The sequence below is a fragment of the Nyctereutes procyonoides genome, unplaced genomic scaffold (genome assembly GCF_905146905.1).
Source record: "Nyctereutes procyonoides isolate TBG_1078 unplaced genomic scaffold, NYPRO_anot_genome, whole genome shotgun sequence".
NCBI lineage: Eukaryota > Metazoa > Chordata > Mammalia > Carnivora > Canidae > Nyctereutes > Nyctereutes procyonoides.
Window position 1 is genome coordinate 11,995,614 of NW_026575025.1, and position 549,327 is coordinate 12,544,940.

The window sequence follows — 549,327 nt, forward strand, 5'->3', positions numbered from 1 at the left end:
AATGCGGGTCTGCAACCCCAGACTGGAGCTCGGTCCTGAGCAGATGTGTCCCCAGGGGGGTGGGGTGGGGGTCTCCTTCTCACCCAGAGCTCATGCCCATGGAGGGGATCTGCCTCTGACGGGATCTCAGCAATACCTAAATTCTCCTTTCTCTCTTTTGCCAAGTACATTTAATACAATTTGCATAAATAAAGGCGTATTTGATTCAGCTCCCTTCCGAGGGATGAAGTGTAGAACAGTAATAACATTTAACACCTGACAGGCGCTTGCTTGGTGCCAAGCACCCTTCTTTGCTTTACATGTATTAGCCTGTTTGGTTCTTACACTCCGCCTCCGAGACTGGGTAAGATATACATTTATAGATGGGGAAACTGAGTCACAGAGAACTTAAATCATGCCCAAGGTCACATGGCTAGCTGTGGAAGGGGCTGTGGCTTTAACCTGGGCTGTCCGGCCCCGATGTCTGCCTCCTACCACCTCCCTCTACTGCCTCTCATGAGGCAAATTGATGCAATCGTTATAAACCCAAAAGCCAAGGCCACGTAGAAGCCACCCTCACAATATCCTGTAACTAACTACCAGCTGTGTGTACTCATTCAAGGAGAAAGGGAGTGGGCTCAGAAACAGCTCTCATGGCCATAACAGGGCTGGGTCAGAGACAGGAAGATAAAGAAATGCAGCCCAGCTAACCAGAGGAAGAGGGGTGTCCACGGGAGAAACGTGGAGGCCCATATGGAGGGGAGGGGATGGAGAGGATGGCGCTCTCCACCATCCTGAGAGCTCTGATTGGTGAGATGAGAACAAACTGGGCTTGTATTGTCACCGGATATGGGAGGGGACTTACAGATTAGAAGCCCAACCAGTGCAAACTCCAGAGATAAATGGAGTGGCCTGCCCCGGAGAGTCAGGGCAGGGCACCACGCAGAGCTTCCCTCTTCCTGGGGCTGCACTTAGGGAACCACCTGTAAGGAGCTGGAGGATGCATGGATGGTTGATGGATCTCCGGGGAAGCCAGGAAAATGGGCACAGAAGAATGGGGCTGAACTCTAAGATTGCTCCGGAGTTTCACGGTAACCGTCTAATGGAAGGTGAGGAGACAGGCATGGCCTGAGCCCCAGGGCAATGTCCCTGGAAGTGGGGTCCAGAGGCAAGCCAGACCACAGTGGATGGATTCACCACTGCCTTCAACAGTGGAGGAAGAGGAGGTGCTGGGCTGAGGTGGGCGGGGCCTTGTTGGAACAACAGACCCTGGTGATGTCGGTTCCCTGTGGGGAATCCACAAAGCACAACGTACAGTGTCTCAGGTCTGTGACAGTCAGGGTCCCACCAGGAGACAGAAAACACATGTTGCTTTAACAAAGGAGATTCCATCTAAAGAATTAAGAACTAGGCATCAAAGACCCGAAAAAGCAGGAAAGAGAACTCTAAGGTGTCAGGGAGTCCAAGGTTCAGGGAGCAGACCCAGCCCTGGGCTGAGCAGCAGTGAAGGACTAGAACAAGCCCAGAAGCTGGGCAGAGGGTCCCCAGGAAGGGGGGACACCTGGAAAGCAGACCTCAGAGGAGCAGCCAGCAGCCACTGCAGCTGGTGCTGATGACTCCAAGAAGGCAGGGCGTCACAGTGTAGAAGAGTGTGCAAGCATGGCTTGGAAGCTAAAAGACCATAATTGGATAACGGGCCACCCTTTCCCTACTCAACGTCCAACTACACCCTCCATACACATTTGAACTTCTGCACAACAACAAATAGAACTCTGCTAACATACAAGATGAAACCATCATGCTCGCTTCGACAGCACATATACTAAAATTGAAACCATTCAAAAAAAAAAAAGAAAGAAAGAAAAAAGAAACCATTCCTTCACACAAAGACTTTCACCTCCCCAAAATGAGAAGATGAGAAGTCCCAACAGTCATGGCACCCATCCTGGGAAGCAAACAGCCCACCCACCTCCAGAACATGAGAATGACTTCTTAAATTCAGTTACCATCCCATCTGAAAGTTCTGCTACCTAAGTTGTAAGGTTAACCTCCAGCTTGCACGAAATAATAAAACAGTAAGATCAGGGAAAGAGGGAAGAAAATGTGAATTACAGGGCAGGGACTCCATTTCCCCTTGTAACTGGGATCAGTAACTCCAGCAGTGAGTAACCCCCTTCTCTGCCTGTGGACTCTGTGGCAAGGAACCCAGGATGGCCAGGTGGCAAGCTCAAGTCAGTAAAATAATCGTGTCTCCTGGGATAATGTTCCCACCTCGGGAACTAAAACCTCCAAACCAGTGGCATTCAAAGCTGCTGGGAGGAGAAGCAGAAAACCTGCAAGTAGGATATTAGGTGAATGGAGAGAAGCTGCTATTGCTTCACTCCTTGGCTCCCAGGCCTGTATGCTCTGGCCATGGAGAAGCAACACCATCAATGCTCATCATTGCTCAAAGCATATACTCTTACCCTGTACAATAGAACTCCATCCCAACTGGCATCCTAAGTTAGCCTTCAGCATTCTTTTAGGCCAGCTGCTCATGGATAGTGAGATATTTAGTAAGACCATGAGCAAAAGCCATTGCCATACTTCTTTTGCCATGAAATGAATTCCTTGATCTGAAGCTATGTGGATCATAGGTGGAATTTAAGAAACAAAACATAGGCTCATAGGAGAAGGGAGAGAAAAATAAAACAAGGTGAAATCAAAGAGGAAGACAAAACCATGAGAGACTCTTAACCCTAGGAAACAAACTGAGAGTTGCTGGAGGGGAGGAGGATGGGGAGACAGGGTAGCTGGTGACAGGCATTAAGGAGGACACATGATGTCATGAGCACTGGGTGTTACATACACCTGAGGAATCGCTGAATTCTTCCTCTGAAACTAATAATACATCATATGTTAATAAATTGAGTTTAAATAAAATAAATTTAAGAAAAGAAGCAGAGATGCCTGGATGGCTCAGTGGTTGAGCGCCTGCCTTCAGCTCAGGCCGTGATCCTGGAGTCCAGGGATCAAGTCCCACATCAGGCTCCCTGTGTGGAGCCTGCTTCTCCCTCTGCCTGTGTCCCTGCCTCTCTCATTCTGTGTCTCTCATAAATAAATAAATAAAATCTTTAAATAAATAAATTAAATAAATAAATAAGCGATGTGGAACCTGCCAGTGAACAAGGCACCCAAAGCCCACAGATGATAATGCTGCCCAAGGATGGCAAACCCATCTCCAGAATATATGTGTCTTCCAGTGAAAATAAATCTGACCCCGCAAAGCAGAAGTGGACCAGGTTGCCTTGTCCCTGGCAGTACTCTGCTCTTGGCAGGCCAGGCACCGGGCGTAGCATCACCCATCCAGGTCAGCCTTGGTAAAGGGAAGAACACCTTGCTTGCTGAGCCTCTATATAACCTCCATCTCTGCCACTGTGGACTTTAAACACAGATTCATTGACCAAGCGCTGGTCTGGCTGGAGAAAGAAGCCAACTGACATCCACAAAGAGATTCGTTTCCTTCACACCCTTGTCATTTTGTCCACCTGATTATGGAAAGCCTCCTCGGCAGTGGGGATGCCCTTGGGGAGCAGTTACATCAGAAACAAGTATCTTCACAGCGCACATCCATTCTGAGAATGCTCACCACTTATTTCTTTTTTTTTTTTTTAAGATTTTATTTATTTATTCATGAGAGACACAGAGAGGGAGAGAGAAAGGAGGGAGGAGCAGGCTCCATGCAGGGAGCCTGACATGGGACTCAATCCTGGGTCTCCAGGATCACGCCCTGGGCTGAAGGCAGTGCTAAACCGCTGAGCCACCCGGGCTGCCCTCACCACTTATTTCTTTAGCCACATCTCTTTGTCACCTCTTTGTCTCCCACTTATCACTCCTGTTCTTTCCAAATCTTTGACCATTGGGCTAAATCAGGGGCCAAAAGACTTTTTCTACCAAGTTTATAAATATGTTCACCTTTGTGTGCTGCGTGTCCTCCATCACACCTATCTGTCACATGTGTCATTGTAACCTGAAAGCAGCATAAACAATAAGCACACAGATGGGTGTGGCTGTGTTCCAAGATGACTGTGGACAGATTTGATCTGGGGGCTTTCATTTGCCAACCCCTGAGCAAAACCATTAGCGACTGCCCATGAATCACTGTCAATCCAGAGTTCTGCTCTTCCATTAGTCCAAACAAAGCAGAAAATCCAATGGTTTGTTCGCACATTTGCCCACTGAAGGGTTTCCCTGCACCAGTGATCTTTTGGGCAACCCTGGGTAGGACTGTAATGCTGCAGGCATCGATTCCAGTCCAGGCCAGGATACTGTGCAGAATCACCTGTGAACCAGACCCACGATGTTTTCTCCTCCATCAAGTGTTCATAGGGCCAAGTGTGCATCAGGGGAGAATGTCCTGGGGTCAGTGTCAAAGCGACCTGAGCCATCTACTCATGCAACTCTTCATGCCCAAACACTTTCCCATTCGATGACAGATGCTCCCTCACCTAGGGGGTCCAATGACACCCAATTTCCAATTGGACGCTCTCGAGGACCCTGAAGTGTTCAGTGAGGCACCCACCTCCAAGGCTGATACCCTCCATCCTGGGATGGTGCCTGTGATGGCTCAGGGCAGGGTCACCCAGGTACTGGCCCTCAGCAGGTTGCTGCTCCACCCCCAGGATGTAACCTGCACAAGGACAGGCTACTGCAGGTCTACCCCAACCCAGCTCCCCTGCCTCAATTCCAGAGCTTTCCAGAACTGCCTTGGGAATGGCAGAGCACTTCAACGTCTCCCTCTGCCCAGGCCACCCTCTTCCCAAGAACACCCCGCCAAGAAACCTCCTGCGCACAAATCCCCACCCCCAAGTCTGAGATAGAAGGTCAGTCTGCATAGTCACTTGGTTCCCAGGCTTTGGTCTCTACCAGGCCCACAACCAGCCAGGGGTTCCTTCTCTTTCTATTTTTTTTTAAGATTTTATTTATTTATTCATTAGAGACACAGAGAGAGAGACAGAGAGAGAGGCAGAGACAGGCAGAGGGAGAAGCAGACCCCATGCAGGGAGCTTGATGTGGGACTTGATCCCGGACTCCAGGATCATGCCCTGGGCCAAAGGCAGGCACTAAACTGCTGAGCCACCCAGGGATCCCCCAGGGGTTCCTTCTCAAAGATTCACTCCACGCAGCATTTGATCTGCACATGCTTGAGATTATCATGGGTTGGCTGAGTCTTGCAGTGCAGCCCAGGCTTGCTGGACCTGACCTGGCCCCCACTCAAACTGGCACCTTCCTGGGGCATCTGGGTGGCTCAGTTGGTTGAGCATCCAACTCTTGGTTTTGGTTTAGGTTGTGATCTCTTGGGACATGGGATCAGGCCCCACATTGTGCTCCACGCTTAGTGGGGAGTCTGCTCAAGGATTTTCTCCCTCTTCCTCTCCCCCCACTCTCCCTCTCTCTCCCTCTCTCCCTCTCTCTCTCTCATAAACAAATAAATCTTAAAAAAAAAAAAAACAACTGGCCCTTTCCTACTACCCAATAAGTGGACTGGCGTAACCCACTAAAATGTACAGCGTGTGGTTCCAGATTTAAGAAAAAAACCCACCATCCTTGTTGCAGTAGCTGGTACAAGGTACAGCATCCTGCCTTTTGCCTGGGGGGATATCCTAACATGCTCCAGATCATTGGACCCCCAGAAATTTCACTGAGGCCACAGGACTCTGAATTTGTATGGAGTCAAATCTCTCCATCTCATCTGCATATGCCTTACTAATGCACCTAAGAAGTACTTACTTCTCAGGCCCCATGGGCACCAGACTGTGCAGGTTGTAGGCCCACATGCTGTTCTGAGGTCATCAGAGACCGAGATTTCTGCTCGCCACACTGTGGCAGGAAGCAGGAGGGTTGATATGGTCCTGAGGCAAGACTGGGAAGGTCACAAGTAAGAGCAAACTGCTCCTAGAGTCCTGGGAACTCGGGAATGGGAAAGAAGTATCGTGCAGTCTCTCTCTGGAGAAGAAATCCTAAGAAGCAGAGTAGGGGCAGCAGCTTTAAAAGGAAAGGTGGGTCTCCCCCAGGGGATTAGCCAGGGCCTGAGGGCCACAGGCCAGAGGTACACACGAGCCCTGGGATCCAACAGACCTGGCTTTGAGCCCCAGCCCCACCCCAGACAGCAAGAGAAGAAATCTCCCTGTTCCCAGTTTTCCAATCTGTGAATTTGGTCTCGGGAGGCCCACCACAGGCCGTAAGATGACACCTGTGAGGTGCTCAACACGTAGTAGGTGCTCCTATGGATTTCTTTCTGCCTGCAGGTTCCCGGGAGATGCCACCTGAAGAAAGAGTTCCAGGAAAATCTTGCCATGAAGAGTCTGTTTTAGCTACTGCCTGCCTGGGGAAAAAAAAAAAACTTTCTAGAGAATATCCACCCCTTTTTCCCCCTTGGGCTTCCCCAGTCAACTTCCAAGCCATTGCTGGCCCCACATTTAATTCCCTGCTGGGAAGGACCACCTCGAGCAAATTGCCGCCATAGATCGATTAGGCAGGCAGATATGGCTTTCCTACAAATTAATGAATTGGCTCTCCAGCTCATAAATCACCTCCTGTAACAAGCCTGGCTTGTCTCCAAGAGAATGTCCAGCCTCAGAGTGGGCAGCATCCATACAGTTTCCCAAACCACATTCCAGGGAGTCCTGGTGGTCCACAGGTGTTCAAGGGCGTGCAATGGGAAACCCTGAGTCAAACAGGCATTGTGCTGCAGGACTTGTCAGAGCCTTTAATATACAAATGGGCTTTATGACCTTCCCAGAGGCAGCAAAGAAGACAGCCGATTACAAAATCTTTTTACAAAGCATCTATTATGTCTTAGAAATACCTTAAGCTCCAAGGAACACAGTTCACAAAATGCTCATTGAGGGCAGTTCCCCACGACTTTCCAGTTGAGGACTCTGAGTTCCCACCTTCTACTGGGAGCCGCAGGGAGCTAACCTGTTCCCTGCAACCTGGGCTCTCAGCAGGGACATTTCTGAGGCCTCCGATCAAAACTCAGAGCTGCAGGGGATCCCTGGGTGCCTCAGTGGTTTAGCGCCTGCCTTCGGCCCAGGGCGTGATCCTGGAGTTCCGGGATCAAGTCCCACATCAGGCTCCCTGCATGGAGCCTGCTTCTCCCTCTGCCTGTGTCTCTGCCTCTCTCTGTGTCTCTCATGAATAAATAATAAAATAAAATCTTTAGAAAAAAAAAAAAAACTCAGAGCTGCATTGTGAAGTGACTGGGCCTCTGCCTCCTCCCCACGGGTCCATCTCCCTTACTCCCTTACTCCCTTGCTGCAAGGCTCGGAACCTAAAGTCCACGGTCACCCACCAAGCTCCCTTCTCCTCCTGAGGAAGGCCACCCTTCCACCCTTGCCCTGCCCCCTGCAGGCCACAGGAAGGCCATCTGGCAGCACCTGCTGAAGGCTGGAAAATGAAGAACCTCAGCCCCCTCCAACATCCCAGCACCTTTCCCCAGACCTGCTCCTCCCGCCTGAGGCACAATGGCTCAGGCCACCAGCTGCCTGCGGGAGCTCTCTATCTCTGTCTCGGCCTCTGACCAGCTGGTCCCCGAATCCCGACCCACAGCTGGGCCTGGCCTCCTCGGAAACTCTGCCCTCATTGAGCTGGCTCCCCCTGCCAGCTGCACACCCCCGCCCACACAGGGCTTTTTTGTTAATTGATGTAACACCACTCACTATAGACAACAGGGGGGCCAAGTAGAAACAAAGGAGTGTGTATCCCACACATTGCAGTGACTTTGGCCAAGGTGTGCTAGAATGTGCTTGGGCTGGAGAGGAACACAGTGGATACCTACAGGAAAATCTGGTGTTTGGGGGCTCAGACTGTCGCTTAACTGTCAGCCTTTGGCTTGGGTCATGATCTCGAGGTCCTGGGATCGAGCCCGGGTCAGGCTCCCTGCTCAGCACAGAGTCTGCTTCTCCCTCTCCCTCTGCCCCTGCCCCCACTTGAGCTCTCTTTCTCTCTCTCTCTCAAATAAATAAATGTGAAAGAAAGAAAGAAAGAAAAAGAAAGAAAGAAGAAAGAAAGAAAGAAAGAAAGAAAGAAAGAAAGAAAGAAAGAAAGAAAGAAAGAAAGAAAGAAAATTCAGCATTTGTAAGAAGGTGTAAGTGGAAGGAAAGGATGCTAAATTATGTTTATTAAGTGAAATCATACAGGAAAGGCACTTGGTTCCGGGCCAGGCTCAGTGTTGATAGTCGCATATCAGCTAGCACTTTTATTCTATTTAAACAAATATTTTGGCGGGACGCCTGGGTGGCTCAACGGTTAAGTGTCTGACTTCGGCCCAGGGCATGATCCTGGAGTCCCGAGATCAAGTCCCACGTCGGGCTCCCTGCATGGAGCCAGCTTCTCCCTCTGCCTGTGTCTCTGCCTCTCTGTGTGTATGTGTGTCTCTCATGAGCAAATAAATAAAATCTTTCAAAAATAATAAAATAAACAAATATTTTGGTTAATAAGTGAGTCCATCTTTCTTCTATACTAATAGTTGGGAAGGTGGTTTTTATAACATAAAAAGACCCTAAATCCTCCAATTACTCTCCACATCATCACAAATAAGACCTTACATCTGATTCCCCATTTGGAAAATGAAAGTTAAAAATCTCTCTCCACCCAATTCTGTGAAGCTCTGCTTTACAAACTGCAGAGGTGTTGGCCGTTATGCTTCTGATCCTTGCTACGGTTCAGATCTTTATTATGGGTATCAACTGGCAAAGTGATGTTTCTTTTTCTTCTCTCTCTCTCTCTCTCTCTCTCTTTGGCAAAGGGATGTTTCTGAGAACAAAATCTTTGGGCAGATGGTTGCACACCATCTGCAGAGCTGTTTCGACAGAAGTAGAAGTCTTTGTTTAAAAAAAAATCGTGGGGGATCCCTGGGTGGTGCAGCGGTTTAGCGCCTGCCTTTGGCCCAGGGCATGATCCTGGAGACCCGGGATCGAATCCCACATCGGGCTCCCGGTGCATGGAGCCTGCTTCTCCCTCTGCCTGTGTCTCTGCCTCTCTCTCTCTGTCTCTCATGAATAAATAAAATCTTAAAAAAAAAAAAAATTTTTTAAAAAGTCGTGGGATCCCTGGGTGGCGCAGCGGTTTGGCGCCTGCCTTTGGCCCAGGGCGCGATCCTGGAGACCCGGGATCGAATCCCACGTCGGGCCCCCGGTGCATGGAGCCTGCTTCTCCCCCTGCCTGTGTCTCTGCCTCTCTCTCTCTCTCTCTCTCTCTCTCTCTGTATGACTATCGTAAATAAATTTAAAAAATTAAAAATAAAATAAAAAAAAGTCGTATATGCCTTTAAATCCATCTGGCTGAATTGCTAATTCAATAAGCAAATACTGAACAGAGAAAATTTGGGGTGAACCCCAGGATAACAAAGAAGACGGTGAACTTCAAGACTGTTTATGGAGCAGTTGCTGAAAGCAGGTTTGTGAAGGGGTGAGTCTCCACCAAATCAGGAGAAGGCTACAGTGCTGGGAGCTGGCAAGATTGATGATGTGAATTAAACTCATCAGATTCCAATTCCCTGGATAACCTTCTCAGTTTCCTGGGGCCACATTTGAGGTCTCCCCACATCCACGGCTAAATTACCAAACTTCTCAGTGCCCAGCGGCCCACCCCCAGGGCCTCAGCCCACCTCAGCACACTCTGGGGTATTTCACGCATGGTCTGGTACAAGCCCAAACCTGTCTTCCAACCCCAGCCTTGTCTTATTTCCAACCCCTGCTTCTGCTGGCCCGCCCTCCAGGTAAGCAGCCCCACCCCCACCCCCCAGCTCCCCACCCCCACACACCCATCCAACCCCAGCCATGAGGGCCCAGGGCCGTCCCTGGTGTTCCCAGGATGCCAATCCTACAGTCAGGATCAGGCTGGGTTTGGAGCAGAAGTGCAAGGCTCTGTGCCTGCACGATAGTTGTGCTGTCCTGCATCACCCAGGCCCCAAAGGGACACAGCCTGAGGCTCACCACTCCTCACAGAAACAACTCACAAGTCTTAGCCCGAAGGCTCTCTCCTCTCCACATTCCCGCCTTCCCTTCCTCTCCCTGGGCACCTCTGCACCAACACTTCCATTCTCGTCCTCCAGTCCTAAGAGATGAAACCATGATGCATGTCAGTTCCTGCAAAGAGGACCAGGCCAACACCAGGCCTGCAAACAGCAGGCTCTGCCTCCCAGTATGGATACCCAGACACATCCTGGGGATCCATACCCGGATCCAGCTCCTCTTTACTCATGAACAGAGGTGGGAAGGAGGCATGAGTTGTGTTCAAAGCCTTTGCCGTCAGTTAAGAATTGCACCTGACTACAAGTAACACAGAACCCAAATCACAATGTTTAGAATAAGATGGAGGTTAAGTTTCCTCTCGTGTAAAGAGAAGTCAAGCCTGGGATTTTTTTTTTCAAAGATTTTATTGATTTATTCATGAGAGACACACAGAGAGAAAGGCAGAGACACAGGCAGAGGGAGAAGCAGGCCCTCCCGAGGGAGCCCAATGCAAGACTGGATCCCAGGACCCAGGGATCACTCCCTGAGCTGAAGACAGATGCTCAACCATTGAGCCACCCAGGTGTCTCCAAGTCCAGGATTAATAGAGCAGCTCTAGGGCAGCCCCGGTGGCGCAGTGGTTTAGCACTGCCTGCAGCCCGGGGTGTGATCCTGGAGACCCGGGATCGAGTCCCATGTCGGGTTCCCTGCATGAAGCCTGCTTCTCCCTCTGCCTCTTCTCTCTCTCTCTCTCTCTCTGTATCTAGGAATAAATAAGTAAAAAATCTTTAAAAAAGAAAAAAAAATAGAGCTGCTCCACAGCCATCAATGACCCAGGCTCCTCTATCTTGCTCTCTGCCATCATTAACATGAGATTTCCATCGTTGAAGTCACCTCATGATCCCAAGATAGTTACTTCAGCTCCAGACATCACAACCACATTCCAGGCAGCAGAGTAGAAAGGCGCAAGGGTAAAAGGACATGCCTCCTTGCTGAGTCAGTCTCCTTTGAAGAGCTTTCCCAAAACCCCACCCAATAACTTCCACTTACATATTATCAACGTCTCTCTGAAAGCTAATGAATGTGGTATCATAAAATGCCCGTTGACACTGCCAGCACCACGGGCCTTCTGTTGCTGTTGTCCAAGGAAGGCAGGAGTGTGGCTACGGGGTAAGCAAATACAGGCTTGGGCACCCTTTCTTGAGAGCTGAAGAAAGCAAGGGAACACAGCCTTAAACAGACTCTTCACCTGGTTTCTTCAGGGTGGGCTTGGGGGATTCAGATGAGAATGATACAAGTGCCTTAACGATGATTATGGCAGGAAAAAAAAAAAAAGAGGCAGACTGTCAGGTATTCTCAGCCCGTTCTATACCTGCGATAAAATACTGTTTTCGGGTATTTCCCTTAACAAGTCCCCTATCCTATTCCACTGCTATGTGGTATTTAAAATAGCAGCTGGGGATCCCTGGGTGGCTCAGCGGTTTAGTGCCTGCCTTCGGCCCAGGCCGTGATCCTGGAGTCCCGGGATCGGGAGCGGGTCCCCTGTCAGGCTCCCTGCATGGAGCCTGCTTCTCCCTCTGCCTGTGTCTCTGCCTCTGCCTCCCTCTTTCTATCTGTGTCTCTTGTGAATAAATGAATAAAATCTTAAAAAAAAAAAAAAAAAAAAAAAAAACAGAATGGAGAGTGGAGCTAAGAGGAGGGATACCACAACACCACGTGATGATGGACAGGACTTTTTTTCTTCTGGAGAGGATTTATGTCAAAAAAGGCTGCTGGCCTGTCTGCCTCCCATTAAGAAAGCCCAGAGCCAGCATTTATGGTGCTTCAGGCTCTGCAAGTTGCGGCAAGCCCCAGACCCTCCGTGTAAAGAAAGCTTACAGCAGAGGAAAGCAAAGAACACACATCAACTAGGGAGAAATGTCCTAAAGGTAGGAGATAACATTGTGATGAAGAGCCCAGGGTCTAGGGACGCCTGGGTGGCTCAGTGGTTGAGCGTCTGCCTTTGTCTCCAGTCATGATCCTGGGGTCCTGGGATTGAGTCCCACCTCGGGCTCCCCACAGGGAGCCTGCTTCTTCCTCTGCTGGTGTCTCTGCCTCTCTCTGTGTCTCTTATGAAGAAATAAATTAAAATCTTAAAAAAAAAAAAAAAGAGCCCAGAGTCTAGAGTGAAGAGATGTGGGTTCCAGGGCTGGCATTCCCCAATGCCATTGTGTAACCTTGGGCAATTGACATTTCTGAGCCTCATTTTCCTCATCCATAAAATGGAACCATAATGGATAATAATGTAGAACCTTGTCGTGAAATGAAATCACCCATAGACGGTGCGTAGCCCAGTGCCTGGCTCCTGGCATGGGACAAAGTCCCAGTAACACTAGCAATTACTAGTTTGGTCTGGTGACAACAGTGCTTCACATAGGGCCCCACGCCTGAAACTGGAGAAATGGGTTCAACATCATTATTGTTCTTGTTGCTGTTGAAGGAAATCTCCAGAAAGTCTTTCCTCTTTTCATAGGCAACTAAAGACACCTGCTCTGGATCTGCCTCCCTCACAGGAGAGCTCTCCGCTGTGAGCCTGCAAGCCTCAGCCAGGGGAGAAGCAGACAAGGGAGGCCCCACAAAGAGCTCTGAGCTGCAGACGGCCTGGCGCCTGTGACCACCTCAGGGGAGGGATGTGCCCGCCCAGCCTGACCATCAGTGCCCACCTGGGTGCCCCAGGCTCAGAGGCAGCTTCTCTCACTCCTGTGTCCAGCATCTTCCCAGCAGTTGACCTTGTGACAGATCTGAAGAGACATCTGTTGGCAAGCGGGCCCTGACAGGCACCTGTGGGCCCCCACCGGGCAGGAAAGGAATGGACACAGCATCTGGGTGTGGAGGAGGGAGCACAGCAAACACCCCCTACTCCAAAGACTACCCTTCTTTCAGTAAAGTGGCAATGGCCTGAATTTCTGGCAGAAAATGCTGGTTTCTGAAATCTCCTGCTGTAAAATTGGACCTGTGTCCCTATGGAAAATCCCATGTTACAGAAAGCGTGGCCCAGTGAGGAGGAAGACTCCGCTGGGAACACCAGGAGACCTGGCCCTGCCTTTCTGTCTGCAGCCCTGTGACTGTGGGTAAGTCCCTTCCCTGCTGTGTGCATCAGCCTCCCCATCAGGAAAGTTCAGGAAGTTGATGAGATCTGTGGCCCTAAACGCTGAACATGCATCAGGGAAGTTTTCTACAAAGGCAGATTCTGAATTCTACCCAGAAATTCGGATTCAGCTGGATACAGAGGGCTCAGGAAGCCACCCATGCCTCATCCCTGAGGACACAGCACCCCTAGCCACCACATGGCCAGGAGTTTCAGGTGTCCCACAGTCTTACTCAAGCATCATTGACTTCCTGGACCCCAGGAAGGGTCAAAGGGAAGGGTCCAAGAAGGGAGTAGGCAAGAGGCAGAGGGCCCCAGAGGCCCCAGCCTGGTGGCTGCTGTGTGCACACCTCCCGCAGCAAACCCACACCAACCAGCAGGCCACCCACCCATCTTCCCCCTCACTGGCAGGGCAGCTGCCAAATGCAGGGCTGCTGGGAGGTGTGCCTAATGGAAGTCAGTCTCCTTGCTTTTCTTGCTGGGAAGTTCTTTTGCCTTTGAGGTTTTCAGAAATCTGAAAGGAGTTGCTGTCTGGACTCCACATACCCTGCAAGCAGGGAAGCGTGAAGATGTGGTGCAAGACCAGTGCTCCGGGGCAAGCACACGTTGTCATGTGTGAGCCAGCGGGGTCACCCGTTTAGATGGTTTGGACCTCCTCCTCCCTCAGTCCCAGGGACCCTTCCACCCTCTGTCAGCTCTTCTTCAACTGCCACTCTGCTGTGTCACCAGCGTTTAGTGACACCTGGCACATGTTCCAAGGGCTCTGCATGTTTTACTCTGTCTGTCCCTCCCAACAACCCCATGAGGTAGGGAGTATAATTCTCCCCATTTTGCGGATGAGGTTACTGAGGCACAGAGAAGCTCAGTAATTTGCTGTCAGTGACCCAGCTAAGACTTGGTGGAGAGGGCTTTGTTCTCCAGCAGGGAGGCTCCCAGGGGCTGTGCTCAGAGCCCCACTCCACCTTCTAGCTCACCTGCAGCCTGCCTGGTCCCACCCAGGCCCAGAGTCCATCCTGCCTGGTCCCATCTGAATCCCACAAATCCCCACGGGAGTAAGGCGCAGCCAGGAGGAATAAACAAAGAATAAAGTACTGGGGATCCCTGGGTGGCTCAGCGGTTTGGCGCCTGCCTTTGGCCCAGGGCGCGATCCTGGAGTCCTGGGATCGAGTCCCGTGTCGGGCTCCCAGCATGGAGCCTGCTTCTCCCTCCTTCTCTGCCTCTGTCTCTCTCTCTCTCTCTATCATAAATTAATAAATATTTTTTAAAAAAAAGAATAAAGTACTTGCTGCAGAGCTTTTACCCGGGGCTCTGTGCCTCCCTCAGAGTGTCCAGTGAGAGCGCCCACATGAGCACACGCACACACACATCCATAGATGCATGCTCTCACTCACATGTACTCACACTCACAACATGCATACTTTGCTCACACACACAAACTCACACACCTGCACACTCACACATTCATGACACACAATACATACACACTCAAATGTCTCTGCTGACACACACACATCCACAGGCTTGGGACATACACATCCTCACACTCACACTTACACACTCATATACTCTCTCACATCCTCACACTTTACCCTCACACTCCCATGTGCTCTCACACACTCACACTCTCCTGTACACACACACATGCCCACATGCTCACACATTCGTGTGCTCACACGCATGAGGGTGTATTCCCACCTCCACCCACTCCCAGCTGGTCGGTTTGTTCTCAAGCTGCTGACACCACATCGAATGAGGAAATTGGATAGATGACTCCCACCTCAGTGGGGGAAGCAGCAGGGGAGGGGTGGCCATCTGGGCCTCACACCACCTGGAGGTGACAATATCGTCAGCTTAGGCACAGCCAGAGGGGGTCCCTGCAGGCTGCCAGGCAGGGAGTTATGAATCGCTCGAGGATGAGCAGAACATTCCTGATGTCTTGCCTGGACATGAGTCCCTATCGCATGCCTGAACCAATTCTGATTTTCCCTGGGTTCTCTCTCTCTCTCTCTCTTTTTTTTTTTTCAATTTAAGTTTCATCTGTGAAAAGCTCAGGGTGTGCCAAGCACCTTGTCACTGCCCTACTGGACACCCTCCAGTTGTCCCAGGTGGGTACTGCTCTATCCCCACTTCACTCGAAAAGCAAAGCAGACCTGGGCCCCAGTGGATTGTCACAACCACAAGGCCACTTGGTTCTCAGGTGTTCCCACCAGCACTTCACCTGCCCTCACTGCATGCCACCTCCCTGGGACTCCATGGGGCCCACCCTCCACATTCTCCACACAGACTGGCATGGAAGAGAGAGAGGAAGGGGCTTCCCATCACCCTGCTCATGGGCCACATGCCCCTCACCATCACAGCCCAGCCAGACTCCAGGCAGGGGAAGGAGGAGCCCCCTTGGCAACCAGGACCTCTGCCAGCATAAATGTGGACAGCCGGGCGAGGCACACAGGGCTACTGAGATGCATCGTTTCATTTTCAAGGAGACAGCGTATCTTTGGATCTTGCCCATGCTGCAAGTCATATAAAATAATAGGATCTTTCTGAAGGGCAGTATGATCATATATACTGAAAGCCTTCAAAATGTGCATGCATGAGCACATCCTTTAACACATTAATTCACCTCTAGGAAACATATCCTAAGGAAATATTTGGACAGGTGAGCTAGAATGTAGGCACAAGGATGTTCACTGCAGCACTGTTTAAAATAGTAAGAAACTGAAAACCACCCAAGTAGCCAACAATAGAGAACAATCTAAATAAATCATAATATACCCCCAAATTGATTTTAAGATTTTATTTTTAAGTAATCTCCAGACCCAAGGTGGAGCTTGAACTCACAACCCATAGATCAAGAGTCACATGCTTCACCAACTGAACTAGCCAGGAACTTCCCCCTCCAATTTTTTAACGTAATTATTGGCATGGATAGTAAAATCTATTTAAAACAGGTTATAATAACTTGTTTACATTTTGATGCTATATCCATTGAAAATCTCTATCAATAAAGAAAAATGTAGGGGCGGCGGGCCAACTCAGTCTGTGGAGCCTGCAACCCTTGATCTCGATGTCATGGGTTCGAGCCCCATGTTGGGTGGGGAGATTATTTAAAAATAAAATCTTTTAAAAATAAAAATAGGGGATCCCTGGGTGGCTCAGCGATTTAGCGCCTGCCTTTGGCCCAGGGCAAGATCTCGGAGTCCCGGGATCGAGTCCCACGTCGGGCTCCCGGCATGGAGCCTGCTTCTCCCTCTGCCTGTGTCTCTGCCTCTCTCTCTCTCTCTCTCTCTCTCTCTCTCTATGTCTATCATAAATAAATAAATCTTTAAAAAAATAAAAATAAATAAATATAAAAAATATAAAGAAAAATCTGGGTGTGAATGAATCAAAATGTTAACTAACAAGATTATCTATGAGTACTGCCACCAATAGTCTTTCATTTTTGCCTTTTTCTATTTCCTGATTTTTTTCTAAAATTTACATTCAATGAAGGTGAACTTTCCTTGATCATGTGTGTGTGTATATATATATATATATATATATATATATATATATATTAGTTTGACTAAATATGAAATATGCCCACAGAAGACTACATAAGAACTGGAAGGGGGGCAGCCCGGGTGGCTCAGCAGTTTGGCGCTGCCTTCGGCCTGGGGCCTGATCCTGGAAACCTGGGATCGGTCCCGCATCGGGTTCCCTGCGTGGAGCCTGCTTCTCCCTCTGTCTTGTCTCTCTCTCTGTCTCTCTCATGAATAAATAAATAAAATCTTAAAAAAAAAAAAACTGGAAGGAAATTGTTTTCACTGTGTGCTTTTTTTTTTTAAAGATTTTATTTATTTATTCATGAGAGACACAGAGAGAGAGGCAGAGACACAGGCAGAGGAAGAAGCAGGCTCCCTGCAGGGAGCCCAATGTGGGACTCGATCCCAGGACTCCAGGATCACAACCTGAGCCAAAGGCAGACCCTTAACCACTGAGCCACCCAGGTGCCCCTTCACTGTGTTCTCTACTGTATCCTTTGAATTTTGAATCATGAGCTTATGTCTTTTGAAAAATATAAACTAGGGCAGCCTGGATGGCTCAGCAGCTTAGCGCTGCCTTCAGCCCAGAGCGTGATCCTGGAGATCCAGGATTGAGTCCCACGTCAGGCTCCCTGCATGGAGCCTGCTTCTCTCTCTGCCTGTGTCTCTGCCTCTCTCTCTCTCTCTCTCTCATGAATAAATAAACAAAATCTTAAATATATATATATATAAACTAAATTTAAAAATACAAAGACTTAAGGAGCCTCTTTGCCTTTCACAAACCCCATTTTTGCACAGCAGTGAATGTAGAAGGAAACTAGTTATACCAGAGTTGTAAACCCAAAAAGGCCAAGGAGATAAATGAGGGACACAACTGGTATGAGCAATAGGGAGTGGTGGGGACTGTGGCAAACCAGAAAGCAGAGGCCCTCTCTATTGCAGCAACATGATTCTGCATCAGCTGATCAGACCATACAGGAAGCCGACCCTAGGACTGCCAGTTTTTCACTAAAAGTCAACGATCCAGACTTTCATACACATTTTCTCATTTTAGAATGCATGCTGCCCCCTCCCCCCCCCAAAAAAAAAGTCTCTATAAGCCAGGGACAGGTAGCCAGTTTGCAATCCCTGCTCCATTACTGTGGAACATTCTTATTGAGAGCCCCAGGGAACGTTAGGGAGGGGCAACTTGCCTAGAGTCAACCATTCCTTGCACAGGACACAGACGAAAAACTGGCACCCCGACTTCACTTTCAACAGTAGTTAGTTAACAGTGACTTGTAGGGAGGTGAATGTTTATGGGACTGTCAGGCTGTCTGAGGGACATCGGCGTATTAACAGAGCCAGGAGCCCCAGCCTGCTCTTTGAGGCCACTTTTTTTTTTTTAAGATTTATTTATTTGAGGGGGGGAGCACAAGTGGAAATAGGAGGGGCAGAGGGAAAGGGGAGAAAATCTCAGGCAGACTTGGAGTTGAGTGTGGAGCCCAATGCAAGGCTTGATCTCACAACCCTGAGATCATGACCTGAGCTAAAACCACGAGTCAGGTGCCCTTCCAACTGCACCACCCGGGCACCCCTCTCTAAGGCCATCTTACGAGTGGGATCCTGGGTGGGGGGACGGCAGGCGGTGTCTGCCTTCAGCTCAGGTCATGATCCTGGGATTCTGGGATCAAGCTCCAAGTCACGGTCCTTGCTCAGCAAGGAATCTGCTTCTCCCTCTCCTTCTGTCTGCCACTCCCCCAGCTTGTGCTCTCTCTCCATCAAATAAATAAATAAATAAAATCTGGGATGCCTGGGTGGTTCAGCTGTTTAGCGCCTGTCTTCAGCCCAGAGCGTGATCCCGGAGTCCTGGGATCGAGTCCCACATCGGGCTCCCTGCGTGGAGCCTGCTTCTCCCTCTGCCTGTATCTCTGCCTCTCTCTCTGTATCTCTCATGAATAAATGAATAAGATCTTTAAATAAATAAATACAATCTTTAAATTAAAAAAAAAAAAGAGTGGTATAGATCCAATGTAGAAGGATGAGCCCCCTCTGTTCTCCTGATTCCAAATCCTCATAAGGCTGGCCTGGTCAGAGGCCAAAGCAGACTCCCAGACAGCGGATTCTGATCACTTGCCTCTGGCCTGTGGCCACCCTCTCCCTTCCCATTCTGCTGGTTCACACCTGCCCAACCTACCACCCAAGTCACAGCTGTCTCCCTCGATGAGTGGTCAGGCATCCTAACCACACAGGGTAGAGACAGGATTCAGATAAAGACTGGCTCATTCGTCTGAGCCCCAACCCTCTCCACCCCCAACCGGCCTCCGCTCTAAGCCCATCCTCTGAGCTTCAATTCCTTCACCCACAAAATGAGGCCAAGAAGGTCTCTTTCTTAGGGTGAGTTACCATAGGATAAAAGGTTAAGGAGACTGGAGAGACTTTTATCCAGCAAATTAGCAAAGGTTTTTAAATGATAATGTTCAGGGAGTGTAATGAAAGGGGACATTTTCATGTCCTAATTCCAAGACTATATGCCAGTACAACACTTATGAAGGATTATTTGAAAGTATATTTCAAACTGTATATCAAAGTCTGCCGGCAAACCTATTGAGACAGGACTCAGATGAGTGGTCGCCTCAGGCTGGAGACTTGAGGGGCAATGGGGCATGGTAGAGTTTCCTAGGGAGGTGAGAAGTGTTCTAAAATTAGCGGTCATGGTTGCGCGACTCTGAGTATACAAAAAAAATCACTGAATTATGTACTCTGAAATGGGGGAATAATACATTATATGACTTATATCTCAAGAAAACTATTTTTAAATGCCCAGATTTGTGTACAAATGTGTTTGTTTGTTTCAGCATCATTTATAAGAAAAACAAAGTTTTCGACAAATTGCAACATCCAGCACTAAGGTAAAATTAAAGCCCTTCTTTACAGTGAAACTCCTGGGGTTGAAGGAATTCTGGAATCGGACCATCGGGATCAAATGCACTTCTAGCTGAGTGACCTTGAGCAGGTGCTGACCATCACTGAGGTTCATCTTTCTCATCTCTGAAACTAAATTGATGCTTTTCTCATAAACTAGTTGTGAGGAGTCAGGGAGATAACCCACGTACAGTGCTCAGGACCTGTCCCAGTACATCGGAAGGCCTCAGTCAATCTCAGTAAATACTTCACGACTGAATGACCACAATGTCACATCTGTTCATTTGCAAGTTCATCTTTTATTTTTTTTAAGGTTTTATTTATTTATTCATGAGAAACACAGAGAGAGAGAGAGGCAGAGACACAGGCAGACGGAGAAGCAGTCTCCCTGCCAGGAGCCCGATGCAGGACTCGATCCCAGGATCCTGGGATCACAACCCAAGCCAAAGGCAGACACCCAACCATTAAGCCAACCAGGTGCCCTTGCAAGTTCATCTTAACAGTTGTGTGACCCACTTTTTAAAAAAATGGGGGATCCCTGAGTGGCTCAGCGGTTTAGCACCTGCCTTCCACCCAGGGTGTGATCCTGGAGACCCAGGATCGAAGCCCACGTCGGGCTCCCTGCATGGAGCCTGCCTCTCTCTCTCTCTCTCTCTCTCTCTCTCCCCGTGTCTCTCATGAATAAATAAATTAAATCTTAAAAAAAAAAAATAGGGAAGCCTGGGGCTGTTGTGTGAGCTGTTCACGCCACAGTCAGTAACAGAGGACTCATAATTCCAGATGCTTTCCCCATCTCCTCTTCTCCTGGGGACCTTCTCCTAGGCATTTCTCTCCTCTCTCAGACCCTCAGGATGGGACACAGTTGGATGTCCCACCCAATGGCCAACACCACCCAACGGCCCTTAATCCACACCCATGGCACCCCACCTGCCCCTGGGGGCCTGCCCGCCTTTGCCCTGACCTCAGTATCTCTAGGGTCATGTTTGCCAAGGGGCAAACCTTCCCCTCAGAATGGGATGGGAAGGCCCACCAGGAGATGACCCTACAGGATAATATGGGAAGAGAAGGCCCAGAGACACCTAGAGTGGTAATATCTAGGCAATCCTGGGGTAGACTTCTCTGCACTATACAAATAGCTCAATGCCAGGGTGGCTGAGCAGTTGAGTGTCTGCCTTTGGCTCGGGGCATGATCCTGGAGTCCCAGGATGGAGTCCTGCATCGGGCTCCCTGCATGGAGCCTGCTTTTCCCTCTGCCTATGTCTCTGTCTCTCTCTCTCTCTCTTTCTCTCTGTGTCTCTCATGAATAAATAAAATCTTAAAAAAAAAATAGCTCTGACCTGGGGTGCCCACAAAGATGCTGGGCCACAGCCACCTAGCAGGGATGACACAGCAGGGTGTCTCCCACTCCCCTGGAAAGGGTGAGATGGCTGTGAGGGCCATGAATATGGGCTGCTCCCCTCACTCATTTGTTCACGGACAGGCACCAAGCTCTATCCAACTGACCTCTCTCTAAGGGCCTACCCCTCCCCCTGCTCCTCCTCACCCAGCGAGTTGCCGGAGGGGAATCCATGAATTGGATCTAAAGGGAGCAGCACCCTGCATCCCTGGCCACAGTGACTGGTGCATTGAGGACACATGACCTAAGTGGATCCAACATCTTGGGATTCCCCTAGGGAATGCTAAAACAAAGACTCTTTTTTTTTTTTTTTTAATTTATGATAGTCCACAGAGAGAGAGAGGCAGACATAGGCAGAGGGAGAAGCAGGCTCCATGCACCGGGAGCCCGATGTGGGATTCGATCCCGGGTCTCCAGGATCGCGCCCTGGGCCAAAGGCAGGCGCCAAACCCCTGCGCCACCCAGGGATCCCTAAAACAAAGACTCTTTATCACCCTATTTCAGTCTGTAGCCACTGGAGCACCCAGCAGCCATCCTGGAGCCAAAGGAAAATCCTCCAGATTGCAACACCAAGAAAACAGAATAAAAAGCTCAAATCGAGGGGCACCTGGGTGGCTCAGTGGTTAGCATCTACCTTCAGCTCAGGTTGTGACCCCAGGATCCTGGGATCGAGTCCTGCACCGGGCTCCCCACAGGGAGCCTGCCTTTCCCTCTGCCTGGGTCTCTGCCTCTCTTTCTCTGTGTCTCTCATGAATAAATAAAACCTTAAGGGTGGCCCTGGTGGCTTAGTGGTTTAGCGCCGCCTTCAGCCCAGGGTGTGATCCTGGAGACCCGGGATCGAGTCCTGCGTCGGGCTCCCTGCATGGAGCCTGCTTCTTCCTCTGCCTGTGTCTCTGCCTCTGTCTCTCTCTGTGTGTCTCTCGTGAACGAATAAATAAAATCTTAAAAAAAAAAAAAACTTAAAAAAAAAAAGGTCAGCCTGAGAAGCTGTGTCCTGATCATAGGTTTGTGTCCAGATCAGGCCTTGCCTGAGTCTACCTCGCACCATGTAAGAGCCTAAAAATCCCACTCTGCTGAAGTAAGTTCAGGTTAGGTTTTCTATTGCTTATAACCAAGAGAATCCCAAAGGATACCTGGCAGAGTTGTCCAAGTACACAACCAAGATGGTTGGTGGGCCCTCCTGCTGCTGGGTGCTGGGGCCAAAAGTCAAGGACAAAGGGTATGGTCCTACCCAGAAGGGTCTGTCCTGTCCCTCTTCTCAGAGGCCCTAAGTCCTCTTGGCTGGAAATTTGTTTTGCCCCAAGACCTCTGCACCCCCCCACACACAGATACCACACACAGCACTGGATGGACTTTTATTGTAAAGTCAAAGGCACAGCCTTTGGGCTGAGGCAGTGACCATGGATGCCCAGCCCAGACCCTTGAGGCCCTGCCCCCAGCCAGGGGTAGCTATGCCAAGGGAGGCTGGGGGGAGGAAGGGAAGGGGCCTCCCCTTTAAAGGGTCGCCTACCTCCTTCCTTAGCCCCAATAGGGAAGAAGCAGGTGACATAAAGTGAGGCAGAGATGCTTCAGGGGTCCCCCAGGGCCTCTCCTTGAACCCCCCAACACAGGTCTTTGGTGGACATAATTGCACAGATAGTCCATAAAGTGACAGCGAGAGGGGCGCCCCCTGCCAAGGGCAGGGCCTCAGGGGAGAGGAGGGGAGAGGTCCCAGTTTCTCCCAGTGGCAACTCAGTGCGAAGAAATCCCTTCCCGGCCGGCCGGAGCAGCCCCTGGGGTAGTGCCTTGGGCCAGATGAAGCACTGTCTTGGCAGAGGCCCCTCCCTCCCTGCATCTCTAACTCTATCTGGTAAGACATAAAAAATTCTCTGCTTATAAAAATACTTCTGCTCTGTCTGGGAGTGGGGTGGGGGAGGGGGAGGGAAGGGCAATCCCTGGGGATGGGGCGGAGCCGATACCGGAGGCTCCCAGGTCACAGCCCCTGTGGGGGAAGGAGGGGTCACTGTGGCGGGGGGCTAGGAGGGCGGCAGGGGGCCGTTCGCTCGTCTAGGGGCTCCCTTGGCGGCGGGGGCCCTGCCCTGGGCTGAGGGCGCGGGGGAGACGCGGCGGGAGGTGGCGGCGCTCCGCAGCTTCTGTTTCCGGCGCTTGGCCAGTGGCGCGTTCTCCACGCTCTTCAGGAAGAAGCCCTCGCGCTTGCCCCGGTTGAAGGCCTGGCAGAAAGGAGGAGGTGAGGGTCCCCCCACCACCGGCCGGGCCTCGACTTCCAGAACCTGGCCTTGGCCCCATCCCACTAGGTCAAGGCCGACGGGACGCGGGCTCCCAACCTCCCCAAGGCTCAGGGTGCCTATCCACCAGGGGCCAGGACTCGGTTCACCTCACCTTTCTGGGCTGGGGGCGTGGCCCCGAGGCGCCACCCCTCCAGCCCCCCGCCCCACCCCTGCCTCCCGCAGGCCCCGCCCCTCACCATGAAGGTGGCGTTGAGCCCGGAGCGCACAGCCGGCCCAGAGGACTCTAGCACGTCGGGGGTCCGCAGCGGGGGCGAGGAACGCGCGCTGCCGTCCTGCAGCCATGAGCTGCCTCGCAGCCCCTCAAGTTTCAGCCTCTTGGCCGGGTCCACCGTCAGGAGCCCTGGAGGCAGGACAGGGAAGGGTTGAGAAGGGGCCGCGTGCGGAGGCTGCGCCCCGGAGAGATCGCGACGGCCCCACTCTCCTCCCCTATCAGTCCCGAGACCAAACATCTAACCCACTGGCGATCCGTGCCTCATCATGACCCCATGGCCGCCCCCCCAACCATGATCTGTGACATCCCTCACCCCCCCACCACCCCTGCTTCGCACCTCGGACCAGCTCCTTAGCCTCCTCAGACACGCCTTGCCAGGCTTCCCCATCAAGGGAGAAGCGGCCCTCACGGATCTTGCACATTATCTCTGCCGCCTGGCTCTGCCCGCCCTGGCCTGAGGCCCCCTGGAAGGGGACCTGCCCCGACAGCATCATGTACTGCAGAGGTAAGGAAAAGAGAGACGGGTCCAGGCTGTAGGGCCAAGCAAGAGAGTCCAAGAGCCTGACTGAGCCCACCCACAGAACCATTCACCCTCTCCACCAGGCCCATGCGTGATGTTGAACCCTGACTTCCAAGCCCTAATACTCGGGTGCCCTGACCCGGGCATCTGAGCAACTGTGCCTCTATATTAGGACGACTTCTAAACCCAGTCTCTGAATCCTGCCACCCCCAGGAAGACGATCTCTGTCCTCTACCTCGGGGGCGTCCCTGCTGGCCAGCACCAGGAAGCCCTCTAACCCCACGCTGGAGGCACCCCGAATCCTCCAGAGGACCCCGTCTCATACCAGAATGACGCCGAGGCTCCAGAGGTCGCAGGATTCGTCGTAGCCCTGCTGCGCCAAGAGCTCGGGAGCTGCGTACTGCAGCGTGAAGCAGGGCGTCTGCATGGGCCCCGCGGGGCTCTGCGGGCGCAGCCGCGCGAACCCAAAGTCGATGATCTTCACGGGGGCTCCGGGCGTGTCGTCGGCGTACAGAATGTTCTGTGAGGGCAGCCGGCGGCAGTCAGAGACCCGCCCTCTGCGCCTCAGCCCTCCCCCGCTGCGCAAGCCCCGCGCCCACCTCGGGCTTGAGGTCGCGATGCACCACGCCCGCCTCCTCGTGCATGAAGCTCACGGCCGACACGAGGCTGCGCAGGATCTGGCTCGCTTCGGACTCGCTGAAGTGCCGCTTCTTGCGGATGTGCTCCAGCAGCTCCCCGCCCCGCAGCAGCTCCAGAACCAGATACGTGTGCAGCTGCGGGTGGAGCGGTGGGCCTAGGTCACCACCTGGATCACGGTCCGTCCTGACCTATCAACCCGGCCGGGCTCCACCCACTGGCCAGGTCACGCCCCGAGTTCCAGTCCCTACCGCTATTCGAGCCCGGAACTCAAGACCACCCCCAAAAACCACCCATAGGCCCCACGGCAGGTTCTACCTGCACAGCCTTCTGGGCCTCCGCCCCTCTGCTACCTTAAATCCTGGCCCCCTCCACGCCTTCCTCAAATTCTGTTACCTTGGCCATCCTCAGCTCCGCCTTCCGACTCTCCCGCTAAAATCCCACCTCCCCGCCTGCCACACCCCTAGCGCCCCTACCTACCCAGTCCTCAGGCCCCGCCCACGCTACCCTAGCCCTCTCCTCCTGCCCGCCTCCCCGCCTACCACACCCCCTAGGGCTCCGCCCCCCCTCAGGCCCCGCCCACGGAGCCCTAGACCCACCTCCGGCCCGCCTCCCCACCCGCCACACCCCCCACCCCTGGCCCTCCCGGGGCAGCCTTCTGAGTCCCCGCGTTGTGCCCCAGCCCTAGAAAGCGTCACCTGGTCGTGATGCACGTCATGCAACTTCACCACGTTGGGGTGCGACTGGCAAAGCCGGAGGGCGGCCACTTCTCGCTGGGTGTTCGCCTCCAGCCTGGGGGCGAGACAGGGGGGGTCAGCCTGGCCGCCCTCGGGCCCCTCCCCCCTTCCTCCCGGCTTTGAAAGGCCCCGCCCACCTGCGGCTGAGGATCTTGACCGCGAACTCCTGGCCGCCCTGACGCTGGCGGCAGCGGCGACACACGGAGAAGCTGCCCTGGCCCAGCGCGGGCTCCCGCAGGTCCAGTTCGTACTGCTGGAAGAAGGGCGAGTCCTGGAGGCGAAGGGGACACATCAGGGATCCTACCTGGGAACCTTGCAGCCACGCCGCACGCCGCCTCAGAGAGGCTCCAAACCTCACGGAGGTCACACTATGGGCGCCTGGTGAAGCCAGGTCTGTAATACCTGAGCCCAGGACCCCCACAATCAACTTCCCACCCTGGCCCAACCCACCTGCATCATGGCACTCCTGGCCACCGCTGCCCGGCCTGGCCGGTCTCCAGTGCCAGACGCTTCCAGCACATCCGTCATCATCACCGCGTTGTTATGATCAAACAGGATAGAGGGCGCCACGAAGGAGTACCCCTATGGAGTGGAGGAGCAGTGTCAGGAGCTTACGGGCATAGGGACTGGAGTTGCATATGGAGCCCCTGAAGGCCCCGACCAGTCAGGAGCAGGGACCAGAGGGAAGACCCTGGACTTAGTGAGTGGCGGAGGATGTAGCTTTGGTATCCTGGTGCACACAAGTATGTGGACATTTCATTCTACTTTGTTCTATGATCACTTGGGTTCATGTTTCCCCACCAGTTTGTGCCTCCACAGTTCTCATCACAGTAAACTGCCCCCCACCCCGAGTGCCAAGGGCATCATCTAGCACAACGTAGTGACCCAGAAAATGATGGATTCAATGCATGAAAGGGCCACAGCCTGGCATCACACACACTTAGCTTATGAGAATTCAAATCCACCCACTGAATACAAAAGGTCTTTATGCCTTCATCTCAAACCAAACATTGGTCTCCTCTGCAAGGGGGGGGGGGCACTGAGGAAATACAATGGGGCAATTCAAGGGATTCTAAGGGCAAGTTTAACAAGTTGTTTTCTCCTAAAAACACAGCACCCACTGCATAAGAATGAAGAATCCACGCTTGGATTCGGGTTCATTGATCCGGCCCCAGGATCCAGGGCCAGATCAATGGCACACCGCAGGCACTCAGTACATATTATTGAATCATTAAATGAATGAATGAGGGGTGCCTGGGTGACTCAGTCAGTTGGGAGTCCAACTCTTGGTTTCAGTTCAGGTCATGATCTTGGGGTGGTGGGATTAAGACCCGCAGCAGGCTCCACACTCTGTGGGGAGTCTGCTGGAGATTCTCTTTCCCTCTCCCTCTCCCCATGCACCCCTAGGCTCCTGCACTCTCTCTCTAAAAATAAATCTTTTTAAAAAAATAATTAAATAATTAAATAAAAAGTAAATGAATGAATGACAGTAACCACTGATTCACAAGAAAGAACTTTTTCAGAGCTGCAAGACAATGGGGGTACCTGGGTGGCATAGTCAGTAAAGCATTAGACTTTTTGGTTTTGGCTCAGGCCACAATCTCAGGGTCATAGGATCAAGCACCCCATCAGTCTCTGCACTCAGCGTGTAGTCTGCTTGAGACTCTCTCTCCTTCTGCCTCTGCTCCTACCCACCCCCCACCCCCTGCAAATAAACAAATCTTTAAAAAAAAAAAAAAAGAACTGCAAGATAATGGGTAGAGGGTTGTTCCAGCACAGCCATCATTGGGAGAGCCTCAGAGAGAATGGACCCATCTACATTTGATATTGGCCTGTTCTTATTTCATATTTATGGGCCACATCCTACAGGCCAGGTCCCCATACTGGGCAAAGGGACAGAGAAATTAAACACAGTCCCTACTTTCTGGGAATTTCCAGACCAGTCTCAGTAACGCAGTTAGGGTACAACCGGACACAGTGCTTAGAAGGAAGTGCTATCTACAGGGGACTGGTGCACAAGGAAAGGGCAACCCAGAACCAGAGCAGTGGGAAAGAATTCACAGAGGAGCAGCGTTGCACAAAGAGGCTTGAAAGGTGAGGGGGAGCGTGCCAGATGGGCAACTGTGGGGAAGGTACTCCAGGTGGAGGGAATTGCACGTGCAAAGGCACGGACGTGCGTTTGGGAACCTCTGAGCAGTTTGTAGGTGCTAGAGCACCAAGTGGGATGATGGTGAGCGCTGAAGCTGGGGCACTGAGCAAGGACCACATTGTGCAGAGCTTTGAATGCCAAGGAAAGGAGTCTGGCCTTGTGCAACAGGCCTAAGCTTCTAAAACTAAGTGCAGGGGGCCTGTGCTTCCACAAATGTGAGATGGTTTGTCAAGGGACATACAAAGCCACAGTATAAACATGGCATCTCTTTCTAGTTGTCCACTGAAGCAACTGAATAGTTACAAGAATATCTTTATATAACAATAAAGATATATGGAGTAGAAGAGAAATTAACATGAAATTTAAAGATAAACTATGAAATTCAAAGACATGGCCTGCCATGGCAGTCTGTACACCAGACAACTCCAGGTACCCACCAGTGGACAGGGCCTGGGGGAGATGCTGAGTCCTGCTGAGTCAGCCTGGGCCAAGGCTGGCAGCAGTATCCTGTCTCCATGGCACCTGTGGTCCTGTGAGCTCTCACTCACCTGGAAGATGCGGGGGTCCCCAGGCGGGGGGCTGCCAGGGGGTGAGTATACAGGCTCCAGCCGAGTAAATTCCTCTGCAAAGTTGCCTACATCCAGCTCCGAGCGGATCTGTGGTCGGAATGGGGCTGGAACTTTCCTGGCAGCCAGAGCGGCCCAATCCAGACCCTGGAGAGATGGAATAAGAGACTGGGAGTGAAATGTAGGAAATGAAAACCCCCATCTGCTCAGGCCACATTCACTGGGCAGCTCCTCAGTGAGGCAAGGGTCTATATGGCATTTGAGTGGAAAGCTGTTTTCCTGCCTTCCCAGCTTGTGTTTTTCTCCCTCTGATAAGAGAATCCTTATTTCTACCACACTTTTGATAGCACTGGCATGCGAAACAAATCTCTTCCTCCAACTGGACTTAAATCTGAGAGGGCATGGGCCTGGAACCACTAGGGACCTCCTGCAGAAAAGCCAAGAGACAAAGAAAGAAATTCTTAATAACATAAATCCAGCACCTGGATGCAGTCTTGCCTGAGGTCAGACCACTTTTCCTTGGACTTTTCACTTATGGGAGCTAAAACATGCTTTTTTATGTTTCATCTATGGTGGCAGAACCTGTTTGTGGCCTCCCCAACTTCCATACTCCCCATCTTCCTTAGTACCATAGCCCCGATGTTATTACAGAAAGCAATGTATGCAACTAAAAACCATTATTTTACGAACTTCCTTGCACTTCAGTGTGACCCATGATGACCTGCAAGCAAAAATTTTGAGAATCCAGAGAAAGAACCTCAAGAGGAGGGTGAACAGGGCAGCCCGGGTAGCTCAGCGGTTTAGCGCCACCTTCAGCTCAGGGCGTGATCCTGGAGACCCAGGATCGAGTCCCACGTCAGGCTCCCTGCATGGAGCCTGCTTCTCTCTCTGCCTGGGTCTCTGCCTCTGTGTCTCTCATGAATAAATAAATAAAATCTTAAAAAAAAAAAAAAAAGAAAGAAAGAAAGAGGGGATCCCTGGGTGGCTCAGTGGTTTAGCACCTGCCTTCGGCCCAGGGCTTGATCCTGGAGACCCGGGATCAAATCCCACGTTGGGCTCCCTGAATGGAGCCTGCTTCTCCCACTGCCTGTGTCTCTACCTCTCTCTCTGTCTCTGTCTCTCATGAATAAATAAATAAATAAATAAATAAATAAATAAATAAATAAATCTTTAAAAAAAAAAAAAGAACTGCCAGAGACAGCAATTTTCTTCTCCCTCTGCCTGTGTCTCTGCCTCTCTCTCTCTCTCTCTCTCTCTCATGAATAAATAAAAATATTAAAAAAAAAAGAGGAGGGTGAACAGCTGGCATTTGCCCAGTTTGCCCTTCCCCTCCTTTTTGCTCCTGATTTCTGCCCAGATGACAGCCTAAATGGCAAGCACTTCAGCAGCCATTTTGGATCACAAGGCAACCCTGGGACCAGAGACTCCTGGGTGGCTCAGTGGTTGAGCATCTGCCTTCAGCTCAGGGTATGATCCCAGATCGTGGGATCAAGTCCTGCATTGGGATCCCTGCATGGAGCCTGCTTCTCCCTCTGCCTATGTCTCTGTCTCTCTCTGTGTGTCCCTCATGAATAAATAAAAAAATCTTTAAAAAAAAAGAAGAAGAAAGGGGCTTGTATTCATGAAAACACCACAGCAGCCCTGGCCTGCCAAGCCTACTATGTCAGAAAATACATACATACATACATACATAAACCTCTATCTTTAAGCCACTGTTCACTCCGACCTCTATTCTTAGCAGCCAAACTTATTCCAGGGATATCACCATTTTGAGTTGGACTTCTTGTCACTTGCAGCCAAGAGGCCTCATCTGGGCTTGAAGGCCCAGGATCTGGCACCAGGACCTTTGCACTACTATCACCAAAGAGGCTGTCTTGAGAGAAGGGGGACTGCAAGGAACACTTCTTGTGAGTATCAGGCCCTGAAGACCTTAGGGCCTCTTCCGGTATTACTGTTGGTCAAGCCATTCCCAGTACCCCGGGCCTGGCATGTGCTCAGGGTGGCTCAGGGAATTCACTTCAAGAAACTGACACTGCTCGGCCACTTCCCCCACAGAAGGACAACTTCACTATGAAGACTGAGATTCCTGTCCCAGAAAGCATCTCCGAGGGACCTTCCAGGCAGGCACTCAGTGAGAAGATAGAAGGAGATGGCACTCACAGCAAGGGTAACCAGGTGCCCAGCCCACAGTAAGTGCCCATAAATGAGCACTTTTGTTACAATGCCAGACAACTGGCAAATCGAATGCCCACAGGTAAATGCAACACACGAGTTAAGGACATGGGCTTCAAATCAGCCAGACCTGGGTGTGGATCTGAGCTCCATCACTTCCTGGCTGGGTGACCTTGGGCAAATTCCTTAACCTCCCTGAACTTCAGTTTCCCCATGTGGAAAGACAGCAATCATCAAAATGGTTCTAAAGGTTACATGAAATGATGCAAGCAAAGAGCCAACACACAGCAGGTGTTCACCATTACAGGATCCTGCTGGCAACAATGCTGGCCATGCACAGCACCCAAGCCAGTGAGGTCTCACTAAGAAGCAGAATTCACGCTGCACTGCACTCTAACCTGTGCGTGCTCTTCACAGGTGAAGAAAACCCCAGTGACTGACCAACTGTCCATCTGAATCACAGGCACAAAGACTGTACTGAGGACAAAGAACAAAATGCCTGGGTGGGTGCTGAGAGTGGCAAGTGTGACTTTTAGTACTGGTGTGAGCCAACAGGGGACTGACCTGCAATGTGTCTCCAGCTCTACACTATTTCCTGTACAGTCTGGAGAGGTCACACCCCTTCTCTGAACCTGCCCAGTGAGGGGACTGAGGAAGCCATCCTCAAGCCCCTGCCAGCCAATGAACCTGGGAAAATTCTTTCCCCTAGGATCACATCTACCAAGTTTCACGAGAGACGGAGAAAAACTGGCTATCTGGTGGTTTTTCTAAAGCAGTTGAAATCAGTGGGTCTCAGACCATCCCTCCAGTGTCCCTCAACCCAGGGCAGCAGCCCACTCTGGGGGTGTGCAGAGACACGTGGGGAAAGAGTCAGGAGTCTTACCTGGAAGAAGGGGTGGTTCTTGACTTCCTGTGCCCCCTGGGGCCCTGCACCCAGTCGCTTCTTGGGGTCCTTGCAAAGTAGCCGCTGCAGCAGGTCCTGTGCCACGGGCCCGATCCGGGGGGGGAAGGGAGGGGAGCACTTCAGGATCCGTCTGGGAGGATTGGGGGGGCGTCAGGGGCAGCGAGCCCCCTCCCCAACCCTGCCCAGGCCCCTCACTCTCCCTGCCCCCATCCTTGTCCAGCCCCGCTCACCGGGAGACCTCTGCCTGCGTGTTCCTTTCGCCCTCCAGGGTGAAGGGCGAGGCCCCCGTCAGCAGCTCGAAGAGGAGGATGCCCAGACTCCACCAGTCCACAGCCTGATGGGGTAGAGCCAGGGAGTGAGGGCCCGTGGCCACACCTGCCTCACCCCACCCTCAATCCCCACCCACTCCCCTGCTAACCCACCTTGCCATGCCCCGACTTGCTGCGGATAATTTCGGGGGCCATGTACTCGATAGTGCCACAGAAGGAGAAGGTTCGTTCTTTCTGGGAGGGCAAGAGGACCCATTTGGACACCCAGCAGTCCCCAAGGCTCGGAGTAGGACTCACTGGACTCGTGAGGGTCGGAACACAAGGAATCTCCTGAAGGCAGGACCTAGACCTGTTTACCTCTGCCCCGCAAGAAATGCAGAGCCTGGCATGGAGCAGGAGGACAGGAAGGTGAAGGCTTGAACGGGGGTGCAGTAGGCAGAGAGACTGCCCTTCACTCACCTCTTCCGTCAGGAACTCCTTGCTAAGCCCAAAGTCTGTGAGTACGATGTGGCCCTCGGAGTCAAGCAGCACATTCTCCAGCTTCAGATCTCGATAGATGATACCCAGCTGGCAAGAGCAAAAGGAGCACTGAGCCTTCCTCCCCAACGCCCCTTCCTGCTATGGTGGCCAGGCACCAAGACCCCACTCAGGATAAGGGGAGCCCCCTACAGGTGGGGTCTCCAGTACAGGAGTGGGCACAGGGACTAGGATGGGAAAAGCCATTGAAGATGTAAAAGCAAGGAAGGAGGACACCACGGGAACAGGCCCCAAGGCCCCAGAGGGAGGAAAACCTATGTGAAGAGCCCCATTTTAAGAAGGCCTTGGAGCCAAGGCATGAGGTCTCCATTTGAGGAAGTTCTGTGAGCATGGCCCCAGGAGGTAGCCCCGAGTTCCCTGTCAGAGGAAAGTCCCTTTGAGGAGGTACCAGGGGAAGAGATCCCTCCCCAGGCAGCACTAAAGCCTTCCTTCCCGGAGGCCCCCCGGGGAAGTGGCTCCAGTCCCCACCAGGACCACCAGTCCCCCAGGAAGCCTGAGAGAGTGCAGCTCAAGGCTGCTGTCTTTGGAAGCCCCTTACGAGGCCCGGACCTAGTTCCTCTGGCAATAGCCGGGTGGCCAGGTCCTCACCCACCTTGTGCAGGTGTTCCAGGGCCAGCACAATCTCACCCCCATACACGCGCACTTCAGCCTCTTTGAAGTGCTGGCGCTGGTAGAGGTGGGTGAACATCTCGCCTCCATTCACATAGTCTGGGGGGTGGAACAGAGGTTGGGCAGCAACTCTGATGGAGCAGCCCCACCCGCCTCCGTGTCCCCCAAGGTCGGCAGGGGCCCGCCCTTACCCAGGATGAGGTGCAGCTTGGCATCGGTCTGGAAGGCGTAATGCAGCGTAACCAGGAAGGGGGCCTGGCGCACCAGTTCTAGCACGGAGCGCTCGGTGCGCGTGTGCTCCTGCGTCTTGGCACGCTGTACCAGCGCTGCCTTGCGCAGCACCTTCATGGCATATAGCTTCCCTGCATCATGCCCGACTGCTTTTCGCACCAGGAACACCTTCCCGTAGGCTGTGGGAGCAGTGAGTGAGCGGAGGGGAGACTGTGAGCAGAAGGATGGTGCAGACTGGTGGGGGTGATGCCAACCCAGAGAGTGTGCAAATTGGGGTAAAGAGCTGGAGTGAGAGGCAAGTGTGCAAAAGGCTGACAGAACATTCTAAGGAAAAGCTGCACACAGCCCAGGAGGGCCAACAAAACCAAGGAGGAGATATGCAAACCAGGCTGGAAGGTATGCAACTCCGGGAGGCCTGCAGTGCAAGGTAGGGGCAGATCACGGGCAAACCTGGGGCAATAAGACACATGCGGGGGGATGCAAGGTGGACAGGGGAAGGATGTGCAAACCCAGGCCGGGGAGTGTGCAAAGCTGCAAGTGAGCAAAGCAGGAGACCAGACTCCCATATGCACGGGGGAGGAGGTGTGCAAATCACTTGGGAGGGCTGCAAGCCCTGGAGGGTGTTGGCAAATCCCGGAGGACCTTGCAGGGAGGAGCAAAGTCAATGTGGAGCAGCGCGAGTAGGCATGTCCCTGGGAGTGGGCATGCAAACCCTGGCAGGGCAGGGCGGGGCAGCCAAGGCGGGCTGAGCCGGGAAAGGGTGGGGGGCATTGCTGGAGGCCTGGCCCAGGCCCAGGCGGGTGCGCCACCGCCAGGCCCAGGGCACCAGGCCCCGAACACCTGCCCTGTGGGGGTGCGGAGTCCTCACCTCCCGTGCCCAGCACCTTGAGCAGCTCGAAGTTCTCGACGCTCACCTTCTCCTCGTTCCCGGTCAGGTTGGCTGTGGGCACCGGAGGCGAATGAGCCCCGGCCGGCGCATGCCCCTCCCCGCCCGGCGGCCCCACCCGGCCCCGCGCCCCGGGCCACCCCACCCCACCTTCGGTGATCCGCAGCTCCACGGCGCAGCCCTCGTCCTCGTCCTCGTCCCCCATGGCGTGCGGGTCGCCCGGGCCCCGCGCCGCTCTGCTCCGGGCGGCGCCGGTTACATGGCGGCTCCGGCCGGGGCGGGCGCTTCCTGGTGCCGCCTCCGGGGCCGAGGCGGGCGCCGGCGCCGCCTCCCGCTCCCCGCCCCGCGCGGCCTGAGTCAGGCGGCTGGAACGTGACGGCGCCCGGCTGCGGGTGGGCGGCTAGGGCAGCGGCTCCCCTGGGCGCGCAGGGCTGTGCGCTCCGGGACCCCGGGCCATCCTGCTGGGGGCCCGCGGACACCCTGTGGGAGCCGGGCCTGGGGCCCCGGGGAGGACCTGGAGCCTCTGCTGGAGGGACCATCCCGAGCCAGGTGTCTGCCCGAGGGCCTGCCGCAGCCAGGGGTGATGAGCCACCAGAGCCCGTGCCCCCCGGTGGGGGTGGTGAGGGGCACACAGGCGCTCCCCAGCCACCCCCTCCAGGGGCCAGGCCTAAGGGCAGCCAAGGAGCTCCACCTAATTCTTAGCCACCAGCGAAAGTGAGGTATTTGGTAAAGATCTCAACTCACTCGTGTTTGATAACTCCAGGGGAGAGGACGTGTGGGTTCCCTTGACACCCCTGTCCAGGTGCTGCCCTAACAGCCTCGGCCCAGCACCTCTCACTCGGTGGGACTTGCCTTCGCAGGTGAGGGCCTGGGGGCTCAGGCACCCTGAGGACCTTGTCTCTGGGCGGCGCCTACCCAGGGGGCGCCTGCAGGGGGCGCTGAGAGGGTACTGGATCCAGCCGCACCACACACCCACACCCACATCCACATCCACACCCACACCCACACCCACACCCACACACCCACACACACACACACCCGTGGCAGGGATGGTGGCGCATTCCTGACCAAACCTCTTTAGGGTGGATCTGTGAGAGCACCTCAGGCCCCAGCCACCTTTCACAGCCCAACCAGTGCCAAGCACCCCTCACATGGTTTTGTCCCCTGTCGTCCCCAAGCCCAGCCCAATGCCAGCACAGAGCCCAAAGTAATCTCAAAAAAGGTGTCAGAGCCACACAGGGCATGTCCACTCAGGGTCAGGTCCAGGGGCCCCGGCTGGCCTGGCCTTTCTGACAATCGACCAGAGCCACCAAGAGAGTAGGGTGGCTATCTGGGCCCCCACACTGAAGCCTAAGAGAAGGGGCTCTCAGCTCCTCAGCCTAGCTGGAGGCCAGGGGTCTGTCTCACCTCACCAGACTATGAAGCTTGGGCTGAGAGGAGGGCAGAGCCATTAGTTATCCCAAGAGGGGCTGTGGAAACCCTATGAGTCAGGCTTCTGCAGAGCACCCTGGAGAGGCTGGACTGGCCACCCCCAAATTCAGGCTGCCTCACCTCAGCCCTGGCAGCCCCACCCTACCCCGGGTGGCCCCAGGTGCCCTGACTCACGTTCTGCCACCTAGCCTAATTGCCGCTTTCCTGGGCATCATTCTGGAAGTGCTGGTCAGAGACCAGGTGTCCTTCCCACCTTTTGTGTCCCTGCATGAAGGCTTGAGACACTAAGTGATGTCCCACCAGGCTGAGAACTCACTGGGGAGGGGTTCAACCCTAGGTGGGGTGGGAAGAGAGTGGGGATACACGTGCAAAGTAGAGAAGAGGGGAGGAGGGGGTGGGGAGGAGTATCTGGGGTTTTACTGGAACCCAGACTTGGGAGGCTCAGAACCCACCTCCCCACCCCATTGGGCCATCCAAGTGAGCCCCAGTGGCCAGTCCCTTGAGGAAAGCCCTTCGCTGCCCTGGGCAGGACAAAGGATTCAAGGGGACAGACCTCGGCCCACGCAGTTGGGCTGTGCACATGGCTGGTGCCTTGGGGACTCTGGGATACAGTCGGTAAACACAGAGCACAGCTTCAGGTGGTGGCATCCCAGCTTTATTCTCATGGCCCTTGCATCACAGCTAAGGCTCAGAGATGGGCCCAGGGCACCTTCCCCGGTGAATGGTCCTTGGCTCCCCGCCCAGACCAGACAGGGGACTCTCTTGGCCACTTCTGCCCGTCGCCTTCCACTGGGGGGTCACCCAGAGATGGCCTCCTCAGTGAGGGCCGCATGGGAGAGCCAGAGCCCTGGCGAGGAGCTGCTTGTGGGCGCCAGCCGTCCCCTCTGTCCACAGGCTTATCCCAGCTCCATCTCAGGGCCCCAGGGCAGGCCTTGGAGGAGCTGGAGGCCCAGGCCTCCTTGCCTACAGAGGGGCTCCAGGTGACCCGGATCCCAGCATTCCTAGGCTGCCGGGGGCCCCGATTGGGACTCCAGTGGTGAGAAGATCCCAAGCCCAAGCCCCCAGTCCACATGGTATCACTGACTGAGGGAAGGGGCGAGAGGGTGTTTCTCCGGCTCCTGTACCTCGAGGCCTGAAGGGAAAGGCATAGCTCAGGCCTGCTCCCTTGGAGCTCCCAGCATTCCAGGCAGCCTCCAGGGCCCCCCACCTTCTACACCACCACCGCCCCCTACTGCCACTTGCAGCTCCTCTCAGGTGTCTCCCTCCTCACTCCAGCTGCCAGTCCTTGAACTGGCCAGGCCTTTGCTTCGGCTGTTCCCTCTGCCTGGAATGTCCTTCCCCAGGTTATGTCCAAAGTCCAAACCTTTGCTGCAACTTTACCTCCTCTCTGAAGACTACCCTGAGCACAGTAGTTAAAATTGCAACCTGCCCCACCCAGCACTCCTGACTTCCTTCCCCACTGCACGCTGTCTCTCCTAGAGCACTGCCATCTCCTAACATTCTGGGGCTGGCAAGGGCCATCTTGCTGCACAGGGCAGGACTGAGCACTTGGGGTGCAGCTGATCTGAACATCTCTGTGCTTGAGTGTAAAATAGCCATTGGACTCAAGGATATAGCAGGAAAAAAATAATATAAACTACTTCATTAATAGAGATGACTGACTTAATTAATTAATTAAAATATCTCATTGGTGACTTTCCACACTGACTACACGTGGAAATAGTAATAGTTCAGGTATAATGGGATAAATAAAATGTTATTAAAATTAATTTTACCTCTTTACCTTTCTGATGAGGCCACTAGAAATTCTAAACTACACATGTAGCTCACATATTTCTACTGGACAGGGCCATTGTAGATAATTATTATTTTTGTGCATATTGTTTACTGTCTGCCTTCCAAACCAGAATGTCCCCTGCTGCTTCTTCAGCTGCATCCCCTGCTGTATCCCTAACACATCCCTGGAAACTGAGTAAAGCCTCGTTGTCAAGTATATGAGTGGATGAACCAGGGGCACTGGGCACGGCAAATACCCTCACTCACCCTCTCCATTGGCATCTGCTTGGTTTTCAGATAGGGTCTCAGTGGAGCCATCCCATCCCACGCCTGGTCCTAAGGGATGCACAAGGCAGCCAATGGGCCATGGGAACCAGGGGCAGGGCTTGTGGGAGACCCAAGGGACAGGAGGGAAGCTCCATTGGCCAGGGAGCTGGTGGGTCCCAGGGAGCTGGGGAGCAAACAGGAGCAGGGATCCTTGTCTCTCACCTTTGTCATGGGATGTGGGTGCACCCAGGGGGCCTGGCCTACGCTGTCGGAATCGCTGCCGGGGGGTATCCCCGGGGCTGAATGACTCAGAGCTTCGCCCCACAGGGAATCGTGAGCTGAGTTTCCTCCGCTGCCCCCCTGCAAGGGTCTCATCCCGCAGGCAGAGGGAGCTCTGGGCCCGGCGCATGGGTGCTGGTGAGGGGGACCCTGAAAGAGGCATAGGCAGGGTGTGGGGCAGTACAAAAAGGGCCTGGGCAGAGTGGAGGGGCCAGCAGGGTGAAGCTGCCAAGGAGCACGGAGAGGAGGCTGCAGAGCCAGAGGTAAAGTCTGGGTGAAGGAGGGCAGGGACAGGAGGAGGGCCTATGCTGGCTCTGACACTAACTCACTGTGTGACCTTGAGCAAGGAATGTCCCCTCCCTGGGACTCAGCTTCCTCATCTGCTGACTGGGATAAATGACCTCTCACTAAAATCTTCTGCTGCTCTGAGGTCCTAGACGCCGCTGTGTGGATGGGTAGGACTGGGTGGGTGGCAGTGCAGGCAGGAAAGAGGTCCCAGCTGAGAGGGTTGTGGCAGGGATGCAGGGCAAGGAACCACAAGAAGCATCTGGGCGGGGTGGGGTTGCAGCGGGAAGGCCAATGGGGGTACATGTGCAAGCCACACAAGATGAAGATAGAGGCCAGAGGCGTTGACAAGTACCAGCATAGGGATAGGAGATGTGGGGTAGGGACCATCCTGGTCACCCGGCCCCCAGACCCACCTGTCCTATCTGCCTCCCTGCCCTCGGAGAGCTCCGCCTCAGGGGGGCCCCCCAGGCTCTCAGGGCTGCCAGCCCCATCGGCCCCCAGGCGTGGGCCCCCAAGGGGGCCCCCCTCCCGCCTGGGCCGCATCAGCCTCTTCACCTTGTCTGCCAACCAGCTGCCCTTCCTGGGGGCAAGAGGGCATAAGAGGGAGTAAGGCCAGGGAGGAAGGAGGGACAAGAGGGCCATGCTGGGGATGGCAAAGGCCATGCAAACCCTCACTGGGGCCTGGAGAGGGCAGGGCAGGGGCAGGGGCAGGGGCAGAGGTTGAAAGGATTCCCTGGCTCTGGGGGTGGAGGAGGGCCCCTCACTTGGTCCGGGGCAGGGGCCCAGGCTCCAGTACTCGGTACTGGTCCATGATCTTCTCCACCAACTTCTGCTTCTCACGGCGCAATGCATTGAGCTGGTCCCTGAGAGCAGGAGGAGGGGGCAGGCAGGCATGAGGCAAGGCTCAGGTGCTAGGAGGCACCCACCACTCCAACCCTGCTGGTTGTTAACACCCCCGTGTGCTCCAGTGAGGGTTGCCAAAGTGCTGCTATCCTGAGCCCTAGGTGGTCAGCTCCAGCCCTTTCCCTCAGGATCTCCTGGGCCCTCTCCCCAGGAGCAGCCAGAGGGGTCTCCAGGCCCCACTCCAGCTCCCAGCAGCCAAGCAGGACCCACCCACCACCCTGCTCACAGGTACTCGCGCTGCTCCCGGTGTAGGTGGTCTCGGCTCTCCAGGCTGCGCTCCAGGAGCTCCCGGTTCTCCCGGCTCAGCGCCTGCACCTCAGCCAACAGCTGCCGATTCTCCTCTTCCTGAGCACTCCGGAGCTCTGTCAACAGCTGGAGGGGGAGAGCAGGCAGGAGGGCAGGTAGGGGATTTAATGGGGCACAGAGTGGCATCCTCCCACTCTCCCACCCTCTCCCCACCCCCAGCCAGCCACCACCCATCCCTCAAGCACACCTCGCACTGCGTGGTCAGCCGGCAGGCGCTCAGGTCCAGCTGCTGGTTGGATTCACGCAGTCTCTGGCTCTGCACCTCCAGCTGTGCCCGCTCCAGCTCCAGCCGCGCCAGCCGGCCCCGCAGCTCCCCACGTTCTCCCTGCAGCTCCCCCCGCTCCCGCGACACCTCTGCCAGCAGCATCTGAGCCCTGCAGGGTCCAGAAGAGATGCTCTCCAAAGACACTCCACCCCCCGCCCCCCCAACCATAAGGGCCAGAAGAGCCACGCTGGGGGAGAAGTGGCAAAACAGGACCCCACGGGGATGGGGAATAACTCACCACCAACCCACTTCACAGATGGGAACCCTGAGACCTGGCCTTAGAGGGGTGGGGCCGTGCCAGAGCTTGTACCTCTCATGCTCGCTCTGCAGCCTCCGCAGCTCCTCCTCCAGTCCACGCTGCCGATGCCCATCCTGCATCAGGCGTTCCCGCTCTGCCAGCAGGGCCACCTCCTGTGCCTCCACCTTGGCCCTCTGGGCCTGCAGCTGCTCATGCCTGGGATACACAGGGACTGAGAGGGCTGCAGACACCTGCAGCCGGGGCAAGCGGGCGGCTGGACTATGTGGACCTAGGGATCTGCCCTCTCCTAAGCACCAGCCTCCAAACAAAGCCATTGGGCAGAATGCCAGGCAAAGTGCCAACTCTCCCAGTGATGAACCAGCCTCGGGGTGAGCTCACCCCGGAGGCCAGCCCCACGTGGGGCCCCGGCACCAGAGGTGGCTGTGTCCAGGGGTGGTGCTTCCCTGCCAGGGGGCAGAGGGTGTCAGACCCACCAAGGGAGTCTGCTGCGCGCAGGCAGGGGCTGCTTGGGAAAGAAGCCAGGGAGTCGGGGGAGGCTCACCGGCCCTGCAGCTCCCGATGGGCCAGCTCCAGCGCCCGCATGTTAGCCTTGAGATCGCGGTGCCGGACCAGGAGTCCCTCCAGCTCGGCCTCCTGCCGCCGCTGCAGCTGTGCCAGTGCCTCGTGATCCCGCAGCAGAGCCTGCTGCTGCCCCCGAGTCTCCTCCTGGGACTGCCGTGCCACCCGCACCTCCTCCTCTAGCACCCCCAGCTTCCTGTGCAGCTCCTGGCCCTGCATCTCCAGCACAGACTTCTCAGCCTAGGACACAGGAGGGGGTGCACTCTCAGGCCAGAAAGGGGGTAAGGGACACAGGGCAAAAGGCCAGGGGCAAGGCAGAGGAGTCAGACAGAAGTTTCAGTGGAGGAGGCTGAAGGCTGGAGTGGCAGCAACAGAGGGCAAAAAGCAGGGGCAGAGAGTGGGGACTAGAGCACAAATAGGGTGGCCAGCTGGGAGCTTGGGCAGAGCAAAGAGCAAGCAAAGGTGGAAAGGGGGCATGAGATAGGGCAGGGGACAGGGCACCTAGGCTGCCACCCACCTGCAGGCGGCTGCTGTACTCCTGCGCACGCTGGCTCTGCAGCAGGAGCTCCTGGGCACGCCCCTGCAGGCTTCCCAGCTGCCCTTCCAGGTGCTGCAGCTGCTCCTGCAGAGCCACCTTCTCGGCCACCAGTGTTGCATTCTGGCCCAAAGAGAGAGGGGTTAGCAGGGGCCAGGCCACTGGGGCCACCTCCTCCCCGGGCCCACCAAGGTCGACACTCACACTGCGCTCCACCTCGATGAGCCGCCCACTCTGGGCCCGTAGGGTCCTGGGCTCAGCGTGCCCCTCTGGCCCCAGCCCCTCCGGGCCCTGGCGCAGCTGCAAGGAGAGGCCTCGAGAGGTCAAGCGGGGGTGCAGGGGCCACCTCAGGATGGTGCAGGGACCTAACCCAGGGGACCCTCACCCCTTTGGCAGCACTTAACAATGCCCCCATCCCTCTGTCACTGGGTCCCACACTCCGTGCTCCTGGCTCCCAAAGATCCACCTTCACTCTCCATCCACCCTGCTCCGCATCATTCAGTTCTGCCCCAGCCACTTTCTCCTGCACAGAACACTCTTTGCCCCCTGCTCTTCTTCCTCTGGGCCCCAATTTCAATGCCACTTCCCCAAAACAAACCTAGGGCACTGCTGGGTGCCCACCGTCCCCTGATCCCCTGTGTTACAGTGGCCCATTTTCTTTCCTGGTCTTGGGCCCCACCAACCACAGAGCTGAGCACTGAGCTGTGAGCTCATGCACAGCAGCGGCCTCAGAAACGATTGTCGGCTTAGGACGATGGCAGTAACTGAGCTCACTAGGAAGTGGTGAGGCCCAAGAGAGACACAGCCATCACCTCAGAGCAGAGCCACTGAGTTCCATCCGTTTGAGGAATGAGGAAAACCAGCCCCCTCGGAGACTGCGGCCTGGGCAGAGTCAACCTGACTCCCAGCACAGGGGTGCTCTCCAAGAGGCCCCAAGATGGGGCACAAGGCAAGCGACTGGCCAAAACCAGATGGGGGCTGGCGGAATGGGGATGCGATCGCACACAGCTCTGGACATCTATAGGCAGGATGCAGGAAGAGGTGGCATGAGGCACCCAGGGGCCTGCAAGCCTCACCTGGACCAGCTCCTCCTCCAGCTGCAGGGCCCTGGTCTTGAGCTCCCTCAGGGCTTCCTCCTTGCTGATGGCCGCTGCCTGCAGCTCTGTTTCCAGCCGCTGCTCCAGGCCCTGGTACCTGCCAGGAGAAGTGTTAGCACCAGCCCCTCCCCAAGCCCTGCTGGGCCTGGCTCTGCCCCTTGGGGAACACCCCACCTCTGGTGCTGGAACTCTTGTTCCCGCAGAAATTCCTGGCGTTCCAGAGCTGCCTGCTCCAGTTCACTCTGCAGGTGTTCCAGCCGGGCCCCCAGCTCCTGGCCCCGCACCATCGCCTTCTCTAGCTCCTAAGGGCAGACACAGGGGGCTCAGAGCCACAAGGGAAGACCACCATCCTCACCAGGGAGGGGGTTGGGGAGTGGGGGGCAGGGGAGGGCCAGATACACCAAGGCCTGAGAGTCTGTCCTTCCTCTGTCACTCTAGGCATATATCTTTTTCTTTTTTTTTTTTTTTCAAAGTAGGCTCTCAGGACCCTGAGATCAAGTCACATGCTCTACTGATTGAGGGAGCCAGGGGCCACCACCACCACTACCCCACCCCCAGGCAAATATCTTTAACCCTTTGGGCCTCTACTCCCCTATCTGTACAATGGGAGCAAAGCCTGGCCGCCACCTTGCAGAGTGACCACGAAAGAGCTAGGATCAGAAGCCTGGCGTTGGGTGAGGGAGGCCCCTGGTCCAGGAGGGCAAAAGACGCCAGGCAAGCGTCTTTACCTCTCTGAGCCCATGGTTCCTAGTGCGCCCAGTGGCAGCTAGACGCGCCCTACGTCCTGAGGCCACACTGGCCATGTGAGGGAAAGAGGGGCTTGGAAGCGGCAGATCTGAAAAGTGCCCTGGCCACAGGAGGATGGCTGCAGGAGGCAGGAACCTGATGAAAGTCAGGCCCAACCACAGTGCGGACTGGGGGGGGGCAGGGAGAGATGCTATGGGCTAGGCCAGGCATCCTGTGGCGGTTGGGCCGCACCATTGCGGAAGGGGGGAGGAGGCCCAGTCCACATGTGGGGCTCAGAAGAAGATAGGTCAAACCATTCTGAGGTGCAGGGGTCCTGGCAGAATGAAACCACAAGGAAGGGCCATCTCTGACTAGCCGTCAACTAAATCCTTTCTCTGGACACCAGGTGGACAACCTTTGCTCTGATCTCCCCAGTTTTGCAACCGCATCAAGTCTACCCAGGGCCACTATGCTTCTGGAGACCCTTGTCCACTCTCGCTTAAAACTACAAGTCCCATGAGGCCCTGCGGCCTCTCACCCGCCTCCATCAGAGCCCAAGGACTAAGGGTAGGAAGATCAGTGGTAGAGATGCAGAGATTTGAACCTCTGGCCAGAACCCCTGAGCTGGCCCCCTCCAGGCCCTGGCCCTAGCCCTCAGTGCCCCGTCCTCACTGCACCTCCTGCCCTCCCCCCAGCCCACGTGGACAAGTCCTGGCTCCTGGTTCCCTGAGCTCCCCAGGCTAGCCACCTCCTCCAGCACCACACCCAGGTATCACCAGGAACTGCTCTGTCCAGGAAATCTCACAAAATTCCCCTTTGTCCTCAGGCGCTTCCACCCACTCGGTTCCTCAGAACACACCCTATCCTCATCTGCACCTCACCCTACCCTCACCTGCGCGGTCCACCTGCCCGCATTTCCACTCCACAGCTCTACATTCATTATCCCACGGGATCCTATAAGGCAGGTCATCTGTATACCAGTTTTCCAGGAGATGCAGACAGGTTAAGTAACTCAGCCCTAACCACACAGTGGGTCAGTCAGCCAGGGATCTGGGCTAGAAGACACCATCTCTTGTCACATCCTACACAGTGGACCCCAAAGGTGGCCTCTCCATGTTACCTTCCCGCCCACATGCCCACACCCCTATTCTCCCATGCCCCAGGCCTGCCTGGCCCAAGGAAGGCCTAACCCCCCCGGTCACCCCATCAGTGTGTTCCCCGCTCCTCTCCGCCTGAGGGGGCTCTCAGGAAATTACTCCTTCTGAATTTCAGTGTCCTCATCTGGACAGTAGGGATGAGACTGGAAACTGTACTCAGTTGGAAGATTCAATTCCTCATCTGCAGCACACCCTCCCCCAAAGCACAGGCCTGCTGCCCGGAACATCCTTCCCATTGCCTCCTAGCCTCCTTTGCTTCTCCTGGAGGGCCTCTCAACATGAGTACTTACTACTCCGCTTCCCTTCAACGTTCCGCTGGGTTTAAAGTCATTGCCCTCATGTAAAGGTCACTGAGGTCATTTTCTGCCCAAGAACAGCTGCAACTCCTTCTTTAGCTTGAAAGGAAGATGGGGTCCTGCCCAGTAGGAACCCTAGTGAATCCTCTGCCTAGCTTCCCTCTGCTTCCCACATCATACCACACACACACACACACACACACACACACACACACACACACAGTCACGCCTATGCCTCCTCCTGGCTCACTGCCATTCTCTCTCTCCTCCAGAAAGCCTTCCCTGACATGACCCAGCCTGAGTCTACTGTGCTTCCTGGACTTCCCACAGCTCCCTGCATAGTCCTGTCTCCACCCCAGACTGTGAGAGCCTCCCCTAGGACAGGCATACTGAGTGCCTGGTACAGTCCCTGGCACCAAGGAGATCCCTGTCAACATGCCTCAGTGCATGGATGATGGCGTGTCCAGGTCTCTTTCCTCCATCCCCCATCCCAGCCCCAGGCAGCTGCACCTGCCACCTGGACCACTGACATTGCCTCCTGATGGCCCCAGGCTCCCCTGCACACCAAGGGGACCCTCCTCAAACCCAGCCTCATGCAGGTTTGCCCACATACTTGGGTGGCTTTGGAGATAGAGTACTGACACTTGCAAAGCTGCCCAAGAACATCTGTCTGGCCCTGTTCCCCCACCACCCAGGCCCCTAAGCATTGTTAATGCCTTCAAGTCTCTGCACATGCTGTTCCCTCTGAATGAAATGGTTTTCCCACCTAATGGAATCTTGCCCATTCCTCAGAACCTTCTCCAAAGCCTCCTTGCCCCCACCCTGGCACCAGCTCCCTCTGCCATGGACTCCTGCACACTTTGTTCTTTTTTATTTTTTTAGTAATATATTTTTTAAGATTTTATTTATTCATTCATGAGAGACAGAGAGAGAGAGAAGCAGAGACACAGGCAGAGAGAGAAGCAGGCTCCATGCAGGGAGCCCGATGTGGGACTCAATCCCGGGTCTCCAGGATCACACCCTGGGCCGAAGGCAGGCACTAAACCGCTGAGCCACCCAAGGATCCCCTGTTCTTAATAATCGACATGTCTCAGGGCACCTGGGTGGCTCAGTTAACCATCTGACTCTTGATTTCAGCTCAGATTGTGAAATCGAGCTCCATGTCTGGCTCCGAGCTAGGTGTGGAATCTGTCTGGGATTCACTCTCTCCCTCTCTCTCTGCCCCTCCCCGGCAAATAAAAATAAATAAATAAGTCTTTTTAAAAAATAAATAATTGACATGCCTTGAGCCTTTGCCCAGCATGAACAAGGCTCATCGCACAGTTACCTCCCTTGATCTTCCAAAAGACCCACTGAGACAGCGATGAATAGTGTCCCCGTTTTATGGAAGGAGGAACAGGGCAGAGGTGAGTCGGCGACCAGTCAGAGAGCCAGGAGCAGCACCCAAGCAGTCTGGCTCCACATCCATACTCTTATCCCCATCCTGCCAGAGGGAGGGGACACCTGCACTGTGTCCCAGGCCAAGCACCTTTGCTTGTAGGGGTTCATTTCCCCTTTCTATCCCCAGCCACAGCTAGGTGTTGAGCATCCCAAGGCTACTGTTGGGATTAATACCCCAAACCCCAGCAGCTGACCAGAGCCCCATTGCCTATCCTGGGCTGTGAGCCACAACATACCTCTCTGAGGGCCTGCCTCTCCCTCTCAGCCTCCTGCTGGTGCCGGCGATCCTGGCTCTCCAGCTCTTGCAGCTGCTCCTCAGCTGTCTCAGCCCGGGCCCGGAGTCTGGGTGCCTCACGCTCCCACTGTCTCCGCTCTCGGCCTGCAGCTGCCAGGGCCTCTGCCAGTGCCTCTCGTTCCTGAGACGCAGCCTCCAGCTCCCGGCCTGCTGCCTCTACTGCCTCCCGCAGCCGAGCCTGTTCCCGGGCCTGGGCCTCCACCTCCCTGTGGGCCTCGGCTTCTGTCTTCCGTGCCTGAGCCAGCTCCTCAGAGAGGCGGGCAGCCTCCATGCCTCGGGCCTCCAGCCTCCGGGCCTGGGCCTCTAGCTCCGCCCGAAGTGCCTCAGCCTCTCTCCTGAGCTGTGCCACCTCCTCCCTCAGGGCCTCTTGCTCTGGGACTCCACCAGACGAGATCTCCCCTGAGATTGGCCCCTGCCAGGTCTGTGCCTCCAGAGCCCCCTCAGACTCCTGCTGTGGATTTTGCTGGGCTGGGTCACCAATCATCCCCTCCAGCTTCTGTTCATCCCCTCTGGCATCTCTCTGCCCTTTGGGTAGTTCCAGCCCTTGGCCTGGGGTCTCCTGCTCCTCCAGTTGCACACGCAGGCTGAGCTCTGGGGGTCCAGGCTTGCTTGCAGGGCCCTCCCGGGCTTTGGGCCCTGACTCTCCAGCCTTTCCTCCCAACAGCTCGGCCTGAATTTCCAGCCCTGGACCTTGAAGCGAGACCACAGAGGTGGGAATCTGGAGAAGGGCTCCATGGCCAGCATTCTCTGGGCACTTCTGTGTTGCTACAGTGGGGCCTGATTCCTGGAGCGTCAAGTCTGAGGTCTGGGGGGCCAAGGCAGCCAGCTGGAGGGGCCTCTCTATCACCTGCAGGTCTAAATCAGAAGCCTGGGGATGCACAGCTAATCTCTCAAGGGCGGAGTCTGATACCCGGGGAGCCGGGTCTGAGGCCTGGGTGCCTTCATCCCCCACCTGGCCAGCCAAACCCTCGGGGCCCAGGTCTGAGGCCAGGCAAGTCTGAGGAGCCCCATCCAGCTCTGCAACCAAGGAGTCCTCGCTCTGCTCCTCCGGCAGGGGGCGCTGAGGGTACATGAGAGGAATGGTCAAGACCAGAGCAGGAGGCAAGGAAGGACCAGCTGGGATGGTTAGGGGAGGGGACTCACCTGGCCCCCAGGCTGCCTTTGTAGCAACTGTAGCAGACCCCGAAGCTCCCGATTCTCCCTCTCCAGGATCTGCAGCCGCCCAGCCTCTGCCTCTCTCACTTCATCATGAAGTGAGGGAGCTGCTCCTGGCACGGATGCTGGGACATGTGAGATGAGGTTAGGACCCCTCCTTACCCTTTGCAATGATCCCTGGCTCCTCCCATACACCCCTAGACACCCCCTCCTCAACACCTTGGGAAGAAGATGAAGTCAGAAGCCATTCCCAGCAGAGTTGTAGGAAAGCACAGGCAGCCAGCCCTACATCCCCAGCCCCTCTACTGGGGCCCTACTCACCCTCCTGAGGAAAGCCCAGAGGTGGCTCCAGGCTCCGCTGAAGCTCCAGCTCCAGCTCCACATTCTCCTCTGCCAGCTGGTCCACCTGATGCCGCAGAGTGTCCAGCTCCTGGGGGAAGGGCAGGGTCAGACAAGCCTTCCCCACCATGGCCAGGCTAATGTGTGGCCTAGATCACCAGGAGAAGCAAGGAGCCAGGGATCACAGGGAGCGTTAGAGAACCCTAGGGGACTATTGAGGTCACCAGGGTCACAGATGACAGTGACAGGTCGGTGGTCCACTCAATCTCACCGCACGGGCCTCGCCCAAACGGGTCCGCAGCAGCAGATTCTCACGCTGGGTCTCATGCAGCCTAGCACAGCGCTCTTGAGCAGCCTCCAGCTGCTCCTCCAGAAGCGCCTTGGAGGCTTCCAGAGCCCCGGAGAGCACCCGTTCCTCCTGGTGGGGGAGCAGAGACAACGGGTGATGCGATTGAAGCTGCCCTCAAGCACTCCAGGGCCACAGACTTTGCCTTTTCTCCCACATCTGACCCTGCACCCCAGTGCTCTCTGGGCCCCACCTCTCCCTCCCTCCTGCCCTTACCACTAGGCCCTAGCACCTGGCCCTGCCCCCTCCTGTGTCGGCCCTGCCCCTTCTCCCCAAGAACTCCCACCCCAGGCGCCATCCGTCTAGGCCCCGTGGCAAAGAGCTCTCCAGACAGTTCCTCCCCTGCACTCGGCCCCACCCTCCTCTCCAGGACCTGCCCTGATCTACCGCCCCCACATCCCCCTCCATCTGCCCCATTCTGCAGAGGGCCTCTCCCCAGACACCACGTCACCCATTTCTCCTAGCCGTCACACATTTCTTCTTGCCGATGCTGTTCTGTCCACCAGACCTTGCCCTCTCGCCTCTAGGTCCAAATTTCGCTCCCTGCCTGGCCCCCCATCCCCAGCAGGCCCCGCCCCCGGGCCCTGCCTCGGGCCCCGCCCTCTCCGGGCCCCGTCCCCGCCTCACCTCCAGCTGGCTTTTGCAGGCCTCCGCCACCTGTAGCCGCTCGTGACAGCGTCGCAGCTCCTCCTGCAGGCGGAGCAAGCGACCGGCCCGCTCCCGCAAGGCCTCCACCTCCTCGCGGTACAGTTCGGCCCGCTTGGCCTGTCCCGACAGCACCTGGGCCTGAGCCAGACGGTGCGGAGCTGGGAACGGCCAGCCGCCGGCCACCGGGATTAGGGAGGGGAAGGTGCCCACGGAGGAGGGGATGGCAGGCGACGGGACAGAGGAGGCGTGGGGAGAGAGCTAGGGAATGCGACAGCGACAGCGGCGAGGGACATCTGAGCGCACCTCCTGGCGGAGCCTTCGGATCTCGGCCTCCAAGTCCTGCACCTCCACCTGGGAGTCGAGCAGCAGCTCGGCCTTCTCCTCCCTGGAGAGAAGGGACGCTAGAGGGGTGTGGGGACCCAGAACCCCAGGCCCGATCCCACCCACCTCCATCCGCTCCCTCCAGGCCCACTTCCCAGCCTGGGGTACTCACAGCTCTTGCCTCAGGCGCCGCAGCTGGGCCTTGGTGTTGGCCAGCTGCAGGGCCAGGTGGTGTGCTGGGCCCTCGGGGGGACTCCTGGCAGGAGCCTCTGGCAACAAGGGGGCTGGCTCTCTCTCCAGCAGCAGTTCAGCCAGACGCTGTGAGAATCCAAGGGTCAGAAGCCAGAAAATAACCCATCCCATGTCCCCCAGTCACCACAAGCCAAATCTGGTTCTTGCAGTTCTGCTGGTCCAAGACCCTCAATTCCCAACCCCAACTCTCCCCCCCCACATATCTGGGTCACAATACCTCCTACCTGGGCCCCCACATCACGCTCCCGTGCCAGCCTTAACAAAGCCCCCATCAGGTTCCGGAACAGCATCTCCAGCTCTGGCGGCTCCAGATCCCCAGGCTCAGGCCCAGCCAGGGCCAGCACCCCACCTGCCCCAGGCTGGGTCACCTGGGCGGGTAGGGAGAACCGTTTCAGCCCAAGAAGGTGAGGGGCAAGGTGCCCCCAGGTGGCAGGCCCAGGCTATCAACCAAATACCTCCTGGATGGCAGCAGCCAGCTCACTCTGGACCTCAAGACCGAGGCCCTGGATGTGTCGGATGAAGAGTTCCCGGTGCTCACACTGCAGGGAGACAGGGCGGACATGCTGGCACAGGAGTCTCCCACCTCTTGGGCCAAAGCTGGACCCTACCCTCCCTCCCCTGCTCACCTGCACTGACGCCCCCAGCAACAGCCGGAGGATGCCTTCCAACTCCTCCACTGCCTCCTCTGCAGAGCACAGGCCACAAAAAGTTAGGGGTGGGGTGAGGGGATAGAAGCAGGAAGGGGTGGTAGGAGAGAGCACCTGAGAAGGGGTCAGACTCCAATGTCTGGAGGTCTGGGGGCGGCGACAGGATCAGCAGCTGCAGCTCCTCCTGGGGACAGAGGAGAGAGGAGGTAGAGGGGGGACCTCCTGGCAGGGACCTCCAAACCCAGCCTCCCCTTCCGAAACCCCTCACCTGGTAGAAGTCCCTCAGCCTGACCCACAGGTGGTTCAAGTTTCGCACCCGCCTGGCTGCAGGACCATCACAGCCCCTGGCCATCCGAGGTCCACCTCCAGAACTAGGAGCTCTATGGGCACAGAGGGCTAGGTGTGGGGGAGGGGGGCAGCAATATCGGCCTCCCCCTACCAGGCTCCACCCAGCAGCCTTCAATCTCCTCCCAGCAACCTGTGTGGGGGAGGGTCCACCTCAGACCCCTAGGCTGGCCCCTGGCTTCTTACATGATGCCCAGCACCCGGAGGAGCAAGGCCCCATCGCTGAGATGCAAGAGCTTCTTCTCCGGGCAAAAGGGCCCCTCTCCTTCCTCATCCTCTTCCCCCTCGGGCTCCGTGGCCTCTCCCACCAGGCTGGCCAGTCCTAGTGCCTGTGGGGAGCCAAGACAGGTCTGCCAGTCAGATTCAGAACTCCCCTACCAGCAGAGTGACTCTGGAACCCCTCCGACCTGCCCCCTGAGCGCACTTGCAGCTTCCTCCTTACCCTTTCCCTTCCTTCCCTTTAGCCCCTGGGTCTAGACTCCTCCTGCCCCACAGCTACCTAGACCTCTCCGGCCCCACATCTGAGCCCACCACCCCTGCCCTCAGCACCTCCACCCCCAACTGCGGACCTGCTCCAAACCCAGCACCAGCCCCTCCCTGCTGCTCACTTCCCTCCCCAGGCCCCTCCCACCTGCCCCCTCACCCAGGTGGCCAGGCTCCCACTCAGGAAGTCTTTGAGTCTGGGCCCCTTGCCCCCATCCATGACAGGGTCAGGGTGTTGGTCGTGCTGTGGCAGCTACACCTGCCCTGAGAGGAAGAGGAAGTCCCCTGGCTGGGGATCCCAGGCCCAGCCACAGACACATTATGCAGCTTCCTCCTTCCGGGAGCAGGCGGGCCCCTACACCCCCAGAGTTCTGCCTCAGCTCTCACCTCACCACCCCACATCCTCCCAGCATCTCCGAAGGGCTGGCACAGAGGTGAGCAGGGGAAGGTGAGGTCTGGACCACCCAGGAGTGCCACCCACAGCTCTCCTGGCACAGGGATCAGGGATCAATGGTAGGTAAGACCTCCACCTCTCTGGAAACTTGAAACTTGAGATGGCCTCGGGTGGTGAGTCTGGGTGTCCACACCTGCATCTTCTGATTTGCCCGGCTTTGCTTGCCCCCAACCACCCCTGCCCCATATTTCTCAAACTAACCCAAGCCACACTTCCAACCTGGGAAACCTGTGGCAGATGCTGCCACAAGCTGCCAACGAGTCTCTGACCCCCAGCCAGGCGCGAGCCCCTCTCCTGTACCCCACCCTCCCTCATTCTCTCTGCACACTGGACTGAGACAGGACGTCTGGGCCCCAGTCATGTGACCTCACGGGCCTCAGTTTCCCGTCTGTATAAAAAAGTGGCTTGGACTCTGGCCTCAGAGGGAAGCAGCATAGGGCAGAGGCCAGCAGTACATCTCATAGACAAACAGGCCAGGAGTACATCCCAATTCCCCAACTGCTCGCTACAGGACCTCCATTCATTCTTTTATCCACTGGCATCCTGCCAGACACGACTTGGTACTGAAATGTAGTAAAAGCCACATAATCCCCGCACCCATAGGCCTCAGGACACTGGGGAGATGGCTACCCTCCTAAAATCACACATGTGCTCAGAATGTGTCATTGCAGCTATACTACGTGCATGGACTGTGAAGGGAATGACTACCTGGGATGGTGAGGGAAGGCATCCCAGAGAGGGCTACATGTGGAAGCTGAGATGGGGAATGATTGGGTGAAGAAGGCAAAGAGGGGAGGATGGAAGACCGTGGGAACAGAATGTGCAAGGGTTCTATGGCCGCTGGAAGACCAGCCAGTGCAAAGTTCAGAAATCATTCATGTTTCATTGCTTCCAAGACTTTATTTCTTACATTTAAATCTCCAAGTCAGGGGATCCCTGGGTGGCTCAGCGGTTTAGCACCTGCCTTTGGCCCAGGGCGCGATCCTGGAGTCCCGAGATCGAGTCCCACATCAGGCTCCCAGCATGGAGCCTGCTTCTCCCTCCTCCTGTGTTGTGTCTCTGCCTCTCTCTCTCTCTCATAAACAAATAAATCTTTTTTAAATAAATAAGTAAATAAATAAATGAATGGATAAATCAATCAATCAATCTCCAAGTCAGGGATCCCTGGGTGGCTCAGTGGTTTAGCACCTGCCTTCGGCCCAGGATGTGATCCTAGAGAACTAGGATTGAGTCCCGGGTCGGGCTCCCTGCATGGAGCCTGCTTCTCCCTCTGCCCGTGTCTCTGCCTCTCTCTCTCTCTCTCTGTGTCTCTCATGAATAAATAAAATCTTTTAATTAATTAATTAAATCTCCAAGTCAGGTTACTTGGGAGAGTTGCTTTCCGGGCTGGCTGTGGTCCTGACATAGTTGTCATTGCTTTGCCTGAGCCCACACTTCAGAAGCACCAAACCTTGCAGAAAGGGCAGTGTCAGCGTGTGGAAGGAGGCCCCAGAGGCAAGGAGCTTAAGCCCAGGATGCAAAGGGTGCAAGCCCCCAGGGAGGAGAACTAGACTTGTCCGTAGCACTCTCGAGGCAAAAGTCCATCACGAAGCTGGCTTACGAGTTGCCTCCAGCGGCTGGTGGCTTTAGGGTTACCTTATGGATAGTTGAGAGGGTGCTGCTCTGCTGCTCTCAATGGCTCACAGGAGGAGGTGGCTCTGAAACACACACATCGCACTTCTCTTGGACTCTAAATGGGAGTTTTTCAAACACCGTAAACAATTCATTTTGCTTCTATTTTCCTTTTTATGTGTACCTTAGAATTATATATGATAAGAATCTACATCTAGGTCAAAAAGAGCACCTTTGGGAAGTATAAAATGAAGGTTCTAGTGATGAAAGATGAAAGAGACTTGGGACATAGTAAACTGGCAGCATTCTTTTTTCCCTGAGTGGCATCTTTTACGATGGGTGACATCTTAGACTTGATAAAATATAAGGTAACAACAACCATGGCAAACAGGCTTACCAGGAGCCAGCCATGGTTACAAGAACGTTACACTTGGGGCGTCTGGGTGGCTCAGTCGGGTTGAGCGTCAGACTCTTGGTTTTGGCTCAGGTCATGATCTCAGGATCGTGGGATCGGGCCCTATATCAGGCTCCACATTCAGTGGGGAGCCTGCTTGAGAGTCTCTCTCTCCCATCCCCCTGCCCGTGTACTTTACACTTCTGGACTTATTTGTGTTGGATTAATATGTGACTAAAGGTCTCCAATTCACAGAGGGGGAAACAGACTCAGAGAGGCTACTAACTCACCCAAAGTCACACAGCTATGAAGTGGTAGAACCAACTAAAGGAAGGCAGTGGGGCCAGTGTGTAAAAAGCAAGGAGCTCATGGCCAGGGCGAGCCAGGTCTCCCTAGGCAATGGGAAGCCCTGCAGGGTTGTTAGCAGAAGAGCACATCCCCTTGTGCAACCCTCTCAAGAAGCATCTGGAAATGCAGATAATCCTATCAGAGAGTCCTTAGGTGGATTCCAGGAGCCATTACTCTGCTGAAGTGTTCATTAAATGGTCCCCGGTGTGGTTGTTATCTTTAGTGTTAATAATATCAAGGGTCTGTCCAGATTTGCCCCCCAGTGGATCTGAACTTCTATTTGTACCCCCCAAGGATGCCAGCCCAGGAAGTCCTCCCGGAACACTTGCTCTGGGTTAGCCAAGCACAGTAACTGGGCCTCATCCTTGGCAGCCAGGAGGGTGCCCTGCCTTGCTCAACATCACTCAGGCACACACCCTTCCTCAAGCCTCAGAGGCAGGGACTGTGTCACCAATTGCTTTCACATCCGTCACTCCACACACGCTAAGCTGCACCTCCAGCTGGTTCTGTGACTTGGTTTAGTTGAATCAGGCAGAGGGAGGCTTCGGGGAGAGTGGATGCGAGGGATGAGCCTGGGATTTCAAGGCTGAGTTAGCTGTTGAGAGATGTTTGTCAGTTTAGCAGTAGTTCCTTGCCTTTGGCTAGATTTTCCCTTGAAACTTTTTTTCAGAAACATGGCCAAAAATGTCAAGAGTGCATAAGGAGGGGCAGCACCTGATGGCTCAGTGGGTTGAGCAACTGATTCTTTTGCTCGGGTCTTGATCTCAGGATTGTGGGATTGAGCCCCACATCAGGCTCCCTGCTCAGTGGGGAGTCACTTGAAGATTCTTTCTCTCCCTCCCTTCCTGCCCCAACCCACTACGCTCTCTAAATAGATAAATAAACAAAATCTTTTTTAAAAAAGAGTACATCACGGTATAGAGAAGACACAAGTTTCCCCCCTCATCCCAACCCCTACTTTCAGATCCCCTGCTAGCATGTTCTGTATCCCTTCTGAGATGTTGTGCCCATGTCCATCTATAACAGGTGGATGCAACCACACATCCAGGGCTGTGTACCTTCATCCTTCTTAAAATATTTTACAGTCTGCTTCTTTTCTGTTCATTGGTTTTAGCCTTTGTAATGGCTGTGTGGTATTCTACTATGTTGCTAGTCCATCATCATTTATGTTTTTTAAAATCTATGTCATAGAGACATTTTTTGGCTTATTTTTAAAAAGATTTTACTTATTTATTTGAGAGAGAGGCAGAGCACAGAGGGAGAGGGAGAGAGAAGCAGACTCCCCCCTGAGCAGGGAGCCCGATGCGGGGCTTGATCCCAGGACCCCAGGATTATGACCTGAGCCACCCAGGTGCCCCTAGTCCATCATCATTTAACTCTGTCTTGTTGAAAAATATCTTAAATATTTGCAGTGCTATAGAGACTGCCCTTCTCAGTTATCTTTTTCTGGCCTTTTTTTTTTTAAAGATTTTATCTATTTATCTGTTTTGAGAGAAAGAGAGAAAAAAAAAAGAAAGAGAGAGAGAGTGCATGCATACGGTGGGGGCAGAGGGGTAAGAGAGAGAGGGACAAACAGATTGGGTGCTGAGTGCGGAGCCCAACACAGACCTCAATCCCACAACCCCGAGATCATGACCTGAACCAAAATCAAGAGTCTGACGCTTAGCCAACTGAGCCACCCAGGCACCCCTCTGGCAGTTTTTAAGGAAATTCAGTTCCCACTATTGCCAGCATGGGGATCCAGGAAGCAGGCAAGAAACAGAGGAAGACAAACAGACAAATGGACAACATAGTCAACTACAATCTCCTCCCTCAGGGTTCAGTTTCCCATCTGCACAGGGCTCATCTGGTTTTTTTTTTGTTTTTTTTTTTTTTTAAAGTTCTGATTCTTTCTCAGAACTTTTTTTTTTTTTTTTTAATTTTTATGATAGACATACAGAGAGAGAGACAGGCAGAGACACAGGCAGAGGGAGAAGCAGGCTCCATGCACCGGGAGCCCGATGTGGGATTCGATCCCGGGACTCCAGGATCGCGCCCTGGGCCAAAGGCAGGCGCCAAACCGCTGCGCCACCCAGGGATCCCACTCATCTGGTTTTGAATTGTCTGGTTAAGCCCTGGTCCAACCCCAAAGGCCAGAGGCAGGAGGGCTCTCAGGTTTGAGGAAGCAGAGCTGGGGAGGCCAGGGCAAGTTGGGACCGACCAGGGCTGGGTCAGAGAACCACTTTTGCCCTTTGCCTACAGCAGGCCCAGAGCCCCATCTGGCACCCCTGTGGCCTGGCCAGGGCCCAGTTCCCTAACCAGAAGTTTCAGGGCCCCAATCTCAAGAATTAAAAACAAAACATAGCTTCCAGGACCTTCAGGGCACCTGAGCCTCTGGTGTTGGGTCTCCACCCAAGTGCTAAAAAGGGTTGGTTTTCCTATCCACCATCTAGGGGTAGAAATAGTGGAGCCAGAGCCAGACAGGAGCAGAAATGCTCAGCAGAATGGCCTGAATGAGCTGCCCAGGTGGAAGGAGGCCATGGGAAGCCAGAGTCAGGGAGGTCTGGTGCCAGGCTGGGTCCCCAGAGACTCAGGGTACACCTGCAAGACATGGGCCCTAGCAGCTGAAGAGAGCATGACACAGCACCTGACACTCAGCTTGCTCTCCCCAGCGTGCCCCTACACTCCTAGGGGGCACCCGCCCTGCCTCACCCTGAGACTTTTACAGAGGCAGATGTCAGCCACCAATCCTCCTCCAGGCGGCCTCCACCCAGCATCCAAGGAGTCTTTTGGAAATACTGGCTCATGACCCTTTCCTGCTTAAAACCCTCCCATGGCTTCTCCCTCTGCTTTGAATCAAGTCCCAACCTCTCACCATGTCCTTTGAGGTAGAGGCCCTGCCGAGTGGCCCCAGCTGTCCACACAGCCTCATCCCGTGCTCCCCCCAACCTCATCTGTCACAGGGCCCTCTCTGCTGCTAGACTCTCACCCTGGACCCCTGGGGACTTGCTGTTCCTCCAGCCTGAAACACACACACACACACACACACACACAAATTCCCCCCCAACACCCCACATCTGGCTCCTTCCCACCATGCTGGTCTTGCTTAATAGCCTATTTCTCAGAAAAGATTTCCCCTTTCTGAAGCAGACCCCAGTCCTTTTCCCTACCAGCCTCATTCTGCTCTGCATCTTCCCTCGTTCACAAGGTGCCGAGCCACAGAAACCATGAGCGTGCCAACACGTGCGGATCACTTACCTGGGCCAGTTCTGTTCTCCACATGTATTAAGCACTTAATCCTCTCCACAGATGTAAAATGCAGCTGCTATGATTATCATCCCCCTTTTATGATGAAGAAAATGACATATAGAGAGGTTAAGTCACTTGCTTAAGGCCACACAGCCAGAAAGAGGTAGAGCCAAAAAAACAGAAGGCAGCCCAAGTCATGTTTTTGAGCAAATGAATTCCTATGTCAGAGGCAAGGGAAGTGAGGTGCAGAGGGGCGCAGGGTCAGTAAAATCAAGGGTAAACCCAAGGTTGCTTGGGGGACTCCAAAAGCCGCAGCAGCTCCCTGGCTTCTTGTTGCATTGTTGCTGTCTGGCAGGAGAGCAGCACCCAGTCAGCAAGCATGGGGAGAACAATGCCAAGCCTCAAGGTTGTCAGCCTCCCTCATAATTAACAACATATGCATTAAAGGCAGCTCCAAGGTACCATTAAATACCCATTAAGCTAGCAAAAATAAATCCAGAAGGTAAAACTCGGATTGGCACATGGTGAGGAGAGAAGCACATGTACACATCACTGGTGGCTATCAAAACAGCCTCGGAGTTCCAGAGACCAATAAAACCACCAGACCCAACACTCCAGCATCTGGGAACATGCCCTGAGGAAGGAGCCCGAGAGGAAACAAAAATAGAAAAGTCTCTGAAGCTGCCTCTAGCCAAATGCTGGAGGCACCCAGATGTCCACCAAGAGAAGACAACCAGGCTGTGGCTTGTGGACAAAACCCCCAAATCCCTGCCTTTACATGGTCCACTCAGGCCAGACCTGACTCCCCTCCCTCACCTCTGGGCTGTAGCAAGGCTGTTCCCACCACCTAGAACACCCTTTCTGCCTCTGTTCACTGGACTGTCTCTTCATTTCTAGCCACAGCTAGAAGTCATTACCCCCTGGAGGAGTGGGCTGGTGGGCAGCATCCTGTCATACCCTGAACACCTAAGTCTGGGCTTCCCCTTCACAGCCCCCCTCCCACACACTGTAAGCGCTCACCCATGGTTTGGTACCCCCCGTGGGACTATAGGCATGTCGAGACAAGCACCAGCTCCATTAGGACAGGAGCTCTGTGCCTGGAGTCGCACGGCATCTCCGTGTCCCTAGAGCCCAGCAGGGGACCCGGCACCCAGATGACGCTCGGCAAATAGTCACAAAGTGCAAGACACCTAATGTGACCCGAAGGGCTCATGTGGGCGAGCAGAGCCCTGGAAGTTGAAACACACCTTTCATAACTAGTGTGTGCACACGCCTGTGGCTCAGAATAGACGAGCAACTTCATCTTGGGAGAAGTCACTGAGATTCAAAGTCTATCTTCGTAGTGGGGACAGTAGTGCAATTTGGTGAGACTAAATACCACTCAATTGTGTACTTTAAAAAAAAAAAGATTTTATTTATTCATTCATGAGAAACACAGAGAGGCAGAGACACAGACAGAGGGAGAGGCAGGCTCCCTGCAGGGAGCCCGAGGCAGGACTCCATCCCAGGACCCTAGCATCATAACCTGAGCTAAAGGCAGACGCTCAACCATTGAGCCACCCAGGCGTGCTCAGAACTGTGCACTTTTAAAGAGTGAATTTTATGATATATGAATTATATGTCAAAAGTTCCTCCATCCTTGAAGCTGAGGGGGTGGCCCACGAAGACTAGTTTAGGCAGGGCCGGAATAGACATGGTCCTCAGCTAACAGGATCCACCGGGACCTCAAAAGGTAGAGCACTTAGGCCAGCTGTAGGAAAGGGAGGGGCATCCCAGGTGGTGAACATTGTCAGGAGATGCTAAAGAGGCTGGAGGCCCCCAAGGCTGGGGAATTGGGGTGACTGTGGCGACTAAAATTACAGGGAACAGGAGAGAGGCTGGAGAGGGATCACTGGGGATATGATGTGACCACACAGGGACATGGGACAGCTTAGTATGTGTCCCTGCCATGCTGATGGGAGTGGCAGCAGGTGCTCCCATCCTTTGGGGGCAATGGAGCCCCCAAAGGTCCCTGTGCTCAGACACGATCCCTGTGTAGCCCACAATGCTCATTTCTTCCCAGTCTCCTTTTTCCCTTTCTCCTTTAGCAATGGAACCCCTGGCTTTTTAGTTAGAAACATGGCAGCCTCTCTCTCTGTGTGTGTCTCTCACTCGCTCTGTGTCTCTCATGAATGAATAAATAAAATCCTTAAAGAAAGAAAGAAAAAGAAAGAAAGAAAGAAAGAAAGAAAGAAAGAAAGAAAGAAAGAAAGAAAGAAAGAAAGAAAGAAAGAAACATAGCAGCCAGTAATAGAGTTGACATTTCCCAGCCCTTCTTGTAGCTAGTGTGACCAAGCAACTAAGTTTTGGCCAGTGAGATTTAAGTGGAAATGATACATGAGAGCTTCCAGAACACCTTCTTAAAAGACAGCTGGTGTGGACCTTCGATCTCCTGTTCCCCATTTCCTCCTTTTTTTTTTTTGCTGGCTGGACTCTAGATGTGGTGGCTGGAACTCAAACAGCCACATTGGATTGTGAGATAGAAGGCAGATGTTTAAAATGGCAGAGTCGGGGGGATCCCTGGGTGGCTCAGTGGTTTAACGCCTGCCTCCGGCCCAGGGCTTGATCCTGGAGACCCAGGATCGAGTCCCACTGCCTCTCCCTCTGCCTGTGTCTCTGCCTCTCTCTCTCTGTGTCTCTCATGAATCAATAAATATCTTTTTTTTTTAAGATTTTATTCATAGAGACAGAGAGAGAGAGAGAGAAAGAGAGGCAAAGACACAGGCTCCATGCAGGGAGCCCAATGTGGGACTTGATCCTGGGTCTCCAGGATCACACCTCAGGCTGCAGGCAGCACTAAACCGCTGCGCCATGGGGGCTGCCCAATAAATAAAAATCTTAAAGAATTCATGAGATTCAAGGTCCATCTTCGTGGTGGGGAGCCATACGGGCTGCCCCTCAACAAATAAAAATCTTTTTTTTTTAAGATTTATTTATTTATTTTTATTTATGATAGACACACACAGAGAGAGAAAGAGGCAGAGACACAGGAGGAGGAGAAGCAGGCTCCATGCCAGGAGCCCGACGTGGGACTCGATCCCGGGACTCCAGAATCACGCCCTGGGCCAAAGGCAGGCGCCAAACCGCTGAGCCACCCAGGGATCCCCTAAAAATCTTTAAAAAGGGCAGCCTGGGGGATCCCTGGGTGGCGCAGCGGTTTGGCGCCTGCCTTTGGCCCAGGGGCGCGATCCTGGAGACCCGGGATCGAATCCCACGTCAGGCTCCCAGTGCATGGGGCCTGCTTCTCCCTCTGCCTGTGTCTCTGCCTCTCTCTCTCTCTCTCTCTCTCTCTGTGACTATCATAAATAAATAAATTAAAAAAAAAATTTAAAAAAAAAAAAAAAAAAAAAAAAAAAAAAAGGGCAGCCTGGGTGGCTCAGCGGTTTAGCACTGCCTTCAGCCCAGGGTGTGATCCTAGAGACCCGGGATCGAGTCCCGTGTCAGGTTCCCTGCATGGAGCCTGCTCCTCCCTCTGCCTGTGTCTCTGCTTCCCCCCTACCCCCGTCTCTGTGTCTCTCATGAATAAATAAATAAAATCTTTAAAAAAAAAATCTTTAAAGTATGTATGTATGTATTTATTTATTTAAGAGAGAGAGCATGCACAGAGGGGCAGAGATGGAGAAAAGGAGAGAATCCCAAGCAGATTCTGAGCTCAGTGGAGCCAGATGAGGTCTCAGGACTCTGAGATCACCTGAGCTGAAACTAAGAGTCAGATACTCAACCAACTGAGCCACCCAGGTGTCTTTCTAGTTCTTTCTCTACTGACATGCAGGCTGCATGGTGGAGAGCAAGGATTCTTTTGTTGTTTTTCTCTTTTTAACCGTGTTTTGTTTTTTTACTGCATGCTAGGCACTGTGCCCAATGCTTTACTTAAACTCTCTCATTTGTTCCCAACAGCCATATGATGTAGGTTGGATTATTCCTACTTTAAAGATGAGGGAAGCAGAGAAACTAAATAGCCTACCCAAGGTCGGCAGCTTTTTTTTTTTTTAGGATTTTTGTTTATTATCTATTTGGGGGAGAGAGAGAAAGAGAGCACACACGCACAAGCAGGGGAGCCTCAGAAGAAGATGGAGAAGCAGACTTCTGGCTGAGCAGTGAGCCCAACACAGGACACGGCCCAACCCCAGGATCATGGTATGAGCAGAAGGCAGATGCTTAACCGACTGAGCCCCCCAGGCACCTGAAGATGTGCACATTCTAAGGAAAAGGGCATAACTCTCAGCAGCTCCTCAAAGGGACTCCTGACCCAGAAAAGGCCAGAACTACTAATACCAAGTAAAATCCTTGGCCTTCCAGTTCAGAGTTCCTGTGCCCTTGGGAAGGTCAGGACAGGTGGGTGAGTTTTATCTGGAGATGTGTTGGGTGAATATCTCATGGTTTAAGATTAGCCTTTTGGGACACCTGGGTGGCTCAGCCATTGAGCGTCTGCCTTTGGCTCAGGGTGTGATCCTGGAGTCCTGGGATTGAGTCCCACATTAGGCTCCCCAGAGGGAGCCTGCTTCTCTCACTGTCTGTGTCTCCACCTCTGTGTGTCTCTCGTGAATAGGTAAATAAAATCTTAAAACAAACAAAAACATTAGCCCTTTGGCCACCAACAGCCCAGGAAGCTCACGCCTACACTGCCCTGCCAGTTACAGCTCCAGGCCTCCAGAACCCACTGGTCTAGGCCACTATGCCCTGGCCTGCCCTTTATCTACAAGCCTGAAATACAACAGGTCCACCCAGGAGCTGAAGCTCTGCCCCATTCTCTTATAATGTGATCATTGATCCCAGGGCTTCCAATATCCACAGCAGCTAACAGGACACCACCCACCCCAGCAAGCTAAGATAGGTGGCCACCCGCACTCACACCTGACTCCCATCATGCTCACCAAAGGGGCTACACAGGCCCTAGAAGCCTCCTCAGGCTGGCCAAGAGGTCCAGGAAATAGCAACAGGACCCTGGAGGTGACACTCACTCTCAGAGGCCTTCCTGGGCCTCAGACGAAGAGTCCAGGAGCGAAAGAAACAAGCTGCTGAGTGGCAGCAACAGAGACTGGCTTGTGCTTACAGTGGAGAGGTGCCAGGGCAGCATAAGCTCTGCAGGGAAGAGCAGTAGGGCACACAGCCAACGTGACAGGAGGCTCAGAGAGCCTAGCCGCTGATTCCAGCACTCTCTCCACCTGAGACCCTCAGGCTCACACCCCCCAGGATCATGAGGATTTTTACTACACCTCAAGAGGCAGCTCTAAGTGTCCACCCTTCTTAAGACTATGAGCTCCTAAACACAGCAGAGGCCTAGTGATTGCTGCCTGATGCCAAGTGCAAGACTTCCCACAGGCAAAAAGCAGAGGCCCAAGAGCAGGGCCTACACACAGCAATGGCCTGCAGCCCCAATCCCTGCTGGCCTTCCTGACCCACAGCCCCTCACAGTACAGCCAGCACCAATCAGGCCTCACTGGCATCTCCTCCTCTACCCAACAACTCACCTAGACTCCTCTCCCAGGAAGCTCTCCTGGATTAAGCCAGTACTGCCTCCACAGATGGAGCCCTTTCTATCAGTGGGGCCCAAAGTGCCAGAAGCCCTTCCTGGGGTGCAGGTGCTCCTGGGAGGGGTTTGACACGGTCTAAAAGAATGGTGGGGCAAAAGCCTGGCCCAGGTTGGGCGGTAGCTAGAGCCAAAGCTCCTACCCTGAGGTTTAAAGTCTACATGAAGTCAGCCAACACCCAGAGATCAAATGCAAAAGGTCATTGGGGCACCTGGATGGCTCAGTTGGTTAGGTGGTTAGGTCTGCCTTCGAGGCAGTTGGTTAGGTCTGCCTTCAAGGAAGGTCGTGATCCCAGGGTCCTGGGATCAAGTCCCAAGCCAGGATTTCTGCTCAATGGGGAGTCTGTTTCTCCCTCTCCCTCTGTCTGCCACTCCACCTATCTATGCAAGCAAGCTCTCTAATGAAGAAAAATCTAAAAAAAAGAAAAAGAAAAATGTCATGGCTGCAAGCCAAGTTTGTGTATGCCTAGGGCCTATTCCCTCTACACAGACTGCTCTGTCCCTTGCTCTTTGGACCACTGGCCCTTTCCCAACCTGTATATTGATGCTTCATAACACTTCATTCAAATGTTCTCCCTATGTCCTTAATAAAATCAGGCCCCCCACCTCATTAGTACCCCTTAGGCTCCTGCCCACTACCTTCACAGTTGTGATTGTCTTAAGGCCTGGCCCTCAGCAAATCAGCAATTCAAAATCGAGGAGTAAGGGCACCTCAGTGGTGCAGTTGATTAAGCATCTGACTCTTTTGATTTCAACTCAGGTCATGATCTCAGGTTCATGAGATTGAGCCCTATGTCCAGGCTCCAAGCTCAGCAGGGAGTCTGCTTCTCTCCCTCTGCCTCTCCCCACCCCCCACTACCCCCCAATACACCTGTACTCTCTCGCAGATAAATAAATCTTTAAAAAAAAAAAAAAAAAAAAAAAACAAGGACTCATTGAGAACCTGAAATGTTTATTGCAGAAATTTGGTCACAATTCCCACTGGGTGGACCTCGTTGAAGTTGGAGCAGAGTGGGCCCTTTGTCCAGGGCTGGGCAGGTGCAACATGAAAGAGTGGAAGGAGTATATCTGGGCCCAGGCACTCAGAGCTGCGAGAGGATGTTGGGGGCCAGGCTGCAGGTGAGGCCTGTACCATCTGGCTCCACATTCAAGGACTTCACTATGCCATTCTCTATCACCATAGAGAACCTGCCAGAAAGAGAGACTGGGCCAGGGGCACTTGGGTAGTGCAGTGAAGCATCTGACTTTTGGTTTTCGCTCAGGTCATGATCTCAGGTTCATGAGATCAAGCCCTTCATCAGGCTCTGCACTCAGCATGGAGTCTGTTTAAGACTCTCTCTCCCTCTCCCTTTGCTCACCTCTGCACACTTGTGTGCATGCTCTCGCTCTCTCTAAAATAAATAAATCTTTAAGAGAGAGACACCAAGCCAATTACAACAGCCTAGGCCTGAAGGCTGGGAATGGAGGTCGAAGGGGTGCAGGGGAACCCCACAGAAGACCCTCCTACTTTTACCTCTTGAGCCGATGATTTCCAAAGAGAGATACCAATGAATCATCTAGTAACAAATCTGTCTCCTAAAAGAAAAAGCAGAGACAAGGCTTAGAAACTTCCAGAATAGACCAAGCCCTGTCCCCACCAGCTGTTCCTCACATTAGCCATGTCCCTCCCAGTTCCTGTGTCCAAGGCCCGGCACAGGGACCACCCTCTAGAGTGGGGGTTGCTGGTGTGCACTCACCTTCCCAAAGGCCCCAGTGGGGTCAGCCAACAGCCTAACCTAAGGAGAAAGTAAAGGTCAAAAAAACAATCCCCTGCCTGGCCCCTGACCCCCTGCAGGGTCCACATCTCACCTTGCCTCCTGAGTTATGAGCTCGTCCCCATGCCTCAGTCACGAAGACATCATTAACGCTCAGACAGGCTATCACCTGGACCCCCTTGGCCTTCAGAGCCTCAGCCTGCTCCATGAATCCTGGCAGGTGGGTCTAGGAGGGGAAATGAAGGGTCAGCAGAGGGATAACTGCCTCTGCTCATTGGCCTACCCTTTATCTCCAGGCAATCCTCATTTCCTTTTGAATATCTTTGATCAGACCGTTAGAAACGCGTAAGCCACAAGGAAGCTCAGGTCCAAACTCGAGTGTTTGGTAGTCACCATGAACTTCATCCCAGGAACATGACTATACTTTATTTACCCAAGCACCTTCCATGGTGCCCATCACCAGCAACATCAAGAAGACAGGTGGGACTTAATCACAAGACCCTTTTCTCCTGCATTCCTGATGTCACTACCTTTTCACCACCTCCACTTATTTTCTGAGTGCTCTGATAGGCCTTCTGTCACCTTATCTATGTGTTCTTGTCGCAAGCTGCCCTAGGACTTAGGAACAATACAGATGTGTACACAAGATTCCAACCAGGGAGTCCCAGAAGGGTGGTCTCACCTTGGAACAGCCAGGGGTAAAGGCCCCAGGGACTCCAAACAGCACCCCCTTCTTGCCCTTGAACAGCTCTGCCAGGTTCACCTTGTTCCCAGGCTCCCCTTCAAAAACCATCACCGAAGGGATGGCATCTCCCACCTAGAGGGAATGGCTTCATGAGGAGTTACTTTGGTTACTTCAAAAGTGAGCAAAGATGACTAGAGATAGGCCAGACAAGGAAATAAGGAGTTGGGGAGTGAGGGGGTGGGTAAAGAGGCCAAAGGAAAGGTGTTAAACCAGACCAGGCAGTTCCTTCTAGTGGAGCAGAGTTGACAGAGTTGTAATGTCCTAACCAGCCAGTTTCCAGCAGTCCCTCCCTGCCACCCTACCCTCTTCCCCCCACCGCCTGATTACTCCACATCCTCCAGGTTTCAAGATGGCCCTATTCCTTTCACCAGTTTGTTGGTGACAACAGAAAATGGAGGAGGAGGCCTCTCTGGGTGTTGCAAGGGATTGAGTAATCAAGGAGTCTCTTTCTTACCAGAAAGAAGTGGGATCTGCAGGCAGGGGAGGAGATGCATGGGGCCTATCTAAGGGGTGAGGAGGAGACGCTGACAACAGGGAGGGAGAGGACCCTGGCCAGGTCTGAGTGTCCAGCTCTCAGGAAGAGAAAAAGGGAGACCAGCAGAAGGTGAAAAGTTGGGGAGGGGGAATAAAATAAAAGGAATTTCTCAAAGGGGATGGATTAGTCTACTTAGGAACGTGTGTGAGGGTTTCATGGAGCCAGAGGAAATACCGGAAGGGAGGACAAATCAGGGAGTGGGAGGAAGATAAAGGAGGAGGAGGTTTCAGAAGAATGTGGAGGGTTCCCAGGATCATTCCAGGTGAGGGTTTGAAAGACTCAGCAGAAGGGTGGGAATTAGCTGCGGGAGAAGCGGAAAGGAGGAGACAAAACAGGGGCTTTAACAGAAAACACCTGTTTCAGACGATGGGGTGAAGAATGATGCCCAAAAACATAACAAGAACGTACAGGAAGGTTTGGAGGGGAGGGGCACGTATGAGGGTTGAAAAGGCGCCCTGCGGCAAAGGAGACGGTTCCGGAAGGCGGAGGAGACCCCTAAAGATGGTGGAGACCCATCTTGGTGCCGCATGGTGGAAATGGAAAGGGGGCGAGGGGAAGGCTCGCGAGCTTTGGGAGCTGTCCAGTGGATGGGGTACAAGTCCCTAAAACTGGCGAGACTGCAAAAGGGTGTGGCTGAGGGAGAACCGCAGGAGGAGCGTCCGGCGCGGCGGGCAGGGGTCCTGAGGGCAGGAAGGAGGGTGATTCTCTCCCCGCAGGCGGGACGGAGGGCACCGGGAAGACGCGCGGGAGGGGAACTCAAGCTGGCCCGGCCAGCGGTCACCTTGATCGGGGCCATAGCGGAGGCGGCGCTTCTGAAACCGTGGGCCCCGCCAAGCGTCCAGTCCCTGCCTCGTTGCTGGCACCCTCCGGCTGTCGACACTGCCTATGCTGCAGACCCGAAGGCAGCCGCGGGGACGAAACCCGAGCCCACCCGGCCGGTCAGGACGTCCAACGAAAGCAGCTGCACGCCGATCCCAGCGCGCACGACCGCCCGGCCCCCGCGGCCCAGGCGCGGCGAGGGGCGGGGCCTAGCAGGATAAGCCCCGCGGGATCCCGCGAGAGGCGGAGCATCAGTCATGCCCGCCCACCGCAGGCTCCGCCACTGCGCAGGCGTCGGGGCGCGAGCAAGGGGCGGAGCTTCTGGGGCGCTCGGCTTATTTACCTCAGGGGCTGGACAACCAGGGCAGTTACAAGTGGGCGGGGCTTTCGACAGCAGCGCAGCTTATTTGCGTGCAAGGATGGGTTGTCGCTCTTGTGGTGGGCGTAATTTACGGATTAACTGCAGCGTTTCCTTACCCGGAAGCGAGGGGCAGGAGACGATGGTGTCAGGCCGCCCGTGTAGGAGAAAAACATGTTTATTTTGCATTCAACAAAGGCCCCTGCACTGCGGCGGCTTTACATATGATTTACACTGTGCGTGATCTGTAGTGAATGGAAGCCATTGGCGCTACGCCGCAGTCCTCTGCCACGACGCTTCCGGTAGCAGCGCGTGACCCGACCAAGCTCTTCAAATACCTCTGCCCCGGCTAGCCCGAGAACTTCCGGTATGCCTGCCACTTCCGCTGGTCCGAGCCGTCCAATAGGACAGAGACTAGAGCGGTTCCGGAAGTGACGCGAGGAGTGTCTGCTTTCCTCCGGTTTCGGCCTGGGGAAAGCGCGTTACCGCGACATGAAGCTGCTCACCCACAACCTGCTGAGCTCGCATGTGCGGGGGGTGGGGCCCCGTGGCTTCCCTCTGCGCCTCCAGGTAACGGCGGGGGGGGGGGGCAGGCTCGCGGCCATGTCCTGGGCGGAATGGAGAAACCGGGCTCTGGTCCCTAACAGAAGCCCTCCACCCTGCAGGCCACCGAGGTCCGCATCAACCCCGTGGAGTTCAATCCCGACTTCGTGGCGCGTATGATACCCAAGGTGGAGTGGGCGGCGCTTCTGGAGGCGGCGGATACCGTGAGGACCCTCCCCCACGCCCGTGTTCACCTTACGGGGGGGTGGGGGGAGTGGTCTCACCGCCAGCCCAGAGCGAGGGGCGGGACGCCCGGAGATGACTTAGGCCTTTGCCCACAGTTGCATCTGGTCGAGGTACCCAAAGGGCCGATTGAAGGGTATGAGCATGATGAGAAATTCCTGAGGCAGATGCACCACGTGCTGCTGGAGGTGAGAACTAGCCCATCACTTGCTTCCCCGGCCACCCAGCCACAGCCCGAGGCTGCGGGTACTCAGCTCTGTTCCCTGCTTCCCCGCAGGTGGATGTGTTGGAGGGCACCCTGCAGTGCCCAGAGTCTGGACGTCTGTTCCCCATCAGTCGCGGGATCCCCAACATGCTGCTGAGTGATGAGGAAACCGAGACTTAATCGTGCCAGATACTAATTTTGAAGTCTGTAACCGTGTATGTTTTTGTTTATATCTAGCCTATTTGCTAGTCTGTCGTGTATCCCCACCCGTGACCCAGTGACACACGAGAAACACGATGTTCTTGAGCTCGATATATTTCTTTTTCTCATTAAAGGTTCAAAACCAAAAGCGGTTTCTCTTTGCAGCAAATATACATTAAAATAGAGTCTCTGTACAGCCAAGGGCTCTGGGCCCTGGCTTGCCCTATGTCCCTGCACCTCCCTGGCCAAACCCAAAAATAAATATAGTGTTATTGCTCTGCAGGGCATAGAGGCAGTGCTCTCACTACCCCCTGAGGAGGCTGGGTGGGAGCTGATGGGGGGCCATGGCCACCCCAGGGGTCCAGGGGCTGGAGCCTGCTTGGAGTTATTGCTTCAAGGGGGGGGGCAGTAATGCCCAATGCAAATGATGAGGAGAGGAGCGAAGGGGGCAGGGGCCTTTGCTCTCCAAATCCCCCTCTGCTCTGGAGAGGGGGTAGGATTAAGCAGCAGCAAAAGCATCACCCACTGGGAGACGGTTGCCTCCACTCCCTTCCCTCCCTGAGATCAGGCTTCTGCCCCCGCCCCCAACACACACACACAAGTCCCCTGCAGCCCCCTATGGCTTCCGCAAGGCCCCCTACACTCTGGGGGCACGTTATGGCTTGCAAGGGGCAGCACTGTGCCCAGAGCCTGGGCGCACACATTCCCAGCTTCTAAGACCCCCTGGGAGAGGGGAGGGGAGGGCGTAGGGCCTGTTCCCAGGGGCTGATGATATTGCCCTGGCCCTGCCAGCAGGCTGTGGCACTGCCCAGACCCCAGCTCTGCCCCCTTGGGGCTGAACCCATTCCGGGCGGGTCCTGCCAGCACCCCCACCCATGCCCACCCCTTGCCTCAGTCCATCATGGCCTCGAGCATCTCCAGGAATAGCTTGTGCATGGGCACCTTGCCCTCCAGCTTCACCCCATAGAAATGGGCCAGCACTTTGCCCGCTGTCTGGCGTAGGAGCGGTAGTGTGAGCAGCAGCCTGCCTGCCCGCCGCCGCTCAGCACCCCCTCCGGGGCCTGCCCGGCCGGCTTCATATTCCAGCAGGGCCTCATGTAGAGCTTCTCGCAGCTGCTCCACAGCCTCGGCATCCTCAATGTGCACGGAGTCTGCAAGGAGGGGGAAGATGCTGTTGACATGGACCATCTCCAGAAATGGCTAAGCCCACATCTGCTTGAGCACTGTGGGATGGGGCCTGAGGAGGAGCCAGATGAAGATCTGATAGGCTTATTGGGGCAACACTCACTGCTCCTGCCCATGAGCCATGGCCCACCCTTTCTTCCTCACCTATGGCCACCTTTTGACTTCCCCCCCACTTCCCTCCCACTGAATTGTTCACCTGTCCACATAAGGATGGCCCTAGAGCTCCAAATCCTACATGTAGTTCCTGGGCCTGCCCTCACCTTTGGGACTTGAAACAAAACACTATTCATCCCTAATCCCCAATTTTTATCATCTGTGAGATGAGATGGTGCCACAATCAGGGTTATAGACTAGAGGGCCTCCTGGAGACGCCTGTCAGTGCTCACCATGGACTCACCTGAATTGGCAAGGGCCAGAGCCTTCAGCAGGACATATTCCTCACGCTCCAGCCTCAGGGCCTGCAGTCGCCTCACCAGCTGCAGCAGGGCAGCCCCAAGTTCCCCCAAGCCAGCTGCTCGTGCCCCCTCTTCATCTAGGACCAGGTCCTCAGCAAAGGCCAGCTCATCCTGCAGTGGCAGTGAGCGCTGGGCCACACCCAACACCAAGACCTCCATCCATACACTCTGCAGTACTGACATCTGGTCAGACAGTGACAGTGACGAGAAGCCTGGAGGGTAGTGGGAAGCAGACCTGGCTGAACAAGCTCACCAGAGCCAGGCATGGCCTGGCTACAGAGGGAAGCCCCACATCACCCCGGCCCTTTACCTGGGATACTCTTGGCCCAGCTGATGGTGACCACAATCTCTCGGTCAAAGAGGTCACAGAGGGTAGCCACAGCTGGGAGGTGTCCGTCAGGGCCTGCTGGGTCAGGCATGGCATAGAGCTTCTCGGGCTCTACCACCAGCAGGTGAGACACCAGTGCATTTACAGGAGCTGCAGTGACAGATGGAAGAGGCACTCGAATTCATCCCCTTGCAGGCCCCTTCGGAGTCAAGTGTCTTGCCCAAATTAGTTCCCCTGCAGCCTTCCTCATAGCCACTGGACAGCCAGGCCTGGACACTGCTCTCAGGAAGGGCTCTCACCATCTCCCAGGGAAATCAAGTTCATGGACAGGTTCTGAGTATGAGAAAAATCTTTCCCAGTTCCCAGGTGTACTACTCAAGGACTGATTTTTAAAAAAGGTATTTTCAGGGGATCCCTGGGTGGCGCAGCGGTTTGGCGCCTGCCTTTGGCCCAGGGCACGATCCTGGAGACCCGGGATCGAATCCCACGTCGGGCTCCCAGTGCATGGAGCCTGCTTCTCCCTCTGCCTGTGTCTCTGCCCCTCTCTCTCTCTCTGTGTGTGTGTGTGTGACTATCATAAATAAATTTTAAAAAAACAATATTAAAAAAAAATAATAAAAAAAGGTATTTTCAAAAATACTTCAGGGAGTTGTATTGCCAACAAATGAAAGGAAAACCAAGAGCCCAATGCCCACGATACCCATTCTGGGTGACAGACACCTAACAGGCCTCTCATGTCCCGGCCCCATCTGAACCTGAACTTCAAGGACCCATAGCACTCTCACCAGTTTTCCGAGGGCCTCCAGCTACAGCCAAGGGTCCAGCAGGGAAGGAGCCTGGGAAGGGTAACGGGTCCACCTCGGGCCGCCGCTTGTACTTCTGGCGCCCACCTCGGACACGGTCCAGACGTACTCCTTGAATTTAGGATAGGGCTGTGTCCATGGGGCTGGGGGTGGCTTACTGTACAGAGCCCTCCTGCCCAGTAGATTCCACCAGAACTTTCCAGGCCTTGCCCACCCCAGCCCCATGCACCCGGGCCCGTGCCCCGTGCTCACCCTCCTTGAGCATGCCCACCCGCAGGCACTTGGTGAAGCGACAGGCCTGGCAGGCCTTGCGTCTCCGCTTGGTGATCTCGCACTCGTTGGAAGCCGGACAGCTGTACTCGATGCTCCCTGCCAGAAAGAGGCAGGGCTCCAGTGGCGGCCTCCCAGGGCCCGGAGGGGGAGCTCAGAAGATGGGAGAGCCCGGACTCGCCCAGGGCAAGCACAGGTCTGGGAAGAGCAGAAGTGCCCAGAGTGTGGCAGGGAAGCCCAGAGCCCTAGGGGGACTGGTCTCTGGGCTGGGGGCTCCTGACTAGGCAAGGGAAGCTTGAGACCAGAGGTGTCAGACTGACCTCTGCCCCCAGCCTCTAGTCAAGCCACATCCCTGGACTCTACTAAACTCATCTGTTCCCATCCAGGGCCACAGCAGCCTCCACACTGCTACACCCCGTGGTCCATTCTTGTCCTCATCTTACTTGGCCTAAAGGAGCATCTAATGCCATGGATCATGTCCTGCTCCCACAAACATGGGGACACTTTTCACCTTTTGCCTCTAGGACACCACACCCATCTTCCTTCCACCTCACTGACCACTTTGTAGTTTCTGTGTACCCCACACACTCCTTCCATTGAAGGATCCAGGGCTGCCCTGGGACCTCGTCTCCATCAACTCACTCCCATGGTGAGCTCACCAGTCTTGGGCCTTAACGTTTCTATCAATAGAGCTGCATGAACTCTAGACTCACATCCCACGCCCTCAACCTCTTGTACATCTAGAAGGCGTGACAAACTTCACTTGTCCTAAATGGAGCCCACGACCTACCTCTCCAAAATCTACAACTCCCATGTGTCCACTTGTTCAAGCAGAAACCCAGGAAACATCTTTGATTCTTCTCTTACACCAAAATCCAACCCATTGACAGGACCTGGTGAGCTTTACCTCCTAATATGTCCAGAAGCTGACTCATCCTAACCCCGTGCCTGCTCCCACCCCTGACCATCACCTCACCTTCCTTCTGGCCTCCTCTTCTGCCTTGTTAATGTCAATACAGGGGCCAGGACAACTCCTTCAACCTAAGTCAGATCCTGTCCCTCCCCTTCTCCAAACCCTGTGATTTCCCTCCTCAGAGTAAAAGCCCAAGTGTCCCTGAGGCCTGTGAGGTCTCCAGGGCCCACCTTTCTAATGTCATCTGCCTTGCACTCTGCTCTGGCCCAGCCAACTCAGAATTCCTCACACAGACCCCAGCCTCAGGGCACACTGCTCCCTCACCTCCTTCAGATCTCTACTCCCTGTCACCTTAGGGAGGCCCTCCCTGGCCCTGCTCTGAGAATGCTGGGTGCCCCTCTACAGACTTCTGCCACCTGCCCAGACTGATAGTTTCTCGTCACCTCTTGGCACCCTCTGAGCCACTACACACATACTTATTTTATTATCTGTCTTCCTCCTTTAGCATCTGCTCCATGAAGGCCAGGACTGCCTAGTGCTGGGAACAGGGCCTGGCACGTAGTGGCAGCTCCTCCTAACATCTGACTGACTAAAGGCATGTTGGCCCTCCTGGCTCCATAGGCACATTCCTCCTATATCCTTTATTCAGGCCTGTGCAGGCAGCTCAAGACACCTCCTCCGAGAAGACCTCCAGAGCCCCCAGCCCAACCAGATTCCTTGGCATACATCCTGCTCCTCCCCCTCCAGACAACAGCTATATTACAACAGTTTTGTGCAATTCATTGTTTTCTCTCTCACTTCTGCTGGAATATACATGGCTTAGTCCCAGCTAGGTCCCCATGCCTGGAACAATGGTCAGGACAGCAAAGCACAGGTCTGTGAAGAACAAGGGCTCTGGAGGCGGCCAGGGGCCCATCCTGACACTACCACTTACCAACTACATGACCTCGAGTGAGTCCAGTACCTAAGCCCCCAGGCCCTCAGTTCTCCCATCTGTAAAATGAAATCAAAACAGTACTTCCTACAAAGACGGCTAGTAAGAATGGAAGGAAATGTCAAGGTAATGTGTTCAGCATGGTTCACAGTGCCCAAATGCTCAATAAATGATTGTGATCTATGGCTAAGGCTCAATAAAGTTTGGCAACGGAGTCAACAGAGAATGAAGGGGTGCTAGGTGGGTAGGAGACACCTGGATCTGGACCATTTACTTCGCCGGCCTTCAAACCAGAAGAGAGCACAGATGGTTTTAGAGCAGTGGGTGTTGGCCAAATCAAAACCCACTGGAATGTCACAATCAGTTGCGAGCCATCTGTCCGAAGTTCAGTTATAAGTAATAAGCAGAGGCAGCCGTCAGCTCTGGACCTGAATCAACCCAAGTTCAAATCCTGGTTCTGCTATTTTCTACCCATGGGACCTGAACAAAGTTTTAAAAATCTTCCTGGGCCTCAACTAGGGTCACAATGCTGGCACCTTATGGGTTGCTGAGAGGTCAGCAGCTGCCAGAAGCGAGAACACAGTTTAGAAGCAGACAGGGGCTGCTTCTAAATTTTTCAGAGCCACCAAGGAAGGTGCTAGGGTCCCAGCACCCAGAAACCTAGAGTCCTCTCTCACATCCCACATCCAGTCAATCCATCAACACATCCTGGTGGCTTTATTTAACTTTGCAGGGAAACAGCACTCCCAGGAGGTAGGAGGAACTTGGGAACCCCAAATGGTACTGCAGCAGTCTGAGGACCTACTGCCACCCAGCAGTGCACCCTGGGGAGTGCTAGGCCCAGAAGGGCAAAACGCACAGGAGTGCAGTGGGGGCTCACCCTGGATGGTCCTCTTGAAGAAGGCTTTGCAGGCCTCACAGGACGCCACACCATAGTGGTAGCCAGAAGCCACATCCCCACAGACGAGACAGAGGCGTTTGGGCAGGGAGCTGAGCACCAGCTTTCCACCACCCTGCTCACCAGGCCCAGCCCCCTCCCCATCCTCCTCTTCCTTGTGGCCTGGGAGGCAGCGGGTGGGAGCTGGGCCAGGAGCCAGGGCCACAGGGGGCTCAGTCTCGGTCTCCGAGGAACCCTTTGGGCTGTCGGGGCTTGCTGGCTCTGCCTTGATGTAGAGAGGCTCAATGCCCACCACCTGGCTGGACATGGCGCTGGTCACCTGCAGGGAGAGACCTGTTGGGTCACAGGGAGACACTGGGATGGGGGATGGAGACACAATGCCACCCTGGTTGCCCAACCCCAGGCCTAGGGCCAGGCTTTCAGGATCATTGAGGGGGAGGGAAGGAGGGGCAGAGTCCAAGGAAGGGCTGCCCATGAAGAGCACCCCCCCAGCTGTTACCATGGGAACAGAGCCTCCAAAGCCTCCAGGGCCAGTAACTGACAGCAAGGTCTCCCACTTGGAAAACTGGGGGAGGTCTGGAAACTCCCTACTCCCACCAGGGCCAAGGAGCAGGGTAACCTTAGTCCCCACGTGACCTTCAACCCCATCTGGAATCCTCAGCCAGTAGCCAGATACCTCTCAATTTTCTCCAGATGTTGGACACCTTGGTTGATTTCCCTTCACTTGGGTATGCTCCATTCAAAAGTGCAAACCAGGCACACAAGGGCAGTTGGTGGGGTTCACACATTCCCACTCACCTGGATTCCCAGGTATCCTCACATGCTCACACATGCTCACTCTCTACTGGGCACTTCCACGCTCTCACACATGGCCTTCCCCAAACCCTGGCTCTCACTCTGGCTTCCATTTGTCTTCACACACTCCTAAAGTGCACAACCCATAAACAGAGTCACACTCAAGGCTCCCCATCACACACACTCAATCCCAAACACACTCACCTTGCCCCCACCTGACACACACTCAAACCCTTTCACACCTGACACACCGCCCCACCTAGCCCGGCATCCCAGGCATCCCAATCCCAGGCCCACCGGCCGACGCGGGTCCACCTCCTTCCACCCCACCTCACCCCCTAACCCCCGCCAGCACAATCACTCTTACACTCCTGCGGCCGCAGAATCCTCTACCTCAGGGGCGCCCCGCCCCCCCAACCTGCGCCCACCTACGGAAAGTTGCCTGAAGTTGCCGCGCCTCCCCTCCCCCTCCGCCCGCAGGAGACCTCTATCAGGTTATCAGGAAGTAAATGGGGAGCGCCAAGGAGGAGGAAGTTCTCCCCTGCCGGTGCGATGACCTTTGACCCAGAGAGGCGGGTGGCCCATGGCCCCTTCGAGCGCCCCCACGTGGTCTTCAAAGCCCCTTCCCCGACAGGGAACCCTCCCTATCTCCCACCGAGGCCCGCCCCTAGGACTTCGACTTGCTCCGGGTGCGGGATTGAACCCTGCCCTGGGGCTGGATCCGAGGCCCAAGCCTGACCCCGGCCAGGACCTGCAGCCGGAGCCAGAACCGGCCCCTGTCCCAGGCCGACGCACTAGGATCTTAACACCGGATCCCGCCCGGACCCTAAGCCCGTCTGGCCCTGGACCCGGTCCCAACCGTGACCCCGGTTGGTCCCGGAGCCGGAGCCCCCCCAACCCCCGCCTCCCAGCCGCGCTCGCACATGGCCCCCGCGTCCCGCCCGTCCACCCCCCTCAGCGGCGCTCCCCTCCGCCCCCGGACCTGGGGCTCCGGCAAGGCGGGCTGGCAGGCATGGGGGCCGAGCGGCCCGGAGCGCCGGGGTGAGCCTGGGGCCGCGAACGGCCCCTCCTCCGCCGCCTCCTCGGGCCGCACCGCCCCGCCGCGCCGCGTCCCCTCACTCGGCGGCGCCGCCGGCGGCTTGTAGGACACAAAAGGACATCGCGGCCGCTTCCTACTCCGCTTCCTCCAGCTGACAGCGGGGGTGGGGCCGGCCTGCGCATGCAAAGCAGGGGGCGGGTCTTGGCGCTCTATGCTAATCAGACAAGTGGAGCGGGCAGCGCCTGCGTGCCCGGACCAGTCGGGGCGGAGCCGGCGGAGCCAGGGGCGGACCTTCGTGAGGGTCCCGCCCACCGCCGCCGAGCCGGGGCGGCGCACTTGGGAAGGCGGCGGCTGAGGGGCGAGGCCAGCGGAGACTTGGGGAGGCTCCGCTAGGGTGTTGGAACCGGAGGCGGTCTTACGTAACGAAGGGGGGCGGGGCGCGCTGTGCGCGAGAGGAGTGAACGAGGTGGTTCTGCGGCCGCAGTTGCGGGGCAGGGAGACTTGCATATGTAAATGAGGGGGCGGGACCGCGGAGAGGTTAGTGTAGCTGCATATGCATAAGGGGCGGGGCCTAGCGTGCCCAAACTAGAGGAAAGGCGCTACCCCTTTACCTTCTCCCCCTTCCCTCAAGATTACACTATGGGGCACTTGGACCGCAGAGCCAATATCCCCACACAGCTGCTCGACCGGAGCCGGGAGAAGCAGACATAAAACCTGCAAGAAGTCCTGGATTTCGAGTCCCGGGAAGGAGGAGCCAATAGGGCCTGGACGGAGAACGCTCAAGGTCACTGCGGTGACCGAGTGAAGGTCACGGGGAAGGGCGGAGCCACATGCGTCCGCCTCACGCGGGCAGCCACGCACTGACTCACCGACCGTGCACAGTCTTTTATTTCTTTAGGACTCAAATTCCACGTGGACGGGGTCAGGCTTGGGTCTGGGGACGGGACAGGGGCGGGGGGCTGGAGTCGGGCTGTCGGTCACTTGAGCCGGAAGCGGCGTTCTCAATACGTTACGAGGTGCAGCCTCTTGCTCCGACGCCTCTTGAGCCCCTCGATGTATCGCTGCAGCTGCTTGGTCAGGAAGTGATCCCGGCCAATCCCTGACCGGTAGCCTGGAGGACACAGCTCCACTCAGAGCAGTGAGCAGGGGCATGGCCTCCCCAGCAGCGGTGCTGCATGTGAGATTTGAGGACCCGCGGGTGACTTGGGGTGGCAGGAACGCTTGGCACTCGGTTCTGTGTTAGTCTGGGAAACTGGATCTCCAAGGTGCTGGGCCCTGACAGGTTTTTTAAGGGTCAAGTTATACACCTGTACGCTAAACAGATGGGGGATGTGGAGGGGGATGCGAGTGTTGAGGTGGAGCAATGGTGAGGACAAGGTTAGAGTGTTGCAGGCCTAAACTGTGGTAGCTGGCAGCTCTGTGGACACCTCCTGGGCCACCTACTCTAAGCAATTAGCCAGCAACCCTGTCTTATATTATAAGCAGGGCAAAGGAGGGGACTTTTACCCAAATAATCCATTGTCCAGTGGTTCCTCATAGCACCGAGGGAGGGAGCCAAGGTCACACAAAGACTAGGGAGTGTAGAAACAGCTTTAGAAAAGCCGTGTTAGCTAGAAAGGGGCTGCATTAAGGCTGGAGCCCAGGCCCCTAAAAGTCACCCATGCTTTCCTGACTGGGTGTCCCTGTGCCCAGTCCCCCCATTTTTTACTTTTGGTAGGGCTCCTGGAATACTTCTGGGTGTTAGGGGAATCTGACAAGGCGTGCACATCCTGAAACCCCACTCCCAGAGGCCCAAGCCCTGCAAAATCCCCTCTCTTGTGGGAGCTGGGGGAAAGTGCTCACTCCAGAGGGCTTTGGTGAGGATTTCCAGAGCTTCATTCTCCATGACTTCCATTAGAGGCAGTGGCAGCTGGAGAGGCAGCAAGAGGCTCAGATGTCCCAGGAACCCCAGCCCTGCCCGGAGCTGAAATGCCCCACCTGCTCCCTCTAGCCTCAAGACCCCCAACCAACCTGCCTGCCCCTCCACTCTACAAACCACCCTCCCCCCTTCACCTCTGCAACCCCAAATTGCCCATCCCCACCCCACTAAAATCCCCAATCTTCCTGGGTGTTTCTAACCCTGTTCTGCTGCTCTATCCAGTAGGCTCGATGGGGTGTGTGCTTCGAGATACTGAGCGATGACTCTGAGGAAGATACTTCTGGGAGAAGAGAAAAAGAGAGATCAGTGATCTGCAAACTGCTAGGTTTTCCCTGGAGCAGAGGAAATTTATGGGCAGGCTTGTGGTGGGGGGAGTGACCTTCCGAGTGACCAGCTCCAGGTGCTACCTTACCGGGAAACAGTACAGGACAGTAGTTTATTTCCCTGGGCTTTATTTTCCCACCCACAGAGATTCCAGTTCTGACTACCCCATTAGGTGAGCTTAGGAGCAGTGACTATGTAACCCTCAAGTTCTGTTTGTAAAATGGAGTAACAAGAATATCCCCTTATGGAGGTGCTGAAGTTTAAGACCATCATGCAAAGGAAGTCCAGTGCCAGTGCCAGGCACACGCAGCAAGCACTCAATAAATGGCAATTACAATATTATCCATTGCAATCCCCTGATGTAGGAGCTGGGGAGCAGGGGCAAGTCTCAGACAGTGCCCAGCAAGAAGTAGACACTTAAAATTGTAGCCAATGGGGGCACCTGGGTGGCTCAGTTGGTTGAAGGTCTGCCTTAGGCTGGGGTCATAATCCCAGGGTCCTGGGACCAAGCCCCACATCTGGCTCCCTGCTCATTGGAGAGCCTGCTTTTTTCTCTCCCTTTGCTGCTCCCCCTACTTGTTTTCTCTCTCTCTCTCTCTCTCTCTCTCTCTCTCTCTCTAGTACATAAATAAAATCTTAAAAAAAAGAAGAAAAAAACTGTAGCCAATGACCGTGTGAATGAAAGACAGGCACCTCCTCAACGACAGCAAATCCATACACAAAGAAATAACTCCCTCCTCTTAACTACCCCAGTAATTCCATTAAAAGCACGGTCCTACTTCTCCCGCGCTGCCTTCGCGCATTTTCGCGGCGGGTGTCTCTCGGACCTGGCGTGCCTTGGCCCCAGGAGTTTGTATGACGCCTGCCCGGTAGGGGGCGCTCCAAGAATGTCTGGTCGACTTAAAAGCGTAAAAGGTAACTGGCGCCCGTCGGGGGAAGGGAATCCTGGAAGCGGATCCTACAGTCTCGTCCCACCCCCCCACCCCCACCCTCAACTTCACAGCAACAGATATCGAGGTCCTGGCCAGCCCCCTGCCCTGTGGATCTCCACAGCCCTGTGAGGCCACACTGACCGCTCTCGGTCTTGGAATCGACGTCTTCCTCTAAATGGCTTCCCAGGATGCTGCCCCGACGCAGCTCCACCTCCAAAGACAAGTGCCCGTGGAGATCCTCCCGCCTGAAACCGTCCTTGTCCTCTCCGTCATCCCATTCTTCCCAACCACCATCCGCCTCGCGGCCGGCCTTCCGATTGTACCACTGGCGAGTCCTGCTGCCCAGGCTGCTGCCCTCCGCGTCCGAGTCATCGCAGATCTTGGACCGCGGCACATTCAGCTTCGGCTGCGACAGCGTGGCCCTGGTCCACAGATTCCGGATGTCGTCTGGGCTCGAGTCGTCTGAGCCATGGCTACCCAAAGACGCCTGTGGGCCACATACAACGAGGGCAGCCAAGGGCCGCGGGGACTCGGGATGGAGAAGACGAGCAGGCTGGGGGCGGGGACCCTGAGCCCTGCCAGGGCTTTGAGTCCGTCGTCGGGTCATCGTCGGGTCAGCTCGGGCTCGATGGGAGCTGCCCGGGCCGAGGCTGAGGGAGGGGACGGCCAGGGACCCAGGCTGGACCCAGGCTGGACCCAGGCTGGGGGCTCACCGGGGGAGGGGGCCCGGAAAGAGTCCTTACTTTGAAAGGCTCTTGCTCCATGGTTCTGCCCCAACGGACCCCGTCGCCACAAGGGGTCACGCTCCAGGAGCGGGGAGGGGCCAGGTCCCGCTCCCGAGTGGCGCTGCGGGTCTCGCGAGGGGGGTTCAATCTACAGCGCCCCCCACCCTCGGGGCCTTGATCTCCGCCCCGCCCCCGCCTCCCCTAGTCCGTGCTGAGGTCGGAGACGCGCTGCCCACCGCGCGGCCCACCTTGGCGCGTTCCTGTTCCCGACCCTGCCTGGTCCCCTCCCGGCAGAGACAGGGGCCCAGGCCGTGGGGAGTGGGGGAGTAGCGGGGGGCTCGGCTCGGGGGTCACACGAGGCCGGGATTGTCCGGGAGGTGGCCCGACCCGACGCCAGCGCTCCCCCAGCCCCTCGCGCCCCCGGAGCGCGCACGCCCGCAGCGGTGCAAACTGTTTTTCGTTTATTGGTGCAGGCTTTTGAGGCACAGTCGTGAGGTGTGGTGCGGGACGGAAAGCCACGGGGGTCTGCAAACGGAGGAAGCGAGGAGAGGGCGGGGCGGGGGAGTGGCAACCGCAGCCTCCTCCCCAGGCCTCAGTGCGGTCCCGAGGCCTCTTTGGTCAGACAAACGGAGCATGCCGGGGAGAGCGCGAGAACCGGGCCCTTTGAGAGGCCCAGGCCGGGGGTCCTGCCCCTACACGGGTCCGCCTTTCTCCCGCGGGCGCCCCGGGCCCCGCGGCCGCACGGGCTTCCGGGGAGGGTTAGGGGGGCGGCGGCGACCCCGTGGCGCGCGGGGCGGCGCGCAGCCGCGCTCGCTCTGCGTGTCGGAGGACTCGTCGATGAAGGCCAGGTTCTCGCTGGGGTAATCCAGCGCGGAGGCCGTGGGCGGGGTGGACGCGGAGGACGGCGAGGGCGGCTCGGCCTTCACGGGGAGCGGGGACGGGGGCCTGCCGGCGGGCTGCGCCGAACGCGGCGGTGGAGGCAGGAATGGCCGCTCCTTCTCCAGCGGCGGTGGCGCCGTGGGCCCGACTCGCTGGGTCACCCGCGCCGTCACCGTGCCGGTCCAGCTGGCGGCCTGCGCTGTGAGGCCGCCCATCTGCGCGGGGAGTGAAGGCAGTCCTCGACCGCGGGTCCTCGACCGCCTCTGCGACCCCGGGAACCTGCCCGCTCGCCAGTCGGGCACGGACCCCTCTCGTCCCCCTGGGCCTCCAGTCTCAGACCGCCAGGGCGGGGGAAAGGCTCATCACCCAGCTACACAGTCTCCTCTCCTCCATCCGCTCCTCTCCAGGAGCTTTTCTAGAAAGCCCCAGTTTTATGTCAGCTACCCTTCCGGTGCCCCCTAGAGACCTCTGCGCCTCTCTCTATCAAGCTCCTCGGGCTGGCGCGCCCAGTAGGGTGACACGACACAGGTCGCCCAGTTAAATGTGACTTTCAGATAAAGGACAAATAAAATTTTAATTTTAATATATGCATGTCTCTCTCGGGGCAACATTTGGGACTTACTTACGCTAACATATTATCTATAATTTATCTGAAAGTCACATTTAACTGGGCTTCCTGTTCTTTGTTTTTTTCCAAATCTCACAACCCTATTCATGGGAGCAGAGATGGAGTCATCTGCAAACCGGTCCAAGTTTAACCCTTTGTTCCTGGACCGGTTGCATGTTGCAGGGGTACTCAGTCCCTGCCTTGAGAGGCCCACACTCTGGAAGGGAAGTGGACTGATCAACCCGCTGTTAGGGTACAATGCATCAGTGCACAGCGCAAGAGCAGCGCCGACCCAGGGGCGCCTACCTCTGCCCGAGTGCGGCGGGACACTACTCGCAGCCAGTTCCCGATGGTGGTGAGTACAGAGGCGAAGTAGGCCAGGCCGAGCAGGATCCAGAACCACACCAGCGGCTGGTAGGCTGCATTGCCCTGGTTGGGGCTGGCGCCTGAGATACCACCAGGGAGGCCAGAAGAATGTTGATTGTGGGGCAAACTTTAAGCCTGTGAGCTGCTGGTTCACGGCCCCTCTTCCCAGCACAGTGAGAGGATCTGCCTCCCCAGGGCAATCAGTGAGTATGTGCTAGAGTGTGTGAATGCATGCAAGACAAGTGTGCATTACCTAAAGATGTGCCACGTAATAATATGCAAGTGAGTGTGCTCACACCTCAAAATGTGAGCATATGGAAGGGGTGCACATATATAAGAATGTGATATGTGAGGGGTGCACTTAATATATGTGTGCACATGCATGGGGTGCAGACATGCAAGAATGTAAGAGCAAATGAGGTGTTGCATCCATGCAAAAACGCAAAGGTGCATTCCAAAGGTGCATTCCCTGAGTGCAGGTAGGGATTGGACCCAGCGCCTGTGAGCGCACACACACCACAAGGAATTTGGAGGAAGAAGCAAGAGTGCAGGGCCCCAGGGCATGAATAAAGTGGAGAGGGAAGTGCAGCACAAGAAAGGTGGCCTCACCGGCCACATAGTCCCCGAAGCCCACCGTGGTGAGCGTCACAACGACGAAGTAGATGGCCTCCAGCTTGCTCCAGCCCTCCACGTAGCAGAACACGAACGTGGGCGTGAGAACAAAGAGCAGGCAGCCGATGAGCAGGAAGAGCACCGCGGATAGTATTCGCACCAGCTCCGGTGGCACATGCCACTTCTGCAGGGAGGAGCAATGGGCAGGACCCGAGGAGTCGCCAAAACCTCCAGGCACACGCCCCACACCCCCTCCTGCGGAAGCCTGTGCGCCAGGCTCCCCCGCCGAGACGCCCAGAGGCCGGCGCTCACTTGCGGAGCGGGGACGTAGGGGAGGGTAACCCAAGCTCAGCGCAAGGGCGCGCAGGGCGAGGAGCAGCTCACCAGGAAGATGGCTTCGATGTGACCGATGCCACGGCGCAGAGAGGAGCCCAGCCGGTCCCCGACCCCTGCCAGCAGGATCCCGAACAACGGGATCCCCACCAGCGCATAAAAGATGCAGAAGAGGCGCCCAGCATCCGTGCGCAGGGCCGCGTTGCCGTAGCCTGGGCAGAGGGGCCGTGCAGGAGGTCTAGGGGTTGCCTGGCACCCACTTCCTCCCTTTGCACCTTCCCCCAGGATAAAACCCAGCGGCCCCTTGCCCCCCTCCCATGCCCAGTCCCCTCCCCCACCGATGGTGGTGATGATGGTGCCTGAGAAAAAGAAGGCGCTGCCCAGGTCCCAGGCTGAGTGGTTGTTGTTACTGGTTGAGTTGGTATCAGGGTTCGCACCCCCTCCCAGGGCATCAGCCACCTCCTGCAGGACAAGGCGCAGAAGGAGGAACCTCAGTCCCTCCTTACTGTCCTGGCCAAGCCCCCGCCCACCAGTCTCCAGAGAGGTGTCCTCCATCCCCTCCCCACTGTCACCTTCCCTCCCGTCTTCCCCCTCAGAGTAGACATTGCAAAATCCGGTGGCTCAGTTGTGTTTGACCTCCACATTATTTCAGAAATATTTTAATTGGGGTGCCTGGGTGGCTTAGTCGGTAAATCGAGGGACTCTTAATTTGGTTCAGCTCATGATCTCAGGGTCCTGAAACTGAGCCCCCTTGGGGGGGGGGGTTCACACTCTGCAGGGGGTCTGCTTAGGATTCTCTCTCCCCTCCCTCTGCCTCTCCCCCACCCCCACCCCTCTCCTCCTGCATGCTGGATTGCACCTGTGGTTTGTGCTAGAGTGCTCCTTTGTGTGTGCTAAAGCACTCTCTCTAAATAAGTGAATACATTCATGCATAAATAAATCTTAAGAAAAAACAGAAAGATTTTAGTTATCTGCCCCTTCACTTCACACAAAAGATTTCAAATTTACCGAGCTCAGGAGCACAGACCTGGACCATTGGGTTCAAATGTCCATGCAGTGTGACCCCAGGCAAGTTGACTCTGTGCCTGATGATACTAGTGTCTATCTCAGACAGTTATGAAGAGTTAAAGCACTCACGCCAAAATAAGCCCTGTGCATTTGTTAAATTAGTCTCAGGTAGTGATCATGCCATGATTTTCAGCTTTCCACAGACCCCACCACTCCCACCGCCCCTAGGGAAGCTGAGTTTGAGCAACTTGCCTTAGAAAATCTGATGGAAGTTAGGGACCCTTTCTCCAGGAAGCTTCTTATAGCATCAAATTTTGTCCCCAATATTTGAAGGTTCATGGACACACAAACCCCCGCCCACCCTACTGAAATCCAAGCCAAACCCTGTGCTATGTAGTAGGTGCTCAGTAAATAAGATTAAATTAATGAGATGGCCGTGTATCTGCCCCTCTTGCCACCTTGCAGGTCTCTTCGAGTCAGAGTCTGTGTTTTGAGAGTGTCTGCCTTAAATGACAGAGGTCAGAGCATAATGGGGGACCAGGGGAGGCAGAGGGGCCCTTCCCCCAAGGAGCACAGAGCCAAGGCACAAAGGCAGTGGGAGAGCTCAAAAACCACATTCTTCCTCTCTGACTGCAATCCTCATTAGCAAGACCCATTCCAAATTAATCTTCCTAAAGTGACTGCTCTAAATCCTCCACAGCTCCCTTCTGTAGCAGCATAGAGTCCACACTCCCAGCGCAGCATTTCAGCTCCTTCTCAATCTAGTCCTCACCTTCCTTTCCCCAGCCTTCTTTCCTGGGGCCCCCATGTGAAACCCAAGTTGCAGTAACTTTACCCCCAGATTTTCTGAGATGATACCATTTCCTGTAATCACAATTTTTAAATGAAGCCAAGAAGTGAAATGTATGATTTAAAGAGATTTAATTTTATTTTGCAAGACTTTCCCAACAAATTCACTACTTAGGGGGAAAAAAATCCTTTGTCATCCTGTGTGTTCTAATTTTTGCCTCGAATGACTAGGCATCTGCTAAATCCGAGTTCTGCAAAACACTCTGAGCTTTCCAACTTCCACGCCTTTGCCCATGCTGTTCCTCTGCCGGCAGGTCTGTTGCAAACCAATCACACATCTCTAAATTCTACAGGGCTCACCTGCCTCATTTCAATGACCTCTCAAAGGTCCCTGGCATCTCCCTTCTTGCCCCCAGCACCTTGCTCGGGGCCAGCATATAACAGGTGTTTAACAAAGAAGGAAGCAAGGAAAGCTCCCTTTCCACTGAATCTTACAGTGGTCTCTCCATGGATCTGTCTCCCCTCATCCCAGAGTGACATTCTCTAGGGTAGAGCCTGCATCTGGTCCACCCCCTACCAATTTCCCTGCTCACCTACGGTGTATAGCACAGCACCTAGCACACAGTAGGTGCACACTTGCTGCATGACTCCCTAATTGTGGAAGAGAAAGCAGCTGTCGCCCACACTTGTAATTTCTGCCCTTCCTTTTCTTCTTTTTTTATCCAGGACAAAAGCATTTACATCGTGAAGATAAAATAGGTCAGATTCCCTTCCTCCCTCTGCCCTGTGGTCTGGCCAGACACATTCTCCTCCCCAGGCCTCTCTGAGCCTCAGTGGGCATTCTGGAAGTGTCAGAGACAACATCAAGTCACCTGTGTCCTGGCCCCACCCCACCCTCATCTCTGCTCCTGGCCTTGCCACCTTGGGAACCAGGGGGAACACTGAGGCCTCCCTGCCGTGATGGCGCCTCCCTCCAAAAGGACAGGCAAAGAAAGGGGTACTCTTCAATAAAGTAATAAACATTAATTTATTAAAGTTACTCCTTAGGGATTTTATATGAGAGTTACTCAGAAATCACAGAAAGCAACTAAGGTGCTTTTCTGATAGTACCCCCAGAAGGCTAAAGCCCAGCACTTTCTTTAGTCACTGAACCAAAGCTGAACCAGTTCCTCACTTGCCCTTCCTCTAGCCTCCTTATCATAAGCATGTGTCCTGGGGAGAAGGGGTGCTTAACTTGGTATCCATGTTGGCAAGCTTAGGGGATCCTGGAACTCTCTGAATGTGTCCTCTGACAGCCTCTGAAACCACTGGGAGGGATATAGCTATAAGAGAATTTTCCAGTGGGGTAGAGGACTGTTCACAATGTTCTTGGGCATCTCCAAGTCCTCTGTGACTCCAAAGAAGTAGAGAAGCCAGTGTAGGGTTGCCAAAATATTTGCATGGGACATATTTATTTTTTAAGTTTTTAGTGGCTAAAATTCACAATTATCCAGGTGCTCTGGATTTCATCCAGCAACCCAGAACCAATGAGTTAGGCCTGTGAAAATGTAACATATCTCATGTGCTCTGGACATTTATTCATTTCCTCCTTCACTTGTTCCTTCACTCAACCACCATCACAACTGAAGGAGACAATCCAAAAACAGGAGAGGCAAGGTGGACAAGTGTTCCCATGGCCACCATACTGAAAACACAGAGACCTGGATTCCAGCCTCTGCCCTGTACCCCTCAGCCATACTCTGCCCTGGAGGCCGGGGGTGGGGGTGGGGGTGGTGGCAGTCTGGGCACCCCTGGCATGCAGCTACTTTCAGGGGGTCACAGGCAAGTGCTGAAGGGGCTCCCACCCACCCACAGACCTTGATGAAGCTCCCCAGGTCCTGGTCGCTCACACATGGATGGGCCCTCAGGAACTTTTCTCGGACCTCCCCCAGCTCCCTCTGGGCCTGCTGCTCGTGGGGCTGCTCCAGGGCCTGGAACACCAGGGCACCAGACACCAAGTAGAGTAGGACCAGCGCCAGCAGTGCCAGGAGTGTGGTGCTGCGCATGGCGCGCCCAGGGGCCCGGCCAATCCCTCCGCCTGCCTGGGGAGGCCGGGCAGGGGGCTCCTGGGGAGCAGCGGTCACTGTGGACAGAACCAGGAAGGCGGGGGTCAGTAACTTGGCCTCCTCCCCCCTACACCCTCCTCCTCTAAACCCCACGCATCCAGAGGTCCTGGAGCCCCCAGCACTAACTGCCGGGGAATGTCCTCTCCTCACATCCCTCTGCCAGGACACATCCAGTCTCCCCACTTCTGTCCTCCCCCTTACCTCCACTGCCCGGCCCTCAGCCCCTGTCCGAGGACTCCAGGACTCGAGATGAGAGGAGGGCACCGGGAAGGGAAAGGAAGGAGAGTGGAGGGGGGAGAGAGAGCCCGAGCCAGCCAAGGGACAGGTGGGCGAGCGAGACCACGCCGGGGCCTGGAAGGGGCGTGAGGGACCCGCTTCAGAGCAGGAGGCGGAGGGGGCGCGGAGGGGGCGCGGAGGCGGCGCGGAGGCGCGCGAAGGGGAAGCGGGAGGAGAGGCTGGACCGCGCAGGGCGGGGACGGGGATGGCGGGTCCCGGCTCCTCCACCGCGGCTGCCGCAGCATCTTCGCGCTTCCCTCGCCATCGCGCCTCTTCTCCGCTCCGCCGCGACCCGCGGGGGGCCGGGCGGGTAGCCTCCAGGGTCTCCCGGCGCCCCGCCGGGCTTTCGAGGAACCCAGGGGCTGGTCCCGTGGCTGCGCTGGGGCGAGGCCGGGCGGGGGGCAGGGAGTGTGCCGGGTTCCGGGAAGGAACCGGGCGGGAGCGATCAGGGCCAGACCCGGGCAGCATCCTCCCGGACAGATGTCGGCCCCCGGGACAGCGCGCGGCGGCGCCCACGCGCACACCCGCGGGCACAAAGACCCGGGCGCCCACGCTCCGCCCTGCGGCTCCCTCCTGCCCCGCTGCCCAGGCTGCACGCACACACTCCACCTGCACACTCCCCGGGCTCACGGGCACGCCCGGACCCTCGGGGGCGTGCGCGCCGGCCCGAGGCACCCCGAAGGTCCGCGCGCACGTGTGCACACACCCCCGCACACACACCGCGCAGCGCCCGCCACCGGACACGCCGCACACCCGCCGTTCGCTCCCACAGCCTCCCGAGGCTTCCACGCTGACGCCGGGAGCGTGCGGGCGCAGGATGCGCGGCCGCTCGACTCCCGGAGGCGCCCACGCGCGGGAGGTGTGCGCCCCGCCCGGCCGGTCGCCCCCTGCGCACCCCTCCCTGCCGGGGAGTCCCGCCAGCGCCCCGCACTCCTTCCCACGTAGGCCCCGCACTCACTGTCGGCTCTGCTGCGGCGGCGGCGGCGGCGGCGGCGGCTGCGGCCCAGGCACCCGCGCGGCCTCGCCGGTGCTGGCTGGGCCGCGGAGGCGGCGGCGGCGGCGGCGGCGGCAGGGGCGGAGCGGGCGGCAGCCGGAGCTGGGACCCCCCCCCCGCCTCCAGAAGCCCCCTCCTTCGAAGCTTAACCCCTCCTGCGCCGCGCCTCCCTCCGTGCCGCGCCCTCGCCGCCGGCGCCGTACCCCGCGGCCCCTTACCTGCGGCCGCCCAGCCCCCCAATTCCGTCCGGTCTCGGCAGGTGAGGGGCAGAGGAGCCCAAGGCGGGTCGCCGCTGGGTCCGGCCTGGAGTCTCAGCCCGGAGTCCTGGTCCTGCCCCGCCGGCCAGCCAGCGTGGCCAGCGGCGCGGCCCCGGCCCGGACATCTGCCGGCTCACCTCCCCGGTCAGGCGCCACGCTAATCTCCCAGCATCTCCCAGGTCCACTACGGATCGGAAGAACCCTCAACTCCCCGTCCCTGGGGACAGCCTGGCCCTTGGGCTCAGCCCTCCTGAGGGAGTCGGCCCCGCGGGACGAAGGGGTGGGCGAGCCACTGAAACAACCCGGAATTGGCTGTGGTAGGGTGGGGTCCCAGTTCTGGAAAGTCATGGCCCCCTGCCCCCACCCCTGCCCATCCCTTGGTCCTCACCTCCGTAGCCATCCCGACGTGGAACTAGTGCCAGCACTCCCCCACAGCCTGAACAACTAGGGCTCAGGCAGGTCTTGGCACTGCTCTCCTGTGTTCCCACTTGCTTCTTTAAACCCTGCCCTCTCCCCCAAATCCTCTTGCCCGGGGTCTTCAGCTCTGACAGTGGGTGGTTTTAAGCCTGGGCTCGAAGTCTGACCACCCCCTACCAGTAGAGGGCGTAGACGTGTTACCAAGCTCTCCGGAGCCTCCCAGTTCCTACTTACAGAAAAGGGATGATTATCACCTGAGTGCTGCTCTGAGCATTAAGGAGGTGTTTGTAAATGCTCAAAACAGAAGCTGGCACACACAATAAAGCGCCTTACAAATGTTCCTTTTACAAAAAGTGACTGTTAAGCTTCAAGCTCATTCTCAGTCTCAGGTGACCTCTCCAGAAGCCCTGAAGGCTGTGTTCCCAGATCATTCCAAGTGAAAAGTTTCAAGACAGGATTAGTGCTAGGCTGCAGGAGCTTCTAGGAGCTGTGACGACCAGGTATGTGGGCAGGAGAGAGATCCTCTGATAGATGACTCCCAGCCACAAGACAGATGTCAGATCTGACAAGGCTGTGGTACTGCCCCAAAGAAGGCAGTGACGTGGCATCAGAGGCAGTAGAGAAGGGCCCCCAGGGGCACCTGGGTGGCTCAGTTGGTTAAGTGTCTGCCTTCAGCTCAGGTCACAATCCCAAGATCCTGGGATCAAGCCCTACATGGGGCTACTTGCTCAGTGGGGAGCCTGCCTTTCCCTCTCCCTCTGCAACTCCCCCTGCTTGTGCTCACTTGTTCTCTCCTCTGTCAAATAAATAAAAATCTTAGAGAGAGAGAGACAGAGAGAGACAGAGACAGAGAGAGAGAGAGAGAGAGAGAGAGAGAGAGAGAAAAGGGGCCCCCAGGCAGACTATACAGGGCAGCCTAACTATCTGGCCAAATCCACACCTGGTAGGGAGGTGGGGATACTCAGTCACAGGCCACTTCCTCCACAGCCCTAGACTAACCCCTGGCCTGGAATGCCAGGTTGGGAAAGATGACAGGGAAACAGGGTTTCCAGAAATCCCAATCCAGCAAGGGTAACAGGCATATAAGATGCATAATCACAGTGTCACTGGAACCCCGAGGGGATACAAGGCTTCCTGACCTGGAGATCATGACATCTGCAGGTTTTGAGGAGAGAGTAGAAATTTTTCAAGCAAGAAGTGAACTGGAGTGGGAACACTCTCCTGGCTTCCTTTGCCATCAGACTGCAGGCTCCTCCCTCTCCCTGCCCACCAGTCTTGGTCTGGTAAGTGACCCCAACCCAGCCCAGCTGCTCCTTTGGAGGGCCTGGGTCGGATCGGTTTCAGCCATGTAAGCAATGACATAAGGAACAAAAAGCCCTGGGTGGCGCAGTGGTTTAGCGCCTGCCTTTGGCCCAGGGCGCGATCCTGGAGACCCGGGCTCGAATCCCACGTCGGGCTCCCGGTGCATGGAGCCTGCTTCTCCCTCTGCCTATGTCTCTGTGTGTGTGTGTGTGTGTGTGTGTGTGTGTGACTATCATAAATAAATAAAAATTTAAAAAAAAGTGCCATTCTTTAAAAAAAAAAAAGGAACAAAAAGCAGACAAATGACAGTGAACACATGAGGGGTACAGACACTGTTTATTGAGTGGCAGGTGCAGGAGAGGTAGCTGGCTCCAGTGTAGAAGCAGAGGCGGCAGGTCATGCCAAGGTGCTGTGGGCATCTGGCAGCCAGAGCCATGTTCCCTTGTGGGGATAGCACAAGCTCACTACGACAGGAGGAGCAAGGAGCCGGCCAGGGGAAGAGGTGGCCACAGTCTCCCGTGATCCTGGGCAAGAAGCGGTAGGTGAACTTGGCACGGGGCCTGGGTTGGGAGGACTGGGGTCTGGGTGTTCTAGGGAAGAAGAAAAGGGGATCACGTCTGTGGGGTGGAGTAGAGACTGTGGTGGTGGCCACCTGGTCCCAGCACCTGGGAGAAGAGCAGCGGAGTGGTCCGTGTCTGGTTGCCCCCGCACCAGCCTGGCTCCCGCCCGATGGCGCCGTACCAGCTGCCAGAGCCTAGGCTGCCTGACATGCTGCAGGCAGAGAAACAAGGGTCAGTCTCTAGGCAGTGACCAGGGCCACATTCACAGGAGTTGGGAGGGGGAGGGAGGTTCAGAACAGGGTCTAGGACCCCAGCTTTCCAGCACCCAGGAGTTGAATCCTCTACACTGTGGCAAACTGATCTTGCGGTTGAAACCAGAGGGTACCTCACCTAGTACAGACGGGAAACTCGGGCATGGCAGGGACAGGGTCAAGGGGGAAAGTTGGCAGACCAGGCTCTAGATCCCCATGGCTCAACAGAGCAAGCTGGGAGCCCGGAGGATCTGACTCAGGGCCAGGGTTCCTACCTGGTGCTTTCGCTGTGACCATGCTCCCATGAGCAGCCCTCATCCTCACAATGCCCAGCCCGGTCAAAGAAGTAGGAACGGGAACCAAAGACCTGCCCATTGAGGATGCGACTGGTGCTCTGGGAGAAAAAGCCACCATCATGCTCTCTGCTGCCCCACAGCCCTGCCAGACCCCAGTCCAAGGGATTCCCAGCATCCACCCCTCTCCGCTGGCCCTCACCAGGTCCTGTGGGGGCCGGTGGACCCGGAAAAAGCCCACCAGCAGGGTGGTGGGCAGCAGCTCCCACACAAAGAGGATGAGACCAAACACCAGGTAGCCTTTGTTCCCCAAATCATTCACCAGGTCCGCCTGTGGGAAGGCAGGGGTTTGTGTCAATCCACAACTGCACCAGAGGGACACCCAGACAGAGCCAAGGCCAAGTGGAGGCCAAGAGGAGGTGGCCAATGTGCTGAATGCCCACCTGATCAGAGACGTTGTACCAGTCATAATCGAAGGCATCCAGCCGGCTCCGGGGGGCCAAGGCCAGGGCTGCCAGGTTGTAGCAGGCCCGGCTGGCATACAGCAGGACCATGGCACCACCCATCGCAGCTGCCTGGCACACACTGGTTCCCTGGCACAGATGACAATGGGGACCCTCAGGGTGGGAAGGCTCCAGCTTCCTCTCTGCCCTGAAGACCACTGCCCAAAGACCCCAAAGGACAACCGGGTATCAGGGCTTTTGGCCCTACCTTGGCCTCCAGGTAGATGCTGGTGGAGGGTGCACGCCGGGCAACAAGGCAGAGGCAGGCAGCAAGAGAGAGGGCGCAGATAACAAAGAGGGAGTCGCTCACCAGGACTCGCACCAGCAGGAGGGCCCAGGGCTGTGCCCGGCGCCGGCGAGACAGCACAGCACACAGCACATTCACCAGCAGAAAGAGCAGCGAGGCCCCCACGAAGGCCCCTCGGACAGCCAGCCTACAGCCCACAGCACAGTCAGCCCCAGACAACCATCCCTGGCACTCCCTGACTACCCAAACTCCCCCAGGAGACTCCAGTGTCAATCAGAACCAATTCAGACCAAATCAGTCTGAACCCCAGCCCTCCAGGTTTACAGACAGGGCAACTGAGGCCCATACGGGATAGCTGTGGTGCAGTGGAAAGAGCACAGGACTGAGAGAAACCTGGGTTTAAGTAGGCCCTGGCGCTGCCTCCTGCCATATCTATGACCTTGCACGTGAGGCTTTTACCTTGCTGGGTCTCAGTTTCTTCATCTCTCAGATGGGGATAACAACACTGAAAGACGTTATACAAATGACAAGTTTATTGCCACCCAAGGTCAGCCAGGAGTGCAGTCTGGGGCTTCCCAAGGCTGGGGCCTCCAGCTCTTCATCCATCATGGGTGACCCTGGGGGCCTTTTCCTTCACACTTAGCATAGCTATTTCTCTCAATGCTGCCCTTCATGGATGCAGTGCCTTTGCTGAGCCGTGTGTACCACGTGCCTAACTTTCATGGTTCTTTCAAAAACATTTGCTAAGTTGTCCTCGCCCTGGCACTACCCAGGGTGGGGGCAAGAAACGGACACAAGGCTGTTCCCTGCCCCTGGCCTGAGGGATATGCCCACGTGTCCCTTGTACTTACAAGCCTCGGCTCATCTCCGGCCGGCGCTTCGCCTTGGCCTTGAACACAACCTGGGAGCAGAGATGCCCATCATTCCTTTGGGCCTTTGGGGCTTCCCACCCCACAGCCCACCCCCACCCATTACCATGGTTACCTGGGCAAAGTAGAGGTTCATAAGTGTCAGTGTGAAGAACTGCAGGCAGACAGGGCAGCAGTAGAGAAGCCAAAAGGGCAGGGGTCCCAGACGGTTGGCTCGGGGGGTATCTCGGAAGTAGAAGGAGAAGAGGGTGGTGCGCAAGGCAGCCCAGAGCAGACAGAGTGCCAGGAACACGGTCTGATAGCTGAGACGCTTGTGTCCATATAGGAGCACCAGCCAGAGCTGGGCATAGACCGAGAAGAAGAGCAGGGCATACAGAGTGGTGTAGGCCGCAGTCAGCCCCAGGGTCACAGCAGGAGGCAGCGCAGGCACCAGCCCAGCAGCAGGCACCAGGCCAGACAGGTTACTCTCCATGTCAGGAAGGGAGGCCTGAATCCCAGAGAAAGAGATGGAGAGGCTGGCTGGGGGCCAGGAAAATAAATACGGAGGGGTGGGAGTTGCAGGGTGCAGCGACAGAGATGAGGAGCTCAGGAGGAAAGAAGTTGCAGCTGGCAGGCCCTTCCCCCTCAACGGGGAGACCCTCCCCTTGCAGAGAGGCACAGGCAGCCTGCCTGGGGCCTGGGCCCCTCACTCTGAGGCGTGGAAGGAGTGCGCCTCTAGGGCAGAGGCGGGAAGTGGGCAGGGTCTCCTCCCTGGGCCAGCCCGAGCCGGGGTGGGGGCGTGCAGAGCCTGAAAGACAGGGGTCCCTGGCCTTAGCCGTTGGAGTCGATCGGGCCCGAGGGGGAGAGCCGGCAGATACCCTTCGACTGAAGGCAGTGGTCGCTGCGGGGGGCGCTCAACGCCCAGCTCTCCTCCTCCCCAAACTGGGGTGGGGGGGTCTCTGTTCCCCCCAATAATCCTGATTGGGGATGGCCTCTGCCCTCCGTCCTCGGAATTCCGGACGCTGCCCCTCCCCACCCCCCGCTGCATCCACTCTCCAGCCTCGGGGGGCGGGAGGAGGCCGGCGCCGGGTCCTCCGTACGCCGCTGCGGGAGCCGGCTCTGGCCGCTGGGACCCGGGGCTAGGGCTCCTCAGCTCCCCGGCTCCGGCGGCTCCGCCCCCTCTTGCGCCTGCGCCTGCGCGGGCGCCGTTCGCTACGCTTATTGCGCAGAGTCTGGCCCCACCAGCTTCGCGCCGGAGCCGTGCGAGAATTGGCGCAAGGTGCGCTGCCGGCGGGCGCCAGGGGTTACTAGAGGCAGGCGGAGGCCGAGACGCCCGGGCTGAACCGCATCCGGGTGCGCTGTGCCCGGGGCCACCTGCCCTCGTTCGTTTGGGGGGCTGCCAGTTCCCATGCTTCTCTTCCCTATCCCCAAATTGAGATCGCGCCGCCCGGCGGAGGGGCGGCAACAACTTCCCCTCACCGGCTCTCCGAAGGAAACTTCCGCCCGCAGCCAAGATGGCCCCCGGGCCCCGCCCCCTGGGCTTCGCCCGCAGGGCCCCGCAGTCCCGGGGAGGCACTGCCGCCCCACGCCCCGGCCCGCTGCGGTTCCCGCTCACCTGGCCGGCCTTGTGCCTGCGCGGAGCCCCCTTAAGTCCTACGGCCACCCTCAGCGGGGCCCCCTCTCCCGCGCCGGGACAGCCATCCTGCCGGGGAGGAGGCTTCCTCGCTTGTCTCGAGCGCTCCTGAGCTGGCGCGCGGAGTAGTGCGCCCGAGGCGTGCGGCGCGAGGTTTCCACTGTGGGGAGGAGGGAGCGGGACTTCCCGACCCGACTCCCCCGTCCACACGGAGCAGTGACAGCAGCAACACCTGCATCCGACGGCTGAGCTTCAGCTGAAGCTTTGCAAAGTGCTTTCACCCACAGTAATCGCCACTCGGTTTACAGAGTTCACTGGCCTCTGAGGGAGAGGTCATCATCCCCATTTTACAGGAGTGGAGACCAAGGCCCAAAGGGGCTGAAGGGCTTGTCAGCAGAAGCTGGTCTCCAGGTTCCAAGAGGAGACCCCAGAGAATCCCTCATCTGCTCCCACACATGACCCAGGCACAAGGAAGTCAGGAACCGAGCGGCGGGGAGAAGAGGAAGGGACCCGGGACGACGGCGGCGGGCTGGGCGCAGGTCCGCCGGCGGGGGCGGGGTCTGGGCCAGGAGCAGCCACGCCCCCTGGCCCGCCTTAGTGACATTTCACCAGCTGATTGGGCCCTCTCGGTGACAGTTCCCGTTACCCAGGCAACTAGGGCCGGACTCCCTCAGTACTAGAGGGAGGCGGCAGGCCCGGGTCAGGGGCCTCGAGACCGGGCTTGGGGTAAGACTTGTGTGCCGTCACCGAGGACAGGTTGGGCCAGGGCCTAGGTAGGGACCTGGAACCGCTTCACGGCTCCGGGGCTCCACAAGAGGAGATTTAGGTAGACAGGCTGAGCGACCTGCCCAGCTAGGCTCAGTGGACAAACGGGGGCCCGGGAGGCAGAGTGAACCTGGGGTTTTAAGGTGGGCATCTGCTGCCCTCTCCCTTCACTAGCCACCATTTACCCCAGCTGTGCCCTAACTACCTACTGTCTTGCCCCCACAGCCCAGAGCATGTTCCAGATCCCAGAGTTTGAGCCCAGTGAGCAGGAAGACTCCAGCCCTGCAAATAGGGGCTTGGGCCCCAGCCCCACAGGGGACCGGCCCCCAGGCCCTGGCAAGCACCAGCAGACGGCCCCAGGCCTCCTAGGGGAAGCTGGTCACCAGCAGGGGCAGCCAGCCAGCCGCAAACACCATGGAGGTAGGTACCTGCCTGGCCACCTTGCCCTGGGCCCAACAGCTCCCTGCATCCTAGCTGTATCCCCACTCGCTGGCCTTGAGTAAAGTCCCTAACCTCTCTGCACCTCAGTTTCCTCTTCTGTAAACCAGAGCAATTAATCACCACCATTGTAGGGCTGTTGGGATGATTAGTAGAAATCTATAGGAAGCAATTATAGGGCCAGTGTGTAGTAAATGCTCAAAGAATGTAGTTGTTAGCATAGGACCAGAACACAAATCACCTAGAGACAACCAGTCAGCCAGAAAGGGGAAATGACTTGCCTAAGGTCACACTTGGTTGGCATTACCTTTGGTAGGAACCAGGGCTGGAAGACTCCAAGGTGCCCTGCCCCCAGCTTTGCACCTTCCCTGAAATTGGACCTTAGCCCCAGGTATGTATTTTCTGTGGCACACACCCATACTGGGACTATCCTTGCCAGTTGCCAGGGGTAAATGACTCCAAGGATAGCCCTTCCAGGAAGCGGGCCTGTCCACATCCACTGAGGGAACCCAGTGCTAAGATGGAAGGATGGGCACAGATTGTGGTGGCCATTTCTCACCAGTGCCCACCTCCCCAGTGCCCAACACAGGTTTGGGCGCCTGGAACCACCATAAAGGTCTGGTGTGAACAAAACTTGTATCCCTGACCTCCTGAAGTCTGAATGACCCCATCCATCCCCACCTTCAGGAATAGGAAGGCTTACCGGGTCTTCCTCCCCGGCCCCCCCCCAGCCCCCTCCCACACTTTGTCAGACTGAACTCCAGATTTTCTTTACCTCCTTTAACATCCAGATCTTTGCATTTGCTGTTTTTCTGCTCGCTACAGGTTTCTACCCCCACCTCCCTGTTCCTCTTCATCCTCCATATCAAGTGCTTAGTTTGTGCCACATGCTGTCCCAGCTGCCAGGGGTACACCAGTGAACAAAAAAGATAAAAGCCCTTGCCCTTGTGGTGCCTACATTCTAGTTAAGTGAGAGAGTGAAAAGAGACAAGCCGCAAACAAACAAATGCCATAATGTGTTAGAAGATGACAGGCGCTGGATGGCAGTGCCAGAAACATTTACTTTCTCTTTGAAATCCAGAGTATTGGGAGCTGGAGGAGACTCTAACGGGGTGGTCAGGGTCAGCCTTGGCAGGAAGCAATATTACAGCAAAGGTTGGAAGGGGTGAGGGGTGAGCCCCATCCATATCATTGGAAAAAGACAGATCCTGGCCTAGGGAAGGGCAAATGCAAAGGCCCTGAGGGGAGGACACCGTCTAGGCTCCTGGGGGGAGGAGAGTTTGGGAGTGGAGGGAGGGATAGATGGGACGGGGGGAGGAGCCCCTGGGCAGGGCCTGGAAGGCCAGTGTCAGGGTGTTGGTTTCACTCTGAGTGGAAACACATGGGACAGCTTTGAGCAGAGGCAAGGGTGGTCTGTTTTGGGATCAGGAGAATCACCAGGGCCTCAGAGTTAAGACTAGTCTACAATGGGCAAAAGCAGCCATGGGGCTGCAGGAGAGGCAGCCACAAGAGTCCCAGTGAGGAAGGATGGTGGCTTGCACCTGGTGGTGGCAGTGGGGGTGGTAAATAGCTGGACTCTGGGTTTATTTTGAAGGTAGAACTGGCAGGATCTGCCAATGAACTGGATGTTGGGGGCAGGGGTGGAAAAGAGAGGAGCCAGGGATGGCTGCAAGGAATCTGGCCTGGGCACCTGAAGGACGGAGCTATGGCAGAACTGTTTGGGCCAGCGCAGGTGAGAGGTGCCTTTTGGGCAGCCAGATGGAGGTTTCTAGTAGGCATAGGTCCAGGTGGGATTTATATACGTGGGAGTCTTCAATCACTGAGGTAATGTTCTCTGAGGCCCAGGGAGCCAGCATAGACAGGCCAGCAGCAGAGGAAGAGGCAGCATTGAGGACTGAGAAAGAATTAGCAGGATTGGAGGGAAACCAGGAGCAGGCAGGGCCTGGGCAGCTAGGGGGAATAGTCTGGCTGGAGGGGGACTGGGAGCGGAGCCCTGGAGCCACCAAGAGGGGGCTGTTGCAGTTTGGGTGGGGAGGTGGGGGGAAGGCTGAGCTCAGTTCAGTGGGGAGGGATGACAGGAAGAGAAGTGGAGGCAGAAAGGAAAGCCCAATCTTGGCAGCTGTGTTCCAGAAAAGGGAGCAGAGCAATGGGCAGCACCTGAAGGCCCAAGGAGGATCCAGGAAGGGTTGTTTAATTTTTTTAAAAAAAAGATTGTATTCATTTATTCATGAGAGACACAGAGAGAGAGGCAGAGACATAGGCAGAGGGAAAAGCAGGGAGCCCGATGTGGAACTGGATCCCGGGACTCAAGGATCACGCCCTGAGCTAAAGGCAGATACTCAACCGCTGAGACACCGAGATGTCCTGAGTTGTTTAATTTTTAATTTAATTTTTTTTAATTTTAGAAGGGAGAAAGAAAACAGCCTGTCTATAAGCTGATGGGAGTAATCCAGGAGCCAGGAAACTACCCAAATGAGGCAGGAGAGAAGGGAGACTAGCTAGAGAGATGTCTTTGAGTAGGGGAGGGGTCTGGTGCCTGCGGAGGGCTAGCTCAGCTAAACGCCGGACAGTGGACATAGCTGCGTGGTCTTGAGTAGATACTTTATGGGAAGTAGTAGAAGGGGATCCCTGGGTGGCGCAGCGGTTTGGCACCTGCCTTTGGCCCAGGGCGCGATCCTGGAGACCCGGGATCGAATCCCACATTGGGCTCCCGGTGCATGGAGCCTGCTTCTCCCTCTGCCTGTGTCTCTGCCTGCCTCTCTCTCTCTCTCTCTCTCTCTCTCTCTCTCTGTAACTATCATAAATAAATAATTTTTTTTTTTAAAAAAAGGAAGTAGTAGAAGTTTCTCTTGTGGGTGCTTCCAGGTTCTCCAGGAGAGGGTTGAAGGAGAAAGGATCAGGTTTGAAGTAGTCGTGCATCCCCAAACATAGAGCATGTGAAGTGTACTGGGCAATGTCAAGGGTGCAACTGGGTTTTATGGTTTCTCTTTCTTTCTTCCTTTCTTCCTTTCTTTTTTTTTTTTTTTTAAAGCACTTTTTTTTTTAAATTTTTTATTTATTTATGATAGTCACAGAGAGAGAGAGAGAGAGAGAGGCAGAGACACAGGCAGAGGGAGAAGCAGGCTCCATGCACTAGGAGCCTGATGTGGGATTCGATCCCGGGTCTCCAGGATCGGGCCCTGGGCCAAAGGCAGGCGCCAAACCGCTGCGCCACCCAGGGATCCCCTTTTCTTTTCTTTCTATTTCACTTTATCTATTCATGAGAGACAGAGAGAGAGAGGCAGAGGGAAAAGCAGGCTCTTTGGAGGGTGGGACTGGATTCCCCAGACAAACGGGATCATGCCCTGAGCCAAAGGCAGATGCTCCACTGCTGAGCCACCCAGGCATCCCTATGGCCATGAATTTCAGTGGTGGCTGCATAGTTGTGTTTTTCTCCAGCCACACTGGCTACCAGGGGCCTGTGGGGGCCAGCAGGGAGTTAGAGTTTAACCAGAGTTGTGCCTGTCTCAGCCTAGCTGGGGAGAGGTGCCTGCAAGGGAGGGAATGGTTGGTGTGTGGTGTCAGTTTGCTCTGGAACTTCTGGCATCACTAGAGTGGGCTACCAAGGCAGGGAGCCAGCCAGGTAGGGGTGTAAGGCTTGGGATAGAATTACCGAAGGTTCTGTCCCTGCAACTGAGAGTGAGGGCAGGACTAGAGAAGGCAGGGCAAGGAAGGAGAGGCTGGGAAGGGGAAGGACCACTTGGGTCCTGTGAATGAATGAGGATACGTGGTGATGGAGAGAGCAGCAGGGATTGGATGGACCAAGTTCCTGCACCAGGGGGTGTGTGGCCTGGATAACTAGACCGAGGAGGAGGGAGTAAGAATGGTCTGTAGCAGTGATAAGGACACCTCCCCTACCTCCAGACCCTTCAGTGAGGAGGGCTGCAAGGGAAAGAAAGTGTGAGGACAGCACAGGTGTTCTTAAACTTTGTTTTCAACACCTAAAAAGCAAGTGATTTTCCCATAAAAATCAACAAGTGCGAATGGCCTGCCAGAGCCACAAAGCCACTGCGCCCTCTAGATGGGCAGAGTCCTGTCACACTTCATATCCCCTGGCCCCTGGGTCTTGTGGGCCTGGACTGTCAGCATCCCCAGGGAAGAGACTGAGCTACCTTCTGTGCTGTGACAGGCCCTGCGCATAGCCCAGTGCCAGAGACAGGCAGGTGTGTGGTGAGCTGTGTGTGTGGATGGATGGTAGAGAGGGAAGGAGGAATGCCCAGTAGGTGAGGCCACAGGGTTCAAACACCACACTACCCTCTATTAGCAGTTTGAGCTTGAGCAGGCTAGTTAACTCTGTCTGCGTCAGTTTTCTTATCTGTAAAATGAGAATAGAACTTGTTCTCCCTTCTAGGTTGTAGGGAGGATCTGATCAATTAATATAGGAAAAATGTTTAGAAACAGTGCCTGGTCCAGAGGAATCTTTGTTCTTACTATTACTGTGATTGTTGCTGTTATTGTTACTATGAGTTGGCCTAGGCTCTGAGCAGAGTTGAGGACTGCCATTCTTTCAGTGGAGGTAGACGTGAATAACCTATGCCCTCCTGATGATGGACAAGTAAAGTATAAGTTAGAACTAGAAGATAAAGGCCTTGAAAGACACACTAAGGAGTTTGGACTTCACCTCCTCGGCAATTGGGAGCCACTGAAGGTTTTAGGAAGGGGACAGACACAGTTGGGTTTAGAGCAGGGGTTGACAAACCATAGCCACGGCTAAATCCCTATTTTTTTTTGTCAGCCCATGAGCTAAGAATGGTTTTGACAGAGCAGCCCCGGTGGCTTAGTGGTTAGTGCCACCATCAGCCCGGGGTGTGATCCTGGAGACCCGAGATCAAGTCCTGCATCGGGCTCCCCACATGGAGCCTGCTTCTCCTTCTGCCTGTGTCTCTGCCTCTCTCTGTGGGTCTCTCATGAATAAGTAAAATCTTTAAAAAAAAAAAAAAGAATGGTTTTGACATTTTTAAAATTTTAGTGGAATATAGCAACACAGTTAATTACATATTGTTTATGGCTTCTTTCAAGCTATGACCAGCAAAGAGTAGGGCACTTTTAAAAGCTCAGTTTACACAAATGATTGTCATTTTGATGATGGCTCGGTTGGCATTGCTAAATCCATGGCTTTGGTGAAAATACCCTACCCTACCCCATTTAATAGGCTCCTGATAGAGCGGGCACTCACTAAAGGCCCAGAGGTGCCTTCCCCCAGACTGCACCCCCAAGGTGGTCCAAGGTGCTGCTGTTGGGAACCTGGGGCATGAGCATTAAGCACACAGACCCTAGAGCCAAACTGGCTGGGTTTGGATCCCAGCTCTGCCACTTACTGGCTGTGTGACATTGGGGAAGGTACTTACCCTCTCTGTGCCTTAGTTTTCTCCTGTAAAATGGGGACAGTGAGGAACCTTCCTCATGGGGTGTGATGGAGATGTAATGAATTGATTCAGGTGAAGCACTTTGAACTTGACATGGCAAATATTCTTCTGCTGGTTCTGATTCCTAGGCAAGGAGGTGGTACCCAGACCAAGTGGCCACCTGCAAGTCACTCATTTTCTGACTCTTGGACCTCGTGTCTGTCGAGTGTGGTGGTTGTGTGCCTTATTAAAAACTAGTAAATGAGGGATCCCTGGGTGGCGCAGCGGTTTGGCGCCTGCCTTTGGCCCAGGGCGCGATCCTGGAGACCCGGGATCGAATTCCACGTCAGGCTCCCGGTGCATGGAGCCTGCTTCTCCCTCTGCCTGTGTCTCTGCCTCTCTCTCTGTCTCTGTATGACTATCATAAATAAATAAATAAATAAAAATTTTAAAAAAATAAATAAAAAAAATAAAAACTAGTAAAGGAGAATAGCTGACATTCCTCGAGCACTTAAGTGGCCAGGAGGGTGTGCCAGCTGCAGGACCTCTGGCAAGTTCCTAACCTCTAGGTGCCTCCATTTCTTCATCTGTAATATAGGGAGAACTTAGCAGCTACCTCACTGGGAAGCTGGGAGGCTTCGAGATGTAAAAGGGGCAGAACCTGGTGCTCTCCTTGTCTCATCTGTTCTTGGATGTCCTGGGAGATAGGAACTGCCCCCATTTCATAGAGGAGGACACCGAGGCCCCAAAAGGTTGGGAGAGGGCCCAAGGTGGGGCACCTGGGGGTCTCAGTCAGTTGAGGGTCTACCTTCAGTTCAGGTCATGATCCCAGGATCCTGCTTTTATTTATTTATTTATTTATTTATTTATTTATTTATTTATTTATTTATTTATTTATTTATTTAAGGATCCTGCTTTTAGTATATGTGCTGCCGAAGTGAGCACAATCCCAGGGTCCTGGGATAGAGCCCTACATCGGGCTCCTTGCTCAGCAGGGAGTCTGCTTCCCTCTCTCCCTCTGCTCTTCTCAGTCACCTCCATGCTCCCCTCTCTCTTAAATAATTTTTTTTTAATCCTAAAAAAAAAAAAAAAAAAAAAGGAAGAAAATGGCCCAGGGTCACAGAAATCTGGTTGAGGTGGGGCCCTTGCGTCTGCCCACACCCTCACCCCCCATAGAATTGGAAAGTGCTCTGTAGATGGGCCTGTTCTTATCAGGGGTCTTTCTCTTCCTGACTCTCAGGCAGTATCCCCAATCCTGATTTCTGAGTTAGCTGCCTGTTCTCCACTTCCACCTCACTTCTCAAAGGCTGTATGGTGTTCCTTCCTGACATCAGGCCTGGACTTGGGTGAAGCTCAGAACAGCCAGGAGCTCTGACCACTCTCTTAATCTAGATATTTCTGAATCGAGTACTCTCTTCACATCTTAGCTTTCTTAGCCACAGATATTTCTTAGCCCCTGAAAGTGACCTGTAGGGCTTTGTGTAAGGTCCTTTGGGAGAGAATGAGACACTTGTCCCCTGGCCTCAGAGCCTGGCCTAAATCCAACTTCCTCCAAAATGCCTTCCCTGACAGATGGGCTTTGCCAGGGACCCCCAGCATGTTGCCGTGTGTTTGTTCCATGCTGTCAGTCTGTCTTTTTGAAGATTTTATTTATTTATTCGTGAGAGTTACACAGAGAGAGAGGCAGAGACACAGGCAGAGGGAGAAGCAGGCTCCCTGCAAGGAACCTGATGTAGGACTTGATCCCGGGACTCCAGGGTCATGCCCTGAACCAAAGGCAGGTGCTCAGCTGCTGAGCCCATGCTGTCTTTCACGCTGTTATGTAGCTCTGGGTTCTTGCTCCTGGGAGTGGTTCTAGGTCTTTGTTGGTCTGGATTTGGGGGTGGGATTGGCAAGAGTGGAGGGATGGCACACAGTACAGAGGTCAGAACACAGGAGAGGTGACTGTGAATGACAACCTATCATGTACTTTCAACTCTCAGAGCACTTTCACATGCTTCATGTGACCTCTACACAGCCACTGGTAGTAGGGGATAGGTCTCTCCCCACACAGAGGTGAGCACACTGGTTCAGAGTTGAAGGGTGGTCCGACAAGGGAAGAGGTGTAGCTCAATGGCTAATTACTGGACTCGGGAGTCCAAGAAACTTCTAGGGAGTTCCAGCCTGAGAGTTTCACATTGTGTGACCTTGGACAAGTCTCATTTCTCTAAGCCTCTGTCTTATGGTCTATAAAATGGAGGCAATGTTAGTACTCCTTAAGACGGTTAGGAGCATAATGAGGTAATTCCGAGGGCTGGCACATAATAAGTGCTCCATAATCATTACCTTAAAAAGTCAACAGACAGGGGCACCTGGGTGACTTAAAGTGTCGCCTTTGGCTCTGATCATGTTCCCAGGGTCCTGGGATAGGGCCACATTGGGCTCTCTGCTTGTTGCTCCCCTGCTTGTATTCTGTCAAATAAGTAAATAAAATATCAAGGGAAAAAAAAATTAACAGACCCTTCCAGACTCAGTCTCCAAAGTGGGTGTTCTGGGAGGTACAGACATACTGCAGACAGGTGCTTGTTCTCCAGGGACCCAAGGTCTCCCTAGGCCACAACAGTGAAATAGATGGGCCCCAGCAGATCACTTGCTGAGCTAGAGTTCAGCCCTGCCTGGGGCCAGAGACCTCATCCAGGGAGTGCCCTGAGGCCCTATGGTGTTGCACTGATAATTATACTACTTATGGCCTTATTTTGTGACAGGCACAGAGGCAGGTCATTTGATACTCTAAGGGCCTGGCCCACTGTTGGGGCTCAATTAAGATTTGTGGGATTACTGAGAAGTTAATTCGAATCTTCACAAAAGCCCCAGGAGCTTCCCTCGCTTTACATATGAAGGAACTGAACTGGGGCTCCAGGTACCCCTGAAAGTACTGTGCACACAGAGACATCAGCGAGAGGGAGCTGCCTGGAGGGCTTTGGCAAGGCTGGGGGCGCAAAGGAGTAGAGACTCATGTCGCCCCCGTCCCCCGTGCAGGCGCTGGGGCTGAGACCCGGAGTCGCCACAGCTCGTTCCCCGCGGGGACCGACGAGGATGAAGGAATGGAGGAAGAAGAGCTCAGCCCTTTCCGGGGGCGCTCGAGCTCAGCGCCCCCCAACCTCTGCGCAGCACTGCGCTATGGCCGCGAGCTCCGCAGGATGAGCGACGAGTTCCAGGGCTCCTTCAAGGTGAGCGCCGGCCCCCAAAGCATGTCGGGAACTGTAGTTCCGGGGCCGCTCCTCCCCGTCGGCCCTGACCCTTCCTGAGTCCCAGGGCCTGCCGGTATCTGTAGTCCACACCGTGCGTCAGAACGTTAAAGGTCCTGAGTTCCCCAAATCCTCGCGGCGCGGAGCATGCTGGCATTTGTGCTCCCGGGCAGTCCCTTTCAGATATCCGGGTTCTTTGGCTTCAACAACTTCAGAATTACTTAGTTCTTGAGTTGCCGTCCCGGCTTCCAGAGGCTAGGTCTCGGGCTCTTCCGGGGTCCTAGGCGTTCTCTCCCCGCGCCCCTGGCACAGTGTGTCTGAGACCTAATCAGTCCCGTTCCTAAGGGCCCAAATGATCCTTCGAGGTTCCTAAAGTGGACAGGAGGCCCCTCGGTGCAGGGCATGCTGGGAGCTATGGTCTTTAGGTCGGCCGGAAATCTCACTTAGCGGCGGGATTCCGGAGGAGGAGGGCTCCAACTCGGGCTGCCAGAACAAGCTAACTCATTTAACCCTTTCCTCCTCCCACCCCGAAGGGACTTCCTCGCCCGAAGAGCGCGGGGACAGCGACGCAGATGCGACAAAGCCCCAGCTGGACGCGCGTCATCCAGTCCTGGTGGGATCGGAACTTGGGGAGAGGAGGCTCCGCCCCGTCCCAGTGACCCGTCCCGCATCCCGAAACTCTCCCCTTCTCTCGGCGCCGCCGGCGGCCATCTTGGGTGTGGGCGGAAGTCTTTCCCGCAGGCTCGATGTAAGAAAGAGGTTCAGTTCTTTCCTTCTCGAAGGAGGCGATCTGACCCAAAGCCGATTCCCTTCCGGTGTGCACCAGGAGCACGGAGGGGTTTGGCCCCGTCGGAAGTTTTGAAGTTTACGCGCCCTTGGCGGCCGGAAGTGGCCCCGTGCCCCCGCCCCGGCCCCGGCTCTGGGCTGCCCCAAGCGTCTGCGCCGAGTTGCCAGGCAGGAAAACCCTAACTTCTCCAGAACCCTTTCCTCCGCGGTGTCGCTGCGGGCTGTCACTCGCAACGAAATGTGCTAATAAAGCCCGCGTTTGTGCCGCCGAGGCTCCTCTCTCTGTCGCTTGGGGCCTCGCAACCCTGAGAGCGTCCTCGCTTTACACGTGAGGGAAACCGAGGCTCTCTCTTTCCGAGTGGCTTCTCCTGGAACCGAGCCCGGGGAGGGGTCGGAGCGGCGGGCAGAGTGGCTGCTTGGCCTCCGGAAAGGGAAAGCGGAGCGGCGCGGGGCCGCGGGGGCCCCAGGGCCTTATCTCTAATGTGGTAATTGGGAACTGCAGGCCGGCCGGCCGGAATTCCGCGCTCGGCAAACCGTGCCGCGGCCCCCCAGGGAGGGTCAGTTGTTCCTATCTGGGTCACTCCTTTCAAACAGCTACTGTGTGGCCGGCCTGGGGCCAGCTCTATTCAGGGAGCTGGCAAGACTTGCGGGGGGGGGGGGGGAAGGGGGACGGAAGGCTGGGCCCTGGGCTGGGACTGGACTGGTCTTCACCAGGACCTGGGAGCAGAGCTCGGAGCCGAGCTGAATCCCAGAAACATTTATTGGAGCCCCCTATAGACCAGCCAGCGCTCTGTACTGGGTATACAGAGATGAAGGACACCACAGCTCCGCTGGCGCTGTCTGGAGCTTCCTGGCAGGGGGAGAGCCCGGCTCTCAGAGTGGAGTTTCCGCCAGCTGAGGGCTGTAACAAGGACTGAGAACCGGGAGAGGGCGGCTCCCTCGGGCAAGGGAAAGGGAAAGTCAGGGAGAGCTTCAGGGAGGAGGTGAGTTAGTTAACACTGGGACTTGGAGAGATGGGGGAAGGAGCGGAGGCCAGGATTATGAGGGGGCTAGAATGTCATACCTGGGAATTTGGAATTTAGCCTGGCCTTTAAGGACCCAGGGACTGATTTGGACTGTTTCTGTAGGTAGAGGTAAGCCACATCAGGAATATAGGTCTTAGCCAAGGGGCCTGGCCACGGAATCGGAATCAAGTAGGCCCCTCTGGGGACAGGACCAGGCCTGACCACAGAAACAGGGAGGGCCTAGGCATTGGTATTAACCCCCAGGGAGCAGGGCAAAGAGGAGAGGCCCCCAGCCCTGGGAAGGACCTGCTCTGGAAGCCCTTTCTCAGTCATATCCCCACCCTGTTTGCCTGAGGCTATAACAAAAACAAAGAGAACACTCGATTGGCAGAAGATAAGCCCAGATAAGAGGCTGCCTTCCTCTGGAGGAGGGAGGCAGTCAGCCTGGGAAGCGCCAGGAAGCTGGGAGAGGCCTTGAAGAAATGCCAGCCTGACCCTGCCTCAGAACCTAGCCGCACCGCATCCTCGCATCCTCGCTGTGGGGTCTCTGCCACTCGCTGTCCTGCAGCAGGAGGAAGAAGCATGGAGCAGGTGCTCCCTTGCTGGCCGAAGACAGTCTGTCATAGACGGTCCAGACCCGCCCTGCCTCCAGGTCAGGACATCTTGACTTAGCGGTGGCCCCGCACACATGACTTCCGCTCTGGGCCTCAGTTTCCTCATCTGTAAAACAGGCATAACATCTCCCTCATAGGGATGAGGGGGATTCTGGTTCTCCCAGACCCTGTGAGCGTCTGTGACTGTCAGCTTCCCTTCTCACCCATTCCCCACCTATTGTATCACCAAGAGCCCGGGTCCCCTGATGTTGGGCAGGTTCTGAGTTGACCAGGTCCATCCCTGATTAGAGTCAACTGCCTGTGAGGTGCCCAGGGCAGCCTCAGCGGAAGATGTTGGGTTCTTGGGTCATATCAGGCGACAGGAAGGGGGGGCAGGGAAGGCTTCCTGAAGCAGAGGCCTGAGCCTCTGAAGGGAGAACAAGAAGAGCCCAGGAGGGAGAAAAGTAATGGAAGCGGGGTATGTGGCAAGAAGGATGAGCCATGGTTGGAGAGCATAAAGGCAGGAAAGCCTAGGGGAGGCCACAGGGACTCTGATGGCATGTCATTGGGAAGATCTGCAAGATGCAGGCAAGGAGGTCTCAAGGATGAAACCCAGCATTCCTTTGCTGGGGGCCTGACCTCAACCCCACAGTGCCCACCAGCCCATTTTATAGATGAGAAAACCAAAGCCCCAGGAGGGTGGCGAGCCGGGTCCAGGGTCCCCCACAGAACTGCTGCCCCCCCCCAACCACACTGTACACAGGGTCCCTGAAATCCACTTTTATTCATATAAAAAAAATTTCCAAAGGATAGAGAAAGCATGTGACCCCCCCCCCTACTTCCCAGAGCTCAAAATCTCTGCCAGTGTTCCCTGGGGAAGTGAGGGAGAGAGCTCCCACTCTGGGGCAGGGGTCTCATGGGGGCAAAAGCCTTGTGGCCCACAGTGGCCCAGTGCCTTCCTCAGGACCAAAGACAGGAAGGAGGGCCTGGGGACTCCTGGCCCCAAGAGGGTGAAGGGAGGGAGTTAGTGTGGGGTGCTTGCCCCAGTTTAAAAAAATAAAATTTCTAAAGATAAAAAGTTAAAAAAAAAAAAAAAAAAAGCATTAGTGTCTTAGCTTCCTGCCCTCCCAGCACCCATCCTGTGGCCACCTCTTGCTCAGCCAGTTCAGAGCTTCGTATTCTCCTCTTGGCTCTCTGAGTCAGCGCCAGACAGGTGCCCGCTGCTCCCAGGTGCGTGACCGTTGCTGGCACAGGCCACCAGGTGCCTGTCCCCCAGCCCCTCCGGTGTCTCGCCTAGCAGGCTCTGGCGGATCTCCTGGGGCAGCCTTGCCCGATGCTCCTGACACTCCTGGGCCAGCTGGGCCAGCAGCTTAGGGAGGAGGAGGAGGAGGAGGAGTAGGACAAGCGAGACTGGGCCACCTGGCACCCTGCCAGCCTGTTGCCTGCCTCACCCATGGCCTCACCTTGGGCTCCTCTTCAGCCAGCTGCTGTAGGACCTGCTGCTGCCCAGCCACCAGGCGTTCCTGCCGCTGCTTCTGGGCCTCCTCCAGCTGCAGGGGAGGCAGGGGCGGGGTCGAGGACTGGGCTCAGCCAAGGGGGTGCAAGCGAGTCGGGCAGGTGTAGGCTCCCAGGGCTGTGGGGCCAGGGTTCTGAAATGACCCTTACAGCAAAAGGTCTAGAAGCCCCTCTAGGGGAACATAGCAAGAGGCCAGGCACCGAGGAGACAAGTTTCTAATGACTGAAGAAGAGAGGGGTGGGCGAGGGCTAGGGTGGCATCTGAGCCTCACTCACCCGACGGATGGAGTTGACCGACTCAGTGATGTGCCGACGGTTAATCTCTGTCAGTTCTCTGCAGTGAGCAGAGGGGGCTCAGTACCTGCTCCCCCCTCCACCCCGCCCTGCGGCTCCTGGCCCCCCAGCAGCTCCTGGCCCCAGGGCCCTTACGCCTCCTTCTTATGTTTCTCCCTAGTCTTGGCCTCTGAGATACTGTTGTGGCGCTTCCTGTCTAGAATCTTCTGCAATTCCTTCTTCTCCCTGGAAGAGCCAGTAGGGGCGGAGAGAGGGTCAGTGGCAGATCTGGGGGCTCTCCTCTCCTCCCAGCACCAGGTAGTCACCTCTCATTCATCTCCTTCAGCTTCTTGAACTGAGTTGTGTGAGCATCCAGGACAACTTCCCTGAGCCGCTGCTGAGCCTGTGGACACAGGTGGCCAGCAGGTGACACAGGCTGATGCCCGGTCTGTCCCAGAGGCAGGCTCTCCCTTGCTGCCACATGTCCACCTCACCTGTTTCAGGTGCTCCAGCCTCCGCTCGGCCTCTGTGTCCACCTGAGCCTCCCGTAGCTCCAAGAGACTCTGCACCTGTCTCTTCTGGAACTCCTGATACCGCTTTACCTCTTCTCCCTCTTCCTTCTCGTTCTCCCCACCTCTGTAGGAAGAACCCCTCTGGGTGATCCTCAGGTCATCACATGGACCTGGGCCAGGAGGGCAATGATGGACAGGGCATATCCCAATAGGCAGTGGTAGATACCAGCTTGGCGGGGCGGGGGTAGGGGGAGATGCCAGGGGGTGGGCAGGGTCTATTATGCCGACGAGGCCCATTAAGTCCATGCAAATGCTGGGAGCCTGCATGGGCAAGGTTCTCTGGAAATACACGCTCTCCGGGGGACTTTGAAAGAGGCCTGGCTCCCAGGAAGAGAGGATGGGATCCAGTGTGGGAAGACTCCTTGATCCTCCTCACACCAAACCTTGACTCTCTGGGGGTCAAGGAGCAGCTCCCTTGGCCATCCTGCCATGCTCCCAGTCCCCTGGTGAATCGCCCCCTCACTGTGCACGAACCCTCATATTCACACCAGCGCACACTGCCCCACCTGCAGGCAGGTGTGACACTCACAGGACACCTGGCCGATGCCGGCACCTGCTCTCCGCCCGGGCCTGAGCCAGGCCCTCAAGCAGCCGGCGGGTGAGGGCGATGGCCTTCCGCTGGTGCTTCTTATGTAGCTCCCGCAGCTCTCGTTCTTGCCGGTTCTGGAGCTTCACCAGCGCCTTATGGCCTCGGAGCTCCTCCAGCGGGATTGGGGCCACCTCTGTGAGCAATGGGGCAAAGGTGAGCGGGGCTGGGGCAGGCACAGGCCTGGGGGGGGGGTTGCCCCACTCCCTGCAAAACAGCCCTGCCCCGCACCTGAGAGGAGGCTGGCGATGAGGTCATCTCGCTGCCCTGGGGAGGAAAGCGGAGGCAGGACTGTGAGGGACCCAGGGAGAGTAGAATATGGTGGCAATCCCCCCACCCTGCACCCCCATTACCCCCCAGACCTGGGCCGCCCCTTACCTGGGCTGCTGAGGGAGGGGCTGGTAGGGGCTGTGGCAGGGCCTGGGGGCCGGCGCAGGGGTGTGTCCAGCGGGCTAGGTGTAGGGTTTGGGGTCAGCTGGGACCCCGGCTGCTGAGACGGAGTCTCCTGGCATGTCTCTGGGCTGGCCTGAGCCTGAGAAAGCAGAAGGCTCTTTCAAAAATGCTGTTCTAACCTCCCGGGGCTCCCCAGTGCCCCTGGTTGGCTTCCCTTGGCCCGTTTGGCCTGGGCTCCTCGTCTATGATACTGGGCTGTTGGAACAACTTCAAGAGAAATAAGAGGACTAAAATAAGCATTTCTAAACTCCTTTTCCATGTGGGGTGTGGGAAAGGTAATAGGAGACTGTGTCTCTAGGATGCCACGCCCCGTTGCATGTGCTCAGGAACTTCTAGATTGTTCAGGAAAGCCTTGGCCCCACCCCAAATTTCCTCCCCTCTCGGAGTCTCCTCCGCCCTTGCCCACAGCTGCTCATCTTCCTTGTTGCTTGGCTCCTGATTAAATCATCGAAGGAAGTGACCGCAGAGTGGGCACCAGCCTCTCCTGCTAACAGCTCCATGCAGCCTCTCTCTCTCTCTGCCTGTCACAAGCCCCATGGGACCAGGTCTGGATGTGCAGGCAAGCCTCTGCTCCTGACCCCTCCCCACAGAAGCCACTACCCATCTCATGGCTCCCAGGACCCCATGTTTTAAAAGCTTCTTTGGCTTCTAACTGCTCTGGTGAGGCAGCTGAACCCTGCGTTTCAGCTTTGACCCTGACCCTGTTGCAGCTGGGGAAGTGCCAGCCTGGGTCTGTCCCAAAAGGCTCCCACATGCAGAACGGGTAGTTTCCACCTCCTTAAAATGTGGACAGTATCCCAAGGCTGCTGAGCCCACTGAGTCAGAATCAGAGAGGCCAGAAGCCCCACACCAGCGGAAGGGCCGGTGCTGGAGGCAGAGCTCGGTTGGAGGCCCTCGGGTAGAGAGCCTCGGTGTTCCCACCTCTACACTGGGGTGGCAGGACCAGACTCAGGTGGTGCAGGGGATTATGTGAGTTAAGTGGGTGAAAAGAGCCAGGCGGAGACCTGGCATTCAGAATTCACTTGGCTTTATTATCTGGTCTGGATGACAGAAGCCAGAAAGAGGAACCAACCCCCAGGTAGAGGGTGTGAGTAAATGCATCAAGTTGGCATCTATAGTAAGGCAGTGAACAGCCCTCCTCAGGGAGAGGAGCCAGACCACCAGCCAGGCCTGGAATGGGACAGTGCAGAGAGAGGGGCAAGGAGAAAGCTGCAGGGTGCTCCACCAGGCCCCGGCCCAGAGATCAGCCCTCACTGCCCTCCACCAACTTGCCCACCACACCACACCCCTTCCCGGAAGTCCCTAGGGTCCAGGTCAGCCTGAGCCTGTTGCCTCCCCATTCCTGACCTGCCCTGGCTCACCTCACTCTCCCCAATGAGGGCGGCCAACTGCTTGGCCCTCTGGTCCATCAGGCTGACATGCTTGATGGGGTTGATCAGGGCCTCTGCGTAGTCTAGATGGGGGCAGAAGGCAAGGGTTTCAGAGACACAACCCCCAAGGCCACACCTTCCCCATTGTTCTGGTTTCATGGAGAGACCACAGAACCTGCCCTCTGGTCTGTTTACCACCCTCCATCGGGGCCATCTGGCTGAACCACTGCCAGACCCTGTTTGCACCCCTGTCCCCTACCCCACCTGGCCTGCGTCCCCCTGCTCCCCCAGCTCACCCTGGTGGTCATCAGGAATATAGTCGGAGGCTTCCGTGTAGATGAGCAGGGCTGGCAGGCAAAGTGGCTGGTTGGCCTCGTTCCGCAGACAGATGTAGTGGTACCCTGTGGGGACCAGAGAGCAAGGTGGCTGAGCCCGGCTAGGTCCTCCCACACACTGCCCCTGTGCTTGCCAGAGCCCAGACGGCCTCACCTGAGCGGATAGCAGAGACGGGCAGAATCCGATGCCCCACAAACTTGCCGCCTTCCTCAAAGGCCGCGATGCGCAGCGAAGCCAGCGTGGGTAGCACCACCTGAGGGCCCAGACTGGTGCTGAGCTATGCAGCTGACCCACAGCCACTGTGTCCACCGAGCCACAACTGACCACAGCTGCTAAGGCCAACACTCCAGTGGACCCTCAGACAAGCTGACCTCATGACTGCCCATCAGTCAATATTGCTGCTGAGCCGGTGGCAGACCCACACCTCCACGGCCTGGCCAAATGGTTGGTGAGCAGCGGAGAAAACAGGCAGACCCCTGCAGGTACCACTATGATGGGACAGGCCTGGTCACTGCCAAGTTAGAAACTGTAGTGTGAGCTAGGGTCTGCACCTGAGGCCACAGCCACCCCAGCGGGGTCCAGTCCTTTTGGGAGGCAGGGAAGAGCTGGTGGGTGCTTTCGGCTGTGATCCCAGACAAGTCCTTCCTGCCTGGAAGGCAGGGTGGGCTGCACCCCCCTCCTCAGTCTCTCATTCTCTTCTGCAAGCCTGCAGAGGGCAAGGAGCCTGAGCCTGACTCTGGCACATGCAGGGCTTACATGGGCTTGACAGACCCAGGCTTGAGGTCCCCCGGCCCCCCCTGCCTTACATCCCACGAGCACTACCATTGCGCCTGCTTCCTCCTCCCCCGACCGAGAGAGCCTGGCAGGGCAGGTGTAGGCGCCAAGCTCACCTTGGGGAAGTCAAAAGGTTCCTCATCCCACACAGGGTTGAATGAGTTCCCTTGAGAGGTCCGAGTACGGTACTTGCGCCGTGTGTCAACGGGGAGGCCAAACATGTCCACCTCCACATAGATGCCCACCTTCCTGTCGGACAGGAACTGCCCCGAGATCACCTGGTGGGGGCGGGCAGGGCAAGAGCAGGAGGGTAAGGTGACTGCCACGTGTCCCACTCCTAGGACAGCCTGCCAGAGCCCCCCGTGGCCCCACCTTGACCCGCAAGGCATTGGCCACAATGCCATCCACAATGACTTCGGTGAAAGGATCGAAGGACTTGTCTGGCCGCCGCATAAACTCAGGTTTGAGCAGATAGCCACTGCGCCCATTGTACTCGAACACGCCTGCATTGAGCTGCATTGCCACATCTGGGGGGGAATACCGGGAAGGCAAAGGGCCAGAAAAGCCAATAAGGTGAGGAGTCAGAAGGATGGTTCAATGCAGAGGGAAGACCAGGGAGCATTGGGTCAGATCAGATGGGCTCAGCAGTCCAGACTCGGGAAAGATCAGACAGGGAAAAGGTCTGGGGTCAGCCAAGGCCAGGAGTGGAGGTTTGCCAAAGTCCTGGTTGGGTGGAGATCTGGGATTAGATACAGAGGTCCCTTTGGACAACGTTAGCAGGATCACAGAGCAGAGGAGTCAGGGAGGCTGGAGGAGTCCAGGGAGTTGAGGCAGGCCAGTGCTCTCACCCAGGGTCTGGAAGTTGAGCGCAACAAGCTGGCAGCCCACGTTCCAAAAGAGCTGGGGCATGTAGTTGGACGAGTCCACGCGGGTACCCTTAGGGTAGATGCGGCTGAGCTGCTGTTTATTGTATCTGAGGTTGGCAGTCAGGGGCCATGCCGTTTACCGGTCCCCGCCCCCCCCGGGCAGCACTCCAGGCCCATCCTCGGTTCCTGTCAACCCACTTCCCGGCCTTTGCTCAAGATGCCCTTCTGGCCCCCGCCTCTTGGCCGGGGCCCTGTGCGGTTTCCTAGGCTAACCCCAAACCCAGACCAGAGTGCTAGAGTGTCAGGACCCTGTACAGGTGGCATAAGTGGGCTCAGAACATCTGAGCAGGTCTCTGAGCACCCCCACCCTGGTCTGCCAGCCCTGGCAATGTGGAAAGATACTCCACAAACTCCATGGGGCTCTTGGTCAGTTGCTCCATAGCCTTGGTTTCGACGAAGGATGACATCTCAAAGCATTTGTTCCTTTCTGCAGGGTGAAGAACAGGAAGGAGTCAGGTCTGGAAAAGCTGGGCTGGCTCCTATTCCCACCAGCTCCTTCCCCACTCACTTCGAGCAGCCTCAAAGGACTTGAACTTGACAGGCTCAATGTAGTTGACGAGTGTTGACATTTCCTCAGTGGCATTGACCTCACTGCTGGCAGTGCCCTGTGGCCCCCAAACAAAGGGTCAGCAGGGCCATGAAAGTAACATCCGCCAAACATCAGCTGGAAGTTCCCTCACTTGCCCCCCCTCACTCAGGAAGGAGGTGCTGACCCTCTGCCTACCTCTGCAATCACACTACCTAGTGGCCCACAGTCCTGGCCCCATCTGCCCCAAGGACTTCCCTCTGGGGCCTTGCCCTGGACCCCACTTTCCTCTTTTGTCTCCTGCCTCCCTGATCCCTGGAAGCTAGAACTCCTCATCCAACCCCAGGGACTCAACTATTCCCAGGCAGATGAGCCATTATCTCCAAATACTACATTGCCATCTCCTCTCCGGTGGCCCACCAGGAGCCTTGAACTCCATGCCTGCCATGCTGAGCTTGGCCACCCCTGCCCACGCCCTTCCTCATGCTGGGCCCTCCTAAATTTGACCTCACATTTCTGTCACCTCCACTCCTCAGAACTCAACACTCCTTTGCCTGATACTGCCCCTTCAGGTACCTTCCAGTCCTGCCACAGGGCCTTTGCACATGGGGTCCCTCTTGCTCAGGTCCAATCGCCCAACCTCCCTGCCCAGGTCAGTCTCCCCCTCTTCCCTCCAATTCCACATCCTAATTCACCCCTCGCCAGCCCAGTCACAAGCATAAGTTCACTTGCTCCCATGCCTGTTTACCTAAGAACGCTTCTCCCCCCGCCCCCCCCCCCCCGTCCATATACACACACCCTACAGACTCCAGAAGAGCAGGGATAACACTGAATGTGACTAGACCCAGCACACAGCACTGTGCCTGGCACACAGTATGTGCTCAGCAAATGCTGGGGTAATGAGTACGTGCTCCCTCTGCCTCTTCCCGCCTTTGGGGCTAACCTCATCTGAGGTTGGCTTTTTAGGATCTGCCTGTTCCTCCTCTTCCTCCTCTTCTTCCTCATCCTCACGGTCAGCAGATCCAAGAGTGTTGGGGCCCCGTGGGAGCCCATCCTCACCCAGAGACTTCTGAGGCTCCAGGCTAGGCTTCTCCAGGCCCACCTCTTCCCCATTGCTCAAGCCTGGGCAGCTCTCAGAGCTGGGGGACCCTGCAGAGGAGAGAGCCACAGGGGGTCAGGACAAACACAAACAGGGAGTCAGGAGGGATCGTGGCCAGTGTGCACAGAGGCGACTCGGTGTGGGAGGTCAAGGGGTAATCTCAGGACAGTGTGGCTGGGGGAGAGAACAGAGGTCAGGAGTTGGATGGGATTAAAGCCAGGAGTATGGGGGTCATGGCTCAAGGGTCAGGGCCCAGAGTTCTAGCCATTAGAGAGGTAGGCAGGGTGGCTCAGAAGGGCGAGAAGCCAGGGCCTGGGGTACAATGGCCTTGGCAGTGGGAGGTAAAAGATGACACGGGGTTCCAAGTTAGGCATCCATCAGAGCCACACCCAATGAGGAGGCTTCATGAAGTGAGAGGTCAGGGGTCAGATGTATGGAGGACTTCAATGAAGTGAGAGGTCAGAGAGTTAACTAAAATTATAACCCAATGGGTAGATAGACTCAGTAGAGGTCACAGGACAAGGGTCAGAGGTCTGAGGGTCACAACCAAAGCATGAGGATGTATGTGGTTCACTGAGGTCAGAAGTTAGAATTCAGTTATAGTCTGGTGGAGAGGGCTTTGTGAGGGGTGGGAGGCTGAGGTCGAGGGATCAGGAATTGGAGAGAACCAAATCCAGTTGGGGGGTAGTTCAGTGAGGTCAGTGCCAGGGTTGGAGGTCAGAGGTCCCATCCTCAGCTGAGGGGCTTGGTGAGGAGGGAGCGTCAGGTTGGGAGCAGAAGGAGGGTCACCAGGGAGGTAGGGCCCTGGGAGGGGAGAGTTCAGGGTCAGGATCAGGGCTGAAGGCTGGGCAGGGGCCATACCAAGCTGAGGTGAGGAGGGGTCAGTGGCGGCAGAGCTCTCGCTCAGGGCTGAGTTGCTCTGCTCCAGTGGCCGCTTGCGCACAGAGCTGTTGGGGACACCAGTGCTGGGCTGGTGACGCTTCTTGTTCTTCACCAGGATGCGGCCCATCAGGTCCTGGGGGCTGGGCAGGGGGACACCTGGGGCCAGCTGTGGGCACGGACAGGTGAGCACCTGCTGGGGTGCCCTCACCACCGCCCCCATGCCCTGCCACAGCTCCAAGCTCTCATACCGGGTACTTGTCCAGTGGGTCGATGAGCAGCGCGTCCCCAAAGATGGAACGGCAGTACTCGGCCATCTTGGCCTGCTGCTTCGCTCTGTGGGGCCAAGATCAAAGGTCAGAGGTCCCTGGGGGTGAAGTCAATGTCCCCAGGGTAGATCAAAGGCCTTCAGGGTCAGAGGTCACAGGAACGGTCCAACACTTCCCTTTGGCCCGATTGCACAGGTTCGGGGGCCCACTCACGAGTCCACGTGATTCTCGAAGGAGAGGATGACTGGATAGGGAGAGGTCTTGAAGGCGGTTTCTGCAATGGCCTCGAGCACATCTCTCAGTGGCACCTCAGTGGTCATGGTGAAGCCGTGGGTGATGAAGGGCTCCTCCTCAGGCGGCCGCCCTTTCCACACATCCAGCTCCACACAGCGGCAGCCCCACAGCAGCGCCTGCCGGTACATCTCCACCGACGAGGTCCCAGCCAGCTGCCCCGCTAGCGGCGAGGCTCTGTCACCACAGCTGCCTGGCCAGCCCGGGTCCTCACCCTCCTCCCCAGGCCTGTGCCCAACCAGCCATGCTGGAGATGCACAGGCCCCCGTGGCAGCCCAGCCCGGCCCTGGCATGCTGCCAGGCCAGCGCTTGATTGCTCCTTAATTCACTGTGGAACCAGCGCTGTCTCTCCTGAGATCCCCCAGGGCAGGGCCCATGTCCTGCCCCCCAGCCCCTGGCCCCCGTCCAAACTGGGCAGAGTCAGCATCCAGCAGTGCTGGCTGACTGGTTCCTCCTCCAGGACTCACCCTCTGACAGATAAACACTTGCCCCTCCTGCCCCCCCAGCTATAGCCTCCATCACCTCTGGCCCAGGGACGGCAGGCCCCTGCCTGCCTCCCATCCAATCTCGGCAGAGCTCCTGGCTGTCATTCTTCCCAAAACTGACCATGTCTCACCACCTCCCCTGATTAACACCCTCCAAAAAGTCTTTCCCATCCACTTAGGATAAATCCAAATCCCTTCAGCACCCTGGTCTAGCCCTGCCTCCTTCTCTCACTCCCTCTCTCACCTCTACCTGCCCCAGCACCCACCCTGCCTCCGGCCTCCTTCCAGCTGAAGAACACCAAGGAGTCTTGTGTTCCTTCATCATAGGCCAGCCAGCAAAGGCCTCAGCCCTTCCCCAGGGAAGCCTTCCAGACCACCCAGGATATGCACCCATGCAGAGAAGCCCTGCTCCCCCTGCCAACCCTGTCGGTGCAGGATGCCTGTTCCCCACCTGCATCCCTCTCACTGGCCACCCCAAAAGGAGGGAGGCCATGGAAAGGGTGGAGGACAGAGGTCACAGAGGCCACTGCCCAAGGATGGCTCACTCACCTGTGAGATAGGTGTTGTGTGAGGAGTTGATAAAATAGGCACTGAGTGGCTGGGTCATGTCAGCGCTCAGATCCAGGGCCTCCAGGGGTAGGATCCCATTCTCTTCACCTCCCAGGTAGCGGCTGAAGCCCTCCATGGACATCTGATCTGGGGGACGGGTGAGGTCAGCAGGCTCAGCTAGGGCTCCTGCTGCCACCCCCGCAGCTCCAACTGGCTCCATCCACACTGGCTCACCTCGCTCCAGGAACTGCTGGTTGGGCTCATACTTCTCAATGAGCAGCCGAGCCTGGGAGGGCCGCAGGGGTGGGTACAGCACTTCGTTGAGCCTCGGGTCCCGTTGCTTCTGGTTGATGAAGTCCATGAGCTGCTCCAGCGTCAGGTATGGCTTGCCCTTAGCACCTCTAGAAGGGGTATGAAGCTGAGCGAGGCTGCAGCCTCAACAGCCCCTGCTTATCCTGGCAGCGGGAGTCAGAAGATCTGGGCCAGGCTCTAGCACCTGCTGATTGGGACTTGAGCGAATGGCTGCCCACTCTGGGCCTGTTTTCCCATCCTCTCTCCTAACCACTCTCCTAAGGTGCTGGCATTGCCATTAACAAGGGCTCTGGAAGCCACCAAGTGTTTGGCCTGCAATGCCTGCTTCCAGACCCTAGACCCAACCTCAGCTCCAGTGGTCACTTGCTATATGAGCTTAGGCAAGTCTCACAGTCCATTGAAGCTGCTCGGTCCCCCACCCGTGCATAGGCTGATGAAAGTAACCCCGGCAAAGGCCCAGCACAGAGCAGTTCCCAGCACAGACCCAACCCCAACCCCAGCCCCAGCACACTGGGACCCTCAATAGTTCTGCTTCCCCTCACTGTACTAGAAGGAATGCCAGTAGAGGCCAGAGAGCACCAGGCGCTAGGAGGTGGGCCCAGCCCCGCTCACATCTCTAGCAGGATCTTGTCAATGTCCGGCCGCAGACACAACTTATTCAGGAACCGCTCAAAGATTTCCAAGGAAAACTCATCGGGCCGGATGGATTCACTCTGGGGGTCAGACATGTCGGGTGAGAACCCAGGGGCAGCCAGCCCCAAAAGACCAGATACCCTATGTTGCCCCTGCCTTCTCACCCGGTTGAAATTGAGGCCACAGGATTCTAGTGCGGTCTCCACTCGCTTTTTATCTGCTGAAAACATCTTCAGGATACTGAGCAAGTGAGAGGGGCCAGAGTCATGGGGGTGAAGATCACCAAGGTGGGAGCAGGAGAAGGTGCTGAAGGAAAGAATACTCACTTCTTAACCGGGATCCGTCCATCCTGGTTCACCTGCAGCTTCAGCTTGGTGTATCTGGGGAGGCAGGCAGAAGGGTCACATGCTGGGCATGGCCACCTGAACCCCCAATACCCCATAGGCAGGCCGAGGACTCACGCTTTCCGCAGGAAGGTATTCCTGGAGGCGTTCTGAGCCAGGATGTTCATAGCCAGCTTGAACAGCTCCTCGGCCCAGACCTGAGGGGTCACGAGACTGGGTGAGGGTGGGGGTGGGGGGTGAATGGGGAACAGAGAGGTTGGCCCAGCCCCAGCCCACACTCAGAATCGGGTATGATCCACAGTGAGTGCTTAAATTCTGCTTTGTCAGAGGATGGTTAGAAATAGGGGCAGAGAACAGCCTGGTGCACAACAGACGCTAAGTGATGGCTGACTCGGCAAGTGAGGTGGTGGCTCCCTAGGCCCAACCCTTGGGCCCTAGCTCACCTTGGCTGTGTCATCCTGCACAGCCATGAAGTTCAAGAATGTTGTATTCACCGGGTCTGGCCCGGCCACCACCGTCATCAACTTCTCCTCTAGCCGGGTGTCAGGGCCCCCAAAGCCCAGCACCTCCCGGATCTTGGGGTCCTGAGTAGTTGAAAGCCAAGGGTAAAGAGAGGTGTCTCCATCCCTCAAGGCCTCACGGCCATCCTCAGCTCAGGCCCCATTGCTCACCTTTGGCAGGCGGGAGTAACGACCTGTTCGCGTGTCCCTGATGGAACTAATGTCCAGTGTGTCCACCTCCTGGGGAAACCAGACACCAGGGTAGGTCTGAGAGGCTATGAGGCAAGAGCCAGGCAAGGCCCCCAAGATCTCCACCCAGGGTCCCCCCACCTCCTATAGCCCCAGCCTCAGCCCCCACCCTTAGCACTTCCTGTCCAGGGAGTCATGGGAGAGGTCAGCCAGCAGCTGGGCCCCACCCTCCTGGGCGGGTAGGAGGGGTTTGGGGGTCTGGGTCAGGGCCCCTAGACTTGAGCAAGCTGCACCAGTGCCCATCCTCACCATGTTGGGTCCAGTCCAGTATAGAAAGAAGCCATTGGAATCTACACGCAGGGTTACCAGGTTCCGACTGGAGGTCTCCTGGGGACGGGACGGGAAGGCAGGGATGAGTGAGGCCTGTAGCCTAGGCTTGGGCCCTGGACTCCCCTCAGGCCCTCCACACCAGTGTTTCTGCTAGTGAATGAAGATGAAGCCTCATCCAGCCCACAGGTCCCTTATGGAAGTTTCCCTACAGTCCTTGGGATAAAGCTCACGCAACTGTCCCTGGAGTGACATCTGGGATCCCAGGGCCCCTCCCAGTCTCACCTGTTTGACCCTAGGGCTCCATCACTCGGACCACTATCTTTCCCCTCCTCTAGCTTTTACACTGTTGTTCCTTTGCTGGGATAGCCTTTCTCTCCTTCCTTCTCAAACCCATGAAATCTGACCCACCTCCTTGGGGAGGCCTCCCCAGCCCCCAGTCCTGGGTTCAATTTCCTCAGAGGGTTTGACAGCTCCCTGGTGGTCAGAGCACTCTGAAGCCCCCTCGAGAATATTTACAGGATGAAAGCAGAAGGTTCAGAAGTCTGACTTCTACAGCTTTTGGGTTCCTCAGAGCAGCCCTTACGCCTGCCTCAAAGCCCATGACCCCCAACCCTGCACCCCACTGGAGCTTCAGTCCTGCAGCTCATGTCTTACAGAATACAGACTGAATCTCCCCAGAAGGGGACTCTCTCTGCCCTTGGGCCTGGATGGTGAATTCTGTCTTCCCTCAAACAGCCCTATGGCTGGCAGGAGGGCAGGGAAGGGTAGGCCACCCCCATTTTGAAGCGGATTCTGGTCGCTGGCCGGCTCCCAGGGCCACCCGTGTGACTCAGGACCAGCGGATGGGGGGGCACAGGGGGGCGGTCCTCAGGGCCAAATGGCCCTCTAGGAGCTAACAATCTCATGATGAAGTAGGTGCTACTATTGTTCTCATTTAACAGATGAGGAGCCTGAGCTCAGGCAGGTTAGGTGGCTGGCCTAAGGTCAAGATTAGGATTTGCTCGCAGGTGGTATGGCTCCAGAGTCCAGAGTCTGGAAGCCTGGGAAGGAAGGCAGCGGGACCCCGGCGGGGTTCCCAGGTCCTGGCCTTAGCTGCAACCCCACTGTGGGGACTGGGATTAGTCTCCACTCTCCAGACTCAGTTTCCTTTTCTGGAGAATTGGGGTTTGCACCAGCCCCACCCATCTCTTTTTTTACAAAGGCCAGGAGGCCTTGGAACTTTGCGGGTGCCTGCGCCTTCTGGCCTCATGGTGCCGACACCCATCCTCAACCCCTCTGGAATTCCCAGTCCTGCCCCGCAGCTTGGCTTGAGAGGGGGGAGTTCTTTGGGTACTGACCCCAGGACCCTCCCCTGCCCCTCCCTGGGTATCTGGCCTTCAAAACCAGCCCAGGCCCCCTGCTCTTCAGCCCTAAGTCTCAGTCAGCAACCCCCACCCCACCCCCAGGGCCCTCTCCCAGTTTCCACTTCCTTATTTGGGTTTATCACTCTGGAAAGAAAAGGAGAAACTTTTCCCTGCACGCAGGCCTGGGGAGAAGGGTCTCCCCGGCCTCTGGAGCTCCCAGGCACCCCTCTAAGGCACACCTGCTGCCTCAGGCCACGCCCCCAGCCCCTCCCCCCGGCTCCCACGCCTACCCGCCCCACCCAGCCGGAAAGGAACCCAGAGTCTTCCAGGCCTCCGGCCTGACTGGGAAGGAGCAGCGGGGAACCTCAGGCAGGCCGGGTGGAGGCCCTCCTGGGGAAGGAGGGGCCCAGGGGGCAGAGGAGGGGACAGTGTAAAGACGAGGGTGGGGTGCGGGACGGGACGGGGAGCCGCAGGTGGAGGCCGGGGCATCTGGGAAGCCCCAGGGGCAGGGCAGGTAGAAAGGGGGGGCAAGGATTTATTGGGGTTCAAAGTCCCTGATGCAAAGAAATGGAGAACAAAGTTCTCCAGGGGTGGAGGAACTTGTGGGGGCCAAGACTCCTCCACTAGGGGGTCACTTGGTGCTCCCTCCTGAACAGAGAGCTGGGATGGGCTCCTGAAGCAGGGCAAAGGGGTGCAGCAAGAAGAGGGTGAAAAAGTGATGAATGGAGAACAACGTTCGGGCTAGGGCACGAGGAAGAACGGGGGAGCGCTGAGCCCGACTGGGGTCCAGGATCCCTCAGGCACAGTCCAGTGCCAGGCAGCGGTCTGGGGACCAGGCCAGGGTTGGGGGGAACCAGAACTAGACCGTCAGGCAGGGAGGGGTGGGAAGGACGTGTGAGAAGGGGGTGGGGGGGCCGGGATCCACTGGGGTTCGAAGTCTCCGGGCCACAGAGTAGAAAGCCCAATTTTCCAGAGCTGAAGGGACGGGCGTGGGGGGCAAAGTCTTCATCACGGGCACGATTGGGGACTCCAGTTTCCGGAGCACAGCCAGAGTGGCTTCGGGGTGGGGGGGCGCCGTGGCCAGGCCTGGCTCGGGTGAGGGTCCCCGGCGTCTGAGCTCGAGCGAGGGAGTCCCAGGAACTGGGTGGAACCGGGGGCTCCCCGCGCTTACCTCGTCCCATTTGATGAACTTACTCCCGCGCCGCAGGGTCTCCACCACGGTGGGCGGCTCCAGCTGCAGCGCGTGGACGCCGGGCCTGGCGCCCGCCATGGCCGGCCGGGGGCGAGTCGGGGACCCTCGGAGCCCCGACGAGGACCGACGGCGCCGCCGCTCCCTCCGCGCGCTCCCGCGCGGCCCGCTCCGGCCCCGCGGCGTCAGCGCCCGCCCGCCAGTCTGTCCCGGACAGACCAGAGAAGCGGCGGGGCCCGGGCGGGGCGGGGCGGGGGCGGGGCCGCTGCGGCCCCGCCCCTCCCACCCGCGTCGGCCCGCCCGCCCCGCGTCGGCGGCTCCCCCTGGCGGCCGGGGCGGCGACTGCAGCCAGAAAGGGGAGGGGCGGGGGCAGAGCCCGACCCGGCGCCTCTCTGGGGGTGCCTCTCCGGACTTGCCTGGGGATGGAGGCGAGAGCTTAGGGCCAGGGTGCTTGTTAGGGGTGCATCCAGAGGGACTGGGTGTAGCGGGCGCTGCTGAAGACTGGGAGGGGGTCAGGCCGCTTAGCTTTCGGAGGCGCGTGGGCGAGGGGACTACGGGAGGGCGGGGCAGGGGCCGGGGGCGCTGAGCCTGACCCCTACCACACTCCAGCGGCACCCAGATGGGTGCTGGAAAAGCCACTCCCACCCCACCCCCCTCTGCCCTCACTTCGCCTCATGCCCTCCTGCAGCAGCTCGGTCCCCCACTCCCTGGGAGCACTTAACTGGCTAATGGGCCTCCTGCCGGCAGGCGCCCCTCCCCCGTCCCTAGCCGGGAGGAGCCAGGCACTAGCAGACTCCTTTAAGGACCTAAGCATCCTGGCCTTCCCGAAAGAGCCCTAGAACAACCCCCTTGTTCTGCAGACCCCCATGACGGAGCCGGTCTCTATGGGACTTCCTACTGAACATAGGGAAGGAGACAACTGCTCGTTTGCCCAAAGGGTTCAGGAGCCTGGTGGGTGTCCTCGAACAAGAGGGGGGTTGAGGAGAGGCTCTGCGGTCGCTGGCCTACAGCAGGTGCCCTGAAATCTGCGCTCCAGGGAGGGAGGAGGGAAGGCGCATGGGCACTGGAATGGGTGGGGGCTGCAGCCCCTCCCGTAGGGCTTGGCTGGGGGGGTCCTGCCTCGGGGCCCCTGTGGGAGCCCCCCCAATACAGAGGCAGTAGCAGCAGTAGGTTTAAAGTAGAACTCATCCAGAGGGGCCAGCCAAGTCACCTAGAAACCCAGAAAGAGACTGGAGCTGGTTCTGGGGGAGGAGGGGTCAGCCAAGAAGGAGCCAGCCCTGCAGGCCCCTTCGCCCCGAGCTCTCAGGCCCCTAAGGGGCGTCCTGCCTGGCACTGGCCATCCTCAAAATCCCCACCTTGTTGGATGCCAACTCTAACCTAAGGAGTCTCTTGCCTTTGGCAGAGGCCCAGTGGGGTGGGATTTTTATATCTACTTGAGGCCCAGAGAGGGGAAAGGACTTGCCCGGGGTCACACAACTTTGTAAGAGGATTTTAGCCCTCTGACTTGAAGGCTGGCTCATCCTGCCTCCACACCTTGCCCTTGAAGAGACAAAGAAAGGGGGACAAGACTTGTGATCCTCTTGTCCTCTCTTACAAGAACAGCAGAGCCATACCCTTCAGAGATCCAGAGACCACCAAGTCTCAGTGGGCAGAGCCATGAAGGGTGGACAGTGGCCTCTACCCCCACAGGCTTGGGTTCAAGTCTACCAGCAGCACCTAGCCCCTCTGTGCCTCAGTCACCTTGTCCAGACGCTGGAGGTTGTCAGAGCATAAAATAAGCAAATGGGTACATAACCCTTATCTGCAGGCAGCTGGCCATCTGAAGAGTGGCTAGCCGACTGGGAGGAAGAGAGAAGGGAAGCCACAGCCAGTGCCAGGGCTAGCAGGGCCAGAGCCAGGGTTCTGGTCTTGGACAGGGAGACTTCATAGAAATGCTAGGCAGCAGCTCCTTGGAAAACAGGATGGGAGCCTGTTTCCTGAGCCTGAGCCTCTCCCTCTCTGCACCCCCTCCCCCATGTCTCCCGAGACCAGGGTAGCCCCCATTAAAGGGCTCCTTCCTCCTTGGACACTTTCTTCCAGTCTTGGTAATGGTAATAGGGTTTCTCAGCAAGCAGTAATGGTGGAAGGAAGGCAGCCTTTCTGCCTGTACCCTTGATTAAAGGAGCGGTCTTGGCCCCGGGGACCCTCCATCTCCAGGGCTTCTGCTTCAAAGAGGTGCTGAAAGCAACCTTAGCTGCACTCTGGTAGAGAGGGGGCTGGGACTTCAGGTGGGGTGGGGCTAGGGAGGCCACAGTCTGAGCCTGCCAGGATGAGGAGAGGCAGCGGCATACTCCAGTCCCAGGAGGGTTTAGGCAGAAGAGCAAGGGCTGGCATGTGGGCCCTCGGCACTGAGCTCTCAGCCCTTAGCCACCAGAGATTGGAAGAATCAACCTCCTTGAAGAGGCCTGGAGCAGGTAAGTGACTTGCTCATGGCCTCTCAACATGCTGGGCAGAGCTAGGATTTGAACCCAATTGTTCCACTCTGAGATTCTGTGCAGGGCTGGATTCTGTGCAGATTCTCCAACAAGGCTGGAGGCCAGCATGACCATCTGTGCTGTTCTCAGGGTGGGTGGCCATGGGAAGGGACTGTACAGGCAGTGGGGCAGTGGGGATAGCATAGAATATTGAAAGAGAGAAAAAAAAAAAAAAGAAGAAAGAGAGAGAGTCAGGAAGAACATCCCCAGCTCCTCCCCACCCTGCCCAGAGAACTCCCAGGGGTGCCCTAATATATGGAGATCAGGAGGCTTTCCTTCACACTAGCTCTCATGGCAGGAGGAATAGGAAAGTCATCACTTGAGGTCACAGCATCTAGGAGGCAGGGCTGGGGCTAGTACCCAGATCTTTATGGCCTGTAAGCACCAATCCCATACCAGGTTATGGTATACATATCTCCCCTCAACTACTGAGCAACCCTAAGGCCCAAATCAATGCTGGAGTTCAGATACAGCAGACCTGCCCTGGTGGGGTGAGGTGCGGGTGTGGTAGGGAATTTGGACTTGGGCAAATTGCTCCTCCTACAGGCCAGGGATGGGGCTCCTGGTGGAAAGAATGGTCCTGCCTAATCGGCCAGAGCAAGGGTCAGCCCTCCACAGACTCTCCAGGCTGGCTGAGGGGAGGATAAGTCCAGGAGCAGGGCTGGGGAGGGAGGAGGCCTGAGCCCCCCTCTACCTGCCCCGGAATGAGCCCTGAGAGCCTACCCCAACCCAGAAGCCCACCTTGCCACTCCTGTACACATACCATTCCCAGCTTCTGCACTCATTGTCTCTCTTTCCCAGCTACAGAGTAAGCTCAAAGTTCTGGGTTTGAGTTTGGCTACCACACGAGCTGTGTGACTCTGGGCCAGTCAGCCTCTCTCTGAACCCTACCTGCAGTGGGCTTATCTGGCATCCAGAGAGAAGGTATCTGTGAGAGTCTGGGACAGAAACACTTATCGCCTCTCAGATCCTGAGACCCAGTCTGGGACTGCGGAGGGAGAACCTGCCACCTATGGGAAGCATCTCAGAGGAGCTGCACCCCCTTGTTGGTGGGATGAGGGATGGGGGTGAGTAGAGACTTAAGTGTCAGGAGGCCTGGGTTTGCAAGCTGAGCTCCAGCTCTAGCTGTGTGACTCGACCTCTGATACTGTCATCGGCCCTTCCACGTATTTCTCTTTGGCTCTTTGCCTCAAGTTTCTCAGGAAATGCTAGGCACAGAGGAAGCCATTCATTCTTTCATTCAGTCACGTGTTCAGCCAACAGTTACAAGTCTGACACCCGTGCTGGGAGTTCAGCAAGAATAGGGTCATTTGCTCCTTACATGGGGATCTGAAGCCCAGCTGGTCCCTCCACGTTGGGCATCAGCATTAAGCAAGGGCCACCCAGGGCCCGGCCGCATGGGACACACAATCTAGGAGTGGGAGACAGAAATCACATGAAGAGACCATTCAGAGATACGGAAGCTCCCATGGGGTGCAGTAATGGGATGCACCTCTATTGGAGAGAGGTGGGCCCGGTAAGGTGCCTGTGAGATCTGAAGGACAGAAGACGCTGCAGGGCCACGATCTGTGGAAGAGCCAATGAAGCGGGCCTCACACTGGATCCGACTGCATTGGAACCGACTCGAGGAACGCTTTTTATGGGTCAGCTGTTATCATCATCTTTACTATCAAGGGTACCCGCTCCCGCATGTCCCAGCTCTTTACTCCTGGGTTCCCTCTGTACACAGAGACGTTGCGGGGAGGGGCGGGTGGGGGGCGAAGGGCCGCGCCGGGCCGCGCCCTGTGGAAGCCAGCCGAACGAGGGCGCCCCAAACAAGTTCTGCGCTTCCCCGCCCTGGCTCCGTTGAGGGGGAGGGGCGGCCAGGCTCGGCCGGACCTCAAGAACTACATTTCCCATAATCCCATTCCTCACCGCCATCTTGGCCGGTGGGCGGTGGCGGTGGCAGTCTAGGGTCTAGCCCTTCAGGCGGTTGAGCCGGTTCCGCTCACCCCTAACCTGGGCCTCCACCATAGGGGGAGCGTGCCCTTGCCCAGTAGGGCGTCCGCGGACCTGGGCAGCTCCTGTCCGCTTCTCCACCCCTCCACCCTGGGGAGCCTGGTCCACGTGTCGGTGTACGCGGAGAAGGCTGCTTGCCCTCCTCTGGCCTGGAACCGGAGGACCCAGACGTCGAGGGCTCCAGTGTTTCCTCTCCAGACCCCCGCCCTGCACGTACTACTCACTCCCTTCTATTCCCAGATGACCCCTGTTTTTCGTCAGTGAGGACATTACACTAGGGCCCCGGGGGGAGACCAAACCCCAGTATTCGGGCGCCTAGAATGCCAGGGCTTGAGCAGATAGGTTAAAAGGGATTATCAGACAACCAGGCCCAGGCCCCTGACAACTAGACCCTCCCCTAGCCCCTGCCCGGGGCGGGGTGGGAGTGAGGGGCCCGGAGCGGGACTGGCCCTTTAAGGGGGTGTGGTCGGGGGGCGGAGGAAGAGAGCGAGACAGAGAAAGCGGCTTCGGCGGCGGCGGCGGCGGCGGCGGCGGCTCGGGCGGCGGCCGCGGGGGACAAAGGGCGGGCGGATCGGCGGGGAGGGGGCGGGGCGCGGCCAGGCCAGGCCCGGGGGCTCCGCATGCTGCAGCTGCCCCCGGGCGCCCCCGCCGCCGCCCTCGCCGCGGAGCCGCGCGGAGCCGAGCCCGCGAGCTAACCCGAGCCAGCGGCCCGGAGCCAGCCGGCGGGCGTCCGGGAGGCGGCGGCGCAGGGAGGGGCCCGAAGCGCGCACGTGGCCCCGGCGGCCGCCATGGCGGACAGCGGCCCCGCGGGGGGCGCGGCGTTAGCGGCCCCTGCCCCAGGGCCGGGCAGCAGTGGCCCAGGGCCCCGCGTCTACTTTCAGAGCCCCCCTGGGGCTGCAGGCGAGGGCCCAGGCGGTGCGGACGACGAGGGCCCAGTGAGGCGCCAAGGGAAGGTCACGGTCAAGTACGACCGCAAAGAGCTACGGAAGCGCCTCAACCTGGAGGAGTGGATCCTGGAGCAGCTCACTCGCCTCTATGACTGCCAGGTGTGTCCCCTACTCTGCGCCGACACCCTGAAGTCGTTCCCTAGTCGGGCTGCTTGGGAACCCCACCTTGCGCCTGCCTGTCACCGGAGTCAATGGGCGCTCCGCTTCCGCGTGCTCCCCTCCCTTTCTGTACTCCCCGCCCCAGTGTGTGCTCTTTCTTGTCTGACCTTAAGTCACTCCTATCTTCTCCCTCCTGACTCCCTCATGTCACTATTCTGGTCAAGCTTGGGGTCCTCTAGAAGCCTCGAGGGATAGCCTGGGCCATGGGCAGGAGGCAGGAGGCTAGCCTGAGCTGGCAGCGGAAGGTCGTCTTCCTAGTGCCTGCTAGCCGAAGCTGGTTAAGAGGCGCAAGACTGGTTGGATTGTAAAGGGTCAGGGCTGTTCTCATGGGCACGCCTGCAGCTCTCCATTTTGGTGTAGGGGCACGCTTGCTGTCCTCTGAGTTCTGGTTCTCCACCCCATGACTCCGTCCTTGCTCAAATGGTGACTCAGGCCCCGGGGGGCAGGGCGGAGGAGTGGGCTTGCCCCGTGCTGCCTACCCTAGACTAGCCCTGGAATGCAGCTGGCTCCAGACTGGATGGCCGCTTCCTGAGGGAGGAGGGGTGGCAGGCACCCCCTCCCTCAGGAAAGCATGGGCTCTTTGTTTCCCCCTTACCAGGCCTGGGTCCTTCCCACTGACCTTTCACCCTTTACTTCCTCCCCACTCCTGGGAAGCTGTGACAGGTGTTTGGGTGAGGGGGAGGGACTGTGAGGAGTTGAGACAGCTGGCCCCACCTGTGCGCTGGCTGAAAGGGGGCCTGGGAAGTTGGGCAATGCATCTGCCGGGTTCTCAGCCCAGGGTCCCCCAGCCCTAGCTGTCTGGCCCTGTCTGGCGCCCATGGTGCCCAACTGGCAGGGACAGGAAGCTCCCCCCTCATTGGGCATTTTGCCTTGGCACAAGCCTGATCTGTTTTCTTCCTCGGACAGCTGCCGTTGTCTGCTGGGCAAAGAAGGCTGGCTTATCCTGTGGTGGGGCAGAGGCCTCAGCCGGAGCCCCTCTCACGCTGTCTCTCCCAACTCAGGTCCTTGTCTCTGCCTCCTCCCCCACCCTTACCCCACCCCAGGAAGAAGAGATCCCAGAGTTAGAGATTGATGTAGATGAACTCCTGGACATGGAAAGTGATGATACCCGGGCCGCCAGGGTCAAGGTGAGACAGCCTGGGAGACAGCTGGGCTGGGGGATCAGGGAAGAGAGGGCTTCCTGGAGGCACCACCCGTGGGTAAGCAAGGCTCTAGATTTCAGCCTTCTTTGCTTTAGTCATTCAGCGTAGTGATGTTGCACCTCAGCTTCTGCCTCTGTCAAATGGGGCTAATGGTGCCTGCCTAGCGGTTGAGTGGCTGTGGCATCGCCTGTGCCTGGGGGTGGCCCCATCCCTCCGAGGTGGGTACAGGTAAACTTGAGGCCCCTGTTCCTCAGAACTCACAGCTATACTTTATCTCCCCACTCCCACCCCCACCCCATGCCCTCCTAGGAGCTGCTGGTTGACTGTTACAAACCCACTGAGGTGAGTTGAGTGGTTTCCCCAGAGGCTGGGGTGAAAGGAGCCTGGGTTTCTGTCATCTTGGGGTCTGGTCTGCCTAATGTCCTCCCTTCTGTTCAGGCCTTCATCTCTGGCCTGCTGGACAAGATACGGGGCATGCAGAAGCTGAGCACACCCCAGAAGAAGTAGGGTCCTCGATCCAGGTGAATGGTGGCTCCCACAGGACAATCGCTGCTCCCCGACCTCGTAGCAACAGCAATACCAGGGGGCCCTGCGGCCAGGCCTGGTGCCATGAGCAGGGCTCCCCGTGCCCCTGCTCAGGGGCCTCATCCCTGCCCCCTCAGTTTTCCATTTTTGGGGTTTTTTATTGTTATTAAACTGATGAGACTTTTTGTGTTTTTATATTGACTCTGCGGCGCGGCCCTTTAATAAAACTAGGATATGCCTTTGGTGCAGTTTCCGACTCAGCTGGTCTCTTTTAGGGGGGACACACCGCTATACCACTGCTGCCAGCTCAACTTCTTCCCAGGTGACCACAGGCCTTCCTGAGGGCCTTGTAACCATGGTGATAGCTCAGTGCTGGCTCCCAGACCCAGAGCTGGAAGTGGCTGGGGAACTGGGGGAAGTAGTGGTGGTACTGGTAGGCAGGACTATGCCTTTTCCTCTGGGCCAGGGCCACCATGCCACTTAGGGCCTGTCCATCATGATCCCCATACCGAGCCTACACCCAAGGTTCTCTGTGGCCAAGAAAGGAGAGAGATGGCTGGTGCCAAGGGAGAGGGCAGGCTGAAGCTGTGGGTTCTAAGTCCTGGGGCCCACAAACAAACACAGGCTCACTTCATGGGCTTTCAGGGCTTTTTGTTTTTTTGTTTTGTTTTTTTTGTTTTTGGTTTTTTTTTTTTTTTTTTAAACAGTCTGGTCCCTGATGTGGGGGCCTCTCCGCTGCCCCTCCCCAGTTTGGCTACAGTTCTGAACGTCGCTCGATTTTGAGCAGCTCCACCTCAAACACGAGAGTTGCACCACCTGCAGGGGAGAGGAGGGAACAGAATGAGAACCAGGACCACAGGGAGACAAGATGGGCAGGACACGGGGCAGGAAGGTATATTACCTGGAATCTTTGGGGGAGCTCCCCGCTCTCCATACCCTGTCAGAGATGGACAAAGAAACTGAGCTGTCGTTGGGCAAAGGAGAGAAGTGTTCTGCAGACATCCAGGCTGAAGCCAGGCCTCTGCCCATCTCAACAAGATAGCCAGAAATGGAGAAGGTGTAATGGAGACGGGAAGGGGCTACAAAAGGTCTGGCAGAGGACAGAGGTGGGCATCAGAACCAAGTGCCCCGAGGGTCTTGCTCTGTTCTCACTGCTGTACGTAGCTAGACTTGGAAGAAGCCTGAGCCATAATGAATAGATGGGGTGGAAACCAATGCAGAGGCTAAACCAGCCTTTACTCTTCCCCAGAAGCACACCCCAAACTCCCGTATCCAGGCTCAGGAAGGGCCTCTTACCCAACTCTGATGGAATCACCAGCTTCCGTTTTTCTCCCTCACACATCCTGCAGGACAACACATGTTCAGCACATGGCAAGCACCCAGGCTCCCTGCTCCTCCCCGATCCCTGGGGCTTGCCTCCCACAATCAACCTCCTTGATCGCAGCCGCGGCCCCCTTGACTCACCCGAGCAGCCCCTGGTCCCAGCCCTTGATGACCTGGCCTGTGCCCAGGGAGAAGACAAAGGGCTGGTTCTGGGGCAGGCTGCTGTCAAATTCTGTCCCATCTTCCAGCTTCCCCTGTGGGACCATGGGAAGACCAGTGAAGAGGAGGGTTCACTCTGACACACCTTCCCACCCAGCTGCTCTCCCCAAGCTGGCTCCCCCATGGTAGCCACAGCCCTAGGAGGAGACACAGAGCCCTGGGCAGCTCACAGTATACTGTCACTGCTTGCTGGTGCCAACCTGGGGGTCAGACATTGAACAGCAGGGTAGAATTATGGAAACTAGCGTAAAAGGGACAGGGGACTTGCCCAAGATCACCCACCTTGTTGGCTGAGGAATCCGGCTTCCAAGTCTTCTCAGGTCCCTAGAAGCCCCACCCACCCCAAACGCTCCACTTCCTCACCCACCGTGTAGTGCATGTGCAGGACGTCACCCTTGCGCGATTTGATGGGACAGTGGTCTACCCGCTTCTTGACCCCGATCTGCAGCTTCCGTTTGCCCTCGGCCCCCGCAGCAGTGGCCAGGGCGCTCAGGCAGATGGACAGTACTGTCAGGACCCAGCTCAGCCTCATGTCTCTGCGGGAACAGACCCCGATCGACCGACCAACCGACCGGGGAAGGGGCGGGGGGGGGGGGGGGGGGAGGGCATGGAATAGGGGCAGGTACAAGGAGGTTCCACCCCCACCGTACCTTGCCTGCCCCTGGGGGATTCCCTTGTCCCAGGTCACCGCCCCCTCCCCCGGGCTCCGCGGCCACACTTACCAGTCCAGTGAGAAGGGGGCTTGCCCGAGGACCCCAGCAGCGGGGGGAGGGGGTCAGGGGAGGCCACAGCAGCCAGGGCCCCGCCCCTTTGCTCACCCCCAGCCCTCCCTTCCCTCCCGGTCCCCATCTCCGCTCTTCAGTTCCCACCCGCCCCTTTACGCAAAGTCCAAACCCTATCTGGCTGTCCAGCAGTTGTCTCGACCGGGCGACCCCATTCACGCCACACCCAGTTGCCCCCTGCCCAGCACACCCACACCTCTGCGGTCGCTGCAGGGGGCCTGCCCCGAGGGACCCACACATCGCCGCTGGGTGGCTCCGGGGAGCCCCGATCTTCCGGAGGCACCCCCCAGGCGGGGCCTGCGCCTCCGCCCGGGGCGCCGCCCCAGCTCTGAGCCCTCGGGGGCCTGCGGGGTACCCAGACTGGCCCCGTGTCGGGTGGCCGCCGAGCACGCTCCACCCACACCACCTCTCCCGGGGGAGTTCTCGGCCTACCGCGTCCCCAGGCCCGGCCCCCGCGGAGACCGCCCCCGCGTGGACGCCCCGGGCCATTACCTGGGCCTACACCTTCACTTGACTCCTTGACCCCACCCTTTAAGGGACGTAATTCCGCCCCCTGCTCTGGAGCCCCGCCCTCGGGAGAACCAGACCCCTTTTCCTGAACGGTAGCCACGCCACTCACCGGCTGAAGGCCCGCCCCCAGCGCCTGGGCTCCGTCCCCTTCGGTCTCCAAACCCGAGGCTCCGCCTTCCGCCTGTTCCAGCTCCTCCTCCAGGGGCCAGACTCCGCCCCCCACCTGTCCTAGGTCCGCCCCCAGCCCCGGAGCTCCGCCTTCCACTGGCACCAGCTCAGAGGTTCCACCCGCCTCTGTTCCACGTCCCGCCCCGACTCCCGGGGCTCCGCCCCGTGCAGCGTGAAAACCCTCCCCCTGCGGCATCCCCAGACAGCTCCGACCCCAACGCCCAGTTTCCTCCTAACCTATCCCTCGTTGACACTCGGAGCCCCGCCCGCTCCTGCCCGGCCTGACCCAGCCTGGCCCTTGCGCCCCGGCTCCCCCCAGCCCGGGCTGTGGCCCCCGCTCACCTCCTCGCCGCGCCCCCGGAGTCAACCCCAGTCGTGCGGCCGCCTCTGCGCAGGCGCATCAGCGTCGCTACCAGGCCGGGCCACGCCGCCCGCCCTCATTGGACTGCGCAAAACCCGCTGCCACCCGCCAGCTGGGGCGGCCTTTCCCCCAGCTCCGCCCCCGCGCCGCCAAGTGACGGCGCGCTACTTCCGGTGGCTCGGTAGTCGGTAAAGTTAGGTGAAAGTGACTTCCTAAAGTGCCTTTGGCACTTCCGGTCGAGGTGAGGTTAAGGTCAGGCGGACGCAGGCTCCCGGAAGGGGTCTGGGGACGCCATTTTATTTCGTCCCCTGGCTACCACAGCGCTCCCGTTTGCCGCCGGGCCTCCCCGGCTCCAGTTGCAGTGCAGATTGCTTGGGCTTCAGACTTGGGTTTGAATGTGGGGTCTGCCGTTCGTTGACTGGCAGCGTGACCGTGAGCAAGCTGCCGGGCCTGGTAGGATCTGGAGTCCCTGTACTGGCAGGGCCGTGGAGGCACTGCTGCCACCATGTGCTCCAGCGGGCTCTGGCCCACAGCTAATGCTCTGCCCGCCTCGACCCGACGCACGCGGACCACGGAGTCATGGTGGTAGTGGTGTGGCTGGGCCCTTCCCCCCCCAGACAGCCATGCTCGGGTGCCCCAACATCTCTCCACTGGAGGAGTGAACTTGTAGTCGCGAGGCGACCAAACCTAAACAGTGTTAGAGACCCCAGACTTGAGGGCACATCCCCGGTCACTCAGCCTTTCTGAGCCTGGAAAAGGAAGATAATCAGCAGCGCTGACCGGAGAATTGAGGACTAAGCAAGGGGTGCATATGGAGCGTTGTGCATGTCCAGCACTAAGTGGGCGGGGGAAGTGGCAGCTCTAGAGTCCCCAGCCCTCATCTGTCTCATTTTGGTTGAGCTACAGCATTTCCAGTGACGGCATTGCTGAGAATAGTGGTTTGAGAAGTAGTGATCACTATCAGGAGTTGTCTTCTGGTTTAACCCCACTCCTGCCTTGGGTCCAGCAAGATCACAGCCATGCCCTCCAATCTCACGCCTCAGAGAAGGCTTCCTTTAGGGTAGCCACTCTGGGTTAACCTGTAACCCTGAATGTCCTGTCTCAGCAAGGCCAGCCACTGGTAGCCGAGGTTGGTCTTTGGTCGGCCCCTCACAGCTCCACCCCAGGGACGATGGAAGCTGCAGGCGCTGGGCTTCGGCTGGATCAGACAAAAGTCAGGACAGTCCCAAGCAGGAGCTGCTGAGGGGAGCCCAAGGCAAAGGGGCGTGAAGGTGGAGAAAAACGTGTGGTTGGAGGTGAGGGGACCTATCTCCCAAGGCAAGCCCACCAGCCACAGCCCTTTTGTACTTCCCTTCCAGGGATGTGGGGACAGGGCAGGTGTGTGGCTTTAGAGTTAAGCTACATGAAGTAGCTTACATGCAGAGTGCTGCCCGGCAGAGAAGAGGGGTTTTTCTATCAAGTGAAGACATACTCAGACTTTCCTGAAGTCCCAAGGCCGGGGCCATAGCAATCATCCATTCCCTCCATGTGCCCGTGTGGAAGGTGAAGCTCAGAGAGGGGCCAGTGACAACCAAGATGATTCAGCAGATCCGGGTCCCACCTTGAGCTCACTGGCCAGAGCAGGCCATCTCCTTACAGAAAGGAGCCTTTGTGATGGCAAGGGGCAGAGCCCCCCCAGGGCCTAGATGTGACAAGCAGGACCATGAAGAATACACAACTCTGGCTCAGTCTTGTGACCTGGTAGGGGACCTTGGGCCTCATTTCCTCCATCTGCACAATGAGGGAGTAAAACAGGCTCTAAGTCTGGGAGGCAGTGTGATGCAGAATGCCTGGATCACCCAGCCTGGACTGTGACAAACAGTGACACAGGCAGGGACAGCTCCTTCCATCTCTTTTTATCAGGGTTGGGGGTCACAGTTCTCACACCGAAGCCCAATTCCCAGTATTTGCAGAGGATCAGTGTCTTAGTGAGGGGACAGAGGAGCCAGCTGTAAGATGCTCACTTGCACATGGTGGTTGAAAACAGACAGTACCCCTTCTTTTCAGAGTTAGTCTGCGACCCCTGGTGCCACCTACACATGTTCCCAGCCAGCTGCCCACCCTGTCAGTTGGCAGCCTTGGAGAGACCCGGGACAGCTAGAAAGTCCTCCGAGAGGCCCAGGTCCTGGAGCAGCTTCTGCCCATGCCGAGGTCTTGGGACTAGGCTATTCTCAACATGTTGCCCCCAGTCCCACCTCTGTGGGGGTGGCTTGTGAGTCTAGTGGCCCTGCTGAGTCTGAAAAGCAACGTGTCACCTTCGCAGCTTCCGGCACCTGAGGAAGGGAAGGAAGAGATCTGTTCATGCAGGCATAGCTCAGCCCCTACTCCTGGAAATTCACCCCTTTGTTACCTTCTATGAACCCCCATTCTCTCCTAACGCACCTGGCGAGCACCAGCTTGCCGGGCCCACATAATGCCACTTCGGGGCCTCACTGTGGAAGGGAGGAGTGGTGAGAAGCACCTCAGAGAAGGTGGACAAGGATTCCACTGTGTCCCCTGGCCTCTCACAGAGCCCACAAGGTGGGACAAATATCTCCTAAAGGGGCTTTTAGGAAGGCCCAGAGCTTCCAAAATTGGAGAGCCATGGCTCTCATCTTTACCACAGGCAGATGTTCCCATCAGAGCATCTGTGACCTCTCGGAGACAATTTCGGGTGCCCCTGACCTCAGCCCTTGACCTCCTCTGCTGGCATCGCATATCTCATGTCTGACTCACATGAGAATGTTAACTTTGTTTACACTGATCCCAGTGCCAGTGGAAGCTTGGTAAATATTTGCTCAACACATTCAGCATCTTCCCCTTCCCTGGCAGGCTCATCTCTGGACCCGCTCCAGAGGCCCTGATGCCTTACCCAGCAAATGGTGCCCTCCGCTCCTCACCTGCAGGTGTCTGGGTTGAGCTCTAGGCCCCGCCCTTGGCAACGGAGGAAGCTGCGGCGTTGGCAGCGGCAGCGGCAGGTCCTGGGGTCAGGGCGCTGGCGGCGCTGGGTGCAGCGTGGGCAGAGGGGCCTGGGGCTGGAGTGGGATGGGTGATGTCAGCTGGGGAGGGTGCTCCGGGGGCAGAGTCCCAGCCCGGAATGGAGCGGGGCTGGGGGCGGTGGTGGGGAGTGGAAGCCCTAGGAGGAGAAGCAACATGTCTGGGGTGGGAAAGAAAAGCCTTCCCAGGAGCTGGGGTTGGGTCAGAGAACACAGACTCGGGGAGCAGAGCAAAAGAGAGGTAGACTCGGTGGGAGGAGAAAGAGGGGTTGGGACTGCACCCCCTGCCCCGTCCACACGTTACATCCTGGCTGCTGGGCCTGGGCTCCAACCCCATCTCAGTAAGAGCCCAAGAGACTCACCTGTCTGGCTTCAGAGCACTCTCTCTCTTTTTTGGTCTGAAAAGTAAGAGGGAGGGACAGAAACGAGGAGGAAGAGGATCAGAAAAGCCAAGCATCCTACTCTCTTAGCCCAGATCCCAGGCCTACCCCAAGTTCGAGTCTTGGAGATCTGGTCCCCACTGTGGTGTACCACTATGCCCGGCACCCCCCGAGCCTGGTCTCTGTGAGCTCAGAAGTGGGGCCTGGCTGGCACCTGCATTCACACTGGCTGTGTTCTTCCAGGGACATCTCGCCCAGCTGACTGCTTGGGTAACGAATCATGAGGATCTGTATTCCAGAGATGGAGAAGAGACAGTGTAAGAGACAGAGAGAGAGAAAAGGAATGCTCCACAGGCTGGAGGGAGAACAGCTTGCCCACCAGCCAAGGTTCTGGCCATTGCCCCCACTCCCCCACCCCCACCACCCCAGAGCACTGGCATCCACCCCAGCTGGGCACACTCCCTCTGTCCTAGTACCTGCATTCGGACTTGGTGCTGCCCAGTGGGCACGCACTCCAGGCCATCGTCAGGGCAGCAGCCACCGCAGCGTTGCACTGTCACGCAGCTGGGCACCAGTTGCTTGGCCACCGTGCCCATGAGCTCCACAGTCAGAGGCACTACCACCTCCCGTGGCTGGCAGGTGGCACGGGCATATACATCTATCCATGACACCACTGGGGGCAGATGCATAAGGGTTAAGTCCTCGCTGGGTTTACTGCAGCTGCTCCCCAGTTGCCCTGTCCCCTGTACCCCACAGCTGTTCTCCCTAATTCCTGTGTCACAGCCACCCTTCACTGGCCCTTTCTGCCCTCACAAGCTGCCTTCCCCTGGCCAGGAACCCAGGAACCCCACTGCCTCAACTTTCTCTTCTGTGAAATGGGCAGAATAAGTTTGCATCTTGGAGAGTGAATAGTCACTCATGATTAGACGGGCTAACCTCCTCAGTGCTGGTTAGGGTGGTTATTGTTACTATTACCTTTCTTCTGGTGGCTGAGGGCATCAGGCTGGGACACAGGGCCCTGTAGGAGAGAAGGGACCTGGACCCAAGGTGCACTCAAGGAAGGGCTAGCCCTGTCACTGTCCCCAGGGCTCTGCCCTGGCCGTCAAAGGGCTTCAACTCCTCTATGGCATATTTCCAGATTGCTCTGCTCCTGGGGTCACTCTAGCTTTACCTGGCTTCTCCTGGCCACCTGAGACCTGCCCTGGCCACGGTGGTGGTGGTGGCGGCGCAGCAACGTCCAATCTCCAAGCCTGGGGGCCCCCGGCTGATTCGGAGGCCACAGGTCAGGAGGGGGCACAGTGGGCGCCGAGCCAAGTCCAGCGGGCACCGAGCGGCTCCACCCCCCCACCCCACCCCCGTCCGAGCCCAGGGGACGGGGTGGGGCAGGGGAGTGGCGCAGGGCTGGGCTGGCGGGCCGGCGGGGAGGGACTCCTCCCGGGGGATGCCCCTGCCGGATCCTCGCCACGCCCCGGCCCGCAGCCCGACCCCGCGGGTCCCCGCGGCAGAGGCCGCGCAGCATCTCCCCACTTCCGCCAACCTTGAGAGAGGGCAAGGCGGGCGGCCCGGCGGGATGTCGGGGACGCACGTACCTGGGCGGGGGCCAGCTGCAGGAGCGCGGCGAGCAGCAGGCTGAGGAGCAGGGGGCCCATGGTGCCCGCGGGGGCCGCGCGCCGGGGGCGCCCGCATCGCCCTAGCCCGGGGGCGCGGGGGGCGGCGGCAGCCAGAGCCCCATGGCGCGGGCCCGGGCGCGGCGGGCGGGGGCCGGGGGCGGGGGGCGGCTCCTCCGCGGCCCCCTCCCGAGCCCTGAGCGCAGGCAGCGCAGCGCAGCGCAGCGGCGGCGGCTGGAGGAGCCGGGCGGGAAGGCGGCCGGTGGCGGCAGGCGACGGCGGCGGGGACGGCGGGGACGGCGGGGGCGGCGGGGGGCCGGGCCCGGGCTGGCGGGCGGGCGGCTCATGTGACCCAGACACGCGCTCCCCACCGGGCCGCGGGGCAGGGGCGGGGCGGGGGAGGGGGGGCGAGGCCGCCGCCGGGGCCCGCCCCCTCCACACACCCCCCCTCCCGCCGCAGCAGGGGAAAGGGGACGCACCGCCCAGGGGGCCGGGCTCGCGGGTCGCTGCCGCCGGGACTCCGAGGGCGGGGTGTCGTTCCCCGGTGAGGCCTGGGACGGGGGCCGCAGGGCATGAAGCAAGGAGCCGGACACGAGCTCTGAGAATCACTTTATTGCACGCGTTTTGGGGAGTGGGAAGTCCCATGGGGTAGCAAGGCCCCATCCCAGCGAGCTGCTCACGGGCGGGTGCCTGTGCCCGGAGGCATGATCCCTGGGCCTCCAGGTGGTGGCTGCAGCCGCTGCCTCTGCAGTTGCTCCTGGAGCTTGGCTCTGTTGGCCCTGCAGGAGAGAGTACCTGGGTGGTCAAGGCAGAGGATCCCAGAGGGTGGTGCCAGGACAGTGAAGGGAGAGCAGGGACAGACCTGGCCCGGGCCCGTGTGTCATTGTAGATGGCTGTGATTATTCGATCCTTTTCATCCATGAAGCTCCGGTGCATCTGCTCCAGCTTCCTGCAAGGGGGTTACAATTAACCCCAATCCCTGCTGTCCCCCAAATCCAACCCCCACCATCCAGGCAACTCTAGGGTCTCACAGCTTTACATCTGTGAGGACCTCTGCCTAACTGCCTGTGCTAGGTGGGCAGAGGGGCATGGAAGGGCAGGGGCTTATCCAGGGTCCATGGGTGACCCAGGTCTCTGTCTTGTTGAAGGTGGTAATAGCAGCTCTGAACATCAGAATGTTCCTCGCAGGAGACTAGAAAGGGTATACATCTAATGCATCACGGAGCTAGGCAGGCTGCTAGCAGTGGGCATCAGCCTTTAGATATCTTTGTGGTAGAACCCTGGTATTCATGGCATGCATAAAAGGATGGCGGGGAGACAGCCGATTGCCAAACAACTGAGGGTAGTTGCCGGTGAGGCCCAGTTACAACATATTTCCTTGTGCAGGATCTTGGTTGGCTCCAGCACATCCTATCAGCAGCACCAAATATTTACATTCAAATGACAAAAAAAAAAAAAAAAAAAAAAAAAAACCTGAAAATGACATTAGCCCTTAGTTAGTGTAGAGGTGTCTTTGCCAAGTAAGGAGAGGTTCAGGAGCTACTTCATGCAATTCTTAGCTTGAGACACAAAAGCGCAAGCTGCAGGGGTGGTGTGGATGTATGGCTGACCACACTGGGCTCCACCCACCCTCCACCCTCTGCCCATCACCCCAGGCGGAAGGCAGGGATGCACCTGAAGGCAACATAATGCAGGCCCATGCCTGCCAACATGATCAGGAGGCAGTATCCCAGCACCCGCTGGTTGTGTCTGTGCTGCTGCTGCCTCGACTCTGGTCCCTGAGGCCTCACACCATGAAACTGGGCCCAGTATTGTGCATTGGGGGGTGCCCAGGAGCTGCTGAGAGGGAGAAGAAAGGAAGTATGGGAATGAGGTGCCCCAGGAGACTTGGGGAATGGAGCAAGTCAGGGGCAGGACTACTGCACCTGTGTGCTTGATGAGCAGCCCTGGGATGGACTGTGGTTCCTGGAGACTTTGGAGGAGTTGTGGAGCTGAGCTGGTGATCATAGCTGCGGCGGCTGTGCTCATGGCTGAGCACTTGGTACGCTTCACTCAGCTCCACAAAGCGGATGTGCAGGGCTGGGTTCCCAGGGTCCCGATCAGGGTGCAGCTGGGGTGGGGCAAGACTCTCTTCAGCTCTTTTTCCATGCCCCATCACAGAACCCATCCCAATAATGTCCACCCACAAAGGTTCAAATCATCCCTGGAGGCCCTGCCTGGAGAGGAACCCTCACTCTTAGGGCTGCCCACCCCTCTAGAAGGCCAGAGTCAGGAAGCACAGACTCCTCCCCTTCCCCTTGTTCAAGGCCTTCCACCTGCTGCCTGGCTCTCACTATATGCCCTGGCTTTCTCAAGAGCAGGCAGATCAGAACCAAGCCCAGCCCATCACATAGAACCCCTGGCTCCCGTCCCCAGCCTTTCCTCCCAGCTGGCCAGACCACTGCTCTTGGGGCACCTCCCATTCTCTATACATGCTAAGGGAATGTGGCACCATCCAGAGTGAGCCCCTCGGCTCCACTCCTGGCAATCTGAAGTGTACCCTATCTGCTCAGCCTTATCCTCCCTCCTCCCCACCTAGGACCACTGGTACCTCTTTGGACTTGGAGAAGAAAGCTCGTTTAACTTCTTCAGTGCTGGCACCAGGATGCACCCCTAACAGTTCATAGTAGTTCCTGGGGCCAGACCTGTGGAGATAGGCCAGAAACTGCAAGGGCTGTGGAAACACAGAGGCTATTCCTCCCCTCCCCCTCCCAGCACCTCTGGGCCACACTCCTCAACTCAGAAACTGGGAGGAAGATAAAAAGAGAGAGAGAGAGAGAGAAACCAGGAGGTGAGGAGGCTGAGGCTGGTGCCAAGGGAGATCCATCTCCAAATCATCCCTCCCCTTTTGAGTATTTCAGGTATGGTGCCGATCAGAACATTTCCATGTGTAGCCCTCAGACCCCTTGAAACAGAAACACCCAGGAAGCTTGTTTAAAAACATTCCTGGGACGCCTGGGTGGCTTAGCAGTTGAGTGTCTGCCTTTGGCTCAGGTGTGATCCTGGGATCTGGGAACGAGTCCCACATCAGGCTCCTGCATGGAGCCTGCATCTCCTTCTGCCTAGGTCTCTGCCTCTCTGTGTGTCTCTCATGAATAGATAAATAAAATCTTAACACACACACACAGATTCCCAAAACCCACTTCATTCCTGCAGATCAGAATCTCCAGAACAAGGCCTAGGAATTTGCATTTTTGTAAGCCACCTCCAGTGAGTTCTGCAGTGATGCTGATGTTCAACCACCACGACAGTCGTGAAAAGAGCACCGAGTTTGGCTTGGGCTCAAATTCCACTTTTGCCTCTTAACTGGCTGTATGACCTTGAGGGTCGTCTCTTCATCTTTGATCTTGTGTCCTCTATAGTCAAAGTGAGGGTTACCTGAAATAAGCCTGTAAGGCACCTGACACAGAGTAGAGAGATCACAACTATCTTAGTACCTGGGTCCAGGCCTGGAGCTGGGCAGGCCTTCCTCAACGAAAACCCACTGACTGACGTGGGGGGCTACCCCGGCCTCCGACTCACCGCTGCCTGGTGGCCGCCGAGAAGAGCCGGGTGGAAGGGCTGCGGGGCCAGAACCGGCACAGGCACAGGGACAGCATGGCGACTGGCAGGCGGCTGATGAAAGGAGGCCACAAAGAGAAGTGCATTGGGACCAGGATGGGACCACACTTCGAGCACTCCGGGGTGAAAGGGAAGGGCCTGGCTCCGTTTACTAGCGTCGGCAAACGGAAGCAGCCTTAGGGGACCCAGGGGCGGGGAGGCCTCCTTCACTCAGGCCCAGACCCCAGTGACCTGGACTTGCCCCTGCCACTAGCCCGGGGGTCCGGATCCCTTCCGCCACTGGTCTCGGTGTCCCAGACAACCAGTCCCAGACGTCGGGACCCCCTCTCCACCCTGGGAGTTTGGGGGCGGGTGAAGGAGGGGCCTGCCAGGCCCCGCCCCCGCTGCGCTCACGGAGTCCCGGGCCGCCGCCTCCTGCGCCTATGCGAGCCCCGCCCCCGCGCTCTCATTGGCTTGGACGCCCAAGCTGCACCCACCGAATCGGAAGGTCCGGAAGTGCGTCGAAGGCCACACCCCCGCACGCCCATTGGCCTTTGGCACCTCGGGCCCACCCTACGACGTGGAGGCCCGCGGAGCCTCGCGGAGCCTCCGGCGCCCGCTGGGTCTCCCGCACAGGGATGTTACTCTGCTTTCCAGCGAGCCATCTTTCATAAGGCAGCGTCCACCTCACAGGAAGCTCGGGCCCTCACCACAGCGGGGCAAGGGGGCACGGTCCTCACCCCAGTTTGCAGAGGGGAAAACTGAGGCTGGGTGGTGGGGGTTGTTTCCCAAGACACTTATCCAGTCTCACCCACCGGTCCATCTCTGTCTCACGGAACCAGCAGGTGCCAAAGGAATCCAAGAATAAAGTCCTTTATTGTCTTCCAAGTTGTGCTAGGGTTGGGGGCCCTAGGATGACTCAGGCGGGACTTCCCTGGACTTGGTTGTAGAGGAAGATAGCGCCTTTGGCCGAGGGGCAGAGCTCAGCCCACAGTTTGGTCTCCTGCAACCTCTGCACTCTCTGCGGGAGAAAGTAAGATCCCTGACATCCAGCCCTCAGGTCTCTTGCGGGAGCTGTGCCCAGTGTTCCTGAGCCTCAGATCCCTCTGCACTTCACCGTCCCTAGGTGAAGAGGCTCCTGGCCTCTTGGGCTGAGGGCATCAAGGAGGCCTTGTGGCTCTGGAGGAAAGCTCTAAGAGATTTAGCAGCCCTATCTGACCCAGCCCCAGGGAGGTAGACCTGCATCACCAGGCCTGTGCAAGGTGCACCAGGCCTGTGCATCATCAGCTCCTTGTTCAAGCAAGATACACTCTGGCACTAAACACCTGTGTCTCCACAAAGATGATTCCCGTCGACTCGTGGGCCTCAGCTCCTCCACTGGTGTAGAACTTCTTTACCTGCTCAGAAGTCAGGCTGCACCTGGAACAGGACAGGAGAGTGGCTTGGGAGAGTGCCTGGCCCTTGGAATGTCCTCACGGAATCCCAGCTGTCTCAGCCATTCCCCTGAAGCACCCGCCTACCCCAGGACCCAGGACCCTGTAGCCCAGAGCTCACTCACTGGACATAGAACTCGGCACTGGCACGGCCGCCACTGGTCTCATTGCAGGCAATGCCCAACAGCAGCGGCTGGCTCAGGGTGGGCAGTGGCACGTTCACCTGGTTGGTGCAGGGGGTCCACGTGTCAGTGCCCGTGGTCCACATCCCTGCCCCTCTCAGTGGAGAACATTACCTTTGTACAGCATTTTATAGTTTGTAGTTCAAGCGTCCAGAGTCACAAAATGTCAGATCTTGGGCATGTTCATATTACAGATGGGAAAGCAGAGACCAAACAATTTGCTCAGGGTCACCCAAGGGAAGGCCAAAGTAACTAAGACTCTCATTTACAGCTCTTTTCAACAAACAAGGTAAGGATAGAGGGGTAGTAGACAAGACATTTATTATTCCCATTTTAAAGAGGAAGAGCTTGGGGGCACACAGATATATGAGGGCTACGATTCCCCTTGTGCCTAGCTGTAAAGCCAAGCCCTTCCCCCAATGCCAGATGCCTGCAGACCCTCCTGCCAGGCCACACCTGTGGAATTCTGGCATGTTGTACCCCCTCCCTTCTTGCCCACCTGTCTGGGCCACCCCTCACTCACCTCATCACAGATCTCTTGGAGGACACTGGAGAAGAGCTCATGCACTACCAGCTCCCCAGGGAGGTCCTTGTGCAGGGGGCTGTCACCAGGGCACACGGCCTAGGAGAGGTCAGGCTCAGCCCCTGCTCTCTGTCTCTTCCCACCCTGCTTCCTCCCATATTGGCTGGCCCTGAGGGCCTGGTTAGGCACAGAGTTAAGAGTCTTGGTGATCCCCTGACCCAGGCCCACCATTTTAATATGGACAACCAGAGATCCAGCTAGTCCTCTGCTCCCCACCCCACCCCCATCATTCCCTAGCTTCCCACAGGTCTGAATCAGAGGTCAATGGGGAGGGTGAGGTGCTGCCCCAGGAGTCTTTCAGAGAAGCACCAGGCCAACCCCAAACGCCCTCCTCCCTTTAAGGGATTAGGAAAACAAAGCTGAGCTGAGCCTTTGTGCCTTTGCACCCAGCCTGGCATCTCACCTGAGGCTCAGGGTGCCCACCAGGCACATCCACCAGCCCAGGTGCCTCGGCCACTTGCCGAGACCGACGCAGGAAGACCAGGAAGTTATCTGCAGTGGCCAGTGTGGCACCAACCCCCAGCGGATCCGCCAGGTAGGCTTGTTTGTCACCCCAGTCAGTGGCCCCCTGCTGTCGCAGCCAGGCAGCTGAGCTGGCCCAGTTAGTGCCCAGGAAGTCCCGGTAGGAAGTGAGGCCCAGGCGCAGGAGCAGCCGTGGCCCCTGTGAGCCAGTGGGAGCCAAGGTGGCTGAATGCAGGCGGAACTTGGGGGCGTCAAAGAGCCAGGGCTGAGCCTGCAGCCGGCTCTCCCAGATGGCGGCGATGGCCTCGTCCCCTCCTGGCAGTGGGCGCCGGTCATGGTCTGGGCTCAGCTCAGCCCGCACCTGCTCCTCTGGCAGCCCCCCCGGGGGGCACTGCAGCAGCACGGACACTTCGGGGTCCATGGTCTGGACAGGGCAGCTCTGGGGGAGGACACGGCCGGGCCTGTCACCCCGAGCGCCCCACGGCGACCCTTGGGCCCAGCAGCTGGGCGCCTCCGCCACAGACCTCCTTAGGGTACCCCCGTGACCACCCTCTGGGCAGGAGCCCCAGGATTCCCGCTGCCAGCCATCCCTGGGAATCCCGCGCATCTCCACCACCCAGAGGTGCTGAGTCCAGTCACCCCTTCACGTCCACTTCTCCCAAACCCAGGGTCCTGCCACCAACCCTGAGGCGCCGGGAGCCCTCGCAGGATCCGGAAGCTCAAGGCTGCAGCCGGCTCTCGGCCCCCGCCCGCAGGCCCCGCCCCTTCCCCAGCGGAAGTGCCCGGCCCCCCGCCCTCGGCTTCCCATTGGCCGCTCCCTGCGCCTCGGCCGGGCCTCCCGCGAGCCCGCGGTGCCTGCTGCCCGCGGTGCCTGCCGCCCCCCGCCCGCGCCGTCTGACCTTCCGGCCCCAGGCTTCCGCCGCGTCGGCCTGAACGCTCCGCCGCCTTTGCGGGGCTGTGGGCTTCCCTGGGATTCGTGAGGGACTCGGTGTGACCTTGGGCGAATCTTGCTTCCTGGGCCTCAGTTTCCCTATCTGCACGAGGGAGTTGGGGATGGGTGGGAAGTGAATTTAATGAGCTGAATATCCCCTTCGCAGCTCACTCGTCCTGAGGCTTCGTGACTTGCTGGGCAGGATGGGGACATGAGAGGGTCCTTAACAGTCCCCACCTATCACTGTTCCCCTCAGGTCTCAGCCATGAGCTCCCTTGGAGGAAGGAGGCAGGAAACCACAGGACCCAGGAGTAGAAGGGCTCACAGGCCCCGGGAAGAGGTGTGCCCACCCCATCCTAATCCCCACTTTCTTGGTGGTAATTGGAGGGGGACTTTACGCCCTAGCTCTCTGGAATATGCTGGTGCGTGGGAGTGGGGGCGGATGCGTCACACACTCTCTTCCCAGAAAGTGGGGATTCCTTTCCCTGTGGCCTCCCTCTGCAGCAAGTCACCCGGAGTGCAGGGTGGGCAGCAGGGCAGCATCACTACAGGGACCAGGGGTCACCTCTGGGCTCTTACAGGACCGAGATGTACAGCTGTCCAAGGCTTTGTCCTATGCCCTGCGTCACGGGGCTCTGAAGCTGGGGCTTCCCATGAGGGCTGGTAAGTGAAAGTCTTGAAGACTGAGGTGAGTGGTTGGAGACGAGGGAGCGGTGTGAGCCTATCTGTGACTGCCTGACTCATGGCCCTATGGGGACAGCACAGAGGGCACATCCCCTCCACATGCAAGGAACACCGAGGCCCAGAGCCCAATATCTAGATCAAACTGGGAGAGGACCTTCTGTCTACTCCAGGCCCGGCAATACTAATGGTGCATGTGGCCCAGTAAACACCCAAGAGTGGGTACGGGGGTGGGGGGGTGTCAAGGTAACTGGTGTTTATTGAGTCCTTTCTGGGCAGGGTACTATGCTATAAAAGAGTCACTTATCCTGTGACCCTCCCCAAGCCAGATCCTATTCCCATGTAAGTTAAGGAAAGAGAGGCCCGGAAAGGGGAGACTCTCACAGATAAACCCTAAGCCCAGACTCTGTTCTGGCTACCTGTGGCTCGCCCTATTAACTCTGGCCCAGGCCAGAACAAGTTCATCTCCTGAGCACCCTGCCTGCCTGCAGATGGCTTCGTGCCCCTGGACACCCTCCTGCAGCTGCCCCAGTTCCACAGCTTCTCTGCTGAAGATGTGCAGCGCGTGGTGGATACCAACCGGAAGCAGCGGTTTGCCCTGCAGCCAGGGGACCCCAGCACTGGCCCTCTCATCCGGGCGAATCAGGGTCACTCTCTGCAGGTGGGAGCTAAGGGGACAAGTGAGAGAACCATGTGGGACCCCTCCAGGGAGAGGGTCTCACTGCTGTCCATTCCCCAACCCATCCCAGGTACCGGAGTTGGAGCTGATGCCCTTGGAGACCCCACAGGCCTTGCCTCCCATGCTTGTCCATGGCACATTCTGGCAGCACTGGCCATCCATCCTGCTCAAGGGTCTGTCCTGCCGGGGAAGGACACATATTCACCTGGCCCCAGGACTTCCTGGGGATCCTGGTGTCATCAGTGGTCAGTGGCCCTCCCCAGCTGTCGTCCTACCAGGTCCCTCTCCAAGTATCATAGCTTCTCTCATCTAAGGCCATTCCATGCTCTGCATGCTGTAGTCACCCAATCCGCACCCTGAGCCCAGGACCTTCCACTGAGCCTGCCCAGGTTTGATGACTGCAACTCCACATGCCCCAGGTCCCAGCTCCAATTGTCTCTGCAGGCATGCGACCAAATTGTGAAGTGGCTGTGTTGATTGATGGGCCCCTGGCCCTGGCAGGTGAGTCTGGACACAGCAGGACTGCCCTAGGGCTTCAGAGAGGATAGGAGTCACATCTCTGGCTTTGTCTGCAGATGGAATCCCCTTCTTCCGCTCTGCCAATGGAGTGATCCTGACTCCAGGGAATGCTGATGGCTTCCTGCTTCCCAAGTATTTCAAGGAGGCCCTGCAGCTCCGCCCTTCTCGTGAGAACCACCACCTTACTCCTATTCGGGGTGCCTGAGCCTGTGCCCTCTGCCATCTCCTTCCCAGCTCCCAGCCCCAGGCTGATGGGTCTCCCGTTCCTAACCTCTTGTCTCCATTTCAGGAAAGTTCCTCTCCTTGGCTGGTAATGAAGAGACAGAGTGTCAGAGTGGCCCCCAAGCATAGCTCCAGAGGAAGAAGGATAATCCAACAATAAAATATTTATTAAAAAAAAAGTTAAAAGTTAAAAGGTAACAAAAAAAGAAGCTCCAGTTTGAAACCATGAATTATCCTCATCCTGTAGTTACAGCTGGTCTTCCTCGTGTGCTCAGGGGTATTAGTCTTGGCCACTTAGACAAGGGAAGGGCGGACCTTGTTCGAGCTCATAATCCACTCTCCCTAGCCTAGGGGATGGCAGAGTCTGGCCCAATTAGGTCCCTGGTCTGCATAAAGCCAGTGACAGCAGGTGAATGTGCCAGCTCAGTACATGTCTGGAGAGAGTGTGGGCTTAGGAGTGGCCATAGCAGGCAGTGAGCAAAGTGGGGGCAATCAGACAGGCCTCAGAAGGCCTCATGGCCTCCTGTGAGCTGCAGGAAGAGGTCCTCGTCCAGCTCTTCCCCACGGGCCCGCTCTCGGGTTGACAGGAAAATGTAACCCCCAATATATTCATGCACAATGCGGCAGCTGGCGGACACACAGCTGAAAGCCACGTTGATATGTTCATCAAACTCGATGGCCACCTGCAGAGCGGGCAGTCAGAGGGGCTGGAGGAGGTGAGATAAGGGAGCAGCCCCCGCCACCCCTTCCAGCCCTGGCTGCGCCTGTCCCGCCCCCGGGAACCTGATCCCACCCTGAGTCCCAGCCCACCTGTCGGATGTCCCAGTTGACATTCCACTGGCGCATATTGCTGAAGCGCCAGGTCTTGACCACATCGCCTACAGCCAGGTCAATGCGGATCAGCCTGTTGTTGGCGATGCCCAGGATCTCATCCTTCTTGCTGCCCTTGAACCTAGCCCCGGTGGGGCGGGGAGAGAGTGTGAGCAAGAGCCCTGCCCTGCATGGCCCCGGAGCCCACCCAGATAGCCTGGCACGGTGCCCGGGGGCAAGCTGGGCACATGTCAGCTAGGTTCCTTGGGCCTCAGGTTCCTCGTCTAGAAAATGAGTGTTAGCTGATAAAATCATTATAATAGCCTTTGACAACATCAGGCAAACTGTCCGTGCCTTTCAAGAACAACTTTCTTTGGTATCTTCATCATCTGTTGCCTGGCTCTATGTTTGCAGGCTTGGGAAATGGGCAGAGGGCGCTCCCTGTCACAGCAGGGAACTGCAGCCTCCAGAGGGACTGGTCTCCAAGGAGGGCCAGGGCTCCTGCCGTCTCGGCCTGATCTCTCACTCTGGTGTGTGCTGCCAGGGGCAGAGGATGGCTGAGTACCCACAGAGCGCCCACAAAGAACAGGAAGGGAGGCTTCAGGGTGCCTCAGCAGGCCACAAGGAGGGTGGAGCAGGCTAGGCCCGTACCTGACCACAACGTAGGAGATGCCAAAGTCAGGCAAGGACTGCCAGGCCTGGATGAAGCGCAGCTGGGCCTCAGACAGCGAAAGCTGAGCCACGTTCTGGTGGGCTTCCAGGATCCGTGGGGTGAGCTGCGGGACCACACTGGTGAGGAGCCATCAAAATCCCTGAGACCTCCTGCCTGTCCCCACTGGGGAGACAGGATGCTGAGCCTGGAGCAGGGGTGGGGCCCCATGTGGGGCCACCACAGTGCACCCTCTCACCACTCAGCAGATAGGAGCTGAGCCAGGCCTGAGGTGGACCATGACCCCTCCCAGAGGGTAGGGACCAGCGTGCTCGGTCTTAAGGACGTGGGGAGGAGAAGGAATGAGCGAGCACATGGCTTTCTAAAGGAAGGCTCTGTGGAGATCCAGGGCCAAAGGTGGCCAAATAAACACTGTGGTCATTCCCACCACCCACTTCCTTTGGCACCTGCTTGGCCTTGAACTTTCGCTGGAAGCGGGGTGCAACAAGGCCATAGGGGTTGAGACCCTCAGCAGAGGCATCAGGGCCTTGGGGGTGGTTGCCTGAGCCCCCACCACCTGTCCGCTGCAGGCTGAGGAAGGCCAGAATGGCCTGCACCTCGCTGGCATAGCTGCTGTCCGCCATGGTGCGACCCTTAGACGCCAGTCGGCAGCCGGCCATCCAGCGGGCATACTGCTTCTCCTGGGGGATGAGGAACAGGCTCAGGTTCAGCCGCCTGCCCCTGTTCCCATCCCCATCCAGCCTCAGCCTGGCCCTGACTTACATCCTGGCACCGCAGGTAGATTTCGCTCATGCCCTCAGGGGAGGGCACCAGGAGTTTAATGCAGAACTTCTGGCCTGAGACGTTGACATCAGGGACCACCTCACAGCCTAGAGGGAGACGAAGGGGTGGGTAGGCCAGGGTGGGGGGGCCCTGCCTGAGAGATCCCTGGGCGAAGGCCAGCCCAGTGCAATAGCTCAGGACAGAGGACATCTTCTTCTGCCCCCCAGAGGGAAACTGAGGTGAGAGCTTTCACATGGGCCCCCAGCCAGCTCCTGTCCTTGTCCGTGTCCTTGCCAGGCCACCTTCACTCACCCTTGAGGTTGAGCTGCTGAATGGGATCCCCTGGGGCCTCATCCTGGCTCTTGTAGTAGGACAGGGTGGTCTCCTTGAACACCACCCAGTGTTGGCGATACCCCTTTAGGGTCAGCTTCCGGGGCCTGAAGGCGAGGCAGGAGGTCTGTGTTAAGTTGCCTCCCTCTCTCCTGGGTTCTCTGTCCACACTGCGCCCCTCAGGCAGGGCTGCCAACTCTGGCCCTAACTCACCGGAAGATCCGGAGATGGTCCTTAAGTTCTGGGATGGTGGTGAGGTTGTTCTGCCAAGAAGGGGAGTTAGAGGGGGACCAGGTGTTCGCACTTGACCCCGACCCCAAGCCTGACTAGCGTCCCTCCTCACCAGCACATCTGTGGAGGCCGAGCCTTCCAGCTTCACCTCCAGGTTGTTCAGGGCGGCATCCAGGTCGTCCAGCCCCAGGTCCATGCCAGCAGTTTCACCCACCTCTCCACTCTGGGACAGCTTGTTTATGTGGTACTGGGAGGGGCACATGGCCAGGGGGGCTGAGTGAGCTGCCCCATAGCCCACAATGCCCTAAGTGGGGCTTCCCGGAGATGCCCCCTGGCTGGGAGACCACCCTGGGCTTGACCTGCACCCCCCCCTGCCCCCCCCCCCAGGCACCTGCAGGGCTGCGAACACCATCATCTCTTCCTCGGTGCAGTCGGTCTCCTCCAACAGTAAGTCCCACCGAGCCTGCTCATATAGCTGGGTCAGCCGCACTGGGTCTGTCTGCAGCAGGGGCAGGGGAGGCCAGGCTTGGTCAGGGGCCAAAGGGACCCGGGAGCTTCAGCCTCCAGCCCTGCCTTCTGTGCAGTGGCAAGTTCGTCTACTGGCTCCGCATGGACAGGAGACCTCAACTCCAGCCTTCCAGTCTGCCCAGACAAGTAGTACTTTTTCCCCTGTAAAACTTTCTGTACAGGGATGCCTGGGTGGCTCAACAGTTGAGTGTCTGCGTTTGGCTCAGGGCTTGATCCTGTGATCCTGGAATTGAGTCCCGCATCGGGCTCCCTGCATGGAGCCTGCTTCTCCCTCTGCCTGTGTCTCTGCCTCTGCGTGTGTCTCATGAATAAATAAAATAAAATCTTAAAAAAAAAAGTAATAAAGGAAATAGCTTCCATGGGGCCATTCATCCATGCCCTCAGGCAAGGACACCCCACGGATGATGGTGATGAGAAGAAATGGAACTGGGGTTCAGGGGGCTACTCTACATGAGGAAGCATTCAGGAAAGTCTTCCTTGAGGAGGTGACAGACTGCCCCCAGACATGAAGGATGGCAATGGGCCACTAAAGGGAAGAGTGATGAAGAACATTCCAGAGAGAAGGAACAGGGAGTGCAAAGCTCAAAGGGGGACCCCAGTTACCCACAGAAGACCAAGCCCATGCTCCCTCTGAAATCCACCAAAATTGATAGCAAAGACCTAAAAGGGTAAACCAAAAGGACAAAGAAGAGTGGGAACCACCGCAGGTAAGGGATGCTGACAACATTTCAGAAGATGGAACACAGAAACATGAACGGGAAATGAGTTATGGTGAGAGAGATAGGATCTCTTGTTCTTTCCCCTCTCTTGTTCTGTGGTAAAGGCACTAATGAGTTCTGGAAATAGGCACAAAGAACAGATATCTAGACAAAGGCATCCAGGCATGTGGCTCTCTCTGACAGGTTTTGGACTGGGATCCTCTGGCTGAGAAGTGAGGGTGGGCTGAAATGAGGACTGTAGAAGGTGTATGAAAAGAGCAGGTGTCCCCCACTCCCTGCAGCCAAGTGACAGCCAGGCTGGCAGAAGCCAAAGATTTACTCTCTGGAGATGGTGAGCCAGAGGACCCCTGCATTTGGTACTCTAGGCACAGCTGGGTGAGGGCAGGTACTGTGCTAAAAACAGGTGAACCAGGCAAAGGCTGACATTCTGAAAGGTGGGTCACCCCTGGATCTTCCCCACTTGTCACCCAAGACATCGATGATAGTGAGCCTTCTATTCCTAGTCTGGAGATCAGAGGGTTTGCTGCTGAGAAACTGATGAGCCAAAGAGAAAACCACCCCACCCCCCCAGCAAAGAACAACACACTTACCCCACCCCAGGAAGCCCCCAAAGTGCTAAACCCCATTCATCCACTGAGGATTTTCAGTGGCTTCCTAGAGCCTAGCCTCTCAATATGAAGGGGCAGGCAGGGATTACCCTTGTGCAAGGAAAGCTGTTGGCAGCAACTACAGAGATCAAGACAAACAGAAAAGAGAGCTGGGAGGAAATAAAGACAGTAGGGAGCGGAAGAAAAGTTCAACCAGTCAAAATCCTTTGAGAGACAAAATGCAATACTTGTAAAACGAGAACAGGATGCTGTGTTTTGAAGAAAAAAAAAATCAGATATAGTCATTAAGACTGCATGGCATCGATGAAGAGAGACAAACTGACCAATGGAACCTGAAAGAGAAAGACCCATACATTTATGTTCACCTGACTTAGAACAAAGATGACCTCATAGTCACTGGGGAAAGGATGCTATTTTCAGTAAATGATATCCACTGGGTCCACTGAATACCTGTATTTAAAAAAAAAAAAAACATACAGGGCAGCCTGTGTGGCTCAGCAGTTTAAGCGCCCAGGGCGTGATCCTGGAGACCCGGGATCGAGTCCCACGTCGAGCTCCCTGCACGGAGCCTGCTTCTCCCTCTGCCTGTGTCTCTGCCTCTCTCTCTCTCTCTCTCTCTGTGTCTATCATGAATAAATAAATAAAATCTTTGAAAAAAAAAATACAGGTTTTGTTCCCCTACTTCACACCACACACAAATATCAACTCTAACTGGATTGCAGATCTAAATATGAAAGTCGAAACAAGAAAGCTTTTAGAGAAAAATAGGACTACATCTTTGTGATCTTGGAATAAAAACGATTTTTTAAACAGGACACAAAAGATTAATCATAAAAGAAAAATATTTAAAGATAGAAGTCAAATTATATTAAAATTAGAAACTTTTTTAATCAAAATAAACCAATAAGAGAACAAAAAGGCAAAATATAGGGTAGGAAACTATAATTACAATATATTTATCTGACAAAGTACTTCTCATATACAGAATATATAAAGAACTCCTATAACACAAAATGAAAGACAAGCAACTCAATTGTTAAAATTGGCATAAAAAGTTGAGCAGAAACTTCACAAAAGAGGACATCCAAATGGCTAGTAGTCATATGAAAAAGGGCTCAACCTGATTAGTCATCAAGGAAATGTGAAGTAAAGCCACATAAAAAGCACACCAGTGGCTGTCTGGGTTTTGGCGTGGGAGGAGGAATGACTGCAGATGGGTACTAGAGAACCTTCCAAGATGATGAAATGTTTTAAAACTTTACTGCAGTGATGGCTGCACAACTGTATAAATTTCCTGAACATAATCAAAATGAATACTTAATGATGAGTGATTTTTACGGCATTTAAGTTATATCTGAGTAAAGCTGTTTAAAAAAAAAAACCAAAAAAAAAAATAAAACCAAATAAACAAAAAACCATATTAGATACCATTACACGCCTACCAGAGTGGCTACCATGGAAGTGATAGAAAATACCAAGTGCTGGTGAAGTTGTGGAACAAGCAAAATTTTTGTACACTACTGGTGGAGGTGTAACTTGGTACAACCAATTTGGAAAGCTGCTTAACAGCTATCTGCTACAATTAAATCAGTGTTGTAATCCAGCAAGTCCATCTCTGGGCACATACCATACAAAAATGTGTGTTTGGTGAACATATGTTCACCAAAAGACATTACTGGAATGTTCATAGCATCTCTATTCATAATAGTCCCAAACTGGAAACTGTGTAATGCCCATCAACAGTAGAATGGAAAATTAATTGTGGTATACTGAGATAATGGAATTATCACGCACCAATGAAAAAGAATAAGCTAGAGCTATATGCAGTGTGGACGAATCATACAAGCATAATGCTGAGTGAAAAAAGGCCAGGCAAAAGAGCACAGACTATGTGATTTCATTTATGTAGATTTCAAACACAAGCATGGTGTCAGAATTAACATTAGTGTCCCCCCCCACCAAGGGAGATACTGCCTAGAAGGGGTATGAAGGGGTCTTCTGGGGGTTGGTAAAGTTCTGCTGCTTGATGTGTTGGATACATTTATACATTTTTCAAAATGTATGTTTAGGGGATCCCTGGGTGGCGCAGCGGTTTGGCGCCTGCCTTTGGCCCAGGGCGCGATCCTGGACACCCGGGATCGAATCCCACGTCAGGCTCCCGGTACATGGAGCCTGCTTCTCCCTCTGCCTGTGTCTCTGCCTCTCTCTCTCTCTGTATGACTATTGTAAATTAAAAAAAAAAATTAAAAAAAAGAAATGAGGGCAGCCCGGGTGGCTCAGCAGTTTAGTGCCACCTTCAGCCCAGGGTGTGATCCTGGGATCCTGGGATCCAGTCCCACATCAGGCTCCTTGCATGGAGCCTGCTTCTCCCTCTGCCTGTGTCTCTGCGCCTCTCTCTCTCTCTTTCTCTCTCTCTGTCTCTCATGAATAAATAAATAAAATCTTTAAAAAATAAATAAAAATAAAAAAAAGAAATGAGAAAGACAAGATAAATGTCTGTTTTTTCTTTGAAGAAGCAATCCAGGGGGTGTAATATCTACTGAGTTCCATAAGGAACAGAAACGTGGTAGGAAGGAAATGATTAAAGAGATTGTTTAGGGCATTTCTCCAGAATTGAAAGACTCAAGTTTCTGATCTAAAAGGGCTCAGCAAGTGTTCAGGCCATCAGTGAGGAAAGATCCATACTAGGACATATTATTAAGAGAATTTAAAGCATTATGAGATACGGAGAAGATTCTAAAAGCTTTTAGTATCTACCTCCTCTCCAAGAAAAAAAAATAAAATGGTCTCACATGGGAGGATTAACAACAAAAAGACATTAGACTCCTCAATAGAACCACTGGGATCTAGAAGACAATGAAAAGGTCGCTTTGGATTTGGCAGGAAAATATTTTCAACCTAGAATTCTATACCTAGTCAAACTATCATGAGAGGGAGGGTAGACATACAGGATGTCATACATACAGGTAGACATACATACATACATACATACATACATACAGGGTAGACATACAGGATGTCAGACATACAGGATGTCAGGTCATTTACCATCAGAAGAGAGACCCCCAAAAAGACTATTATGCACAGTTAATAGAAAAGTAGGTAAATTGGGTTGTCTGGGTGGCTCAGTGGTTTAGCACCTGCTTTTGGCTCAGGGTATGCTCCTGGAGTCGTGGGATCAAGTCCCACATCGGGCTCCCTGCATGGAGCCTGCTTCTCCCTCTGCCTGTGTCTCTGCCTCTCTCTCTCTCTCTCTCTGTATCTCTCACAAATAAATAAGTAAAATCTTAAAAAAAAAAGAAAAGAAAGTAAATAAAATATAACAACTGTGATCTATAAGAAAATTAGGGGGGTGGTTTCCTGGCTAGCCCAGTCAGAAGAGCATGTGACTCTTGATCTTGGGGTTGGTCATGAGTTTGAGCTCCATGTTGGGTGTAGAGATTACATAAATAAATAAATAAATAAATAAATAAATAAATAAATAAACAAACAAATAAATAAAAACTTTTTATTTTATTTTTTTAAATGTTTATTTATTTATGATAGTCACACACACAGAGAGAGAGAGAGGCAGAGACACAGGCAGAGGGAGAAGCAGGCTCCATGCACCGGGAGCCCGACGTGGGATTCGATCCCGGGTCTCCAGGATTGCGCCCTGGGCCAAAGGCAGGCGCCAAACCGCTGCGCCACACAGGGATCCCATAAAAACTTTTTAAAAAGAATATTAAATAGGGGTGCCTGGGCAGCTCAGTGATTGAGCATCTGCCTTTGGCTCACAGCATGATCCCAGGTCTGGGGATCAAGTCCCACAACACCCTCCCTGTGAGGAACCTGTTTCTCCCTCTGCCTATGTCTCTGCCTCTCTCTGTGTGTCTCTCATAAATAAATAAAATCTCTAAAACAAATAAATAAATAAACCTCATCTTTACAAAAAAGAAGAATATTAAATAAAAAAGAAATTCTGTTTTTAAGTTTTTATTTTGAGAACAAAGAGAACAGGGGCAACCTGGTTGGCTCAGTTGGTAGAGCATGCAACTCTTGATCTCAGAGTTATAAGTTCAAGCCCCATGTTGGGTGCAGAGATTACTTAAAAAGCAAATCTTTGGGCAGCCCGGGTGGCTCAGCAGTTTAGTGCTGTCTTCAGCCCAGGGCCTGATCCTGGAGACCCAGGATCAAATCCCGCATTGGACTCCCTGCATGGAGCCTGCTTCTTCCTCTGCTTGTGTCTCTGCCTCTCTCCCTCTCTGTGTCTCTCATGAATAAATAAATAAAATCTTAAAAAAAAATCTTTAAAACACACACACACACACACACACACACACACACAAAACAAAACCCAGAGAGCAACATGGATATGGTTTTTAGATATTGGACAAGAAATTACATAGAATAGTGATTCCTGACAGAAGGGAAACAAACATGGTGAATCCTGATTGCCCCAGCTTATTGCCCAGAGACAGTTGCACAGGGAGGGGGACCCCAAACAGAGCCCAGCATATTCCCCAGGTTGAAGAAATGTAGTTGAGCATTTTATGAGTCCAAGGCAGCTGGCATTCACAGAACAGAGTCCTGGAGAGGAGAGAGTGACACAAAGAGAAAGCTCTGGAGATCAGCAGAGGGCTCCTCTTGAGTCTTTAAGCACTGATCAGTGTATGTATATAAAGAAACTATCCAAGGCTGACAGAAAAAGTAAAAAACACTTGAAAGGAGCAGCTGGAACATTTAACCAGAGCTCTTCTAAGGGTGGAAGTTGTTCACACTCCGAAAAGCCAGATTAGAGAAACCTCTAATAGCATGGCATGTTAGATAGAGTCCTCTGAAGGCAACTGCCTCAGTAATGGGGTAAATTAGTCCTAGATTAGAGGATGCTTTTGTCCTGCCTAATTAACATTCAAGGCAAGCCTTGAAAGGATCAAACTGTCTCCAAGTAGTTTAACTTCATCTCTAAACAAGGTTTTTTTTGTTTTTTGTTTTTTGTTTTTAAGATTTTATTTGTTGGGAACCTTGGGTGGCTCAGCGGTTTAGCGCCTGCCTTTCGCCCAGGGCGCGATCCTGGAGACCCGGGATCGAATCCCACGTCGGGCTCCCGGTGCATGGAGCCTGCTTCTCCCTCTGCCTATGTCTCTGCCTCTCTCTCTCTCTCCTTCTCTCTCTCTCTCTCTAATAAATAAATAAAAATTTAAAAAAATAAATAAAAGATTTTATTTGTTTATTCTTGAGAGACACAGGCAGAGGGAAAGCATGCTCCCCATGGGGAGCCCAATGCAGGACTTGATCCCAGGATTCTGGGATCACGACCTGAGCCAAAGACAGACACTCAACCACTGAGCCACCCAGGAACCCCCTAAACAAGGTTAAAAATACTTAAAGGGGGATCCCTGGGTGGCGCAGCACTTTAGCACCTGCCTTTGGCCCAGGGCGCGATCCTGGAGACCCGGGATCAAATCCCGCATCAGGCTCCCGGTGCATGGAGCCTGCTTCTCCCTCTGCCTGTGTCTCTGCCTCTCTCTCTCTGTGTGTGACTATCATGAATAAATAAAATCCTAAAAAAAATAGTTAAAGGACTATAAAAATCTAGCACCCAGGAATGTAAGATTTGTAGTGTCTGGCATCAAATAAAAAAATGACACAAAAATACAAAAGGAAAATAACAAAACAAAACACCCAACAAAGTAAGACAAAACTCCCAAAATAAAGGGGAAAAAATGACCAGGCATGAAAACAAGCAGAAAAATACAACTCATAACGAGGAGAGAATCTATAGATACAGATCCAGAAATGACACAGGTGATAGAATTAGCAGATAAAAACATTAAGAGTTACTATAAATATATCACATGTGTTCAAGGAGGTAGAGATACAGGAGCATGGTGAGGAGAGTCATGGAATTTTATGTAGGCATAATCCATGGCAGATTCAACATGGCAGAAGGAAGATTAGTAAACTTGAAGATAGAGCAAGAGACCTACTCAAAATGCAACACAGAAAAATAAGAATGGAAAAATCACCTAAAAAGCCCAAACTGAGCATCAATGGGCTGTGGGATGATTCTAAGCAGTCTAATAGTTAGTATAATTGGAATCTGATCAAGGGAGGGAGAAAAAAAAAAAAACACCTGAAAAAAATGACTCCAAACTTAATGCAAACTATCAATTCACAGATTCAAGAAGCTCACTGAACCCCAAGTATGAAAAACCTGAAGGGAACTAAGGCATATAATAATCACATTGTTTAAATCAGAAATAAGGGCACCTGGGTGGCTCAGTTAAGCATCTGCCTTAGGCTCAGGTTATGATCCCAGGGTCCAGAGAACAAGTCCCATGTTGAGCCTCGCCCCCTGCTCAGTGGGGAGCCGGCTTCTCCCTCTCCCTTTGTGTTCTTCCCCCACTTGTGCGTTCTCTCTCTTGCTCTCTCTCTCTCAAATAAATAAATAAAATCTTAAAAGAAATAAAGTATCGTAAGAAACAAAACCATCAACCAAGAATTCTACACTGAGTTAAAAAATCTTTCAAAATTAAAGGCAAGATAATGACTTGCTCAACATACAAAAGCTGAAAGAATCATTACCAGTAGATTAGCACCACAAGAAATGTTAAAGGAAGTCCTTTAGGCAGACAGAAAATGAGACCAGCTGGAAATCTGGATCTATACATGGGAATAAAGAGCACAGGAAATGGTGAGCATGGGAGCAGGTATAAAAGACTTTGTTCGTATTTTTTAAGTGTCTTTACAGGGCAGTTGGCTGATGAGCTGAATCTTGACTATATTGAAACATCCTGGTTAAGGATTGGCAGACACTGGGATAAAAGGTACCCAGGGGACAGGCCGGGTGGCTCAGCAGTTTAGTGCCACCTTCAACCCAGGGCGTGATCCTGGGGTCCCAGGATCGAGTCCCGCATCGGGCTCCCTGCATAGAGCCTGCTTCTCCCTCTGCCTGTGTCTCTGCCTCTCTCTCTTCTCTGTGTGTCTCATGAATAAATAAATAAAATCTTTTAAAATTATTAAAAAAAAAAAAGGTACCCAGGTATCTAGGATCTCTGTTTATTATTATTATTTACTTTTAAGTAGGCTCCATGACCGTGGGGCTTGAACTCACAACCCTGAAATGGAGTCGCATGCTCTACCAACTGAGTCAGCCAGATGCCCTCTGTGTATTACTTTTTACAACTGTCTGGGAATCTCCAATTATCTCAAAACAAAAAGTTCCACACACACAAAAAAAATGATTGGTTAAAGTAAAAGTAATAGTGATAACAATTCAACAATCCTATTCCTAGGTCTACACCCAAGAGAAATGAAAAGATACAACCATTCAAAAACTTGTACATGGGGATCCCTGGGTGGCGCAGCGGTTTGGCACCTGCCTTTGGCCCAGGGCGGGATCCTGGAGACCCGGGATCGAATCCCACATCGGGCTCCCGGTGCATGGAGCCTGCTTCTCCCTCTGCCTATGTCTCTCTCTCTCTCTCTCTCTGTGTGACTATCATAAAAAAATAAACTTGTACATGAACATTCATAGCAGCATTATTCGTAATAGCCAACATTGGGGGTAGGTGGGAACCGAATGTCTATTAATTGCTGAATAGATCAATAAAATGTGGCATATCCATACAATGAAATCCTCCTTTGCGGTAAAAAGGAATGAAACACTGGACATGCTAAAACATGAAAACATGATGCCAAGGGTAAGAAACAACAAAAAGCCACATATTGTATGATTCCATTTCTAGGAAGTGTCCAGGATGGGCAAGTCTATAGAGACAGGAAAAAGATTACAAGGTGTCTGGGGCTAAGCAGGTGAGGGGCAAAGGGGGAGTGACTGCTGATGGGTATGGCTTTCTTTCTGGGGTGATGAAAATATTTTAAAATTGATTTGGGGGATGCCTCGGTGGCTTAGCAGTTTAGCGTCTGCCTTTGGCCCAGGGCGTGATTGGGTTCCCTGCCGGGAGCCTGCTTCTCCCTCTGCCTGTGTCTCTGCCTCTCTGTCTGTGTCTCTCATGAATAAATAAATACAAAATCTTAAAAAAAAAGTATAGCTAATAAACTAACATAAAGGAAATAAAATGGAATCATGTAAGCCACTCAATCCAATGTAGGGAAGGAAGAGCTGGAGAAGGCAACAAGGAAGTCCCCAGGAGAGGAAAAGGCTGGATGTGGAAGGAGGGTACAGGGCAGACAGGCTGGCAGGCAACAGATCGTGCAGGAACTCGGGGTTCAGCAGCCTCAGGAGGGCCCTGATCTAGTGTCTGTTCATCCAGGTGTGGTGTGGAGGTGGGGGAGGCCAAGAGAGGAGAGAGGTGTGTCAGGAGTGCACTACCAACAGGACACAGGCTGACCGCTGGACAGACAGAGAGATGAAGAGATAGAGTATGGGTGGTTTGGGATTTTAATTCAGGGGAGGATGAACAGGACACAAAGATGGATGGGGTGGGAACGAAATGGAGGGATCCAGAATGGTGTTTGCCTGCAGGCTTTGGCAATGTATCCATGAAAGGTGGGAGGGAGGATGTGCTGGGCAGTCGGGGAACCAAGACTTCTGGTTCAGGCAGGAGTCTGAGGTGCCCGTTGGGTCTGTGAGCAGAGCTGGGCCACCTGGACACTCGAGGACAGACCTTGAGGTAGAATGTCTACACCAGAGATTACACACTTGGGAGTTATAAAGGGCAGGGAGATAAGGATGGCTGTGGAGGGAGCTGTGGATTTGCCACCCCTGGAGGCTGTGGAGGCAGGAGGGAGAGTTAGGGAATCCGGACAGGGCATCTGGAGACCCCCATCCACACCCCCGCCCCAGACTGCAGGGGTCACCAGTGGTCTGGTAAGAAGCAGGAGTGAAGTGAGCAGGGACACAGAGCATGCAGGGCATGGTCACCTCAGCAGGTGTGCTTCCTGTGTGTGGAAGGGGACTGAGGACACCAGGACAGATTTGGCTGAGGACATAGAAGGGGAGTCCAGGAGCACCCACAGGGAGCAGGAGGTGGGATTGTGGAGAGCAAGGATTCAGTAAAGAACAACAGTTAGAAGTTTCACAGTAAAGGGGGGCAGAGAAAAGGGGTCGCGGGTGAGGGCACGCCTACGAGCTACGGAAGGTTTCTGAGAGGGCTGCATGGAGCCACTGATCACCTGATTGCCAGCAGGGACAGGAGGCAGGGAGGGAGATGCCTGCTGCCCCTGCCTGCACAGCCTTGCCGCTCGCCCACCCTAAACCTGCAGATCCCAGTGACACCCCTTCCAGGTCTGAATCTAGGTGCTGGCATCTCCCACCTGGGCAGGTTTCTTGGGGGCACTCGCCACTGTCTCCACTGCCCTGTGGTCTTCCTGTACCTGAATGCCCCTTGAGAAAAGGACCTGCCGTCAGACCTGGCTCAGCACCACGCTGGCAGAGTTAACAAACAGGAGTGTGGATGGACGATGGATAGATGGACAGATGCCCTGCAAGTCTCTAAGGTTCCCAAAGCCCAGAGCCCTGACCCTTAGTTTCCATGTCTCACTGACCCAGAGCCCCACTGTTCCCTGACCCAGCCCACCTTGGGATCCAAGTCGAAGAAGCTGTAGTACTTAAAGCGCAGCCAGAGCATGTCCCCGGCCTTGATCCCCTGCTGCATGAGGCACCGTGAGGAGTCCAGCCACCTGGTCCACAGCACAGGGAAGAGGTCAGGGCTTATGCAGGTACAGTGCTGGGGCATGACAGGGGTGGGGCGGGGCTGGGCAGGGGGCCCGAGGGCCGGCACACATGTAAGAAAGGCCTGGAGATAGGCAGTGTGGATTTGGGGCAAGGATACAGGGAGGGCATGGGCTCTGGAAGTGGGAGCCCAGACGCAAGGGGACCTGGCCCCCGGGGTGTCCTCGGCATGCAGTACACCTGCTGTGGAGCTGAGTCTTGTCCAACAGGGAGCTGGGCCGAGGCAGGCGCTGGAGCAAGAGGGGGTCCGGCGGTGGCTGTGGCCGGCTCAGCATGTGATAGCAGGCCTCGGTCTGGGCACTGTCTGAGAAGTGGGCTGGCATTCCCCGGAACAATGCAGGTGCCACGCCTGAAGTGCAGGACAGGGTGAAACGGGCCCGGCCCCCAGCCCCGGCCTCCAGGGCCATGTAGCACCCAGCACCCCCTCCCACCACCCCCACCCCCGGCCTGCCCAGCCTATGCTCACCTCCAGCCAGGACGACCTTGGTCAAGTCATACAACTCCTCTTCTGGCTCCTTCTCCTTCTTCTTCTTCTCCTTCTTCTCAGGAGCCCGGAGTAGGGACAGCTCCTCAGGGTGCCGGATACCTGAGGGGAGCTGGGACCTCAGCGAGGGGGCCGGGGTCCTGCCCCCGAACCTCTCGCCCCACTCCTGGGTCCTGTGGAACAGATCACAGCCCTGCAGGCTGGACAGGGACCAGGGCAGCAAGGACATGGCGACAATGGCTGGCTGGGCCCATAAGGCAGGGTCAACTGCCCTCTTGCAGGACCCTTGCCCCAGAGGGAGAGCAGGGGACTCACTGAGGAGGCGGCAGATGGCAGCCACAGCCTGGAAGAGGGGCTGGGAGAAGCTGGCTCGCAGGCGCAGGGCCCGGCGATTGGGCAGCCGTAGGATGATGGGCCGGTGCTGGGGCCCGAAGAAGAGGCGAGCATCGGCCAGGATGCCGTACTTGTCCAGCGTCCAGTGGGTCTGCAGGAGCCATTGTCTTTTCTGTTCCCACCAAATGGCATGGTCTGACCAGTCCTGCTTGCGCTCTGTGGGCCACGGGGGAGGCAGGGTGTCCGTCAGCCACGGGGGGCCGTGCCCGGTGCTATGCGGGCACGCTAATGATGCATGTGAGCGACGACCCAGTTAGGAACACGAATACCTCACTCTTCCTGCAGCTAGTGAGAGATGACACGTGTCTCTTTGGGGACCCCCAGGTGGGCTGCTGTGCGGTGAGCACAAAGACGAAGCAGGGACACAGCTCTCTAGGGTGTGCAGGGCCCTTCCTCACCAATGGTCTGGTCCCAGCTCCACCCGCACTCCTGCTACCACCTTCCCCTGGTCCCTCCCAGCGTCACCAGAGCTGCCAGGGGCAAGAAGTTCTCTGGTTCCATCTATCCAGCCTCTCAGGGTCCTGTGAGCTTTTGCCCCTCACTCTGTTCTGGCTTTGTGGCGCCCTCTCCCCATCTCCTCTTGACCTCTGGCTCTTGTGTTGTCTCCTGGGCCTCTTCTCCTGGCCTGTCCTTGACCTTCTTTGGGTCAGATTCCCATCCTTCTCCATGTCCTCCTCTTTCCAGGGCTCCTGCCTTGTTCCCCAGACACACTACACCTCAGGACCAGGCCCCAGGCCAGAAACTCACATACCAGGGCCTAAAGGACATGCCCACCAGGTCCAGGCATTCCAGAAACATGTTTACCGGCCCCATGCCTGCCTCTGGGACAGAAATGCCATGACTTCTACTTCCAGAGTGAATCTCGCTCTGCCTGACACGGGATGTAGGCTTTTCTCCCTCCTTGCTGGCTCCAGCATGGGGGGCTGGGTCACAGGACTTCCCTGCCAGGCCCAAGCATCATCTTTTCACTTTTAGCCACCACTTTTAATCGATGCCGATCTCAGCTCCAAAATCCATCCTCCTATCCATCCTCACTGCCCACCGTAGGAGAGCCTCTCTCCCTGCCTTCAGCCCACCCCTACCTGGGGGGCTGTCTAGACGTAAGCCACTGTTGAAAACCCTTTAGTGGCTGCTCTCCACCTGCAGGGTAGCATAAACTGATGGCAGCTACCCCGATCTCTTGTTGGCACACTCCAGGCGTTCTTTCGGGTCGAGGCCCCAGTTCAGAGTGCCCCATGCTCCAACATCATGCCCAGCCCCCTGTCACTCACCCCCCTGTCACAACACGCCCCACTCCCCCCACTCCCCATCCCTGACATGGCCCTTCTCAGGAACCCCCTAGGGAGTCTCCCTGGCCTGGCTGAGTGCAGCCCCTCTGGCTCCAGGCCCCATGCTCTTTCCCCCTCTGCTGAGGCCAGCATCCAGCCCTGTGCCAGGAGCTGAAGGGTCAGTGTCACCTGCCTGGCCATACGTCAGGAAGGCAGGGGCTGGCATCGTGGCGTGGAGGCTGGCTGGCTGAGTCTCAGTAGGCATCTCAGACAATAGGAATGAGCAGGATTAGGAGGGATAGAGACGATGTCCCCACTGCCAGGGACAGGAGCTGGAGGGACTTACTCCCGGTGGGGGGGACTCAGCTGTGGGTGGACCATCTGCTCTGCCCATCTGACTGAATCACTGCCTCCTTGTTTAGACCTGTTGCATCGCTCGTGTGCCTGACCTGGAGCCAACCAGGTCTTCCTCGGGGGCCCTGTATCTTCACCCCCTCTGCCCTGACTCAGCCCAGACCTGGCTGTAGCTTGGTCTGACGCCCGGTCTCCTGAGGGACCCTCTGTTTTCCACTTCTGCTTTCACAGCCTCCTCGGGCCTTGCCTGTTGGAAGCTCCCTCACGACCTCGAGCCTTGTGGCTAGGCTGTCCCCAGGGCTCCAACTGTCCAGAAGCCAACCGACCTGCCTCCCAGGCTGCATGTGGTGGGTTGGCTGGGTCTGAGGAAGCCCTGGCCTACCTTCCCCACAGGGGGCCTGGGACCTGGGACCTGGGACTCTTGGCTGAAATGATCGGGGGCCTGCCTTCTGGCTCTGCCTGTCCGGGTGTGCCAGCTGCCCTCCCAGGAAGGGGCAGCCCCCACCCCCAGCAAGGAAAGGGGCTGAGAGGCCCCCGTGGGCCTAGCCCTGGTCCTCTCCACGCCTGATACCACAGGCCGCTGTGCTGTAACTTCCTGTGGGGGCAGGGCCTTCCCACCCCACTGGGCCTGTCACCAGCCTGCTGAGGGCTTCCGCCCTGGCCCAGGGTATGGGAGCAGGCCCCAGGCCCCCCACCCCCAACCCCAGTCTCGTGAGACCTTGAGTGCAGCCTGTGCCCTGGCCCAGGCAAGGCCCCTTCTGCCCCTCGGACCTTGGCAGTCCACTCTGTGCTCTGTGGGGATTTAGCAGAACCAGCTGGAGTGAGAGGAAGGGAGGGAGAACTGCGGGAGGGAGGGGAAGTTGGGGAAATGTCTTTTTTGGAACCAAATGATTAAGCTGGTGCCTGAGTCACTGTGGTGGGGTTATCAAGAGCCGCAGAGTTGGGGGGCCCGGAAGCATCTAGGGACCCACTTAGGGCCACTCCAAGGTGCTGAGGTCAGCAACGGGGGGCCGCGGGGCACTCACTGATCTCCTCCACAATCTTCAGGAGCACCCCTCCGATGTGCGACTCCCCTGTGACCCGGAGGGTGACCGACTCAGCCTCCGGGTCATCCTCTCCCACAAAGACCCGCAGCTCCCAGGACGAGTCGATGTAGTCCCCGGTGGCCGTCTTCATCCCCGCCATGTCTGTGGTGGCTCTCTCGAGGGTGGGGAGATGGTAAAGTAGGCAGGGTGCCGGGCCTGGGCTGCGGCCTGCGTTCAGACAGACGTAGCCCTGTGGTGATCTGGATGGGCAGGAGAGCAGAGAGGAGCCCGAAGGCCAGTATGTCACGGCAGCAGGGAGACATGGGTGCTGAACTGTTCCGGGCACACCTCCGACTCCCTCACCCTCACCCTCACCCTCACCCTCACCCTCACCATCATCAGTGGTTTAGTTGAACAGTGCAGTCCAATGCACTCCCATCTTACAGTTAGACTGAGGCCCAGTAAGAGTAAGGGGGGGGCTCACTCATCCCCCAGCTTGATGCCAGAGCTCGGTACCGCCTCCCTCTGCTTCCCATTTCACCTCCAAGCCCACAAGGGCAACTGCCCACCCTGGAAATGGTGGTGAGCCCAAACCAGAAAATACTTCCGATCCTGGCCAGGAGCTCAGACCCAGACATCCCAAACCAGCCAAGGCTTCTCTCGGGCTGTGAAAAGTCCAGGGTGCCGCATGGAGAGAGGCATGCTGGGCAGAGGGGCTGCAGGACAGTGAAGAAAGGGTGGTTGGGCTTTCAGCTTCCGCCCCAGCTTACCTGGCCTGGAAGGGCTTGGGGGCTGCAGGTGCCGGGGTTGGAGTGTCAGCCGCTCCCGACCTCAGTGTAAAACACCTGCAGCTCAGGGTTTCCTTCCCCCTTTGCTTTCTCTCTGGAGCTTTCTTTAGAGGGCAGCCTTTGCTGTCTTATCATGAGGCTCAGCCCCTCCCCAGGGCGGGCTGGCGGGCTGGCGCTGGGTGCAGGAAGCAACTGCCAGTAGGCTGAGGATTCAGGGGTGGCCCCACCTTTGTTCCCAGGGAGCATAGGGAGCAAGGAAGGAGCAGGCTTGGGGCCCACCACCAGGACCACACAAAGCGTCCCCTGATCTGGAGGGAAGAAGCTCAGTTCAAACTAGAAAAGCCCCCAGTTCACGTTGTCTACACACACTGTCCACTTAGAGGGTCATCTTCTATCTCCAGGCTGTCACAAAGTGGGGGTGGGGGTGGGGGTGGCCGAGGCTTTGGGACATGAAACATCACTGTGCTGTCGAGAGGGAAAGCCACACAGCTGAAAGGATCAGATCTAGGTTATTTAGGAACCGGGAAGTCAAGCAAGCTCAAGCCCCAGGGAGTCCCTTATCACCACGAAGTAGATCCCTGAAGAAGATCCCCGAGGGAAACCACTTCCTTAAGTCTTTCCTGTCCCCAGTAAGGGCCTCTACTTCCAAACATGTAAAAGCTTAGAGCTGCCCAGTGGAACAGCTGCACAGGAATTGGCCTCTGCTCATTCATGACCTCCCCACCCCACGCCTCCAGGGCTTGAGGCTTCAAATCTGGCGCTGCCACTCTACCCCTCCACGTGACATTCTTGCTCACACCGTGTATCCCAAGGGTCACTCCCGTCAGTCAAGTTCCTACTCAAATGTGACCTTGGATGGTCCCATCACCTGCCCTGGGAGGTCAGCTTTGGCCTGACCACAAAGGCCTCTGCTCACTGCTGGTTCCCAGCAGGAACTGAGCCTTTTCAGAGAAAATCAGTTTATTTATTTGTTTGTTTGTTTGTTTATTTATTTATTTATTTATTTATTTTTTATTTATGATAGTCAGAGAGAGAGAGAGAGAGGCAGAGACACAGGCAGAGGGAGAAGCAGGCTCCATGCACCAGGAGCCCGATGTGGGATTCGATCCCAGGTCTCCAGGATCGCGCCCTGGGCCAAAGGCAGGCGCCAAACCGCTGCGCCACCCAGGGATCCCTGTTTATTTATTTTTAAAGATTTTATTTATTTATGCATGAGAGACATAGAGAGAGAGAGAGAGAGAGGCAGAGACACAGGCAGAGGGAGAAGCAGGCTCCACGCAGGGAGCCTGACTTGGGACTTGATCCCAGGTCTCCAGGATCCCACCCTGGGCTGAAGGCAGCGCTAAACCGCTGAGCTACCAGGGCTGCCCAGAGAGAATCAGTTTAGCTAAAACCTGAGAAATGAGTCCGTAGCACCCAAGGGCAGCAGCATGCCTGTGGAGATGAGGTTTTCTGAAGCTGCCACACAAATGGAGGAAGGAGCCTGCTGGAGATTCCCAGGGGAAGGCCATCTTATGCAAAGTCAAGGGACCGGAAGTGCAGCCAGCTGCTGGCCTCAGCAGCTTCCTAGCTCAGAAAGCTGTGCTGTTGGAGCAAATGAGGAAGTTTTTACTCCCACCCTGCTCCAGCGTTTTAGAAATAGCTTGCTGTAACCATGTTCAAATGAAACTAAAAATCTTTCAGTTGAGCAGTGATGTTTGTTTGGTCTTTTTTGGTTGTCAAATGATGGTTTACTGAAGTATTTCCCGTGGCAGCTCTTAACTAGCTGGGCATTCCACTGCACCACTTACCGACGCCACCTGTGGTGTCGAGGGTGGCAGCCAGCAACACTGCAGCGCACAGACTGGGCAGTCTCCTGGACCTCTAATGGTTCCAGAGAATTCTCTAGCTGAAGACTGATGTGGTACCTGTTGGACAATGTTGACGATCTCATCAAAAGTGGTTATTTTGACTGGGCTTAATGTTTTTCTGTCTCTTGGCAGTTCCTTGAGGGCTTTGATGATCAAGGCACCAGCAGAAGGTACCGGATCTGGGCCTGTTCTGAACAGTTTTACCATCATTCTCAGGCCCTTTGTCACTAGCTGCCTTGGCAAGGTCATCACTAACCTTTTTGGTGACAGTGGGGCCAACAGACAGGAGGCTAGGGCAGACATGGTATCCCCACCAGAGGACCTCAGGTAGAGGACTTTGAGCTCACTGGGTTTGAACTTTAGGCGGCAAGGTGGAAGCAGCTGGCGTGGGATGAACCCAGAGTGAAAGATGCGCAGGGGCCTCCTCTGAGCAAAGGGCCAAGAGCAAGAGCAAGTTTTTTTTAAAGATTTATTTGAGAGAGAATACATAATGCAGAGGGAGAGAACCCTCAGATTCCCCTCTAAGCATGGAGCCCAACATGGGGCTTGATCCCGAAACCCTGAGGTCATGACCTGGGCCAAAACCAAGAATCAGATACTTAATAGACTGAGCTGCCCAGGCGCCTCGGAAGCAGAATTCTTTAAAAACTCTAACACAGAGCAGCTGACAGATTCAGTCTCCTGACCTTCAGAGAGGTCTGAGAAGACTTGTGATGGAACACATTTTTTGTTCTGGGATGGGACCCATGTTCTCTACATCTAGCTGGTTTCTGGTTAAGAGATTGGAGTATGATGAGTGGGCAAGGTTGGGAGCATCTGTTTACCTGGACCTCTGGGGGTACCACTCTGGGGAGGGAAGCCCCTCCCCCAACTCCCTTTCAGCTGCTCGTTGGGCTATGGCGCCACCTAGCGACCAAAGCATACAAAGGTGACACGCATCTGCCACCTGAGGAAGAGGCTCTGGTTCCCACTCAGTTCCTACTCCCACCTTTCCCACACCTCAGTTTGTAATCCCTACAGGGCAACCACTTGAGTCATTTGGCAAAAAAATTACAAGAACAGGACAATGTATAACCACGCCCGACTGGCTTGTTTTATTGGAGAAGGGCATGTGGAGTTAACAACATGAGGACAATTGGGACCTGAGGTCAGGGAAGAACAGCACCCCCTCCCCATACATGCCCACTGCCCCAAATAAAAAATAACCAACTATGGGAGAGCAGCTGAGACAGTGACTGAAGTTGGGGAAGGGAACAGGGAACCCAGGGGGTGGTGGAAGAGACCATGCGTGTGCTGGGAGGGCCCAGAGGCAGCGGCGGTGCGAGTAACATGAGTACGAGTCTCTTGTGTCTTCCACATAGGTCTATATAAATATATAGAGATAAGTTGTTCACTTTCCCTTGCTCTCCCCTCTGCTCCGCGCGGCTTGCCGCGGTCCCAGCTCCTCTTTCCACATGAGGGCGAAGGGAAGGGGATGATGAGCAAGTCATCACCGAATTGCAATCAGACCCACATCCATCAGCTTCTGGATCTTCTGTGCTATTACAGGATTCTTCAAGTGTCTTTAAAAAAAAAAAAAAAAAAGCAAAGTTATTAGTTATTAGATTTAAACCTAAAAAGGTTTTTTTTTTCTTCTTCCTAAAAAGGTCTTACTGGCTCTCAGAGCAGCCCCAATGCAAACTCCTCAAGCCCCATGGAAGGCACCAACAGGAGTCCTGGCAAAGAATGCTCTGTGAAGGCCCTGGCCCGTGGGCAGAACATGGCTGGCTCCACATGAACCCGCCGACACAGCCCAAGTCTGAGACTGCTCTCCCAGCAAAGCTGCTCTTCCCACCAGATCACTCAAGCCAACCCAGTTAGCAGCAACAGAGCCATCCCAGCTAACCACCTGCAGCCGGCCTTTATAACTGCAAGCAGGCAATACACAGTAACCACTCCCCTTAGACGGGTCACATGGCCACCAAGCTCAGGCTCCCTGCTCGCCTCCACCTTTTCCATCTCCCCCAACTCCACTTACTCGCTGAGTGCCTGAGGGTCCTTCTGCATCTGCTCCAGGATAAGCCGCATGGCAGGGTCACTCATTATCTGCTGCACCTCAGGGTCAGCCATGGCCCGTCGCTTCACGTCTTCGGGGCTATCGTGGCGGTTGTACTGGGCCATCATACAGCGCTGGTAACCCTCTGCCGCTTCCTGAATCCCAGCAAAGCCCAAAAGGGAGGGTGTTAGCACTAACCGGTTCACTGCTTCCGCAGCTCTGAGATATCAGGGGTAACCAGAAGCAAGGAGACAAAGAAACAGGCAAGAGGGAGAAACCAGCAAAACAACACCAAAAGGACCCAAGGGACAATGGAGGTAGGGGAGAGCCCCCTGGAGACCAGAAGGAGCCCTACCTTACAGTTGGAGTCCAGATCTAACGCCTTCTGGTAGACATCCATGGCTTTCGTGTAGTCCTTCATTGCCTCCAGGGCAGCTGCTTTCCGGGTGTACCCCTTGACTGCAGGGAAGTGGGGAAGGGGAGGCGTTAGTAGAACATGGCTCTGAAGGGTGCTGCTGCCACCTTCCCATGGGAACCCCAACACCTGTCTCGCCTGCTGACACTAGCTAAATGCTACAGGCCCCCAGATACAAGGAGGCAAGCATGTCCTCTCCCCCCTCCACCTCTGGGCCGGTGTCAAGAGACAAGGAGATGCCATGGAGAAGTACTTACTGAAGGCTGGCTCTAGCTGGATACATTCCTCACAGTCCTGGGAAGGAAAGAAAAAAATGCGGCTCATTCCTTCAGATGAGCTACCTGGAGGCAGGCTGGTCATTTGGATTTACTGATCTAATGCTTCGGCCACACCCAAGACAGATTCTTGTGTCCAGAGCATCTGTTAACCCAGGCATCTGGGCTGTTTCACAGAAGGCCCAGCCAAGGATGACAGAAGAACAAGGCAAGCAAAACCATGAGGGTTGACAAATCCAGACTATGGAGCACCCTAAGGAAGGCAAGTGGCCTGGACTTTTCAAAGAGCTAAGATTATGGAAGAACCTACAAAAGGTAGGGAAACCTCTAGTTTGAGAAACTGAAGAGGACCTGCCAACCAAATGAAATGCACAGGCCCTGATCCTGACAGCTTTAAAATGTATTTCTGGATATGTGGAGAAATTTCTGAAGAGACCCACAGTATGTGGCCTTGCAGCCCTCATTCCACTATTATCAAATGCTAATGACTCCTAAAGCGCACTCAAGAGCTCTGACACAGAGCGCCAAACATACCGCTCTTTTCACAAAAGGTGTGGCAACCCCCCCCCCCCAGTGTGCTTATCGCTTTGAGGGCACATAGGTGTTCTGGATTTGAAGTGCCTATTAAATGAAAAATTCTGGGGAAAAAAATACTATTATGCAGTATAGTTTCACAACCAGGTCCACTTCCAACTATTCCAGCAAAAACCTAGACCACAAATGGTTCAGTTCACTGCTCCCCTCCATGGAGCTGGGGAAGTACTGGTCCACTTCCCAGGTGACCTCCAATGCTATTCTTCACTTGGCAAACTGCCTAGTTTTATTTTTTATTTTTTTAAATTTTTTAATGGAGTTCAATTTGCCAACACATAGCATAACACCCAGTGCTCATCCCGCCAAGTGCCCCCCCATAGTGCCCCCCACCCAGTCACCCCAACCCCCCACCCACCTCCCCTTCCACTACCCCTTGTTCGTTTCCCAGAGTTAGGTGTCTCTCATGTTTCGTCACCCTCACTGATATTTCCACTCATCCTCTCTCCTTTCCCTTTATTCCCTTTCACTAATTTTTATATTCCCCAAATGAATGAGACCATATGTTTGTCTTTTTCCGATTGACTTCTTTCACTCAGCATAACACCCTCCAGTTCCATCCACATCAAAGCAAATGGTGGGTATTTGTCGTTTCTTTCTTTCTTTTTCTTTCTTCTTTTTTTCTTTCTTTTCTTTCTTCTTTCTTTCTTTTTCTTTTCTTCCTTTTCTTTCTTTCCTTCTTCCTTTCTCTCTCTCTCTCCTCTCTCTCTCTTTCTTTTTTTTCTATTTGTCGTTTCTAATGGCTGAATAAACTGACTGGTTTTGATGTCTCTAAGCCAGACATAGGCCCAGAAAACAGTGGCATCAATAACAAAAACTATTGGGGCACCTAGTGGCTCAGTGGCTCAGGTAGTGATCCGGGAGTCCTGAAGTGAGTGCCACCATTCTCCCTCTGCCTGTGTCTCTCTCGCGAATAAAGCGAATAAAGCAACTACTATGTCGGATTCAAGTACTTGCGTCTCTACAGGTCACATTTGGTCACCTTCCCATAAGGTGGCCTGGACTTGGAACATTTTAAAAATCCAGAAAATGGTTTAATTTATTTTTAAGATTTTATTTATTCATGAGGGAGACAGAGACAGAAAGAGACGCAGAAATACAGGTAGAGAGAGAAGCAGGCTCCATGCAGGGAGCCTGATGTGGGACTCGATCCTGATCCCGGGTCTCCAGGATCATACCCTGGGCTGAAGGCAGTGCTAAACTGCTGAGCCACCGGGGATGACCCCAGAAAATGGTTTAAACATCACCAACAGAGGCATCCAACAGCTTGTGTTCAAGACAGCAATGGGGACAAACTACTCTCATCATGGGGTTGACAGACTCACATGTGGCCACACTCACAGCACACCTGCTAACTGACCTCATCAAAAAGCGAGGGCAGGGCAGCCCCGGTGGCACAGCGGTTTAGCGCTGCCTGCAGCCCGGGGTTTGATCCTGGGGACCCTGGATGGAGTCCCATGTCGGGCTCCCTGCATGGAGCCTGCTTCTCCCTCTGCCTGTGCCTCTGCCTCTCTCTCTCTCTCTGTGTGTCTCTATGGATAAATAAAAAAAATCTTAAAAAAAAAAAAAAAGCGAGGGCAGATGACAAAGCCGCTGTGGAGAACAATACTGCACTTCTTCAAAAAAATAATAATTTAAAAATTAAACACTGAACGACTCCCGACACAGCACTTCATCTACAAGAACAAAGCAGGGACTGAAGGTGCCTGGGTAGTTCAGTGGTTAAGCATCTGCCTCAGCTCAACTCGTAATCCTTTTTTTTTTTTTTATTTTTATTTTATTTTATTTTATTTATGATAGTCACACAGAGAGAGAGAGAGAGAGAGATAGAGACACAGGCAGAGGGAGAAGCAGGCTCCATGCACTGGGAGCCCGACGTGGGATTCGATCCCGCGTCTCCAGGATCGCGCCCCGGGGCCAAAGGCAGGCGCCAAACCGCTGCGCCACCCAGGGATCCCTCAAGTCATAATCCTGAGGTCCTGATATGGACCCCTGATATCAGGGGGAAGCCTGCTTCTCCCTCTGCCTGTGTTTCTCATAAATAAATAAATCTAAGAAAGAAAACAAGCAAGCAAGCAGGGACTCCCAACAGATGCTGCATGCCCCTGTCCAATACCCAGGCTACTGAGGCAATACCCCAGTAGCCACAAGGTGGAAACTACCCAGTGCCACCTGATGATGGATGGATGATGGTGTGTACTTGTGACCCAACAGCACTCAGCCTTCAAAAGATGACACAGATGCCTGCTACGGCACCCCAGAAGACACAGCGCCCAATGAAATAAGCCTAACACAAAAGAACACTGGATGCTCCCACTTACAGGAAGTCCCTAGAGGAGTCAGTGTCACAAAGACATGGGAGAACGGTGGCCACCAGGGACTAGGGAAGAGGGAATGGGAGTTAGTGTTTAAAGGGTGCAGTTTCAGGGCTCCTGGGTGGCTTAGTTGGTTGAGTGCTTTTGGCTTGGATCATGATCCTGGGGTCCTGGGATTGAACCCTACCATCAGGCCCCTTGCTCAGCAGTGGGGGGTCTGCTTCTCCCTCTCTTCCCTGCTTGTGTTCTAATAAATAAGTACAATCCTTAAAAAAAAAAAAAAAACACGATGCAGTTTGGTTAAGATGAAAAGGTTCTGGAGGTGGACAGCGATGAGGGTTACATAGTGTGAATACACTGGATACCACTGAACTGTACACTTAAAAGGTTAAAAAGCAAGGGAGAGGGCAGCCTGGGTGGCTCAGCAGTTTAGCGCCGCCTTCAGCCCAGGGTGTGATCCTGGAGACCTGGGATCGAGTCCCGCATCAGGCTCCCTGCATGGAGCCTGCTTCTCCCTCTGCCTGTGTCTCTGCCTCTCTCATGGATAAATAAAATCTTAAAAAAAAAAAAAAAAAAGCAAGGGAGAGAGAAAACTAACAGGAAGGAAAAAGAATCTATCATCAGAAAAAGTAGGAAAGAATCCATTTTTCTTTCTTTTGAAGACTTGTGAGAGAACGCCTCTCCGCTGAGCAGGGAGCCCAATGTGGAACTCGATCCTAAGACCCTAGGATTATAACCCAAGCCAAAGGCAGATGCTTAACTGAGCCAACCCAGGTGCCCCAAAGATCCACTTTTCCAATCTCCCAACCACTAACAACTTGATGGGCCGGGTCTAAGCAGACACTCCTGTATTTACAAAACTCACATGTTCATGCACCATTACCTTGACTCTAAGATCAAAATAGTAACATCAAACTGATGTCAATGAAAACGTGGAGAGAAAAAACACATTCCTCACACAGGTTAATGACAATAGTGGCTGCTCCACATTCCCAGACCTGCCCACCTTGAGCGCCAGCTGAAACTCCAGGAGTTTGGTGTAGCAGGCAGCTCGATTGCTGTACAATTTGGCATCTTTTGGATTCCGTTTGATGGCTTCTGTATAATGCTTCATGGCCTGGGGATAGTCCCCTGGATAAGGAATAAAACTGTTTTAGAAAGCAAAAGGCCACCCTCCCCACAGGGCACATCCAGCCCGCGGACAGCGAAGGAAGAAGACAGGTCTGTTCCACTCTTACCAAAGGCTCCACCCACCTGAGCTGGAACGTACCTTTCTGAAAACATTCATTGCCTTTGTTCTTCTCCTCCAAGGCCAGATCTGGGTTTATGTAAGCCAGCCGCTCTTGCTCCTTCAGAATTTTCTCTGCCTAAGAAAAAACAGTTCTTCAGATTATTATTTAAACAGTCATAAATGGGCAGCCTGGTGGCTCAGTGGTTTAGCGCCACCTTCAGCCTAGGGCTTGATCCTGGAGACCCAGGATCGAGTCCCACGTAGGGCTCCCTGCATGGAACCTGCTGCTCCCTCTGCCTGTGTCTCTGCCTCTCTCTTTTTCTCTCTCTCTCTCGTGAATAAATAAATAAATAAAATCTCAAAAAATAAAAAAATAAACACTCATGAACATGTCACTGAAAAAAGTCATGGGTGGATTCTGATTTTCAAGAAGTACCGTGCATGCAGCTCTCAATCTCAGAGTTCTGAATTCAAGCCCAAGCCGCACAATGGGTGTAGACATTACTTATAAACAGAAGCAAACCACATTCCTTATCAAGGTATTCTGTGGGGTACCTGAGTGGCTCACTGGTTAAGCATCCAACTCTTGGTTTTGGCTCAGGTCATCTCAGGGTTGTGAGACTGAGCCTGTGTTGGGCTCCATACTAGGAGTAGAGCCTGCTTAAGATCCTTTCCCTCTTTCGTGTGTCAATAACACAATTAGCTTTCTCACCAATCTTGGGGTGCCTGGGTGGCTCAGCTGGTGAAGCATCTGACTTGCTCAGGTCATGATCTCAGGGTCCTGGGAGGAGCCCAAATCAGGCTCTCTGCTCAGTGGGGAGTCTGCTTCTCCCTCTCCCCTTCTCCCCACTTGTGCATATGCAACCATTCAAATAAAATTTTAAAGAAAAAAATTCCTGACCAAACTTGTCAATAAAATCAACCCCCTCCATAATTTATAACAGGCACAACACACACCACTTTAGCTGTATAAAGCAAAAAAAAAAAATTAAGTCACAGTAAGAACAGTAACATTCTGCATTCACTGACCCCCCTGCTGAAGTTAAGATCTGAGCTGACATAAAAGTACACAGGGTAGCCCGAGTGGTTCAGCAGTTTAGCGCCGCCTTCAGCCCAGGGCCTGATCCTGGAAACCTGGGATCGAGTCCCACGTCAGGCTCCCTGCATGGAGCCTGCTTCTCCCTCTGCCTGTGTCTCTGCCTCTCTCTCTCTTTCTCTGTGTCTCTCATGAATAAATAAATAAAATCTTAAAAAAAAAAAAAAGGTACACAGACAACCTAGGGTTATTCCTTACCTGTTCTCAATGGACAAGGATGTTACATAAAATGATCAAAAACACTACGTAAAACCATTTAAGATTATTAATTACAACTCTAAAAAATAAGTTAACAACGAAACACCCCCATTTCTCCGTACCCACCTGTTGGCATTTCTTGAGCACATCTGGGGTTCGGTGCTCTGCCAAAGACTTGTTATAGAAATGGATGGCATCCTTGTACTTTTCTTCCTTGAAGTAGGAGTTGCCAATTCGAGCATAAGCTCTGACAGAAACAAGTGAAAAAATAATTTGCTAAGTGTGGATCAGGCACAAGGTCATCTCCTGCAGAGAAATGACGTCAACAGCTAGGAACAAGGCCCCCCCTCACTGCTGGGACACTACGCCCTCCAAACACCTTTTGTCTCGATGCCTGCAGCCTCCTCTCCAGCCCACAGTTAACAGGGCAGGTCGTGTGGCCAGCAACCCTCCTCCCCATGCAGGGAAATTTAAGTCTCGGACATCGACCCCTCCACACCACTCGAAGTACAGCCAAAGGTCGCGCGTACTTGGCAATCTGTCGATAGTCTTCTCGGTTTTCTCGCCCCACGTCGATGGCCTTCTCACAAAGCTCCCGGCATTTACTATAGTCGCCCTTCTCGAAGTACACGGCTGCCAGGCAGGATGATTGAGGAAGAGTCAGCCTCTGTCATTACCCAGGGCCCCCTGACAACGCACTTACCCCTTGGCCTGGGCCTCACCTGCTTGATTGGTCATGTAAGTCATGTTGGTGGGGTCCAGGTCCTTGGCTCTGTCATAGTGCTTCAAGGCTGTGTCAAAGTCTTTCTTCTTGTAGGCTTCGTTCCCCAGCTCTTTCTCTTTCAGCGCCTAGACAAGGTACAGGAAGGGCACTGAGCAAATCTAACCCAGATGGCAAAGAAAGCGAGCTTGCAACCCATCACAGGGACCTTATAGCACGTACAACCAACAGGTCTATGGAAGCAAGGTCTCCACCTCTACCAGCCTCTTCCCAACCAGCCAGAGATTGAAAAGTGAAGGACTAGCTGTTGGAATGAAAAGTTAAAGTTTCATCTCCACCTCCTCTGAAACTCTCCCTTTTCCATCTACAGTCCTGGATTCCATCAGAGAGCAGAGAGCTGCTTCAGGGGAGAGGACATCTCTTCAGCTTGTGCCAGCCTCAAAAAGGATAGCAGTTCTGTGCCTTGTTTTACTGGGAGAGGCGGTGCCAAGTCAGTTTGTCACACAGCTACCCTGGGGCCTCTGCGGTCAGGGGGTAGCAGCAGAGGGGTGGTGGGAGCTTCGGAAGGGGCTGGCAGAAGTCTTCAGCACAGCTCGCTAACATCCACATCACAGGGCCTTTTCCCAGCTTGGAGACACCCTGAGCAACCAACGCTCACCCATCTGAAGGTGCTAAATACGGCAACAATCTGCTGTTCCCATTTATAAGAATGGAAATAAAATCGTGTAACCACATGCCTCCTGCTCTGGAAGACAATGTTGCTAAGTGGACAACTTTCAACTACATACATCCAACCAGAAAACAGAAGCCTGAAGATGGGTGTGGACAATATCCCTCTGGACCTCGGCGAGGACAAGATCACATAATTTTACCAGCTTGCCCTGACCAACATCCATGCCGCAAGTCTGAGATACACCATTCTTGTTAAATCTCTTGGCAAGTCAACCTTTCAACATACTGACCATTCTCATTAACAACAACCACCATGCACTCAAAAGTCACAGCCGGGCTGACCCATGGCACTCCTGTCTGACAGGGGCTTCCTAACTAGGCTGCTTGGGAACATGTGACAATGAGGAAAAAAACGAGACCTGCTTCTTATTCTCTGGAAGATCTTCTTCCATTGGCTCTGGCTTGGTGTCCTTCTTGGGAGGAGGAGGTGGGGGAGGTGTTCCAACTTCCTCCTCCTCATCCATACTGCCCAGATCCACACCCAGCAGAACGCTCAGAGTAGTCATGATCCGGGGATCTTGCAGTTTCCTAGCATTGGTAAAGAAAGAAAGTCACAGATATTCTTCCTCACAACCGATTTTAAGCTATTTACTGCTAAGTCTTAGATTACTATATTGAGAGATTCTCTTCCACAGAAAAACTGCTAGATTCCGCACTATCCATGAGGTACCACTGGGGAATACCCTACCCCTCGACAATCCACCTAAATCGAGGTAAGAGAGGTCAGGGTTATTTCTTGAGGGCAGAAGACACACAGATGGATGAGTTAAAGGTGTACTCCATCTCATCTCAGGAACCACAAAGATTCAGGTAGGCACAGATACCAGTAGGACTTAAACACATCTTTACACCTGACACTCTTCTCAACCACAAGTGTCCTCGTCAATGTCCCAAGAGACAGCATCTGGTATGTATACAAAAGATAGTGTTGGTGCCAGATCAGAATTATTAGTAGAGGAGCGAATAGTCATGGAGACTTAAAAATGAAAATTCTAAATTATTCTGATAACATGTCCCCCTTGACCCTTTCTTGAAATACAAATAAACTATAAACCAACAAACACCTACCACTCATTAGAGAAAAAGCAAAGGCAGAAACATTGCTGTCTGATTGAGGGACACCCTCCTTCCCTATGCCCAGCCATAAAATGCCAGGAAGAAAGCACCATATTCTTGTCTATTTCCAGAGACAAACCATGCTGCCTTGACTTACGTGCCCAAGTCAGATGGCTTGTTTCTTAGTTGCTCTATCAGCTCCCGGTAGGTAGGATCAGCGAGCAGTGTCCTTGTCCTGGGATCACTCTCCAATTTCTGGTACAGATTGGGCATGTTGAAAGGGTTCATGAATTTCCGTTCTGTTCCGAACAAAAAAAGCACGTGATCAGAAATCGGTTCCCTTGATCCCTGATGCATCTTTAGCCTTTAAGCCTGATATTTAGGCAGGAGAGCTTCAAAGTTAACCCCATTAAAAACAAAACAAAACCCCCCAAAAACACACCACCAACAGTGTATTACCGCCTACCTGCCAACCGAGCCTCCATATTCTGTAAGCCCTCTTTGAGCTGAGGATTATTTGCTTCATGTTTTAAACCCTCTTCGTAGGTTCGCTTGGCTTCTTCAAATCGGTTTAAGAACTCAAGGGCTGCAGCCTTCCTCGAATAGCCCTTAAACCAGGAAGAAAGAATAAAAAAAAAAAAAAAATAAAGGACACCAGGAGTTAAGTCCAGAAGATGAACTCCAAAGAACCTGTTTTACATTTCACAGGACAAAATGGGTATTCACGTGAGGACCAAAGAACAGGAAGAGGAGCACATGGTGCCAAGAATGAAGAATCCAGCCACAATTCAAAGATGCTTACCCTCCCCACCTCAGCTTATCTTATGACCCAGGGCTGTCCGTCAGCAGTCTTTCGTCTCTCAGTAGTACAAAGAAGAGAGGTCTCAGTGACAGATGGGATCTCAGACTTGGCGACCCGTGCCAGCAGTCTGAGGCAAAGACGCAGACGGGGAGAATGAATGGGCCAGCAACTACCTGTCTACAGGGATTGCAACCAGCCAGGTCAGGAGGGCCCTGTACTTAACAGCATTCTAGAAGGCATTTCTGTGAACTCTGAAGTCCCAGTGCATCCACAGCTTACCTTGCCCCAGTCGGGCTTTAAGTCCACGGTTTTGCAGCCATCCTCATAAGCCTTCTGGTAGTCCCCTTTCTTGGCGTAGGCTGCGGAGCGATTGCTATAGAGCACATGGTTCTGGGGATCTAACTTAATGGCCTCAGAGTAGCACTGCAGTGCGTCATCAATGTTGCCCGCACTCAGGGCCTTATTGCCCTTCTCTTTCAGCTCATTTACCTAAGGGAAAAAAAAGGTCAATGTAGTTTTTCCCCATAACACACTTGCTTGATCCCGACTTATTGACAAAGTTACTTTATAAACCGAAAAGAAAACACTCAATGTGTTCGTTTACCATCTCCCACATCTTTTGGAACCAACCAATAAATAATAAGGAACAAAGAAATAAAGCCTGACCCTTGGCTCTCCACTGTCTCCAGTGCGAATTAGAATTCTTGCCACTCTTTCCAAAGTCTCTACTTAGGGCTGATTAAGAACACACTCGTGAGTTCCTTTCGTGGAAAAACAAATTCATTTGCCATCAGAATGCCAAGAGGCCCAAATGATAAACCAAACACAGGCCGCACTGCTCCTCACAGAAAAGGGAGTCATGAAAGAAGTGAATGGAGTGTGCACAGACACATACTCCACAACCCACAGGCTTCACGACAGCTTCTCTGGGAGCATGGAGATGCTCACCCACGATCGGAGAAAAATCTATTTCCATTCATAATTGTGGTAATATGTCACAACGTGGTAGATTACTGTGCTCTTAATGAGTAAATGAGAGCTAGCCTCTGAAAATCAGTCTTTGCCACATTTAAGCATTCTCATATTATACAAGCTATGTAAGAAAATGAAACACTATGCGTGGTTTAATATCCCATCCTCTCAAATATTCAGACCACGGTCCTAGTTCAAGGCTTCTTCCAACCTGGGAAGCCCTTCAAGAGAAAAAGGGCCACATCTCAAATGCACACATTTGGTGAGATCAAGTATGTCATTCAAATTACTAAATCATTCTGTCTTGAGTCTATCACCCAGCCATGATCCAGTACCTACCTACTCATGCAAGTGATTTTGGAACCCTGAGGCTTACCAATTGGGAACTTCCCTCCATTAACCAGAAATATTAGAGACACCTTAAAAAGGACAAAGTAAGGAAAGGACTGCCAAATGCAGCACAGGATAAACATCTTAGAACCCAGGAAAGGAGGGATGCCTGGGTGGCTCAGCATCTGCCTTTGGTTCAGGTCATGATCCCAGCATCCTGGGACGGAGGCCCCACATAGTGCTCCTGAGTCTGCTTCCCCCTCTCCTCTTGCTGGTGCTCTCTTTCTCTGTCACATAAATAAATAAAAATCTTGGGGGGGGGGGGGGGGAAGAACCCGGGAAGGAGACCACAAAGCAAAAAGTTAAAAACTCAACTAGTATCAAGACAGTTGAGAACAGCTCCATAAAGTTCTTCCCTATCCTACAAAACATCATTTTCCAAAGTGACTACCGGCCCGCAGTAGGTCAAGAAATCAAGTCTGGAGGTCATGATCAGCACTTTAAAACATCAAGTAGAAAAAATAAAATAAAAAATAAAACAAGTAGAATAGAAAACACCAGCCCACAATGCACATTAATAGCGAACACTATCTTGCTAAAAGTCTCCCACGGTTCCACGTCTCCATTAAGTCTAATGCAAAAAGTACGTTACCCTGGGATTCGAAAGGCACTAAAAAGAGAATATGGACACTCCAATCTGCCCAACTTGAATACTTCTGAAACCTGAAATACAGATCTGAGTTGAAAATGAAAACCAAAGGCAGAGTTGCATGATCAATGGGCTCAGGAGTAGGTTGGGACACACCTGGAGTTAAAATTCTAAGTTGCCTCCACACAAGGCAGGAGTGTGCAGCCCTGAGTTTAGTCATTCATTTACAGTCTACCTGCACACCTGCTCCATCTGCAACGGACAGCACCACTCTAAAAAGTTTTTTCCCTATTTTGACAAGAGGCACAAACCCTTTTCTTCAATTTCTAAGTAACGAGTTTTTCACTCCAAAAATCTTTGTTTTGTCTTTACCATAGCCTATTTAGTCTTAGATACAATTTAATTATCCCAAGTGAACAAAAAAAAAAAAAAAAAAAAACTATTCACCCCTCCAATTCTACAACTTAAAAAAACTTACCAAAGAGGCTCCAGATTTGATTAAAACAGCAATGGCTTTACCTGAGAAAAGTAACACTAGGCTTTCTAAATCACACAAAAACAAGGAGCCATCTCCCCCTCCCAATAAGTGCTACACTTCCATGACAGCTTCGAATAGAACAAAATCTCTTCTGGCTGTTCACAACCTCCAGGCAGCAGAGGATAAAATGAAGCCACTGAAAGCAACCACCAGCAGCAGCTACAAACGCGGTCCCCTAAAAATGCTGAGCCGAGACAAATAACTTACTTTTTGCTGCTTATCTACATAGCCTAGATTTTCTACAGAAACCAATTCCTCCTCGTGTAATCAGAAACCAACCTTCCAGAAACATCAACCTTCAGTTACTCTCGAATCACATACACTCAAGACAGAAAAGAAAAGAAAAGAAAAGAAAAAAAGAGAGGGGCGGCACATACATCTGTAAAGCACTGGTAGAGATGGAAACCGTTCCAAGGACTTTGGCGGCCGCTCATCAAACCTTCCCTCAACGTCCTTCCGTAGGCAGAAAAGTAGTATTTCCCCCAACCGGTTACTTCCAGCGGATTCCCGTCCCCGCTCCCTGCATTCTCCCAAGTTAACTGTGGCCAAGTCCCGGCTGGCTTCTCTTCTCCGTCCCCACTCCCCGCTGGTGCGGACCCGGGCCCCCCGGCCTCTACCGAAGCCCCTCGCCCACCGTCAGCCGTCCCCGCGTTCCCCGCTGAGCTGAGAGCCACCTCCCAGGAGGCCTCCGGGGCCCAGCCACGGCCTCTCTTCCCGTTCGACTTAGGCCGAACCGTCGCCGGTCCCCCGGTCCCCCGGTCCTCCTCACCGAGCGAGCAGGCGACGGGCGCTGACTGGACCCGGCGCTCCCCACAACTCGGCCTCACTACACTGCTCACCTCCCGCTCGGCGGGCCGCGGCCCTCACGTCCTCCCCCTGCCGCCGCTCCGGCCTCCCCGATCCGCGCCCGCCCCGCTCCTCCACCCGTGGCCCGGCCTCCGCCGGTGTCCGAGCTGCCCCCGGGCCTCGGCCCGCCCCTCCCCCTTCACCTGCTCCATAGCCCAGCCCGGAACCCCGTTGAATCGACTCCGTCCGCTCCGCGTTCCCAACCGCACGCGCCGCCTTCTGGAACCTACTAGAAGCTGCCGGGACCCCTGGATCCCACCCCTTCCTCGCCTGCTCATTGGTTGAGCTCCCCGAGGGGGCTTTCGGTGCTTCCCTACTATTGGCTTAAAGTCTAGCCCATCATCTCTGCTTCTCTGTCATTGGGCAGTTGAGAGTAATCCCCTCAGCCCTGCCTCCCTCGCCCCTCCGGATTGGACTCTTCCCGGTAAGCCCCGCCTGCCCAAAGCTCTATGATTGGAGGGAGGGGCGAACTTCTGCTACAGGGGTTGGTCGCTTGGTCCGCCAATCGTGGCCCCGCTGGCCGCGCCCATTGGTCCTGTTCTTTCTGGAAATTTCCACCTCTCCCATTGGGCTGACGGGGCCGTGAGGGCACCGCCTTCAGGTCAAAGAAGAATGTCGATTGGGCGGAGAGTCGCCGCGGCTTCGCGCTGATAGGTTTAAAAGGCCATCCTTCAAAAGGCAGCGTGGAGTTTCACCTCTGCGGTGGCTTATGGGAGTCCGAGAGAGCAGTCTCTTTCTGCCGCCGTAGCTGCGGTGCCCGCGAGCGTGGTGGCCCCGACGACCCACTCCGCCCCGAGTCGCAGCCGGTGGGGGCGGGGGGTGACTCTGGGTCGACCTCGAGAGAGCTCCGTGGCCGCCCCGAGCCCGCTCTCAGGCGCCGGGTGGTCAGACATAGCGAAGGAGCTGGGCCCCGGATGGGACAGGCCGGGATCTCTCCGCGGCAGGGCCCCTGACTCCCCTCCGCGGAGACCCGCTCGTGTCAAGGGTTTGGTAGTCCAGGGTCGTGGGGAGCCCGCAGTGAGCGGGAACTGCCGCCATTCGGGGGTGCGGGGAATAAAAGCCGGAGGGGGGTGCTTGGGAGAGCCTCCACGAGAGCACCCTGGGAAGCCAGACGGCTGAGAGCGTGCGGGAGAGAAGCTGGTGTTCCCTCCCGGACCCGTGTGTGCTTCTTGGAACGAGGCAGCCGCATGCCAGGTCCGGAGAGGGCTTGGACTAGGGTCTCGGGGTCCGCGGGGTCCTTGCTCTGTCCTACCGTCTGGGTCATGCCACCCCCGTGCCAGGTTGTGAGTGCCCACTCCTTGGCAAGCACTTGTCTCCATGGCTTCCTCTTCCAGGCCAGCTGTCCCCGATCCAGTCCCAGCGCTGCAACCCAAGTCACTGCATATCCACATCCCTTGCTTAAAACTCTTGGAGGTGGGCAGCCCAGGTGGCTCAGCGGTTAGGCAGTCCAGGGTGTGACCCTGGGGTCACCGGATCGAGTCCCGTGTCGGGCTTTCTGCATGGAGCCTGTTTGTCCCTCTGCCTGTGTCTCTGCCTCTCTCTCATCAATAAATAATAAAAATAAAATCTTAAAAAAAAAAAAACCCTCCTGGAGGCTTTAGATTGGGGCTCAGGGCCTGTCTAATCTGGCAGGCCTGCTTTTCCCACCTCTTTCCCTGTCCCCCCATCTTCAGCACCAAACTCTAGCCCACTGATGTCTCTGTTGGTTAAACTAGGTGGTGGGCTTCTTCACTCGGGGCCTGCCTCCAAACTGTTCACTACTGGGTCCTCCTTCCACCAACGCTGCCAGGTTAATTCGGTCTTTCAGGGTGAGATGAGCTGTCAAGTTTCCTTAACAGTCTACCCCCAACAAGAACACTGATTTCTGCCCATTGGTCACTTGGTTTTATTGCACTGTGGGTTCTACATGTATTCAATCATAAATTAAACCAGCCACTTTGGTATCATTGCCACATTTTGCAAGGTCCGCAAGGACCTCATGTCCGTATTTCTTTATTCTTGTCTTCCAAGTGTATTGCACAGTATCTGGCACATAGTAGGTGTTCATTAACACATAATTGAATGTGTCCGATGAGATTGTAGGTGCTGGGGAAAATGCAGTGAACAAACCTGGCAAAAATCACCTGGTGCTCATTGTAGTGAAGGAGACAGGCCAAAAAAGCTTGTAGGGTATATCTACTCAAGTGCAGTGGAGAAAAAGCAGAGAAAGGGTTAAGGAGTGTTGGGGGAGGGGGATGGTGTTGGATTTTTAATAAGCTGGCCTGGACAAACCTCAGTGAGAAGCTGATACTTGAGAAAAGACCTGAAGAAATAAGAGAGTGAGATTAATGGAAAATCTAGGGACAAACCTTGCACTCAAAGGGAACAACACATATAAGGTCCTGGGTGGGAGCTGCACTGAGGTGGCCAAAATGGTGAGAGTGGGGCCAAGAGGAAGCAGGGGCCAGGTCCTGCAGGGCAAGAGGCCATTGTGTTTGTGCCAGCCTGTTTTGAACAGATAAGGGACATGATCTGATGTAGTTTTATCAGGATTCCTCTGGTTGCAGCGTAGGTGACCTCTCAGGACACTCTTGCCATGTTCCAGGAGAGCCGTGAGAATGCTGTGGGCTGAGACAGTTGGGTTCCAACTTTTGGAGGAGCCAACAGTATCTGTTGATACACTGGACTCAGAACAGGAAGGAAGGAGGTGAACTTCAGGCTTTTGGCCTCCCTTCTTAAGCTGCTAAAATTAAACCAGTCCACAGGATCTGTCATTTTTCCTTGACACTGTCTCCAGCCCACCACACTCTTACCAGTCCTACTGCTGCCTCCCCAGTATCCTCCACCATCTTCCCACTGTTTCTCTCCAGGCTTCTTTCCTGTTTCTCCCTCTGTATAACCTGGTCTTAGCATCACTGACATCTTTTATATAGTGCTGCTACATGTGGCACGCTTCTCCGGATGCAAGGGCTCAACAGCAAATGAGGCAGCTCAAAGAGGCAGCTCATGTGACTCTAGTCTTTTAGTGGGAGAGATAGATAGTAGAGATGCTCATCAGCTGTGTGACTTCAGGCAACCTGCTTAACCTCTCTGTTTCCATTTCCATTTTAAAATGTGAGTGAGGGCAGCCCTTGGTGGCGCAGCGGTTTAGCGCCACCTGCAGCCCAGTGTGTGATCCTGGAGGCCCAGGATCGAGTCCCACATCCGGCTCCCTGCGTGGAGCCTGCTTCTGTCTCTGCCCCCCCCCCCCCCGTGTGTGTGTGTCTGTCATGAATAAATAAACTCGTTAAAAGTTTTTTTAATACATATTTTTAAGATTTTATTTATCTATGAGAGACGCAGAAAGAGAAGCAGAGACACAGGCAGAGGGAGAAGCAGGCTCCATCCAGGGAGCCCAACGTGGGACTCGATCCCAGGACTCCAGGATTGCGCCCTGGGCCGAAAGCAGGCGCTAAACCTCTGAGCCACTCAGGGATCCCCCCCGTTAAAATTTTAAAAAAAAATAAAATGTAGGTGAAACAGTTTTGATGTCAGAGTAATTGTGAGGATTAGGGATCCCTGGGTGGCGCAGCGGTTTGGCGCCTGCCTTTGGCCCAGGGCGCGATCCTGGAGACCCGGGATCGAATCCCACGTCGGGCTCCCGGTGCATGGAGCCTGCTTCTCCCTCTGCCTGTGTCTCTGCCTCTCTCTCTCTCTCTCTCTCTCTGTGACTATCATAAATTAAAAAAAATTGTGAGGATTAAATTGTTTGGATTAAATTAATTAATATGCATTTGTTAAATAGAAACATGTAGAATTGAAAATAAAGAGTGAGGAGTGCCATAAAAAAAAAAGGAGGGGGGAAAGGTAAGGGCTAGAGAGCAAGTAGGGAGGCAGGAAAGGAAAGAGCTCCTAGAGGTGAAGGACCCTCAGACCAGACCTGAAGTGATGAGAAGCCTGCCGGGCACAGGGTTCTGGACAGGAAAGCAGAAGGTGTAAAGGCTATAAGGTTAAAACAAATTAGACATTTTCACGGAAGCCAAAGAAGGCTCTTCTATTCTCTAGTGTCATATATGGGGATGATGAGGTGCCAATGACTTCTCAAGGTTACTATCAGAGTTGAACAAAATCATCCATCCTCAAGTCTCATCAGACCCAAAATATAAAATTTTGAAAGACCCCTCTGAGGAAAAAAAAATTAAAAAAGGTTTGGACTTTTAGGAGAGATAGGACTAGGGGACCCTAAAGCTTAAGCTTATTCAGGGTCACAGTAAAGCCACTCCTGGACATTCAGAAATGTTAGCTTTTACACTTTATACCAACTTGGGCTTCTTCAAATCTCTTGGTAGACTCAGAGCCCTCTCAGGTGGGGCACGGAGACGGTGATGGCTGGCCAGTGTCCCCTTCCCCAGATCCCTGGAACAGAAGCCAAGGTGCCACCACAGAAGGTGCCCTGGCCCAGGCATACATGACAGTTCCCAGTGATTCATGCTGCTATTTTGGTGCTGCTGCTCTCGAGGGTGGGGAGCAAGATGGTGAGGGCTATTCCGAGTCAGTCTGAGGTCGTATGGAGCGTATGAGAGACTGAAGGAGTAAACGTGTGTGACAAATTGTCTGCAGAACAAACCCCCTATTTTAAAGTTCTCCCTGAATGAGGGACAGGAAAACAGCTGGGGCTCAGGAGACTCAGGGTGAGAGTATAGAGAGTATGGGGTATGGATTAGGGGGTGGTCACAGCTCAGAACTCTGGGGTCTGTGGAATGTGGAATTTTGTGCTGGTAAGAACATTCATTTTTGGAATGGGACTTTAAGACAGCCTGATTTTCCTTCTGCAGGTGATAGCAAAGTCCCATTCTGGGTTCTGGAAAATTCCTAAAGGATATTTTCTTCCTTTCTTTCTTTTTCTTTCTTTCTTTTTTTTTTTAAGATTTTACTTATTTATTCATGAGAGACACAGAGAGAGAGGCAGAGACATAGGCAGAGGTAAAAAGCAGACTCCCCGCAGGGAATCTGATGTAGGACTCGATCCTAGGACCCTGGGATCACACTTGAGCCTAAGGCAGATGCTCAACCACTGAGCCACCCAGGTGCCCCCAAGGATATTTTCATTCCCACTTCACTGAGTGGTTCTAACTACCTGCTAAGGTAGAATCTAAATCCTGATGAGCGGGGAAAGTGTCAGGGTAAATCAAGTGCCATAGTGTTCTGTTGCATTCAGAGAACTTGTATGGAGAGCCAGGCACTGTGCCAGATACTTCAAGGCGTAAAATGATGGTGATTATTATCTGATATTTATTCATACGAGAGCCCCAGAGCCCAGCCCGGGACCTCACCACCCATACTCCTCCCTCCCAGGGTAATCTCAGTCAGTCCCATAGCTATAAATACCACCTCAGATGACTCCCACATTTTTATCTTCAGCTCAGATCTTGCTCCCGAGTTCCAGACTTATCTACCCAGCTGTTTCCTTGATGTCTCCACTTGGATGGCTAATGACCTTCCCAACGTGTTCACATCGGAGCTCCCTATAATTTCTCCCCCAAATTGTTCCTCCCTTGACTTCTTTCCCATCAATGACCTCCTTATTCTTGGACTGGTTCAGGCTGAAAACTTTGGAGAAGTCCTTCACCCCTATCTTTCACAACCGTGTCCAGTCTGTCAGCTGGACACAGACACCACCCCCCCAGACTCCCCAGCCATCTCTAGCTTTGGCTGGGAAACTTTGAGTTGGTGGCAACCAGAGTCAGAGGGGGCAACTTTGCAAGATGCATTAGAAGACCCCTGGGAGGCTGTGCTCATAGGTCATATCTTAGGAGAGGTGCAGGGTTGAGGTGGGGGGTGAGAGGAGAGCTTCTTTGTATTCAGGGGACCACTGAAGTGAGCCCAGTGAGGATGTTGATGACAGCCGTGGTAGTGGATTGGCACTCTTCCTCATGCTTAGGGCACCCCCCCCCCCGCCTCCAGTCTGATATCACCTGGATGAGAATCCCAGCTGTCACTGGGGGTAAGATTTCCTCACAGCTGGGTAGGATGGGGGCTTGGAGTCAGAAGGAATTGGTCTCAAGGTTCTGTTTCTCAACCTGGCTGATTTTGCCCCCAGAGGACATTTGGCCATGTCTGGAGACATTTTTGATGGTCACAGCTTGGAGGCTGGGCTGCTGCTGAACATCCTACAATGCCAGGACTGCTCCCTGCAATTCTGTGCGAGGCTGGGAAACCTTGACCTAAGGACATGTAAAGCATCGTGTTTCTGGCACAACTGAGCTTGGCTGAGGCCTGAGAGTAAAACCTGCTACCTGACAAGTAGGTTGAAATTGATCATAGCCCATAGTATGACACACAACGCTATGAGAAGGCCATCGGGGGCACTCTGGAAGATGACAGATAAATAGAAATTCACTGACACATGCCCCCCTCCCCATCGAAAGGGAATCTAGGTCCCCTCCCCTTAAATTTGGCCTCTGGGACTACTTTGACCAATGGAATACACTGGAAGTGTTGCCCTGCCAGTTTCTGAGCCTTAGAAAACTGGCACTTCCTCTTCCTGTCTTTTGGGACGCTTTCTCTTGAAGCTCTGTGCTGCCATGTCAGGAATCTGACTCAAGGATGCCATGGTTGATTGGTTGAGGAGGACCCCCCAGCTAGCCACACAGGGAGCCCCAGCTGTTGAGTCATTCCAGCCAAGGTATGCGAGGAAAGCTATCTTGGACAGCTCCAGTGCAGCCTCATTTCTGGCTAAATACCACTGAGTGACCCTAGTTGAGGTCACATGGAACCAAAGAATTGCCAAGTTGAGCGCTGAGCCCTGACCCACAAATCATGAGATAGAATCAAATAGCTGTTGTTTTCAGCCACCAAAACAAGATAGCCTAAGGTACTTTGTTACACAAACAGACAAGCATAAGAGTCACCCCCTAGAGCTATTCCTGGGTTCTCCTCTTTTTTTTTTTTTAAGATTTTATTTATTTATTCATGAGAAACACAGAGAGACAGCCAAACACATAGGCAGAGGGAGAAGCTGGCTCCCTGTGGGGAGCCCAATGCAGGACTCGATTGTGTGCCCTAAATTCCTGTGTTGAAGCCCTCAACCCTCAATGTGATGGTACTGGTGGTGAAGACTTTGGGAGTTCAGGTTGAGATGAGGCCATGAAGGTGGGGCTCTTGTGGTAGGATTAGTGTCCTTATAACACGAAACACTAGAGACCTTGTTTTCTCTCTTTGCCATGGAAGGACAAGCCAGCAAGCCAGGCAAGAAGGCAGCCATCTATAAGGCAGGTAAAGTGCTCTCACCAGAATCTGGGCATGGGTGGTACCTTAATCTTGGACTGTCAGCTTCCACTACTGGGAGAAAATAAACTTCTGCCATTTAAGCCAAAAAGAAAAGAAGAGGAAAGAAGAGAAACCAGGAATGCTGCCTCCATAGAAAGAAATTTTTGCGAGCATTAAAAAGAAGGCTCAAAATCTGGAAAACAGTATGGAGTTTCCTCAAAAAGTTAAAAATTAAGCTGCTCTATAACCCAGCAATTGCACTCCTTGTTATTTACCCAGAAGATCAAACTAGTGATCATAAGGGGCACCTGCACCCCAGTGTTTATAGTAGCAATGTCCACAAGCCAGACTATGGAAATAACCCAGATGTCCATCAACAGATGAATGGATAAAGAAGATGTGGTGAATATATGCAATGGAATATTACTCAGCCATCAAAAATGGAAATCTCGCCATTAGCAACAATGTGGATGGAGCCAGAGGGTATTATGCTGAGCAAAATAAGTCAATCAGAGAAAGACAATTATCATATGATTTCACTTATATGTGGAATTTAAGAAATAAAATGGAGGCTCATAGGGGAAGGGAGAGAAAAATAAAATAAGATGAAATCAGAGAGGGATAGGACACCTGGGGGGCTCAGTGGTTAAGCATCTGCCTTGGGCTCAGGGTGTGATCCCAGGATCTGGGATCGAGTCCCACATCGGGCTCCCTGCGAGAAGCCTGCTTCTCCCTTGGCCTATGTCTCTGCCTCTCTCTGTGTGTGTCTCTCATGAATAAATAAATAAATCTTAAAAAAAAAAAGAAATCAGAGAGGGAGACAAACCATAAAAGACTCTTTTTTTTTTTTTAAGACTCTTAAAAAAAAAAAGAGACTCTTAACTCTAGGAAACAAACTAAGGGTTGGTGGAGGGGAGGGGGATGGGGGGATAGGGTAACTGGGTGATGAGCATTAAGGAAGGCATGTGATATAATGAGCACTGGGTGTTACATGCAACTGATGAATCACTGAACTCTACCTCTGAAACTAATCATATACTATATGTTAATTAATTGAATTTAAATTAAATTTAAAAATTTTTAAAGGCTCAGATAGATACTGACAGGGACACATGCCCATGATGTACTATGAAATGAAGAAAGTTAGTTGTGGAACAGTGTATATGGCCAAATCCTACTTTTGTAAAAAAGAGAAAGAAAGAAAAAGAAATAAAGAAACTGTATGTGTGTATCTTCACATATGATTATAAATGCATGGAAAGAGTAGAAGGATGCCAGTTGGCTACCAAAATTGATACATACCTCTGTGGATTAGGGATGGGGAGAGGGTGTTGTATTAGCTTGCTAGGGGTGCCATAAATAAATCCCACAGATTTGGTGGCTTAAACAACAGAAATTTATTTTCTTACAGTTCTGGAAGTCCTAGATCAAGGCATTGGCAGATCTGGTTTCCTCTGGGGCCTCTCTCCTTGGCTTGCAGATGGTCACCTTCTTGCTGTGTCCTCATGTGGTCTTTTTGTGCCTCTGAGTGTCCAGCTTCCTTCTTACAAGGACACTACTCAGATTGGGGGAGGGCTCACCCTAACAGCCTCATTTTTTACTCAGTCACCCTTTCAAAGGCCCTGTCTCTAAATACAGTCATATGCTGAGGAGCCAAGAGTTGGGACTTCCATGTATGAATCTGGGGGGGAACACAATTCATCTCATAACAGGGCTTCCATTTTTCATTGTGTGGTTTAAACTTGTCACAGTCAGGGGGATCCCTGGGTGGCGCAGCGGTTTGGCGCCTGCCTTTGGCCCGGGCGCGATCCTGGAGACCTGGGATCGAATCCCACGTCGGGCTCCCGGTGCATGGAGCCTGCTTCTCCCTCTGCCTGTGTCTCTGCCTCTCTCTCTCTCTCTCTCTGTGTGTGACTATCATAAATAAATAAAAAAATAAAAAAAAATAAAAAAATAAAAAAAAAGGGATCCCTGGGTGGCGCAGCGGTTTGGCGCCTGCCTTTGGCTCAGGGCGCGATCCTGGAGACTCGGGATCGAATCCCATATCGGGCTCCCGGTGCATGGAGCCTGCTTCTCCCTCTGCCTATGTCTCTGCCTCTCTCTCTCTCAGTCTGTGACTATCATAAATAAATAAAATAAATTTAAAAAAAAAATAAAAATAAAAAAAAAATAAACTTGACACCGTCAGGGCACATGGCTGGCTCAGTCAGTGGAACATGCGACTCTTAATCTCAGGGTTGTGGGTTTGAGACCCACAGTGGGTGTAGATTGCTTAAAAATAAAATCTTGGGGCACCTGGGTGGCTCAGTTGGTTGAGCATCTGCCTTCAGCTCAGGTCATGATCCCAGAGTCCTGGGATGGAGCTTGGTGTCAGGCTCTCTGCTCAGCGGGGAGCCTGCTTCTTCTCCCTCTGCCTGCAGCTCCACCTGCTTGTGCTCTCTCTGTCAAATAAATAAATAAAACCTTTAAAAAAATAACTAAAAATAAAATCTGGAAAACTTGCTACAATAAATATTACTATTCGAGGTTTGCAGAGCATCCACCTTCCCAGGCCTTCTCTGGAGTCAGAGGAGGGGCAACTGAAGCTTGCCGGCATCAGCTCCAGGGTCCTGGAGGGTCCTTCCCTTGGTGAGGCAGCCCAGACCCGCTGGGGGAGGGGCGCCCTCTGCTGCCCTGACCTGTGGTTTACAATTACACATGCCAGACAATACCTTGTAATCAGTTCTTTCCTTTCAGGCCTTCCACTATTATTATTATTATTATTTTTAAGATTTTATTTTTTTATTCATGAGAGAGAGACAGAGGCAGAGACACAGGCAGAGGGAGAAGCAGGTTCTATGCAGGGAGCCCGATGTGGGACTCGATTCCAGGACCCCAGGATCATGCCCTGGGCTGAAGGCAGGCACTCAACTGCTGAGCCATCCAGGGGTCCGCAGGCCTCCCATTATGACTGCACAGTATTGGCCCAGGATACAGACAGCAAAATGGAACACAGGCAGGTGATAAAATATGAAGACTGCATCACGGCCTGGACAGAGGGAAGCACAAAGTTGTAATAACACAGTGAAGATGTTAGGGGGGACCTGGGAGGCACTGGGCCACCTGCACTGAAGCACAACAAAGAAGGAAGGTGACCTGGTAAAAATGGGGTCGAGTTGAACCCTGAGGGACTCAGGAAACAGGGATGCCCTGGGCTCTGTAGCTCCTGGAGAGAGGAATGGGCTTGGGGGTCCCTTTAGACCTGGCAGGATCTGGGTCCTGCTCTGCTCTTAGATCTCACACCAGTAGCAGGAAACCGTCTCTGTACTGTGGTCCCAAATCCCACTGCATTTTTAGCCCTGCTGTGACAGGGAATCTGCTCTTTGGATGGCTATGCAACCCTGAACGGTGTGAAGCCAGCAAAGCAAACCCAGAATCTTGGTACCAGTTTAGGAATATGTTCTGTGGGCAGCCAGGGTGACCCAGAGGTTTAGCGCCATCTTTGGCCCAGGGTGTGATCCTGGAGACTCAGGATCGAGTCCCACATTGGGTTCCCTGCGTGGAGCCTGCTTCTCGCTGTGCCTGTGTCTCTGACTCTCCCTCTCTCTCTCAAGAATAAATAAATAAAATATTTTTTTTTAAGAAAAAAAGGAATATGGGCAGCCCTGGTGGTGAAGTGGTTTAGCGCCGCCTGCAGCCCAGGGCATGATCCTGGAGACCCTGGATCGGGTCCCATGTCAGGCTCTCTGTATGATGCCTGCTTCTCCCTCTGCCTGTGTCTCTGTCTCTCTCTCTGTCTCTCAGAGTAAATAAATAAAATCTTTAAAAAAAAAGATAAAAGGAATATGTTTTGTTACATCATGCTAATTATCAGATTGTTTACTTAAGGTTTTGAGACACTTAAAGTCAATCTGTCCTATTTGATTGGTGGTTTTTTTTAAAAAAGTAATCTCCGTGTCCAACATGGTGCTCCAACTCACAACCCCGAGATCAAAAGTCACACACTCTTCCAACTGAGTCAGCTAGGCGCCCCCTGATTTGTCGTTTTAATTAGATAAAATAGCCTGTAATAATTTCTCCCACCCCTGTATGCTGCTTTTGCAATGGGATTCAGCTGTTCCTCTCATTAAGAGGTTGAGTTTTTTTTTTTTCATGCCCTTGGATCTGGGCTGGCCCTTGTGACCTGTTTCTTTCTTTTTTTTTAATTAATTAATTAATTTATTTATGATAGTCACACACAGAGAGAGAGAGAGGCAGCGACACAAGCAGAGGGAGAAGCAGGCTCCATGCACCGAGAGCCCGACGTGGGATTCGATCCCGGGTCTTCAGGATCGTGCCCTGGGCCAAAGGCAGGCGCCAAACCGCTGCGCCACCCAGGGATCCCTCTTTTTTTTTTTAAGATTTTATTTATTTATTCATGAGAGACACACTCACACACAGAGAGAGAGAGGCAGAGACACAGGCAGAGGGAGAAGCAGGCTCCATGTAGGGAGCCCGACATGGGACTCGATCCCGGGTCTCCAGGATCAGGCGCTGGGCAGAAGGCAGGCTCTAAACCGCTGAGCCACCCGGGCTGCCCCCCTTGTGACCTGTTTCAAATAACAGAATGTGGTGGAAGTGATGTATTGTGACTTCCCAGTCAGCCCTCAAGAGGCATTGTGGCCTCTGTGGTCACCCTCTTAGAGCAGGTCCGTGAGATCGGGATGCCAAGAAGCTGCCCTCATCTAGTCTATGGGACGGTAAGAGGCCTGTGGGGCAGAACCAAGGGGCCTGGCTGACAGCCGGCACCAACTGGCAGTCATGGGGGTGAGGCCATCCTGAGCCCCCAGCCCATTAGGTGGTCAAATGCCTGCAGCCACAGGAGTGACCTAGGCAAGACCAGCAGATGAGTCTTCCAGCTTATCCCAGACCAAACTGCTGACTTCATGCCCTGGTTAGTATTTTAATCCAGTAAATTTTCAGTAGTTTATTATGCAGAAATAGATAACTGAGATTGCTTCACTGATTGGAAAAAAAATAAGCTCAGCAGGGGAGAGCAAGTAAGGAGGGGGGAGGAGGAGGGGGGTGCAAGAGTGCCCTCACCCCCTCCCTGTTGGTAAAGAGAATGGAACTATATATATGTGTGTGCCTTTTAGTTTTGAGTTTGAGGTGTTTGAGAAGACCAGCTATCTCAACAATGTAACATGTAGTTTGAAATCTATTAGGGAATTTAATTACTTACGTTTATAATTGGCATTCATTTTTAGAATTTAATCTGTTGAACCTGTGAGTTAAATATTCATCAAAGAATAAGTGAAAGTAATTTCTTATTTTTATATAAAAATTAGATTTATAAATAGAAAACTAGATTTGCAGGTTGCACTTGTGTGTTTAAGAAAAAATAGTTCTTTTTTAATTTATAAGTTTAATAAATACAGTATTTAAACACAAGCAGCAGTAGATAGCTTTTTTCTGCACGATAGCCTCCCTCCAACATTAGAAATCCTCAACTGACAATCTCCGATGATGAGGTGATAGCCCTGCCGGAAGATTTCGCCTTCCATAAGTTTCCTTGCTTTTGCCTCTGGGTGTTCTTCTGCCTGGAATGTCTCTGACCCCCACATACACACCTTTGGAACCTGGCAACATTTTATCTTTTTCAAAGGATCCAGTTCTGACTCTATGAGGAGGTCTTGCCTTGCCCATCAGAACCCTGCTTCCCTGCCCACATCTAGCCATGTATGGGGGACCCAGGCCTTTCTTAGACTGGACAGCAGAGGGCTGTGAGCTAGAACCTTCTCTCTAATGGCTGCCATGTGACATGTCCAGAGTATGCAGGGTACTTCAAAGGCCTGGCTGTAGGGGATGTGGATTTCATGCTCGGTGCACAAAGGCAGCCTCCTGATTGGGCACAAAGACTTTCTATGGCTGGGGCCCGTGCCTCTTCCTATATCCCTGTCTCCAGACCTTGCCAGAAAGGGTATAGTAGGCAAAATAATGGTCCCCCAAAGACGTCCACACCTTCATCCCTGGAGCCTGCAAATATGTTATGTTACATGGCAAAGAGGAATCAAGGTTGCAAATGGAATTAATGCTGCTCATCAGTAGGCTTTAAATAAGGAGATTGTCATGGCTTATGCTGGTGGGGCCAGTATAATCACGAGTCATTGAAAATGGGTAGGAAAGCGGAAGAGAGTCAGAGGCAAGAGCCACTATGGAAAAATTGGTTGCGGAGATGCAACATTATTGGGTTTGAAGATCAAGAAGCATGTCATGAGCCAAGGAGTGTGGGTGTCTCTGGAAGCTGGCAAAGACCACAAAGAGCCTCCAGGAGGAAACAGAGACTTACACCTTGATTTTATTTTATTTTTTTAATTTTTTAAATTTATTTATGATAGTCACAGAGAGAGAGAGAGAGAGAGAGAGAGAGAAAGAGAGAGAGAGAGGCAGAGACATAGGCAGAGGGAGAAGCAGGCTCCATGCACCGGGAGCCCGACGTGGGATTCGATCCCGGGTCTCCAGGATTGCGCCCTGGGCCAAAGGCAGGCGCCAAACCGCTGCGCCACCCAGGGATCCCTACACCTTGATTTTAGCACAGTGAGACTACTGTCCTACAGAACTTTAATAAATTTATGTAGTGTAGGCCACTTGTTACAGCAGCAATAAAAAATACACAGGGTCATCCACATGCTTCATTTCCTGAATCAGTGACATCTGCGCAATTGCCTTCCAGATCCCAGATATAGAACCAAACGACCAGGCCCTCAGACCCTCATAGGCTGTGTTGACCTCCAGCCAGTTCCCGCTGCGCATCTGTGCCACGGGGCAATGCTGCCTCCTCCGGCCGTTGGGAGTTCATCACGAGTTAACAAAGGTATAGCAGATGGAAGCAGAGTGCTTAGTTCAGTACCAGCTGGTACCTAGTGTCCTGTAAATGGCCGCTGGTTGTAGCTGGCAAGGCCCTTCTTGCCTTGCTGAGTTATAGGAGAAGTGGCAAGTGGTGACGTGACTTCCATTCTGAGGGCCTGGCTTCCATATCCTGAACTCATTTTGGGGAGAGGGTGCAGGCCTCACTGGAATGTTGGGGACCCTTGGCTCTTCCTTCCTCGCCCCTGGCTTCTGATTTTCCCTCTCCACCCTCATCCCAGGCTGATCACTGCCTTCCTTCCAGTGGGCAGGTCTTTGCTGGTTCTCTATGGGACATTCTGGTTTTGCTAGCTGCAGCCACTCCCCTGGCTGTGTCATCCTCCCCACAACCCTGTCACGGGTTACTGCCACACCCAGCGCCAGAGGGGCCTGGAACACAGGGTCAGGTTTGCAACCAACCAGACCTGAGCCCTGTCTTTTTTTAAAGATTCTTATTTATTATTTATTTGAGAGAGAATGAGAGCCAGCAAGCCAGCGCACGCACAAACAGGGGGAGCTAAACAGGGAGGAGAAGAAGCAGGCTCCTCCCATGAGCAGGGAGCCCAATGAGGGGCTGGATCCCGGGACCCTGGGATCACCACCTGAGTTGAAGGCAGACGGTTAACTGAGCCACCCAGGCGCCCCTGTCTTATTCTTAATTTACAGCTCAAGAAGTGAGTCTCAAGTGGCCTGTGGACCGCGGGGTGGCAAACTGGTATTGGAACCTTCTCTAGGACCCTGGGCTCCTCCTGAGGTCATAAAAATATCCACTATTATGTTTCTCAAATATTAAAAGTATAGAAAAACATAAACGTATTTAAAAATCTATCTTCAGGGATCCCTGGGTGGCGCAGTGGTTTGGCGCCTGCCTTTGGCCCAGGGCGCGATCCTGGACACCCGGGATCGAATCCCATGTCGGGCTCCCGGTGCATGGAGCCTGCTTCTCCCTCTGCCCGTGTCTCTGCCTCTCTCTCTCTCACTGTGTGCCTATCATAAAATAATAAAATAAAATAAAAATTTAAAAAAAAATCTATCTTCATAGTCTCCCTAAAAAATCAGAAAAAAAAATAAAAAATCACGCCAATTCTTCCACCTGAGAACGCCTCTTGAAACTCAAATTTTCTGCCTTCAAATACCAGTGTTTGTCTGGTCGCTTCCAGGCCCCTCTCCGCCGCCCCCGGGGCTCAGCTGCCTGGGGAGAGTCGCCAAACCGGACCGCCCGGGTCGCGCTGCCGGTCACCTCCCGGGGGCGGGGTGGAGCGGCCGGGCTCTCCAGGGTCGGTACTGAGCGCCGGGGGCGGGGCGGGGGGCCGAGGCGGGCCAGGGCCGCGCGGCCGGGAAGACCCGCAGGGCGGGAAATGGGCGGCGAGCCCAGAGGGGGCGCCAGGCAGCCGCGCGATGCTCCGGGAAGCGGGAGCCTCCCGCGCCGCGCGATCCCGGGCGCCTGGAGCGGGCGGAACCCAGGCGGGGCGCGCACGTGTGTGTACGAGTGCGGGGCGGGGCGGGGGCCCATCCAGCGGCCCGGACTACAAGTTCCAGGGTGCCCAGCGGCGCGCTCGGGGTTTCTGGCCGCGCGGCCCGCCAGCTCGGAGCCGGTCGCTGCTAGCACACACCGCTCGGTCCCAAGCGGATCGGGGCGAGACTCCCAGCACCGTAAATAGAGTCCAAGTGGGCGGGGAACCTCCCCGCGCGCCCGCTCATGTCCCTGCGGAGCCTAGTGTCCGGCCGCCTGGCACAGCTGCGTGCGGCGGAGCAGCTGCTCCGCGTCCCGCGCCCCTGGCCCGGCCCCTCGGCGGGTGCCACGCGGACCCGCAGCGGCGCGTGCGGTTCCCCCGGCGACCCTGGGCGCGGACGGCCCCGGCGCGCGGACCCCAGCGGGAGTTGGGGCTTGGGGGGCGGCGGCGGTGGGGCGGAGAGGAGAGCCGGGGTGCGCACCTGGGCCCCCCTGGCCATGGCGGCGAAGGTGGACCTGAGCACCTCCACCGACTGGAAGGAGGCAAAATGTAAGTGTAAGCAGGAGGGGGGCGCGAGGGGGCGCGGGCGGCTCCACGTGGGCCTTCCCCGGCTGGACAGCACCCCACCAGCAGCCTCTTCCCCCCGAGAGACCTGAGGAAGTTAAGGCCTCGGACGCCCCAATGTGGACCCCTCCATTCGTGGCCACGCCCCCCGGGTGCTCAGCCCCGCAAGCAACCTCACTCCCTAGAAGGTCCCGGCTCCCTGTCGGGGGTGGTGTGAGGGGGAGGACCTGACCTCGCCCGCAGGGGTCGCAGGACACCCCCAGGGATCATCCAGGACCTGCCACCCGACTCCGTCCTACAGGAGGGAAACTGAGCTGATAAGCCAAGGTCACTGAGAGTTTGTGGCTGAGCTGACGTTAGGCTCCTGAAATCCCATGCTTTGTATAGTATGGTTTCTCAGGTGGTGGCATTTTAGACAGAGTGGCAGGAACTGGACTCAGGGGACAGCTCTGGGTCTGGTGCCCCACCTGGTAGGGTCAGACAGCCCCACAGAGTGGCCTCTTTGGGCAGGCCAGTCCCGCCTCCACCCCACCCCTACCCTGAAGGCCTGTCTCCCTGGGCCTGGTCATCTGGTGCCCTTTTGCCCTCATCCCTGGCCTCTGGCCACTTGTGAACAGTTTCTGCCCCATTCCTGGGGTATACAGGGCAGAGATGGGGCATTATATCTGTGAGAACAGGGACACTCTGCACTCCCAGGTATCAAGCCATTTCCTCCCACTATGGGACAGGTGGTGAGTCCCAGGGCTGGACTCTGGGCCCCCACACAGAGCAGGAAAGGGAGAGAATCCAGCCTGCAGAGCCACAAATAGTCTGGCTGGCAGCTCAGCCAGCTGCCCCTGCCCTTCAGGGCCTGCTCCCAGAGCTCTTGTAACCTTCCTGGCTTGATCCCTTTCAAAAGCACAGAGGAGGCAGCTCATTGGCTGGGCCCCTGTGGTAGCTTCCCGGCGGCCAATGGGTCTGGGAAGGCTGGCCCCTAGCTGGTGGGGGAGGGTGGGGGTAGAGGGAAGAAGTCCCTCAGAATTAGAGGTAGAGTTCAAGAAGATCTTTACCCCTGTCATGAATTGTGTTCCTTCACTGGGATCTTCAAGCACCGGCAGAAAGCATTTGATGTGGCTAGTGCGCACACAGGGTGTCTGTCATGCCCTCAGCCCTGGCTCGGAGTGGGGGGCTGGCAGAGATTCGTGGCAGGGGAACTGTCCCCACAGGGAGCCTGCCTCCCCTTCTCTGTCAGGAGCAGCAAGCCAGCTTGGTGGACAGGAGAACTAGGGAGGCAAGGGGCCCAGCCACCTGCTCCTGGATCTGTCACTGTTGTAGGATCCAGCTCTGCACCCCCTCCCATTCCTTGGTTCCCCTGAATACTTCTAGGCATTCTGAAGCTGACAGGCCAGGGATTCCCAGGCTACTGTGGTGTGCTTGGAGCTAGGATTTCCATTCATCCATTTTTTTAAAAAAAGTTTGCTTATTTTGAAGTAATCTGTACACCCAGTGTGGGACTCAGACTCATGACCCTGAGATCAAGAGTCACACAGTCCTCTGCCTGTGTCTCTGCCTCTCGGTCTCTCTGTTTCTCATGAATAAATAAATAAAATCTTAAAAAAAAAAAAAAGAGTCACACAGTCTTCAGACTAAGCCAGCCATGCGCCCCTCGTTCATCCATTTTTACTGAGCATCTTCTATGTGGTCAGCACTGTTCTGGTGCTGGGTTTCAGCCATGAGTGAGACAGGCAAGGTCCCTGCCCTAGTGGAGCTTCTTCTCTAGGGGAAGGAAACTGTTAAAAATGTGATCAAGCCAGTGGGGCGGTGCCAGTCAAAGGCCAATGCTGGTAAAAAAACAAAACAAAACAAAACAAAAAACCCTGGCGGATGGGGCTGCCTGAGCTCCAGAATCCACTTGGGGGCAGTGTAAGGAGGGTGGCCAGGCCCTGGGAGCCACAGCACTGGGTGTGAAGACACCAGCAGGCTTGTCAGGATGATCTGTGTGTTTTAGTGATCTATTATTGAATAACAAATTACCCCCAAATTCAATGGCTTAAAACAACAAACATTTATTACTTCTGTCTCTGAGGGTCAGGAACCTGAGAGTAGCTTACCAAGGTGGTTCTGTTGGGCTTGGTTGGAGCTGGGGTGAGCCATTCCCAGGTGGCTCACTCCTGCAAAGTGGCTATTGGTAAAGGCCTCAGACCCACCATGGAGGTCTCTCTGCAGGGCTGCTTGAGTGTCCTTACAACATGGCAGCTGGTTTCCCCCAGAGCATGTGCCCCAAGAGAGGAAACATGAAAAGACCAAGCCAGAAGCCACAGTGCCTTTCTGTGACCCAGTTTTTAAAGTCACACACCATCTCTTCTGCTTTATTCTGGGGTTTAGAATGGAGTCCTGGTGTCTGGTCCACATTCAAAGAGAGGGAAATTAGTCTCTACCTTTGGAAGGGAAGAGGATCAAAGAATTTGGGGCATATTTTTAAAGTCACCACACTGAGGAGCTAGCTACCTTAGCTGGACTCTGCTTCTCTTTTATTTTTTAAAAAGATTTTTTATTTATTCATGATAGGCATAGAGAGAGAGGCAGAGACATGGGTAGAGGGAGAATCAGGTTCCCTGCGGGGAGGCTGTTGAGGAACTCGATTCCAGGACCTCGGGATCATGCCCTGAACCAAAGGCAGATGCTCAACCACTGAGCCACCCAGGCGTCCCTGGACTCTGCTTCTGATTGGGGACTAAGCTTTGATCCTTGAAGACCTCCATATAATTTTCTTCATTATGTTTGGTTTTCACTTTGAGCTGAGTTATGGTATACAGTGAAGTTCGCTAAGCATACACACCTTAGGCATACAGTCAGTATATAATATATATATATATTAAAGATTTTATTTATTTATTCATGAGAGACAAACAGAGAGAGGCAGAGACACAGGCAGAGGGAGAAGCAGGCTCCATGCAGGGATCATGGTCTCCCTGGTCTCCAGGATCATGCCCTGGACTAAAGGTGGCGCTAAACCGTTGAGCCACCAGGGCTGCCCCAGTCAGTATATTTTTATTTTTATGTAAATATCCAACTGTTGTCAATAGGTTGCCATCACCCCAGGAGGTTCCTTTGAGCCCCTTTGCAATCAGTACCTCTTACTATTCCTCGGACTTCATACAAACAGAGGCATACAGCTCTGTTTACTTATAGTTGTGTGGTTCATGCACATTACTGGGTATACAGTTTGCTTTTTTTTTTTTTTTTTAAAGATTTTATTTATTTGAGAGAGAGCACAAGCAGGGGGAACTGCAGACAAAAGGAGAAGGAGAGGGCAGCCTGGGTGGCTTGGAGGTTTAGCGCCTCCTTCAGCCCAGGGCATGATCCTGGAGTCCCAGGATCGAGTCCCATGTCCGGCTCCTTGCATGGGGCTTGCTTCTCCCTCTGCCTGTGTCTCTGCCTCTTTCTCTGTCTCATGAATAAATAAATAAAATCTCTTAAAAAAAAAAAAAAAAGAAGGAGAAGGAGAAGCAGGGTCTCCACTGAGCAGGGAGCCTGATGTGGAGCTCCATCCCAGGACCCTGGGATCATTACCTGAGCCTTAGGCAGGTGCCTGACTGACTGAGCCACCCAGGAGCCCCCAGTTTGCTCTTTATGGCTGTGTAGTGTTCCACGGTGTGGCCGTACCACATTTTGTGTACTCGTTCTCCTGTTGATGAGCAATTCGTTCTCCACTTTGGGGCTGTTGGGAATAAAGCTGCTCTGATTATTCCTGTACATGTCTTCGATGGACATGTGCTTTCCAAATACCTGTATGTGCTTGGGATGATCCTCTCTCAAAGACTGGTGCACAGTAACCAAACTCACAAGAGCCTGATGTAGGTCAGAAGGTTGATGTGCAGCTCACGGTGGGAAATATGATAGCAGCGGGTCTGGAAAGGGTGTCTAGGCAGGGCCTCCTCTCCCTGTGGAAAGCCACGCAGAAGCCAAATCATAGTTCTAGGTTCACTCAGCAGCATGTGTTCTCAGCTAGGGAGCTGGTTGAAAGGTTTTGGAAGCTGATCTCACTGCCCTTGGCAGGCTGGACAAGCTTCCCTGCAAGGGGTGGACTTACCTACCAAGAATCCCCTTCCTTGGGTGATTGCTCAGTCGTTCAGTCTTTATGCACTGTTGACTGCCTGCTCCGGGCCCTGGGTGCAGGCTGCCTCAGCTCCTGGCCCAGTGCGTCCTCTGGACACACTGCCAAATTCTGCCTTACTCTGGGCATTTCCTTTCTCCTTCCTAAGGTGACTGGCCACCTCTGTAGACCCATTCTCCCTCTGGGTAAGTAAATACCACCAGACTGGATCTTCCTAGCTAGGAAGACAGTCAGTCCTTTGGGGAGATCTCCGTGGTATCCAATTTTACCGCCCAGAGGATTATTTCTCTAGTTGCCTTAGAAATGGGGAGCCTCATTATCCCCAGAGGTGGTGCCTATTTATCACAAGACTGTGGAAATAATCATACCCTAAAGGCAGTTGGGCATTGCAGGCATCTAGGGACTATGTCACCACAGGAGGGGTGCCACAGACCCTCCTGACCTTCAGTGGGGGCAGAGCTGCTAAGAAGAGGATGGGCAATTGTTGCCATCAGACATGGGCCAGCCCCAGCACCGCTGCTTCCCTGCTCCCTGACCTCAATTTCCACATCTGTGAAATGGGACCAACAGGACCTGATTTGTAGGTTGTGCTAGGATCGCATCAGAAACCATTTTGTACCCGGTGGTGTATAAAAAGGGTCCATGGCGTATAAAGTGTCCCCAGTGACCCCCTCTGTTGTCACTGCTTGGGTCTATCTCCTCTCTCTGCACTGGTTTGGCCACAGCAATACCGGGCTTGTGTAAACTTGTCTCCCTCATGGTCTCAAATGCTGGAGCTAATGACTTGCATATTCTGAGCCATGTCTCCTCTCCCTGGTGCTACAAGCTAGAGCTCCAGTGTTCCAGCCTCCCCTTTGCACTGGGCAGAGATGAGGACTAAGTTCATCCCTCTTGGGCTTTCATTGCAGAGCGGATGATTTCTTTGATTGGATTCCCGAAACGGGGAAATTTGCAGGCTCACCTGGGAACTGGGGAGTCTTCCCCTACCAGTCTCTTGGGGAAGCAGCCTTGGTATCCCAGCGTGAGTAGAGGCAAGGGGTCCCAGGTGCCACATGCTCTGTCTCCCCATTGCTTGTGCCACAGACTTTGACAAGACCCAGCTCTCGGGACATTGAGCTCCGGTGATTAATGCCCATGCCGCTGTGTTCCCAGGGCCCTGCCGTTGTCAGCCCTGTCCACGTGGCCTTCTCCAGAAGAGGAGCCTCCCTCCGTGCCAGCCTGCCCTCACCTTTCTGAACACCATCTAGCAAACTGCCATAAAGACACTTCTTAAAACACATCATTGAATTCCCATTCACCCACTGCGCTTTATGGCTCTGTTGCATCCTGCTTCCTCCAGCTCAGTTTTCATGCCCGGGAGCCGTTGAGAGCTTCGTCCAGGGTCAGGCCTCCCCATCAAAATTTACTGCAAACATCTTTTACAACACCTGTCTCACTGAGCTGTGAAATTCTCTTGCCTCTCCAAAAAAGAAAGAAAATTAAAACGTATGTTATGCATCTTTTATAGAAAAATAAAACTCGCTTGTGCTTTAAGTCTGCATCTGTCCTTCTGGCAAAAGGAGGTAGAAAATGTTATAAATGCATGGGGCCTAGCTGACAGATGGAGCCAAGGCAATGAGGATGACCCTTGGTTCCTTGGAGCCAGAGAGAATCATAATTGGCTTCTCCTTCCCCATAAATCAGAGGCCCGGGCAGTGTGTAGTTCCTCAGGGGTCAATCAGGCTGCAGCCTCACTCTGGAGACGAGGACAAGGTGCCCCACATGCTAGCTTCAGGAGGTGTGTGGCCGGGGATCATGAACTGGAAGGGACAGGCTGACAGATGTCTCCAAGGTCAGCGCCTAGTTGGCTGGTGGCAGAGCCAGGAGTCCTGGCTATCTTCCTTCTCTGGAAAGTGGAGCCATCTTTTGGGCTTTGCTGGAGAGAGGGGTCTGTGCAGGCTGTGGGTCCCTCAGACCAGCTCTCGGATGCTGGGCAGGACAGCACAGGAGAGAGCCTTGGGTAGGGTCCCCTCCTGGCTTGCCTGTGGCCACAGCATACCTGTTGCTTCTGGAAAGCAAGGTGGTGGCATCTGCTAGGGGACTCTAGCCATTTCCAGGCTCCCTAGACTCATCCCATGGGGTGCCTGGGGCTTACCCAGCCAGAGGAACTCAGTACACAGGAGCCCTGTAGAACTGGCCTGTGTGCTGGCTGACGTCCCCGCAGCACCTCGGCAGGCATGTTCACTTCCCGGCCCTAGGTTCATCTGGCTGGGAGGACCCACACCTGGGTGTGCCAGGGCCTCTTAGGGGACCTACCTCTGGTCTCAACTGTGCAAGATGACAAATATGGGCACCCGTATTCAATTCAAAAAGCTCCTCTACCTACTTATGCCTCCAACTTGGAATAGAAAGCCCTCTTCCCCAGTTTGGTCTTGTTTCACTTTGCACTCGGGGTCTCCGCTCACTCGCAGGAAGGACTGCGTATCTGCTGTGTGTCTTGCCCTTTGCAGCGTCTGGGTATTCCGACAGTCCCTTCACCCCAGGACCTAGGCAGGTGAGCCTGCCTAGTCCCTTAACTAGAGATGAGGAAACTGAGGAACAGAGTGACCTGCCCATGAACGTGATGTCAGGACCTCATAAGCCCAAACCTAGTGGGGCCAAGGAGCAAGAGGAATCAAAACCATAGTAGCGGCCTGGCAAGCACATTCCTTCCAGAGTCTCTGTTCCTCAGATGGGAGACAAGCTGAGGGGAGGGGACTGCCACAGCCTGGCCTTTGCTCTCTGGTCCAGCCCTTCTAGATTTCTATCCATTTCCTCACCCACTCACCCAAATGCTCTCTCCTGCCTCAGAGCTTTTTCATAGATTGTCTTCTCCACCTGGACGACTCTGTTCTCTTAGCAAATATGCACTCAACATTCAGGTCTCAGCTCATTTATCGATTCCTCCCACAGATGCCCATGGATGCTTACACATGCCATGCACTGTGCCAGATGGTGGGAATCCAGCATAAATACCACAGATCCCCAAGTGGCCAAGGTCAAGTACGGGAATAAAGCATAGCCAGTAGGGGAGGGGCTGCTCTGTGGAGTGGGGAAGGCAGCTGGGAGGGGCTTATGAAGGAAGGTCAGGCCGAGGGCAGGCAGGTACAAAGGCCCTGAGGCAGGAGACAGTCTGGTGGTGGGAGGAACTGAAAGGTAATTGATCTGCATGGACTGCAGAGGTGTGGGAGGCAGAATGTAGTGTTGTGGGCAGGCTCAGTAGAGGAGGTTAGGGGGAGAGGCAGGGCTGTCACGTGGGCCTTGGTAAGGACTTGGACTTTGAACTGAGCTTTAAATAGAATTCTGTGTCTAAGATTCCTGGGTTGCTGTGTGAGGAACAGATGATCGGGTGGACTGGGGAGTCCACCAGGAGTAGAGGACTTCTGGGTGGTGCTAGGGAGCAATGATAGTGGCTTGGCCCCTGGCAGGGGTGAGCAGAGGGCTTGGCTTTGGGGGTATTGTGGGGATAAGTCTAACAGCCTGCAGATGGATGGACCAGGGGACTAAGAGAAAGGACCCCTCCCCCACCCCCACTCTTATGGGGTCCTAGCAGAGTCTGGGACTGTTCATTGAGAAGGGGAAGCATGAAGGAGAGAAAACCGTGTTTGGGAGGAAGGAGTCAGAAGTTCAGATTTGCACACGAGGAGTTTGAGGATGAGGGTAGGCCATGGATCTTGAGGAGCTGGAGGTGTAGCCCCAGACCGGACCGTGAGCTGAAAGAGGGTTTGGAATGTGTAAGGATATAGACTAAGGAAAAGGAGAGACATCAAGGAGACACCCCATGAGTGGGGTGGGATCCAGGAGAGGTTGGGTCCTGGGGGGGAAGTAGGGGTCGGGGGTGCTGAGTGCACAAGAGAGGACAGAAGGGCCCACCTTGGGGTCATGGGGCCCATGTGGTGTCTCTGACTGGCCTTGTACAGAGGTGGGGCAAGACTGGGGAGGGCTTAGGGGAGCACAGGAGGGAGGAAGTGGGGGCAGTGGAGGAGGAAGACAGAGATGAGACCATAGCTGCAGGGCATGGAGTGCATGGTTCAGGAAGGCCTTATGACCTTGAGACAGGAGGGGACTCCAGAGGGTGTTTGAGGGCAGATAAGACAGTCCAGTGGAGGAGCTGTAGGAGTGAGTCCTCTAGGTGAGCCAGCAGCCTGGGCTGAGGGACGGAAGGCCAGTGGGGGATGGAGGGCCAGTGGGGGACGGGGGGGGGGGGGGGGGGGGGGGGGGGGGGGCAGTTTCCCAGCTGGCAGGAGAGGCAGCATCCCAGCTGGAGATCAGGAATGTAGAGGGAGCCTTCTGTTTCGTGATGCGATTTTCTCCAGCCATTTGCAGCCCCTGGGGCAGATGAGAGAGAAGTTACCGTCCCTCCTCCAGGAAGCTGTCCTGGCCTCCTGTCTGCTTGCTCTGGCCCTAGGATTTCACCTTGCCTCCCACCTCCAGGATTGGTGCCTGGTGGGTGCTCAGTAGATACTTAGGAACTGACTGCTCTGCGCTCAGACGGCCGGGGAGAGGCAGAGGCTGGAAGGAGCCTGGCCTCCCGTCCCTGTTTGATCTTTGCTCAGTGGTACTGTCCACCAGCGGCCGAGTGCTTTGCTATGTATCCAGCTAAGCTTGTTCTGCTTCTCCTTTAGAGCAGGAGGGAGCTTTCTTTACCCCCACTTTGCAGAAAAGGATAGGTAGCCAAGACTTGGAGAAGCACTTCAGCTCTTTCCAAACACCAATACCCTCCCCCAACACACAGAAAAAGGAGTGGTTAAGTGGGAGCCTGTGGCCTGTTACTTAGCTTGTGCATGGGGTCGTGTGTCCAGTGGGGAGGGTAGGCTTTTGAAGGGGGGAGAAGGAAGATGGGCTGTGAGCATCAGGACACGCTAGTGACAGAGGGGACCATCCACACTGGGGACCATCCACAGTGTGATATCCTAGCCTCTTAGAATGAAAATGTCACTGCTGAGAGTTGGGGGAATAGTTAATCTATATCTGGTGAAAACATTTTTTAAAGTTCTTTATTTGGGATACCTGGGTGGCTCAGCCGTTGAGTGTCTGCCTTTGGCTCAGTTCGTGATCCCGGGGTCCTGGGATTGAATCCCACATTGGCTCCCTGTGTGGAGGCTGTTTCTCCCTCTGCCTGTGTCTCTGCCTCTCTGTGTGTCTCTCATGAATGAATAAAATCTTTTAAAAATTATTTATTTATTATAATTTTAAAAGATTTTATTTATTTGAGAAAGAGCATGAACAGGGGAGGGGAGGAGCAAGACTCCCTGGTGAGCGGGGAGCCCAATGTGGGGCTCAATCCCAGGACTCCAGAATAATGACCCGAGCTGAAGGCAGGCACTTAACCAACTGAGCCACCGCAAAATGTATTTATTTATTTTTAATGGAAGTATAGCTGGCATACAATATTCGTTTTAGGTGTACGATGTAGCGATTTGACATTCGTATATGTTACAAGCATAGTCACCATCTGTCACCACCCATTGGTATTACAATATTATTGACTGTATTCCCTATGCAGTACTTCTCATACCTTATTAAAGGATGTGTCCCTTAGTCCCCTGCACCTATTTTGCCCATCCCCACCCCCCTTTGCTCTCTGGCAACTACCAATGTGTTCTCTGAACTTATGAGGCTGTTTTTGTTTTGTTTTTTAGGTTCTACATGTAAGTAAGCTCATGTGGCTTTTGTGGTTTTCTATCTGACTTATTTCACTTAGTATAGCATTTTCTAGCTTCATCCACGTTGCGGCAAATGCAAGGTTTCATTCTTCTTTATGGCTGAGTAATATTTCATTGTGTGTATCTCCCACCTCTTCTTTATCCATTCATCTATTGATGGCCTCTTTGGTTGCTTCCATATCTTAGCGATTGGAAATAACACTTTAGTGAACATAGGAGTGCATGTATCTTTTTAAATTAGTATTAGTATTAGTATCTTTTTGAATTTTGAATTAGTGCTTTCATTTTCTTTGGGTAAATACTCACAAGTGGAATTACTGGATCATATGCCTGGCCTTCCTTCCTTCCTTCCTTCCTTCCTTCCTTCCTTCCTTCCTTCCTCTTTCTTTCTCTCTTTCATCTCTACACTCAATGTGGGGCTTGAACTCACAACCCTGAGATGAAGAGTCAAATGCTCCACTCACTGAGCCAGCCAGGTGCCCCTGGTATTTCTATTTTTAACTTTTTGAGGACCCGCCATATTGTTTTCCACAGGGGCAGCACCGATGTACATCCCCACCAGCAGTGCACAAAGTTCCCTTTTCTCCACATCCTATTTCTTGTCTTTTTTATTTTAGCCACTCTGACAGGTGTGAGTGGTAGTTCACTGTGGCTTTGATTTGCATTTCCCTCATGATGAGTGCTGTCGAGTATCTTTTCATGTGCCTGTTGGCCATCTTCTTTGAAAATTGTCTATTCAGATCCTCGCCCATTTTTTAAAGATTTTATTTATTTATTCATGAAGGACACAGAAAGCGAGAGGCAGAGACATAGGCAGAGGGAGAAGCAGGCTCCCTGCAGGGAGCCTGACGTGGCACTGGATCCCAGGACCCCAGGATCACGACCTGAGGCAAAGGCGAACACTCAACTACTAAGCCACCCAGGTGTGCCCCCCCACCCCGCCCAGTTTTTAATTGGTTTGTTTGTTTCGTTGGTATTGAGTTGTATGAATTTGGTGAAAGCATTACTTTTTTAAAATTTTTATTCTTGTAGAAGAGCTAACTTTTCTTTTTAAAAAGATTTTTAGGGCAGCCCAGGTGGCTCAGCAGTTTGGTGCTGCCTTCAGCCCAGGGTGTGATGGAGACCCGGGATCGAGTCCCGTGTCGGGCTCCCTGCATGGAGCCTGCTTCTCCCTCTGCCTGTGTCTCTGCCTCTCTCTCTGTGTCTCTCATGAATAAATCTTAAAAAAAAATAAAAATAAAATGATTTAAAAAAATTCATTTGAGAAAGAGTGAGTGAGTGCACAAGTGGGGAGGAAGGGCAGAGGGAGGAGAAGCAGACTCCCCACTGAGCAGGGAGCCCGATGTGGGGCTGGATTCCAGGACCCTGAAACCATGACCTGAGCTGAAGGCAGACATTTAACCAACTGAGCCACCCAGGTGCCCCATTTATTTTTATTTTTAAAATATTTTATTTATTTATTTGAGAGAGAGCATAGAGGGAGAGGGAAAAGCAGACTTCCCACTCAGCAGGAAGCCTGACTTGGGGCTTCATCCCAGACCCCAAGATCATGATCTAAGCCAAAAGCAGATGCTTAACTGACTGAGCCACCCAGGTGCCCCCGTGAAAGCATTTTTAATCTGCTTCAGGTGCCCCTGGGATGACGTGAGTTCTTAACAGACTTGGTGGCTCCATGATGGCCCCATCTCCTCACAGTGTCTGTCCCCCTGTGCCTGCCTTCTGCCCCACACCCTGAATTTCACTCACCCAGGACCTCTAACATACTGTTCATGTGGTGAAACGCCCTTGCCTATGCTGCCTACCTCCCATTTCTCTCTTAAGCCCCTGGATGGGCGTTCCTGCTCCCTCCTCCCACCCCCTGAACGTCCTCGGAGCTTGGATGGCTGGCTTGGTTGTGGAACACCTGCTCTGGCAGTGTCTCCTGTGGTGGATTGTAGGTTCCCAAGGGCCCCTACGTCCTTGTACCATATGCAGGACTTGCACATTGTGGGCATGTGTGGGAAAGAGTGGGAAGTGGCTGCCAGAAAGTGTAGTTCTGGCTCAAGCCAGAGTTGAAGCTGATTTGGGGGGGCGCTAGCAGCCTTTTATGATCATCCCAGCCATAATACTGAGCTGGACCGTGAGCTGGGCCCTTTCCCTGCTCCTCATACATCCTTGAGGGACAGAGGCTTTGGATGGTTGACTTCTGCAGGGCAAAAGGCATGTGTGGACAACTCACCTGTCTCTTGAACACCTGCTCTTTGAGGCCTTTTCCATAGAAGGCTCCAGGAGGCAAACCCTGCCTCTCCTCTCACCTTCCCTAATTGCCTCCCCCCCCCACCTCTGCACATTTTCTGGTGCTTTTTGAGTTCCTTGAGTGTGACCTTTGCTGTTTGTTGCCCACCCCCAATAAGTGGTCAGTGAGGGCCGCTCCATCTGGGGAGCATGTAGTCCAGGGGAGCAAGGCCTGGCTGGGAGCCTGGGCGCCTGGTGGCCTCGGGCCGGCAGAGGGAGCCCACGAGCCAGGAACCTGGACCACTGTGCTCCTGGGAAGCCCTGAGAGGGGGTTCCGCGCTCCTCCTGGGCCTGGTTCCACCCAAAGGGAAAACCAGGCCCAGGGAGCAGAGCCAGAGCAGGGAAACCAGACTGGGTGGACCCGGAGCCTGTGAGCAGAAGGGGGCCTGGCTCCCCACTCACCAGCTGTGTGACCAGGTGTGGCTTCCTAGCTTCCCAGGGATCTCCATTTCCTCATCTGTAGGATGGGGACAATCCTAGGGGCTTGCTCCCTCGGTGCACACTGGAAGAAGCCAGTGGACATCGTCTATGGGGAGCTCTCTGCCGTGCTGGGGGTGGAGGTGTTGTGAACAGGGATCTAGTTGGTTCCTTGGCTCTTTGAGGATGTTTGCCTTGTACCCTGTGTCCTGCTGCCTACAAATAACCATGGTGATAATATACCCTATTGAGGATGTAACTGAGAATATAGCTCGTCCAGTGCCACCAACCTGCTCTCCTTACGTGCATCCAATATGCTTGAAATTATTCTGCAAGGGGCCTCTTAATTAATCCCCATTCTATACATGAAGAAATCAGGGAGACAGAGGTGTGGACACAGCCGGAATGTGGCAGAGTGGGATTCTGAACTCAGGTCTGCGGTAGCTGGGAGAGGCCCTCTCTCTCCCTGGGCCTCAGGTCCCCTCCAGAACAAAAAGGGCAGGGTAGGATGGACAGGATGGTCTAGGGACCTCCTGGTTCTCACCTCCTAGTGTGCCTGCGGGAAGGGTGGATGAATAGGGCTGGTTTGCATCCTTGGATGAGGTGAGCGTTGTGGTGAGGAGGGGAGAGGTACAGAGGGTGGGGGAAGCCCCTGGACCGCTCTTCTCTCTGCCTACCTTGACGCTCGTACCTGCCTGCCCCATCCTGCCCCTGTAGCCTTTCTGAAGGGCCTGACTGACAAGCAACGGGAGGAGCATTACTTCTGCAGGGACTTCATCAGGCTGAAGAAGATCCCGACGTGGAAGGAGATGGCGAAAGGTAAGCCCCGCACCAGGCAGGTGCAGCTGGCGATGTGGTGGGTGGCCTCTTCAAACCCCGACCCATGTCTTGGCGGCATCGTACCGGCTGTGCCGAGAATGGCAGCAGCATTCACTGGGTGCTTGCTGGGGGGAGGGAGGCTTTATTTATGAACATGGCCTGAAAAGGGTTCAGTTTTTATCACCATTGTACTATGGGGAAACTGAGCTCCGGAGTCACGACCACACAGTTGCCGGGAGCTGGGATTTGAAGTCGTGGTCCAGTGGCCTGCAGTGGGGCAGTCAGTGAATGTCCAGGCCCTGCGAACTGCAGGCCTGGCAGCCCATCACGCAGGGCAAGTCACTCAACCTGCCTAGGCCTCAGTTTCCACATCTGTAAAATGGGAATGGATGACATTAATGCTGTACCTGTGTTTAACCTTGAGAAGATTCAAGGCGACCATGTGTATGCTTCGCAGGAGAGGTGCTTGATCATTGTGGATGGCCGGTACAGTTCATCAGTCGCCTGCCTCTGGAGGTGGTGGGGGGTTGCTGGAGGCACTGGTGGGTCACCTGAGTGAGGGCCTCTCTCTGACCTCGGCCCCTCTGCCTCTGCTTATCCAGGGGCAACTGCAAAGGTGGAGGAGCCAAAGTACAAGAAGGATAAGCAGCTCAATGAGAAGATCTCCCTGTTTCGAGGCGACATCACTAAGCTGGAGGTGGACGCCATTGTCAATGCTGGTGAGTGGGGGCTTCTGGCTGGCTCGAGCCAGGGACCCGGGTGGCTGCCTCGTCACCTTTGCTCCAGTCTGCTGTGGCAGGCATGGGTGGACGCCACCTGGCTCCAGTGAGACTCGGGTGACTGGATGAGGATGGCTTGCTGGCGCCACGGGAATCCAGTGTGTCGGCTGCCTGGACTCCTTTCCCTTGAAACCCTGACCTGCTGTGTTGGGGGCACCTTGGCCGAGCTGCCTTGAGGCTCTGAGACCCATTAGCAGCCGGGAAGGGAGAGGGCTTGGCTGGAATTGCGCCGGGCTGCCCTGCCAGGAAGGCGGAGGCCAGAACAGGGTGGTCTGACCTCAGGGGCTGCAGACGCCCTACCACGGCTTTCCTGTCTGCCGAGCCCCCTTCCTACCTGCAGCAGGTGATGGAAGCTTGTCAGGGAAAGGTGGGGGCAGAGGCCCTTGTGCTGCGTGCTCAGCTTCCTGCTGTGGCTCTAGCTGGCTTGGCAGGTTATTGTGATGAGTGGAGGAGCCTCCTGGTTCTCTCCCCTCCTGGGGGTAGAGGGCAGGAGGGTGGTTGGTGTCCTCCTGGGCTATGGTTGTCTGGCGGAGGTCAGGAGGGGGGTATCAAGGGACACTCAAGTCTGCCTGGTACACAGGTGGTCTCAGGTGGTTCATGGGACAAGAACCCATGGCGGGGCAGAATCCCAGCCTGGATTCGCCTGTTTACCAAGCTTCACTGGGAGGAGCTTCCTTACAGAAAGGTTTGGACACATGGGCAGAGCCTCTTTTCCTGGGTCCTAGGAAACCTCAATGCACTGCCACTTCCTCATCACAGCAGTCTCAGGCACCCGCCCCACCCTGGAACATCTCAGATCTCCTCCACCTTGCCCTTGGACTTGCAGCCATCATGTCTCACCCCACTTTCTGGCCAGGGAGTGGTGTCCCTGAGTGCCCCTGGGATGTGGCTGCTGATACTCTTATTGATAAGGGGCTGGACTCTTGGGACCTGGGAAGATGTAGCCACTCGGCTTGCCCCAGGCCTGCTTGTTGGGGTTTGGGTTGCGTTTCTGGCCATGGCATTGCTCTACGTGTCTCTCTGCCTGTTTTTGTAGTCACACAGGAGTCCCTGTTCCCCTACATTGTCTGTCTCAGTGCACAGGTGACCAGTGACACAAAGGCAGGAGTTCCAACTGAGGGCAGAGGGAGCTTGGTCCCCTTTGGGTTTCTGCTGGTGTGTCTGCTGTGTTTCTCTCGGGGCCACTAGGACAGGGGGTGCCAGCAGACCTGTGAGTCCATCTGGGGAGATATGGGGTTAAGACAAGTCATGCTGGGTTGGCAGATGTCATGGTGGCCTGGAATAGAAGAGCCTTCTTGCTGCCTGAGCCCAGGAGGGGCTAGCGGTCTGGGTGGAAGGACTAAGCCTTGGAGCCATGGCTGAGGGTTCTGTCCTGCATGTCTGTGGGGCTGCTCTGCTGCGTGCCTGTGGCCTGTGGTCAGTCATGGGCAACGGTATGAGAGGATCCCTGGCATACTTTCCTTGATGAGCTACAAAGTGGCCCGAGGGAAAAGTGGGGCATCTTATCAGCTCCTTCCCAGCTGGATTGGTAGCTGACAGGCGAGGAGGGAGGTGCGGAGACTAAGGTTGGTGGGATGCAGCAGGAGCAGGGCGAAGGTTCAGGAGGCTGCGTGTGGGGCTGTGGGTGTGATCCATGGCTTTTCTGAAGTGTCTCCGCACCTGGCCAGATTCCTGTCAGCCCCTCTCACTCTCAGAAGAGCACTTTGGTCCTGGCTGCGTTCAACGGCATGAGGTTGGGGATGGGAGCTTGCTGCATCTCTCTGGGGACTCCTGTTCTGCATGTACGTGCCCTGGCTCCTGTCTCATCTTCCACCTGGTGGGGGTGATAGAAAACCCACCTGCTGGGTTGTTGGGGGCATTAGGGACCTGAGCTCCTGAACAGTGATGCTCACGCAGCACCTGGCATGAACCAAGTCCTCATCACCTGCCTCTGTTGTGGATGCTAGAACTGATGTCACTGTCATCTCTCTGGGTATCAACCCTGTCCCAGGAATGCCAAGGGATGCTGGGTGCCTCCTGCAGAGGATCAGCTTTCAGCTCTCCCTGCTTACCTCAGTTTACCCAAACCCTCTTGGTGGGTTTTCCTGGGATATCTCCTTTTTCTAGAGTCTCACAGCAGGGAGGACTGAGAACCTGTGTGGAAGCCTAGGGAATGGCTGAGGGAGGCCCCGGACATGGGGGTCCCACACAGAGCTGGCTTCCCCTCTAGGGCCTCCCTCCCTGCATTTTCCTGTTACCAGTATTCTGGCGGCATTGCCACTGGTCAGACCTCAGGGGTCCTTGGTGGCCTGGCCTGGGGCCCCACAGCCGGGATCCTTGGGCCTCCTCCCTGGGGACCCCCAGCCCCCTCAGCACCTGCCGGCTGCCCACCAGGGGGCAGCAGAGTTCGCTGTTTCCAAGCCTGGTGACGCTATAAATCAGCCTGTTTATTAGCAGAATAAAAGTCGAGGCAACGTGGGGCTTTTTGGGCTGCGTTAGTCTGGTCTGTGCCTCGTGAAACCCATATGTGCTTAATTCATATGTAAAGTTTCAAGCAGGAAGAGAATACGTGTCCATTAAATTCTATTTGACTTGATTATAATCATTAGCCATGAATAATTGCTTCTCAGTGCCGACCGTGGAGCCACCACAATGGGGAAGAGGAGCGAGCAATTATAGCAGGGTGGGGATTTTTAAATTTTCATTTTTGAAGCTAAGGGCAGTGTTGGTCCCGTGGGGGAGTGGTGTGGTAGGACTGGGCTGGGGACTTAAGGTCAACTTTAGACTTTCTGGATTTTGTTTGTGTGGGTGTCTCATTTTGTTCCTATGGCCAGATGGCGGCAGGGGCAGGGAAGGTGCCATTGCTGGCTGGGCCTTGCTCCAGCTGCAGGAACCATGGCAGGGGAGCTGGGAGGGACCTGTGAGGGAAAGGGGTTGGAATCCTTACAACTCCCACCAGGCTGAAGAGCTGGGAGTTAGGGGTGTCTCCAATCTGGCTGCAGGCTCCCTTCCCACTCCCCTCAGAGGACCCGGGGGATCCTTGGGGATGGCAGGGGCCAGGTGCCCTCCATGCCTGCCCGCCTCCTTCCCTCCCCAGCATCCCTTCCCTCCCTCCTGCCTGTGGCCTTTCTCAAGACTTTGGGCAATCAGACTGTTTGCCAACCGGGCCTCTGGCTTTTGAAGGCCAGGCCTGCTTTGATCCCACTGTGTTGGTATTTGAGATGTGATTGGAGCATGTGTGTACTGTGTGATGTCTGTGATGGTAGATGTATGTGGGATGTGTGTGTGTTGTGATGGGAGGTGTGTTGGGCAGCCTGGGTGGCTCAGTGGTTTAGCGCCGCCTTCAGCCCAGGGCCTGATCCTGGAGACCCGGGATCGAGTCCCACGTCGGGCTCCCTGCATGGAGCCTGCTTCTCCCTCTGCCTGTGTCTCTGCCTCTCTCTCTCTGTATCTCTCATGAATAAATAAATAAAATCTTTAAAAAAAAAAAAAGGAAGTGTGCTGTATAGTATGTGGAGGAGGGCTGGGGCATGGAGTCCAGTGGGGGAATGCCTGGCAGGTGGGTGGCAGGGCTAGAGGTCACAGGGCCAGGAACAGACCCCCCAGGCACCTAGGTACCATGCAGGCAGCCTTAGGCCTTCCTTGGTTCTGTGTTCACAGGCTGCTGCTGAGGCTGCTTGCTCTGGCAGTACCCAGGGAGTCTCAGGCTCCCACCATCTGGTAGCCAGCCATGGCTCCTACCCACGGGGGCATACTGCATCCATCTTAATTAAATTGGGCTGCCATGCTGGCAAGATAAACCAGGGAGCCCCTGCCGGCCCCCATTCTGGAGCAGAAGATTCCCAGGGGCAGTGCCTGCTGCTGCAGGTTGGCCTCTGATTTCCCAGGCTGTGTCTGGGAACGCTGTGCCTAGCATTTCCTCCAGAGAAAGCTCAGGTCTGGGAGTCTTTACAGGGGTGGTGTTGGGGGAGGTGCTTCAGCTGTGGAATGCCATAGAGGCATTGCCATATCATCTCATTGCCATAGAGGGGGGTGACCTTGACTGGGTCACTTTCTTGCCCTTGAAGCTCCCAGCTCACCAGGCCTGTGCCTGCAGGTCCCTAGTTTTCGGCAGACAGCCGAGTCCCCGGGCAGGAAATGTCCCAGTAGAAAGAAACACCCCTATTCTTGGCCAGCCCCAGGGCCCAGCTGCCAGCTTTGGCCTTCAGGGCATAATGGGACAGAGCAGGGATGAATGTGATGTTTTGTGCAGACAGAAGGAATCTTCCACTTCAAAGCCATCCCAGGTCGGCAAGTCAGGGCTGTGGGCACAGAAGCCAGGAGCTGATTGGAATCCCAGTCTTCCTGCTGGTAGCCCAGGGTCCTCTGGCTAGGAGGCTCCAAGCCTCTGTTTACTCATCTGAAAAATGGACCATCCTTGGCCCCACCCAGGGTGGGCGTGAGGATGACATGAGTTCAGGCCCATCCAGTGCTGGGCCCAGGGCCTGGCTCAAAACGAGCCCTGAGTAAATTGTTATCGGGAAGTCAAGAGCGAGAGCAGCTAAGTAGAATATAATGTGACAAAGCACTGGAAGCGAGGTCTGAACAAAGTGCCATGCGACACCACAGGGACCAATTAATTCTGCCAGGAGGTGGCAGGCGGCAGCGCAGGTCAGTGAGGCCTTTGAGGGGCCTAGGCCCGCGGGCCAGGATGCGCAGAGGCGGTGGGAAGCTGTGTGTCACAGCCACAAGCTGGCCTCGCTGGATGCTTTTCAGCTGCTTATTTATTTAAAATAAGGCATGAAGTGGCGCTCTGTTTCCTTAAGTCTTGGGTTTTTGATTTGTGAAAATCTGCCAGCTGTTAAGTGCCCCCTCCTCCTCTCGAGCCAGCCATGTCGTCCTTCATCCCTTCCACTGCCAGGGGCTCCAAGGAGCCCAGCCCCAGCGGGCCCTGGGCCACTGCTCAGAGTCAGTGATTTAGAGACCGCCTTGATGGACTAGCAGGCAGGAGGGGCTGAGGGACGCCGGCTGCCTTGTGGGAAGTGATCTGATGCTAAACTGTCGCCGTAAATCGCTTTATCTGTCACTTCAGATTTAAATGTGTTTGCTGAGGCTTGCCGGCTGCCTCCGACGGCAGCCACTTCTCCGCAGTGAGCAGGGAGGGCGAGTGTGGGGCAGCCTGCGGGCGGCTGGGCCCTTGTTGGGCCCAGGGCCCCTGGGGGCACACGGTGAGGACCCACCGCCCGCTCAGCGCCCACCCTGTGGCACTGGCCTCGAGGCATCCTTGAGGCAGGCAGGGCTGTGATCCCCATTTTCCGTGATCAGACCGCCAGTCTTGGCAGGTGACAGTTGGAATTTGAACTCACGCACGGCCTTTCCTTCATTCTGCAGACTATGCAGCAGGCCTGTTGTTGCACCAGGCATTGGTATAGGCCCTGGGCTACAAAAAACACACTCTATAATCCCAAATGTGAGGTGAGACCCATGAATAGAAAGGGATAAGAAAGTTTGTGAGGGCTGGGAGTCCTGGCTGCAGGGGTGGGAGGTAATCTGGAAGGCTGCCTGGAGGAGGCAAAGTAGAGGCAGTGCTTGTGCTGAGAAGGGAGTGCTGTCTCTGTATCTCTCTCTCTTTCTCCAATAAATAAATAAATCATTTTTAAAAAGGCGCGCGCGTGCGCGTGCGTGTGTGTGTGTGTAGGGGTGCCTGGGTAGTATGGTTGGTTGGGGAGCCAACTCAATTTCAGCTCAGGTCATGATCTTGGGGGGGCCCTGCATTAGGCTTTGCACTTAGTGGGGAGTCAGCTTGAGATTCTCTCTTTCTCTCCCTCTGCCCCCCTCTCTAAAATAAATAAGTCTCAAATTAAAAAGGGGGGTGCTGAATCAGAAGCTGGGAGGTGGCAGCTAGGGGCAGAGAGGGAGAGCCCTGGCAGGAAAGGGTGAAGCAGGGCAGGCTGTGGAGGGGGACGCTACTTGGGGGAAGCTCTGAGGGGCTTGGAATGAGCCATGGCCAGTCCTGAGCGAGCGTCCCCCTCCAGATCTGGGCTATATGCACATCCCATGACACCTCCCCTGGCCTCTTGGTGTTACTATATTAGCCCACGGTGTCAATGGTGAAATTGAGGTTCAGAGATGTGAAGCAACTTGCTTAAGGCCACACAGCTAACTGGTAGTGCTGCTGGGAGGGGAGATTTGCCAGACCTTAGAGCTTCCAGGAAATCCTTGTATTTTTGAGGGTGGATGGAAATAACCTTGTCTTTGTTCCTTTTCTTTTCTGGTCGAAGAATAGGTATGTTGTCTTCTGCCCTGCCTGTAGGAGGGTTGGGTGTTTGGTGCAGGGGGTGGTCAGTGCAGAAAAGATGGTCCTGACATCTCAGTCTGGGTTTCTTGGCCCCATGAAGCCCCGTGATGGGCTCGAGCCCCTGTGGCCTGCCTGGTGGACCTGTTGCTCAACCCCTGCCCTCGGCTCACCCAATGGAGCACCTGCTCTGAAGCTGGGGGCAGCTTGTTATTCAGTGCTGCCTCTGGGACAAGGGCTGCCCCCAACGTTGCCTCACTTCTGAAGTAGATACTAGTATTTCCCCCATTTACAGATGAAGAGATTGAGGCCCACATGGGGCCCTAATGCTGGGAAAAGGCTGAGCCAGGAATCAAACCCTCACCTTTCAGACTTGGAATTTAAGGGGGATGCTTAGAAGCTCCTCCTTCCTTAGAAGCTCCCTCTGCTTCTAGTCTGGGGGTGAGGGGCAGAGAGGATTGGAAGGCCAGCTGGGAGGCCTGGGGTCCAGTTGGCACCCTCCCCAGAATACCCGAGATGGTGCTAAGGCCTAATTTCCACCGCTGTAGGAGGAGGGCGGCTCGTTTCCACAAGGTCGAGAAGCGGTTACATAAATTCATAAATGATGGATCGCTCCTGAATTATTGAGATTCCCTTGAGGGCTCACAGGGCCTGGTCCAGCAAGCTGAGCTTGGCCGTGGGCAGGACTCAGAGACCCTGGAAAGGTCCCTCTACCCCAAGGTCTTCTCCCAAATTTCCTGTGTATTAGCAGCTGGATCCTTCCCATCCTTCCACAGGGAACACGAAGGTGGGCTGTGGACCTGGACCCAGTGACCCTATGGCCTGGGTTTCAATGAAAGTTTGTTGAATAAATGATTGTTTGAATGCCTCTGAGAGCGAGTCAGACAGAAGGAGGGACTGGATGTGCCAGTGACCCCATCTAGGTCTCCTCCTGTCCCAGCCAAGACCCCACTCTGCCCCTCATGGTTGGTCATAGATGCCAGGGCCCAAAGGAGGCTGATGCATTTTACAGGTGAGAATAGCTCTCTGATGGCTGTGCGGGCTGCTTGTGAGGTTCCTGGCTCATTGTGAGGCTCTGGGGATACAAGGCTCCAGAAGGCCTGGTACATGCCCTCAAGGCATTTCCCAGCTTGGACAGGGAGAGTGTCTGAAGCCAGAAGGGGACAGTGACCTGCTCAGGGTCACACAGCAGGAAGGTGGCAAAGCAGACCTTCCTGATTCCCCGAACTGGGCCCTTTCTCCTTGTCTTTTTTCTCCCCATCACGACAGACCCAAGGTCAGGAGGCAGCAGTTAGGCCTCTGCTGCTCACCCGCCCCCTGCCGAGCAGCTCCTCCCTGTCCTTGAGTCGGGCTGGCCTAAGCACCTGCACCTGCGCGCCTGCCTGTACGCTCTCCACCCTGAGCACTGAGCTGACGAGGCTGGAGCTTGTGGGAATGTGTGTGTTTTGAAATTAATGGAGACCATTAAATTGGCCAAGCATGAAAAGGGCTGTATCTGCAGCCCTTGGCTTGCTCTACCAGAATAATCTGCCAGCGCCTTGGCAAGGGGGTGCCCAGCCAGCTTCAGGCCTCTCCAGAGGCTGTGGCTTGCCTGCCCGTGAAATGGATGGTACCCTGTGTCCCTACAAGGTGAAGGGGTCTGGATGTAGCACATGGACACCATGGACCCTTCCCAGGCACTAGGGCCCCTTCCTTCCTCTCCACACCCAGCTCTGTGCAGCCAATGCTGTTCATAGGGGTGTTGGGTTAAATCTGTTCTCTCCACACCCCCAGGTGGGCTCATACCTACTCCCAGACCTGACTCTTGGTTGAGGCCTGGCCTGGCCCCAGTGTGGGGTGGTCTGTAGGATGTAACATGGCCTGAAAGAGGGTCCAAAGCTTAACCCTGCCTCCTCACCCCCCACTTCCCAGACGGCCCCATCTCAGGGCACTGTGGCGGGAGGTGCTGGCCTGGCCTATGGGTCTCTGTTCCATAGGGTGCAGGCTGTGGGACCTTAAGTCAGTCACTTACCCTCTAGGCCTCAGTTTTCTTGTCTGTATAATGGGAATAAGAGTCCACTAGGACCCGCCTCCTAGGGTTGCTGTGAGTTTGGGAGGAGATAGTACAATGTCCAAGATTTATAAGAGTAAACCCTGAAGAAATGCAGCTCCTGTGTTCATTGCTGTGGCTACTCTGGGAGGGCTGCTCTGACCTGCAGGATGGGGCCTGCTGTGTATAGTGTTTGCAGGAGCTGGGGATGGGATGGTTGAACGTTCCTCCTTGTCTTTCTTGTGGTAAATTGAGCCCTTTTGGGGCCTGAGGTGGCTGAGGCAGGGGCCCTTCCGGATTTGGGGTTTCTTGACTGTAGGGTACAGAGCCATCAGTGGGGAAGGGTGTGTGGTTCCATGGGAACAGCCTGTGCAGAGCCAGGAGGTGGGTCAGGCTTGGGGCTATTCTCCACCTCAAGGAAGCTGGTGACTGAGGCACCCTCCCGGTCGGAGCTAACAGAGCCAAAGCCACCCGAGGGCCCCTGCAGCCTCTGGCCTTCTCTTCCTCTCCCTCCTCAGAGTCTTTGTGTGCTTCAGAAGCTCACCTTTTGGGCTTATTTATTTATTTTGCAAGTTGCTGTTTGGATGCTTCCTCAGGCCCTGCTGGTAGCTGCCTGTGTGTGGCCCCATCCCAGACTCCCTCTCCCTGCTGTCTTGAGTGATCACCCGTCGAGAGAGTGCAGCTGCCCTTGGGGAGGGAGGCCAGGCTGGGGCCGGAGGGCCCCTAGGTGTGTGGCATGGGCAGCCCCTCGAGGCCAGGACTGTGGCTGCTTACAAAATGGACCAGGGTAAAATCCATGGACCGCTTCTCCCAGCCTTGGTTCCTACGGTATGCCCTGTGGGAGGAGGGAGGAAACCGGATGAGTGCCTGGCATACTGTAGGGGCTGGGTGGGATACCTCACTTCACCACTAGACTGGAGCAAGTGTCCCCTGGCCCCACGTCTCCATCCCCGGACAGGGCCCACCTGTGGTGGGGGTGGCCCCAGGATGCCAGCCCATTAGCTCTCTGATGGCTGAGGTCCCCCAGTAGGTGGAGGCAAGCTGCCCGGCATGGGGACTCGGGCAGGGACCCTGCTCCCTGCACCCCCCCAGGCTGGGGAGGTGACACAGCTATTTCTATCCTCGTGGGGTGTCAGGAGACAGAAGCCAGTGAGAACTCGGGTCCAGGAAAGGACTCAGGTCCAGGAGAAGACGGGTCCTGGGGTGTGGAGCCAGGTCTGACGGTGCTCCGGGGCGGGGGGGGGGGTGGCAGCCAGTGCTGGGTGCGGCTGGCCCCCCTCCGCCAGGGCACCCAGCTGGCATCGCCCGCTCTGCTTCATTAAAACCCCATCAGCTGCACCCCGCTCCCAACAGCAACAAGTGGTCCTTATACCCACTCTCTTCCTCTCCATCGCTGCTTCCTCCCCCTCTTCGGACATTGTAATTGCCATAAAAATAGGAGCTTAGCTGTGGAGTAGCATGTGGGAAGAGAGAGGCCCGGCTGTCAGCCATTCCCCTGCCAGCAGGGCTCGCGTCTGTTTTATTATTGCCGCCTGGCTGTATTTCACGTACGGTTTAAACATCATCAAACACCACATCCCTTTTGAAAAGCAAGAGCTACCTTGCTGAGGATGTTGAGGAGAAACAGGAACATTAAAATCTACGAAGCAAATGGCCCAGAATTGACATTTGCGACGGGAGCTTTGCAGCTTTGACTGTCAAAGGAGCTAAATCCTGTCTGGCAGCCTCGGGGAACTTTCCTGGTGAGGGTCACAGGAAGGTGGGGTGGGCTGTGGCTGAAGCCTTGGGGCTTGGCAGAAAGGGGACCCTGGTGTCGTGGGCGGAGTCAGGGGGTGATGGAGTTCTGTGGGATACCTGTCTTTCATGCCTTCCAGGCCTTGACCTTGACTCAGCCTCTTCTTCCTGCTAACAAGGCAGGCAAAAGCTCCCACTCCCCCCCAGGTGCACAGAGCAGAGTGCTGGGCTCCGGGCCTCTGGGGCTGGCCTTCCTCCAGGAATAGGAATGGGGATGTGCCAGGGGATTTACTGGACAGGGCTGCCATGGCCACTTATGAGCTCTTGTGACCTTGACCAGGATACACCTGCCTTCTGAGCTGCAGTGTCCTCATCTGTAAACCCAGGAGAGTCACGTCCCTACCGAAGGTGATGGAGAGGATAGAGCAGGCCCATGCAAATGCGACAAGTCTTTGGAACTCAATAAATGGTGGCTGTTATCACCAAGGAAGTGGGTGTTTGAGCTGGGATTGATTTTTTAAAAATGTTTAACCCACCTATTTCTACTGAAAAATAGGTACAATAAAACTAGGGAACCGTTAAAACAGGGATAAACAGAAGGGACTTGGGAGGCCACTGAGCCCTGGGCTTTGGCCATACCTGGAAGCCTTTGGCCTGGACGCCCTGGGCATGTGCTTTCTACCCTGCTGGCCAGAGGCAGGTTGGGGTGCCTGGTTGGGGCCCCTTGGCACCTGCCCCTCAATGTTGGTGCCTGGTCTACTGAGAGACCACAATTCTGCCCACCCTTCTGTTGTAAGCTCTTGGGGGCTGTTTGGGGCAGCTTGGCTCCTGGCACCTACCCTGGCCCTGCCCAGATGACACCTCAAACCTAGGCTGAACAAGTCTATTGCTACTGAATGTGAAATGTGGCTTTGAGCTTCCTGACAGCCAGAGCAAGATGGGGAATAAGATTTCAGTTTCTAGAACCTCACAGTCGGAAATCAATTTGTACTTTAGCTTAATGCCTCTTCCTACTCTTCCTTTCTCTTCATTCTCCCTCCCTATCATCCTTACCAGTGGTTCTTTATTTCCCCACGGGCACTGCATACCCTGCTATAGATCTCCCCCAGCCTTGGTGTTCAAGTCTCTCTCTCTCTTTTTTTTTTAATTTTTATTTATTTACGATAGTGACACAGAGAGAGAGAGAGAGAGAGAGGCAGAGACACAGGCAGAGGGAGAAGCAGGCTCCATGCACCGAGAGCCCAACGTGGGACTCGATCCCGGGTCTCCAGGATCGCGCCCTGAGCCAAAGGCAGGCGCTAAACCGCTGCGCCCCCCAGGGATCCCTGTTCAAGTCTCTCTGATGCAGCTTTGCTTCTGACTTGGGAGGCCCCTCTGCCCTCTTATTTGTTGCTGTCCATTCCCGGCCAGCCTCTGGGCCTCTTGCCTGGCCCAGGCCCACTGGGTCTACCTCTGCGATTTCTCTCAGATGAGCCAGTGACTAATAAGCATTGCCCCCAGGGGGCCAGAAAAGAATCTTTCCCTCCTTAATATCAGAGTTTAAAAATGTGTCACCATCGATTTGAAGAAAAGACTTGTTCCCGCTGAGAAAAGCGGCCAGAGATTCTCGCCTCCAGAATCACACGGGCAGCTGCATAAATTCCAGAGCCACCAAGCGCTCTCCATGCAAATGCTGCCTCTCAGCCCCACAGCCAGCTTCACAGCTCCTCCAGGCTGCCTGCATGCTCCCATGGGCTGGTGCCCCACTTCCCCATCCCTCTGGTGCCCTGCAGAAACCCTGCGGCCCCTTTGCAGGGGTTGTCCCTGGTTAGAAGATCCTTGCTTCTCCCCACATCCTTGTGGTTAAGCTGGAGGCTGAGCTAATTCCATGTCATGATATGTTTTTGATCCTGGAGGAGAAAGAGGCTTCTGAGAGGGGGTCCCCACAGGCCCTGGGCGCGGAATCCCTCGTTTCCCCCTGTCTGTGGATCTGTGGGTCGCACAGCAGATCTTCCCTGAAGGTAGATCTTTAATGCTTGAATGCCCTGTCTCCCAAACTTGCTTCATCCTTGCCTGGAACGACTGCTGGGGTCATTTGGTCCTTCCTGATGCCTCCAGGTGGGCCCTCTCCTTGGTGTCTGCCTCTGTGCTTTGCCCTCATCCCTGGCCCAGCCTCCTGCACCCCCCCCCCCCCCAGCATCAAGCAGTGGTCTCACCCTCATCCAGCAACTCTCTGAGCCCAGGATGATCCTCATAATGGTGAGCTGGGGGTGGTGGCTTTGGTATGCCCTGTTTCCAGGTGTTCAACCTGTAGTGCACGGCTGTTGAGCGACTTGTCCCCAGGCTCTTCAGGAAGCTCAAACCAGGGCTCACTTTGTATCCTGGTACTTTCCACTATGTCACATCACCCTGGCATGAATGAATGAGTAAGTGAATGAATGAAAGGGAGTGGGCACGTGGTAGCCAATTAGAATTCTGGGTGTCGTTCCAGTTGGTGGGCATGTCGGTTGGTGGGCAAACACCAACATGGAGAGTGTTTGGAGAGCTTTGGAGGTGGAGAACTGAGCTTTCCAGGTCCCCATAGGGACCTCATCCCCCTTGTTATCCAGGGGTCACGGTGGCTGCCTTTATGGAGGTATCGTTTGCCCTCCTGAAGGGGACACCCACGCGTGGTACAGAGCAGGATGATGGGGCTTGACTGCTCAGGATGTATACCAGGCCACGCTTAGTGTGGGCCTTCGCTCCCGTTCTGACTACAGTGGGGTAACCTTAGCCGGCTCCAGACAGTGACCTGCAATCTGCAGTCTGGCTCTTCTGCCAGGCGCTTGGTGGAGGACAAGCAAGGGGGTGGTGTGGGGTGCCACTGAGTCTTCCCAGACTCCATGGCTGAGGCATCAGAGAAGAGGTAAGCTGTCAGGTTGCAGCCTCCCTGGCTGCCATGGGCCCTTTGGAACATGTGCAGAAGGGCCATTTACCACCTGGTTCGAGAAAGTGTGTGAGCTGGTCTTGTGCTGTGCTGGCCCCAGCTGTAGAAAGGGCCCCGGGAGGGCTCCTGGCAGCCCATTACTCCAGGAAAGGAGGGGCCTTATTTTTCCTGGCTCCCTAAATGTTATTGCCTTTATAGGCTTTGGAAATCAGTTTTATAGGCTGCGTTGTTTGTCCGCTGAGACATGGAAAGCATTGGAGACAAAAGAAGCCATGGGGGGACACCTGGGTGGCTTAGCAGTCCCTGCCTTCGGCCCAGGGAGTGATCCTGGAGTCCCGGGATCGAGTCCCACATCAGGCTCCCGGCATGGAGCCTGCTTCTCCCTCTGCCTGTGTCTCTGCCTCTCTCTGTGTGTCTCTCATGAATAAATAAATAAAATCTTAAAAAAAAAAAAAAAGAAGCCATGGGGTTGCAGGTCAGGTGGCAGAGGGTGAGGGGGCAGGGCTCAGATGTGTCCTCTCAGGCCCAGGTTACTCTTTAGGAACTGTCATAGCTGGAAGGGGTGCAGGGATGGTGTGTGCCAGAGGGGACCCTGGAATTCTGGTGGAGGGTCAGCCTGAGGCTTTGGGAACCTGCCCCTTTCGTTGGATGACCCCCACTGAACTGGCCTGGAATGGCAAAAGTCCCCCCTTCCTCCTAGATGCCTGGCTACACCTGCTGGCTCCCCTTGGACGTCATTAGGAGCACCCTGCCAGCCACTGACAGTGTATTCTTCTCAGTGTAAGTGAAATATAAGCCCTTTGGGTTTTGCCAGCTGAGATGCAGGCCTGGTAGGGACTCCCACCTGTAGAAGGTACTTCATCTTCTGACAAAATTGGCCATTTGGGAGCTGGATGAGTGTATGAGTGTACAGAGAATCAGTGGGAGCATCCAGAAACCCATGCAAATCTTCCCTGTCCTGGGGCCAAGGACCCAGGAGGGAGGCTCTGGGAGTCTTCCCCAGGAGAAGGGTGCTTCTCTGCTTCTCAATATGTGAAGAGCTCCTACAAATCACTAAGAAAAATGGGCAAAATATGTGGACAAGCAATTCCCGGTAGGAGAAAAACAAATGGCCGGTAAACAAGCGAAAAGATGCAGAACTTCGCTAGTAATCAGGAAAAGGCTAATTGAAATGAGACACATCATTCTTCACTGCTGGGGAGTGCAGTGCCGGGGAGTGCAGAGGCTGCAAGTATTGATACTTGCACTTGTGGTGCAGAGGTGGCAGGGGGCCAGCCCTCCCTCAGGCTCACCCCTGGTGGCTTGCACCAACCCAGCACATAGTAGGAACTTGGAAATACTTGCTTTAAGTCAGAAAACACATAGAACTCTCTGCTCCCATTAAGTCTCAGTGGGGTCACTGCCACTGCCCTTGTGTCGCGGGCTCACCCTGCTTGCCACTAGAGATGTTCCTGGGGGGGGTTGGTCCCCCTTACCCTCACTCTCCAACTCCCTCATCCTGGGTCTTTCTGGGCCTGGCCCCTCGTGGGATGATGCCACTTTCTGCTGCTCAGCAGGGCCTCTGGTTTCAGCACTCTCTGCACCTGGAGCTCAGCTGGTGCCAGGCACCACACGGTGAGGGGTATGCATAGAGACTGGATGGAAGTGGGGACCCCCAGAGTGGGCAGCCTTGGCTGTTATCATGGCTTCTTCCAACATCCTTGGGATCCTAAATTTGGGTTAGCTCTTGTCCTAGTAGTGACCTTGGCTCTCTGGGCATCCTAGCTGATATACCTACATCATCTGGCCCTGGAACCTCTCTTGCCTTTTCTGATTTTCTCTCCTACCCTCTCCATTCCAGCCCAGATCCATGATTTGGGGTCTCATAGCTGCATGTATGTGCTCTCATACCTCCTGGCCTTTGCACAGGCTCTTCCCCCTGCCCCTTTCTCCCACTGGGCTGACACCGGTCATACTCCCAGTCCCAGCTTAGATGTCACCTCCTCCAGGGCTTTCCTGGGTTAGACCTCCCTTCCATCTGCTCCATAGATGGTGGTTCATTTAGCTTTGTGTTCGTTCATTCAGCAGGTGTGAGGTGCTGGGGCTGCAAGGGAGATGTGGCTTAGATGGCTGAGATGCCCCAGGGAGCTGGGATACCTGTGGTGACCTGACTCTGGGGCAGACCTGTCCAGAGGGTCCAGAGGAAGGGGAACAAACAGGAGCACCCTAGACTAGAATCGGGGTGGCTCAGCTTGCTGCACTAGGAGCAGGGAGGCCGAACAAAGCTGGGGGTGGCCCAGATGCCCTTTCTCAGCCTGCCCCTTGAGGGTGGCTCTTATCTGTAGAGCACAGTGTAGCCGGACCACAGCAGAGCTGCCTTTGATGCAGAGCTCAAGGGGGAGAGCATGAGTTGTACTTCAAACAGCGTTGGTCTGGGGAATCTGGGTCTCTGAGTCCTTGAATCATCCTTGCACCCACCCACCCACCCACCCCTTGTGCACCTCCTTGGGCAAAGCCAGCCAGCAGGAGAACCCGGGCCTAGGAGAGACACCAGCCTGGAGCTCCCAGGATCCTTCCCTTCCTCCTGCTCCTGAGGCCCAGCCTCCTACCAGGCTTCTTGTTCTTGTCTCCAGACTGAGGCGGGTACACCCCTCCTTCCTTCATTCAGAGAATATGGGTGATGAAGACCCAGTCCCTGCCTCTAAAAGGGGCTCAGTGTATAGTGGGGGCAATAGGGATACAACACAGGCTGTAAGTGCCTTGATGGGGAATCCAAAGGGCTGTGGGCTGGTCAGGGAAGTCTTCCTGGAAGAGGCCTGCATGGGGAGGGCTACTTCCCTGCAGCATTTTCTGGTGGGGTGGGGGCTCACCTGTGCCTTTTCTTTATTTTTTTTTCTTCCAAAGATTTTATTTATTTATTCATGATAGACATATATATAGAGAGAGGCAGAGACACAGGCAGAGAGAGAAACAGGCTCCATGCCGGGAGCCCGACGTGGGACTTGACCCCAGGACTCCAGGATCATGTCCTGGGCCAAAGGCAGGCGCTAAACTGCTGAGCCACCCAGGGATCCCCACCTGTGCCTTTTCTTCCGGGCTCACAGACCTCCATTCAGGCCTCCTCAAGGGGCCTTGTGGGCCAGGATTTGGGGCAGTGGGACGAACCTAGACAGACCTGGTTCCAACTGTAACTTCTGCCACCGTGGCCTCGGGCAAGCTCCTTAGATCTAGGCCTCAGTTTACTCGCATGAAAATAGGAGTAAGTGAGGATGGAACATGGTGACATATGTCTGGTGCCTGGCACTGTCCAGATGTGCTGCCTTACCCCTCACAGATGGACGCCCCTTTAGGAAATCCCCCTTAATTATGAAGTTCCAGATCTGGGCGGCCACCCGGGAAGGAAGCACATTCATTAGGAAACCCAGGCATACAGCCCGGCCATGCCAAGCAGCTTTCTGAGCCAGCTCCCGAGGACCACGGCCTCGCTGAGAGTGCATCTCCCGCGCCTTCCTGGTGACAGGTTCCATCTGCCAGCCCCTGAGGAGTCGCTGATTGGGGAGGGCCTGCTCAGGGACCTGCCATCCCTGATGATGGGCTCTCCCTCAAGCCTTTCACCCCAGGCTTGTAATCTCAGCTTTAAGGAGGATTCTAGTCCCTTTCTCCCACCCCACCACAACTAATCCGTTTGCCAGGGCCCCGTTCCAAGAGAAAGCTAATTAAAGAATTTTTGCTCTTGGCTCAGCCTGGACTTTGAAGATTCCCCTTGGTCTTCCTGAGTATCTGAAAACAGGTGGAGAAGAGGGGTGTCAGAAAGGGCATCGGATAAGTCCCCAGTAGTCTCCGTAATAGGCTTAATCCCCCCAAAGCCAGCAGGCATCAAATAGTCCTTCACCCCCTACTGCAGAGAAGGGTCTCGGAGGAGGAGGACTGGGGGCCCTTGGTGACCTCGTGAGCCCCAGACTGCAGAGGGCTCGCTGTCCTAGCTTCCCGTGAATGCCAGGCTGTGTATTCCCCAAAGTTTTGGGGGGCCAGGAGAGGGGAAAGGCAGGACATGAACCCTTCGCTGCATGTGTTCCAGGGCAGTGAAGGGCACAGGTCCCAACCCAAGGCTGTGGCAGCAGCTTTCACGTAACTCAGTAGCACAGGCTCCCTCCTTCCTGCCCCTTCCCTCTGGTGCCCTGCCTGCCCATGTCTTTCCTCTCAAGAGCTTGTTTGCCTCTCAGAGATTTTAATCAACGAACCACAAATATTTATTCAATACTTACCAGTAGAACGAGAGCTCCACAAAGCAGGGACCTTTGGGGTCCCACTCACTGCAGTGTCCTCCATTTGGGCAGGGCCTGGCGCATAGTAGGTGCTCAATAAACACTTGATCGTGGGGTTGGCCCTCAGGTCCTGAGACAGAGGTAGTTTCTGCTCTCACAGAGCTTATACCATTGCTGCCTTTGCAAGATGCCTGCGGGGTCTTTAGGGGATCACTGGGCTCCCCAAATGGGGTATGGGATCTTAGAGCCTGTCTCCCTGTCACTCTGAGCTTTGGCCAGGCCTGATATAACCCTGGGGAGAGTTGGGGCTGTCTGCTACCACCCTGGCTGGCTTCTGCTCCCCCATTTCCCTCTGCAGGGCCGGGGGGCAGGGAGCATTTAGACCCTCAATTCCCTATGTAGGGACCTCGGGGGGCACTTGCTTGCATCACAGAAAAATAAAATGACAAAAACCTGCCAGTGAATTCTGGGTGGCAGTAAATTACTTAACACCTGAAACAGGTTGAAATGTGGCCACTGTGGCTTTTAATAAGCCCATCTCTGATGCAGCCGCTTCCGCGAGGAGCCGACCAGGTCTCTTCTTGGAGGCATAATTTCATCGCGGTCCAGGTTTGGCAGCAGTGCAAATAAGATTTCACTTCCCCTGTAAATCTCTGAGGGGGAGCGCCAGGATTTCATTTGTGCTGTCAGTTAGTGGCTTGAGAGAGCCTATTTACTCTGGCGTGGGAGGAGAGGGTCCTTCGGAGGTGCCAGGTGCCAGGTGATGTGGTGGGCCCGTGGGGAGGCAGGTGCTGAAGCGGGCCTGGGGCATGGTGGTGAGGAGGGAAAGGCAGCCAGCGTCAGGGCCGGCCTGGGAGCATACTTTGTTTTGGACGCCCAGAAATAGGTGAGCAAGCTGCACCCAGATCTACTGATGGAGTGTTTTGGGGTTGACTGGGTGTCCTCTGCTCCATCTGTGGAACCTCCTAAGGGTACTAAGAACTGGCCAAAGAGCTTAGGTGTGAGGGGTGCAGTTTGGGGCTTGAATTCCTTCCTGGGTTTGATTGCTTCTCTTTCAGGATGCTTGGTGAGGCCAGGGACACCCTGACCCCCACTGCCCGAGAAGTGGCGGCACAGGAAGAGGGAAGTTTCTGGAGCCTGGTGGTGGCCAGGTAAAGGCAGGGTCCAGGTCCAGGGGTCGTGGCTACTCTTTCTTTGTCCCATTTGAACTAGAACTTTTAGTCCTGGATCTGGCCAAACAGGTGGAGTTGGATGTATAAAGCCAGGGCCCTGGGGTTATCCCTTGGCCATAGGGCAGCCATTTGGGGTCTTACCCCCTACCTGCCTGTAACCCCAGTGTCTGTGAATCCTGAGATGTCTTTGGGGAGAAGAGGTCCAGAAGCTGTTTGGCTGCAGGGCAAGGCAGGTGCTGAAGCAGATGGGGCAGGGGGGTCAGTCCCCATCTCCCAGTGTCCATTTGGAGATATGGTAAGAGACAGGGGCTCCTCAGGGTCAGTGGGTCCCCTCTACCACCCAGAACTCATGCTAGCTTTGCTTGCTGTCCTGGGAGGACAGGGCTCACTGCCTCTCAGACCACTTACTCCTCGTCAGAAAGGGTTAGTTATGTCTGGAAGATCTTTTTTCTATAGACCTGAAGTACAGATCCTGGAGCCTCCCCGACAGGTCCTGATGGGTCCCTCCTATGACCCAACCTCATCTGGGTTTCCAGCCCCTGAGGGCATTTATTAAAGCCTGAGGTGCCCCAGCCCCTTATCCTGTCCTCTTGAAGCTGAAAGCTTGGATCAGCTAGACATTGCCCCTAGCAGGTTTCAAAGAGCAGCTGCAGACTTTGGCTGTCTGTGGTTCGAGGGGTCTGTGGAACAGGCCCCCCCAGCCCCATTTGGATGCTTCTCCTCTGTGTTGCTGAGATACCTGAGCCTCCTTGCCAGAAATGCCAGCGAGCTCAGTGCTGGTGGGCCAGGGATGCTGAGTAAACCCCGGGGGCAGGCATGCCAGTGTTGGGGGGCCTGCACTCCCTGGACAAGCGGAGGGGATCCCAGCATTCTGTACCCTCCAAGGAGGCTCCAGCACACATTAGCAGGGTCAATGCTGCCATGATTGTGAAAGTAAGAGCAGTGAGCTCTTATCATGCACACATTTTACAGAGGGTAACACTGAAGCACAGGAGTAAGAGGCGTAGCCCACTTCTGAGGGACTCCAAGGCCCTCTCTGAGGAGCCCTCCAAAACAGCAATGACATTAATCCAGTTGTTCCCAAGTGCATGTGACTATGAACCCTCCCCGGGCAGAAAGTTCAGTAGCTCTAGGGGCCGAGGAACAGTTTCTCCTGCCCCAGCTTGAAGAGAACCCCATGGGTGCACTGGTTTTGGAGCTACCACTGTGTATGGAGTACGATGAGCTAGGGACAGGCCCATCTGTGCCTCATCCTCTGCTCCCCACTCCCCCTGCCCTCCTCGTGGAAAGAGGGGTACAGGGGAGAAGTAAAACTGTCAGATTACTGGGACGCTGGGGCTGCCAAGGGCTGCCCCTCCTGGGACTCAGCATCGATCAGTTGATCAGTTGGCAGATTGACTTACTGGTGTTTATTGACTCACCCTTCACTTCACGTTTACGGGTGCCTCCTGTGTACCAGGCAAGTGCCCTCTGGGGACTGGAAGGGGTGCCAGCCAGGGGCCCCCAGTGAGGAAGGCATGGAAACTGGTCACCTGTGCAGTGTGGGGCCCAGGGTGGAGCCAGAGGGGACAGCCTTTCCAGACACAGTCCCCCAGTGGAGCCTTCCAGGCAGGGCCTTCATGGGCACCCTGAGCCCAGAGATCACAAGGCCCAGACTGGGAGCCTGAGTCAGGGCAGGCCTGCCTGGGGAATTACTGGTGCTCAGTGTGGCCAGAGGCTGGGCTAGCGGACAGCTACTGTGCTTACGGAGGAGGCTGAGCCTTTGCAGACGGAGGTCCAGAATTGGATTTATCTTCCTGTTCCCTGCTTCGGGCCTTCTCTCTTGCTCTCCCTCCTCATCTGAGGAAACATCGTCAGTGGAAACATGGCTCCACAGAGACCCTCCCCACCGGTGGGCTGGGGCTGGGCCCCCATCTCCTCTTCCTCCATGAGGCAAGAAGGATGCCCCATCTCAGCCCTAGCACCCAGCAGGCCCTTTGTATGTATTTACCGACTGCCTGGCTGACTGTGCTCTCAGATTGCTTGGCAGCCCTGGAGAATGGGTCTCATGTAGGAAAGGGTTGAGTGGCCTCCTGAGCATTCACTGTGTGCTGGCGCCTAGGCAGGGGTTGGGGAACAGACTTGGCCCTTTCCAGAGGCCGCATCAGGTGCTGCTCTTTGGCGTGTTCTCTCTTGTCTGGCTCCTACCAAGGTGAGAGGTGAGGACTAGGAGTTGAGGAGGAAGAGGGGCCTGTGTCACTTCGGCAGAGCCACCCGCCACCAAGGCATGTCGAGAAATAACTGCTTCCTTGGAATATGAGGAAAAACTCATTAACCCATATCCAGACACGCATTCGGATTTAAGGCAGAAGTAATGAGTTATTTTATGTTAAATTTAGCAGAAACTGCCATTGTTCTCATGGAAAATCATCATTTTTTCCTTTCCCCTCAATGGTATGAGATACCACATAAGGCTTAGGGAGCTGTGAATGTTAGGGTGCCTCTAGGGGACAAGGGGTGTCCGGGTGGGTGGGGAAGGACCCAGGCCAAGTGTTCAGCAGGTGGAGGAATGGCACGTGTCCCCAGCACCCATACAGTTCCAGCCCTACCTACCTAGGTGTGCACGTGATTGCCAGAGCTCTCAGGGGACAACCTGCAGCTCCCATGAATACCAGCTATGTGGAGACCGGAACCAGCAGTCCACCTTCCCAGGGCCTATGGGGTGGGGTCAGAGGTCCCCCTAACGGCTGCGGATTCATTATTTTGATCCTCGATGGTGCTCCAGGGAACTTAGCCCAGAGTGTCTATCCCGCCTGGCAGCCACTCCGTGCTGGTGGGCCCCAACAGCAGAGCTGACCTCGGAGAGAGGGGGTGGGGGCTGGGGGAGGGGTACAGGCAGTGGAGACCACATGTGCTGCAGACACCTGGCCCCTGGCACACCAGACCCCAAGCCGAGTCAGTAGCCAAGATGACTGTAAAAGTTAAATCTTTCTATTTATTTCAAGAAAGGACAAGGAAAGTGGACTTGGACATTTTATATGAAAACAGACAAACAGAAAAAAAGGACCAAATAGTTAATCACATTCATCTCAACATTGAAGTTTCAAGGCACCTACAAGGAGGCCAAAGGGCGGTTCGCAGTGCACTTTGGTTTGTGTTGTCGTCGTGGTGGGTGTTTGTGTGTCTTGGTTTTCTGAAAACCCCTGTCTGGTGGTGAGGTGGGGAGTGAGGCAGGCAGGCCCGGGTTTCAGATGGCAGCAGGCAGCAGTGGGAGTCGTCCCATCACTCAGACCCCCGAGAGATTGCTTTACCTTTCAGAGAAAAAGGAAAAAAAGACAAGGAACTGGCGGCCGAGTGGCCTCACAGGGCTGATTCAGCAGGCGAGGAAGGCCAGGGCTCAGGGGAAGCCCAGGGTACCAGGAAGACAGAGGGGCCTTGGTCATGGGGCCGGCCTCCCCTCCCCATCCCCTAGCTATTGTTTGGCTGGGAACCCTGCCTTCTGCAGCAGAGGGACCCCCACTTCATTCTCCAGGGTCCGCCAAGGATCTCTCCTGGGCTGCCTCCTCCTTAGACTGCTGGAAATAGATCCCACTGAGTGAAGCCTGAGTGGCTCCAGAAATCTTTACAATACCAAATGAGATACAAACAACCTTTTAACATCCCAAGAGGGAATTGCTGTCCGTGGCTCTTAAAAAAAAATGTTCACTCTGCAGTGCTTATGCGTGGGGTTTCTTTACTTTTTTCCTTTACCTCCCTGTTCACACCTGCCTGGTGACATTCATAATTAGCAGGTGTCCACTCCTGTAGCTGAACCAGGCCCCCGAGCCATCTCTCTGGCTCACCTGCATTCGCAACCCCACAGCCTCCCCCAACCTGCCATCTCTCTCCCTGTCAGATGACAAACCTCCAATGCTGGGCTATTTGGCTTCCTCCCCACCACTCTCAGCATCTCTTTATGAGCTGGAAGGCACCAGGGCCCTCCATCCAAAGAATCCCCCCATGCTGCAGCCTGGTGGGTGGCCCTGGACACCAGGGTGGGTTTCTCAGCTGGGTTGAGTAAAACAAAAACAAACAACAAAAAAAAAACCCTAAGGCCAGTTTCAGAGGTTTGTGCCTTCCTCCTGGGTATCCAGAACCTTTCGAAAACTGGACCAGCCATGCTCTGAACATGTGCCCTGCATGGGGCAGGTGACAGGTGCCCCAGATGGTCTGGCTCAAGGGAGGTGAGCATGTGGCAGCCCCATGTCTGCTTCTGCTTTGATTGTCAGGTTCCAGTTGCATTGGTTTTCTGTCTTGAGGAGAAAGCCTGGTTAGTTCTTCCAGGTGAGTGGCTCTGGGAGCAAGGATTTTGGATGGGAGTGTCAGACAAGTTGAGACACCCAGTTCTCTGCCCTTCTCGTTACCCGCGTGAGGCTCAGCTCGGAGAGAGGAAACTGAGTCACCCAAGCTTGCTGTTAGATCTTGCCCAATGGCTGGATTTGCCCCTCAGGCTCACAGCTGGTGATCAGTGGGTCCAAAGGACAGCAGAGTGAGAGGCTTCTGGGAGGAAAAGCCACTGAGAGGAGCCCCTCTCTGGGCTGGCTGCTGGCGAGGCAGGTGCAGGATAGGAGGAAGGCCATTGCCAACATATCTGCCTAGGCTCTTTGCACGAGCCCAAGGGGGCAGACAGCAAATGAGGAGGACAAGAAGTGAAGGGAGACTCAGAAAAGAGAAGCTAGAACTCCTCTGTGTGACCCAGCACAGAGGAGCACAGGGACCTGGCATCTTGCCAGGGTGGCTGCTCACCCTGATGGCCATAAAAGAGATTTAGGGGTGGTGACAGCAAGGACCTTCCCACAAGGACTCTCCGAAACTCCGGCTTTTGGGTTTTCAGGTGGAGATGGGGGCAGTGTGGGAAAGACAGGGGTCAGGGCACTGTGGTGGCCACAGGGGCCTTAGGGGCTAGCTTTGCTAGGAAGTGGGGGCCCGGTCAGCCCTCCACAGGCAGCTGTGTGCCCTCATCATGCCCACACTGCTCTCCTAGCACAAGCTGGACATTTTTAGGAGAGACATGGGAGGGGGCAGTGACAGTGGTCTCCAGCAGGGAGACTGAAGGTCTGGCCTGCGCACAGTGTCTTCAGGGGTGGTGACGTGAAGAAAGGGCTGGCCTTGCCCCACAGATTCGGGCTCTCGGGGCACACCTGCACACCCACTTGGTGGTGAGAAGCTGGCCTGACCCCAGTGACAATAGAACTTCCGAATCTAGAGAAACAATATATTTAAAATGCAGAGTGAGGGGAGGTGGGAGGGGACTCAAGAGCCAAGGGGATCTTTTTCTGAGTGTTTTTAAAGAAGCAAGTGTGGGTATTTCAGGCAAGTACTTGGACCATTTCAAAAGAAATGGTAAATGCTTGAAAACAGAGTGAAAAATGCCCCAGGCAGCCGTCAACCTGGCTGGGAAGGATGGATAGAGCCAGCAGCAGCGCTGAGTGTGGAGTGCGGCAGGGCATGGGGGCGGGTAGCCGGGGGCACGCAGCAGGTGGGGGGGGGAGCCTGGGACCAGTACAGTGGGTGGTGGACCCTCTGACCAGACTCTAGGATGGAATGAGCGTGTCTGTGCTTCCCCTCCCGCTGCCTCTTGGACACCGAGGATGGGCATTTTGCAGCATCTCTGGTGGCACAAGCTGTGTGTGCCTGCACTGACCCAGGATTTTCAGGGGATACTGGTCATTCTGAGCAGCGCAGTAAACATCTCTTGATATGCTCCTTACAGGGTCCTGGGGGATGATACAGTAAGGGTAGGAACCAGGATCTTTTAGTCAAAGAACCAGGCCTTGGCTAAGGGTGGAAAAGATCTGCCATATCCCCATCAAGTACTTGAATGCTCCTGGTGACAGAGAGCTCACTGTCTGATTCCTTTGCTGGCTGAGTTTCTCTTCCCTGACCTTCAGTTTTCCCTTTCCAGTTGGTCCTGCTCTCCTTCACTGGCCATAGGGAATGAATCACAGACCTACCCCGGGACAGAAAGGAAGCAGAAAAGCACATCTAGAGTCTTACTAAGTGACTAGATCAGCTACTTCACCTTGCTCTTCACCCCTAAAGGGAGACAGAATCTGGAGGGGGGGTGGGGGAGTCCCTGCTGGGGGCTGGGACAGCTCCTGAATGACCTGTGTGGGCCCTGGAACCCTCCCTGTCCCCAAGGTCTGAGCACAAGGCACGTGATTGAGGCAGGACTGCCTTCCCTGAGAACAGTGCTTGAGTCCAGGCTCCGTCCAGCCCAGCCTGTTTCTGAGTGCTCTGGCCTGTGCGGTGTCAGCCTCGCAGACCCCCGGCTCCTCCTGGGGGCTGTGCAGGGGCAGCCTTCGAGCCAGGCTGGAAAATCCCTGCTTTGCACACTGCCACTGGGGGCAGGTTTGTAAAATGCAAAAAATCCCCCTTTCCTTTCACCTCCAAGGAGTTTAATCTCTTCTAATCAATTTAGCAGACTCGCTTGGTTGTAAACGGTAATGATTTGCATTTTTGAGCCTTTTTATGCCTCTTTAAGAAAAAAGATGCCTCCTCTGTCTGCCTTCTGGAAGGCCTGTGCAGGGCTGTGAATTGCTTGTTAGCACTCACCCTGGCACTGATCCAGCGCCAGGCCTCCGCCCATCACCTGCAACTGATCTGAGCTCAGGGAGGGGACGTGAGCATGCAGGTCCCCCACAGCTGACGCTGGCTGTGCTCCTTCCTGGCCCTGAAAGCAAGGTCCTGTCCTTGGGGATGCAGGCCACTGGGCACCCCAGGACCCCTCTTCCAGCAAACACCCCAGCTCTCTCCTGGTTGTCTCCCCAGCCCCGTTGCTCCCTGTCTGCCGCATCCAATTTTCCTTGTTGTATTTTTCATAAGCTTGAGGCTCAGAAGCCCCGTCCTCCTCCCTGGTGTGTTCTGCAAGAAGCAGATTTCTGGAGTAGAGAGGGCTGGCGTTGGGACTTGAGCTGCCACTGGCGGGCTGGGGGAGGTGCCCTCTCCTCCTGCCTCGGCTCCAAGAAAGTGAAGGAGGGAGGCTCAGGTGCATCCTGGGCATGCTGCCCGGTGCTTCTCCAGGCCCCGTCAGCCACCTCAGACCCCACAGGGATCCTCACCTGGCCTGTCCCTCCCAACCTGGGCCTCCATCACCTGCTGTGGATCAGCGAGCACCTTCCAGAATCAGTGGAAGGGAGGAGCCCTTACTTGGTCTTTGGAGCTTCCAGCTTTTCTGGCTTCTCTGAAGCCAGACTCCTGCTTCAGCCCAGCCTCCACTTTGCAGAAGGGGTAACAGAGGCTGTGGATTTACAAAACATGCTTTCCCTCTGCCTCTCTGGAAACCCTTCCTGATCCCTCCTCAAGTGCTGCTCCTGGTGGGCCTCCCTGGACCCCTAAGGGAAGGAGGAGGAGGGAAGGAGATGAGGCCCAAGGCAGCCATGGGCTCTGGGCTCTAGTTGGGGAAGCCTGGCCTCTCCACCAGCCCCAGCCAGGCCGTCTTCCTAGCCGGGGTCCCTCCCCTGCCAGTGTCACTTGGAGCCAGAAAGGGCCAGTGTCCCCGCTCCTGCCCCCAGACCTGGCACCCCACTCTGGGTGGGAAGGCCCTCAAGTCAGCCATGTGACCACTATGTTCCTGTGGAGGCGGCCCAGGAAGCTGGAGCCAATTTACAGAAGATGGAGCCTTCCTCGGGGAGGCCTCAGGAAAAGGGAAGGCGAAAGAGGAAGAAAAGAAGCTTTTGATGCACATCATGTCTGCGGAATTGAGTATGACTAATTAATAGATTTTATTCTTAGTAATCTCTTAAGCATTCCATACATTGGGCCCCACGCCTGAGCTGAGCTTACAAGAGGCCTCATTCGCAAAATGCAAATGACTCACCTGGCCCTGCTGCCTCCCCTCCTGCCTTGCCTTTTCTCCCCCTTCTCTCTCTCTCTCTCTTTTAGGGGAAATTTAAAGCAAAATTGCCATGTAATAGAAAAGAGATTCTAATCACCACATCTAATTACGAAGGGTAAACCACTTAACCAAAGAAGTGTCATGGGCTCTTTTTTTTTTTTCTTTTAAACTTAAAACCTGCTATAAATGCCACAAAATACACTCATCAACACGGAGGCCAACAAGGTTGTTCTGGCTAGTTAGAGGCTGCCGGGGTCAGGTCGGCTGCCCGGAGAAGGGAGATGCTAGACAGAAGTGGTGGCCTGGGTGCCGGGCTTGTCTTCCAGGGCCCTGTCCTCACTTTGTCCATCAGGAGCTGGGGGAGGCTGGGCACCCTGCTGCATCTCTATTCTTGTGTTATGAGGACACTCAGAGGACTTGGACCAGGAGAGGACAGGGCTGCAGAGGAGACCCTGGCTTCAGGTCCCCTCCTTGGCTTGGGGAGCTGTGAGGTGACGACAGATGTTCGGGAGCTTGTGCTCAGAAAGGACTCCAGGGGGGGATGTCTGATGCTGAGGGCAGGAAAGGCAAGAGCAGACCCACTATCCTCAGCTCTCACAGGGCAGGAGGATGCCTGCAGAGAGCCCACCCACCGTGAGCTCCTGCCTGAGCCCCCCAGGGGAGCAGGAGACCCCTATGTCCTCAGGCCCAGGTGGGCCTGGCCTGCCCTGTGCTGCGGGGATCACGGAGGCCTGAGGCCTTTCTACCCTTCACTGACTCCAGGGCCACCTGATGTTCCCCAGATGCCTTCCTGACCTCTAAGGGGATGATTTGACCCCCTCCTGGTGTCAGGAGAAGAAAGGAGGACAGATTAAGATCAGGGGGCACCAAGCTTGTAGGCAGTGGGAACTTGGGGGCTGTGGTGACGGGGACACCAGCAGAAGGCATGGGTGGTGCTGTGAGAGAGGAGACCTCGGGCTTCTTTCCCTCCCCCCTCTTCCTGAGCCACTGCCCCACATCCTCTCACATCCTCTGCTCCTCTCCAAGCTGCCCTAGCGGCTTGTATCAGGGGTGCCTGAGGCCAAAGTGAGGCAACCTCCACAGAGACGTAAAATTAAGGCTTGGCAAAATCTCTCTCCTGATCTCATTGAACGAGAAAATGATTCAAGTGGGCCAAGTTGGGGGAAGGTTTAGTTTGGAGCGAAGTGTGTCCATGCCTCGCGCCTCCACCGAAGGCTTGGGGGAGCCAGGTTCCCGTTGGAGGATGGGGGGTGCCTCTTCTCCACCCTACTTGCACAGTCCTGTGGCTATTCCTTTCGACCCCGCCATTCCCTGAAGGGGCCATCACATCTTTTCATGCCTGTCCTGGCAGCCCTGTGACCTCTGGCCAGCATATGCTTCCAGACTTCGGCTTTTGGCAAAGCTTTTGAGGCCTTTGAAACCACCACCAGAAGCCAGCTGCCTTCTTGACCTCCCCTGCCCTCGGGCCAGTGTCTCTGACATGCTCTTCCCTGGTGCCACACTGGTGGCACGTTGATGGGTGGTGGCCCAAGCTCCCCGAGGGCCAGGGATGCAGGAGACCACGGAACCCCAGGCACCACTCCTCCCTTCCTTCCAGCTTTGCTGTCATCCTTTCATTATTGTTTTAATCTCATGGCCCACCACACCACACTGCCAGCTGATAAATGATGGCCACACGGGTTCCAGGGGGAGGAAATAAAACCAGGATTCTCCTGAGGGCACTGGTCAGTACCCTTTTGGAGCTGGCATCTCTGGAGGTCTGGTCTTCCCTCTCCAGAGCAGAGTGCCAGGGGCGGGTGCGGCCGAGTGCTCTGCGTTTGGGGGGCTGCTGCTGTCTCCCAGGGCTCTTCTGAGAATTTTCATGTCTTTTTCTGGGCTTTGTTTAAGCAGCCATGGAAACCATTAGGTCTAATCAGCTGATTTAAAAAAAAAAAGTCCCTGTGCCAATTACCTGTCCCGGGAGGAAGCATACAGCACAGAGGAAACAGAAAGTCACTGCTGAGGTGACTGCATCTGTGTGTTGGGAGTTGGAGGGTGGCGGGGAGAGACACAAGGACATCGGCAGTCAAAGAAAGCTTTTCTCTGTATCAGAAAGGATTCTGGCCCAGCTCTGGCCAACCTGAGATAGGGTTGAGCTGAGAGCACCCCCTTCCCGGGGTCTCCCTGGCCACCCGACTGGGACAGAGACACCTGTGCCTTTACAAACAGCATTGTCCCCCATCCCAAACCCTCCCCCAACACGCTTTGACTACTTACTCAGTGATTTCTAGGAGAAAGCAACATTTTCATGACTCTATTGTCTCAGGAAATTGTATGAACTGACCCAAGAAGTAGAAAGGACCGTATATGTGGCTCTATCTACCCATCTGTATTGAGAGACACGACATAGAGATCAACAGGGAGGTAGATGCACCTCCGAGTGGCTGGGAAACCGCAGCTCCCCTGGGGCTTCCACCGAGTGCTGAGTGCGGTGCATGGAACTGACGAGGGTTTTGGTATAGGAAAAAGAAAGTTTGCTTTTTTAATTGACTACACCATTGTTCAAAGAATGCAATGAAAGGCGTGCTCTTTCTGCAAATCTGTAAGGGAAATGCTATGGAAAGAACGGGGAAGAGGTTTCAGGACACTATCTCCATAGCAAAAGATCTTTTTCTTCCCTTTCTCCTTTGTGAGGAGCCTGAAAACCTTCCATCATGTCGTTGTCGGTGGTTGTCGCCAGCGAGAAGCTGGCAGCGAGCGAGAGCTGCGTGGGGGCTTCGAGTGGTGGCTGTTCTCTCTGACGGCTCTTTTGTGACGGCCCTAAACAGAGCATGAGGCGTACACAGATGCTGTACAGGTAGTATCTTTCCAGTTCAGGGAAAAAAAAAAAAACTGATCCAACCCTTCCTGCCATATTATTTTTAGTTCTTCCCTCCCCAACTGGCATAATTTGGTATAAATTATGTCTTCAGCAACGTCAAATCCCCCTCCTACCTTCTATTCTTAAAAAAAAAATTTTTTTTTTCACTGTCGTGTTCTATAAAATCATCAACCCTTCCCAAACTTTGCTTTCTGCTGAGAAAGTCATCATGGAATTTCTCTTCCTTGCTCTATGGGATGGCAGCGGGCTGGGCAAAGCCACGGCGTCGCCACGCTGGGAGGAGGCGGCGGGAGCTGGGGCAGAGGTGGCCCTCGTGGCTGGCATCATGTGTAGGTGTAGTCTATGTCAGGGATGCCCCCATCCCGGTAGCCCCGCGTGGTGCCGTAGCCGATGGTGTGTGTGCCCTTACAGAGGCTGCTGCCATTGGAGGGGAAGATGGTATGGACCACGTACTCCTCTTTGACGCGGTAAGGGTTGATGGGCAGCATCTGCAGCCCGGGGCCCCGGATTTCCAGGATGGAATTATCCTTCTTGGTTCCTGACTCCATATAGTCATCCTTTTTCCGGCTGCCCCGATTGTAGGCCCGATCTCGGGTCAGCAGCTCGCCGGCCCGGTGCACGTACCAGCAGATGGCCCCCAGGACCAGGAAGAGGAATACGAGGGCCACAGCACCACCAATGATGCCTGCCAGGGGCAGGCCCGCCATGGCATCCGCATTCTGCTCCTGGTTAAGGGTAGTAGTGGGGCCGTGGCTGTCTGCCGTCTCCGCCTTGGCACACACGGGCGTCTCGTCGGCCACGTAGGCGTTGCCGGTCTCCATGGTGACCATGCAGATGATGTAGGTGGACTTGGGCTCTAGCGCTGTCAACAGGTACTCTGTCTTATCCCCCTGCACCAGTGTCTCCGTGATGGAGCCCACAGCAGGGCTGTGGCCCAGGCGGAGCCAGCTGAGCCGGAAGGAGGAGGCGGGCAGTGTGGCCTTCCATGTGATGCGGATGGAGTCTGCCGTCAGCGGCTTCACGTGGATGGCCAGGGTCTTGGCGCCCTCGCCTGTGGCCATGGGGTAGTCGAGGCTGGAGTCAGGGAGGTGTAGCCCCGGCCTCTTGGCCTTGAGGGTGAAGAGCGAGCCCTGGGGTGTGGTGGCAGAGGCATGGTTGCTGGCCGTGGTCTTGGCAGCCGCGTTGGCTGCGCCCCCCTGGGAGCCCGTCTCGAAGCACTCATCCATCTCACTGGTGATGTCCCTGATGGCCATGCCGCGGACCTTCTCGGGGCCCTGGCACATGAGGCCGCGCACATTGACCACGGCCGCCCGCGCCTGCACCCAGTCCCGCAGCCACATGAGGTTACAGCCGCAGAACCAGGGGTTGTTCCTCAGTAGCAGCTGCGCCAGGTTCTCCAGGTCATCGAACAGGCCGCGGGGCAACGTGGTGAGGTTGTTGTTGGACAGGTCCAGGCGTTCCAGCTCGCGCATCTTGGCTAGCGTGTTGTAGGGGATGTGGCTAATGGCGTTGTCCTGCAGGTACAGCTTCTGCAGGTGGGCGCTGGGCAGGTTCAGGGGTGGGGCGGCCAGTGAGTTGCGCACCAGTGACAGCTCGGTGAGGTTTTGCAGGCGGCTGAATGTGTCGTCGGCAATGCGCTGGTTGGCTAGCAGGTTGCCATCGAGCACCAGGCGCCGGAGGCTGTTGAGGCCCTTGAAGGCGTGAAGCGGGATGGTGGAGATGCGGTTGTCATCCAGCCGCAGCTCCTCCAGCGTGCGGGGCAGTCCCGAGGGGATGCTGCTCAGGTGGTTCCGGCTCAGGAAGAGCAGTTTGAGCTGCTTGCTGTCGGCAAAGGCATCCTCTTCGATGCTGACGGTGGACACAGAGTTGTCATCCAGATGCAGCTTCTCTAGCAGTGGGATGCGGGCCAGTGAGTCCCTGGCAATTGTGCGCACGTTGTTGTCCTGTAGGTGCAGCTCCCGCAGGGAGCGGGGCAGGTTGACTGGGAACTCGTCCAGGTCATTCTCGTACAGGTAGATGACCTGCACATTGACCTTGGTCTTGAGGTCCTGGGGGATGCCAGCATTGTTGATCTGGTTGTTCTGCAGGTAGAGGGTGGTGGCGTCGTCGGGGATGTCAGCAGGGATGGAGGTAAGTCCCCGGTCGTTGCAGTAGATGAAGCCATTGTCACAGCGGCACACTGAGGGGCAGGTGGTGCTGTCGATGACCTCCGTCAGGAAGGCGATGAGCCCGTAGCAGAGGAAAAGCCAGTCCCGCAGGTCCATGGTGGCCGTGGTCATCATGACAGTGGCTGTGACAGTGGCAATGGGTGTGGTAGTGGCGGTGGTGGCTGGGTGTGCCACCACCATGGTGGATGGCTGGGGGGAGCCGGGCCCCGCCTGATCTGGAGTCTCAACACCTGCAAGGAGCATAAGACACGTAGGGTGAGAGAGCAAGTCTCGGCGCCCACCCGCCTGCCGCCAAGGGGTCGCTGCAGGGCAGAGGCCAAGCCTTGGGGTGCACACCCCGCAGCCCTTTCTGTGCCAGGCTTACATTGCAGGCGATCCTTGGGCTGAGGTCAGCCTCTAACGACATCTGGCTAATGCGAAATCTCATCAGGAGCAAAGATGTCTGTGAATTAGGCGGCTGCAGTTTCGGCTCCCGGATGGTGATTTCAAGCCTCGGGTGAGGTTAATTTAGTGAGAGCCACGCCGTGGTTTCTGTTTCTTCTTTTTGAGACTTCACACTAAGCCAGTCTTTATGGCTAATGCTAAAAAGTGGCTGGTCAATGTTGATGGGATGGATTTAAGGCGTGTTTTATGGATTCAAAGCCACCATTTCTCACTGGAACAGAAACTCGCATCCCTATCTGGCTTGTACCCAGGGTCTGAGGGAGAAGCTCGTTTCTGTGAGAGGCCCGTGAGTTCAAAAGAAGGGGGGTGGGGGTGGGGGTGTCAGTAGAACCTGCAAAAAAGAAGCCTGGCATTGCCACTGGTGAGCAGTGGAGAGCGAGGAGCTTCATTGTCTGGTGTTAAAACATGTCCCGTTTGTCACTCATGCATTTTACAGACAGAAGAATGAGGTGTCAACGGGATCACTTTCTTGTGTATTTACAGAAAACTCTTTTTATCTGAGGTGCCCTCCCTAGCTCTGCATTCTGTGTCGTGTGGGAAATTAATCCACACTTGCCCCCTTCCCCAATCGTGAAGCTTTCAGCTATTTTGAAAAAGAAAATTATCTGTATTCTTGCATTTAAAGAAATGATGCAAATAAAAGGAGGGAGGGGTCCATGCCAAGGGAATTGGCTGCAAGGTGTCGTTTCGGTTTTTGGAAATGGAAAAATTGCTGCATAGATTTTTCTCATATTATTTTGCTGTTCATAATGGTAAAAAAAAACAATCAAAGAGAAATGATCTTTCAACCTCAGTTGAGAAGGTGTCTTTGTGCAACCAGCAAAGGTCTGCCATGTAACTCTAGGTTCATGAAGGCTTTTCAACGGTGGGACACAACCATTGCCTCCCTTAGCCTGAGCTGGCCCACCTGGGGAACTGAACACCTACCTCCATTTCTCATCCAACGTCAAACCTCTCCCTTGTCTGTCTCTATTGCAGAACTGCTCCTCTCCACCTAGCAAACTGTTCTTCATCCTTCAGGACCATGCTCACATGTCCCCTCCTCTGCCAGGTCTTCCTAGATAGTGGAGATAGAGCCTCTCTATCTCCATCCATCCATCGGTCCACCCATCCACTACTTGTCCATCCATGCAGCTATCCATCTTAGCCATTCAGCAGATCTTTGTGGAACACCCCTCATGAGCCAGCCTGGGTTCTAGCCCCTTGGGATCCCATTCTGGCAGGACAGTAGCTCGCACTATGATAAAGACTGCTCCTAGGGCTTTATGAGCATTTATGTCATTTAACCCTTCCAGCAAACCTGACGTCAATGCTCCTCTTCCCACTTAACAGATGAGAAAACTGAGGCTCAGAGGCATTAATGCACTCAAGACCACTTGAGGAGTGGTGGGGAGGAGCCCAGGCCAGAACCTTGGCCACTAGGCTCGGGGCGCCACATCTCATGCCCTTCTCTGTGGGGTGTTGGTTGCACTGGTGGGTAGTTAGTGTTTTAATGTCCCTGATGAAATTTTAGGTAATCAAGATGGGCTTATGTAGGCCCGGTGTGGCTTGGCATCAGCAACCACCCGAGGTGCTGAGCAAGGCAGGAATGCCTCCAGGCACTGCCCCCTACATACTCATGCCCCATTTGCATTTATTGCGGCCTCTGGACAGCCAGCCCCAAGGCCTCCTGGAGTAAGCTCAGGCTTTGCCCATGGTTAACACACTAGCTGCGCTCAGGGCCTGTCAGGCAGGAAGCTTCATCCATGAGGTGGGCAGAGGACAGCTGGCTAGAAGCAAGTGAGGGCAAATGGGAAGGGTGCATGGGGTCTGTGCACAGAGCCAGAGGGGACAAGGCCTCGTGGAAAGCCGAGAGAGAGGGGGCCTGATGAGACCTTGCCCAAAACTCTGGGCTCCTGAAGCCAGCTTAGGCACCCTTTTCTGAGCATCTGCTGGCTGGAGGGGCTGAGGACACTGCCTGCTTATTTCTGGCTGCTCCCTTAACTCATCTCCTGGCCCAGGCTCTGGATCCTGAGCCCACTCACAGCTCTGCCCCGTGGGACTTGGAGAGGATCTTTGCTTCCTGCACTTGAGCTTGCTCTCGGGGGATTTAGCTGTCAGCTTTGTTTCCCTGACCTGGTGGCCCTGGCCCACTCCTGTCCTCTCATCTGCCTCCAGAGCCCTGTTGCACGCTGGTCTGCCCTCCTTCCTCTGTGTTAGCGAGAGTCATCCTATAAAATCTGGCTGGAACATGGGCATCCCAGGCTGCCTGGCCTTTATCCGACCACTGATCCCCTCATCTCTTTTTACATTTAGGACTGAGAAGGGCACTGGCCCAAACTACGCAAGAGGACAGGCTCAAAATGGGGCTGCTGCATAGACCTGGACATGCCGGCCTTCAGAGGACAGGTTAAACCCAGGCACACGGGGGACCAGCCAGCCGGGTCTCACCCAGCCCCCTTCACAGAGGCATGTTTGTACTTGTGTGGGCTTATCGTGTACACATGAAGGTTATGGAGCCTGGCTATCCCGTCTCAAGATGCTCAGGAGCAAAGAGGTGGGGCTGGGGCAGGTGCTGGGGACAGGAAGGCTCAGGTCTGCTCAAAGGCCACCTTGCCTCTGTCTCAGAGGTCCAGTCTGAATTCCTCCAGCAAGGGCCCCAGCATCTGGTCAGAGGACACACGCCTTCTCCGACCTGTCAATTGCTGAGACCTGGCACATGGGGTACGTGTGGCGCCTGGGCTTGGCCGTGTGGGGGCAGTGTCCTGAGCATGGCTCAGACTTGTTAAGGCCAAAGCCAAGGCCAGCCACCACATTCTCTGGCACACACATTAGTTCCAGGTGCCCGCTCAGCTCATGGCCGCAGCCCTCAGCCTCCAGAAGCCCTGGCATCATAATAGAGTCTAAATTGCACCTTTCAGAGATGCCTGATGGATAACCAAGAAGCAGGTGGGAAACAGGGACCCAAGGCCTTTCCCTTCCCCTGTCTGCAGGCCTCATCCATCTTGGCTGAAGCTCCCCTCCACCGCCCCTTCCCCAAGGCTGCAGAGCAGGGCACAGCTTGGGGGGTGGGTGGGGAGGAAGAGAGCATACCTTCTGGAAGAACCTTTAATTGCCCGGGGGCCAGGTGGCCTTTTTATTCCTTTGTTGTGTGTTTGATGGTTTATGTGGCCATTACATTAAACCTGGTAAATCGCCCGTCTTTTACGGGGGTCACTTAATTGTTTTGTGGATTCCACAGACTTCAGCATGATGGAGTTCTGACCTGCCAGCTCCGTGATTGACAGTACGATCCTGCCCTCTGGGGCAGGGGAAGGGAGCAGGGAGGGGGCTCAGGGTGGACATATATACAGGCCCCCATTTGCCAAGGGGGGACCTGGGGCATCATTCTTGGCATTCTCCATCAGTCACTGGCTCCTGCTGTCCTTAGGACAGAGAAACCTGGGTTTGAGTCCTGCCTCTGCCACTTCCAGGCTTCTGATAGGGACTCCTTGTCAATGGCTGTGATGCTGGGTCCCCACTCCTTCTAATTGTGTATCCTCACCCCCATACCCCAAGCCATGGTAGAAGCACTGATCCTACAGCTGGGGCGCACAGAGCTGGCCCTTCAACACCAGGACCACTCTGTGTGACCCTGGGCTGCTCTCCAGCATCTCTCTCTCATGAGGAACTAACTCTCCAGGCCCAGGGAGGGGTGTGAGTGGGTGCAGCCCACAGCTCAGCTCTTGCCTCGGTCCCCTTGGAAGTCTGAGAGGCAGCCTACCCCGGTTCCTGAAGGCCCTGACCATCCTCGTGCTGCCTCTGGGCCTTTGTTCATGATCACGGGACACCAGTACACCCTCCCTTGCTCACACCTTGCCAGGCCAGCTTCTACTCCTCCCCAAGACCTCAGCTTAGAGCCCCCCACCCCCAAGCTTTCTCTGATCCTCTGTGAAGCTGACCCCATGCTGGCTTTGCTTACAACCACTTCACTGGTGGGAGATATTTATCTGCCAGCTGGATGGAAGTGCTTCCCTGTTGGAGACCCCCTGGCCTGGTGTCTTCCCCAAATCCCATCAAGCTGGAGGCTGCCAGAGGCCCAGGGACTGCTGGGGGATCCACTTGGGAGCGGGGGTTGGAGTGAGGGTAGTTAGAGGACACAAGACCCAGCACACAAGGCCCAGCACAAGCCCTGGCATGCTGGGTAGGATGTGATGTCTACTGCTTCAGGTTCTTGGCGCACCCTTAGACATGAGCACACCAGGGGGCTGAGCGTGTTTTTGGAAGGAGCTAGAGGTCCCAGGCAGGAGAGGGAAAGCAGGGCAGGCCTCCTCATACCCCCAAGCCCCCAGCTGCCTCATGTTCATCAATGAAGGGATGTCCTGATGCTGGGTTGGTCCCCTGAAGTGGGGGGGGGGCAGTCTCAGCCCCCACTTTAGGAATCAGAGTATTCCAGGTGGTGCTGACCCCGAGATGGAAGCATGTGGACTAGAATCAGGGAAGAGACAACAAAGCTAAGTTCGAACCTGGCCTCACCAGTTCTCGGCTGAGTGGCCTGTGGCGATGCCTCTCTGGGCCTTGGCTTCCTCATCTGTAACGAGCTGCCGGGAACCCCACTCTCTGGGGAGGACAACAGGAGAGGGGCTGTGTGGAGTGCCCAGCACAGGACCAGGAGTGGTTTTAGAAAGAAAGGCTGCTTCACTCTGTCCCGGGGAGGGACCCCGAGGTGCTTCTGTGACCCACTCAGCGCAGCTGCCCACCTGTCTTGGTGGAGCTTCAGAAACAACTGAGCCAGGGAGCCCCTCGCCTTCCCCTTTCCTGTGTCCCTGCTGCCGGCCCTCTTCAGCAACAAGAATTCAGTGTGCTTTCTCTAAACCTTGCCAGGTCCTCAGGTCCTTCCTGGAAGAGCGGGGCCTGAGGCAGGAGCAAAGTGTACAGGGCAAACTAGAGTGAAAGGAGCCATGGTCTCCCCCTACCAGGCAGGGAGCTTCACCTCCGTACCTCTGTCTAAATTAACGAGGGGTCCCACACTTTCTTCCCCACCAGCAGCACTACCTTCCCAGCTTAGCTACAAGCAGCACAGGAGGAGGGCCATAAGGCAGGGGGGCTGGGAAAAGCTCCCCTGCTGCTACCTCCAGCAAGCCCTCCACCCCCACCCCTGTAAGGCCAACAGCCAAGGGGGCCTGCCTGGGCTCAGTACAGCGGCTCCCCCTCCTGAGGGTAGCCTCAGGTCTCAGGCCTTCCTCTGTAAGATGGGACCATAAATGATCCACTTCCTTGGGTCTCGTGAGGATAAGCTATGTTAGTCTTAGCAGCAGGCAGCACTTCTGGGCAGGTCCAGATGGGAACCAAGGGCCAGGGGGGAGACCTTGGCATTTTTGTGTGAGCGCCACTTTTTCGTAGCCCTAGTTCGGGCCCAGGCCAGCCGAAGCCCACTGAAGGCACCTGCTTCTGGCAGGGAGCCAGCTGCCATGACCCTGGAGCCCCTTCCAAGCCTGCCCTGCACAACAGTGCCCCTGCTCTCATCCACTGGTGCCACTGAAAACTTATAGTAGAAGGGGGAGAGGGCTAGGGTGATGGTGGTAGAGGATTCTTTTAAAACCTAAAGTTAATTATTTTTCTAATTTCATGCTGCATGCATTATGCATCAGCTGTTATCACTAGCAGTAATTGCAGACAGGTATGCAAATCCACTAAAAATGTACCTCGAGTTCACCTCACGGCGTAGGCCGGCTGGGCGGTGCCGGGCGGCAGGATGTCCTGAACTTCAGAGAATGCAAATCCCTTTCAAAAATAAGACTTTAAAATTGTGTCTTAGGAGGTTAATTATATTGATAACAGGGTTCGATATTAAACTATTCGGGGCCAGGAGGGGGTGGGGGGATGAAAGGAGACACGTGTAATTTTGTTTCTCTCTCTCCCCACATTATTGAATAAGATATTCCCACACCTGATATTTCTGTCTGTCTGTGTGCATTTTTTAGTAAAGCTGCCTAGACTGCGGCTTCCTTTCTTTGGGGAAGGAAAAAGGAAAGGGCAGGGGAGTTTCAGAAGGTAGAAGTAGGGCTGGAGGGCCTTTATTTGGGGTGGGGGGCAGAGGGAAGGAAGAAATAGGGCAGCCGGGAGGGAACCCCAGGGGTTTGTAGGGTCAGGGCTGCTGGGCCTCTGAGCAGCCAGCAGGATCCTGGCAGCCAGGGGCAGAGAGAGAGGAGCAGGGTGACCAGGAGAGACTGGGGATGGTGATGTTTGTTGATAATGAAGCAGAGGCAGGGAGCAGGCTGGGAGCAGGCTGGGGGTGGAGCCCCCTGGGGCTGTGTGCACCCCCCCACTGCCCTGTTCCTGGAGAGGCCCTCCCCCAATCATGTATCATGAGTGGATTCTCCAACCATTCACACTAGAATGTAAACTCCTCTAAGCCAGGATCTGTTCTGTCCCGTTCACCAGCCCAGCAGAGCCTGGCACAGGAGTGCTCATAAGCATCTGGTGAATGAATGAATGAGTGAGTGAATAAAGATGCCAAGGAAGGCCCCTGCCAATCTAGGTTTCTAGAAACCTAGAAACAGGGAGAGGGGGAGAAGAGGGAGGCTGGCACCCCTTCAGCCCCACCCCAGGAAGTGGTAGCCAGCCAGGTGCCCTTACCACGGCAGCCCAGGAAAGGATAGGGACTGACTGGTCTGAATTGTACAGCCAGTGGTAGAGGAGCCAGACACAGCCCCAGGCCTGGACTCGCTGTCCAGTGCTCTCTCCTGCCCTTTCAGTTGCCCAGGGGGCTGTGCCCCGCCCCAGAGGGAGAAACCTGAGGAAGACTCCTGCCTGTCCCGCTGCTCATCTCCTCTGACATGGAGAGGCTGACCTGGCATTGCCCAACTGCAGATCTACTTCCAGGCATTAGAGGCCAGCCTCATTTTCTTAGAGAAGGCCCCTTCCCTCCCACCCCACAGATATGCACAAGGGTGGACCCTGTCCTCAGGACCCTGGAATGGGGGAGGCGCAGGACCTTGGAGATTATCTGCCTTTTTTCACAGGGAAGGAAAAACTAGGCCCAGAGAGCAGAAGGGATTGATCCAGCAGCCCAGGACCCTCCTCCTCCCGGCACTGAACCCTCAAAGCCTTTCCCAGAGGTTTGGCACAGAGGGGATGATGATGCACAGTATCCAGCTCACACAGGGACTCCTGGGGCTGCCTCCCCTGCCAGCAGGTCTGCAGTCCCCTCTAGCCCCATGGAGTGGGGCCCATTAGTGGCAGTGGCTGGCCAGGGGAGCCCCTGCTGCATGTTCAGTTCTTCGTGACCTCCTCTCCCCTCCAGCTGGCCGCTGCCCTGCAGGGCTTGCACTCCCAGTGTGCAAAAACAGGGAGCACATTCAGGGAGGGGAAGGGATATGCCCAAGGTCACACTGTGTACAACAGGAGGGAGAGGGCACAAACCCATATCTGCTTGGCCCCCGGTTTGTTTCTCTTTGCTTTTCTGCCCTGGGATGGAAGGAAGCTCCACAGCTCACCAGAGGCAGAGGCCCACACTGAGCAGATTCTCCATAAATATTAGGGGTGCAGGCCTAGGGAGCAGGAGCGGGCCCTAGGAATTGCTCCCCAGCCCCTCCTGGGGCTGGGAGGTAAATAGGGACAAATGATTGGATAGTGGGGGATGCATGGTAGGAGTGAGCAAGGGGAGGCCAGGTGGGCAGGGGCTAAGCTCGGGCTCCCTGCGATCCTGACGCCTGTCGGCCCTGCTGCCGGGCTGGCACGCCTTTATAATAAATAACAGCAAATAGCCGTTCCGCAGGGCATCTTTCACGCCGGTGGCTAATAACACGGCTATTAATGCCCCCGCAGACGGCGTGCGCGTCGCGCCGGGCTGACGAATGTCCCGAGCCCTGGCGCAGTCATAAATCAGCCCCTCTCCTGGGGAAGCGTGCAAAGAAGTGTCATTTTCCATCTTGGTAATGAATTGGGGCTTCCCTACCCTGCCCTGGGTGCTGCTGCTAGAAGTTGCCTGGGATTTGTGTTTGGAGAAGTATGAGCCCTCCCTCCTGGCCTCGGGGGAGCCCAAAAGAGTGGGCACCCCCCCCCCCCGCAGGACCCAGCTCCCCACCTGACCGGCCCCGGCAGTTCGGCAGCTCGCCAGCAGCCCACAGCTCCAGTGAGGAGGAGGGGCCCTCTGGCCTGCTGTGTGATCTTGGGACGCCAGCCTGCCACTCTCACCAACAGAGGGGCTGGACTGCAAGCCAGATCACTGTTGCCCAAGGCCAGCGGGCACAAGGCCTTTGGTGGTGGCTTTGGCTCAACCCCACCCTTGGTCCTCCCGAGCAGGGCAGGGGCAGTCTAGATGGAGGGACTACCTCCAGTTGGAGGGCAGCAGGTGCCATGGCTAGTGACCTAGGTCACCAAAGGTCCTGCCTCCCCCGAGGCCTCACTACTGCCCCCTTTGGGCAGAACTCAGAGGGGCTCAAAGTGAGACCTCTCCTCTGGAGCAACAGGGTCTGGTAGGGCAGAAGGTTACTTGAGAAAAGGGTACTCCCATATACCATGGGCCCACCCACCCTGGGGGTAAAGCATGGCCACTGGGTAGCAAAAGACCCATCCCCTAGCAAGCAAAACTGTCAGTTGCCTGACTCTGGGTGGGCTGGGTGGGCTGGAGCTGCAGACCTGGGGAGGTCTGTGATACCCAGTGCAACCCAGCTGGAAAGAGAGCAGGCCCCAGCCGCCTCATGCGCCACACTGTCTCTGGGCATTAGGAGCTACTGGGCCTTCCTGGGCCACCCAGAGCCCATCCACATCTGCCTTACCTCCTGAGCTGCAGCCCCGGAGCCTGCTGGGGTCTCTGTTCTGGATGCTTCCACTTGAGGTGGACCTGAAGACACTCACATTCCGACCCTGTGGCCCCGGCACTCAGGGGCAGGCTGCAGAGCTGGAGTATTGGGTGGAGCTAGGGGCTCCCCCCCGGGGAGCGGGGAAGACCCCCGCTGTGCTCTGCTCTGCCGGGCTCCTGGAGCTCACACGTGGCTGCAGGGCTGGCGTCGCATGCTCTGTCCGGTAGGCTTCAGGCACAGCTGGCCTCTGCCCCTGGAGTGAGGGGTGGGCACGAGGGGCCCGTAGAGGCACTCCCTGCAGGCCAGGGCCTCCTGCGTGCAGCCTGAAGGGGTTCTGGGCCCCTGCTCCCCAGGCATGCCCTAGAGCCTGGGGTCCATCCTGCCCAGGTGGCCTCTCACTGTCCTCTTTCAACTTTTGCCCTTTTGTCTGTTGGCCACCTCCTCTGAAAGGCTTCTGCGTGTCTTTTACCCTCTTTTCTTCACCAAGTTTTTTTTTTTTTTTTTTTTTTTTTAATCCCTTGAAGTCACTTGGCAGAATGGGCTCCGGTGCAGAGAGCGTTCTTGCGTGACAGAGCTGAGGGGGAGCCACTCTCCAAAGAATCTGTATTCCTGCCACTCAGGCTGTGTCTCCGGTGGGGAGGAGGGAGGGGGTCCATTACCCCGCTGAGGAGTTCAGACGTTCACGGGGGCTGGAGCTGCTGACATGCGCCACTGAGCTGTCAGGCCTCTCTTTGGAAAGATGTTCGGGGGTGGGGGGTGGTGGGGGGCGTGCTCAGTCCTGCTTGGCTTCTCCTGTTTGTTGAAAAGGTTTTCTTGCTCGGGAGGCGGGTTGGGGAGGGACAAGTTAGTCCCGCTTCACCCCCTGGTCTTGTCTGTCCAAAAAAGAGTTCTGCTCACCCACTCCCTGCCTCCTCACCTGCCAAAAAACAATACAAGCGATTAAGGCCGGGAAAATGAGGAGCCACGCAGGGACAGGCGGCTGGGGCTGCATGGCCCCCTCTCCTGCCATCCCTCTGGAACCCGCTTTCTTGAACACCACTCTCCAGTGAGCTGGGAGGGGGCTGGCATGATTCTCCATCATCTCCCTTCTCCTCTCAAATTCAGAGAACAAACAGGGGGCCATGCAGAGCACCCTCCTCAAAGCTCCCCAGTTTCCTTTCGCTGGGGAGGAGGGATCGGAAAGAGACATGAAGTTCTGAGGGCTCCTGGCTGTGCAGGGGCTGCCTGCCCGGCCCAGAGCTGGCTCCACTTCCCCCAGCACCTGCTCCTCTTGCTAAAATGTCATTCAAAGGATCCAACTGGGCCACCTCGGCCTCAGCTTCCAGAAGCAGCACTGCCTTCCCTCACCATGGGAAGCGGGAGCAGCAGGGAAGCGAAGTTAGGTCTCAGAGTCCCTGGCCTCCATCCTGCAGCTGCCCCACTTCCTAGGCCAGGGTCAGGGCTCCACGCCCCCAGTGCCCTCAGAGGCCATCCACCCCTTCCACAGAGGCCCGGAGGCAGGGCTGGCTGCTCCTCAGAATCCAAAACAAAACCCAAGCCCTCCGATCACCTCTCATTAGCGTGGCGTGCTGAAGCCCTGCAGTGCCCCAGTGTCCGCATTCCCCCTGCGGGAGCCCCTCTTTGCAAAAGAGCTTTTATTACACATCTGAGAGTGTGAGCTCTGGTTTGAAATCGGATCCAGATGGGCTCTGCTGCATCTGGGCACTCTCCTTTGTTGGGCTGAAGGTGGCTGATTTGAGAAATGCTTGTTGTCTGGGGCTGTTACAAATAAAACCAAGGATATTTAGGGGTGCCTAAATATCTAGAAGTCCAGAGCCCAGGCAGGGGTGGAGCGCACTGCCCCCCTGGATGTCCAGCCTGGCAGGGGTGCACATGGGACTAGGGGTGGAGTGCAGGCTGAGGCTCACCTGGCTGACAGGATAAGTGGGGGAATCTTGGGACAAGCCTCCCCAGGAGGAAAGAGGTACAAGAACCAGCAAAGCCCCATGGATCCTGTGTGGCCAGGCCCTGAGGTGCCAGTGGGCAGATAGGGTGTGGCCCCTGCGGGGCGGGGGTAAGGGGGCTGGGCAGGAGGGAGGGACAGAATAGTCCCTGCGTGAGGGGTGACTGATGGCTATGGCGTGGGTTCTTATTGCTATTAGCCCCGCGTGATTTCATCGGATTATAAATTGTAATTTCTCTATGAAAGTGAGAAATGGAAACAATCCAGTGAGGTCATCTGACTCCCTGGCCAGGGCGAGAAAATTGTTTTGTACCCCTGAGGGGTGGGAGGGGAGGTGGCTGGGCCACAGTATGGAGAGAGAATGTTGGCAGTGTCCTCGGAGCCCAGAGGCTCCAGCCGGCCATGGCTGCTGATCCCCCACGATAGAGAAACGGCCTAAGTTCTGCTTTTGAAGTTAGGAACCAGGAGGGCAGCTTTATCCTGCTGGCACCAGGCCCTTTTCACAGCCCTTGGGATAAAAAGGCAAGGCTCCTACGCAGCCTCTGGAGCCCCACATGGCACAGCCCCACCTGTACATTGGAGTCCCTGGCATGCCCCAAGCCCTCTCTCCCCAGGCCCTCCCCCCAAGCAGTCCCCGCTCGTTCAGGGGTCCACCCAGCATCACCCTCACCTCCTGCAGCCCCCTTCTCCTTGGGGTACATGGTCACACAAACCATAGTGTCCTGAAAGGAAGGACTGTGTCTGCTTGTCTGAGGAAGATCCCCCAGTACCTGGCTCAGTGCCTTGCACACAGTAGGCGCTTCATAAGTGTACCCTGTGAACTCCCCTCTCTCCTTTCTCATTTAAAAAACTGGGGTCTAGGATCCCTGGGTGGCGCAGCGGTTTGGCGCCTGCCTTTGGCCCAGGGCGCGATCCTGGAGACCCGGGATCGAATCCCACGTCGGGCTCCCGGTGCATGGAGCCTGCTTCTCCCTCTGCCTGTGTCTCTGCCTCTCTCTCATTCTCTCTGTGTGACTATCATAAATAAATAAAAATTTAAAAATTAAAAAAAAAAACAACTGGGGTCTAAACTAGGCTCTTGCTGGGCCTGTCTGACTTTGTCCATCCTGGGTCGGCCTGGCTGGCGGTGCTTGGGAGGTGTGAGCTCTGCTCATTGTGGGTGCGTAGTGATAATAGTTAGTAGCCACCTGCGCTCATTGAGCCAAACCAGGCCCAGGAATAAATATGTAAAATATGTGCCCTCCTGGAGAACATCTACCTACCCCAGCAGGTGCACTATTGGATCGTGTAGGCAGGCCAAGGCCACACAATGCAGAATGAATGCTCCATGCGGACTTTCTATGTGGTCAAATTGAGCGGGTGGTCAATAGGACAAACTGAATCTGTGGGTTCCCAAGGGTTCAGCCGTGGGAGCTCCTCCTGGGCCCCAGGCCACTTTGGCCATGTAGGCCCTTCCCCCTACAGGGCATTCTCTGCCCACCACCCCTCGCCTCGGCTTCCCTGTTCCCACAAGCCCCAGGTCTCTGCTCTGCCAAATGGACCATTTTTTTGGGTGAACATAATAAAAGCTTCCATTTGTATGCACTTGAGATGCTTACAATTTTACTCTGTGTTATAAATAATAACACCATAACCATACTAAAAGAAATTTGAAAGGGGGATAGAAAGCCAAGTGCACAATCCCACATGTCTACGCTGCTCCACTTTGGCTGGATCAGCCCGTACACATACACTGTCTGCAAGGGGATAGTGCATGCGCTTTATCCTTTTCCAGGTCATCTCTGCTTTGCTGTCTCTCTTAAGCCTTGGGACAACCCAGTATAGCTGGCCAGGCAGGGCGGACCATGACCCTGAGAAGGTGCCACTTGTCCAAGATCGCACAACCTGCATGACAGACATCCATGGCCTGGAACTCTTGGGCCAGTGCACCTCACTCTGCATGACACTGAGGCTCAGTGCAACAGAAACCCGCCATTAACCAAACACATGGTGGCCCCTGGGCCCACTTTACTGAGGGAACATGGGTTTTCCTGTGGCCCTCCTGGCAGTCATCTGTCCATCCATCCATGTCTCTCCATTCATCCATCCTTCTCTCCATTCACCCATCATGCATCTGTCCATCTATCCATCCATGCATCAATCCCTCCCTCTCTCTCCCCATCCCTCCGTCCATCTACATGTCTGTCCATCTCTCTCTCCCCCACTCCATCCATCCAGTAAACATGTATAAATGTGTACTGCATCCAGTCATGCTCCCAGCGGCACCATGCAAGATGCTGGGATCCAGAGAATCCCAGGAGCTCGAAGTCTAGTGGGAAGGCCATTGATTGGTGAAGGGCCACAGTATGTGACCCACACAGGGCCCTATGGTGGCAAAAACCCGCCTTGCCCAGACCCATCACTGGGGGCCTGATGGTGAAGGTAACACTGTGCTGGGGTTCTGGGGTTCCCCAGACTCCCACATCATGATAGTTACATGTGAACTCAGTGGCAAGCTAGGGGCAGGTGGGTGAGGCTGGGTCTCTCCCAACCACCAGCCTAGCCTGTCCGTCTTCTAGGGCCCCTGTCCTACCTTTCGACCTCAGGGCTTCCCCCCGAACTGGAAACAACTCTCCAGCTTTGCAGTTTCTAGCTGCCCTGATGGTCCGTACTCGCTGATATTAATTCCTATATTAGCAATTAGCCCTCCTGCTTCATTTCAACCTATGGCTCTTAGGGATGGATTATTATGTGTGTGTCATTAATCAGATGGCTGGTATGTGCTGCTGGAAACCCAGGTGGGCTTTATGGCTGGTAACTTAGGTCGAGTGGCATTTTGAATGAATAACACACCTGCCCCCCGCTCCCCGGGCAGAGCTGCCCTGTGGCAAAGAGGGCAGAGTTTAGATCATCGCAAGCAGGTCAAAGCTGGCGCAAGCTAGGAGACCCAGGGTTTTCTTTTATGCAGGACTTCCAGGCTGAGGTCAGCATCTGTATCCGACCTGTATAGATAAAAAGGCTCTTTGTGACTCAAACCTAGAGTTTGTTCTGTGGCTGCTGACTTCCTCCCGCCAGGACGGCCATCCACAGGGCCTGTTCCTCTTTCCCTACAGTGACCACGGCGTGTGGGTCACTCCTCTCTTGTGGCAGCACGGACCTGGGAGCTGTCACGGCCACATCCCTCTCTCCAGGGGCAGAGGGCTGGGGGCTGGAGCCACAGGGCAGGGGGAGCTTTTCCATTTGGGAGTACAGACTGCTCCTGGATCAGAGCCAGCACAGTAGTGGTGGGGCAGGAAGGGCACTTTGGGTAAAGGAACAGCATATGCAGTGGCTCAGAGTGGGAGGGCTTGGTGGTGAGAAGGCTGGTGTCCCAAAGCTCTGAGTTGGTGGAGACAGTGATCTGAGCAGAAGTGGGAGATGGGATTTTGGCCTTGGGGGGAGTTTTGAATGTTCTTCTGAGGGGCCTGGTCTTCACACTGAGGGCAGTGGGGAGTCAGGGAATGTACTCAGGCAGGAGGAAGCATGACCAGACCTTCGTGGAGAATCGGAGGGCGTGAGGTACATGAGAGGGACCCAGTGAGAAGCTGGGACTTGTCCTCAGCAGCAGGAAGGGGTGGGGGCCTGGGCTGGGGGTAGGCAATACTGGGGCTCAGGGGAAGGGGATGGCTAGGCAGGCTACCTGAAGACAGGCCTGGAGGCTGAGTGCACTCCCGCCCCTTTCTCCTTGCTAGAGGGTGGTGGCCTGAAGCAGCACCATGCACAGCCAGCCTGCCGTGGGGCTTGGAGCCTGGCTGAGTGGGGGTGTTTCTGGGTGCCTGGGGCGGGGGCAGCAGCAGGCCTCTGCAGGAGGGCATGTTTGGAGGCTCCAGCTCCTCCCTCTCTGCCCTGTTCCTGCCCTCTTCTCACTCACTCTGGCCCCCTGGCTTGGCACTACAGCACGGCACCCCAGAGCAGGTGAGAAGAGGTGGAGGCGAGAGAGCCTGCATATACAGTGCGAACCCCCAAGCCTCCACTCCGCTAATTAAACCACTTCCCGACAAAACCCAGACTTTGTCAGTTGGGTGTGGGAATGGGTGTGGGAGCCAGTCTGTGGGCAACTACAGGAGCCCTTGCTGCCTGGCCAGCAGGCCCGGACCCCTGCCAGCACCCACCCTCAGAGACAGACCACTGGGGAAGGTGAGTGAGGGGGTGTTGAGGGCGGGCAGGGCCCAGAGCAGAGAGGCCAACAGCTACAGAGTCCCAGGGGGCTGCTCTTCTAGGACAGCTTCTTGGAGAAAAGATTTCTTCCTTGGGAGGTCCTTCCCTCCCTCTCTCCCTCTCCATGAGTGGGCTGAAGCCAGGACCTGGGGAGCAAGGGCAGCTGTGGCCAGAGGTGGTCTAGAATTCACTCCCATCTCCTGGTGCTGGCCTGGCAGAGCAGCCCGGGGACCCAACCGGCCTAGACTGTTGGCACCTACTGTCTGCCATGTGCCTGGGAGCCTGTCCCCCGCACCGTCTCAGGGTGCTGCCCCAACAGTGTAGCCGAGCCGTGGGGCCTGGAAAGTCCACCATGTGGGTATTATCGTCCCTGGGCAGCAACAAGACAGAAGAGCAGGCAGGCATCTGAAGGAACCTCTGGTACCTGGAGTCCTTGCATGCCTTGGAAGTCTCCCCTTAGCAGAGGGAGGTGGCAGGAGGACCCCCCTGTGCCCAGGAGAGCTGCAAGAGTGGGAGAGGGGGCAGGGCCAGCCTCAGGCAGCTCCTGATGGCTGCTCTCAGCCTCTGGAGGGGAAGGCTTAGGCGGGGCAGAGAGGAGTGGGAGCACACAGCCCTCCACGGGCCTGCCCGTCTGCCCATAGGGAGAGGCATAGTGGCCGGAGCCTGCCCACACATGACAGGACAAGAATGGTGGCCCAGGCCTACTTGAGGCCCCCTGCCTGCTGGCTCCCGGGAGGGAAGCTGCTCACTGGCCTGGCCCTGGCTAGCAGGCCTTGTTGTAACTCAGCTCCTACACACAAGGGTCTATGCCTAGCCCTGGGGGATCCCTGGGAGCCAGGAGCATGGTGCTGCCAGCAAAGGCCAGATCTTTATCAGGAAACTGGCCCCCTTTTGCTAGCAGAACAGTGGCTGTGAATTCCCCACACCTGGGCCCTCAGCTGAGTCTGGAGGAGAAGAGACTGGCTCTGACCTGGCCAGCAGTGCCTCTGTGCTCTCACACGGGGTCTCTGGCCACCCTGGCTGTGAAACGGGCCCTACAGGGCCTACATGGGGTAGCTCTGGAGCCCCTGTATGAAGCAGCTTTGTTGGTGTGTCTGGCAGGCATGGGGTGTATGTGTGTGTATGTGTGAGGGGGGTCACAGCCGCAGGCCCTCTAGGGAGAAGGCCAAGGACCTTTCAGAACCCAGGCTCTGCTCAAGGAGTTGTTGGCTCCCTCCTCTGCCCACTCCTTCCCTCAGTCTCAGAGTCCATCAGGAGCTCTACACCATACAGAGGAAGGTGCCATGGTCTGGTGGATCATCAGTACCCAGCCACTGTGTTCAAATGCAAGTCCTCCAGGGACCTGAGTGGCTTAGTCTGTTGGGTGTCTACCTTCAGCTTGGGTCATGATCTCCGGGTCCTAGGATTGAGCCCCAAGTCAGCTTCTCTGCTTGGGGAGAGGGAGTCTGCTCCTCCCTCTCCCTCGGCCCCTATCCCTGCTTGTGCACATGCGTGCTCTCTCTCTCACTCTCTCTCAAATGAATAAATAAAATCTTTAAAAACAAAAAAGCCAGTCCTGTGAAGACCTCTACCACTGACCACACTGAAAGCCACAAGCCAGGGATTCCAGGCCATGCTTTGGGCTATCCAAGTCACCTGGGTGTGCAGCTGACAGAAGCTGCCTTTTCTTCCAGAAATGTCTACCTCCCTCCTGCCAGCTATGCCATCCTCTGGCCCCTAGGGACAGGCGCCCTTTCGCCTGGCTCCCCCAGCTTTCCGGTTTCCCTGAACCATGGAAGCCCATGCCAAGGGATTTTCATCTCCGTGTTGGAAATCACCCACCCTCCCCTCCTTCCCGTAAACACACTCTCCGGCCCAGAGCAGCACTGCATGTGCCCGGGCCACGCGGCCAGACTTTGTTAATATTTACAGCGAGTGGCTCAGAAAGCTATTAGCTTCCTTTTCTTGTTAATTGAAAGAGGAGAAAATGGTTGTAACACTTCAAAAGGACTTAAAGCGCAGTCTGAGCGACCAGCTGAATGAGGAGGAAGGGAAAAAAGAGAGACTATTTAAAATAAAGGAAGAAAGGGAGCCCACCCCTCATGCGCCCCGCGAGGGTAGACGCCTGCCTGTCCTGAGGCTTCCTCATTGCTGCTCATTGTATACTTTCCTTTTCATTTGGGAGCCTGCCTTAAGGAGAGAGGGAGGAAGAGAAAGGATGTGCAGTGCATTGTCGTTAATAACGAGGCTCTTTGAAGCTGTGGCTAATGAGGCCTCTGGCACCTTTGCTCCTGGAGCACTCAGGGCCTGGCCTTGCCTGGGAGCTGCAGGCCTGGGAGCTGCCCTGACCCATGGCCACCAAAACACAGGCACTCACTTCCCAGGAAGCAGGCCCAGGGGCAGCGGGGGGTGGGGGGCATTGGGTGTACCCTGGGGAAGCACTTGGGTCCCCTTGCTCAGCATCTGGAGTCTGTCCCTGGAAGGCTGACCAAACAGCTGTGCCAGGCTCCCTGCGGTCAGATGGGGGCAGACTAGGTGACTCAAGAGTTTTCACTCCCAGAGCCTACCTTTCAATTCAGCCTGACAAGTCCCCTCCTTCAGGAAGTCCCTGGCCTCTCGGGCTCTCCTGGCACCCTGCTCGCTATCAGCTGGCCTTCTCTGTGTCTGCAGAACAAGGTGGCTCTCTGGAGCAGACACAGAGGGGCCCAGCTTCTGTGCTGTGCCCTGAAGGGAGTCGTCTCCGGCCTGATCCTTACCTGCTTCTGCCCCCCAGCTGATCAGACCAAACAGGAGCCCTGTTCGGTGCAGGACCCCACAGCAGGCACAACTCTGCTGCAGGGCCAGGAGGCCCGGGGAGTGGGAGCAGGGGCAGGGGGCAGGTAGAACGGGCTGGGCAGGGACCAAGGGGCAGATGGAAGACAGCACTCTCCTGTCCTTGGCTTTCTGGACAGTTGACCCAAAGAAGTAAGACTAGCCTATTCTGGGAGGACTGGAGATCTAGAAAGACCAGGATGGATGTACTGAGAGGGATTCCATCAAGGAAGACATTGGTGTTAGACAGAGATGCCCAAAGATGGCCCAGACCACCACCCTGGGCAAAGGGGCTGAAGGCAAACACACAGGCTTCCTTCCCCTGTGGCCTCCTCCTGAGGCCACGCTGCCACTCCTCCGATTCACCCCTGCTCAGCATCCACCCTCCTCGGGGCTCCCCCGACCCTGGTCCTTGCACTGTCCACCTTGGACTCTAAGTGTATTCCTCCCCGCTTCGGCTGTGAGCTCTTAAGGGCACAGACGGTGTCAGCAGCAGTGACATGGCTAACCTGATGGAATTCTGCAGACAGCCCTGGGCTCGCTGAGCGAAGTGCTCTGTGTGAATGATACAAAGCCTGTATTAAGTCCCAGGCAGGCAGCATTCACATGTCACCTTGCTGAAGCCACCGGCCGTTATGACCATCTCGATTCTCCACCCGAGGAAACAGATATTCTGGAGCCTGGCCAAGTCACACAGTGAGTCCACCATGGAACCTGAGTGCACACCCTCTCTTGTCTCGGCTCTGTGCCCATACACCATGCCCACACGAGCATTTCCTGTGTGGCCAGGGACTAGTGGGTTGTGCTCAAACAGGTGGAGGCTGTAGGCTGGATGGAGCTCCCTCCCCCCAGGTTCACAGAGCCATAAGCATTGTATTTATATATATATTTATTTTTCTGAGAGAGAGAGAGAAAATATGAGCACACGCACAGGTATGAGTTGGGGGATGGGCAGAGAGAGGAAGAAGGAAGAAGCAGACTCCCTGCTGAATGTGGAATGCACCTCAGGGCTCAATCCCTCACCTGAAATCATGACCTGAGCCAAAACCTCACTCAACTGCCTGAGCCACTCAGACACCCCCATGAGCATGTTAAAGGCTCTGAGAAGTCTTGCTGCAAAGGTAGCAATTTAACTGTCTGCTCCAGCAGCTACCTGGTAACCTCCCAAGACTTAGGTATTCTTCAAAGCACGCTTTGGGAAATGCTTCACATGTTCATTTAACCGGTCTTTGGTGGGTGTCTGCTGTGTACCAGGTAGTGGTCTGTGCCAGTGACATGCAGTGGTTGAGGACAAGTGTGTCCCTGCCATTTGCAGTGCCCAGCACCTAGCTCAGTGCCTGACACAGAGTAAGCACACACATTCAGCAAATGAGAGCCGAATGAGAAGGGGGTTGGATGGGGTAGATGAGCTGGGCTAGGGCCACATGTCTTGGCTAGTCTCTGCCCCAAGCTGCCCTCGAATTTCCTCCTCCTCCTCTGGGCGTGGACCTGCTGCCAGCCCCACCGGCCATGTCAGCCTCAGCCTTCCCCATGAGAAGGGCATCGAGGGGCTAGAAGCAGCCACTCCTGGAAGGCCCACCATGCCTCACAGGCAGGTCAGAGCCCTCTGCCCCCACCCAGGGCCCCCGCCAGGCACAGCACCTCTTCCCTTCCCTGCCAGCTCTGAGGCTCCAGCCTTGACATTCTAATCACATCCCCCAGCCCTGCCTGGAATACTAATTCTCCCAAGATGAAACCATCCGTGTTTAATTTTTTTTAAAAGCCAGGCGGAAAGACAAGACAAGAAAAGGGGAGGCATCGGTGGGTGGAAGTTGGAGCCCTCCTTAGAGTTCTATTCAGAGCTTCTCTAGGTGGCTGGTCTTGAGGATGTGGAGTGTCACCAGCCACCCTGGATGGTCACACTGCCTCTGACGAGGGCCAGGAGGGGGCTGGCCCTGCTCAGTGACACCAGCCACCCCCGGACCATCCCCTGCCCCTAACACAGGCCAAGGAGTGGGGTAGTCCCATGTTCTGGTGGGTAGGGAGCAGAGGAAGGACCCAGGCAGGCCTTTTGAATACACCAGGGCATGCTATAGGCCCTGGCTTGAGAGGCCTTCAGGAGGGAACCCCCCCCCCCCGACCTTTTGAAAGATTTTATTTATTTATTCATGAGAGACACAGAGAGAGAGAGAGAGAGAGCCAGAGACACAGGCAGAGGGAGAAGCAGGCTCCATGCAGGGAACCTGATGTGGGACTCGATCCCAGGTCTCCAGGATCATGCCCTGGGCTGGAGGCAGTGCTAAACCCCTGAGCCACCAGGGCTGCCCAGGAGGGAGCCCCTTTAATTAAGAGTGGGCTCCAGGAAACCTCTCCCCTGTCCATTGTCTGCAGGTTTCTAGCCAGCTCCTGGCAGAAGATGGAGCCTGAGGCCTCCCCAGGTGTGGCTAGGGTCAGCTGGGGACAGAGAGAGGGCTGGAGAGGTGGGAGCAGCGTGGGAGTCCCCAGAGTGGGCTCAGTCTGAGAGAGAGGCCAGAGGCCAGGCGGGACAGGGAAGAGGGGCTGGACAGCAGGCACAGGGACAGCGCTTCAGGGCCGGATGACCTTGGATGAGCCCTCTGCCACTCTGGGCCTCTGTGGCCACCGTGCAGCACTGGGGTGCAGCTGCTCTTTGGGTTAGGAGGGCTGTTGCCCGAAGGTGGTCAGCAGCCCGGAGTCAGGGGTCAGGAGTTGAGCCCCTCATGCAGCTCCAACCCCTGTGTTACCTGGGGCCCAGGTGTTACACCTCCGGGCATCGATCAGTTGGCACATCCAGTAGGTGGAGTAGTGAGGGAAGCGCCATGCTGGAATACAGGCAGCATGAAGGGCCAGCCTGGCACTCCAGGCACAAATATAAGTCAGCTGTCATTACTGTCACCCTTGAGACCAACGCACTCGGGAAAGCTTCGGCCCCCGCCTGCCCCCAGGCCTGCAGCCATCATCCCGGCCTGGCCCTGGGACTCCTCCCCTGCAGCATCCCACTGTCACGTTCTAACGTCCCCGGAGAGTAGAATAAAATTGTAATGGCAGAAAACATGACAGAACATGAAACATGATGAAATCTGCTACGTAAATTATGAACTCCATCCAAATCATAGCCCGCTCCTTCCGCAGCAGGGTAAACGCTGGCAGATGCCCTGCAGGCTGGAGACTCTGTGGAGACCGCAGGGCACCCTGCAGCCCTCCACTGGGCACTGCGAGTGCTGGCAGCGCAGGGCTTCAGCTGTCTCCCCTTCACTCCCCCTCCCCACGCCAGGAGGGATCAGAGGCCAGGTCCTGCCCCCACACCCCAGGAGATACTACTCTGTTTCACTTTCTACTCTAAGGCTCCCGTGGATGAGACTCTGGTCAAGGCCACTGCTGGACAGGTCTCTTCCCCATGCACATTGCCCCTTAGGTTTTTCCCTGGGAGCTTGGGCACAGCACAAACCCAGAACCGCCTGCGGGGAGAGACCCACCGCTTCTCTGGGCCCTACTTTATTTATTTATTTATTTATTTATTTATTTATTTATTTATTTATTTATTTATTATTTTTTATTTTTTCAGTCCGGTCCCCATTTTAATCTTATGATGCCTCTGCCACAGAATGTGGGCCTTGATGGGTGGTCAGGGATCAGGCAGGCCTGGGGCTGCATAGCCCTCAAGCTGCCTGCACCTCCCCTCCAGTGACACCTGCAGGTAGCTGGCCCTGCCCTCGCCTTGACTTTCTTTCTCCCTCCTCCCTGGTCACACACCCCCCACCCCCACTCCCACAGCCACCTGTGAGCACACAGCTGGTACAGAGAGGGGGACTCCAACACACGTAACCACATTTTGGCCACCTCCCCTCTGCTGCGGGGGCTGCAACATAAATTATTATCGACCCGATGCCAGCTGGGGCTGGAGACGAGATGGGGAAATAAAGCACTGGGCTCAGTAATTGTGCCCTGCTGCCTGAATTTACTTATTTGTGGCTTTCCTACCCACTGGGAAACGCGATGGTGAATTATTGCTGACTATTAGGCTCCTGGATGGAAAAACACCATCGGATCCATTTCCTGAGAGCGGGCAGGAGCTAGAGACCCGCCCGCTCACCCCACGGGCCCTGCTGGGTGTGATCTGATTTTCCCAGGACCTCTCCTGTGTTGAATCCTGGTCCCACTCCACCAGCCAGAGGGCTCCTAGTCCGTGTTACAGATGAGGAGTCTGAGGCCCTGGTTTTCCTGTGACCTTCCTTCGTTCAGCACAGGCCTCGGGCACCTGGGACAGTTATCCACCTCACCCCAGTCTCACAGCTGGTGAATAGCAGAGTCAAGGCTGCACCCTGCTCTTTCTGACCTAGAGCCCATGGGTGTTCTCAACCAACAGGAAAGGCCACCCCCTTCACCGTCACCCACCCACCATCATCTTGTTCTGAGGCCTGTGGGACTTCAAAGGGCTGTGAAGGCTCTCCCTTCAGCTCAGTCCCCTCTTGCTCTGGGACCAGGAGGATGCTGGTCACCGGCGGACTCCCACACCCATGGCTTCTGGCTGTGTTCAGCCATGGGGAGCCCCGGCGGCTCAGAGGGAGGGAGGAGAGCCTGGTGGAGCTGGGGTGCTCTGGCCGCATCCCCTCTCTTTTTGGGTGATCCTCTCGACAGCTTCAGCATCTGTCTCTGGGACAGCAGGTGGGGCCTGCCTCACTCTCCTTTGCTGGTTTTCCTGACACCAATACCCGTGACTTTGTGAATATGCTCTGATCCCCTGTAATAACAGAATAGTTACTTCACCCACTGAGAGCCTACTGCATGCCATGCACGCATGTTCAAAGTCTTTTACTCTCCACACGGACTTGTTTCATACTCTGAATGACCCTCCAAGGAAGCATAATGTCCCCATTACATAGATAAGGCAACTGAGACCCAGAAAGTTTAAGTGACTGGCCCTGGATCACACAGCTGATACAGGCAACCTGGCTCTGAGTCTGTGCTGATGGGAGAGCTAAAACCCAGAGAGGAGGAGGGACCTGCTCCAGACCAGGAGAGACAAATCGTAAAGGGCTAGATGCCCTGGAGCCACAGGGGCAAGAAGCAAACGACGTCCCAGGGCATGTGACATAGTGCTGGGCTCTGTGGGTACCTGCCAGACAGATAGGTACAGAAGCCACGGGGCTGGCGTGGAGGCTGCACGGAGCTATCCAGAGTGGGGAGGAGGGGACATGTGGATACTTCCTGAAGAGCCCCTGACCTGGGCAGCTCTGCCCAAGGGAGCTTCGGGACTGAGGCATCACACAGCCCCACAGCTGATGGCCATCGTCCCAGCTGCCACCTGCAGGTCAGAGTGGGGTTAGCCTTCTGCTGTCCTGGGCAAAAGGGGAAGGAGAGGCTGGCTTCTCTGCTCAGGCTCACTTTCACCCACGGCAGCCCTACCAGGAGCCTCTCTCACAGGTGAGGAATCTGAAGCTCCCAGAGCAGCCATGTCCGAGGCCTCTCTGCCTTGGAGGAGCAGTGTTCCTGCTGCCCCTCCCCAGCTCTGCCTGCCAGCTGAGCCTCTTGATGCACCCACTTTGTCTCCTGGCTACAGCTCCCCAGGGCACTGGCCTGGGCCCTCTCCAGAGGAGGCAGCAACTTTTATCGACTCACCTTGGAGGAGTTCCCCCAAGTGGCTCAACTTTATTTTTGCTGAGCACTTTCTGAGTAACAGAGTCCCTGGGGCCCTGGGGTGGGGGCAGAAGATTCACTAGGGGACCCAGGTGCACACAGGAGGAGCAGAGGAGGAGGCCGGGAGAGGCAGGGGCTTATGGGAACACAGTGAAGGTCAGACCTCTCTGTGCAGTCACGCTGGGTGGGGTGACTTCAGACAGAGCCCTCCTGGGACACCCCACTAGCAGCTGAAGAGACCCGGATTCCCCACCCAACAGGACCTGGCTCTCTCCCTTGCCCCAGAAGTGAGGAGCTAAGCCTTCGTCTGTCCTAGCCTGCCCCCACTTCACTTCCAAAACAGCCCAAGGGAAGTGGTCATTGGATCACCATAGGGAGAAGGCCCTGCTGGGCAGGAGTCTAGCCTCCCCTCCAGCCTCCAGCCATCCCCATCCAGGTTGGCTTGACGCTGTCCCCATTCTGCTGGCTGCTGTCACCTTGGGGCATCTGTGGCCTGGGACCTGGGTCCCTGCCTCCCAGCCTAAGCTCTAGCAAGGGGTGGTGATGGTGGGGGGCATGCCCAGCTTGACCCAGCCTGTCCTGGCTCCCAAGAACACAGCTTGCTGGGTGGGAGTCAGACACCCCCAGGGACCCCTCCCTGTTGCCCCTAAGTGGGAGCCCTGGGGAGAACAGAGCCCAGGCTGTCGGGGGCTGACCTCATCTGGGAAGGCCAGGCAGTGTGTGGAAGGGGAGCAGGGAAGTTGGGTGGGGAGCGCCGTGAAGTGTGACCCCAATGCCCTAGTCCACACCCATATTCCCTCCCCAGGCAGCAGAAGCAGCATCCACCTCCATCTGGGAGAGGATCGCAGCAGGCTTATTTTCCTTGTGTCCCTGGGGTCCTGGCAGAGGGCTCAGCTCTGGGCACCGAGTTGGGGCGGAGGCTCCAAGGAGACAGGCTGTGCAGCTTTCCTGGCCTGCAAGCCCCGTGCAGGTGCGCTGCTGCCAGACATGCAAATCCAGGCCCCACTTAACTGCACCATCATTTATGTTAATGCCTTTGTGGTCCACACTTGGGTGCGGGTGAAATATGGCCTGCATCGTTTACTGGTGGGAATGTTAATTGTGCGCCGTTGGCAGAGGACAGATATGCATTTGGGGGGGTGTAGATCATCATGGCAGCCGCCCCAGGAGGTAATGGAGTGGCCGCCACCACCAGGTGGGGTTAAAAGCAGCACAGGGAGGTGGACCGGGGTTCGTGAAAGTTGAGGAATGGGACTGAGGTGAGCCACGCACCCCACGTGAGGACCGGACATGTTCCAGGGAGGTGACAGCCAGCAGATGGGGGGTTGGGCCGGAGAAGGGGCCTCACATGGCAAAGGCTTCCCTGGCTGCCTCCGCACACCCCTTTCATGGTGGGCAGTGGATGATGTCAGCCCCTGCAGGGTCAGGAAGAGTTGGCAGGTCTCTCCCATGGGCTGCAGATGTCATAGGACGGGCAGAGGGAGAGGCTGCAAGTCCTACCACTGCTCTCGTGCTGCCTGGGGACCTGGGCATGCCACGGAGCCCTCAGTGCTGTCCCCTGCACTGTGGGCATGACCTCCTCCCCTTTCTTCCCTAAACGTGGATGGAGCGTGTACAGTCTGATTCCTGGAGCCTGAGCAGGAGTCAGCAGGCAGGAGAAGGCTGACCTCATGCAGCTACGGAGAGAAGCCCACGTAGGGGAGGGTGGTGGGTGCGGGGGGTGCCCTTAGCTGGGGTGTGGGGTCTGGACTTCATCCCGAGGGGAAGTGGGGTGCCACAGGGGAGCATGGAGAGGAGGCACGGGTTGTACTGTAGAGTAGAAAGCTGGGGGAGGGGAGATATGGGGCCACACAGGAATGTTCTATCCTCTGAGCGGGAGATGGTCACAGGGCACATGATGTGTAAAATTTCCCAAGCTGTACGCCTCGGTTGGTGTGGCTGATTGTGTACCTTCTACCTCCATAAAACAGCAGATAAATAAGGAAAGCTTCCTGCCAACCCTTCCTGGGGACCTGGGGGTCTGGGGTAGGGAGACCAGCCCTTCATTCCCCAGCCCAGCCCTGGGGGCTCACACTGTCCATGCAGGCTCCCAGCCAGACCCATCTCCAGTCACACCCAAAATGCCTGCCCCCCAGTGCTCTGGGGGAGGGGACCAAAGGAGGGAGGTCTGTGGGCTTCCCAGCCCTCTGGTGCAGACAAGGCCACTTCGCCATCTGGTGGGAGCAGGGGCTGTGCGGACTGGCAGGTGCACCCAGGCTGCCTCTCTGATGGGCCCGGGTTGGTGGTGGCCCCTGAGGAGCCCCCTTTCCTTGGCCCCAGGGCTTTATCACATCACCTCCCTTACTCCTTCGCACATCCCTATGTACAAGGGACCTAAGCTGGTCCTGCCTGGTGGAAGGTGGAGCCGTGATTTGAACCTGGGTGGGTCCAACAGTGGAGCCCACTGAAGGCCCCACTGGAACCCTAGCCTTGGCCTTCAGGGCCATGGGCTGATGACAACAAGCTTCAGCCTGGAACAGAGCCAGCCCGAGTGGCTGATGGCCAGTGGGACCCCTGGCTGGTCTACGCACTAGTGGCCCCAGAACACCGGACCAGGCAGTCCCAGGGCCTGCCTAGGCTACAGCTAGTGGTAGACCCGGCGGGTGGGTGGCAGGGGACAGACTTGGAAGATTTATGAGCTGGGTTAAAATTTAATCTGGGTGGAAGATCCCGGCCATCCAAGCCAGCTGCCCCCAGACAAATGGTCTGATCCCTGCCGGCTCCTGCCCACTAGCCCTGGTGCCATCCTTCCCCTAACTCTCCCTCCCCGGAAGGCAGGCCGCCGCCCGCAGAGAAATCATAGCAGTGAATTTGATTTGGGGTGGGAGCAGTGGGGCACTGAGCTTGTTTGCACTTCAGCTCAAAATTAAACAGGACAGGATTGGCTTCGAGCAGGAACTGCCTCCGCAGGGCCACCGTGTGTCCCCAGGGACAGCACTGCCTCCAGAAGAGCCTCACCTTGCCCACCAGCCCCCACTGCCATGGGAGCAGCCCTGGGCACCCTGCGTGTGCACTCAGGCCCTGGCCAGCTGCCCTCTGTGCCTGGCACCCTGACCACCCCACATTGGGGCACAGCTGCTGGGCTTGAATCCCAGATATGCTGGGGGGTCTTGTGCAAGCAATGAAACCTCTCAGAGCCTGTCTTCTCATCTGTAAAATGGGACAGTCTATAAAATGGGACCCACTGCTGTGAGCTGACATGGTAATGTAAAGGGTTAACATGGTACCTACATAGGATCCCCCCCTTCACCTCTTTGGACCTTGGGGAGGGTCCCTCCTTCACTCTGCTTTGGGTTTGCTCAGTCTGGCTGGATAAGGAAGACTGCCGGGGCTCCCAAGGCATGGGACATGGTGGCAGAAGCACGTGGACAGAGCAGCCCCTGTGCACAACCCTGTTTCCTCCTGGCTGATTCCCTCCTAAGTGGCCTTGTCACTGTCACCGTTCTCACGGTTCCCACCACCACATGCTGGGTCCCTCCTAGGCACTCTCCTGAGTTAGCAATGTGCGCCCATTTTACAGATGTGAAAATGAGGCTCAGAGAGGTGAAGAAACTGCCCGGGAGCTCTCTAGAGGTCAGCAGGGATGACCCAAGCACAGGCCCTTTGACCCAGAGCTGCCTAGGTCACTCCTCCCACTGTCCCCTGCAACTTCGGCCACCTTCCAGGTCCTGTCTAAGGTGGGAGGGAGTGTCACAGAGAGGGAAGGGGGAGCTGGGCTGGCTCAGGCAACAAAGAAGCAGGGGAGGACCTAGAGACCCCTTTGTTCCACTGGGGGACAGAAGCATCCCTTCCTAGCATCCTTCCCTAGCACGCACACACGCACACACACCCACACACCCCCCATGCTGCCACTGGCAGGCATCCAGCGGAAATAGCCGTGTCACCTTCCGAGGCTGAGTCCCTTTGGCCTGAAGTGGAGGCTGGAGGAGGGGCAGGGAGGCTGCAATAATCTCGGATTGTGGAAGGTGAGCGTGCTCGTGCACACATGTACCTGTGCACGATGCACACATCCTCCCACATGCACATGCTCACATAGGCACTAACTCAAACAGCTACACGCAGAATGGGGAGAGACAAGCTTCAGATTCTAGCAGATACCACCATCCTGCCTCACCTCCGGCCCACCTCCTGAGGGACCAGTAAAAGCTGGGCCTGAACACAGCACCTCTCTCCTTCAGCTATGTAATAAGATTCCCCACAGCTCTGCACTTGGGGCCACTCTGCCCTGAAGAGCGGGTTGTCGCCAACTCCTGCCTTAGCTGAGGCTGCCCCACGCTCTGGCACAGAGCTAAAACCAAGGTGTTGGAGGGGGCAGCCTACCCTTGGGGGCCTCTTTTATACTTTGGTGACCCCCCACCAGGAATCTGAGTCCTTTCTTCAGACCCCCAGGGATTGGGGAACCTGAATCTGGCCTCCCTCCAACTGCACCAGCCATTCCCACCCTCTGCTCCAGTCTGTGCTGGCCTACCCATGTCCTCTTGCTTGGGGATTCAGTTCTGTCCCTTGCAAGTGCTGAGCTAATCCTCCTGTGGAAGGCTTACAGGGGTGGAAGGATTAATGTGTCAACATATTTGCATGATAACAGGGTCTGGGCTTTGAGAAGTGAGTAGCCCCAGAGGAGCCAGGCAGTCCTCCCAAACCACACATACTGTGCACACATCCCAGCCAGGCCAGTGCTGGCCACACTCCCGCCCTCCCTCCACCCTGGCAGGTGCCACCACCCTCACTCCTAACTCACCCCTGAGCTCTGCAGCCTCAGTGTTAGGGCTGGGGAGCTTCGAGACCTCCCTGTCCTGCACACACACTAGCAGCAGGACCTGAAAACAGTCCCATCCTCACTGACTCCCGCTCCAGGCTGTGACCGGGTGTGGGCATCTGGCTGCAACCTCTCATTATTTACTTATGTATTTATTTATTTATTCCCATCTCGTCCTGAAGGATTTGCGGCAGCTTACAGAAATACAACCTCATAAGAGAGGATCAAGAGAAGGGGATTTGGTAGGGTGGAATAGGCCAGGCTCAGAAGCCGGCAGGCTTGGGTTCAAATCCTACTTTTTACTGATTTTTGATGTCGGGTCATTTCAGCTCTCAGCCTCGGCTTCCTCACCTGTCAGCCAGGATACTGATGCTGTCCAGAGGCTCGTGAATGGGAAGATGCCAGGGAAGTGGAGCCGGCACTCAGTGCTTGGAGGTGCAAATAGCACATGGAGCTATCGCATCTAGGAGAGAAGATAAAGGGAGAGAAGTCGGGCTGAGGACAGCTGGGGTAGGGGAGGAAAGCAGTGCCCGGTGGAGGGCGCAGCATGGCCCCTCTCTGAGTGCTGGTGCTTTCTGGGTCCTGGTAGAATCCGAGCTGAGGGAAGAAGGCCTGGGCGAGGTGGGGGGTCTTCAACCTTCTCAGATGCCCAGGTCCAGGAACCCCCCAGACTCCTCTCAAAGGGGCAGCTAGCCCCTGGGACACCCTAAGCCCCCACCTGCCCTGCATGGGGTGCCCAGAGCCTACAGGGTGGAGAATAGCTGAGGTCTAGGGTTCCAGGCCGGGGACCCTCCCCCTCCCACCTAGTGCCCACACCCAGAGGGCACACTTCAGCCCTTGGCCCCTGCATCTCACCTGAACGTGAACCCCACTTTGGCCTTGAGCTCTGATTTTCTTGGCCTTCTTTCACTCCCCAGGACTGGCTCTCGGCCCCAGCCCAGCGTTTTAGTCACTTGGCCCAGCTCCCCATTGCCCCCAAGCCCCAATTATCACTTCAGCCTGCACTGAGCAGGGCCTGGCTTCCTCCCACCATCACCTGTTCCCAGCCCTCCATGCTGTCTTCCCAAATCATCTTCCTCCCAGAGGGGGCTCCAGGTCTGACAGCCAGGAGGGGCCTGGGGAGATGAGCACAGCTCCCCTGATCCACAGGCTGGCCAGACCCCTCTGGGGGGGTGCACATGGCAGGCAGAGATCCCCACCCATTCCTGCCCCCAGCCCCTCGGCTCCAGCCCGGGACCCCAAGGAGCTCCCACTTTATAATCTGTTTCTGGGAGGTGGTGCCGACTCTGTGGATGGTTGATTTGTTGACACAGCTATGGGGACTGCACAGCCATTAACACACCACGTGGAAAGTGGTGCCCAGGAGAGGGCCTGGAGTCCGGTGAGATGTACAACTCCCCACTGCGGGCCCCAGCTCCTCCTCAAGTAGCCCCTGGGACTATGGCCTCAAATCTTCCCATCTGTGAGTTGGGGAGAACGGACCCTGTGCCTCTTTCTGGCTTCTCAGCTGCTTGAGGAGGCAGATGGGGAGAAGCACAGCCCTGTCCAACTGGCTTGGGACCTTGAGGTCAGGGGTGCTGAGCTGCCAACTTCCACCCAGGAACAGGCTTGGGCCACCCCCTCTCCTGCTGGGCTCAAGGGGAGAAGCATGAGGCCCCGGTGAACACCAGACACAGTCCACACCCGTACAGCTCAGACTCCAGGACCCCTGTGTTGTGATGTCCCTGAGTCCCCAACAGGCAGGACACCCTGGGATCAACAGATTCATGGCAACTGAGTGGAGAAGAATCATTAAGTGTAGACCTTAAGCAGACTGTGGTAATGTTGGTGTGGGGACTTGGGGAGAGTTGGGGAGCCCCGTGGGGTGCCCCCCACAGGCTGTGTGCTGTGACCGGGCTGATGAGCACACCATGCTCCTGTTCTGCCCTCCTCTGGGAGTCCTGCAGTTGCTCTGACCCAGGCCACCCACACCTGGCTCTATGAGCAGCCCTAACACCCACCTGGAGCCCCAGCTCTCAGCTCCTGCTTCCTGCTTGCCTGTTCCGGGGTCTCAGTGGTCCTCAGTGGTCTGGGTGGGACAGCCACACTCTAACCCCTCCCCGCCTTTGAATGTACTGCCCCCCGCCCTCTTCTTATGCCCGATCCCCCTCGCCCCAGCCTGGCCTGGATTTTGCCCCTGCACAACCTCCCCATAGTTCTCCCCTTCCTGCAGATGGGTAAGCTCTTGCTCCAGATCTGTCTCCTCCCTGAAGTGCAACCTCCGGAGGGCAGAGCCAGTCTGTTAGCCTCAGGCCTCCGCAGTGCTCCAAGGTACCCACCAGTGGTGGGCGAGCCCCCGTGATCACAAAGCACTGCAAGGACTGCCAGGCTTTTTTGGTGGGAGCAAGGAGAGGCTGTGGGGCCTCCCACACCCTCATCCCCAACATGGTCACCAGGAAATAAATCCTTTCGGTACAACTTCTGTCCTGTCCACCTGCAGCTCCCACCCTGCCCTGACCCTCCCCTGCTTGGGGCTAGCCGTGCCACCCCCATGCCACAGCCCAGACCCATCCACCTCCCGAGAGCAGAGCTGCGCTCCCTCCCAGCCTGCACTCGATCTCTCGGTCCCCCATCCGTTCGGAGCCTGCCCGATCCTTCCCCACCCTGGGCTCTTGCTTTTCTCTCTGCCAGACAGCCCCCCATGGCTGGCCTGGGCTTTGGCTTCCGTGTCACCCGCTCTTGGGCTTCTCCCTCCCTGCCATCACTGATCTGAAACCACCTTCGGCTTTACTCTTGGCCTGTCTCCCCGGCTCCAGGTACCCTCCCTGAGGGCAGAGCCTCGGCTCTCCCCTCAGTGCCAGGTTCCCCTGTCCAGATGAGGCCGGGGCACTTGGAAGCTCCGAGCTCAGGAAGCATTTGTAGGATGATCGATGGATTCTCCCACCCGGCTGGGAGCCAAGAAGCATCTCCACGGCCCCATGGCTTCCCTGCCAGCAGGAGCTGTGTGCACCTGGCAGATCGCAGTGGGACAGGCATTCGGTCCTGCTGCTGCCCACCCAGACGGCTGCTCCTCCTGGGCATCCCTACGGGGCTGCCAAGGGAAGCCGGGGCGGAATAACCGGATTAGCCTAAGCGGCTCCTCTTGTTTCCTGGCATAATTGGATTGAGGCCATGTTTCGGTGCAGCTGCATTTAATATCGTAATTCCGAGGACGCCTCACCCCCAGAGAGTATTGGCCAACAGATGCAGATGGGACAGGGTGGGGCGGGCTTTGGGCTGGAGAAGGGACCAAGGCCAAGGGTCACACATCTCGGACATGTGCAGAGCAGTATGCCTATCTCCTGGGGGGCGGTGTCTTTTTGGCATCTGTGGCTGGGCAGTGCACAGAGCATGAGGAGGCAAGGGGAGGACTGTCACTGGGCACACCTGGAGGGTGTTCTGTGCTAACCTGAGGACTTGCAGGCATGACTGTGGGACAGGCCCCTCCCAGAGACAACAGGGGACCTCCCAGGCCTGGAGTGTGGAGGGAGTCCCTGGGACCCCAGCTGAGGAGAACCTGGGAGAAGGAGGCCAGGCACAGGCCCACAGAGGCTCAGCCAGCTTTAGCCACAATCCTCAGAAGTGCTGAGGGTCTAAACATACATGCTGTTGCCACCATCGGAGCCAGAATGGTCTCTTGTAGCTCATCCACTGCCTCCGGAAGCTCTTGGCTCAACTGGCTGAGCAGCAGCCTTCTTGGGCTCCTGGGCAGCCAGAGGCCCAAGCCTGCTATGGGGTGTTGGGGTCCTCCCTCAGGAAGGCTGGCCCAGTGCTAGGTGACTGCAGTGATGAACAGGGACACCACCTGGAGTCCTGACACCCAGACCCATGCTTAAATATTAGTGTCTCCACAGACCAAGGGAGAGAGGTGTGTGTCTGTGTGTCCATCACTGCCTGGGCTGAGTGTGTATGTATGTGTGTGGAAGGCAAGGAGCCCCCGTGCCCCCCACCTTCCCATCTGCAGCCTGAAGCCCAGCCACGTCTCTACAGATTCTCAACAACCTGAATCCTGAAGCCAGACTGATGAGTCTTTAAGAGCCAAGAAGCTAGGGGATTCCCGGGTGGCTAAGTGGTTTGGCACCTGCCTTTGGCCCGGGGTGTGATCCTGGGGACCCAGGATCGAGTCCCACATCAGGCTCCCTGCATGGAGCCTGCTTCTCCCTCTGCCTGTGTCTCTGCTTCTCTCAGTGTCTCTGTCTCTCATGAATAAATAAAATATTAAAAAAAAAAGAGAGAGAGAGAGAAAGCCAAGAAGCTAAAACAATGAAGAACAGGACACAGCTGGGGAAGGGAGCAGGCAGGGCAGCCTTATGACAAGGTCCTTGATTCCCAGGCATGGCCGCACCCCTACCTGAATTCAGACCCTCTTGGCTGCTCGGCAGGGGCACCAGTTGTGCAGATGAATCGCTTGGCCTGGTGTTGTCCAGGTGGCTCCTCCCAGAGGCTCAGACTCAGCTCTGAAGACCTCAAGCACACAGCAGCTTCCTCACTGCCAGGGAAGGTGGGTTAAGGCCCACACGGGGCCAGGGAGTCACCCTGGGATTGACGGCCCTGGCCAGGGTGTCTATGGACCCTTCACCCTGGCCCATCCCCCTCCCTCACTCCCATGCCCCGTAGCTCAAGGGCCTGGCGACAGCTCCCATCCATCATTCAGCCCTATTTTTAGGAGGTGATAACCCAACTGTGAAAATTCACTCCGTGCAGATCCTCCTGTGTGAGGAAGTCTTAGCCCCAAGCCGAGGAGATGAGCATGGGCAGAGCAGCAGGAGAGGGATGGTGGAGGGGAGGCCAAGCAGGATGAGCCCCTCGCACCCCGTGATTTGTGGCTTGCAGCAGGCACCTGGCAGAGGGGCCAGGGCAGCTCTGCTGAGCTGTGGGGTGGGGGCGACACCAGGCCTGGCCTCCCAGGGCAGCCCACTGAGTAAGAGGGATGGGAGTCCAGGTCTTGGCTCCCGCCTTAGCTCTGTCAATTAACAAGCCTCAGCCTGCTCTGGATCTCAGTTTCTCTCGCTTCAAAGTGGGCTGAATCTCACACAACAGCCCAGCGCTCAACTCCTAAGGTCCTTTCCACCTCTTCACAGGGCTGGCAGATAAAATATAGGAGCTCCCTTAAATGTATATTTCAGACACTTTTTCTTGGTATAAGTAAGTCCTAAAGATCACATGAGATATACTTATGCTGTAAGAATTATTGGTTATTTCTATCTAAAACCCCAATTTAATTGGACATCTGGTCTTTTTATTTGTTCTATCTGGCCACTCTGTTTCCTTGGAGCAGGTCTCTCTCCACCTCCCTGGGTTGGCTAGTGTATCTGCTAAAGCGGGGGGGGGGGGGGGGGCAAGTGTTTGCTCCCTCCTGGCCGCACCTTCACAGCCTCCGCTCTGGTACCCACCTCCCCTGTCGTCCCAGGTTTGCCTGCAGCAGACAGGAAGGGCCTGCCTCTTCCCAGCTGTGTGACCTTGGGCAATTTCACTTGACCCTCAGCTGCCTCCTCTGGAAAATGGGGATGACGGTTGTGCTTACTACCAAAGGCTGTGTGGGAATTAAATGAGCTGATACTGTCTGAAAGCTTAGAGCAGTAACACCAAAGTCAGCTCTCCCTAAGGCGCCTGGGCGGCTCAGTCGGTTAAGTCTCTGCCTTCAGCTCAGGTCATGATCCCGGGGTCCTGGGTTTGAGCTCCATGGGGGGCTCCCCGCTCAGTGGGGAGTCTGCTTCTCCCTCTACCCCTCCCCCTGCCTGTATGCTCGCTCTCTCTCTCTCTCTCTCTCTCTCTCTCTCATTCTCTCTCTCTCTCTCTCTCTCTCATTCTCTCTCTCTCTCTCTCTCCCTCTCAAATAAATAAATAAATAAAATCTCAAAGTCAGCTCTCTCTCAATCCTCAGCGCCAGCCCAGGGCCCAGCACAGAGGAAACGTTCATTCATTCCTTCACCCAGAGCATATGGCCAGCCTGTGACCTGCCAGGCACTGCTCTGGGTCCTGGAGACAGATCAGGGATCAGAGTGCTAGGCTGCTCTGGGGACCTGGGGGCCTCCAGTCCTGTCCTAAGCTGTCCCACCCTTGGAGCTGCTACACCAGCATGCAGGGAGGGGTGCCTTTGGTGCCCGGAAATGGAGGGTCTGGGGACACCTCAGTGGGGGGAGGCATTTGCAGTGGGATCGTGGAGCCTTGATGAGGAAGAGATCTACAGGTTGGGTTGGAAAGAGCAAGGGGCACAGGGAGAGTGGGGGACAGGAGACTGGGTCAGGAGCTAGATGGTCACTGGGGTCAGGGGTGGAGGCCCTCTGTAGTCTCACCAGGGCCCCAGGGCGAGGAGGCCACTGGCAGGGTCAGTGCTTCAGGGAGATGCCTGTGTGTGGGTGGGGGGCACCAGCGAGGAGGCAGTGAGAACAGGGAGCAACAGGACCTCTGGGTGGGCCCTCCAGCCTCCCACAGCCCAGGGCCGGGTTCGGGACCTTGCTGTCCCCCTGCCTCTCGGGAGCACAAGATTGCCCTTTCAAATCAGGATGGAATGGGACAAGAATCCAGCCCTCTAGGGTGGGAGCAGCAGGGCCCGATGATCCATCCAACCTCTGCCAGAGCCTCTGTTTGAGCCTGCCTGGGGCTCTGCCACCGACCAGCCCAGGTTGGGTGACTCAGCTTCCCTGAGCCTCAGTTTCACCATCTAGGGAATGAACACGATAGTGGATTGTGACTGGGGCCCACTCAAATGAGGTGCTCCAAGTGTCAGCCTTTAGATGGTAGCCTGGGAATGGTTCAGACCCAGGAGGGCCACCAGGGCAAAGGTGGGTTCTGTTAAGACCCAGTGACAGGAGCTCATCGGGAGGGCGAGGCCCAGCCTGTGCAGAGTGCCAGATTCCTGGGCGGGCCCCCTCTAACCCCCCTGTGGGTCAGCCTTGCCTCCCATTTTCTCTGAGTAGCAGAAGCCCAAGGTGAAGTGCTTTCTGGGGCCATCGTGGGAGACCAGGCCTCCTCAAGGCCTCGACACCCCTTCTCAACCTGGCAGATGGCTGGGATCCCACACCTCCCTTTTCAGCCCCAGGGAATTCAAGAACCCAACTAATCTTATGGGGCAGTAACCCCTGGGCCCCAGCATGGCATCCCCTCTGACCATGCAGGAGGTTCCCAAGATGGAAAGGGGGAGGTGTTCGGGATCCCAGAGTGAGGCCAGAGATCACTGTGGCAACTATAGCCTTCCCCACCCCAAGCTCCGGGATCCTGGGAGTGATCTGATTCGATATCTACAAGGCAGTTTAACAATGTCTGGCTTCTGGGAGAGAGGGAGTCTGACCATCTGGATGAACTGAAAGGCTGTGGGTCCTCCCTTGAGGACAGCCCAGCTCGGGGAAGTGAGAAGGGTTGCAGTGGAGTGCATGCAGAGAGGGAGGCTGAGGGCACAGAGGTGACGTCAGAGTCGCTTGTCCATCCCTACTTGCTGTGTGTCCTCGGTCAGAAACTGAACTTCTCTGAGCTCATTTCCTCCTTTACACCACAAGGTCAGGTCCTCTCTCCCACAGTTGTTCTGAGAGTCACGTGGGATCCCACAGGCACGGAGGGGACACAGCAAGGGCTTGGCACAGAAAGCTGCCATTCCATGGGGTGCCTGAGTGGCTCAGTCGGTTGGGTGTCTGCTGTAAGCCAGGTCATGATCTCGGGGCCCTGGGATCAAGTCCCCAGTTGGGCTCCCTGCTCAGTGAGGAGTTTGCTTCTCCTTCTCTCTCTGCTTCTTTCCCTGCTCGTGCTTGCTCTCTCTCAAATAAATAAATAAAATATTTTTAAAAAATGAAAGAAAGCTGCCATTGCAGACCTTGAAGGTGAGAGCACAGGGATCAGGAAAAGTTCTCCCAGAGCTGGGGCTTTGAAGGATGCATAGGAATTCAGGAGGTAGGGTAGTCCCTAAGGCCCAGCGGTTTAGCGCCGCCTGCAGCCCAGGGTGTGATCCTGGAGACCCCGTATCGAGTCCCATGTCAGGCTCCCTGCATGGAGCCTGCTTCTCCCTCTGCCTCTGCCTCTGCCTCTCTCTCTCTGTCTCTCATGAATAAATAAATAAAATCTTTAAAAAAAAAAAAAGGAATTCAGGAGGTCGAAAAAGTGAAGGACTCACCCTCACAAACTTGATTCTGGGGCCTTAGGAAAGTCATACTTTTCTCCGTGCCTCAGTTTCTCCATCATAAAAGGAGACAGTTGCCCTGTGCTGGCTTCACTCTACTTGTGACATTCTAGATGACTCTTCCTTGGGATGAGGCAGGACTAGAGTGGGAGGAGGTATTCCCTCCAACATCGCGCTGACTGGCTAGGCAGATAGGTCAGGTCACCCCAGGTGTAGTCAGGATGGGAATGTGGGCCTCCCCTTTACGGTGCCTGGACCTCGAAGGCACTCCCCTGATTCTCAGCCCAGCCAGCCCTCCAACCCCAGAGGCCAGAGATAGCCTGGCCAGACCCAGGTCCCAGCCATGGCTCTGGCTCCTGCAAGGTTCAGGGTCCCCCACAGCTCCCCTCCTGAGTCTCCCGGGCTTCCCCACAGGAAGCTGCAGTGTTTACCTTGCCAAGGCCCTGCTTTTACTCCCCGAGGATTGTGTTTAGGAGGCGAGAACCCACGCACACACACGCACTCACACTCCATCTGATGCGCCAGACCACACAGGCTCACAGCCCAGCCGCAGATGTGCACTGGGGCCGTCTTGGGGCTGCCTCCTGTCCCCGGGCTGGGTGGCAACTAGTGCTAACTGAGAAGAAGTTAATAAGCACCACATATGACCTGGGTTAATCCTCCCCAAGCCTCCCAGTTTTGTTCTGTCCATCTGTCCAATGCCCACTGAGGCCCTCGGGGGCGGACTAACCTGGCCAGAGCAAAAGCCAGAAGATGGCAAGTAGGGTTCAAAGGCAGATCTCTGGGAACCCTGGCCTGTGCTGCCTCTGAAAGAGAGGAGAGTAGAGGGGCAAGGGGCATCTGCAGAGACCATAAGACGGTGGCGGTGGCAGTGGCAGGAGATGGCCCATTGGTCCCACCCAGATGCCATCGACACACAATAGGTGCTCAACATCAGGCAGCCCAGGGGCCTGTGCGAGGGGCCCATGGCCCCCAGAAACCTGCAGTGTGAAGTCTCTGGCCCCCTCCTCAGCTCCCTACATGTGGCTCTGAGCCACCAGCAGCTTTGCTTCCTGGCTCTGCTGCCAACTGACTGTGGGCGGGGCTCTACCCCCTTCTGGGCCCTAGAACCCTTCATCCAATGGGGCAGTTGGGACGGATCAGGGGTCTCCACTTTTGCAATGCTCATCTTGAGAATCTGATCCGCTTCCTGGAACATATGAACCCTACCAGATATTTACACGGGAGTCTTGGGGTTTACACAGGAGTCTGGGGATTCACAGACCCTCAGAAGACCAGGTGAGAGAGCCCTGAACCACACATGGGATAAGGCTGCGACAGAAAACAAGGAAGAAATAAACCCCCAGTTCTGAGAACAGTCACCTCTTCCTGTGGTCCTGGTGCTTCAGAATCTTATTTCATCCTCAGAACAACCCTATACCCACGGCAGGGTGGGGTGCTCTTTATTACCCCCATTTTATGGTTGTGGAGACCTGGGCACAGAGAGGTAAAGTGACATGCCCAGGGCCACACAACAGGAAGTGGTGCGGCTGGTATTTTAACCCAGCAGTCAGGGCATTTAACTGCTGGGCTTAATTTGCATGGTGGGTTCAGAGTGTGGTTTATCATTACGCTCTGTAATTTAGAGGGGCGCCACGTGTATGTTTGCATATTTATCTGAAGTGATGTAATTCTTAAAAACAAAAGAGCTGGATCAGCTGACCTCCTAATTTGAGCATCTGGGGTTTCTGCGCTTTGCTTCCAAAACCCCCGTTCCCTGAGGGTGCTGCCCAAATGCACCCAACGGGCTACTGTCCCTGTGCCTGACTCCCAGGGACCCGATCTGTGCAATGGGTGTAGGTGCAGCCCCTCCATCCTGGGATGAGGGGAGGCCTTGCCCCCCACCCCTGCCTCCTCTGGCTGCCGGCTGGGCAGGGCTGAGCGGGTTATAAGTTCAGCAGTCGATTTGGGCTCACATCATCTTGTCTGCCGGGAGGATTTAGTGCGAGGCAGTTGGTCAATAGTGCGTTTGTTTTGTTATTGACCTGCCAGGGCAGCTCAGGAGCCGGCCCATCCCCCTCGGCTGCTCAGGCCTCTCCAGGCCTTGGAGCCTCAGCCTGGAAGTGCCACTGGGCATGTTGGGGAGCTCCTTGACCCCTGGCCTCCTGCCATTCCCAGCCCCTTCACACAGCCTGGCCTGAGTGAGTCCCTATTCAGGTCCCCCCTGAAGATCTGTGTCCCCATAATCTTAGGTCCCACATGCCCTGGGGAGGACAGAGCAAGTGGCCCAGCTTGACAGAGGGCCACCCACTTGACAGAGGGCCCTGGTCTCATGGCATCACCACAACTACTTCACAAATGGAGAAACTGAGGCCCGGAGAGGTGAAGTAGCACAAGCTGTAGCTGGAAGAGCAGTGGTTTCCAGGAGCAGACTCCCTGGCCTGGGAGAGGCCTCAGGCTGGCCCCAGTCCAGTCCAGAAGCAGTGGCCACCTGGGATATGGGCGAGGGGACCCCCTTTTTTTTAAGATTATTTATTCATGAGAGATACACAGAGAGAGGCAGAGACACAGGGAGAGGGAAAAGCAGGCTCCCTGTGGGGAGCCCGATGTGGGACTCGATCCCAGACCCCAGGATCACGACCTGACCCAAAGGCAGACACTCAACCACTGAGCCACCCCGGTGCCCCCACGAGAAGGGACTCTTTCCTTGGCCTCAGCCCAGCACCTGCCCTGGTCCCAGCCCCAGCCCCAGGTTATGGAGAAAGGTAGTCTCCGTCCTTGACTTTCACTCATTTGTTCATTCAACACCTATTGCCAGAGAGCTGCTCTGTGCCAGGCCCCAGGAATCCCAGTGTCTGGGAGCACCTCACAGCCCTGCACTGGGTACAAGATGGGGGGGACTCCCTGAGAGAAATGGTGCTGATGAGGATCTCGGGGTGGGGGCTGGAAGGCTACTTCCAAAGAACAAACAGAATTATGAAGAGGGCAGAAAGGCACCTCTGTGGAGGGTCGGTGGAGGATCCAGCAGGGACAAAGGCCTGGTGTCGCTGACAGGTGCACAGGGGACATAAAGACACGAGTATGGCCAGCATGGGAAACACGAAGGTTCAAGGAACTGTATGGACTGTGCCTTTGGAGCAATGAATACAGACAGCCCTCTGGGGTTTACTTAACCAAGCTCTGAGGATAGGAAGCCCCGAGCACCGGCTTCCCCCCTCAAGAGTGTCCCAGACGGTCTCCGCCTTGCTCCTCCTTTCTCCTCTCCCCCCTGCCCCCTACCCCGCTCCAAAATGAGAAAGAGCAAAAAAACTATTATTGTTCACGCCTCATCTCCCACCAAAGTTATTAAATTTCATTCCACGAACAAATAAATCCATTTTTATTGCAGCAGGAGGAGCGGGCAGCCGTTTGCTGTTTTACCTTTTTTATTTTTCAAAGTCCTGTTAAATCTGCCCCCTATCAGCTGGGTGGCCCCCTGGGCCCCAACAGGCCCGCCCAGGTTAGAAGCAGGTTTCCAGCTCCCAGCTCCGGCTCCTCCGGCTCCTCTGGCTCCAGCTCAGGCTCTGGCTCTGGTGGTGGCGGCTCCTCCCCCGGGAGTGGCAGCAGCCTGGCAAGGAGCTTGCCGCCACCCTCCCCAAGGCCCCCAGCTTCCGCCTGTCTCCTGGATCCCCCCCACTCACGACCTGCTCCCCTGCCGAGGGACGAGGGCCGTTGATCTGGCCCCTGGGGGGTGGAGGGGAGGGTTGGGGTAGCGGCCAGCCTTCACAGCTGAGGTCAACATAAATCCACATCACGGCTATTTTTTCTCTCTAAACCATTTGCTAAAGACTTAATGACTGTCAATAAGAAGCCTGTTGCGTCCACAGTGCCGCCAGCTTGAGGAGGTTCCCCAGCAAGGCATTTAAGTGAGGCCCAGGCCTGGCCCAGGGGTATCACCGCACGCCCTCCCATGCCAACGCCAAGCTCTGCCGGGTCATTGCAGAGAGGGGACTGCCCACTCGTGCCCAAAATGGGGCCAGACCATTGTGGGACAGGGGCAGCAGCCCTGGCCTCCCACTACAACTGGCCACCCCCAGATATCTGGGGGTGCTGCTTGGGCCTCCAGGGGCTGTGCTCCCCCTAATAGCCATCCCCTCCTCCAGCAGCCCTGCTGAATCCAGGGAGGACCCCCGCCCCACCAGATGCCCACAGCTGACAGCCCACACCTTAGCCAGCCCTGGCAATGCTTTCCCTTCCCCATTCAGAGCTGTCTCGGGTGTCAGATGGGCTTGTGGTTCCAGGTGAAGACTCCACCATGCCCCCTGCTACATACACACACACACACACACACACACGCACACGCACACGCACATGCACATGCGTGCACACACATGCACACAGTGCCTTTCTGCTCTATCACGGTGCATTCCAAGGCTGGGGAAGGGGCTGCCGCCTGCACCTTCATACTCCTCTTTCCCCCACCCCCTACCTCCACCCCCAGTCTCCTCAGCTGCATCTCTTGCCCCATCCTTCTTCACCCCTCCCTGCCACTGCTCCCTGGGGATTCCCTCTTCTTTTCTTTCCCAGACTGATTAGCACATGGTACTATCAAGAAAGGCAGCTCCAGATAATGTTCCCAATGCTGTCTGTCGGCACCTGGGGCCGCTCCAGCCCAGAAGAAGGCGGGCGGTGTCACATGGGTACCTACCTCCTGCCAAGCCCCCTCCACTTCTGAGCACCTTCCCCCAGAGGCTGGCCCTGCCCGGGGTGGGAGGGCTGCTTGGTAGCCTAGCCCCACGGTACATGCAACAGGGGCGGGGGATCCCTGTAAGGGTAGAGCTGGATTCCAAGCGCATTATGGGCACTAGCCTGGCAGCCAGCCCAGCCCTGGCGTCTCTGCCCTCAGTGGGAAGAGAAACAGAGACTTAGACAGAAAAGTGAAATTGGCCTCACCATGCCGTGTGGAGGAGTTAGAGGCAAAAGCCCCTCTGCCAGTGGAGCCCCTGTCACCGTGCCTGACCTTGTCTGGCCTCCATATATTTGTCAATCAAATGGGAATGCTGACCCAGCCAGCTTTACAGGGCAGCTGGAAGATCCATTTAGCAGTAAATATGTGTGATAGCCATTACCCTAGGACTTCACACTTACAGTGGGCTCCAATCCCAACTAGGTCCTAACATGCCCAAGCTCCTTTATTTCTTGCTGCCCCCTGGGAAGGCAAGTGCAGTGGACACCTTTATCTTACAACCGCTGGGGCCTTGTCAGAAGCTGGGCTGGAGGCAGGGAATGAACCAACCAGGGTCCCAGAAGGCGGGATGGAAGGGTGGGGGGCCAGGTGGGTCCTGGGTGGGGTTGGCACAGCCTTCCCTGCCAGCTCCCCAATGCCTGGTACCAAAGGGGTTTCTGGCACTGCCTGGAGGTGCCACGTCACCTGAACAGAAGGCAGAGCCCTTGCCAGTGCTCCCTGAGCGTGACTCTTGCCAATTCAAACGCTGTATCTCAACGCCATTAATTTACATTTTGATTCGACTTTCTTAATTTTACTTCAACTTCGCACGACTCCAGTTTGAGAATCATTTTAATGTATTTATCTGTGAGGCAATTTGTTAAATAACCACCAAGACTCGGCGGTTTTCCGTTCTGAGCTTTTATTGCAAGGCTGTTTTAAATTAAATTAGTTGTCAGGGTCCCTGAGTGCATTGTAACGGGGATGAGTTCACTGCCAGCCCACTCATAAAAGTGCAAACTGCTGGCTAAATGGACGGGAGCAAGAAGTGGGTCGCCCGGCTCCTCCCAGACCCCACCCCCTCGGTGCCAGTTTGGGGAGCACAGGCCTAGCAGAACCACCTGCAGTCAGAAAAGCAACCATCTCTGGAGCCACCCTGGGTTCCCAAGCTGGGCTCTGCCCACCAGCCCTCGACCCCTGCAGGGCAGGTTCTAGCTGGCCGCAGGCGGGGGCAGTTCCTTACCTGGGCACCCCAATCCTTCTGCCACCTGCTCTGGAGGCCCCGGGTGGTGTGTGTGAGCCATGGCATGTCTGGGCTGTCACCCTTCTGAGGGACAGCAGAGGGGCAGAGCCTGGTCTCTGCTTTGGACCCCTGTGCCCCAGGGAGAATTGCTGGGGAGCAAGGGGTGAGATCTGTCCCCCCTTCATCTGTTATCTGAGCTGGCGTCCGTGCTGGCTGTCACCTGGGCCAGGTCGGGGGTGGGGGGCATGATTTGTGAAAGGCTCAGGTATCGAATCTATGTTTCACGTTCACATCAGCAGCTGCTGTCTGCCTGATAATGGACTGAGGCAGTGGGGAGGGAGCCAGGCGTCCTGCTCCTGCCACTGCTGTGCTCCCTGGTGGAGTGGGTACCCCAAGCCAAGACCTCTCCCCACCCGCCTCCTAGAGCTGCACAGTCCCACAGGTGGGCCTCCTGGCCCCCAGCAGCACTCACCAAGCCAGCCCCATACTTCCATTCTGCCCTTCAAACCTCACGTCCCCTGGGAAGCTGCCAGCCCCTGGTAAATGGACCAGGGGTGCACAGTCAACTGGGAGTCACTAACCACCTCACGCAGTCTCCCCTGGGACTGCCCAGCACGCGAGAGGAGGGCTGGGATGCTGAGGGTGCTTTGGCGCCTCCTCTGCAGCATCTGACAGGGCCTGGCACACAGCACGAGTGCGGAATAGACCTCTCCTGTGTCCCAGGGGCAGCGTGGCAAGCTGGTTACCAATGTAGGCACTGGAGCTGGGTGCCTGGGTCTGAGTCTTGGCTCTGTGACTTTCTAGTTGTGTGAATTTAGGCCATTTCTATACAATGGGGTCCTCAGAGGAGCACTTTGGGGATGACATAGGTCCCGAGTGCTCAGAAGCACCGGGAAGGTAATAAGCCTCATCGTGTCCCACCTCAGAGGCAGAGATCTCCTAAGGAGAGGAACTTTTAAATATACCTTTGTAGCCATTTGACAAGCTCCTATTCACCCAGTGATGCCTTCCCAAAGGCCCCCTCCTCTGGGAAGCCTTCCTGAGGCAGGATTAGTTGTATTCTCCTCTGCATTCCCCCAGCCCACTTAGTGCTGGGATAAACCTTGCTGCACCTTCTTCCTACCCGGCTGGCTGTGCATCAGGGCGGTGGGGGGGGGTGTGCTCCCCTTTTCATCTTGTAAACATTTTCTAGCCAAGGACGAACATACACCCTGCCACGCTCACTGCAGCTTTAGTGAACCTTTGGTTTGGGAGGGGAAGATGGAGAGAGGGAGAGAACTCTGTGAGGCCCTGGCTTAAAACCCTCCAAGGCCCCAGGCACTCCTGAACAAAGTACCACCTCCTGTGTGTGGCCTCCTGAACCTGCTGCTCTCTGCCTCACCTCTCTAGTGCTCCCTTTGCTCCTGCTCTTCCCCTTGGCACCTTACTCCCCCGCCTCGCCCACCCCAGCCCTCCTCCTGAAACACTGGCCTGCCCACACCCCTTCCTTGGGAACTACTACCTCACCTCAGCCCACTTCTCCTATGGGAGTCTTCTGAGGCCTCACAGCCTGAGTCAGGTGCCTGTTCCAGGCTCCTCCATCGTAGCTCATGTCCCCAGCACTGTCACCGCTACATGTCTAGCCTGTCCACCCCACTAGACTGCGCTCATGGTGGAGGGGCTGGACCTGAGTCTGTCTCAGTGACCCTGGTGTCCCTCCTGCCTGTCCTAAGTAGGCTCTGGAGGCACTCAGGAAATGAATGAATAAACAAATGGATGATTAAAGTCCTCGTGAAACTCTGGGCTCCTGGCCACGGGGTGCCCGAGGTATTAGCTGGTAGCCCCCTTCCTGCCAGCCTTCGCTGGGTGGTAGGTGCCAGGCCTGGCTGCTTTTGGGGCCAGGGATGGGGACAACTCAGAGAAAGCGCCCCCTACTCAGTGCTGTTTAATGTCTGGCCAGATGCCCCACCCTCTGCATCCTGCTCTTGTGTCAGGGCCCGCTCTGGGTTTGAACAGGGCCAGAGAGAAGCCAGATTCCCAGCAGCCAGCAGGCAGGTCTCAGGAGAAGGTCGTGTGTCAGGCACACACACACATACCTGGGCTCGAATGTCCAGCCAGGCTGAGGCCTAAGGCCTCCCACTCTTTGGCCAAGAGCAAATAGAGCCTGTCTGTCCCAGTGCTGGGAAGAAGATGCTGGGGAGTCAGGATTCCGGGATCCCAGTTCAAGCATTGATGGTGCTCAGCCTCTCAGACCCTATGGCCCCCAGTCTGGGAAACCAGAGGTATCAGATGGGCTCCACTTGTAACCAGCAGAGCCTTTTCCAGGTGGGACAACATGAACAGGGCAGCCCATGGAGCTGGCAACATGGCTTGCTTGCTGTCTGTCCCCAAGCCTGAGCTGTGCAGTTTGGAATTTTTTCCCCCTTCCTGATGTTTTATTCATGTAAACCCAGCCTGCATCTGTCCTCAGAAAACGGGAGAGAAGATGCAGGAGAGAGAAGGAGAGATAGAGGAGCTCAGAGAGGAGGAGACCTCACATATGTGTGGGTGTTGCCGTTCAAAGCCAGATAACCTAGAAAGATCCGCGGAAGATGCCCTCTCCCCATGGCTGCCTGACAACAAGAGGAGCCGTCATTCAGATGCGATTCATTGCTACCTCTAAGTCTATCACTGGGTCCTTGTCAGAACTCTCCACAGCTCACTGGGGAGGGCCCGCCCCCAACTCTGCCCACCCCTCCCCACTGTCTTGGGGGCCAAGGAGGAAGGGGAGCCTTTGTCTGTGCTAATTGCATTGTTAGACCAAAGGTTCTTACTTAGGCTTGCTGTCTAATTTGGGGCCTTTATTAAACATGATTGCTGGCTGACAGCCGGCCAGGAACCAGCCGTGGCTGCTGTGCAGGGCGGGGGAGCTGCGTCTCAGAGCCCCACACACTGGGGTGTGTCCCCCGCTCCCCCCGTACTGGTCTCTGCCCCCACTTCTTGCCTCTTCTGGCACACCCTCCATGTCACCCAGAGCTCAGGACCCTAAAGGCCATTTTAAGCTTTGATGAGCAGAGGGGGAGAAGCTGCAGAGAGTTACTGGCCAGCAGTGGAGATTTTTTAGGGCCCCCAAGGCTGCCCCTCCATAAACTCCTGTTCATCCTTCAAGAAAAGCCTCCTCCAAAGTCCCTCTCCTCTCCCTCTTTCATGCCCTGGGTTTCCCTGATAGTGATAAGCATAAGCTCTTTTTACAGCGTCAATTCCTGTAGCGCTTGGTAACCCTCCCGAGGACACACCAGTACCACTCTCTCTGTTGTTCAGATGAGGAACCCGAGGCAGAGAGGTTAAGCAGTCAGTCTGAGGGCACATGGAGCCCAAGTTCACTGGTTCCTGCATCTGTGCCCTTGACTGCTCTGTCGTGGCCTTCCACTGGCAGGTCTGGTGGAAAGCTCATTCCTCTGAAGACTGCACTGGAGCGATTAAACCCTCACACCATACTGTCATCAGGCCAGGTGGCTTTCCCTCCAAGTTATCTCATTTAATCCCTCATTTAAACCCCCCACAGGGAGGTGGGGCAGGAATCTGTCCCCATGCAGCTGTGGGGTTCCAGCCCTACGCTGGGCCAAAGCACAGAAGTGGCTCAGAGCCCACGTGTGTGCTGGGAAGGCTAGCCTGGGAGTTGGTGTCAGAGCCGAGGGCCCCTCCTGCCTTCCCCACCAGCCCCTGCTACATGGGACCTCCAGGAACACCAGTCCTCTGTAGGCCTGGTTTTAGGGTGGCAACTGGGGCCTCAGGCTGGGTCTGAGGCCCCAGAAGCAGGGCAAGTGCTTTGAGAGCCTCCCCTCAGAAGCTTCACTACAGATGACACAGAGCAGGGCTCCTTCCCTGCCCAGCAGGGATTTGACATTCTTGTCAAATGTCAGCATCTGTCAATGTGGCTCCAGCCCCAGAGCCTAGAACAGTGCCTGCACGGGGTAGGTATTCAGTAAATGCTGATGGAGTTGTTACAAAAACCTCACACTCACCCCAGTCTGGGTGCCAGAGTACAAGAATCACTGGGCTAGGGACACCTGGGTGGCTCAGCGGTTGAGTGTCTGCCTTTGGCTCAGGGCGTGATCTCGGAATCCGGGATCGAGTCCCACATCGGGCTCCTTGCATGGAGCCTGCTTCTCCCTCTGCCTGTGTCTCTGTCTCTCTCTCATTGTCTCTCATGAATAAATAAATAAAATCTTAAAAAAAAAAATCACTGGGCTAAACTGGCTGCAATCTCTGATGCTTCTTTCAGCCCCCCTCCACATCCAGAATGCCACATCTGACTTGGCAGATATAATACCCCAGGATTTGGGAAGACCTCTACCTAAGCCCAGCCCAGGTCAGCCCACAAACTTGGGGATCCCTCGGGTGGGGAGGCATTCAGGGCTCATCACTTGCACACTGATTCATGGCCCTCATGTTTCTTGTGCATCTACTATGTGCCAGGCACTGTGCTAGGCACAGAAGGCTGCCCAAAGAAGCGCAGGGGAGGTGCGGTCCTCATGGAATGGTAGGACCAGACTCCTGTGCAAAACGATAACTGTAGGTCCAGCCAGAGAAGTGAAGAGGAGGGACTTCCTGTCTGGGGAAATTCCAGAGGGCTTCACAGAGGAGCGGGCATTTGAGCAAGGCTGAGTGGACATCCCCTAGCCAGAGAAGGGGCCACGGCATGTCAGGCAGAGGCTTGGACAATGTCTGAGAGGTGAGAACAAGGTGATATTTGTTGGGAAAAGTAGCAGAGAGAGGCAAGTGGAAATGGCTGGAGCGGCAAGGGCCACAAGTACCAGTACGAGTGGAAGCTGATGGATGTCCTAGGATGACTCTGCCTAACTTGGGCCCAGAAGGAGGCGTTTTCACATGCAGATAATTCAATGGGGCAAGACGGTGGCGGGTGGCACCCAGGGCCCTGCATCTTGAGCAAGACCCGGCGGGCGTTCGGTGCGCGCAGACGGATGGAGGATGGACAGACGGACGGACACTGGGGTCTGAGGCAGGTGAGTCTGGGGCTCACGCTGTCTGGCTCAAGAGGGACCCGAAGGCTCCGGGGGCTGGCCGGGGGGGGGGGGGGTCCGCAGGCCTGGCCCATCCTTCTCCCCTGGCAGAAGGGCCCTCGCCTCCAGCCGGGGCGCGGACGGAGGCGCAGCGTGAAGGAAGGGCCGGCGGCGGCAGAGTCAGCGCGGCGCATCCATCTGCCCTGACAGCCAGCAATTACACCGCGTGATCGCCAGATTACTCCAAATGCATTTATTACAGGGGTTAGAAGCGGGGGACTTATTTACTGGCAAATCCATACTCATTACAAGACTCAGCCTAGCCTAGACGGAAAACAACTCAACTGAAACAAATAATTACCAAAGTCCTTCCAGCGCGAGGCTCTCAGGTGGTTGGGGTGCGGGGCTGGGGGCGCGCCTGGCCCTTCCCACCGAGAAAAGGGAGGAAGAGGCCGAGGGGGAGGGTGCCGCCCGGCCGCCGCGGTGCGCATGCCCGCCGGGGTCATGAATATGCAAACGAGCCCCGCGGGCGGGGCGGGGCGGGGCGGGGCTAACCCTCGGGCGCCCGACGGCCGCGGCCGCCGCCCACCCCCCAGCGGCGCGCGCGGAAGCAAAGGGAAACGAACGCGACCTGGGGCCTGCAGGCTTCCAAAACGGGGCTTTTGAGAGGTGGCACTAGTCCCGCATTTTCCAGGGAAAGAAACGCTGGCATGGAGCACAGGCTCCCCGGTGGCTGAATGAATGAATGAAAGGACCCGGGAACGGAAGTACCTCCCAGACAGACCTTGCCCCGGGCCGGAGCGGGACCCACTCCTGGGTCCTCAGGCTGGGGCACTGGAGGGTCTCCTTCCCCGGGTATCGCCGGCCTCACGGGCACACACAACTGCCAGACGATGGGCATTCTGGGGGCGTAGACTTGGGGAGCGCCCAGGGCACAGACTGGGCTCCCGCACCCGCCAGGGGCTCTGGGGCTCCAGGAACAAAATCGATCTTTGGTGTTTTTTTTTAGCACAGACACAGCTGGCCGGACTCCTGCTCCCATTTTACAGATGAAGCTACGGAGTCCCCGCCAGGGGCAGGGGCAGGGGCAGAGGCAAGCGCGGTCCGCTCGCTCACGGTGGGGAGCGCCCCGCCGCGCCGGCCCCTCCCGGGCCTCCTGGACCGCGGTGGCGGCGACCAGTGCCCGCGTGGGGAGCTGTCAGGCCGATTGAAATGTGGGCTCGGCCTCTCTGCCCGCTGGGCAGATGCTGGCACCGCCACCCGCGCCTTAAATATTCATTCACTTGACAGAACACTAATTAAACAAAGTAAGGTGCATTATTACTTGATTAAATTTTTTATTGTCAGCTTAATTGGTCTGTTAGTTGCCCCTTAGGGAGTTGTTCGTCCGCCCCCCACCCTCTCGCGCCGTGTGGCAGAGGGCCCCTAGCTGTCCCCGCGTCGCCCTTCCCCGCCCGCCCGCGGAGTACGTGGGCGCTCCGCCCGCAGCCCCCCAGCCCAGCTCGGGGTGTGGGAGCTTGAGCCCCGCCCCCAGGGCCGTCGAGGTTCCTCTCCTACTGGGTCAGGGTGGGAGTTGCAACCAATCAGAACCCGAGGGCGGGCCTCTCGCGGTCAAGAGGCCCCACCTCCAAACCCGAGGCCCGTCGAGGAGGGACTGCGCGTGGGGACTCCAGTCGGCTTGGAGTGGCGGGTGATCTACTTTTCCGGCCGGGGCCTCCGTTTCCCTCTCTGCACCACCGCAGGGCTGACCCCGCAGACCCCTGATCCAGGCACAGACACGGCCCCAGTCCTCATGGTCCGCCCACGAAAGGGCCTGAGAATGCCCCCTCAGAGCCGACGAACCCACCTTCCTTGTCGGACTTAACACCTTGGAGGGCACCTCCTCCCACCACCCTGCAGGGAGGGGGGCAGCTGCTGCTCTGCTGCACTCCTGTTGAGATAGGTGCTCCCTCTTCCAGCTCAGTGGCTGGACAGAGCCACCTTAGTAGAGCAGGAACCTGCACCTTCCCTCCTCCCTCTTCCCCCATCTCAAACGTGCTTCTCCCCCTCCCCCACGGGGTGATGGGACTCTGGAGCCAACATCTGCCCTTCAGGCAGCTGGCCCCTTCTCCCAAGTCTGTCCTCTGCGGTTGCAATGAAGAAGAGCCAGGGGCTGTTTCTTCCTTCCAGCACTAGCCAAACCCCTGTGTGAGCCTCAGTTTCCCTAGTGCTAACTGGGTGCCTGTCCTCATCCAACGAGCAGAATTTGAGTGCTGGCACATAAGGAGGAGTGCGTCCTCTACGCTGGGCCAACTGCTCACTCTGAGGTCCCAGCCGGTCCTCCTATCCCTACCACGAGGGCACAGCCCCACCACCCCCGGTTTACAGATGAGGCAGGGGGTCCCTGAGGGCTCCAAGACTTGTCCAGGGTGTCATATGGGGTAGCAGAGGACAAGGCTGAGAAAGGCAGCTGGCAAATCAGGGGTGTCTGTACTGTTCATACACCCACTTGCCAGTTCATCAGCCCGGCAGCAGGAATCTGTTCTGAGGTTGGGGACAGGAAAGAACATGTGGCCTTCCCAGGGTGGCTTGGGTCCTTGTGTCACACCCCTACCTCCAGCCATGCCCAGTGCGAGGTGGGGAGGTGCCCATCACTGGGCTCACTCACCCTGCCGCTGCCCTGTCCACACCCTCCCACCCTCCAGAGAGGATCCAGGCCCCACCGATGACAGAGGAATCGTCTGGCCACCCCAGAAGCCGCCGTTGGCAAGCAGGAGGCGAGGTAATTGGCATTGCTGGCCGAGGGAGCAGGAAATGAGCGGCCGCAGCCCATGTGGAGCGGGAAGCTGTTCAGTGTCATCAGTCTTATCTGGGAACAGGCTGCCCAATTATGGGGCCGTGCCCGCTGCACTCAGCAGCTGCCGGCTCTGCTGCTGCCCCCTCCCCAGTGTCCTCAGAGCATCTCTGGGCCTGGGGCATCTGCTGCCCCTTCCAGAAGGCAGGAGGTGGCTACCCGGAGAGAGGCCTACCCTGATACTCAATTCAGGTGTGCAGTTGCAGGCGCCCCCCCCCCCCCCCGGCCAGGCCCAGCACACACAGGAGTAGCTGCTAGGTCCTCCTCTCCCAAAGACGACTGTCCAGGCCGAGCCCTGGGCAGGGCTGTCTGTTCTAAGTATCCCTTCAGGGAGCTGAGATGAGCAGTGAGGAGCACACAAGCTGGCAGGGGTCTCCAGCTGCCCCATCCCACGGCTCCCTCAGGGCGAGAGATACAGGTCACCCTGGTCTGCTGCTCCAGCCCCTCTACCAGCCACCAAATGAGAGGATTAATAATTCTGTGGGTGGACAAACGCTCAGAAACACAGTGCCACTGGGGGCTGTGATAAGGTGTCATAGATTAGGGAAATAGGACTATAATGGGTTTGCAATTGTACATAACACAGCCAGATATTAGCAGATCTCTGAGCTGTGGCTCAGAGACCCAAGAGAGGATGGCCATCCCAGAAGGGCTGAGCCGAGGGTGGGGCTGGGCTGCCCTTCCGGACGAGAGACCGGGATGCATGGGGCAGAGCTGTCTGGGCAGCCACAGCCCAGGAGTGGCACCGGGCAAGAATAACTGGCTTTGGGATTGAACCCACCTGAGTTCAAATCCATGCCTCCATTTCCCCATCTATAAAGCAGAGGTACAGCCGTCTGCTCAAGGGTCATGGGAAATCAATGGGCTCATGAACCTCATGCTCATGCTCAGTAAATGCCCATTCCCTTCCTCTCCCTTCCTCCTCCTTCCACAGGTCTCCAGCATTCAGGTCTTGTCAGGCCCCGCTTTCTGGGAAGGTCTCCCTCTGTTCTGCAGACATGTTGAGGGGTCCCTGCACATGTTGAGGGGTCCCTGACCTGGCCCTCTACTGTGGCAGGAGCGGTGACAGGTGCTGTGGAGTGACTGTCCCTCCCCCAGCACACCCTTATGGCAGCCACAGTCTTCCTGTTTGGAGACCCCCTTCCAGCAGGCAGAGAGGATGCCTCTGGAGTCAAGGCCCCATCTTAAGGTCCAGTCAGATAGCCTGAAGATGTCAGCCCATCTGCCCCCTCTTCATCTGAAAAAGAGCCATAATGGCCTGTCTGGCCCTGGTGAACACTGGCTTGCCTCTGCATCAGGTCTCCTTGCTAACTGGGAGCTTCCTGAAGGCCAGGACTAGGTCTCTCTGACTCCTCTCTGTCCTCGAGGCTGGCCCTGAGTGGTCACTGCCCATGAGGTTCTCACTCCACCCTCAGCGGGTGATACTGCTTACGTGGACAAGGCAGAGAAGGAATCCTGCCATTTCTCTGGTTTAAATACAGGAACCCACCTGCTCTCGGTCCACAGGTGGGGGAAACTGGGAAGAGCCAGCAGTGGGCTGTCCCCTCCTCTAAATCCAGCGACCAGGGCCGCCAGGTGCTAAGGAACCAGATGAGCCTCCTGAAAGCCATGTGTAGTGGTAACAGGTGTACAGAGGACTGGCCTGCAAGGAGAGGCTTCTTGGAGGAACAGAGGCCAAAAGGAAGGCCAGAGCAGGCCTTGGGCTGGCCAGGGATACCAGGGAGGAAGAGAGGGGGCTGTCTTTGTGGCAGTGAGCTTGGGGTGTAGACCAGCCCCAGGCCTAGAGCCTTGGGGAGTACAGATGTGATTTCTAAGACAGGCCAGTGTTCTTCCCAGGGCGGGTGGGACAGGCCCCTCACCTGTGCCTCAGGCCTCAGCTGGGGGTTCATACCACCCCTGCCCACATCATGGAGACCCCAAGACTGGCTTAGCACCCGCCCTGGGTTCTCAGCTATCCCTAGTGGGCACCACTGGTGGGCAGGGCCCCTGGGGAGCCTTACCCTCCCAACCTGTGAGCTCTGCACTTGTACGACAAGCAGCCCGGCCCGCCGCCACCCAGACCCAGTGCTCACTACTCCAGCCCCCCAGCCCTTACAGACTGGCTAGGCTGCAGTGGGGCTGGTGGCCCACCTGTGCGCCACCCCCCCACCGCCAGCTGTCTGTCGGCTGTCACTTACAGATGGGCCCCATCTCTGTCCACTCTGGTGAAGCCTCCTGTTCCCACAGCTGCTCCCCTTTCCTCACCCCTCCTCCCTGCAGACAGCTTGGCTAGGCTGTGGGTGTGAATTTCCACCAGGAGGGAGGGCCTGTTCCTTCTGGCACTGAAGCAGAGCCTGTGGGGGGGGGGGGGACTGGGGGGAGGGTTGGGAGTGTGGGAGTGGCTGTGCCTTGCCACCGCTCCTCCGGGAAGGCGGCCAGGCCTAGATGGCCCGGAAGACTGATAGCAAAGTGGGCTCTGGTCCCAACTGCCTTGGCTCCGTATGGGGGGAAGGGGAAGATCATAGTAACCTCCTGAGCCCCCTTTCCTCTCCTTCCTGCCTTACTATACCCTCCTGCCAGCAAGGACAAGCTGCTCCCATTTTGTGGATGGGAAGCCTGAGGCCCAGAGGACTGACAAAGTATCTCGGGGGCCTGTCACTCACGTGAGTTCCCTGAGTGCCCTCCCCACGTGGCTGTCATCAGGAGCCAGTGTGGCCTCTGTCCCTGGCTGCCCCAGCAGTCCAGAGGGACAAGGGCACACCCACAATCACAAGCCAGGCCTAGTCAGAAGAACTGTATCCAGAGGGATACAGTGCCTTCTGTACAGAGGAGAAACCAAGGCAGTGCAGAGGAGTGGGGCATACACCTGGCATTCCACCCCACAGCCCATCAGCCATCCAGCCATCCATAGATATTTCTTGCTTATCTAACGTGCCAGGCCCGGGGGAACAGAAGGGAGATGAGGTTCCTGCCTCCCCAGAGCACACTGCTCAGGAGCCGCACTATGTAGAGAATGTCACATCGTGCTCTGTGCGGGGAGAGGACACAGGTGAGATGCTCCCCGCTCCTCCCTGGCGCTGTGGGAGGGGGAGGGGAGCCATCTAGGAGGGGGACAAGCAGACCCCAAGCGGCCTGCTCCCACCCCCAGACTCCCTGTGCCATCCCCCCTTGGCCCCTGTGAAGCGCCTGTCTCCCACGGTTCCTGCTAATGAAGGGTAGCTCCACCCACCCAGAAACTGGTTTGCTTCCAGCTGGTATTTAAAGAAGTGTCTGAGTTTGACAGTGGCGTTTGTTGTTCCCATTCCTATCTTCCGCCTACCCTACAGTGCCCCCCTCAAGGTAAAACAGAAGCAAAGCAACCAGCTGCTCCTCACCACCCCCCGCCCCCGCTCTGGCCCCAGGGGAGCGCCTCGTCCAGCCTGGGCTTTGTGCCAGGCCCTGTGGCGGGCACAGTGGATTCAGAGACCCACTAAGGTCCAGGACTGCTCTCAGGACACATTGGTTGGCTGTGATGAGGGTCAGCTTCTGGCTCAGGCTGGGGAAGCAGTGACGGCTTCCTGGAGGAGGCAGTGTCAGCAAAGAAAAGGAAGGCAAAGGTGGGTGGGAGCCAGACTGCAGTGGGTTGGGCAATGACAGGTGAGAGAAATTTAAATGTGAAGGGGAGGGATCTCTGGGTGGCGCAGCGGTTTAGCGCCTGCCTTTGGCCCAGGGCGCGATCCTGGAGACCCGGGATCGAGTCCCACATCGGGCTCCAGGTGCATGGGGCCTGCTTCTCCCTCTGCCTATGTCTCTGCCTCTCTCTCTCTCTCTCTCTCTCTCTCTCTCTCTCTCTCTCTGATGTGACTATCATAAATAAAAATTAAAAAAAAATAAATGTGAAGGGGAGGAGTGGAAGACAGAACAAAGTAGCTGGAGGGGAAAGGAGAGGCCCTGGGGGGTGGCTTTTGAAAGAAAAGCTAGAATGTCCCTAAGAACTGATGGGAAAGCACCTCCTGAGGCACCTCCAGAAGACAGGAGGAGTGACTACAAAGGAAGGATTCATCGACAGGAGGGGGGCACAGAGGCCCAGGGCAAGAAGGTTCATGGGTTAGACAGCCAGATGGAGGGGGATTTCTGTGGTCTGAGAAGTGAGAGACAGGGTGGATCTCACCCATTTAGAAGATGAGGAGGCAAGGGTGCAGGAAAGTGCCCTGAGCCTGCCCTGGTGTGAGACCTGCAGGACCCACTCTGGGCTAAGATGAGAGAAAAAGGGTGAGGGCATCCTAAGGAGAGCACCCACTGTGTTGAGATCTGCTGGGGGAGCCACCATGGCTCACAGAGTGGTGTCTCGCAGGCACTCCGCTACTGCCTGCCTTTGGAAACTTGTTAACATTCCCCACTGTCGGACAGGACAGTCCTTCCTCTCTCCTGTCGAGGCCAAGCCAACTATCTCTGCGAGGCCCAGCCATCCTGGAGAAGGCTGCCATCTGTCCTCTGGCCCCAGGGAGGCCCTCCTCACTCCCGCGCCCTCTGCTAGGCACACCGAGGGCAGAAGTGTGTTTAAGGCAGCCTCACCCTCTCCGGGACCTCCGTGGGTCCCTGTCTCATAAAGACGTCTCCAGGGAGCTGGGAGCCTCCTTGGCCTCTTTTCGTAGGTCCTCTCTGAGTCTTTCCTTCTGGCTCTGGTTAGCACACCTCTCTTCCTGCCTGGATGCCTCCTGCCACCCGAGGCCGGGCCTCCCTTCCTGAACTGGGCTGGAAGACGAGCCAGTGGCATCATCCAGCATAGCGTTCAGCCTTTGTGCCTAGCACAAAGGAAACACCTGGTAAAGAAACCAACGCCAGGTCACAGAGGTGGCAGGCAGGATGGCATGGAGGGAACGGGGGATGCAGCCTCACCGTTGAGCCCTGCCACTAGCTCTGGGTGGCCCTGAGTAGTAGACTACTTCCCTTCTCTAAGTCTCGTTCCATATTTGCCCCCGGGGCAGGTGGCTGTGCAGAGCCAAGGAGTCCTGGGGTCCTCCTCCCATGGGAGATGCAGACATCCTGGCCCAGCCCCCTTGGACAGCCATCTCCAAATCCCAGCCTGCAGGAAACCCATGGGCTGCGGCAGCCCCGTTTGCAGAGCCCGGCCTGGTTAATCTGCTTCATTAAAGGCACTAATTAATTGGCTTAATTAAAAGGGTAACCTGGAAGCCAGCAGAACTGCCTCCTAAAGAGGCACGAGGCTATGTGGAGGCAATCCTGGAGCCAAAGAGGGGAGCCCCACACCTCCCCCCGCCCACCTGCCATCAGCATGCCCATCCAAGGGCCCTCAGCCCAGCCCAGCCCAGCCCATGCTGGTGACTGCAGACCCTCTCCCCAGCCCACATGCCCCTCAGTCAGGTGCACCGCTTGGCTACAGTTAAAAGCTAGAATACAGCAGCCATAATTAAACCAGGCATAGGCAGGTTGCCACTGATAAAGGTTAACAGGCCAGGAGGGAGGAATGGCATGGTAAGGAGGGCGAGCCTGGCCACGCTGCGCCTGTCCCTGTCCCGTGGGGAACCGGGAGGGCCCCAGCAGGGGGCACTACTGGCACTGCGGCAGTACACCACCCAGGCAAGGAGCCCCCTGAACCGCAAGCTTCCGCGATCCCAAAGCACTAGATTCAGAAGAGAGTTTAAATCCCACCTCCACCTCTATGAGGAACCTGGGTGGCTCAGCTGGTTAAGCGTCCATCCACTCTTGATTCCAGATCAGGTCATGATCTCAGGGTCATGGGGTCAAGTCTCATCTCAGGCTCTATTCATGGAGCCTGCTTCAGATTCTCCCTCCCCCTGCCCCCATTCTTGTGGTCTCTCTCTCAAATTAAAAATCTTAAAAAAAAGAATCCCACTTCCACCTCTGGAGGCTAGGTGGCCGTGGCAAAGTACTTTGCCCTTCCGAGCCCTTGTCCTCATATGCAGAACACCTGCCAGGGGTGCCTGGCAGCTTCCCCTCCCAGGCAGGCCTTCCCCAGGTTTCGGCTTAGCAGGAGAGAGTGCTGGGATTGATTAGCCATGTCTGTCCAGGGCAGTCCGTGTTTGGAGTATAGGCTTGTGTGCCACTCTGGTCCCGCCCATCCTGCCAGCCCCTGTCAATGCTTCAAACCTTCCCCACAGCGACAGGAAAATAATTCTCACAACTCCTCACAGCTCACAAAGGTGTTCTTCCAGACAATATTCATTTGAGCTTCCTGTCACCCTTCATTTGGAACCGAGCATCCATACTTTAGAACTGAAGCTCTGGGTGGCTTGTTCTGAGGCATCTTTCAAGGAAGGAATTTGTTGTGGTATGGGGGACCCGGCCCTCCTCTACCCCACACACTCCCCAGGACATCAACCAAGTTCATGAGCAGCCCACACCTTTGACCTTGACAACCTCCCACCTGAGCGGGAATGTCATAAACCCGTGACACAGGGCCCAGGGACCAAGTAGCCTCAGAGCATTCGCTCACGGCCCCTCAAAACCCCAAGAGAAGAAAAACAGGACCCCAGACAGACTGAGGGTGGCCTCTGGGATCCAGAGGAGCTCAGTCAGCCCCTGGTGTCCTTAGTGGGCAGGCAGGCAGGGGGTGAGACCAGATGCCACGGGAATACAGAGGTGTTGGGAGGAGTGAGGAGTGGGGGGAATCCCAGAGCCCTAGCCCAGCCCACGTGAGGGGCCAGCCCAGGGCTGGTGGACACAGTTGCTGTCAACTCATGGCCCTCTCCCACACTGGAAACTGCAGTGGTGGTGGCTGTCAGACCAGACAGATTTAGTCTCCACACAAACAGCTGTTAGCCTGCTCGCCGACAGCTCTGCTGCTGCCTGGGAGCCAGGAGTGAGGTTCCAGTGAGGGTGCCCCCGCCCTGTCATCATGAGACTCAATCAGCACCAGGCCCTGGGGAGGGAGGGGTTGCCGCATGGCTGTTACCACCTACGGTGTCAGGTCAAGCCACCAGGGGCCCCCACCCCACCAGCCCAACTCCTCCCGGGCTCACAGACCCACGCCCCCACACCATCGCCCCCTTAGGTGCCCCGTCTGTGCTGGTGTGGGCTCTCAGGGCCCTTGGGGTCCCCTGACGCATCAGAACCCTGCCTGGGACCTGGCCCAGAGCCAGTAGGCCGTCTGCACACCGAGCCACAGCTCAGTCCCACTCTAGCATGCGAGCCTGGCTTATCCTGGGCCACGCAAACCCGTCTGTCCTTCCCGCATCAGAATCCTCGGGTGTGCGTGCGGACTTGACCGTGCAGCCCAGGAAGGACTGTGCTCCGACAATGCGTGTTGGCTAGGAGATGCTGACCGGCTGCTGCATGGCTCTCCCTGCACCAGGCCTGCACGCAGCCCTGGGGAGGGTAACCTGTGGGAGCTGAGGCACGGAGGGGCGCAGTGCAGCCAGGGATGCGGCCACAGCCATGAGGTCAGGAGGCAGTGGAGCCAGGACTGGAGTCCAGGCCATCAGGCTAGATCTGCACTGTGTCCTACCAACGGCTGCACCAGGCTCTGCCCACAGGGCCAGCGGACACCCCGGGGGTAGCCAGCAGGCCGCATCGCTGGCCTTGCCCAGACACCCTGGGGCAGACTGCACATTTCCAGAAGGGCAAGTAGGGACAGCCCTGGACTCGAGGTCAGGCCCTGGGACTGAGCCTTTGGAGAGCCGTTTAATATCTCCAGGCCTCCGATGCATCCTGCTGATACAAAGCAAGCAGCTCCTGCCCATAACCCAAGCTGCTGTGAGGGTCCAGGAAGGGAACTGTCGATGTTGAGGAGAGGCCGGGAGCCTGACACCTGCCTTCCCTGCAGGGGTCACCTCTGCCCTGGACAGGAGGCACTGTGGCCCGAGGGCCTAAGGGAGGGCCTGATTTCCTGTCCACGGGAGAGAGCCCAGGGGAAGAGCAGATCATCACCCTCATCATTTCACCAGGCTGCTTGTTATGAATATTAATAGCATTAATTATTTCTAATCCAGCATCCAGGCCTGGGCTGGCCATGAGCGATCCCCAGGCCATCAGGCTCTGAGGGAGGACTGACCTCCCTGGGGCTGTGGGGTTTGGATCTGAGACATATCCTTTCAAGGGCAGAGCTGGGAGGGGCGCCTGGGTGGCTCAGTGGATTGAGCATCCACCTCTCAGTTTCGGGTCAGGTCATGATCTCGGGGTCATCGGATCAGCATGGAGTCCACCTGGGGTTCTCTGTCTCTCCTCCCTCTGCCTCTTCCCCTCCCCCTCATCGCATGTGCTCTCTTGCTCTCTCTGTAAAATAAATAAATAGAATATTTGGGGGAGAACCAAAGGGCCGGGCTGGGAGGGCAGGCGTCCAGCCCAGCCCTGCCCCAGCAATACAGGGATCTGCAGATAGGGCTTCACCTGTGGTTCTCCTAGGAAGGCGCTGGACAGAATGGGCACCCATTTCACAGATGGAGAAATGGCTCCAGCTCAGAATGAGAAGGCAAGCTCAGCAGCTGGTTTGCACCTACCCTGCAGAAGGTCACTGAGCTGCTTCCTGGCCCCAGCCCAAGCCCCCATCCCTCCCTCAGAGCAAGCACCTCCAACCCTGAGCCATAAGGATGTCTGTACCAGGGGTCAGGATCCTGCGGAGGAGGGAAGGGCTGGTTAAAGCAGCTGAGCTAGGAGACCCAACTGCTCAGGGATTCTGACCTCAGGAGTGTGCCTGGGGACAGATGCCTCAGTTTCTTTAGTATCACAGAGATAATAATGGTGCCCCCTTTATAGGGTTGTTACAGGCATCAGCCACTAATGCAGGGAAATGCTTCATACTGGGCCTGGCACACGGCAAGCACTCACTTTGCTGGTGTTCCTCCTCCCCGTCCAGGATGAGTGGGTGGTACCCCGGTGAACAGCATAGCTGGCAGGCCTGTGTTCAGTCCCCAAGGTTGTGGGGCTTGGGCCAGACCCCCTTCCCTATTCTGTGCCTCAGACTCCCTGACTGCACAATGAGAGTATAGCCCAGTGGTCTCTGAGGCTCCTTCCACCAGTGACTACCAGAGGGTGAGGCTCAGCCCCTCTTCCTGGGGCTCCATCACTTCCTCCAAGGTCCCCCACCACCACTCCTGCTGGGGTTTTTGTGCCTCATCTACAAAGTGCAGGCAACCATCTCAGCTGTCCTGAAAGCTAAGGACCAGGCAGGGAAGCTGTATGTGAGACACAATCTGCCCAATACTACCCTGGCCAGCCCCCCTCACCATCTCTCAGGGCATCAGTTTCCTTGGCTCCAAACTGGGGTGACAGGGCCTCCCTCATACTGGACTTCAGTGCAGATCAAGCAAGGCAGTTGGAGCCCTGCGGGGCCAGGGCAGATAGTTATTCAGGTACCCGGTGGGGATGGCGGTACCTGAGGCTTACAAACAGGCTCCAGAGTGGGACCCTGTGCTCCCCTTTGAGTTATGTGACATGGAACGGTGTCTTAACCCCCTAGAGCCTCAGTTTTGTCATCTGTGAAATGGGACAAATAATTGTGCAAAACCTGTAGGGCTGCCTTGAGGAATCGATGAGGCAACACATGCAAGTGCCTACCAGCAGACACATGAGGAGCTCCACGAATGACAGCAGTCCTTGTGGGCACTGTGTTTATTGCTAACCGTCCAGCTTCCACACCCCTTCCCCAAACAAGCCTGACTCAGGCCAGGGGCGGGCCCCCTCCGTGATCAGATCTCTGAGCTGGGAGGGGGGCTTCTGGGGACAGACCACACCCATCCTAGGCCCTCCAGGGGTCCAGGGCAGCCCTCACCCCAGGGAGGTCCCCAGTCTCCTGCAGACAAAAGCCTCTGTCCTGATGACCCCGGGTCAGAGCAGGGGCAGCCCGCTGGCACAAAGGCTGGGCTCTGTCTGTGCCCGCAGCGGGGGCAGCTGCCCGTGAAGGGCCCTCCTGCCACAATGAGGCCTTTGAGCAGCTGCCGGCGGGGAGCTGAGCTCTCCTTGAAGGCCTGGCTCTCATAAGCTCTGTCTGTGAGGCCACCCTGCCAGGCCGGCAGCTGCTGTGGGGGCAGGGCCCTCACCCCACTCCCTGCTGTGGGCACACAGCCTCCCCAGCCTCTCACGGGGGGGTCTCTGGCCAGAGCAGGCTGCAGGCCAGAGAGCCAGGTGGGGTTTTGGGGTACAGGGCTGCCCCGCTCCCTGCTCCAAAGGGATAGTCCAGGCCCTGCATGTGGAACACGGGAAAGCCCCCATCTCCCCGACCCAGGGATCCCCAACACGGCTGCAGGGCTGGGGCTATGCCTCCCTGTGCCCTCTCTTGGCCTCAGTCTCCTTGTCTGTAAAAACGGAGCCTCCAAGCACATCCACCATCCCGACCCCCGACCCTTGACCCCCAGCATCTGTGTGAATCAAACAGGACTGATGTTTAATGCTCTACTCGGTGCCAGGAGGGTGGTGAGGGCTCAGGGGGTGCCAGCCAGACTACTACCCCATCGCTGCTCAGCCTCTAACTTAGGGGGGCACCTCAGCCTGGTGGCCGAACCTCCCCAAGTCTTGGGTTTCTCCTTAAAAGTGGACTAATGCCCCTTTTCAGGGTTGCTATAAAGAGAAAGCCATTTATCAATGCGCCTCTGGTTTGGGAAGCCTTGGTTGGATAAATTAATGAATACCAGAAGCAGCACCTCCTAGGGTCTGGGGAAGGAAAGGAGGAGGAATAAAAGTGGGTGGAGGTGGAGCAGACGTGTAAACCATCACAAAGGAGGCCTGCCAAGTGCTGGGGGGATGGGAGGCAGGAAGAGCTGGTTCCTCAGGCCAGTCAGGGAGGGCTTGATGAGGCAGGCAGCATTCGTCCAATGTGGGGAGTGAGGGTGGCCTTAGCCACACAAGAACAGCAAAGGGGTGAGCCACATCATCCACGGGCCGAATGGGGGAGAGACTGGAAGAAAGGCGGGTAGGCCAACTGGGACCAAGCTGAGAAAGCCTGAAATGCCCAGCCAAGGACTTTAGACTCCATTTCTCAGGAAAGAAGAAGCCACTGATGATCTCCAAGCCAGAGGTTTGATTAAGTATGAGCTCTTTAAACATCTGGCAGTATGTGTGCTAGACAGGCCGGGATGGGGGAGGCCCAGCAGCCCATCTTTCCCATCACTGCAGGCTGGAGAGCCAGCCAGCCAGGAGGGTGCATGACAGGGACTCGGGCCAAGCACAGCCACCCAGGACCTGACCCTCTGTGGGGTCCTAGTCCCAAAGCCAGCCCTGCCTGGGGATCCTGAGGCATAGAGGGGCTGCCCCCCCACCCCGGGCAGACTGGCACCCAGCACAGGGGAACCTTTGAGAGCCCAGAGCCAGCCTGGGTTCAAATCCTACTCTGCCCCACCTTTGTGCAAACGAAGTCACCTCTCTGAGCCTATCTCCTCATCTGTAAAGGGGGGGGGCAGTTAAGGACACCTGAGCCCCACAGTGCTGCTGTGATGATCAAGTTGGACAATGCAGAGAGGGGACCCCTGAGGAAGACTTCTCTGGCCTTCCTCACCTTGGAAGGGGGCCACTGGGAAGCCGGGAAGCCAGGTCTCCGTGGGGCCTGCCTAGAGGCAGTAACACTGCTAAGAGAGGCTGGGCTGTGTGACTGGGATCCTCTGTGCCTCAGTTTCCTTATGAGGTGAGGATTGGGACGCCGTCCAGGAAGCATTCAACATAAAGCATGCGCTCATGGTCGTCAGGAGCTGCCATCATTGGCTCATGTTCCTCCCCAGCCCCTTGGGAGGCCAAGGCCACTTCCTGTTTCATGGCATCCAGGGGTGCTGGGACTTGTGCAGCCACACAGCTGGCCCACATGGGTGACGTGGGGTCTCTCAGCTGCTCGTTTCTGGCGACCCGCCCCCCCTCCCAGTCTGCAGACCCCAGAGGCCATCTCTCAACTCTGCCCCCTCAGGAGCCAGCAAAGTTGCCACTGCCTCCCACCTGGGACAAAGTCAGCTGCAGGAGGCTTCAGCCACAAGCACACCATCCACACCAGAGTCTGGCAATCAACAAAGCTTGGGGGGTACCCCCTCAGTGGCAGGTCTGGGTCTAGGGTCTCGGATTCTCAGAACCTCTACCAGTCCCCGGAGGACGCAGCCTTCACCTCCCCAAGCCCTCCCCCGGCCCCGGGGCCCAGCCACCCCAGTCGCACCCTCACCAGGCCTTTACCCACCTACCCCGCCCTGAACTGGGGAGGGAGGGTGCACCCCCACCCAAGCTGCCCCACAGAAGAGCCCATGCCGCAGAAAGCCGGCTGAGTAAATAATGACATTTCCTCCTCTCTCCTGTGCTCTTCGCCCCCTTTCCCTTCCACAAATAAATTATCAACATGCCCAGGTCCCGGCGGAGCGGAGCATATCGCAGGGAACAATGAAAAAGCTTTTAATAGGATTCCAGGAGCTGCAGCCACTCGCTCACGGGCCTAATGGAGATTGCTCCGTGACCACGGGCCGCTCGCGCCCTCCTGGGCCCCCGCACAGCCTGGCTCCTCCTGGGAGCACCGGGGCCACGAGGCCCAGCTGGGCCACCTGCCAACGTCACGGCCACTGGGCCTGGAGAGAAGCGGTGGGGGTGGCGGAGGGATGAAGTGTCCATGTAGGCCAGGCTCATCGCACCTGCCCTGCCTGGGGCTGACCCCTCCAGGAAGCCCCCCACCCACCTTCCTCCAGGGCTCAGAAGGCCCCTCTTCTCAGAGCCCTTGCCTGGCTCCTCCCACCCCACGCGTGCTGCATGACGTCATGTGTTGGCAGAGCCCTGCAGGTGCCCACACAGGTGCCCGGGAACGCAGGCCAGGGAGAAGGGCAGGGCAGGGTGCTCCAGGAGGCCTAGGCTCTGAGGCCGGAGGTGACAGCTGGCAGACTTGGGCAGGTCCCCAGCTCTGGGAGGGGCCCAGTTGACAGAGATGCTTCAGAGACAAAGCTCAGGCCCCAGAGGCCTTGGGGTTACCCACCACCTCTGCGCCTCAGTTTTCCATCTGTGAGAGCGTGCAAAAAGACCCAGATGGGACTGGGCCACATCTGACTCAATGGCTGCCCTTCCTCGGTGTGACCTAGGCCAAGTCACTTCACCTGTGTCTCAGTTTCCTAGGGAACAATCAGGATAATTATAGAGCCTACCTCAGAGGCCTGCTGTGGGGATTAATCCAGTGAATACTGACGGCACGTAGCAAGTGCAATCTGTGTCACCTACTGCTAGGACGACAATGACCGCCCTCTCCCACACAGTCATGTGTTGGGGGGCTAACAGGATAAGAGGCTGTGTCCTAGCTGTGCGACCTTGGTCCATCTCTTTATCTGTCTGTGCCTGTTTTCCCTTCTGTAAAACAAGAATTGCGAAGCCTTCGGGAGATCCTGCACAGGTAGAGTCCTTAGCATGGCTCCGTGACAGGTGGCCTAGACAGTAAACGCTCGGTAAAAGCAGCCATGATGGCCTCTCTGCTGCCCTCATGGGATGCATTGAATCCCACTGGTCCCAAGCCTGGCTTCCACCCTGAGGCCTGGCACACAGGAGGTACCCAGAAATCCCCAAGGGGGTCCTGCCTGACCCCACCCTAGAGGACCCAGCCTGGGCAGAAGGTGACATATGAGACCCGACCTTTGCCCGGTAAGGGGCCAGTCAGAGGCTGAGCAAATGCCTTGAGAGCCTGCCTGCCAGATGGGGGGGGGGGGCCTGAGTGTGGGAGGCTAGTGTGTGCAGCCCCTCCTGGAGGTGCACAGAGCCCAGGGGCAGAGCCCTAGACCTGACGGGGCCTGTCCCATCTGCCCCAGTGTGGTCACTCTAGGTTCCTGTGAAGCCCTTCCATGGACACTGTCACATGCCATCTTCACACAGACCCTGAAGGGCACTCCATCATCCCATTTCACAGGGGTGGAGACTGAGGCACAGCAAGGGAAGCGGCATCCAGGGGCCCCCAGCTGGTGTCAGAGGTTGGATTCAAACCCAGGTCCACCAGACTCCAGAACCCCACGCTTTGATTCCACGCAGCCCAGCTGCCTTGTGGTGGGTCCTGACTTCTGCATGGCCCTGGGCAAGGCATTTCTCCACTCTGTGCCTCAGTCTCCCTACTCTCACAATGGGAAGAAGACGAGTCAGGCAGACCTGGTCAGGCAGAAGCGCCTAGAAGCTGCAGCCCGGTGGTGCCCAGCCGTCTCCATATCGCGAGCACAATGTGACTGGGCCCTTCAGGGCCTTGTGGTCCAACCCCTTGGCCAGCAGTAGTGGGGACACTGAAGCACAGACAACCCTACTGTGACTGGCAGGACAGGGGAGGACGTGTGGTCTCTCCCCCTGGACAGGTGGGCAGTCGACAGGGGGTGCAGCCTCTGGGAGGGGGGGGAGGGCTTCTGAGGCCCACTGCCCTCTGAGGAGCCCTCTGTACCCACTGGTCAGTGCTCAGCACTGGGCCAGCCCCCTACTCGCTCCGCCGCTGCTTCCAAGCAAGTGGCCCTGCCAAACGCCCACCTGATTACTCAGCTCCCTCCCTGGGGCCGCAAGTTAGGTCACAGCGATGACGCTCTCCAAGTCTCCTCAGGTGGAACAGAGCTTGGGAGGGGGCTGTCACTCCAGCGTTTTGTTCCTTTGCACTCAGCCTCTGCCCTAACAGGGGCCTGGGAAAAAAACAAAGGCAACAGACAGCCCTGTCTGGAGGGCAGGAGGGGCAGGGGCTGCAGAGGACGGGGCCCTGGGTCAGGTGGCGCAGCCACTCGTGCCTTCTAGCAGAGATGTCCTGGGCATAGGGGTAGGATGTGCAGTTCATTCACCTCACGGCCTGGCTCTGCCTGGTTAAGGGAAGGTGGGTTAGGAGGCTTAGGTGTGAGCCTGTGTGTGCAAGAGTCTGTGTGAAAGCTCGAGTGATCGAGAGTTGTGAGCACAGCGCACATTTCTCTCCCGTCCTGATGTGGCCCTGGGAGGACGGGGACATGGACAACTCATCTGTGGCCAGCTCCAGGCCTGGCCCACCACAAGCAGCTTCTCTGAGAGAGTGAGACCCGCCTGCACCCCACTGAGCCTAAGTCCCCCACTCAGGGCAGGGGCAGCCCAGCCCAGTCCAGGAGCCCAGTGGCTGACTGAAGCCCACCCTCTGCCTTAACTGAGACAGGCATCCTCGGGCCCATTGCCAACTCCCAGGATCCTAGGACTCGCCAGCAGCCAGATTCCCTGAGCAGAATCGGGCCCCTCAAGTCTGACCACAGAGGAGTATATTGAAATCAAGGTCATCCCAGAAAAGCCAGCAGGCAACTGCTGGGCAGGGTCTGCAGGGAACCTTGGTCAGCATCTGAGCCAGGACCTAGGAGGGTGTGTCCCTTGAGGCCAGCCCAGTCCAGTGGCTTTCATCTCAGGAGGCCCAGCTGCCAGCTCGGGCCCTCTGCTGCCACCCATGCCAGCTCCTGATGGGGGCACTCAGTCCTGGTTCACCATTCATGCACCTGGTCATTGACCCCACACTACGCTTAGCACATACTAGGTGCCAAGGCCTCCTACCAGGCACTGGGGTGCACCAGTGAACCAGACAGTCTTGCAATTCCTGCCCTCCGCCATCCTGGCTGTGCATCCAGCCTCCGACCCCTCCTCCCCAGCCATTCCACCATTTGGGACCAACAGGCCTGGGGCCCCCTCCACCAAGAAGCCCTAGGTGTCCCCTACAGCCCCCTAAAAACGCAGCTCTTCTCTCTGCTGCCCTACCTCCACCAGGCAGCCCTAGCAAGACCACCCCCAGGAAAAGCCCATCCTGGCACCAGCACCCAGTGGCATTTCTTTAAAATTTTATTTATTTATTCATAGAGACAGAGAGGCAGAGACACAGGCAGGCATCATACAGAGAGCCTGATGTGGGACTCGATCCAGCGTCTCCAGGATCACACCCTGGGCTACAGGCGGCGCTAAACCGCTGCGCCACCGGGCTGCCCCCCAGTGGCATTTTTAAGGACATGTCCCGGGCAGCATTTCCCAGGCGTCACCAGGGATGGTGATTGAAGGGGCAATGGGGGGCAGGTGAGACACGAGTAATTTGCTTCTGTAGATAAATGCCGGCTCCTCTCCGAAGCCAGTCCCCCCTTTCTCTTCTCCCTTCCTAGCTAGCACACTCGCTCACTCGCTCGCTCGCTTTCTTTCTTTTTTCTTTTTTTTTTACAGTTTGCTAAATCTGTTGTAATCTGGTGCCAACGAGTAATTCAGGCAGAAGGAGGGAAAGGGGAGTGAAAAAAACACGGCCACAGAGCTGCTTCTTGGGAGGAACACAGACGGGAACAGCCAGGGCGAGTGCCTCAGCAACCCCAGTTTTAATCTTGGTTATTATTAAGTACAAAGCCATTCCCCCCCACCCAGCAGCCCAGCCGCTGCCTCCCTGCCAGCCAGGTCCCCCTGGCGCCCCCACCCCCACCCAGCTGTCGGATGCCTGGGTCCTGCACTCTGCCTGGGAGGTAGTGTCCCCTAGTGGTTAGCTGAGCCCCATACAGCAGGGTCCTGGTGCCTCCATCCCTTCTTCCTCCAGCCCGCCCCTGCTCTGCCCGGTGCCCCATTCAGAGCCAGGAGAGGGTTTCTAAAGAACCCCCTTTGGCACTAGCAGCCCTCCGTCTACATAGGGGCCACTGTCCCATCACAAACAAGCCCAAATATTCTCCCTCCCAGCCCACCAAATGCTGGGTCAGCCTGCCCACGCAGGTGGATACTCGGCTCTGGGAAACAGGGGCCCACGCAGCAGGACTGGGCAGACAGTCTGCAAGGCAGACCCAGGAGTCCTGAGAGATAAAGGTGGACAGGCCAGCAGAGACCCCGGGAGACAGACCACGGTCCAGACGCCTGAGGCTGCTGCATATACCCCCCACGCTCCCCACACCTGCCAAGGGGTCTGCACACACACAGCCCCCCTTTTCACTCTGTCTGCTAGGCCCATCGTTCTTGTGCTCTTCCTCATTGACTTCTCCCCCACTTCACATATTGGCTCAGACACCTCCTTCTGCGACCCCCAGTCCCCAATGGGCTTCTCTGACACCCAGTCTCGAGGGGCCAACCACCCACTCTGCGTCCAGGCTCCCCTACTCTGTGGGAGGGAAAGTTCCCGATTATTGGCTGACCCCTATTCCCAACTCTAGGGTGCCTGAGGGCAAGACCAGGGTTGTTCTGTTTCCCTCTTTTTTCCCCAGAGTCCAGCACTGTGCCTGGCCCGTAACTAGTGCTCAACACCTAGCTCACGAATAAATGAATGAATGAACAAACGAACAAGCAAATGAACAAGCAAGGAAGGAGGGAGAGAGGGAAAGACAGAAGAGCCAGAGGTGTTACCTCCTTGCCCCCACCTGCCACAGTAATGCCCACGGCCTGCCCCCTCCATTCCCTCCCAACAGCCCCAGCTCCCCAGATCCTCAGCTCTCCAGCTCTCCAGCTCCAAGGGTAGGAGGCAAGTGAATGGTGAGAGTTTAAAACCCAGGGCTGTGTCGAATCCAGCAAACAACTTCCACAGGCGACTTGAGGCCCCCAAATGCTGACGTCATCTGCAGAGCCGCTGACCCCAGGGAGCAGCTGGGCTCTGGGGGCCCATAGGCAGCAGTAAACAGGCATCCACAGGCTGCGCAGGCGAACAAGGCCTGCACAATGCAGCCCCTCTCTGTGGAACCCTCTCTGCTCCAGCTGCTGCCAGAGAATGTCAGACTGGCTGCTGGGGGTAAGGAGAGAGCCTGGCAGGGGCACCCTGGGGTCACACTGTCCTTCCCCTCTACTCTGGCCATCCGGCCTGCTCCCCACCACCCCAGCCTTCCCAGGGTGACTGCCCCACGGCAGAGGACAGAATGCACAAGCCAGGGGAGGCCTGAACTTTGTCTCGGGGAAGACAACCCAGGTGGTTCTGGGGGAGGGACCCCCCCCAAATCCACAGAGGGCTGTGCATCCAGGGCATGAGCAGGCGAGAGGCCTCAGCTGGGCCCGCCGTTCCATAGGCCCGGCAGTCTCCCCTAATGGTGAGCACCCACCAGCCAGTCTGGCAGCCTGCAAGTGTTTAAGACCTCCAGCCACATCCACACCCCTCATCACCCTCCTGGTCCATACATCAGCTCACAGCCCACACACCTCATCCCGTGAGGGCCTCAAGGCAAAAACCCCTGAGCCTTACCCCGTCCCTCCTAGAACATTCTCACCGCTGCTTGGGGCCAGGCCCTAGAGCTGGTATCCCTGGCAGCAAGTGGGGGACATCCCACCTGAAGTGGGCTTTGGTGGCTGGGGTTGGGGGCCAAGTCAGTCTCTCCTGTTACCCCAAGGCTAGAAGAAACCCTTCACAAATGAGGGGTAGAGACCCCCAGGGCCCCACATTGCTAAGATAAACTCTGGGCTAGGAGCTTCATATGCAGCAGCCCGTAGTGGGGCTCCCAAGGTGACTCAACCTTCCCGAGGAGGATATTTGAAGCCCAAAAAGATCCAGTCACTTGCTCTAGGTCAGCAGGCCAGGCAGAGAAACCCTCCCAGGAACCACAAGTCACAAGGACCCTTGGGTGGAAGGGCCGACCAGCCAGACTCCCCCCCCCCCACACACACACACACACAGCCTCAGACGGGTCCTGTCCCTGGGATCAGAACGTTTCTGGGCCCTGACTCCAGGGCAGCCTAGCCGATCAAGGAGGTAGCTGTCGACGGGTCCCAGCTCCCAGAGTGGGGCCATCCACACTGCAGAGCAGGGCACCTACTTACTTGCCACCGCTCCTGAGCCACCTGTCTCTTCCCCTAGCCCAGAGCCTGCCAAGCATGCCCCACCTGGCACCAAACTCTCTACCTCCCCGCCTCTGCCCAATGCCTCTATCCCAGCTGAGTGGGCAGAGAGGGCTGTGCCCAGTGAACCCCAAGGGCCTCATCCTCCCCTGCACTAGGGCACCTGCTTCTTGACAACTGCCATTGCGCGAGGCCTCTATGAGCAGTCAGCTGGTTCCAGGCCTGCCTCTTCGTCCCTTGACACCCACCATTTCAGGTCCACCTGGACCTCGCATCTATCTCTCTGCTAATTTGGAAGCTAGTATAGACACAACCTGCCCATCTTGTGTGCCTTGCTCCTGTACTCAGGGTGCCCCCCATTCTCATGAAGTGGGACAACCACTGTATCCTCCTATGCAGACAAGAAAGCAGGGTCCCGGGGATCCCTGGGTGGCGCAGCGGTTTGGCGCCTGCCTTTGGCCCAGGGTGCGATCTTGGAGACCTGGGATCAAATCCCACATCGGGCTCCCAGTGCATGGAGCTTGCTTCTCCCTCTGCCTGTGTCTCTGCCTCTCTCTCTCTGTGACTATCATAAATAAATAAATTAAAAAAAAAAAAAGAAAAAGAAAGCAGAGTCCCCAGAGGCTACAGGCCTGGGGTCACCAGCAGGCAACACAGCCACCAGGCCCCAGTCTACAGAGCTGAGTTGTGCTCCCCTCGAGCCCTGGTGGCAGGTGATGTGAGAGTGTGGCAGCACCCCTCCCTATCACCTCCTTAAAAACAAACTAGGTGCACCTCCCAGGGATGTTAGAGAAGAAGCCACAGGGAGGGTGCCATTGCCGCTGACCATCAGTGTAAGGCTGCAATCCACCCACAGCCCCCTGGCAGGGGGGAATCTGACCCCCAACTCCTCCGAAGCCTCTGCATGTGCACTCAGTTCTCAGGGACCTCTTCAGCTCAGGAGCAGGACATCTGTCCCACTCCCTTCATTTTATAATGTAGTCCCATCCCCCGCCAAGCTCAGCCTCAGGTGGAGAGGACAGTCGACCTCATTCACCAACAGGGGAAACTGAGTCTCAGAGAGGTGGAGGGACCTGCAAGCCGTAGGTAGTAAAGCAAGGGCACATGGACGGTGCAAGCTGTGAGCATGGTCTAGAGGAAGAGGCTGCCCCTGGGTGTGCCTGCCTTGAACTCACTCTGGGGAGGCTTTGTGTGCAAATGTCCGGTCTCTGTGTCTCTGTGGGATCATGGGGCCAGCGTGTTCACGTATTGCCCCCACATACACACACTCCAGTCGGCCTGCCTGCCCTACTCCCAAAGCTGCCCATGCATGGCCCTTCAGCTGGGACATGACAGCCCCTTGGCTCCTCCTGCCCCTCAAACCTACCAGGGCCGCCTCGCTGCCTGCCCAGCTGGGCAGCATCCCCTCCTGGGCACTGGCCCTGGCAGCTCAGGCCATTTCCATTTTAAACCTCCGAGGAAGCCCTGAACAGTCGCCCACGGAGTCGGCACCAGCTGACAGGTGATGTTTGCGCCTCTCCTCCAGGGGCTGGCAGGAAGAGATGCAGTTGGCTTTCACTCCAGAAACCTGAGCCTGGAGCTCTGAGTGTAGCCACCCTGTCCACCGCTGCTGGGCAGAGAGGGGTATGCCCCAACCCACATCCCTCTGCCAGAGGCATCCTGCCTCCCGCGAGGCTCTGTGCACCCACACGGGCAGCCTTCTCCCCAGTTCCTAAGCCACCTGGGGGCAGGGGGGCTGGCCTCTGTGCTTCCTGAGGATGCAGGGGCCTGGGTGGGGCAGGGCAGGGAAGGACCCAGCCATCCCCACCCGCTGCCCCCAGCCCCAGCTTTATTTATTCACATCAGGGCTCTGCCTTTGGCCGCAGGGGCCTGGCATACCTCAGCTGGGCTGTAGTCTCTTAAAACCACACACCCCAGAGAGCCTGGCAGCCCCAAGGCTTGGGAAGCCTGGGGCAGCCCCCTGATATCCCTGCTCCACAACTTTCTCCACCTCGGAGAGCTCTGATCAGCTAGGTTCCCTGCAGCTGGGCAACAACACTCCCCAGCCTTCTGCCCCTGGGTCTCCAGCCCCGGAGAGGGGGAGCTGTGCCCGCGCCGGCACCCAGCTTTGGAGGGGCACCCCGCCGCCCCCGCCTCTGGCCTGGCCACCCCCACCCCGTTCCACTCCCGGGTGCACCGCCCAGGCCCCTGACCCCACACAGGGTTGACAGCCCACAGCCCGCAGAGGGAGGGAAGTTGGAGGCTGCCCATGCCCCCCTTGAAGTCGTTTTAAAAATAAAACCTCGCTCCAACCGTGACTCACGCGGCTGCTGGGGACGGGAGCGAGGCGCCGGGGCCGGCGGCTGCCTCTCCCCGCGCGCCCCTAACCCTCCGGTTCCGGGGAGCGGGGCCGTAACCGGCCAGCCCAGCCCTGCACCCCCGCCAGCCGGGCCGCCTCCCCTGCGGGCGCAGCCAGGACTCGGACTGGGGCTCCGATCGAGCCCCCGCCCTTTCCTGCCTCTGCTCCGGAGAGCGGAGCCGCGGGCGCCCGGCTGTCGACCTGGGCCCCCGCACCCCAAATCCCCAAGGCTGCTCCGACTCCGCGGCGCCTCCGCGCACTCCCGGCCCCAGCCCGCCGCCCCGGCGCCCGTCCCGCGCGCGGCCCCCGGCCCCCGGCCCCCGCCCTGCGTCCGTCCTTACCTGCGCGGCGGCCGGGGAGGCGGGTCTCCTCGGGAAACTTTGCGGCGACGGCTGCAGCCTCAGGGGTTATTCCACGGAGCGGGCGGGAACCGGAGCCGGAGGGCGCCCAGGGGGGCCCGCGGCAGGAGCCCCCGGCGCGCGGCGGAGCGCGGTGGCGGGCCCGGGGCGGGGGGCGCGCGGCGGCGCATCTGCCCAGCTCGGGTGCCGGCGGGGCCGTGGGGGCGTGCGCGAGGAGCGCCCGGGGCCGGGGTGCGTGTGCCCGGGTGGGTGCGCTCGGCGAGGCGAGGGCCGGCGGCCGTGCTTGAGCGAGTGGCGGCGGCGAGCAGGGCGCGGGGAACCCGGCTGTGCGGCCGCCTCTTCCCTCGCGGCGGCGGCGGCGGCGGCGGCGGCGGGGGCAGCGCGTGCAGGCGCGGAGCGGGGAGGGAGGCGGGGAGGGGAGGGGGAGGGGCGGGGGAGGGGGAGGGGGAGGGAGCGGGGGAGGGGGCAGGCGCAGGCCGGGCGGGGGGAGAGGGCGGGGAGGAGGCGGCGGGGCGGGCGCGGGCGCGGGCGCGGGGGGCGGGGGCGGGGGCGGGGGCGCCGCGCTGCGCACTGGCCGGCGGGACCCGGCGCGGGAGGCTACGCCGCCGCGCGGGGACTCGGGCCCAGCCGGGGAGAAACGGCCTCCGCGTCCTGCTCCCCCTGCCCTCGGCTCAAATGGCTGGGGGCGGGAAGGGGGCTTGGCGGGGGGAGGTTGGGGCACTAGCCCGCCCGGGGCGAGAAGGGAGGTTTCCGAAACCAACCTCCGGCTCCGGGGACGGGAGAGAGAAGGGGGTTCTCCCTCGCGTGCCGCCTCCCCCTACACTCTCCTCCCTGCACCCACTCATTCATCCGTCGTTCCAGTCGTTCGTTCGTTCGTTCGTTCGTTCATTCATTCATTCATCTGTCCACCGGTGCTTTCATTCACAAACGGGTAGCCACCGCCTACTCTTTGTGCCAAGGTACCCGCTTCCCCCATGCCCCTTCCCCACGGAGACCCCCCTCACCTGCCTTCCTCTAAACACCCAATCCTTACTCCCTGCGGTGCTCCACCCAGCTGCCCAAGTGGGGCACTGCCCCAGTCTGATCCCCACCCTGCCTCCCCCTCCCTGGCCCATTGTCACCTTGAGCGAGTTACTTAACCTCTCTCAACCTCGGTGTCCTCTGCTGTAAAATGGGAGCATTAACAATCTACCTCCAAGAGTTTCTGCCAGGCTTGAAGGAGACCTGGAATGGCAAAGTGAAGGCAGTGCCTGGCACTCTTCAGGGACTCGGGAAATGTCTGCACCTGTTGTGTGTGGGGTCTGGAGTGTGGCTGTGGGGTGGTGGACCAGGCCTCCCTCCTCTTAGCCTGGAAAAGTCCAAATGCTCTTGGCATTCTGTAGGATGCTAAGGAACCCTGCCTGCCCAGCCTCAGGCCTGGCCAGACCTTGTCACCCAGCCTAGCCATCCTGTTCTGCCATCCGTTTCCCTGGAGGATTGCTCTGAGCGGATCCCTGCCTCTGCCCAGACAAGGCCCCACTGCTCTCGGGTCCAGGCCCAGACTCCCCACAATCTGGCTGGGATCCCTCCCCCAAGACCCATCACCATGTCTCCCACCCACTGTCCCAAATCCAAGCCTGTGTTGGATGCCTCCAGGAGCCCATCACTCTCCTTTCTTTGCTGTCCTTGCAGGCTTAGCCAGGCCACCCCTAGTCTGGGATGCCCTCCCAGATTCTCCCTGGGGGAAGGTCTCTTCAAGGCATGAGGGATGGGATGAGGGACGCAGCCCCTCTCTCCCCTGTCTCCCTGTCTCCGGTGCTCTCCCATCCCCCATCCCTCTCACTCTCAGCGGGGGAGCAGAGTGAGGCCTTCCCTTCTGTCTTCAGGTGAGCACCCCTGCCTTTGCCCTTCTGGCCTCTCCCCCTCACTTCTCTCTCCCTTCTCATTTCTTTTCCCTTAACTCCCTCTCTTCCTTCTATTGCTTTCTACTCAATTCACCAAACAGCTATTTTTTCTCCCAATTTTTATTTATTGCCCAAACAACATTAAACCAACAATAAGGGGAAGAAAAATCATCCACAGTGCCACCACCCTGTGGTGTCAACAGCCCCCGTTCCTCTGCTCCCTTCCAGGCTTGTCCGTGCACGGTCAGCTGTAATTTTCACTGAGCTATGGTTTCTGTTCCACCCCCCCAGACCCCCAGATGGATGGGGAGCCCTGGGGCTCTGTCGTCCCTCCATCAGGGCACTGAGCATGTTGCTCAGGAATTATGCACCCCTCTTCTAAACCGAATCATTTGGAGGAGGGACCCTTTCCATTCACTGCCTCAGAGTGGACTGGATGGGATGGCTATAGCTGTATATGTTGCAGTTAGATATCAAAATATCATCTTCATAATTGCGGTTTTAATGGTTGCATGATATTCCACCGAGCTGATGTACCGTAACTTGCTCAGCCGTGCCTGGTGCCTGCACAGAGTTCAGGGAATATTGATGGAGATCCACTGTGCGCTGGTCATTTTTGAGGCACCAGAGACCAAAGGTGAATCGCCGTGCTGGACCTTGCCCTGGCTGAGCTGGAAATCCAGCAGGAGGGATGGTCACCTAGACAGTGACAGCTTAGCAGGATCTTGTGGAAACAGACTCAGTTTCCACATGAGCCCATAACACCGGCTCATCTAAGGACGGCTTCCCAGAAGGGGTGGCTCCTGAGCGAGGTCTTGGAGGGTCCAGAGGAATGTTCTGGGCAGATACCAGAAGCTCGTTCTACCTTTGCTCCCAGGGGCTATGACATGAAAGAGCCCGGGGCTTGGAGATCAAGAGGTGTTGGCTGGAGCTGAGAGGAGAGGCAGGGGGCTGTGGTGGAAGATGAAGTGACACATCAGCCAGCCCTGGGAGTGCAGGGCTTTGAACAAGCCTGGGGGTGGGGTCTGGCCTTTATCCTGAGAGGAGTAGGGTGCCAGGGAGGGAGTGTAAATGCAGCAGGGGCACCATCAGTTTCCTAAGCCCCCCCCAACCATGTGTTGTGGGGCTCCAGTGGTGCAGGGGGATGGGGCCCCGATCCCCAAGGGCTGAATTTGCTTAGAACCATCGCTCTCAGACATGCCCTCAGTAGAAGGCAGCACGAGTCACCCAGGGACGATTTGTGGCTTCAACCTTGGGCTCGCCGAGCCCGGGCTCCTGTACTCCCAGGGCGGCAATAACCCGGGCAGCATCTGCAGCCAGGTGTGGTGGGCCCTACACTGGACAGTCAAGGTCACCCTGGCCCTGCCAGAAGCACCCCTGCCTCCTGCCTCCTGCCTGTCCTCTCAGGAGTCCCTAGACCTGGAATCTGCTCCCTGCCTCACCACTTACCCACTGGTGACCCTGGACATTATCTCTGTTCCTCAGTTTTCTTATCTTCGTGGGGTCATCACAGACCTTGGAGGGCTATGGTGATGGTCCAATGAGGTGACAAGAGGAGAGTGCTTTGTATAGCTTGAAGCCGCGGCAGTGGGACTCACCATGGTTAGACTGTTGTCACCCCAAGATGAACCAGCCTTGGTCCTGTTTGGGCCTGTTCTGGGCTGAAGCTAGGGGAAGGGTTGGCCTGATTCTTGTGGGGAACAGAGTGGCCCCATTGGCGGGCCGTGAGCATTACTAGGAACCCTTCAGCCCCAGGCTTTGTCCTGGGTGCCCAGGAATGAAGGCCCACGGGCTAGTGGTTGGGGGTCAGCGCTGCTGAGAGGGCAGAGAGCAGATGTTCAGAGGACATGACCTTGGGAGTCAGCCAGCCCCCTGAAAGACAGACTCAGCTTCCCCCACTGGCCACTGCTTGGGCAGCATCTTCAGGGAGGGGCAGACCTCCAGCCCCCAGCCGGAACAGGAGGGCCTCCTAATGGACTTTCTGTCCCATTTCTGGATTCTTGGTCTTAGAGATCACTGCCCTCCAAGATCCCCACGGTCCTCTGGGTCTGGGGGCACCTGAATGGGGTGGAGCAGAGTCACAGTCACTGGAAACCTGTCCCTCCTGTCTTCCATATGTGTGCCCCTCCTCGTGATGGCCCAGCGTGCCCTGCGAGGTCTCCCTGAATCACAGGCACCAACCTGTGGATTGGCTGCCTGTGCACACCCGGCCCGACATACATACCTGCCTCACCAGAAAGTCCCCTCAGCTTCTCTCACTTCTCCAATCCCTGTCCTGATGCCGCTGGATCCCCTGTCACCGTGGTGCTCTCACCTTCCCATCCCGCACAGCACGGAAGGTCAGAAGGTCGGGGCTTCTCCCTGTGCATACAGGAGGGATGCGGGGTGCCCCAGGGCCCCAGGACAGAGCTTAGGCGGAGCAAGGGAGAGGCCTCGGCCTGGAGGAAGTCCCCGAGAGGGTGCTCCAGGGAGTGGGCAGAGCGGAGGCCAAGGCAAGCAGGACAAAGCCTACAAGTGGCGTGGGCAGCAAGGGGAGCCCGAGGGGCCAAGGAAAGGCCTGCCGGGCAGCTGGCCTGGGGAAGCCACGGTTCCCTTCCTCCCTTGCCTGCGCTCTTCCGTGCTGCTCACCTCTCTATCCAGGCCTTGCCAGTCCTGCCCTGGGAGTGGCCTCCCCCAGCCTCTTGCCTAATGAGGTCGCCCCGGTCGTTCAACTTCTCCAGCTTCTCCACGTGTGTGCTTTAGCCCGGTCGGTGATCACCTGTGATCTGTGGGCCTGGCTTTTTCATCCGCGGGGACCCTAACATCTCTGTAGCCAGGTGTGGCTGGCCGCCGGTTTGCTTCCTTCATGGTATGTGGTACATAAGACAGTGGGAGATCTTCCCATGATGTGGGTTTTGTCAGCGTCCGCCTCCCGCAGCAGACTGTGAGCAGCTTGAGGGCACGGCCTGGGCCCACCCGAGTCCCTCTGTGTCCCCAGCACCTGTCCTGCTGAGGTCCCTGTCGCTGTTGCTGTCTGGAGAGCAGTCAGGTGTTGCTGTACAAGTGAATGAATACCACCTGAAATAAGCCTCAGGCTAATTGAAAACAGCCCGGCAAGGCAAGGGTGACAGAGCTGCCCAAGGCCAACTGTGATTTGTCAAACTGGCAACTGCCCCAAGATGATGGTTCCAGGGGGTTCGGAGGGGACCAGACACACTTCCAGCCAACTGGGCAGAGGGGCTGAGGGTGGCGAGCCAGCCCACCCTGCCCAGCCCTGGCAGGACCACTGAGCAGGCTTGTCTCTCATGACCCTGCTCTCCCTTGGGAGCCTGGTCTTCTCCCCACAAATGACATCACCACCCCCCCACCCCTCATCTCTGCCAGACATGCAGGGCTGCTTCTCCCTCCCTCCCTCCCCAGCCATTATTCCCAGCAGAGGTAATGCTTTTTATGGTGATTTGAGCATTTCTGGACTCTGGCTATCATTCACCTGTTACACACATCTCAAGTTCAGGAAGGGAGAAGTGAATTGTGTCCTGAAGGACAGTCCAGGTGGAGGGAATGACATGTGCCAAGGCGTGGTGGGGCGGATGGTGCTGGGCACGAGGGTCGTGAAGAGGGGAAGCAGAGGTGGGGCTAGAAATGCAGGCTTGATTAGGAAGGCATCTTGGCAAGATTCAGGGGAGCCTGAGGGCTGAGGAGGAGAAGGGGATGGCAGGTGGAAGATGAATGGGTGGGAGAACTCTCACCTAGGATTTGGAGTTTGGAGCCTCAGACACTCCTGCTAGGGCCCTTGCCTCCAGTGACGCCCCTCCCTACCACTGTACCTCTCCTGACACCCTGCAGGGGCTCCAAACTCTGTCCTCCTCTTCACCTCCTTCTTCCTCCCCATCCACCCCTCACCCGCACCCCCATCCCTGCCAGTCCAAGTTTACTGCCTCTGTCTACACCACACAGAGGCTCCTGGGGCCTGATGCCCCAGCAGGCCACCTCCTTGGGGACTCAGACAGCTTCTGGCTCCTTCCTCTTGGGTCCTCTCTGTCTTTCCAACAGGCTCCAACACCTCTGGGCAACTCAAGACACTGAAAATAATGTGGGGAGGTGCCAGGGAGAGTGTGCAGATGGGATGTCCTAGCTCAGGGTCTCCCTCCCTGAGTCCTGGTGGTCCAGGGCTCCCTCACCTGCCACGCACAGGTGCAGCGGAGCCTGGCAGGTTCCAAGCGAAGTACACTGCTGAGATGGGGTGCTAGAAGAAGCTCGAGCAGGGGGAGAGAGGAAAGGGGAGGGTGCCAGCCTCAGGCTTTGGGGGGGGGCGTTGCCCAGCAACCACCAAGCTGCGAGGAGGGATTCTTAAAGAGCTGAGCAGAAAGGCTGGGCTTTGGAGGGGCTGAGGCAGGGCCTCGCATACCAATGGCTGCTACAGCTAGGCTTCTCCCATTCCCTCCTCCTCTCTTCCCTCCTAGGAGTGGAGCCCCAGCTGGGAGAGCAGGAGGTCAGAGAGGAGGGGTGCTCAGCCCCAGGGATCTGAGGCTTGCCAGGGCAGGAGCCAGGCTGGGGTCCTATCTTATCCCCAGAGGACGAGGCCCTGGGGTGGGGCAGGGAGATGGCCACCCTGAGGCCTACAGGGCAGAGGGTGCCCCCAGCTCCCCAACCCTCAGGGTCTGGGATGGGTAGGAGCTAAGACTCCTCACCCCTACCCCACTCAACCCTGCCCGTGGGCCTTCTGGCACCCCTCCTCTCTGACCAAATCAGAGTGCCAAAGGAGCACTTGATTGATTGATTGATGATTTTAGATTTTAGATTTTATTTATTCATTCATGAGGGACACAGAGAGAGAGGCAGAGACAGGCAGAGGGAGAAGTAGGCTCCCTGTGGGGAGCCTGATGCAGGACTCAATCCCAGGACCCTGGGATCACAACCTGAGCTGAAGGCAGATGCTCACCTAGGCATCCCAGGAACACTTGTTTTAGAGCCACACAGAACTGCCTCCTTGTTGCTAAGTGGCCTTGAAGAAGCTCCCTCCCCAGCCTGTGTCCTGAGAGGCACAGACAGCAAAGGAAGCAGCCCGACCAGCTGTGTCTGGTGGGTAAAATTTCTGGGGAAGCCCCTCCTAGTGTCTAACTTAAATTCTCTGTGGAGCAAGCGGTGGCTGCCTCTCTTCTGAGAAGGGAATGTTTGTTTGGCCCCAGTACAGAATCTAATATTCCAGAAAGCACCGAGGGTAAGGAGTCAACCGTGTGGTCTTCTCATTCCCTTCCTTTAAGGGCCTCATTTTTCCATTCTGTGCATGGAGGAGCTGGGCTAGACTGAGGGTGCCTTGCCGGGATCCAAGGAGAAGCCTCTGGATTTCTGCTACCCTCTCTGAAATCATGGGGAGAACTGCCTCCTGGCTTCCTGCAATGGTGGAGGGTGGAGGGGTCAGGAGGGTGGGGGCCCCAGCCCCCCACCATTTCCTCACACACACAAGTGCTCCTTCCATTGACCAGATTGCACCACGTTTGGAAGCTGATCCATGTGTCCTGTTTCCCATGGTCCTCTAATTGGTCCCTGTGGGTTCAGTATTACCTCTCCTGGCTCTCTATCAACTCATCCTCAGCCGCCCCCAGCCCCCATCCTCCCCCAACCCCTTCCCGCTCCTCCCTTCAAGTCTACCCTCCAATCTTCCCTACCTCAGCTCTGAGGAGGGTCTTTCTCAGGTGCCATCCTGACCCCGCTGCTCCAAGCTCCAGCACCTGCATGGCTCCCCACCATGGGAGATGGATCACAGACCCCTGGGTCTGGCTGACCCTCTGCCCTCAACTTGACCCCACTGCCCTCTGCAGAACTGCCTCCCCCACAACTCACCCTCCCTAACACACGGAGCTCATTCATCCTTCCAGACTTTATGACCAGAGGTCAAATCAATGTCTGTTGAGTGAATGAATGATACTAAGAGAAGCTCTTTGGTGACAGGTCTGTGCTGGCTTCTGGGTACAGGAATGAACAAGGCAGACTAGGTCATCTCCCATAGGCTGCCATGCTGGTAACAAAACCAGTAAACAGATTTAAAGACAAGATCATTTATGGGACCAAGGTGTAGTCTCCAAAATAAACAAAGGTGATTTGGCTGGGTGGTCAGAGGAGGCCTCTTAGCGGAGGTGACACTTTCATTGAGACTTGAAAGATAAGAAGCCAGTCTGGAAAGAGCTGAAAGACCATGCCAGGCAGAGGGAACGGTATATGCAAAGGCCCTGGAGCATAGAAGAACCAGACTATTCAAGGAAGAGATAAAAGGTCAGGACACTGGTGGCAGGTGGTGTGCAGAGTGTGGTATGCAGCCATGTATTCATGGAGAGGAATATGGATTTTATTCTAGGTGTAATAGGAAGCTATTTGAGAGTTTTAAGGAGGAAAATGACATGATCTAATTTATATTTTAAAACGATCATCTGAACAACCACTTTGGAGAGCAATTTGGCAATAACTAGTAAAGTTAAAGATGTGCATATGCCACAGCCCCACAGTCCTACTCCGAGGCACGTGAACTTGCAGCACACGTGCATGCAGGGAGTGTGCAAGATGCTACTATAGAGAGAACTGGGTGTTCTTGACTGTTGGTCAGTAGGAGGATGGGTGGCTGAGGTCGGCCAGCCCCCGCCCAGCCTATTACACAGCTAGAGCAGCACGGGCCTGCCTGGATTAATCCCCCCAGCGTCCCAGGGAACCATAGCAGCCAATCCCAGAAGCTCCCCTTTTTATATAAAACTAAGACACAGGGACGCCTAGTGCCTCAGCGGTTGAGTGTCTGCCTTCAGCCCAGGGCCTGATCCTGGAGTTCCCAGATCTAGTCCCACATCAGGCTCCCTGCATGAAGCCTGCTTCTCCCTCTGCCTGTGTCTCTGCCTCTCTCTCTGTGTGTGTCTCTCATGAATAAATAAATAAAATCTTAAAAAAAAAAAAAAAAGAAAGAAAAGGATCAGTTGCTGAAAAGGGTGGACTGGAGGGGTGGGGCGGGAGAGGCGCAGCCAGCAGGGCGCAGATGGTGGCCAGGCCTCCCAGCAAAGTTAGAAATAGGGCAGCTTGGGTGGCTCAGGGTCTAGCACCGCCTTCAGCCCAGGACATGATCCTGGAGACCCCGGATCGAGTCCCACATCAGGCTCCCTGCATGGGCCTGCTTCTCCCTCTGCCTATGTCTCTGCCTCTCTCCTCTCGCTCTGTATCTCTCATGAGTAAATAAATAAAATCTTTAAAAAGTATCCGAAAGAAAGAAAGAAAGAAAGAAAGAAAGAAAGAAAGAAAGAAAGAAATAGAACCAGTCTGCCTGGCTGCTGGGCGCCGACACTCTTTTCTCCGCCCAGCCCATGGTTTGTGTTCTGCTCCAATACACCTAGTTTTTCTCTAGAAGAGAAAAGTGAAGCTCAGAAAGAGCAAGAGGCTGCCTGGGGTCACCCAGCAAGCTGAGGGTGGAGGAGGAACCTGTGACCCTGAGGCCTGTCCAGCTGAGGCTCAGTAGAGGGGTCAGGGCTGTCTTGGGACATACTCCCACTGATCCCAGCAGGGAAGTTAGGGCCCCCTGCTCCTCCCCCACCCGGGACATTTTGCCCGCTATCCACTCTCCTACCCGCCAGCCAGCACTCCCCTGGGCCCCAGCCCCTCATTCCTGCTGAGACCGAGCCTGCACCCGGCTGGCTGGGGCCCAAGCCATCTCCTGGTAATTGGGTTTCAGGGATGCTCATGGTTATGCTAATGGCGCTCTGTGAGCTCTGGCCCCCTGGCTCCTGGGGGAGGGGAGGCCCGGCAGGCAGCTGGGTCCCAGCGCTGCATCCCCTGGAAAATAACTCCTGCTTCATTCAAACCCCGGCTCCCCCCCCCCCCCCCCCCCCCCCCCCCCCCCCCCCCCCCCCCCCGCCTACCAGCTGCGTGGCCTTGGGCAAGTCACGCAGCCTGGCACAGACTCCCTTTCCTCATCTGTAAAGTGGGAAAAATAATAGTACCCTCTCATGAGGCTCTCAGGGGAGGGAAAGATGAAAGGATCCACTGCAAACACTTGGCCCAGTGCCTGGCATAGAGAATTTGCTCAATAAATGCATTAGTAACTAATTTTTGTTTTTCTTTAAAGAGGTCCTACAGGCAAATACGGACAGGGGCTAGCATCATCTGTGTGATGAGCTAATGGGTGATTCACTTTCTTTTGCTTTTTGTTTATGTATATTATCCAATTTTGGGCAATCAACATGAATTTCTTGTATAACAAAACACCAATAAGTGGAAGTCGCCTGGGGATGGGACTTGGAGACTGTTGAGGGACACTGAGGTTCCAAGGGTTTGGGGTGCTGCTAGGGGGGCCGATGACTGGGAGGTTGGGTCTCCAGGGGCAGGGCCAAGAAACCCAGTCAGAAGGGGGACAAAGGAGAGGCCCAAGCCCTGGAGAACCACAGCCAGGGCACCTGCTTTGAGTTTAAATGACCAACTGGGTGGGTTTTGTAGGCAGAGGCCTGGGGGAGAGCCACAGAGTAGGATGGTGTGGGTGGGGCAGGGCTGAGGGAGGCCTGGCCAAGGTTCCAGAGGCTCTGCGGTGAAGGGGGCCTGACACAGGGGAGAGGGAGACCCTAGAAGTGGGGTCGTGGCTGCGTACAGCTCTCAACAAATTTAGAGGATCTCAGGGTTCCTCTCAGAGAAGATGGAGTGGGGGCTCAGTCCTCAGAGCAAACAGACCAGATCTGGCTGAGTGGGGTACTTAGTGGCCCAGGCTCCAGTCGGACCAACAGGATTGAAACCCCCTCTCCACTGCCCTAACCTGTGTGGCCTTGGGCCACACACTTATCTGAGCCTCAGTTTCCCCATGTGGAGAAGGGAGCTGCGCATGCTGCAAGGTCTCTGTGGCTCTCCCTAGGAAGCACTTGATGGGAAGAAGCTGCTGTTGAAATTATTAATCCAGCCCGTCAGCAGGCTGACCTCCTTCTCCCTGGCTGACCCGGGACCCCGTACCTGCTGCCACTGTGAAGCCCTGAGGACATAACAGTTTGACAGGCATTTTTTTTAGATTTTATTTTTAAATAATCTCTCCACCTGATGTGGGGCTCGACCTTAAAAACCCTGAGATCAAGAATCATGCTTTTCCCACTGAGCCAGCCAGGTGCCCAGTTTTATGGCCATTTTAAACTATATAATCTATGCCCCACAAGGGCCTCGATTACCTGACCTCTCTAACCCATAGATGAGGAACCCCGAGGCCCCAGTGGGTAGCGCAAAATCACAGCTAGGGGTTTCAGGACCAGAAGTTGCAAAGCAGAAGGATGGTAGCTCCCCCTGCTAAGGGAGGCAGCCTTGCACAAATCTGTGCCTCAGTTTCCCCATCTGTAAATAGGGCGGGAAGCAGTGGGTGTCCATATGTCCATATATGTTGAGGTGATCAGAGGAGGTCTCTTGGGAAAGCCTGCAGGTGGTGCTGATGTGAGCCCCCAGCCCCATAAGGCCCCTGTCCCCCAGCCTGGGGAATGTCCAGGGAGCCTCACATCCCCCACCCCCAGGCAGCCCCACCTCACAGGACAGTGACCTTGGCCTGGGGGACAGAGTCTATCAAACACAGCAACTGCTTTCACAGCTTGAGATGCCTTTGAAGTCTCTTGTTTTATCTTCAAAAATTGAGCACATGTCACATTTTATTCTATCTGTGGGACGTTTCTAATCTAAAGCATATTTTAAACAAGTCACCCTCAAGTAACACGATACCCACCTCAGGCAGTAAGAAGTGCGGGCCGGCCATGGGGCTGATGTCCCAAGAACGCAGCCCACTCCCCTAAACCTCTTGGCAGGGCTGGGGCTACCGGTCAGTCAACCCATCAGCTTGGAGGCACCAGGTGCCCTGCCAGACTGGGGTGCGGGCAAGGGGCAGCAGGGTCTCAGCCAGGACAGGGGTAAGCTGCAGTGGAACCAGGGTGTTGGAAGATGTGCAGGCATTGGGGGGAGGTTCCTGCTCCCTCTCCAGGCCTGGGAGGGGTCACCGGGCAATGCAGTAGCCAGCAGGTCGCCCACCCCCCACCCCAGTCTTGTCTGCCAGGAGCTGCTCTTGCCCTCATCGCCTCTGACCTTCTCTCCTACTTCCTTCCCCCACTCACTTGGCTTCAACCAAAGTGGCCTCACTCTGCCTCAGGACCTTTTCATAGGCCATCCCCAGCCTTGGGGTGTGTCCCTCACAGCTGGATCCTTCTGCTCAGCAGATCCTTGACTCCTTCCAGATCACCCCACCCCTGCAGCCCTGCTGCTGGTCAGCCACTCCCTCCTAACTTCACAACCGCAGACATAAATGGTAATCCTTGTTCGAGTTTATTCTTGTTCTGTTGTTTCTACTGTCTGCCTCCTGGATAATGAGCTCTGTGCCAGCAGCGCCTTGCCCAGCTGTGCCCCAGAGCCTGGCACATAGTAAGGGCTGGACGTGTATTTGCCAAATGATAGAAGGCTGAGATCCAGCCTCGTGAGGAGGGGTGGAAGGGAATAGGCCTGGCCCAGGGGCTGGGGGATTGAGGGGAGCAGCCCCCACCTCCCTGAGCCTGGCTGGAGGTCTCTCAGGCATTGGAGGAGGCCAGGACAAGGTGTTGGGAGCAGCAGGCAGGGCACATGGCAGCGATAGCAGCAGCCTCAGCATGCAGAGGGGCTGTGACGGGCTCAAAGTCACCGCTGCGCCTGTTCACCCAGCCTCTCCCTGGCCCAGTAAACTGCTCAGCTCTTTCCTCAGGTCACTGGGTCTCCTCTCCAGCACCCAGCCCCCACACAATGCCCCCTCTCCTCCTACATCCTGGCCTGGCAGATTTGTCAGGGAAGAGCCTGGGCAGCTCCTGCATGGTCTCCTGCCACTGTCCTTGGACCAGCTGCGTCCCCAGCATACACACACACCCCAACCCAGGTCCTGCCTCCCGAGGGCCCCTAGGGTAGGCTCTTCTGCAGGTCTTGGTGGGTGAGAGCCTGGGCTGCAGAGCCTGGCAGACCCCTGGATGGCCTCACCAAGTGACTCTGGGCATAGCCCCTAACCTGGTGGTTCATTCAGTAAATTGTTGGTGGTCACCTGCTGCGTACGGGGCCCTGTGCTGGGAGCTGGGGACAAGTAGGAATGACAGACACAGCATTGGGAGGCCAAGTAGCAAGCACTGACCCAGGCAGTGATGCTGGAGACAGTGATTGACTGCCCCCAGGAGCCCACAGATAGCTGGGTGCAGGCCTGAAGGCTGGCTCTAGGGGTGGGGGATGTAAGGGTCTCCTCCAGGCAGAGGTACCAGCCCATGCAAAGGCCCTGGGGCTGGAGGACATGGAGTTTGAGGACCTGGAGTGTGGCTGAGGGGGAGATGAAGGAGGAGTCAGGATGCTCCACGCTAGTGGCCAGTTTTTTTTTTAAGTAAACTCTATCCCCAACGTAGGGCTTGAACTCACAACCCATAGATCGAGAGTCACACGTCTACTGACTGAGCTAACCAGGCACCCATAGGGGCCAGTTCTTTATCCTGGGAGCAAAGGAGAGCTTTGGGAGGGTTTCGTCAGGAAACTGAGGGTAAAACAGGATATGCTCAAATTTGCCTTATGAGAAGATTGTTCTCTATGGCTCAGCTCTCTCGGCTGTACAATGGGTTGGTGACATGCCTTCCACACAGGGTGAGGGTTAAGGGAGTCAGCATGAGTTGGAGCTTACCCAGGCTCGGCCCAGGCACTTCTGCCACCATGGGCCCTTTCTCTATCAAAATATATTAGACAGAGGATCACTTAAATACATAGAACAATTAATAACAAACAAAAAAAATGTATGTTAGAAGCTGATTTCATGACTTTGTTGGCATAAACACAAAAAGTATTAACGTTATATACTAAAAATAATTTCAAACTAAAACTTCATTTACTCTTCTGATTTTATTTCTAATTTTTTTAAAGATTATTTGAGAGAGAGAGAGAGAGAGGGAACGCACACTTGCACATGCCCGAGGGGGGGGCAGAGGGAGAGACTCTCAATCACTCCCCAGTCCGCAGAGGCGGGCCTCCATCCCATGACCCTGAGATTATGACCTGAGCCGAAACCAAGAATTGGGCATTCAACGTACCTGAGCCACCCAAGCACCCCTCCATTTCTGATTTTAAAAGAAATTATGTTGGGATCCCTGGGTGGCTCCATGGTTGAGCACCCGCCTTCGGCCCGGGGCGTGATCCTGGGGTCTGGGGATCGAGTCCCACGTCGGGCTCCCTGCATGGAGCCTGCTTCTCCCTCTGCCTGTGTCTCTGCCTCTCTCTCTCTCTCTCTCTCTCTCTCTGTCTCTGTCTCTCATGAATAGATAAATGAAATCTTAAAAAAAAAAAAATTGGTTAGGGCAGCCTGGGTGGCTCAGCGGTTTAATGCTGCCTTCAGCCCAGGGCATGACCCTGGAGACCTGGGATTGAGTCCCGTGTTGGGGTCCCTGCATGGAGCCTGCTTCTCCCTCTGCCTGTGTCTCTGCCTCTTTCTCTGTGTCTCTCATGAATAAATAAATTAAATATTTAAATAAATAAATAAATAAAATCTAAAAAAAAAAGAAATTATGCTTTAGTGGGTTACTAAAAACATTATGGGCCCCAGGCACAGGCCCACTCTGCCCTGCCCAACCCTCAAATCTGGGGCCATTCTTTTAATGAGGTGCTGCCTGGCAGGGACAGGAGGGGTGGGTAGCGGGGGCCAGTAGAAGAGCAAGAGGCGCCTGTGTGCCCAGAGCCTCCGAGCTGCCCCCCACCGCCCCCTCCCTCCAACCTGCTGAGCAGCAGGCAGAGCCAACCTCAGCCTTCCTCCCCCTGCAGAGTGCTCCTCTGACCCCTGCAGCTCCTCCTCCTGCCCAAGGAAATGCTCAGACTCTGGAGGCCCTCACACACTGCCTGCCCTGCCTCTCCCTGCCCTGCGTGCCTTGTTGTCCTCCAAAGGTGGGCTACTGCCTCCCACAAGCCTCAGCTCAAATGCCACCTCCTCTGTGAAGCCCTCCCAGTCTCCGGGCTTTACCGGATCTCGTACCTCCTTCACCTACCCCATTTAGGGCCAGGAGCTCCTGAGGCCCAAGGACTGTGTCTCTACATACTTGGTGGCATGTGGCAAGTGGCTGGCACATGATTAAAATGTTCTGTGTGGAGAGTGAAGAGGGGCCAGCCAGGTCCAGCAGCTGTTGCCTGGGGCCTCCTCTGACCTATAATGACAGTGGCCAAGCACCAGGGGTCTGGTCATCTCCCCTTCCCTTGGCAGTGACTTCACACCAGCCCCTGAAGCCCCAGGCTGTGGATGCTGGGGCATTAACTGGGGAGCTACCCCCCCCACCCCCCTGCTGCCCACAGGATGCAACTGTGGGGCGGGGGCGGGGAAGGGGGTTCCCCCAGAGGAGGTGCTCCAGACCTGAGAAGGTGTGAAGCAGGGGAAGGTGGCATGGGGGCCATGCAGAGGGACAGGGAAGGGAGGCAGAATGTGTGGAGGAAGGGAATGATGTCCCCAGAGGCCCAGAGGGCCCTGTCAGGGGACAGAGGATTTGACAATGACTGGCATTGAGGGGTATGGACCTCATTTCCACCCTGAGGCCACAGGCCCGGCACTGAGGCTCAGAGCCAGTTAATCATGTCCAGTAGAGCATGGTGCTGGCATGTCTGCGACTGGGGGATGGGGTAGGATGGGACCACCTCACCTGCCTGGGGACCAGCAAGCCCACAGAGTGAAAAGATTGGGAACAGACCCCCATGGCTCCCAGGGTGTATGCATGCTCTGGCCGAGGAACCTGCGTGCCCCCACACCCACCCTCACCCCCACCCAAGCCAGAACAGGCCCAGGCCCCTTCCCTAGGTCCCAGGGCAAACGAGATCTAAGCTCAGCTCACTCAGCCCCTCAGGAGCTCAGAGACCCCTGCTTTGCTGGGCCATGGGGGGTCCCTTGGGTGGGGCCAGGTCACAAACCGGGGCTTCCTTGGAAGGCCAGTGCCTGTCTCCATGGCCTGCGGCTCCTTGCCCATCACCACGCACATCACAAACATTTTCAGACACAAGGAGCGTGTAGGGTTGAAGGAGGATGCTGACTGGGGCACCTGGTTGGCTCAGTCAGTGGAATGTGCGACTCTTGATCTCGGGGTTGTGAGTTCGAGCTCCATGGTGGGTGTAGAGATTACTTAGAAAAATACGGGATCCCTGGGTGGCGCAGTGGTTTGGCGCCTGCCTTTGGCCCTGGGGCGCGATCCCGGAGACCCGGGATCGAATCCCACGTCGGGCTCCCGGTGCATGGAGCCTGCTTCTCCCTCTGCCTATGTCTCTGCCTCTCTCTCTCTCTGTGTGACTATCATAAATAAATAAAAATTAAAAAAAATTTAAAAGAAAAATAAAATATTGAAAAAGAAAGAGGAGGAGCAAAAAAAAAAAAAAAAGGAGGAGGAGCACACGGACAACCAGCCGTAGCCATCGTGGGTCCAGTGCCTCCCCTCCCCCCATTCCTCTGTGAGCCTCCTCTGAAAAATGGGCTAATGACCAGTTGTGATTTAGAGCTTAAACCAAACTGAAGGGAGCCTGGTGGGAACAGCAGAAGGGGAAGTAGCTGGAGACTCGAGCAGGCGTCTGGGGTGGGGGAGAGCTGGCCCTGGCCTGGGGAACAAGGCAGGCCTGGAACCACCCTGCTCTGGATGGGCAGATGGGTTGCTCCCCTTTGTACTTCCCTTTCTCCCCAAGTCTCCGGGCCATTCCCTCGAGCAGCCTGGCCCAGCTGCGAGTGTCTTGGGCAGCTTTATGGGGGCACTCTGTGGCCAGGCTCCCAGGGGAGGGGGCCACACAGGGGCTCAGGAGAAAGAGGAGGGTAGAACTGGGTGCAGACTGCTGGCTTGTGGCACTTCCCTTGAGACTGTCAACCCCATGGGCAACAGGAAGCAGACACTGCAGACCAGCCTCCTAGGACACTCGCTGAGCTTGGAGACAAGCCAGTGACCAGATCTTCTGGGCAGCCCAAGACAGCCCGAGTGCCAGCCCTGCCCACCTCTTCCCGCCTGGGGCAGGTAACACCGGCTGGCCACCCGGCCCACCCTTCCCCTGGCTCAGCCTGGCAAGTCCTTTCTGCCCCGGGGCCACCTTCCTTGTCAGCCCCTGGATGTTCCCGGCCTGGTGGACATCGGAGCCATTCACCCCAGTCCCTTGACCTAGGCGGATCTGCACACGGTGGGGTCCAAGGGATGCCAGGCAGGTGGGGGTTGGTCCCTTACCAACAGGGGCCTATAGAACAGCAGGTCAGTGCCCCTTCCCCTCCCACCCCTTCAAGGCTCACTGCCAGCACGTTTGGCACCGAGCCTTCTGTGAGCAGGAGCCAGCTCGTTTGTGGCTGGTGTTAATTAAGAGAGAGGTGGGGGGTGGGGGGGACAGGCCACAGAGGGCAGCTTCCGACAGCTGCCAGGACTGCTCTGGGCCAACCCAAGGTGCCCAGGCCTCCCCTGTTGGCTCCAAGGCAGGGTTGTCCACGTGTCCAGCCCCTCCTCTCTGCAGCCCAACCCTTGGGCTAGGGGGTGGGTCCAGACTGCATTTGAAGGGCCTACTGTGTGGAAGAGTCAGGCCCCAGCCCTTGCCAGGGGGAGAGCAGCCTCCCTGCCTTAAGGTCAGCCCGCTCTGTGGCTTGACTAGAGAGTCAGACCCTGTTCTGATCCTGCCACTGTCACTGTGCAACTCAACCTCCAGCCTCAGGTTCCTTGTCTATAAAATGGGAGCCACAACACCTCATCTGTGGCTTTGTTATGATAGGAAGTGGCATCCTTGGTGCAAAGCAGGCAGTCCACAGACTTGGAAGCATGCTTTCCTGGGGCAGCGGCCTCATCCAGAGCCGTCTGGGAGCCGGGTCCTTTGGGCATGTCTGCATCTGCCTGGGTGTCTCGCTGGTTCTTCTCATGCTCGGGCCCCAGTGCCCGGCTGCCTTGCCGCCTGCTCAGCTCTCCCTCCTCCCACATTCCCTGCAGCCCCCAGATCTGCTCCGGGAGCGCCCAGCCGCTCCTCGCCTCTCCATCTTAATTAGCTGCTTGTATTAATCTTGCAAGTAACGTGGCAACTTGCAGCCCTGGGTTTTCAGGCTGTGGAATTAATTATTCCCCAAGCGAAGAGCTGTCAGCTCTGGGAGACCAGCCACTCGGAGCCGCCCGACACCACTTAGCAGGTCCACAACGTCTGCGCAGCACCCTAGGTGGGCAGCCTAGCCAGCCCGGAAGGGGGCCCCACTCCTGGCCTGGGCTCTGCTCCGTGTCCCTCCTCCAGACCCCTGAGGTAGGTGGGGTGCAGGAGCAATGGAGGAGTGGCAGGCCCTGCCCCGGAGCCGGGACTCCTGGGGCTAGAGGGGACCAAGGCACAGCTGGTCTCCCCACCTGGGCAGCACCTGCCCCATCTCGCCCATCACTTACCCTGATGAGCACCAGCAGTTAACACAGATGCAACTGCATGGCCAGAAGCTGCAGCCCTGGCTGGTGAGGGGCACTGACCTGCACGGCCCTGACAGGCCGGCGGAGAGGCTGCCAGCTTCACTTTGCCCTCACATCAGCCCCGTGCGGAAGCAGGGGAGGCAGCCAGCCAGGCAGAGTGAGACGGACAGGTTGGCCCCAGCAGCCAGCAGTCCTGCTCCAGTCCAGAGAGGGACTCCCTCTCTCCCTCGACTTTCACACCAAGAGATGCTGTTCTCTCCGGGGGAAACTGAGGCACAGAGCAACGTGGTTCAGGTCACCTGTCTCTTGAACCACGTTTGGTTCTGTCCCAGGGCTGCATGCCCTCTCCATTCTGCCCCGGAATATGGCCCCTATGTCACACATGATCCCTGTCATCTGTTGGGTGCCCCCTGCCCCGGTTCACAGGCTCATGCTCTTACCCCACACCCTCATACACACTCATTCCCTGGACAGTACTCAGCACAGGTGCACAGATTGTTTTCTAGTGGCTTCTGGTTGTGCCGCTCCACAGCCCTTGAGCTCCTAGGGCAGGGACAGGCCTGACACAGATGGGCCTCGGGAAACATCGGGTCGTCAGAATGAATGAATGAGGGGATGCACGTGACCACAGGTCTTCTGCCCCCCCAGCCCCTGCCCTCAGCTGTTTCTGGGGTGGGCAGCTGGGCCCCTGCCACCCTGCAAAGCCCAGGCCCATCAGGACCCTCGGCAGGAGAGGAAGTCTCGGCCTCCCCCACCCCCCGTTTATCTGCACCTGCCTCCCAGAAGACCCTGTGCCCAGAGTCTGAAGACCCGGGGACCCCAGCCCCCCTGCGCTCTGGCCCAGCTGCCAGCACCCCCACCTCCCCTCCCCACATGCTGCTGGCCCACCCAGCTGACTAGTCTTTCTCTCTCTCTCCCTCTCTCTCTCTCTCTCTCTCTCTTTCTCTCGCAGCCAACAGCTCCCTGCTCGGAGGTGGCGGTGGTAAGTGGACCCTGTCCGTGGTGCGGGGACTCGGGCTCAGGGGGGTAGGTTCCTGCACGGCTGCTTCTCCCCTCTGGGCCTCCTCATGCACCTCCCCCACCTCTGCAGCCTTCCCCGTGGCCCCCACTGTGCACCCACCGCTCTCAGGCTCTCAGCCTGGCCTGGCCTGCCATCACTGGGGACAAGCTGGAGCCCATGGTGGCAGACTTGACTCCCTGGCTGTTGGGCGACCTGCAGGGCCCCACCCTCTGAAGAGAGGCCTCCTGGCCTGCAGCTGGGTGGAAGCGGGGGGGACACTTGAGGGTTAAAAGGGACTGGGCCCAGGACTGGGGGCTGCAGGTGTGGTAGGAAAAGCTGGGCCCTCTGGCTCCAGTGTTCCCGCCTGGAAGGGGAGGACAATCTGTCTGCTCCCCAGCTCCTGTGGGCCACTCCACAGCCAGGACAAGGCCTCACAAAGGCCGGGAGAGCTCTGAGCAGGCGTGTGAGGTCGCTGTCCTTAACCACCGCGAGGCGGGGATTCCGGCAGGACCAGGTGAACAAGAGGTGGGAGGTTAGGGTGGGCCCGGCCTCCAGGGATACCGCCTATATGGTCGGCAGGGGCCAAGGTGGGGGCAGCCGCCATGCCCCCCGTGGTGGCCTCCGCTGGCCAGTCCCTCCCGGGCGGCCTCGGCCCCGCTGGCTGGGCTGCCCGCTGTCTGCACAGGCAGCAACATGATTGGTGAGCCGGGGGGCAGGGGTTAATGCGCCGTCGGATAAATCCCGGGGGCCGTGTTTACAGTGGCAGTGGCGGGGCCCAGGCCAGGTTTTAAAAGGGGGAAAAATAAAAGGAGCATTAAGGTCAGGAATAAATAAAAGCAGTGCTAAGAGCTGTCGGGGCCCAGCGGGATGCAGGACGCGTGGGGGGCGGGGTCTGTGGCTGGTGAGATTCTCCTCCCTGTCCCTGTGGAGGTCAGAGCTGTCCTGGAGGCCTCACACAATACGGGGCTTGGCTGGGGCTGGGGCCCAGCTAGAACCTTCTGAAGCCTGTCCCTGCGGGAGGCCTCCGCAGCCATAGCTGGTCTGACCAGGCCGAGCCTCCTGCTCATTCACCCCCCAGGGACTGAGCCCCATCCTGTGTGCAGGCCCTGAGCTGGGTGCTGGACCACAGGGGCCTGGTCCCTGCCCTCCCCGGGCTCACGGTCCCGGGGTCCAGATGAGACCATCCAGGGTGCTCTGTGCGGTGGGGGACCAGTGCTCCTGGAAGGAAGTGATGCCTATGCTGGGACCTGAGGGATGGGTAGACAGCGGCAGAGCAGTGGGCAGGGGGTCCAGGGAGTGGGAACAGCACAGGTGAAGGCTTGAAGTGAGGGAGAACGTGGGGCATCTGGGGAGACGAGGGAAATGGGAGCGGCAGCCCAGTCACGGGGAAAGGAGGCAGGAGATGAGGCGGGAGCCTCCCAGACCCCATAGGGAGCTGGATTGTTAGCCATTCAGTTCTGGGAGACAAAGGACCACAAAAAGGTGTGGGCCTTTTGTTATGTTTTTGGTGTTTTTTTTTTTAAGATTTTATTTATTTATTCACGAGAAACACACAAAGAGGCAGAGACACAGGCAGAGGGAGAAGCAGGCTCCCGGCGGGGAACCCGATGTGGGACTCGATCCCTGGACCCTGGGATCACGCCCTGAGCTGAAGGCAGATGCTCAACCATTGCACCACCCAGGCGTGGCACTGGCCTTTTAAACCCAAGCCAAAAATAAATAAATAAATAAATAAATAAATAAATAAACCCAAGCCAAAAAAATAAAAATAAAAATAATAATAAAAAATAAACCTTAAGTCAGGCCATCACCCCTCTCCTGCTCAGAGCTCTGCCAGGGCTCTCCCCTCGCTCAGAGCCAAGGCCAGGTTCCTACTGGGGCCCACTGGGGCCCACCAGGAGCCCGGCCACCTGCCAGACTCCCTCACTGAGCACCAGCCCCCCTGCCTCTCCTTCTCAGGCCTGGGCACAGGCTGCTTCCTCAGCCCAGAACCCTCCTCCCCAGCCTGCTCTAGTGCCTCTGTCTCTCAGAGCTGCACGTGCTGTGTAACTCACCCATTATGGTCACTGTGGATCGTCTGAGTTCCCGCTGAGAGCAAAGGCCCACAGGGCCATACTGGATCTCCAGCAGCTGGAACTGGGTCTGGCTCCTATAGTAGGTGCTCAATTAAATGGTTGTTGAATGAGGGATGCCTGGGTGGCTCAGCGGTTGAGCATCTGCCTTCGGCTCCAGGTGTGATCCTGGAGACCTGGGATCGAGTCCCACATCAGGCTCCCTGCGTGGAGCCTGCTTCTCCCTCTGCCTGTGTCTCTGCCTCTCTCTCTCTTTCTCTGTGTCTCTCATGAATAAATAAATAAAATCTTTTTTAAAAAAAAGGTTGTTGAATGAATGAAAAAAACTACAGAAAGGCAGGGTGGCCTTATGTGTTACATGAAGGACTTGCTGGGGAGGGCAGTGGGAGCCTCTGAGGTTTTAGGCAGGGCAGGGAGTGGCTCATGGATGGCCAGGCAGGACCTCACTCTGGGAGGTCAAAGGGCACCTGCTCTTGCCAGACTGACTAGGGAGGTCTAGAGAGGGGTCCTCCAGCCCCCCTTCCGGCAGCACTGAGGTGGGGAGAGGAGACTGGAGCAGGTCCCAAGGGCTGCCTGTCTGATACAGAGATGGATGGGGCAGGCAAGGACCCAGGAGGAAGTGGGCCTGGAGTCTAGCCTTTTAACGCCGCCCAAGATTTATGGAGCAACTGCGAGTACTCACTGGGGCTGTCACTCTGCTAATGTCATTGGAACAAGGTGGAGGTGGCAGGGAGGGGACAGTGGTAGCAGTGAGGCTGGGGCTGTCTGCTGCCTGCCTAGGGCTGGAATAGAGATGGCCCCAGACCTCTGAGATGTCCTCTGCCCTCATGTCTGCCACCTGTGCCCCCTACCAACTGTTGGTCCCTCCAGCCTTACCACTCCCATTCCCCGCCAGCTGCCTGGGTGGGAGCCACAGGCAGGAGCAGCCTGAGACTCGGTGGCCCAGGTCCCCATCCGGGTCTACTCAGACTGAGCTCTGTCTTCCCATGGGGTCACCTGAGGTTTCTCTCTCTTTTCCTGAGTCCAACCCCACAGGGGTTCAGGCCTCTACCCACTCCCTACCCTCCTATCACCACCCATCCACCTGCCCCCCCTCCACTCCCCCTCCACCCATCCACCTACCCCCCACCTCTCCACCTATCCCCTCTACTCATCCATCTGCCCTCCATTCATCTATCTAACCCCTACCCCTCTCTCTACCCCCTCCACCCATATACTCCTCCCACACCCATCCATCTACTCCTTTACCCATCCTCCTTCCTTCCCCATCCAACAATGTACCTCCCACCCACCCATCCATCCATCTCCCCCTCACCCACCTATCACCTACCCACTCCCCATCCATGCATCAGCCAGGAGTGGCCTGCCCCAGCCACTGTAAGCTGTGCTGACCCTTACCTGCTCTATAGCTTTTTCCATAGCGCTGATCCCCTTTTCGTGGACTTGTATTCTGTTTATTCCTGTTGCTTGTCTCCCCACTAGAGTGCACTAGAATGCACTCTCCTCAGGGACCGGTTCTAGGGCTTTCCAAGCCGGTTTATGGGGTGCTTGGATCGTTGCACCCTCTGTATGCGGGGCACTGCCTGGAGATCTGGCACACAGGTCCAACAGCCCTGCACTGGGGGTCGGGGAGGGACCGCAGGCAGTAATGGGGGGCAGGGTTGCGGGGAGGGCAGCTATGGCTCAGAAGGAGGCCTGGGGGGATGCCTGGGTGACTCAGTGGTTGAGCATCTGCCTTTGGCCCAGGGTATGATTCTGGGATCCAGGATCCAGTCCTACATCTGGCTCCTTGCAGGGGGCCTGCTTCTCCCTCTGCCTGTGTCTCTGCCTCTCTCTCTCTGTGTCTCTCATGAGTAAATAAATAAAAATCTTTAAAAAAAAAAAAAAAAAAAAAGAAGGAGGCCTGGGGCCCAACCTGCAGGGCATTGGTGAAGCAGCCCAGTTAGTTGTTAGATGAGTGTGTGTGTGGTGGTTCCAGGTGCAGGGGGATTGCGACCCCTCAGGAGGAGGAAAGGGAGTCAGTCTGTGGCAACCCTGCCCTCGGTGAGAGCCCCTGGGCTACTGGGGCCAAAAGCACTTAATCCAACGAGTCCAGGACTCTTGGGCCAGTCTCACTGTAGGGCTGGGCCCCTACTGGGCCCCAGGGCCAGGGTAGGTGGTTCTGGCCACACAGTGAGTCTCTGGGAAGCCCCCCTCCTCCCCCTCCCCTTCATCCCTCCCCAGGGCTCTCTCTGAGCATGGCAATGGTGGGGACTCAGGACTGGTTCTGCCCTCAAAGAGACCCAGTCTCGTAGGAGGCTTCCCAGCAAAAGGGACATCTGACTCCAGCCCTGAAGGATGAATAGGAGTTCAACGGGTGCAGAGGGATAGAGGGATAGAGAGGCCTGGCAGGTGGAGGGTGCTGGGGGAGATGGGGTGGGGACCCGATGGGCTGGAACTGCCTCCCCGCTAGACCCCCAGATCCAGAGATGGGGGGGCACCCTGCTCATCTGCCTCCCTCCTACCTGCTGGAGAGACTTTCACTGGCGCCATAGACATTTTTTTAGAGGCAGGCCCTGCTCCCATTATATGGTAAGAAGGGAGGCGGGCCCTAAATCAGGATGGGGATCGACAGGGCCCTGACTCGTGTCTCTCCTGTTTATTAGGACTGAAATGTTTACTCGGCGATAAGGAGTCAGCTTTCTCGTGGAGCTTTGTGCGCTCTTTTTCAATTACCCCTCGTCTTTCTCTGCCACTTTTGCACTAAAGGGATAATAAATGTATCGGAGCGTTTCAATTATTCATCTAAATCATGACTGCGCCTGCCATGGCCAAGCTTTAGTGACAGATTAATTCAGGGCCGCCTTCGGCTCACGTGGCCACCATCCCCGCTCGCGGCCGGCTCCCCAAGGGCCTGTCCCGAGGGCTGGGCGGGCTGGGGTCAGGCAGGGCCGGAGCCAGGTCCTCTCCGCGCCCCCTGCCCCAGGCCCACAGCCCACCCTGCGCCCCGGCTCCCCCGCCCAGGCCCGGGGTATCTCCTACCTGAGAGAGGCCAGGGTGGTGCGGCTTCTGCCACAGCCCTCACCTGGCACAGGGCCTTTGCACGTGCTGCTCCTGGGCCCAAGGCTCCCCTGCCCTTCCCCCGCCACCGCCCTGCCTAGTTCCCTCCCTGGCAGGGCAGCCCCCCAACCATCACCCCTCCTGCTGTGTTAGCTGAGGACTCGCCATGCTCTGCCACTGTCCTGGGTGCTGGCACCCGGCGGGCCCTGCCCCTCGTGGGCTGGCATTCTGTCACCATGATAGCCACACTCCCGTCTGTGAGGTTATCTAAATACCAGCCGCCTCCCCCATCAGACTACCCTCCCGCCAGTCATGCACAGGGTGTCTGTCTGTCCATCTCCTGGTCACAGGTGCTCATGGAACCTGTTTGTGGGCCAGCTCTGCCCAGGGGCCCTTGTTCCCCTGGCCCGAGCACGTGTGTGTGTGTGTGTGTGTGTGTGTTGCACGCCTGCCCTGGCCTGCCACGGTGGCCCCTCAGCTGGAGCAGACCCCGCGGTGCTTGGCCCACCTTCCCCTCCCCTCCCCTCCCCTCCCTCCCTCCCTCCCCACACAGATCCAAGGCCCTGGTAAGGGCTGTGGCGCCACCCCCTTTCCTTTCTCCTTCTGTCTCTCACTTTTTCTTTTTGTGTCTGTCCATCTCTGTCTCTCTCTGCCTCTGCTCTGTCTCTCCCACCTGCACAGCATCTCTGGGCTGCTCCCCAATTCTCTCACTCAGGTACCCACTCTTTGTTTCTCCTCCTCCCATTGTCTCTTCCCCCTCCCTGCTCTCTCCTGCTCTCTGAACCCTCCTCTGCTCAGAGCCCGGCAGGCCTGGGGCATCAGCAAAGCCTCCGAAACATCCAGGCCTCCTCTTGTGCCCAGTGGCTGCTGGTGGCCGCAGCCAAGGCTGGGCGCAGCGGGCAGCCTGGGCTGGCCTCGGGGGAAGCAGCAGCCCCAGGGCCGAGCACCCAGTCCCCAAGCTAGTCTAGAGCCCCACTGTGTGCCAAGGGGTGGAGGAGGAGGGTAGGCTGTGGAGGGGAGGGAGGCCTCTAGCCTGAGCTGAGCAGACAGGGCAGGAGCATCTGGTGGGGAATAGCAAAGCCCCCCCACCGGCCCCCTGCACACCCAGGTCCCAGGCCACAGCATCCCTGCTCAAATCTCCCCCGGCCGCGGCAGCAGCAGCAGCAGCAGCAGCAGCAACAGCAGCAACAGAAGCATCTCTAGCTTCCTCCACCACTTCTGCAGATGCAGCCTCCCCTTCCCTTCCCCCTCCTTGCCCTCTGCCTCCCCCCAGCCCACCCCAGCTATCCCTGTGGCCCCCCAGTCCTGGCCTGAGCCCTCCTCCCCCAGCTTCCTGAAGCCACAGCGTCTTCTCAGAGCCTGCTCAGGCTCTGTTCTGATGCCACCTCCTCAGGGGAGCCTTCCCAGCTGCGAAACAAGGCCCACTACTCCTACCTCCCTTCCCTGGTGTCCAGCTATGTTTTCTCCCACCTCATGTCTTGCAGCACCGAGGCAGAGCCCCACCACCCTGCAGCCCCCCCCCCCAACTGTGCAGGTGGGAGAGATGCAGAGGCCTGGCATCTAAGGTGGGGACTGGAGGGAACCCCAGCCTTGCTTGGGCTGGAAGATTTTATTTCATGGACTCCTGGGAGTCATGGGAGGTTTTAAGAGCAAGGGAATGAGGTTTCCTCCCCTAAGGAAAGGCCCTGACCTCCCTGCCCTCGCTCAGCTGGTGATGGCGGTGCTAGCAGCTATCCTGAGCACCCGGGCCTCGGAGTCAGGCGTCCTGGAGCCTCTCCTGCAGGATCCTGGGTACCGTCACCACAGCACCCTGGGGTGTACCATCAACATTTCCATTTTGCAGATTACAAAACTGAGGCACCAAGCCCCTGGAGGGAACTGTGCTCCCCACCCCTGCCCCGCCCAGGCCCTGGGAGGGACAAGGGTCTCAGGCCTCTGGCGGGGCTCTAGCCTAGGGCCCTCGGGCCCGCACCCCACCCATGGCAGGCAAGATGCCTCCAGGCCCCTGCCTGCAGCTGCCATGGGAATTTTTAATAACGGGAGTGATTTTTGCATGATGAATGAGGCGCTGCCATTGTGTACATAATGAAGCCCTAATGTTTTCAAATCCCCATTTAAGGATTTGATCTCACCCCGTAATGAATTTCACATCACATTGTGGAATTGTTGTCCATCCATCTCCTCCCTGGGGTGCCCACCTGCCTTGGCACTGCGAGGGTGGGCTCTGTCTCCCCCAGTAGGGTGAGACTCACAGAGCTGGGGCTAGCACCAGTTTGGTGATTGCGCAAGTGACTGGGAGGGCGTGGGCAGAGGTCAAAGGTGGTCCTGGCAAAGGGGCACCCCGTGAGGTTGAGCCTCCCAAGGCTCAACTGGGGCCAGGGAGGAGACCGGAGAGCAGAGGTGGGAGTTAGAGTGGACAGAGGGACAAGGGGGCACGAGGTCCCTGGGGTGGGTCATCCTATCTGGGCTTCATGACCAGGCTTGTCTTCTACAGGATTCAGGGCTTGGAGGCTTCCCAGTGGCTTAGGCATCTGCCCCGACCTAGCTGGTACCCTCTTGGGGACTCAGTTTCCCCATCCTACTAGTGGGGCCAGGCCCCTCTCATCCCTGGCATTTGGGATCTCTCTGCAGGGGGGCTGAGGCCCAGGCAACAGCTGCAGGCAACACCAGGGTGGCTGGGGTGGGGGGGCCTCTCGCCAGGCTGGGCTCCCAGCCCTGGGACGAGCAGGGGGAGAGGTCTGGCCAGAGAGTGGTCTCTGGGGCCCACACCCAGGAGCCTTCCTGCGCTCAGGAGGTGCACCCTTCTCCCAGCCCCCTCAGGCTTCAAGCTCACCCCCTGCCGCCCCAGCCCTGTCTGCCCAGGGCTTTCTCAGTGACATCTCCACCGGGTGGTGGCAGCATTTCTGTCCCTCAGGCAAAGGAGGCCCCCAAGAACCTGACGGCTGAGCTGCCATCTGCCTACAGAGGCGGTGACTGTGCCTTGGTCTCCCCATCGAAAACAGGTGACATGGGGGACAGTATGATAAAGTGCAGTGTCTCACTGAGTGTTCACGCCAAATGGGGAGGGAGGTGCCATTACTCTGTAGAGGTGGGGACAGGGAGGGGGAGTTGCCCAAAGCCACCTGCAGGCTTATAGGCGGGATTTCCAGGGAAAGAAATCCCAGAGGGGGCACATGGGGTTGGAGGGGATGAGACCCACAGGGTGGCTGGCAGAGGGGGATGCGGAAGTGGGAGGATGGGGGCCAGGCCCAGCGCCCCTTAGGGTCTCTTGCCCCCTGGCAGGGACACATCAGCCCCCCTCTCCCCCAGGCCACCGGCATCCTCTTGTTCCTGTAAATAATTAATTAGTCCCTGCTTGCTTGTTTGTTTAGCATGAGGAATGCTCCCCTACTGAGACGCATTTATTGCTGAATAAATTTAAATATCTAATCTTCCCTTCATGAATATTACAGCACCCTAATAGCGGCCAACATATCCTCAGCGCCTTGGCAAATGGCCCCCATAGGAGCCTGCCTGCCGCCCGCCTTTGCCAGCGCTGAGAGGGCCTGACTCCAGCCCCTGCCCTGTCTGGGTGTCCTCCTGACCCCCCAAGCTCCTAGGAAGGGGTGGGGTGTGAGCTGAGGCCCCCCCAAACCCTCGTGAAGTGTAGAGGCTGCAGTAGGAGAAGGAGGGCCGCAGGGGGCTCTGCAGCAGGGTGCCTGACCTTATTTAGGGGGAGAGCCTAGACCAGGATAGAGGACAGACAGGGTCCCCAGGGCGGAGGACAGACAGGGTCTCCAGGCAGGAGCAGCATCTGACACACTCAGGCCATGACAGAAGAGGTCTAGGAGGCAGACAGACAGTTTCCCAGGCAGCCTTGCTGGACAGGACAGAGGTGGCTGGTGGTCTCTGCGTGGGAGCTGCTGAACAGTCACATGGGATGAGGGACCCCAGCCCCCTGGGCAACCAGAGTCCCCAGGGTCCATCTGCCGGGAGGGCAATGAGTTGAGGCAGAGAGGGGGGCATGAGCCCTGCTGCAAGGAAGAGGGGTGTGCAGACAGCAGGACAGGTTTGGGAGTTTGGGCGAGGAGGGAGGGGAAGCCAGCCAGCCAGGGTGAAGGGAGGTTGTGGGGAGAGAAAGCCTTCGATGGTCCTAGAGGAAGTAGAGCAGTCCAGCTGTGTGACCCTGGGCAAGTCTTTCATCTTCTCTGTGGCTCGATGTCTTTTTCTATAAAGCAGGGAAATTTGTAGCACCCCCCAGGGTGGCTGGGAGGACCCACAAGGGAGAGTGTGACCCGCTTAGCGCCCAGCAGGGCCCCACAAGAGGCTGCACAGGCTGGAACTCCTGAGCCCCAGCCCAGCTGGGAGCCTGAAGGGGACCGGGCAGGGGCTGAGGAAGGACGCAGAGCGGCCCTTAGGGCAGTCTTCCAGGCAAGGGTTCCTTCGGCCCCATCAGAGAGACATCTGAAGAAGGTGCCACCACCCCACCAACGGGGATCAGCCTCCCCGGGAGGGACTCCAGGGGGCAGGGGTTGAGTTGGAGGCTTGAGGTTTGTTTGGATATGGCTAAAGGTCCCAGGGAGGGAATCGAGGGTAAACTGGTATGAACTGAGGTCACCACCATCCCACCAGGCAGCCCCAGGGTCATGTGGATGAGACCCCAGGCAGCCTCCTCCTGTGGGTTCCAGGGTTCAGCTTACCCCCACCTTAGAGCCAGGACATAGCCAAGGGAGCTGAGCCAGGAGAGCTGCCGTTCCACCGGGCAGACAGGTAGCCCTTTGACCTGTGGTAGCCCTTTGACCTGTGGCTAAGGACAGCAGGCTGAGGGTCCCTTCTGGCACTGAGATGTTAGAGCGACAAGGCCGGTGTGTGGAGAGGGAGGGGGCCAGGCCGTACTTGGTCTTGATGGGGAGAGGGGTGAGGCAGGGGTGGGGCCCAGGGCCTGCCCCTCATCTCTGCCTCCGCGGAACAGATCCCCCAGGTCCCCCAGGCACTTGCATGGCAGTCCCGAGCCCTGGCCCTGGCCTGGATGCTGGCGGGGGTGCTCCGGCTTCTGCTGGCTTGGATCCCCTCCTCCCCCTCATGCCCCTGGGTCAGCCCCAAAGGCCTGGCCACAGGCCTGTCCACCTCTGCAGGAAACATTAAGTCCCGGAAACACAGATCTTGCTGAGCTCCACTTCCGCACAGCATCCACGGCAGGCCAAGCTTGTCTGCAGGGTGGACGGCACCCGGATGGCAGGCAGCTGGGTCCAAGTGGCTGACAGCACTGGGGCAGGGCCCAGAGACCCCGGGAGAGCCAGCTCACACCCATTCCCGCAAATGCCTGGATACCCGCCTCCCCTCACAGTCCCAGGTATACACGTGGAGCACATCCTCCCACTCTCACGCTGTCCTAACAGCCTATACGCACATCGCTTTCACCCACACCAGGCACTGGCTTAAGCACCTTACAGAAATTAACTCAATCCTTCCAAAAGCCCTATGAGATGAATGTCTACTATTAGCCCATTTTATAGATGGGGCAGTTGAGACCCAGAGAGGTTAAGTGATATGCTCTAGGTCACACATCTGTGACTGGCACAGCTGGGACTTGGGTCCAGGCTGCCCAGCTCCCCAGCCCCAGCTGTCACACACCGGTGGTGCCTGGAATAGACATGCTCGCTGCACATGGACACTGCACGCTTGCTCCAGGCTGCACACCCATGAGTGGCACCTGGACAGGTAGCTCAGTGGCCCTGCCTTGGGTACCAGTCTTGCCCCCTCCCCATCGGCCACAGCTGCCCTTACCCTTCCCTGCATAGGAGAGGAGGGTAGGACCCAGCCCCAGAGTCCTCCCAGGGCTCCCCTAGTTCCTCCTCCCCATCCATCCCACCCCTGGGATGCTCTAGGAAATCGCGTGGTGCCAGCTCCAAGTGAAGTCACAAAATTAGGTTTAATTGGGCCCCACGGGGCACAAAAGAGAAGAGGGGGTGGTCCAGCTAGTGTCCCTGGACTTGTGCCAAGACATTGGGGCTGGGGCTGTGATTGAAGAGGAAGGGCCTTGGTTTGCGCATCTGCAAAATGGAGAAATGGGTTTTTTTTCGTGCCGCTGGGCATTGGGAACACCGGTGGGTTGCTGGTGCCCCAGGAGCTCAGGGCGCAGGCTGCGGTGCCATCGGGGCTACGGAGCTGCCAGAGGCGGTCACTTTCTCCCCGCCAGGGTGTACTCCCCTGAGGAGGGGTCCCTGTCGCTATTTCCAGATGAGGCCGTAGCCACTGGGTGGGGGGGGGGGGGGGAGGGAGAAGGGAGAAGGACCAGAGCCGAGCCCCGCCTTTCCCGCGAGGGCCTCTCGGGCTGCTGCGCCTGGGTGAGCTGGGGCCGGAGGCGCATCTCCTCCGCGCTCCCGCCGCGCCCGAGGTGTTTATGGGGCCCGCGTCCCCAGGGCTGCCGCCGAGGCCCCGGAGCCGCTCTCAGGTAAACAAGCCCGGGGCCGCCGCAATTAAGCCGAAGGCGCTAACTAGGCAGCTAACGAGCAGGGGGCGCGCCCTGATCCACCTGCGTGGCCCGGATCTACCTGTCCGCGGGGAGCGCGGAAGCGGCTGGAAGACCCGGGCGCCGGGCCCGGACCGCGTCTGCCACTTGTAATTGGGTGACCCCAGTTTCTTCATCTGTAAAGTGGGTCCTAGAGTTTGCGGCCTTGCCTTGGGCTGGGTGCGCGGTGCCAGTCGGCGCCCCCAGGCCTCTCGGGTGCGGGCGCCCACCGGTCGCGGGAGGGAGACCCTCCCCCGGGCCGGGCTGGGGTGGCGGACTCCGCCTGGCGGAGCCACCCGGGCCCGCACCCCGCGCGCGCCCCTGCAGCGCGGAGGGGAACGAGCAGGGCGGGCCCGGGGCGCCCCCTGCCGGCTGCCCCGCGCCGCCTCCCTCCCGGCCGCTGCGGCCGCCCCCGCGCCTGGGCTTCTGCAGCCGCGGAACCAGTAGGGCCGGCGGGCGCTGCGAGAGGCTGGAGGCCGCGGGAGGAGGCGCGGTACCCCGCGAGTCGTGGCACGGCCGAGGGGCTTGGGAGTATTCTGTGCCTGGGCCTCCGCCTTCCCTTCCGTAAAATGGGCTCAGGCGAGACGTGGGGCGCCCCCAGCTCACTGCCCCCTGCCCTGCAGTGGACGGCTGCATCCACCGGGCCGCCGGACCCCTGCTCACCGACGAGTGCCGGACCCTGCAGAGCTGCGAGACCGGCAAGGCCAAGATCACCGGCGGCTACCGGCTGCCGGCCAAGTGTGAGTCCCGCCCCGCCCTCCCGGTGGGGCGCAGACGGGGCACCTTGTGCAATTGCGGGGAGAGGGGAGCAGCCCCCACTGAACTGCTGGAGCCCTCGTCAGGGGCACCTCTTAACCTTAGTGCTGGGAGCCGGCCGCTCCACGCATGCCCCGAAGCAGGCGGCGGAAGGGCCAGAGCTGAGGGGGCAGTGCCCTGGCTCACCCGCTCCGCCCCGCTCTCAGCGCGGTCCGTTCGGATGTGGGGAGCGGGGCCCCGCGGACCTGCCTGTCTCTGTGGAGGACCTCATTGGAGCTCGAGGGCACACCTGTGTCCCACATGGATGGGGGTCCTCCCCGGGGACTCTCAACTTGGGGAGGGCCCAGGCCGGCAAGGGGAGGAAACCTCTGAGCCCCTGGAGCTCCCGGCCGGCCTGACCCCGTCGCCTCCGCAGATGTCATCCACACGGTGGGACCCATCGCCCACGGAGAGCCCAGCGCCAGCCAGGCTACCGAGCTCCGCAGCTGCTACCTGAGCAGCCTCGACCTGCTGCTGGAGCACCGGCTCCGCTCCGCGGTGAGGGGGGGCGGGCGCCATGCGGCGGGGGTGGGGCGGCCGGGAGCCGGGGGAGGAAGGCTCTCCGGGAGGGCGGTGGGCAAGGAGCGACTCGGCCCTCAATTCCCTCCCACCTTCCGCCCCCGCCCCAGGCTTTCCCCTGCATCTCCACCGGCGTGTTCGGTGAGTTGCGGGTGGGGTGAGGGGTGGAGTCTAGAAGGGGGCGGGACCGGACTAGGAAGTGGGTGAGCCCAGATGCGGGGAGGGGCCCGGGCGGGTGGGGCAAGAGGTGGGGCTGAACCGGGCAGGTGGAGTTGGGCGGGTCCCCGGGCGGCGAGGTTGGGGGGCCAGAGGCCGGGCTCAGGGGGCTCAGTCCCGCTCCGCTGGGTCCCCAGGCTACCCCAGTGAGGCGGCGGCGGAGGTAGTGTTGGCCGCGCTGCGCGAGTGGCTGGAGCAACACAAGGACAAGGTGAGTCCTGGGCCGTCAAGGAGATCAGACAGGGGTGGGGGGGTAGGGCGCATCCAGGTTCCGCTGACCAGCCCGGTCTCTGGCCGCACCAGCCCTCGGTGCGTCCTTTCCTTCCCTTGGGACCTGTTTACTCGTCTGAGCCCAGCGTGTCCAGCCAGGGCGGTGGAGTGCACACCATGAACCCCTTCTGTGAAGGGTCTATGGCCCCTCCGTCCCCTCTCCCCAGTCAGACAGGTGAAAACCTGCCCAGGTGGGGGTAGCGGTAAGATGAGGCAGCCAGGTTGTGGGTGAGCCCTGCCCAGGCTAAGCAGGCCCCTGCGCAGGTGGACCGGCTCATCATCTGCGTGTTCCTGGAGAAGGACGAAAGCATCTACCTGCAGCGGCTCCCCCACTACTTCCCAGTGGGTAAGCACCCCGCGGTGCCTGCGCTGGGTCAGCCCTGCCCCTCCCCCACCCACCCAAGGGCAGGCTCTCACTGTCCTCTGCCTTCCAGCCTGACGGCATCGCTGCCCACCCTGCCCAGGACTGGTAAGCAGGGCCTGACCTGCCACATGGCTGCCCACTAACCTGCCCACTAACACACCGGCTCACCCCCACGCAGGAAAGCCAAGAGGGGAGGCTGGGGGAAACCCACCAGCCACACTCCCTGACTCTTCCCCTCTGCCCACAGACTCCCCTGGGCCTACAGGACCTCGCTCTCAGCTCTAAGAGGTCCCCGAAGCCTGCATCTGGGCCTGGGCACCCTGTTCCTTCCCTCAGCTCCCTGCCCTCAGGAGCCTCCTAATAAAGACCACCCTTGTTGCAGCGACTACCGTCTAAGTGCTGGCTGGGGAAGGACGTGGCAGCCCAGGGGTGTGGACAAGTGCCTTTGGCTTAAAGGGACTGGCGAGAGAGCACTTGGAGAGCTGGGCAGGTGGAGGCATGGGCCAGACGGCAGAGGTGGGCAGCAGTACTTCACATTTATTGAGGGCCTGCCCCCACGGAGCTCACAGCCTGGGGGCCAAGACCCCACATGTGCTGGGGTGGAGGAAAAAAAGAGGTAAAGGCAAAGAGGCAAGCAATGCAGAGACACCGTGGCCCAAGCAAAGGGGTTGCAAAGCAGGCACAGGCGGGGGGTGGAGGGTGAGGAGCAGGGGGGAATGGCGGCCCTGCAAGTCCTGCCTAGACCTCAGGATCACGGACCAAGCACAGGACTCAAGGCTGCCCCTCCCCAACCAGGTTGGTACCACCTGGGTGGAGTTGGTACCACTTGGGTGGGGGTGGCACTGGGGTGCTCTGGCTCCTACGCCTGCCCTGAGCCAGGCCCCCACAGCGTCAGCCTTCTCCACCCAGGACTGGACCATGCTGACCCCTGACAGGAAAAGGGCAGGCAGCTCAGGTTTGGGGGCCCTGACCAAGACAGCAAGGTGGAGTCTAGGCCTGTAAGGGAACAGCTTGAAGCCTGGGCAGTCCTATGTCCCTGGGCAAGGCCCCCAAGGAACTTCCAAGGTTTTCATGGAAGCCCCTGGACCAGCTAGGGAGGGAAGGGATAGGTGCCTGAGGGGAAGGAAGCAGAACCCTGGTACCCAGGAGGGGTCCCCAAGAGGCCCCCTCAAAACCGCTCCTGGTGGGAAAGCTTGGGTGTGGACAGGCAGAAGGCAGAGAAGAACCCATGGGAGGGAGTAGAGGGACAGCCAGACACATAGCAGCCAGGCAGCAGCAGAGCAGGGACACGCACACAACGCGGCTCACCACCAGCATCCCCTTTAATAAAATGTGGAAGGTTGCGTGACAGGGAAAGTGGAGGAGGGAGTGAAATATGACCATTTACAACCACAAAAAACTTCTGTACATGTCTAGCGCCCGGCAGAGGGGAGGGCAGACAGGGCAGCAGGAGGCCAGGGCCAGCCCTATTTGTAGAGGATATCGTAGTGTCCAGGCCGGTAGAGAAGGTACACCTTGGGCTCAGAGCCCTCGGGGAAGATGTGCGGGTTGGTGGTGCCGCCCTCGCCGCGGTCCATGTACTCCACCTGGATGGAGACGCTCAGAGCCTGGGCCAGTGCGATGATGTGAATGTGGTCGCTCTCCTTGCACATGGGCTCCACCTCCTGCAGCACAGGTGGGGGTCAGCGCCCCTCCCCCAGCCCCCCCTCCACCACTGTGCTCCCCACCCCGAGGTGAGAGAGAAAGAGGCGGCACCTGCTGGCAGAACTCCTTGACTGTCCGCCCGCCCTCGATGAAGTGCTCGAAGAACTTGCTCTCGCGCTGCAGGTAGCCCGAGGTGAGCAGCCGCAGGTACACCACCAGGTAGTCCGAGGTACTCTGGTCGTTGAAGGAGGCCAGCAGGTCAGCTACAGAGGTCTGCTTCTCCACCTGCTCGATCAGGTCCATGAACTGCCACCCACAGGGGACAGAGGGCACAATGGAGAAGGAGATGGGTCAACCCTGCCATGGCCAGGCGACCCAACCTCCACCCTGGCTGTGGGGGCACCAGGGGCAGCTGGGCTCACCGTGTTGTGGAAATCCTCGATTGTGAATTCAGTGAAGCCCTGGGACACCAGGTCCTCTTTGCTCTTGGCAGACACAGCCTTAAACCTGCAGGTGGGAGGGCAAGGGGTGCCAGCATGGGCTCCTCAGCCAGCAAAGAGGCCGGCCCAGGACTGGGGGCCCCTACCCCCACTCAGAACGGAACCCCAAAGCAGGAGCCCCGCCATTGTCAGGCCTTAGGTGGAAATGCATCTCCTAGTCCCCCAGAGAGATGGGGAGGGAACCTCCTGGCAGTTCCCAAGTGCCCACCAGCCTCACCGCTGCAATTCCTTGCTGTCATCCAGCAGCGCCTCCAAGTGGGAGAATCCGAAAGCTCGGTAGAAACAGTTTCCATCAGGCCTGGTCTTGCGGATGTAGGAGTACTTTTTGTGGAGGTCCTGCAGAGAGGCAGCCCCACCCGCCCACCCCCATGCCGGTCAACATCAGGCCAACATCAGGCCGGAACCAGGATGGGCCAAGGAAACCTTTCCCCCATCCCGAAAGAAGTCACTGCCCTCCTTGGCTGCTGACTCCAGTGACTCAGTGACCCACTGGCCAGAGCCTCAACAGCCTCAGGAAACTAGAACTTCTTCGGTACACACTGGCTGCTTGGGGCATCAGAGTCATCACCAGCCCACAGGCCTACCATGCTGCAGAGCGTGGGGGCCATTTCTTCAAAACAAAACGGACAAATGAATCAGTCCTGGTTCTACATAGCTTCTCCAGAGAGCAGCCTTTCAAACCACTTGAGTCCAGGGCAGACAAATGAGGATGGGCGTCCAGTGCAGGGCTCAGGAAACAGCATCCGCACTCGCCTTCCACACCCCACCCTGCCCACTCACTCTCACGGGTCTTTTCTCTGCTCCAGCTGCTTTCCTCCCTAAATGCAAGGGTATTTCTTCTGTCGAACCTCCCCACACATGTGGGGCCACTGCTCACAGCGGGGCCTCCCTCCCCTGGACTATCTTGCACCATCTCCATTCTCTCTAACCCCCTGCCCACCTTCCCAATGATCTCACTGCCTTTCTTTTTTTTTTTAAGATTTTATTTATTTATTCATGAGAGACACAGAGACAGACACAGGCAGAGGGAGAAGCAGGCTCCATGCAAGGAGCCGGATGCGGAACTCGATCCTGGGTCTCCAGGATCACACCCTGGGCCACAGGCGGCACTAAACTGCTGTGCCACCGGGGCTGCCCTCTCACTGCCTTTCTGAGGACTGTCACCCAGCACCCCTTAGCCCCAGCCAGCATAGCAGTGCACAGCCCTCTTCTCCTGACCCCCGGAGGGTCTGAGGCTGCTCCCAGGGCCACCCCTCTGGTCCCCATCAGAGCCCCGGAGCCTATCCCCTCCCTTAGGCTCAAGGACATTGTTCCAGGAAGCCTCCCCCTCCCTCCAGCATCATCAGTGTTTTTCTCCCTACAGGTTTAGACTCATCAGCACACAAACTCAACGCTAGTTCTTGCTTAAAGAGAAACAACTCCTCTGCTTCCCATGAATCCCTTTCCAGCCACCGCCCAAGTTCTCTGGTCTCTTTTGTGGAGTAACTGCTCTGGGAACTTGTCTGCACTCCCAGCTCCACCTCTCTTCTACTACCTCCACCTGAGCCAAGGCCACACCTCTCTGGATAGGCTCCGAGAGCAGCATTCACCATGAAGGGGGGCACCCCGCAACCTGGTGAACCCAGCCAATTCGTACCACCCCCTCCACACCCTCCTAGTCCGTCCTGTCCTTCATGGAGACTGCAGGCCCCAGCCTTACGGCACCCTCCTCCTCCTCTCAACCTGTGAAGATCAGGGCCACCCTGGAACCACAGAGCGCCCTTTCTCAAGACACCACGTGCTGTTCACACACCACGTACCCACCCATGGTACCTGCTGTGTGAAGGGCACCACCCGGCTCAGGCCCAGGACAGCTTCTGCTGGTCAACTATACTCACTCCCTTATCGCCGCTGGTCTTGGGATTTTTTTTTTTAATTTTTATTTATTTATGATAGTCACACAGAGAGAGAGCTAGAGAGAGAGAGGCAGAGACACAGGCAGAGGGAGAAACAGGCTCCATGCACCAGGAGCCCAACGTGGGATTCGATCCCGGGTCTCCAAGATCGCGCCCTGGGCCAAAGGCAGGCGCCAAACCGCTGCGCCACCCAGGGATCCCTGGTCTTGGGATTTGAACAGCCCCAATTTGCCTGCCAATCTCCGCCCTCCACTCCATCTGACCCGTATATCCAAGTACTTGTCCATTCTGAGCATGTCCTGACCCCACGGCCCCTCAGCCATTCAAGCCAAAAAGCCTCTGTCACCCCTTGGCCCCAGCCAATCTATCCCCCAAGTTCCCTCTCTGCGGCTGCTCACTACCCTAGGGCACTCTGGTCCCAGTCACTCCCTCCTCCAGACCTCCTCCCAGGCCTCCCGGCTCCAGCAGCCAGAAGAACCAGAGAAACCTGCTAATTCACCTCCTCTCCCAGGCTACGTTCAGGCGGCCTCCTGGCCCTCCCCTGCTCCTCTCCGTGCCACTCCAGCCACACTGGCCTCCTCAAACCCCACCACACCTCACAGTGGTCCCAACCTGCCCCTCTCTGCCCCATGCCTACAACCTGCTCTCCTGCTACCTTCAGTCTGTCACTCCAACACCACCCTTTTGGCAAGGCCTTCCACCTGCCCTCCCTCTCCCCCTTCCCTGCTTGACACTTCTCCAGATGCCTTCTGACACAGACGCCTGAGATACCTGCCTTACTGTCTTCACACTGTGACACATAAGCTTCATGAGGGCAGGAGCTCCTCGGCTGCACTCCTCACTCTGCCTCTGGGACCACAAACAGTACCTGGCCCACCGCGAGTGCTCACAGATGGTCAATCACAGCACACAATGCATACAAAGAGCCCAAATCACTGCAGCTATTGGAAAAGCTACTAGAATCATTCTGAGCACTTATCCCGTGCCAGGCCCTTTGCTGAGGGCTGGTGCCCACTATCCTAAACCTCACCGGGGCCCAATGCACAGAGGAGAAAAGTCACCCAAGTCTGAGTGGGCTCTGCTGTCTAGGCAGGACACTCCAAGGGCGGAGGTGTGCTAAGGCACCGCACACTGCAGGGGTGGCAGAGGGCAGTAAGTAGACCTGTGCACACAGCAGGCACTCGAATGTGTGCTGGAGGACTCAACACGAAGAACAGAAGCTCCAAGAAATTCAGTGCGTTGCCTAATTCAGTGCAGCCAGAACTGGAATCCAGGTCTGTCAGGCCCTAAAGCCAGTGCCTTCATCTATCTCTCCACAGTCCTCTTGGGTAAATTGCAAACACTGAGCAAGGGGTCCAAGTAGACCACAGGCCACACACAGCTGGATCTGGCCTGTAGGTGTGCTGTTTGAACCACACATTTTAAATCTGAATTCGCTGCCTGTTAGAAGTCTGGAGATTCATATCAAAATCATTTCTGGCTTGTTTTGGAAAAACAGGTCAGGGAAACAATGGAGTGAGAGGCATGGACAACCACTATTTGCCCTGCAGGCTTCCACTCCCTGCAGTTGGCTGATGTGGAAGCGTGGTGCCCACCCCCCCACCTCCTACTCCCCCCTCCGGTTTACCATCTAATCTGGCCACCTTCCACTGCCTACCTCCCTGGCCCGAGGGAGGATATGAATAACCCCAAAAGCCCTTCCTTTCTGGTGGAAGACTCTAAGCATCTCTCATCTTGGGGTGCAGGGTAACATTTACTAAGCTCTCAGGCTGTGCCTACTGGATACTATTTACACGCACCCACTGTCCCAGCCCCCACGGACAGGGAGTGGTTAGGGATCTCACCTCAAGTTATAAGTGATACTGCTGGGCCTTGCACAGGTCCACAGGTCCCTTTGCCCCACTGCTGCTTACCCCTCTACAAACATCCCAGAGGCAGACAGCAGGATGTGCCCCTGCCAGAACCAGCCTCTCCCAGCCACCCAGCACCATGGTGAGCAGCTACTACTCAGCTGAGGTGAGACCTCAGCTACTACTCAGCCTGCACCAGACCCCACAGGCACCATCTCCATCAACAACAGCCCTGCGTACAGCTACTTTCTTTATTCTGATTTCACAGCAGAGAACCCCACAGCTCAGAGACGTGGAAGGACCTGTCAAGGATACAGCTCTGTATGGCACAGTCAGGATATGAATCAAGGTCTTTTTGATTCCTGAGTGTGCACATTTGAAGCAGCAACCAGAGGGCTACCCCAACATGCTACCCTCTCTGAGGTCAGGCCAGCAAGGAGCAGGTCTTAAGCAGGCACACTCCTGCCCCTACCCCCAGGGCTTTTCCTGCCCCCTCAGCCAGGCTCCCACCTTGATCTTCTGTTGATAGATGTTGTCATCCTCAGCATACTCCTTGTACAGGACCGAAAGCTCCAGCCGCTCTGAGACCAGAGGGTTCTGCACAGCAATCTGCAGAGGGGAGGAAACCCATCACGGTCTGGCATGCTGGTGGAGTACTCACACCTAACAGCCAGAACACCTAAAGGAGGGGAGCTGCAGCAATCACCCAGTGGCACAGTGATCCCCCGCCTATCCCAAGACACCCAATACCTAGCATAGCTTGGAGAGGATGAGCCTTTCATTTCTTTCTTTCTTTTTTTTTTTTTTTTAAGATTTTATTTATTTATTCATGAAAGACACAGAGAGAGAGGCAGAGACACAGGCAGAGGGAGAAGCAGGCTCCATGCAGGGAGTCCGATGTGGGACTCGATCCTTGGTCTCCAGGATCACACCCCTAGCTGAAGGTGGCGCTAAACTGCCGAGTCACCGGGGCTGCCCAGGATGAACCTTTCAAACGAGAGATAAATAGGCCCCAGGCCCAGGCTATATAGGTTCCCCATAATAGGGCCAAGGGAAACAGCCCCTCACCTCTTGCTGAATTCGGTCCTGCTGAGCCATGATGGCTTCATCATAAGCAAGACAGTTAACACCTGGAAGAAGGAAGCAAGCCAAAGATTACAGTGAGCCCTAGCTGTCTCCATGCCAGGCAGCTAGGCCGATGACAAGAGCAGCCGAGGCCAGGTATGGAATCTGAAGTATGTATCTTAACACCCTGCTTTACCCCAACGGTGCGATCTTGACAAAGTCCTTTCCCTTCCAGGCCTTAGTTTTCCCATCTTTAAAATGAGGGGGTAAAAGTATGTCCTGCCCCAACATGTACTCATTCAGCTCTAACACCACCCCCACCCCCGCTTTCTAATATCAATTCCCTGCAGCCTGAGAATGCTCTGGGGCCAGGCAGGGTCTCTTGGTGAAAGTAAGAGGACGAGGTAGAGTTCTGGGCCGGAGGAGAGCTTCCCGTAGCCTGCACTTTATTTGATCACACCCTTCCTCCTTCTGCTGTGCTGGGTACTCTTAATACCCATTTTACAGATAACAAAACAAATGCAAACAGGTGAAGTAACCTGCCCAAGGTCATAACTAACAAAGACCTGTGCTCAAATCCAGGTGTGCCTAATTCTAAAGTCTGAGGTTTTTACCACAATACCTCTCCTCTGCTCCTGTGTGGCAGAGAACTTTCCCCAGCTGTAAAGGAGGACCACCTTCCTCCCCTCATTGAAATGTCAAGAGGAAGAGGTGGTACCTACGAGGCATTGGATTAAGTGTTCATCAGTGACTTGGCAGGTCCACCTGTGGGCCCCACCCTCAGCAGCCACTGTTTGGGCCCAAACTGAATTATGGTCCTCGCTCTTTCTTACGTGAACTTAGGAAGCCTCTTCTGGGGGCCTCCGACTCCTAGCGTTCAGTCTCAAGTGTGCAGTTAAAAGGGGTGTGTGTGCGCTGAATGACTTTTAAGGTCAATCCTCTTCAGTCTCAGCATCCCGGATCCTCATCTGGGCCCTGACCCATCCCTTACACTCCCCTGCAATGGGGCTGTCCCTCCCACCCGAATGACCTACTCGGTCCCTGCGGCCTAACCGCCTAAACGCGGGTGAAAAGGGAGAAGGCAGCAACGTTTTGAAAGGTCCACCTCCAGAGGTCTAACAAAACAATGCCCAGGAAGGCGGAAAGGGGCTGCAAAGCCAGAAGAGGGGGCTCTGCCGGAAACGAGGGCTGCAGTCCTCAGGGGCACACACCACAGCCGCTCACAACCCCCGGCCGCCCTCAGCATCCCGAGCGGCCCGCCCAGTCCTTTGTGCTCCGCGGCTCGGCGTAACTCGACGCCCTCTCGGGCGCGGGCTGCTCTGGAGAGGGCGGGCGGCCAGGCCCCGGCTTAGGCCCGGCCTGACTGCAAGGATTGGGGTTGGGAGGGCTGGGGACCCGGGAGCCCCGCGGCCGGCGCGGAGGGGCTGGGCGGGGGGCGGGGCGGCCCAGGCCCCGCCCCGGGCGCGCGCGAAAGGAAAGAGCCACCGGCCCGGGCCCGCCCCGCTCGCTCGCCCGTCGGCCCTAGGGGCCGGGGGTCGCGGCGGCAGCGGCAGCTCCGTCCATTGTGAGGGGGAGGGGAGGCGGCGGCGGAAGAAGGGGCCGTCCGTGCCTTTCGCCCCTGGCCGCCCGCGGCCCCGCCCCCAGCCTCCTCGGGAACCGGCGGCCCCGCATCGCCCCCGCTAGCCCGGGCCGGACGGCCCTCCCCCGGTCAGTACCTTCGGAGTCGCTGCCGAGCGGCTCCTGCTTCTGCTGCTGAGGTTCCTCCGCCGCCATCTTTAAACAGCACCGCACTGCCGACCGCTTCCGGGTTAGCAGCTGCCCTCCTCCCGGAAGGGGGCCCCTCCCCGTGGCCCCTCCTTGGCAACGCCCTAGCGACGAGCCCCCCTCGGGCGACGTAGAGGGCGTCGTCACCTGCGGGGCTCGCAGTCAGGTGCGGCTGCCGCCCGGCCACTCCCCCTCTAGCTCCTGCTGGGCCCCACCTTCCCTATGCCCAAATCCCTGGTGAGAAGAGCTCCCGGAGCCAATTCAGATTTTTTGCCCCTGGGGTTTGAAGCGCGGTTGGTGTGGCTGACGTGACTGGGAGAGTGAGGCTGAATCTCGGGAGGCAGCGTCGCGGTTGCGGACCCCAGAAATCTGGCAGCGACTGCAGGGAGGAGAACCTGGCGGTGGAGGCGGAATCGTGCTGACCTCAGAGCCCCGGGACGTCACGGCCTGGGACCGTGGGCCGCGCTTCTGAGCGGACTTTGGGGTCCCGTTTCGGCGGGGAGAACATGCCCCTGGGGGTCAAGACCAAAGTCTTGGGACCTAACTTTGGACTCCGTGCCGTTCTGGTTATGAGGAAAGCAGTCTTTCCCTCTTTTTTAAAGGAGTTGACTCTAGGGTTACCAGAGGTTAGGTGAGGGGAGGTGGCTGGAGGAAGTGGATGGGATTGTAAAAAGGCTGAGGGAGGGATCCTCGTGCAGATGGAGATGTTCTAGATTTTATTTTTAAGATTTTTATTTTCAAGTAATTACATTCAATATGGGACTCCAACTCACAACCTGGAGACCCAGAGTCACTCGCTCCACCCGCTGGCTGCCCATCGCACTTTTTTTTTTTTTTTCAAGTAAACTAAACTCTACCCCCAAGGTGGGGATGGAGCTTCATTCAGACAGACCTGAATGAAGATCAAGAGTTGCACGATCCACCGACTGAGCCAGTTGAGCGCCCCTTAAATGTTCTATATCTTTTTTTTTTAGATTTTATTATTTATTCATGAGAGGCAGAGACACAGGTAGAGGGAGAAGCAGGCTCCCCATAGGGAGCTCAACTCGGGACTCAATCCCGGGTCTCCAGGATCCCGCCCTAGGCTGAAGGCGGCGCTAAACCGCTGAGCTACTAGGGCTGCTCAAAATATTCTACATCTGGACTGTGTATGAATACTCCGGTAGGTGCTGTATTGTAGTTTTGCAGGATTTGCCAATGGGGAAAACTGGATAAAGGGTACACAGGATTTATTAAAATTGCCTCTAAAATATCAAAAAACAAAAAGTTTAAAAAGCAGCAAGGCCAGGGTGCCTGACTGGCTCAGTCCATAGAATAATGGGACTCTTGATGTTGGAGTCATGGGTTCGATCCCTACATTGGGGAGTTTATTTAAAAAAAAAAGGGGGGGGGGAACAAGCCTTAGATGCTAAAGATGCTGCTGTTTAGAGAAGTTAAGATTTGCAGCTCGGTTTCCCAACTTCTTCATGACAAGACAGCAGTGTTTTAGCACCAGTAGGACAGTAGTACAGTCCCAATGAGACACCTCAGTTTGCGACAGTATAGGAATGCAATATGACGGGATCCGTGGGTGGTTCAGCGGTTTAGCACCTGCCTTTGGCCCAGGGCTCGATTCTGGAGTCCTGGGATCGAGTTCCGCTTCGGGCTCCCGGCATGAAGCCTGCTTCTCCCTCCTCCTGTGTCTCTGCCTCTCTCTCTCTCTATCAATAAATAAATAAAAATAAGTAAATCTTAAAAAAAAAAAGAATGCAATATGACTAAATATGTTCCTGAGTCATGAGCTACATCCAGTCCTGGAGTAGGGCACAGTTGGTGTCTGGGCTCACCACACAGCCCACAATGGCCTTCTCACAGCAACACTACAAATGCCAAATCTGTATCCCAGCAACACTGCAAAATTACTGTTTATTGGATCATTGAGCTTTGGGGTTGCTTCTAAGCTCAAGAATGCAAAGCATCTACCTTGTTTGGACCTGGGCTTACCAATAAATTGTTCATTCCTTTTCCCAATTTTAACATCAAAATCTGTAACTGCCAATGAGATCTTCAGAAGAACAGCTACTCCCAAAAGAAAAGCTAAGATATTTGATGACAGCAACAGGATTTCTATTTGGGTTTCCAAAATCTTGAAAACTGCTATAAGACCACTCTGCCTCTACTCCCCCATATTTCAAATAGGGAGTCCATAGGGCATACAGGGACACAGAAATCTGGGGTTGGGACTAAAGGTCAGGACAGGAAACACAGGTGCTCTGACGAGTGAGAAGGAATCCCAGGTGTGACCCAGGGCTGGACCACAGCCAGGCTGTCCACACCAAGTAAATACCTCCCTCCCAGGGGTCTTGAGCTTTAAAAACAGACCTGTCCCTTCAACATGTAAAAGGATCTGTAAACAAAGGTCCTTTCTCCTCCCTGCTCCCCGGCCCTTCCCCCTCTTAGGCAGAATGGGAAGAAGAGGCACCTGGCTGGTTCAGTTGGTGGAGGGTGCATGCAACTCTTGATCTTGGGGTCATTTGTGCCCCACCTTGGGTGTAGAGATTGTTTAAAAAACAAAATCTTCAGGATGCCTGGATGGCTTCATCAGTTAAGCATCTGTCTTTGACTCAGGTTGTGATCCCAGAGTCCTGGAATCAAGTGTTGCATTGGGCTCCCTTCTCTGCAAGGAGCCTGCTTCTTCTGCCTCCCTCTCTCCCTGTCTCTTATGAATAAATAAAAGCTTAAAAATTAAAATAAATACAAAATCTTTTTTAAAAATGGGAAGGAGATGGCCAGAGGAAGGCTTTGGCTCTTTTTTTTTTTTTTTTTAAGATTTTATTCATTTATTCGTGAGAAATACACAGACACAGGTAGAGGGAGAAGCAGGTTCCCCGTGGGGAGCCCAATGCAGAACTTTATCCCAGGACCCCAAGATCATGACCTAACCCAAAGGCAGACACTCAACCACTGAGCCACCCAGGTGGCCCAAGGCTTTGGCTTATAATCCAGCCCAGGATGGTTGATTTTTGCCCCGGTCTTCTGTATGCTGATTTATTTGGCAGTTAATAACTAACTGTCTCTTACCCTCATCCTCTCTCTTCTATTAGTTTTACCATTTTAGGGTTTTGCTTCTCTATCCTGAAGCATCTAAAATCCAACTGGCAGAGCTACAGGAGTCTATCTCTGTCTCCCAATGTACCAAGACAGAAATGGTCCAGTGCTCTTGGCCCTGACTGCACTGAGTCTTGCAATGAAACAGGTAGCACTGGCACTTGTGTTCAGACTGCTGTTGAGGATGGTCACAAAGGTGATAAGCGGCAGAGGACCTTATTTTCCATTGTACTGACAGGGTAGATGCCTCCTCATAGCCCTGGGGGCACACCACGTCCATGTCTGGCGGATTCTATCATGTGGAGGGAGAAGAGACTCCATTCCAGGCCTCAGACTAAAAGCTCAGCCCCAGAGGAAGAGTTTATGAATAGTACAGAGTAGCTATAGGGAGTCAAATGGCCCCCAGGCCCATCAAACCTCTCCCACCTCTCAGGGGAGGAGGCCAGGCAACAAGGACACAGCATGGGCCCTGGGACAGTCACAGTCCTCACTCCTCCTACCCCCCACCCCTCCTCCTGGAGGCCATGGCCATAGCTTTCCAAGCCTTCAAGGTGGGCCAAAAATGAGGGCTTGGCAGTCCTTCCCAAGGCAGGCTTGGTGGTCAGGCATCTGCCCAGATGGGAAGAGTTGGGGCATGCCACCCCCAAGTGAACCTCTGAAGCTACTGCCACAGAAACCTGTGATGGTCCACAGGCAGCCAGCTACAAAATTGTGTCTAAAGAGGCTTTGTTGGTGCAGAGGCCAGGCAGGTGAAGCTGAGCAGGGCCTGTACTTTGAAGCTGATGGCTGGGTCGATAGTCGTCTGCAGGGTCCAGACCACCTAAGGCAGAAAGCAAGCAGAGGAGGGGTAGAAAGGACAAAGGGAAAGCCCCTCTCCCCGCTGCCCTCCACCCAGACCCAGAGTACCCTCACTCCTCATTGGGGCACTGTACTTCTGTAAATGCCTCACATTCCAGTTTACCTGTCTGCTAAGGATCCAACCCACTGGGGCCAGCCCCTCCTCTGAGAACCTCACAAGGAAAATGATGCATTAGTTTCTTTGTTGCTGCCATAACAAATCACCACCAATCTAGTAGCTTAAAACCACACAAATGTATGGTTTTATGGTTCTTGAGGTCAGAGTTCTGGTGTGGGTTGTACCAGGCTAAAATCAAGCCATCTGCAGGCTGTGTTCCTTTGTGGAAGCTCTGAGAACCTGCTTCTACTTATGCACGTTGTTGGTAGATTCAGTTCCTTGCAGCTGTGGGATTAGAGTCCATATTCTTGCTGGCTATAGACTGAGGGCGGTCCCCAGCTTCCAGGGGCCACTGCATCTCTTAACTCATGACCCACTTTCACTATCTTCAAAGCCAACAATAGTGGGCAGAGTCCTTCTCAGGTGGCATCTGAGATACACATCATCTGCTTTCCTTGTCCACCTTAAGGACTCCCATGAATCCACTGGGCCTACCGGATAATCTCCCACATGTCAACATGCTTAACTTGAATCACATCTACAAAGTCCAGGGATGAGAGCATGGATCTCTCTGAGGGGATGCTCTTCTGCCTGCCACATCACTGTCACTTTACAATCATAAAAACAGGCTCAGAGAGGCTAAATGACTTGCTCAAGTTCATACAAGAAATGGCCAAGCCAGGCCTCCTGACTCTCAGTACACTTTTGACATTCTAGCATCTACTATGACTGCAGCCTCTCTTGGCCCCATGTGCACTCCTGGGCAAAGACACCTACGCCTCCAGACTCACGACCTAACAGACACCCACAGCAAGGACTGATAAAATGGGATGCCTGAGTGGCTCAGTGGTTGAGTGTCTCCCTTTGGCTCAGGGCGTGATCCCTGGGTCCTGGGAATGGGCTCCCTGCCTGGAGTCTGCTTCTCCCTCTGCCTGTGTGTCTGCCTCTCAATCTCTCTCTCTTTCATGAATAAATAAATAAAATCTTTAAACAAACAAAAAAAAAACTTTTTTAAAGGACTGATAAAATACTACTTGGGATATAAGGAGCCTTGTTTTCTCTGTAGGGAATGGACCCAGGGTCCCAGTTGGTTACGAATGAGAGGACACTGAAAAGTGGCCAGATTTCAGACCTAGTGGCCACATTTGGGACCAAGGGGAGGAGAGGGTTCAAGAATGACAGGTGAGGGACGCCTGGGTGGCTCAGCGGTTGAGTGTCTGCCTTAAGCTCAGGGCATGATCCCGGAATCCGGGATCGAGTCCCACGTTAGGTTCCTTGCATGGAGCCTGCTTCTTCCTCTGCCTGTGTCTTTGCCTCTGTCTCTGTGTGTGTGTGTCTCATGAATAAATAAATCTTTGAAAAAAAAAGAATGACAGGTGATTTGCACCCTATACTTTCTCATTCACCCCTGCCTACGCTGCAGGACCTAGCAAGTTGTGGGAGAGCTAGAAGCAGAGTTGCTGATGGGCTTGCTAAGGGCTTTCTCAGCCCAGGACCCTGAAGGACTTGCCCATAACCATTGGCTTCCAACCAACCCGAGCAGTGGCTCGAGATGCACAGCTTTGGGCTGGAGTTGTCCCTCTGGGTTCCAGGAGCACAAAAATGGATATACCCAATAAGAAACGTTGGCGGGCCAGCGTAGTTACCATAGAAACTCACTTCTGGAGCCACATTCTTATTTCATGGCAGTTCCATGACCTAATCTTACCCATAGCAAACCTGAGCCAACCCAGAGCCAAGTAGATGGGAGCCCTCTGCTCAGGAGGTGTGACTAGGAATGCCTCCTAGACTGAGGCATAAGACAGAAGCCACCCTGTTGTTTGGGAGGATACAGCCAAGAGTTCCCCTACACACACACCCAGGACAAGGGCTCTTGAGGTGCCTGCAGGTGACCAGTGGATGCCCCTTGCTCAGCCAACCCAGTCTGGCCCTTCAGATCATGCATGGGCTCTCCCCCTCCTCTGGCCAAGAGTCCAACCTGCACAATCTCCCAGCAGTCTAGGCCCTGTCCCTTTCGGCCCAGACACAAAGGCTCCTTTGTGTGGAAGGAAAGCTTTTTAGGAGGCAGGTCACCAAGTCCCTACCACTCAGGGAAGCAGCCATGGGCATGAGTTGGGCATGTCCCACGGGCGATACTTGGGTTCACAGCGATCACTAGACAACACAAAAAGGCCAGGAAAGACCAGACAGAGGGAGGGAGGGCAGAATCCACCTTCAGCTTCTGTCACCAAAAGCCAGGAAATCAAAGCCCTGTCAAAGAGGGGTTGGGGGATGTGGGTTAACACCCTGGGCCTAATAGCCAGCCACACCCATGCACTTCAGCTCCACAGGGGTGACTGAACCTGCATCTACTCAGAAATCTCTCATATCACCCCAGCGAAGCTGCCTCCTCCTGCAAAGGTGGGGCCACAGGTCTGAGCATTCTTTCCAGACATACAGAATAAAAATTCCAGCTCGGTGTGGAGCACTTCCATGCACCATCCCAGCCATGGATACCCACAGCCACCCCAGGAAGAATCACTGAGGAAGGGCCCTGGGAATGGAAGAGCAGCAAATTCCCCAAGCCAAGGAACAGAGGTGCCAGGGAAGCAGACAGGGGAAATGAGGAAGCTAGTCAGTCCATAGGCATTTGTGCATATAGTACTAAAAGGGGGCCCTGGGGCTGACAGGGTTGGCAAGATATTATAAAGTATCCTACCCTCCAACTAGGAAGGACAAGAAGCTCCTGAGAAATGGCTGGAGTCCACAGCCAAGGAGCAAAAAAGGGAGGCTGGCCCCAGAGAGGGCTTCCACCTGCAGAGCTGGCCCCAGTGAGAAAGTCAGACACACAGACACAGCACTACCCTGAACTTGGCACAACCAAGGAAGCCAGATGGGATGAGAAAGAAAGGCTGCCCTATGACAACAAGATTTCTTCTCCCAAGAAGCCAGAAAACATTTAAACACAGGAAAGCATGCAAAGGAAGCACCATTCTCAGGCAGCAAGAACAGCTGAGCATGCATGACCTACCACAGGACAGTCATCCAGCAGTGACATGCAGCTGGCCAGGCCCTCTTCTCCACACCCCCACCCAACACTATCCTCAGCTCAGGTATGGAGGCAGGAGCCCAAGTCGAAGACACGATGAATTTCTGAAGCAAGGTTTAAATAGACTTTATTGTGACAAGGAGGGCCCTACTGAATGGGGCCTTATAAACCAATATGTTTGGTCCCAGGATGTCACCATGGAGAAATCAAGAGGTCATGATTGTAGAAGAGGTCACTGTAATTGAAGGACATGATCCATGGAAGGCCGGCCAGGAATGCAGCAGACATGATCAGGACAGGCCAGGGGTGGTCAGGTCACAGGGTGAGGGACAGGACAGCCCCCTTCACTCCCGCTTCTTGTAGCTCTCCAGATGTGACAGGACCCAGCCCGATGGCAGGAGGAAACACAGGAAGCAGGAGGTGAGCCCAACGGCAACATCCTACAGAGCACAAGAAAGAAGGAACCCGCAGAATAAGGATTCCCCCAGGCTTCCCATAGTCTGAGTAGTTTTCCCAGGCAGCAGAGAGCCCCTTTCAGGAAGTCAGGATTCAGGCTCCAGAGAAGGGACACAGCAGATCCAAGGCCCACTTTAGGCCTTGAGGTAAAGGGTCAGGTATGGGGGTTGGGACCAGCCTGGGTTAGGATTCACAGATAAATCCACCACAAGATGATATGATAAAGTAAAGGGACAAGAACAAGGATTTAAACTTGTTCCGTCTTTTGAGACCCATGAATCTTGCATAAGCTGGTTAAGGCTAAAATGCACCTCCCCTTCTTTGCCACCAAAGGTTTGACTTTTGACAAGTAAATACAGTGCTCCTAAATTTCGGTTCCCTCAGCCACAAACTAGAGCTGATGGCTATTTGTTCTCGGGGTCACAGGGATCAGCACAGCAGTCTTGGCAGTGACCTGCACAGAGCGGGCACTCAGCAGATGCCAGATGCAATTAGGATCACTACCATTTCCTCAATCTCAGCGCTCTTCAGGCTCTTCTCCTAGATGCGACCCGCTAACCTGGATTCTGAAGACTTTCATTCAAGGCGAAATTCTGTCGCTGAGGCAAATGCATAAAAGCGCCAAATAGGTGCAAGTCATTAAGGGTTAACTCTCTCACATTTCTGGAAATTACCGAGACCCACCTTCCCTAATAACGAACAGCGGCAACAACATAGCGGCAACAACCATTCGCGTTAGGCACCCCCAGTGAACCGATAAGTAAACAGGCTTAGAGAGGGGGCTACGGGCCCGAGACTGCACAGCAGATAAGCGACAGGAATGTGACTGGCAGGATCTGACCCGAGATCCTGGAACTGAGCCCCGACTGTCACCCGGGCACTGTCCCTCTCGTTCGCGCCCTCCAGACATGCCCAAACCAGCACTACCGCTGCCCGCCAGGCTGCGGACCGCGAGATACAGGGCACTCTCGGGGCCGCCAAGGTCCAGCAAGCCAGATTAGGCAGCCCCAAACTCGCCGCAGGATCCCTCCCCTGTGTGCTGCACCTCCCATGCCCTTCCCGCCCCACTCCTCACCATAGTCCCGAGCTGCTCCCGCGGCGGCTTGGAATGGATCTGGGCACGATGCACCGGGAGCCGCCGGGTGAGGCCTGTTAGGCCCCTCAGCAGCTGCGGCACCAGCACAGACATGACCGCACGGAATGACTGCAGACAGCGGCCAGCAATAGCCCAAGGTCGGGAAGTCAAAATGGCGGCTCCTGCCGGAAGTTCCGGTGCCGGGGGAGGCCGGGAAAGGGCGACCCGGAAGTCTCCCGGAAATGACGCAAGGACACACCTCCCTCCCGCCCCTGTCCGTTTTTGGCGCGTTCCTCGAAAGAGCCAATCGACGCCATCCCACCACCGATGGGCGGGGGCACGGAGGGGACGTTTCTTACGGTCAAGCCCCACCTTCCGTACCGCCTATCTTCTTGAGTGACATCTAGAGCCAACCAATCACATAAGCCAGAAACAAGGAGGCATTCTTGGCTCCTCCCTCCATTCATTGTCTTGAATCTCTCCAGAATCCTTCTCCACTAGACGTCTCTCCGTTATTTCTGGCCGGAACACCAGACAGTAACCTCGTCATTGAACTCTCATTACTATTACCGTCTCCAATTCCAGTCACCATACAGTGGCCGCCGGCCTCTCATCCTTCCTTCCTGGCTCCCTTCCTCTTTAAATCTAATCAAGTCGTACACCTACTGAAAAACTCGTCAGTGGCTCCTCACTGCTTACTAGACAAAATCCCAATTCCTGGATAGCCATCTCCAGCCTCATCTCTGCTTACTCCACGCCTTCCTTCCTGTCCTCTGAGCCTCCCCAACCCCCAAGCCTTTTGCTTCTTTGCATCTTACCTTCTACCTTGAACACTTTTCAACTCTTACCTCGCCTTCCTCTTTCAACCACATCAACTCCAACTTCCAGGCCTCCGCTTACTGGTAGTTTACTTCATTCCACAAATATTTACTAGCCCTACTGTATGCCAGGGACTGTTCCAGACAAGGTGGACAAGGACTCCTTTATCACAGAACTGACATTCTGCGAGGGAGCCTCCACAATAAACAAGCATTTAACAAGAAGCTATCCAGTGCTATAATAGGAAGTGACAGGGGAGCACTGCATCAGGAAGCTTGTGCCACCTTTGTGTCCAGCAGCCCCTGTCTAGCACTACCCACAAGGTCGGTCTCCATCCCTAGACTGGGGGCCAGTGGAGGGCAGAGCATGTGTCTGCTTCACCACTGTCCTCAAAGAGCCTGCCACATATCGCTCTGAAAATGTTTAGTCATTGCAGGACACTGAACAGTATTCAAACAGAAAGGGGGTGAGGGGCCAGCCAGTGAGCCAGGCCTTACCTGCAACAATCTCATTCCATCTTCACAACAATGTCACAAGGGGATTGCTATTATTTCAAATTTTTTTTACAAACAAGGAAATCAACCTAGAAATTTGGATGATCTGCTCAAGGTAACACAGCTACAAGAAAGACTGCCTAGCCAGGGGATCCCTGGGTGGCGCAGCGGTTTAGCGCCTGCCTTTGGCCCAGGGAGCGATCCTGGAGACCTGGGATTGAATCCCACGTGTCGGGCTCCCGGTGCATGGAGCCTGCTTTTCCCTCTGCCTGTGTCTCCGCCTTTCTCTCTGCGTGTGACTATCATAAATAAAAAAAAATTTTAAAAAAGGCTGCCTAGCCAGGATTCCAGGGCAGGTCTATCTGCTCTCAAACCCATGCTTTTAAATGTCATACAAGCTACTGCAGAGAGAATTTCCAGAAGTTCCAGTTTGGACATTGTGGTCAATAGCATCATAGACTGTAGCAGAGGGTAGGGGTGGGTTAGGGTGAGATGGCAAGATGAGGTAGGGAAACTGAAGGGACTCCTTTTTAAAACTTAATTAATTAATTAATTAATGCAAGGGATTTCATTTTAGAACAGCTCCATCTTGGGTGTCTGGTTGGCTCAGTCAGCAGAGCATGCAACTCTTGATTTCAGGGTTTTGAGTTTAAGCCCCACATTGGGTGTAGAATTTACTTAATATATATATATTTTATATCATAATATAAATATTAAAATATTTATTTATTTAATATTAATCTAATACATATTACAGGGACACCTGGGTGGTTCAGCGGTTGGGTAACTGACTTCAGCTCAGGTTGAGATCCCAGGATTCTGGATCAAGTCCTGCATCGGACTCCTGCGAAGAGCCTGCTTCTCCCTCTGCCTATGTCTCTGCCTCTCTCTCTCTCTCTCTCTCTCTCTCTCTGTGTCTCTCTCATGAATAAATAGATCTTTTTAAAAAATAAATAAAAATACATATTACATATATATTAAAAAACAAGGGTGCCTGGGTGGCTCAGTCAGTTAAGCATCTCAGGTCATGATCCCAGCGTCCTGGGATCGAGTCCCACACTGGGATTCCTGCTCCGTGGTGAGCCTGCTTCTCCCTCTCCCATTTTCCCTGCTTGTGCTCTCTCTTGCTTTCTCTCACTCTTTGTCAAATAAATCTTAAAAAAAAAAAAAAAGAATGGCTCTGTCTGTGCTTTTTCTTTTTGTGCTAGGCCCCATTTCTGAATAAGCCAAAGAAGCTACGTACCCATTCAAGATGGAAACAAGAAAGTTAATCATCCTGAGTTGTGTCCTAGGTCCCAACACCCGGTAACACCTAAGAGCCAGATCCCAAAAATGTTCCAGGACATTAGCTTCAAACAAACCCCAGCTGACACTGGCAATTGCCACCCCTATCTTCAGTAATTTATGGAATAGCACCTATTGTTCGCCTGACACTAGCCTTTGATCTGACTCTACCTTGGATTCCTAAAGGCATACATACCCTAGACCCCTTTCCAACATAAATCTCTCACCCCAGCAATGCTGAGACTTACTCTCCTTTCCTTTCCGAGTCTCCCAGACACCCCATCTGCTAGTCTCTACCTGTCACTTACACTATTCAATAAACTGTTTCCAATTCCTCTGGCTCATTTTTTATTTCTGTCCTGTGTGAAGCCAAGGACACTCTTGGCTGGTTATGTGGAACCCCCGCCCTGGGTCCTCGGACCCAGCCTGCTGGCATCAAAGAGACTGAGAGAACAGGGGCTGTAAAAGAGAAACCTCAGCTCCATGGTGGCAGGGGGTGGGGGTGGGGGTCATAGAAAGGTAGCAAGGCACCCAGAGTGCTCCAAAGGGCAGACTGTGCCTGAATTTCTGGAGGGATGGGCTCCCAGTCCCTTAGCTACCCAGACTCTTCCCCACTCCTCCCCACCTCCTCCCCTGTTAGATGACAATTGTTAATGTCCAGGAGTCTCAGCCCAGCCCCACCCCCCAGCTACCAGGCCCCTTTCCCTCACTCTGCCTAGGGCCTTGACAAACAGCCCAGGACAGATGCTTCTAAACTTCCCCCTACCACCTCCATCCCAAAAAGCACAGCCTAGGGGCATTAGACACTAGTAGTGGCCTGCCCCTGAAAGAAGGGGCAGGGACCTCCCTGCTGCCCTACTGGCTTTGTCTTGCCTTTGTCTTATGAACAAAGAGATAATGCCCAGGTTAGAGCACAGCCAGGCAGGAGGTCCAGAGATACTTTAGAATGGGCCTTTCTGTGGTTCCGTAGGTTACTCCCTGGGGAAGCACACATTCATCTTCTTCACCATCGGCCAGAAGGAAAGGAGCGGAGGTTTGTGGAGCAGGTCCATCTGTGCCCTGTTCCACGGTGGGGCTTAAATACTGCAACTGAGTCTACAAATCTCCGGGCAGGGTTTGCACCCAGGGCTGCCTTTGGGATTAATACCAGCAGCTCTGCTTCTGCCCACCCTCCAGAGGCCCCTCCCTCAAGCCAGGGACAGTCCTTCACCAAGAGAGCAGCAACCCCGAGTGGTGCATCTTTACACCAAAACACGTAACAAACGACTGCCATAGCATGGATGGCTCCAGTAAACGTAATGTGGAGTAGAAGAGACCAGACCTAGAGGCACAGAGGCTGTGTGGTCTTGTTAAAACAAAGGGCAACAGCAGGCAGGACAAAAGCCACCAATGAGAGGAGTAGGTGTCAGGTAGTGGGAATCATGGAGGGGAAGTGGGAGGGCACGGGATCCAGTGAGGCTGGGGCTTCTGGGTGTTGGTGACAAACATGTGTTGACTCCCAGATGATGCCATCACAGGTGACTGTTCATTCACGACTTATGCACATTTTTGTATGTCTCCTACACTTCAGTTTAAAAACTTCAAAACAGTAAGAAAAAAGCAAGAAAAACATGTGTGATATGATCTTGTTTTTAGAAAACAAAGAAGAAGGCAGCCGGTTTAGCACCTCCTTCAGCCCAGGACGTGATCCTAGAGACCTAGGATGGAGTCCCACGTCAGGGTCCCTACTTGGAGCCTGCTTCTCCCTCTGCCTGTGTCTCTGCCTCTGTGTGTGTGTGTGTCTCATGAATAAATGAATAAAATCTTAAAAAAGAAGAAGAAATATCTAGAGAAGTAGATAGGGGGCAGCCTGGGTGGCTCAGCGGTTTAGCGTCGCCTTCAGCCCAGTGCATGATCCTGGAGTCCTGAGATCGAGTTCCTCATCGGGCTCCCTGCACTTGTCTCTGCCTTTCTCTCTCTGTGTCTCTCATGAATAAATAAAATCTTAAAAAAAAGAGAGAGAGAGAGAGAAGTAGACATAGATAAAAGCCTGGAAGGACACACACACACACATTCACACACACACATACACACAGTCAAGTTGTTGGAAGTCTCTCTATGGGGGTGAGGCCTAGAGGTCCCAGCCTGGGTCCTGATCCCAGGGCCTCAGACTGTTCCCCTGAATGGGGCTGCAGGAATAGATCCCAAGCCTTGGGGATGGATAGGGGAACTGGTCCCTACTCCTGAGACCAGCTTCACAATCCAGGCCCCCAAGGCCTGATGGTCATATATGGGCTGCTAAGATACCAGCTGCCCCAACTCAAAGCTGCCCCCTGACCCCACTGGCCATACACGGGTTAGAGAAACACTAGGTATCCCCCACCCTAGGTCCCTGAGGAAAAGTGCAGGCCCAATAGCTGTTCTGCCCAAATACGGAGCTTGTGAAGCCTGGGGAAGGGACTGCATGTCAGAGGTTTGATGCCATAAAGTATAAATCCCCCAGATACCCAACATACACACCTTCTGGAGTTCACCACCTCCCAGAGCACCTAACCTGGAGTTGGTAAGAACCTAAGCGAGGGGTTGCCAGTTCTCCCACCTGGCCTAGACTCTTCTCCTGGCATGTGGAGTGGGTGCTGGGCACTGAACCCAGGGGCTGGTAGAGGGAGGGCTACCCGGTGAAGGAGCCCACTCCAGGGTTCTCACTGGGGGCAGCTGCAGTCTCTCCATAGACCTGGAGGTACTGTCTCCCTGGAGTGGGGGGAGCAGCAGAGGCCCTAGTAGAGGCTTAGGAAGGGTCCAGTATCCAAAGGAGGAGGGTTCGAGAAGGGGGTGTAGATCCGAAACTAATTTGCTGGGTTACCTAGAGAACTACCCTTTCCCTACCTGAGTCTTTGCTTCCCCATTTGCAAAATGGTGGCTTTCATGCAAAATCCAGCAGGAAAAAGAGGCAGGAGGGGCTGGTCTCACCAGAAGGAAAAGGCTGACTGGGGAAACCTAAGCTGGCGCTGGTTCAGGCAGACCAAGGAGTCACCAGAGCGGGTTGTGGGCAGAGTCCCAGAGGGGCATCTGCTCTTCCTGGGGCACAGCTGTCAGCAGGCACCAGATGTTTAGAGGGGGGAGACACGGCTTGGTGAGGGAGACAGGGAGTTATATACAGAGGCAGGGGTGCTCTCCCCCCCAGTGGAATGTAGCTGTCCTACCCAGCACCCCAGGGGTGTGGCACCTGGTTGGAAAATTCCAGCCACTCCCCCTCAACCATCCTCCTGGAGCCAGGTGGCAGTTAACCCCTTCTGGCCCACAGCCAGCAACCATGTGTGATGAGGGTAAGATCACCCGGCTCATGTGCTTTGTGCTACACACGCTGAGGTTTAGGGATGTCCAGCGACACTGGCGTGACAAGGTCTGCCCAAACCCACAGCTAACAGACCACCAAGACTCTCAGCAGAACTCCTAGCTGTTAGATCAGCAAGCCTGGGTGCTGCTGCTCCCAACTCCATGGTGTAGATGGGTACACTGAGACCAGAAGAGGAGTGGAGATGCTGGGCTGGACCACTCCCCAAGCATGCCCAAGGCCTCCCTGCCCCATCTCCCTAAGGTCAAGAGGGAAAAAATGCCCGAGGTCGTGGTAGAGACTAGCATTCCTGCCAGGTATGTGACCATTCAAGCCTAAGCTGTGGCCATATGCCTCTGGCTGTACCAGGGAGGACCAGCCTCACCCCTATCCTGCTGTGACCCTGCATCCAGACCTCTCTGCCTTCCAGACCCCTGGCTAGACCCACAACTCCTAACCTTGAGCTTCTCTCAGTCACAGAACCCCTGACCTCTTCTCCCATCTATAGCCCAAGGAGAGTTCCCCATTCTTTCTCACTGTTCTCGATACCCCCATCTCTTGGGCCCCCGGAGGGCACTAAGTCCCTGCCCCTGACAGTTCCATCCCTAGCCCCCCACACCCCTCCAGTCAATGTCCCTGTCCCTTCTCGCTCCCTGTAACCAACATTTGACAGGGCTGCCCCAGGAGTGCAGGCCACCGCTTTGCTCCCCCTCAATCTACTCCCCAGACATCATACTGGATTCCAGGGATGACAGCACTCACAATGTGCCTCTACGAGGGCTGTACTCTGCCCCTCACCATCCAGCACCTGGACCTGGCTGGCTGGGGCCTTGCTAGCTCATAAAGATCCTTGCTCATGAAGAAGTAACACGGCTACTTCCTTGTCACAACTGGTACAAGAGGAGGAGTGGCTGAGGCTACCTCCTAGGCCTACTCCCTGCAACTCTCTGCTGCTGTACCAGGGCAAGACCACACAGTGATGTAGGACCTGGTGCACCAAGCCTTCTTCCACGCCAGGGCCCTGGAGTGAACAGTCCTTCATGGAGGACAGCTGGACCCCATCCCCCAGGGCAGCAGCTGGCTCCAGTTTTGCTTGCTCACCTTGGCTCACGCTGTGATCCCCAAAACCATTCTCCAAGGTAAACAGCCCCACTCTATTGGAGGCTCCAGGTCCTGACCAGCCTGGTTGCCTTCCCTGAGGGCCTTATCCCTCTAACCTTGGGTTGGTTTACACTAAGCATGGGGCAGTGTGGTCTGACTTCAGCCCCAGCATGGGCAGCCCTTCCCTGCCAGTCCATAGCAAGCACTCATCTTCAAGATCTCACCGCAGGGACTCCTAAAGCAACAATATAGGTTCACAGGTTCACCTTGTCCACTTCTACACAGCCAACCTCCAGGGAACATGAGACCATGTGTGCACGCAGGTGCAGTAGGAGGGCTCGCACAGGTGCTTCTCCAACCCTGGGTAGGCAATGGGACACAGAGGGCCCAAGTCAGAGGGGATCAAGTGGGCTGCAGCTTTGGAAGCCAGGGCATCTGGCAGAGCTCTGGCACAATTCCTTCTTCCCCACCCGGTTGACGGGGAGATCACACAGGATGTGAAGGAAAAGCTCAGGTCGGGAGCCATACTCGGAGCACCAGATGGCTGTGGCTGCCTCTTCCTCTGGAGAAGAGCCACAAGCCACCTGATAGACAAGTCATCACTACGCAACAGACACTGCTGCTGTCTCAACACGCTCCTTCAGGCCATCCTGGTGGGCAAGCCAGTGTCCCCATAGGACAGCGATTCCTCAACCTTGGCCTTCTCAACTCCAGTCCCCATTTTTCTCAACAGCTCCCATCCCCCACATGGGACAGAAGGAACCCCTCAGGAGACACTGCCCCTTCAACAAACAGGTTGGACACAGGAAAAGTCCACTTTGTTTCTCTAGGCCAAGCCCTGGGAGGGAAGACAGGGTCTTGAGACCGACAGGTGCCTGCCTTACCAGGCACGGAATCTACCAGGATCACCAGGGTGACCTAGAACTCCCTCATCAAGTGTGACGCTGACATCCAGAGACCTGTATGCCAACAACAACCTGCCTGGGCACCACTATGTACCTGGGCATTGCAGATCGGATGCGGAACATCACTGCCCCAGTACCCCGCACCGTGAAGATCAAGGCTGTTGAACAGACCACCTTTTTTTTTTTTTTTTTTTTTTTTTGAGAAGCAGAGACATAGGCAGAGGGAGAAGCAGGCTCCACACAGGGATGTAGGACTCATCCCCTGGACTCTGGGATCACGCCCTGGGCCAAAGGCAGGTGCTCAACCGCTGAGCCACCCAGGTACCCCAAAATGACCATCTTCAAAACCTGGCAGCAGGGCAGCCCCGGTGGCGCAGCGGTTTAGCGCCGCCTGCAGCCCAGGGTGTGATCCTGGAGACCCCGGATCAAGTCCCACGTCAGGCTCTCTGTATGGTGCCTGCTTCTCCCTCTGCCTGTGTCTCTGCCTCTCTCTCTCTCTCTCTCTGTATGGCGCCTGCTTCTCCCTCTGCCTGTGTCTCTGCCTCTCTCTCTCTCTCTCTCTCTCTCTCAGTCTCTATGAATAAACAAATAAAATCTTAAAAAAAACAAAACCTGGCAGCAGAAACCACCTGGTGACCAGGTTGTCTCCACTGGCAAAGCATAGTCCTTTTCAAACCAGCTCATGTTCTGAATGAAATGGATATTTCTCATGCAGAAATGGTGCCTCTTGCTCCATCTGCTCACTGAAGACACTTCAACAAGTACCACTTGAGTGAAAAAGGTTCAGTGGCAGCTGCAGGGAGGGGTGGAGACAGCTACCGGAGGACCCAAGAGGCATCCAAGTCCTTTGGGGAGGTGGAAGAGGAGGCGAGCACACGGCCCCCTCATAGCAGGGACCAAGGAAGGGCCCCACAGCCTTCCAACTCTCCCCATTTGCCCTGTGACAAGGGGATGGTCATTCCAAGAAGTTCCTGCCTGGGATTAAAACAACCTGCAAGGAACAAAGAACTTGGGAGGGGGCAGAATTTTGTCGCATGGGAAATGACTGTATGATCAGCTCTCTCTCTTCCCAAGGATCATGATGCCTTTCTTCGTGCCTCCAAGATAAGGCAATGGCACAAACAATCTCCAGGTGGGATGACACCCACTGAACAGCTATGAACCCTGCCTCTCCTTCCCCAGCTTGCTGCCCTACCAGAACACAAATGTTCCCTGTGACTTGGGGCTCCTCCTAGCCTCCTCCCTTTCCACCTTTCAGGAAAAGGTGATTCCCAGGCAGGAGCACAGCGAGGCTAGCCCCTCCAGCACCCACAGGAAGTGCTTTTGAACCCCAGCTCCTAGCCCACTTCCTGCCTCTCCTCCCAGCTTACCCTGGGCTAGAGACTGGCAGGAGTCCCCGCCTGGAAGAGAAACTGCATAGCTCCATCTGTCACAAACCAGGGGCTGAGCCTCTCCCAGCTTGTAACTTTCCTGTCCTGTCAGGCTTGACATGAGTTACATTCCTTTGAGCCTTTGTCTTTTGTGTGGAGAAAAGAGGGCTTTGGAGTCTTTTTAAGAGACAAAGAATATTCTGACTAACCCAATAAAGTAAAAGGGAAGAAAGAAGTATCAACACTCTCAATCCATTCAACTCGCACACAAGTACACTGGAGTTTACGTTTAGCCAAAGATGTCAAACATCATGATGCCTGGCTTGGGAGTCTGTCCAAGATGCAAAGCAGGCAACCCGTGAAAGACCTTTTACCTCTCCCCAGGGGACACAAACACACATACTCTGTCTCAGTTCCCACCGCTGGCTGCTTGTCCCAGACACCCTAAAGTTTTCTCAAGCCAAGGCTTCTTTCACAGCAAGGGGTGTGGAGCCTCACAGCTTCATGCCTCCCAGGGCTTAGGGCAAACACTGAAGACAGTGTGAAGGTCAGAGGTATCTGTGAGACCACACTGCCCATGGTACCCCAGCATTAGGACACAATCCCAGCAGCTGAACAAAGTGTCTTTTATTTGTGACATACAAATACAACCAATGCAAAAAGAGATCACTTTTCCCTTTGATTCCAGTGATAACAAGTTGCTAAAGAAAAAAAAAAGTATCAAGGAGTTTATCTTCAGTTTCCTCTAAAAAAAAAACCCAGAAAGGGTTAAAAACAACCATATACATGTCATATACACATCTGACATCAACAAAACTAACCTGAAATAGGGTGGATACAATTAAAAAAAATCTTAAAATATTTTAACATGCCCCAAACAAACACACAAAAAAGCTGGGAACAAAAGACCTGTTTCTCAAAACCAAGACCTGGGGAAGGAGAGACTCATGTTTGAGAAGTGAATGGGCTCAACACCGAAAGAGAGGAACCTGCTAGTCCTAGGTGGCGCCTCTCTTACCCCAGCCCTGGCCCCGAGCAGCCCTCCAGGAGACGGCGGCAGGGGCCACAAGAGCAGGGTGCAGCACCGAGCACCCCATATACCAGTGGGCTTCAGTGGCAGGTGTTCAATGAGTGGAAAGAGACAACATACACCAAACTCACCTTATGAGGAATTTACAGTGGGGTTCCTTTTGATCCCCTTGAGTGGGAGGTATCAGAAATCCACGATGAGACAATAAATATCTGTTCTGTGTCGACAGACAGGGATCAGAGGAAAAAATTCCTAAGCATGCTTCTGTCATTCCATGATTCTTAGAAGGAGCCCACCAATGTTCCCTCCCACTCCCCCAGAGAATCCCCTGGGAGTCAGGAGGTAGAGGCAGAGATGGGCTTACTCCAGTGTAAAGCTGTAAGGCCCTCTCCAAGGGAGTGCCACATCCACTGCTGGCGGGGTCAGGAGCCACAAAGCACTCCGAGGAGGGCCAGGCTAGGTGAAGGAGGCCATGTGCACAGGCCCCTGCACCAGCAGGAAAGGAGAGGAGACCCGCCAGCAGAGACCACCTGAGTCAGGGTAGAGGGTGGGGGTGAGCAGCCTCTGAGGTCAGGACAGACAGACCTCCAAGAGAGCAACTTCACAAAGGCTAGAACCTTGAAGACACTTCCTGAAGCAGAGCTCAAGGATGCCCAAGGGGAGGCGGCAGGTGCTTTTTCCTGGATGAGGATTTGGTCATTTTCGTCCCTGCAAGGGGCCCAAAGGCCAGAGATCAGAGCAAATATAAGCTCTGACCACAGCCTCTCTATCTTGTGAGAGAAGAGGAAGGCCTTCTCCCCCAGCTCCAGTCCGCTGCCACACGGTGACAGTGGAGAGAGAGAAAAGCAGCGGTTTGGGCCACTGAGAGGCATTCCTGCCGCAGCCAGAGCTGTCAGCCAGGGCAGTGGCACCAAGGCCTCACTGAGGCAGCAAGGGTCAAGGCTGGGGAGTGCAGGCAGTAGGGCCTGCTGCTGGCTGGGGGCTCTCTGAAAAGGGAGGGAGGCTCTACCTGCAGAGAGCGATCAGCACCAAGATATGAGAGGCAACAGCACTGAAGATGCCAGGAACAAGGGGTCCTTCTGGGGGAAGATCAGGGGCTCCCTAATGTAATTCTCCCCCCTTGAGAGTGAGAACAGAGGTATCAGGTGAGGGTGAGCTGGGGGAGAAGTGGTGAGGGGCGGTGGAGAACAACTGGCAGAACCTCTGGCTTGTTTCCATGAATGGAAAGCTCGAGGTGAGTTGCTGCCAGGAGATCAAGAGGTTATGCTAGAATGCAGCAAAGTACAAAAGCCCAGAGAAGCAACTCTCTTCCCAGGGAGCCCCTGTCCACACCTTGTTCCTGGTCTTCTCATCCTCTCGACAACAATGCAGAGAGGTACGGAGCCTTCCTCCCAACGGGCTGGTCCCCTGGGACCTCCACACTACCCGTGGGCCCATCAAAGCACAGCTAGAAAGAGCTCTCTTGCTTCCCAATGTAGTGGCACGAAAGACCTTCCCGCAGTCTCCATCAGAGCATTTGTCTATGAAACAGGATTCTCTCCGAAGCCTATCTCTATGTCCAGATCTTGCACTCAGTCCATTCCTCGTTGGGGACCAGCCAGACCCTGACCCGTGGCTCCAGGATTTTATAAAGGTAGGTATAAACACCCCATTTGTCCAAGTGTGTGTGTGGCAGTGGGGGAGGGGGAAGGCTTGTCAGGAATCCATCTGCAGAGAAGTCAGGGAACCTCATGCTCAAGGGCACAAGGGCACAAGGGCCAAGCGAGAAGGCAGTTGCTGTGAGAGGGTCCATGTCATGCCCGGCCTCTGCCAGCTCTTCCCTTAGCACCCTCTCCTCTCTGCTCCTTCAGAGCACTCTGTTCTTCTAGGAGAGAGGACAGGCATCTCGGACTGCTCTACCCCAGGGGTTCTGTGCTCTCAGGCTGTAGCCTGGCACACGCAGGGCTGAGGAGGCCACAGCTCTGAGGGCACTTGGCCAGCGGTGTGAGCTCAGGGAGAGGACAGACCTTGGAAGAGAGCATTCTAGCTTGGGAGCTCAGTGGCAGCAGCCACCACAGTGCCCACCCGCATGGGAGTGCTGGCTGTCCCCAAACTTGGTCCTCCGGCTCAGGATCTCGTAGGAGCAATCCTCTCCACAGCAACCAGACATGCTGGGGGAAGAGTCATCGATTTCAAATCTGCAAGGCAGGCAAGAGGAAAGGCTTGACTACAGGTAGCTGACTGCCTTCCTCCCCCTAGCCTGGGAACTTTTCCACCAGCCACACTTATGAAACCTCTAGGAGTGAGGGCACAGCCTGAGGGCATGCCCATACCATCTCATCAGTGCCTAGGTTATTCCCATGGATCACTAGACCGGGAGTTCAGCCTTCAGGATGAATGAGGGCCAGGACCAGAGTAAAGGCCCTGGGGCAGGCACCTCCTACCACCCAGAGCGTCCCACACCAGGGCCCAGCTCCTTACTGCAGTGCTTCTCTGAAGAACTGGTAGGCGCCATGATTGTGCTTAAATACAGTTAACATAACCTTCTTCATCTGTGTGCTGAAAAGAAAGCAGAGCAAACACCTTCCAGAAAGAGAAACAATGCTCATGCCTCTTTTGTGTCTCTTCCTATTGTTGCCCATTTGCTCCCGAGAAGCACTCCCCTGAGCCCCAACTCTAGCCTCCCTGCTGGGCACCCATAGCACTCAGTGCTTTCCTCTGTTCCAGGGCTGACCAGACTACACGGGTATCAGGCCTCCACCTGACTGGCTTCTTCTCCACTTCCTCTCTGCACCCTACTATTCAGGCACAGCAGGCACTCAGCAGCACTTGTTGCACAGAGCTGCGTGTACAAAATCTGGGGTCACAGTAAGGCAGGGAGTCTTTTACTGAGAGAGTTCTAGATGCCTTTCTTCCAAGACATTCCTAGGAGTCTTGTCCTCCACAAGGCTCAAAGAACAGTGGATGGCCCAAAGGGGTGACACATGGGGTTTGGGGGGACAGGGGCCCTTACCTATTGGCCATGAGCTGCAGAATCTGTATGAGGAACTTCCCCAGACCTTTCCGCCGCACCTTGCTTTCCAACTGCACCTCATAGCTGGGTGAAGAAAGCAGCCAAGTGAGCACAGAGAGGCAGGGACCATCAGAGGAGCCTGGGGCCCTGGCAGCCCTTGGTCCCAAACCGGCACAGTGGACTCTGCCACCCAGCTGAGCGCCCAGAGCGGCGCCAGTGTGTCCTCCCCATGCCCTACCCCAAGCTGGGCTCCTACCAGTATAGGACTTCATCCCCGCACTCCACGTCAAACCGGAAGTGAGAAAAGGCAACAGGGACCGAACTGCTTTCCCAAGCAATGAGGTACCAGGCTCGGTCATCCGTCATTTCCTCTCGTTTCTCTCGGTCCTTCCAGCCCCACTCACTTTGCTCGTACCTGGGAAATGTGGGGGCAGTCAGGGTGGGGAACCCCACAAAGGGAGGAGCAAGGCTCCCCTCCTGTCAGGGCTTGCTTACATGGTCTGCATGTTGGTTTTGGTCAAGTCGAAGGCCCAGGCCACGGTGGCTGGCTCCAGTCCAGACACTCGCTTACACTCGATGGAGACGTTTAACCTGAAGCAGAGGGAAAGGCAGCGTGTGGGGCCTGAGGTAGACCCAAGCACTGCCTGCTGCCCTGATGGCCTCACAGCGCAGCATGCTTGGTCTGGGCTCACCTGCCTTCCAAGACGTGACCATGGAAGGTGCCACTGAAGGAACAAAGCCGTTCTGGCCAAGAACAACTGTTATCACAAGCCCACCCCACCTCCCCGACCACAGTCCCATTTCCTGACTGCCCTGAGAGGCCCTTATCGGCCTGGGCACTCTGTGAACTCCTGTTGCTCTCTGCACCTCTTTGCTTTCTCCAGCCTCTCTTCTATACTTTGCTATAAGCCCCAGTCTTCTTGGTCCCTTTAGTTCCTGCCCTTAGATATTCAGTCTCTAAACGGATTCCTCATTGGGCGGCTATGGCACCTTAGGGCCTTTGAGAAGACCACGGTCCATCACCCTCCTGATGGGTCCTGCCTGCCATTTCCTTTGAGGACACAGTGGGTGTTCTTGGCTGAGCAAACAGGGTGGAGCAATGTCCAACCCCATGCTATTTTCCTAAATTAACAAATGCTGTAGATGTTAAGGTCTTGGACTATATTTATTTCTAAGTGGAATGTTAATAAATCACAGTTCAGTTCCTTGACCAAACTGTGGAACCTCAATCTCAGGCAGTACTGCATTCTGACAGGACTGAAGTCAGCAACACTAAGGTCCTTATTAGAGAGGCCCCGGGTCAGGACCTTCCAGTGTTCCATGACACGACCCCACAGAGGATGTGCCCACTGGAGGCCACTACCACCTCTGCTATCTGGTCTGCCATATGAGCCTCACGTGTACTCACCCTTATAAATTCAGAACTTCTTGGTTCTAAAGAGCCTTTCTTTGTAAGTACTGACTGACCATGTCGTAGTCAGAAATGCCCAAACACGGCCTTACCTCTGGCTCAGCCATATACTTTCTGAAGGGCAGTCTGCAGGTATGAATTCTCCACTAAACGGAGTTTTCTTCTCTTTTTTTTTTCTTTTTTTCCTTCTCTCTTTTGAGTTAAGTACGTTAAAGCAGGATCACAGCCACACAAATCACACAAAATTCAGGCACCAAAGGAGCCCAGAGTCAGCTGGCAATGCCTGATTCAGGACTGTTCTGGTTTTTCTCAAACTCAGTAGGAACGGGGAATATGGAACATGAGAAGACATCACAGTAAGGGATCTCTATACTGTATCAGAGGGCTTCCCAGACATTGAATGGCAAGGCTATGGGAAGAACTGTATTATGTCTGGTCACAGACAGGAAGAACAAGTTAATGTGATACTATGAAATTCAGACATACCTAGAAAAAGCAGATATAGTGTTACCTGCTAAAGTGTTTGCTTCATAATTCACATATTTACATCTGTCTATCTTGTTCACTAAAATACTCATACCAGCCGCTACTTACAGGACTGGATATAATTCTCTTTCCTCCTTAAAACAACCTTGCAAGTTTGGCATCATCACTCAGTTTAACAGACAAAAAAATGAAGCTTAAGGAGTGTGGCTTCTCCGAATACAGTTAATCAGAGGTGTAGTTTTGATTCAAACCCACAGTTGTGATTCTCTAAAGCCATAATCCCTGTTTTTCCTTAAGCTAACAACAGCTCTGATAGGACAGATTATGCTTCCTGTTTTATAAACTAAAAAGACAGAAAAGGGAAGGGGGCTTAAACCCAGATTCCACAGCAGTAAACTCGATTAGTAACAATAACCGTCATAATAACAGCTAACACTGATCTAGGTTTTGGTACGCTCCAGGCACTAGCACTTTATACCTAATCTTTCTGACAAAACCATTTTATTTATATATTAAAGATTTTATGTATTTATTTATTCATGAGAGACACACAGAGAGAGGCAGAGGCATAGGTAGGTAGAGGGAGAAGCAGGCTCCATGCAGGGAGCCCGACATGGGACTCGATCCCTGAGCCAAAGGCAGAGGCTCAACCACGGAGTCACCCAGGTATCCTGAAATCATTTTATTATTAGGCCCATTGCTGATTAGAAAATAGAAGCACAGAGAGGTTAAGCCCAGGGTCCAAGGTCACACAGCTAATAAGTGGCTTTTAACAATTAATTACATCATACACTCAAGGAAACAGCCCTAGATTGGGAATGTTTTTTTTAAGATTTTTTAATTTCTTTATCTATTCATGAGACACACATAAAGGTAGAGACACAGACAAAGAGAGAAGCAGGCTTCCTGTGGGGAGCCTGATGCGAGACTAGATCCCAGGACCCCAGGATCACGACCTGACCCAAAGGCAGATACTCAACCACTGAGCCACCCAGCCACCCCTACATTGGGAATTAAAGCCCCCTCAGCTCCCAGGGAGAAACCCTGTGGCTCAGAAATCTTCTTCAGGGACAGCCCTGGTGGCGCAGCAGTTTAGTGCCACCTGCAGCCCAGGGCATGATCCTGGAGATCTGGGATCTAGTCCCACGTCAGGCTCCTGCATGGAGCTTGCTTCTCCCTCCTCCTGTGTCTCTGCGTCTCTCTCTCTCTCTCTCTATGTCTATCATAAATAAATAAATAAATCTTAAAAAAAAAAAGAAAGAAATCTTATTCAGCTTTTCTGAGCCTTGATTTGCCCATGCATAAAAGGAAGAAGTCAGCCTAGATAATGTTTCAAGTTTGTTTCAGTTCTATGATTCTTCACCCAGAGAGAATATCAAATCCTAAAGAAATGTCAGTCTAAGATTATACAATCTTGGGATGCCTAGGTGGCTCAGCGGTCTCTCTCTCATTAATAAATAAATACATCTTAAATAAAAATTAGATTATGTAATCTTTGTCCATTTATGGATTCCTCTGTTGCTCTAACCAGGGGCTTTTATATCAATAAGACACTCGCCATAGCTTCTCCTTTTTCATAACAGAGAACGAGAGAATTTGGGTGGGAGGAAGCATACTGTGGGAAGGTGAATTCCTTCAGACACTCAAGGTGATAACAGTTAGGAGTGCTAAACACTTACCCATCTCGGGCAGCCCGGTGGCTCAGTGGTTTAGCGCCACCTTCAGCCAAGGGTGTGATCCTGGAGACCCAGGATTGAGTCCAACGTCAGGCTCCCTGCATGGAGCCTGCTTCTCCCTCTGCCTGCCTCTCTCTCTGTGTCTCTCATGAATAAATAAATAAAATACAACAAACAAACAAACAAAAAAACCACTTACCCATTTCTTTTTTTTTTTTTTCACTTACCCATTTCGATCATATTTCTTGAACACAGGGAAAGCCTCTAGAGGGTCTCCAAGCTGTGGAGGGAAAAAAATGAGAAGTAGCACAAACATATACATGGCACAGCTGCAGGCTCTGCCCTCAAATATGACAGTGTACAGACCCACAGGAGGAGACTTAGTTCCTGGCCCAAGAGCAGCCCTTCTAGTAAGGAGGCCCAACAGAGTTAAGTCAGCTTCACTTCACAAAGAAGAGACGCTACTAGACTAATACTAATTAATACTGGCCTATAGGTCACCTGACCCAAAAGAGAGGCCACTTGATCCACCTGCATACTTCTTTATTTTTCTTTTTATTTTAAGTAGGCTCCATACCCAGTGTGGGGCTTGAACTCACGGCCTTGAGATCAAGAGTTGCCTGCTCTACCAATTGAACCAGCCAGATGCCCCACTTAACTGCATCTTTCTTTTTTTTTTTTTTTAAGATTTTATTTATTTGAGATAGAGAGAAAAGTGCACATACGCACAGGAGGTGGGGTGGAGGAAGAACCTCAAGCAGACTCCTTGCTAGATCACAAGACCCTGAAACCATGACCTGAGCCCAAACCTAGAGTCAGATGCTTAATGGACTGAGCCACCCAGGTGCTCTTCACCTGCATACTTCTTTTTTTTTTTTAATTTTTATTTATTTATGATAGTCACAGAGAGAGAGAGAGAGAGAGAGAGAGAGAGAGAGGCAGAGACACAGGCAGAGGGAGAAGCAGGCTCCATGCACTGGGAGCCCAACGTGGGATTCGATCCCGGGTCTCCAGGATCGCGCCCTGGGCCAAAGGCAGGCGCAAAACCGCTGCGCCACCCAGGGATCCCCTCACCTGCATACTTCTAAGAGGCCCTCAACTAACCCCAAGTCAAAACCCAAAATGGAGCAATCATGTCCCTAAACCACCTCCTTAAAAATGTGGACTGTTTATTGGGTGGGCTAAAAGAATAACAAAAAAATGGGATATGAGGGATCCCTGGGTGGCGCAGCGGTTTAGCGCCTGCCTTTGGCCCAGGGCGCGATCCTGGAGACCCAGGATCGAATCCCACATCGGGCTCCCGGTGCATGGGGCCTGCTTCTCCCTCTGCCTGTGTCTCTGCCTCTCTCTCTCTGTGTGACTATCATAAATAAATAAATTTAAAAAATTAAAAAAAAAAGGGATATGAAATGGTTGCAAGACAGATGACCAGAATCTCTCCAGTTCCATTTGTAAGCCAAGTTGGCTTCTAGTGGGGCTACCTGAGTGTTCAGCGTCACAGCTACTCCTTCCTTGCCTGTGCCCCCTGAACCAGACTGCTGCCTCCTGCTCCTGGTGTCAGCACAACCTTTGGTACTTCATGGTCAGTCAATAAACTTTGAAGGAATGAGCGAGGAAACTATAACACATTTTACCAGGGAGATTTCCTCTCCAAAATGCAAGATCCTAAATTTCTCCAGACCCTCTTCTATTGGTATGGAAGAAGACCCACAGAGAGAAGTAGCCACTTCCATTTGTTTTCTTAAGTAGGCTGCATGCCCAGTGTGGGGCTGGAACTCACAACCCTGAGACTGAGTCGATGCATGCTTCACTAAGTCAGCCAGGTACCCGCAGCCATTTCCATTTGAGTCCACATTTCCCTGCACACCTGGGCCAACCTCTGGCCCTCCTGGCAACTCTCCTGCTGGGCTCATTTTCCTCAGCTAGCAAATGACAAAATTCTGCCACAGGGTGGCGCCAAAAGAAGTCAAATGAAAACCGAGCCGAAGTTCTAGGAGGAAGGGACTTAGGAAAGAGGAGTCACCCTGTTGGCAGCGTCCACTTTGGCACAGACAGCATCCATGGCAGCTCGCTCCTCCAACCGCTTCTGCTTCTTCTCCTTTGCTTTGCTTGACTTCCTCTGCAACACAGAAAAGCAAAGTTGGCTGGAAGGGCTGTGGCCGACCAGAGACTTGACTTTCCGTTTCAGGAACCGTTTCAGTCAATCCCTGGGCCCACAGGCCTGGCCTCAGCAGCGGGAATTTCCAATCCTGGCTGCTGCACACTCAGTGGGATGGGAAAGATGCAAGCGTTTTCTAGTCATGAGAGCTCGGGAGCATCACTAGACTTCTCAGCTTCCTCGTCAGAAAAAGTACTGACCCTCAGGACTGCTGGATCACTGTGAGAACCCAGTGAGAGCACAAGACAATGCCTGCAGTAGAGTCTGGCCCCCAGCAGGTGCCTAATAAATATGTACTCATCCATTCCCTCCAAAGGAGGGAACAACTAATTTTAGACATATTCAGGGCAGGTTTCAGGGAGGAGATGGTATCTGAGGTAGCCAATGACACCTATTCCTAAACATGAGTTTATTCAAAGCCTTCTCAGCTTCAGAAGACAAAGATCTGGTCTGGGGGAGCCCCTCTGAGTGCTGGATCCCCTTTCCTTTTGGGGGATCCCCTTTCCTTTTTGGGGGGGGTCCCCTTTTAAGCGAGACCAGGGCACTCTGGCTTAAGAAGACAGAACTGTTCCACAGAAACACTGCTCAGCTAAGGCCAATGAGCGGCAGGCACACTGCACACCTAGTATGAATAAGGGCAGAGTGAAGGGCCTCAAGGCGTTCACCTGGGGACAGAGGCCGTGCTGATACATGGTCAGCAAGGCCATGCTGCAGGACACACAGGCAGCAGGGGGGTGGGGGGAGCAAAGGGAGAGTGGCCTTGCACAGAGTCACCAATGCGCAAATCACCCATAACTGCATACAGAGCAAATCCTATTGTATGGCTCACATGGGGTTCTCTCAGGCCTACATAGATCCTCTTATTTACCATCCTGTAAAAAGCTAGTAACACAGGAAAAAGAGCTCACACCTGGAGTCTGATAGACCTTACCCAAAGCCTCTTCCTGCTCTTCAGAGTAGTGTTTGGGCAACATCCAGTCCTTCTCTGCACCTCCTCCCCTCATTTGATGAATGGGGTGAGTGAGGCTCATGAGACCTCCTCTGCGGTAGAAGGCCAGTGAGGGGATCCCTGGGTGGCGCAGCGGTTTGGCGCCTGCCTTTGGCCCAGGGCGCGATCCTGGAGACCCGGGATCGAATCCCATATCGGGCTCCCGGTGCATGGAGCCTGCTTCTCCCTCTGCCTATGTCTCTGCCTCTCTCTCTCTCTCTCTCTCTCTCTCTGTGACTATCATAAATAAATAAATTAAAAAAAAAAAAAAGAAGGCCAGTGAGACTTAATATGGCACGTGCTCAACAAATGAGGGCTCTCATTCTCATTCCCAAGGAAGACCAGAGCAGCACCTGCATCCAAAGTTGCTCACTCACCCAGCCCAAATGCCAAAGGCACCCAAAGACACTGGTGGGATGGCTCTGCTTTTCTACCAACCTCACTACCTCTTCTGACTCCAACCTCTTGGTTTCCCGGGCTCACCACCACAGAGACGCTTTACTACCTCCAATGGCACCTTAGCCTTGACACTGGCACCAGCAAAGGGGAAGTCGAAAAAGCAGATACTAGGAAAGTTTCTCAGGATAAATTCTACCCTCAGCTCTCCAAGGAATGACACTGCCTAACTCTTATGTCAAGGGACCAGCAGGCAAGAGTTCTGATACAAAGAAATCACAGGGATTGCTCTTCTGGGTGTAAACTCACCCAACAGCTATTTTATGCTGGAAGCTCGGCTAGATCCCATTTCCTACTTCCCTAAAGGAAGGAACAGAAGAGAACAGACTGTCTTCATAATGCTAGGACTGGAGGGGCAAACCAGCTCCTTTCTACTGCACACAGGTTTCAGGGCATCCATCTTTTTCCCTGGGAATTTGAATTTCAAAACAACATTGAGAGACGCTCGGCTTACAAAGTACTTTCACAAACACCTGCTTCAATTCTTAGGGAAAACCCAGCATCTCCATTCACATGTGAGGAAACTGAGGCTCAGAGGGATGGTGTGATTATGTTACCCCAAGAGTAAGTGGCAGAGGGGGACTTAATCCCAGGGGTTGGGCCCTAGATCCAGTGTTTATTCCACCAGCCACGCTGTCTCGCAATGGGAAGGCCTATTCCAATGTCAAAAGACCTTCCTTCTCAGTCCTGCCAAGAGAAAGCCCAGACTTTAGGAACTGTTAAGGTAGCTACTCAGCAATTCATTTCTCATCACCTTTCTGGCTTGGTGATGGCTGACACACCATACCAGCACAAGTGCTGCCTTAGGCCCTACCTCTACACCGAGGGAGGGGTAAGGAACAGGGAAATCTGAGACAGTCGGCCTCCAGGAAAGAACATGAGCTCTGGCATCACTCAGGCCAAGCTGGTTCTCCTTCTGCCACCCCCGCATGACCCGTAAAAACAAGTCCATCTCCAGAAAAATGGGGACACGAATGCTGGCCTCACCAAAAAGCTGAAAGGACAGGTCAGAAGTCCCCTTTACAGTAGAAACAAGTTCCCCTCCTCCACCCTGCACACTAGTTCTCTCTCCGCAGGACACAGAGCTGAAAGATCAAAGGTGCTGGAAGGAAAGTGGGACTCTCAGGACCCAGAAAGCACTGAAACGTGGGTTCCCTCCACAGCATCTAATTTCTAAGCACACTAAGTAATTCCTAAGCACAAGCAGCAGGGGGCCAACCCCAAGCCTCCAGGAGATTTATGGGCTCATTCATGCAAGGGAACAGGCCAGTCAGACAATCCTGAGTGCAGCTCAGGGCTGCCATGGCCCAAGACCCCTTAGTGCTTCACTGCCTGCACACAGGGTATGGCAGGCTGCAGCAGGCCAGGACAGACAGGCAGGGTCTCTCCCTCAAACCTAGCACACACTAGGAAAAATGGTCTCCTACTGTTCCAATTAGCTTTGCCCTGCCTCGTAGAGGTAAGGCTATCCTGCAGGGACACAGGAAAATTCTCCTAATTAAAATGGGAAATAAGCACAGTGAACAGTAAAGCTCATTGCGGTTAAGTGTCTTTCCCAAGGGAGCTTTATATAAAAAGAGTGTGGGATTTTGAGTCAAGAGACTTGGATTAGATTCTCAGCTCTTCCAAATAATAGCTGTGTAACTTTGGGCAAGTTATTTAATCTCTTTTCAGCAAGTTACTTAGTTTCTCTGGATCTCAATTTCCTCATCAGTGAAAAGGGGCTAACAATGCCTACACCTCACAGGACTGTTGTGAGGACAAAATGATACAATGTATTAAATTTTAAAAAATAAGGAATTCTGTTTACAGGGATCCACTTGTGTCACACACTACTCTCCTAATGCTTTAATAAAGAGGACTTAGGGGCAGCCCCGGTGGCTCAGCGGTTTAGCGCCACCTTCAGCCCAGGGCCTGATCCTGGAGACCTGGGATAGAGTCCACATTGGGGGGATCCCTGGGTGGCGCAGCGGTTTGGCGCCTGCCTTTGGCCCAGGGCGCGATCCTGGAGACCTGTGATCGAGTTCCACATCAGACTCCCGATGCATGGAGCCTGCTTCTCCCTCTGCCTGTGTCTCTGCCTCTCTCTCTCTCTGTGACTATCATAAATAAATAAATTAAAAAAAAAAAAGAGTGCCACGTTGGGCTCCCTGCATGAAGCCTGCTTCTCCCCCAGCCTCTCTCTCCTCTCTGTGTATTCTCATGAATAAATAAATAAAATCTTAAAAAAAAATAAAGAGGACTTAGTTTAGTCTTTATACTAACAAGTTATGTGTGCCAACTTCTTTGAGGAGAAAATTGAGGCACAGAGAGGTTTGTGAGCTTTCAGGGTCACAGAGCCAGTGAACAGAATTTTCAGAGCTCTATCACCCTCTCCCTCCATTCACACCAGACTGTACACTCCATTAGGTAGAGGTCACACTGGCTTTTATTAGTCAGTGTATACCCAGTGCTCAGCAGACAGCAAGTACTAATGAATCATCCGAGATTCAAATCCAAGTCTGAACCCTAAAATCCATGCTTCTTTCACAACATCAACTACATTTATACAGGACTTGTTATAAAGCGTGATGTAAGTGTTTTCACATGCAGCCGTGAAACTCCTCTCCTCACTATTTTTATTTTTTAAAGGTTTTATTTATTTATTCATGAGAGACACACAGAGAGAGGCACATAGGCAGAGGGAGAAGCAGACTCCCTGCGGGGAACCCGATGTGGGACACAATCCCAGGACCCTGGGATCACGCCCTGAGCCAAAGGCAGAGGCTCAACCACTGAGCCACCCAGGCATCCCTCACTGTTCCTATTGAAGTAGTATCTCCACATGCAGTTCTAAGACTGCCAGGAGTCACAGGGAGAAATTAAAAAACAAAAAGCACACAGATGGGGGCAGGAGGCACCTTTCAGAAAAGAGATTTGGCATCTCGTAGATTTTTAGTGTCAATACCTTTACCCCACCCCATCCAGAAAAAAACCTCCGTTTTTGGTGAAGGGAGCTAGAGATTGAATTCTAAGGCCTAAAAGACAACACATTTGGGCAGCAAGGGTGAAAGAATTTTGAAGAGAAGGGTGTTCCATCTGATACTACTCTCTCTCAGCCTAAGGTCAGGCTATCAAATGGAGCAAGGCTCCCTAAGAGGCAGTGCTGGCCACAAACACCGACCCTCGTGACCCTGAGGTGGGGAGTCCATAGCCCCTATCAGGGAAGAATTGAGGATAATAAGAGGGTTCCAGTTCTGTTTCAAGAAGGAAGATTCAAGTCTCTCTTTTTGCAGTGACTTTTAGGCCAGAAGAGACTAGGCAGGGGACATTCTGAGAAACACATCTGTAAAGTATGAGTAATAATGTAGTGGCCCTAAAGGAAGCAAGGGTCACAGTATCTCTGACTCTTGCTCTTTCAACTCAACCAATGAGGAAGTGTTGAACCCAAAGGGCATGGTATGTTCCTTGTTTGCTACTCAGTCCGTAGTGGCTGATGCTGAGTAGACACTGAGAGATACCAACGGCACAGATTTTACTTCAAACAAAAGCTGGGGTCTGGGACCTTTCACCAAAATCTGGGTTAACTCTGCCTAAGGTCTCCAGACTTGATTTCCTATATACAAAGTACAGGGGGATCCCTGGGTGGCTCAGCGGTTTAGCGCCTGCCTTCGGCCCAGGGCGTGATCCTGTAGTCCCCAGGATCAAGTCCCACGTCGGGCTCCCTGCGTGGAGCCTGCTTCTGCCTCTCTCTCTGTCTCTCATGAATGAATAAAATCTTAAAAAAACAAAGTACATAGTACCCCAAATTCCTTGCTGAAACAAGATGAATGTGTTCTGATGTGGATTACATAAAATGCTTGACATAGGTGAGATGACTATTTTTGTCCAACAAGTTGATTTGTTCAGTCAATAATGACCTGAGAGAAAAATCTAGGTTAACAACAGGAGGGACATGCCCAATGAGTTAAAAGTAGCACAAATCTATTTTGGATAACTAAAGTAAAAGGTGAATACAAACAAAAACAACAGCCAGGATTTCATGTGGCTATTTGCATCTACTATCTTGTTTAATCCTCCAATCTATTGGGTGGGGTGGGGGGACCATCATCCACATTACACAGATGAGGAAATTCAAATTCAGAAAGGCCACGTCACTGTTACAGTATCATGCAGCTAGCCAGAGGAGATAGAACTGGAACTGAGATATCGCAGGCTCCAAAGTCAGGGCTCCCTAAAGGCAGTGAAAACTCCACGTAAAAACTAATCTACAGGGCAGCCCCTGGTGGCGCAGCGGTTTAGCAGCGCCTGCAGCCCGGGGTGTGATCCTGCAGACCCCAGGATCCAGTCCCACATCGGGCTCCCTGCATGAAGCCTGCTTCTCCCTCTGCCTATGTCTGTGCCCCTCTCTCTCTGTGTGTCTCTCATGAATAAGTAAATAAAACCTTTAAAAAAAAAAAAGTACAGATTTTGAAAAAAAAAAAAAAAAAAAGAAAGAAAACGGAAAAAAGAAAAACTAATCTACACCGTACCAGGGAGGGCCAGTTCCATTTTTTTTTTTTTTCAAGAGAGTGACTGATACTATTCTAACTGGAACTTAGGGAGGTGAACTCACAGAAATATTTTAATAACTTCTGCCCAGCTCTCTATGGGCACATGCCAGGGAAGGGCGCACCTCCAGGCTGCCTCACACAGAACAGGTGGTCACTATGCTTGCGCGGCTGGAGCCGTCCATCAGTGGCGCCCCCATCGGTCCCCTCCCTGCTCATCTTCGGGTCGCTTCCCCACGCAAAGCCACCTGCAGCACTCAACAACCCAAGTAATGATAAAAACCACCCTGTATCTGGGAGGCCTTGAGAGCAGGCCTCCGTTGGAAGGGGAGGACGTCCCAGGAGCAGGAGGAACCTGGAGGAGAGGTCTGGAAAGAGTGTAGGGAAACCGACTTCACCGAGAATCTCGCCAGCGGGAAGTGCAGCCAGCGGTCGAGGGGGTCCGAGTTAGGCTCTGGCCCCCGCTCACTGCCTCTGTGACCTTGGCTGCGGGCCTCCTCTCTGGGCCTCAGTTCCCTGCAAGCCAGAGGCGGCCTAGGACGTGGGAAGCCGCAAAGCCGGTGACAGCCAGGTGATGGGTGACCCCTGGGGGCGCGGGGTACCCCAGGGCCCACGCAGGGGTTAGAGGGAGGCCAAGAAGATAAGTCGTCAGCCGGGAAGACAGGGCGGGCGCGACGCGAGGGGCGGGGGACACCCAAGGGGGTGAGGTCCGGAGAACAGGGCTCCCCAAGGGATCCCCGAGCTGCGCCGAGTGTGGGAACGCTTGGAATGGGGGCGGGGGCGTCGGGTCATGTGGGGGGTGGAGGTCACGTGAGGCCGGAGGGGGTCAGGGTCACGTGAGAGGGGGTTCAAGGAACAATGGGGGCGCAGGGGGCGAGGGGACCAGGGAGCGCCCCCGACCCTCGCGTCTCCTCTTTCTGCCTCACTCACCCCCATGGCGGCAACGGCGGCGGCGGCCCTGAGCTCCTCCTTCCCGCACTCGCCAGCAGGGAGGCGGCAACGGCAGGGACGGCGGCGGCGGCAACACCAGAGCGGCGGCGGTGGGTCCCGCACCGCGCATGCGCCTCGCGGGCTCCCCTGCGCGCCCTGGCGGGCACCGCGCCGGCGCAGAGCGGGGGAGGGCGCGATGGGGGAAGCGCGCAGGTGGAGAGCCGGGGAGGCGGGCCGAGGGTCCCGCACCCGACAGAGGCGGGAGGCGCGGGGCAGCGTCGCGCCGGGAATGACGTAGCGCCCGGGCCCGCCTCCTCCTCGCCCCGCTGTGTCTGTAGCTATGGCAACGGCCGCGCCTGGCCGGGAGAAGCGCGCTGCCTGGCGGCCGGGTGGGTGGCCGCGCCGCTCGTGCGCTCTGCCTCTCCGTGGCCACCTTCGCAGAGAACAAAACGCGTCGCGACCTCAGAAGCCCCAGCCCTTCCGGCAACCCCCGGGGACGGGGGAACTTTTTGGACACGTTCCCACCTTCTCGGTCTTGAACTCTTGAAATTCCTTTTCTAATAAGAGTCCCGTTATTCATTCCTCGTCTCCCACTATTCATTCACCCTCCATTCATTCGCTCTCTCAGTAAACACTCACCAGCATCTACGCTGCGCTGAGCCCGGGGCCCACAGAGAGGAGCGTCCAAAACGTCACCGTTTAGAGATAGGCGTGTAACCACTGTTTACCGGAGGGTGGGCAGCGCTGTGGACTTGAGACCTCTGGTGGCCTGAACGGTCTTTTTTTTTTTTTTTTTAATTTATTTATTTATGATAGTCAGAGAGAGAGAGAGGCAGAGACACAGGTAGAGGGAGAAGCAGGCTCCATGCAGGGAGCCCGACGTGGGACTCGATCCTGGGTCTCCAGGATCGCGCCCCGGGCCAAAGGCAGGCGCCAAACCGCTGCGCCACCCAGGGATCCTCCGGCCTGGTCTTAATTGCGGTCTGTCCCAGCAGACCAGTGTGACTCCTTGCACCATCCCCGGGGGAGCTGTGTGCGCTGGACACCCCTGCGCCCTACCCCGGATCTCCAGAGGTGGAGCCGGTCATCTGAGGGCCTCCCACGTAGGGTCAGACTTGTAAAAATGAGGCAACCGCTGCCCAAGACTTAAGCTTCATAGACCTCGTCAGGTTTTGCTCATTATCCCATCTTCAGTGCTCAGTGCACGTGTGCTCAAGCAATAGTGAGTGCCCACCATAGGCTAGGCACTGCCTCCCCACAGCAAACAGCCATAAGGAACAGAAAAGGTACTGCCCACACAGACCTGGTATGCTAAAAGGAGGCGAATAAGAAACTAAATAACTAGGTAAAATGTATACTAAGGTAGATGATATCCATTCTATGGAGGAAAATAAAGCAGGGAAGGGGGATAGGAAAGGTCAGGATTTAGTATTTTCACTAGGATACTCAGTGAAGGCAACATGAGGTAACCCTTGTGTCAAGATCTGAAGGAGCTACAGGAACAAGTCATGGATCCCTGAGGGCATTCTAGGCTGGGGGGTGGGGTACAGCTAGTGACAAACCACCAAGCAGGAACATGACTGGAATGTTTGAGGAGCTGCAAGAAGTGCAGTGTGCCTGAAACAGAGTGGGCCAGTGGGTAAAATCAGACAGATAGGCAGAGGATCATTCATAGGGCTTGTACATTTTGTTTGTTTTTTATTTATTCATGATAGAGAGAGAGAGGCAGAGAGAGAAGCAGGCTCCATGCCAGGAGCCTGACGCGGGACTTGATCCCAGGACTCCAGGATTGTGCCCTGGGCCAAAGGGGCACCAGGGATCCCCTTGTTTTGTTTTTTTTTTTTAAGTAAGCTCTGCCCCCAGCTTGGAGCTTGAACTCAGACCCTGAGATTAAGAGTCACATGCTCTGCTGACTCTGCCAGCCAGGTGCCCTAGGGCTTGCAGGTTTTGAAATACTTTGGGACTAGAGGGGGCTGGGACACCACTGGAGAGTCTGAGTGGAGGAGCCATGCAGTTACTTTCGTTCTCATAGGACCACCGGCTGCTGGATTGGGAAGAGAGTGTAGGGACAAGGTCATGGGAGGGCCTATGCACAGGCCACTGCTCCAATAAAGGCAAGAGCAATGCTTGTGACCAGCTGGACAACAGTGGATGTAGGGGAAGAAGTCAGGGTCTGGTGTGTATGAAGGTAGAACCAACAGGCCTTGCCAGTAGACCAAATGTGGTGGGGTGTGAGAAAAAGAGAAGAGTAAGATACCTTTCAAGGTACCTTTTAGCTTGTGCTACTGGAAAAGTGGAGTGGCTTCAATGGAGATGCCGGCAGCTCTGGAGGAAGCAAGATGAGGGTGGGCCTGGGGAAGATCAGGAATTCAGTTTTGACCATGTCGGGTTGGAGATGTCTTTTATATACGTTCACATGAAGATGTGGAGTGATCAGAGTCTGGAACTTAGGGGGAGAGGTCCAGGCAGAAGACACAAACTTCAGCACAGCCAGCGTGTGATGGTATTTCAAGCTGGACGGACTGCAGAGGAATGTAGGTAGACTGGAATGAATGAATCTTTCAGCCTGCACCCTATTCTGCCATCAAAAAATTGGCTTGCTAGGGGCACCTGGCTGGCTCTCGGAAAAGCATGTGACTCTTGATCTCAGGGTCATGAGTTCCAGCCCCACATCGGGTGTGAGATTACTAAAAATAAAACAAGAAAGAAAAGAAAGGAAAGAAGGAAGAAAGAAAGAAGGAAAGGACAGGGAGGGTGGGAGGGAGGGAAGAAAACAAGCTTGCTAGCACTCTGGGGACCAGAAGAGGGAGCTAAGGGTGGTAGGAGGGTGGCCGAGGTGGGAAGAGGGGACGTGTGAACTTGCCCTTGAAGGAGGAAGAGGCAAGGAGATTCCAGGGGGAGGGGACAGTATTTGCAGAGCCAGGGAAGCATGAAGGAGTGGGCAAGGCTGTTTACAGAGGGAGGAGGGGCAAGGCGGGAATCGGGCTCAAACCGTAGAGCAGTCCCCACTGTTTGGGCTTCCCTTGTCTCCTTACCCACTTTGAACTTCAAGGTCAGCTGTTTGGGAGAACAGATACCTGCCATCATGAGTGCCTCGTGCCCTGTCTCTCTTCTGCTACTCCTCCCTCTTGGGTCCACCTTCCCCCAGGCTGCTGGAATTTGCAGGACACCTGACAAACCCTGGAAGTGAGCCCAGGAGTCCCTTGGGGAGGTGACATCTGGGCCCCTGAGAGGCCTGAGAAGGTCCATTGCCCTGTTTCTGCCCTACATCAGTATCCTTCCCCCCCATTATGGGCTCTTCTCTGCTCTGGGCTTCCTTGGCCTCCTGTGGTGGTGGAGGAGCCTACTTTGGAGTCAGACCAGCTTGGGTTTAAACTCTCTCTCTCTCTCTCTTTTTTTTTTTTCTTTTAAGATTTTTAAATTTATTCATTAGAGACACAGAGAAAGAGGCAGAGATAGGCAGAGGGAGAAGCAGGTGCCCTCCAGGGAGCCCTATAGAGACGTCTCTCGGGATCAAGCCCTGAGCCTGAGCCTAAGCCACAGGCTCAACCACTGAGCCACACAGGTGTCCCTAAACTCTCTCTTGACTACTTAGGAGATTTGTGACTTAGGCAAAGCGCCTCAAGTTTCAGAGACTCAGTTTCCTTATTTATATAGTGAGACTACCCACAGCAATTATTTTCCTCAAGGCATCATCTTCTCCCAGGCAGGTTGGGAGAATTACTTGAGATAAAATGATCTGGGATGCAGGCAGGCACCTGGCATGGCCTGGGGCAGGAAAGGAATTCCCTCCCAAAGTACAAAAGTTCATCACCCTGCCCCACCCCATCCCTCCCTGCCAAATCTCTGCCCCTTTAGACCAGGATGTCTACACTGCCTCATTAGCCACTCCCAGGCAACTTTCCAGCTCTCCTCTCACACCCCTCTGGACAGGGACACTGTCTGCTCCTCTCTCCCAGGCCTTGTACCCCTCCAGCCTGCTTCCTGGACCCTCCCTCCTCCAGCTCCTCCCAAGACTCCCACTCCCCTAAACACTGTGCTTTGTCCTCCCCTGGCTCTACAGCCCTCAACTGCTCCCAGCTAGTCATTCATTCATCTACCCAGTGGAGTCATGGAGGCTGCAGGTGTTCTGTGTTGTCTTCTGTACCGGGGAAGAGTCTTGGGAGATAGGGGTGTCACAGCACAGCTGGTGGGAGGTAGAATTGATATAGTGTCATCACCTGGCAGAGGAGAGTCCCTGGATTTCCCAACAATCTGAATGTGTGGACATCTGGGTGGCTCAGCGGTTGAGCGTCTCCCTTCAGCTCAGGGTGTGATTCTGGAGTCTTGGTATCCCTGTGGGGAGCTTGCTTCTTCCTCTGCCTATATCTCTGCCTCTCACTCTGTGTCTCATGAATAAATAAATAAAATCTTTAAAAAAAAATGGACTGTGCCCCCACCTTCCCTTTCCTGCCACCTGGGGAGCTGAGCCTCCTCCAGGGCCAGACCTCTCTGGGCCTCATCCCCTCACTCCTCCCTCTCTCCCCTGGCCTTCCTCAGCCCAGCTCTGTCCTGCTTTCAGGCCTCTCTTCCTACTCAAAAGCTTTTGGGAAAAGTGGCCTACCTTATCTCCACCTTCTTGCTTCTTATGCTGCTCACTCAAGGCTATTCATTAGAAGGCAGGCTTCTATTCCTGCCACCCCAGAGAAGCTTCTCCCTGATGTTTCCAGCAGTTTTCCAATGGACAGGACTTGGTCCTCATCTTTCTGGACCTCTCTACAACATCTGGCCTGTTATTCACTCCTTCTTCCTTGAAACACAGTTCTTTCCTTGGCCTTGGTGGTACCATGCGTCCCCCTTTCCCTAAAATGACATCTGGTCAGGCCAGTGAAGCACTGAGGTCCCGGCCTCCATTAGGGGTTAGGGGCTACATGTTTGGTCCCTGCCCACCTGGTCAGGGCTCTTTCTCCATGCCAAGAATTTGGCCCTGCTGTTCTCTTCACCAGAAATCCTCTTTGGTCTTCCTCACTGGGGTCACAGCTTAGATAGTAGAAGCCTTCTCTCACTCTCACCGACACAGCCTGGGTACACTTCCTTGGGGGTCTCCCCATGCCTGTTCTTCGCATAGCTTCTAGCCTACTCACTATAACCATGTCTCCCATGAGACAGGGGGCCTTCTGTAGCTGGGAGCTGTGGTTCTCTCTTCCACTGCCATTATGGTGGCCAAACACAATATGTGGGATACACTTAAACTCACTGAAATTCAGATTTCCCTGGGTCTCCCATATGTTGTTTTTAAAGATTTTTATTTATTTTTATTTGAGAGAGGGAGAGTACATTAGCAAGAGAGAGACCAGAAGCAAAGGCAGAGGGAGAGGGAGAAGCAGACTCCCCACTGAGCAGGGAGCCGGATGCAGGGCTTGATCCCAGGACTCTGGGATCATGACCTGAGCTGAAGGCAAATGCCCAACCAACTGAGCCACCAGGTACCCCAGGTGTCCTATATGTTCTGTCTTCATCCCACTCCCCATTCCCCTCCCTTTTTTTTAAGGCTTTATTTATTTATTCATGAGAGACACACACATAGAGGGAGAGAGGCAGAGACATAGGCAGAGGGAGAAGCAGGCTCCATGCAGGGAGCCCAATGTGGGACTTGATCCCGGGACTCCAGGATTACACCCTGAGCCAAAGGCAGACACTTAACCACTGAGCCACCCAGGTGTCCCCCACTCCCGTATTTTTGTATACTACAATTTGGCAACCCTAGCTGCTGTACCCCTGGAGCCCAGCTTGGTGCCTGACATGGAGTAAGTACTCCGTAAATGTTAGCTGAAGGAATATGGTAGCAGTGATGGTGGTGGACGCAGGTGCTTTGGAGTACAAAGAGAAGGTAGCAGGCTCCCTAGAGCTGATGCTTGAGCAAAAGCAGATGGACACAGTAGGGTCATGGCATTAACCAGCCCCTCCACAAAGATGCTTCCTTTAATGGGTTGAGTAGTGTCTGTGCCCCCAAAGATATGTTTAATTCCCACCCCTGGTACCTGTGCATATGACCTTATTTGGAAATAGGGTCTTTGCAGATGTAATTAGGTCAGGGACCTCAGAATGAGGTCATCCTGGATTTAGGGTTCACTCTAAATCCAATGACTGGTATCCTTCTATGAGAAAGGAGAAAGGTTTGAGACACACACAAGGAAGGTGGCCATATGAAGAAGACAGTTAGGCAGAGACCAGAGTGATGAGCAGCTACAAGCCAAGGAGGACTGGCCAGGATTTCCAGGAGCCATCATGGAAAGGATTCTCTCACAGAACCTCTAAAAGGAATCAACCCTGCCAACACCTTTGTTTTTGGACTTCTGGCCTCCAGAACAGTGAGAAAATTAATTGGTATTGCTTTAAGCCATCCAGTTTGGGGTATTTGTTAGAACAGTCCTGGAAAACTAATATGCTCCTTAGGCTCCATCCTTCTCAAGCTTCATCTGTCAGACTTTTCATGACTCTTGCCCCCAGAACCCTCTACAGTATCGGGCTCTTGTCCAGCCTATGGCAGCCAGCTAGCAAAATGGCCTCAGTGACCCTTACCTCCTGGCCTTCATGCTTTATCCAGTCCTCTCCCACACTGACTAGTGCTGACTTATGTGATGATAAAATACTGTAGGAGTGAGGGTGTGGGATTCCCAAGACTAGGTGATAAAACTTGAGACCAAACTTCTGCCTGAGTCTCTGGGGTTTCTCCCTCGGGGCAGGGATGGAGGTGGAGGGGTGGGAGAGGGTGATGAGGGTGGGAAGCCAGCTGCCATGCTTTCAGAATGCACAAACAGGACCATGTTCATGTCCCTTTGCTGAAGAACTGAGGTTTTTCACCAACAGTTGGCCCCAACTTGCTAACCAAGTGAGTGAGCCACTTTGGAAGATGATTGTCCCACACTAGTCAAGACTTCAGATGACTGAAGCTCCAGCCAACATCTTGGTGGTAACCCCATGGAAGACCCCAAGGCAGAATCACCCAATGAAATCACTCCTGAGATTCTGACTCACAGGAGCTTTGGTGTTCTTTATGTTTACATGGCATTCTCCTTATATGGCTTTTTGTGTCCTAATGTCCCCTTCTTATTATCTTTTTAAGATTTTATTTATTTATTTGACAGAGAGAGAGAGAGAGAGAGAGAGAGAGAGAGAGAGCATGCGCACAAGCAGGAGTAGCTGCAGGCAGAGGGAGAAGCAGACTTCCCACTGAGCCGGGAACCTGATGTGGGGCTCCATCCCAGGACCCTGGGATCATGACCTGGGTCAAAGGTGGGTAGTTCACCAACTGAGCCACCCAGGGGCCCCAAATGTCCCCCTTTTTTTAAAAAAGGACATCAGTCATATTGAACTAAGACCTACCCTAATGATTGCACTTTACTTTGGTTGCCTCTGGAAAGACCCTATCTTCTAAATAAGATCCCTTTCTGAGTTTCTAAGGGTTAGGACTTCAACATATGAATTTTTGGGAAGGCACAATTCAGCCTGTAACACCCCAGGACCCTGTATTTAGGGCCAAGGTCTTTCTGCTCATAATTCAGTCTGTTTCCTGGCATCTTTCCTTCTCTTTGCCTCCCCCTACCCACTTTGTGCTCAAGGCAGACATTACTAATCCCTCTTGGCATCCTTTCTGCTGAAGCAAAGTGCAGACTCAGAGTCCCCTTATCAGCAATCTGCAGGTGGCCTGCCCACCAGTACAGACTTCGTGGAGGAGGAGACAATGGCTAATAAACACTGGTTGAATGAATGACTGGGTACATCTAACTACAACAGTTCATAAGCCACTGTTCATTTGCCTTTCCAGGTTCTCTGTCCCTGCAGAATCACCATTGGGCCCCAGGAGCCTACTTTCCATCAGGATCCCAGCCCTTTTTGGTGGTACTCATATTAGGAAAGGTGGGTACCTGGGGGCCAGAGTCCATGTCTGCCAGGAAAGAAACTCCACACCCCCACTTCCTTTTGTTTAGGGTTCAGCCAATGTATTTCTGAATGCTGCAATAGAGAGGGTGCTGCGTTAGAAGGATGGATAGGCAGAAGGCATTGGATGGGGTGGAAATTGCCTCTCTACTCAATAGTCATGTCTCCTTCTTCCTGACTAACAGAGCCCCAGCTCTGCCCAGGTAATGGGTGGAGACCCCTGAATGTCATAACAAGTGTGCTGGAGCACAAACATGATGGGTCTTACCTAAGTGTTGGAATCCTTTGCCAGGGAGTGGTTTAAGAAGCATGCACCTGGGCACCAGGGTGGCTTAGTTGGTTAAGTGGCTGCCTTCAGCTCAAGTATGATCTTGGGGTCCTGGAATTGAGTCCCCTGTGTGGGGCTCCTGGCTCAGCAAGGAGTCTGTTTCTCCCTCTGCCCTTCCCCCTGCTCATGCTCTCCTTTTTTTTATGCTCTCTCTTTCTCTCTCTCATAAATGAATGAATGAATGAATGAATGAATGAATCAATCAATCAATCAATCAATCCAAAGGAGCAGCAGCAGCAGCATGGGCCTGCTCAGGGATCCCTGGAAAAGGTTTTTCTCCCTGCAAGATGCCAATGAGAGACCCTGGCCCTATGACCCTCCCCTCCTATTCTGGAAATAGTCCTCCAAGGGTGGGCTGCTCAGAGCAACTGCAGCTGCCTAGTGATCAGGAGGGGAAACTGGATGCATGGAAGAGATGGAGCTGAGAGATGAGAAGCACATGGGGCATGGGTGACACGAAGCTCTGTTAGTGGTGACCACTGACCTCCACAGCACTATCAAAAGGCTATTCCTTCTTTACAGGAGAAACAGGCAAATGCATCATTACGGAAGGGATGTGGACACATATATATAAAAACAGGGCTCTGGCATCCTCTGATTTGAGGGTGGTCCCAGCTCTGGCACTTTGGAGTTGTGGGATTTGAGTCAGGGTGTCTTCTGAAGCCTCAGTCCCTCACCTGTAAAGTGAAGATTACTAGAATACCTACCCCTTGGGGCTACTGTGGAGGAATGTGGGAGAAATTAGGTGAGGCATTTTGCACAGTGTCTGGTACCTATAAGCACTCATTTGTTTATTCGTTTACTAGTTTATTCAAGAGTTATTGAGCATTTACTGTGAACTTGCATTAATCTAGGGCCTGAGCACAAAGCTGTGAACAAATAACGGGTGCTCAAATAAGTTGGCTGTCCTATTATTATAAGTGGGCTTTTCCTATTGTTTTGTAAGTCTTTGCCTACAGGGAGCTTCCTATACAGCAGTTAAAATCAGGGGAGATTTGGTGGAAGTGATTTCCCAGGACCTGGTAGTGTAGGTACCTGTGGAGTGTGAGGGGCTGGGGGAGTCGGGAGGGCTCCCTGAGGAAGCGGTGCTTGGGAGATCTGAGCTGGGTCACCGGACAGCTGTTTGCAGTATGCAGGCTGGCGTGGAGCTGTTCAAGGAACTGGGGATGCCTGTCCTCTATGAGCTCACAGCCTCAGGGAAAGGACAGACAGGTAAACAGGTAGGTGGTTACCTTAGAGAGCTATCAGTATTGAGATGGGGAGGATGCAGGCATCCTAGACAAGGTGATATCTGAGCTTCACTTTGCTCATATGACAATTGGTCAACAAGGAAAAGGAGCAGCATTCCAGATATGAGGAACCACACATATGAAGACTAAAAGAATTGCAGGTTGCTGAATGTGACTAAAGCATAGTTCAAGTGGGGTAGTGTTGAGAGATGTACTGTGTCAGAGGCTTGGTTGCAAGTGACAGAACACTAAAATCAACCAGGCTCAAATAATCAAGGGAATGTATTGACTCAGATGAGTCAAACTTCACAGGTTCAGTGGCTTCTGGTGACTTGATCAAGCAGCTCAACCATGTCACCGAAAGACCAGTTTTTTTCCATCTCTCTGTGGTGCCCTCCACAGTGTTAGCTTTCCTTGGTGATCAAAGATGGTAGCCAACACTCCTGGCTCAGCTTCCTGGCCTTTGTCCCATATTTGTAACATGCTATTGGGCTGCTGGTCCCCTTTTCTCAATCAATGATGGTGTCCAGGACTTCAGGAAAGGCTAACATTGGGGATCAACAGCACCATATGGACCCTCAAAAGAGAAAGTCAAAGGGCAAATGGATGTCAGCAGGTCAGATTTTTTTTTCAAGCTTTTTTTTTTTTAAGATTTTACTTATTTAAAATTTTTTTTAATTTATTTATTTATGATAGTCACACACACACACACACACACACACACACACAGAGAGAGAGAGAGAGGGAGAGGCAGAGACACAGGCAGAGAGAGAAGCAGGCTCCATGCACCGGGAGCCCGATGTGGGATTCGATCCCAGGTCTCCAGGATCGCTCCCTGGGCCAAAGGCAGGCGCTAAACCGCTGCGCCACCCAGGGATCCCCAGATTTTACTTATTAAATGAGAGACACAGAGAGGCAGAGACACAGGCAGAGGGAGAAGGGGGCTCGATCCCGGAACTCTGGGATCAGGCCCTGATCCAAAGGCAGACAGCCAACCACTGAGCCACCCAGGCGTCCCTTTAAGGTCTTCTTTTTAAGAGGATCCCTGGGTGAAAAAAAAAAAAAAAAAGAGGATCCCTGGGTGTCTCAGCAGTTTAGTGCCTGCTTTTGGCCTGGGGCACGATCCTGGGGTCCCGGGATCGAGTCCCACGTCGAGTCCCACGTCGGGCTCCCGGCATGGAGCCTGCTTCTCCCTACTCCTGTGTCTCTGCCTCTCTCTCTCTCTATGTCTATCATAAATAAATAAATAAATAAATAAATAAATAAATAAATAAATAAATAAATCTTAAAAAAAAAAAAAAAGGTTTTCTTTTTAAGTAATCTCTACACCCAGCATGGGACTTGAACCTATAACCCAGAGATCAAGAGTTGCATGCTCTACCGACTGAGCCAGCTAGGCTACCCCAGGAAGTCAGATTTTGAAGGACATACATCATGCTCAGGAGCTTGATTTTTTTTTAAGATTTTATTTACTTATTCATGAGAGACACACAGAGAGAGGCAGAGGGAGAAGCAGGCTCCATGCAGGGAGCCCGATGTGGGACCCAATTCCAGGATTCCAGGATCACGCCCTGGGCCAAAGGCAGACGCTCAACCACTGAGCCACCCAGGTGTTCCAGGAGCTTGAAGTTAAGCCAAGGGTAATGAGAAGCAGAAGACTGACTTGATCAGATTGGATTTGAGAAAGATCACCTTGGCTGCTGAATAAAGAGTAGAGGGATGCCTGGTGGATCAGTGGTTGAGCATCTGCCTTCGGCTCAGGGCATAATCCTGGAGTCTAGAGATCTGGTCCCACACATCCGGCTTCCTGCAGGGAGCCTGCTTCTCCCTTTGCCTAGGTCTCTGCACCTCTCTCTGTATCTCTCATGAATAAATGAATACAATCTTTTATTTTTTTTAAACTTTTATTTATTTTTTTAAATTTATTTATTTATGATAGTCACAGAGAGAGAGAGAGAGAGAGGCAGAGACACAGGCAGAGGGAGAAGCAGGCTCCATGCACCGGGAGCCCGATATGGGATTCGATCCCGGGTCTCCAAGATCGCGCCCTGAGCCAAAGGCAAGCGCCAAACCGCTGCGCCACCCAGGGATCCCTGAATACAATCTTTTAAAAAAATGAATAAAGAGTAGATCAGAAGGGAGCAGGAAAGGAGGCAGGGAGACCCACTGGTGAGGCTGGTTCAGTGATGGAGTGGGCGGGGGAGGGGATTGCCAGAAATGGGAGCCTAATGGACTTGGAAGTGAAGCGGAGAGAAGTGTGCAGGGCAACTTCAGGGTTTCTACTTTGGGTAGGGGTGGGAGGGGGACAGGCAATGCAAATGAGTGGTCAAGAGGCTGAGATCTGTTTTGGACAAGATGAGGACAAGGTGCCTGAGATAACGGAGGGCAGATGTCCAAAGGCAGTTGGTTGGATATAGGGGTCTAGAGCCTGGAAGGGGGTCTGGGCTAGGGATGGAGGCTGGAGAGTCCATTGCCCAGGGCTTAAGGACGGGGACTGAGAATGAAGTATCAACAGTGAGGGTTAGGAAGCAGGTGGGAGGTGAGCCTGCAGGGAGCTCACATCCAGAGCAGGATGCCTCTCTGTCCAGTCCTGCTCAGACACCGAGGGAGACCATACCCACCAAGTGTCCCTTAGGTTTAGAGATAAAAGCCACTGGTGACCTTGGCAAGGACAGTCTCTGCCGAGTGGCAGAGAGACTCGGCACTGCACTGGGCTGAGGAGTGAGTGGGAGGTGAAGACAAGGATAAAGGGTGTGAACAACTCTTTGAAGATGTCCAGCTTTCAGAGAGAGAAAGAGAGAGAGGGAGGGAGGGAAGGCAGCAGTAGCTTAACTGAAAGGGACAGCTGAAGGTGAACATGGGATGGAGGGGTGCGTGTGTGATCGATCGTGTGCTGGATGTAGGTGGGGGGTGGGAGGTTTTAGGAACGAGGGACTCAAGTAAATTGATGTTCAGACCTAGGAGTGAGGGCGGACAGGTACATGGGGACCAAGGACCCAGGAGTGTGTGGAAGCACATTAGTGGAAAGGGGTACATGGGAGCCAGGGACCGAGTTGGCCTTGAAAAGAGAAGCTGTAGGTACGATTGGAAGGGAGCCAGAAAGAGCTGAATCTCTGGGTGTGGGGGTTCCTCCCAGGTGGCCTCAATTCTTTCTGGAAGTAGGAGGCAAGGTCATGCATGTGCTAAGAGTGGTGCAGCGGGTGGTGTGGTGGAGGAAGAGCATGAGGGGGCAAGCAGGGTGCTGGCTACCAGGTCAGGAGCCCTGTCAGAGCAGAGCTGCTTGCTGGAGCCAGCAGTCTCAAGGGAGGGGCTGGGCATAGGATGCAAATAGGTGGGTTGGGCCAGCATTTGCAGATGGGGCACCTGGGGCACCAGGTAGGGCTCAGCAGATGGTGAGCAGACCTGCTTGGCTGGATCAGAAACAAGTTAGAAGGCCCTTGGGTCCTGGGTTGGGAGAGAAGTTCCAACTTTGCCTGGAAGGCAACAGGGAACCATGAAAGGTTATTGAGCAGGAATGGGCCATGATACAAGGAGTATTTAAGAATCTGTATCCAGGGATGCCAGGGTGGCTCAGTGGTTGAGCGCCTGCCTTCAGCTCAGGGCATGATCCTGGAGTAGAGTCCTGGAATCCAGTCCCACGTCAGGCTCCCTGCATGGAGCCTGCCTCTGTCTCTGTGTCTCTCATGAATAAATAAAATCTTAAAAAAAAAAAAAAAAAGAATCTGTGTCTAGAGGGGTGCCTGGATGGCTCAGTTAGAAGAGCATGGGATCCCTGGGTGGCTCAGCTGTTGAGCGCCTGCCTTTGGCCCAGGGCACAATCCTGGAGTCCTGGGATCGAGTCCCACACTGGGCTTCCTGCATGGAGTCTGTCTCCCTGTCTCTCTCCTTCTCTTTCTCTCTCTCTCTCTCTCTCATGAATAATAAAATCTTAAAAAAAAAAAAAAAGAAAAAAGAAAGAAGAGCATGGGACTCTTGATCTTGGGGTTGTAGGTTCGAGCCTCCATGTTGGATGTAGAGATCACTTTAAAAAAAAAATCGAGATGCCTGAGTGGCTCAGCGGGTGAGCATTTTCCTTCAGCTCAGGGCGTGATCCTGGGGTCTGGGATTGAATCCTGTATCAGGTTCCCCACATGGAGCCTGCTTCTCCCTCTGCCTGTGTCTCTGCCTCTCTCTGTGTGTCTCTCAAGAATAAATAAAATCTTAAAAAAAAAATCTTGGGGCATATGGGTGGTTCAGTCAGTTAAGCATCCAACTCTTGATTTTGGCTCGGGTCATCATCTTGGGGTTGTGAGATCGAGCCCCATATCAGGCTCCACTCTGGGCATGGAGCCTGCTTAGGATTCTCTCCCCCCCCCCAAAATAAAAGTAAAATCAAAAAAATATTTTTTAAGATTTTATTTAATTGAGAGAAAGAACACAGAGGGAGAGGGAGAGGTGGACTCCCCACTGAGCAGACAACTGAAACGTGGCTCCATCCCGGGACCTTGATATTCTGACCTGAGTCAAAGGCAGAAGCTTCACTGACTGAGCTACCGAGGGACTCTCTAAATTTAAAAATCTTAGGGCAGCCCGGTGGCTCAGCGGTTTAGCGCCACCTTCAGCCGAGGGCGTGATCCTGGAGACCCAGGATCGAGTCCCACATCAGGCTCCCTGCATGGAGCTTACTTCCCCCTCTGCCTGTGTCTCTGCCTCTGTGTGTGTGTGTGTCATTAATAAATAAATAAAATCTTTCAAAAAATAAAAATCTTAAATATCTGTATCTAGCTGTGCGTGCATAATAAATTAAATCAGACTCAAAGAAGGAATCTGGAGTGGTTGGTGGACAAGTCTGGAGGGAGGATGTCAGGTGGCAAAGGTCACAGGGGAAGAGTCTCTGGCTCTAGAGGTCAGACCCAGGGCCCTAGGGGGCAATGACCTCAGGCAGTCATCCACAGAGCAGGGGCTGCTTCAGAGAGCAGAGAGGGGACTTCCAGTCCCATGGGAGGTGCTCGAGAGAACCCTTGCTTTGGAGGGAAACCAGCATCAATGGAGGCCCTAGTTACAGTCCCTGTGAGATGATGTTGGATCCTCCCAATAATCAGACGTCAGAATTATTGTCCTCTTACAGAGGAGGACTGACTGAGGCTCAGAGAGGCCAAGTATCTCACCTCAGGCCACATAGCCAGCGGGAAGCAGAGCCAGAGCTCACTGCGGATCTGTGCTCAGCAGCCTACACTGCTCCTGCACTCTCCCTGCTCTTCTTGTCTCCTCTGCCATTTCTCTCAGGGTTTCTGCTCTCTCTGACTTTGTTCTGGGAGGTTCTGGGTGGCTCCAGGCCAAGGAGGCTTGCTGGAGATTGGGTCTAAAGCTCTGGAACTCCAAAAAGCCCAGGGGTGGGTAGCGGGTGGCAACCTTGATCCCATTACCCCAGAAGAACGGGTTCCTCAGGGTTCAGGCTCAGCCTCCCTGGGGGGACACTTGTGACCAGTGTGAGGTGGGACCCCACCCCCATCCGCTCCCCCACCCACGCCCCGTCCACACTGTTGCCGCCAGAGGGCGCCAGCTATTGCCCAGGTGAGGGCAAGGGGAGGCCCCCTTCCGGGCCTCAGGAGCAACAGAGCAGGCTCCTGGGTCTGGAAGCTGCGCCTTGAGGGTCCAGGGAGCCCGTGTTGCCTTCTCAAGTCTCTGTGAATGAAGGGCTTGCTGACCCTTCCTGCTCAGTTCCCGCTTTACTCAGGGAGTCCGATCTCCTCGGCGTTGGTGTGAGGAAGCCTGGGGTCCCCTGGTTGAACTGCCGGCTTCTGCTCTGCCCTTCCCTAGCTCACAGATGCGCCAGCCTCACCTCCCGCAGCTCCCTCCTCTCGCGGCCTGCAGGGCAGAGGCGGTGCCAAGCACCAGATTGCACCTCTGTCACCTTCTCGCAGCTCTTCACCACCCTGGGTGGGAGTGTGGGCCAGTGCAGGGAACTCAGAACTGGGACCCCACCCCCACCGCAGCCTTCCAATGAGCCCCTGGGGGCCAGGGCACTCGGATTCCTGTCTGGGCAGGATGGAGGGGTGGGGGCCCTGGAGGGAGCTCCCTGGGCTCCTTCCACACTGTAAGGCCATCTTTTCCACTTCCCCCACTGCATCTCCCCCCAGGCCTCCAGGCCAGGGGAGCACCTCCCCCCAGCTCCCCCAAGTGCTCAGCCAGGTTTCGGGCTTAGACTCTGCCAACCTCCCTCCCTCACCCCAGGGCCCGCCCGCCTGCCTGCCTTCCTCCTTCCCCGGGCTTAGCCCCTTGGCCGTGGCCACCGAGGGCCTGGCCAGGGTCCCAGGCACCACACCGCAGCAGCCAGCCTCGCTGGGCCAAGGCTCGGGACAGTCCCAGTCTGTCTGGCAGGGCACCGGGTTCAGGATTGGCTGGAGCTGCCCCCGCCTTTGGGAGGAGGGAGATGCGAGGGGAGGCCGGTAGCTCTCTCAAGGTCACCCTTCTTTTTTCTCCCAGCATCCCTGTTTAACCTTTGTCCCCTCTGCCTCCCATTGAGGAGGAGAGAGGCCAGATGCCCAGCAGACAGAGGGGACAGAGGAGTCTAGGGAAGAGGAAGCTTTTGGGGGGCTCCTGGCATTTACTCACTCAGCAAATATTGAGTGCCTACTGTATGCCAGGCACTGAGAATACAGTGGACACAGTCCCTGCCCACAGCCCAGCAGGGAGACAGACAGGAAATAAACGATCACACAAATAATGTAAACTTGTGTTCCTAAGCAGTGTGGCAGAAGCACCAAGCTGGGATTCAGTCTGGCTTCTCCCGGGATCTCAGGAGTGACGACTCTTATCTGGCCTAGGAGAAGAGGCAGGCTTCAGACAGGCAGATGTCTTTTCTGAGGCCTGTGGGTGGGGTGGAGTGGGGTGGGGTGGGGGTGGCAGGGCCCAGCAAAGCTTCGGTTTTCTCAACTGGGAAATGCAGAAAATAAAGGTGCCCTGATCACAGGGTTGCTGCATGGCACTGGGCTGCATCCTGGCCCTGGGTCCTCAAAAAGAAGGGCCTCTCAGCCTCGCTGAGTAAGGGCGAGTGGGAGCTCAGCAGTGAAGATGGCGGGGAGGTGATTCCCAGAGCCCAGAGGCTCTCACAAAGCTCAGAGGTGGCCTGGGGAGTTAAGGGACCCCAGTCCTAGTGCCGTGCTACGGAGCTTTGCAGGCCCCACCATTCTAAGCCTGGAGGAGAGGAGGGGCTGCTCCCTGGGCTGCCTCTGTCTCTCCCCTCCCACACCCCCATGTTCCTGGCCACGTGGCACCTCTGCGCCCTGGGCCTGGGGAAGGGTGTGTGATTCCCGACCTGGAGGCAGGGGGCAGGGGGAAGTGGATGGGATTTGGGGTTCTACCGAGATCAGGTCCTGTGGAGCAAGGCTCTACCCCGCCCCACAGCCCCCGGGGCGGCAGGGAGGGGGTGCTGTCTCTTTAAGAGCCTTCAGGCTGCTGGGAGCAGATGGCCAGGCCGGCCAGGGCCCCTTGTCCTTTGTGTGGCTTTGCACAAAAGAGGGGGCCAGCTGGGGAGGGGGCAGAGGCAGCAGGTGGGAGGGTGGGGCCTGGCCCCTCCCCCTCCTAACCCTGCACCATTGCCCCTTGGCGAGGGGGTTGCTCACTAGGAATACGCCTCCTTTCGCGACACTTTGGTCCTCATAGTTGCCCCCAAACTCCTCGGATACCCCTCCCTTGTCATCAAGAAGCATCATCACACCAGAGGCCAGAGGATGCCCCCCCCCAACTCCAAGGAATAAACCTCCCCTCCTTGCCCTTACCTTCAGAGCAGAATCTTTCTCTGGCTATGAGCTCCAGGCTCCAGGGAGCAGAAATAGATTGTTATAGGGCTGGGGGTGGGGGGCAGAGAAGGAGGGCTTGAGAAGGAGGGACTCCAGTGGCTGGGGGTACCTGGGGTAGCCCTAGAGGAAGGAGCCACAAATAAGTATGATGCTGAGGCCTAGGGGTGAGGGTCAGGGCCCTGTACCTGAGGTATTAGGACAGAAAAAAAGCAAAGGTGGTGGTGGTGGGGTGGGGCAAAAGAGGCCCTGCCTGACTGGGGGCGCCGCGTGGGCAAGGTGGAAGAAGACTCCATCATATGAGAGGGCTGTGCACAGTGATGGCTGCCTGCCAGCCAGGAGGGGATTGGATGTGCTGGGCACCACGAGGTGGCACCTTGCCACTCAGGAGGGGTCAGGCCGGGAGACTCTCTTTTCATCTGGAGGCCGACCCCCTTAGGTCAGACCTGCCCTGGGCCCATCTATTTTCCTCCTTTGTCCAGAGCTCCCCACCCTGGGGCTTGGTGCCCAATCCATGATTTAAGAGAAGGAAAAAGGCTCCATAGGTCTGGCCCGAGGTGTGGCGGGCAACGTGGCCGCGGGCTGGGTGGCCCCATGTGGCCCGACAGCACCGCAGCCGGGTGGGGTCGTGGCCTGGCCGACTTGTCGGGCCGCCCACAGGAGCCCCCAGGACCAGGCGGGCCCCAGCCGGGTCGTGGCCCGACCGCAGGACCCCGGCCGGCTGGCCGCAGGCAGCGGGTGGGGGCGGGGATCCCTGGCTGGGTCCCGGGTTGCTTCTAAATTTAGGAATCTGATTACAGAGTGGCCGAGGAAGGGAAGGGAGAGGAGGGTGCTAGCGCAGGCTCGGCTCGGTCTGGGCACAGCGGGGTGTGCCCGGGCGGAGGTGTGTCTAGGAATCTGGGGCTCCGGGTGGGAGGGGCGGCAGGCGGGGGCTCCGGCCTGTGTGCGCCGCAGCACGTGCCCTGGGCGGCGGGGACCGGCACGGGCGCAGCTCGCAGGCTCAGAGCCGCCGCCGCCGGTGTGTGCGCTGGCTCTTTGTGTGCCTGGCAGGGTGGCTGGGTCTGGCTTTGAAAGTCTCTGCCCACCCCCTCCCCCATCTCCGTCTGTGCCGCTCTACCCGCTTCCCGGTCTGTCACTCTGCCCGCGCCTGTCCTGGGGGAGGGGGATGCTGCTCCCAGCTGGGGTGACAGTGAACCCAGTGGGGAGGAGACCCAGCTCCTCCCACTCCCTCCCAGCGGTCCAGACCTTCCTCTACACTTCCCACTCCCCAACCCTCAGCCCCTTATGCCACTGCTTTGGGGGTGCATGCTGCAGCAAAGGGAACTGAGGTGACCCCTGGAAGCCCACAGATGAGCCAGAAGCCAGGCTTGGGCCCAGTAGCTCTTGGAGGAATTCATCCCTTGCCTGTCCGGCCTCCCATCCGCTCTGGCCCCCAAGGGCGCAAGAGGGAGGGGGTCCCCCTTGCGGAAGGGGGGGCGGGGAGTTCCTTGGCAGGAAGGGAAATGGAAGGAAAAGCTGGGCTCCACCCGGGCGGGCGGGCAGGCGGCCCCAGGGCCCCCGGGGCAGGCGGCGGTAACCCGAGCCCACTGGTGTGCGGGGCTGGGGGGCGCGTGGGTGGAGCTGACCCCAGGGTACTCCTGGGGGGCCTCAGGGGTCTCCCCGGGGGCAAGTCAGGGAGCCCCCGGGGGCCCGCCGAGGGACGCGCTCTCCACCCGGGCCCTGACCCCACCCCCTGGAGGTCTAGCCCCGGCCCCAGGCCCCGCCCCCCGGGCCCTCCCTCCCACCCCAGGGCCAGATGTTCAGCTGGCGGAGGCATCGGCTGGGGGAGGGGTGCTGAGGCCGCAGCCGGCACTACTTCCCTGCCAGCAGCTTCATTGTGTGCGCGAGGAGCGAGCGGCGGCGGAGAGCGGGCGAGCGAGCAGCAGCCCGAGCGCGGCGGGGAGAGCGAGCGCGCCGGGGAGGGTGCGAGGCGGCGCCCGCGGCTGTGCTCCGCCCGCCTCCCGGCAACTCTGCTCGGCGCGCCGCGCCGTGCGCGCCGTCCCGCCGCCGCCGCCGCCGCCGCCGCCACCGCTACCGCCGGGGCCCCGCCGCCTGCCGTCGCAGGCAGGGGTCCGGTCGGGACAGGGGTCCCCTCCCGGGGACCGGGGCATCCCGGTGCAACCGAGAGGTGTGCAGCCCGCGGGGGGCGCCACTTGCGCCGCAGCGCCCGCTCTCTCAACTGCGTGGGCCGGGAGGGTGGTGGGGCTCCAGGGCGCCCCGAAGGCAGGGTGCCCCGACTTCTCCGGGGGAGCCCCGATCCCGTGGAGCGTACGGAGCGAGCGCGCCGCAGCCGCACCGGACCTTGCGCTCATCCCCCGCGTACCCCACTTCTGCACAAACTTTTCTGACGCTCTCGCCCGTGGGGGTCGCGGAGAGCACTGAGCTGTCCGCAGGGTTCGCGCCCCGCGGGACCCTGGCCACGCTGACCTCCTGCCTCTCGTAGCCTCAGTGGCGACCTCTCCAGGCCGGGCCGGGCACGGCACTCGAGGCGAGCGCGGCAAGCACCGCGGCTCTCCGAAGGCTCCCGCGCCCCCCGGGGCAGCTGGGCGGGGTAATGCCCTCGGTGATGGAGAAGCCGAGCGCGGGCTCCGGGATCCTGTCCCGCAGCCGGGCCAAGACGGCGCCCAACGGTGGACAGCCCCACTCGGAGGATGACAGCAGCGAGGAGGAGCACTCGCACGGTGAGCCCGGCGGCCTAGGGTTCAAGGTGCACCGGCCGCCAGTGGGGCGGGGGGAAGAGTTGCGGACCGCGGGCCTTTTAGACTTGGTGGTTCCTGCCTCCTAGGACCGGAGCCTCTGGCTTGCTTCTTCCCCGGGCCTGGGGGCTGCCGACACAGGGAGTCTGGAGGTTGGGCCCCTGGCTGCGGAGGAGACGGTCCTACCCACCCCCGCCCTGCCCTGCCCTGCCCTGCGTCTCTGAGGGACTCGGGCGGCCCTCTTTTCCACAGTTGGGGCCCCACATACCTTGCCACCTTGCAGGGGACTGAGGTCTGGCTGGGGTAGGGGCTGGAGAGACACTTACACACGGAGCTGTGAGGCTCATGTGGTGGGGAGGAGCCTTGGATTCCCTGCAGGGCTATGGTCCAGGTCTAGGGGCAGCAACCCCCCCCCCCCCAAGCCAGAACAAAGGGCTCTGCTTGGCCTGGGCTTTAAACTGGCCCCGTTGTCCTCACCACCACCCTGCCCGCCTCCCCCCCCCCATGGGCCATGACTAGGCAGGGTCTCTCATCTTCCAGTCTCTTCTGTGGCTGAGGGTAACTGAGAGGGGAGGTCAGGGAAAAGTGAGCTTTCTGGGAAGGTGAGTGTCCCGGGTGTTCAGGAAGGAGAACCCCAGGCCAGGCACCTCCCCCCCCCCAACCACCAACATCTTCCTGTCCTCCCTCCCTCCGTCCCTGGAGTCCTGACTGCCTCCCCTGGCTCCACAGACAGCATGATCCGCGTTGGAACCAATTACCAGGCCGTAATTCCGGAGTGCAAGCCTGGTGAGTGGCAGGACAGGCTGCAAAGGGAGGGGAGTGGAGGGCCCATGGCTTGGCCCCGAGCCCCACCTGGGGGAGCCTTTGGCTGGCACCCACTAGAAGGACAAGCCAGCGAGCAGGCAGGCGGGGGTGGGTGGCCCATGGCATGGTTAGTTTTCCTGCTCTGCCTTCCTGTCTGGGACTCTGCCCCTCCTTCCCTCCTGGGCCTCACCTCACAGGCCCCACTTCTCTGCCACCCTCTGGCCATGGGTCCAGGCTGGTGCCACCAGGTTGATCTAAATGTCTTCCCCTTCCTGCTCCTGTCTTTCAGAGAGCCCTGCACGCTACAGTAACAAGGAGCTGAAGGGGATGCTGGTGTGGTCACCCAACCACTGTGTGTCTGATGCCAAGCGTGAGTGGGGCAGGATCCCGGTTCACTCACAGCCCTGGGAGCTGGGGGTTGGGGTTCATGCCAGTTGGTGACCATCTCTTCTCAGAAGTGGGCCAGAGGCTGAGGGGTACAAGGTCAGCCCCTGCCCTGGGGCTCAGGTTCAGGCTTAGCCTCCGAGGGGCCTACCTCTGTCTGAGCAGGCTTGGGTCAGGGAGTTGTAACCCCTTCTCCATACCGGATCCCTCCCATCCCTACAGTTGACAAGTACATTGCGATGGCCAAGGAGAAGCATGGCTACAACATTGAGCAGGTGAGCCTTGGCCCCGCATCAGGGAGATAAGATCCGCACCCCACATCTTTTGGGGGGGTGCAGGTCAGTGCTGGGGCAGCTGAACCCGAGTTCTTTCCTCTTCTGGGCCAGGCACTGGGCATGCTCTTGTGGCATAAGCACGATGTGGAGAAGTCACTGGCCGACTTGGCCAACTTCACCCCGTTCCCAGATGAGTGGACCGTGGAGGACAAGGTGCTGTTTGAACAGGCCTTTGGCTTCCATGGCAAATGCTTCCAGCGGATCCAGCAGATGGTAAAGCCCCTTCCTTACCCCTGGCAATGTTCCTTAGCTCCTCCTGTTGTGATGTGCCTGCCCCGGGGCCCTGGGTCTTGGGGGGGCCCCAGCCTCTGGCCTTGCCCTTTCAGCTGCCTGACAAGCTGATCCCCAGCCTGGTGAAGTATTACTACTCATGGAAGAAGACCCGCAGTCGGACCAGTGTGATGGACAGACAGGCTCGGCGACTGGGGGGCCGGAAGGACAAAGAAGACAGGTGGGGGGGCCCAGGGTGTCCAGGGGCAGGGCAGACTGAGCTCTGGGGGCCCTGGCCTCTGTGTCACGCCCTTCCTGGTGCCTGTGTCCACAGTGATGAGCTAGAAGAGGGCCGAGGAGCTGTGAGTGAGGGAGAGCCAGATGCTGGAGACCCCAAGAGAGAGGTGAGGTCTGGCTCTGCCTCCCTGCCTGCCTTGTCCCTGGGCTCCATACCACCCACTCCTCTCCTTTTCCTGGCAGCCTCTGCCCTCTCGGCCCCTGAATACCCGCCCAGGCCCCGGGAAAAAGGAGGCCCAGGGTTCTCAGTACCGCCACCATCCGCTGCGAACCCGGCGTCGCCCACCCAAGGGCATGTACCTGAGCCCTGAGGGCCTCACGGCTGTGTCAGGAAGCCCAGACCTCGCCAACCTCACGCTTCGAGGCCTTGATTCCCAACTTATCTCCCTGAAGCGCCAGGTGGGGCCTGAGAAAAGAAAGGGCCATGTGGGGGTGGGGGGGCAATGGGCAGCTGGGAGCTACGTTTTGGGGACGGTTGAGGTATTAAGGGGAGAGGTTGTTGCAGGCACTAGGACTGCCTCTGCCCTATCCTTGAGGCTTCTGGGCCCGTTAAGGAAACTGGTCTGATCTGTGATGAGATGGGGAGAAGCCTGTTGTGAGGTGGGAGCTAGGTGGATGGTGGGTGGCCACGAGCTGTGTTGGGAAGTAGAGCCCTGATGAGAGTTGGTATTGGTGGCTGCTCTGGCAGGAGAGTTTGATGTGTCATTGCTTGGCCTTTGCAGGTGCAAAGCATGAAGCAGACCAACAGCAGCCTCCGCCAAGCGCTGGAGGGTGGCATCGATCCATTGCGGCCTCCTGAGGTAAGGTGACTTAAGGTATGGGTGCGGGAGGGGCACCCCCTCCCGCAGTGGAGCAGAAAGGGGAGTTCTGCTCAGAGGGCAGGGCCTCCCGTTTCCGTACTTTTGAGTCTAAAGGATGAATTAACTGCTGTCCAGGCCAACACCAAGTTCAACTCCCGCTGGACCACGGATGAGCAGCTTTTGGCTGTCCAAGGTGGGTTGAACTGGAGAGCATGGAGAGCCTCTGGTAGCTTTACCCACCTTCCAAGGAGCTTGGGCGGAGGGGAAGGATCAGGGAAGGAAATGGTTTTCTAAGGGGTATTCACACCTCACTGCCCTTTTGACCCTTGCAGCCATCCGTAGGTATGGCAAAGACTTTGGGGCTATCGCAGAGGTGATTGGGAACAAAACTCTGACCCAAGTGAAGACCTTCTTTGTGAGCTACCGGCGCCGCTTCAATCTGGAGGAGGTGCTGCAGGAGTGGGAGGCTGAGCAGGATGGCGCCCCAGGAGCCCCAGTCCCCATGGAGGAGTCTAGGAGAGGGGCCTCCTTGCCAGCCTCGGCCCTAGAGGAAGATGATGAGGTGAGAAGGGGTGAGGGGAAGCCTTTTGGGGGAAGTGGGGAGAGGACCACCTCCATCCTGAGATGGGGGTGAGGGTGTGAGTCTGGTTTCCCTTTTCTCAGGTGCAGATAACCTCCGTCTCGACCTCTGTGCCCCGATCGCTACCCCCCGTGCCTGCCCCCCCTCCACCTCCCACATCCCTGTCCCAGCCGCCCCCACTGCTGAGGCCACCTTTGCCTACTGCTCCCACCCTGCTCCGCCAGCCACCCCCGCTCCAGCAGGGTCGTTTCCTCCAGCCCCGGCTGGCCCCCAACCAGCCCCCCCCACCTCTCATCCGCCCTGCTCTGGCTGCCTCCCGCCACAGTGCCCGCCCGGGCCCACAGCCTCCACCCACCCTGATTGGAGCCCCTCTGGAGCCTCCAGCACCCTCACTGTGAGCCCTGAGGCCCTCCACCCACCAAGCTCCAGAACCCTGTTGCTGGCTTCACTAAGGACAGAAGGGACTACAGAGGTTTTGGCCAGGCCTTTTCAAAGATCCAGAGCTGCCAGTGGGCACAGTCTGGACCTGTGGGCTCTGCACAAATTTCTGGAGCTGAGCCTCTCTGCCCCCACCCTGGCCAGGAGCTGGGGCTCAGGAGCCTTCAGAGCTGACCTGAGGGTACTTTCTCTTCCTGGCTGGGGCTGGAATGGCTGCCTCCTAGTCGGCTGGGGCTTGGCCTTTGGGCCTGGCCCTTTGTGTAGAGGGGGTAGTGACCTTAGCTTGGGGCATGGGGGACAGGACAGCCTTGGCTGCTCTCTTTCTTTTAGCAATAAGTTGGGAGGAGGTGGGGAGGGGGCTGGAGGGGGGAGGTGGGCACAGAGGTTCCTTTGGGGCCCAAGTGTGGCAGAACTGGAGGGGCAGCTCTCCTGTCTTCTGGAGCCTGCTGAGAAGTGCTGAAGAGCTCTGAGGGTGCCCACTATACCCACAGCCCAAAAGCTTAGAGAAAGGAGGGCTGGGAACATATGCAGACATGGGTTTATTTTTCAATGTTTTTAAAAAATAAAATCTTCCACGCTCACGGAGTGCTCTCTCTTTTGGTGTTGAGGGCCCTGGGCTTTGCTTCCTGTCTCTGCCCTGAGGATGGGAGGGAGCAGCCACCCAGCACCGGCCTCCCCCAGGCCCCAGACTGGAATCCATTCTTTCCTGCAAGGCTGGCGGGCTGAGCTACATCTTGCCCACAGGGACTGGGTCCCTGCCTGGCTGGGAGAAGAAACAGGAGGAGGCAGCTCAGATTCCAAACATTCTCTTTATTACGTGTTTGATCCAGAGGAGAAACTAAGTGCGGGTGGGGGGTGGGCTGGTGGGGAGGGGCCGCCTTGCCTGGGAGCCCCTCCCGCCCATGGGCCACCACCCCCCTCTGAGAGCCAAGCCATGCCCTCCTGGCCCCCTGGCCCCCTCAGAGCACCCGGGCTGTTCCACTGGGCAGAGGGGTTGGGAGGGAGGAAGGGAGAGAGGGAGGGAGGAGGAGCCCTTGGTCTGAGCCTGAGCTCAGCTCAGAGTCCACAGTTGGGGCTTGGGGCAGGAGGGCTGAGGTTGGCTAGGCCCCTTCCTGGAACCCAAGGGCTCGACTTGCCTCAGAGCCTGGGCTGGGAGTGGAGGGTGATGAGTAGGGGTGGAGTCATCATAAATCAAAAAAAGAAAAAATAAAATAATAAAATAAAAAATAAAACCCATCACAAAAAAATGTACAACTCAGGTGAGGGCAGGGGCAGCCTCTGTGCAGGACCTCCCTCCCCCAATTTCTCAGGAACAGAAACAGCAAAGAAATAAATTAAGGGATGCAGCGGCCGCCACCAGCCAAGCGCCCATAACCAGCCACTCCCACACTGGCCAAGGAGGTTAGCAAGCTGGGAGTCGCTGGGCCTATCTGTCCCCCCACCCCCTGGGAGGGCAGATGTTCCCGGCCCCGCTGCCCTGTCCAGCCTCCCGCCAGGTGGCCATGGAGGCCCTGGGCAGTGTCTCCTGAGAGGAGGGGCGACAATGTCAGGAAGAAAAGGCAAGGCCAGGAGATGAGTGGTGAGGGGAGTCACTGCTATGGAACGAGCTGGTGCCCAGATTAATGCCAATGAAGGGGGCAGGGGAGAGGAACAGCACGGGGCTGTGCTTTCAGACAAAGGCTCTCCCATAACGGAGAGTGCCTGGCATCCCTGTTCAGAGACTAGCAGCCCAGGCGGCCCCCTGGGGGCCGAGGAGCCAATCTGCCCTGCATCCGTCCCCTCCCTCTCCGGCCCAGGGGTCAGCCCCGCCTTCTACCCAGGAGGGGTGGGAGAAGATGGCACAGAGTTTTGAGGAGGGGAACAAAAGTCCCCACAGCAGCTTGTGGAAGGAAATGCCCAGCTCTGGGGAAGGAGGGGCAGAGGATACAGTATGGAGGGGGCCAGGGCCTGGGCCTCACCAGTCAGCCCAGGGCAGCTGCCAGCCCCCCACCCCCTACCCCCACCCCAGGGCAGCACAGCGCCCCGCCCCCAGCCCGGCCCGGTAGGCCTCCAGCCCGGTGGCCTGAGGTCAGGGGAAGGCCACCTCTGGTGGTTTGCTTGCAGGGGAAGGGGGGAAGGAGAGGGGAGAAGCCCAAAGTGGGCCTGGCGGAGGGCCTGACAGGGAACTCCACCACTCTTGCCTGAGAGTGTTCCAGCCCTGAGCCACCCTCCCGGGAAACCCCACAGATCCAGTCTCAACTGTCCCAATGGGGCAGGGAGGAAAGGTGGCCGCTGGGATTTTTTTTTTTTTCTTTTTTCTTTTTGGTAATAAAAAATTTCTTGGTTTAGGCGAAATACTCTGTGCAACCGCAGTACCGAGGGGGAGCCCTGCCCCCCCACCTCCCTCCCCTTCCTTTGCCTCCTGTGGGGGAGAGGGGGGAAGGGGGACTTTCTGGGCAGGGGTAAATGTTGGGGGAGGGGAAGAACCATCTCCCGTCCCCCCCCCCACCCAACAAACATGGAAGAAAGAACCGAGAAGGGCGGAAGGGAAGAAGTGCCAGCAGGGGGAGACACACCGATCCATCTCCACAGTCTCGCCCAGGTGGGTTGGAGCCCGGCCCCAGCAGCTAAGTCCAGCTGGCCCGCCTCCATCGCCCCCCACTCCCGGCAGCCTGTTAAAGCTTGAGCTCGTTGGCTATTTTGGAGGCAATGTTTTTGAAGGCCATGGAGGTGCCCGATATCCGCTTAAATCGGACACCGTTGAGAGACAGCCGCGGCAGTTTGCACACCTCCATCTCCCACTGCACGAAGTTCTCGTGGCCAGGCGTGCCGTGCATGCACAGCAGCATGTACTTCTCGTGCAGCTCACTCTGGCAGCTGTTCGCGTCCAGCACCTTGCGGATCTCCCGCATCATCTCATTGGGCTCCATGGAGCTGGTGGTCTTCATACTCCACGTGAAGCGTAGTGAGCGCGGTTTGGCCTCCCGAAACTCTTCCTTTTCTTTGTCGTTGCCTCCACCGCCCACCACGTGAGGTCTGCGGAGAGGGCAGAGGTGGGGGTCAGCGTGGGGGGCTGAGGCACCCCACCCACGGGAGAGCCACCCGGGCAGACAGCCCCCGAGACCAGAGAGGAGAGCGGGAGGGTGCCCGGGAGGCGACAGTGCCAGAGGAGGGAGCATCAGACCTGGTTGGGGGAAGCAGAGGGAGGGTGAGAGGGGTGGGCTGTTCTGTGACTTCCATCTCTCAGGGAGGGCAGAGAAGGGGAGGAAAAGCCAGGCCCCGGCGGGAATGGGAGGGCGCAACAGTTCCATGCTTTTCTTTGACGAGGGGAGGGTCAGAGAGAAACAGGGAGCACGTGCTCAACAGCCCTGAGCGGTTCACAGACGGGCAGAAAGCAGCAGCTGAGGTACAGAAAGGTGAGCTGGTTGGTCGGTAGGAATCTGTAGCCCCAACCGCCCAGCCTAGGGCTCCTGCTTCCAGAATGCACCAGATGGGAGAAGGACCCATGCCTTCGGCAGCTGGGCTGGGGTTTCTCTGAGGAAAGGGAGGCCCCAGGAGGGCGGGCACAGGGCAGAACCACCGGAGGAAGAGCCAGGTGGCAGAAGGAAGAGAGGAGCAGGAGGCTTGTGGCAAGCCCGGTGGCCTGGGCAGGGCTGGTGCTGGCTCCAGCCCTCTCACCTGAGCGTCTCCACTCGGTCTTTGCTTTCAGGTTCATTCAGGTTCCTCAAAAAACAGAGCGAGGGAGAGTTTAGTGCTGGGACCTCTCGCTCCTTCCACCGCCGCAGACCCAGGTGAGGGTGGGTCTGGTGAGGTGCCACTGGACGGTGAGCAGGACCCAAGCTCCAAGGTCACCTGCCCATCACCTGGCCTGGCAGGCCTATATGGCTCTGCAGCACCTCACACGGGCAGCTCAACTGTCCCTTTCCAGCAGGGAGCCCAGCACGTGGGGCCTGTCCCTCCCCACGCTCCCAGAGATCTGTGCTGGGGAGAAGGAGCCTCTGCTCTGGGGGAGGAGGAGGAGGGATGTACAGGCACACGCATCGAGCACGCAGCCACAGCGTGAGGCAGCTCCCCTACCAGCCCACAGCCAGGGTCTCACGCTGTGAATGGGTCTTCGACGCCAGTGTACCTGGGCCCGAAGGTACAGTCCTTTTGAAGGGAAGGGGCTGCACTGGGGGACATGTTGGGGGAGTTGGACAGAAGCCTCTCTCAGGAGGCTCAGAGGGCCAAGAGCTGGAACTGTGAGTGGGCCTGGGGATGGGTGCCTGGCCCTGAGGCCATCCATGGACAAGCCTGTCTCCCTCATTCTTTTAGAGCTCCCCTGCCTGCCAGGCTGCCAGGCCATCTGCTTGGACAGAAGGGAGGACAGAGGGCAGGGCAGGGCCAGCACGTTGGGAGGGTGGGTGGGGAAGAGGTCTGGCCCCGCTGAGCGGCTTCTCCAGCTTCTGGCTGGAAGATGGGTGCCTGGAGCCGGGAAATTGGGGACTGCAGAGGAGGATGAGATAGAGCAGCAGCAGCACATGGAAAAGGAACACAAGGACACGACAGACACACGAAGGCACACAGGCGCAGGGCAAGCAGGGAAGGAGCCTGCTGCTCTCCCAGCCCCACCTGGTCCCTGGCCTCCTGGGGGAGGCACCCTGCTGGGCAAGCCCCCACCAGGGCCTGTGAATCCACAGCCAGCCATGCAGTGAAGAGCTGGGTGGGGAGCAGTGGTTCGAAAGGGGCAAGCCTAGAGACCCTGGCCATTAGTCAGCTGCATCACCAAAGTGTCTGCCAGGTATCCTAGCCCCAGCACTGGGCCCGGGCTGCCAACCTTGGGGAACTGGTGCTCCCAACCCAGCCCTTGCTCTTCAGCTTGGTATTTGGCCCACTGAGGCCTCCGAGAGAATGAGGACAAGGCCAGTGGGTGGCAGAGCCAGGATTCAGCCCAGGAAGGGAGATGCCTGAGGGGAGGGGTGGAATCCCCCACTGTTTTGTCAGAGTTAAGGAGTAGATGGCCCCTGGCTCTCTGGAAGCCACAGACCCTATCCAGAGAATAGGGCCCAGAGGAGAGACTTGGCTTGATTCTTCCAGGTACCGCTGGAGGCAGGAGATGTGCTGGGTGGGGGTGGGGGTGGGCCTAATTCTGCAGGAGCTGCCAGAAGGGGGTGCTGTGCCCACTCATGAGGCAAAGGCTCCTCTGCATCATACTGAAGCCTGGGGACTGGGGCATCCCTGTAGTACCTCCAAAGTCCTGCTATCCACAGGACAGGGGCAAGAGGTCACACAGGCTCTGAAGTGTCCAGAGTACCAGCAAAGGGAAAGACCCAGAGACCCAGAATGAGATCCCATCCCAGATGCTCTTGCAATCCCCATGGAGCTTCTTCACAGCGCATGCACAGACAGGGGAAAGGGCCAGGGAAGGAATCCAGGGCTTGAGACCAACACCCAAACCCAGGGAAGGGGGGGCGTGAGGAGACAATCTTAAAGGGAGAACTCCCTGAGAAAGTCCCCCATGCCTGGGGACAGGCCCCTCATTTTCAAAGCCATCTGCCCTGAGTGGCTGCCCAGTCAGAGGCAGTCTTCATCCCTTTAAGATGGCAGAGAGAGGGCCACACAGACGTGGTTAGCAGATGGAGGCAAGAGCCAGAAAAGGGGAGTTAATGATGGAGGCAGGACACAGGACACAGGACACAGACACACAGACACACACACAAACACACACACACAGCGGGCTGAACGCCTACCTTCTGGCAAACCTGAAAGACAGATTTCTAAAAAAACAAACAAAAAAAGACAAAATAAAAAAAGAAATAAAAAAAACCCAACAAGACAGTATGTGGATAAGCAGGTGGGGAGTGGGCTTTACAGGTTCAAGGGTCACCCTATTTGTGGAAGAGCCGCTCAGCGAGACTAGACTAGAGTCCTAGACATCGTGACCTGCTGCCACCCCTGCATTCCAGGGCTGGAAAGGGGCATGGCTTTTGGCTACTCCAGCTGAGTGAAGTGCAGCAGGAAGGGCAGCATGCCTGCTCTCCTCAAGCCCGCTGCTGTTTCCTGAGCTACGCCAAGGTTGGAGAGGAAACGGTGGGATGGGGACAGGGAGCATCCCACCAGGCTGGTTTGCTGGATGCACCTTAAGAATCAAAGCTGTCTCTTTGGGGTGGCTGGGGTCAGGTGTGAGAAACCTCATGAAGAGAATCCCCACCCTGCTTGCCACTTCAGAGAGCATTAACCCACTGGGCTGTGAGGGAGGCGCCCCCCCCCCCCGGCTATTTCATGTACAGCCTTCATCCTGACGAGCCCTGGGTAGAAGCCCAGGGTAGGAGGACGCGCTGAGGCAGAGACAGTGGCTACAGCTGGACCCAACCAACTAGGTGGGGGAAAGGAGGTCAGAGGGGGCGAGACAGAGGACCAGGAAAAACTCTCTTTGCCGGCCCAGCCTGTCTCAGGCCTTATGACTTTGCAGCTGCGTCACCAAATATAAGTTTCCATGGGAACCCAGGAGAGAAGAGGGGGGCTTTTATTTTAGCATCTGAGTTCACACTCTCCTAGAGAGGAGGCGGCAATGGCCATCTGCTCTTGGGGCCAGAGAACGAGGGGTATGTACAGGAGCTAGGGAGAGACAGGGAGGGATGGACAGGTCTGGGATCATGAGGAGAAGCAAGGACCGGATTCTTTAGGCTTCCCCAGGCCTCTTCTAACCCCAGGACCCAAGCCTAGTCCTCATCCCACTCCCAGGCAGGTAGGAAGACCTGGCCTCATTTTCTCTACCACTCTTAGCCCTCTACTCACCTGCGTACAAACTTGGAAGTAAATTTGCTGAAGATGCTCCCTGAGGCCCCCCGCCGGCCCTGGCTGTTGCCAGAGGGAGAGGCTGGGGTCACACCATAGGGCAAATTCTGCTGGTCCCGCACCTGCCGGAGCTGCCCAGCATGGAAGGTGCTTCGACTGGACACACCCCGGGGGAAATTAGTTCGGTCGGGGGCTCCACCGCTGCTGCTGATGTTGTGGGCGGAGGGGGAGGCAACAGGGACGCGCTGAGGGGCTGTGCTGTGGAAGAAGAGGTGGGGTTGAAGGAAATGCATCAGGGCACAGGTTCACTGTCACCACCGAGCATCTGAAGTGCCCCGGGGTGGGGACAGGGAAGGGGGAATGCTAGGGCAGAGGCAGCCATCACAGAGGACACAGAAGGAAGGGGTGTGACCACTGAGGACACCGGAGAGGAGGACATCTGGGTGGAGGTGGACGTAGATGGTTTGGGGGAGGGAGGAAGGCGAGGGAGGTAACGTGTGTGGAGAGCTGTACAGGTCGGAGAAGTGGCTCCTTGGGAGCTAGGGACACTGGCACCTCAAGGGAACAATGTTGACCAACCCTCAAGGACTGAGTCCCTTTGATGCTGACTGTCCTTGGGGTCCTAAGGAAGTCCAGGAAGGTTCAGAACAAAAAGGCTTCCTTCTGGAGCCTCGGGATGGCTTCTTGCATATCTGTTCTGAGAGGGAGAACTGGAGGGAAAGAGGGGCATTAAGCTATTTTTTTTGTTCTCTCTACTTCCTGACTGCAGGGGACAGAGCCATTTCTTGTGGCTAAGATGCCAAGAATAGAGCAGGACCCCCCCGGGAGTGGGAGTAGAATTTGTGGAGGGTGGGGGGGTAGGGCAGGCTGAGGGCACCAGGTGCACCAGCTGCCTCAGCACACTTGCCTGGGCCGCGGCACCTCACAGTTACTGTCCGTGGGGGGCAGCCCAGTGGCCTTGTTGGGGTGCACGGAGGCCGACATGGATTTCTGGTGCTGGCGGGGCCGGGCCGCAGAGACTGCGGCAGAAGCAGAAGCCGTGGAGGCCCGGGACCCTGGCATGGTTAGGCTAGGAGACAAAAGCAGCGAAGAGGCCTGGGTTAGGGGTGGGTGGGGGCAGGAGGCTAGGTTAGGAAGCAAGGGCAGGGCAGAAGCACCAGAGCTGGGGAGCCTCAGCAGGATGCAGATCAGGTCTGGGGAGCAGCAATGGGACTCTAGTCAGAGACATGGAAGGTGGGGCTGGGAAGGGGAGGGGGCAGGGTGAGGAAAGCCAAGCAGGCCAAAACCTGGGGGAGGAAACCAAAAGTGCAGGAAAGCCAACAGGAGGTGACTAACTGCCTCCAGGTTGTGCTGGTCTCCTAGGAATCCTAAGAACAAGGATGTTCTGTCGATAGAAAGAGCAGGGTGTTGCTAAGGGGAATTTTCATTAAGCTCAGAAGAGGAGGAGCCAGAGATGCAACACAGCAAGAGATGCTGATGGTCAAAGCTTGTGGGGGGGTGGCGGCGGAGTGAATGTTCTCATAGGCACCGGGGGGTCACCCTCAACATATACACCTCTCAGATGGGCATCTCTTGGTTCTGCCCTGAGCTGGAGCCCCCAAAACAAAGCCTCAGGCACTGATGCCAAGGGGAGCACGGTTGCCATGCCCTGGTTGCAGTCAGGGAGGCAAGAAGGCAGGGGCTCCTGGCCGGCTCAGTCAGAAGAGGTGTGACTCTTGATCTCAGGGTTGTGGATTTGAGCCCCACACTGGGTATAGACATTGCTTAAATAAATAAATACGTTAAACTTAAAAAAAAAAAAAAAAAAAAAAAAAAGGAAGCAAGAAGGCAGTCGAGATGACCATGGAGTCCTATTTGGTACACCTGCTGCAAGGAGCAGTCCCAGGAAGCACAGGGGAGAGGAGACTGGGTGGGGGGAGGTGAGAGCAGGGAGGAGGTGCTGGTGTGTGGACAAGCTAGACTGGACAGAGCCAGGACAGAACTCCAAGGAGCAGGGAGGGGAGGTGGGGCTGTTGACAGACGTCACTGCTGTGAGAGATGGCTCTGGGGCAGCATGGTGGGCAGGGCCTGGGTCTGCTCACCTGTCTTTGCCATTCTGGATGGAGGCCTGGCCAAGGCTGGCCCTCTCCAAAAGTGGGGAATTCCTGCTTCGATTTGTGCTGGTGGAGAGGACGCTGTTCTGTGGGGAATAAAGGGCAGAGCTGTATCACAGAAAACTAAAATGTTCTTCTGTTCACAGGACTGGCTTCCCTCTGCCTTCCAGCAGGCACAGATAGGGGTGGGGAAAAGAAAGAATTCTGCTCTTCCTCTTAGGGGTAGGCTTTCTATAGTAAGCAAAAGTGGCCTGGGAGGCAAGATCAGGTAGGCAGCCAGAGGGAGCTGCTGGGAGAGGCCAGGCCCCACTGCAGGAGGGCTGCAGGGAAGGGAGTGGGGGCTGGCTGGTGGGGGACCAGGAGGGACACTTACTGTGGAGGGGGTGGGGGTGGTCTTCTTCCTCTCCAGGCCGGGCAGCGGGCTGGCAGGCACTTTGGCTGTGCTACTGGCCTTCCGCCCTGACTCCCGGTCTTCCTCAGGCCGCTTATTTTCTGCGTTGTTACTCTGCGTCTTCTTAGAGTAGGAATTAGATGTGGGAATGGCAGGACCAGCTGCTGGGCCAGAGGGATGATGGGAATGGGTAAGGGTGAGGGGCCCTCTGAGTGCCTGCCACCCACACCCACCTACCTCTCCCTCCCCACACATACATAAACACAGTGCTCTCCTACAGTCTTGCCAGCAACTTGGCAAACCCCTTGTCACAGAGGGTGATGGATGTTAAGTGGCTTGCCTAAGGCCACACTACTAACAAGTGGCTGAACTGGGGCTGAAACTCAGCGGTGTCATCCCAAGCCCCCAGAACCTGTGTCCTTCAGGAGAGGTTTGAGTCCCCATCTGCAACTCCCCAAAGCACTCACCCTGGTCACTGAAGCGTCGCTGCTTGGGGTTGGCTGAGACACTACGCTGTACCTTGTGGGAGGGGGAAGGGGCACTGCTATTGGTCAGATCAGCTGAAGGCCGGGGCTTCAAGGTGATGGTGTCACCTTCCAACTGCAAGCAGAGAAGGGGGCCAAAAGTCATCGGAGATATGTACAGATGGACCCACTGACACACCACCCTGCCTGACACAAAGCCACTCCAGACTCACATGAAATATACCCCTGCAAGATCTAGGTGTTCCTAAACACTCCTGGAGACACATATGCCCCTACACAGGTCCTGACAAACAGAGCCAAAGAGTCCCCTGCCCCTGGCACACAAAAGACCTCCTGCCCCCAGAAGGGATACACATGTCCCTCCCTACGAACACACATTCAGACTCAGAGAGTATGCCCTCTTGCCCCCAACTAGATACCTCCTGAGCAGCCTAAGGTGAGAACTAAGAGAAGGAGCCCAACACTACCAGGGGGAGTACAGGGAAGCCAGGAGTGCACGGGGGGACACAAGACCCCACTCCCACACAAACCCACAGACTCACACACAGCCATGGCTACCCAGATGGGGAGAACAAACACAGAGCCTCCAGATGAATAGACGGGAGGATGGATATACATGCACACAGACACAGAGCCAGACAGAAGCACTTGGCAGAAGCAATACAAAGACTCAGGACTCCTACAAGAAAGGCACGGAGACCCACACACCCAGAGATGGACACTTCCAGATGCAGAGGAACACAAACACATGGAAACAGACACAAAGATTTCCAGATCAACAAAGAGCTGATCCAGCCAGACTGACCTAGACCCAGCCCAGCCAACACAGACCGAGCCAGAGCTACTCACCCACATGGAGACCCAGACCCAGGCCTAGACACCACTAGCTTTCCTATTCATTTGCTGATGGAGACCAGTGAAAGCAAGGGCCAGAAAGCCTTACCCACTAGAGCTAAGGCTTAACATTTGTCAGCAGAGAGAGAGCACACCTACTCAAAGAGCTTCTGCTGGAAGCACAGGGGTGCTATGACAGCAAGGCTGGCTGGCTGGCAAGAACAGAGCAGGGGGCACACACCTCAGAGCTCTTGTAGCCCAGGAGCAGGTAAGTAGCCATCACCTCGTTGTACCTCTGGCCCACCAGTGAGTCCTGGATCTCTTCCCGTGTGTAACCCATGGACACCATCAATTCTGCACAGGAGGGACATACAGTTAAGGCTGGTCCAAAGTCCTAGGGAGTTTAACCTCATAGCTCAGCAGAGCCTCACCTGTCCGCCGGGGGTCCTTGTAGTCAGGGAGTGGCTCCACATAAGGCTTTAATTCATCATCTTCGTGACCCACATTCATCCATCGATCTTTCATGATTTGCTGGGGAGCAAAGGGAAGGGTATGGGCAGGGAGGAAGGAGATTCAGCTTGGAGGGGTCCCTGAGAATCCTAAACTTTCCAGCCCACCAGGCTCCAGGATACTCACCTCTAAAGTGCCTCTCTTGCTGGGGTTGAGAATGAGAAATTTTTTAAGCAGGTTTTCACAGTCCGTGGACATGTAGAACGGAATGCGGTATTTGCCCCTCAGGACCCGCTCCCGTAGCTCCTGTAGTAGGAGAGAAATTTATTTTATTACTTTTTTAAAGTAAGTTCTACACCCAACATGGGCCTGAACTCACAACTCCGAGATCAAGAGTTGCCTGCTTTATCAACTGAGCCAGCCAGGCGCCCCAATAGGAGGGAAATTTAAATCATTCCGAGGCCAAGGGAAGAAACCTAATATCCAGGCTTCTGAGAAAGACCGACCAGGCAGATATACATGAAACATGGTAGGAGCAGAGAGCCTCAGACAAGGCACCTCACCAGAGCAGCCTTGAGATCAAATACCCTATGCCCATTAGCTTGACCAGCCCAAGGCCTGCCATCCCAGGTGCCTTGGAGGGGTGAATGGACACACAATCTATCCCATCCCTTGAGGAAAGAACATGGGTCATTACACTGGGCACAGAAGACCCTGTGTCTGCTGCTAAAATTTAGCAAGTTCTCTGAAGCTCTGGCTTGGGGAAAATGTAGAGGTGGCAAAGGTGAGAGAGGTCAGGGGTAAGACCAGAGGCCAAGACTGGAAAGAAGCAATAAAAATGATCTTAGCCTCAGGGGCCTGGCTGCCTCAGTCGGCGGAGTATGCAACTCTTCATCATGGGGTTCTAAGTTTGAGCCCCATGTTCGGTGTCGAGATTACTTAAAAATAAAATCTTAAAAAAAAACCCACAAACAAACATCAAAGCCTGCGCTTCACTCCACCTTGAGGTTCTGTCCATCAAAAGGCAGGGATCCACTGACCAGTGTATACAGGATAACTCCCAGGCTCCACACATCTACCTCAGGTCCATCATATTTTTTGCCCTGGAAGAGCTCTGGGGCAGCATAAGGGGGACTGCCACAGAAGGTATCCAGCTTGTTCCCAAAGGTGAATTCGTTGCTGAAGCCAAAGTCTGCTATCTTGATGTTCATATCAGCATCCAAGAGCAGGTTTTCTGCCTGGGAGGTAAGATCGAAAATATCAGGACCCAGCAGACCATGGTAAGGCACCAAACAGGAAGGAGCTGAGGGGAACAGGAGCACAAACAGGTAGCCATCCTCAGTCTCCAAACTTTCCCTACCAACTCCAGGGCAGGCCTTCAGTCTGTGCAGAGGCTGGGCTGGAGAAGGGCAGCGCAGGCCACCCCTCACATAGGCAGTGGCAGGAGTGTGGGGATCTAGGGGCTGCACCACATCACACTCGGGTTAATTGCAGTCATATCTGCCAGGACCCCGGGGCCAGGAGTCTCCAAGGTGGTTCACACTCTAACATCTCAGGGAAAGAGGTGAGTGAATGCTAGTGACAGCAAAGCTGGCTTTGCTGCAAAGCCGCTGTGAGGCAGCTGTGGGACAGCCAATGCTCTGTCCTCAGTCAGCGGCTGGGCTGCCGGAACAGCGGGCAGAGCCTACATCCTTTCCCACCACACCCTGTAAGCACTGGAAGGTGACATGCCCAGCGAGGGGACAGCAGAGAACTTCTCTGTTCACTGGCTGAGATGAGATCTATTATAAGGCTTGTGTCAGAAGCAGCCCTAGGTGCTTTCTCATCATCTCCAAAAAATTAAAAGCTGGAGTTTCTTTGAACACTCAGGGCCTAATGATTATGTCATTAATGACAGAGGGTGAACAACCCAGCCCCGACTCAAGGGACACAGGGGACAGGAGCATGCCTTACCTTTAAGTCTCTATGAACAATGAACTTCTGGTGGCAGTACTGCACAGCAGACACTATCTGAAAGGAAGGAAGAAGGGTTAGTCCAGTAGCACCTGAGGGGGGTCCATGGGGCTGGCCAATCTGTGATCCTAAGATTCAGCCTTATTCTGCCATAGGGATAGGCAAAGCCTAAAGGACCCTCTACAGGCCACTCAGAGAGAGAGGCAGCTCCTTCTTGTATGCCAAACCCCAAAAGGCAGAGGTCAGGCCCATTCCATGCAAAAGGAGCCACACCCACCTGGCGGAATTTGGCTCGAGCCTCTTTTTCTTTCATCCTGCCATGAGCCACCAGGTAGTCAAACACCTCTCCTGCAAGACACAGGGGTGGGGGCTAGGTCGGAGCTTACTGGGGCTGGGGGACACAGGGAAACCCAGGAAGAGGCAGTTCCACACCTACCTCCACTGGCATACTCCATGACAAGGTAGAGAGTTTTCTCAGTCTCAATCACTTCAAATAACTTAACTACAAAAGAAAATCGCAAGCCACAAGTCAGAGAAGTAGTAGGAGCCACATTCTGAGCCCCAATGTGAACAGAGGCATCCTGGGGATGAAAGCCCTCCCTTCCACCATGAGGGCAAGTTCCTTGCATGGCAGCCACACTACTAGGGATGGCCTGGTGTGCCAGAGGCAGAGCTGGATTTTGAGCTAGGCTTCCCCAGAGGCATCCTCAAGGACTCCAAACTTCAGAAAGCAGCGGGCCTTCAGGAAGAATACAGGCTGGGGAGTGGAGTTGTGCTGTGGGGGAAGAAGGAAGGACGACGACAGGTGGTTCTCACCTATGTTGGGATGATTCAAAACCTTCATTATTCTTACTTCGCGGAATAGCTGGAAAATAAAACATCAAGGGTCATGCTTGCTTTACTTGCTCCCTTCAGGTCCCTTCCAAACAGAGCCATTGCTAGGATTTTTCTCCCAAAAGAGAAAAGGGGCAGAGAAAAGAAATAGGACAGCTGTCCAGGTCAGCCGGGCCTGTCCCCAGTGGCTGAGAAGTAGGTGAACGGGAACAAGAGCAGAAGTGTCAGCAAGAGGAAAGCCGGGCTCTAGTGACTTGTACCCTCGAGTTCAGCATCTGGATAAACCAACCATGTGCCCTCTGTTGCAGTCTTCTCAAATCCAACCCCCAAACAGCAGACAGGTTTGGCTGGGTGCCTCTGAAGGAGGGAGTATGAGCCCATGTACATGAATATTCAGAACCAGGGCTGCCGCTAAAGTTCAGTGACAAAACAGACTCATTTGGTCTGTGTGTGTGTGTGTGTGTGTATGTTGGGGGGTGGTTGGAAGGGGGCCCCCATCATCTTCTGGTTTACAGAAGTCAGAGGACTCTGCACTAGTGAGCAGGCCCTCCTCTGCTGGGCCTCTGGGGCGGTGACAGAAGAAGCCGTTCCTATATATAGCTGATGCCAATTTTAATCAAACCCACCTCCACACACTCACGCTCTCTTTGTGAAACAAAATCAGGGACTCCAAACCATGTATTTCCATAAAGAAAGATGACAGAAACGAACTCCATTCTTTCTGCGGGGGCCAGAGAACTGGAGGTGGGGCTTTGGTAACTCCCAGGCCTCACCATTTGCACAGAGAGCAGAACTAGTTGTTTATGTTTTGTTTTGGTTTTTCTGGGGGGAGGAGAGGTCTGGAGACCTAACTCAGGATAGTTTATGGAATCAAGTGAACATGGTTTTTCCTCTTAATGAGGTCTGAGAGCTTTTGTAATCTGGAAAGGAAAAGAAGAGACAAGCTTTCCAATCTTCAGGAGTCTGATTCTGAATTTGGCTCCCTTTTCTTGTTAGAGCCCAAGTTTCTCGTGCCTTCTTCCCTGGTCCAGCAATTGTCTTGGATGAAGAGGCAAAAAGTCCCGGATACCACCACAGGGGTGGGAAGCAACAGGGAAGCAACACTGAGATGGGGTCGGAGGTGGGGGCCAGGGTTCTCCTCCTGAGAGCACCCACTGGCCTGGAAGGGGCATTCTCCTGGGATAATGTGGAGTTTTCTAGGCTTAGCTGAGAACCCTGAGAGGGGACAGATTCTTCACTATTGTCCTTTTTACGGATCACTGCTGGGATCAAATTTAAACAGTGATTTGGCCAGAATCAGATTGGCCTTGGTAAGAGTGTGTTAATAGGCTTTTCAAATGGCTCCATTTGTCTGGCATTGGTGCCTTCCAGCCAGTCAGGAAGAGGCAAGGAGAAAAAAAGAGGTTGGGAGATAAGATGGCTTGACTGACTGTGGCTATTACCATATGGCAGGCTGGACTGCACCAAAGACCAAATGGCCCACACCAAAGTGGCTTCCACCCTGTAGGGTCTGGGCCAACACATCAAGAGTAGCCCTCTTTCCCTTCCTTCCGGAAAGCTCTAAGCAGGAAAGCCCTAGTGATGACAGCAGTGTTTCCTCTGAATCAAAGAACCTTGAGGGGATCCCAGGGCTAACAAAAAAGTAGGAAACACCTTGGTTTTGGCTGCCAGCGAGTCAAGGCACCTCAGCCTCCATGATGCTAGTGCCTCTCTCAACACCAGCCCCTAAACCCTGCCCTAAGCTTCCCAACCTCACTGCAGTTGACTGTTGCATGAAGTTATGACCTCTCCTAACTCAAATAACACAATGTGCTAATGAAAAAAAAAAAAATTCAGTCTATCTCATGATAGAAAGAACTAAGGTGAATCAAGGTCAGCACATTTGAGCCAGGGTCAGGGGAGTGTGAGGGCACAAGGAAATCTGACCCACCTGACCAGGGGCAGCTTTTGGGGAGCCAGATGGGCTATTTCCTCCTTCCCCCTAACTGCTTGGAGCACAAGATGAGGGGAGAGGGCAGAGAGTCTCCAGTTCTACATCAACCTGTCACCACCAGCAAGCTGTCCCATACTGCAAATAAAAGCCTCCTTTTCATGTCCCCACGAACTCTTCACAGTTTCCCAACCAGGGGGTAGGTGTTCCTACCTAAAGGAGTCCCCTGACCAGCTAGCTAACACAGACCTCAGTTTCCCACCCTGAGTTAAGGAGGGAAGGAAAAATTCAACCTCACCTAGTGAACACTACATGCAAATGATGTCATGACTTTTAGCCAAGAGGAACTTAGGAGTGAAGAGGCAAACTGGGAGTACCTGTCCTCCACTTGCAAACTGTCACAGGCTTGACCTGGAGTTTAGCTTCTAAAAACCCCAGTGCCAGTCTTCCATATTCTCATCCTCTAAAATGTAGCAGGCATAGAATCTGGTGGCAGGGTCCCTGTATGTCTAGAGCCACTCCTCTGGATCATTCCCGATCTTGCAGTTACCCAAAGGCATGTTTCTAGTAATGGCTACAAAAGTGTGTTTTTGCATAGAGCTGGCCACAGGCCAGAAGATAACAAGATGTAGGAAGTAGGTCACCTAGATAGGCCAAATGGCAGGGAAGGGCAGAAAGACTTCTAAAGAGCCAGTGCCTGTGGTCAGGAAGCCTATCCAGGAGGGGTTAACGTGATGGATCCGATCAGAGCCCCATAGCAGAGCCATGGAGCAGTGAGGACAGTGAATGACTAGAGATTTTTTAAATTGGGGATTCAAAGGGAGGCCCACATGAGATCAGTAGATCACTGATCCCTAAAGAGAGGTTTAGAAAGGAACAGGAAATGCTGTATGCTTACTTTCTGGAGACTGGAGGAGTTCAGTTGAGTCTTGTCAATGATCTTCACAGCTACCTGCACATGAGACAAAAAGCCCCAGATTCCCTCTTTAGAGCAGGCTTAACCCAGGACTCAACTCTCCTCTCCCTCTTCCTCTATATTTCCACCTCTTCTGTGCCCCATCCCTCTCAGCACTTCCACCTGACAAACCAGAAGGTGGCTGCGGCAGTGGTGCCACCGCTTCCTGCTGGGTGCCAACAGCTGGGAGGTGTGGCCGGCCCCGCCCCCGGAGCTCACCTCTTTCCCAGTCAGGATGTGCCGGGCCAGCTTCACCTTGGCGAAGTTGCCCTTGCCGATGGTCTTAAGGAGTCGGTAGTTGCCGATATGGGGCTGCTCGTCAGCAGAGGTGGCTGAGTTGCGGCCCCGCAGCATGTTGGACTTACTGGTGGGCTTGGGGTCGAGGTGTCCCAAGGTGGGCTGCAGGGTGGAGACATGCACACCTTTCCGTAGGCTGCCCTCAGTTCCCCAGACCCTTGCCCTTTCTTAGCTCTCGGCAAAAAACCTAAGAGGCTGGAGCAATCAGGATGGACTGCAGGGGGCTGGCAGGCAGGGAAAGGGTCCAAACGCAGGAGGGGGGAAGAGAAATGAGCCAGTCTTCACTCCAAGGGAGTAGAGCATACGGTCCAGTGCCAACATCCTGTGGGACCTGTGGGACCTGTGGGACCTATGGGCATGGGAGCTCAGGACTGGCATTGTCCCACCGCTGTGCCACCGCTGGCTCCACCCTCAATAAGCCACCAGCATCTCCGCACCTCCCCCCTGTGGGCGAGTGCCTCCTGCTGGCCGCCCTGCTGCCTGTTCACACTGTGACAAGGCTACACGGCAAAGCCCCAAAGCCCCAGGAGCCAAAGAGTCAGAATTTCGTCAAAGCATTCATCACCACCCAATGCTTCACCTTTACTTTTATATCTATCACTTTACATTCATTTGTTGTCAATCCCGATGAGAATGGAAGCTCATGAAGGCAGGCATACCTCATTTATTCCCTGACACATCCCAGCACCTACACAATCTGAGTTATGGTACATGCTCAATGAAACTTGTGCTGTGAACAAACTGAATGACAGGGTCGGAGCAAGGTGACTGTCTGCCCTCCTCAGATATCCTGTTGCTCGAAAAAGGGTGTGACAAAGCAGAAGTGACGGCCAGGGCACTGAACAGCTACATACACATAACCCCAAAGCTGCACGGCCCAGAGGAAAACATCCATTTACTAAAAAATCTGTGTGCTCCTCAGGTGGCTAAACACAGAGCTGCTATGCCCCTTGGTGAGTATCTAAGAGGAAGGGGACGGACAGCCATACCAATGTGTGTTCATAACATCCTGTGCTCACCGGAGCCCCGGAAGGGAAACACCATGAATGGCCATTAAGTGACAGATGGAGAGACACACTGTGGAGAAAGCCACATAGCGGGATGTTGGTCGGCAATGAAAAGCAGCGAGTACTGACACCTGCTACCACATGAGGAGCCTTGAAGGCAGGACGTTGAACAAAGTTGGTCACAAAGCACCACACATTGTATGATTTCCATTTATCTAAAATGTTCAGAATGAGCAAATCCACGGAGAAAGATTAATCTAGGGCTGAGGGTGGGGACTTAGGGGGGACAAGTAAGGGGTGTAGGGTTTCTGTGATGACGCACGTGTTCTAATGAAGTGCTGACAGTGGTGATGGCTACATGGCTCTGTGAACTTACTCAAAGCCACTTAATTGTACATTTTATTGGGACATCTGGGTGGCTCAGTGGTAGAGCATCTGCCTTTGGCTCAGGTTGTGATCCGGGGGTCCTGGGATCGAGTTCCAAATTGGGCTCCTTGCAGGGAGCCTGTTCTCCCTCTGCCTGTGTCTCCCATGAATAAATAAATAAAATCCTAAAAAAAAATTGTACATTTTAAGATTTTATTTATTTATTTGAGGGAGAGAGAGAGAGAGAGCAAGCGCACACACAGTGGGGGAGCCACAGAAGAAAAAGCAGACTTCCCACTGAGCAGGGAACACAATGCGGGGCTGGATCCCAGGACCATGACCTGAGCCGAAGGCTAATGCCCAACCAACTGAGCCACCCAGGTGCCCCTAACTGTACATTTTAAACAGAGGAATTGGGGCAGCCCCGGTGGCGGAGCGGTTTAGCGCTGCCTGCAGCCCAGGGTGTGATCCTGGAGACCCGGGATCGAGTCCCACGTTGGGCTCCTTGCATGGAGCCTGCTTCTCCATCTGCCTGTGTCTCTGCCTATCTCTCTCTGTGTTTCTCATGAATGAATGAATGAATGAATGAATGAATGAATGAATAAATAAATAAATCTTAAAAAAAATAAACAGATGAATTGTGTGGCATGTGAATTTTATTTGAATAAGAGTCTGGTCTAAGTCTTGTTTGGGGACCTGATTTACCACTCAAAGAGCACCTAATGCCATTGCTCTCACATACTGGGAACAGAGTGCTGCCAGAGCCTCGTCCCAGAACCATCCACAGCTACCTTGGAAACTTCAAGGAGACCGTGCGGAGGAAAGCAGGGTGACCAGAAGAGTATGAGTCCAAGTCTTCCTTTCATGGTCCCTTTGGGCTGTCATGAAGCCCTCCACAACCACAGGAACAAGAAGGACTTGCTACACCACCTAAGGAACTGTCCAGGGTTCTTTACAAGAAGCTTGTTTCCCTAACCAGATGCTTCCAGGCAGAAAAAAAAGAACAGAAAACAAATACCCTGCCACTGCCGTTCCCCTCCCTTCCTCCTTGTGTCAACTGAGGGCCTTTCTTTCTCTTTGCATAGTAGCTGCTGGCTGGTTTGGGGTAAACTGTCTGACTCAGATCCCAAAAGCTCATGAATTTAGGCGTTCGAGGAAAAAAAAGAAGAGATCCCATGCATATGGTCGATTTTGAAGGGAGAGCTTCCTGACATCTCAGCAGAGTCCTTTTCAACCTCTTTAGGGAGTGTTCTCTTTCTCCTGCGAGCCCTCACCAACCTTCCCATCTCCACCAAGTCCCCGGGGTCTTTGCTGTCTGCCCACTGCAGCCCACACAACTCTCTTGCCCTCAGTGTTTCAGACACCCTGTTGCTTACTTATGTCTGGTTGGTCCTGAAACAGTGTTTGCTAGACCAGTATATTTTCAAACACCCATTTTTTACCTTTCCAAAGCAACCCTAGGGGTCACACCCCTTGAAAGGAGGGCATTCCTAGGCCCTGCTGGTACCTGCCTTCAGCACAGTCTACCATAGTTACCCTGAGCCCCCTCCATCAGGGTCCTGACGGCCTGGCCTCTTCTCAGCCCCATCTTCCCGGCAAGTGCTGCTAGACTGCCTACCACCCTACCTATCCAACGTCAGGGGCCATGAACAAGGAAAGCCTTCTTCTGCCCGGCTCTCATGAGAGGAAGATGGGGGGCAAAGTATCCTTGGCAACCTCCAATTCAACCCCCTAGGTTTCTTGTCACTCCCCGCTTTTCTGAGGGTATGAGCCAAAGGCGGCAGAAGCTTGGCAGTCTCCAAGTCTTCAAAACTGGTAACAGAAATTTAGTGTTGACTTGAAGATCTGGGCCCGTCGCCCCTCTGAAGCCAAACCTGGGAATCCTACTGGCCTTCCTAACCTCTGCTCTGCTCCTCCCTCCTGGTGTTTCTGGCCCTCGGGGCTCATCCATGCAGTGCAGCAGGACAGCATTCCCCACCAGGCTCTGCTGCACACCAGACCTCAGCACATCCATAACCACAAGAGGGGCTCTGCCATCCACCTCCCCCCTCACACACAGAGAGAGGTGTGGTTAGAGTGTAAATGCCAGAGTCAAACGGCCAGCATTCAAATCCTAAATCTGCCAATTACTCAACACATGATAACTTTATTATTACTAACACTAAACTTAAGTGGGAGAGGAGATTATTACAAACGGGGAAGAAAACCATCCAAAAGAGGACCAGCGCAGGATGATTTCACATATTTGTTGTCAGGAGATGGTCCAGTGGGTGCCAAGGAGCACTGTCTAGCAGAACCAGGTTCGCATCCTGGCTCCCCTGCTTACTGGCATTAGTTTCCTTATCTGTAAAGTGGTGATAAAATAGTCCCTACTTCACATTAGATGAGAGAACACACATAAAATGCTCTATCCAGTGCTCAGTGAAGACCAACCACTATTGCTATTATTTTTAGTTCCCAAATACGACTGCAAAGTCAAAGGTCTCTTTGTCAACGAGACTTCCACGTCTGAGTGGAACCCTCTAAAGCCAGCAGTTGCCCAGCGGAGACCAAGGCCACAAGAGATGCTCTGGTCCTCCCCACTGGAGAGGGTTCTAGGCTGAGCTGTGGATGCCATCCCCTTTGACCCATGTTGGTAGCCTGCACCAGCCCTCCTAGCCTTCGTGGAAGGTGACCAGACAGGGTAGCTGTGAAGGGTTGGTCCCAAGCAGGGCATCCGGTACAGAAAGAGAGAAGGTTCCACTTGTCCAGGACCCAGGGAAGCAGAGAACACTGGTCCGTGCTCCCAAATTCACCCCATACTCCTTTCAGGACCAAAATCACCCAACTGTCAGGACTCAAAGACGAAAGACTACAGCCCTCTTCTTCCCCTTCACCTCTTCTCTGAGACATTTCCCACAGCAAGGATGTGGGCCAAGGTGAGGAAAGCCCAGGGAAGGAAGCCGAGAGAGGGAGTGGAGAAAGGAAAAAGTGTCCAGTAGAAAATGTTTCTTGGACCATGGCCCCACACGAGGTGGCTGCCCTGAAGGCTGAAGTGGAGGCAAGGGTATGGAGACAGTCTCTTCTGTGGTCCTGACTCGGCCCACTTAGCCTGAATCCAGATCTTACCACCAGTTGGGGGGTGGAGGACTGGCTGCCCTTTGAGGCCAACAAAACAGGATCTGGGTAAAGTCACACTCTTCCCTCTACCTCTGTCCTCCCTGCTCACAGTAAGATAGGAACACCAAACATTCTCAAAGCCCACAGCACACCACAAGCTAGCCCTAAAAACCTGAGGAAGTCTGTTGCAAGTTGACAGCCCGACTCTCAGGCAGCTTTCAGAAAGAATAGGGGGTCGCCCTGTGAGGCAGTATTTGGAACCAACAGCAGACCACACAGGTGACTTAGCAAGCCTGACTCAGAAGCAGGACCTGAACAGCTTTGGAGGCTCAACAGAGAGATGGAACATAGGACCCAGGGAGAAGAGAAAGAGCCTTCTATCCAGCAGGCCCTTCAACCTAGGATCTCTAAACTCAGCCTCAGGCGTGTTGCCAGGTTTGCCTGGAAGACAGCCTCCACCCCAGAGGCCCAGTGCTGACTCAGGTAGGTAGGGCTCCTTCCCTAACGCTGGGGGCTCCTACTAACAGTTCTCCCCTAGAAAAGCTTGTGTGGTAGGGCTCCACATTCAGGCCTGGACTTAAGTGTCCTGAGACTTCCCCAGGGTTGGGAGGAGTGCCAGGCAGGTACTCCCCAGCCAGAGGCACAGTAAGCCCAGGCACTGTGGGAAGAACAGGGTCCCTCAGGTGCTGGCTCCGGGCAGCCACCCCAGATCCGAGTCTCCCCTTACTGGAGCACTGGCACACCCTCCCTGGGCCTCCATTTGTCACCCCCCCCCACTCTGGGTGTGACTGCTGATTCAACCTATGGAGACTCTTCTTCCGGTATTTGCCCCCTCTTCCTTTCCCAGCCAGTGCCTCTTTCCATGAATTTTACTACCTGTGCTAGCACCTGGCTCCATTTAGCAATTCTTTAAAGATCCTGTGTTTGGGTGGTTAAAAGGAAGGGGCAATCTCACAGCAGAAAAGGGGAAAACATACCCGGCTGGAGAAAGGGGCAAGGACTACCAGCAACTTCCATTCAGCAGAGCCCACAGCAGAACCTGTCAGGCAGCGAGGGCAAAGTACAGAGGCCAGGAAGAGCCAGGCCCAGGGCGGGGGCTGCCGGCTCTGCCAGCCACCCTTACTCAGCCGAAGCAGGCGACACCTTCCACCACCTCCTCAGTGAAAAACAGTGAAGCAGCCAGGCCGGAGAGGCTCCTGCCTGGGAACCTGGACTGTGTCGCAACCGAAACCACCACTAGCAGAAAGAGACCAGGCTTGGCAAGGAGACCGACAGGGACAAAAAAGCCCCACGGCTTCCCACAGGCCAGGGCCTGGTGGCCAGAAAGTGCATGCGGTCCCAGGACACTACAGGAGTGAGGTGGGAGGAAAGGGACAGGAGGCAATGGGGAGGGGGGGAGAGGGAGAGAGAGAAGAAGAGAGACAGGGAGAGAGAGAGGGAGAGGGAGGGAGAGAGAGAAAGAGAGAGGCGGGTTTAGATCAACTTCCTTTTCCCTCCCCCTCTCCGGAAGTGGGCTGCCCCACCCTCCCCAAGGTGCTTTGCTGGGTAACAGCTGGGAGAGGGTGAGGAGACAGGGCTGTCATAAAGTCCTTATCTCACCTGCAGTAGGTGGGACCTGGGTAGGGGCTCCAATTGGCTGGGAGGAGTATGTGTGAATCAGGACTGCTAACCCTTGCCTAAGACCAGCAAACCACCTGAGAGCAAGGCGGGGGTTAAACAGAAACCAGCAATCCAACAGTGGCAGATGGACCTCCTGCCTCACAAAAAGCAGTGTTTAACTTACAAAAACGCACATTCCACTTATACACAAAATATTGGGGACATAACTTCAGGGAAGTCAGGGACCCTCTAAAAATCCCCTTTAGAGGTCAATGGGTTCTAGACTAAAAACTCTGGTCACCACAGAATGAGACATTTAATCCTAAAACTCACCCTAAAGATGGGAAACCAAACAAATGTCCCTCTAAGTCCCTTCCAGCCCTGATTCTGGGAGGCCAACCCTTGGTTCTTGTCCAACCTCCAAGCAGTCTCCAGCACTCCCCCACCCACATCATTGCTTTAAGAACTCTGAGGGCCGGGGCCAGCAGGGATGCTGGTCCTCATACCTTCCTCCTGCAAAGCTCTCCTGTCTGGGCATCTGCTAATTTGGGGCTACTGGAGCCCTCCCTCGTCTGAGTTCTGTGTGCCGGTCATGCCTTTCTTCTGGCTCCCAGATTTACTTTGACTTCATCCTATTTCTCTAGGCTAGGATTTTTCCCACTAAGCAACTCCTTTTTTTTTTTTTTTTAAGATTTTATTCACTTATTCATGAGACACACACAGAGAGAGGCGCAGAGACATAGGCAGAAGCAGGCTCTCATGCAAGGAGCCTGATGCAGGACTCAATCCCAAACCCCGGGATCACACCCTGAGCCAAAGGCAGATGCTCAACCGCTGAGCCACCCAGGCGTCCCACCACTATGCAACTCCTGAAAGGTCTCACGTTGGTAGGCCATCAACCCATCTAGGGAAGGGCAAAACGTCCTGTGTGCCCTCCCACCACCTGAGCACGGATACTAGGGAGACCATGCTACTCAGTGTTCATCTTACACGGGAGCCCTGATCAACAGATTGGACGTTCCTGACACTACCTTCTGCAGCCCCGTATTTCCTATGTTCTCCACACCTGCAGGGAGCACCCTAATATTACACATAAGAAACTGAAGCACAGAACTGGGATCAGAGCCCAGGGCTTTCAAGTCCAGGTCAGCACTCTGCTGTTCCTTGAGGCCTCCTTTGCTGGTACCCCCCCCCAAAGAAGATAAGGAAGTGGAGGGGGGAGCAGGGTGGGGAAGTGGGGAGATGCCTAGGGCAACAAGAATGCCTGGTGTCTGGCTCAGGCCTACATGTAGGGCTGTTGTGAGGACATAACTGGGAGGTCCCACAGCACGTCCTGCTCCTCTACCTCTCTCCAAAGTGGGCCCCCATCTCAGTGCAAGAGCTGAAAGTTTATTCCAGACCCTGGGCTCAGGACTGTCTGTGATCACCTTCCCCTTTGCTCAGAGGCCAGAATAGGATCAAATGGCTTCATTTTTCCAGTCCCTAGAGTTTTGCAATGTAACAGAAGGATTGTTTCCTCAATCCTGTTTGTGGGAATCAGTAAGGGGTTTTGTAAACTGAGGAAGTACTAAGCACTGACCTCAGAGAGGCTGGGGAGAAATGGGTATGGCTGAGCTGACAAGTCATGTGGCTGTGGCGAGTTCTTTAACCCTTCCTCCTTCACTGCATCCAGGAGACCTTTTTGCATCCTTTAATCCTGAGCAACTGTCACTTTCAACTGCCAAGAGTCAACAAGCCAGAGGAGCATTGTGGGTAGGAGAGATCTTGTAAGGCTGTGGGAAGCACTAACCGGTAGAGAGCTTGGGTGCAACCTCCCTGCACTCAAAATTAGCCATGGTGGCTCTGCCTGGGGGACCCCCCACCCACCTTCCCTTAATACCCTGGTGCAGAAGGGAGGTGGGAGTGTGTCAAAGTGTCAGAGCGCTGCTCCCTCTTTGTAGCCGGGGCAGGTGCCCCTCCCCAACAGAGGAGAACTGCAGAGCTGGCAACTGAAGCCCAGAGTGGTAGTTCACTGCCCGCTAGCTCTTTGAGCTGCAAGCCTCACCTGAAGGCAGAAGCCAGCATGTGTCTGGGAGGACCAGCAGGCAAGACCTGACCTGGAGTGAGACTAGAACCGATCCAGCACCTCCAGCTCACTCCCCTTCATGCATGGAAGCCACAATGCAATGAGTACTCCTCAAAGCTCCGGCCTGTGCAGCTACTTGAAATGCTGGGCTCTTCCTCAAACACGACAGATTCTACTGAGCAACCAGAGCTTTACCAGCTTCTAGTACCATTTCATCCCTAAGAATCTGCTCACTGGGGTCTGGTCTCTATCTCAATTCCCAATTACTGTTGCCAATTCAGCAAACCTTTGTTGAGGGCCTACCTCTGGAGCCAGGGCCAGTTTGCAAAGTTCAGAGAGATCTGGTTTCTGCCTTCTAGAAACTCAGAGGAGGAAACTGTATATTATATTAGATGCATCACAGTTACCTCTGCTTACTTAGTAAGGGAGGCAGGATAGCACAACAGAGCTCTGGAAGCAGATGGCCCTGGGGTGAGAGCTTTGCCTTTGCTCCTTACTAGTTCACTGAGCACGACCAAGATTCTTTGACTTCTTTAGCGATTCAGTTTCGTTATTTGGGATATGTGGACACCAGCTGTACCCACTTCACAAGATCGGCATGAAGACGAAAGGAAGAAACGCACCCCAGTGTGGACTGCAGTGTCCAGCGTGCAGTAAGGTCTCAACAGTGTTTCCTAAGATCTTGCTTCTCTTTCAGATAGGAACCTGCTTCCCATCAAGGGGTCCTCTGAGCCCAGGGAAGAGCTATTATCTCTAAGAACTTGACTCAAAGCATCAGTGGAGTGAAGCTAGTACGGGAAAAGTCAAATTTCTACCATGGCTGGGCTGTCAGGCAAAAAGGACCCTCTTCCCTAACCTAAAACCAGCCATGCCTCTGGCCTCTTAGCCCAGAGGAAGAGGAAGGTGTGCCTGCTTTTTTTCTTCCTCGTGGGCTCCTTAACTCCTTCCTCCCAGAAAAGGTCTAAGAAATAGCCGACATACCAGTACCACATGGTGCCAAGGGCTGGGGGAAGCTCACATTGCCAGCCTCACACTCCATTCGGCGCCGCCCCGTACCAGTGGGTTACTGTAACCATGGAGACCAACAAGTTCCTCCATATCACAGGAGAGAGGCTGCCAGCAGCCCAGGGCTCTGGGGGAGGCAGAAGGCAGCCTGCAGCAGAAAGGTTTGGCTCACTTTACAGAGGATTGTGGGATATTGATGAAGACTAACCAGTGCAGATGAGGTGCCTGGGCCTCCCTCTTCCTTCCTTTTTTCTATGCCTCTAGTTTGTGTTTTTATTTAGCACACAGTCTGGCTGTCTATGGTGCAGTAGCAAAGCGCATCACTCTGGGGTCACAGATCAGCAGCTGGACCCTAGCTCCACCACTCTGCCTGCCAGGTAGGGAATGGCTCAGAACTGTGGTATGAGAGTTATACACAGATGCACACAAACCCCCTGAGAGTGAGTCTCCAGCCATCACATAACATCTTTTAAGGGATCCAGGTCAGTAAACACTCGTAGCCCCAGTTTATCACAAATCCTTTTGTTCAAGGAATTACCAAACATCTTCTTAGCAGAGAGTGATCTCTCCTTTCTCTGGATCTCACAGGAGATCCTGTCTCTACCCATTCATCTCTTTGGACTCAGTTGTCACCACACCTTCCCCTCCTGGAACTCTGAAAGGTCAGAGACGGTGTTGGGCTCACCTTTGTATGCCTTTTAGTGCCTAAAGCTTACTACCCGCATCTAGTTGGCCCATGTTGAAATACCTGAGGAATAAAAATGGTACAAGTTTTTGATCCTTACAGTCACCTCACCCTCCTGGAAGGTAAGACAAGGGCGGAGGAGAGATTGAAACCTCTTGCCACAAGACCCATTTCTCCTCTTTCTAGACAGTTGCTGCCCTTTGGAGTCATTGGTTCCTGTATGGCCTTCCCACTAGGCAGTGCTTTAGAGAGGGACCCGGGTCCATCTTATTCATGGCCCCCACAAAGATGCCTCTAGCACAGTGTGTAAGCATGCAGTAGGTACTGGATGAATAAATGTGTATGAAGCAATAAATAAGAAAAGGTGTGGGGGTATCTTCATGATGGTCTCGGGGACCCATACCAATAACCCACGTCTGGGTCCTCCAAAGACAACATCCAAGCTGGTGGGAACCACAAGATCCCCCCTCTCCCAAGAATGGAGGGCATCTATGGAGCATTAGTTCCATGAGCAGGTGATGACAAGGCCTTTGGTGCTCTCTTCCTGACACAATGCTGGAGGTGAAAGTGGTCCCCAAGGTAGACTGGAGACGGAATACAGGCAGAGCTAAAGGATGGGAAGGCCTACCCCCCACACACACTCTCATCCCTGACACCCCTCAAGCCTGAGCCTCCTCCTTTTGTCATGGGGTGGGGGGGGCTCTCCTCTGAACTTTTTTTTTTTTTAAGATTTTATTTATTCATGAGAGACACACACACACAGAGGGGCAGAGACACAGGCAGAGGGAGAAGCAGGTTCCACGCAGGGAGCCTGATGTGGGACTTGATTCCGGGTCTCTAGGATCAGGCCGTGGGCTGAAGGCGGTGCTAAACCGCTGAGCCACCCGGGCTGCCCTCCTCTGAACTTTCTCATGCCACTGGGCCCTCCCACCTAAGACCGCTCTCTGCCTCTCCACATTCATTCAACCTCACAACTGCTCTGCTATCAAAACCACTGTCTTGCTGTAACAATGCAATGCAGCTCGAGCCATTCTAAGAGCTACTGATTTGGAGAAGTGAGTGACTTGGAGGAGACATTTACTGTGAGATCACAGTAAATCACACTGAGCTCTGCTTTAATATTTCCTCCTGGAACCAATGTAATGACTGTAAAGCCCTGTCAACCTTAGAATGCCAAAAAACTTCACCCATACACATCTGCCTCCCGTCCTGCTGCACAAATCGGCATTCCTACCCTGCCCCCGACCCCTCCCCAAGCTGCCTCCTGTTACAGAAAAGCAAAGGAACTAAAAACGGCAGCTGGGGAGCTCAGTTGACTCACCCAGCATAATCATCTCCTCCCAGAATCTCCCATCTTCTCCTGGGGTTTTTGCCAACACAAAGTAAAAAAGAAGCACGAGATACTAAAATATACACACACATACACAAAACTTCTCTCAGCGTTTATGCAACAGCCTTTCCACCTGAGTGCAGGTTTAACCCTTTGTATTTGCCCTTCCAACATGGTTTCCCTTAGAACACCTTTACCCGGAGAAGCAGACCCAGCTCCAGGCTGGGAAACAGGCCTCTGGGTCTTACCCAGTTCCAGCTCCACACTGGAAGGTGCCGAATAAGACATGTGCCTCTTGCCACTGTATCTTCCTCTGGAAGTGGAAAAAAGACTGCCTCCTTACTCCTCCAGCTTCAAAGAGGGTGTTGAAGGAGGAGGAGGAAATATAAGAAAAAACACTGGGACAATGCTTGCTGCCCCAAAAGTCACCCTGGCCAGAGGTCAGAGCTCAAGCAAGGAAATAAGTAAAGGAAACCACCTAAGGTCATCGCTGCCACTCTTGCCTTGGAACAGTCCCCACCTGGTCAGGCTGCAATGTGGCTGCTCTACTTACATGACCATTAAAAATCCAACTGGCCACTCTCTGCAGGAGCAAACTCCCACAAGGCTGCCCTTAGGAGGTGTCATCTTCCTTCTACAACAGATTGATAGGAACCCAAGCAGGTGACAGCACCTGAGCGGTGGCACTGGGGTAGGGGTCGGGGGACTGTTTCTAGCACCTCCTGACAAGGAGTCCAATCAGCTAAATTTGAGAATTTGGTCTCACTCAACCCTTAGAGCGATCAAGGGAGTGAGTGTAGCTCACAGACAAGCTTTCTGGCAGGTGGAAGCAGTGCTTGTGTTTCTTTTTGTCTTTGTCATTTGGTATCCAGAAGGACAACTTATTTTTTTTTTTTGTAAGAGATGCTATGACTACAAACTAGTAAGAACACTTCCACAAAGCATATGCAAATATACTGCGACACACTGGTCAAGAAATCTCCAACTTACCAAAAGTTCAATAGGACAAGGAACAAATGTATCTTAGACCAACTCATGAGGGCCCACCATTGTATCTGGAGTAGTATGTTAACCATACTTAAGGATTTTGTAAAGATTTTATTGGGGGATCCCTGGGTGGCACAGCGGTTTAGCACCTGCCTTTGGCCCAGGGCGCGATCCTGGAGACCCGGGATCGAATCCCACGTCGGGCTCCCGGTGCATGGAGCCTGCTTCTCCCTCTGCCTGTGTCTCTGCCTCTCTCTCTCTCTCTCTCTGTGACTATCATAAATAAATAAATTGAAGAAAAATTTTTAAAAAATTTTAAAAAAAGATTTTATTGATTTATTTGACAGCACAATTGGGGGGAGGGGCAGAGGGAGAAGCAGGCTCCCCACTGAGCAAGGAGCTCGATGTGGGGCTTCATCCCAGATATCTGGGATCATGACCTGAGCCGAAGGCAGACGCTTAATGGACTGAGCCACCCAGGCACCCCCATACTTAAGATTAAGAAACAGTCCAGAATGGGAAAATTAACTCAACAGTTCTGCCTTGGGACCTAGGAACATCTCTTTGCTCCCTAAGCAGCACGGAGAGCAGTAACTGAGGCTCTGTAACCTTCAAACCCTGGGCGAGGAGCTCTTGAGCTGGGGGAGGGGGCTTCAAAGCATTTGGGGTGGTCAGGTGGGAGGGAGGGTCTGAGGAGAAATGAACCAAGGCTGAGTTGAGAAATAAGGCTGTAGTTTGTAAAGGAATTTTGAGTAGGTACTGTCTTACAGGAGAGAAAGGCTAATTAGGGAACACCTTTTGAGCTCTCTCTTCCAGCTAGAGAAGAAAAGGGAGCCTGGGACAGTCCCCTGACCTATCAGGAGCAAATGCTCATTAGGATGGTCTCCCAACTCGGCACCTAAAGCCAGGGATGTACTTCCCATTTACCTCACTGGGATCACTGTGGCCTCAACCCTGGACTGAGGGCGGAGACCACTGGACCCTGTTACTAAGTGGCCACAAACTGGGCGGATGCCTCAGCTAGCAGGCCAGATATTTGGAAAAGGGCTCAGTGGTCAGAAGTTAGGTTGAGAAGACTGGAAAGCTTCTCAGTGAGACTGTATATATGTCAGCTTCTGCTTGTAGGCCTGGTATCCCCTAAAGCCAAATATTGCTCACTTACTGGTGGCAATGGCAGCTCTACTCAGGGCACACTAGTTGTTCATGCAGCTGCCCTAGGGAGCAGAGTATATGGAGAATGAGTATATGGAGAATGAGAAGACAGCCATTATCCATTTTAAGTGACTTCTTAACAAGCACTTTTTATAGTTAATTCATCTTTTCAGACAAAGTCCTAGGAAGAGAGTCTGAGCTTTTTTTCTTTTTTAAAGATTTGTTTATTTATTTGAGAGAGAGAGCACAAGCAGAGGAGGAGGAAGAGAGAATCTCAAGCAGATTCTACACACAGAGCACAGAGCCCACTCGGAGCTCAATTTCAGGATCCTGAGACCTCAACATGAGCTGAAACCAAGAGTCGGATGCTCCACCAACTGAGCCACAGGCGTCCCTGAGAGTCTGAGCCCTCTGTCCTCTGATATGAACCTGGGAGCAGGGATCTTTGGTATGGATTACCAAAAGAGTAAGAGTAATAAGTAAAGAGTTCAGTGTGGTGGAAGCCGTCTGGAACTACAACCATCAATTAACAGGTGGTGCTGGGGAAGAAAGAGGCTACTGTTGGGTATTGTTAAATGCACTATTAAACAGACTGCAGACAAGAGAATGCTGGGTATCTTGAAGGAAGCAGGCAGCCAAGTCTCTAGCTCATCACCTTCGAATTCACCTAGAGAGGGCAGGAAAGAAAGGGTGCCTACAGAGGCAAACAGACCCTTCCTACCAAATCCCAAAGGGCAGCTCTAATTGCTAATAGGCATGGTGGCTTAAATAAGGATCTGAAGACTGAGACCAAAAAACCCACCCCGGATGCCTCTGATCAGAAGAATCTAGCTGGGCAGCAGGAAGTCACTGCTACCCATTCTGCTGTTCTTTTTTTTTTTTTTAATTTTTATTTATTTATGATAGTCACAGAGAGAGAGAGAGGCAGAGACACAGGCAGAGGGAGAAGCAGGCTCCATGCACCGGAAGCCCGATGTGGGATTCGATCCCGGGTCTCCAGGATCGCGCCCTGGGCCAAAGGCAGGCGCCAAACCGCTGCGCCACCCAGGGATCCCCCATTCTGCTGTTCTATCTAGTCCATGCAACCACCACAAAGACCCCACAGGCATAGAGGGGTTCCTACCAAGAGAATACAAAAGGTATCAAGACGGAATTTACCAAATATCAAACCCCGTCCAAAATACTTAGAACAATGCCTGGCACATCCTAAATGCTCACGACATGCTGGCTATTATTACTATAATTCCATATGCTTTCCCAACTTCTTCTGTAGGTTACCAAAAAAGACAGGATTTTTGGCTTTAACTTCTTTACCTAATGCTCATCACAAATGCTATCTCCAGAAAGAGATGGATCTTTCTGAACTGGCCTGGCAGAGCAATTGAGATGAAGATCAAGTGCTGCTCATCTGTTGGCACGACTGGGACCTGGACTTGGGTTTCTGGCAGAGCCAGCAAAGGTTCCAGCAGCTCAACTGTTTTATACATTCCATAAAAGGCCACTCTACTGTGCCTTGATAAAAAGCACATTAAACCCACACATCCCCCCCAGCTCCCACGATAGACAACAATTGTCAGCAATATTGCCAATATTTCCTAGATATACAGATCTGGAATCTTGCAAATCAGTAGTCGAAATGCAACATGTAACTAGCATTTAAGAAATGGACACACATATGGGGGATCCCTGGGTGGCTCAGTGGTTTGATGCCTGCCTTGGGCCCAGGGCGTGATCCTGGGGTCCCGGGATCGAGTCCCACATGGGCTCCCCGCATGGAGCCTGCTTCTCCCTCTGCCTGTGTCTATGCCTCCCTCTCTGTCTCTCTCTCTCTCTGTGTCTCTCATGAATAAATAAAATCTTTAAAAAAAAAAAAAAGAAAGAAATGGACACACATAGCTCATACACAGTGTGGCTAGAGTCTCTGGCGTGTCCTGAAGAGTGCTGCCTCTTCAGCTGTGAGACAGGGAAGCCTGTGTGAGGGGAGGGGGTGAGAGTGGTGGTGGAAATTTAGCTGCACTCCCAGCTCCCGGGTGGTTCTGGCTCAGAGACTCAGCAGCCTTCAGCGGCAGCCAGGCTCCCACCACCAGCTGTTCTTCACACAACACAAGATCACTGTTTGGGAAGACAGGATTTTGGGTGTTGGGTTTTATATCCATGAATTAGCATGCATCTGTCTCAGGGGCAGTTTCCCGAAACAGCTGCATGTCCTGGGCCCCTGCAGCCAGGATTTGAGATATAGGAGAAAGAGAAATGAGACACCAGATGTAGGAATTCGGGAAGAGTGAAAGCAAGAAGAAATGAAACTGCCTTCTTCTCACCCCTGTCCCACGGGTGCTGACTTTCCCTACCTGGTCTCCATTAAGGAGTCACATCCCTACCCCCCCTTACAGCAGTCCCTGCTTATCTATGGGAGATATTCTCCAGTACTCCCCGGTGGACGCCTGAAGCCAGAGACGGCACCAAATCCTATATACACCTGACCCTTGAATGATGCGGGTTTGAACTGTGCGGGTCCATATATACACAGGTTTTTTTTCGATACAATACTACAGATGTATTTTCTCTTCCTTAGTAACATTTTCTTTTCTCCAGCTTATTCTAAGAATACAGTATATAATGCATATAACATACAAAATATGGGCTAATCAACTGTTCATATGATCAGTAAGGTCAACAGTAGGCTATGGGTAGTTAAGTCTTGAGGGAATCAAAGGTCATACACAGATTTTCAACAGTGTGGGGGTCAGCATTCCGAACCCCTGTTGTTCAATGGTCAACTATATATAACTTGTGTTTTCTGATAGATACATACCAATGATGAAGTTTAATTTATAAATTAGGCACAGGAAGAGGCTGACAATAATAACTAATAATAAAATGGAACAATTTTACTTTTTAAAAAGATTTTATTTATTCATTCATGAGAGTGGGGGGTGGAGGGGGGCAGAGACACAGGCAGAAGGAGAAGCAGGCTCCATGCAGGAACTGATGAGGGACTCGATCTTGGGACCACAGGATCACACCCTGAGCCGAAGGCAGACAGACACTTAACCACTGAGCCACCCAGGCTTCCCAAAATGGAACAATTTTAACAGTATACTGTAATAAAAGTTTTGTGAATGTGTTCTCTCTCTCAAAATATCTTCCTGTCCTGTATTCCCTCTTCTTGTCAGGATGTGAGATGACACCGTGCCTATGTTGTGAGATGAAGTGATGTGAGTGATGTGGGCATTGCAGACTGACCTTTGGATAATGTGTCAGAAACAGGACCATCTGCTTCTGGACCTTGGGTGGCCATGGGCAACTGAAGCTGTGGAAAGCGTAACTGGCTAAGGGGGGACCACTCTACCTACCTTGGCAGACGCAGGCTTCCTCCTGGCATCTTCACCTCTCTACCCCTGACAGCTCTGCCACGTCAAGTGACTGTGGTATCTAAAGCTGATACTGGTTACCCCATGAAGAGAGGTCATATGAGCTGGCCTGACACGTTCTGCTGCACTTGTTTATAGGCCAGAGGATTAAAACAACCTGTCAGGGGAGGGAGGGGGCAAACCCTGTACACAGGGCAAACACTGGCAACACAGCACAGAGGCCTCCCGCCAAGAAATCTTTTGCTCAAATATAAAGCTGAAATCTCTCACCAAACGCCAAACCAGCTAACCATGCCAAATGCACTTATGATTCGGTGACCTTGAGACACTGACCTTGAGACACGTCAATTTTTTTGATGTTCTTTTTATGAAAGGTTAGTTTCTTTTGGGGGTGGAGTAGGAGAGACTAGAGGGATGGGCAACATAGGACCCCTTGAAGAGCCCGAATCTAAGTTCATACTCAAGAACAGCCTCTCTGGCTCACAAAGAAATGTCTGAGGTATAAGGTTTATACAAAAAGGGACGTTCCAAGGGGATATTTGGATAAAGCAAGTACTCGATTCTCAGATGCCTATAGGCTCAAACTACCCAAACAGAACTTCCTACAATCATTTCTTGCCCTACTCAAAGTAAGAATTGGGAGGCAGATTAGGTATAGCTCCACGGCAGAAGGGCTTAGGCAGCAGGGAGTCTGGGGACCAGATCAGGATCATCTTCTCTAACCAGAGGGTCAACCTGACAGTCATAGCACTAGCCACAAGACACAGAAAGGAGGAGGGAGACTGTTTAGCACCCAAGCCCGTGGCTTCAGGCAGTCTAAACTCTTGATGGCGATGCTGCAGAGAAGCTGGCCCCTGGCTCTGCAAAAGGAGGTTCTTTCTCAAACTTTGCTCTTCTGCAAAGCCATTTGTCACAGCCCCTAAATAATCAATCCTCCCCTCTCAGCAAGCTTGGGCTACTCTGGTCAGGTGTCTGCATCAGGCACTTGAGCCCTAGAAGCAAGATGATGTTTCCATTTGGGTGTTCCCTTGGCTGGCTGGAGAGGTGGGCAGAAGAGGGCTAGGGTGGTGCCCCTTCTCTCTGGCCAGCCAGAGGGGAAATGTGAAACATCTGCTGGCAACCTGTGCTCCCTTCCCCAATATCCCCCTTCTAGCAAAGGGGGGGGGGGCAGTTGCCATTTTCCTGACCTTCTACTCACAGTCTAGCTGAGGCCAGGGAAGATAAACCCCTACACTTTAAAAACAGAAGGTAGCAGTCTGGCTTAGGAACTAAAGAACCTGGGTTAGGGAAAAGAGGGATATTGTGCTGCAAGGGATTCCAAGAATAACCTCCCCAAACCACCCACCAAGCTCTTCTGAAGAGTGGGGTGTTTAGAAGCACTTTCCATTTCCCCATGCATCAGAGAAGAGGGTGGCCTTGGGCAGACACACATCTGGCTGGGTCACCATCTCCTTTAAGGAGCCCTGGTCTCCCTAACACCAGAATGAGTCCATATCTGCCACAGACAACTAGCCCAAGACAATAATGTGCTCTGGAGTTCACATACTCATGTGGGCATTAATCTTCCTACAGATAGCTGCTGTCATGCAGGGCAGTGAAGCAGGCTGAGTCCCTCTGGGAGCTTCTGAGATGGTCACTCCAGTTTGCTTGGCAGTTTCGGGGGTGGGTCAAGGTGGGGGGAAGAGGGGGAGGGAGATTATGATTCTCTATTTTCAAACTCAGCCTCTAAAACCAGGGAGGGAAGCAGCTGAGTACCCCATTGCAGGAGAGCTCCAATCTCTGGGCACTACAGAGCCAACCAGCTGTGTAAGGAATTCTGGAGAACATGCACATCAAACACCCTGGAAAAAGGAGGGGAAACCAACCCAGGAAGAAGTGAATTGGTCTCCTGCCAAGAACTCTGAATGGTACTCCTATCAGAACTAGAACATAACAGGAGGCAGGCAGGTTTATGGTCCCTGGGGAAAGGCAGAAAGGGAAACCGTAAAAGCCAGGCTAGCATGGGAACAAAACTCACTCCCTGGCAGGAGAGGGGGCAACCCAGCTGTTTGCAGGACAGTATCCATATGTGGTCAGAAGTGAAAGACTGTCCCACTACACCTTGCTGAGGCGGACAGTCCACGCTCTAACCTTAGGTCAGTTTTTACACGCTTTGCCAGCTTTGCTCTGAACCTTGCAGTTTGGAGCACAGTCGTTTCTACAACCTTGTAAGTTAAGATCTGCCACTCCAGCACTTGATGATGGGCGGGAAGGGAGACTCTCACTGGCTGTGTAGTCCGAGCTAATCAATCTGTGACCAAGGGTGGAGCAGATGCCACAGGTAATGGCCCCTCCCATGGGGAGGGCAGAACCTTTGCCAGAGCAGATCCCAAGGCTGCCACAGAGAGGTGCTGTTTAGCGACAGAAATGTCTGTCCGGAGTGGCAGGTGGGACAGTCACCAGGTACTTCCTCTTTCTCACCAAATGCTACTACTGGCCTCCACAGGCTGCCTCTGAAAAGCTGGCAGAAGCTCAGGTGGCAGCAATGGCCTGTGAGTCACTCTTCCATGAGAAAAGGGAAATTGGTCCTGACCCCTGGGTCTGAAGAAGCTCCAGAGTGTCTTTAGCCAGCCTGCTCCAAAAGAGTTGCCCCACCAGGACTGTGGCCTCTGTTTCCTCTCCACCCAAACCAGCATGGAAAAAACCAGCCCGGTCACCCTACAACATGGGGTCGGGGCACCAACAGTCATGACAGCAGGGCACTCAGCACTGGCAAGAGGAAGTGATGGCTTCAGAATCAAAGTGTCCCTTCAACACACATGACTGATTCATATAAATGTGTATATACATGTGTGTAAGTGTGTGTGTGTATATAATTGATTTTCAGACTAGACCCACATGGTTTCTGGATTTTTCCTTCAGCTGCATAATGAGCTGGCTGGCTCGCTTTCCCTGTCTGCAGCTCCAGTCTGGCCCCTGCCCCTTCCTCAAGTCTCACTGGGCTCCAGCCAACTGTCTTCAAATGTAGAATGTTCTCCCAGACCTCAAGGCCTTTGCTACAGTCTCTCACTGCCCCAAGTATTTCCCCTCCATCATCCATTCCCATTCTTCTTCCTGGTTAGCTTCCGCTCAGATATGGCTTCCAGGAAGCTTTCCCTGCTCCATCCCTCTGACTTCACAAGGTACCAGACACATATCACTTCAAGTCTCCTGTACAAGGACTTTGTGGCTTGCTGAAGGACCTACTTCACAACTCTTGATGGCTGCCTTGTTCACTGTTACACAAGACTGAGAGCAGCCTGAGGGCAGTTTCCAGGACTCAGGTCACCTCTGTCCTCAGTGCCTAGGTGTAGTACCTGGCACCTAACAGGCTCTCCATAAATGCCTTCTTAATTCACAAGGGAAAGTCAGGGTCAGGGTCTTCCTGCTTTTTCTGGAGTCTCCTCACCTGAGAGGAGAGTTGTCACAGAACCCTTCTCCACGTGAGCCCTCCAACCTAGGTCAGGGCTAGAATGTTGGTACTCGTTGCTTTCAATCCATTCCCTAAGGCCTTGCGGCACCGCTATGGATGGAGTGTCTGGCAGGATTTCAGAACTCATCTGGTGTGTGAAGCTGGGGGACTGCTGCCTTTCTACCTATCCTTTTCCAGCCTCTCTTCTGCCATGAGGTCTGCAGGTCAGCCCCTACAGGCCTTCTCAGCAGCAGGATTGCCTCTGAAGTGGAAGCAATGGGGGTATAGTGCCAAGGTCCCCAAGAGATTCTAGACCCGCCCCATTTTTTAAAAAAGATTTTATTTATTTATTCATGAGGGACACAGAGAGGCAGAGACATACGCAGAGGGAGAAGCAGGCTCCCATGGGTACTGGATTCCCAGACCCAGGATCACGCCCTGAGCTGAAGGCACTCAACTGCTGAGCCACCCAGGCGTCCCAAGACCCTGCCCCATTCAAACAAGTCATATTACCTTAAGCAAGTCATTCACCCTCTTGGGACCTGTGTTTCCCCACTTGCAAAATGAGGGTCTGTCTTGTGTGGGCGTGAGGGTTTTCAATGCCTCTGTACTTTTAAGCCTTCCAGCCCTGTCCCTGAGACTATAGCAGGAAGTGGGCATGGTCTGCACATCCTGAAGACCACATCCTGACCTTGGTTTACATCAGGTCAACCTGCCTAAAAGTCTGGCTCTATATAAACCTTATCCAATATGCCTTGGACAATGGGGCTCATATACTGGAAAATCTCCTCTGCCTAGGGCTGAAAAAAAATTAAAGTTAACCCAGGTGACTACTCCAGACTTAGAAACATTATAACATTGAACTCAGTGTGCCCTAGGGAAAGATCCTCTCCCTCCCTAGACTTCATTTACCCACAATTTATAAGCTCCTCAACCCTCCCAGCTTCTCTGCCTACTATGAGAGTGGCTACAAGGCACCAGGGAAAGGCACCATGACAGAGTCTATTTCCAGCAGGCCCCAGGGCTCTGCATGTTGAGCGTGAGCAGTGCTGAAGAGGCACACCCCTCATAGGGTACGTGGCACACCTAGCACCTATGCCCATACGCAGCAGGATTCTCCAGCAGCCTGGCTCCTCTGAGAGCTCCTGGGTGGGGAGCTGCCCACCTGACTGCCCTGGGGAGGTGACCCACGAGGAGAGACTGGCTTGGCAGAGCCCCAAGCAGCAGTTTCAGTCTCCCTGCCCTGAGTAAGGGGAGGGGGAAGTGGGTCCAAGCAGACTAGTCCAACAGGTCCTTTTGCTACCACCCTATACAGCTAGTACCTTCAGCACCAGTTCCAAAACAGGAGATTCAAAAGTCAGAGCTTTCACACCCTGAGTCACAAAAATCAGCGAACTGAGAAGAAAGAAGAAAATGGTCATCTTTCTCATTCTTGCCTTATACACAATGGTCCTGGAGAACATGGTCCCTGATTTCACAGTTCTTGGTCAATTCACAAAAAGCAACTGATCTCCCCCAAGATGCTCAAAGAAAAATCTGGGTTCTTGTCATCATCAGGCACTGAGGTGGTGTGAAATTAGTTCTTCCTGTGCCATGCTCCTGAGCTTTTTCTCCCACTATAAATAACTCCAGCCTTCTGACCACATGATCTCTCCAACTCTGGACAAAATTCCCAACACTTGGGATCCCTGGGTGGCTCGGCGGTTTAGCGCCTGCCTGAGTCCCAGGATTGATTCCCACATCGGGCTCCCCGCATGGAACCTGGTTCTCCCTCTGCCTATGTCTCTGCCTCAAAAAATCCCCAACACTCAGTGTACCTCTGTTCACCCATCCAAAAGACAGAAAGATGAGGACAACTGAACCAGAAGCAACAATGTAGCCAGAGATGTCAAAGGCAAGAAAAGAACTCGGCAAAATTAGGAGGGCTTGCTTTCTGGCTCTAGTCCCTGCTTCAGGAAGCCAGACAGGGCTTCCTCAGCAGTGTGTTCTCCCCATATGGTTTCCTCTCTGGGTTCTTAACACAACCCAGTAACAGCATTAACTTTTCTCCTTAACCTCTCATCCTGAAGTTGTTCTCTTTAGTCATTATTACACCTATTAAGACACAAATTAAGACTTCTATGTCCAAAAACTGGATAAAGAGGTGTCTGATTTACAAATCAATATGGCCACACTCCCTCAAGAGTGGCTGTAAGTAAAGAATGCCTATTTTATAATTTTTCTGGCTCTTTATTTTACAAATAATTGAGAGATGACCATGCATAAAGCACTCCAAAAGACTCTGGGGGAGGAAGGAATACAGAAAAAGATAAAACAGCCCAGACGTCAAAAGAGCTGATTACCTAGTAAGAGAGATAAATAAGTACAAATCATACAGTCCAATGTGGGACCAAATCCAGGTATTAAATAAAATTCACGGCCTGCCTATTCCCCCAGTTTACTAGAAGTCTATGGTTTTGTAAGTACCATGGGCAGAGATCTGAAGGTCGCAGGTCTCACTTCTAGCTAGGACCACAGTTCTGAGTTCTGCCAGGATCTATCTAAACCCTGGGGTTTCTGTGAATGGGATGCCCACCCACTGGGTCAACCGTGGTGAGTCATGTGATGCTGGCATAAGGGGAAGTCAACCCAGGGAGGGTCACCAAAGAATTAATCATTTAGCCTTCCCGGTCTCCTCCCCATCTGGTAACTAGGGACAGGCCTAACAGACAAGCAAAGATGAAATGGGAAGAGCTTAAACACAAAGTCAAAAAAGTTCTTCAGGACTCAGATCATGGAAACGAAGTCAGAATAAACCCCTAGCAAGAGAACAAAAGACGGAGCTCTTGGGGAAGATTTGGAAGGGACTCCTAAAGCTCTGCATCTATAACCTCCATAACAGTGCTGACTACGAATAGGGAGGCTTTTATAGGTTTTTCCTTTTATTTCCCAAGTGTTGGTTGTCAAGCCTGATCTCCCTCCTTAACTCCCACTCAATCAGTCCCATAGCTAAGTGCACACTGATACCAGTTTTTAAATAGTAGCTTTACCTATCAGGCTACCAGCTGTGCCAGAGCCCTTTTAGAAGGTAGTAGGAAGGAACAAATACTCCTGAAAGTACCTGGGAAGAAATAAAATTCCCTAGACAAACAAAATTCTGTGCCATTACTAAACAAACAAACAAACAAACAAACAAATAAATAAAGTCACTCCAGGGCCTGAGGATAAAGATCAAGGCCCAAGTCCTCCCCCACCATGAGGAAAAACAATTTTGAAACCAGTTCTTTTTTTTTTTTTTTCAAACCAGTTCTAACTTAAAAATGGGAAAAGCTGGTAAGAGACTTGGTCTAACTCACCTCAAAAGAAAATCACTTCCTGAAATTAAATAAATAAATAAAAATTTAAAAATTAAAATTAAAAAAGCAGGGGAGGGGGAATGGGAATTGGATTTGTTTAAAACCTTTCCTGTATAGTAGAGAGCAGATCAGCTACACAAGACCCTTCAGGAATGGTTTACCATGAAGAATGCTGTAATGTGGACATTCTGGTGGTGAAACCGGGAGCTCAGCACCTACACATGCATTACTGAGAAAATCCTCACACCACAATCATGACTACAGTGTGCCGTCAGTGTCTGACATTTGTCATTGGGGTGGGTTAACAGTGCAGGTTTGGCAGCTTGCCCTGGTGGCTGTTTCACAAGCAGTTTCTGTGGTTTCAAGAAAGGCAGTGTTTGCTTTTAAATACTATCTTAGAAATATATTTCAGAATAGAGTTCAACCATTCCAAGACAGGAGGGAATGAACAGCAAACCAAATAAAGGAATTTGGTTCTATCAAATAGAGAGGGAGCAGCACACAGAGGGACAGGGAAGAAAAAGACATATTCACCATGTGCACCAAAATGGCAAGAAAAGCCAACTTCGTGCTTGCTACCACGGTAGAAAATAAGAACACAGAAAAAGCCCTAAAAACAGATTATTCCCTACTCAGCTCTTCAGCATAAATTTACCTGGCTCAAATCTATTTATTTAAAAATGAAACGAAACAAAACCACCCAACAGTTGTGCATCAATGCAAAGGACTGTCATCTAATCAATTAGCAGCCACACCTCTCTGCCAGTGTGATGTGGTAATTAAGGTAGAGATTTTTCTCCCTGGGAATACAAGTACAGAAGGGCCGAGCCCCTATGGGCCTAACCCATTATGGCAGCCTTTTTATTAGCAAGAAAACACTGCCATGCACTCTCCAAGGAAGCGGTAGCCCGCATCACTAGAGAACACCTGTGTGTGAACAGTGGCTACCTCTGCTAAGAGATAAAAATATGTTGGAGGTGGGTGTGGGGAGGGGAGATCACTCATAAACAGGCCTAAAGACTGTGCTTCTCCACGTAATTTACGTGGACCTTGGTTTTACCCCTGTAACAAAAAAGATGGGTTCTATAGTAATTTAGAAATGGCACATAACCATGATCATGGAGAACCAAATCAGATTTGAAACACAAATCTGACTCTTCTAGTCGGACTCCCTCTCTTTGCTCTGTAAAGGCAGCAAGAGGGGCATGGGTGGGTCAATGACGCCTGCATTAAGGCCAACAGCTCACCGCTTTACTCTCACTCCAGGCTGGCATCTTAAAAATAGCCTTAAAATGTCAGAACTTTTCGGGCAGCCCTGGTGGCTTAGCAGTGTAGCACTGCCTTCAGCCCAGGGTGTGATCCTGGAGACCCGGTGTCGAGTCCCGCGTCGAGCTCCCCGCATGGAGCCTGCTTCTCCCTCTGCCTGTGTCTCTGCCTCTAATAAATAAATAAAAGCTTTTAAAAAAAATTTCAGAACTTTTAATAAAAGAAAAGGCACTACTGCCCAGGTGAGACAACCAAGTAAATCAAATCATAAACTCAAGTTAATTAAAATTCCATTGGGGGCACAGAACAATGACACTAAGACACAAATGCAGAGGTCAGGGAGAACCAGAAGCATAGCTATAGGGCAGAGCTTCAGGAGAAGGGAACCAAAAGAAAGACCGGACAAAAGCAAATAGGAAGTAGTGGCATATAAAACAAGCAATGGGATAAAAGAGGCACAGCAGGAAGCCAGAACTCAGCTCCCAGGACTGAACTGGCAAGGCGCAAATGCACACAGCGGCCTGGCACTACCAGCTACAGTGCTCAACGCCCTTGGCAGTAAGGCTGAAAGCAAGCAGCTCTGGCCCTCTGTGGAAGTGGCATGTAGAGGGCTGTAAAGGGAAAACATTATTTTCATGATAAAATGTACACGTTAAAATCCACACACAAAAGCTTTTTTTCTTAAAAAAAAAAAAAAGCTTTTTTTCTTTTCTTTGTGGGGGATGGGTAGGTGGGAATGTGGGAGAGTGCATACAAAGAGAGTTCTAGAATCCCAGCAATTCATGGGTACTACAGAGGACAGTCAAATCCAGGAATTTAAGCTGTCCCATACTATAAGGTACTTACTTGCTGGTTACAGACTTTGGGTCTCAGGACTGACTTTTCTCAAAGGTTTTTGAAATGCCAGAAGATGAGAAGATAGAGAGAGGACAATCAAAAGCCAGGATTAAGGGATCCCTGGGTGGCGCAGCGGTTTGGCACCTGCCTTTGGCCCAGGGCGCGATCCTGGAGACCCAGGATCAAATCCCACATCGGGCTCCCGGTGCATGGAGCCTGCTTCTCCCTCTGCCTGTGTCTCTGCGCCTCTCTCTCTCTCTGTGACTATCATAAATAAATTTAAAAAAAAAATTTAAAAAAAAAATTAAAAAAAAAAAAAAGCCAGGATTAAGTAGTTTAAAAGGGACTCCTGGGTGGCTCAGAGGCTGAGCGTCAGCCTTCGGCTCAGGGTGTGACCCTGGAGTCCCAGCATGAAGTTCCACATCAAGCTCCTTGCACAGAGCCTGCTTCTCCCTCTGCCTGTGTCTCTGCCTCTCTCTCTCTCTGCGTCTCTCATAAATAAATAAAATCTTAAAAAAAAAAAAAAGGTAAAGTTTTAAAAAAAGTTTCCCATAGCTTAGATGGAGCTGTCAAGACCAGGGAAGTAAGCCCAGAGAGCTGCATCTGCACTCTCAAGCCACAAAGGGTGGAAAGAAACCATCTGGGGCAGAGGAGGCCATGTACAACAAAAAAGCTAACCTGGGAGATGGGTTTTACCCCACAGTGATTAAGAGTGAATTCTAAGGGATTCACCTCCCACTGCCCAGACACAACTGAAGCAGAACCAAAGAGTTCACCAACAGTCAAGAAAATTTTGTTCGGACACAGACACACACTCTGGACCACTTGGGTTTGTAACCTTCAAGTTACTCAACATTTCTGGATCTCTATTTCCTCATCTGTAAAAGAGTAAGATCTACCATCTCACAAAGATTAAATGAGTTAATATAAGACAGCTAAACAAGTGTCTGGCACAAACTAAGTGTTCAATACATATTGGCTATTATTATGTCTATAGCCTCAGTGCAAATGATGCCCTGGGAGTGAGAACGGGCAGGGGTCATCGACCCTTCAAGTACTCAGTCCATTCTCTTCAAGAGTTCCCCAACCACTTGGGAGAGTAATGTACTAGAGGGCCATCCAGGAGGCACCGTTACTGAGTCATTGCCTTAGCTAATAGAGTGAACAAATCTCCTTTGAAAGCAAAAGTCTATCTTCCATAGAGACCAGCAGCAGAAGAGAGAGAGAAAAGCACATCAAGTTCAATTCTGGAATTGAAATGAAAGCCACATGTGAATCTGAAAAGAAATAAGCTTTGTGTAAAAAGCAGAGGATTATGGGACTGCTGAGTGATCGGAAATGGAGCTATAATCCCGCCAAGTCTATATGTAGACTCAAATTGATATAAGTTAAGCACTTGATTAAACAGTGTTTTTTAATGACCCTATGAGAAGTGATTCTGAGCAAATGAGATGAATTTTAAAAAGATCTGCTTCAAGCTGGTACAAGTGACTATTGGGGGGGGCCCCAAGGTCTACCACTAGCTGCCCCAAGGGAAGCCTTCCAAAATCTGAGGGGCCACAGAGACTAGAAGATAAGTAAAAACAAAAGAAGGAGGCTGAGAATCCTAAAACACTTTAGAAACAGTGTTATCTATGGCTATTTTACCTGTCCCTTAAAGTAGGGATGCCTGGGTGGTTCAGTGGTTGAGCATCTTCAGGGCATGATCCCGGAATCCTGGGATCAAGTCCCACATTGGGCTCCCTGCACGGAGCCTGCTTCTCTTCCCTCTGCCTTTGTCTCTGCCTCCCTCCCTGTGTCTCTCGTGAATAAATAAATAAAATCTTAAGGAAAAAAAAAGACTCATCAAGCAAATAAAATTCACACGCTGTTACACACCAAATCTGCTTACCTCTTACAGGAGAAAATAAAGCGTACCTCCGTTAAGTGTGGGATTTGGCAGGCATGTTTCATTAGGAAACAGAGCCAACAAAGAGTTAAACACAGAAGAAATAGGAACAAAATGTGTGAGCTCTGCAGCCACCCAGGGAACAGACTGTCGGGCGTTCTGGCGTGTTCTGGCCGTAGTAAGCGACTGGAGCTGACTGGCCTTCAGCTATTATAGGCACCAAGGTTCTTCAAGGATAGAGGCTAAGCAAGCTTTGCAGTTTTCAAATTTGGAATTGACCAATAGCCAACACATAAGCTTAAAAAAATCTGTCATAATGAAATCCAAGTAAGCCAAATGATCTTTTTAATGGGGGGGGGGAGGCCAATGCTTTGTATTAGAAGGAGAAAAGCCAACTTTGGTCAAAGTCCCTCAGGTCACCAAGAACCAGCTTCCTCAGCTAGAATGACTGCAAACGGAGGCAGCAAGTACCTTCCTGCAGCTTGGGCAGCACCCTGGGAATTGCAAAACAAAGGCTCAGTATGAGGTCATATCAAGTAACCAACCAATCAAGGACAGGGATGATCAACCCCAAGCTTGTCTACAAAGATATTCTCACACTTCTGTCTGGAAACCCTTTACACTCTTAATTATTAAGGGCCTTTTTTAAAAGATCTTATTTATTTATTTATTTATTTATTTATTTATTTATTTATTTATTTATTTATTCATGAGAGACACACAGAGAGAGAGGCAGAGACATTGGCAGAGGGAAAAGCAGGCTCCATGCAAGGAGCCCAATATGGGACTTGATCCCAGATCCCAGGATCACACCCTGAGCCAAAGGCAGAGACATGCAACCACTGAGCCACCCAGGCGACCCAATTATTAAGGACCTCAAATAGCTTTTGTTTATGTGGGTTATAACAACTGTATTATAATTAAAACTGAGAAAATGTTCAACTATTTATTTAAAATATTACTAAGCCATTACAACTACACATTTTAATAATTACATTTTCTAACATTAACTCAATACATAGCATCAGACTAAAACCTGTGTTAACTTTTTTTTTAAAAGACTGATGTATTTACTTGAGAGTGTGTACACACACACACACCTGGGTGGGGGCAGAGGGAGAAGGAGAGAATCTCAAGGAGACTCCCGGCTGAGTGTGGACCCTCTGTGGTGCTCAGGGTCTCACAACCCTGAAATCATGAACTGAGCCAAAACCAAGAGTCGGATGAGCCACCCAATTCAGCCTCCTGAATTAACTTTTAAAATGGAATTAAAAGGCAGCCCGATGGCTCAGCGGTTTAGCGCCACTTTCAGTCCAGGGTGTAATCCCGGGGACCCAGGATTGAGTCCTACGTCGGGCTCCCTGCATGGAGCCTGCTTCTCCCTCTGCCTGTGTCTCTGCCTCTCTCTCTCTCTGTCTCTCATGAATAAACAAATAAAATCTTAAAAAAAAAAAAAAGAATACAGAATTTGTTTAAATGATGAAAAACTTCTAGAAATAGTAGATGGTTACATAACATTGTGAATGTACTTAAATGCCACTTGACTTAAAAATGATTAAAATGGTAAATTTTATATGTATTTTACCACAATGAAAAAGCGAATTGGAACATAAGGCCACGAGAAAATTGGGGAACATTCTATAAACTAACCAGTATTCTTCAAAACTGTCAATGTTATAAAAGACCTGGCAAGACTAAGAAGTGGTCACAGATCTAAGGAGACTATGGAGACGTGACAATTAAATGCAATGTGGGATCCTAGACGGGTCCTGGAACAGAAAACACACATCAGTGGAAAAATTGATGAAATCTGAAGAAGTTATGTACTGTGGTTAATAGTATTATACCAAGGTTAATTCTTAGTTTTGATACATGTTCTGTGGTTATGTAAGATGTTAACATAAGGGGAAGCTGAGTGAAGAATGTACAGGAACTCTTTGGGTTAGTTTTGCAACTTTTCTAAATTAAAATTATCTCAAAATTTAAAAAAATTAAATGTTTAAAAAAGCCTCACAAGGCCAAAGCTCTGTATTTGAAGAAGAAAATGAGCCAACTTTGGTCAAAATCCTTCAGATCTCTGAGAACCAGCTTCCTCAGCTAGAACAACAGCAAACCAAGATGGCAAGTACCTTTCTGAGAACCAGCCAGGACCAAACAGGGGCTGGGAACTGCAAAATGTTTTTAATGAAATTACCAAGAAATTGACCAACCAAAGACAGAAAGAAGTAATTCAAGTTTTGTCTACAACTCTGATTCTTACACTTCTCGGTTTCAGAAATTCTTTGCAACTATTAAAAATAACTGAGTCCCCAAAAAGCTTTTGTTTATATGAACTATTATCTATTAATATTTACTGTATTAGGAATAGGAGAAAGAGGGGATCCCTGGGTGGCTTAGCGGTTTAGCGCCTGCCTTTGGCCCAGGGCGTGATCCTGGGGACCCGCGATCAAGTCCTGCACTGGGCTCCCTGCATGGAGCCTGCTTCTCCCTCTGCCTGTGTCTGTCTCTTTCTCTCTCTCTCTGTCATGAATAAATAAATAAAATCTTAAAAAAAAAAAAAGAAATAGGAGATTTATTTACTTATTTTTAATATTTTATTTATTATTCATAAGAGACACAGAAAGAAAGGCAGAGACACAGACAGAGGGAGAAGCAGGCTCCATGCAGGGAGCCCGACGCGGGACTTGATCCCAGGACCCCAGGACTGTGCCCTGAGCTGAAGGCAGAAGCTCAACCGCAGAGCCACCCAGGCGTCCCAGAGAAAAGATTTAAATAAATATCCAGGGCAGCCCAGGTGGGTCAGAGGTTTAGTGCTGCCTCCAGCCCAGGGTGTGATCCTGGAGACCCTGGATCGAGTCCCGCGTCGGGTTTCCTGCATGGAGCCTGCTTCTCCCTCTGCCTGTGTCTCTGCCTCTCTCTGTGTATCTCATGAATAAATAAAATCTTAATATCCATCCTTTTAAAAGAACATAATAAATCCATTACAAAGGTAACACAAGTTACCTTTTTTTAAAAAAATTGTTTTTTTAAAAAGATTTTTATTTTATTTATTCATGAGAGAGACACAGAGAGAGGAAGGCAGACACATAGACAGAGGGAGAAGGCTCCTCGCAGGGAGCCCGATGTGGGGCTGGATCCCTGGACCGGGGATCATTCCCTGAGCTGAAGGCAGACGCTCAACCCAGGCGTCCCTAATTATTTGTTTTAGAGAGAGAGAGAGAGAGAGAGCGAGAGCTTGCACAGAAGGGCCGAGAGAGAGGGGGAGATATATAGAATCTCAAGCAGACTCCACATTGAGCACAGAGCTCAATCTCATAACCCCGAGATCATGACCTGAGCTGAAACCAAGAGTTAGATGCTTAACCAACTGAGCCACCCAGGCATCCCATGAGTTACTTATTTTTAATGAAAAAAAAAAAAAAAAAAACAAAACAAAACAAACACTGTATCTGCCGAACCACAATTTCACACGTACCAAAGGAAGTCCACCCCATGAGCTGATCTCATAATCCCCAATCAAAACACAATACTAGACAAAAACTCAAAAAAACCCACCTTAAAAAAACAAAGAAAAAAAAATAAGGAAAACTTGAAACAAAAGAATAAAGAGAAAGGGAAAGTGAGAAAAAGTAAAAAAAATAAGGAAAAAGAGGGAAGGGGAATAAACAAACAAGCCAAGATAATCAAAAACCTCACTGGGCCAATGCTATATGTATGAGGAAGAGGAAATAAGTTAGCTTGGGTAAAAGTCTCTGAGGCCAAGCAGCCAGAATTGTAAACAAGGGCTCCTTATGAAGTCATTGCAAATAACCAGCCCAAGAAAGACCATCAACTCAAGTTTTGTCTATAAAGTTTTTCTCACTCATTGGTCCCCAGTCTACCCTCTTTCATAAATTACCGAGGACTGCACAAATCTTGTTTATATGGATTACAGCTATCGACAGCTACATTAGAAAATGAAAAGGTAATTTAAAAGATACTTTTATTAATTCATTCAAAATAATAAGCCCATTACATGTTTATTTGGAAAGCCTATTTTTTTGTGTGTGAAAAACCTGTATTTTCTAAAACAAAATTAAATCCATGGCAAAAGTTGCATTGTTTTACATTGTACAATCTTTAATGTCTTGCTTATTGGAAGAGGGCCAACTTCTCACACCTGCTTCTGCATTTGATATGTTTCGATATGTTGTTCTGGTTGTTAAGATATAAAGAAAATCAAAAAAAAAAGAAAGAAAGAAAAGAAAGAAAGAAAAGAAAGAAAAGAAAAGAAAAGAAAGAAAAGAAAAGAAAAGAAAAGAAAAGAAAAGAAGAAAAAAAATAAAGAAAATCTCACCTCATACAGACCTATCATTGGAAAATGGAGTTTAACAGCTCTTCAGATATTGAGAATTTTTCTTCTTTGACACCAAACCAAAACTCAAAAGTAATTTTTGAAACCTAGTTTCAGTGTGCAATCTGAAATTTTACCAATGATTTTTTTTTGTGTACTTTTACATTAAAATCCATTGGTCATCTTGCACTTTGAGTGGCTCTTTTACCTACTGACAATCTGGGACATGGTCCTTTACTGAATTATACAGAAATTTCCAAATACTGACATTTCATACAATATCAAAAAATCACTTCCCATTCATTTCACCACTGATCTCATCAAAAAAGTCTCTGACAAATACAAGTTTTCAAAAATTTCATTTTCACTTGAAAGTTTGAATTTTATCACTGGCAATGGTGACAGACTCACTTTGTTCCATTTCAAAAAAAATGTCCACTATATACTCAAGTATGAATAACTATAGTTTACCCATCAGTTGTTCTTTCAAGTAAAAATGATCCATGCAGCTACTTCAGCTCCAACACAATAGTGCATCTTCTCAAGACCATCACTATATTATGGTTGGTACCTAGGCTCCATGGCTACTTGGCATTTCATCACTCAAAATTCATTCATTCGTTTATTCATGAGAACACAGAGAAGCAGAGACAAAGGCAGAGGAAGAAGCAGGCTCCCCGCAGGGAGCCTGATGTGGGACTCAATCCTGGAACTCCAGGATCACACCCTGAGCTGAAGGCAGTTGCGCAACTGCTAAACCACCCAGGCACCCCCTAATCACTCAAAATATTAAAAACCTTTATTACAGGGTTAATATTTAATAAAAATTACAAATTTTTAGTGCTTCCTCCAAGACATTATTAAGTGAAAATGTTTTTTGTTTTGTTTTTTTTAAACTCACAAGCATAGAGCAGGAAGGAAGTCCATGACTACTACCACTAGTAGAGTCCTGGTGCCACTGCCTTGATTGTGTTATGATGCCAGCAATTTTCTCTGCCATTACTTCTGCACAAATCGTCCAAGTGGAAATAAAGCTGTTCCAAGATGAACCAGCAGAGTCAAAAGAATTATTCAATCCCTTGCATATTTATCACTACTTGTGTTCACCGCTGGGCATTCACATAAAAGAAAATTCTTTGAAGCATGGTTGGTGCTGACACAAGTCGAGCCACATCTGTAAATCTGCTCATTTTTAAGGCAAAAGCACAACTCTATAAACAAGACATGAACTCAGTCTTTGTATGTGTAGCTAGATTTTTAATTTGACGATTCATGGTAACACATGAAGTGGCCCTGCCCTGAATTTTACTGACTTTTCATCCAGTGGGTTTCAGCAACATCTGCTGTTCAACACTTAGTCTCTCGGCTATTGGGTGGGTTTCTCCAACCAAAGCAATGTCATAACTTATCCTGTACGATTCAGTGACATTTTCATTTCTAGGTTGGAAAGCTGGAGCAAATTCTGGCTTTTAAAGAGCTCACGGTGTGTACACTTAAAATATGCAATTCCTTTTTCATTAAGCTCTGAATGATTGGTATTGATGTGATATTGCAACTTAACACAAACGTACGTGTTCTGTTGCATAAGATACAATAAAGTATGTTGTTATCATCTATAAAGCTGAGGAGAAGATAGCTTTCATTGTGATATTGTTTCTTTTAATAATTTTTCATTTCTTATTTACAGTTTTGCCTAGGTTCTTCAGATTCCTCCCATTCATTTGTTGGTGTATCCATTTCAATAAACAGAGATAGCAAGCCTTCTAATCTCCCTTTTTAAAGCCAACAATTCATCCTTAAATATAAGAGAAATATGATAAATCTTCCTGTTTTAGAATAAAGTGCTAAAATAAGTTGTAAGTGAATTTTTTTAAATGAGAAGCTTTTCCTGAAGTTTGTACAAGTTAAGTTTTACAAGTTGTACTTCTTGTGTTCCTCGAAGGTGCCAGGAAAATGCTGGGATTTCAAAATAGTGATTTATAGGACAATAATGAGGTTTGCAGGGATTACAGCAGACACAACTGAAGAAAGCTAGTAAGAGTCCAGAAGTACTGAGAACAAATAGAGTTCATCAATGCAAACTTCCATATTTATACCTTAAAGGACTACATTAAACATTCCAGAAAACACAAGAATATAGAAGCACATATTTCATCAGCCAAAGGTGATGATGTCAGCACACATCATTCAGTCTCTGGAAAACTCCACTGTACACCGAAAGAATGAGAGTGGAAAAAGGCAAATACTGCATTAATGTTGTGATGAAACTAATTTTGATTTCATATACTGCCGTATGGGTCTCAGGGAGCCCCAGGGTCCTCAAACCTGAAGACTTCGGGAGCCAAATTCAATGTCGTATTATCACAATTACACTTAGGGAGCCAAATTCAATGTCATATTATCACAATTAACAAGTGCGTCCTCAGATCTCCCCTAAGACAGGGTCCAGTGTTGTAGCATTATGGATAGGCCACAGGAAACAGCCGAGAACTGGCTTAGACCCTGTCACTAGGGAAACTGGGATGCCAACCCTAACAAGTTGTCAGATCGCCAAGCCTGGCTTTACCAAGGAAGGTGGCTCAAGAGACATAAAAGAAAATGTTTTCTAAAGCAGCGAATCCTTGACTTTATAGAAATCAGAGGAATAGGAGAAGGGACTGGGTGATTCTGGGATTCTATACATGAAGGAGATCTCAGACTATCAGAATTCCCCTCCTGAGCCCTGCCACAAAAGAGGCACAGAAACAGGTCAGGCAGAGCGGGACATGGAGATAAAAACCTGAGATGGACAGTGATAATGAAGGAACAGAGTTCAAAGAAACCAAACCGAAAAAAAGAAGTGAGAGAAGTCAGCAGAGGGGTCAAAAGGAAGAGGAAAATACAGTGAAATTAATTCCCTGATGAGCTCTGGGGTGCCACTGTTACCCTTCTCCTTGGCCGCAGTTGCAATGTGAAAAACCTAAGCAACTTACTTGCTGTTCCGACCAGGCATTCAGGCTCTAGAAGCCACAAGAGATGAAGATAAACAAGGAACCAACTGAGACCAAAATCTCAGCCCAAGATTCAAAGCCTGAGAACTCCTAGGAGCGGCTGAGCAATGGCTGCGGTCCTTCCAGGCCTCACAAAGGGGAGGCTTTCTTCTCACTTCAGAGAAGCCAACAGAGATAGCAAGGATCTCCCCCTGAAGGCCCCTTTGCCAGTGAAAAAAAAACAACAAAAAACCTAAAATCATTAGCTGCTAGGTTCACAACTGGTCTTTAAGAGAAACGGGGAGCTTTCTCCTGCTGCCAAAGGGTTAATACTGCACCTGAAGAAAGGACTGAAGGACTGTGAAAGAAATCCCATGCTCCCTCCGGGGAGGTTCCCTCTCCCTTGGTGGGTCTCCTGTAACACCTGGATCCCAGCACTCACAGAAACCTCCGGTGACTTTGGACTCAGCCTCCCAGGCACTGATGGGGTTGCACATACACATGGCCGCTGCTGCCACGACCACCACCACCACTGTTCAAAACTCAGAAATATGGGCAAGCAGATGGTAATGTTTTGGGTTGTTTCTTTTTTCTTAATCGATAAAACCACCTAATATCGATATCCTGTAAATAGTGATCTCCATAGTACCTCAACCTCTCCAATAGCATTCTATTCAGATAGCTGTTTGGTTTTATTTTATTTTTTCTTATTGATTGATTGATTGATTGATTGCTGTTTGGTTTTAAATACCACCACCACACCATTCTAAAATAAATAAATTTTTAAAAGTTGCTCGAAAAAGCAGCTAAGAAACCCTAATTACTAAAAGAAACCAAGGGATCCCTGGGTGGCGCAGCGGTTTGGCGCCTGCCTTTGGCCCGGGGCGCAATCCTGGAGACCCGGGGTTGAATCCCACGTCGGGCTCCCGGTGCATGGAGCCTGCTTCTCCCTCTGCCTGTGTCTCTGCCTCTCTGTCTCTCTCTGTGTGACTATCATGAATAAATAAATAAAATCTTTAAAAAAAAAAGTTTAAATAAAAAAAAAAAACTAAAAGAAACCAAGATTCTTTCAGTTAAGAGAAATTCCAATGTACATTCACCTGGAGTTGTATGGTGCTCAGAGAAAACCCACTGAGTTGCTCAACTAGAACACTGAGGACAAGGATTATTTCGTCCTGCCAGGCATTATTCTAAGTGATTTAATATTCACTACCCCTTTTAATGCTCACAATAACTATACCTACAAGATAGGTACTATCATTACTTCTTTTTTACAGATAAGCAAACAGGCCTGGAGCAATTAAGTAAACCCAAGGTCATAGTAGCGGCTGACCAAGATTCCAGTACAGGGAATTGAACTGTAGAGCCTGCTGTAACCACAACACACTACTTATTCGAAGTCCCCAACTGCTGGGATCTCCTTTCAACTCTGCCATAAGCTCAACTCAATTAGAATGCTCTTGCTAGACCAAGCCGACCTAAGGGGCCCCACTTCCTGTGACTAGAGAACCAGTAATTCAAACTCTTGTGGGCAAAAAAAAAGCAACAAGCCACAAGTGCATCCAACACCACATGCAAAGACACTCAGATGATGGCCATCTGTGGGGAAGTGATGGGGGGGGTAGTGGAAGGCCAGCAGACCCTTGGGTCTAAAGAAGGGGGGATCCCTGGGTGGTTCAGCGGTTCGGCGCCTGCCTTTGGCCCCTGGAATCCCGGGATCAAGTCCCGCGTCGGGCTCCTGCCATGGAGCCTGCTTCTCCCTCTGCATGTGTCTGCAATGAGTAGATCATTGTAGCAGGAACAAGAGTAGCCTACTCTCATGGGCAAGGGCAAGAACTATATTTGCAGGTGGTTTCACTCACTAATCATCAAACTTTTGGACGTGGGGGTTTTCCATTTAGCAGGGGCTGGGGAAATGATCCTGCTGTATTAGTAGCGCTGCCAGTCACAGGAGCCTCAGAATCCTCTGTCCTTTTCCTGAGAAAGATTTCCTGCCACTGTTTAGGAAGTGCCAGCACGAGGTGACCGATAACCCCCATCTTTCCTACAGGTACCAAGCAGGAACAAACTCACACTGTTCCCTGCGGCTGACGTACCTGCTGAGCTGCCAAAGACCAAAATCCATTCTCCTTTTTTCTTCCCCAGCAGGCCTGGACAGACAGTCCCACTGCATCGAGCCAAAAGATCTGGGGTTTTACACGATTTAGCCGCCAGATCACAGGAGCCAGGAGTCAGTTCCCCATCCACAAACCACCGACCCGGTCCCTTTTCCCGGACCAGGCTGGAGGGCCTTCTGCCAAGCCATGACCTGCGAAAGGGCCTAAGAAAAGGAGCTGTATCTTGGAGTGTCCAGTGAAAAGGTGTGTAAGGTGAAGTTGCCCTGAGCAGCACTGGGGGTGGAGAGAGCCCACTCACGTAGAGGCCCAGCTCAGAGACCTATTCAGTATTGCGGGGGGCGGGGGGGGGGGAGTGTTTACAAACCTCATCCAGACTCATACCTCAAAGAGCAGAGCCCCAGAGGAGGCAGACCTTTGTATTGCCAACTTCCCAAAGAGCACACAGAGGAAAATAGGCCGAGGCTGCTCAAAACCAGCTTGACTGGTTCTACAGAGAAGCCTCGGGTCTGTTCTGCCTTCTTTATGTTAAAAAGAAAAAGATGGCTTGGAGCCAATCATTGAACACACCCCTCCTCTTCTCCTCTCCCCCTGCCCACCTTCCTCCCCACTCCTATTTGCTGTTCCTCAGGATTCACCTAGCCATCAATATCAGTGTCCATCTGACCTTCACCTACCAAAACTGTGCTTGTCCGCCTTCATAAGTCTAACATCTGATGAGGAAAAGGAAATGCATTTGTTTTTGCCCCTTCTACCCTCATTTTCTGATAAGAAATGTAGAGAGAAATGGAAGTAGGGAGAAAAGTGCCTAGAGGCCGAGAAACTTTAAACCCTCTAGCAAAAGCAGACAAGCAGATGAAGGGATCTGACCTATTTCTACCTCCCTAAAGGAGGAATGGGGTGAGTGGGTAAGAGAAGGAACTGGAATCTCTCCTTCAATGAATGATAACTGAAAACCAAGAGGCCAGGTTCTCTCGTAGTACTGTTTCAGAAGCAGCTGTACCATGGCAGCCCAAAAGACAGCAATGGCACTCAGCAGCCTATACCAAAAGGGCTGTGGTGGGGTGGTGACATTCTGCTCTGAGAGCTAGAGTTTTCAGAGTTAACGTCAGGAGAGATGGCCTCTTCCCATGCCAGAAGTGGAAATGGGTGGTTTCCTCCCCCACAAAGTTTGTAAAGGCTTACTCTTCCCTCTGCTGAGATAGAAGGGGAAAATGCACAGATAACACTGCAGTGACTCACTTGGGTTTGATGAAACCTGCGAGAAAGCCTGGAGAATCCAAGCTAGAAGTGCAAAAAGGTACAAATGCTGGCATCTCCCATTAAGAGAAGGAAACTCAGCCATCTATCTGGTTTGTCACTTTGCTGAACTTCCGTTGGAGGAAGGCCTAGGTTTAAACTCCACCCACCCTTTCCCCATCCCTCTCAGTTTTTGCTTTGCTAGGCAAGTGGCAAACCTGGCAGCACCACCCGCTCCAAGAGAATAAAACCCTTTCTCCATCTCCTCTCACAGTGGCAGCCTAGAAGCCACAGTCTACAGCTTAACCAAGCAGCGGGGGCTGGGGCGGGACCTGGTTACTGCAAGAAAGCCTTATCAGGCAGTCTTAGGGAAGGAAGGACAACTACTTTCCTTGCCCTTTCCATCTGCTGAGGTTACTTCATCCCAATCCATTAATGGGCTTCAAAGTGCTGCTGGAGGTGGCGGGGGGGGGGGGGGGGGGACGGACAGACAGACGGACGGACGGACTCGGAGAGTCCATTTAGCAGAGCTATCATGGGGCCAAAGGTAGCGCCCAGCCCCCATCCGGCTTGTGGATAATGGGCCACAAAGTCTGAGGCTAGGTTGCACTCTAGGCATAAAATATTCATTCCAGTCGACATAATACATATGTAGGAAAGTCATGGAAGCTCCTGGGAGAAGAGAAAGGCCAGCCAGGGGGCTAAGTGTGCAATGTGAAAGAGTTCACAGCGGCATCGGTTAGTCCTGGTCAAATGCCCACTGAGAACTGGGCTGTTTTGTCCAAAGGGGAAAAGTGTCTCGTCAGAGAAGTTTTTGATTTCCAAGAGATCTAACCATGCAAATCTCTCAGGCAGACAATTCTTGATTTTTTTTCTATCTTATGGGCATCAATTAAGATGGACAGTGAAGGGCAGCCTGGATGGTTCAGCAGTTTAGTGCCGCCTTCAACCCAGGGTGTGATCCTGGAGACCGGGGGTCGAGTCCCACATCAGGCTCCCTGCATGGAGCCTGCTTCTCCCTTTGCCTGTGTCTCTGCCTCTCTCTCTGTGTCTCTCATGAATAAATAAATAAAATCTTAAAAAAAAAAAAAAGACAGTGAAAAGAATCTCAGTCCCAATCTTTGGTCACCATATGAAAGATGGCAAGTCATTCCCTGTACAAACTTGATTTTAATCTAAAGCAGGCCAAGTTTCAACGACATCTTGTATCCATCTGTTTAGCTACTTCCCAAAGTCCACAGATTGGAGAGAAATTATTACAATTTACTAGGTGGTTAGCTGTGCTGGGTTCAAAGATTATGGTAGGAAGAGCAACTATGTGAACTCCAGACTCCTAAAGTCCTTCTTCTATCAAGGCCTCACTTTAATTTCTAGGGCCATGCAGGAAGTGAGAATGTATGGTCTGACACCCACCCAGACCTCTGACCGGAAGGTGACACCACCAAGGAGCCCTTGGCTAGAGTCAAAGGGTTGGAGTCTGTACCCAGAGCACAGTGCTGCACAGCTACCAGGACACAGAGGGAAATGAGAGCCAACCAAGCTCTCTATCAGAGTCGCCACTAAAACCAAATTACTCAATGCAACATTCAGCCAGAATCAACACTGGCATCCAAGGGATACGTGTTTGGAGCGGCTCAGCTGTTCTTTACAGGATTCTTTCTGTATGTTAGATTTGCTCACTTCAACCAGACTTCCACACTCTTCTTCCTAGAACCACCCAAAAGAATAAACAATGCCACTCACTCCCCAGAAGAATGATGGCAAACCCCACCCTTGCCCACTGCAGCAGAGTTGGGGCTGGTAGTGAAAGGCTCCTGCTTTTTCTCAGGAGCCCTCCCTGTGGTTCTGGAGACCCAGGGGTGGGGCAAGTCTGAAGCCAGCAGGTCCTCTACCAGGTATTACAGGAAGCTCTGGCCAGCAGCAGGAGAGCTCTGAAGTTGGACCCCTCTCCACACCCCTGCCTATTACTGCTGTCCCTGGCTAGAAGACAAACAGTCATCTTGCTGATTGCTTTCACCATAGCCAAGCTTCTAGGCCAGCAGAGCCATTTGGATAAGAAGTGGACAGAATGCTCAGCTCGCAGACTGAGAATCCCCAAAACTACCAGCCCCAGGTCATAACCCTCCTTCTGCAAGTGAAAGAGAAGTCTATGGCTGTGAAAAAGCATATCCACAACCAGGTGTCACAAAAATAATCTTAAAGACAGGCTTGACTTTTATTTCCCACTTTCACTGTCAGAAGCAGAGTTGACAGCAAACAGGCACTCTTCCTGCAACACAAGGTTTATTTTTATGCTTCCACATTTTCTGTGTGTGTGTGTGTGTGTGTGTGTGTGTGTGTGTGTTATGGGTGTTTAATTCAGATGTGATCAAAGAGCTCCTGGAAACAGCTTCTCATTAGCCACAGGTTTTAATAAAGAAAGGAGGCGAGGAAGAGCAAAAAGTGATTGGAGCTTGAAGACAACCAGAAGAGTTTATTTACCTATTTCCTGGTAAAACCAGTTTAAATCATTTAAACCTAAATAAAGTGATGGAGAATCTTTGGGGCGAAGGAATCAGCACAACCGAATCCCTTGCTTTTTATTTCGTAACATTACGGCTTACTGCAAAGGTTGCACTTCCGTGACTACTTTGACCAGAATCAAGAGCTTTCTTGCTCTTACCTGGTGGCATGATCTAGTCTAAAGGAGGCCACTGCTTCTGGCATCACTGGCCTGATGACCAGAAAGGCTGCTACTTATTTCTTGTTTTGAAAAATATAGGCATCTGCCTGTGGTAGGTGTAGCTGAGCTTTCCCAAAAGCTGTGCTTTTAGTGGGACGAGACTTAATATCAAGTGAGTAGCATGACTGGCTACCTTGAGAACACCAGAAGTGATGAAGTGGCTCAGGGGGACCTAAGTCCATGAAGAGTGCAAACAGGATGAGTAATTCATAATTTGTAACAGGATGACAAAGTATGCAGCCACTGCTCCAGACAAAGTTATCAAAGAGCAGCTTGCAGTCCCAAATGGTTCACCCCCCCCATCGCTGCTCTTATAAAATCAACGGGTCTGTACCGACTTCTTACTATGTACTCAGTGGTGTGCTAGGCATGTAGGAAAGAGGAAATCAATGCACACATTGCAAGAATGAGACCACGGTGAGAATACATTTACATTTAGTAAACAGCACAAAGAAACCACATTGAGGCAGTCTGTTACTCTACTTTGCTGAACACAATGCCCCCCGCAGCCTCGGCGGACGCCACTCCCCACATGCCTGAGGGTGCCAGTCAGTAGTCACTTGGCCTCCTCCTACCAGCTCATAATCAACAGTCTGGGAAAGTTCTCTGGTTAAGCAGGGTTTACCTGCTAATACAAAGGTGGTGATAGGAAAAGGAATGGAACAGGCCACCTCAGGAGGGCCTGGAAAAAGCGGTTCCCAGCAAGGAGAGAAACAGTGGCAAGTGAGGGCAAGACTAGGAGCTACAGACCATGCTCTGGTTTCCAAAGACTTCAGTCCCATGCAGAGCCAGTTGCAAAACCCGGTGATGGAACTTGAAATCCACCAGCCCTCCCTCTCAACTCCTTTTGCCTCCAGAAGCAAGCAATCCATCAGGAACAAAAGGGTCAAGCGTGGCAAACAAAAACTCCTCCGGAGTTCCTGATTGCCCAGGTGAAGTAGAGCCAGGGCAGGGGACACAAAAACGCAGGAAAACGCAACCATGGCAGAATGTCCAGGGAAGGATATGAACACGCAAGAGAAGAGAACAACAGTTCTACTGGGCTAAGAAGGAGTGAACGAGAGGAAAACATAAAGAATGTCACATAGGAGAGGATGCAGAAAGGTGCTGCAGCCCCAGGGGAGAAGAGCTCCTTTTTCAAGTCAAGTTTTTCTGGCCTAGTAAAGTTCTCCACCGACAAGGGTGTGCCAGGCAGGGGACTCTCCCCAGAGCAGGCAGCAGTCAGCAAGGGACGCGGTGAAAGAAAGAGGGGGGGTAGAAAGTGGATGCCTCTCAGCTCACAGGTGAGGTGACACAGAAAAAACGTTAAAGCTTGGGTGACAGATGATAGCAGTGATTGCCAGGAAGATGGGGGGGGGGGTGCGTTGCGGCGTGCAGCTCAAGAAACAAATATGCTGAGTGCCTGGACTAGGACTTAAAAACATAAGCCAGTCGGGAAGGAAGGGACAGGGGCATGTGTGGGGCAAAGACAGATGATGTGAAAAAGGCAAGAGGCGAATCCGGAGATGAAAGGCAACCCTGGTTAAGAGTAAAGACCAGGTGAGGGTAGAAAAACCAGAAAGCATCAAGCAGGGAGGAAGAAACTATGGAAAGTGACAGAACCAGGAGTGAAGACACAGGAGGGCATCATGGTTTGTGTTGCACTGTGAGGAAACAGAAAGGCAAGGATGGTGAGGGAGCGTGACCAGGGAAAGGATTCAGCAACAGGTTGTATTAATATGATAGAGCGGGGCTGGAAGGAAGAGTCCAGGGAGCAGGCTGGTAAAGCATTCAGTGAGAAACAGGAAGCCTGGAGACTAAAACCCAACCTGGAGAAAACAGAACTGGAGAGATCCAGACTCTGAAGGGAACCCTTCAGACTGGAACCCCAAAGACAACCTGTGGGAAAACTATGCGCATGACAGCAGTATGGGAAACACGGAAGCAACAAATGCCAGCGCGAGGCACCAGGGAGCTCCTGAAGAAGGGAAAGTGATGAGCAAAGAGTAGGAGAACCATTTGGAAAGGTGATGAGGGTGGAGCTGGTGGGTTGCAAGCACGAGGGAGAGCACGATTTGGAGAAGAGGGAAAAAAAAAAAAAAAAGGCTGGGGAACTGGAAGGGGATCGGGATCGAGAATACACTCCGGAGCAAGGACCCTGAGGGTGATAACCAAGGACTGGGAGAACCGGTGCGGGAAGAGGAGAAGCAGGGCTAGAGAGATGGAGGAAGAGGTGGACAACGATCTGGGGCAAATCGCGGGGTGCTATTCGAGGAGCAGGAGGGTGGCGACTTTAAGCGTGGGTGGAGGAAGACCAGAAAGGCCCCTGAGAGAAAAAGGGAAGAGAAGGGGAAGCTAGGGAGGTAACACGGAAGAGCGCAGGAGGGCGGTGAGGAGAGAGGGAGGTCAGCAGAAAAGACAAGTGTGCAGCTCGGAGTCAGGACGAGGTGGGTCCCAGGACAGGACTCAGAGGGGGATGTGCGAGGCCGAGAGCCAGATGACAGGGCAGCCAGGCTTGCAGGGTGGCAGCAGGGACACGAGTAGAGCAGAGGAGGGAGGAGGCTCTGCAAGGTGCAGGGGCCCAGCCAGAGAATTCGGGGAGCCCTCGGGGCTCCTTACCTGCTCCGTGTCCCTCTCGTTCAGCGTGGGTAGGGGGGTCCGGGCGCTGGACATGGCGCCGGTATCTCAGGGGAGGGAACCGAGAAGCTTGGAGGAAGGAAGGGAAGGGAAGGCGCGAAGCCCAGCCGGGCGGGGCTTCTCACAGCAGGGGCACCCGCCGCATGGGCCCCGGCCGGGGGTGCGGGGAGGCCGGGCAGCCGCTCACGCCAGCCCGGGGATGCGCCGCTCGGGCTAGGCCGCGCCGGCTCCGAGCGGCTCCGGACCGCACCCCCCCCGACCCCCGGCTGGGCTGTGCCGCCTTTCGGCCGGGCCGCGCCGCTCCGCCTACTCTCTGCCGCCGCAGCCGGCCGCCTGCCTCGCTCCTCCCCTGCCCTCAGCGGCACCGCTCCGCGCCCGGCACACAGGCAGCCGCCGCCGGACCTGCTGCTCCCAACATGGCCGCCACCACCGCCGGCCCTCGGCTCTTTCCGTCGGCAGCAGCCGGAAACAACCGAAGTGGAGAGGAACGGGAGGGGGGCGCGCCTCCTCCTCCCGGCCGCCGACTACGGGTGAATTCCGGAAACACCCGAAGAAGGTAACCCCTGGGGACGCGCGCGCCGCCTCGATTCCGAAGCCCAAGTTTCGGCTCTGTTTACGGAAATCCACGAAGCCACTCGGGAGACCACAGTCACGCCCATAGGCTTTTCCCCGCCCACTTATAGCAGCCTCGCTGCGGTTTCCGGAAATACCCGAAGTGGCTCCGCGTGCGGGGAGCCGGCCACGCCTCCGTCCCGCCCCGCAGCCGACCGCGGCCGTCGGCCATTTCCGGCAACACCCGAGACCCGGCGAGCCCGGAGTTGTTCCCTGGAGGAGTACCCAGAGCTTGACTCCTCGTTTCTTTCCGTCAGTTTCCGGGTATTTTCAAACCTTGAACAGGAAGCTTGGATCACCTGCGCACGTTATTATTCGACTAAATAGAAAATAAAGCTATTAGCCGAACCAACGATTGGCATCACTTGGTTCTAAAGCAACTTCCCCGTCTGCGTGTCAGTCTGTTGGCTCATAAAATCCATCTCGTTTTTCATCCAACATATCAACATGTGTGTCACCTGTCAAATGCAGCGTTAGTCTATTACCTGTCTAGCTAGGATTCTCCGCCTGCCATCACCTATCTGGCCTTCTACCTCTCCACACACCCCACATTTGGTCTGCAGTGTTCCTTAAGGTCTAGGCAGCGCCGGGTCAGCGGCCTGGGCCCCCGCGGTGGGAGGCTACAGGGGTCCCCTCAGCTCCCCGGCTCAGGGGAATGAAAATGCAATGTGATCTTGGAAGGATTACATAACATCTCCGAGTTTAGACTCCTTGACGTCCTTATATTAAGAGAATTCATGCCTTTTGTTCCAGTGATGACATTCTAAATAACGTCTTTGACTTCCACTTACCTTTTTTAAAATTGTTCAAAATAGCACAAAATGACATTGCACTATGGTAATACTGAGTCACGCCTGTTACCTTTTAAAATACCCTGTAAGGTAAGGCAGGGGAGACATTCTCATCTTAAGTCATTTTTCATTTATCCCTTTTAAGACAAGAAAACTCACAGAAAAGAGACACTGGTTGGAAATGAGGGTTCCTCAGGACGGCACAAAGAATGGACACTAGGGGAAGTTCCCTTCCTTTCCTCGGCTACAGTTTCATCAGTAAACTGAGGACCCTCTCATTTTTTGAGAGACCCCCAACTCCAACAGGGAGTCCATGTGGCAACCTGAGTCCACTCTTCATTTCCCCCTAGACTGTTTCACCAGGGAGAAGCAGTAGGCCGGTTTCATGCCTCCCACTCCAAGCTGCCTCCACGCACTGTGGACATGTGTGGAACTTGCCCCACCCCCACCCCGGGGCTCAAGGTGGACAGAAGCCAGAGGCCCCACCTGAGCCAGCCACTGGGCTCAAGCAACAAGTCCCCAAAGGTACAAGAGCAGAGAGGCCCCTGAAATTGTGGGGAGAAAGTGCTGGATGGACCTCGGACACTTGACTTTCAACTCCCATCTTGGGCAGAGCCCTTGGCCAAGTTACCCAGAGAAATAGGCAGCTGGACAGATGCGAGGAGAGGATGTTATGAAAGCAATTCCTAAGGCAACAGGTGCTGCTTATGGTACTGCAGGGCACCTCCCCATAGCCCATCCTGGTCCAGTCAGGCGCTCAGCCATTGAGGAAGAAGTTGATGAAGGAGCACAGGAGGAGGTGAAGGGAAAAGAGAGGAAGAGGTATGGACAGAGGATAGTCTACTCCCCCCACCCCAAATTCATCGGGAAAATCCATGAGAGTGACCTGCCCTCTGGTGGCCAAAGGGAGACACACTGCTGATTCCCCATACCATCCCAAGGCTTGGGTCTGGAAAGAAATAAAAGAAGGGAAATGGGTTTAGGAGCAAAGGAAGGTGCACCTGAGAGTCTTTCCTGGCCATGTTCTTGTCTAAGCAAACCCTACCTTCTCCATGCTTCTAACTCACTCCAGTTCTCACCCCTGCCTTCTGTCCCTTAACCCCTACCCCCACCCCACATGTCCCCTCCTCTTCCTCACAAGGCTGCCTAACTGGTCTCCCTGCCTAGACTCTCTCCAACCTATCCCACCAGACATGCCAGGATAATCTGCCTAAAGTCCAGCTCCAATTACATCTCTGCCCTGCTAGAAGGCTCTCACCAGTTCCCATGTTGGGTAGGCAGAGCTGGCTTCCTGGGCCTGGGACCTATGCACATAGGACCCTACTCTTAGGCCTTAGAAGGGCCTTGAGCTCGATTTATTTTATTTTTTTTAAAGATTTTATTTATTTATTCATGAGAGACAGAGAGAGAGAGAGGAGAGAGAGAGAGAGAGAGAGAGGCAGAGAGAGACACAGGCAGAGGGAGAAGCAGGCTCCATGCAGGGAGCCGGACGCGAGACCCGATCTCAGGGCTCCAAGATCGCGCCCCGGGCCAAAGGCAGGCACTAAACCACCGAGCCACCCAGGGAACCCTTGAGCTCGATTTAAAACTCTGCTGTTGGCAGGGGCAGCCTGGGTGGCTCAGTGATTTAGCCCCGCCTTCAGCCCAGGGTGTGATCCTGGAGACCTGGGATCAAGTCCCACATCCGGCTCCTTGTGTGGAGCCTGCTTCTCCCTCTGCTTCTCTCTCTGTGTCTCTCATGAATAAATAAATAAAATATTTTTAAAAAATAAAAATAGGGATCCCTGGGTGGCGCAGCGGTTTAGCGCCTGCCTTTGGCCCAGGGCGCGATCCTGGAGACCCGGGATCGAATCCCACGTCGGGCTCCCGGTGCATGGAGCCTGCTTCTCCCTCTGCCTGTGTCTCTGCCTCTCTCTCTCTGTCTCTCTGTGACTATCGTAAATAAAAATAAAAATAAAAAAAAAATAAAAATAAAAAAAAATTAAAAAATAAAAATAGAACTCTGCTGTTACCCTCTTGAAATTTTCACCAAGGAGGCCTTGCATTTTCATTTTGCACTGGGCCCCACAAATCTGGTAGCTGGTCCTGGTGGTAGGAAAAGTGTTGGCCTGTACTCAAAACTTTGCACAGTCTAGCCTCAACTTATCTTGCTACTATCCTCTCCAGCTAGATATCACTAATTGATACCTTCCCCTAATTCCTGCCCTGCCACCAAGCTCTCTCACCTCCAAGTTTTGCACCACCCTCTGCTTCCAGACGTAATATAACATACTTCAAGATTCAGTTCAAATGTCACTTTCTCAAATCCCCTAACCTACCTAGTTCTCCTCAAAGATTAATGATTGCCACACATATACCCCTCTTCAGTCTGCAAATTCTTTCATTCACAAATCTCTATGGAGCACCTGCTATGTGCAAGACATTGTTCTAGATTCCTCAAGTATACCAGTGAACAAAATAGACAAAGATCTCCACCCTGAGGAACTTATATCTCAGAGGAAGACAGACACCAAACAGAACAGTAAAGATTAAGGGCCATGGGAAATAAAAAGCAGTCAACTATGGGTGATAAGGATTGTAGGGTGAGTGGGAGGAATGAGTTGTAGTATTAAGGTTATCAGTGTAGGCCTCACCTGAAAGGGTGACACTTAAAGACTTAGAGAAGGCGAGGCAGTGAGCTCTGTGGCTATCTGGGGAAAGAGCTTCCTAGGCAGAGGGGATGGCCAGTGCAAAGGCCCTGAGGCAGAAGAACAAGAAGACCACTGGGACTAGAGCAAAAGGGGGGTGAGTAGTAGAAGAGGGCAGAGAGGTGTCATGGAGCCAGACCTGGTGGACCACTGCTTTGGCTTTCCCTTGGAATGGATGGGGAGCCACTGCAGTGACATGATCAGACTGGCTGCTGAGTTTAGAAGGGAGTAAAGGGGCAGGACAAGAGTAGAAGCCTGGGGTCTCCCTAAAAGGAGACTTTAAGGATAATTCAAGGGTGAGATAACAGTGGCTTGGAAAGGAGCAGCAGCAGTGGAAGTAGTGAGAAGTGGTTGGATTGGGGATATACTTGGAAGGCAGGGCTGACAGGATTTCTTGATGGATTGGCTGAGGGGACATGTGAGAGGGGAATTAAGGGTAATTCCAAACTTTCTTACTTGAACAAAACAAAACAAACACACACAAAAAAAATACAGGGGATGCTCAGTCCAGGCAGGCCACTCCTCAGGGTGGGAGGCAGGGTCCAGAATTGCTCTCTGACCAAGCGTCAGATGTCTGGGGTGAGGCAAGACCCATGTATGGCCTCTGACCTGCCACAGACCCTCCCATCTCCCAGAGCTTTATCCTATTTTTCTTGATGTCTCTGAATTTCCGTCATGTACTTTATCACCATTGCCAGACACCATATTGAATTTAGGACATTTCAGAAATGTTGGAGTGTGAAAAAAAATGTGCATTGTAGCATTCATGATGGACTAGAATGTTTATTACCAGTGCCTCTGTCCAACCACCCCAGGCCTGACATTACCATTACCATTCCCCCTTCTTGGTTTTGCTAACACTCATCGAGAGCTGTGTACCGTGGGGACACCATTAACATGAGCAGGAGGCACTGTTACTTCTCCCAGGTAACTAATAAGGAAGTCAAAGTGTAGAGAAGCTCAGTTCCTTACTGGAGGAGTGAGACTAGGGGAGTCAAGCTCAGGCTTCCTCGCTCTAGAGAGGAGACTAGGGTAGTGGGCATAACACATGCCCTGCTGCCAAGCTGCTTCTTAGTAGCTATGTGATTCTAGGCACTCTTCACCTCTCTCTGCCTTAATTTTTCCATATATTACCTATTATTTATTTTTTTAAAAAAATATTATATTTATTTATTCATAAGAGATACAAAGAGAGAAGCAGAGAGATAGGCAGAGGGAGAAGCAGGCTCCTCGTGGGAAGGGATCACAACCTGAGCTGAAGGCAGATGCTCAACCACTGAGCCACCCAGGTGCCCAATTTTCCCATATTTTAAATGGGGAGAATAAAAATACCTACTCCATAAGGTTAATTGGCTGAGGATATTAGTTAATATATGAAACATGCTTAGTGCCTAAGATGGCCGGCACTTTGTGTGGGCTGCTGTTATTAGAAGGCATGCTCTAGCCAGCCTCTCTGAGTCTCTCTCTTTTTTAAAAAAAGATTTTATTTATTTATTCATGAGACAGAGACAGAGAGAGAGAGAGAGGCAGAGACACAGGCAGAGGGAGAAGCAGACTCCATGCAGGGAGCCCAACGTGGGACTCAATCCCGGGTCTCCAGGATCACGCCCTTCACTGAAGATGGCGCTAAACAGCTGAGCCACCAGGGCTGCCCCCTGAGTCTCTTTTTAATTCTCTCTGTTATAACCTTCCCCACCTCCCTAGAGAACAGCACTGGACTAGAAGAAAGAGAGCCCATTCTGGTTGCAACTCTGTCACTAATGGATCACGTGAGCCATTAGGTAACTCCCCAACCTTGAGGGTTCAGGCTCCTTGTCTGTATGATGAGGGGGAGCTGGACTCACTGCTCTCTATGGGGTCATCTGTAATGGTGTCATCTGAATGTCAGGATTCATAAGTTGCAATTCTAACTCCCCTAGGTGATGGTGATGGTTTTGGGAAGTGATTAGGTCGTGAAGGCTCTGTATGATTTACTAGGCATAATGGGATTAGTGCCCTCCTAGAAGGAGCCCCACAGAGCTCTCCAGTCCATCCCACCATGTGAAGACACAGTGAGAGGACTGCCTTCTGTGACCCAGGAAGCAAGCTCTGAATCTGTCAACGCCTTGATCTTGGACTTCCAGCTTCTAGAACTGTGAGTAATAGATTTGTTGTTTACAAGCCAGGAGTCTATGGTATTCCGTTACAGCAGCTCCAGGTCAAAGACAGTCTCCAAAACCCAAACCCAGCAACAATATCCCTCTCAGCCTTCCTTAGCCAAGGGCTGGTTCCACCACGTCTGGGATGGAGGGGACAGTGTCCCTGCCAGCCTTGTTCATGTGTGCTCAGAGTGAAACAGGGTAACCATTGCATACCACCCTCAGCGCGGGGGGGGGGGGGGCATGGGAGGGGAAGGGGCATCAGCAGAGAAGCCACCTTCAGAGTCTGTTCTCCTGGGAGGAGGTGCCCTTTTGGACCAACCCATGTTCCCACACTGGGCCACTGTCCTCGGGCAGGGTTCTGCTGCCACCATCACTGAAAAGGCTGGGTGTCCTGGATGGGGAGGGGTGCTGCCACGTTGGCAGAGGTCCTGTGAGAAGCCAAGGGTAAAGCAGAAGTGCACAATTTTTAATGGGGCTCAGAGGGAGATACCCAGGGTGGATGATCTGGGGCCTCTGGGAGCATGGGAACTGGAGGGAGTAGCACAGAAGGCTTCTTAGGGGAGGTGATGGGGAGTCTGCCCCTGAAGGTAAGCAAGTGCTGCAAGGAAGAACTGACAGAAATTGGAGCAGCCCTCAGCGGCCAGAAGAAGATGGCTCTCAAGGAGTCCCCATCTCAGGAGAATGTCCAATGGCCTTGGACTTGCCAACGTGGGAGTTGGCAGAGGGAGTTGGTACTGGCTGGTGTCCAGGGCTCTAACTGGCTTCCTAGAGGAGGTGGGGTCAGGCCGGGCCAGGACTCACTAGTGTACCAAGAGGCCCTGAGTGGGGATAACCACAGCTGTACAGTGTCACACCTGGAGCCGGCAGGCAGGGTGTCTGTAGACAGAATTCCCACTTTCCTCCCCTGCCACACCCATAGGAAGAAGAGCCCGAGACCCCAAAAAGGCCAAAGACACTTTGTGGCTCTGGGTTGCATCCTTGGTACCTGGTGCAGAGCCTGGTGCAGGCTGTCTGTGAATCCCTTGGGAATGAAAGCCACAGAACTCTGGCTCCCCTGGTCCCCTCTGTCCAGAATTCTCTTGTCCCATTTAACTACATGACTCCCTGCTTCAGTATCCTGTCCCGAGGAAGTCCTCTGCAGCCCCCACCTAGAAATCGCATCCTTTCGTGGATGAATGTGCCACACGATGTCACAGGGGTGCAATCAGTCAACTCCAGAATGCAGGAAATTCTGTTTATAGAACAAGCCATCATGTTCTTAAGAAAAAAGAAAAGAAACAAGGGGGCGGAGGGGAAAGTAAGGTTGTCTCCAGTTGGAATGCAATGTGTGGACCTTACTTAGCTCCTACTTCAAACCAATCAGCTGTGAAAAGAAACTCAAGGAAGAGTTCTGGAGATTGCTTGCACAACAATGCAAGTGTACTTACTGCTGCTACACTTGCAGATGGTTAAGATGACAAATTTTATGGCATGTGTATTTTCAATGCAATTAGAAACTTAAAAACAAAAACATTCATGGACCAATTGAGGAATATGAACAGTGACTAGATATTAGATAACATTAAGGGAGTATTAATTTTTTTAAAGATTTTATTTATTCATTTGAGAGAGAGAGAGAGCACAAGTGAGGGGAGGAGCAGAGGGGGAGGGAGGAGCAGACTCGCCACTGAGCAGGAAGCCAGAAGCAGGGCTCCATCCCAGGACCCTAGGACCTAGGATCATGACCTGAGCCAAAGGCAGATGCTTAACCATCTGAGCCACCCAGGTGCCCTGGGTTTATTAATTTTTTTTTTTTATGATAGTCACAGAGAGAGAGAGACAGGCAGAGACACAGGCAGAGGGAGAAGCAGGCTCCATGCACCAGGAGCCCGACGTGGGATTCGATCCCGGGTCTCCAGGATCGCACACTGGGCCAAAGGCAGGCGCTAAACCGCTGTGCCACCCAGGGATCCCGGGTTTATTAATTTTTTAAAAAAATATTTATTCATTTATTTGAGAGAGACAGAGCTGGGGGGTGGGGTGCAGAGGGAGAGGGAGAGAGAGAATCTCCAGCAGACTCTCTGCTGAGCATAGAGCCTGACTGGGGCTCAATACCATGACCCTGAGATCATGACCTGAGCCAAAATCAAGAGTTGGATGCTCAATGGACTGAGCCACCCAGGCACCCCAATTTTTTAAAAAGTAGGCTCCAGGGATCCCTGGGTGGCGCAGCGGTTTGGCGCCTGCCTTTGGCCTAGGGCGCGATCCTGGAGACCCGGGATCGAATCCCATGTCGGGCTCCCGGTGCATGGAGCCTGCTTCTCCCTCTGCCTGTGTCTCTGCCACTCTCTCTCTCTCTCTGTGACTATCATAAATAAATAAATTTAAAAAATTTAAAAAAAAATAAAAAATAAAAAGTAGGCTCCATGCCCAACATGGGGCTTGAACTCATGACCCATGTTCTCCTGACTGAGCCAGGCAGGTGCCATAAGGGATTATTAATTTTTAAAAAAATTTTTTTTGTTTGTTTTATTTATTTATGATAGGCACACAGTGAGAGAGAGAGTGGCAGAGACACAGGCAGAGGGAGAAGCAGGCTCCATACACCGGGAGCCCGACGTGGGATTCGATCCCGGGTCTCCAGGATCACGCCCTGGGCCAAAGGCAGGCGCCAAACCGCTGCGCCACCCAGGGATCCCGGGATTATTAATTTTTAAAGATTTTATTTATTCATTTGACAGAGAGAGAGAGCACAAGCAGGGGGAACGGCAGAGGGAGAAGGAGAAGCAGGCTCCTCACTGAGCAGGGAGCCCAGCCTGATGCAGGGCTCAATCTCAGGACTCCGGGATTATGACCTGAGCCAAAGGCAAATGCTTAACCAACTGAGCCACCCAGGCGCCCTGGGATTATTAATTTTTAAAGTGTGATATTGATGTGTTTTATTGAAGACTGTCTCTTAGAGATACAAACAAACCCATTTACAGATGAAATGATACCATGTCTGAGATTTGCTTTAGAATAATCCAGAAGGGGGGGGGGAGCACCTGGGTGGCTCAGATGCTTGAGTATCTGACTCTTGATCTCAGAGTCATGAATTCAAGCCCCAAGTTGGGCTCCATGCTGGGTATGGATCCTACTTAAAAAAAAAAATTAAAGAAAAATACAAACTTAAAGAACAAATAAAATAATCCAGAAGGGAGGATAGTGTGGGGAGACAAAGATAAATCCAAATTGGCCATATTTGTTGAAGCTGGGTCATAGATACATCAGGATTCATTATGTCATTTTCTCTTTCTTCTTTTGAGTGTGTTTGAAAATGTCTATGATTGGGTGGCTGGTGGCTCAGTGGTTGAGCATCTTCCTTTGGCTCAAGTCATGATCCTAGGTTCAAGTCCCACATCAGGCTCCCTGCAGGAAGCCTGCTTCTCCCTTTGCCTGTGTCTCTGTGTCTCTGTCTCTCATGAGTAAATAAAATCTTAAAAAAAAAAAAAGAAGGAAAACGTCTATGATCAAAAAAGAAATAAGAAAAAATAGTGCCCCTCTCTCACACCCTATTTTTCTTTTTTTTTAAATAAATTTATTTTTTATTGGTGTTCAATTTACCAACATACAGAATAACACCCAGTGCTCATCCCGTCAAATGCCCCCCTCAGTGACCATCACCCATTCACCCCAACCCCTGCCCTCCTCCCCTTCCACCACCCGTAGTTCGTTTCCCCGAGTTAGGAGTCTTTATGTTCTGTCTCCCTTTCTGATATTTCCCACACATTTCTTCTCCCTTCCCTTATATTCCCTTTCACTCTTATTTATATTCCCCAAATGAATGAGAACATACAATGTTTGTCCTTCTCCGATTGACTTACTTCACTCAGCATAATACCCTCCAGTTCCATCCACGTCAAAGCAAATGGTGGGTATTTGTCGTTTCTAATGGCTGAGGAATATTCCATTGTATACATAAACCACAGCTTCTTGATCCATTCATCTTTCGATGGACACCGAGGCTCCTTCCACAGTTTGGCTATTGTGGAGATGGCTGCTAGAAACATCGGGGTGCAGGTGTCCCGGCGTTTCATTGCATCTGAATCTTTGGGGTAAATCACCAGCAGTGCAATTGCTGGGTCGTAGGGCAGGTCTATTTTTAACTCTTTGAGGAACCTCCACACAGTTTTCCAGAGTGGCTGCACCAGTTCACAATCCCACCAACAGTGCAAGAGGGTTCCCCTTTCTCCACATTCTTCCAACATTTGTGGTTTCCTGCCTTGTTAATTTTCCCCATTCTCACTGGTGTGAGGTGGGATCTCATCGTGGTTTGGATTTGTATTTCCCTGATGGCAAGTGATGCAGAGCATTTTCTCATGTGCATGTTGGCCATGTCTATGTCTTCCTCTGTCACACCCTATTTTTCTTCCAGGTGCTCATCTTGGCTGGATATATGGAGAACCTCCTCATTTGCTGTCCATCTTGCCCAGAATGACCCTTGGTTCTCTTGTCCACGTCTGTGTCCCGAGCACCTGGAACTGTGAGCACGTGCCTCTCACCCAGCTCACAGCCTGGGCCGGGGCTGCAGGGTCTCTTGAGCCTCAGCTTTGAACTACTGTACATGTGCAGTTGTCTCAACCCCCATTGTGACTTTGGTGACACTGTGGGTGAGTGTCTCAGAGGCAAACTGCTCACCCAGGAATATGTGGGTGCCATGGGCAAGAGGACTCACTTTAGGCCAGGGAGGGGTGTGGGGGAAGGGCAGGTTCTGGGTTAGGAGTAGCTCCCTATGCCCTCTCCCTAGAGCAGTCCAAGCTCACATGGACATTGTTGTACCAGGCCTTGAGATTCTTGTGCCATCTTGGTTTCAGCAAGGACTATAGATAACACCCTTAATGCTGTATTTTTTTTTTGAGGTCTGGTCATTTTTCTGTGATTACATTGTAGCCACCAAAGAAAAATACTCCCTAACATCCTGGGCCAGGTGGTCTGGTCTGTTGTTCCCTTATCTCTTGTTCACTCTGGCTATGCGCTTTTGCCTGCCAGGACTAGTGTCAGAGCTTACTCAGGGGTCCCCTACTTTTCCCTGCCTATACCTTAACCCTTTCCTTACTCACTAGGACCTGGGGGTGGGGGCGCTCTGGAAATTGGCATGGTGAGGTCACAGGGAATCATCATCTGAGGGGAGCAAAGGAGGTGCTGAGCATTTGTCACAGTTGAAGACCTTCCCCACTCCCACCTGACTCCATTTCTGCCTCACACCCTGAACCTACCACAAGTTCCCAGGCTCTCAAGGGAAGAGGTATCAGTCCTGAAGCAGAAACAGGCCATGCATTGTGGGAGACAAGAGCCCTGGGGTCAGACAGATCCAGGCTCAGACTTGCTCTGCTCCCTCACCAGCTCTGGAGTGGCAGGCAAGTCACCTTGTTCGTCTTGCTGTGGCTGATCCCTCACCTGTATAATGGGCACAATGTGGGGTGACCCACAGTGGGGACACAGCGGGTGTCCTGCCTGCACTCTGTAGTTTCTGCCTGTCCCCTGGGGCCTTCATTCGTGTCTGTAGAATCTGAGCCCTAAAGAGTAATTGCCCTGGCCCCTGGCTCCCTTGCTGCTCCTGCTTCCTCAGGCCACCCAGAGAGTGGGGTCTGAGGAAATCCGAGGCACTGAGATTGCTGTTAGACCAGAAGTCCTGCACTGCTTCCTCCTCTGAAGGCTGATGTGTCCTTTGGGTGGAATGAGGCTGTTCCCTCTAGAGGGGAGAGGGACTGACCGGATCTGGTGTGAAGGCTCTGGGCCAATATCTGGTCCTGGGAAGGCTGGAAAACAGACACACTTTACCTGTCGCTATGCCTACAAAACAGCAGCCCCTCCCTGCCCGTGCTGCCCATGGGGAGGTCAGATGGTGCCTCTTTCCCAACAGAGCGGGTGGGGTGACACTGAGAGGCTGCTGTCCCATCGGAAATGCTCTCCCACTCCAGCTCCCCATCCTTCTACCACCCCTTGGGGGTATGAGGACTTGACAGTCTCATTTGAACCACAGAGCTACACAGCTGTGTGTGAGAGAGGCAGGGCGGGGTCAGATTGTAGGAGCAGTCCAGTCTGGACCAGACCAGTGACATAGCTGGGGTGTCACATGGGGCCCAGCCAGTGTCTTCTCTTCCCAACCACACACTTACACACACCAGTTTCTCTTTGAGGAGGGAAGGGGCTGTTTCTTCCTTTGTCCTAGACTAGCTTTAACTACACAGCTATTACTGGTATCCAGAAAGCTCTCCCCTACCTGGACCCTGAGGACGGCAACTGGGAACAGCAAGGGATGGCCCATTTTGGAAAGCAAAGGGAATTAGAGGCCAGGGTATCAAGGGTTGGGGGCGGGCAGCCCCCGTGGCCAAGTGGTTTAGTGCCGCCTGCAGACCGGGGCGTGATCCTGGAGACCTGGAATCAAGTCCCATATCAGGCTCCCTGCATGGAGCCTGCTTCTCCCTCTGCCTGTGTCTCTGCTTCTCTCTCTCTCTCTCTGACTCTCTCTGTGTCTGTCATGAAAAAATAAACAAAATCTTAAAAAAAAATACTTTGGCTTAAGTTATTTAAAAAAAAAAAAAAGAGTTGGGGGCAGTGGCACCCTCTTCCCCAACCCCTTCACTCAGCATTGTGATTGGGCCTCGGCATCCCATCTGGAGAAAGCTGCCACCACCAGCCCCGGGTCACTGCTAGTGTGTGAGCCTTCCTTGGCGTTTGGGTAAACGGTTGCAGCAGCATCTGGTCTGGAGTTGTCAGAGACAGGGGTGGAAGAGGGACTCCCCCACCAAGCTCTGAGTCACCAATGTTAGGAAACTTCTGTACTCCAGGTGGAATCATGTCCTCGGCTCCGCTCTTCATCTCTCCCTGGAAGCCCAGAGGTGCCCACTGAGAGCTCCAGCCACACGCACTCATACAGTCCCTAGGGTCCTGGCCAAGGCTGGGCGGACTCCTGCCAACCAAGAATGTGAGGATGAAGTCACGGAACCACTGTGCCACCTGCAGCCACTGTGGCTGCCACCCCGTGAAGGGAGCCGCGCACACTCTAGAGACCAGCTTGCCCTGGGAAAATGTTGCATGGGAAGACACATCAAGAGAGCGCTTGACAACTGAGCACCTACTATGTGCTGGGCCCAAGCAGGACCCTAGGGAAACAAAGTCAAGGCAGCCTAGTCCTTGCCCAAAAGGAGCTCACAGTCTAGTGAGCCAGCCATCAATCACATCAACAGCAGCAAAGGTGCACTGAATGTCTCAATTTTACAGTGAACTTCAGCAACTAAACATCCAGCAACACAGCCACATCAACTGAAAAGCATGCTGGCATAAATGTAAACAGTCATGTGATTGTGTGAAGGACAGAAAGACCTCACCTACAGTAACTCACATTCAAAGCCTGATTTTCAGCCTTATTCCTTCCTGCCTGTTAAGTGGGAGAGAAGTTTTACCAGTTTGCAGAAACAGTGGTGGAGATGCAGTGGAGGTCTGTGGCCCACCTGTCACGCACTGGTGAAGCCACCCGAGACACAAAGTGTTCTGAACCATATCTGTGCCTTCTTATCCCCTGTGACAAGGGCCCTACAGCTTTGCCCTCCTTCTCCCAAGCTTGTTAGGGAGAAAGGACCACATCCCGGGAAGCCACCACACAGAGACTGCCCACCCCTGGCCCCCATCTGGGTGACACCAGCTCAGAGCAGCACCCAGCATGCTTGCAGTATGCTCATACCTAGACCCCTCCTGATCTCAAGACTAGCTTTCCGGTTAGTCTCAAAACCCAGCTAGCTCAGTGTTGTAGGTGAACTCTTCCTTCAGAGTGCTATCAAGGCCTCATCTCTGCCCCAATACGCAGTATTTATCAGGAGCAGGAAAGCAGTCCTGGTGCAGGGGGTGGACTGTCCTGATGCTCCACTTGCCTCTGGATTCTAAATATGACAGTGGGGTTTGGGGTCTGGCAGGGAGCTCCCCGTGTCCCTCTTCTGTGCCCATTATCACTAATGGGAGAGAAACAAGATTCCACATAGATTTGGCCTGTGATGTTGGTTTAGGAGGGTAAGGGATCTGGTGAAGAAACCCAGAATGGGCCATCTCTTGGTCCAGGGAATGGGGAAACCAGGCACAGGAGGGAGTTTTTAATCAAGCCAGGGAGAGGGTGGGCTAGAGTAAAGCACCACACGCCTGCCTCAGCCATTTCACTTTAGAAGGTCAACAAGTAGGGTGTAATTAGCCCCTGTGCCCCACCGTGGGCTCTCTGGGACAAGGTTCACTAGGTGAGTCAGAAGGTACAAAACATTAAAGAGGAGGTGTTTTCTTTTCCCTCCCTCCCTCCCTCCTTCCCTTCCTTGGATTTATTTATTCATGAGACAGAGGCAGAGGGAGAAGCAGGTTCCTGCAGGGAGCCTGATGCAGGACTTGATCCTGGGACTCCAGGATCACGACCTGAGCTGAAGGCAGATGCTCAACCGCTGAGCCACCTAGGCATCCCAAAGAAGAGGTGTTTCTGACCCCATTTCTTTTTTTTTTTTTTTTAATTTTTATTTACTAAAGATAGTCATACACACACAGAGAGAATGGGGCAGAGACATAGGCAGAGGAAGAAGCAGGTCCATGCACCAGGAGACCGACGTGGGATTCGATCCCGAGTCTCCAGGATCGCGCCCTGGGCCAAAGGCAGCCGCTAAACCGCTGCGCCACCCAGGGATCCCCTCTGACCCCATTTCAAGGGCTGGGAGAAGGGGTGCAGGGTCTCTCTGTGACTCGCACCAAGTCAGCCCCACACCTCCATGGAGCCAATGAGGCCCTACCCTGGCCCTGCTCTGCCCTCCCACCCAGGACAAATTTCCAGCCCTCCTGCCCCTCAAGGTCACTCCAAGAGCCTGGAGATCCTGTTAGCAAACCCCTTCCCCCAATGATAACCCAGACAGTACTCTCTTAATAAAAAAAAATAATTTATTGTCAACAAAGGAGATATATACAACAGGAAAGTAAGTGAAAAGGAGGGAGTGAACAAAGCCCTCAGGTGGTCTGCTTGGGCCTCCTGCAGGGATGGAGCGGGAAGAGGTAATGGAGGCCTCCTGGTTTAGGAGCCTGAACAGGTGGGGGAGGAGAGGCGTCCCCCGAGGTAGTGGGACTCAGTTCAAACCCCATCGTGACCACCTCTTATGTAAGGCACTGTGCCAAGGGAGAATGGTGGGGGCTAAGAGGGGGGACGGAAGGGGGACGGAGAGGTCTGGGTCAGCAAAAGGATTGGGGTAGGTGTTCTCCACAGGCCCAATGCCCTACCATACGACAGCCCTGAGGCCAGCCTTGCCCTTCCCAGGGCCTGGCCTTGTGCCTTGCCAGGGGTCAACATCTTCCAGTGCCCCCAAGTAACATGGATGCTGCCCCCCATCCTCTCCTCCATCCTGCCTTGGCACCTGGTTTTACTCTCTCCATCAGGTGGCCAAGCTGGGCAGCTCTGAGTGATAAGCCAAAGGGGGACCTTGCCTCCTCCCTCCCTCCCTCCCCAGGAAAGCGAGAACCTACATGCCACTCCCTGCCTCTGGCTGCCTCCCCATGGTGGTGCTGGACTCTGACAGAACCACAGGCCAGTTCGGGGGGTCACCTCCTCCCACACTCTTGGTGCCCTGGGGGTGCTTGGACCAATCTTGCAGGAGGCTGACTGCCGGGGGCTCCTCCATCCGTACGCGGATAACCTGGAGATCCAGCGTCCCGCGAAGCCCCGGAGGGGGAGCTGGGCAGGGATGGGAGCAGAGAGCAAAAGTCAGGGCCCTTTGGACCCCCATCCCGAGAATGGCCACTGAAGACTTCTGCACCACCATTTCTAGCTCTTCCTTTCCACAGTCCAGGGCCTGGTATGCCCAAGGGACAGCGGGAAGCTCCACTCTTGGTTCATCCAAGGACCCCAACAAACCAAAAGAGAGATCCTTGCTTCTTAGGTAGAAGTCGGGCACACCCTGTTGGCTTCCTCCCCCATGTGTTTTGGTACACACATGCTCACTGCTGTATGCTCACCTCTTATGTAACTTCAGCTCACTCCACTTCATCTAAAACTCACTGGACACTCCAGCCTCTGTGGGCAGAGGTGGTGGGGGTGGGGAACACCCCAAAAAGAAGATGGCTCTGCCCACTACGGGGCTCACAAATGGATACAGAGGGAAAGGAGAGAAAACCTGATGGCCAGTCCTGGGTTAGAGTCCCAGCTCTGCTCTGCGAGCCCCACCAGGCCCTTCACCTCCCATCGGGACCCACCACATGGGGAGATCAGATGTTTACCATAACTGTGGGGAGGAGCTGTTCCAAATAAGCAAAGCCAGGACCCCAAGGAGGGGAGAGCAGACCCCCACAGCGACTGCGCAGCCATGAAAGCATCCCCTACCACATGGGAATGCGCAAAAGTACTTTACATGGAAATCAGAACCGGACATGGTAACTGCAACTGTCCTGATGTCTGTTTTGTGAAGGATCTTTCACAGCAGGCCAGTACCTATGCAGTGGGTGGGATAGGGTAGAAGTGGGATCCTGGGGAGAACATCACTAGTCACCAGGAGGACTCTGGCTTCTTTTCTGGAGTGTAACAGGAATAGCAGTGACGGCGCCCAACTTGGTTTGCACTGGGGACCCTGTACCGTAGGAGAGGAGACCATAGCGGGCAAAGACCAGAGGCCAGGAGCCCAGGGAGAGGACTGTTAAAGGAACCAGGCAAGAGATGGCTGGGACCAGGGCAGCCTGGGGGGGGGGGGGGGGCGGACAGGAGGATGAATTCTGAATGGATTTTGGAGGTGGGGCTAACAGGATATGCGGGAGGTTCTTGTGGAGTCTGAGAAACAGAAGAGGATGACGCCAGGATTAAGCCTGAGCAAAGTGTAGAATGCAAGAGGGGAGAGGAGGCTGGGAAGAGGAATGTGGCTGGGGGCGGGGGTGGGAGTGGGGGTGTTCAGTGTGACAGATCTTACAATCACAGACCTGTCACATGGGCATCTGGAAGAGAGGCTGGAATCGGCAGATCTGGCTGGGAGCTGGGAGTAGATGAACTTGGGGCTGGATCGCTTTGGGAGTGAGGAAGGCCCTGCTGGTTGAGGTATCTGGTATCCGGTCACTCACTTAACCACTCACGCACCAGACACGTGGGCAGCACATAGATCGTCTGCCGGGTGCATCACAGGAAATGAAACAGACACATATCCTGACCTGAAACAGCTTACATTCGAAAAAGAGGAGGAAAGATAACCAGCAGATCCGACTCAGGGAGCCATGTGTGAAAGAGAAGTGGAACAGCCAGTGAGGCTAGAGGAAAACCCAGAAGGTTGCCTGGGAAGCCCACAGATGGCAAGTGGCTCTGGGAAAGGCTGAGAGCTGGGGTCACTGTTTTGTCACATCGGGAAGGGCATGGACTAAGAATCGACCACTGGATTTTCATTTTAGACAAGTCAATGGTGACCTTGTTGGAAAAGCCACGTCAGCATGAGGCTGGAAGATGGGAACTGGGCTGAAGCGGCTCCCAGAGAGACGAGGGCTGGTTAGTGCAGAAAATAGTCCCCAGCCTTGCTGAAAAAGTTTGGCGACAAATGGGACAGTGGCTAGCGAGGGATGAGGGGGCCAGGGGGAAATCTCAGCTTGCATCGGCTGCCGGATGCAATCTACAGGAGAGGGAAAACCGGACAGAGAGCAGAGGACAGAGGAAATGGTGGCTAGCAAGGCAGACAGCTGGGGTCTAGTGAGAGGCCCAGGGGGCCAAGCTTTGCTAGCGGGGTTTAGCTCCAGCAGCAATGAGAAGGCAGAGGATGTGGCTTGGATGCTGCAGGGGAGAAGGACACAGGTGGAAATGCACACATGCTGTCGCTTACTAGGTGAGGGGCCCTGAGAATGCCTTGCCTCCCCAAGGCTGTGTCCTCTTCCCCAAATACTGTGTATGGTGGTTGTGGGAATTTAAGGAGACAGATTACACAAAGATGTTAAGAGTTTGGCACATGGTAAGAGCTCATGAATTTCAGGACTTCTCAAAGCAACAGGATTAAGTACCAGTAGCATAGAGGGCAGAGGTGAGGGTGGGTGTGGAGGGGAGCCTCAGGAGAGTGAGGCCTGACTTGTGATGCCCTTCCACAAAGCATGCATGATCAAAGCCCCAGGGCCATGAAAGAGCAAGCCAGAAGAACCTATCAGCCCAGGGACAAGCTGAGCCCCATCTGCACTCCAAACCCAGGGCTGGCCCTCCTCCCTCCTGGGAAGCCCAAACCCCTCTGCTTCCCCAGCTCTGTTCCTCTCTCCTCTACATTTGTGCATGTGTGTGTCCACGAACACACCTTCTCCAGAGGGTGGGCCTGAGTCCTTTTCTCCTGTTTCTCATTAAGGCTTGTTTCTGCTCGGGGACTCTGAAAATGTTACCACCAAATGACGGTGAAGGCAGCCACTACCCACTATTTCAATAAAGCTTTACTGAGAGCTTTCTTTGTGCCAGGTATGATACCAAGTACTGAGGATATAGCAGCAAATAGAACAAAGACCCTGTCCCTTGTGAAATTCACACATGCTCACACTCATGTGCACAGGTTCCCGCATGCATACACGTGCGCGCACGTACACACACACACACACACACACACACACACACACACACACACACCTTTTCCTTGGTCCAGCCTGGAAACATACCGGACCTGGCCGAAGTATCTTTTAAAAGCCAGGTCTCTAGATCTTACTCAAATCAAATACTAGCAAGACAAAGAGGCTTTTTCTTACAATTTGTGAGTGGGGTCCTCAAGGCTTACCTTCTCTCTGGCTTGGACACTTCCCCTCCCTCTTCCTGCAAAGCCCTTTGGAAAGCTCCAGAAAGTCTCCTCTGCTTCACACTGTGATCCATCAGCTCCAGCTGACCTCACCGTAGTGACCTCACCAATTTCTAAATCCTTGACTTTTAAACTTTTTTAAACTGACAGAATTAGAATCTTTTACTCAAAATCTTTTAAGTACTTCAATACAAAAAGCAACTCAACATGAAGACATTCTGGTTGAAGCCTCACAGGGTTTTGAGAAATCTGCCCAAGCTTTGGGATCCCCAGTCTGTGGCCACCGCTCTGGAAGCCTTTGCTCTGCAAGAACTACAGTGGCTGCGTCACTCCTCCAACCTGTACCTTCAAACAGACAGTAAATTTCTTGGGGACAGAGAAACTCTGTCCTCACTCATGTTATTTTCCATAGTACTCCCCTGAGGGCCCAGCCTGGCTACAGGCAGGAACACGTACACAGCGTCCACTGTGTGTTCCCGCCACCTCCAACCTCCCTAGATTCTGCCACCTGCTGAGAAAAACCCTCTCATGTCAATTATATTCATGTATCCCAAGGCCTCAGACTTTGCCCACGCACCCCAAAGGAATGTGAGGTCTCAGGGACTCCCTTCTCAGCTACTCACCACTCCAGACAGGTGAATTGGGGCACAGGGTATCCCAGGTTTCAAAATGAAGGCTCCCTTTCGTGAATGAAACCAGAAGACCCATTAAACAGTGGAAGCAGTCAGCCATTTAAAGCAGTGATCCACCGAAGAGAACGAGGAAGCTCAGGGAACGCTCAAGTCCAAGCAGAGCACACAGTCTCGGGGAGGCAGGACTGGAATGTGGCTCAAGCTGAAACTTGAGACAGTTAAGACCGTGATCTACGTGAAGAGCTGACGCCTGCCTCAAGATGAGAAAAAACAGAGCCTATCTTGGTAAAATAGAATTCAGGGAAAAGTGCGTGTACACACATACAGGCACACGCTGAGCTTCGTGAGAGGTCTCAAGACACAAAACGCACTATTAACAGTGCTCACCACTGTTGAGTGAGGTGGGGTGGGCAAGAGAAGGGGCATATTTGCTTTTTCTTTTTCTTTCTTTCTTTCTTTTTTTTTTTTTTTCTTTTTCTATGTACAAAAAGTCCACCTCCTTTTTGAGATCCCTGCTCTGGGGAGCCCCTGGTACCTCCCGTGCTAGCTTTCCCTGGGCTCTAACTCCGAATGCACTATTTCAGGCAGGCCACGACAAAGTGCTCTGTGTGTAACTTGGTCACTCCTTCAAGAGCCATTTCCTGGGCAGCAGGGTGGCTCAGTGGTTTAGCGCTGCCTTCAGCCCAGGGCCTGATCCTGGAGACCCGGGATCGGGATCGAGTCCCACATCGGGGTCCCTGCATGGAGCCTGCTTCTGCCTCTGCCTGTGTCTCTGCCTCTCTCTCTCTGTGTGTCTCTCATGAATAAATAAAACCTTAAAAAAAAAAAAAAAACATTTCCTGAGCCCGAGGCGCCTGGCATGGAGAGATGAAGAGGAATGAGGCTCAGCCTCTGCCCTCCCAAGGCATGTCCTTGTCTAATCTGAATCCAGCCACTGCCTGGCTATATGACTGTGTTGCTCAAAGATATCCACTCCCTAATCCCCAGGATCTCTGACTATGCTATCTTAGGTGGCAAAGGAGAATTGAGGCAGTAGATGGAATTAATGTTGCCAACCAGCTGACTTCAAAATAGATTGTCCTGGATGATCTGGGTGGGCTCCATAGGATGACAGGGGTCCCGGGGGGGGGGGAGAGGGAGGCAGACGAGTCAGAACAAAGATGACATCCTCAGAAAGACTCTACTGGCCACTGCTGGCTTTGAAGACGGAAGGAGACCACAGCCAAGGAATGCTCGCAGCTTCTAAGAAGCTGGGCAGGACAAGAAAATGGATTACCTCCCAGCGACCCCCTGCTGGAGCCTCTAGAAAAGAACAGGACCCTGCCGATTTTAGATGGATGAAACCCATTCTAGACCTCTGACTTCCAGAACTGAAAAGTAATAAAGTGTATTCTTGTAAGCCACTAAGATTTGTGGTAGTTTGTCATAGCAGCCACAGGAAACGAATACAAGGATCAAGGGAGGGAAGAACCAGCTGAGACTCAGCCTTCCCACATGGAAAACAGACTTTTCTAAGGGCCAGATGAACTACATATAGAAGTTTCTTGAAATTGGTTGAACATGATACAAACGCAAGCACTTCATGCTATCATTCAAAAGTCACTGAGCTGCTCTCTCTACGGAGGTGCCTGCTGAGTTCACCAGGGGTCTGTTCTGTTCCAGTCCCACTCGGGCCCTGACTCCACCAGGGCGAGCTAGGCACCTCAGGTTCCGGGAGGAATCAGCCATAAGTGTGCTGATAGGTGTCAGGCTCTGGGGAGTACTGGCTTAGCCCAACCTAACAACCAATTCCAGGACACTCCCCAGGAGCTAACAGAGCGGCGGCTCAGCTTGCTGGCCAGTCCCCATCATTCTAGTCTGCCCGCCCTCGGCCCTGCGTCTCAGGGGCCCTGAGCAGTAACTACCTGTATCCCAGGCTCTGCTGCAGAGCAGCCTTGAGGAGGCCAGACCCCAGGGATGTAGCCTGGCTCTCCCCAACCCACCCTTGTCGTCCCCTACCAGGAGCTCACCTGGAGAGGGGCTTTCTGGCTGGGGAAGGCCTCCTTCTGCAGCGACCCCTTCTCTGGGTGAGTCCTTGCTGTCTGAGGCCCTTAGCTGTGTGTGAGAGAAGAGCTGGAGGACAAAGCCCGGGGGGAAGCTGCCGTCGGTGAAGTGACGGACCTCAGCAGGAGCAGCAAAAGTCTCCGTGGGTGAGTCAGGTGATGGGGGGTCTGGAAGGAAGGACAGGAGAGAACAGTCTGTAAGACTGTGCTGCCTATGGCCACTGAAGCCAGAGTCCAGAGGCCTGGACCGCCCCCTGCCCTGGCGTGACTTTCCTCTTGAAGCACTGCGCCTGGAGCCCACACCCGTCATGGGCCTCTACCTCACCTGGGTCAGGGTCTGGGTCCAGGTCCAAGTTTTTGGTCATGGGTCTGCCTCTTTTCTTTCTGACCGGTTCTTCTCCAGGGGGCTCCTTCCATCTCTGACCACGGGGCTTCCTATTTCCTGCCTCTGAGGCAGGGGCAGCTACAGAATGAGAAGACCTTGTACCTTTGAAAGGGGCCACACCTAGGCCCTGTATCCTCTCTCCACACAGAACACAGAATGTGCACTCCCCTCTCCCCAGCTCAGCCGCAAGGGCTTCCCAAAAACTGACCAGGAAGCTCGAGGGGGCGGAGTCCCCTGGGTCGGCTCCTTTTCGGGAGAGATGGGTTGTCCTCAGAGTCGAGGAGAACAACGATCTCTGCTGGCATTTTGGCAGGGTCTGGGTCGGAGTCCGGGTCAGCTTCGACATCCTGGCCTGAGTCTGAAGAAGGCAAACACCCAGTGAGCTCCAAGTGCTCTGTGAGTTTGACTTTTCCCTTCATCCTCCACCCGACCCTCACTTCCAACTACCTGAGGTGGGCGAGGAAGGCTGCTCAGCTCTGATGTCTTGCAAAAGGGCCACTCCCTCACTCCAGGCCTCCAGGATATTGCTTTTCTCTGAAGGGCTCAGGTCCAGGGTGTGAGGATGCTGCTCCAGGATATGCATGCGCGCCGTGTCGGCAGAGGGGGACCGGATTTCGGACCCACACACCATGCACAGTGCCCGCCCGCTGCCTCCAGGGCTGTTTCCCACAAGGAACTCCTGCTCCCAAGACACCTGCTGCTTGGGCTCCTCACAGCCATCGCTGCCTGCCTCCAGCAGGTTGGGCCTAGGCGGTGGGGTCTTCTCCTGCTGGGCCACTACAGAGGGAGACGTGCAGGAGGATGTTACCAGTAGAGGTACCCATGGCCTAGAATACTTACATGATTCCCCAAACTTGGTGGAGGGCTGGAGGGCGGAGGGAGGCACATTCTTACCCCAAGTTTCTCTCTCTCTCCTCTCCCCTGCAGCCCGCGAGGCACTAACCATACTAAACGCAACCTGTGTGCATCGGCATCCCACTGTGTATCTGCTTTCTTTTTTTTTTTTTTAAAGATTTTATTTATTTATTCATGAGAGAGAGACAGAGAGAAGCAGAGACACAGGCAGAGGGAGAAGCAGGCTCCATACAGGGAGCCCGATGTGGGACTCGATCCCAGGACTCCAGGGTCACATCCCAGGACAAAGGCAGGCACCAAACCGCTGAGCCACCCAGGGATCCCCTGTATATCTCCTTTCAATCTGACTTCAGACCACAGGGTTTTCCAACAGGCTGTGTTCTTGCAGGTCTTCCGCTTTGGCACATCCATCTAGACCATTCTGATTGGTCTGACAAATTCCTACACTTCCTTTATGGCCTTGCTCACATTGTCACTCCTGGGAAGCCTTTGGGACCTCCCACCCCGACGGTTGATTATATCCACCTCTGACTTCCAGGCCATGCTGCATACTTTCTTGAGAACATCTGATTGTCTCACTGCCCCCACAGGGCCTGCCACCTAGGAGATGCTCCGGGAGCCTGCAGTCAGCAAAGAACAGGCATGCCTGTTTCTCCACCTGGCAAGGACCCTTCAGAAGGCTGCCACACCCCATCACGATCCCTCTCCCACCTCCCAGAGCATTTGCAGGGGTGATCTCATTCCCAAGGGTCTGCCTGGCATCTGTTCTCTGTGCACATGGGCCACAAGCTCTGGCAGGGCAGGAATTCTTTCCGGTTCAACAAAGGCAGCCTTAGACCCCCATTAGCCTGGCAGCTCCATGCTTCTGCAGCAGAGACCCCTTGATCTTTTGTAACTGCATCTCCTTCCCATCTGAGAAGATGGGATGAAGTAAAATATGAGGGGCCCTGACGTCTGGGAACCGTATGGATAAGTGGCATATGAAACGGGTCTGAGAAGTGGCCAGGACTCAGAAGATTCAGGTCCGAGGCTGGGCTGTTCCTATGTCCCATGTGACCATGCACAGTAACCTTGACCTCTTGACTGCCATTGGGCTTTCTTTCCCACCACTCCTCTGAAACAACTCCCGTCAAGGTCACCAAAGCTAAACCTGGCTGTCAGTTCTTAAATTTCATCATTTGGCTCGTCACTTCTTCCATCTAGGTTTTTGTTACTTGGCTTCCAGGCACTGCCTCCTGTTGATTCATTCCTTTCTTCCCCGGGGCTCTCTTGCAGTTGCTGGTACTGGGTCCTCCTCACCTCTTTTCAGGTGCCTGTGCAGCTCTCATTTCTTTCAAGGAAAAGCCTGAAGAACCATCTTCTTACCACAGCCCTCTCTTGCCTCCTGCAGAAAGCTGGACACCCCATTCCCCTTTACCCCTCATGTCCTGCTCCTCAGCCCACACCACCATCAGACCTAACATGTGTTTTACTTGTGCACCATGCCTCCCCACTGCCCAGTAAGCTCCAGGACAGCAAGACTTTGGATTGTTCACACCTGGACCTCCAGCATCAAAAACAATGCCTGGCATGCAGTGGCATTCAGAAATCTTTGATGAGGGACTGACTCAATCTCCAACCTGCAGTCACTGGAGAGAGCTCCGCAGTTCAGTTTTTTAGACCTCTCCTATCTAACTCCTTCCTCTGACAGGTGTTGTCCCGTTGCCTGCCTGCTGACAACTCCCGTATCTATACCTCCAGCCACTCTCCAGTGGCACTGAAATGCATGTGTCTGATGCCTATCTGGCCTTACAGCTTGAATGTGTCACAGGCATCTCAAACTCGCCCCATTCAAATCTTAACTCTCTGTCTTCATATGCTTGCATCCTAGTCGCCTGGTCTTGGGATGCGAGAGGCCTGTCCTTCTGGGTGCTCAGGTCAAAAGCCTTGAATTCATCCTTTTCTCCTCTAACCTCTTTCAAAAAGCTTCTGCTTCAGGACACTTACACTTGCCATTCTCTCTGCCTAAGATGCTTTCCCTCCCATCATCCACAAAGGTTCGTTCTCTCCCATCCTGGGAGTCTGGGCTCAAAATTCACATTGGAAAAGAAGCCTTTCTGACTACTTGGTATTCCTAATAAAACGCCTCCCAATCCATTTTCTCCTCCCTTTGCTCTGGTGTTCTCTGAACCATATATCGGCACCTGACACCCTATGCACTGAATTACATTTGTCTTTGGTCGTTTATTTATACATATATGTAGATGAGACGTTACATCTTTGTTCATAACCACTTTCATGTCCAGCCTAAAACTGCCTCGTTTATAATAGGTGCTACTAATAAAAACCTGTTGAGTGAATTAACTTCTCTCGACTTCTGTTTCCCCACCGTAACAGTGGGGAATAGGGCCTCCCTTAAAGGGTTGTTGAAACAATTAATTCACGCAGCCTAGCATCCAGCACTCAGTAAATACTAGCACAAATACAGAAAAGAACCTCTGCTAGATCTAAAGCTCTGAGAAGGGCAGCAGCTTTCATTTCCTCGGCTTGTTTTAAATCCCTGCAGATTCCAAAAAAGGCTGAGAGGCAGTGCACGGAGATAGCGGAGATAGCGTGTTCTGCGGGGATTAAATAAATGGCCTTGCTCTCTCTTTTGGGTACAATCCCCTTTATGGGAAGAGGTATCTTAAAATAAACACACGTTCGCATTTCTACGAAAATTTTTTTTTGGCATTTTCACCAGTATTAACTTTTCCGTTAAGACGGCCCTTTGTTTTCTAATGGTCTGCAAGATCCTGCGGACTAAAGAAACTGGTAAGGGGGGAGGGGAAAGCAAGTGTTCCCAGACCGTTCCTGTTATCCCCTCCCGAGGCCAAGCTCCTTCCTGCGTGGCAGAGGGTACCCCTAGCAAGCACTTCTTTTTCGAAACTGAGTATCCCATTCACCCCAGAAGCGCTAGAATCTGACACCTGTGGCTTACTCAAGTGCTAGGCAGGAGATGCAAAGAGGGGTTGGGGGACAGGAAAGCTTTCCGTGTAGAGGGCCCTGAAAATCCTCCCTGGGGCGGGCGGGCGGCATCCTCCAGCTCTCTCCGGACAGCAGGCAGCCGCGCCCAGCCTCGGGCCTGGAGGCCTCGCTGCCCCTCGGCCCGGAGCACAGCCTAGCCCCCGCCTCCGCGGGGCGGGAGACCGCGGCCGCCGGTGCGGGGCCCGGGCGAGGGGGCGCTCGGGCACCGGAAGATCCGGAGCGCGCCGGGCGTGGATCGAAGGCTCCAGACCCCGGACGGGGGCGGGGGAGAGGGAATTCGGGGAGGCCCCAGATTCCAAACCCTGGAGGGGGCGGAGCCAGAGCGGGGGAGGGGGCGCCCGGGTCCCAGGCCGGAGGGGGAAGGGGCGCCGGAGCCCCTGGCTGCGGAGGCGGAGGCGGAGGGGGAGGGGGCGCCCGGGCCCGCACCGTGACGCGGAAGTGGGGTCCCCTTCCAGCCTCACCTCTGAGCATCGGCTCGGGCCGTGGAATTACGGCCACCACCATGGCCTCTTCCTCGTCCTCCCCTTCCTCGCATTTGAGCGTCACCTCGAAGCAGTCGAGCGCGGCGCCCTCGGCCTTCAGGGCCATGATGCGGCCGAGGCGGGGGGCGGGGGGGGACGCGGTGACCGGACGCCGGAGGCCGGGCGCGCCGCCAGGGGCCGCCCCCGCCCCTGCAGCCCCCTCCCCGCCGCCCGCCGCTCACCGCCCGGCCTGCGAGGGCGCGTCCGGGCCTCCCCGAGACCGAGCGCGTCGGGACCCCGGGCGGGGAGGGCTCAATCCGGGGCCCCAGGCCCCCGCCGCTCCCTTTTATGGAGGCTCATTGTCGGCGCCCGCCCGGCCGGCCCGCCGCGGGCCCGCCCCCGACCCCGCGCGGCCAATCGCACGTGGCCCCGCCCCGGGCACGCGGCTCCGTTAGCCTCCCCGGGACCCGCAGGGTGGCGGGGAGGGCCGCGGGCTGGGGCCGGCCTGGGCGCGGAGGGGGGCGCTGCCGGCCGGGAGAGGCCCGAGACCCGGCGCGCGGGGGGCGCCCCCCGGGCTGCCAGCCGGCCCCTGGGCGGGCGTCGAGAGCGCTCGCGGGGGCCCCAGGGGTGCTGGGGTCGCCTGTGCCTTTCCCGAACGAGCCTTCCTCGGCCAGGAGATGCCCAGGCGGGAAAAGAAGCGGCGGGGCGGTGAGCAGGGCCGTGGCCTGGGAAGGCGGACGGGACTCCTGACTGTCCGCCGCGCTGTGACCTTGGGCTCGCTCTCTGTTTTCTTAGACGACCTCATCCTTCCTCTCCGAAAACACCGCGGAGTGTCCCGGACGAGGGGAGGCGACGATGGAAGAGCCAAGTGGAGTGTGGGCGCGCGCAAACCGCCTGAGGGTTTTGATTGCCATTTTTTTTTTTTTTAACGTGAGTCTAGAAATGTTGAGCCTCCTCAAGGTCACACGAATCCTTGAGAGCCCCGAGACCAGGGTCCGGTTGCCATGACACGCTGCTGCATCATAATCCCGCTCGGTACAATCTGAGTGAGCTTTTATCTCTGTGACGTAGAATGGGCATCTCTGCTGTAGGAACTCTCCTGAGATTTCGGTTGAGAAAATGTCTGACGCTGGAAATCCATCTTGAAATGCCACCGAATCAGACCAGACACAGAAGGAATTCAGAATAACGTGTGGAGTAGGTTGGAGGCTGGAGGGCAGATACGAACCAGTATTATCAGGACGACCACAGGTCTTTAAGTGAAGAATTTTGTTACTTTCAAGTGTATCCAGGACTTTAAAGATTTTTCAAATAAAGGTGTTAACCAAGCTGGTTTAAGTCATTTCTACCTCATGATCACCTAGTAACTTTTGCAGGGATCCCTTCGTTGACCTTCTGCTCCCCTCTGCATTGCCCTGCGCGGGGCAGATCCCCAGGCTCCCAGGACTGGGGCCTTCAGGTCTGGGTTAGGCCATTGGGAGCCAGTGGCAGGAGACTAGAAAATCGAAGGGAGGATAAAGCCAGTGTGTTTCTTCTCTTTCTGTCGCTTGCTCAGGTTTGGGCAGGTCTCCAGCTGTAGATAAAGCTCCTCTGTGGCTCTAGCTCTTACTGGATAGGCTGCCATGGTTCCAACTTTTGGAGGATGATCTTCACTTCCAGCCTACATTAATTCCGTCTCCTCCATTTGTCCCTCCAGTTTAGAAGTGATGGGGAGTGTCCTGTCATTGCTAATCTCTGGGTTACCTCTCTATCCCCTGTTGGACTACTCAGCCCTGTCACTGGTGTCACCAATTCCCTGCATTAAATTCTTTGTTTTACCTACTTAGAGTAATTCCTATTGCCCCCATTGGACTCCGAGTAATACACTCAATACTATACTAAGGCACTTTGTCCTCACAAGCCTTTCTTCTCCCCCCCCCCCAAGATTTTATTTATTCATGAGAGACACAGGCAGGGACATAGGCAGAAGAAGTAGGCTCCCTCCGGGAAGCCTGATGTGGGACCGATCTCAAGACTCTGGGATCATGACCTAAGCCAAAGGCAGACACTCAACCACTGAGCCACCCTGGTGCCTCTGTCCTCATAAGTCTTATGTAGTAGACTGTATTGTTCCCATTTAACAGAGCAGGAAGTTGAAGCTTAAAGGGTAAATTACTTGCCCAAGGTAAAACAGCAAGAATCCTTTTTCATCAAATCTAAAATGAGTGTTTTCTCTACATTTTAACATCCTTAGTATGGGCATGCTTTCTATAATGGACATCACTGTGAAGTTTTAGGAATATCAAGACAAAAAAAAAAAAGAATATCAAGACAGTTTAAGATCGCTCTTTTTTTTTTTTTTAAGATCGCTCCTTTGATATTCATACGGTGATGTTACCAGCAGAAATAAATCATGCTCAGAATGCGACATAGGCAAGGCCACTTGGTGACCACAAAGATGACTCTGAGCGATTGCTGCTCCTTTACCATAGATCACTCCAGCTCTGCTTGCATCCTCCTGTATCCTAGAGGAACGTTTTAAAGATACCCAGTTTCTGGGATCCCTGGGTGGCGCAGCGGTTTGGCGCCTGCCTTTGGCCCAGGGCACGATCCTGGAGACCCGGGATCAAATCCCATGTTGGGCTCCTGGTGCATGGAGCCTGCTTCTCCCTCTGCTTGTGTCTCTGCCTCTCTCTCTCTCTCTCTCTCTGTGACTATCATAAATAAATAAAAATTTAAAAAAAAATAAAGATACCCAGTTTCTAAGTTGTCCCTGCTTTTTGACAGAGTTCAATCCAGAGCTGATCCCTCACTTCCTTAATCCCTCCACAGAACCTTGGAGTGCAAGCCTGAATTTAGAGACTCACATGGGCTTCCCTAGGGTACCTTTACCTTTAAAGCAGCAAGTTGAATAAACCTCACTTTCTTTTACAGCAGCTGTGTTCCTGGTGGTCTTTGGTCAGAGGGTTTTGACAATGTTAGCCAATTTATTTTGCATACATTTTCATTTTTGTGTATATGAAGAGTGATATACATGAATAGACATTTTTTCAAAGAAGACATTCAGATGGCCATCCAAAACATGAAAAGACACTCAACATCACTCATCATTAGGGAAATACAAATCAAAACCATGATGAAATAGCACCTCACACCTGTCAGAATGGCTAAAATTAACAACACAGGAAACAACAGATGTTGGTGAGGATTTGGTAAAAGGGGAACCCTTTTGCACTATTGATAGGAATATAAAATGGTGCAGCCACTCTGGAAAACAGTATGGAAACCTAAAAAAAAAAAAAAAAAAAAAAAAAGAACTGCTCTCAATCCCAGAATTGCACTACTAGATATTTACCTGAAGGATATAAAAATACTGATTTGAAGGGGGCATATGCACCCTAATGTTTATAGCATTATAAACAATAGCCAAATTATGGAAAGAGCCCAAATGTCTGTTGACTGATGAAGAAGTTGTGTGTACACACACACACACACACACACACACACACACACACAATGGAATATTACTCAGCCATCAAAAAGAATGAAATCTTGCTATTTGCAACAACGTGGATGGAGCTAGAGGGTATTATACTTTTTTTTGAGCGTATTATACTAAACAAAATAAGTCAGTCAAAGACAAATACCATATTTCACTCATATGTGGAATTTAAGAAACAAAACAGATGAACAGGGATCCCTGGGTGGCGCAGCGGTTTGGCGCCTGCCTTTGGCCCAGGGCGCGATCCTGGAGATCCGGGATCGAGTCCCACATCGGGCTCCCAGTGCATGGAGCCTGCTTCTCCCTCTGCCTATGTCTCTGCGCCTCTCTCTCTCTCTGTGACTATCATAAATAAATAAAAGTTAAAAATTTCTTTAAAAAAAAAAAACAGATGAACATAGGGAAGGGAGAAACAGAGAGAAGCAAACCATAAAAGACTCTTTTTTAAAAAAAATTATTTATTTATTTATGATAGACATAGAGAGAGAGAGAGGGGCAGAGACAGGAGGAGGGAGAAGCAGGCTCCATGCCAGGAGCCCGACGTGGGACTTGATCCCGGGACTCCAGGATACCGCCCCCGGCCAAAGGCAGGCGCCAAACCGCTGGGCCACCCAGGGATCCCCCCATAAAAGACTCTTAACGATAGAGAACAACCTGAGAGTTGATGGAGGGAAGTGGGGGGGAGGGACTAAATGGGTGAAGGGCATTAAGAGAGCACTTGTGATGAGCACTGGGTGTTGTATGTAAGTGGTGAATCACTAAATTCTACTGTGAAATCAATATTCCACTATATGCTAACTAGAATTTAATAAAATTTTGAAAAAAATTTAATAAATTAAAAATGCAATCTTTGAACTGGAGAAAAAATGATATAATAAAAGTCTATGGGCAGCCCTGGTGGCTCAGCGGTTTAGTGCCGCCTTCAGCCCAGGGCGGGATCCTGGAGATCCAGGATCGATCGAGTTTCCGGTCGGGCTCCCTGCATGGAGCCTGCTTCTCCCTCTGCCTGTCTCTGCCTCTCTCTCTCTCTCTCTCTCTCTCTCTCTTTCTCTGTTCTCTCATGAATAAATAAATAAAATCTTTTTTTTTTAAAAGCCAAATTCTGACAGTTTCTTATCTCTTCGCATTATATTTTATAGTTAAGGTTCTATTCCAGACTTGGTGACATTTTAACATAGACTTTTTTTTTTTAAGATTTTATTTATTCATGAGAGACACAGAGAGAGAGAGAGAGAGAGAGAGAGAGAGGCAGAGACACAGGCAGAGGGAGAAGCAGGCTCCACGCAGGGAGCCCAACATGGGACTCAACCCAGGGACCCCAGGGTCACGCCCTGGGCTGAAGGCGGCGCTAAACCACTGAGCCACCAGGGCTGCCCTGTGTGTGTGTGTGTGTGTGTTTTTTTTTTTTTAAGTAGCCTCCACACTCAACATGGGACTTGAATTCATGACCTTGAGATCAAGAGTCACAGGCTCTCCACCGAGCCAGGCAGGTGCCCCTTGGCAGTATCGTCTCTTAAGGTTACATAAAATAATGACCTCTCTTGCAATCCGTGATGTCTCAGATATAATGAAATACGGTTAGTTGCAAAAGTAGGACTCCGCCTTCTCTCTGCCTGTCCCCTGTCCTTGCTCTTTCCATTACATTTCTGCTCTGCCTCTCAGCGAACTTGTTAAATGAACGAAAGGATAGATATTATTAGGTCCAATATATACACGAAGAAATCCAATCTGAGAGAAATCAGTCTTCTGAAATTTAACAACTTGCAAGTCACGGAGCAATTCTGTCCCGCTGCAAAACCAGGGCTCTTTCCCACCACACTTACTGCTGGGCCCGCCCCGCCCCCCCTGCACCAGGTAGCAGGGTGGGGCAGGGGTGGGGGTGGAGTGGAGCTCCAGACAGTTGTAGGGGGAGTTCCCATCAACTGGCTATATAGTCAGGGCCTTGCTAAAGGAAGTGGAATTTTTTTTTTAATTTTTTAAAAAAGATTTTATTTATTTATGAGAGGCACAGAGAGAGAGAGACAGAGACACAGGCAGAGGGAGAAGCAGGCTTCATGCAGGGAGCCCAATGTGGGACTCGATTCCGGGTCCCCAGAATCATGCCCTGAGCTGAAAGCAGTGCTAAACCGCTGAGCCACCGGGGCTGCCCAGGGAACGGATTTCCTAGACAAGTACATCTGTAACTCATCTTTTGACTTTGTGAATTTGGCTTTGGAGTATGAGATTCCGAAAACAGGAAGGACAGCCTGGAGATGAGAGAGATGGGAATGGATTGCCTGTTCCAGCAATCAGCTGCTCGGGGCCACTCTCCGTAATGTCCCCTGGGCTGGAGGCCCACGTTGGAATGAAGCATTTCCTCTTGGTACAGCTTTTACTACTGGAGGCATTCTAGGGCCCCAATGATGACACGCGGACAGAGAGTGAAATGCTGCAGGAAATAAAGCTGTATGAAGCTCTAAATGTGGAGAGGGCTGTTGAGGGCTGAGTGAGAGGGTGGATGTGTGGCTTCACTTTAACTTACTTGGCATTTTGTAGTGATCTTCAGCTAAAGTCATGATAAATATCTGTCCATGCTCTTTGGCTCAGTAATCCTATTGCCAACAGGGGTGCTTGTGTGGCTCAGTCAGTTAAGTGTCTGACTCTTGATCTCAGCTCAGGAGGTGATCTCAGGGTGGTGAGTTCAAGCCCCGCATTGGACTCTGTGGAGCCTGCTTTAAAAAAAATAGTTGGGGGAGATCCCTGTGTGGCTCAGTGGTTTAGCGCCTGCCTCTGGCCCAGGAGGTGATCCTGGAGTCCCAGGATCGAGTCCCACATCGGGCTCCCGGCATGGAGCCTGCTTCTCCTTCCTCCTGTGTCTCTGCCTCTCTCTCTCTTTCTCTATGTCTATCATAAATGAGTAAATAAATAAATCTTAAAAAAAAAATAGTGGGGATCCCTGGGTGGCTCAGCGGTTTAGTGCCTGCCTTCTGCCCAGAGCATCCTGGAGTCTGGGAATCGAGTCCCATGTCGGGCTTCCTGCATGGAGCCTGCTTCTCCCTCTGCCTGTGTCTCTTCTCTCTCTGTGCATCTCTCATGAATAAATAAATAAAATCTTTTTTTTTAAGTGTTAACCTGAAGTTGTCTAAAATAAGAAAAATAATGACCTGACACAGATATCATAGCAGTGTTTGCCACTTGAACTACTCATTCCCTAAAACTTAGTATACTCTCACTCCTAGGTGCTAGGTGAAATGTTACTTAGTTCTTGCATGTCGTCAGAGGTCCCCTTCTCTTGGCTCTTGAATCAGCTGGTCCAGCTCTCTATGAAACTAGGCACAGCATGCTATGATGATCTGTTTGCTTGTCCCAGTCCCTTGTGGTTTCTGGGCTCCTAGAGGGTGGGTCGTTTTTCTGTCCATCTTCTAGTTCCAGCATTGGCCCAGGATCTGGGGCATTAGCACCAGCTTGGCGCCTGCATGTCAGGGCTCTCATTGCAAAAATGTCAACCCAAAGTAGCTCAGACAAAATGGGAGATTTGTTGGCTTGTGGGTTTCAAGGAACTGCTGGATGCCCCATCATGGGAAGGGCAGCAACACAGGTAAGCTTTGGGAATGATGGGATCCAGCACGTGAATACCACTGGGACATTCTTTTCATCTTTGGTCTCTGCCTCTTTCTGGATATAAGACTTATTTTCTCCATGTCGATGGACTTTTCCCACATGGCAGGTGATGTGGCTGCTCTTTCCATAGACTAGCTTCTAGCTCTGTACATTTCAAGCCTCATTTCTCCTCCACTGCCGGGATGTGCTTCCTGCCCTGGGCTCTGCACCACACACTCACATCACCAAGTGACTTCTAGCCCTGCACTTTGATGCCAGAAAACGAGCTGAATCAGCTTAGTGGGCAACAGGAGAATCTCTGGAAGCCATTCCTATTGAGAACCAGTATTAATCACTGTCTAGGGAAGTGGCTACACACTGTAAATCTAGAGCAGTAAACTGCTCTTACTGACTTGCTAAACTACTACTGAATTCAACAGTCGGAAAATGCCAACCACTGGCCACCTCTGTTCTGTATGAGGGGAAGAATGGTGGAAAAAAAGGCAGAAGTGAAAAGCAAACAAAACCCTCAGCCAATCAATACCATAAAAATTTCTGGGTTGAATGAATATAACAGTAAAATACTAGAAATAACCACAATGTCTAGCAACAGGAACTGACTGACAAATGATGGTGTGTTAGCACCAAAAAGAATATCTAGATTGTTGGATGCCTGGGTGGCTCAGGGGCTGAGCATCTGCCTTTGGCTCAGGGTGTGATCCCGGAGTCCTGGGATCAAGTCCCACATTGGGATCCCTGTGAGGAGCCTGCTTTCCCTCTGTGTCTCTGCTTCTCTCTGTGTCTCTTGTGAATGAATAAATAAAATCTTAAAAAAAAAATCCAGATTGTAACAACATGGAAAAGCATTTATGAGACAATGTGAAGTGTGCAAACCCACAAACACGTACGCCAGAATTATGTGGAAACAAAAAACTGAAGAATATTGATGAAGATCAAAAGTAAATAGGAGGGATGCCTGGGTGGCTCAGGGGTTTAAAGTCTGCCTTCCCCCCAGAGCGTGATCCTGGAGTCCCGGGATCAAGTCCCACATTGGGCTCTCTGCCTGTGCCTCTGCCTCTCTTTCTCTCTGTGTCTCTCATGAATAAATAAATAAAATCCTAAAAAAAAAAAAAAAAGTAAACAGGAGAAATGGAAATGAATATGTGTAATGATAATGGAATTATTGATGAAAAATGTTTATAAACACACACAAAATGTAGTAAGTACCATAGGATTCATACGAACACTAGAAATAATGATCTAGGGTGCCTGGATCAGTCGATTAAGTGCCCAGCTCTTCATTTCAGCTCAGGTCATGATCTCATGATTTCAGGGTTGTGGGATCGAGCCCCATGTTGGTTTCTGTCCTAACTGTGGAGACTGTTTAAGATTTTCTCTCTTCCTGTCCCTCTGCCTCTCCCCACTCTTGGTTGCTCTCTCTCAAAATAATAATGCTGCTGCTGCTGATCTATGTTTTTACATAGAAAGATATTATTTTCTTTAAAAGATTATTTATTGGGCAGCCTGGGTGGCTCAGAGGATTGGCGCCTGCCTTCGGCCCGGGGTGTGATCCTGGAGACCCGGGATCAAGTCCCGTGTCGGGCTCCCTGCGTGGAGCCTGCTTCTCCCTCTGCCTGTGTCTCTGCCTCTCTCTCTGTCTGTCATGAATAAATAAATAAAATCTTAAAAAATTAAAAAAATTAAAAGATTATTTATTTACTTATTTGACAGAGAGAGAGAGCACATGTAGTGGGACGGGCAGGGGGAGAGGGAGAAGTGGGCTCCCCGCTGTGCAGAGAGCTTGATGTGGGCTCCATCCCAGGACCTTGGGATCATAACCTGAGCCAAAGGCAGATGCTTCACTGACTGAGCTACCCAGGCACCCCTGTAGAAAGATATTCTTGAAATTTTAACTGACAAGAGAGATTACAAAACAGTATGTATATCGTGATTCTGATTATGTTAAAAATAGCTTCAGTGTGATTATATATATATGTGTGTGTAAGAAATTCTATAAGAATGAACATGAAACTATAACATTGGCTAACCCTGAATGGTGGGATTCTGGCTGAGTTTTACATTTGAAAATTATCTGTATTACCTGATATTTTTACTTTTATAATCATAATTTTAAGTATAGTAATTTCTATCAAAGAAAAAATAGCCCGATACAGCAGATATTAGACAAATGTGTCATAAGGTAGGAATGGCAAGTATTTGGCCCAGTAGCAGTGGTCAGTTGGCTTGTTTTCAGCTATTCCGCTCCCCCTGTACTGAGATTACACATCCAGCCCCGTTACCTTGAGAATTCTCAGTGCCTCTTACTAGGGAGTGAATACTTTCTCATTCCACTGACTTTGGGCTTGGCAATGTGACTTGCTTTGGCCAGTAGAGTGTGAGCAGACGTGAAGTAAACTATATCCTAGCTGGGGCGTTATGGATATTTGCATGGTGGGGCTGGCCTCTTCTGTTGTGCTATCAGCCCGAGAAGAACGTGCCCTGGGGAATGCTGATCCTTTAGCTTGGGTCCTTGAATGGGAGACACCCAAGTCCACCTGAGCCCTGCTACAAGAGGCACAGTTTATCCATGAATCTGTGAGCAAGAAATAAACATTTGCTTTTGTACACAGCATTGCCACAACAAGCTTATACTCTAGGCCCTGCGTCCTCTCCTCAAGCTCCTTGTTATTATTTTTTTTAATGTTATATGGCTGCGGGTAGTGTGAGGGGGACCAACCCTCTAGGTTTGCCCAAGTGACAGAGGGGTTTCCTGGGACACAGGACTTCCAGGGTTTTATTTATTTCTTTAAGAGTCATTTATTTATTTATTTAATTTAAAATTTATTTATTTGAGAGACAGAGAGAGAGAGAGAGAGAGAGAGAGAATGAGCATGTGCAGGTGGAGAGGCAGAGGGAGAGAGAAAGGGAGAAGCAGACTGTCTGCTGGTCAGGGAGCCTCATGCAGGGATTGATCCCAGGGTATGTATATCACCTGAGCTGAAGGCAGACACTTAACTAACCGAGCCATCCAAGAGCCCCATATTTATTTTTTTTTGAGAGTGCGTGCATGAACAGGGGGAGGGGCAGAGGGAGAGGGAGACAAGTAGACTCCTTGCTGAGTGGGGATCCCAACCTGGGTGATCCCAGGGATCATGACCTGAGCCAAAACCAAGGCGTCCCTCAATTAAGCTATTTTTAATAATCTGAAAGTCAGGCAGCCCCGGTGGCTCAGTGGTTTAGTGCCACATTCAGCCAGGGCATGATCTTGGAGACCTGGGATCGAGTCCCACGTTGGGTTCCCTGCATGGAGCCTGCTTCTCCCTCTGCCTGTGTCTCTGCCTCTCTCTCTCTCTCTGTGTCTCTCATGAATAAATAAATAAAATCTTTAAAAAAAATAATCTGAAAGTCTCAGGAGTCTCTCTCCCTCTGCCCCTTCCCATAAATAAAGCAAGCAAGCAAGCTTTATTGAGATATAATTTACATTCCATAGCATTCACTGATCTAAAGTATACAATTCAATTTGCAAACAACATCACTACAGTGTGATTTTAGAACATTTTCGTTCCTCCTAAAAGAAACCCCATACCAGGGGTGCCTGGGTGGCTCAGTGGTTGAGCATCTCTGCCTTCGGGCTCCCTGCTCAGTGGGGAGCCTGTGTCTACCTCTCCCTTTGCCTGGTGCTCCCCCACTTGTGCTGTCTGGCAAATAAATAAAGTCTTAAAAAAAAAAAAAAAAAGAAACTCCATACCCATTAGTGGTCACTACTCATTGTCCCCACCACCACTCCCATCCCATAGCAACCGCTCACTCATCTACTTTCTATCTCTATACATTTGCATATTCTGGGCATTTCATATAAATGGAATCATACAGTACGGCCTTTTGTGATTGGCTTTTATTTACTTTTAAATATTCTATTTGTTTATTCATGAGAGAGAGAGGCAGAGACACAGGCAGAGGGAGAAGCAGACTCCCTGCTGGGAACCCAGTGTGGGACTTGATCCCAGGACCCCAGGATCACACCCTGAGCCAAAGGCAGATGCTCACCCACTGAGCCACCCAGGTGCCCCTGTGATTGGCTTTTAATTAGCATAATGCTTCCCAAATACACTCTTGTAACATGTAACTCTTGTAACATGTAACACTCTTGTAACATGTACTTCATTTCTTTTTATTGCAGGATAATAGTCAACTACATAGACAGCACATTTTACTTATGCATTCATCAGTGATGGACATTTGAGTCGTTTCCATCTTTTGGTTATTATGAATAGCTCTCCTATGTATGTTCATCTGTTTGGATATTTGTTTGGACATCTATTTTCTTATTTATTTATTTATTTATTTATGATAGTCACACACACAGAGAGAAAGAGAGGCAGAGACACAGGCAGAGAGAGAAGCAGGCTCCACGTACCGGGAGCCCGACATGGGACTCGATCTTGGGTCTCCAGGATCATGCCCTGGGCCAAAGGCAGGCGCCAAACCGCTGCGCCACCCAGGGATCCCTGGACATCTATTTTCAATTCTTTGGGTTATATGCTAGTTCTATGTTCAACTTTTTGAGAAATTGCCAAAATGTTTTTCCACAGTGGCTGCACCCTGCATTCCCACTGGCAATGTAGGAAGGATCCAACTTCTCCACAACCCTTGTCCACACTTGTTATTGTCCGTTGTTTCTATAACAGCCATCCTCCTAGATGCTCAGTGGTATATCAGTCACAGTGGTTTGATTTCCATTGGCCCAATGACTAATATTGTTACACATCTGTTTTTTTTCTTTTAGTAAACTCTACCTGCCTAATGGGGCTCAAACTCCGCATTTCAAGATCAAGAGTTGCATGCTGTACTGACAGAGCCAACCAGGTGTCCCAACATCTTTTCATGTTTATCGATCTTCTTTGGATAAACGTCTGTTCAAATCCTTGCTCATTTTAATTTTTATTTCTATTTGTTTACTTTTTTAAGTAGGCTCCATACCCAGAGTGGAGCCCAATGCAGGGCTTGAACTCACAACCTAAGATCAAGCCCTGAGACAAGATCAAGAGTTGGATGTCTAGGGCAGCCCGGGTGGTTCAGTGGTTTACCACTGCCTTCAGCCCAGGTCCTGATCCTGGAGACCCAGGATCAAGTCACACGTCAGGCTCCCTGCATGGAGCCTGCTTCTCCCTCTGCTTGTGTCTCTGCCTCTCTCTCTCTCTCTCTGCATCTCTATGAATAAATAAATAAAATCTTAAAAAAAAAGAGTTGGATGTCTAACTGACTGAACCACCAAGGTGCCCCTTTGGATATTTTTTTTTTTAAGATTTTATTTATTTATTCCCGACACACACACACACACACACACACACACACACACACACACACACACACGGAGAAGCAGGCTCCATGCAGGGAGCCCAATGCAGGACTCGATCCTGGATCTTGGGATCACGCCCTGAGCAGAAGGCAGATGCTCAGCTGCTGAGCCACCCAGGCGTCCTCCCTTTTCCTTTCTTAATAGTATTGTTTGGAGCACAAATGTTTTTAATGTTGATGTAAGCCAATTTACTGGTTTTCCCCACGGTCAGTTGTGCTTTTGGTGTTTTGTTTACCTACTTCCTTGATCAGGACAGACATCTCTAAGCAGTTTTGGTTTTCTTTCTCACTGAACTTGGACACCACCTTCGCTGAAATTTTCCTCGACACTGTGCTGTAGGCATTGATTGCCGTGGTAAAAATCCTAAGCTCTGGAGGCAACCTGTGTGAGTAGAGATCCCCACTAGTGCTACCACTTGCCGATGGCATTTCTCAGTGACTTCAGGGTCACTTGCTGAGTGAGCCGAATTCTAGGTGTAGGCGAGAGAAATCAAGAATGGGAATAGGTGAGGAAGATAATGAATATAGATTATTCTGTGAATCCTCTTGTAATGGATTGGACTTAATGCAGTGGACCTGAGAGTTCCTAAAGCAGACTTTCCAGGAGCTCTCTCGTGCATGACTTCCAATCCTCTCGGCCATGCCTCTTTTTCAGGTTCTATGGGGACTTTGTTAACTTCGTGTAGGTGCAACCTGATTGCACCTTTCCCACACCGTGTACCTTTCACACCTTGTATCTTCCACTTTTTGCTCTGGGGTTTCTCCAACACCTCAGCATGACACTTGTGGGAACCCACTCAGCATGAACACATGTGCATCCTAAAAGTGAGTGGTCTATGGAACCATCACAGACCAATAGGAACCAGGGCTAATGAATTAATAAATGTGTTTGCCCAAAGGATACCAAAAGACAGGGTGAAGGATACTGAACAGGTATACTCAGCTTCCACTCATTCTGCAAAATCAGAATCTACAGAAGGATTCCAGGAATCTGTATTTGTAACAGGTCCTATAGGTGATTTCTATGCATACTAAAAAATTTGCAAAACACTGAGTCAGACGATTTTCAGAAGGAATTTACATTATCAAAGGAGCAATGATTATAATTCTGGCTCACTTGCACATTCCTTGTGTCACACAAAAGCACTATATGACTTGAGACTTCTTTCCATCTGCATCTTTATGGCTGTCTCTCTTCTGACTGCTTTCTGGTCCTCAGATTCACCCTGCATGTGTATGTGAACTCCCTTTTCAGTCTCTAAGTAAGACAACTCTCTTCCTAAAGAAGACTCCACCCCTTTCACAGGAGGAGATTTTGCTTCTGTTCCTTCCTGCATCCTGTTGTTCAGAGCAGGTCCTGGGCTTCAGCTAGAAAGTCCCTGGTGTTCACTTCCTGCCAGCCCAGCAAGCTCTGGGTGCTGAATGGTCTCTAGCACCCAAAGCAACGATAAGTGTGGTGAACCCACGCAGCTGAAAGAATCAATGTTACAGAGCCTGGTGGTTCCCTTATGAGGTAAGTTTCTGGAAGCAATAAGTATAGATATGTATCTAAATAGACACCCTCCTGTCCATTTGCATGGCTCTCAACTTATGTTTTCAGATAATATTCCTTCCTGAACTGCCTGGGTCTTGGGAGTGTTATAAATCCATACATAGTTTTAATGGACTCTTGGTTTAGTACCCAGGGGGTGGTATTGACACTCATTAAAGTCTTTTGATTTAGAGTCTACCCTTTTTTTTTTTTTAATATTTTGTCCATTTCTTTGGCAGAGAGAGAGAGAAAACACAAGCAGGGGGATTAGCAGAGGGAGAGGGAGAAGCAGGCTCCCTGCTGAGCAGGGAGCCTGATATGAGGCTCAATCCCTGGACCCTGAGATCGTGACCTGAGCCCAAGGTAGATGCTTAACCCACTGAGCCACCCAGGTGCCCCTAGAGTCTATGTCTTTCTTTTTTAAAAATATTTTATTTATTTATTCATGAGAGACACAGAAAGAGACACAGGCACAGGCAGAGGAAGAAGCAGGCTCCATGCAGGGAACCCGACGTGGGACTGGATCCCAGGTCTCCAGGTTCACACCATGGGCTAAACCGCTGAGCCACCCGGGGCTGCCCCCTAGAGTCTATTTCTGATAAAGTTGATGGGATTCGGGATTTGAGGGCCAGTATAACAGAATGGATCTGGGGCAGAGGGATGGGCTCTGCATTGTCTATAAAAGGAACCATGCTTTTCCCCTGCTTAAAACCCCTCCATGGTTCCCAGCTACTCCAGATAAAGTCCAGACTTGTCAGCCTCACATTCCAGTCTTATATCACCTGGCCCCTGCTTGTTTCCTGTACAACTTAGGACTCTTCAATTGTAGGGTGCCTGGGTGGCTCAGTGGTTGAGCATCTGCCTTCAGCTCAGGTCATGATCCCAGGTTCCTGGGATCAAGTCCCACATCAGGCTCCCTGCATGGAGCCTGCTTCTCCCTCTTCCTATGTCTCTGCCTCTCTCTGTGTGTCTCTTATGAATAAATAAATAAAATCTTTTTTTTTTTTAAATAAATAAAATCTTAAAAAAAAAAAAAGGGACTCTTCAGTTGCAGAGGATAGAAATCAAATGCCAACGAGGTCAAGTGAAAAAGAGAAAGCACCAGTCCATGTATCAGCAAAGCCCTGAACTACTCTGACGTCAGACACTGCTGGGTTCAGGAGCACACATATTTTCAGGAATGTCATTTCTCTCCATCTCCAGGCTCAGTCTTCTACATTGGGTTTGTTTTCAGGCAAAATCCACCATGTGGTGGCTAAAATGAACACCAGAGCTGAAGTGGAGAACAAAGGCAAAAAACCCCCCAAAAACTAAAACTAAACTTCCTTACAACTTACAGCCTATTAACAAGTACTTGAGACAGGCAGAGTGCTGGTCCTCAAGGACCTTAGCTTCCTAGGAGCACTTGGGTGGCTTAGTCAGTTAAGCTTTTAACTCTTTTTTTTTAAAGATTTATTTTTAAAGAGAGAGAGAGAGAGAGAGAGAGAGAGAGAGAGAGAGAGACAGGCAGAGGGAGAAGCAGGCTCCACGCCAGGAGCCAGACGCAGGACTGGATCCTGGGTCTCCAGGATCATGCCCTGGGCCAAAGGCAGGTGCAAAACTGCTGAGCCACCCAGGGATCCACAAGCTTTTAACTCTTGATCTCAGGGACTCTTGATCTCTGGGGCCTGAGTTCAGTCCCCACCTTGAGCTCCATGCTGGGATGGAGCTTACCGAAAAACAAAAAGGAGTTTAGCTGCCTCAATGTTAATACTTTGCTAGAGGCAAAAGGCAACCTTACCTTGACATTAGCCTGACCTCTAGGATCTTTTAAAAAAATCCCTTTGGAAACTTCATCTCTACCACCTCCCCACCCCAAGACACTTGTTAGCAATCATCCTCTAAATATATGGCCACTGATCTACATTCAAAGAGTGTCATGACTAAGGTTTTACTAGACAGTAGTAAATGACCTTTTCCTAATAACAGCTAGCCCCTCAATGTCCTAGAAACCTTGAAACCTTGCTTCTAAATTCTTTAGAGACTTACACTACCCCTAACCCCCTCCCAACTTGTGAGTATATAATCACTCACCCCTCAAAACCCCAGTGCAGCTCTTCCTGCCCACAGGTCCTGTCCCTGTGTTTTAATTAAATCCACCCTTTTTGCCCCAAAGACATCTCAAGAATTCTTCCATGATCATTTGCCCCTGGACCCCAACATTTCACATCAATAGCCACCGCAGGTTTACAATCTGGTACTTTTGTAAGCTCAAAGGAGAGTAAATGCATCTTGTCTAAGAAATTCCAGAAAAGTTCAGAGGTTACCTCTTATTAGTGAGGCTAGGTCATATGCCCACCCTTGAACCATCGCTGTGACTCTTGTTGTCTCTTCCTGATGCGTGGGGAGGTGGGGGTAGGATCATCCCATTTGAGCTACTTTTTTGAGAGTGATGTGTGGGAGTTTCCAAAGTACCTTTGGTTTGTTGTTACTGTAGAAGAAGAATGTGGCATACTCCACCACCTGCCTAGCAGGTGGCTCAATGGTTGAGCCATCCAGGTGCCCCATATTTGCTTTTTTTTTTTTTTTTTTTTAAGTAGGCTCTGCACCCAGAGCAGAGTCCAACACAGGGCTTGACCTTATGACCCTGAGATCAAGACATGAACTGAGATCAAGAGTTGGACGCTAAACTGACTGAGCCACACAGGTGCCCCTGAAGAATTTATTTTTAAGTAATCTCTGCACCCGATGTGGAGCTTTGACTTGCAACCTTGAGATCGAGAGTTGCATGCTCTACCAATTGAGCTAGCCAGGTGCTCATGCCTATTTTTATTTTTTTAATTTTTATTTATTTTTTAAAGATTTTTATTTATTTATTCATGAGAGACAGCAAGAGAGAGAGAAGCAGAGACAGGCTGAGGGAGAAGCAGGCTCCATGCAGGGAGCCTGATATGGGACTCAATCCACGATCCCAAGATCACATCCCAGGCATCCCTCCATGCCTATTTTTGACTTTTATTTTCTTTTTGTGGTTGAGTCATAAGAATTCTTTACACTATGGACACAGACTCAATGAATTCATGATTTGCAAATATTTTCTCCTTTTCTATTGTCTTTCCACCCTCTTGAGAATGTTTTTTGAGTTTTTAAAATTTTTGATGAAGTCTAATTTGTCTATTTTCTTTTTTTGCTCGTGCCTTTGGTGTCAGATCTAAGAAACCATTGCCAAATGGAAGGCTATGATGATTACCTGTATGTTTTATTTCAAGAGTTTTATAGTTTTAGCTATTTATTATATATTTACACATAGCTTTAGCCTTTATTTAGGTAATTGATCTATTTTGAGTTAATTTGTGCATACGGTGTGAGGAAAGGTCCAACTTCACTATTCTGCATGTGGAAATCCAGTTGTCCCAGCACCATTTGTTGAAGAGACTATTCTCTCCCCATTGAATGCTCTTGGCACCCTTGTCAAAAACCCACTGGCCTAGGGATCCCTGGGTGGCGCAGCGGTTTAGTGCCTGCCTTTAGCCCAGGGCGTGATCCTGGAGACCCGGGATCGAATCTCACGTCGGGCTCCCGGTGCATGGAGCCTGCTTCTCCCTCTGCCTATGTCTCTGCCTCTCTCTCTCTCTCTCTCTGTGACTATCATAAATAAATAAAAAATTTAAAAAAAAAACCCCACTGGCCTAGATATATAGGTTTCCTTCTGGACCTTCAATTCTATTCCATTGATCCATCTGTCTTTCCATATGCCAAAACCATACTGTTTTGATTACTTAAATTTTATAGTAAGTTTTGAGATTGGAAAAGTATGAGTTCTATAACTTTATTTTTTTTCAATATTGTCTTGGCTATTTGGAGCCCCTTGAGATCCCACATGAATTTTAGAATGTGTGTAAGTATCTGTAGTTAGACTCCTGATGTTGAGTGTGACCCATTCCTCTTCTCTTCTGCTGCAGTTTACAGTAGGTATGACCGCAGGTGTCCTAGGAGTGGCCTGGCTGCTGCATCCCTCACCAGGAGCCAGAAGGAAGTGGGGAAAACAATAAAACCAAGGAATTATCCTGATAGCAACCATTTAGTGTGGAGAAATCTTGCTTAGCCAGCTGGTGTAGAATTCAGTTTATTGATTTCACTCTGTTTTGTGATCACTTAGGCTTATTTTAAGGGAGCTATATAAAAGTACAGGAAGTCTTTATTTGGAGAAACACAGTGTAATGTGGATTCTACATTAGTTGGATTCTATTATGAACTGAATGTATCCTCCTCAGAAATTCATGTTGAAGCCCTAACTCCCAACGTGATGGGACTTGGAGGTGATGCCTTTGAGAGGTAATTAGGATTAGATGAGGTAGTGAGGATGGGACTCCCGCTATGAGACAGTGTCCCTATAAGAAGAAGACAAACGTTCTCTTCCCGCTCCTCCTCATGCAAAAACACAGTGGGAAGGCAGCTGTGTGCAAACCAGGAAGAGGGTCTTCACCAGAAACTACATCATCTGGCATCTTGCTTTTGGACTTCTAGTCTCTAGAACAGTGAGAAAATAAATTTCTGTTGTTTAAGGCACCCAGTCTGTGGCATTTTGTTATGGCAACCCTTGATGACTAGGACACTCCTTATTTCCAGGGGAATGATTCTAATATTTCTCCTTTTTAGGGTGATGTTTGCATTTAATTTAATTTTTAAAAATGAAAAAAAAATTTTAAAAATGAGGTTAAACTTACATACAATGAAGTGTACAAATATTCATTGTATATCTTGATAAATTTATATATATATGTATAAAAGCACTTGTGTAAACAAATCAAGACCTAGAACATTTCAAATACTCTAGAAGGTGCCATCATGTACCCTCCCAGTCAATAGCCATTATTCTTAAAAAAAATTTTTTTTTATTAGGGACACCTGGGTGGCTCAGTGGTTGAACATCTGCCTTTGGCTCGGAGTGTGATCCTGGGATCTAAGATCGAGTCCTGCATCGGGCTCTTTGCATGAAGTCTGCTTCTCCCTCTGCCTATGTCTCTGCTCTCTCTGTCTCTCATGAATAAATAAATAAAATCTTAACATTTTTTAAAAATTTAAATTCTATTCTGTTAACATGGAGTGTATTATTAGTTTCAGGGGTAAGATTTAGGGATTCATCAGTTGCATATAACACCCAGTGCTTGGGGCAACTGGTTGGCTCAGTAGGTTAAGCATCTGCCTTCAGCTCAGGTCATGATCTCAGGGTCCTGGAGTCAAGCCCTGAGTTCTCATAGCTCCCTGCTCAGTGGGAGTCTGCTTCTCCCTCTCCCACTGCTCCTACCTCCTGCTCATGTCTCCTCTCAAATAAATAAATAAATAAATAAATAAATAAATAAATAAATAAATAACTGAAAAACAAAAAACACCCAGTGCTCATTACATCAAGTGCCCTCCTTAATGCCCATCCCCCTACTCATTTCCCCTCTAGTAACCCTCAGTTTATTCTCTGTCATTGAAGTCTCTTATGGTTTGCCTCCCTCTGTTTTTTCTTTATTTTATATTTCCTTTCCTTCCCCTGTGTTCATCTGTTTTGTTTCTTAAATGCCACATATGAGTGAAATCATATGGTATTTGTCTTTCTCTGACTGACTTATTTCTCTTAGTATAATACCCTTTAGATCTATCTATGTCATTGCAAATGGCAAGATTTCATTCTTTTTTTAAAAATTTCATTCTTTTTGATGATTGGGTAATATTCCGTTATATATATATATATATATATATATATATATATATATCCTTATCCATATTCATTATATATATCATATCCTTATCCATTCATCAGTGGATGGACATCTGGGCTCTTTCCATATTTTGGCTATTGTGGACATTGCTGCTATAAACATTGGGGTGCATGTGCCCCTTTGAATCACTATTTTTGTATCCTTAGATAAATACCTAGTAGTGTAATTGCTGGGTAAGATAGTTCTATTTTTAATTTTTTGATAGTAAGATAAGATAGTTCTATTTTTAATATTTTGAGGGAATTCCGTACTATTTTCCACAATGGCTGCACCATTTTGAATTCCCACCAACAGTGTAAGAGGGTTCCCCTTTCTCCATATCCTCTCCAACATCTGTTGTTTCCTGAGTTGTTAATTTTAGCCATTCTGACCAGTTTGAGGTGGAACATCACCTATTATTCTGGCCTCTATTCCACAGGTTACTTTTGTTTGTTTTTAAATGTAGTATCAGTAAAATAAGCAAAAATTTAAAAAATAATAACTACTCTTTGCATCTGTTTAAAAAAAGATTGATTATTTTAGAGAGAGAGAGATAAAGAACAAGGGGCCAGGAGGAGGAGGAGAGGGAGAGGGAAGGAAAGAGGGAAGGAAAGAGGGAGCAGACTTCCTGCTGAGCACAGAGCCCTACACAGGGCTTGATCCCACGATCCTAGGATCATCACCTGAGCGGAAATCAAGAGTTAGATCCTCAACCGACTGAGCCACCCAGGCAACCTACATATGACTTTTTTTAAATTAAATATATGTGTATAAAATTCTTCCCCATGTATGGACCAAAATTTCAGTAAGCCGTGGATAACAAAATATGATTAATTCAATTCTGTGATTTGGGTCTTAAAAAAGAAAGGAAAAGAAAAATAAGATGTGTATGTATGTGTGTGTTTCTGAAATGAGTAGTGTTTCTTCAGAGAACCTTAGATTTTATAATTTTATAACAAGATAATTCATGGGACATCTTAGTGGCTCAGCGGTTACAGTTAGGCACCTGCCTTTGGCTCAGGGTCTGAGGGCCCAACCAGGAAGATGGGAGCATGAGAACCTTAAAAAAAAAGGAGGTAAAATTCAGATAACAAGATAACCATTTTAAAGCAAACGATTTAGTGGCATTTTGTACATTTTACGATGTTGTGAGGTCATCAGCTCTGGCTCCAAAGCACTTTTATCACCATAGAAGGAAACCTACAGCCCTCTCCCCTCAGCCTCCCATGACCACTGATTCATCTTCTGTCCAGGAATTTGCCTGCCCTGTACATTTCATATAAATGGAACCACACAATATGTGGCTTTTTCAGATCTGGCTTATTTGACTCACTATAATGTTTTTTTCTTTTTAAGGTTTTATTTATTGGGGGACCTGGGTGGCTCAGTCTGTTAAGCGGCTGCCATTGGCTCAGGTCATGATCCCAGGATCCTGGGATCAAGCCCTGCATTGGCTCCCTGCTGGATAGGCAGCCTAATTCTCCCTCTCCAACGCTTGTGCTCTCCTTCTCTCTCTCTCACTCTCTCTCTCAAATAAGAGAGAGCACGAACAGGGAGGAGGGTCAGAGGGAGAAGCAGACTCCACACTGAGCAGGGAGACCAATGTGAGGCTCAATCCCACGCCCCTGGGGTCATGACTTGACCCAAGGTAGATGCTTAACCCACTGAGCCACCCATGTGCCCCTCTGCTGTAATTCTTATTGTTTATTTTGTTCTCGTTTTATTATTTATATTTATTATTTCTTTTTTATTATTTTTATTTGATAAAAAATATACATTTGAATATGTTGTTACTATTATTACTTTGGACAAACTGTTATCTGATGAATTAATTAAGAATAAGAAAAATGGGCAATGCATCTGGAAATCACGTGGATCTGTCTCTTGCTTCAACAGTGTTTGGATGGAATAGACCCAGGGATATCCCTTCTACCAGCCTCTGACCACCCTCCAGCCTTTTTTTTCTTTTTCTTTTTCTTTTTTTTAAAGATTTTATTTATTTATTCATGAGAGACAGAGAGAGAGAGGCAGGCAGAGACATAGGCAGAGGGACAAGCAGGCTCCATACAGGGAGCCTGATGTGGGACTCGATCCGGGAACCATGCGATCATGCCCTGAGCTGAAGGCAGATGCTCAACCACTGAGCCACCCAGGTGTCCCCAGCCTTTTTTTTTTTTTTTCCAATCACAACCTTTGGAGCCATCTTCTTGGCCACCCTCTGCTTCTGGAACCAGCCAACACCCTATTTTGAGCTTAGCTCCTATTTGCAATCAACCATGAGCTCCCAGATTCATCAGAATTATTCCACCAAGGTGGAGGCTGTCATCAACCACCTGGTCAACATGCATCTGCGGGCCTCCTGCACCTGCCTGTCTTTAAGCTTCTTTTTTTTTTTAATTTTTATTTATTTTTATTTATGATAGTCACAGAGAGAGGGAGAGAGAGATAGAGACACAGGCAGAGGGAGAAGCAGGCTCCATGCACCGGGAGCCCGACGTGGGACTCGATCCCGGGTCTCCAGGATCGCACCCTGGGCCAAAGGCAGGCACCAAACCGCTGCGCCACCAGGGATCCCCTGTCTTTAAGCTTCTATATTGACCATGACAATGTGGCTCTGGAAGGCATTGGCCACTTCTGCAAATTGGCTGAAGAGAAGCATGAGGGTGCTGAGCCTCTCTTAAAGATGAAAATCAGTGCTATAGCTATGCTCTCTTCTGGGACATGCAGAAGCTGTCCTAAGATAAACCCCAGATGCCATGGGAGCCACCATGGTTCTGAGAAGAACCTGAATCAGGCCCTTTTGGATCTGTATTCCCTGGGTTCTGCCCATGCAGATTCTCATCTCTGTGACTTCCTGGAGAACCACTCCTTAGATGAGGAGTTGAAACTCACCATGAAGCTGGTGACCATTTGACTCACATCTGCAGGCTGTTTGGTCTCCAGGTTGGGCTGGACCAGTATCCCTTTCAAAGGGTCACCCTCAAGCATGACTAGGAGCCTCTGAAACCCAGTATCCTTTGAAGGACCCCTATGGCATCCCCCTCGTGTTAGGGCTTGGGCCTGAGCCTCTTCCTGTAGCCACTAGGCACCTTTTTAACTACCCTGGAGCCCTCTCACAAGTCATGGACCACATGGGGCTCAATCCCCAGGATGCTGAGATCATGACCTGAGCTGAAATCAAGAGTCAGACGCTTAACTGACTGAGCCACCCAGGTGCCCCCAGACCAGGAATTTTTTTTTAAGTTTTTTTTTTAAGATTTTATTTATTCATGAAAGAGAGAGAGAGAGAGAATGAGGCAGGGGCACAGGCAGAGGGAGAAGCAGGCTCATGCAGGGAGCCTGACATGGGACTCAATCCTGGGTCTCCAGGATCACACCCTGAGCTGAAGGGGGCGCTAAACTGCTGAGCCACCGGGTCTGCCCCCAGACCAGGAACTTAAAACAACTATGATTAAGATGCTATAATTGTATCCATTAAGGGCTCTAATGGATAGAGCAGACAGCATAAAAGAACAGATGGGTGATCTAAGCAGAGAGATGGAAATCCTACAAAAGAACTGAAAGAAATGCCAGAGCTCAAAAACCCTGTAGCAGAAATGAAGAACATGTTTGGTAGGTTTATCAGTAACTTGACACAGCTGAGGAAAGAATCTCTGGGCTTCAGGACACATCAAGGGAAACCTTTAAAACTGAAAAGCATAGTGAACAAAGATGGAAAATAACAAAACAAAACATCCAAACTCCATTGGACAGCTATGAAAGGTGTAAAATGGGAAAATAGAAGGAGAGGAAGGAGAGACAAGAACAGAAGAAATATAAGAATTTCCACCAAATTAATGTCAGATACCAAACCACAGATCCATGAAGTTCAGAGAACACCAAGAAGGATGAATGCAAAAACAAAAGTTTATACCTGGTATATCACATTCACACTACAGAAAATCAAAAATGGAGGAAAAAAATCTGAAATAAGGTGGAGGAGGGGAAAAAAAGCTCCTCACTTATTAGGGGAACAAAGTTAAGAATTACATCTGACTTCTCCTCAGAAACCATACAAGCAAGAAAAGAGAGTGGAGTGAGAGATTTAAAGCATTGATAGAGAAAAACCAATCAATCTAGAATTCTGTATCCTGTGAAATTATCCTTCAAAAATGAAGGAGAGGGGAAAAAAATGAAGGAGAAATAAAGATTTCCTTGAATAAAAGTTGAGAGAATTTTTTGTGAGTAGACCTGCCATTTCTTTTAAGAAATGCCAAAAAGTAATTCTTCAGAAAGAAGAAGAATATAGATCAAATGTTTGAATTTACAGAGGGGTACCTGGGTGGCTCAGTCAGTTAAGCATCTGACTCTTGATTTCAGCTCAGGTCATGATCTCAGGGTCCTGGGATTGAGCCCCATGTTGGGGCTCCCCACTTAGTGGGGAGCCTGCTTCTCTCTCTCCTTCTACCCCTCCCTCCCCATAGCTCGTGCTCTCTCTCTCAAATAATTAAATAAAATCTTTTAAAAAATAAATTCCTGGTCTGATAATTCCAGCATCTCTGCCATCTCTGCTTCTGGTGCTTGCTCTCTCTCTTCTAACAGTGTTTTTGTTTTTTGCCTTTTAGTACATTTTGTAATTTTTTTCTTGACAGCTAGACATAATGTACTGGGTATAAGGAAATGCTGTAGATCAGCCTGTAGTAACACAGGTGGTAAGGTTGGGAGGAGGAAGCATGCTATAGTCCCATGGTTAGGTCTCAGTCTTTTAGTGAGCCTTTACTCTGGACTGTGAACTTCACATGTGCTTCTGGAATTGTTTTTTCTCCCCTCCTTCCTTAGGTAGGACAGCATGGTTAGAGTTCTCTGGAGTCGGGTATTTTCTTTCCCCCAGATCAGTTAGGCTCTGGAAAAAACCCAGCAGGTTAGGCTCTAGTTAAATAGTTTTTTTTAAGATTTTATTTATTTATTCATGAGAGACACAGAGGCAGAGACACAGGCAGAGGGAGAAGCAGGCTCCGTGCAAGGAGCCAGATGTGGGACTTGATTCTGGGAATCCAGGATCATGCCCTGAGCCGAAGGCAGACGCTCAACTCCTGAGCCACTCAGGGATCCTAAAAGAGTTTTTTTTTTTTTTTTGATTGTTGTTGTTTGTTTTTCTTATTTTTAAGGTAGACTTCAGACCCAACATGGAGCTTGAACTCATGACTCTGAGATCAAGAATCACATGCTCTCCTGACTGAGCCAGCCAGGTGCTTCTAAAGTTTTTCTTGAAAGCAGATCTTGGTAAGAAGGACAGAATATGTGGCATATTTCAAAATGGTTATTTTCCCTCCCCCCCTGCCAAAGTGTGAGAGGTCTTTTCTCTGATACTCACTGTGGGAACTAGGTCAGGTTCCTGGAGATAAAACTTACAAAAGTGTCCAGACCCACTTATGATGGAGTCCTCCCAGCCCCTGAGATTTTAACTCTCAGCACTGTCCACACTGAGCCTCCAGCAATTTGTCACTTATAGTTCAGGGTTCCCTACCCTAGCACTGATTCCCATGGAGGTTTCAGCTTGTGGATTTCTGCTCTAGTAGGTTGTGATTCCGTTTTCCCACTGTCTGTTCCTCAAATTTTCCAGGCAGTGCTTTGATGCTCTCACTTCTGGGATTCACTGTGCACGTCCCCATCACTCTGAGACCTTCTATCACTTGCTGGGACCTCACTTCTCTTACAGATCTAAGAATTGTTGATTTTTCGGGTTGTCCATCCTTTTCCTTGTGGTTATGACAGAGGTAACTTTCAAGCTTTGTACATACTAGACCCAAAGGATCATTGTCTTTTATACAGACGGTTTCATCTCCCACCAGAGAATGTTCTACCTGTACTTTTTTAGGCTCAGGCACTAAGAAACTGACCACAGTAAGGGATGGAGCTGAGCGGGGGATGAGATCTGGTTTTACCAAGACTCTATCTACCATTTGTTTCATCCTCAGTCCCCAGGCATGCTCCCTCTTCAGGTCTGGAAGCTCTCTATCTCAGCCAGTGCAAGATTTTATTCTGAGTATTGGAGATTTTGAGCTTAAGGCTCCTGCCTCCTGCCCCATGTATCTTCAAAATATGGCAAATATCCTTTATTTCAGGTAGGTTCTCTTTCTCAAATTGGACTTTGTCTTCTAAACACCATGAAACTGTAGAATATTTCACTTTTTTAAAAAAAGATTTTGTCTATTTATTCATGAGAGATGAAGAGAGAGAGGCAGAGACATAGGCAGAGGGAGAAGCAGGCTTCCTGTAGGAAGCCTGATGCAGGACTTGATCCCAGAGTCCTGGGATCCAAAGGCAGATGCTCAATCACTGAGCCACCCAGGTGCCCCAAGATTTCACTTTTTTATTTTTTTTTTATTTTTTTATTTTATTTTTTTTAAGATTTCACTTTTTTAATGTAGGAACTTGCAAGATCCTGCAGCTCCTCATGGCCATCAAAAGCTCCTCTGGTTTCTCTTTCTCCCAGTAGAGTCCCTCTGCCTGAACTAAGCTTTTGTCCCCAGAATTGGCAATTGCCCCAGCGAAGAGTATTCAGGCAGTGATCCTCAGCTCATTCAGGAAGGAAAGCCTCAAAAAAAAAAAAAAAAAAAAAAAAAAAGGAAGGAAAGCCTCTTCCCTCTTTGAAATTTTCGTTTATCTCATTCATCCAGAGTATTGCATTTATAGCTCTCTGCTAGAGGATCCCTGGGTGGCTCAGCGGTTTAGCGCCTGCCTTCAGCCCAGGGCGTGATCCTGGAGTTGCGGGATCGAGTCCCACGTCGGGCTCCCTGCATGGAGCCTGCTTCTCCCTCTGCCTGTGTCTCCACCTCTCTCTATGTGTCTATCATGAATAAATAAATCTTTAAAAAAATATATAGCTCTCTGCTAACTTTAAAAAGACAATTCTTGCAATTTTTCTCTTTTCTCTTTTTTCCTTCTAATTCTTGCAGTGGGAGCACTGACCTGCTGAAAACTCTCTATCTTGGTTGGAAACAGAGCCTTTATTTTTCTTTTTAATTTAAATTCTAGTTAGTAAACATATTGTGCAATATTGATTTTAGGAGTAGAATTCAGTGATTCATCACTTACATACAACACCCAGTGCTCATCATAGCAAGTGACCTCCTTAATAACCTATCACCCATCCAGCCCTTCCCCCACCCATCTATCTTCATCAACCCTCAGTTTGTTCTCTATCATTAAGAGTCTCTTATGGTTTGTTTCCCCCTCTCTCTATCTCTCTCTTTTTTAACCTCTTCCCATATATTCATCAGTTTTTTCTTAAATCCCACATGAGTGAAATCATATGATATTTGTCATATCAAAGACATTCACTTATTTAAGTGAAATAAGTCAGAGAAAAACAAATATCATATGATTTCACTTAGCATAACACCCTCTAGCTCCATTCACGTTGTTGCAAATGGCAAGATTTCATTCTTTTTGATGGCTGAGTAATAGTCCATTGGGTGTGTGTATGTGTACACACACACACATATATATCATATCTTCTTGGACATTTGGGCTCTTTATGTAATTTGGCTATTGTTGTTAATGCTGCTATAAACATTGGGGTGCACATGCCCTTCAAATCTGTATTTTTGTATCTTTGGGTAAATACCCAGTAGTGCAATTACTAGGTTTGGGTAGTTCTAGTTTTAGCTTTTTGAGGAATCTCCATACTGTTTTCCAGAGTGGCTGCACCATTTTGCATTCCCACCAACAGTGTAAGAGGGTTCCCCTTTCTCTGCATTCTCGCCAACATCTGTTGTTTCCTGTTTTGTTAATTTTAGCCATTCTGGCAAGTATGAGGTGATATTTCGTTGGGGTTTTGCTTTATATTTCCCTGATGTTGAGTGATGATGAGCATCTTATCATGTGTCTGTTGGACATCTGAATGTCTTCTTTTTTAAAAAAGATTTTATTTATTTATTTTACAGAGAGAGAAAGAGAGCACAAGGAGGGAGAGCAGCAGGCAGAGGGAGAAGAAAAGGCAGGCTCCCTGCTGAATAGAGAGCCAGATGTGGGGCTCAATCCCAGGACCCTGGGATCATGACCTTAACTGAAGGCAGATACTTAACCCACTGAGCCATCCAGGTGCCCCTGTATGTCTTCTTTAGAATAACATCTATTCATGTCTTCTGCCCATTTCTTAACTGGATTATTTGTTTTTTTGTGTTGACGGAAACAGAGTCTTTGATCTTTTAAAAAAGTCTAGTAAATGTATCTTTTAAAAAATTTCTTCATACATTTTTCTCCTATGTATTTTTATGTTCCTCTTTTTGAAATGTTATTATCTTGGTCTTGTACTTCAACTTCTATCCTCTGTTTTTCTTTTATATTTTCTACTATTTTTGTTTTTTGATTCTTCCTTCTGGGAAAATTACTCAATTTGATCTCCCAGTTCATTAATGTTTTCTTCAGCTGTATTCATTCTATTTATCCTGTCTACCTTGACTGGGCTCGTCAGGACTTCTGGTTTTAGGGGTGCCTAGGTGGCTCACTTTGGTTAAGCGTCTGACTCTTCATTTCAGTTGGTGGAATTGAGCCCTGTGTGAGGCACCATGCTTGCCAGGGAGTCTTCTTAGGATTTCTTTTCTTCTTCTCCCTCTGCCCCTCCCCCTATTTACACATATGCACACTAGAGTGCATGTTCTTTCTCTGAAATAAAAATAAATAAATAAAATCTTAAAGAAAACGATCTTCCCTCTCTCTCTCTCTTTTTTAAGATTTTATTTATTTATTCATGAGAGACACACAGAGAGAGGCAGAAACACAGGCAGGATTTTCTGACAGGCAGGACCAAGATTTTCTGGATTTAAAGGGCTACTAAAGGGATCCCTGGCTGGCGCAGCGGTTTGGCGCCTGCCTTTGGCCCAGGGCGCGATCCTGGAGACCCTGGATCAAATCCCACGTCGGGCTCCCGGTGCATGGAGCCTGCTTCTCCCTCTGCCTGTGTCTCTGCCTCTTTCTCTCTCTCTCTCTCTCTCTCCGTGTGACTATCATAAAATAAATAAAAATAAAAAAATAAAAATAAAAAAATAAAGGGCTACTAAAGAGTAATCAGACTGCTATATTCATTCATTCATTCATTCATTCATTCATTCATAAGTTTATTGAATCCTTACCTTGTGCCAGGCTGGGCTCCAGGCATGAGGAATTTAATCACCATCTATAAAAATAAAATTGCCAATTTAAACCTCCAGCTCAGACCCACATGGGCAATAGGCTGCTTGACATCAGAGGCACCTTGAACTCAACATGTATGACATTGAACCAGGGGTCTCCCTCTAATCAAGCTTCTCAGTGAACTGAAGAGTTCAGGGTGATTTCAGGCCTGGCTGATATTAGGGTCTCACACAATATTGACAAGACTCAGCATTGGTCTTTCTCTCTCTTGTTTCTGCTGGCTTCACTTTCAGGCCTACCCCGTCACATGGTCACCAGCGGCTCCAGGCTTACAGCCTCCAGCTCAGCAACACCAGTACACAGGGATCTCTCTTCCTCATAATCCCATCATTAGCCCCATGCTTGTGTCCTGCTGACTTTGCTTGGGTTTTAGGTCCAGTGATGAACCAAGCATTGTAATTTGAAGAATATTTGAATGGGCCAGATCTGAGTCTTAGGCCCTCTCCTGCAGCTGATGTTATGTTCTGCTAGCTTTGCAACCTGGTGGAATATGACAAACTCTTTTCTGAGAGCTCCATCAATGTCCAAAGGGGAGCCATCATCAGCCTGGCTTAGGACTCATGGCCTTTTCCAAACCAAACTCTGTGTCCTCTTACTAGGCCTCTTAATAGGCCTGGATCTAGAGTTGGCAGATATAGTAAATAAAAATACAAGACATTCAGTTACTTTTAATTTCAGATAAACAATGAATAAAGTTAGAAGATCAGTATGTCCCAAGTATGCTTCCTGTACTTTATTTGGCAACCATACCGGACTTATACCAACTCTTTGATGTGGGGGATGAGAGAAGTTTCACCCAAACTACTTGGTTGTAGTGACAAGGAAAAATTTCAAGAGGGAAAATGGAGGTGCTGTTTCCAGAAAGAAGCATGGATGTGAGCTGCATTTGTCCTTGCTACTCTATGTACTTCTAGCTTACAGCAACCAATTAGCCCTTCCTCAGCTCCTTTACCTCTGGAACCTCCATCTCCCTCCCCAATCTGTCCCCCTATTTTGTTGAATTTCCTCCTGCAGGAACTCTAGAATCTGTCTCCTTTCTGCATTTCCCACCACCACCACTGTATTCCCCATGGCTCCTCATTTCTGTCCTGGTCCAATTCAACAGCCTTTTATCCAGTCTTCCTGTCTCTACTCTCTGTTCTCTGCAATATATTTCCACAGTTATCTTTTCAAATTATAAATTTGATAATCACACAGACACAAACACGCATTGCTTAAAGACCTTTCAGATGGGGCACCTGGGTGGCTCAGTGGTTAAGTGTCTGCCTTCAGCTCAGGGGGTGATCCTGGGGTCCTGGGATCAAATCCTACATCGGGGTCCTCACAGGGAGCCTGCTTCTTCTTCTGTCTGTGTCTCTGCCTCTCTTTGTGTGTCTCACATGAATAAATAAATAAAATCTTTAACAAAAATAAACAAACCCTTCAATTACCTCCTCTTGTTCTCAGAAAAAAGATCAAAATCCTTAACAGAGCCTTTAAAACCCTGCATGTTTGGCCCTGCCTCATCCCAAACCTCATCAGTGATACTTTATTTTTTTAATTTATTTTATGTTTTAAGATTTATTTATGTATTTATTTATTTAATTTATTTTTAAAGATTTTATTTATTTATTCATGAGAATACACAGAAGAGAGAGAGAGAGGCAGAGACACAGGCAAAGGGAGAAGTAAGCTCCATGCAGGGAGCCCGACGTGGGACTCAATCCCGGGTCTCCAGGATCACACCCCAGGCTGCAGGTGGCGCTAAACCGCTGCGCCACTGGGGCTGCCCTCAGTACTTCTTTCTTTGTTACTTTTTTAAAATAATTTTAAAAATTTATTTATTTATTTATTCATGAGACACACACACAGAGAAAGAGACAGAGAGAGAGAGAGAGAGAGAGAGAGAGAGAGAGAGGCAGAGACACAGGCAGAGGGAGAAGCAGGCTCCATGCAGGGAACCCCACGTGGGACTCGATCCCAGCTCTCCAGGATCACGCCCTGGGCTGAAGGCGGCGCCAAACCGCTGAGCCACCTAGGCTGCCCTCTTTTTTTTTTTTTTTTTCTTTTAAGATTTATTTATTTATGAGACACAGAGAGAGAGTCAGAGACAAAGGCAGGAGGAGAAGCAAGGCTCCAGGCAAGGAGCCCGATATGGGACTCAATCCCGGGACCCCGGGATCAAGATCTGAGCCAAGGGCAAGCACTCAACCTCTGAGCCATCCAGGCATCCCTCTTTGTTATTTTTTAAAGATTTTATTTATTTATTTGAGAGAGAGTGCATGGAGGGAGAGCACGGGGGAGGGGGGGTTGGAGGGGCAGAGGGAGAGGAAGAGAGAGCAGCAGACTCCCAGCTGAGGAGGGAGTTCAATCCCAGGACCCTGAGATCATGATCTGAGCTAAAGGCAGATGTTTCACCTACTGAGCCACCCTGGCGGCCCAGTATTTCCTCCTCCTCCTCCTCCTCCTCCTCCTTCTTTTTTGTTTAAGATTTTAATTATTTATTTGTGAGAGACTCACAGAGAGAGGCAGAGACATAGGCAGAGGGAGAAGCAGGCCCCTCACAGGGAGGCTGATGTGGGACTTGATCCCAGGACTCTAGGATCACGCTCTGGGCCCAAGGCAGATGCTCAACTGCTGAGCCACCCAAGCGTCCCTCCGTATTTCCTTCTTAATAGGAGTCTGTTCCCTGTGCACATGCTAGAATGCCTGGAATGACCTTCTCCACCTGCAGTCACCTGATCCTTTCCTGCTCTGCCTTCAGTTGTCTCCATTACTCTGATTTTCTCAGGTGAGCCTTTTGCTGACCGCCTAGATCCACTGCTAGACCCACTTTCCCAGAGTTCGACAAACTTCTTGAATACAATCCAGAGACTTTCCTCGTTGCTCCCAAGACCTTGGAGGTGTCCACAGGCATCTCTTCTCTGCCTCCCCTGGAATCCTGCCAGAACTGCCTTCCACTCCTGAGATCCTTCCCTTCTGGAACAATCCTGCTAACTCTGCTTTTATTAACCTATTTCAAATTCAGTGGCCTGCTAATTCTCCCACAGCAGCAAGAACAAAAAGCAATACACCCTCTCCCCCTGAAAAAATGTTTTTAATATCAGTTTGAGTTGAGTTTTCTGTCATTGACCACAAAAGTGCTCTGACTCATACTAAGAACTAGGATTAATAAAGTGTTAAGCAACCACTGGAATGCTCTGTGTTGGGTGACAAGGTCATAAAAAAGGGACAGAGGAATCTCAAATGGCCAGTTTTGACACATTTAAAGAGGGACAGGAATGAAGGCTTTGCTTGTCAATTACTCCTCATTCCCCATTTCTGCTTGTAGCCAAATCAAGGAGTTGGAGCACTGTGGGACTTGTCCTGAGTAGGATAGAGAAGTAGCGGGGAGGTAAACATCCTCAAATGTTTATGCCAGATCAGGAAGAGTAGGACACTGGGACCATCTTGGAGGCATCCCTACAACCAGGAACAGGGGACCCAGCAGCAGGCCAGCATCTGAGACTGGTTCTGAGGACCTTCTGATGCATCCATCTATGGCTCTCTGCTCTGGCAGGACCTCAGGTCACTTGAACCCTGGCTCTTAGAATTATCCTTCCTTTGGATAGGGGCAGGTAGGTTATCCTGTATTTTCTCACTGATCATGTCACCCGAGTAAATAGTACAGCCTGGGTATTGAGAGTGCTTCATTGGACCAGGCCCTCCGGAAGCCAAATCAGAAATCGGAGAGTCAGAACTAGGGTTTTTATCTGTGAGTCAATCTTGGTGGCAACATCTGTAACAGATGTTCAAGAAACAAGAATTGAGTGAAAGAGTAAATGAAAAGACGAATGTGTTTGAGAAGAAACTGTATGGTGTGGAGGTGTAAGAAATTTGGAAAGTTTCAGGATTAACACTATAGAGGGATACCATTTATTTAAGTTTTACAAACATGAAAGTCGTTGATTTTTGTAGTTTTTGGATACATGGGCAGTAAAAATTTCAGAAGTGGTAAGGGAATGACAAGCAGGCAACAGGGAGGGTTAGCTTGGGGAGGGAAGGAAGGAGAAGGAGAAGGGAACAGGAAGGCTTTCGGAGGAGCTCAGCCATCTCTGTGATATTTCATTTCTTAGCAAATGTTATATAGCAAATATGTCAAAATGTTTAGATTTGTAAAAGCTGAGAGGTATGAGTATATATATATGTATGAATATAATAGCTTTTTTCTCATACATTTGAAGTATTTTATAATAAAAAATGTGTTTTTAAGTTTGTCAGAGATCTGCAGACTGGCAGGCTCGGGGGGCAGGGCACTAATTCTTATACCAATTACTAGCTGTGTTTTTTTTTTTTTAAATATTTCAACTCAATTTAATCATCATATAATGTATTATTAGTCTCAGAGGTAGAATTTACTGATTCATCAGTTGCATATAACACCTAATACTCATTATTTCAAGTGCCCTCCTTAATGACCAGCACCCAGTTACCCTCTTCCCCCCCCTCCCCCCGCTAACTGTGTTTTTGGACTTCCCATCAGTGACTGTCCCTCTTGGGATGTCATATCCTATTCACCTAAACAGAAGACTGGATTAAGTTAACACTGAGGAATAGCTTACCAGTTTTCTTTTCTTAAAACAAAAATGTTATTGGGTGCTTCATTTTCAAATTGAAGGGCTGGGGTCAAAACTCCTCTCCTCCTTCTCCCTCAGCACACACATACAAATTGGGTTTCAGTTTATACCAGGAGATAATCTTTACATTTGCAATTCCTTTGGAATTTTACAAGCAATGATTTATTTTTTATTATTTATTTATTTAGTAATCTCCATACCCAATGTAGGGCTTGAACTCACAACTCTGATAACAAGAGCTGCATGCTCCACCAAACCCAGCCAGCCAGGCGTCCCCACGTGATTTAATTTACAATCTACATGCAAAGCACCTTTGACACTCACAGGCTTCATGGGCCAACTGACTTGTTCTTTGACAGAGTTTAGGTCTACCCTTTGGAGAACGTGCCAAGTCTACTTTTCAGAACCAGTATTTGCTTTATTATTCTGAGACTTACTGAAAAGTAGAATCCAGGGGCGCCTGAGCGGCTCAGTCCGTTATGCATCTAATTGTTGATTTTGGTTCAGGTCGTGATCTTAGGGTCCTGACATGGAGCTTCATGTGGGGCTCCACCCTGGGCATGAAGCCCACTTAAGATTCTCTCTCTCTTCCTCTGCCCCCCTACGCCCTGCCCATGTACATGCTCTCTCTCTCTCTCAAAAAAAAAAAAAAAAGTAAATCCAGAATTTGTGGCAAATTTGGGTCTAATGAGGGCACCTGGGTGGCTGAGTCAGTGAAGCATGTGCCTTTGGCTCGGTTTGTGATTCCAGGGTCCTGGAGTCAAGTCCCACATCAGGCTCCCTGCTCAGCAGGGAGTCTGCTTCTCCCTGTCCCTCCTCCTGTTCATGTGTGTGCTCTCTTTCTCTCTCTCGCAAAAATAAATAAGTAAAATCTTTTTTAAAAATTGGGTCTAGGGCAGCCCCTGTGGCTCAGCGGTTTAAGCGCCGCCTTCAGCCCAGGGTGTGATCCTGCAGACCCGGGATCGAGTCCCACGTCGGGCTCCCTGCATGGAGCCTGCTTCTCCCTCTGCCTGTGTCTCTGCCTCTCTCTCTCTCTCTGTGTCTCTCGTGAATAAATAAATAAAATCTTAAAAAAAGGGGACCCCTGGGTGGCGCAGCGGTTTAGCGCCTGCCTTTGGCCCAGGGCGCGATCCTGGAGACCCGGGATCGAATCCCACGTCGGGCTCCCGGTGCATGGAGCCTGCTTCTCCCTCTGCCTGTGTCTCTGCCTCTCTCTCTCCGTGTGTGTGTGTCTCTCGTGAATAAATAAATAAAATCTTAAAAAAAAAATTGGGTCTAGCAAGGATGACATATTTGTTGCCTTAAAAACTTCCATTAGGAACACTTTCCAGTTCTCCTGTTCTAGTTATCAGCCAGGCTCTTCCTTCAGTGGGACGGCCCAAGGGGCCACTGAGGCACTGGAGATGGATGGCTCCAAGGCGCCCTGAGTCACTCTGACCCTTGCAAGCTGGGACCAGCCACCCTAAGGAGCCCGTGCTGGCTGGGGACATAACCTGAGTCAGAGACTCCAAGGGAAGAGGGGAGGTGAATAAACGAGGGCTACTGGGCTTGAGACAAGCTCCAAGGTTGGCAGCTTGTGACATAGTAACTGAATGAAACACGGAGGCTGTTAGACGGAGGTGACTCTCTTGGTGTGGCGCCTGCCAGAGCAAACCAGAACCCAAGCCCGTGAGTCCCTCAAGGTTATGGAAGCAGCACCTAGGAACCACCGACCACTCACAATAACCAACTAGGATTTAAACTAGAGCCAATCAATAATTTCCTTCTTTGTTTCCCCCCTCCCCCCCATAAACTTAGTTTTTCCAGCTCCCGCTGATGGAGTACTTCTAACTAACTGATGTGAGGGACAAAGGCTAAAGAGATATAGAAAAAAATCAAAGTTCTTTTCTTTTTTAAGATTTTCATTTATTTATTCATAAGAGAGAGAGAGAGAGAGAGAGAGAGAGAGAGAGAGAGGCAGAGACACAGGCAGAGGGAGAAGCAGGCTCCATGCAGGGAGCAGGATGTGGGACCTGATGGTGTGGGACCCGGTCCCGGGCTCCAGAATCACACCCTGGGCCAAAGGCAGGCGCTAAACCGCTGAGCCGCCGAGAGATCTCCCCAAAGTTCTTTACAACATACAGCCCACTGACAAGTACTTGAGGCAGGCAGAGTGACCTAGTGACCTCCCTCCAGGAAGTCAACCACCTCAAAGTTAATACTTTGCTAGAGGCAAAAGGCAACCTTAGCCTGACATTAGCCTGACCTCCGGAATCTTCTAAGTCTCCTTTAACATAAAAAAAAAAAAAAAAAAAAATCCCTTTGGAAACATCCTACACCTCCACCCACCCCATACATGTTAGCAATCACCCTCTAAGCATACGGGCCCCTGATCTACATCTGAAGCATCTCATGACTAAGGTTTTACTAGACAGTAGTGAATGACCCCTCAAGGTCCTGGAAACCTTAGAGACTTAGGCTACCCCTAATCCCCTGCCAACTTGCAAGTATATTATCACTCACCCCTCACAACCTCAGTGCAGCTCTTCCTACCCAAGGGTCCTGTCCCTGTGTTTAATAAAACCATCTTTTTGCACAGAAGATGTCTCAAGAACTCTTTCTTAGTTGTTTGCTCCTAGACTCCAATATTTTTATAAAAGATTTATTTATGTATTCGAGAGAGAGAGAGAGAGAGAGAGAGAGAGAGAGAGAAAGAGAGAGAGAGAGAGCACATGGGCAGGTGCAGAGGGAGAGAATCTTTTTTTTTTTTTTCTAAAGATTTTATTTATTTATTTGACACAGAGAAAGAAAGGGAGCACAAGCAAGGGGAGTGGCAGGCAGAGGGAGAAGCAGATTCCTTGCTGATCAGGGATCCCCAAGTGGGGCTTGATCCCAGGACCCTGAGATCATGATCTGAGCCAAAGGCAGGTGCTTAACCGACTGAGCCATCCAGGTGCCCCAAGAGAGAGAGCCCTCAAGCAAACTCCGTGCTGAGCATGGAGCCTGATGCAGGGCTTCATCCCGTGACCCTGAGATCATGACCTGAGCCGAAATCAAGAGTCAGACACTCAACCACCTGAGCCACTCTGGCACCCCACAGACCCCAACATTTCACATCATTACCTCTTTTACTTTGGCACTGCCCAATACGAATTGACTTTTGCTCAAATAAATATCTAAAATTTAAACATGCCTCAGTTTATCTTTTCACAGTTCTGGAAGGCAAGGGAATCTGAAGGAGACCCCCCAAAGGCCCGGGAGCAGTGAGCAGCTGGCTGTCAGCACTCATGGGCCCACTGAGCTCATTGCTTTCTCACTGGCTCTGGAGGTGGCAGGTCCCTCTCTGATTCCACCTCCTCCTTGGGTTTTTGCATTTAAAAGACCTCTCTGATTTTCTTCATGTTTCTTTCTCCAGACTGGGTCTGGGGTCAGCCATGTAAAACAAACTGGACTGAGTCCAGGATCAGACCGGTCCAACTTAGAAACTGGACTGGATTCAGCGCAAGGCTTTGGGTAATAGGGGGGAAAAAAGGAAGAGAAAAAAATATGTTCCTCTGCATCCAAACAATCTGAGTCACCTCCATCTGGGACCCCAGCTAACTAGAGGTATGAAAATTACAGGTCCAGAGCCTGTATTTCCTGAGCCAGTGGGCTAACCTTGCTAAAGACAATCTGAAAATTCCTCTAGAGAAAAAGGATCTCAAATTTCCCCCAAAACAACAGGATGCAGGACGCCTGGGTGGCTCGTTGGTTGAGCGTCTGTCTTTGGCTCAGATCATGATTCTGGGGTTCCAGGATTGAGTCCCACATCGGGCTCCCCTCAAGGAGCCTGCTTCTCCCTCTATGTCTCTGCCCCCCTCTCTGTGTCTCTCAAGAGTAAATAAATAAAATCTTAAAAAAATAAATTGCAAAAGCCAATAAACTTCTGGGCCTGAAGACACAACAGCTCCAAGGACCGAGAAGACCTCCCTGCACACATCAAGCCAGTACGGAGAGGTCCTCCACACGGGAGCACTGCACCCTGAGGTGTCTGCCTTCACTGTAAACCACCAGGGGTCTGGAGCGAAAGAAACGCCCCCTGCCGAGCCCATCTTTCCATAGACTTCCACCTATTAATCTAGATTGTTTCTCATCGGAGACAGTCTTACAAAATTAGATTGCCAAAATAATCATAAGCACTGATGGGGCTCTGAGGGACCCTTGGGTAAACTGCTACCCATCACGCCTCTAAATGAGCAGGGGAAGCTGAGGTAAAAATTAAAGGAGGAGCTTGTTTAATGTTGGTGGAAGCCGGGGCCACTTTATCTATGTGAAACCCTGCTTTCATAAAACAGCAAACCCCTTGGAGTAAAGAGAGTATTTCTTTCGTGGGGGTTCCTTTTTTTAAAAGATTTTATTTATTTATTTGAGAAGAGAGAGAGAGAGAGAGAACAGAGGGAGAGGAGAGGGAGAGGAGAGGGAGAAGCAGGCTCCCTGTGGGAAGCCTGATGTGGGACTTGATCCCAGGGTCCTGGAATCCTGGGACCTGAGCAGAAGGCAGACACCCAACCGACTGAGCCACCAGGCTCCCGTAGTGGGGGTTCCTAAGCAAATTCAAAGGGCACTTAAATCTAAATCAGTCCAGATGACACTAGGGCCATTTTTGGGGACCCATACTTTTCTCCCATGAGACACTACGCCAGTCAACCTATTAGGACTTGATTTGCTTTCTAAATTGAAGAGTCATACAAAATTTAACTCAGAAGGAAAAATGACATTAGGGGCGCCTGGGTGGCTCAATGGATTAAGCACTGGACTCTTGGTTTCGGCTCGGGTCATGATCTCAGGGTTATGACATCAAGCCCTGTGTGAGGTTCCCCACTCAGCAAGGAATCTGCTTGGGATTCTCTCTCTCCCTCTGCTTCTGCCTCTCCCCCTGCTCTCTAAATAAATAAACAAAATCCTAAGAAAAGAGGAGAGAGAAAAGAAAGTATGAGAGCTCCAATCTCTCAGAAGTGCCTGAATGCCTATATGCTTCTTCCTCAACTGACAGAGGCAAAATTAAGAGAGCTGAATCATAAGAATATTCCAAACTCCTGCCTAAATTGACTTACTATCCTCTGAAACCAGAAGGTATCTGAGGGCTTTCATCACCTGGAGAAGACTAAATAAAGCAAAAGCTGGCTCCTGCGACACTCCCATCTTACCCATTAAAAATCAAATGGAGGGGATCCCTGGGTGGCGCAGCGGTTTAGCGCCTGCCTTTGGCCCAGGGCGCGATCCTGGAGACCCGGGATCGAATCCCACGTCGGGTTCCCGGTGCATGGAGCCTGCTTCTCCCTCTGCCTGTGTCTCTGCCTCTCTCTCTCTCTCTGTGTGTGACTATCATAAATAAATAATAAAAAAAATCAAATGGAGGGACGCCTGGGTGGCTCAGTGGTTGAGTGTCTGCTTTCAGCTCAGGTCTTGATCTTGGGTGCTGGGATCGAGTCCCATACAGGGCTCCCTGCAGGGAGCCTGCTTCTCCCTCTGCCTGTGTCTCTGCCCCTCTCTGTGTGTCTCTCATAAATAAATAAATAAAAATCTTTTAAAAAAAGCAAACGGATGAGGTGGGAGTTTTGTTCAGGATCTGCATGCAATTGGTAAAATTGTGATACCAAGGTTCCCTGTAGCTCCAAATCCCCAACACTCTGTTGTCTAATATACCTACAGACTCAGAAAGGTTCCCGGAGATGGCTCTCTGCTCTGTATTCTTTAGTAGCCCCGTTGAAAAGAAAAATCAATATTTATCCACCTTCACGTGGAAAAACCAACAATATACCTGGATTGCTTAAGGCCCATCCTTCTTTTTCACAGGTTTTACATCAAGACCCGGCAAACTTACAGTTCCCTAAGAACTCTCCAGTTACTCAATATGTAGATGACCTACTGGTACACTCGCCCCCGCCCCCACCCGTCCCAGAGGCCTAAGGAATAGATTTGATTTATCCATTACAGCAATTAGCTTGCAAAGACCATAGGCCTCCAAGGAGAAACTGCAGAAAGACAAGGTGCACAACCTAGGACATGATTTGATTGCAAAAGGCAGTCTCTCTCTCACCTAAAAGAATAAAGACTACTCCAGACTTCCCCAACCCTGCAACTAAGCGACAATGAAGGAGTTTCCTTGGACTGGCAGAATGTTATGGATCTTGGGTTCCAGATTTTTCTCTGATTGCAACACCCTGTATGAGCTTACAAGGATCCCAATTCCAGAGCCCTTACCCTGGGAAAATAAGTGTGGGCAATGCTTTAGCCAACTAACGTTAGCCCCACAAGCAATTCTAGCCCTAGGACTCCTATATTATACGAAAGCTTTCACCGTATTTGTCCACGAACATGATAAAAAGGCTCTAGGAATTCTTACACAGCAGTATGGAGGAAAACATAGCTTACTAGAGCTTACCATTTGACCCAATAGCCAGACCATATCCAAACTGTTGGAAAGCAGAAGCCACAGCAGGTAGATTGGTGGAACTGGTATTAGGACATGGTTTACAAGTACCCCATGCTCTCTGATCAGGCTCATTTCTCAGTAGGCAGACTTATGTCTTATGAGAACCTTGCCCTCTCACCTTCTAACCTCCATCTTAAGTGCTTGGCAACTTGCTCAGTGAGCCCTTCTACTCTGCTACCCTTGCCTGACAATGGTTCAGATCACCATACCTGGGTGGGCTAAGGTCTTGACTCGCATTGACTCCTAGTACACACTGGAACACTCAGATGTGATATTCTTCGTCGATGGGTTCCATGCTAAGAACGCACTAGGGAAATACTGGGCAAGATATGTATCCTAACTCAGTATAAACTATTGGAAAGGGGGGCGTCTGGGGGCTCATTCGGTGAAGTGTCTGCCTTCGGCTGAGATCATGACTCTGGGGTCCTGGGATAGAGCCATGCATCGGGCTCCCTGCTCAGCGGGAAGCCTCCTTCTGCCTCTCCCTCTGGAGCTCCCCCACCTCCCTGCTTGTGTGCTCTCTCTCATGTGTGCTCGCTCTCTGTCAAATAAATAGAATCTTAAACTTATTGGAAAGAGAAATCTTCCCCAACTGAGGTTGATACCACAAAGCAGAACTCCATGCCCTCCCTCAGGGTTGTCAGCTATCCAAAAGTAAACCAGTAAGCATTTATACGGGTAATAGATATACCTTTGCGATGGTCCATGACTTGGACATGTTATGGCAACAGAGAGGGTTCCTCACTTCTAACAGACCCCCATCAAAAATGGGCCACAAGTAGTAAATGAACTACTCTCTATTATGCTATTCCCTAATAGCTTGCAATGATTTACACTGAAGTTCATTCTAGATAAACAGAAGCTGAGTATCAGTGCAGTACTCTAGTGAACTTCCATGCTGAATTGGCCAGAACTAACATTGTTCCAGTAGGGCAATTTGACTGAGCAAGGATGCAAATTTAATACTAGCTGAGGACTCATTGAGGCCAGGTTCTTTTATTTATTTATTTTTTATTTTAAAAAAGATTTTATTTATTTATTCATTAGACACACACATACACACAGAGGCAGAAACACAGGCAGAGGGAGAAGCATGCTCTACCCAGGGAGCCTGATGTGGGACTTGATCCCAGGACTCCAGGATCATGCCCTGAGCCAAAGGCAGACACTCAACCATTGAGCCACCCAGGCGTCCCTGCCAGGTTCTTTTTGATTGCCATTACTAAAAGCCCTACATTCTGCAACAGAATGTAGGCACAGATAAAATAATCCAAATTACAGTAAGTATTGGTGGGGTAACTGCTTCAATGTTGCCTAATTGGTTTACCATTTTGGTTATGAAATTGGTTAGTCAGTTTTTTGGCTGATTTGTCAAACCCATAACTCTGGAAAGACCATTAAGGTGATAGATGGAGCATTCCCACAACCTACTGGGCCATGTTAAGACTTACAAATGGATTTCATTCAATTGCCCCCTGCAATGGGTTATCAATATGTTCTTGTAATTGTTTGTGTGTTTTTGGATGGTTTGAAATCTTCCTATGTAGAACAGCTGACACCACAACCATGACTAAGAAACTTTTAGAAAATATATTTCCGGGGTGCCTGGGTGGCTCACTTGGTTGAGTGTCTGCCTTTGGCTCAGGTCATGAACCCAAGGATGTGGGTTTGAGCCTTGCATCGGGCTCCCTGCTCAGGGGGGGCGTCTACTTCTCCTTTGCCCTCTGACATTCCCCTCACTTGTGTTCTCTGGCTCTCTCTATCCCTCTCTCAAATTAATAAATAAAATATTAATAAAAAAAGAAAACATATTTCCTTACGGGGTATCCAAAGAGAGAGTTCCTGTGATAGGGGAACCCATTTCACTGGGTAAATAACTAAAGAATTAAACAAGGCCCTGCTGACACAATGGCATTACCATTGTCCTTATCATCCTCAGTCATCTGGTAAATTTGAATGGACAAATGGTTACTTAAAACTAAATCTACCAAAATCAACAAAATCAAATGGATTGCCACGGCCAAAAGTTGTGGCATTGGCTTTGATGACAATTAGATCAATATCTATGGGAAAGCATAACGTAATGCCTTATAATGGAAATAGTAACAGAAAGCTCCATGCCTTTGGTGCTAGAACACCTGTATTCATAAATTCTGATATGTGTGTCTCCTGTATGTGCGTGTGTCTCCTGTATTCATAAATTCTGATATGACTCCGTATTGTAAAGCTTTAATGCATCATGCCAAAGTGAATTTCCACCAGGTAAAGGAAGCTTTCTGTGATCCTCCTATAGATGGCAAACCTCCCACATCTTAGAACCTGGAGAATGGATCTTCTGGAAAGAACACCTAAGAAAGACTGCCCTTGAACCTTCTTGGAAGGGGCCACACCAGGTTCTCCTCACTACCCAGGTGGCAGCCAAACTTCAGGGATTTGAACCTTGGTTCCACATCTCCTAGTTGAAAAGGGCTCCTGGGATGCCTACGTGGTTCAGCGGTTGAGTGTCTGCCTTTGGCTCAGGTTGTGATCCCGGGAAACCTAGGATGGAGTCCTGCATCGGGCTCTCTGTGGGGAGCCTGCTTCTCCCTCTGCCGGTGTCTCTTTCTCTCTTTCTTTCTCTTATGAATAAATAAATAAAAACTCTTAAAAAAAAAAAAGATCAGTGAGATTCCTCTTGAGAAGCAGCAACATCTTGAGGCAGACAGCTCTCCTAAGATCACGGATCAAGATCTTCGTCTCCAGTATGTAATATTTATCTCTATTTTTTTAAGATTTTATTTATTTATTCATGAGAGACAGAGAGAGAGAGAGAGGGAGAGAGACAGAGCCAGAGGCAGAGGGAGAAGCAGGCTCCATGCAGGAGCCCAACGTGGGAATCGATCCCAGGACTCTGATCACGCCCTGGGCCAAAGGCAGGCGCTCGACCACTGAGCCACCCGGGTGTCCCTTATCTTTTATCTACCTACCATTTGCTTTTCTCTCATTAATGCCTGGGAAGACAACATTGTAATTAGGATTTCGTAAATAATACTACTACAGGAAACTTCACTAACTGTTGGGTTAGTCATGCTGTGCCAAAATCAGGATATAAAGAGAGAGCCCCCTTAATTCACCCTATAAGTAATTTCGCTGACATCCCAAATGCTACTGTATGACTAAGTTTTCCACAGTCCCCTTTTATAAAGTTGAAATGCTAAATCCATAGACTCCCATTCTTTGCCTCAACTTAACCTAACCCTGGGATGGGAAAATGAGATCCGTTGAAAAAAAAAATGACATTACAGAGCAGCTTGTGGTCTTTTTCTTTCTTTCTTTCTTTCTTTCTTTCTTTCTTTCTTTCTTTCTTTCTTTCTTTCTTTCCTTCCTTCCTTCCTTCCTTCCTTCCTTCTTTGAAGACTTTATTTTTTTATTCATGAGAGACACAGGGAGAGGCAGAGACACAGGCAGAGGGAGAAGCAGGCTTCCTGCAGGGAGCCTGATGCAGGACTCAATTCCAAGACTCCAGGATCACGTCCTGGGCCAAAGGCAGATGCTCAACTGCCGAGCCATCCAGGTGTCCCTTTTTCTTTCTTTTCTTTTTTTTTTTTTTTAAGATTTTATTTATTTATTAGAGAGAGAGAGAGAGAGAGAGAGAGAGAGAGAGAAAGCACACAAGCTGGTGGGAGGGGCAGAGGGAGAGGGAGAAGCAGACTCCCTGCTGAGCTGACTCCCAGGACCTTAGGAATCATGACCTGAGTTGAGTTAAAGGCAGATGCTTAACTGCTTAACCAACTGAGCCATCCAGGAGCCCTGCAGAGCAGCCAGTGTTAATCAGACTGTTTGCAGGCTTGCTGTCAGGCCCATATGCTTAGGTGGTCTTTCAATATGTGATAATACAGTATTTGAGTCGTGCTAACACCTCTATACCGCTGAATGGGTTCATACATGCTAATCCTTATGAGGGAGCCCTAGGAGGGAGGTTTGGTATATGGAGGTTTTGGCAAAGGCCTCTACGCTTGGCCAACTCATTGTCTTGACAGCAATGTGCTGTTGCTATATTTACTGTTCCATTGACCCTTCCTAGTACCTCAGAAACTCAACATTGGTCGACTCCATTGAATTTATACTATTGACCAAAAAGAAGTTTACCAACAGATGTATCCCTCTGGATAGATGTCATTTGGATGGTCCTTTCTTCCTTCACCTGAGATTAGTATGAACAAATATGATTAAAAACTTAACCTTAACCTTTGGTAACCAATGCCAAGTGTACTGCTTAGGCCATGGTTGGATAACAAAAGTCCCTAGACTCTCTTGCTAAGATGGTTTTAGATAATAGAATTGCTTTAGATTACTTGCTGGCTGAAAAAGGATAGGTCTGTGCTATAGCAAAAACTTTCTACTGACTGTACCTGGATCAACATGTCTGATTTTGTAGAAACTCAAATACAAGAAATGAACAAACAAGCTATCTAGCAAGAAAGGGTCACCTCGTCAGGTGTCTTCTTTGATTTACATGGTACCAGTTGGTTTAGTTCATGGGGGCCCTGGGTAAGAGTATACTTTAGCCTCTTGGTGTTATCCTACTCATTGTCAGCATTATCACCTCTCTGGTGCATCAAGTTCTCTCTGAGATCTTAACACCCCCGTTTGCAGCCATCAGCACATCAGACGGTCTCACCCCCTTGCGCCTACGTAAGCAAATCAAAATCTAAGCCTGTAAATATGTCAAGGTCACTAAAGTGAGACCTAAGGACAACCAATTGCAAACAGCCAACTAGGGTTCAAGCTATAGTCAATCAATAATTTCCTTACTTTGCTTCCGCCTCTTCTCTATTAAAGTTTATCCCCAGCTCCTGTCGACAGAGTGCTTCTAACCACTTCTGGTCTGGCGCTGCCCCATTTGAATCGATTTTGTGCAAATAAATTCCTAAAATTTTAATATGCCTCAGTTTATCTTTTACCAGACCTCATTCTGTCTCCACCCTACAAATCTGTTTCCTTTTATATCCCTGAACCAGATGCATGGGGGTTCACCTGGCCCTTCTCTGATCAGCACGTTGAATCCTGCCACACGTCTGCGGATTTTACCCCCTTGTTGGCTTGATCTAGGACAGCGGCTAACCTCTAAGGGGGCTTTGTTAAAAATCAGTTAAAAGGGCCCCCTTTGGGCTAGTGAATTGGGGAAAGAGGCCCCCTCTGATCAGACGCAGCTTTCAGGTGCATGCTTGACTAATAAATTGTGCCTTGGTGATAAGAGGTATCCTGTCCTGGCAGATACCAGGGTGCATGACTCAGCTGAGGGCACAGGTGGCATTTCGCCCCCCAATGGCCCCCTTGCGTGCAGGGAAGATGCACGCACTGTGCTATGGCCCCATTTGAATCTTTTGCCTCCTCTCTCCTGGCCCTGCCGTGGCTGGCTGTCGTAATAAGATCAGAAGATCCTACTGCAGGTGTGGACTGCTTGACAGTGTTCCATCTTTTTCTATCCAGGCTCTCTCATTCGCGTTCTCAGGGCTGCTTCCAGAATGCCTTGCACACTGGCTCCAGGTACTCCGTATGCCTTCGGCACAAATGCAGACTCTCAGTGTGGCACCCAAGGCCCTGGCCCTGTTTCCTCTTCTGCCTCTTCCACCAGAAACCCTCCTTCATGGGGCACTCCCCTGGCCTTCGCTAGGAAAGTCCTAGCTCATTTCTCCTCCCAGCAACACGTTCTAGTTTTTCAAGACTTGACTCATTATCTTCCTTAGAAGTCTTCTCAGTTTGGGTGGCCTCTCTCTTGGCTCTCATCATTCTGTGTTGCAATCAAGACTGGTTAACCCTTAGGCACTGAGGACACACTGCCTCGAACCCACAATGTCTATAGGGGCTCATGGAAGAGAAAAGTGATATTCAAGGGTCAAAGAAGAGACATTATTTTTTCTCACATCAGAGAAAATAAAGAAGTTTGTAGGGTCCACAAAAATCTATTAAATCTTTTTTTTTTTTTTAATAGAAGAAGATACCCATGGAGGCAAAAAGTCCATAGGACCCATGAAAGGCCACAATGTAGTCCTGGTTAGCATTGTTTCTGCATGCTGCAAGACCCAGTAGAGGAAGATCTGCTAGGAGGGGTGGATGAAACACCCCCGCCCCCTCCCTGGCTGTGTTAGGTAATTTTTTTAGGTGATGACAGCAAAGCTTTATCTTCATAGGGTGGCTATGAGGATCAGTGGGTGAAAACGCTTCAGGACTACAGAGCTTGGAGCTGTTTCTGGAGCCATGCAGGATGTGAGCAAGGAGAGAAGCACCACACATTAAAACACAGCTCCAGGTGGCTTTGATACCTTTCTTCGGGTAACAAATAAAATGATCCTGCTTAGGGGCGCCTGGCTGGCTCATGGGTAGAGCAACTCTTGATCTGGGGGTTGTGAGTTCGAGCCCTATGTTGGGTGTAGAGATTATTTAAAAATAAAATCTTTTAAAAATTTTACCCTATTTATACACGTAGAGAGAGAACTGGCAGGACATGCAGCAAAGTGTCCCACAGTGGCCAGCCCTGATCGTGGGTTACCTTTGTAATTTTTTAAAACTCATACCTAGGGGCATTTGAAGGTCAGGTCTGTGTCTCATTTTCCCTTTGTGGCCCTGGGCTCAGCACAAGTGAAGGACATTATGAACTAAGGAATCCCCCCATCTCATGACACTGCCTGGCACTCCATCAGCACCAGGGCCCCAGTCCCGAGAGGCTGAAAGGAGTGCAGCTCCTCCCTGAAAGCAAGGCCCGCGCGGTGCAGAGAACAGAGCTGGAGGGCCGAGACTCAGTTTACCCAGGGTGATCTCTCTCGCAGGTCATAGTGGGGACATCTCTAAATGGTGACAGGCACCTTTAGGCACTTGAGAAATCTTAGTTCTGGGCCGCGTTTCACTAACACGTAAGGGATAGGCTTCCTGCGTTCCAAGTAATTTAATATTTCCCATGGCTCCCGAAGGGCTGGAATTGTTTCCTTTTTATAAGCCGCCGGTGCCTGTTAAGTCATAAACAGTATCAGTCTTGTGTGTCTTGTTCACCGCCCAGCGCCGACAAGCCTGTTGGCGTGCAGCAGGCGTCGGTGGGCGAGCGGATTTGTCAGGGGCGACTTCTTTAACGGGCCGCTGAGTACCTCCCCAGCGAAAAGCATAAAACCCACTTCTAGGTAATAAGCCCCTGCATGGCCTCCGCACCCTGTAATTTGGATCTCTAGGAATCGCCTTTGTTGTGGGCGACCAACCACAGGCAAAGCAAGCACCTGCTCCTCCAGCCGGCCCTCGCGGAAGGACTCCAGGCGGCCGCGCCCTCGGCTGCTTCTCCGGGCCCTTCTCTCCGCTTCCCGGGAGCTCGGGGCCCCTGGGGCATCCCGGGGCTTGGCGGCCAGGGTCCGCCCCGGCGCTTCGCGGCCGCGGGGGCGCGCGTCCCCAGGTGCCCGACACCCCGCCCAGAGTCAGGGTCCGTCGCCTCCCCCGGCCCGGCGCGGGGCTAGGGGGGTTCCGGGGCTGCGTCTAGGGCCTCGCCTGGCACTCGCAGGCCTCTCGGGCCGGAGCCTGAGTCACCGCGGCGCACACGCCCTCTCCTCCCCGCTCTCAGGCTGGGGCCCCTCGGTCCCGCAGCGTCGGGCCCCGGCACCGCCGACTTCTCCGTCTACTGCGCGTCCCTCTTCCCGGCCGGAGTCTCCGCGGCCGCGGCCCCGCCCCGCCCCCGCCCCCGGCCGGCTCCGGGGAAGCTGCGCCCGCCCGCCTCGCCAATGGAGGAGCCCGAACTCCCGGCGCTCCCGGGCGGCTCCCGCGGGAGGGGGCGCGGCCGCCCCCGCGGCTCCACCCTCTGCGCGGGGCCGCGGCCATCTGGGGCCCCTGCCAGTCGCGTCCGCTCTGGGGCCCGCGCCCAGCTCGCGCGGGAGGAGGCAGCCCCGGCGGGGACCCGGGCCTCCCACCAGGCGGTCCCCAGCCGGCGCCGGTGCGCGGAGCCGGGCGCTGAGATGCCCCGAGGGGGCAGTGGCTGCGAGCTGAGCCCGGGTGGAAGCGCGTCGCTGCGTACGCGGGCGCCCCTCGCCACTTCGGTGACCCTTCAGGAGCCGGGACCGGAGCCCCGGAGGCGGCGGTGTGGGCCCGCGAGGGCGGCGAGGTCTGTGCTCCTAACGTCCGGGGCGGGCGCCGGCTGCGGAGCCTCGGGCCAGCTCGTCGCCTCCCGCCTCTCCCCCCAGCCCCCCGCGAGCTGGCAGGAAGAAATAGCGCGCGGCCCCTTTAAATTTACCCAGGAGCCCTTAAAGGAGCCCCAGGGGCCCCAGACAGGAGTCCCCACCCCGGTCCAGCCCGCGCCGCCGAGCGAGCAGCCAGCCGTCCGTGCGGCCAGCCGCCCCGTGCATGCGCCCCGCGCCCCGGGGCCCCGAGCACCGAGCGCCCCGCGCGGGCCGC

At 54.0% G+C, this 549,327-nt stretch overlaps 27 protein-coding genes and 1 long non-coding RNA gene across 75 annotated transcripts; 8 read left to right on the forward strand and 20 right to left on the reverse strand.

The window, feature by feature from the left end:
* Nucleotides 1-22,262: 22,262 nt before the first annotated feature.
* RPS6KA4 (ribosomal protein S6 kinase A4) lies at nucleotides 22,263-33,938 on the reverse strand. 2 transcript variants are annotated; one of them, XM_055311675.1, is made up of 17 exons: nucleotides 33,788-33,938; nucleotides 33,666-33,691; nucleotides 32,712-32,930; nucleotides 32,504-32,619; nucleotides 31,834-31,941; nucleotides 31,528-31,608; nucleotides 31,336-31,439; nucleotides 31,085-31,235; nucleotides 28,012-28,176; nucleotides 25,765-25,896; nucleotides 25,452-25,585; nucleotides 25,276-25,369; nucleotides 24,541-24,714; nucleotides 24,267-24,461; nucleotides 23,759-23,918; nucleotides 23,387-23,550; nucleotides 22,263-23,132 (listed from the first exon to the last, which is right to left on the reverse strand). In XM_055311675.1, exons 3-17 carry the CDS (start codon nucleotides 32,866-32,868, stop codon nucleotides 22,938-22,940), a joined length of 2,130 nt encoding a protein of 709 aa, XP_055167650.1. In that variant the 5' UTR covers nucleotides 32,869-32,930; nucleotides 33,666-33,691; nucleotides 33,788-33,938; the 3' UTR covers nucleotides 22,263-22,937. The 2 variants fall into 2 exon arrangements, with proteins under 2 accessions (XP_055167650.1, XP_055167659.1); XM_055311684.1 differs by having other exon boundaries at nucleotides 33,620-33,691; nucleotides 33,788-33,917.
* A 1,767-nt stretch (nucleotides 33,939-35,705) lies between these two features.
* Nucleotides 35,706-63,423, reverse strand: CCDC88B (coiled-coil domain containing 88B). Of its 5 annotated transcripts, XM_055311638.1 has the most exons (29): nucleotides 63,392-63,423; nucleotides 63,169-63,230; nucleotides 56,096-56,179; nucleotides 49,755-49,897; nucleotides 49,492-49,603; nucleotides 49,338-49,407; nucleotides 49,203-49,261; nucleotides 49,032-49,115; nucleotides 48,801-48,944; nucleotides 48,497-48,642; nucleotides 48,307-48,388; nucleotides 47,983-48,141; nucleotides 47,281-47,427; nucleotides 46,992-47,100; nucleotides 46,659-46,795; nucleotides 45,457-46,575; nucleotides 41,776-41,903; nucleotides 41,581-41,698; nucleotides 40,709-40,804; nucleotides 40,487-40,627; nucleotides 39,953-40,209; nucleotides 39,463-39,606; nucleotides 39,075-39,261; nucleotides 38,808-38,953; nucleotides 38,443-38,541; nucleotides 38,092-38,258; nucleotides 37,334-37,540; nucleotides 37,112-37,180; nucleotides 35,706-36,200 (listed from the first exon to the last, which is right to left on the reverse strand). In XM_055311638.1, the coding sequence occupies exons 3-29, from the start codon at nucleotides 56,117-56,119 to the stop codon at nucleotides 36,145-36,147; spliced, it is 4,350 nt and encodes a 1,449-aa protein (XP_055167613.1). In that variant the 5' UTR covers nucleotides 56,120-56,179; nucleotides 63,169-63,230; nucleotides 63,392-63,423; the 3' UTR covers nucleotides 35,706-36,144. The 5 variants fall into 5 exon arrangements, with proteins under 5 accessions (XP_055167613.1, XP_055167628.1, XP_055167619.1 ...); XM_055311653.1 differs by lacking the exons at nucleotides 63,169-63,230; nucleotides 63,392-63,423 and adding an exon at nucleotides 61,597-62,133; XM_055311644.1 differs by lacking the exons at nucleotides 63,169-63,230; nucleotides 63,392-63,423 and adding an exon at nucleotides 61,000-61,074.
* PRDX5 (peroxiredoxin 5) lies at nucleotides 62,588-65,721 on the reverse strand. Of its 2 annotated transcripts, none has more exons than XM_055311798.1 (6): nucleotides 65,471-65,721; nucleotides 64,092-64,239; nucleotides 63,504-63,635; nucleotides 63,392-63,430; nucleotides 63,169-63,230; nucleotides 62,588-62,843 (listed from the first exon to the last, which is right to left on the reverse strand). In XM_055311798.1, the coding sequence occupies exons 2-6, from the start codon at nucleotides 64,200-64,202 to the stop codon at nucleotides 62,738-62,740; spliced, it is 450 nt and encodes a 149-aa protein (XP_055167773.1). In that variant the 5' UTR covers nucleotides 64,203-64,239; nucleotides 65,471-65,721; the 3' UTR covers nucleotides 62,588-62,737. The 2 variants fall into 2 exon arrangements, with proteins under 2 accessions (XP_055167773.1, XP_055167764.1); XM_055311789.1 differs by having other exon boundaries at nucleotides 64,092-64,226; nucleotides 65,471-65,720.
* Nucleotides 65,722-66,282: 561 nt separating this feature from the next.
* TRMT112 (tRNA methyltransferase activator subunit 11-2) lies at nucleotides 66,283-67,206 on the forward strand. The gene is made up of 4 exons (XM_055311806.1): nucleotides 66,283-66,436; nucleotides 66,532-66,633; nucleotides 66,751-66,840; nucleotides 66,930-67,206. Exons 1-4 carry the CDS (start codon nucleotides 66,359-66,361, stop codon nucleotides 67,035-67,037), a joined length of 378 nt encoding a protein of 125 aa, XP_055167781.1. The 5' UTR covers nucleotides 66,283-66,358; the 3' UTR covers nucleotides 67,038-67,206.
* Nucleotides 67,157-74,754, reverse strand: ESRRA (estrogen related receptor alpha). 2 transcript variants are annotated; one of them, XM_055311776.1, is made up of 7 exons: nucleotides 74,622-74,754; nucleotides 72,827-73,163; nucleotides 70,082-70,198; nucleotides 69,812-69,940; nucleotides 69,009-69,176; nucleotides 68,641-68,910; nucleotides 67,157-68,209 (listed from the first exon to the last, which is right to left on the reverse strand). In XM_055311776.1, exons 2-7 carry the CDS (start codon nucleotides 73,149-73,151, stop codon nucleotides 67,950-67,952), a joined length of 1,269 nt encoding a protein of 422 aa, XP_055167751.1. In that variant the 5' UTR covers nucleotides 73,152-73,163; nucleotides 74,622-74,754; the 3' UTR covers nucleotides 67,157-67,949. The 2 variants fall into 2 exon arrangements, with proteins under 2 accessions (XP_055167751.1, XP_055167742.1); XM_055311767.1 differs by having other exon boundaries at nucleotides 72,827-73,177; nucleotides 74,622-74,743.
* Nucleotides 74,755-75,667: 913 nt separating this feature from the next.
* Nucleotides 75,668-78,789, reverse strand: CATSPERZ (catsper channel auxiliary subunit zeta). Its single transcript, XM_055314177.1, has 4 exons — nucleotides 77,994-78,789; nucleotides 76,797-76,876; nucleotides 76,521-76,587; nucleotides 75,668-75,789 (listed from the first exon to the last, which is right to left on the reverse strand). Exons 1-4 carry the CDS (start codon nucleotides 78,457-78,459, stop codon nucleotides 75,680-75,682), a joined length of 723 nt encoding a protein of 240 aa, XP_055170152.1. The 5' UTR covers nucleotides 78,460-78,789; the 3' UTR covers nucleotides 75,668-75,679.
* A 424-nt stretch (nucleotides 78,790-79,213) lies between these two features.
* On the reverse strand, nucleotides 79,214-87,360 carry KCNK4 (potassium two pore domain channel subfamily K member 4). Of its 2 annotated transcripts, XM_055314194.1 has the most exons (8): nucleotides 87,192-87,360; nucleotides 86,765-86,987; nucleotides 85,028-85,293; nucleotides 81,713-81,836; nucleotides 81,426-81,586; nucleotides 81,039-81,225; nucleotides 80,370-80,509; nucleotides 79,214-79,671 (listed from the first exon to the last, which is right to left on the reverse strand). In XM_055314194.1, the coding sequence occupies exons 3-8, from the start codon at nucleotides 85,214-85,216 to the stop codon at nucleotides 79,270-79,272; spliced, it is 1,203 nt and encodes a 400-aa protein (XP_055170169.1). In that variant the 5' UTR covers nucleotides 85,217-85,293; nucleotides 86,765-86,987; nucleotides 87,192-87,360; the 3' UTR covers nucleotides 79,214-79,269. The 2 variants fall into 2 exon arrangements, with proteins under 2 accessions (XP_055170169.1, XP_055170163.1); XM_055314188.1 differs by lacking the exons at nucleotides 86,765-86,987; nucleotides 87,192-87,360 and adding an exon at nucleotides 86,511-86,580.
* Nucleotides 87,361-89,000: 1,640 nt separating this feature from the next.
* GPR137 (G protein-coupled receptor 137) lies at nucleotides 89,001-92,970 on the reverse strand. 4 transcript variants are annotated; one of them, XM_055315075.1, is made up of 8 exons: nucleotides 92,840-92,970; nucleotides 91,361-91,732; nucleotides 91,228-91,277; nucleotides 90,338-90,563; nucleotides 90,070-90,219; nucleotides 89,829-89,957; nucleotides 89,609-89,727; nucleotides 89,001-89,293 (listed from the first exon to the last, which is right to left on the reverse strand). In XM_055315075.1, the coding sequence occupies exons 2-8, from the start codon at nucleotides 91,715-91,717 to the stop codon at nucleotides 89,134-89,136; spliced, it is 1,191 nt and encodes a 396-aa protein (XP_055171050.1). In that variant the 5' UTR covers nucleotides 91,718-91,732; nucleotides 92,840-92,970; the 3' UTR covers nucleotides 89,001-89,133. The 4 variants fall into 4 exon arrangements, with proteins under 4 accessions (XP_055171050.1, XP_055171049.1, XP_055171051.1 ...); XM_055315074.1 differs by having other exon boundaries at nucleotides 91,361-92,032; nucleotides 92,840-92,952; XM_055315076.1 differs by lacking the exon at nucleotides 92,840-92,970 and adding an exon at nucleotides 92,103-92,823.
* Nucleotides 92,971-93,288: 318 nt separating this feature from the next.
* BAD (BCL2 associated agonist of cell death) lies at nucleotides 93,289-103,726 on the forward strand. Of its 3 annotated transcripts, none has more exons than XM_055315081.1 (4): nucleotides 93,289-93,396; nucleotides 93,848-94,042; nucleotides 102,463-102,653; nucleotides 103,205-103,726. In XM_055315081.1, the coding sequence occupies exons 2-4, from the start codon at nucleotides 93,856-93,858 to the stop codon at nucleotides 103,328-103,330; spliced, it is 504 nt and encodes a 167-aa protein (XP_055171056.1). In that variant the 5' UTR covers nucleotides 93,289-93,396; nucleotides 93,848-93,855; the 3' UTR covers nucleotides 103,331-103,726. The 3 variants fall into 3 exon arrangements, with proteins under 3 accessions (XP_055171056.1, XP_055171055.1, XP_055171054.1); XM_055315080.1 differs by lacking the exon at nucleotides 93,289-93,396 and adding an exon at nucleotides 93,505-93,583; XM_055315079.1 differs by lacking the exon at nucleotides 93,289-93,396 and adding an exon at nucleotides 93,625-93,765.
* A 2,093-nt stretch (nucleotides 103,727-105,819) lies between these two features.
* Nucleotides 105,820-121,003, reverse strand: PLCB3 (phospholipase C beta 3). The gene is made up of 31 exons (XM_055311105.1): nucleotides 120,780-121,003; nucleotides 118,245-118,322; nucleotides 117,918-117,986; nucleotides 117,690-117,830; nucleotides 117,364-117,443; nucleotides 117,229-117,282; nucleotides 117,067-117,142; nucleotides 116,882-116,982; nucleotides 116,192-116,358; nucleotides 115,958-116,104; nucleotides 114,846-115,086; nucleotides 114,615-114,699; nucleotides 114,346-114,532; nucleotides 113,329-113,534; nucleotides 112,368-112,464; nucleotides 112,202-112,286; nucleotides 111,782-111,906; nucleotides 111,306-111,460; nucleotides 111,050-111,211; nucleotides 110,313-110,412; nucleotides 110,120-110,224; nucleotides 109,815-109,906; nucleotides 108,379-108,532; nucleotides 108,232-108,267; nucleotides 107,944-108,136; nucleotides 107,337-107,478; nucleotides 107,169-107,245; nucleotides 106,999-107,088; nucleotides 106,846-106,903; nucleotides 106,518-106,604; nucleotides 105,820-106,423 (listed from the first exon to the last, which is right to left on the reverse strand). The coding sequence occupies exons 1-31, from the start codon at nucleotides 120,876-120,878 to the stop codon at nucleotides 106,220-106,222; spliced, it is 3,693 nt and encodes a 1,230-aa protein (XP_055167080.1). The 5' UTR covers nucleotides 120,879-121,003; the 3' UTR covers nucleotides 105,820-106,219.
* A 4,910-nt stretch (nucleotides 121,004-125,913) lies between these two features.
* On the forward strand, nucleotides 125,914-128,329 carry PPP1R14B (protein phosphatase 1 regulatory inhibitor subunit 14B). Its single transcript, XM_055311169.1, is given in 6 exon segments — nucleotides 125,914-125,962; nucleotides 125,965-126,068; nucleotides 126,070-126,354; nucleotides 127,458-127,541; nucleotides 127,866-127,898; nucleotides 127,995-128,329. Coding segments are annotated over 6 exon segments (609 nt in total). The 5' UTR covers nucleotides 125,914-125,928; the 3' UTR covers nucleotides 128,064-128,329.
* A 386-nt stretch (nucleotides 128,330-128,715) lies between these two features.
* FKBP2 (FKBP prolyl isomerase 2) lies at nucleotides 128,716-131,571 on the reverse strand. 6 transcript variants are annotated; one of them, XM_055311129.1, is made up of 6 exons: nucleotides 131,426-131,571; nucleotides 129,991-130,159; nucleotides 129,546-129,658; nucleotides 129,378-129,424; nucleotides 128,983-129,018; nucleotides 128,716-128,897 (listed from the first exon to the last, which is right to left on the reverse strand). In XM_055311129.1, the coding sequence occupies exons 1-6, from the start codon at nucleotides 131,482-131,484 to the stop codon at nucleotides 128,836-128,838; spliced, it is 486 nt and encodes a 161-aa protein (XP_055167104.1). In that variant the 5' UTR covers nucleotides 131,485-131,571; the 3' UTR covers nucleotides 128,716-128,835. The 6 variants fall into 6 exon arrangements, with proteins under 6 accessions (XP_055167104.1, XP_055167134.1, XP_055167114.1 ...); XM_055311159.1 differs by lacking the exon at nucleotides 131,426-131,571 and adding an exon at nucleotides 131,025-131,164; XM_055311139.1 differs by lacking the exon at nucleotides 131,426-131,571 and adding an exon at nucleotides 130,898-130,967.
* A 1,753-nt stretch (nucleotides 131,572-133,324) lies between these two features.
* On the reverse strand, nucleotides 133,325-136,752 carry VEGFB (vascular endothelial growth factor B). Of its 2 annotated transcripts, none has more exons than XM_055311191.1 (7): nucleotides 136,428-136,752; nucleotides 135,814-135,856; nucleotides 135,315-135,511; nucleotides 135,053-135,126; nucleotides 134,821-134,856; nucleotides 134,363-134,497; nucleotides 133,325-133,756 (listed from the first exon to the last, which is right to left on the reverse strand). In XM_055311191.1, the coding sequence occupies exons 1-7, from the start codon at nucleotides 136,485-136,487 to the stop codon at nucleotides 133,735-133,737; spliced, it is 567 nt and encodes a 188-aa protein (XP_055167166.1). In that variant the 5' UTR covers nucleotides 136,488-136,752; the 3' UTR covers nucleotides 133,325-133,734. The 2 variants fall into 2 exon arrangements, with proteins under 2 accessions (XP_055167166.1, XP_055167159.1); XM_055311184.1 differs by having other exon boundaries at nucleotides 134,363-134,598.
* Nucleotides 136,753-137,042: 290 nt separating this feature from the next.
* DNAJC4 (DnaJ heat shock protein family (Hsp40) member C4) lies at nucleotides 137,043-141,323 on the reverse strand. Of its 6 annotated transcripts, none has more exons than XM_055315098.1 (7): nucleotides 140,840-141,323; nucleotides 140,007-140,099; nucleotides 139,036-139,129; nucleotides 138,371-138,555; nucleotides 138,120-138,284; nucleotides 137,308-137,394; nucleotides 137,043-137,224 (listed from the first exon to the last, which is right to left on the reverse strand). In XM_055315098.1, the coding sequence occupies exons 1-7, from the start codon at nucleotides 140,845-140,847 to the stop codon at nucleotides 137,122-137,124; spliced, it is 735 nt and encodes a 244-aa protein (XP_055171073.1). In that variant the 5' UTR covers nucleotides 140,848-141,323; the 3' UTR covers nucleotides 137,043-137,121. The 6 variants fall into 6 exon arrangements, with proteins under 6 accessions (XP_055171073.1, XP_055171075.1, XP_055171074.1 ...); XM_055315100.1 differs by lacking the exon at nucleotides 140,840-141,323 and adding an exon at nucleotides 140,287-140,818; XM_055315099.1 differs by lacking the exon at nucleotides 140,840-141,323 and adding an exon at nucleotides 140,277-140,818.
* On the reverse strand, nucleotides 140,882-143,428 carry NUDT22 (nudix hydrolase 22). Of its 2 annotated transcripts, XM_055315095.1 has the most exons (6): nucleotides 143,368-143,428; nucleotides 142,626-143,123; nucleotides 142,163-142,261; nucleotides 141,583-141,680; nucleotides 141,350-141,443; nucleotides 140,882-141,045 (listed from the first exon to the last, which is right to left on the reverse strand). In XM_055315095.1, exons 2-6 carry the CDS (start codon nucleotides 143,103-143,105, stop codon nucleotides 140,944-140,946), a joined length of 873 nt encoding a protein of 290 aa, XP_055171070.1. In that variant the 5' UTR covers nucleotides 143,106-143,123; nucleotides 143,368-143,428; the 3' UTR covers nucleotides 140,882-140,943. The 2 variants fall into 2 exon arrangements, with proteins under 2 accessions (XP_055171070.1, XP_055171068.1); XM_055315093.1 differs by lacking the exon at nucleotides 143,368-143,428 and having other exon boundaries at nucleotides 142,626-143,359.
* Nucleotides 143,429-143,680: 252 nt separating this feature from the next.
* TRPT1 (tRNA phosphotransferase 1) lies at nucleotides 143,681-145,905 on the forward strand. Its single transcript, XM_055315141.1, has 7 exons — nucleotides 143,681-143,955; nucleotides 144,197-144,278; nucleotides 144,788-144,957; nucleotides 145,046-145,220; nucleotides 145,420-145,476; nucleotides 145,551-145,661; nucleotides 145,784-145,905. Exons 1-7 carry the CDS (start codon nucleotides 143,827-143,829, stop codon nucleotides 145,843-145,845), a joined length of 786 nt encoding a protein of 261 aa, XP_055171116.1. The 5' UTR covers nucleotides 143,681-143,826; the 3' UTR covers nucleotides 145,846-145,905.
* A 312-nt stretch (nucleotides 145,906-146,217) lies between these two features.
* FERMT3 (FERM domain containing kindlin 3) lies at nucleotides 146,218-164,471 on the reverse strand. The gene is made up of 15 exons (XM_055315139.1): nucleotides 164,348-164,471; nucleotides 163,578-163,837; nucleotides 160,853-161,086; nucleotides 160,520-160,639; nucleotides 160,234-160,402; nucleotides 159,899-160,001; nucleotides 148,911-149,018; nucleotides 148,632-148,766; nucleotides 148,502-148,551; nucleotides 148,271-148,395; nucleotides 147,959-148,065; nucleotides 147,643-147,876; nucleotides 147,178-147,302; nucleotides 146,527-146,668; nucleotides 146,218-146,399 (listed from the first exon to the last, which is right to left on the reverse strand). Exons 2-15 carry the CDS (start codon nucleotides 163,735-163,737, stop codon nucleotides 146,220-146,222), a joined length of 1,992 nt encoding a protein of 663 aa, XP_055171114.1. The 5' UTR covers nucleotides 163,738-163,837; nucleotides 164,348-164,471; the 3' UTR covers nucleotides 146,218-146,219.
* A 2,813-nt stretch (nucleotides 164,472-167,284) lies between these two features.
* Nucleotides 167,285-181,251, reverse strand: STIP1 (stress induced phosphoprotein 1). The gene is made up of 14 exons (XM_055314532.1): nucleotides 181,161-181,251; nucleotides 177,962-178,171; nucleotides 177,347-177,488; nucleotides 177,038-177,179; nucleotides 176,184-176,352; nucleotides 175,094-175,220; nucleotides 174,902-175,004; nucleotides 174,498-174,618; nucleotides 173,117-173,213; nucleotides 172,853-172,977; nucleotides 168,923-168,959; nucleotides 168,606-168,709; nucleotides 168,233-168,405; nucleotides 167,285-167,777 (listed from the first exon to the last, which is right to left on the reverse strand). Exons 1-14 carry the CDS (start codon nucleotides 181,167-181,169, stop codon nucleotides 167,705-167,707), a joined length of 1,632 nt encoding a protein of 543 aa, XP_055170507.1. The 5' UTR covers nucleotides 181,170-181,251; the 3' UTR covers nucleotides 167,285-167,704.
* A 15,410-nt stretch (nucleotides 181,252-196,661) lies between these two features.
* MACROD1 (mono-ADP ribosylhydrolase 1) lies at nucleotides 196,662-347,541 on the forward strand. Its single transcript, XM_055312412.1, is given in 13 exon segments — nucleotides 196,662-196,936; nucleotides 196,938-197,018; nucleotides 197,021-197,111; nucleotides 210,315-210,416; nucleotides 211,019-211,135; nucleotides 333,343-333,372; nucleotides 345,615-345,731; nucleotides 346,163-346,284; nucleotides 346,416-346,446; nucleotides 346,659-346,732; nucleotides 347,056-347,137; nucleotides 347,226-347,260; nucleotides 347,403-347,541. Coding segments are annotated over 12 exon segments (981 nt in total). The 5' UTR covers nucleotides 196,662-196,807; the 3' UTR covers nucleotides 347,231-347,260; nucleotides 347,403-347,541.
* FLRT1 (fibronectin leucine rich transmembrane protein 1) lies at nucleotides 232,429-318,490 on the reverse strand. Of its 6 annotated transcripts, none has more exons than XM_055312374.1 (4): nucleotides 318,245-318,490; nucleotides 271,313-271,424; nucleotides 251,601-252,540; nucleotides 232,429-242,645 (listed from the first exon to the last, which is right to left on the reverse strand). In XM_055312374.1, exon 4 carries the CDS (start codon nucleotides 242,593-242,595, stop codon nucleotides 240,571-240,573), a length of 2,025 nt encoding a protein of 674 aa, XP_055168349.1. In that variant the 5' UTR covers nucleotides 242,596-242,645; nucleotides 251,601-252,540; nucleotides 271,313-271,424; nucleotides 318,245-318,490; the 3' UTR covers nucleotides 232,429-240,570. The 6 variants fall into 6 exon arrangements, with proteins under 6 accessions (XP_055168349.1, XP_055168331.1, XP_055168364.1 ...); XM_055312356.1 differs by lacking the exon at nucleotides 318,245-318,490 and adding an exon at nucleotides 314,120-314,474; XM_055312389.1 differs by lacking the exon at nucleotides 318,245-318,490 and adding an exon at nucleotides 295,009-295,098.
* A 131-nt stretch (nucleotides 347,542-347,672) lies between the features above and the next one.
* OTUB1 (OTU deubiquitinase, ubiquitin aldehyde binding 1) lies at nucleotides 347,673-355,937 on the reverse strand. Its single transcript, XM_055314950.1, has 7 exons — nucleotides 355,825-355,937; nucleotides 354,113-354,174; nucleotides 353,555-353,653; nucleotides 349,517-349,635; nucleotides 349,222-349,306; nucleotides 348,911-349,105; nucleotides 347,673-348,819 (listed from the first exon to the last, which is right to left on the reverse strand). Exons 1-7 carry the CDS (start codon nucleotides 355,880-355,882, stop codon nucleotides 348,622-348,624), a joined length of 816 nt encoding a protein of 271 aa, XP_055170925.1. The 5' UTR covers nucleotides 355,883-355,937; the 3' UTR covers nucleotides 347,673-348,621.
* A 7,116-nt stretch (nucleotides 355,938-363,053) lies between these two features.
* Nucleotides 363,054-364,654, reverse strand: LOC129502199 (cytochrome c oxidase subunit 8A, mitochondrial). The gene is made up of 2 exons (XM_055313723.1): nucleotides 364,475-364,654; nucleotides 363,054-363,383 (listed from the first exon to the last, which is right to left on the reverse strand). Exons 1-2 carry the CDS (start codon nucleotides 364,586-364,588, stop codon nucleotides 363,288-363,290), a joined length of 210 nt encoding a protein of 69 aa, XP_055169698.1. The 5' UTR covers nucleotides 364,589-364,654; the 3' UTR covers nucleotides 363,054-363,287.
* Nucleotides 364,655-374,372: 9,718 nt separating this feature from the next.
* Nucleotides 374,373-390,689, reverse strand: NAA40 (N-alpha-acetyltransferase 40, NatD catalytic subunit). The gene is made up of 8 exons (XM_055315042.1): nucleotides 390,417-390,689; nucleotides 383,379-383,474; nucleotides 381,583-381,635; nucleotides 378,278-378,373; nucleotides 378,039-378,197; nucleotides 377,783-377,866; nucleotides 377,251-377,328; nucleotides 374,373-376,967 (listed from the first exon to the last, which is right to left on the reverse strand). Exons 1-8 carry the CDS (start codon nucleotides 390,420-390,422, stop codon nucleotides 376,826-376,828), a joined length of 714 nt encoding a protein of 237 aa, XP_055171017.1. The 5' UTR covers nucleotides 390,423-390,689; the 3' UTR covers nucleotides 374,373-376,825.
* Nucleotides 390,690-409,761: 19,072 nt separating this feature from the next.
* On the forward strand, nucleotides 409,762-414,592 carry RCOR2 (REST corepressor 2). The gene is made up of 12 exons (XM_055313453.1): nucleotides 409,762-410,391; nucleotides 411,136-411,192; nucleotides 411,500-411,580; nucleotides 411,817-411,869; nucleotides 411,981-412,142; nucleotides 412,256-412,380; nucleotides 412,474-412,543; nucleotides 412,620-412,835; nucleotides 413,159-413,236; nucleotides 413,372-413,429; nucleotides 413,569-413,798; nucleotides 413,900-414,592. The coding sequence occupies exons 1-12, from the start codon at nucleotides 410,265-410,267 to the stop codon at nucleotides 414,212-414,214; spliced, it is 1,572 nt and encodes a 523-aa protein (XP_055169428.1). The 5' UTR covers nucleotides 409,762-410,264; the 3' UTR covers nucleotides 414,215-414,592.
* Nucleotides 414,593-416,273: 1,681 nt separating this feature from the next.
* Nucleotides 416,274-475,042, reverse strand: MARK2 (microtubule affinity regulating kinase 2). 11 transcript variants are annotated; one of them, XM_055309298.1, is made up of 19 exons: nucleotides 474,630-475,042; nucleotides 431,155-431,334; nucleotides 430,879-430,932; nucleotides 428,033-428,081; nucleotides 427,653-427,718; nucleotides 427,494-427,564; nucleotides 427,217-427,273; nucleotides 426,265-426,501; nucleotides 425,450-425,569; nucleotides 425,245-425,344; nucleotides 425,055-425,167; nucleotides 423,962-424,094; nucleotides 423,477-423,655; nucleotides 423,092-423,189; nucleotides 421,918-422,079; nucleotides 421,011-421,268; nucleotides 419,963-419,989; nucleotides 417,912-417,956; nucleotides 416,274-417,269 (listed from the first exon to the last, which is right to left on the reverse strand). In XM_055309298.1, the coding sequence occupies exons 1-19, from the start codon at nucleotides 474,681-474,683 to the stop codon at nucleotides 416,909-416,911; spliced, it is 2,364 nt and encodes a 787-aa protein (XP_055165273.1). In that variant the 5' UTR covers nucleotides 474,684-475,042; the 3' UTR covers nucleotides 416,274-416,908. The 11 variants fall into 11 exon arrangements, with proteins under 11 accessions (XP_055165273.1, XP_055165305.1, XP_055165311.1 ...); XM_055309330.1 differs by lacking the exon at nucleotides 474,630-475,042 and adding an exon at nucleotides 436,682-437,149; XM_055309336.1 differs by lacking the exon at nucleotides 474,630-475,042 and adding an exon at nucleotides 435,714-436,422.
* Nucleotides 474,791-475,607, forward strand: LOC129499570 (atherin-like). Its single transcript, XM_055309385.1, has 2 exons — nucleotides 474,791-475,203; nucleotides 475,331-475,607. The coding sequence occupies exons 1-2, from the start codon at nucleotides 474,791-474,793 to the stop codon at nucleotides 475,584-475,586; spliced, it is 669 nt and encodes a 222-aa protein (XP_055165360.1). The 3' UTR covers nucleotides 475,587-475,607.
* Nucleotides 475,608-484,564: 8,957 nt separating this feature from the next.
* Nucleotides 484,565-501,348, reverse strand: SPINDOC (spindlin interactor and repressor of chromatin binding). Of its 8 annotated transcripts, none has more exons than XR_008662875.1 (7): nucleotides 501,018-501,348; nucleotides 497,143-497,472; nucleotides 496,904-497,053; nucleotides 496,636-496,773; nucleotides 496,278-496,478; nucleotides 494,260-494,518; nucleotides 486,578-486,655 (listed from the first exon to the last, which is right to left on the reverse strand). XR_008662875.1 is itself a non-coding variant. In XM_055313376.1 (6 exons), exons 1-6 carry the CDS (start codon nucleotides 501,142-501,144, stop codon nucleotides 486,462-486,464), a joined length of 1,140 nt encoding a protein of 379 aa, XP_055169351.1. In that variant the 5' UTR covers nucleotides 501,145-501,348; the 3' UTR covers nucleotides 484,565-486,461. The 8 variants fall into 8 exon arrangements, 5 of the variants coding, with proteins under 5 accessions (XP_055169351.1, XP_055169343.1, XP_055169388.1 ...); XR_008662874.1 differs by lacking the exon at nucleotides 486,578-486,655 and adding an exon at nucleotides 490,450-490,584; XR_008662872.1 differs by lacking the exon at nucleotides 486,578-486,655 and adding an exon at nucleotides 490,451-493,981.
* A 192-nt stretch (nucleotides 501,349-501,540) lies between these two features.
* LOC129503061 (uncharacterized) lies at nucleotides 501,541-502,355 on the forward strand. Its single transcript, XR_008663113.1, has 2 exons — nucleotides 501,541-501,725; nucleotides 501,813-502,355. It is a non-coding gene; the product is annotated as an uncharacterized LOC129503061 (long non-coding RNA).
* The last annotated feature ends 46,972 nt before the right edge of the window (nucleotides 502,356-549,327 follow it).

What these genes read in the sequence shown, in the direction of transcription:
- RPS6KA4 (XM_055311684.1), bottom strand. Translation starts at nt 33,842, where the DNA reads ATGGGGGACGAGGACGAGGACGAGGGCTGCGCCGTGGAGCTGCGGATC. An exon ending in CAAGCTGCACCTCATCCTGG is followed by an intron (nt 32,620 to 32,711) that starts GTAAGGGCGGGC and finishes TCCACCCCCCAG; the next exon opens with ACTATGTGAATGGAGGCGAG. An exon ending in CCCTGGAACACCTGCACAAG is followed by an intron (nt 31,942 to 32,503) that starts GTGGGTGAGGAC and finishes TGCTCTTGCCAG; the next exon opens with CTGGGTATCATCTATCGAGA.
- CCDC88B (XM_055311629.1), bottom strand. Translation starts at nt 50,271, where the DNA reads ATGGATGGGGGCAAGGGGCCCAGACTCAAAGACTTCCTGAGTGGGAGC. An exon ending in CCTGCAAAAGCCAGCTGGAG is followed by an intron (nt 47,428 to 47,982) that starts GTGAGGCGGGGA and finishes CTCCCCCACCAG; the next exon opens with GAGGAACGGGTGCTCTCCGG. An exon ending in AGCAGATGCCAATGGAGAGG is followed by an intron (nt 36,201 to 37,111) that starts GTGAGTGAGGGT and finishes CTTTCCCTTCAG; the next exon opens with GCCTCGAGGTACAGGAGCCG.
- PRDX5 (XM_055311789.1), bottom strand. An exon ending in CCACTGGGGCCTTTGGGAAG is followed by an intron (nt 63,231 to 63,391) that starts GTGAGTGCACAC and finishes TTTTTCTTTTAG; the next exon opens with GAGACAGATTTGTTACTAGA. An exon ending in GGAAATCATCGGCTCAAGAG is followed by an intron (nt 62,844 to 63,168) that starts GTAAAAGTAGGA and finishes TCTTTCTGGCAG; the next exon opens with GTTCTCTATGGTGATAGAGA.
- TRMT112 (XM_055311806.1), top strand. Translation starts at nt 66,359, where the DNA reads ATGAAGCTGCTCACCCACAACCTGCTGAGCTCGCATGTGCGGGGGGTG. An exon ending in GCTTCCCTCTGCGCCTCCAG is followed by an intron (nt 66,437 to 66,531) that starts GTAACGGCGGGG and finishes TCCACCCTGCAG; the next exon opens with GCCACCGAGGTCCGCATCAA. An exon ending in TTCTGGAGGCGGCGGATACC is followed by an intron (nt 66,634 to 66,750) that starts GTGAGGACCCTC and finishes CTTTGCCCACAG; the next exon opens with TTGCATCTGGTCGAGGTACC.
- ESRRA (XM_055311776.1), bottom strand. Translation starts at nt 73,151, where the DNA reads ATGTCCAGCCAGGTGGTGGGCATTGAGCCTCTCTACATCAAGGCAGAG. An exon ending in CTGGGCCAAGAGTATCCCAG is followed by an intron (nt 68,911 to 69,008) that starts GTAAAGGGCCGG and finishes ACTACCCTCCAG; the next exon opens with GCTTCTCGTCACTGTCACTG. An exon ending in TCTGGCCCTTGCCAATTCAG is followed by an intron (nt 68,210 to 68,640) that starts GTGAGTCCATGG and finishes CCCTCCTTGCAG; the next exon opens with ACTCCGTGCACATTGAGGAT.
- CATSPERZ (XM_055314177.1), bottom strand. Translation starts at nt 78,459, where the DNA reads ATGACCCGACGACGGACTCAAAGCCCTGGCAGGGCTCAGGGTCCCCGC. An exon ending in CGATTCCAAGACCGAGAGCG is followed by an intron (nt 76,877 to 77,993) that starts GTCAGTGTGGCC and finishes CTCTTCTCCCAG; the next exon opens with AAGTATCTTCCTCAGAGTCA. An exon ending in GGATAGAGCAGCAGAACAGG is followed by an intron (nt 76,588 to 76,796) that starts GTTAGAAACACC and finishes CTGCCTCTCCAG; the next exon opens with CTGCCACTGCCTCTAATGGA.
- KCNK4 (XM_055314188.1), bottom strand. An exon ending in CACCATCATCACCACCATCG is followed by an intron (nt 81,587 to 81,712) that starts GTGGGGGAGGGG and finishes CCCTCTGCCCAG; the next exon opens with GCTACGGCAACGCGGCCCTG. An exon ending in ACATCGAAGCCATCTTCCTG is followed by an intron (nt 81,226 to 81,425) that starts GTGAGCTGCTCC and finishes TCCTCCCTGCAG; the next exon opens with AAGTGGCATGTGCCACCGGA.
- GPR137 (XM_055315075.1), bottom strand. Translation starts at nt 91,717, where the DNA reads ATGGAGAGTAACCTGTCTGGCCTGGTGCCTGCTGCTGGGCTGGTGCCT. An exon ending in GGTACAACGTCTCTGATCAG is followed by an intron (nt 89,958 to 90,069) that starts GTGGGCATTCAG and finishes GCCTTCCCACAG; the next exon opens with GCGGACCTGGTGAATGATTT. An exon ending in ACCGGCCCCCACAGGACCTG is followed by an intron (nt 89,728 to 89,828) that starts GTGAGGGCCAGC and finishes TTTTTCTCCCAG; the next exon opens with AGCACCAGTCGCATCCTCAA.
- BAD (XM_055315081.1), top strand. Translation starts at nt 93,856, where the DNA reads ATGTTCCAGATCCCAGAGTTTGAGCCCAGTGAGCAGGAAGACTCCAGC. An exon ending in CAGCCGCAAACACCATGGAG is followed by an intron (nt 94,043 to 102,462) that starts GTAGGTACCTGC and finishes TCCCCCGTGCAG; the next exon opens with GCGCTGGGGCTGAGACCCGG. An exon ending in AGTTCCAGGGCTCCTTCAAG is followed by an intron (nt 102,654 to 103,204) that starts GTGAGCGCCGGC and finishes CCCACCCCGAAG; the next exon opens with GGACTTCCTCGCCCGAAGAG.
- PLCB3 (XM_055311105.1), bottom strand. Translation starts at nt 120,878, where the DNA reads ATGGCGGGCGCCAGGCCCGGCGTCCACGCGCTGCAGCTGGAGCCGCCC. An exon ending in CCAATGCCTTGCGGGTCAAG is followed by an intron (nt 111,212 to 111,305) that starts GTGGGGCCACGG and finishes CGCCCCCACCAG; the next exon opens with GTGATCTCGGGGCAGTTCCT. An exon ending in GAGAAACATAAGAAGGAGGC is followed by an intron (nt 106,904 to 106,998) that starts GTAAGGGCCCTG and finishes TGCTCACTGCAG; the next exon opens with AGAACTGACAGAGATTAACC.
- FKBP2 (XM_055311116.1), bottom strand. Translation starts at nt 130,894, where the DNA reads ATGGCCCGGGGCGTCCACGCGGGGGCGGTCTCCGCGGGGGCCGGGCCT. An exon ending in CCCCTGCAGCGACCGCAGAG is followed by an intron (nt 130,160 to 130,601) that starts GTGTGGGTGTGC and finishes CTGTTCCCGCAG; the next exon opens with AGACATGAGGCTGAGCTGGG. An exon ending in AGCTCCCCCAAAGATTCCAG is followed by an intron (nt 128,898 to 128,982) that starts GTAATATACCTT and finishes TCTCCCCTGCAG; the next exon opens with GTGGTGCAACTCTCGTGTTT.
- VEGFB (XM_055311184.1), bottom strand. Translation starts at nt 136,487, where the DNA reads ATGGGCCCCCTGCTCCTCAGCCTGCTGCTCGCCGCGCTCCTGCAGCTG. An exon ending in TGCAGCTGGCCCCCGCCCAG is followed by an intron (nt 135,857 to 136,427) that starts GTACGTGCGTCC and finishes TCTCTCCTACAG; the next exon opens with GGCCCTGTGTCCCAGCCTGA. An exon ending in AGTGCTCTGAAGCCAGACAG is followed by an intron (nt 134,599 to 134,820) that starts GTGAGTCTCTTG and finishes TTCTCCTCCTAG; the next exon opens with GGCTTCCACTCCCCACCACC.
- DNAJC4 (XM_055315096.1), bottom strand. Translation starts at nt 140,131, where the DNA reads ATGCACTTCTCTTTGTGGCCTCCTTTCATCAGCCGCCTGCCAGTCGCC. An exon ending in TCTTCTCCAAGTCCAAAGAG is followed by an intron (nt 138,556 to 139,035) that starts GTACCAGTGGTC and finishes GCCCCACCCCAG; the next exon opens with CTGCACCCTGATCGGGACCC. An exon ending in CTGCATTATGTTGCCTTCAG is followed by an intron (nt 137,395 to 138,119) that starts GTGCATCCCTGC and finishes ACCCCCTTGCAG; the next exon opens with GAAGCTGGAGCAGATGCACC.
- NUDT22 (XM_055315093.1), bottom strand. Translation starts at nt 143,291, where the DNA reads ATGCGCGGGATTCCCAGGGATGGCTGGCAGCGGGAATCCTGGGGCTCC. An exon ending in TCCAAGAGATCTGTGATGAG is followed by an intron (nt 141,681 to 142,162) that starts GTGAGTGAGGGG and finishes TGCACCAACCAG; the next exon opens with GTGAACGTGCCACTGCCCAC. An exon ending in TCATCTTTGTGGAGACACAG is followed by an intron (nt 141,046 to 141,349) that starts GTGTTTAGTGCC and finishes TTTCTCCCGCAG; the next exon opens with AGAGTGCAGAGGTTGCAGGA.
- TRPT1 (XM_055315141.1), top strand. Translation starts at nt 143,827, where the DNA reads ATGAGAGGGTCCTTAACAGTCCCCACCTATCACTGTTCCCCTCAGGTC. An exon ending in CTCACAGGCCCCGGGAAGAG is followed by an intron (nt 143,956 to 144,196) that starts GTGTGCCCACCC and finishes GGGCTCTTACAG; the next exon opens with GACCGAGATGTACAGCTGTC. An exon ending in GGGGCTTCCCATGAGGGCTG is followed by an intron (nt 144,279 to 144,787) that starts GTAAGTGAAAGT and finishes GCCTGCCTGCAG; the next exon opens with ATGGCTTCGTGCCCCTGGAC.
- FERMT3 (XM_055315139.1), bottom strand. Translation starts at nt 163,737, where the DNA reads ATGGCGGGGATGAAGACGGCCACCGGGGACTACATCGACTCGTCCTGG. An exon ending in CAAGGTCGTCCTGGCTGGAG is followed by an intron (nt 160,403 to 160,519) that starts GTGAGCATAGGC and finishes CCTGCACTTCAG; the next exon opens with GCGTGGCACCTGCATTGTTC. An exon ending in TCAACTGGGACATCCGACAG is followed by an intron (nt 146,400 to 146,526) that starts GTGGGCTGGGAC and finishes CCCGCTCTGCAG; the next exon opens with GTGGCCATCGAGTTTGATGA.
- STIP1 (XM_055314532.1), bottom strand. An exon ending in TTACATGACCAATCAAGCAG is followed by an intron (nt 175,005 to 175,093) that starts GTGAGGCCCAGG and finishes CCTGCCTGGCAG; the next exon opens with CCGTGTACTTCGAGAAGGGC. An exon ending in ATCTGGACTCCAACTGTAAG is followed by an intron (nt 168,406 to 168,605) that starts GTAGGGCTCCTT and finishes GCTGGGATTCAG; the next exon opens with GAAGCGGCAGAGGGTTACCA.
- FLRT1 (XM_055312374.1), bottom strand. Translation starts at nt 242,595, where the DNA reads ATGGTGGTGGCACACCCAGCCACCACCGCCACTACCACACCCATTGCC.
- OTUB1 (XM_055314950.1), bottom strand. Translation starts at nt 355,882, where the DNA reads ATGGCGGCGGAGGAACCTCAGCAGCAGAAGCAGGAGCCGCTCGGCAGC. An exon ending in GCTCGGCAGCGACTCCGAAG is followed by an intron (nt 354,175 to 355,824) that starts GTACTGACCGGG and finishes TCCTTCTTCCAG; the next exon opens with GTGTTAACTGTCTTGCTTAT. An exon ending in AGGACCGAATTCAGCAAGAG is followed by an intron (nt 353,654 to 354,112) that starts GTGAGGGGCTGT and finishes TCCCCTCTGCAG; the next exon opens with ATTGCTGTGCAGAACCCTCT.
- LOC129502199 (XM_055313723.1), bottom strand. Translation starts at nt 364,588, where the DNA reads ATGTCTGTGCTGGTGCCGCAGCTGCTGAGGGGCCTAACAGGCCTCACC. An exon ending in GGGAGCAGCTCGGGACTATG is followed by an intron (nt 363,384 to 364,474) that starts GTGAGGAGTGGG and finishes TGTGCTCTGTAG; the next exon opens with GATGTTGCCGTTGGGCTCAC.
- NAA40 (XM_055315042.1), bottom strand. An exon ending in AAGAAATATGATCGAAATGG is followed by an intron (nt 378,374 to 381,582) that starts GTAAGTGAAAAA and finishes CCTCTGCTTCAG; the next exon opens with GTTAAACGTCTCCATCGAGT. An exon ending in GGGGATGAAGTCCTATACTG is followed by an intron (nt 377,867 to 378,038) that starts GTAGGAGCCCAG and finishes TTCTTCACCCAG; the next exon opens with CTATGAGGTGCAGTTGGAAA.
- RCOR2 (XM_055313453.1), top strand. Translation starts at nt 410,265, where the DNA reads ATGCCCTCGGTGATGGAGAAGCCGAGCGCGGGCTCCGGGATCCTGTCC. An exon ending in CTGTGTGTCTGATGCCAAGC is followed by an intron (nt 411,581 to 411,816) that starts GTGAGTGGGGCA and finishes CCATCCCTACAG; the next exon opens with TTGACAAGTACATTGCGATG. An exon ending in CTGGAGACCCCAAGAGAGAG is followed by an intron (nt 412,544 to 412,619) that starts GTGAGGTCTGGC and finishes TTTTCCTGGCAG; the next exon opens with CCTCTGCCCTCTCGGCCCCT.
- MARK2 (XM_055309288.1), bottom strand. Translation starts at nt 433,471, where the DNA reads ATGAAAGGAAGACTTGGACTCATACTCTTCTGGTCACCCTGCTTTCCT. An exon ending in TGGGCTACAAGAGCTCTGAG is followed by an intron (nt 424,095 to 425,054) that starts GTGTGTGCCCCC and finishes CTCTGCTTGCAG; the next exon opens with TTGGAAGGTGACACCATCAC. An exon ending in GCGACGCTTCAGTGACCAGG is followed by an intron (nt 423,656 to 423,961) that starts GTGAGTGCTTTG and finishes CTGGCCCAGCAG; the next exon opens with CTGGTCCTGCCATTCCCACA.
- LOC129499570 (XM_055309385.1), top strand. Translation starts at nt 474,791, where the DNA reads ATGGGCCCCGGCCGGGGGTGCGGGGAGGCCGGGCAGCCGCTCACGCCA. An exon ending in TCCGGAAACACCCGAAGAAG is followed by an intron (nt 475,204 to 475,330) that starts GTAACCCCTGGG and finishes GCCCACTTATAG; the next exon opens with CAGCCTCGCTGCGGTTTCCG.
- SPINDOC (XM_055313368.1), bottom strand. Translation starts at nt 501,144, where the DNA reads ATGGCCCTGAAGGCCGAGGGCGCCGCGCTCGACTGCTTCGAGGTGACG. An exon ending in GCCTTCCTCGCCCACCTCAG is followed by an intron (nt 497,054 to 497,142) that starts GTAGTTGGAAGT and finishes TGCCTTCTTCAG; the next exon opens with ACTCAGGCCAGGATGTCGAA. An exon ending in GGACCCAGACCCTGACCCAG is followed by an intron (nt 496,479 to 496,635) that starts GTGAGGTAGAGG and finishes CCTTCCTTCCAG; the next exon opens with ACCCCCCATCACCTGACTCA.